Genomic DNA, 557,313 nt, shown 5'->3' with positions numbered 1-557,313 from the left:
AGTCCAAGCTTGCACAGATAGTAGCCTCAACTTAAACTTAAAATAAAAAAACTTTATTGTACAACTTTCCTTTAATTCATATGATGTAATGCCCAAAGGAACACACAGATCGACTCTTTACAGCCACGCTGTTTCCTGGGGCAAAAATGGATACAATGAATGGGAACACTCTTAAAGGCAAGCATAACTAAACACCAGGTAGAGATTATGTCGTCAAATATGTAACTAATGACCCAATCATACCCATCAAAGCAAAACTTCAGCTGTTGAGTATCCAATTAATGCTTGCCAGGACAGATTAAATTTCAGAGTATGGCATAAATTCGACTTTGTTTATTGCTGTATGCTTTTTCTTTAAGAACTAGTTTCTCCGTTCTTTAGTTACATTCTTTCTCCCTAAAATAGCACTCAAGTCTATTGTGTTGTTTTTTTAAATAAGCAACTTAACTGGATATCACTGTACTAAAGAGCTCTCTTTTTCTGTTAATTTGTTTGCTTGCAAGTTATATGCCATGCAGTACTGTAACATCATAAACAGGGCACTAAAGTCTATTTCTTGACCATTGTGGAGAGAAGAAGGGTTGCACTCGATGCCTGACATTGGGAAGAACAGCAAGACTCAACTGGCATTTCTGAAGTATAGTGTATAGAAAGTCACTGATTCCTAAACTATGCAGTAAATACAGATTATTTCATAGAGGCATGGGAGAGTAGTAATTATATATAATACACATAGCGTATATAAATTAAAATGACTGTTTTGAAAGGCATGTTAGAGGTAGGAAGAACCTCTTTGATTTGCATTATAAAGAAAATAGGTATAATAGGCATGTGTTAAGGTCTTTTGAATTAGACACGGATGGTAACAATTGCTCAAAGTACCCAAATATTAACTGTTTTATGTTCTGAGGTGATATTCAAACACTTTCTCAATACCACTCATAAAACTGCTTGTTTTATGCTCCAGAAAGAGTTAATCCAAGAGGGATTCCCTTGTGATATAGTCCTCCGTAATACACAACTACAGATGTAGGAAGAAAGTGTGCCACTAAGTAACAGTGACCTTAATATAATTAAGCTTGACCACTTCATAGGGAAGGGAATCTTATCAACAGCTAGTACACTCACACTATGCCTCAAGAAAGGGGACTTCCTGTCCATGAAAAACCCCAACTGTACTACATAGAAGTCATCTAGGTTTGGAAGTGAAATCCTGAGAACTGTTATACAGACTGCTTTGAACATACATGATGTGGGCACACACTCTGAATCCAATAAGCAAGAAACAAGTGTGGGTGTTTTAATAGCCGTAAGGAACAAGTGGGAATCAAGGTGTGTGTTGGGAGTGGAGATAATTGGTGCTACTCTCCCAAACCTTTCCCACATGCCTTCTTTGTTTTCTTTTCATAATAGGAGCAATCTTCTTCCCTGCATTGCTTTAATCTGTGTAGATCTAGCTAGTATTTGTACAATCTGCAGACCTGTGAATGCTAATGTTTCCCAATAGACTCCAGGGTTTCACCCCCTTTTGCAGTCTGTAGGGGAAAGCTCCCTAGCCTACAGGAAATGAAGATCTGATGGGTTGCTTTCTCCCACCCCCTGGGGGAAAAGGGCAGCCAATCAGAATTGCTATATGTGGCAGGCAGTGCTCGCCCCCTCAGTAGCCAAGAGAAGGCTGCACTTGAGAGCTCTGGGGGAAGAGGGATGACGCTGTAGCTGTGACTCCACTTTCACAAGAGGGCAATGGGCAAAGAGAGAGCAGAAAGATCCCAGCAGCTAAGGGCCCATGCATCCCCTTAACTGAAAAAGTGTGTGGGCCGCCTCCTCCTCAGAGCTCACCCATTGTTCAGTAGAGAGAAGGTGAAGGAGTGAGCTGAGCTACTGGATTCTTTCCTCTTCCCTTCTCCCTCCTGTGGTGGGAAAGTATCTGCCTAGCCTTCTGGCTTCCTCCTTTATCCCTGCTTCCCCCAGGCTTTAGGAGTGGGGGAAGGAGAGAGGCGGCCTCCACTGGAGCTGCCCCCTGTCAGTGGGTGTGAGAATAGGTAGGCCCTTCCCTAAAGGAGAGAGATGGGCACAGAATGAAACCTGAGAGGAGCAGGAAGTTAGAGATAGTGGAGGTCAGGGAGGGAGAGGTGGGGTAGTGTGACATACAGGATAGTTAGGGTTGGAAGGATTCAGTTTTTGTTGGTAAAAGTCTGTTTCACTGCGTACACACAAACCAATGAAAAACCTATTTCTATCAATAATAGAAACTTAGGTTGGGAAAGAAAGACATGTTGCTTGACAACTTTTTAGAGTTTGATTTAAGGATATTTACTTTGTAGATTTTTTTGATATGTGATGTGGACAATTTGTCTTAATGGTTATAGTTTTACATTTTTTAATCTCAAGTTTTACTGTCATTAATTGCCTGATCCCCCTCCCCACATAATTTCTTGCCACTGTGAAAATGTAAACCCATAAAAATGGAAAAATACTTAACACACAGAATTTTGTGCATCTGAAAACACAGCAACACACTGGGAGCTCATGTTGAGCTGATTATTCACCAAGACCCCCAAATATTTTTCAGAATCACTGGATCTGAGGATAGAGTCCTGTAAGTATGGCCTACATTCTTTGTTCCTAGAAGTATACAGTTACATTAAAATACACATTGTTTCCTTGTGCCCAATTTACCAAGAGATCCAGATGGCTCTGTATTAGTGACCTATCCTCCCATTCCCCCAATGTTTGTCATCTGCAAACATTATCAGTGATGATTTTGTTTTTTCATTTTTTTTATTGAATCTCCTTCCTTAGAAGTTTTTAAGCTCAGGCTTGACAAAGCCCTGGCTGGGATGATTTAATTGGGGATTGGCCCTGCTTTGAGCAGGGGGTTGGACTAGATGACCTCCTGAGGTCCCTTCCAACCTTGATATTCTATGATTCTATGATAAATAGCGTAGAGCCACTGTCATAAATATAAAGGGAAGGCTAACCACCTTCAAATCCCTCCTGGTCAGAGGAAAAACCCTTTCACCTGTAAAGGGTTAAGAAGCTAAGATAATCTTTCTGACCAAAATGACCAAGGAGGAGACAAGATACTTTCAAAGCTGGAGGCGGGGGGAAACAAAGGGTCCTCTCTGTCTGGGTGATGCTTTTGCCGGGACTAGAACAGGAATGCACGTCAAAACTCCTGTAAAGAGTTAGTAAGCAATCTAGTTAGATATGTGTTAGATTCTGTATTGTTTAAATGGCTGATAAAATAAGTTGTGCTGAATGGAATGTATATTCCTGTTTTTGTGTCTTTTTGTAACTTAAGGTTTTGCCTAGAGGGATTCTCTGTTTTGAATCTGATTACCCTGTAAGGTATTTACCATCCTGATTTTACAGAGGTGATTCTTTTACTTTTTCTTTAATTAAAATTCTTCTTTTAAGAACCTGATCACTTTTTTCATTGTTCTTAAGATCCAAGGGTTTGGGTCTGTGTTCATCTATGCAAATTGGTGAGGATTTTTATCAAGCCTTCCCCAGGAAAGGGGGTGTAGTGCTTGGGGGGATATTTTGGGGAGAGACATTTCCAAGTGGGCACTTCTCCTGTTCTTTGTGTAACGCTTTGGTGGTGGAAGCTTTTAACCTAAGCTGGTAAGAATAAGCTTAGGGGGTCTTTCATGCAGGTCCCCACATCTGTACCCTAGAGTTCAGAGTGGGGAAGGAACCTTGACAGCCACAAACAGAACCCTGGGGGACCCCACTGGAAATACACCTGCTTGATGATGATTCCCCATTTACAATTATATTTTGAGACCTATTAGTTAGCCAGATTTTAATCTATTTAATGTGTTAATTTTATGTAGTTTTTAATCAAAATGTTGTACAGTACCAAGTCAAACACCTTACAGGAAATTTAAGTATATTACATCAACACTATTACTTTATCAGCCAAACTTGTAATCTCATCAAAAAAAGATATCAAGTTAGTTTGATGGGATCTATTTTTCATAAACCATTAATTATATTACCCTCCTCTCTTTAATTCTCTATTAATCAAGTCCCATATCAGCCTCTTCATTATCTTATCCAGGAATGATGTCAAACCGGCAGGCCTATAGTAATGTGGGTTATCCCACTTACCCTTTTTAAAAATTTGAACAACATTAGCTTTCTTCCAGTCTCTGGAACTTCCCCAGAGCTCGAGGCCTTATTGAAGATCAACATTAACGGTCCAGTGAGCTCCTAAACCAGCTCTTTTAAAACTGTTGGTTGCACATTATTCTGATCTGCTGATTTAAGTGTCTAACGTTAGTAGCTTCCCAGAGGACAATAATGGAATGAAAAGAGTGTTATCACCATATAATGAGACTATATCATTTCTGTTTTTCCCAAATACAGAAAGAAATATTTATAGAACACTTCTTTTTCTGCATTGTTGTTGATAGCAATGGTAGAATTATCTAGTAATGGACTTTCTGCTACAAGCTGGTTGCCCATCGGTTGGAAGTGACATAAGAAGAGACTTGGGTCATGGGTCGATCACAAGTTGACTGAGTCACCAATGTGATGTGGTTGTGAAAAAGGCCAATGTGATCCTAGGATGTATCAGGTGAGTGATTCTCAATAGAGATAGAGATGTATTAATGCCATTGTACAAGGCACTGGTAAGACCTCAGTTGGAATAGTGTGTACAGTTATGGTCATTCATGTTCAAGACCAATTTGGCAAACAACATAATTAGTTTTTAGAAGCTGAACGAATCTGAGTGTGATTGTATGACATAGTTGCTTGTGATGGCACGGGTCATGTTCAGCAGCCCTGGGACTCACTTGCAGGTTTCCTTACATTCCTAAAAACTCATACTTCAGAGGTCAGGAGGGATTTCCTCCATGCCTCAAGGTATTCTGGGGGATGGGAGGGAAGATTGTCTCCTTTCTCTGAAGCATCAGAGATGGCCATGGCTTGACATGGGACATTGTGTGGGGTAGGCCAGAGCTTTGAGGTGGCACTGAGCATTCTCTCTCTCAAATGCTTGGCTGGCTGGCTGGTTCTTGCTCACATGCTCTGGGTCTAACCGATTGCCATATGTGGAGATGAATTTTCCCCAGGTCAGATGGGCAGTGACCTTAAGGTGTGTGGGTTGGTTTGTTTGTTTTTTTGCCTTCCTCTGCAATGTGTGGTTGCGGGTCACTTGTTAGGATTATCTGGGTATATCTCAGTCATTTCCCTGCCATTACTGTGGCCTCAAGCACTGGTGCACCTTGGTCCCCCCCCTATTCTCTCCCTGTGACACAAAACAGCCTAGTATCTTCTGGGCTGAAATACGTTGGTCTAATTTCCATTGTTGGGTTTAGTGTGTGGGTGCTGGGTGGTGGTGTGGCCTGTGATAAACAGGAGGTCGGACTAGATGATCTCATGGTTCCTTCTGGCCTTAAACTCTGTCACGCTATATTTGCCCAGTAAATCAAGTTCATAGTACCATAGACATATGTAGCTTGAAAGTGTGATTGTGAAGGGCATGGGGCTTGTTTTGAGGTCATAAAGTTGTAATCACAAATTGTTTCTGAAATATTTCATTAGGGTTTTGCTAATGGTTTTAGAGAGAGAGTGTGAGCCTTGTTACCTAAAGTCACAGAATGGGAAAATGTAGTTATATGCATATGCCATGAGTAAAACAGAGTTAAGCATTTAAATTCCAGTTGTGTCAACTCTCACAGTATTTGGTTTTTCCTAAAGCCCTAGCTTCTGGAATCAAGAGATTGCATGAGAATATCAGCTTTTTTTTTTTTTTTAAATTGTGTTTCTAGCCCTCATGGGGTGGATAAAGTTTGGAAAATGTGAGGCAAGTGTACCCTAAAGGGGCAGAAACCAGAAGGTTTAATAGAAAAAAAATCCAAAACTTATTTAAGAAAATCTGTTGATAAGGCAACTGTTGTTTTGGGGTCCTGAATTGTTAGTTTTTAATGTTTGAGCTTAGAATAATTTTGATTTGCTGTATGGAATATGCATTCCAACAAGTGTCTATTTAGAGCAGGCAAAATACTTATGGGTACTGTACTCTAAAACTGGGAGAAGAAAAACCCTCGTTAAATATGAGCGAAACCAGTTCAGAAAACATCAGCTGTAATTCAGGAACAATCTAAGACCATCTTTTAACATTTTAAAGATGTTTAATTGTCTTAGTAGTAACATAGGGATTAGCTCCAAAATATTGACCAAAAATAGCCATTGAATGAAATGAGTTAAAATGATGGAGAAGGTTACTATACAGATTGACTAGAAGAAGAGTATATCTAAACCTGGAAAAACTTGCACTCCTGCAAGTGGAAAATTCAAGACTTTTTATATCCAGCCTTACCAGCTCTTAATGGTAACTTCACTTAACTTCAATAAATCAATAAATTACATTATATGATCTCAAAAGGGGCTGGGAGAGCTGAGTAATTTTCACAAAACTAAAGCTACTATCATTAGATCAGTTTTCAGTGGGCTGTGAAATGACTTTGCAGTGGCTTGTACAAAGCTTGAAGATGTAATGCTATAACCAGCTGACAAATCTTTTCATGGACTGAAGAAATTTGCTCAGCTACTTTCATGCATTTGGGTCTCCAAAAACTAAAATTGAAAAGAGCCCTGTCCCTCAGGGTTGCCATTGTAAATTTTCTTGGAAATTCAGGCCAAAATTTTCAAAACTTCTTCCTTAAAGACAGGCTTGTAGATCCAGGCTAAACTTATGTAGGAGTAAAGCTCAGCAAATAATGGATTTTTGCATTTGTTTGCAGTATCAAAATGTTGGAGGAAAATAATTTCAGATCGAACCAAAAATTAAAATTTCAGCAAATACAAATGTGTGAAAATTTCATTTAGGGGCAAACAAAACATTTACTTTTGACAAAATCAAAATATTTTGTTTCAACTCTGACCATTTTTGAATGTTTGAGTTTTTTAATAGAACTAAAAATGTTGGAAACGAGAATTTATTTTTGAAAATGTCAATGAAACATTTTGGTTTTTTCAGCCTTTTTGTTTTGAAGTAATTTGGGGAAAACATAAATTCGTGAAACATCTTGGGGCAGCTGAATCTGCATTTTTCACTCTCAAAAAACGTGTCAGCCAAGAAATCTTACCTAGCTCTATTTAGTAGCCTACCGTCAGTCACCTTTTTATAATTTTGACCTTTGTGTCCTGCTCACAAATAGTTTTGAAACGCTGTCTTATAATTTTATTTGTATCAAAACACGTAGTTAAAAATTTAGTGCCTCTCATCTCAGGATTTCAAATGTAACGAGCCACAACGTGAGTCTTGTTCTTTTTCTCTGATATGAGTACTGGCCCTAACTTCACCATTGACACTTTAGAGACCAATTAGTAGAACAAACTGAAAATATGTTCCTCCGACAATGCCTCTTGAGACATCGCAATGCTTACTCAAGTAACAAAAATGCTGTGGACCCACCTGCTAACTGTACGGGTCTTCCCCACAGACTACTAGTTTTCCAGCCCTTCTAGGGTATGTCTACATTGCAAATAAAAACCCGTGGCTGGCCTGTTCCAGCTGACTTGGGCTCCCAGTGCTTGGACTTTGGGGCTGTTTCACTGCAGTGTAGACTTCCGGGCTGGGGCTGCAGCCCCAGCTCTTAGACCCTCTGACCTCACAGGGTCCTAGATCCTGGGCTTCAGCATGATCCCAAACATCTACACTGCAATGAAGCAGCTCCTTAGCCCCAGTCAGCTGGCACAGGTTAGCCACAGGTGTCTAATTGTAGTGCAGACATATCCCTGAGTAAGGGAGCCACTTGGCATTGCCTCATGTGGCAGACAGAGCTCTATCCCTCCTCTCAGGAGACAGCAAAAGTTGGTTGGGTAGTTGTTGGGTTTTTTTGTGTGGGGAAAGTCAATATCATTTTCATAAGCAAGGAGAAGGAGGGAGAACAGAGCCCAGCAGCCCCAAGTGGCTCTATTCACAAGCAGGGAAGAGGGAGCAAAGTCAGCTGCTCTCTATTCCTCCTACCTGTGTGAGGAATCTCCAGACCTGCAGGAGGAACAGAGGTGGGCTGAGGGGCAAGTAGGGTGAGGTTGGGTGTAAAATTAATTGATGTGTGGGATTAGGGGTACATAATTGTAGGGGTTGGGCAATGTACATAATTATCTGATGTAGGGGGTGGGCAAACGTGAGTCTGGGTGGAGAATTGATTAACTTGAACCATTGTGTTTGGGGAGGAGTTGGAAGCACCTACATCTTCAAGCAGCACGTGATTCATATTTGAGTAACCGCAGGCAAAATTCACATCTGCTGTTTGTTGGGTCACAAGATATGAGCAGGTATGTATACAAGCAGAGCTCATGATTCAGAAGAAGCAGCCATTTACAGTATATATGTAGAATAATTTCAAATTACAGAATATGCCATTAATATATTTAAGATTAGTGATTGCAATAGCTTGTTAAATCATTCCACATAGTGTTAATCCATCTGTCTTCATAGTACACCTCTACCCTGATATAACGCTATCCTCGGGAGCCAAAAAATCTTACCGTGTTATATTGAACTTGCTTTGATCCACCGGAGCACGCAGCCCTGCTCTTCCCCCCCACCCCCTCCCCGGAGCAGTGCTTTACCGCGTTATATCCGAATTCATGTTATATTGGGTCTCGTTATATCGGGGTAGAGGTATATAGAGTTATTTTTCATGTTTCCAGTATATATAAATCCACTGGGATAATCTAACTCTTTCTCCAAATTATCTAATGAGTAGTTACAACAAACCTAAACCACCTACATTTATTTTTGAAAGATCAGCAAGGAATGGAAAAAGAGTACCTCTTTTAACAGGTGGAAAGACTTACCCTAATAGACTAACAAGGTGGTAATTAACATCAGTTCCTGACTAAAAAGAAAACATCATATGAAGAAAAGTAAGGGGGAAATCAGTAACATTGACAGCATCCGGATCAAATCAACACAAGTTGATGAAAAAATAGCTTGCACCACGCAAATGTAAACTCTATACAAATGCTAAATGAGTAGACACAAATGTGCACAAATTTACAAAGAATTTGGTGAAGTGCCACATGATCTTATTTGAGGGATTATCTTCAATTAATCTGGAATAAATTAAAATGATTTGGTTTCTCAATTTGAGAAGTGGTTAGAGAGATAATAAAGGACAGGGAACTGTCTAGGAGGGTACAACAGGGAAGTATAAAGTGCTGTCTCACTTAATATTGGTATAAGTGACCCAGAAGAGGAAGCTGAGTTGCACTGAACTAAATTAGTAGAGAATACCAAACTGGGAAATACTGAAGAACTAAGAGAAGATTGTAAGAGACTGCGAAAGTAGGTAGAATTTATTGTGGTTTTTGACCCTGGGGAAAAATAAAAGTTAAGGATTGAGAGAACAGGTCTCTAATGGGAGGGAAATTGTAAGAAATAAAGTAATATTGATAGACTGAGGCTGTTTTGTAGAAGAAAACCGCAACAATGAAAACTACTCTGACAGTAACCAGAGGACACTGCGTATACTGACCTCTGTCATATGACTGTCTCATATGTGACCCAAGCCTGGTGATTAGGACCAGGAAATAAAGGCTAGTCTCTTATCAGCACCTTATAAAACACTTCAACAGAAGGAGAACAATAAGGCTTTGGATAGTCTCTCTGGATGTTCAGCATTTTGGTTGTTGCTCAGCTGAACAATAAACAGAAGACCAATGAGGCATATGAGACAGGAACAGCCTTTCTTTGCAAAGTCTCTTGTTTTCAATTTACAACATCTGTGATGGAAACAGTAACCTCTACTGTGATTTTGAGTCCTGACCAAGCACTTCACAGCACACACATGCTCACAGCACTACCCTGAAATGAATGCATAGTCCCAACAGGAATTTCTTAGCACATAGCAAGATTTTATTGAAAGCCTTGTGAGGTTTGGAAAGACAGTTGGAGTCTTGGTTCATTGTGGCTGCTGCTGCCCTCCTGCCTGAAAATTCTAACAGAACAAAATGTACAAGGATCCTATCAGAGCCAGAGATACCATGCTTTTCTTAGTGTCGACTGCCTTCAGTAATTGCAATAGATCCTCCTGCCATCTCAGGTTTTTTAAAAGAAATATTCTTCACATCACAAAGCCTTACATATCCTGTTGTTTGGAATGTCTGAGGTACAATGAAAGGACTAAGCATATTGAGTATATTTAAAAAACAACTACTGTACCATTGTAAAGCTCCCAATCTGCATAGGGATCCAGCACATCGGATGTTTCAAATCTGTCCGTCTTTTCTGAACCTCAGCAGAGTCTTCTTCCCTGTTTGTTCCCAAGGTTCCTGGCACTTTGAGGGTTCAGTATTTTCACTTTGATGCACCTGAGCCTAACATTATCTGCCTACTATCCTTCAATGAGACCTTGCCTTTGAATTCTAGGTAGGGCACATTTTTCTCTTTCTGTGTTGGAAAATGCCTGAGTTCTCCTTTTTTATCAACAAGGTGCTGGAGTCCTTAAGACACTCACGCATACCCCTCTTGTTGGGTAAAATCTGTTTCTGACCTGTTTCGTGTAATATCCATCTTGAATTTGTAAAAGGACAGCTAAGCCTCTATTTTGGACACCCTCCTCCTCAGATGAATTGGCGCCCTTCCAGCCTTTTTCAAACTAAGGTGGGAAAGGTCAGGGCAGTTAGTCATGTGGCAGCCAATATCGAGCAGAGTGCCCCAGGGGTTGGTCCTGGGGCTGGTTTTGTTCAACATCCTTATTAATGATCTGGATGATGGGATGAATTGCACCCTCAGCAAGTTCGCAGATGATGCTAAGCTGGGGGGAGGGGGGAGAAGAGGTAGATATGCTGGAGGGTAGGGATAGGGTCCAGAGTGACCAAGACAAATTGGAGGATTGGGCCAAAAGAAATCTGATGAGGTTCAACAAGGACAAATGCAGAGTCCTGCACTTAGGAAAGAAGAATCCCATGCACTGCTACAGGCTGGGGACCGACTGGCTAAGCAGCAGTTCTGCAGAAAAGGACCTGGGGATTATAGTGAACAAGAAGCTGGATATGAGTCAGCAGTGTGCCCTTGTTGCCAAGAAGGCCAACGGCATATTGGGCTGTATTAGTAGGCACATTGCCAGCAGATCAAGGGAAGTGATTATTCCCTCTATTTGGCACTGGTGAGGCCACACCTGGAGTATTGCGTCTAGTTTTGGTCCCCCCACTACAGACGGGATGTGGACAAATTTGGAGAGTCCAGTAGAGGGCAACAAAAATTATTAGGGGGCTGGGGCACATGACTTACAAGGAGCAGCTGAGGGAACTGGGGTTATTTAGTCTACAGAAGAGAAGAGTGAGGGGAGATTTGATACCAGCCTTCAACTATCTGCAGGGGGGTTCCAAAGAGGATGGAGGTCGGCTGTTCTCAGTAGTGGCAGATGACAGAACAAGCAGCAATGGTCTCAAGTTGCAGTGGGGGAGGTCTAGGTTGGATATTAGGAAACACTGTTTCACTGGGAGGGTGGTGAAGCACTGGAATGGGTTACCTAGGGAGATGGTGGAACCTCCATCCTTAGAGGTTTTTAAGGCCCGGATTGACAAAGCCCTGGCTTGGATGATTTAGTTGGTGTTGATCCTGCTTTGAGCAGGGGATTGGACTAGATGACCTCCTGGGGTTTCTTCCAACCCTAATAGTCTATGATTGTATGACAAGAGATTGGGATTCCTTAGACCTATAGAATGGGAAGTCATGGATAGGGTGTTGTATAGATATTTCTCAGAACAAGAACACACTCTTAGCCTTAAATGGGTTGGATCCATACACAATGTTAATAAGAACAGTCCAACTGTGTACAAGGGACCCAAGGGAAGGAAGTACAAGTGGTTCCACTTGAGTCAGCTGAAAGAGTGGAAGGGTGGTGGGAAGGGTGGGCCTTTGCATCATGTAATTGCACCCTTTGTTTGCGCCATAGGAGCAAAGATTCCTTCATCGTCTTCTGTGGGTGGTCATTACTGTAGCCAGATCAGGGCAGTTAGTCATGTGACAGCCATAATCTGCCTAGTAACTGCAGGTTATTTAAGTGTGGCATGCCTGTCACTCAAAGCTGTCCTTCTGAGTGGCAGCAAGTGTTCCACATGGTTCAGCTAGCTGCGAAGAGCCCCTGGGGAACCAGTACTCATAGGACTCTGGATTCTTGGTCTCTAACACACTTGCACTCAATTTTACACCCCATTAGTGAGTGCATACATGCACTGGACTGTGAGCTCAAGTAGAGACTGTGAGGGCAAGCACCGAAGACCTACCCGAGAGGGAGAAGACCTACCTAGAGTAGGGTTACCATATCTGAAATTCAAAAAAGAGGACATGCCATGGGGGGGGGGGGGTGGAATTTGCTCGTGCCCCCTGGCCCCGCCCCAACTCTGTCCCTTCCCCACCCCCATTCCAACCCCTTCCCCAAAGCCTCCGTCCCTCCCTGCCCCATTGGACCCCTTCCCCAAATCCCCACCCTGGCCCCGCCTCCTCCCCTGAGCGTGCCGTGTTCCCCCTCCCTCCCAGCCACGCAAAACAGCTGGGAGCTAGGGGGAAAAAGCAGGCACTCTCTCGAGTGATCAACATTCACTCTTTCTTGAATGATCAACTCTTCTTTGGGGGAAAATAATAATGGCAAAATCCCGGATGTTTTCAGATATTTAAAAATTCTTCCCAGACGGTGATTTAAGAACCAAAAGGCTGGACATGTCCGGGAAAATACGGACGTATGGTAACCCTAACCTAGAGGACCTGTCCAGAGAGCGAAGAATACCTAGTTCCTGTTTGGTGTCCAGCACCCTGGTTATCATCGTCCCTGTCAGTATCCTGAGTCTTTGTTATTGTGTCCCTGTCATGGGATATGGTATTGTAATACCCACTGTGGTTTTTCTCTGTTTTACACCCATAGCTTAAGGGGTTTAAGGGCTCAGAGCTTCAAGCTCTGGTACCTGTTAACAACCACGTGTGGTTTGTTTACACTTCATTATACTTGAAGGGGTCCTTGTCTAGTTGTTTACTAGTTGCTTAATAAATGTTTTGCATGTTACACCTTATTTTGTCTCTGTCTTAATAGTCACCCGATGATAGATGCAGGAGGGGGTAGGATCTGCAGACAGATCATCTTCTGATTAGTGTAGGCCATAGTTACATCTGTTTCAGGCTAACACTCTGTAGGTGATTGGACACCAGTATATATTTAAAGTCTGCTCATTTCTCAGCTGTAACACAGAAAGCTAACCTATGTAATTCTCAGCCATATGTGTTTTTCTGGGATGTGTGTTTCTCTGGAAGAGAAGGTCACTGGAGCCAGCAGGTGGCAGTTTGGAACTTGCTGTGAAGTTTTGTTCCTACAGCAGTAGCAGGATCATACTTTGGTTTTACATGTCTCCACGTGAGCCATCCCCAGTGGCTCTGGGCTGGGACCAAGGGGTTTGGATGGTGGGAGGGGGATCAGGGCTGGGGCTGGGGCAGGGGGTTGGGGTGCACGCTCTGGGGTGGAGCTGGGGATGAGGGGTTTGGGGTGCAGAAGGGTGCTCTGGGCTGGGATCGAGGGGTTCAGAGCAGGGCTTTGGAGCTGGGCTCTGGCCCCGCTCCAGCTCCAGGCAAAAACCTGCAGCTCCACTGCTCCGGAGCTGCTCCATGCTCCAGCTCCAGGCTCTGCTCCAAAGCCCTGGTTCAGAGGACAGGTGTTCTCAGCCAATGGGAGCTGTGGAGCTGGTGCTTGGGGCATGGGCAGCGCGCGGAGCCCCCTGGCTGCCCCTATGCTCAGGAGCCAGAGGTGGGACATGCCACTGCTTCCAGGAGCCATGACAGGCAGGGACCCTGCCTTAGCCCTGCCAACTGGACTTTTAACGGCCTGGTCAGCAGTGCTGATCAGAGCCGCCAGAGTCCCTTTTAAACTGGGCGTTCCGGTTGAAAACCGGATACCTGGCAACCCTAACCTGTAGGCTGTCTCAAAGGTTCTGCTCTATTGAGCATGTGCCAACCTCAGGCCTCTTTAGGGGTTTTAGGATATTTCATCTAGTAAGCACCTTCATGTACTTTTGTGAAACTCATCTAAATGTTAGGGTTGAAAAAAAAAGAAAAGAAACACTGCACAGTACCACCTCAGACAAATGTAGCTGATAATTCACCTCAGTTTGTATTTCTCTAAAATTCCACTTTTATGTTACAAAATCCAAAAATATGCTCTGAAATCTCACATTCTTTTATTGCTACAACACTAAATAGTGGCTGGCATTTTATATGCAGTGTTAAATAATCTCTCATCTGTGAACAAAGTGGTTGACTTTTTAAAAAAAAATAGCTATTCATCTTAAATGTACTATAAATATGAACCACCCTGCGACAGTTAAGTTTTTCACTAAACACTGCTATGATTCATGCTTGTAGTGCTGAATAGATTAAAGTAACAAGCTGCATATGTAACTGTAATGCTCAGCTCACTAGTTCGATGCATTACACTTTAGTAACCATATTACTGAAAAATGAGTGATTTCCTTTCTTGTTTTGCATTATTCAGGATTGAAAACCTTCCGTTGTATATAATATTTGGTTGGATCACAACTGAATAATTATCTTCTGAAGGGTTTAAACCATGTCCTCCTAGTTTTTCACTAAATTATGGCTGGAAAAAAAAGGAGGGGAGGGGGTTTAGAGTGAGTAATCAGACCAGTCTGTTTTGTATTTATTGCCTATCTAGTAATCAGGAGACGTAGCCAAAATGTATTCTGTTAAATTATTGCTCGACTATTTTGAACCTGTAACATAGAGTATCTTGAATTTAAGGTTTTCAGTGTTTTGAGATCATGGCAAGTATTCATATATAATTTAGCAATTTGTGTATATCTCAGAATATTCTGCATCTTTTGCTTCATGATTGAACATCAAGATTTACTTTTACCCTACCATGTAATTTAGACTGGTTTGCAGACTTTTCATACATTTAGGTTTTTGCCAACAATTGTTGAGGGCTGAATTAGGTTTGCTTGAGGTATTTTTAAAATCTGCTAAAGAGCATATGGAATTTGCTAACACATCAATTACAAGTTTATAATAAGTCTTTCTTTTTTCTTTTTGGATGAGGAGTATTTTCTGAAAAGTAGGCAAGTTAGACATAGTGTTTCTCTTGAATGCAAACTGTGTGTTCCATGGAGAGCAGGATATAGCCATGAAGAGCAAACCCAGGATATTGCAATGATTTTCCAGGCTGAACCCTAGTATTGCTTAGTGCATCCAAAAGTGAGATGTCCCCATCTCAAAGCTGAAATATTATATTTGATGCACATTTGCTCCATTTGGGCCAAACGCTCTAATAAACACTGGTTCAGTATTAAGCAAGGCACATATCTATTGCTTGCATCTAATTCCCAAATGCAATGGTTTAAATGATCTATGTGGAAATCTTGAAGTAAGTTACTCATTTATAGTAGCATTTTCAAGTACAATACAGTGAAACTTGCACCAAAGGTCTACAACAGAAAGCCTTCTATCTTAGGTGAACAATTTAAAGTATCTCAGGATTTCCAAAACAGCTTGTATTTTATCGGCAGCTGAATACCACTTGTATTAGCCAGCCAAGCTTTGGTGGGCTCTTGGCAGTCATTTAAGACAGGTCTCACTGTAGGTTTTAAGTTTCACTGGTAAGTCAGATAATTTTGACAAATGCTGGAGAAAGGATATGATCAAAAGAAGTCTCCCCCTCCCACCCCCCCAGTCCCAAACTTTGAGACAGCCTGCAGAACGTCATGAATTATTCATTGCAGGTTATTTTACTTTAGTAGTTGGTCCCCCACTATATATATGTAACCCTTCTGCCCGTCAGAGTTGGCAGCAACAAGGGCCGGGTTCAGTATCTAGGGGTTCCATTTCAATAACACAATGCAAAACTGGCTCAAGCCCCCACCCAGAGGATCTGGGACAAATATACACCACCCCCGCTGGGCGCCTCTAAGAGGCAATACTTCCCCTCTCTCAAGCACAGAGTCTGAGTGTAGCAAAAGCCTTTTAATAACAGAGAGAAACAATGTGGCATTATGTTGGGGAAACACCACCAACAGGATTCATAACACAACCCATGAGCAAAACCCATCCCAAGCAAATTGGGCCGTGTCCTTTCCCTTTGGTTCTTGAGTCCAGCAACCCAAAAGTCACCAAAAGTGACTCAGTCCCTGGGAAAATCATGGAGCAGGTCCTCAAAGAATCAATCCTGAAGCACTTACATGAGAGGAAAGTGATCAGGAACAGTCAGCATGGATTCACCAAGGGAAGGTGATGCCTGACTAATCTAATCGCCTTTTATGATGAGATTACTGGTTCTGTGGATGAAGGGAAAGCAGTGGATGTATTGTTTCTTGACTTTAGCAAAGCTTTTGACACGGTCTCCCACAGTATTCTTGTCAGCAAGTTAAGGAAGTATGGGCTGGATGAATGCACTATAAGGTGGGTAGAAAGCTGGCTAGATTGTCGGGCTCAACGGGTAGTGATCAATGGCTCCATGTCTAGTTGGCAGCCGGTGTCAAGTGGAGTGCCCCAGGGGTCGGTCCTGGGGCCGGTTTTGTTCAATATCTTCATAAATGATCTGGAGGATGGTGTGGATTGCACTCTCAGCAAATTTGCGGATGATACTAAACTGGGAGGAGTGGTAGATACGCTGGAGGGGAGGGATAGGATACAGAAGGACCTAGACAAATTGGAGGTTTGGGCCAAAAGAAATCTGATGAGGTTCAATAAGGATAAGTGCAGGGTCCTGCACTTAGGATGGAAGAATCCAATGCACCGCTACAGACTAGGGACCGAATGGCTAGGCAGCAGTTCTGCGGAAAAGGACCTAGGGGTGACAGTGGACGAGAAGCTGGATATGAGTCAGCAGTGTGCCCTTGTTGCCAAGAAGGCCAATGGCATTTTGGGATGTATAAGTAGGGGCATAGCGAGCAGATCGAGGGACGTGATCGTTCCCCTCTATTCGACACTGGTGAGGCCTCATCTGGAGTACTGTGTCCAGTTTTGGGCCCCACACTACAAGAAGGATGTGGATAAATTGGAGAGAGTCCAGCGAAGGGCAACAAAAATGATTAGGGGTCTAGAGCACATGACTTATGAGGAGAGGCTGAGGGAGCTGGGATTGTTTAGACTGCGGAAGAGAAGAATGAGGGGGGATTTGATAGCTGCTTTCAGCTACCTGAAAGGGGGTTCCAAAGAGGATGGCTCTAGACTGTTCTCAATGGTAGCAGATGACAGAACGAGGAGTAATGGTCTCAAGTTGCAATGGGGAACGTTTAGATTGGATATTAGGAAAAACTTTTTCACTAAGAGGGTGGTGAAACACTGGAATGCGTTACCTAGGGAGGTGGTAGAATCTCCTTCCTTAGAGGTTTTTAAGGTCAGGCTTGACAAAGCCCTGGCTGGGATGATTTAACTGGGACTTGGTCCTGCTTCGAGCAGGGGGTTGGACTAGATGACCTTCTGGGGTCCCTTCCAACCCTGATATTCTAAAAGTCCAACAACCCAAGTGTCTCTGTCCCTGGTCAGTGCAGCCCCAGAGTTTGAAAGTTTATCTGCAGAGTTTTACCTCCCAACCTGGGTGGAAATGGGAGGGTTAAGGGGCACCTTATGTGGTCCGAAGCTGATTGCCCCACCTCTCCATGGGGCTCCGCTCGCTGTCGCACAAATCGCTCTGCTCTGCCAGCCCCCACCTGTGAGCTGCTCCAGTAGTCCCACAAACTGCTCCACTCTGCCAGCAGTCCCATGAGCTGCTCTAGCCATCCCACAAACTGCTCCGTAATATACCTTCAGGCTCCCCCACTACTTAACACAACACTCAGGGATTTCAGCTCTTAGTGATTTTAGCTTGTAGTAGGGGAGCCTCAGTGCTAGTGCATCATTGGCCCAAAGTGAATTCAGCTCAGCAGCCTGTCACTAGACTCCTAATAGAATCAAAATTTGCTCTGACATTCCACAGCAGAGGAAGAAGGAGATGCAATTGACATGTAGGGCCCTTACCAGGGGCCCATACCACCAGCTATTAATATCTATCCTCAGCCTCTATCAATTCACTGAGTTTTGGAACCCATTTCCCTTGCCTAGTGAGTGCTACTTAGCTGATGGCGAGTCCCTCCATCATAACAAAAGGCGAAGTACAGTTCCACTGTCCTTGATTCACATAATCAGAATAATAATTTATTCTTCCTGCCCCAATAACAGAGACACTGGGGATCCCACAGCAGCCAAAGTGACCATTTGGGCAGCTATGGGCTCATGCTAGGTGGGGTGGTGTGCCTATGCAAATGAGATCAGCCCCTGAAGTTCTTTTCCACAACTTTCCACAACTCACCACCAGATGTCAGGGTGGCGCTCATCCTGACTCTGCTTACATATATAAACAAGTTACCTACAATTTGGTGCAATTCCACTGTAAATGCCATCAAATTCAGAAAAGTAAATGAGTTTTTGTTGTCGGGAGCCCTGAACAGGGCTATAATATTAAGAAGCAGAAAACAAAGAAAGGAATTTGGTAGCCTGTAATGGATCCTCCAGGTGTATGCAGAACTTGGAGAACTGGCCAAAATGCCATAGAATCTACAGTAAGGTTACTATGAAGTTTCCTTTATTTTCCTTACTCATTCCAAAGAAATCGGACCAACTTCTGCAGTCCTTCCTGAAGCAATTAAGTCAATGAAAGCTTTGACTGAGTTAAGGACTAGCAGTGAAGTGTTGTAGAATTCTGACTCACTCACTTTGTTGATAATTTTAAAGATCTTCTGCTTGATGCCCAATTTCAGTGGTGCCTCTGAATTGCTCTGTGACTTTAATTGACAATAATTTTAAATTAAATACTTGTTTCTTGAAATCACCGGTAAATAATATGCTGATTAAAATCACCATGTGAAGGAGGGGGTCAGAATATCTCTGTGTGAGCTCCATTAAAATGCAAGGTTAGCTTTATACCTGGATTTCCCCTAAATCTGATGACACTAGATGCACAAGGGCATTTGTTCAAGAGCATCAACTGGCTTTAGGTATTGGCACCAGTTGCTTTTCAGCAAGAGTGCAGCTGGAACACAGGAGATTTCTTTGGGTGGCTTAAGATAAGCCTGGTGTTGCCTCTGTATATAAAGGCGTATAGAATTGTGAAGGGAGGAGCTAGGTGCCTGTCAGCACTGGTGGGATCATTGGGGAACTGTCATTTGCTGGATAATGAATGCCTTTGTCCCTGGGAAAGGGTTGGGTTGAACATTTATTGTTCAAGTGGATTAAGGCAAGACATGGCCACAGACAGCAGATGCGGGAGGTTGCAGATACGTGGCTGTGATGGAGTGCTCTGAGAGCAAGTGCAAGTCCTTTGTAGCTGCACAATAATCACATGCCCTTAATTTAGAGTAGTAAGTGAAGAATATAGAATAGTTCGTCATATCAGTTGCAACTGCAGGGGGAATTTAGACAGGTAGAATGCATTTATCAAGGTGTAATTTGGTCAGGGCACAGGTGTGAACAGCTCTACTCTCATGAAGAGTTCTATGATCTTTAATAACCATAGTAGTCTGGTTTAATCTGATCTTTAATAACCATAGTAGTCTTGATTATGTCTCAGCCAACAGAATACATCTCCAGGAGTAGATGGATCATCATCACTAATATGAGGTGTTGGCTTAGTATTGCCTCAAGAGGCACAGCGCATCCTGTTGAATCACTGATAACATGTGATGTGGCAGCCTTTTGGCTAAAAAATCTCATTTTGTTGGGAGAAGAATGGCATTTGTAATGGAAAAAAAGCTAATTGCTTGAGCATGTTCCTTGCAAGTACATATTTAAATAAAGTTTTAAAGTAATCACTTGAATTCTTATCACAAGAGAAGAACCCAGTCTGTAACTCTCACAATTAGTCTAGCAGTAATCTGTTTTATAGAAGACATTTTCTTTGCACTGTCTTGTCTGTGAACGTTTTATTTAAAAATTCACATATGCTTGGCTTCAAAACGCTGTTGCCAGGCAAAACTACAAATATATCAAAAATTTACTTTAAAATTAAGCTTAAGGAATTGACCTCTAGTTCAGGGTATGTCACTCTTTTTTTATATTTGCCCTGGAGCTTAGCATCTGCCAAATAAGAAAACTTCATTGTGGTCTGTACAAGCAAAGTATATTGCTGCACCCAGCTATCTGAGAGCTGTGTAATTTCAATTCAAAACAGCGCTTTGTGACTGATGTGGTTAGGTGCAAATACAAAAAGGGCAGTGTTGACTTGACTTTAACTACTATCTGCACTTATAGTATTGCCTCCACCTTGCACTGGCACATTAAAATTAAAGGCTGGGGGTTTTTTTGGCCTTGGGCTCACCCAGTGAATAATGTGGTACACTGCCATCTGGGCAGCCTTTGCTGGGGAACCAGCTTTAATCTCATAGTCTCTGGGCAAGATGGGAGAGTCTCAGGTTCTGAGACTGCAGATGGAGCTTGTGGTCCTCTTGTAATTCTTGGTGTGTTGTGAACTGTTATCTCCCTACAAGTTTTCCATCCTTCCAGCTGTAAGAGAGGTTGCATTGTTTGTTGCTGCTATGAAGGAGAAAGGTGGACTAGGGTTGTATGGGAGACAAGGAAGAACTTGAATGAAAGAGGAGAGGTGAGAGCCTTTGCACCGATATTGGGGTACTTCAGGCTGATTTTTGTAATATTTAAAAAAACATTGATAAACATTTTACATGTTCTGTGGCAGAAGGACGGATGCCCTGCCCCTTCTTTGTTCCAGAACATCATCTCGATCAAAGATTTCACTCCCTTCATGATGTTGTGACTTTGTACCTAATGGGGTATAAAGCAGTAATAAGGGTGAGCTGCCCTAGAGTACTGGTAAGAGACTGAGTTTATTTCCTGGCCTAAATCACCTGATATGGATCAAGGTTACAAAAAATTACACCTGTTACATGGCAGGGGTTAGTATAGAGTAGGCCCAGTGACTACTGATGTTTAAAAGGTATCTCATTATAGTGTACACAGGCTTGTGTTTTGCTGCCTGGCAAACTGTCTGTCCCTGAAGTGAGCTGTAGCTCACGAAAGCTTATGCTCAAATAAATTGGTTAGTCTCTAAGGTGCCACAAGTACTCCTTTTCTTTTTGCGAATGCAGACTAACACGGCTGTTACTCTGAAACCTGTATGTACACAGTACCCCAGATGAACCAAGTGACAAAAGGATCTGAGTCCCTGCCCTGATTCATTTCACCCCAGTACCTGCTCACCTCAGCTTTCTCTCCTAGACCCACATGTGCAGGCCTCACACTATACATGTGTCAAGGCTGAATTCCCACTCTGGCACTCCGAGTGCAGAAGGTGGGGGCCCGCAAGGATTCTAAAAGTTAATACTTGCCACTCCAGGCTTGTATTAAACTCCTAAGGTTACAGCTTTCTCTGACCTTGGCTTAGTAAACACTGCCACCACCCAAATGCAAAAAACCCCCTTGGACCCAGGAAGGAGCACTTGGGAATTCCTCCCTGTGGGGTACCCTCAAGCCCTTTCACACACCCCCTCCGGGGAAGAGCTGAGAAAGAAAACAAAGGAAATTAGCGGTTGCCACCAGCTAATCAAACAGCATATGCACAAACCTCTTATGACACCAAAAATCCAATCCTGTTTTTAAAAAAGGTAAATTTTATTAAAAACAAAAGGGAAGAAAATATATCTGGAACTTAGCCTTTTGCTAGATTTTAAAACAACATTTCCAAAAATCAAGCACCCAAAATAGCTTTCTTGGGGGTTCAGCTTAAAGGTTACAAGCAAACAAACGCATCTGGGGTTAGCACAGAGGAGATCCACAAGCCAAAATAAAAAATAAACTTGATTGGGTCTAACTAAACATTCCCTACCCAAATAATTTCTTCTAGGTATGCAAGATGAATTTTCATACCTGGTTCAAGCCTTACACAGCATTGCTTCTCTGTCCCTGCAGCCCAGAGAACAACAGACAAAGGGAAAGTTTTTAAAATTGGGAAAGAAAGTTCTACTTTCCCACTGGCTCTTTTGATCAGGTGCCCACTCCTTTTCTTTTAGCTGTGGGCTTGTTAACCCTTTACAGGTAAAAGCAAGCAGAGAACAGACCAAGAGGGGTTTTACAGCTAACTGGCTAGCTGGGCGTCCATCAAAGGGAGCTATTCCCCCCTGCAAGGATCTGAGTCCCTGCCCTGATTCATTTCACCCCAGTACCTGCTCACGTCAACTTTCCCTCCTAGACCCACATGTGCAGGCATCACACTACACATGGATGACTGAGTCCAGGGATTCCTGGGTGTTTCCTACAGTCTCTCCATGGAAAACTCTGGGCAGGGACAAGGGTGCCTGTACTCCAGATTACTCCTAATTCACTTCTTATCCTTTTAACCCATAATCATTGCAATTCACTTAAACATATAAATCATTTATTTACATCAAAACTGTTTACTTGGGGATTAAAGAATCCGCCACAGCATAAGCACTGTGAGGAAATGGCTTGTTCAGTGCAGCCATCTCTAAAGTGCAATAAACTTTAGAATAACAAAAATTGCTCTAAGCTGCTGCTCTTGCTCCCTGGCTCACACAGAAGATGGCCCCTGAGCTCTTGATTATCTCGTTGGCCTTGCCTGTCCTTTCAATCTGGCCAACTTGTGGTGCTGGGGCCCTGGGGACCTGTTTGTCTCTTCGGCCTTTCTCCTGGCAATGGAAGAGGGCCAACGAACCTTCACCCCGCCACCCGCTAAGTTTCAGTAAGGGGCCAACGGCCTGGTTACACTGAGTAGAAATTGGTGAGAGCTGTGGCTGCTTAGCACCTTCTAGGATCAGGCCTTTATGCTGTACACAGTGTTTGTAATGGCATTTGTGAAGCTGTTGCACCACTGGAGCGGTTTCTATTTTTTTAAATGGTTCCCTCCCAGGGCCCACAGTGTATTGCTAAAAGTATAGCCCATTGCCTCACTGCACTTGCAGTTTGTTGTTAAGCATAACTGAGACCAGCTAATAAAGCTTAGCCAGATGTATTATCCAAAGACAAAGCAGTACAATACAGACAGAAAAGAGTTCATGTTACCAGTCCTTCTGGGGAGCAATTCTCACAGCATTCAATTCACCTTACATGCCCCATAACTACCAGTATTTATATCCTCGCTATTTACTCACTAAAAGCATTCTGTATGTCACCCACGACTAAATTTGACCGATTAGCTTTTACCTTGTTTTTCTGGTACCAGGGTGTACATTTCCTCATCTCTGCTTTAGATACTACATACCAAATCAGTTGTTTGCGAAGGTACCTCCCCCGGCTTGTACAGGACACAGAACAAATTAAACCTGTCAGAGACAAGATGTATATTTTCCAGTGCCAAAGCTGATTTCACCTTTGCAGGGTATCATGGCATATATAACTTGATGTGAGTGAACAGCAGTGTGGGAAAGACAGAATATAATTTGGTTAACCTAACTTCCCATGTGCTAGGTATAATGTGGTGTGCACTAGACCTAATATATATGCATTGGCTAACAAGTGCTAGGGTTAGGAAAAATCCAGCATTCTAAACAGCTGACTGGCTGCTCTGGTGTGGATAGTTTTAGGGGTAGGACAGGAGAAACAGTGAATCCTGAGCCCCTAATACTGAACAGCTGGCGGTGTGTACTGAGCACCCTTAGAGATTTCCTGGGCCAGCTACCTCAAAAAAGGGATCATCCCAGGAAAACCAGGACAGGTGGCAACCCGATGGGGGTGGAGGAAAAGTGCAGGAGGATTCATTTTCTCCTAAGATCCTGCAGAACTTATCAATGTACAACCCAGTTACATAGAGCCTGGCCAAAGGGCCCTGCACTGGAGTAACTTCTCACAACAAGCTTTGTGCTTTGGTCGTGGTTCAAAGAAAGAGCAATTTCTAATGGATTGTCAAGATGGACTGTAGCTAGAGGCGCTCTGCTAAACAGCTGCTGCCTTATGTTTTGTAGTAGATATCACCTGATTGATCTTCTGCCTAGTATCATGCTTACATTCACTCAGCCTATGAAATCATTCCCGGCTTAGTAAAAGTACATAATCGTTTTAGAAATACAAATATCATTTTATTGGGTGTTCTTTTCCCTTTGGCTCTTTCTTTTTAGTAATTACTCTAATGGTATTTAAAGTGTCTCTTCCAGAAGTGAAACCAAATTCCTCTGTCTAATGAAATTGTCCATGCATTATTAATTTAATTTTAGATGCTAGACCATATAAAATAGAACATGAAAGTAAAACCTATTTTCACATGAGCTATAATGTTGTGGAAGTAGTAATTATAGAACATTGATACTTGTGTACTTTATTTTCTAATTTTATTTTCTACAGCATCTTTTGTACTGTACTAACTATTCCAGTTACTTGACACAGTTTTTTTTTTAATTACAATTTAAAAGTGAAATTAGCAGAAGAAAGAAACCAAGAGATACAGGCAAGTGAGAGAACATACTTTCAAATAGCAAATTAAAAATAGATGAGATGGTGGAGAGAGAGATTAAATGTATTCCATCTGATAAAATCTTCAGTGGAAGAGGTACTTGAACCATCATTTGTGTTTCACTGTGCTATCTCACCAGAGACCATGTCTAAATGAGCTGTTAAAAGTGGGAACAGGTATAAGGAGAGACTAAGTCTGCAAGAGAAGCTACAGCACTCTTTATAGAGGGTTTTAAAAATGGAAAAGTCAGTTTTGAACTCAATCTTGGACTGAATAAGATATTAGTTGAATTGTTTGCTTCTGTGACTGATGTACATGATTGGCAATTATTATGGTGAGGTGAGAAGCCAGGCAATGACATTCTGTACATAGGCTACTGGAGAGTCATAAAAATAGTTGCAATAGTCAAAGTGATCAGAAATTAAGTTAACAGAAAAAGAATTCCAAAAAAGTGGAGTCAAGGCACTTAGGTACATAGGCAATATTGCAGAGTTGGTGATACCTTTGTCTGCAGACTTACAAAAAGAAATATGGAAGATGCTCAGATACTATGTTAATGGTGGCCATGGAGGTATATAGACAGGGGTTTAGCAGATGGTCAAATATGATGCCATTATTACAAATAATGGAGGGAAAGGGGAAGTGTGAGTTGTGAAGAAAAACAGAAGTGGTTCTTCAATATTTATATTGCAGTAGCACCTGGGGTGGACATGGTGCAATCCCCAAAGAGCTTTCTGTCTAAGCAGGAATTGTTTAAGGATCCTTCTCTTGCTTGTATGTGTATGGTAGATTGTCTGGCTATGCTGAAAGAAGGACAGGAGACATCTGACATGGGTTTATTCAGATCGTAACTTTATTATTAGATGTCTGGGACTACCTGGCCAATAACAGTGTACAGTGCAGGTAACTCCATGTTTATTCCATAATTACCTGGGGGGCTTTTAGCAGCTCCCCCTCTTTTTCTCTCCCCGTCCCTCCAGCAAATCCATGGCCGGGATCTTACCGTTCGCTGCCCTCCTCATAGGAGGGTTAAGGTGGGCTATAAGAATAGGGGATTGGCTCCTTGCTGTACCAATAATAGGAGTCCTCAACTACCCCCCATTTGTTTCTTTAATGAACACCTCTTTTTAAGTTATTTTCCAAGCCATTTATCCAGTTACTGTATACCTTTCCTGTGGAGTACCTGCACTAGACATATGCCACAAGGAGGAGCCAGCAATTAGCTTGGCTGCCTCCTTCCCACACCCAGTCTGGTTCCCAGACATCTCCCAATGCTGTCTTTTATATCAGTTAAAAACATAGCACCTAGGTCCTCCTGAACCCCATCCTCCCGAACCCCATCCTCCTGAAATAACTTTGCTGCCATAAAATTACTGCCCCTCCTGTGGTCCCAAGGCATTTGGCCACCTCCCTGTTCACATGACTTGTCCTTGATTTGTCCACCCTGGGGGGGGCTTACAGCTCCCCGCCAGACCCTGCACTGAAGCAAGTCTGATCAAGCCTTGGTCTGTGTAAAAAGGAAGGCTCGAGGCACCGTGCTTCCCGTTTTCAAACCCTACATTCGCAGGGGATGAGTCAGTGACCACACTGCCCCTTTTGTAGCAGTTTTCATCTCTTCCCTCTCTCCCTACCCAGCCATAAAGCACTGTTCCCTTCACTAGGCCAGGCTAGCCAAACACCCCCCTGCTTGAAGGTTCAGGGTGGTCATTCATAAATTTTTCAAGGTAACGACTAGTAGCTCAAGGACCAACGTGAAAGTTACCTCTGCTGCCCCAGGGCTACATCTCCTGCAATTTAAAGTAATAAAAGTCAATTAATGCCAGCTGTCATTGATTTTTGTCTTTGTAGAAACTGCCTACTATGAACTGACTGAAATCAAGCTAATTTTACATAGATTACTGCATAGCTGTCAAAGTAGTTTTGGTTATTACTAATTGGTCTGGAAATGAACCAATGATGTAGCAGTGAAAAACCCAATCACTTGAGTCATCCAACCATCTTTATTTCAGTGAATCTGGCAATAACGCTCATTAATAACATTACCACCACTGTAAGGGGTTAAACGTTGTAGCTTTATTACTATAGTTTTACAACAAATAAAGTACAATAAATATCTATAATTTAAACAAATCACAATAAAAAGCTGTTCATAATGACCTCACCAGTAGCAACCTATTCACCTGAACGGAGGAGAGGACAAATCGCTCCCTTGCTGTCAGTGTGAATGAGGATACCCGCCGTTAACCTCCACTGCTTTACTCCAAATGCTCATTACAGAAGTCTACTGTAATGGTTTCTACATATTGATGAAACTAGTCTACTTGTTCCTCACTCACCTTCTTTACACCTAAACGATCCTCCAGGTGTGGATTAGACTCCATTATATATCCTGGCAAGGGCTTTCCACAGAACTATGACAAAGATTAAAAGACTCCAGAAAAACAAATTGGCTTGGCTTGTTTGTAGTCCATCCCCTTCTGGCATTTTAAGGTCATTGGAGACTTCTTTAGCTGATATTCCTTACCTATGTAAAAGTGGCTCATCAGTGCTATTTGGCAACCCTTAAACCCCTATTTCCTAGTGCCAAAACTAAAACACTGGCAGAGAGCAGGAAGGAGGCGAGAACTACCCATTTTCACCACTTAAATTTTAATTGAGTTACTCACTGCCTGGGAAGTAAACCTCGGGCAGCATAACTAGTAGATGAATAAGGAGATCACAGCTTAGTCTAGGATCTCTCCAGAGTAATACTTCGAGCTATGCTTTAAGTAACAATATCAGCTATTTCTGGACCTCATCTTCTGAATTAAATTTCTAAGCTAGTAAGATTTCACAGTGTGATAGTTAAAATTTTTAAAATACACAATAGGATAGTTCTCCTGTCTATACTTGGATATTTTGTTTACTCCTTGTCAATTTTTGACACAGTTAATTAGTTTACTATGAAAAATTAAGAACTGCGCACTTGACTACAGCATCAATATCGTTTATGCAAAAAGCAAATTAATTAACTCAGGAAAAAAATATACTGGTATAGTGAAAACATACATCATCATAGTGAACTCAAAACATCATGGTGACTATGATACTACTGCATCCAAACATACATTTCAATATTTATAAACATAGGAGAGAACAATATACAGTCAAACTTAATTTCTTTAATTTCATCCAAAAGCATATTGATGTTTTTTAAATTAATGTTCTGGTACAAGTTCTTCATCATAATGAAGCAATATTGCTGTGTATAAATGTTATTCTACATTACTAAAATGAAATTTATAATACATTTACTTGCAGACCCAAGCTGTGTGGTCTGTTTTGGCAGAATAACTGAATGCATTTTCAAGGCCTAATATCACAAATGTTTACCAATCATTAGATGAAGGCTGTGTTTGAGCTATGTTTTCATTTATGTGGTTACTTCCAATAATAAAGTAACAAACACTGTAAATCAGTGTGCCCATATTTACTGTGAGTTTGTAGGAGAATGCTGTCCAATGGTATCTTAAAAGGTATATTATGCAGCTCACAAACATTTTAGAAATTATTATTTTTGAAGAATATTTGGGTTGCCAGCTACTTAGTTCTTGAGGTCATCTGGCATGGGGGCTTGGAAATGCATTCTTCCTCTAATAAACAACTGGTGGAGGAAAGATTTAAATAAAATAAACCCATTAGCTACAGACAATGGCATTTGACATAACATTTAGTCACCCAAAGAGTCTAAAATGTAGGGATACAAGTTACAAGAACAACAACTTGAGGTGTTTAGCTAGCAAAACTAAAACTGGAGTTTCTTAAAAGCTGCTAAAAAGAAGTTATGATGATTACACTACAAAGGCACATGCAGGTATATTATAGCACCAGTGGCTGCATAATTACAAAAAGTTATTAACATTTTTACTTTTACACATATATTTTTATTTTATTGGTACAAAGCAAGTAACTATATTTTTAAAATGTCTAGTAATACTGTTATTCTACAAAGCATTTTTTAAAAAGTCATCATTCTATGGTAAGAGGCTGTTAAGATAAATTTCTAAAATTAAATGGTAAGAAACTAAAAACTTTTGTATTATATAGCTTGTGAAAAATGTAAGGGTCTGTTGATCTTGTGAACTGATTATCCTCAACTTCTGTCAGATTCCCAAGGAGTTCAGGGTGTTCAGAACTTTACAAGATAGGGTCTTGCATTTGAATACTCTCATTTATATTGGGTGTTTGGTTTTAAGTTCACTTAGGGAATACATTCATTTAGTCACTGAGGGTTAAATTCGCCCATGGACAGAGCACCATCATAAGGCCTAAGCACCACATATGACTTTGTGGTGGCCCTTTAGATAGGCCTTGCAAAACTGGTCCCTTAATGTTGAATGTTTTTTAAACTGCCTCTTTTTCTATTGATGTTCTAAAGATTTTTTCCTTTTCCTTTTTATTTTTTAATAACCTATTTACAGGTATATGCCTCAAATGCCTGGTCCCTTGTAACATAAATGTGTGAATATATATGCAGTGGGTCAAATTCTTCTCAGTTTCACCCTTGTAAATAAGATGAGAATTTGACTCAGTATTTATAACATTTGTTCATAGTTCTAATAGAATTCCAATAATTTTTAAAAACAGTCTAAATTTCAGGCCACTGTATCGCAAATGACTTAATATAAGCTCCACCCATACCTATGACAACTTTGTTTTCATAGAAACTAATACACTACGGAGAGAGAAAATATAAGAAAACTTTAAAAAAAAAAAAAAAAAAAAAAAAAAAAAAGCTAAACAGGTGGCATAAACAAGGTGTGTTAAGTGGCATACTATGTTTTTGGTATCATCTACATATTGTCCACCATTCATAAATATTAGAGTTGTCCCAAACTTGTGGCAATAAAAGCTTGATAGCACCACACATCATCAACTCTCTGGGGAGAAGAGGGGAGAAAGAACAAACTGCACGTGACAGATGTTAGTCATGTAGTTTACTGCACTACTGGACGGTGCTCAGACATACTCCATGATAAGGGTGATACAAGAATCCATATAGAATAGAATAGAATCAAACACTGATATAAACTCTACACAGTCTATATAGATACATTTTTCAAAAGATCTTTCATAATTTAATCAAGTAAAAAGACCAAGTTTTTTTGGTCTTACCATATACATCTCTGTTGAAACAAACAATTTTGATGAGTAAGATACCACTTTCTCCTCATACTACATAGTAAATCCCATACCTGATGATAAATAAATGCTCCCAAATGATTTTTTTGGGTCACCATCTATATGAGAGATGGAGGAGGCTTATTAGATCATCTGTTGTATCTCCATAACAAAGTAACACATTGTCCAGTCAAAAAAGCTACTTGATGAGTTAGTTGTTTTAAGGAAAGGCTAAAGAATGTAAGGAAACAGGCAAAGAAAGGCAGAAATCATACCTTCTTCAGTTAAATTATATACTGTGTATTTTTGTTGTTTATCAACCTTTACCTTACCAAATGTCCTAACGGAGCAGAAGGTCCTTGTTAGGCATACTAAGAAGAGTGCTGGGCTTGCAGGAATCTCACCAGGAATCTGAGTACCGGCAAGTATGCAGCTGTGACACTGAGTACATTTCCCAGACCTGAAGAAGAGCTCTCTATAAACTCAAAAGTTTGTGTCTCTCACCAACAGAAGTTGGTCCAATAAAAGCTATTACCTCATCTACCCATTACCAAAATCCTGGGACCGACATAGCTGTTTGTTAATAGTAATATGTATGCACTACAGTTTGTCTAGGGATACTTGCTCCCATTCTTTAGAAAATTTAAATGAATCCTCAATCAAGTTTGCATTTTGCAGAAGACAAAAAGATGAAAAGCTACAGCACAAGGTTAGTGATTCTTTTTGTTTTTCATCTGAATATAATTTAGCTGTGGGAGAACACAGTTGTGGGAAATAAAAATAATTCAACAAAGGGTGCATAGATTTCCTTCCACATCTTTAGAGCTTATTGAACAATTTCAGGCCTTCACTTGAACAACAGCCTTTAAATTTAATTGTTTCAGACAGCCTTCAATCCTGGCATTTCCAAATAAAAATGTTTTTAATCGACATATTCAATCAGTGATATGCTGTATTTTTAAATTAAAGTACCCAATTACACTTCAGCAAATATGCCGAACAAAAATCAAAAGTATTTGAAAAATTTTATTGGCTATGATTGGGGCAATAAATGGCAGAGACATTTTAAAACTTACTTTCTTTTATGAGGATCAGGGCTTGCTGGGAACCTCAACATCATAATGTTGAGCTACTACCAAACTAGAGAAATGTATTGCGCTCTCCAGGATCCAACACTGACTGAAGGGTTCTTATTCCCCAAACTTTCAGATAGAGCTTGGACCTGTTGCTTACTATGGTGCCTGACCACACAATACTTAGTTACACAAGTAAGACTTACATGAGTAGTCCTGTTGACGTCAGTGAGACTGCTCATGAGTAAAGTCTGGACATTGGTGTCTAGAGTTTCTCTTAGTGTTCCCTTGCTTGATTCCAGAATTTGGGAACACCTGCACCTAATTGGTAGGAACAGACTAAATTATTTAATAGCAAAACTAAGGTTGTTTGTGATTATGCAGAATTTTATGCAATAAGAGATCATAATCTTTCACTTTCACCTGCTTTCTACTGGGCCTCTTGCTCTTATGCTTCTCTTCATACTCTCTCCTAACTATTTCATTTATTGCCTTTCATGCCAGCCTTTTTGCTTGGAAAAAATATCCAGTCCCTGTGCATCAGCTGTCTTCCAACTCCTCCCTCAAATCCTTCTTTAAAACCAAACTGTCTCTTTTGCTGTTATAATGTTGTGTATATGTGCCTCCATTAAATGTTCATTATCTATTTCTTGAAATCAAAAGCAGAGTAAGAAAAACACCCTGTTTATCTCCTCCCCAACAATGTGTCCGTTCTTTCTTGTACATGAATTGTTTTTTCTGTATAATACATTTGTCTGACTTAGGGCCGTATTGTGTGTTGATTTATACCCCATTCATGCGATATAAATCAGTGCAAAATTTAAATCTTAGTTTATAAATTCTTTTGGTCAAGGACTCTGTGTGTGTGTGTGTGTGTGTGTGTGTGTGTGTGTGTGTGTTTTAAAGCACCCTGTACTTTTACACTGCTATATACCTAATAATTTTGCTAACTTTGTTTTTCTTCTACTAAGCTAGTATAGACTTAGGCCCCTAGCCTAAAAACACATTGCATGTGCTGTACTTCACACACTGAGTTATCCCTGGGACTCCTCATGGAGCATAATGTTAAGCAAACGCATAAATCTTTGCAGAATTGAGGTATTAGTTTGTTGATGTTTTGCTGACGAGGCTTAACTTTTTTATGTCAAAAAGTTATTGGTTCATTTTTCTAAATTGCCAGTAGTCACTGCAAAAAAAAAAAAAAAAAAAAACCTGTTGAGAATCACTCTTTTTGTAAAGCCAGGTACAATATTAAGAAATGGGTCCAATATGGCAGATCAGAAAACCCCTGAAGGAAAAGTGTTTGTATTGGGTAAATACAAGTGGCGAGTATTCAAATTCTTCAGAGGGAGAAAAACCATTTGGAGAATTATGGCCAGAGCTCTGCCCCACTTTGAGTCTTGAGAACTATGGTCGAAGTCAAATTCAGATCTGTGGCACCCACTTAGAGCAGATCTGAATTTGGGACTATATATTACCAGGTATCAATTTTGACTTAAGAATTTTTAAATTATCACAAGGACTACTAATTTCATTTGCCATCATAGCGTGGCAATTGCTATGTCCACTTCATTGACTGTTTGGGATTGTGCACATCAGTGTGTGAAAATCAATTGACTTGTGAAATATTTAAGAAATGCCAGAAGTGAGCAGCAACACTGCTTAGGTAAAGCACTTCATTCTCTTTTGTGCAGTGACCATTTTGAATGTTTTATGATATTGGGATACATCATCTATCTTTTCTTTTACTTTTTGACTTGAGTGCCGTGGAATATCATGACTACATCAGGGATCGGCAACCTTTGGCACATGGCCCGCCAGGGTAAGCCCCCTGGCAGGTCGGGCCAGGCCAGTTTGTTTACCTGCCTCATCCGCAGGTTCGGCCAATCGCACGGTGGTTCGCTCCTCCAGGCCAATGGGGGTTGCGGGAAGCGGTGTGGGCCGACTGATGTGCTGACCATCACTTCCTGCAATCCCCATTGGCCTGGAGTGGCGAACTGTGGCCAATGGGAGCTGCGATCAGCCGAACCTGCAGATGCGGCAGGTAAACAAACTGGCCCGCCAGGGGGTTTACCCTGCAGGACCAGGGGGCTTACCCTGGCTGGGCCGGATGCCAAAGGTTGCTGATTCCTGGACTACATTCAACTCTACATTTAATTTAACTCTGACTTCAGTGAAATTATACCTGCTTATGCCAAGCCAAAAAGTGAACATATTAAGATAGTTTTGATGAATTTCCATATTTTCCTGTGAGCATCTACTTTTACATTTTACTCATATGCAATGGTACTGTACATAGAATCATAGAAACGTAGGACTGGAAGAGATCTCAGTAGGTCATCTAATCCAGTCCCCTGCACTTAAGGCAGGACTAAGTAATAACCAGACCATTCCTGACAAGCATCTAACCTGTTCTTAAAAACCTCCAGTGATAGAAATTCAATAACCTTCCTCGCAGTTTGTTCATGCTTAACTACCCTGACAGTTAAGAAGCTTTTCCTAATGTCCAGCCTACACCTTCCTTGCTGCAATTTAAGCCATTTGCTTCTTGTCCTATCCTCAGAAGTTAATGAGAGCAATTTTTATCCTTCTCTTTGTAACAATCTTTTATGTACTTGAAAAATGTTATGTCCTGCCTCAGTTTTCTCTTCTCCAGACTAAACAAACTAATTTTTTTTCAATCTTTCCTCATACGTCATGTTTTCTGGATATTTAATAACTTGTTGTTCTCCTCTGGACTTTGTCCATATCTTTCCTGAAACGTGGCACACAGAACTGGCCACAATACTCCAGGTGAGGCCGCCTCAGTGCGTAGCAGAGTGGAAGAATTACTTCTCGTGTCTTGCTTACAACACTCCTGCTGATATATTCCCAGAATGCTGTTTGCTTTTTTTGCAACAGTGTTACACTTTTGACTCATATTTAGCTTGTGATCCACTACAACCCCCAGATCCCATTCTACAGTACTCCTTCTTAGGCAGTAATTTCCCATTTTGTATGTGTGCAACTGATTGTTCCTTCGTAAGTGGAGTACTTTGCATTTGTCCTTATTGAATTTCATCCTATTTACTTCAGACCATTTCTCTGGTTTGTCCAGATCATTTTGAATTTTAATTCTATCCTCCAAAGCACTTCCAACCCCTCCCAGCTTGGTATCATCCACAAAGTTTTTAAATGTACTCTCTATGCCATAATCTAAATAATTTGAGGATATTGAACAGGACTGATCCCTGTGGGACCCCAGTCAATATGCCCTTCCAGCTTGACTGTGAACCACTGATGATTACTCTCTGGGAATGGTTTTCCAACCAGTCACCACCTTATAGTACCTCCATCTAGGCTATATTTCCCTTGTTTGTTTATGAGGTCATGTGAGATGGTTTCAAAAGCCTTACTAAAGTCAAGATATACCATATCTACCGCTTTCCCCCCATCCACAAGGCTTGTTACCCTGTCAAATAAAGCTATTAGGTTGGTTTGAGATTACTTGTTCTTGACAAATCCATGTTGACTTTTATTTATCCCCTTATTATCTTCTAGGTGTTTGCAAATTGATTGCTTGATTATTTGCTCCATTACCGTTCTGGGTACTGAAGTTATATTTGTTCATGTATTTGTTATAGACTAGGAAAGAGATCAGGTTGCCGTACTTGCAGCAGATACTTAATCAAATAAAGTCAGTTGACATCTGCTACTGTCATTGTTCATCATTCATGCTTTTTCCCCATATTCTCAAGCTAATATGAAAACAGACTGTCACTTCTGTCATACTGAACAGAGGCATACTAAGCCTTACCAGCATAAGGAATAAGTCACCAATTTAAATTATGATGGATTGAGGGCCAGATCAGAAGCTAGTGTAACTGTGTTAGTCAATGAAGCTATGCTGATTTACACCAGCTGAGGAACTGGCATTTAATTTTTTTAGAATAAGTTAAAATTTCTACACTTAAGTAAAGCATTATAGTTCACTCCAAATAATGCTTTAGATCAGTGCTACAGGGGTATGAGGTAGCAGGTACAAATACTGTACTGAGGTGATTTTATATACTTTTAATGGAGGAGCAATATTTAGAGGCATTGCAGAATAAATAAGGTAACATTAATCTTTAACTATACCTTAGACATTTTCCAAACTTTACAGATTATTGTACTGTTTCTGCAAACAGACAGTCATGTGAGTAAAGCAAAGCCTGCATTTAACTGTTTACAGAGACAGGGCCTAAATTACAAAAAGAAGTTTAATTTAGAGTGAGACTTCATTTAGAGTGAAATACTGCAAGAGTTCAAAATAGGTTTTGTTTATGGTAGACAAATAAACCTCAAATGTTCATGCTTTAGAAATACAACGGCAAAGTCACCTGCAAATCAAAAGTGCCAGATTTTGTGTTTTCAGTCATTAAAAAAATCTACTTCATCAAAACATATCAAGTATAAATGTGCAGCATTACATGTAATTTTAAAGATAGAGCAAGCCAAAAATATCTAAAAAAATCTTGTTTATTTTCTTCTAGACTGGTAAAGAAAATGAATTTTGATTGATGCAAGCTAATCATCACAGCAAATTAAATACTGAAATATTGAATAACTTTAACAGTAATAAACAAATGCATATAGCCTGAAATATGCATTTAAATTAGCATCCTGACAGTCTCGTTTGTTACACTAAGACTTTGAAACGCACAGGATTAGATTATATGCGAAGCAATCGAGAACAACTGATAACAAAAAAATTAGTGATACTTGTATACAAATGTTAAACAATCAGGCTCACTTCATAGAAATACCCTCTGTATTAATTGTGTGGTCCAGTAGCAGAAATGAGCCAAATTATGTGATTAGCAGTATTGCTACCTAATAAGATACCTATTGCATTTACAGGATAACTCACCTACCATTTCATTAGGTGGCATAACATGATTTAGCATGGGAGGATTATCTTCTCTCCCTGTAACTCATGTTGATGAGGTCTGAATATGATGGGATTAGAACTATCCAGCTTCTAGGATTGTATGAAAAAGAGCATTGCTTTCCAACTCCCAGGCTGATATACTGTAGCCTATCTATGACAGCTGAACTCTTATGAAAGTAGTTACAAAAGCTGTTAAAATGTTTAGCACCCAAAAATCTTTTTTTGAAGCTTTAAACTGTTGTCACATAGCCACTTCCTGATAAAGACAACTACAGAAAACTTCACCTGGTGGAAAGGTTGAATATTTTATTATTCATTAAACCTACTTGTCTCCAAATATTAAAATGCACATGTTTCATATTCTCCAGCTTTGCATACCTTCTCAAACTAGACTTAAAGGCATTAAATTAAACCCATATGGTTCTTCCTTATTCCAAACAGAACTGCTACATTCATTAAACTCTTTGCTATTTTAGAATGCAGTGAAATGAAATTCATTGTTTTTAGGACTCATTATCAGCTACAGCAATTTAGAATTTCCATGGAAGAGTTTGTAAGGCACCCAAAAAAGTTTTCCAAGCTAGCAAGTATGAACCAGATAATCACCTCTCAGAGCAGGTCTATACTACAGGGTTAAGTTGACCTAAGTTACGCAACTCCAGCTACAAGAATAACGTAGCTGGAGTCGACATAACTTAGGTCAACTTATTGCGGTGTGTACATCACGCTAGGTTCAAGGAAAAGTTTTCCCGTCGACTTCACTGGCATAAGAAGCATAAGGTAAGTTCTGTCATTGATGGGAGAGAACTCTGTGGTCAATTTAGCTAGACCCACTAAACTGACCCCCGGTGGATCAATCACCACATCATCGATCCACGGTAAGTGTAGACATTCCCTCAGAGTGCACATACGCTCTTTGGGGTAAGTCCAAACTAATTAAGGTTAGTTTACTCAAATGTTTCACAATTTGTATCATTCTGCACATGCTATTATATAAGATATGTGCTACTTGCATACTAGAAGATGCTTGTTGGAGCAGAACCCTGAGAAAATCAAGGGAAATGTATTTTTAAAAAAACCCACACATTGTTTAATAGTATCAGTTTGAGAAGTTTCAATACTTCCCTTTAAAAAATTAAACAAGTGAAGTCACAATTTTTCTAATGAGAACAATTTGAATTTATCAGAATTTTAAACATAAATAGAGTTTTGGATTATAAATGCATGTCGTGTTGATTATTATACAACTAAAAAATGTATTTGAAAATTCTAACCCTCTAAGAGTAGCAATACTCAATACACCAAAATATTTGCAGGCTTCAAGTTCAAATAATTCCTGATATGGGGTGATGCTTTTCCAATAATTATGGGCAAGTTTTTACTTTATTATATTATAGGTGCTAGATGATCTAGTTTCAGCTTTTATCAGCCTCGTGTACAATTCTCATCATTCCCATGTATCCAGAAACAAATCTGGGCATACTTGAGAGGAGTAATTCGTACCGCTACATTATAATCCTGCTGCATACCATTTACATCCATCCACTGATGACCTGAATAAACAGCAATGATTTTGCGTTTCCATTTCTTCTTGTTTGGCTCTTTAAGACGGAGATAGACTCCAGATCCAATAGACCCAGGCTCAGCATCACAGTACTGGTAGAAGAGATCACTGGATTCATCAGACACACTACAAAATCGATAGACTAACTGCCCAGATCGATCATCGTCAAAACCTGAGAAGTGGATCATGCTACCAGGCATCTTTCTGATTGTTGGGCTGATTCCCAGCTCCATATATTTCTTTTTGTGAGGGCGCTTGAGCTCAAGAACAGCATAATCATAATCCAGGGAAACATCCCCAGTTACACCTTCAAACCAGCCTTTTGGGATCTGGGTACTCTTTACTCTGGTCCACTGGAAGGAAGGTTTACTATCGGAGGTTTTCCGACTCCTCCCTGTTGCCTTTTGTTTTCTGCCACGACCTTTGGATCTCTGCTTCAATTCTGTGGTATGCTCACTGTGATCTCTTGCCACAGAAACATCTCTCTTACCCCTTTGAGCACCTCTGCGTTTCTTGCCCTCACCTTTAGATCTTATCTTCAGCAATCCCACCCTCAGCTTTTTGCTGCCCTTGATGTAATCCTTGCCATTATGAATACAGTGAGCGGCTGTTAGAACGTGCGTGGGGGAAATAAGAATGCCACTGCAGCCTGTGGAAATCTTCACCGCTGTGCTAAAAGGGAAGTTGGTCATGAACCGCTTGTCAGAGATACTGAATCTGCTGTCTGTGCCATATATCTGCCTCTTTCTTCTTGAGGACGTTCTTGTGGTGGTGGTGTTGGCTGCGTCAACTGCTAGCCCTAGAACATTCACATGAGTCAGGGTCCGTGTGCCATTCTCAAAAACGGTCTCATAGGACAGAAACTCCTTCAGGTCAGACAAGCTTGGCACTGGGAGTCTCCTTTGGCATTCAATTCCACACACATTACTCAGCTCTAATTTGGCTTTTGCCTCAAATTTAGGGCTGTCAAGAGAGAAAGTCTGTTCACTCACAATCTGGGGTACGTTCTTCAAGTGCCAGGTGAAATCTTGTTCTGTTGTGGCTCCATCAGCCAGACATAATATGGGAATGGAAAGCATCAACAACAGCAATATATGTCCCATTGTGTTAATGTGTGTTGCTCTGAAAAAGGGAGAATAGAGACTCAAATTGGTATTTAAAAATTAAATTTATGGGATTATATTGTATGATTACAGCACTGTACAATATTTCCATCAAAATCAATGGGAGTAGAATATTGGCATCTGAGTTACAAGAGAAACAGGAACTCATTGAATCTTCATTCATTTCCCCACATTTTGATCTCTATAATTCTACTTATGTTATTCATTAAATAAGAAATTACACCTAGATATAAATCATAACACTCGTATTTTAAGAAGCTAGCTCCATTTCCTTCATGTTCTACTTTAACAACATGGCATGGTACCGATCATAAATGCATTTGATACATTTCAAATCCATCAACATCAGGCTTTATAGTGTAGTGCCTTGTCTAATTTTGTTCTTGTGTTTGTGGCTGAAAACACTCATGACTGCAAAAATTCTGAAGATAATATGCAATAAATGCAGATCAATATGTGCAAAATGTTTTTTTAAAAGGCTACATAAAAGTAAAATAGCTTGATTCAAATTAGTACTTTATCCAAATGAAAATGTTCTTTATTGTATCATATCCAACAGTAGCAGCCTTAGGCCTAAGCAACCTATGCAGCCACATACCACGCATCCAACCAGAAAGACAGATGGTTCTGTCTGTTTCTGGTACCTGTGGACAGTGAGACACATTCACTCCTTAAATTGCCTGCTTGTGCTGTTGCTTGGAAGGATTTGCTTCTGCTCCATCCTCTGGCTTTCTAGTCTGTCTGAGGGACCCAAGAGCCACAGAGCTTCATACACAAAGGGTGAGTCACAAGATAGTAGAAGATGGCTAATCTGGGGGAGGGATTTCAGGGATTCATAGAATAGGGAGGACACCGTCATAGGTGGTGGACGAGCTAGATGGGCCTCCCAAGCTATTTACCTTTCAAATCTCTCAAAAAACTTTTAATACATATTACAGTGGTGCCTGGAAGCCCCGGCTAAGATGCAAGACTCATTGTACCAGGTGCTGTATATACACAAGAGCTTACATTTTAAATAGACAAGAAACACAAATGAAGCATTATTCTTGTTTTACAGATAGTCTTTCTGTGCCTTAGTTCCCTAAGTGACTTTCCCAAGGTCACACAGGAAGGCTATAGCATAGCCAGGAGTGGAACTAAGCTCCTCTGAATCCTAGCCCAGTACCTTAATTGCAAGTCCATTCTAACTCTGTAGATGGACTTGATGCCTAAAATATTAACCAGATATTGGCTGTTGTCATTTGGAGAATTGAGCTTATTCATGTACCCCTTTGTACAGTTGGGTAATATTGAAACCTAAAGCATTGCCTATAATTAAACCGTAAGTTAAGCAATTTAAGGACATGTATGGTTATGCTCTTTGGTTTACCGTAATTACAGTGGAAACCTGGATAAAATGTCTGTTTTCTATTACATATAATATAGTTTAACAAATTATATATAGTTTTTATCAAAATCTGAATCCTTTGTTTTGGTGAAAATTAAAGATAATAAAAAGAGAATAGGGCTAGATATTACATCATCTTCTAATATCCTAAACTTGTGTGGTACACTAACTTTGATTCCTAATTAACGTACTTAGGGCAGGACTACACTACCGCAAGTTACAGCGACCTAAGCGCTGTCTACACCAGTGCTATGTCAACAGGAAATGCTCTCCTACTGACATAGCTTCCGTCTCTCGTGAAGGTGAAGTAATTATGCCGATGGGGAAGAGCTCTTCCATGGGCATAGAGCATCTTCACAAGATGCTCTACAGTGGCTCAGCTGCATCGGTGCAGACCTGCCCTTCGATTCATGCCCCCTTACCAATTTATTCTCCTTAGAGATCTTCTAAATTTGGACCACCAAGTCTGAGGTAAAGGGAGTTAAAGTGGGCATGAAGGCAGGGGTGTGGCAATAAAGGCAACTAACATGAGGGTATAAGAAGATGAACTTTAAAGTAGGCCAGATTCTGTTTTAAAGTATACAAAAAACTTTAAAAGCCTGAAAGGATAAATATTACTGATATTAATGTGAAAAGAACTGTATTTTAATGTCCTAATACACCTGTTTAACAAGTAGAGATGTGCTAAGAAAGCCAGTTGTTCTGCAGAACTTGTGAAACCTGTCAATATGCAAGACACATGCTTCCTAGAATTCCCCTTCTCTTTGAGCCTAATGACTGGCTCACAATTCAGAGTCCACATACATGATGTTTTCCTACAGCTAAGTGTCATAAATGTTTAGGAATGTTCACTAATGCTAGTTTCATGCAGAGAGACTTGGGCATACCACTGCTGAAGTCTTTCCAGTAAGATGGTTGATGTCCCAGCTGGAGCTATAACTAACTTTTCTCTAAATAGAGGCTTCCTACAATAAAACGGGTGGGGTGATGTAACTCCCTGCAATCATCCCTAACACAACCGCAAAGACCACATCAGCTCTTCCTGTCTGAAAGATTGAATAGAATGGTTATTCTCTGTAAGGGCAGACTTTAGAAGTAAAGAATTTTTACATTTATAATGAACCATTTTTTGTTTGCTATGAGTTGGAAATGAAGTACTTTGAGAGTTGGAAGAAGCCTATACCCAGAAACAAACCTCTTACAAACATAGGAATTGCCATATCAGAGCAAACTAGTTGTCCTAGATAATGGTTTCTTTTATTGCTACACATGTTTAAAATTAATAAACAGAGACCTTAAACACTATGCTGCTTTAAGATAGGGAGAAAGTGCTTCAGAGAAGGAGAAGAAACTGGGAACAAAACAAAAGGGAGAGGGGCGATTCAGTCCCCTGTGAAAAACTTCAGCTTCTCCTTCCAGTTATCAAAACCCCCCAACACAATGATGAGGGCTCTTATCTTGATCTGCTGCATGTACAAGCCCCTCCCACTTTCCCCACTTCAAACTCCCAACATCCCAAACATTTCTCCATCCTCCATAGCAAACTCCCCCCAAACTCTACGCTCTGCTTCTACTCTGGTCCCTCTTCAACAACAAGCTCCAGTATAACATATCTCCCTCTTCATACAATTAAAACATCCACAAGCAGATTTGTGGGTTTGCCCCAAATTTCCCACGAATTCATTCATAGTTGTAATTCACTTGCTAATATAGGATTGATGAGAAGAAAAATGAAGCTCAAGTTCCTGGCAGGGTTTTTCCCTCCAATGGCTATCTGTTTAGTACAATCTGTGTCCTGGGGTTGTTGAAAAGGTACTTATCGTTGGAGGGGTTTGCACAAGGACTAGGGCTCTAGTATCTCAAAAACAGATTTAAGTAATGTTCAGACCTCAAAGTGAGGAGTTGTTACTTTAACCTGTTTAGAGGTACATCTTTTTCCACACAATTTTGCAAAGGGAAAAAAATTGGAATGAACAGTTCAGGAAGAAAACTCACTGTTTTGGGGCAACTATCTATCAACATCTAACCACAGATAGCATGTGGAAATCTCAAGATGAATCATGAAAATGTTTAGGGGTAACAGCACCCGCTCCTCCAGACTCCACAGAAGAAACCATTACTCTAGTAATGAGCTAAGACATAACAGTAAATCTCAGTCCTGAATTCTGTCTGCCACTTCATCCTAACTTGTGCTGATATGCTTGATGAGTGCGTTAGTTTACATATCTGACCTTCCATTCTGGTTTAAGAAAAACAGAGATCTATTCTGAGATATTGTAAATTTAGGTATATGTATAGTGCACAAGTATAGAAACTAATTTTACAAGATATGTATTAAAGCACAAGGCAGGGTTCTGAAATCAAACTAAACTTACTTCAGCTGCAAAATGAATTAATGGAATTAAGGATAATTTCAGCCTTTCCTTATTGCTTAAATTTTTATCTCTCTTTCTGTGTGTGTGTGTGTGTGTGTGTGTGTGTATATATATACACACACACACACAGAGAGAGAGAGATACAAATTTAAGCAATAAGGAAAGGCTGAAATTATCCTTAATTCCATTAATTCATTTTGGATGAAGTGGCAGATATATATATCAAGTTAGGAGGAAGTGCATATATATATATATATATCTATCCACTAGATGGCAGAATTAGATCAATTCTCTTTAAACGTATTCTTGCTAAATATTTTATCTTTCAATGCAGTGTAATATGATGCATTATAAAACTGCTTTTATTAAGGATACTTGCCCGTAATTTTCTAGACTGAATTTTAAATTAAATTTTAGTTTAGGCTGTAAACTCGTATGTAGGAATCTGTCGTTTTTCAGTCTTCTGTAAAGACCCGTGTACATTGTACAAATAGTCTCTCATACACCTCTTTCAGGTGGAAAAGATACATTTACCAGATGAACTGCCTTGAGAAAATGACAATTGATAAGATTGCCTGAAGACACTGCTCTGGCAAGTGTTTTCACAACACACGTCACTTTTGACCCATACCATCGCTAATTCATTCAGGGTTAGTTTTCCCAGTACACAAAGGCACGGCTGTTTTGTGATAAGAACACTTATTCCACTAGAGAATGAAATGCACTTAAATATCTTCCTCTCAACCCTCTCAAGTGTCCCTCTCACCGCCCCCGAATGTTTCTCTCCAGAGCCACACAAATGCATACAATTACTGGTGAACGGTGTGTGCTAAACTAAGCAATTTTCTACTTTAACAAACGTTATTTTTACTTTGTATAGCTCCCAAAGCTTGCCACGCACTTTATGGACAGATACCATTTCTTTCCAGACAGTACTACGCCCACTATTTTCTTCCCTTACTTTTCAAGGACGAGAGAAAGAAAGCATGGTTGTCAAGCAACTTTTGTTCGTTTTGGAGGATGGTTTGAACAGCTCCTAAAATTAACGCTCTGTCATTACAACTTTCGTTTCACTGGGAAGTGAAAGATGCTTGTTAGAGACCAAAAACCGTCCTTTTAAAGTTGCTGTTAGCAGTCGCTTTCACTTCCAATTAGTTTATTTTATCCACCCCCATCCCTAGGGATGAGCTGTTCTAGTTGCAGCAGTCTGTTAAATTCTTTGTGCTTGCAGTGCAACTAGCTTGCCTATTTATTGATACTGATCAGCTTTGCCTGTTTACAAGATTGATGTCTAGTAACTATACAATTCTCTACACTAATACCCTCTTGTGTACAATTACTACATGCCCTCTGTAATGCACTGAGCCCGCATATCAGTGTATTAGGCACAGACAGAAGAATTAGACGTAGATGGATGAATTACTCCAGCATTATCAGGAACAGAAGCAGTGTTACCTCAAACATTTTTTTCGAAATCACTTTTATGGACATATCTCTCTCAATAGATAGTTCCTTAAACGCGATTCTAGAGTTGCCTAAAAGAAAGAAAATAGCTTTTAGGCTTGTGTTTTAGAGAGAGAGAGAGAGAGAGAGAGATCGATCCCAGGTTTCTAAAACAAAATGATCAGTTTTCAAATTTAAATACCTGCTGCCTTTACTTTTTCCATTTCTCTTGCAGATGAACTCGTTTTATAAAAAGGACTCCAGAGGCTGAAAATTAAATAAAAAACTTAGCAGAGATTTTTGTAGCTCTTCACTGCCAGAAGCAATCTGGATAAAATTAGTGTCAATTTCAAAATATGGGAGGAATGGTAACAGAGAAACTGAGCAGATGAATCGAGAGGAGGTGGGGGAAGTTGCTGCAAAAACAGCCTCTCTCAATAGGCATTGCTGGGACTGTGCAGAGGCAAAAGTATGAAAACTTCCAAAATAAGCCTTTTCTTTCTTTCTGTTTTTAAGCTAAAGCCTCTTGAAAAGTACCAGGGAAAAAAGTGTCACCGTTCAATCTAGCCAAGAATATTTTCATCAAACTGGTCAGGCTATTCAGAAAAAGCTACTTTTAGTGTAAAATCCTGTAACTGGCCAAAAATTTATTTCTTGACATCTTTCATCAACTGTATCTATTTGTAAACGCTGCTGTAACAGAGAGGACCACATTTGTGTTCCAGTAAACACGGTCACCTTAACAGGGGAGGGTGGGCGAGTGTGAGAACAGTGTATCTACCTTTTCCCGCTGAGGCTCCAAACAGCTAGTCCGCAAACTCCAGCTCTCAGGTCTTTAGAAAAAAAAAAAAAAAAAGGCCGTTCAGCATTTTTGTGGTACGAGTAAGAGGTCTCAGGTGCAGCCCGCATGTCAACGTGCCTGTTTGCTTTTAAAGCAGGCAGCCCCCTGAGAGTTTATTCCTAGCTCAGAAGGCGCCACATAGGAACATCATTGGAAACACCGTTTCATACCTGTTAGCATTCGAGAGAAAAGTGAAAACCTTTCCAAATCCACAGCTCGTAAAACTTTCTACGTGGACAGGCAATAGGTGCTCTACTCTTATCTAGGTCATAATCCGTATTTGCCAGCTGGTTCCTAATCTGGTGGGAGAGAGAGATCGTCACCGCCCGCCGGCCAGCACCAGAGAGAGCAGCAGCCACTGAGCACAGCCGGAGCCCTGGCGGCTACTGAAGAAGGGAATGGGGGGAGCGGCCAGGTTTTTCCCAGGCGGGGGAGGGAGGTCGGCCCGAGGGTGAGCTGCGGGGACCAAGCGCGGGTGATTCTGTGGATGGGAGGGGAAGGAAAGGGGCTGGCGGGATGAGCTGGAACAGCTGGCTGGACTGGAAGGCGGGAGAGGGCGGCAGAAGTGCACGCTGTGGGGTAACTGCTCTGTGGGGAAGATAAAGAGCCGGCTGTGGGGGTGGCGGGGACAGCGGGGGTGCAGGGACAAGGGGAACAGACTGGGGGTGGAGGACAGCGCGGGGATGCAGGGGAACAGACTGGGGGATGCAGGGGAGAAGGGGAACGGACAGGGGGTGGGGGGGACAGCGGGGGTGCAGGGGAGAAGGGGAACGGACTGGGGGTGGGGGGGGACAGCGGGGGGTGCAGGGGAGAAGGGGAACGGTCTGGGGGTGGGGGGCAGCGGGGGGTGCAGGGGAGAAGGGGAACGGACTGGGGGTGGGGGGGCAGCGGGGGGTGCAGGGGAGAAGGGGAACGGACTGGGGGGGGCAGCGGGGGGATGCAGGGGAGAAGGGGAACGGACTGGGGGGGGCAGCGGGGGGATGCAGGGGAGAAGGGGAACGGACTGGGGGTGGGGGCGCAGCGGGGGATGCAGGGGAGAAGGGGAACGGGCTGGGGGTGGGGGGACAGCGGGAGGTGCAGGGGAGAAGGGGAACGGACTGGGGGTGGGGGGACAGCGGGGGGTGCAGGGGAGAAGGGGAACGGACTGGGGGTGGGGGGACAGCGGGGGGTGCAGGGGAGAAGGGGAACGGGCTGGGGGTGGGGGGACAGCGGGGGTGCAGGGAAGAAGGGGAATGGACTGGGGGTGGCGGGGACGGCGGGGACAGCGGGGGGTGCAGGGGAGAAGGGGAACGGACTGGGGGTGGGGAGACAGCGGGGGGTGCAGGGGAGAAGGGGAACGGACTGGGGGTGGCGGGGATAGAGGGGGAAGGAGGGGAGAAGGGGAACAGGCTGGGGGTTTTTTCTCCGGGAGCGGGCTGCGGCTGGGAGGCCGATCTCCCCCCTCCTGCACGCTGGGGGACTGCGAGAGGGCGCCGCCCCCCTGCCAGAGGTCGGAGCTGCCTCGGCGCCGGCTCCCCAGTCTCCTGCGCTGCAACTGGCGGAGGGACTGGCCCGTCCTCGCGCTGCCCCTGCCAGGGACTTTCCCGCGGCTCTTCGCGCCTCAGGGCCAGCGGGTCTCTCAGCTGCGAGCGGGGGCGTTTTCCGCCTTGGAAACGCAGGAGGCGCCGCTTGCTGATTCACCCAACGGCCTGCCCAGCACATGTCAGCGCCCCCCTCGCCATCACTCCCCACGAGTCCCCTTGATCACCTCCCTCCCCCAGCGCGCCCTCCTCACCATCACCTCCCCCCTGAGCCCCACCTCACCAGCTCCGCCGCACCACGCCCCCTCGCCATCACTCCCCCCGCCATGTCCTCCTCCCCATCACCTCTCCCCCTACCCACCCCAAGCCTTCGCTGCACCCTCCACACCATCATCTCTCCAGTCTCACCTGTACCCCTCCCGCACCACCTCCCCCCAACCTGAACCACATCTCTCTCTCCATGGTTTAACCAGGTCCTTGAGCAATCTTTGGTGTTTCATGAACTACCGACAAGATGACTGGGTTTCCCTCCGTCCCCATGTGGAATTTGCATATAATAAGGCCACCCTCAAGGCCCTTTTTCTCCAACTACAGATTTCACCCTTGGTTTCACCCAGGCTTCCTCACGGGATCTCTGGTTCCTGCTGTTGCAGACTTCACTGCCCACCTCTAAAGTACATCTAAAACTGAAGGAACTGCTAGAATCTGGCAAGGAGATGTACAAGCATCACACTGATCAGGGCTGCCAAGCCATCCCCGATCTTGTCATCAGGGACAAGGTTTGGCTGTCCATGCAGAATCTAAGGTCAGCTTGCCCATTGGCTAAGTTAGACCACCAATACCTGAGCTCAGTTACGATTCAGGAACCTATCAACCTGGTGGCATTCAAGTTGCAATTACCAAAATCCCTCAGTATCCACCCTGTGTTTCATGTCTCTGTCCTAAAGCCCTGCACATAGAACCTGCTGTTCCCATCCTGCTCAACTCTGCTGCCCTGGCTATCAACATCCAGGGACGCGAAGAGTACTTGGTTAGACAGATCCTGCACTCACAACTCTTTAGAAAGAAGCTCCAGTACTTGGTAGATTGGGAAGTTTATGGCCCTGATGAACGATCCTGGGAACCATTGGACTCTATCCATGCCACAGATCTGCTGCAAGATTTTCACAAAACTTACCCCCTGGAACCAGGCCCTGGGGCTCCTAGGAGGCTCAAAGTGGTGGTACAGTCTGGAACTAGGGCCTGCAACTGCACCTGCTCAGTTGTCAGGCAGTCAGTGAGCACAGCTGGGCCACAGCACAACCACCTGATTGGCTAAGGCAGTCAGGTGGCTTGCTCTTAAGCCCAGCAGCTGTTAAATGCATATGCCTGTGGATTCTCTGTCCTGCTAGGCTTGCTTTGCTCCGAGCCCTGCTCATGATTACTCCTGCACTGTTTCTGCCTAAATGCTACCCTGTATCCACCCTTGTTCTTGTCATGTCCTAGCCTTGCTCCTGCCTTCAGGTAAGCCCTGGTTCATGGCTCCAGCTGTGCCAACTCTGGGCTCTGGTGTTTGGACTCTGTGACATTGCACAGAGTACAATCTGAACTGATGGACAGCTATGTCTCCTCAATTCTCTAACATGGGTTGCTTTTTACACTGCTTTGCTGTGAGAGCAATCGCTTCTGGTCTGTTCCCACATGGCCTCCAACATGTAGATCACTCCTAGCTATACTGAAGGAGGGCTATAGCCAGTAACTCATGATTTACATTACAGGGCAACACTAGCAAACTCCCAGTCACAGACTTTTCCCCAGAAAAGCACCCTCCTGGATAATACAAGCTCATATAAAGTGTGCCATTTATTAACAGGATTTGTTCATATCATTTTCTATTATCTCAGATGGAGTTTCCCAAACACGCCGGTTTAGATAAAACAATCAAACCAATATATTAACTACAGAAAGATAGATTTTAAGTGACTACAAGGGATGAGGCGTATAAATCAGAATTGGTTACAAAGAAATAAAAGGTAAAATGCAACTAACACCTAACTTAACAAGCTAAGTGAACGGGGCAAAGCAAAGGTCTCTCTCACCACATGTTCCAGCTGTCTCACTGGCTGAACCTCTTTCAGTCAGGATCTTCCCTCCCTCTTCCCCCTGCCCTGCCCCATTCCCTTTGTTGATGATTCCATGAATAGAGAGCAAGGGAGAGGTGATTTGGGGAGATGATGCCTACTCCTCTTATATCCCATTCTCTTGTGCAAGTATCATCTCCAGCTGATGTTCAGGAGACTGAAAGTGAGCATGACCAGGAACCTTAAACTGCTGTTTTGTCAAAATGCAGATCTTTTGCCCACATCCTCTTTCCTGCCCAAGAGTGGCCACTTAATCAGCTGATGGTCCCTTTGGTCCCATTGACACCTGGCTGAGACCTCAGCTAGTCTTTTGTCTCTGGAGAACTTGTTTGTGACTGCCCTCCAGAACATGTCCACGGATATGGAGCAGGGCTTTGATAAACTGTTACCTGCAATGTGCTGGTAGGAGAAAGAGAACGCTAGTACAAATATGTAGAAATATCTGTTGGAAGGGCTCACTGAAGAATTTGTCCTATTACTTCCATACACTGCAAGGAAACTCACATTGACTTATCTGAATGAGGCTCTGCTATAAGTCCCGTGGCTTGTTTTGGTCCTGTCACAATTTTGTGTGGTTCTATCTAATTAGTTCTGTTGGTAAAGTGACTGTCAACTTATACACATTTCCCAGACCTGAAGAAGAGTTCTGAGTAAGCTTGAAAGCTTCTCTCTCTCCAGTAGATGTTGGTCCAATAAAATATATTCTCTTGTCTCTTTAATATCCTGGGACCAACACACCTACAACAACACTGCATATAACAGAAACCATGTCTGAACTTCAGTGAAGTCTTTCAGTAACTGCTTATTTGATTTAGACTTATTTTACATGAATGAGTAACCCAGCTTGGGCTTGACTAAAAGCATCATAAGGATATTGAAGTATTAACTATATGTACCCTGTGTGAGGGATATAAAAATGTTGATCCATTGTGATTAGTGTACACACATCCATACTGTTTTTAAACATTTAGAACTATCATTCTTCAAAAGCTTGGACTTGTGAAAAATATATATTAGTTAATAAATAACGATTTTTGAGCCAAAAGGCAGAGGTATGACTCAACTATCTGTATGTGTGGTTGGATTTTTATTTGTTTGTTTGTTTTGGTGGTGGTTTGTTTTTTAAAGGCTTTTGTAGAGAGCTCAAAAATATTGGTAACATTTTTCAATAAACGTTTATGATTCCAAACCGTGAACGTAAATGCATTCATGTTTCACAAACACTTGACTGATGAAGCTTTACTAGTATGAACAGTTACTGAAAGTGAATTTCAAAATCAGTATGCTCATATACAGAAACTGAATTTTAAATTTGTATGCACGCTCATCCAGTCAGACCAGAAACAATACCATGAAATGTATTTTGCTAAGCATAAGTAAATAGTACAGTTCAAATAGGGCTTGATCTAAAGTCTATTAAACTTAAGAAAAGACTTCAATTGACTTCAATGGCTTTTAGATCAGGCCCATAGTAATAGCAAATATTTACAGAAATTATTCACAATCAATCTAAGGTTTTAAAAAAAATATTTCTCAAGTACTGTCAGACGACTACATTAGAAATGAGTTGCTCATGGATATTCTGAGTAGAAATTAAACTTTCTGGATTAATTATTTGTTGCTTATTTTTCATACAGCTCTGCAGAAACTGATCTTCCCACAGCATTTCTATCCCTGGCGGAAATGCTGTGAGAGCGTCTCTTTATGTACATAAATGATTTCCCAGGGCAAAGTAAAAAGCATACGCCCAATATAAATACGGAGGTATTTGCCTTTATTTGGTCTTATTCCAATGCTGTTTCTATTACTATTTACATTCCAGTAGTGCCTAGAAGCCCCAGTTGACATCAGGGCCCCATTTTGCTCGGTGCAGTACATAAACATTCTGAGACAGTCCCTGTCTTCAAAAGCTTGCAGTCTAAATAGCCAAGACAGACAAAAGATGGGTCCAATAAAAATTTACATGTATTTCTTAACTTGAAGGATGTGAGTAGTCCAATTGAGCTCATGCTGAAAGTCAAGTATGTGGTAGATTGGGGCTAACTGAATTGTCAAGGTCACATGGAAGTCTGTGGCAGAGGTGCAGCTAGAACCCTGATTCCTACTTCGTTGTCTTAACCAGAAGATCTTCCTTCCCTCTGTAATACTTGGAATTCTGTGGAACCCAAATACACCTGGATGTACCTCGTGAGGCTTGGTGCGGCGTAAAAGCATTTAAAGAATTAATGACAGATCTATTCAACTTTCTTTTGAACTGAACCCGTTTTATTGTTTTTTACCACAGGGGAAAGAGTGCCCCCCTTCTTGTCCTTTTCTTTCTTTAATTTTTTTTTTGTAGCACACATTCTATTCTGACCAGTTTTAAAGCAGGCATGGCCAACTTTCTTTATGTGCTTTGCCTTATACTGTTGTAGCACTGAAGCACCTGTGGAAGAAGTTAGAGTGGAGGTTGTGATCAGCTATGGAACAGATGTAGAAATATGGATATCTATGAACAGATTGCATGGAGGACAAAGGGGTACAACCAGGATCAGCAGCAGTGCTTCCTGAAAGTGAAGCAATTCGCCAGGCATGTCCCAAGGCCAGGGAGACCGATAGATCTGCTGCTGAGCTGCACACCCCCCCACTTTTCCAATGAACTATATGCCATACTTGGCAGAGACCCATCCAGCACCATAGATACCTCAGAGGAGCCCAAGACAGAGATCCCTCCCATGAACAGGGAAGAAGAGCTGTGGGGAGGAGGCTCCAGCCATGCCACAAGCCAGGACCTGGTCAAGACTCTTCCACGATCTATCCAATCCCACGATGCAAGCATGGATGAGCCTGGTGAAAGGGAAAGGGACCTTGGGTAAGTGTCTGCATTCATTTTTTCCTCACAATACTTAAATTTAAAGATAGCCTGGCCATCGTAACAAGACCCTGGTATCAACTTCTCATTGTTTTACTCAGATGAGAAGACATAGAGAAGACATACAACAAGCAGGTAGAGGTGGCATCTTTTCATTCCATGGATGGGTTAGTGGGGGTGGGAGGGGCATGTGGAGCAGTTATGTTCGTAAGGATGACCCTTGTACCCTCCTGAGATATCTCAATAAAACTTTTATGGAGATACTCTGCAATCCTCTCCCTAAGGTTTCTAGGGATTGCTGACTTATTTCTTTCTCCATGGTAGGACGCTTTTTCACATCACTCCAAAATTAGTTTGGCTGGCACCATTGCAATAAATAGGCTTGTGGCATACAGGCCTAGGGGGGCCTGTGCTTTCTATGCCTTAGTTACCCTCAGGAGTGAGATATCTGCTAAAATCACCACCACCTGTGGAAGCAGTGCCAATATTCAGTGCCACAGCCTTTATATCATACCCTGGAATAGGGACTGAAAGTTTGCTTCATGCAATCGAAAATCCTTTCCCACTCTCTCCTCCCACCAATCCCTGGTGGGTCATGCTCATCATAGCTGGGGCTAGAAAGCAGCGCTGGGCGGAGGCACTCTGAAGTTGAAGTGGCAATGAACATGTCTTATTAAAATTTTATGGGAATAAGAAAAAAGGCATTTTGAAACTTATCTTTCCCTTTCCATTGTGATTCTAAATCTAATGATACATCTGTCTTAATTGGCAGCTTCTGCCATTGTGGCGTTTGAGAGATGCCCCTTCCACACTTGCAGAATACCTGACCTTGCTAAGGAGAAGAAAGAAGAGGACAAGGGAGGACATGATCAGTGACATCCTGCAAGCCAATATTGTATCAGACCATGAACTAAGGGCCTGGAGGGCCAATATGGCAGACCAAAAGACCCAGCAGCACAAGGAGGGGAAGATGCACCAGGACATAATGGGTCGTCTCAGGCAGCAACCTCAAGTGCTGCAGAACTTGGTTGATCTACTGGTCCAAAAATCCTGGCCTCCTCCCCACTCCTGGGAGAATTCCATGGTAGCAGCTCCTTACACCCCCAACCCCAACTTTCCACAAGACATCGTGGGCCACATCCCTACCCCTACCACTCCATGCTGTGAAATAGCAAGTAAAACCACAGTTTAACATACATTGACCTCTAACAACCACAGCTGGTATATGTGTAGTCATAATGGACTATGTTTATGCACTGAAATAGAACGTTTGGTGCCTTTCCAGTTTCAAAGTTACATTCTACTAATTTGTTAAATTTGCATTGTGGTGCTTGTTTTTGGCACACTGTTTTGGGAGAACAAAACAATCTTTATTAGCTCACAATTCATTGAAGAATGCATAGGAGCACTCAAAGCACACAGTACTTGTAAATGTACAGGAAGCAGTGCATGATGCATAGCTTCAGGAAAATAGTCATATTTATAAATGTGTACAGCAAGCACTACACAATTCCCAGCATTGCCTAAAGCTCCAGGTCCAGAACGCTACTGTGGCTAACCACTAAAGGGCTCTTTCAAAGCTTCCCTCAATCAACCAGCTCCACGTTGAACAGCCGGATGCAAGGGCCATTGGAAGAGCTCAAAATCAGAAAACAGCTGCTCCATTTCCACCATGGTGGCAACTTTTCTTCCCTTGCCCCACAGATGTTATGCAAGACCCAATAGGCACCAGTGCTCATTTCTCAGGCCCAGAAGTGTTGCTCCATTGTCCACAGCTGCTCCCATGAATGCCAGCAACAACCTTGAATTGTTTTTTGCTATGTCCCTCCATAAACTGTCCTCCAAGAAATCATCATGTCCCCTGTTGCAGTACTTTCTGTTAGCCTGCAAATACATGAGCATTGTGCATCCTACATTTGCAATGTTCATGAGAATAGTGCAGAGGTCTATGGGTTCCATGCTTCTTTCAGAAAGGGTAGACTCCAAAAAGTACCATGTGGGTTTGTGGGATTTTTTTTAAAAAAGTGAAAATTATGGGATACAGCTGGCATTGTAGGATGGAGAAAGTTGCATGCTGGGAACTTGACCCCTCCTTCCTAGAGATCCCTAGGTGAGTCATTTTTATTCCATAATAGATTACAAATAGTTCCCAAAAGGCATTGTACTGGGCAGCAGCTTATGGCACACTGGGATATCTACCTGTAGTGGACCACACTTTGCATCAGCACAAGCACTTCTGGTGAGTATGTACAGTGCAGATGCAAGCAGTCAAATATGAATGTGCCTGAGTGAGATAGAAACTTCTGCAGCTGTACACTGCCATATCTTGCATCAACCAAAGTTTTTAGTATAGCTGTGGCCTGAGAAAAGAATGGTCCTCAAGGCTTCTGCCAGAATGTTGACAGCCCTGGGGGAAGCAGTGAGAGTTAAACTATGGCAGCTGATGCTCGTATACACACTGGGCTGAAGAGTTTGAAGTATGGTTTTACTTTGAAAAGTGACTCCTTAAAAATGGCATTGTGAAACTCTGCTTATTGATGCTCAGTGATCAGATCATATTTGCTCAGTTTACAATTTTAAAAAGTTTCTAACTGGCAGCCTTGCAATCTCATCTCTGAGAGTAAAGCTGCAAACATTTATTCCCCGCCCCCAAATTCAGCAGCTATTAGTAAATATTCAGAGCTTAGCAGATCTGTTGAGTAAGAGGGTCCATTCTGACAGTCATTTTCCAGAATAGTATCACACCTTAAGGAAAATCTTCCTGCTTATTCCCCTACTGAGCTACAGGTGGGAGGTGAGTTTTGTGGAATAAGTCTACTAAAATTATGGGCAGTTTTTATGGCTGTATTGTTAGATTTCAAAGTTAACACCCTATTGAGCTGAAGTTTACACATCTTTAAAACTATTATTTTTGCTTGCAGATAGCTGAAGAGAGCATTGTATTCAGCTTCCAGAAAACATGGCTAATGCAGAGTTAAAGTTGTCAAGTACTGCTTGGTACCCTTCCAGAACGTGGATGTTGGGTGTGTAGTTTTTTGTTTGTTTGTTAAACCAATCTGAAATCCAGAGTTAAGGTCATGTCTCCCACACCACACATTATCTTTGGTCCTCTGGAGCTGGCAATAGGCACTGGAACCAAATCACACTTGATGTCTGCCTTTTTCTGTGTTGTGTTATGATCCACACATTCTGTACCACCTCTTCTATTCATACATTCACTGACTTTCACTGTATTGGGTGTAACTGATTGATCCAGGGAGTAGTTGCAGCAGGTTGCTAGAGCTCATCCTGTCATCTGAGGAGAGGTACAGCTGTAGCTCAAGGAATCCCTTTTATAGGAAGCTATGATAGGCAGGAGGTCCAAGTAGGTAGTTATAATAGCCCCTCTTGATGCCAAAATCTAAGAATGTATTGTTACACCTTTTGGCCCAAGTGGTTATCCAATGTGCAGGTCCTTGTGGCTTGTTTCTAGAAGAGGAGAAACTAATGACAGGTATTTCTTTGCAATCCTCTTTATTCCCAGAGAATGTACACAAAGTCCTGTTTCCCTGAACACAGAAGGAACAGACAACAGGATGCAGTTTCTTTGCTCACAATTCCAAGCCTGCCTTTCCAGCCAGCACTCTGCCCTAAAAGCTGCCTATCGTCGCTTTCTCTCAGGGCCTTACTTATAAGTGCATCTCTTTGTCTACTGCTTTCTGGCTGCTTCTGACCCAGACACAGCTCCATCAATTAATCTCCAGCCCTGGTGTTTGCATTCAGTCTAATCTTTGGGTGGTGGCTTCTGGTGCTTCAGCTATCACTGAACAATATGCATTTAATTGTTCCCTCATTTAGCCTACCCATCAGCTTCATCATAGTTTGTGAATGCCCACAGATTAAATATATGGTTGCTGGAGGTCATTCATCCTCCAGCATAATAGCGTGAAAGAGTTTTAGAGATGTCTGTAGAGTAGCAAGGCTGTTAGTATGGCTGTCATAGTCACTGCCACATGCTGACATTCCCCTATGTGTATTTAAAAGAAGGGACTATAAAGCGTGATTCTAACACTCGCTTGTGTATGCTCAGAGTTCACCATACCTGCACTGGTATTCACAGAGCACCATGTACCTTTCTGTCCTCTGTGCTACACTATTGCTCTGAGGGGGGTTCTAGCAGGCTCATGGCACATCTCACTGCACCACAAGGCTTAGTCAAGGCTAATTGAAGGTGATTATTTCATTAGCAAAGAGTAAAGGTGAATGTGGATTAAGTTGAACACGTGGAACTTTATTAAACCCTGTGTACTGCTGTGCTCCTGTGGCTGAACTGCTTCCAGCCTAACTCCCAAGTTCCCCATTTCCCCGGTGTCCCTTCATAACAGCCCCTCTTCCTCTATTTCCACTGATTTGTGATACATCTTCACTGTTTAAGAAGATTTTTTTAATGTAAACATTTTAAAACAAATAATTGCCCCCCAGACCTCCTACCTCTTCAGCCCAAGGTTGCTAGCACATATCCAAGTTGGACTCTCATCTTTACAATGGACTCAGCTGATTACATAGGTTAGTATCCTCAAGTGGTGACCACATCAGGAGTAACTTGTCTGTTTTCCTGTCCCCAAGTCTAGCAACCTCTCACTTTTATTGCAGTAGACTGTCTCTGGGCGTTGTGGCTGCTGGTTTGTGTCTCCTGTTCCTTTGGATTAGTTGTGCCTCTTGCATTGCCACCTTATCTGACCTAGGTGCCACTGCACTCCTTACAACTTAGTTAGTCCACTCCTTCTGGTGTCTCTCTTATGGCTGGATCCTGACAAGGGTGCCTGTATCCAGGGCTAGTAGATCCTCAGCTGACCTGTTGTACTCTAGTGCCTGCTTTCTTTGATTGTTGGTCATCTCCTCTTTCTGATGTCCTCAGTCTTCTGGCTGCAACAGCTCTCCCCTCCCTGGGAGCAGAATTCTGGTCCTTCATCCCGTCAATGCCTGCACCGATGTGTTTTGGCATGGCTGTACTGGAGTATTACTGCATGTCAAAAATGGTAACCAGGACACTGAACCAGAAGGAACTGCTTTGTGTAACAGTCACTTAGCTGTTTCCACCTTACCATTACTCTATGGGTATTCTGGAGAGGAGGGGTGATGGCCAAACTCCCACTTGTTTGCAAATTCCTTGAATTCTTCTGAAGCAAATTGGGATCCATTGTGGTTGAATACAGCATCCTCAATACCATCTCTCTCAAAGTGGGCTTCAGTTTGCCAGTCACTGGCTTGCTTCTTTTATCAGGCATGGCATCGACCTTCCAGAAACTGAAATAGTAGTCCACTGTAATAAAGTACTGCTTTTCCTTGAAGGAAAAAAAAAAGTCCACTCCCACCTTTTCTCTGGTTGGGTGGGTAGCTCATGTGGTAATAGTCACTTTCTGCTGGCAGTTATCAGAAGACCAGCAGCAGTCACATGCTTTTATCAAGGAATTGAGTTGTGTATTCATTCCTGGCCAGTAAGCCCACTCTCAAACCCATTAGAGACAGCTGTCAATCAAAAGTGTGAGGCATGTATTTTCTGTATGACATCCTTACATAATGATGTGGAGACAACAGCTCTGTCCTCCGAATATTATTCCATCCTGCACACTCAGCTCATCTTTAATTTGAAAATATGGTTCTGCTCCAACTGGTACTTGGCTTTTGTCTTCTGCCCACACTGTTGGTATCGCTCTCCTGACTGCTTGAAGTAAGATGTTTCTGTGACCTCTTTGATTTCCATCAGCTTTGCTGCTGAAACTGGGAGATAGTGCAGCATGCTAACAGATTCAGTGTCCTGATTCCCTTTTTCAATTCACCCTGAGCAGGGCATGTATACCCAGTATCAGTATCCGTGAACACCAGTAACTGTCCTGGACAATATTTCATCTGTAACGGGTATCCCTGGAGTTGCATCAACATGTGCTTCAATCTCCTTGGAGCACCAAGAGAGGGCTTTGCCATGACTGTCTCTAGGGATTTGTGGTCTGCTTGCACTATTACTAAGTGGTCATGGGTGTACTGATATAATCACTCCTCTCCAAATACCACTCCCAGAAACTCTATTTGGGCATACCACATGTAATGCGCCCATGGTGATGCAAGAAAAATGATTACCAACCTCAGAGCAGACTGCTAAAAACTAGGGCACAAACCCAAGCTGATTGTGAGTTCTAAACTTAGGTTTCACTAACTAAGTACAAACTCCTCAGGCACTCTAACAGCCTTACCAGAATCACCGTCTCCTTGGGTTCTCTGGTCTGTCATGCCACCCACGTGCATATCTCCATGCTGGATGGCCTCTTACACCCAGAATCTCAGCAATATTCAGGTTACTCCTGATCCCGAAGGACCAGTCACTTACCCCAGATCAATAGCACTTAAGGTCTCACACCAGAGACAATGCTTGTAGCCAATCCTGTAATAAATTATATGAAGATTTATTAACTAGGAAAAAGGAAAAAAATTTACTTACAAGGGTAAAGCAAGCAAGCAGACACATGAAGTACAGTCTTAGGTTTCAAAAGTCTTAGGTTTCTATAATCAGCAAGTTCTATTTGTCCTTTAGCTGAGCAGCTGGGGATCTTTTACTTATGCAAAGAAACACCTTGTCTCTCATGAGTTCAAGCAGCACAGAGATCCTTAGTGCCTTTTGTTTGGGACTTTTCCCCCCTTCTGCTTTGTGCTCGGAGCTGCAAACTCTGCTCATGAGAGAAGTCATCTTGCATGACTTCTCTTCACAGGGAGGAGAGCAGAACAATAAGAGTCTTTAGTCCTTTTGCTGATGTATGGATTTTCCAGTTGTAAGATCAAACTGTAGTCCATCTAGTATAAATGGATCTCCTCTTTTGAGGAGATGAGCAGCTCTTCACACTAATGTCCTTCTGTATGGCTATTCATACAATCACAGACTCACTATACAACTGCTCAAATATATTACAGTATGGAACACAAATATTACAAGAAAGATAAATGCATGCAGCATCTCACAAGCATTCAGTAGAGTCTAAACACTTTCTTATAAATCTGTATATTTTATCTGTATTAACTCACAAGTAAGTCAGACGGATTCCAGCTCTATATTTATCAATGGCCAGTTGAGAAATAGGGACCTTGGCATGAGCTGCCACCTGGCCTGCCAGTTTCACACCCCTATTTGGTCGTGTGACAAAGCTCTGCCAGCATAAACAACTGGCTGTTTCTGCAAACAAGCTACATCCAATCTTTTTTCCAATACACCACACTGGCATGTCAGTGGCTGGCCTGCTTGGTTAGTACTTCAGGATAGGAACATCCATTATAATTAGTTTGTGTGTCTAATATTTGCTGTTGGGGACCTGCCTAGTCCCACTCAACATCCTGCTTCACTTGCTGACATATCGGTTCTGATACTTCATTGAGGTATGGCCACAACTTGGACAGAAAGTGTCATTCCTATAAAGTGCTGTACCCCTTTCATATCCACTGGAACTGCCATGTCTCAGTGCTTTGATCTTGTTGGGATCTGCTTTCAGTCCCTCCACTGTGAGTAGTGCTGCAATGTATCAAAATGTGTGAGTCACATTTTTTCTGGGTTGATTTTTATGTTCTTGTCCTTGCACCACCGTAGAAAAGCTTGCAGTTTTCTGCCATGGTCTTATTCAGCCTGTGTAACATTGCTCCCTCCACCTACAATCAGAATATAATATGTATTTTCACCCCAGGCAGCCCTTCCAGTGCTTAGTAGTCTTCTCTGGAACAGCTCTCATGCTGGGCTTATGCCCATTGGCATGTGCAGCTATTTGTAGTAATCAAATGATGTTGTACAGGTTTTTAGGATGCTGGACTCTATCTAGGCTTTTGTGCTAAAATCCATTCCTCATATCAGTCTGTAAAGATTCTGGCTTTGGAAAGTTCTGGCAAGATGTCATCAGTTGGGGCCAGTGGATAGTGGCATCTTTTCAATGCCTACACATCTGCATAGACCCAAAGCTACTGAACCAGTTTTGCTTGATGGCTTCTTTACCACTATCTGACTGCTTACCCAGGCTGTACTGGCCTCTACAAATGCTATGATATTCTGCTTGGCAGTCTTTTTGAGTTTGCATAATGGAATACACAGTGCCATTGGAATTTTCCTTCATGGTAAGCTCACAGGTTCCACTTTGTGGCCTACTTCCAGTCACAGCTTTTCTTCAAGGTACCGGTTGCCTTTGCAAACATCCCTGTATGCTTTTGAAATTGTCTCCATTGTCCAGAGAACTTCCCCTTTTGATTCTTGCACAGCAGCTGTACAATTCTGAGGCTGCATCCTGATCAGATCCATGGCTTGTCTGGCTGTATTCTTCAAGAGGGATCTCTGGTGCTTACCATCCACCACCACAAACTTCAGTTTAGTTACCATCTGTTACTCTTCAGGTTAATTACTAAGAAGTTACATTTTCTTATGGATTGGCTTAATGCTCTGATTCTACATTATTGGAGTGTGCCTGCTCTTTGTAATGGATGTGTTTGAGTCCCATTTACTCTGAGGAATCACACTGCTCCACTATCTAACTGAAGCCATACAGAGCATTTTCCCATTAACATAGTTGCATGCAAAGAAGTTTTCCCTTGTTGCTTTCGTGTCCCGCCAGCTTTCATACTGAAAGAGAGTTATGAGGTCATCACCACTGTCTGATGTGCCATCCCCTCTTGTACAAGTCTGACAATCTTTTTGGGACCTTCCTCTGCTCTTGCACACACTTCTAAAATGAAAAGGAGTACTTGTGGCACCTTAGAGACTAACAAATTTATTTGAGCATAAGCTTTCGTGAGCTACAGCTCACTTCATCGGATGCATTCAGTGGAAAATACAGTGGAGAGATTTATATACACAGAGAACATGAAACAATGGGTGTTACCATACACACTGTAACCTGAGTGATCACTTGAGGTGAGCTATTACCAGCAGGAGAACGGGGCAGTGGGGCAGGAATCTTTGTAGTGATAATCAAGGTGGGCCATTTCCAGCAGTTGACAGGAATGTCTGAGGAACAGTGGGGAGTGGGATAAACATGGGGAAATAGTTTTACTTTGTGTAATGACCCATCCACTCCCAGTCTCTATTCAAGCCTAAGTTAATTGTATCCAGATTGCAAATTAATTCCAATTCAGCAGTCTCTCGTTGGAGTCTGTTTTTGAATTTTTTTTGTTGAAGTATTGCCAATTTTAGGTCTAATCGAGTGACCAGAGAGATTGAAATGTTCTCCAACTGGTTTTTGAATGTTATAATTCTTGATGCCTGATTTGTGTCCATTTATTCTTTTATGTAGAGACTGTCCAGTTTGACCAATGTACTTGGCAGAGGGGCATTGCTGGCACATGATGGCATATATCACATTGGTAGATATGCAGGTGAAGAGCCTCTGATAGTGTAGCTGATGTGATTAGGCCCTATGATGGTGTCCCCTGAATAGATATGTGGACACAGTTGGCAACGGGCATTGTTGCAAGGATAGGTTCCTGGGTTAGTGGTTCTGTTGTGTGGTGTGTGGTTGCTTGTCAGTATTTGCTTCAGGTTGCGGGGCTGTCTGTAAGCAAGGACTGGCCTGTCTCCCAAGATCTGTGAGAGTGATGGGTTGTCCTTAAGGATAGGTTGTAGATCCTTGATGATGCGTTGGAGAGGTTTTAGTTGGGGGCTGAAGGTGATGGCTAGTGGCGTTCTGTTATTTTCTTTGTTGGGCCTGTCCTGTAGTAGGTGACTTCTGGGTACTTTTCTGGCTCTGTCAATCTGTCACTTCTAAAATGGTTCAACTTGCCACATTCCAGCAAGAGGTCAAGTGCTCTGCACTTCTCCTTTACCTGCTTATGCTGTCTCCCACAGTAAATGCGTCTCACTATGGGTATGGAACCATGGCCACTCACTCTCCTTTGCTGTTGTCTCACTTCATGTAGTTGGCTTGATGCCTCCTAGGGCTTACATCCTCTCTCTCAGGTGTGCTGCAGAAGCCTCATGTCTAAGTATATGTCTAATGTGAGATAGCCTTCCCAGAGTAGCTGCTCCCAAAGGTGGTGGTCCCAAATGCCACAGACTATCTTGTTCTGAATCAAGGAGTCTGTCAAGTTCCCAAACTGTAGCAGCCAGTGTGCATAAAGCAGTAACATAGGGGTCTATCCCCTCCCCCTCACATTGGTCTCTGGAGTGACCAGTTTTTCCACTATAGCTTTTCTTTTGAGGAGCAATAGTTTCCCAGGACTTGAGGCAGTGGTAAGCTTCAGAGTGATGCAGACCTTGTTGCCTTGTTCCCCAATAAGGTGAAATAGCAGTTTTAGTTTCTTGCTGTGGTCATCCTCCAGCCACGTCTGTGTACATCTTGAACTCTTCCTTCCACTGGTCCATCCTGGGCTAGGTATGTGTCTGCAAAATCTAGGGGGGTTTCAGACCAAGTTCCATGTCTCATGCTGCCACCTGCTGCACTGCAGAGAACTCACAGCTCAGGTGCTGCCACCATGTTCCATTAGCGAAGAGTGAAGCTGAATGCAGGTTTAGTTGACCAAGTGGAACTTAAATAAACTCTGTGCACTGCTCTGTCCATGTGACTGAGTTGCTTCCAGCCCAACTCTACGCCTTCCTTTTCCCCTGGTTTCCCCATCAATAACTGCATCTCCAGCCTGGGAACATGGCCCTCTGAATCTTGTTCCATTGATCATGACACAGTGATATCTTAGAGGGAATCCCTAAGAGAGCAAATGTAGTGAGGCAGAATGTTATCTGCCCTGGCAAAAAGGACAAATTCTAAGAATACTCTTTTTTAAAATCTTATCCAGATGTTTGGAACAACTGTAAGAGTCTGGAGGAAAGACAGAAAAACAACAACTGAGTTTAATAAGACATGAACTATATGTGTGGGAGAATTCGCTTTTTACTAACTCCACCCCCAACACTCTCCAGCAAGATGTCAAGTAACATTACAAGCAATGACATATACAGTGCAAGCATTCTCTCATTGTTTCTGGTACTCCCCTGATAATATGTCTGCATCCATCTGTCTCTTGTCTTATACTTAGGTCAGGTCTACACTAAGAGTGCTTTATCTGTAGATATACTGGTATATTGGCAAAGCACTTCTAGTATGGATTCAACTCATACCTGAAAACTAGTTTTGCTGGCATAACTTATTCCAACACTCCAAGCAAATTCAACTATGGTGACAAAAGTGCAGTTTTTCCTGTATACCTGCATCTGCACCATTATGTTGGCTGTGAATCATCTCATCATGTACCCAACCAACAGCTATTCTGCCAAAAGTTTGTAGCCTAGACCTGGCCTTAGATTATATGCTCTTTGGGGCAGGATTTTTTTTTTAAACGGTTTGGACAGTGCCTAACACGATGGGGTCTTGGTCTATGATACAATAATACAAATTAATCAGCTTTACAGGGCAGGACCTTAATGACTTTGAAAGCTGCCTCTTCTAAATTAGCCCTTTCATTGATGTTACGTACACCACACCAAACAGAGTACAGGTATCTTGAACATCACAGCGCATGATTGCTTTTCGTTTTGAGTTAAGCATCAAGTCAAAGTCTGTCTCAGCTTGCATCCTTTGCAGTCCTATTTGACTTTATACCAATGTGAAATTTGGCCCCATGAGTTTATTTGATCAACTTGCTAGTGTAACTGTTAAAGTAATAAGGGACAAATACAAACCCCAGTGAAGTTAGTGGAAGCCTTTCCTTTCACTTCAGGAGGTTTCAGATTGGGCCTCGAGAGATAATTGTGCAGAGTTATTATGCAGGTAAAACCATTGCATCTTTTATCTCCTGAAAAACTCATCTAGCCCATGCTTTCCATTAGTCTCAGGGACCTGTACAAAAGATCATGCCCTACTTTTAACCATATTAAAATATTTAACTAAGAAATCAAATGCATACATTCCTACTTTAGTATGACTTTCATGCAAGTTGAAGTAGGTGACAAATAAACACAAACCAATGGAAATTTAATACTCATAAAAATTATCACCCATGCACATACATCTCCTCAACCAACACTTTTGAACTAATTTACACATGATTCATTTACCAAATCCTTGAAACAGTATGTTAAGTCTGTTATATTGTAAGCTCCAGGAGTCAGGATTTCTATTTTGTATTTTGTACAGGGATGAGCATGTTGTCAGCTGTAAGTCCCCGATACTACAAAGATTTAACTTTACTACTGTGAGTAGTGGGACTTATTCAAGGTAACAAATTTAAACATGTGTGTAAGTGTTTTGCGGGATTGGGGACTTAATAAATAAGTTTCAGTTGCTATAATAGCTCTTGCTGGAAAAAATATTGAACTAAGGCTGTTAGTTTGTTTGAAGCCAATAGCTCCTCTGCTTTTTACAGCCAAGGCTAATAACACACTGTTGCAGCAAAGAATTTGTCTGGATTGCCGCTTCAGACTCCTTATTTAACTGTTTACAAACTGGCTATAAAAAATTACCGTCACCTGAAAGTTGGCATCAATATTTCATGTACGATCATTTAACATTTTAAAGAATATTTGGTTTTAATTGTTTTGGGTGTTGTTTTAAATATCGAGAAAAAACAAACAAAAAAAACCCCACTTTATTCCAAATGTCTTTCTACATTGTTAGCTGATCAAACCTAGCTTTGATTACATTATTTTAAATTTCAAGATTTTTATGTTATTCTTTAAAGTTCACACACCCAGGTATCCACTTCATAGTTCCTTCCCTTTGTCAGTTCGGCACTAAAGGCTAATGGGTAGCCATTGATTGTGGTCAGATAGATTGGAGGAAGTGTTATGGAGTGCCAAAATGTGCATGGAAATTCTCCACCCCTTGACTAATTTTGGCAAATAAATACTGAAGACTAAGCCTAGCTTATGGGTCAGCTCCAGAACAAAATATTTGTGGCTTTCCAAGTTACACAAGCCTTTAGCCAGGCATAAGGTTCATCACCTGCTAAAAGCAAAACAAGACAAAAGGTAGTCCTTTACAGCATTACAAAACTATTCTAGCAGGTGGGGGACAGGTTCATTTAAAATGAGCTCCCTGTTTCCTGTACTTAAAAAATTACTGATTTCTAGAACTATTCCATTTCTTCCTTACCCCATCAGGACCACAAAGTTTGTGGAAGTTTCTTCCTAGAATAGGACTCTCCTGTGAATGCATTGGAGCAACTGTGAATGTAGCTGGAGCATCATACATTGAAATTAACATACCAAGGCCAAGATCCACAAATGTTTTTAGGTGCCTAAATTCCAGTTTCAGGCACCACTGCAATCCACAAAACCAAGCTTGGTTGTGGCCTACCCCTGAAGGCACCTTAACTCACTCAACACCTAAATTTTGAGTGTAAGTTCCCTAGGCAGAAACTTAGGTGCCTATCTCTTACCTAAGCCTCAGTTTAATCCATGTACTGAGGAAAATTAGGGAGAGGAATGCCGGTTTCAACCAAGGGGCCTGATCCAATAGATGTACTCAGAGGCTGCCTGTGGGATCAGGTGGTCATGGTAACACCAGTCTACCTGAAGACTTTTAGCCCAGTGGTTAGTGCACTCACCTGGGATGTGGAAGACAGGTTCAGTTTTCCCCATGCCTGAGGGGCAACAAGGATTTGAACACTGAGCGCTTACCTCTTGGGATTTGGCTCTACCTACTGAACTATTGGATATTCTGATCCAGGGCTCCTTCCTTTTCTCCTGTTCAAGTTGTTCCACTATGCATACATAAATAAAGACTCACTGGGCCATAGACAGAATGAAAGTGACTCTATAGTCTGGCAGTTAGGACATCCACATGGGATACAGAGCAGCCAGTCCCCTTGTTCCCATGACTCTCTATTTATCCAGAATGGAACAGCTTCTACAGGAGGGAGATTGAGGGACCCCCACCCCATCAGAATATCCCATAACTCAGGAGTTTGTGCACTGAGCAGTGTGGGAGACCCCTGTTCAAATCCTCCCTCCCCTTCAGGCAAAAGGGAGTAACTGAAACTGGGTCTCCCATTTCTCAGGCAACTGCTCCAACCACTGGGTTAAAGTTTATCAGGCAGACACCACCTCCTCTGGCCATTTTGTGCAGCACATAATGACTTAGATACCTAAACCACCTGACTCTAGGAGTGGGTTTGCTGGTTGTAGATTGCTAGCAGAGATAGACTCTTCCCTGCAGCCTGGATTTAGGCACTTATCTCCATAAGCTTGGGACACACCCCTCTCATCAGCATCTCCCATTGGCTTTTCTTAAGTGGTTCCTTGCCTAGCATGCCAGCTGTTGTGGAACTCATTCTTAAGCACCTGCTTCTCCCTGTGCATTGTACAGGAAGCCTAGATGCCCAACTCAGGCTTTTTAGAACATATTTTTGCTCAGGTGATCTGCTAAGTGCCTAAAGTCTCAACACCTAAGACTATTAGTGGATCTAGGCCTTAATGATTACACATTCAAAGAAATCTGCACGGTGCATATATTCTGTGTAGATGTGAGAAAATTAAATAAACCTATGCAATTAATTTAAATAATTGCCTACTCACATAAGCATACTATACATTTACTTAAATGACTGATTGTGAAATTAAGAACCAACCAAATTTAATGAGCCAAAATTTTCAGGCAAGAATCAAACAGATCTAAAAATTATGGGAAAAATCCACTTTAGATATGTAATTACCTTGATGATTTATATAAATTATTTGTCTGCAGGCCATTTCAACCTCTGCAAAGACAAATCTACATAAGGGACTAAGATACTCTTAGTTGTAGCCTGTAGAGTTTCCATAGGATTATTACATTGGGTTTGAGAGTGACCACATTTGAGTGGGGGTGGGGTTTATACTACTACCTGTCAAAACCCACATTAATCCAATATTATGGTTAAAACCTGAAACACGTAAAAGTAAATAAATTCAAAGGGAATGAGTTAAGATTTGCTTGAGGAACACAATGTTGAATTATGTCTAGTGCTGTCAAACTATTAAAAATGAATCTAGATTAATCTCAAGATTTAAAAAAAAAATCACAATTAGTCGCAGTTTTAATTGCGCTTTTAAATAGAATACTTTGTTTTCTACATTTTCAAATATATTCAGTTACAACACTGAATACAAAGTGTACAGTGCTCACTTTATAGTATTTGATTACAGCGCAAATACTTGTAAAAAAAATAAGAAATAGTATTTTTCATTTCACCTCATACAAGTACTGTAGTGCAATCTCTTAATCATGAAAGTGCAATTTACAAATGTAGAATTTTTTCATATAACTGGCCACCATTCCAGAGAACATGCTTCCATGCTGATGATGGGTTCTGCTGGATAACTATCCAAAGCAGTGCGAACTGACATGTTCATTTTCATCAACCTTCTGTTAGTGGCATCTAACTCAGATGATTTTCTATTTTGGTGCTTCGGGTTCTGTAGTTTCTGCATTGGAGTGTTGCTCTTTTAAGACTTCTGACAGCATGTTCCATAACTCGTTCCTCTTAAATTTTGGAAGACACTTCAGACTATAAAACCTTGGGTTGAGTGCTGTAGCTATCTTTAGAAATCTCACATTGGTACCCTCTTTGTGTTTTGTCAAATCTACAGCGAAAGTGTTCTTAAACATGTGCTGGGTCATCATCCAAGACTGCAATAACATTAAATATATTGCAGAATGCAGGTAAAACCACAGAGCAGAAGATGCAATTCTCCCCCAAGGAGTTCAGTCACAAATTTAATTAACACATTATTTTTTTAAACGAGTGTCATCAGCATGGAAGCATGTCCATTGGAATGTGGCTAAAGCATGAAGGTCCTACAAATATTTAGCATATCTAGCATGTAAATACCTTGCAACGCCAGCTACAGAAGTGCCATACGAATGCCTATTCTCACTTTCAGGTGACACTGTAAATAAGAAGTGGGCAGCATTATCTCCCACAAATGTAAACAAACTTGTTTGTCTTAGCGATTGGCTGACCAAGAAGTAGGACTGAGTGGACTTGTAGGCTCTAAAGTTTTATATTGTTTTGTTTTTGAGTGGTTATGTAAAAAAAAAATTCTACATTTGTAATTTGCACTTTCATGATTAAGAGATTGCATTACAGCACTTGTATGAAGTGAAATGAAAAATACTATTTCTTATCTTTTTTACAAATATTTGCACAGTAATCAAAAATAATATAAAGTAAGCACTGTACACTTTGTATTCTGTGTTGTAACAGTACTGGTATGAGGTGAATTGAATTTTTTTTACAGTGCAAATCTTTGTAATCAAATATAAAGTGAGTACTGTACACTTTCTATTCTGTGTTGTAATTGAAATCAATATATTTGAAAATGGAGAAAAACATCCAAAATGTTAATGTAAATTGGTATTCTATTATTTAATAGTGCACTTAAAACTCCAATTAACCATGATGATTATTTTTTAAATCAAGTTCATTTGTTTTAGTTAATTGCTTGAGTTAACTGTGATTAACAGTCCTAATTATGTCCTTTGGCCTGTGGTACACAGGATTTTCCCCTTGCCCAGGATATAAACAAGTCCAGACAGCCAGTTAAGTGCTAAAAAGCACCTCCTTGTGCAGGATTTCATTTATTAGGGGAAAAGTCAACTCAGAAAATAAACAAAACTCTCACCCCAACATCCCAGCAGGGTGACTATATCATTCTTAATCCATGTCCCCCACTTGGGTCCACTGTTCACCTCTACCCAGGCTCTTCCTCCAGGGTTCTCTTAGTTCCAGTTTCTCTCCCTGATGTTAGGCTTCTTACCGCTACTGAAGAAACGTTCTTCTCTAGCATCCAGGGAGGTCTGTCTACTGCGATTCTTCTCCAGGGACAGTGGGTGATCCTTGCCAAGCCAATGTCTTGGAGGATGTGTGGCTAGGAGGCTCCCATCTCTAGGAGCTCCTCTTACAAGCTCTCCACCCTGGTAGGTTTCCCAGAGAGCTTGCCTTCAAGGCTCCCTATTCAGCCTGCTGGCTCAGGCATCTCTTGAGAGCTCCCTTTCACAGGAGCCTCCTGTCCCCCTTTTAGAGTCTCTCTAACTGAGCTTCAGTAACCTTTATGAGGTCCTTTATTAGGTACTAATCAGCCACTTGGGGCAGTCCATTACCTTCCAGGTGAGGCCTTCCTAGGGTAGTCACATGCAGATGGGCCCTACCTCTTCATAAAGAGCTGCTGCCCTATGGCATAGCTATTTATTCTCAGTTTATTGACTCTGGTCAACTTATTCTGTTTTGAGATATCTTCAGAAAGTCTCTTCTCAAATGATGCTGTTCCTATTTCACTTTTATGAACTAATATCTTCATCTCCCAACATACAACTGTGTTCTTCAAATCCCTATCAGAACCATCTCTAGGAAAACAACAAAAAAAATAATTTGATTCCTTTTTTTTTTTTACATACATATAATGGAGCACGAAGTATAGTATGGGTGAAAATATTTAATCTTCCATACCCTATGGAGAATTCAAAAGGTATGGTAAATGGTTCTGATGTGGCAATTACATTCTAGCAGTCAAAACTTCCATTTATGTGCTATAACATTTCTCACATTGTCTTTTTTATTATGTATAACATGAACAAATTGACATACATTATTTACACATAAATCTTTCCCCCCACCACCATATAAGACATTGAGTATGGTCTCAATTCAGCAAAGCATTTAAGGATGTGTTTAATTTAAGCATATGAGTAATGCCATTGACTGAAATAAAGCACATACCTAAGTGTTTTACTGGATTGGTGCCTATGTGAATAAATTAAGAATAGCTAAACTCCTTTAAGAAAAGGAGTACTTGTGGCACCTTAGAGACTAACAAATTTAACTAAGGTGCCACAAGTACTCCTTTTCTTTTTGCGAATACAGACTAACACGGCTGCTACTCTAAACTCCTTTAGTTTTCTTGAGGTTATACCACATGTTCAGAATTAAGACAGTCACTAAAGAGCAAAAATGTCTGTTAGATTGGAGGGGGAAAAAAACAACCAAAAAATTGATAGTAATCACTAGTTTAGTCCTGGTATTTGCCCTTTTGCTATAGCTGTGTTTTTATGGACATGGAGTTGAGCTTTTATGTGGCTCCATAATGAAGGTTGCATTCCTTTGCTTATAGCCAGAGGAGTCAGTTCTGCAGTCCATGGGCCTCAGGAAATGTCTATACTACAAGTGCTACAGTGGCCCAGCTGCAACACTGCAACAACACTGCAGTAGCATAGATATTACAGTGATAGCAAGGGGTCTTTCCATTGTTGTAGTAAATCTATCCCCAGAGAGGCAATAGCTGGGTTGACAGAAGAATTCTTCTGTCAGTGTAACTGTGTCTACAGTGGGGGTTAGGTTGACCTAGCTACATTGCATAGGGCATGAAATTTTTCACAGCCCTGTGTGATGTAGCTAGGTCAACCTAAGTTTTAGCTGTGGACTTGGCCTTATTCTCACTTGTACTAAAGCTGCTTTACACCATTCTGGTAGTGCAAATGTAATTTATGCCCACTGTAAGGCTCCTTTTACACTACTAGAGAAGGGTAAAGGAGTCTTAGTGTAAATGGGAGTCAGGCCTTTTGATTTCAAAGGGAATTTTGTCTCCATAGGAGCACAGGATCAGGCCTTAACTGACTTGTTCAAAGAGTAGGACAGCGGTCTGAGATAATATCTATAGACCACCCCAAAAGCAATCGTTTTCCCTATGAGGATTATTTATTTTTCTGATTTCACTTGTCATTGTTTTACTGTTCTCTTTCTGAATCAAGAGGGACTGACAGAGATTAAATAAATTCCAGTACCTAAGAGATGGTTGTTTACTCAAATTCCTTTCTCTCCCACATGAATAATGAAGAGAGAGTGGATATCACAACCGTATGTGCTGATTACTGTTATGTTGTACACTCCATTTCAAAACCATGTATCCAAATTCAGTTGATGACTGAACACTGCACTTTGGCAGCTATAGTATCTTCTTCTTTAACAAAGAGTAAAAATGGCAGTTTAGTGAAATTTTCTCTCCTTTTTGTTTCACATAATTCTGAGATTACACTGTGTTAGTCCCCTTTGGAAGTTAAAAAAACCCAAAAGCTGCCTAATAGTATTGTAACTCCTGCAGATGTTATGTTGTGTAACTGTGAACGGTCTGTATACATTTCACAAAAATCAGCTACTAGACAAAGAGAAAAATAAACAGCAATCTTTAACTTATAGACAGACACATGTACTGTCATCATCTGATACTTGCGAATGCAGAAAAGTCCACATAAATGTCACAGATTTGACCTGGGATTCTGGGAGGGCTGAATTAAGAAGATTGTAAACTGAAGGATTGATATCCTGCTACTAGATGGAGATTAAGATTACAAGCACCGTTGTGACAACCAGAGAAACAGCTAAATGTGAGCACTGGGCAGCAGCACTCTTCCTTTGTTGTTTTGTCAGAACAGCTGAATCTTAACTGTTATACAAATAAAGAATCTTAAGAAAATGAGCAAATCAAAAGTCTCCATGATAAAATATATCTATTTTTGTGGTATATTTGAGCAGAAGACAATATAAGTACTCACAAGTTGGTTTATAAACAACTTGTTTTAAGTAAAAGTAGAATAGGCAACATTAGTTTATCTATATTATCTTGGTGGGTAAATATTTACAGTTTTAAAACTGTTATAAATCCATATACTAAAATTAAATCAATATATTAGCCTTATCTGCTTTAATAATCATTTGAGTTTTGAAACATATGTATTGTTGTATTGTGACGTCAATACCACTATCATATAGTATATTTTTGACATAATTTATTACAGTATTTTTGTAATTAATATTAATGTATTTCTACAGCTATTGCATTTTAAGAAATAAATACAGTAAAATTTAATCTTGCTAACTAAATCATTGTCATTATGTTAACACTTGTAAGGGTGCTGACAGATGTGCCAATAATAGTATAAAACTATGTTAATTCCATGGAAAAATTGTGTCAATAAATTAGGTTCCTCCCTTGAAGGATTGCCAGGGGAAAACTGTATAGTAAAATGAGATACTGGGTCCAGTCCTGCTCCCACTGAAATCAATAAAAGCAAGATTGAATTTACTGTCTTTGTAATTAAATTTTGACTAGTTTACCCTGAATACTGTCTTCTGCATCAATTACTGTCACCTTGGAGAATAAATAACATAATTCTGCTTGCACTGATTTTTCTGAAGCTGAGTTGCAAGTATGTATGACAATCTGGCTCAAGGAAAAGACACTGGGGGACTAATTAGTAAGTCTTCATATCATGAGAGTGGGATCAGTTAGCTAAGAAAGAAATGCAAAAAGGTCATGACTAGAAGCTGGGTGTCTCCGCCAGAGCGCTAAATGGGCTATCCACCTGTAAAAATAGTCATAGCCCAGCTTGAACATTATTTATTAGTTGGTCCCCTCTCTTCTAAAAGGACATTGTTGAAGGTTTCCTCTTCTCAATAAATCTGTATGTTTCTTTTGTCATCCTTTACTTGTTCTCTGTGAGTTCCTCCTAATTAAGAAGAATTATAAAGCAATGACAAGGAAATCAGAAAAATAAACCTCAAAGGGAAATTGATTGTGGATGTGGTGCTCTATATATCTGATCTCAAACCTTTGCCCTGCTGTTTGCATGGAGCTACAACTCCCGTTAAAATTAAGGAGTGCAGAAGTGAGACCCTTGGCTTTAAACAGAGAATTGCAACTAAATCTGGTGGGGGGAAACTGTTTTCCTATCCCATTAATATTTCTGAGCGTTCAGTAATTTGTCCTATTCCACACTGGGATGAAACTGATTTTTTTGGAAAATTTTTGTTCCCCTCTTTCCCCCTTCCTCCCCCCCCCCCACAAACAAACACGAAAGAGTGAGTGAGAAAGAGTGAGTAACCAATCAACTGATCATAAAGAAGTCAGTGGCCTAGTGGTAGGAGTACTTATCTGTGATGTGGGAGACCAGGGTTAAAGTCCTTTCTCTGCCTGATCTGGAGGAAGAATATGAACCCAGATCTCCCACGTGAGTGCCCTTACCACAGGGTACTGGATATTTTTTTGCAGGGTGGAAGGTGTCCCTCAGTCTTTCCTGTTGAATCTGTTCCACTTTGTATAAATAAAAAATTAAATATTAATTGGATCAGGGACTTGAAACTAACTCTCCCACATCCCAAATGAATGTCCTGACCAGTGGTGCTCTCTCTCAGGCCCAATGAAGAGTTATTTATGGAAACTGGAAGTGCTCCAATAGTTGGTTGAGAAAGAGACAAACTATATCCTATTGGGAGAGCTGTGTTCAAGTCCCTGTTCTGTGTGACTCAGATCAAAGAGTGGTTTCAGAATAGCAGCCATGTTAGTCTGTATCCGCAAAAAGAACAGGAGTACTTGTGGCACCTTAGAGACTAACATTTATTTGAGCATAAGATTTTGTGGGCTACAGCCCACTTCATCAGATGCATAGAATGGAACATATAGTAAGAAGATATATATACACATACATACAGAGAACATGAAAAGGTGGAGTAAGAGGCTAATTAATTAAGATGAGCTATTATCAGCAGGAGAAAAAACTTTTGTAGTGATAATCAAGATGGCCCATTTAGACAGTTGACAAGAAGGTGAGAGGACACTTAACATGGGGAAATAGATTCAATATGTGTAATGACCCAGCCACCCCCCATCTCTATTCAAACCCAAGTTAATGGTATCTAGTTTGCATATTAATTCAAGCTCAGCAGTTTCTCATTGGAGACTGTTTTTGAAGCTTTTCTGTTGCAAAATTGCCACCTTTAAATCTGTTACTGAGTGGCCAGAGAGGTTGAAGTGTTCTCCTACTGGTTTTTGAATGTTATGATTCCTGATGTCAGATTTGTGTCCATTTATTCTTTTGCGTAGAGACTGTCCAGTTTGGCCAATGTACATGGCAGAGGGGCATTGCTGGCACATGATGGCGTATATCATATTGGTAGATGTGCAGGTGAATGAGCCCCTGATGGAGTAGCTAATGTGATTAGGTCCTATGATGGTGTCACTTGAATAAATATGTGGACAGAGTTGGCATCGGGCTTTGCTGCAAGGATAGGTTCCTGGGTTAGTGTTTTTGTTGTGTGGTGTATGATTACTGGAGAGTATTTGCTTCAGGTTGGGGGGCTGTCTGTAAGCGAGGACTGGTCTGTCTCCCAAGATCTGTGAGAGTGAGGGATCATTTTCAGGATAGGTTGTAGATCTTTGATGATGCGCTGGAGAGGTTTTAGTTGGGGGCTGAAGGTGACAGCTAGTGGCGTTCTGTTATTTTCTTTGTTGGGACTGTCCTGTAGTAAAGAGTGGAAACTTGGTTCTCCTACATACCACAGGAGTTCCATAACTACATGGCTGGTAGAGCTTGTCTCTCTTGCTGGCCCAATAAACAGTTAAATTATTTATATACAGTGGAACATCTCCAAGTAGGGAAATTGAGAAAGCCCTCTAAATCCAATAGCCTGCAGTTAGGATTCTTACCTGAAATGTGGGAGAGATGGGTTCAAGTCCCTGCCCCAAATCAGAGAAAGGACTTGAACCCAGTTCTCCCACAGCTTTGGTTACACAGGGATGGACCTCTTTTTGTGAATCAAAGAAACCCTTCCTGACAAATCTCTATTTTCCCACAAAAAAAATTTATTATGGAGTCACAATAAAGACACTTTGGAGGCCCCAATGCTTTAAAGGAGAATGATGCAACAGACCATATGTTTGTATAGAGCCCCACTGAAATCAATGGGGCTTCATACTGGTGCAGAGGTCACTTGCATGGCTCTCCTTGCAGTATCAGAGCTTTGGTCTGTGTATTTGTCAAGTGAAGAATATACCTAGCGTCTTTCATGATAGCAAAACCTGTATGTTCCTCCCATCCATTTAAAAAATACTTAATTTTTAAAAAGTATATCATGGATACTATGGGCCCAATCTTGCTCCCATTGAAATCAAGAATAAAACTTACATTTTTTCCCAGGGGACTCAGGAAGAAATACAATATTGCTAGCTTAGTGGTGGTGGTTTTCATTTTCTCCTCTCTGTACTGTCTTTGGCAGTCAAGCAATACCCTTTCCTCATAATATCTAGAAATTTGTCTAAATTGCTTAAGTCTGCCAAAAAAAGCAGAGGAACTGGAACATTTTTTTTCTAAGTGAAAACTTGTGAAATGTTTAATGGGCTTGGCACAAACGAACACCTCAAAATATTTAAACTCAAGTATCGAGGGTAACTAGTTTCTACAAAGCTAAAATATCTAGACATAGCTCTGCAGAATTAGACTAAACTGTTATCAAGTGCTGGAGTAGTTTGCACTTTTCAGTTGCAATGCTGCACCTTATTACTTTGAACCCCATGGACAAGCTATATCATTAGCCAATTAAACCATTCTGTAGATTTTACCTGGAGAACTATAATATTATAAATATTGACAATATAAACAAATGAAGACCTATAGTGTTCTAAATGAGCTCTGTCTGAATTAATATAGTCTTGTTGACATTAAATTACAAAATACTCAAAGCCTGGCATTTGCAACTGTTAGTTTTAAAGCCTTGGTTACTATCTTAAATCAAACCTCTTCTATTTATTATTAATAAGAATCATATTTGTTATGGTCCTGCCGAAGGGCCAACCAAGACTGGGATCCTATTGTGCTAGGCACTGTACAAACATAGAATAGTAGATGAAGAGTTTACAGTCTAAATAGGCAAGACAGACCAAGGGTAGGGTAAGGGATAGAACGCACCAGCAGTGTGATGGCAGCAAACATCATGTTAGTACCACAGGTGTTTTTGGGAGGGGGTTACTTAGGAGGGGATAGGTTAAGTGAAAAGAAAAGGGAAGATGAAGACAGGTCAGGGGAAAAGAAGGTAATGGGTAGATGTTGAGATGAAGAGATAGTGAGAGGGTTGGAGCAAACAGGCAGTCAGCACAGGGCAGACAAAGTCAAGTAAAAGTTGCAGAAAGTTCTCTGAATGTTCGAGGTCTCTGTTTTGGCTGTTTTTGTTCCTATCAGCTGGGAGGAGCCTTTCTGGCAGACTCCTCTCTGCCGTTTTCCCCCAGATCATGAGGGAGAGGAGGAGACACTACCTGAGATATTAGTGCCTCCGGAGAGGGAGGGATCTTCCCATCACAGTTCTGGGTCCAGGAGAGTGCTGGGGGAAGGGATGGTCCTGGCTGACTTCCATTATACCTGTGTGAAATATAGCTTTGTAGCAGTGACTCTAGGATTAATGCTTGAGATCAGGATTTCCATAGGTGCTCAAGTGAGTTAGATGCCTAACGTCTTTATTGCATTCCAAGCATATATTTTAGAGTGTTTTTAACTTTCTAAAAAAAATTGTCTTTAGGAATGAAAATTACTTTTTTTGTTGCCATTCCAGAGCTGAATTTTGTTGTTGTTGTAAAGTTTAAATAATCTGATGAGTTAAGTTTGATTTATTAGAACATGGAGGAAAAGAGTTTTCATGCTTCAAAAACTTTTCATATCTGAGCAATCCAAGAGGAAATTATATATATATATATATATATATGTTAAAAATGTCTCTGATGTCAATGGGATTTAAGCACATGCATAAAGTTAAGCATGTTTAAGATCTTTGCTGAATGAAGGCCTCTTAGACTGTAACCTTTTCAAAGCAGGGACTGTCTCTTACTATGTGTTTGTACAGTACATAGTAGAATGGGACCTCAGTCTCGGTTAAAGATTCGCTGTTACACAAATTAATAATAATAAATACTTTGTCAGAAAGCCTCCCACCCTACAACTTGAGTGACAAGCAACCACTCCATCACTTCTAACTACACAATCCTTCCCTCCACCTTGAAAAATACACATGCTCAACCTCTTCCTAGTTTAAACACTAAAACCCTGCGAACACAAAGGTGCCCAACCTGAGCCACCTTCTCAATTGCCAAACTGCCATCCAACTGCAAGTACTTAACACAGTCTTTCTCCTATCAGTGGCCGCCAAGTCCTCCTGATCTTTCTCAGATGACAAGAGTCTAATCTGACCCTCTCTCCCTGCTGTTATATTCTCCCAGAGAAGAACACTCAAGCTGCCCTGCCCCTCACAGCTGCAGCAATCTTCCCAAAATAGTGCCTTGAATCTTTGTATCACATATTCAAATACAGTATAACTTTGTTCATCTGAAGATTTCAAGGAGTACCTGAGACCATCATAGGGAGCTGGAGAAATGGAGAATCTGTACATGATTGTGCTTTGTTTAACCACAAGTTTTGGTTAATCAAGGTTTGACTATACACACTGCTGTGGTTATTTGAATGGGCAAACTAAAATGCACACTGGTGTATATACTTAAATATTTCAAACCTAGGGACCTGTATTACCCCTTGTCTCTGGTACTCTTGGAACTCCTTTTAACATCTGTAAACCTAATGACTCTATATCAGGGGTGGCCAAACTTACTGACCCTCCGAGCTGCATACGATAATATTCAGAAGTTCAAGAGCTGGGCGCACTGGCTGGATATTGGTTTTTCTGCCCTGTGGCAAGGCAGTGGGGCTTGGGGCTTCTGCCCTGAGGGCAGGGAGCATCTGGGCTTCAGCCCCACTCTTGCTGAAGTCCTGAGCCCCAGCAGGCATGCCCCAAGTCCCAGCAGGTACCTCCCCTGAAGCCCCACCACTCTGCCGCAGGGCAGAAGCCCCAAGCTCCCCTTCCCCCGTCCCAGTCTGGTAGGTGGAGACTGGGGGGAGGTGCGTAAGGACTCCATGAACTGCACTTTAACTGTAAAAGAGCTGCATGTGGCTCAGGAGTCGCTGTTTGGCCACCCCGCTCTATATCGTGCCACATAATTAATGATTCATTCCTTTTCTGAAAGATACAAACTAATCATAGTAGTTAACAATAATATTTGACATGACAGTGCTTCTCATTGTTATAAATCACAGAAAACCATGCTAATTCAACAATACATTTTGTTGGCATACCACAGCCAAGCCGCCATGTTAATTCTGTCATGCAAAGGCAACATTTTGAAATCAGAGATACATGAATATTTGACTCTCCCATATTTGACTTGGGATTCATGATCCAGTCAATAGGTCACACACAAAAAACAATGAGCTCTCCCCATTTCTCAGCAAAGAGATCTCATAAGTAATATTGGGACTTCTATAACACCACCTTCCAATCATGGATTATATAGTAATACTTCACAAACATTAAGTAAATCGAGACTTCACTGTTTTTGCAATACGTTACATTATATATGTATACACATGATATATTGTAACACAGTTACTGCTACATTATAAAGTATTTTCATAACTAGTTTGAATTACACTTGTCAAATGACCAAAGCACATTATGGTGAATTCTTTTTATTAATTATTATTTTATTTTATTATATTTTGCTTAACTAATTGCAAATTCAGTAATTCACAAATGGGTCTCCCTGTCAATGAGAATTACCAAGATTCTATTGGCCTTTAATCAGTAATTATAACTGTACTTGTAGAAAGTGCCATGAGATTTCAAATGACCACAAGCAGTCAGGACATCTATTCCAATGTTAAAATGTTTACATGTCACCCTGGAGATTGCATTTGCAGCAGGCAGTGCCCCATTATTCCATACTTGGGAATTGGCTCATTATTGGATCAGGACCTGATCCTGAAATTGGAATCCCACAGGGGACCCTTATGACGTTGTGAAGGCCTATTTAAATCAACAGATCTCAATATGGATACAGGGATCTATTTGCACAGAGCTGATTGCAGGCTGGGGAGCCTCAGACAGGAAAATGACACCTATTAGGTTCCATCATCACTTTCTGCAGTTCCTGGGATTTCCTGAGAGCACACCCATCCACTATTGATCTGGCTCAACTTAAGTTAGACCAATGCAGCAAATATGAAATTGGTACAGTATGCTCCGTGGCTGAAATACATTTATTTTGGGATTCAAACAAATTAGGATTTCAGAAAATGTAACATATATTCACCATAACCTACTGTACTGAAAATGACAGGTTTCAGAGTAACAGCCATGTTAGTCTGTATTCGCAAAAAGAAAAGGAGTACTTGTGGCACCTTAGAGACTAACCAATTTATTTGAGCATAAGCTTTCGTGAGCTACAGCGATGAAGTGAGCTGTAGCTCATGAAAGCTTATGCTCAAATAAATTGGTTAGTCTCTAAGGTGCCACAAGTACTCCTTTTCTTTGTGCTGAAAATGTGGCTTACTCACAAGAAGACAGAAATTAAAAGCATTGAAATTAGTAAATCAGCACTTATTATCCCTTCTTCAGAGAAGAGCTAGTAAATAACTGCATTTGTAATGGTCAATGTGGTTGCAAATGACCTTTTTTGAAACCAACATATAACATTGTACTACACACTAAGTAACATGGGTGTTTTATGAGCTGTTCTGCTCCAGTTCAACTTTCTTATCTCTCTACATGCTCTCCCACACCCCCAATCACTGTAGTACTTGAGCATCTCACAAACATTAATTTATCCTCAGCACTTCTGAGTGATAGGACAATATCATTACCTAACTATTAGAATGATGTACTGTACAGAACTAGGATTGGAATAAGAGTTGGGGTCTCTAGGGAGAAGACTGGAGTTGAGAACAGAACTAAGGATTCCTCTTTCTCTCTGAAAAGTTGGCTGAGGTCAGACAGATTTTAAACTTTTGCTTCAAGATGTGGCTGACGTGGGTATACTATATATATTAGGTAAGGGAAACTCTCTTATATTGTAGTTGTCCCTTAAAATGACAGGCCATTGTTTGTTTAAACTCCAGCTAGACATACAAAATCCTTTCCCTCTCTGTAAAACTTGTTCCATTGAGCAAACAAACGAGTGCTCGGTAAAGTCCTTTTTATCTTAATTTAAAGAAAACAACATAACAGCATATGATTTATAAAAACACAGTAATATAGGGCCAAATTCTGATCAGGTAATGAAAGTGTGCGTGGTATTGTATTAATTTCAATTGAATATATGGGCCCAAAAATCCAAAGGTGTTAACACAAGGGTGGGCAAACTACGGCCCATGGGATTGCCACCCCTGTGCTACTGGAAGCGGCTGGTGCCACATCCCTGCGGCCCCTGGGGGAGGGGGGCAGAGGGCTCCACATGCTGCCCTCCCCTGCGAGTACCTCCCTTGAAGCTCCCATTGGCCGCGGTTCCCCGTTCCCGGCCAATGGGAGCTCCAGGGGAGGTACCCGCAGGCGAGGGCAGCACGCGGAGCCCTCTGCCCCCCCACTCCCCCAGGGGCCACAGGGACATGGTGCCGGCCTTTTCCGGGAGTGGTGTGGGGCCAGGGCAGGCAGGCAACCTGCTTAAGCCCTGCTGCGCGCCGCTGCTACCCTGGAGCCACTGCAGGTAAGTAGCACCGGGCTGGAGCCCACACCCCAAACCCCTGTCCTGACTCGCTGCCGGACCCCTCCTGCACTCCAACCCCCTGCCCTGAGCCCCCTCCAGCACCCGTCCCTGCACCCCTGCCCTGAGCCACTCCCACCTCTCCCTATTTGGAAGGCTTTTGGAAGATGATAACTGTCCTTTAGAGGGGAAAAGAAGAAAAAATTAGCTGAGTGGGACTGGAGTTGTTATTGTTTATGTACAGTCCAGTTTCCTAAAAGACAAAACAAGACAAACATATAAGAGTGGGGAGAAAATAACAGCAAAGATAGAAAACACAGCTTCTGTCTCTGGTGTTGACTCTCATTTGCAACCTCTCTCCTAGAGAAACACAACCATGGGACTCAGGCTTATCAGCCATTCTCAAGACCCAACACACTTGTATTAGCATCAGGCTGTTTAAGGCATTGCTTTTAGTCATCTCTGTAGTCATAGGCTTACAGCAATGTTGCAAAATATACAGTCTTGGATAACTAAGACAGACTTTTATTAGACAGAAGGGAAAAGGAGGATAGGAAAAAGAAATAAGGTGGGAAAGGAAAAGGATACATGTGTGTGTGTACGTGACAAAGTCTCCCATCTCAGGTGGCAGTTGGGATTTAGCCAGAGCCGACTGAGGTGGAGGTGGCGACATTATCAGAGTCCCTCTCTTTGGCCTGGTCTGGTCAGGACATCTCTGAGGATCAGGACAATGAATGCTCACCAGTGTTACAGGAGATCCTGCAGTCACTGGAGATGGTGGGAATGGTATACATGATGGTGAAGCTCACTGCAGCAATTGTTGGCAGACAACTTCTGCTGATTTCCCTCCAAAAGTCTTTTCTTTTAAAGAACCCTAGGCAGGAGTGATGGGCAGAATAGCCTATCTTCTCATTATTTTGTCCACCAAACAGGCCTAATTTCCAACACATCAATTTTGGTCTATTCATTTCTGTTCCCATACTTTTCTTGTTTACCGGGCATGATCTCAACACAGTCCTTGAGTTATATCAGCAGGCCTTTTTGTTTGGACTAATTCAGTTTTTGTCTCGTTTTTGCACCTTTTCCGGTCAACATTTATTTTATGTTATTGTGATATTTTATGAACTTTCACTCATTTGTTACAGTTGAGCTAACAATGAGGGTAATTTTCTAACCCAGTTAGTACAACAGTGGCTCCCAACCATTTCAGTGGGAGTCACATGTGAGCATCTGAAAGCGGATCTTGGCCATAAAACTTTTATAGGAAACCTTTGTGTAAAAGCCTATGCTACTAAGCTTTGGAATATATTGTAGCCGAAGACTGCAAGTTTGATATTGCTTGACTTTTTGTTCTTTTCATAGTTCACTGTTTAAGTCGTACATGCTGAAACTCTGAATAGTACTGTATTCCATATAAACTATGCCTACACAAGTACTTTCAAGGAAAGCTTTGCTTTTTGTGGTCACACTAGTACCCATGTAAGTGAATCAGATTTTTAAATTGTTTCTGTGTGTACTGCAAGCAGCTATTTTCTTAATTCATATATATTTTCAGACTATATGCTTTCAGTGCAGTAGGCCAAAATCACTGGTGGTGTAAGCAAATGAAATTCAGGAGCTATTATCACTTACAATATAAGTGAATTTGGCTAGTATTGATTGCTATACTATGGATGAAACTGAAATGTTTTAAGTGGGCTATATAATATTGAATTATCTTAATTATTATAACTTATATTATAGTCATCGAGACAGAAAATAGGGATATTGTAGAGTGGACTCACCTTAGAACTGGCTGCCCAGATCCTTCAGCCTCACGATGGGAGAGAAACAAAGTGGGATGAAGGATAGCTCCCTTATTTGGGACCCGTCTTCTGATAGAAGCAGAACAGACTGATCATTCCTGACACAGGGCTTGATCCTGCAAAATGCTGAGCACAGGCCCCAAATCCAACAAAACATGTAAGAACATATTTGGCCACGATCCAGCAAAGTGCTTAGAAGTTAGAGTGTTCAGCACCTTGCAAGATTGAGGCCACATTGAGATCTCTCCAGGAGACAGGATTACTGTGGTTAGACATAAGGCAGACTGTGCTGATAACTATTTCTATTGACTCAATTCCCTATGTCTGAATATATCCAAAGGACTCAAAGTTAATGGAAGCCTTTTAATTTACTTCATTGGGATTTGGATCAAGACCATTCAGTTATTTGCTATGAAGTTATCATGAGATAGCTAAGCAAGATATCTAGTCAGTGATGTGGAAGAGCTCATGGTCACAATACTTATCAGTCTTAATATTATAGACAGGTGTAGAAGAGAAGACCTGGAATCTAAATTTAGCAGAAAGGATATTGATCAAAATAGAACTCGTAGAGCTGACTGACATGGAGTCACAGGTCCGATGCTCTGGAACTGCTCTGTATGAAGCCACCCAGGACTCTGGAGTAGCGTAACTCCCCTTAGGGCATGCTATCCAGGGCAAGGAGCTTCCTCAGCTATGGTCTTCCTGTGTCTGATCTCAGTCCATTTAGCACCCCTGTTCTCACCGTGCACTTCCCACAGCGGGTCCACCTAGATGGGACTCGTGGGGAAGCCAGAGGGGCCCTGCACCCTAACTTTGCAATCAGCAATGACTCTCAGCCAGTGTTGCAAAACAGAAGGTTTATTAGTCTAGAGGACCACAGCGTAGAACAGAGCTTGCTAGCACAGAAATCAGGATCATTCAGTAAAGTCCATCTTGGGGTGACCCAGTGCCTTGTGCCCCCGGGTGCCCCCTGTGACCTCTCAACGGGAGACTGACCCCTTCCAGAGGCCAGACCTCTGACTCACCCATTGACCCTCCTCTGGTCTTTGTCTTACTTCCCAGGCAAAGTATCACCTGATCACATCTCCCTCCTGGCTCTCAGGTTATGAAGGGCATCGTCCACTGCATATGTGCAGGCTGCTGAAGCAGCCTCACCTGCCCCAGAGGGTCTCAGCAAAAGTCACACACCCTTATTCCCACCACATATACACTGGGGTAATACACAGGGAAAATGAAATACACACAGTATTCATGCAAAACAGTAAGACTCACATAGGCTCACGTACAACATAACAAGGGGAAAAACCCCACTTCAGCACACTGACATAGAAAAACAACAAGGATTTGGTGGATTACTTAAAAAGAGAAAGCTACTTAAGAGAAAGCTGGCAGGTGTTGTAGAGCATTGAGGTCTGGTTAAGACATGTGCTAAGGACGTCAATAATACAAAGTTAAAATAAAAAGATTAATATGAAGAAGAAAAATAGTGGAAAAGGAAAAAGATATGAGATTTACAGTTGCTGACTGGAATCCATCAGACAAGGCACAAGATCTGTTAGTTCATCTGTAGTGTTATGCATGTGTAACACATGCTTTATGTTATGGGTTATACAGGGTTCTTCAAAAATACATTATAGAAGGTCTCATGAAAAATAAAACTGGTCAAGATAATCTCTTTAGGAACCTCAGTTGTGGCTGAGATGGTACTTACATTCTACATGATTTACAACTTTCTTCAAAATTATCTTCTGGGATTAAATCTCTCACAATTGTTATCAGAGCAGGAAATCCTTTCTGTTAAATAAAAGCCATAAGTCAGCACAAAAAATGCTTTCCAGATATTTTAAAAAGCATTGTAGATGCTTTTCGACCTTCGATAACTCAAACCATTTGACATTTTAAAAACGTAAAATTTGGCTCACACTATATGTATTCCTAGTGAGGAATGTGCATTTTGCTGAATGTGAAAAATACTGGTTGAGATACAAAGAAGTTTTGAATGAAGAAAAGCACTATAAAATCACTATTAGTTATTTTTCCACACCAACTTGCTTGTGCGTTGCATGTGGCTAAGCAGATATGTACCCAGCTAATCTGCCATCTTTTCCCATTAATCCCCTTTACTGTATTTGCCAGAATTAGGAAGAAGCTCAGCAAGTGTGGTCTTTCTGCAAATTTTGGCTATTAAATTTTAAATGGGACTATTCACACATGTAACTTTACTCACATTCATAAATGTTTGCAGGACTGGGGCCTTAGAGTAAAAAAACCTCCATTTTTCAGGGACTGTCTTTTTACAGTGCCTAGTACAACGAGGCCTTGATTCTTATTTGGAGTCTTTGCATGGTACGACAAACAAAGAAAAAAGGATTTGTTGATTATTTAATTGTAGATTAGGCACTGACTTCCTACCGTGGCCTTGATAAAATCACTTAGGCAACAGTCCTGTAAAGGCCTGGAGATCTTCATTCGCAAGTTAATGGGAACTGAGACTGTGCAGCACTTTGCAGGACTGGGCCTATACTTCTTTGCTTCAGTTTCCCTATTTGTAAAATGAGGGTAATAGAACATAGCGACATGCCTCAGAATGGGTGTTGTAAAGATTAATTAGTTGAAGTTTGTGAAATGCTTTGAAGATGAAAAGTGTTGTGCAAAAGCTAAGAATTATTACATAAGCACTCATTAAATCTCTGCCTTATAATTTATGGTATTTTATTACAGTGGTGCTATTTGTGCCACTCTGATAAAGCTTGTGTCAGCATAGCTATTGTAAACACCTATCTTTAGAAGTTTATAATCTAACCATAAAAATGTGCTTAAGGTTAATATTTGGCATACAAGTAAGTCACCAGGACCAGATGGTATTCACTCAATCATTCTGAAGGAACTCAGATATGAAAATGCAGAACTACTAACTGTGCTATGTAACCTATTGCTTAAATCATCCTCTGTACCTGATAACTGGAAGCTAGCTATGTAATGCCAATTTAAAAAAAAGATTACAGAGGTGATCCTGGCAATTACAGGCCAGTAAGCCTAACTTCAGTACCAGGCAAATTGGTTGAAACTATAGTAAAGCGCAGAATTAATGGACACATACATGAACACAATATTTTGGGGGAAGAGTCAACATGGCTTTTGTAAAGGGAAATCATGCCTTACCAATCTATTAGAAGTCTCTGAGGGCGTCAACAAACGTGGACAAGGGTGATTCAGTGGATACAGTGTACTTGGACTTTCAAAAGCCTTTGATAAAGGTCCCCCACCAGAGGCTCTTAAGCAAAGTAAGCTTTGGGATAAGAGGAAAAGTCCTCTCAGATCAGTATATAGTTAAAAGACAGGAAACAAAGGCAAGGAATAAATGGTCAGTTTTCACAGTGGCGAAAGGTAAATAGCGGGGTCTTCCAAAGATCTGTTTTGGGACCTGTGCTGCTCACCATATTCAGAACTGATCTGGAAAAAAAGAGTCAGCAGGTGGCAAAGCTTCCAGATGATATAAAATTATTCAAGATAGTTAAGCCCAAAGCTGACTGAAGAGTTACAAAGGGATCTCAGAAAACTGGGTGAGCTGGCAACAAAATGGCAGATGAAATTCAAAGTTGATAAGGACAAAGTAATGCACATTGGAAAACATAATACCATCTATGCATACAAAATCATAGACTAAATTAGCTGTTATCACTTAAGAAAGAGATCTTGGCATCATCATGGATAGTTCTCTAAAAACATCTGCTCAGTATGCAGCAGCACTTTAAAAAGCTAACAGAATGTTAGCAATCATTAGGACAGGGATAGATAATAAGACAGTAAATATCATAATGCCACTATATAAATCGATGGTACACCCACATCTTCAACACTGCATTCAATTCTGGTTGCCCCATCTGAAAAAAAGATATTGGAATTGGAAAAGGTACAGCAAAGGGCAACAAAAATAATTACGGGTATGGACCAGTTTCCATACAAGGAGAGATTAAAAAGATTGGGACTGTTCATCTTAGAAAAGAGACGACTAAAGGGTGATATGATAGAGGTCCATAAAATCATGAATGGTAAGAAGAAAGCAAATAAGGAGGTGTTATTTACTTCTTCACATAACACAAGAACCAGGGGTCACTCAATGAAATTAGTAGGTAGCAGGTTTAAAACAAACAAAAGTAAGTACTTCTTCACACAACACACAGTTAACCTGTGGAACTTGTAGCCAGGGGATGCTGTGAACGCCAAAAGTATAAGTGGGTCCAAAAAAGAATTAGATGAGTTCATGGAGGATAGGTCCATCAATGGTTATTACCCAAGATGATCAGGGATGCAACTCCATGCTCTGAATGTCCCTAATCCTCTGACTGGCAGAAGCTGGGACTTGATGACAGGGGATGAATCACTCGATAATTGACCTTTTCAGTTCATTCCCTCTGAAGCATCTGGCAGCATCCGCTGTCAGAAGCCAGGATACTGGGCTAGATGGACCATTGGTCTGACCTCAGTATGGCCATTCTTATGTTCAGCCTGAGAGCAAATACTTTTTAACATTTGATTGTTTCAAGGAAACTGAAAAATAAACATTTTGTAGTCTGAACATTGTTGCCTTCCTACTATATATCTCAAAATTCTCTTTTAAAATAATATTGGAATTTTCATTACCATTACTTAGGTACCTAGAACAAAATTATTTTCTGGTCCATCCCCTGAATGCATTTTGCACCCAAAATGCTCTTTGGCTCATTTGGAGTTCTGGATGCTGTATCTGTAAGCATAAAACACAAACAAACAAACAACAAAAGATGCCAAAAAATACAGACAAATGATCTCAGTCTTCTGGTGCATTCTAAATATTATTCAAAAATGTTCCAGAAAACAGCAGCACATATATAATATAGCTATATTACAAGAAAAACACCTGTAATCAAATAGAAGAATAACAATGATGGAAAAAGAATATGACTACTCAGAGACACGCATTGCTTATGGGCACAGTGGGTGGAACTTGATCTCTCTTCTATCTAATTCCTTGCCAATCCACTCTAAACTTCATTAGCTGATCTTCATTCTGCATCAAACATTGGAACAGAAGGGATTTAGGAACTTTTGTATGGAAAATAATTAAATTCATTTTAACATCCATTAATGCCAGAAAGAAAACTGGACCTGAGATTCTATATTTGCCTGTTCTGTCTATAAACTAGAAGTGGAGTGTGGCTCTGTGTTCATACAAGACAAGACCATTCTATCATATTTTATAAACACAATTAGGATTACTTAACTTTCCTTTAAGTGGTTACTACTGGGGTCTTCCTAGCAGTCAGAGAAAGATAAAGCAAGGAAAAGTAGAGTTAAGGTTGGTGCTAAGCTTACAATACCTTAACTTAGTATTTCCTGACTTTCAGATTTTTTTTTAAATTGTGGTGACAATGTTCTAGAACTGTTCAATTAGTAGACATGTTTACAACCCTCCCTTAGCAATGCTTTTTTATTAGGGACTCTTTCTGTACTTCTCACATGCATGAATCCATAAAACTGGCAGCTTCAGATGTAAAAGACCAATGATTAACTACCAAGAGAGACACTTGGAGCTTAATGGTAGTGCTAGTTATCCGGCTAATCATTTATATATTACCAAATATCCATCAAGACTCTCCATTTCATATTGAGAGCATGGGGTGATAAGAGTGGGCACAGTACAAATGTTATTGATAGATTAGATAGGAATCTATTTATCATGATGTTCAGTCTCTTTAAGAGCTTCAAAATCTTGTTGCTATCACTTTGAAGATCAAAGGAAATCAAAACTGCATCCAAGGACTGCTAACCAACAGATTTCTTAGCATGATGCAACAGGCAGTGCTTGTTGGGTAATTTCATGCAGCAAATCTCTGGTATTGGGATAAATAAATTGCAAGTAGTGGACCTCATATACTTTCACTGAGAGCTAGAAAAAGCTTCAAACGAGTTAGTTGCTGGCTGTGGCCAGCATTCTCAAGATATGAATATCCAAAAGGTGTAAGGTGATTTTATTTATTTTTATGTGCATTAAATAGCCTCCCAAAATTGTTTTATCTACAGTTTTGTAGGAAATCTAGTTAACAAGAAAAATGGGGAGCTAGGCAAAATTTCACAGACACCAGTGGAGTGTCATCCACTAATACCTAGTCTGAATTTGGCCCCAGAGGTGTTAAATCTAATTACAGTTAAAAGGTATTAAGCCTCAAATTATTAGGGATTAAAGATAGTGCCACAGTTTTGGAATCTGTTGATGGACCCACAGAATTAATAAAATTATCACTGGAAAATAAATTTGATGCAACCATTCCAGGTAGAAATACTCTTCTGGGTCTTTTACTAGATCCTACTCTTAGGCTTTGTCCACACTGCCAATTGAACCACAAAACTTTTGTCATTCACAGGTGTTTAAAGAAGCCTTCTCCCCCCACCCCCCAAAAGACAAAAGTTTTGCCACGGCAAGTGGCAGTGTAAACGGCTTGTTGTTCGCAGGAGCACTCTGCTGTCGACAATGTGAACGCCGCTCATAGGGGGTGGAAGTATTTTGTCGGCAAAAGTGCTGACAAACAGCTTTTACAATGCCTGACTTTTAGTGACATGGACATGTCAACATGGCCATGTCGCTAAAAGCTGTGTAGTGTGGACAAAGCCTTACTGGTGAGACATTATCAGCTCCCAGTATTATACTTTATCATTATAGTGATTTTTAAACAGCAGTCCAAATGACTCCCTAGTGTAACTAAACTGAAAATAATGATGTTACAAAAGATAAATTTGATCCAAGGCATTGAACAAAATGAGGCCCTATACCTCCATACAGATGTTCCTACCTCTTGGGGGTATCCTGAGAGCCTTATGGATTGCAATAGATTTAGGGACTTTTTCCTTTAGAATTGTGTCTTATTGCCATTGTTTATGTTTTTGTACTCTGTGTGTCATTTTAAGGTAATGATAAACTGTTTAAAAAAATCATTTTTTTTAGAAAAATAAGTCTTGAACACTTTAGATTAATCAAAATAATTTTAAAAATTCACTATTTATTATGCTTAATTTTTGCTCATCTCTCAGCTTGGAAAATTAAAAATAGACCAGTTGTTTATACTTCTGTTTCAAATCAATTCACTTTAACGTTATCAAGCATTAGCCCAATGCTGCAGTGTTTGGCATACAAACATTAGGGTGAAATATTTATTTGTAAGAATATTTTTAAAAAAATGTTTCCATTGTACTTTAAAAAAATCATTAAATCATTTCTACTAATTTTAAATTTTTAAAATTAATTTATAACAAAACAAATTTCAGCCAAATTTGATCTGACAATGTCTTTTTAACATTTTAGACAGTTTTCTGTGTTTCTGTAAGAAGCTTATTGTAGAAACTGTGACATGGAAAAGGTATTACTAATAGAGAAAGTTCTGAATTAATTAATTAAATTCTGGAATGCAGGAAAGAACCATACTTTATTACACAAGAGTATAAGAAATCTTTGGTATAAATATCAGAAATTTTCCACATGAAAACTATTTGAGAATAGGTTTACATACCTGCCACAGCTAATCAGAAAAGCAAAACCATCCATTGTATCTCCTGTCAGCAATATTTGAAATTGTAAGGAGCCCACTATGCATTAACTTGAGTGTGTTTTTGGAAATATGCCAGTAGTTCACAAAAGTGGAGCCATATTCATGCAAAATAATTTGGACCAGGTAGGAAATACCTTATTTACATTATTGTAACTATCATGTTTTATTCTATTCAACCAATGTATTTTTCTTTTCAAATATTGGTCTCATATAGATACAATTGCTGAGGTTTACTATTTTGTGCTATTTATAGGAATTGCTAAAAACAGTTCAAAAGAAAATCAAATTAGAATTAATTCAACAAACCATTATGTTGACAGAGCTTGTCTCTTCAGAGGAACTAAACAACTATTTCATTCTATTTTAAATTTATTATTTAAACTATTTCAAATTTATTTTAAATTAGTGATATTATAGAATCATAGAAGTGTAGGACTGGAAACGACCTCAATAGGTGATCTAGTCCAGTCCCCTGCACACAAAGCAGGATTAAGCAATAACTAGACCATTCCTGACACGTGTTTGTCTAACCTGTCCTTAAAAACCTCCAATGACAAAAATTCCAAAACCTCCCTCTGCAGTTTGTTCCAGTGTTTAACTACCCTGACAGTTAGGAAGCTTTAAGCTTTAAGCCCATTGCTTCTTGTCTTATCCTCAGCGTTTAACAAGAACATTTTTTCACCCTCCTCCTTGTAACAACCTTTTATGTACTTGAAAACAATCCTGTCCCCTCCTCAGTCTTCTCTTCTCCAGACGAAACAAACTCAATTTTTTCAATCATTCCTCATAGGTCATGTTTGTTGCTTTTCCCTGGACTTTCTCTAATTTGTCCACATCTTTCATGAAACATGACACCCAAAACTGGACACAGTACGCCAGCTGATGCCTAATCAGTGCAGAGTAGAGAAGAAGAATTACTTCTTGTGTCTTGCTTACAACACTGCTTCTAATACATCCCAGAATGATATTTGCTTTTATTGCAACAGTGTTACAGTGTTGACTCATGTTTAGCTTGTGATTCACTGTAACCACCAGATCCCTTTCCGTGGTACTACTTCCTAGACAATCATTTCTCATTTTGTATGTGTGTGACTAATTTTCTTTTCTAAATGGAATACTTTGCATTTGTCCTTATTGATTTCATCCTATTTACTTCAGACCATTTCTCCAGTTTGTCCAGATCATTTTGAATTTTAATCCTATCCTCCAAAACACTTGCAGCTTGGTATCATCCACAAACTTTATAAGTTTCAGAGTGGTAGCTGTGTTAGTCTGTAACAGCAAAAACAACAAGGAGTTCTTGTGGCACCTTAGAGACTAACAAATTTATCTGGGCATAAACTTTTGTGGGCTAAAACCCACTTCATTAGATGCATGGAGTGGAAAATACAGTAGGGAGATATAAATACACAGCATATGAAAAGATGGGAGTTGCCTTACCAAGTGGGGGGGGGGGGGTCAGTGCTAATGAGCCAGTTCAATTAAGGTGGAAGTGGGCTATTCTTTACAGTTGACAAGAAGGGGTGGAAATCACTTTTTTAGTGCTAATTAGGCCAATGTAATCAAGGTGGCCCACATCAAACAGTTGACAAGAAGGTGTAACTATCAGCAGGGGGAAATTAGTTTTTGTAGTGAGCCACTCCCAGTCTTTATTCAGGCCTAATTTGATGGTGTCCAGTTTACAAATTAATTCCAATTCTGCAGTTTCTCATTGGAGTCTGTTTTTGAAGTTTTTTTGTTGAAGACTTGCTACTTTTAAGTCTGTTATTGAATGTCCCTGGAGACTGAGGTGTTCTCCCACTGGTTTTTAAATGTTATAATTCCTGATGTCAGATTTGTGTCATTTATTCTTTTGCGTAGATATTGTCCGGTTTGTCCAATGTACAGGGCAGAGGGGCATTCCTGGCACATGATGGCATATCACATTGGTAGATGTGCAGGTGAATGAGCCTCTGATGGTGTGGCTGATGTGGTCAGGCTGCTGAAGGAAAAGGATGCAGGCTACCTCCAGGGAGCTGCTACAGGCCCTGACTGCAGAGCCAAGGCATGCAGAGCCCCAGATGGATTGCAGGCTGCTGGATGAACCCATAGAGGAAGCTGCGCTGTCAGGACCTACACTGCTTGAGGACCCCAGAGTCCCAGGGGAACTATGGACCATTGCTGGCGAAGACAGGGTAGGAGGCAGCCCAGAGGAATTAGACTTTGCTCCACTGGGTGAAACGGGGAACCTCAGTGCGTTTTGGGAGGATCCCTGCTGACTCGGTAGCAAGTAATCCTGCAACTGCCAGGACCCTGGGCTGGAGCTCAGAAGAGCAGGGAGGGCCCGAGTCCCCTTATGCTGGGTGCCACCCACCCCTGAGTGGTGCCCCACTTCCCCAATGGGCCAATTGGCCACACCATCCCACAGAGGGGTGTGACTTTACTGACTCCAGCCATTGGGCCACGCTGCCCTGAGTGGAAGGGCCACTCTATTAACTCCAGTCACTAGTCTGTACTACCACGTTTTATAGTAAGGGTCGTCAGCATAAGACCTAACCAGGTGCGTACAGCCTCTTCCCTTTCTTTTGACCACAAGTGACCCGACACCCTGTGAGGGGGTGTACCTACCTCGCAACACTTGATTGATTGCTCCATTATCTTTCCGGGTACTGAAGTTAAGCTGACTGGTTTGTAATTCCCCGCGTTGTCCTTATTCCCCTTTTTAGAGATTGGCACTATATTTGTCCTCTTTCAGTCCTCTAGAATCTCTCTTGTCATCCAGGAGTTTTTGAAGATAATGGATAATGGCTCAGATAACGCGTCAGTCAGTTCCTTGAGTATTCCAAGAAGCTCCCTGAGTATTCTAGGAGTATTTTTAGTTAGTTTAGTGCATTGAGATAAGTATAATCATTTGTAGAAACAAGGCTGAGAAGTAAGAAATCCTTGGCAATACTCAAAGTTGCCTCACCACAACTTTTTCATAATCTTCATCAAAAATAGAAGATTAGATACTGATGGAGAACTGGAGAGATTATCATTGTTAAAAGATTGCTTTTTGAACAGAGATTGAACACACGCTTCCTCTAAAGAAATCAACATCATGTCCTCTCAAAGAAGTACTAACAATCTCCAACAACAAAAGATACTGTACTTCCATACTGGAAGATAGGTATTTGGCCACCTAACTCATGTGCAGGACCCAGTTTGGTAGGTGTGCTCAGAGGCTGCCTACTGGATTGGACCTCTCAGGTAAGTTCATACAGGACAGTTGGGGAAAGGGTTGTATTTCTGTTCTGAAGCAGGGTCTTGGTATATGAGTGATCTATTCCATCATGTGATCTACTTCTTGGGTGGTGTCTTTCTTTTGTGAAGGTGATTTTGAGCATGTCAAGAACACTCCACCACAGAAGCAGATTGCAACAACACTGCATACAACTAAATAGAGCATTTCCAACCGAATCACACCTTAATCTCTTCCTCTGTGAATATTTTACCTGCAGAGAGCAGTCTATCCCTGCTGTGTTCAGAATGTTGGACTTTACATGGATCTGACTCTTTGTCTTGACGAAGAAAAGTGGTCAAGTTTAGGCCAACTTTAGGTAGCACATATTTGCGAAGTTTGACCTAAACTCAACCACTGTTCCTAGTGAAGACAAAACCTAGGCATGCTGGAAGGGCTACCTATACTGAAATGCTCCTGGGGTTGTCATGATTATACTATTATTATGTAACACCTCAGGAGATTGTCCCTGAGGTACATATGTGGTCATCCAGCATGCTTTCAGTTTTAGTAGCTCAGCTGGCTTCTTCACTCTTTAATGTGTTAAAAAAAAAAAAAAAGTAGCCACCAGGGCTGTCCCTGAAAGCAGAGCCATTCCCAGGATTCAGGCACATATTTACCTTAAAATCCTTGAGATTTTCTTGTTCATTCATGTTAATTAAAAGAAAAGTGTGGGCATGAAGGACAAGAATCAGTTACAATTTTCTGGAGAGGTGCGATAGGAGTAACATATATATTTGTGCTGAAGGGACTGGTAGCTAACTTTTTTTCAAGCCTGGTAAAATATGCAGAAAAGAAAATAGGTTCCCAAATGTGATTCCAAATGAACAGGTGTTTCACAATGAGGTGAGCAAGATGAGTCACCATAGGTTTTTGGCAAGGTGAGGCTCCAGAATTCTGCGTGGGTAGTCTTAGGATTGCATAATGGTGCTGGTTTCGGTGACTTTTGGCATAAACTCAGTGAAATTTTATAGAAACCATGTGCAACACTTTAATGAAATCGTGTCAATACAAGTTTTTCTATCTTTGACAAAAAGTATAGAAATTAAATTGTAATTCCATTAAAAATACTTCAAAGGTGACCTGAAAAGGTATGAAAAAGGGCTTGTGCCTGTTTTTTGCTTTTTTATTAGGTTCAAGAGAGGCCTAATAAGTTGCCTTTTTTTTAAAATCTGCCTTTTTAATGCCCCCCCAAAAAATAATCAGATTTTGTCCATCTTGGAAAGCTTAAAAAATTCTAAAGAAACCTACAGAATTAGCAGATTTATGACATCAACAAGCAAAATGTGATTAACTGTCAGCAAAGCTTTTTAAGCAGTCTCTTAACTATGTAACTAATAAATTTTGGGGAGAAAGCTCTCTTTGTTAACAATTCAACATCTCCACCCCTTCAATTAAGAACTGAGAAAGTTCACAATACACATTTCCAAGCACTGCCACAAATGAGTCCTCAAAAAATTGAGAGAAGACCAGACTTGGCTTTTTGGTATTGGTACAGTTTAAAAATCCAACTGAAACCATACCAAATCCCAAAAAACTAAACAGACTTTTTTCTGGCCTTGTGTATAAATAATAATGAATAAAAAAGGACACAACCCTTCAGATTACCTTTAAAGATTTGACTTTTTTAGAAAAACTAAGAAATTCTGATGTAAGTGTGATCTGTGACATAATCAATTTGTCTGCGATACACAGAAGTAATGGCCAGTAAATTCCCAGTCCTTAAGGGCTTTTCTACACACAAAAACATACTAGTATATTTAGAAGCAGTACAACCTTTCTAGTGGGGGCACAGTGATAGCCTTATACCTGTAAACTGAGAAGAGATAGCTATATTAATAAGGCACATTTTATATTGGTATAACTCCAGCTACACTAGACACTGTACTGATTTAATTATTTGGATAAAAAACTACACCTCCTACTCAAACTAGTTGAATTGGTACATCAACCCTGTGTAGACCAGAAACTTGCACCTATTAAATATACAACACTATTCAGCCACGTGTTACAGTGGCCCTTTAGCAGGAAGTTTAGGTTTCGTAATCCTTACATAGCATGATGAGGGTGAGATTTCAATTTTAATAATAATATTGGCCCCATTCCTGCAACTGAATCTGTGAAGGTGGATGGCTATACCCACGAAAAGTTCCATTGACAGGCTACCTGGATTTGACTTCAGGATGTGTCCATATTGTCTCAGGACACTATCATTAAGAACACTGAACATTTGCTGGTTTTTATTGTACTCTGCTTCACAGAAAACGAATAGCACAACATAAGACACTTCATGAAATGTTAAACCGTAATTTTCAATTGGCATGTAATGGAGATGAATTTGGATGGGCTGTCAGAAAAACAGGGGAGTTGATACAATGGAATTATGTAATGACATGTAAATGCCGAATAATTATGTTAAAATGATTGACTCTTCTGTTTTAAAAATGAGCTCAGACTTTAGATGAAAAATAAAAGATTAAACCATTTGATTTACCTAAAAATGACACACTTTCATAGTGTGACATAATGACATTAATCTGATATGAAGCATATCACTGAAGAAAACAAAATTAGACTGGTAACTGGAAGTCTCCCAAGTAATATTTCAGGAGAAGCCCACAGAACATCAAGAAGCGAGGGATGGCACACTAAAGCTCTTGTAGGAGGGTGCAAGAGTATACTTCCCTGCCCATATTGTGCCTATTCCCTTGTCCCTCAAGTCTTCACTTCTTCCTGAACCCCTACCACACCTCCAAATCCCTCCCCCCACAGCATATACACCTCTCATCCCCCCTCTCCACCCATCACATGGCCAAGCCCTCCTCCCAAGCATACATTCCCCCACCCCAACCCTCAATCATATGGCCAGTCCCAGCCTCCCAAGCATACACCCCTCATTCCCCCCACTCCACATCCCCTCCATCCCATGGCCAGCCCCTCTCCCTCAGGACACACCCCTCATCCCCCCCCCCCCGACCATCACATGACCAGTCCCTCTCCCAAACACCCCCTCACCCCCTCCATCCAAGTTCCCTCAGGACACACCCCCCATCACTCCCCGACTCCCTCAGGACCTCCATCACCAGCCAAATCTTCCCCCGATCCCTGGCCTGCACCCACACCCCGTCTCTCAACCCCCCCGCCGCCGCTTCCCTGGCAGCTCCCGCTGCCACCCGGCCTCGGCTCCCCCCAGTCGGCGCCGTCGCGCGGGGACCCGCCCCCGCCGCTCCTGTCTCCGAGCGGCTCCTCCGCTGACTCAGCGGCGCTTGTGCCCCGGTGACCCCGGCTTGGAGGCGGCGTGTCACGGGCGCTTCCTCCTCCCCGCCCCCGCGGTACCCTCCCGGCGGACCCTCGCCTCGGCAGCGGCGACAGCAGCGCCCGGCCCAGCCCGCGGAGCTCACCATGAAGCGGGGCTACGAGGTGACCCGCAACCCGCATCTCAACAAGGTACCGGGGCAGGTGGGCGGGCGCGCCTGGGCCGGGCGGGCCGCCGCTGAGGAAAGGCCGCGGAGGGGGGTGGGGTTGGTTAGTCCCCGCCGCCCCCGGCTCTGGGCGCGTAACGGGGGGGCATTCCCGGGGGCCCAGCCGCCAGCCCGGGTCCTCGCTGCCGTGGGGGCGGGCACCGGCCTCCTTGGATGCTGGCAGGGTGGGGGCAGCGGCGCTTGTCTTGTAGACTCAGCACTTGGCAGCAAACTCTGATACTTCCAAGTTCCTGCGGATCAGCTGACGCTTCCTCTGCTGTAGATAATGCCACTGCAGCCCAGGAGACTCTTAATATAGGCTCAGCTCCCTGCCGTACCCCTTGTCCCTTTACGAACCTGGGCAAGCCATTTCGCCTCCCAATGCCTCAGCTTGCTCATTGGGCAAGTGAGGCTATTGCTACATAATAGTATTGCCATCAAGCAGAGCAGACATATTTTTTGGCAGACAGGGTAGGAAGCAACCATAAGGTAGATATTGGTAGAAAGTTCAAATACTGATACGTTTCCATACAAATTCTCTATTCCAACATATTTATTTTACTAGCACTGTGGCTCTGCTCCCATGGTTGGTTCAGGAGATGTCCATGAGGAAATATAAGTGCCCCTGCCACCTATCACAATTGCATACTGTTCCTCTTGCTTACCCCCATCAAATGCTGAAGTAGGTTTTGACCTTTGATAGATGACAAGGAAAAAGATATTTAACTTTCATTTGAGCACATTGTTTCTCATTTTTTGCTTTTTGTTTTGTGAATGTATTTGTTCTAATAAGCACGTACAATAGCACAATTCAAATAAAAAGTACTTTATTGGCATTACAAGCGGTACAGTTGTTGCTAAAGTGTAAAGGGGACAAAACTCAGAGTAGCTGTCAGAGGTAGATGTGATAAATTAAGTCTCTTGTATCAAGTCTAGATTAGGTCTTCAGAATACTGCATGGGGTTGTATCCTTTTGGCGAGTTGTGAGTATTATTTATTTTAGTTTTGCAATGACTTTTAATGAGGGTTTGTGTTAAAACGCATAAAGTTATATAGTCATATGGCAAAATGGGGATAGATTGATATAAACTAATGTTTCTCTAGTTTCATTGCATGAATTGACTTATCAGTAAAAATCCTTGTTAGTTAGATGAATAGTCCTTTTTTTTAGTGTTGGTCGATTTTGGATACAAAGATTCCACATATTTTCTGTTTTGAATCTACATCTACAGAGGCTTGAGTGAGGTATCTTGGGATCATCTGAAATGAAAGGTGCTTAAACAAACAAAACAATCCAAAGAGTGATGATAAAGGACTTCAGATGTTCCCCAAATGAAATAGAGTAACAGCATTCATGTAAAAAATCTGAATAACCAAGACAAACAAACCCCCTCACTTTAAGAATGCCATAATTAGTGTGAACGCTAAAATGCCTCTGGTAAAGGCCACTTTTAGGCAAAATAACCCCATCCCTTTTCTGCCCCCCAACTTCACCCAACCCTGAATGAAGAGCACCTCTTTGGCTTTTCAGTGCTAGGCAGGAAGATTTCTATTAGGTTTTCTGGCTGAGACTCTTTACTGTGAATGAAGATTTGTGTTATACAAGTGCAATAACATTTTCAGATGAGTAGTAAAATTTTACTAGACACCTGCTGCACCAACCCAGTTAATACAAACTTTACTTGAGCTGCTTCTGTCCAATTGCAATCTGCTGCCTCTATGTTAGTGAGATAGTGTCTCATAGAATCCTATTCCTGGGTCTGGACAAGAACCCCTCAACCTGCTTCCTGACTACTGGGACAGGCAAGACTGAGAAAAAGACTCTCCTATCGGAGGGGATTCTACAACCTATGTGGCTATATAGATGATTATTAGTGGAGGGGAGAAGAGCAAATGGAGGATTTGTAGGACACTGTCAAAAATGTTGCCAGTTGTGGTGATGGTTTATTATGTAATTGTGTCTGCATAAGACATAATGGACTGAGACTACCAGCTCTTATCGGGAGGACTATTTAACAGACAGCCAATAGTACAGAGTTGAACTTTAAATAATAATAATAAAAAAATAATGGTTCTAAAGTACAAAGGAACATATGCAGGAACTTTTCCTGCAAACCAAGGGGCCCTCCGTGAGGTCTGAAATTAACTAGTAGTCTTTACATTAAGTTTGATACTTTTTGCGAAACAGAAGTATGCAATATAGCTAGCTATATCCATTTATATAAATAGTTATGTAGTTTACCCTCTATTCATTCAGATTCTTAATTTTTATATTTTGTTAGAAAGTTATGAATGACTCTTATTTACTAGATCAATTTTTTACTTCTGATTCGTATCAAGCTGCATTTGGATGGAAATTGGACTTAAAAACACACAAAAAGCATTTTAAAATTGTTCTTTATTAGTTAGTTTTTTTCCACATTTAAGTTAAGTAAAACTAAGTTTTTCAAAACACACTTTGCATTTAAAACTGATTTATTAAACAAAGGAAATATTATTTGTAATTAGTGATTTGAATGGATTGTTTCTGGTCACCATGGCCCAGATCCACAAAAGAGACTTAAGTGCCTAAACTCCAGTTTTAAGTGCCTATGTCTGAGATTTAGGCACTACTCTGATCCACATATGCTCCGTTTGGCTGCCAGCTAACCCTGTAGGCTTTTAAACTCCCTCAGCGCCTAAATATCCTCAGTAAAAATTCCCGAGGTGCTTGTATTTCCACCTTTGGGCATGTGCAGTGCATTGCAGTCTTGCTCTAGGCATTTGGACGCCTATCTGATGCCCAGGCCCCAGCACAGTCCACAAACTGGGGGTAGATAGGCGGAACAGCGCCTGTCTTGCCTGGGGGGTCCAATCTGCTAAGTGTGCTGAGAGCATGCCTAATGTCACACAAAACAGGTCAGGGGAAGGGGAAGGGAAAAAGGAGGATTCCCTTATTGCTAGTAACCCAATGTTAGGGTACTCACCCAGGATGTGAGAGACCCAGTTCAATTCTCTCCTTTCCCTGATGAGGACAAAGGATTTGAACAGGAACTCCCTGCCTAGTGAGTTCCCTATGTGCTGGGCGATGGGGTATTCTGATGTGGGCCTCTCTCAACCAGTAAACCTGGCAGATGGATATCTTCTCAATAATGTGAAGACCTTGGATGTGCACCTCTTTTTTTCCCACTTATGATATAAATGGTCAAGAAAAGAAAAGAAAAATGAGAAAAAATTATTCAAAATCTTCATACTGACCACTAAACCTCAAATATTTCTGATTTTGGGAGCTAGTGATTAAGCACAGTTTTAGGATTCCAATTTACAAGAAAATACGCATAACAATTCTGTTCATAAGATCTAAACAGATCGAATTTAACTGCTGGGAGATTAAAAGATGAATCTCCAAATTTGTGGACATCCTGTGAGTTAATAATAAATTAAGAGATTTCTTGGGTCTCTAGCATTTACAAATGTATTTGAAAATTGTTTTGTTAATGGTCTAAAACACAAGACAAGTCTTTGATCAGTACAAAGATTTTTCCACTCAGAGATTAAAAATAGGGCTGTAGATATAATTCCCTAAGAATTCACCTCTTACATTTTTATTCAAGACTTCTTCATTTCAGTTGAACCCAAGTATTGTACTTTCTTTTCTTCCCTCTACACCTCAGGCAGTGGAGAGAGCATTTTCTTGCACAATCTAGTTATTATATTATTAATTGCGTAGTACAGTGTAGTGTGTCGTCATAATCCAGACCTGGAGAAAATACACTGCATTTTTTTTCATTGTGGAAAAAAAAATCTTAAAAAACTTCAAAGTATGCCCTTGGTTGAAGTCTACATTTTAACAATCCTAAAGCCAATAACTCAGCAAATGCGACCAAGAAGCTTTCCCAAGAGATCCTTGTTCACGTCTTGGGCAGAAAAGAATAGGGTTTCTTATGATGAAAAATGTACAGTTAGAGCAGTCATAGTACATAGCAATAATTCCATCTGTTTATGAAACATTATGCAGTGGATATATTTTGTCAGCTCTTGTCTTTCATTATTTTGATTTAAAAATCAATAGGTGCTTTTGTGTCCCAGCAGTATCCTATGTGATGGTGTATGTTCCCATATGTGATAGACTACATTTTGCCTTAAACTGTACATAGGTTTTCGTATAAGAGTAGGACATGTATGAATCCAGAAAAAATAATCTTCACTAAAACACAGTAAATTATATGTATAAAATATAATAATCTCTATACTCTATATTATTGGGCTTTGGAATATGTACTCTGTAGATTTCAGAGTAACAGCCGTGTTAGTCTGTATTTGCAAAAAGAAAAGGAGTACTTGTGGCACCTTAGAGACTAACCAGTTTATTTGAGCATAAGCTTTCGTGAGCTACAGCTCACTTCATCGGATGCATACTGTGGAAAGTGTAGAAGATCTTATTATATACACATAAAGCATGAAAAAATACCTCCTCCCACCCCACTCTCCTGCTGGTAATAGCTTATCTAAAGTGATCACTCTCCTTACAATGTGTATGATAATCAAGTTGGGGCATTTCCAGCACAAATCCAGGTTTTCTCACCCCCCCCTCCCCACACAAACTCACTCTCCTGCTGGTAATAGCTTATCCAAAGTGACCACTCTCCTTACATTGTGTATGATAATCAAGGTGGGCCATTTCCAGCACAAATCCAGGGTTTAACAAGAACGTCTGGGAGGTGGGGGTAGGAAAAAACAAGGGGAAATAGGCTACCTTGCATAATGACTAAGCCACTCCCAGTCTCTATTCAAGCCTAAGTTAATTGTATCCAATTTGTAAATGAATTCCAATTCAGCAGTTTCTCGCTGGAGTCTGGATTTGAAGTTTTTTTGTTGTAAAATAGCGACTTTCATGTCTGTAATCGCATGACCAGAGAGATTGAAGTGTTCTCCGACTGGTTTATGAATGTTATAATTCTTGATGTCTGATTTGTGTCCATTTACTCTTTTACGTAGAGACTGTCCAGTTTGACCAATGTACATGGTAGAGGGGCATTGCTGGCACATGATGGCCTATATCACATTGGTGGATGTGCAGGTGAACGAGCCTCTGATAGTGTGGCTGATGTTATTAGGCCCTATGATGGTGTCCCCTGAATAGATATGTGGGCACAGTTGGCAACGGGCTTTGTTGCAAGGATAGGTTCCTGGGTTAGTGGTTCTGTTGTGTGGTATGTGGTTGCTGGTGAGTATTTGCTTCAGGTTGCGAGGCTGTCTGTAAGCAAGGACTGGCCTGTCTCCCAAGATTTGTGAGAGTGTTGGGTCATCCTTCAGGATAGGTTGTAGATCCTTAATAATGCGTTGGAGGGGTTTTAGTTGGGGGCTGAAGGTGATGGCTAGTGGCGTTCTGTTATTTTCTTTGTTAGGCTTGTCCTGTAGTAGGTGACTTCTGGGAACTCTTCTGGCTCTGTAGAGTGCTTCCCAGTGTATTGAGTGAGGTATGCCAAGAGAAAACAGAATCTCCTATTACATAGAAGTCTACACAACAACGTTCTTTAGATTGGTGGATGCTTTCTTCATGCAAAAGCAAATGTACAGTCTGTTACCTCATTGTTTTGCTTAGCAGCTTTCTTTAGCACTGCCCTACTACTCTTAAAGGTGAACGTGATGTTTAAAAATGATCTTTGCTCTGTGTGTGGAACCCTAGTATTGAACACTGACTTGTTTTAAGCTCTGAAGCCTTCAGCATTTAAATCCTGAAGTTCTCCAAACTGTAATGTAATGTGATACACTTCAGACTCCATTGCATCTTTCGTCCAGGGCACCAAGCTGGTACAACCGCAGCTAATTCACAAGTTTCACTCAGGAAAGGTGTGGAAATCAATGTGGTCCAGCGAAGACCAAATGGAAATCATAAGGTTGACTGGAAAGTCTGGAAGGCCACTAAGTTGTTGAAGGAAGTGTGTGTTTGTGTGGGAGGAAATACATGTAATGAGTAGTTCCCAATAACAAAAAACCTTGACCTAACTCCTTTCAGTTTCAAAACACTCTAGTGAAAAGTACTCTGTTTCTCTGATAGTAAATTCTTCTGCATCCTTTGTTTTACTTGAGTAACAAAAACATTGTCAACTCTTGGCAATGTTAAGATTGGTGTCCCAGTTTCTTTTTTTTTTTTTTTTAAATCTTGCAATGCATGATTATTTCCATATGTTGCATTGAAAACTGGTTTAAAATATATCATGAATGCTATACAAAAGGGGTTTTAAATAAGAAACAAAAACATACCTAGAATTCAGATTTTAATAAGTTACTTTTGAAAGACTGATGGGTGTCTTGCGTGTGCAATCTTTGGTGTATGTAAAATATATAAGATAAGGGATTTTTTTGGAGTTGCTGTGGCTTTCTAAAAAATTTTATTTTCATCTTAAGTTGTATTGCACCATAATCATGAACAGGTACAGTATTATAGCTTCATTTATATATGTTTTCCAATTAGTAGTATTCTTGTACACTTTAATGTATAGATCCTCTTGGTATTAAATACTTAAATAGAATTATAACTTTGCCCAGTGCCTCCTGATAGATTAGCAAAAAGATATAATTCCTGCTTCAGGGAATTTCTGTGGCCTAAGTGTTGCTTTGGAATCTACCAGCTTGTATCCCTGAACAGTGTAGAATCCTATTGACTTCAGTGGGACTGTGAATAGACACGTTAACAGTTTCTGATATAGTATTGGGGTCTAACTTAGACAAAAGTGAGGATGGTGAAATGAATCATGAGGATGAAGAAATAAAAACAGGTTGAGTTATACTGTCAGTGAATGATACAAGTTCTGATTTTCTTAACTATAGACTGAGGTAGGTCAAGAGAAGAGCAGATATCATAGGAGTGGAGGTCAGCAGGGAAAAGCAAAGCAAAGAAGGGGTTTGAAGGGGAAGAGTGAGGATGCCTGGATCACAGAAATAGGAACAGACTTCCTGTCACTAAGAAAAACAATGTTTTTGAAAAAAGTACAATTATTTTTAATCTAATTTTTACTCTTATAGTTCTATTTTTTTATTTATAGTCTACAGTAATCCACTATAAATTTAGAGAAAACAAAATAAAGGAGAGAAACTATGGCAATTGTGAGGCAAACAATGTATCAGTGACCAGAAGAAATAAAGACTAGTAATTAAAAATTAATAGATATTGCGAATTCTCCCCAGAAACTGAACTTTAAAGCAATGCTGTTCTGCCATGAAATAAATTCTGTTAATAAAAAGCTTTCAGTTATGTGCTTTTCCCCTTTAAATAGTAGGAATAAAAATAATTATATGAGAAATACGTTTTTTGTTACATCAGAGAGGAAACGGATGTTGGCAATTAGAGGTATGCAATCAATGATAGGATATGTTCATTACCACGACTTGAAAGGCATTGGTAAACTTGTACAGAAATTGCCGCACACATTAAAATGTCATGGAGAAACATGGACTTGCTTTTACTTTTCTGTAATATCTGATTTATAAACACTTTGAGATGGTATCCTGGCATTTTGACTAGTTGTCTTTTGCCTCACCTTATTTTAAAGATGGCTATTACTAATGCTGACAACTCTGACAATCAATAAAGAAAAAGTTTGCTAAGGAAATTAGTTCTTCTTAGATTCTGCAGAAGGCACATATTAAGTCATTTAAACAAATTCTATTTCACTTCTTTTTTCACTCTGTATTGAGCCTGATTGTGTCACTCTTATTTGCACTGAGTAGCCCTGTTGGACTAGATTGTAGGTTTGGCACAAACCTTGTATGGGCTGGTGCTTGGTTACATTACACCAGGAGCATTACAAGGAAGAAATTTTGCATTTGAGATGCACAGTTTCCTCCCTTCCTGTTCTTTCTCTCTGGAAGAAGAAGGTGGGGTCAGGGAAGGAGTTGGAGTAGATGTGGTGGTAGTAGTAATTTGCCACAGCAAATTATAGCACCTTCTTTGCTGGCTTAGCAGTGCTCGATGTGCAGTGTTGGCTCCGACCAACGCTTTCTCTCCTGACTCACTTCCTGACCATCTGCTTTAAAGGAGCTGAGGAGTTGGTGCATAGCACCAGTCCGCTCCCATGCATCCCACCGCAAGGTTTGGGTAGTCCATGCAGTGGCCTTTGATGTGGTAGTGGGGGGTCTTACTTCCCCTTATGCTCCTGTATAGGCCCATAAGCCAAAAGATACTTGAGGGCACTGAAATCAGTTAAACTGTTTGTGGAGTATGCAGGTAAGTAAGAGTGGTAAATTCAGTCCCAGAGATATTAATCATTATTCAGATTAAGTATTTTCTGAACATGTGTCAAAGACTATTACATTTATGAATTTGTACAGAGACCACATTTGTATTAGTTATTTTAAATTTATTTTAACGTCACCTTAAGAGGCAATTCTTGGTTTAATCCTAAGTGAAGCACAGGATCTGGTCTAAGAGGTGAATATAGCTGAACTGCTTGGTGATAGCAAACATAATGTAATTAAATTTAACAACTTGTAGGTGGAAAATACCAAATAAACCCACCACAGTAGCATTTAACTTCAAAAAGGAGAAATATGCAAAAATGAGGAAGATGGTTAAATGGAATTTAAAAGGGACAGTCACAAGGGGGAAATGCCTGTAAACTGCCTGGAGACTATTTAAAAACACCGTAAGAAAGGCTCACACTATATGTATACAAAAAAAACCCAACAACAAACCCATAAGGTGACCAGAAAAATGCTACCATGGTTAAACAACAGAGTAAAAGAAGCAGTTAGAGACAAATAGATATCCTTTAAAAATTGGAACTGAGATTCTAGGGAGAAAAATAGAAAGGCACATAAAATCTGGCAAGTAAAGTGTAAAAATATAATAAGGCAGGCCAAGAAAGAATTTGAAGAGCAACTATCTAAGGATACAAGAACTAATAGCAAAATTTTTTACGTACATCAGGAGCAAGAAGGCGGTCAAATGGCCAGTGGGTCCACTGGATCATTGAAGTGCTAAAGGAGCACTCAAGGAAGACAAGACCATTGCAGAAAAGCTAAATGAATTCTTTGCATTGGTCTTCATTGCAGAGGATGTGAGGAATCCCCACACCCGAGCTATTCTTTTTAGGTGAAAAATCTGAGGAACTGTCCCAGATTGAGGTGTTAATAGTGGAGGTTTTGTAACAAATTGATCATTTAAATAGTAATAAGTCATCAGGATCTGATGGCGTTTTCCCAAGAGTTCTGAAGGAACTCAGATATGAAACTGTAGAACTACCAACTCTGGTATGTAACCTATCACTTAAATCCGCCCCTGCATGAGATGACTGGAAGATAGCTAACTTAACACCTATTTTTAAAAAGACTTCAAAGGTGAACCTGGCAATTGTAAATTGGTTGAACCTATAGTAAAGAACAAAATTAACAGACTTGGAGATAAAAACGATATGTTGGGGACCAGTCAAAATGGCTTTTGTAAAGTGAAATCATGCCTTACCAATCTATTAGAATTCTTTGAGGGGGTCAACAAGCATGTGGACAAAGGTAATCCAGTGTGCGTTGGTAAGGCATTGTCTTCACTGGGTATGAACCGATGGTCTTCTAACTCAGAAGTATGCAGCAAATGCAACACATGTATATACTTAAATACCTAATATATACTTGGCACTCCTAAATACTTGTCAGCCTTATACACCTAGTCTACTTATATCTATTCATCACACCTTGATTGTATATGAAATAGCCTATGAGTTCATCATAGCAATAACACATTTAAATGATAAAATGAGCTAATTGGCTACAGAGGGTTTCTGAAAATGCACCTGCAGAAATGCCTTCTCAGGGCATTGAACCATGCACTCCATACAATGCAAAATTAGGTGACAGTCTCAGATCACATCTGAATGACCGTTTGTGGGCAGGTATGTACAAACACACTGAAAGCCAATCCAGTTTTCACTCTATATATACTTATATACTTGCTGTGGAAGCAAGCGTCCTCGGAAGATAAATTACAAAAAACTCATATTACGCATCCTTTTAGTTCATTTTGACATCTCTGTCAGGGTGTGACTTAAACAAAGAAATCCCTCACAAATATGGCCATATGGGATCAGATCAGTGGTCCTTTGAATCCAATATCCTGTCTGATAAGTGTCAGTATCAGCTGCATTGGAAAGAAGGTTTAAAAAACCATGTAGCGAGCAATTATGGTACTTGGAGGAGACTTCCTCTACTACCTCCTGTTAGAGGTTGGCTTATGACTGAGGCACGAGAGTTTATATCCCTTCCAAACCAGGGAGTAACCAGAGGACAAAGTTTCTCTGTGGCAATAGAAATAATGTCCTGGGCCGAGGAAAAACTGCTGCCAAAAATAGTTAGGACAAAGAAAAGAGAAATTAGGAGAGTTGAGGTCCTTCTAGTCCTTCACTGTCTTAGAAGACATTTTTGGCTTTCTAGGCAGCCAGAGATCCTACTTTATTCCTACAGAAAATATCAGACCTCTTGAAGTAGGGACTGTTTTTCATTCAGATCAGGAACACCTACAGTTTAACAGCCTAGGCATTGGAAGAGACATGTAGTTCACCGTGGATTCTTCATTAACTTGTGGTACAGTGTGGTATCCACATGGAACTCAACCACAATGTTTCATTTGTTGATCTGGTTGAATTTATAATTCTAGTGTGAGAGGAAACAGAAAGCTCTTGGGGCAGGGACTGCCTCTTTGTGTAGTGCTTAGCCCAATGACTTCTAGATGCTATTGTGATACAACTATTATAATACTTGAAAAGTTCTGTTGATCTTAGCTATGCTAGAGTTTCTTCAGGGGGTTTGGCTGGAGTCCTGTAACCAAACGTCATGGAAGTGTGGCTACCAGCCATAGCAGCATTTTGTAGACAAGCACTTTGGACCCTCCATTTGAGTATCAGGTGCCAAGTGTAATCACAGTGACAAACTAGACAAGTCTGTTGCTGGCCTTTCTAGTTGCCATTACTTCTGAAGGCAAGTTCTGGAATTAATTCCCGTATCCATACAAGAACCACACTGCTTTGCCAAGAGGAAAAGGGTTGTCATATGGTCCCAGCAACTGTGGAAAGAGGAACTTACCTTAAACAAAAAGGTTTCTGGAACCATACGACAAACCTCTCACTCTCACCATAATTTTACATATAATCTATTATTCCTCTTTTTTTCTTTAAATTAATGCAAATGAATTTCTTGAAGAATCTGGAATCCATGTATATCTAGATCTTCAGTTCAATCGGCTGCAGGTTAGTAGTGCCTGAAAATCAAATCACGTTTATTTAGATGCTTAAATATGGGTTTAGGGACTAGGGTTTGAAAATTTTCATCATTGTAGAAATTTAATAGGCACAGTTAATCAAATAAAGGAAGCACTGTAATTGGAAACAATACTCATGAAGATCACCATATGGGCTTGTCTTAAATATGTAGCTAACTTTTAAAATTCCACGGAATTGTAATACTGTATGTGCTCCAAGTACAATATGTACTTTGTTTCATTGAGACTTGAAAAAAGTCCGGTGTATCTCTAAAACTTGTCTCTTTCACCAACAGAAGTTGGTCCAATAAAAGATATTACCTCACCCCCTTGTCTCTCTACATTGTTTGGTAATCCAAAATGCTGTCTAAAACATTTTGCTGTAGTGTCTCCTTTAATCCGACTTCTAATTTTACCCACTGTAGGATTGTTTTTACAGTAAAATTAGCAAGATATGTTACAACAATCTGTATGCTATATCTTATATCTGCAAATGCAGGAAGCTGCATCCTAGCAGCTTTTTCCTTTAATGTGAATAATTAATAAAGATGACATTCCTGGAAATGGCAACAGGCTTAAGCAGCATAATTTTCAAGCCTAGTAAACAGCAGTATCTTGTGTAGCTGACATATTTATTTCAGTTGACTCTTTTTTCCCTAGTAGCTGTAAATTGTATTTTCTCATAATGAGTTAAGTATATGATGGTACTCTACATAATTGTTTTTGCCAAGTATTAATATGTATATTGTCCAGGGTGGATAAAAATCAATGATTTTTTAAAAAAAAATTTAAAAAATTGGATTTTTTTATTTAAATCAGTTTTTCTGCTTTAAATTGGATTTTTTTGTTAGATAGATTTTTTCCTCAAAAAGAATTTTATCTAAAGATTGAGCTAGAATCTATCTTAATTAAAACTAAGATATCTCATCATGGAATAGGGATTATAAATTCTAATTCTATAGTATGAGACAATATATTCATGTAATGTTGCAGAAAAGTTTTGTAAATGAGTTCCAATACTTCATGGATTAGGGACCCAATTTTATGGGGTTCCAGGGGCTTCTATATAGATTATTTAGGTTAATCTTTCTATCTACCCAAAGGGGCTCAGTCTAGAAGATACCATCAGAGATGCTTAGTTTTGCAGTTCTCAAACTGTGGATTTGTCTCCAGAGATAACATGCTTGTTGTCATAAATATAAAGGGAAGGGTAACCACCTTTCTGTTTACAGTGCTATAAAATCCCTCCTGGCCAGAGGCAAAATCCTTTCACCTGTAAAGGGTTCAGAAGCTAAGGTAACCTCACTGGCACCTGACCCAAAATGACCAATGAGGGGACAAGATACTTTCAAATCGGGGGGTAGGGGAGAAGAGAAGGTTTCTGTCTGTCTGTGTGATACCTTTGCCGGGAACAGATCAAGGATGCAAGCTTTCCAACTCCTGTAAAGTTAGTAAGTAACCTAGCTAGAAAATGCGTTAGGTTTTCTTTGTTTTTTTGGCTTGTAAATTCACTGTGCTGGAGGGAATGCGTATTCCTGTTTTTGTGTCCTTTTGTAACTTAAGGTTTTGCCTAGAGGGATTCTCTATGTTTTGAATCTGATTACCCTGTAAAGTATTTACCATCCTGATTTTACAGAGGTGATTCTTTTACCTTTTCTTTAAATAAAATTCTTCTTTTAAGAACCTGATTGATTTTTTCATTGTTCTTAAGATCTAAGGGGTTGGGTCTGTCTTCACTTGTACCAATTGGTGAGGATATTACTATCAAGCCTTCCCCAGGAAATGGGGTGTAGAGCTTGGGGGGATATTCGGGGGGAAGACATCTCCAAGTGGTCTCTTTCCCTGTTCTTTGTTTAAATCGCTTGGTGGTGGCAGCGTATCAGGTTTTTAACCTAAGCTGGTTCCGAAGGAAAGAAAGAAATCTGTGCCTTGGGGAAGTTTTAACCTAAGCTGGTAAGAATAAGCTTAGGGGGTCTTTCATTCAGGTCCCCACATCTGTACCCTAGAGTTCAGAGTGGGGAAGGAACCTTGACACTTGTTAACAGCAAAAATGTTTTTAAATAAATAAATTATATATTGAGGTGAGAAATAACAGACCTCAGCCCTATTGTCCCTCTGCAAATTTGTGTACACAGAGTCAAACCCTTACCTCCCTAAAAGTGCAAAGTTTCAAAAAGTTCAATGAATAGAAGATTGTTGGAGGTGGAGTAGATCTGGACAAGGAGAAGAAGTCTGGAGATAAATGTCAGAAGGGAGGGACAGGCAGTAGAGACAAAAGTGAAACGGTTTGAGCAGCATATTCTAGAAGTCTTGAGGTCTTTCTGAGTGTAGCCTTCATTGATTTGAGATCTACCATACCATTCTTTCACTAGAAGGGAAAAACTATAATGGCAACAGGCCATAAAAGAGACCCAGTTTGAATATTTTAATGAAGTTCCTCTACCTGTGGGTAAGACAGGCATGCATGCAAAATGCAAAACAGTGCAACAAAGAAATGCAAGGCCTGGTTGTCTGAATGAAACAACATCATGAGAAGTGTTCCTTCTCAGGAGGAAGCTGTGTTGAAGATGATGAAAGGAACGTGTCTGAACATGGATGTTCAGGTTGGTAAACTTTTTTATTTCATACTTCTTTCTTAAGGACTGCCTGTCTTCCTTCTGGACTCTTCTTGAATTCTCATGTTTGAGCAAAAAATATAGTTGTTACTCTATGGTACTATCATTTTAGATGAAGTTTTGATACAAAATAAATAGCTGAAATAGGCAGATCTTCCTTTTACAATTTCGTCTTTAAAGTAGTACTGAGTGTCAGTGAATGCAATGAGTAATACTAAATGAGGAGTATGGTAATAATAATTAAATAACTGCATTGACTTATTATAGGAGAATCCATCCTCAACCTACAGGATTCTGAAGACTATCCACCTTCAAGATCACCATCATTTTCTATAGTTTCGGAGTTATCTGCCAAGGATAGTGTTTCAGTCACATCATGTATGTCACATAGCCACAGTATATCACCTGTAGCAAAAAGAAAAAAAATCTCCATCATCCAGAAACAACCATAGATAAGTTTGTGAGAAGAACCAACAGATTGCAAAAAGAGGTAATTGATGAAAAATTGCCCGGTTTGTTTATGCAACAAACTCTCCTTTCCATATCATTGAGAACCCACACTTCATTAAAAATGGTTCAGTCATTAAGCCAGGATACAGTCCACCCAACAGAGCAGATGTCGCAGGCAAATTGCTGGATAAAGTATATGAAAGAGAAATTGAGCAGTGTGCAAAAGGTCTAGAGGGTAAAATTGTTAACCTGAGTCTTGATGGGTGGAGCAATGTCCACAATGATCCTGTTGTATGTGCTTGTGTGACAGCAGAAGAAGGGAATATCTTCCTTACAAAACCAATTGATATATCAGGAAATGCACAGATAGCAGAATACTTACAAGAAGTAGCAGTAAAAGCTATAACAAACTGAAAAGAAATTCCAGTGTCTAGTAGGCAGCTTGGTCACAGACAATGCTGCAAATGTATCCATGATGAGAAGAAATTATTTAGAAGAGAGTGAAAAGAGTCCCAAGCTAATAGTGTACAGTTACAGTGCTCATTTGATGCACCTCCTAGCCAAAGACTTCAGTGTTCCAGAAATAAAGGCTAATGTTGTTGAAATTGCAAAATATTTCTGTAACAACCACTTTGCAGCAGCTGCTCTGAAAAAAGTGGGAGGAACCAAGCGAACTCTCCCACTAGACGTGCGATGGAACTCAGGAATGGACTGTTTTGAGCACTATATCAAGAACTCGCCTAATCTGATGACAGTTTGTGAATAAAATCGTGAAAAAATAGATGGCACTGTCACAGCCTAAGTTCTCAACATTGGGCTTAAGAGACATGTTGAACACATGCTGAGTACCCTGAAGCCTATTTCTGTAGCCTTGAACAAAATACAAGGAAATAGCTGTTTTATTGCTGACGCTGTTGAAATTTGGAAGGAACCGAGTGAGATCTTAAAAAGAGAAATATGCAATGACAGAGTTAAATTACAAGCATTAAAAAAATGAATGGGACGAGCACTATCTCCAGCTCATTTTCTTGCTAATATTCTCAATACTCAGTACCAGGTCAAATCTTAACTGCTGAAGAAGAGGAGTTGGCTATGACGTGGACATCCAGCAATCATCCCTCCATAATGCCAACTATAATGAACTTCAGAGCTAAGGGTGAACCATTAAAAAATATATGTTTGCTGCTGATGTTTTAAAGAAAGTTACACCAGTGACTTTAAGCACTTGGATTCAGAGACCGTTGAAGTGATAATCTCACTTTTAACAGCAGTAGCTTCTCTGATGTGTGCGGGGAGGTTAGTCTCCAGGCTGCATGTAATACCTGCTGCAGTGCTAGAAGTCCAAGGGAAGGAGACGTTAATACTACAGAATATCATATCAAAATCAAGGCTCTGAATAACTGCTATTTCCACTGCTTGTGCACTACCAATATCTACTAAAAGCAAGATTTATTATACTTTCCCGTTAAGAGAGCACTATTGTAATTCTCTTATTATTAAAAGGTAATCTATTTTAACTGTATTTTTCCCTTTTGTGGTCATAACTGTACAGATTTATTTGTGCATGACCTCAGCAGTATTTGAAGATATGCTCTCAAAATTTTAGATAGAAAAATTAAAATTAATTTATGTAAATGTTATCTTTTTTCAAATTTATTTGTCTTTCCAGCTAAGTGGATTTTTTCCAGAGAAAGGATCATATCCTGAATGTAGCCCTTAAGTCTGTTTCGTGCCATAGAAAACAGAGGGATTTAAAAAATAACAAATTCATTGAAAACAATACATGCAGAGTTGGACATTGATTATGGGACTCACTCCTGTAAGAGATAAGAATGACCACAGAACATTATGAAGCTCAGTTAATAAAAAGGCAGAGTCAGACTTTTGGACATATTCTGTAGAATGTCAGTGTTCATGAAATATATTTTACAGGTCAGTGTCTAGAGATTGTGATCAATAACCTATTTCTGGAGGAAAAGCCAAAGTCCGCTCATATTTTTTTTTGTGGAGTTGTAGACTGCTTTTTCAATGGGAGAAATTCTGAGTCAGATATAATTCTTTGACTGCACAATTCAGAACAACTTAATCGTTTTATACTTGCTCATGTTAACATGTCAGTGAAAATATAAAAAAATATATATTAGAGATGAATGTGACATTTTTCACCCACTCTAGTTTTGTCTTGTCAAATACTTCTTGTTCAGTGTGTATATTTAGTGGGTTCTAAAACCTTCAAAGGAGTAGATCTTCAAAACCACCATGTCTGTTGGTCTGTAAAATTCTCTAAAGCACACAATCCGATAGTATCTTCATAATTTATATTGTGGAGTGTGTTTACTGCCAGCCAGTATATTTTATTATTAGTTATCTTCTCTGCAAATAAATGTCTGTGAATAAATAGTAATGCTGACTTAACTTTATTTTTATTTTCACTGGTAGAATGCTTCTTAAGTGGCTTTTAAATTATAAAAATATACTGTGGTGTTTAGAACCCCGCAAGAGATTAAAGCTTAGCCTATTTCTGAAAACTTTCTGCTTCAGCTGGAATTGTAGTTGCTCATCAGGCACAATGTGGTAGCTTAAAGGAGATTCTGGTCTTTCCATATCTTGCTCTGCATTGAGCAGTTGTCTTGCATTGGACTGGATGACCTCCTGAGGTCCCTTCCAACCCTGTATTCTATGATTTTGTCCCTTTCAGAACCATGACAATACGGGGTAGTATTTCACTCATAACTAATAAAATCAAGACTTGAAATTGGGGGGGAAATGTCCTGCTCCCTTCCACCTCAACACACACATGAAAAAGAATAAAAGAAAAACTATGAGACACTGTCTAAAGAAATAATTCTTGCATTATAGTGTAAAATTAATTTCACTGACCTTAAAAATATTAAATAACTTGTTAAATAATTATTTATTTATGTATACCCTGAGCCAAATTATGGTTAATGTGGTGGTGGAAGAGCATAAAAGTAGACACACGGGCCATTCTCATACACAGCATCTTCCACGTATTCTGTAATTTTTAAGAATAGAAATAGATTTGGGGTATATTGTTTGGTCTGGCTCATCGTGTGTGTTGTGCTGGGAAGAAAGAGGAGGAACCATACCCAGTTACCTATATCCACCTCTCACTGATCTTGCAAAATGCTGAATTTTCTGGTCCTGTTTCAGCAAAGTAGTCCCACTGACTTCAGTGCCATATCCAGGGAGGAAGAATTGGTGCAACTATATTCTGTTTTATTTTCAGTTTTTCTTTGTATTTGTGTGTATATTGTCTGCCAAAAATTGGCCTTATGGGTCATTTTTTCTTTGCTACTATTTTCTTTTTAATTTCAGTTTCCTTTTTTCTTTTTGGTCTTTTTTTTCTTCATAGTGTTCTTCCTTTTTCCTTTCATTTAATCTCTTTCTGGGCAAATAATTCTCTTCTGGGTCAGTGCTGCATCCCTTTACTTTTACTCTATCCATGTTTGGAGGCAAAAAAGCCAGTGTACCAGAGGTGTGTCTTTTTGGTTAGGTACTTAAAATTTGGTGCTTATGCTCAAGTAATTCTTTTCTATAATGATGTTACTAATAGAAATTTATAGACTTAGGGCTTGTCTTCACTCTGGGGTAAGTCGACCTAAGTTATGCTACTCCAGATATGTGGATACTATAGCTAGAGTCGACGTAGCTTAGGTCAACTTACACAGTGTCTTCACTGTGCTGCGTCAATGGGAGACGTTCTCCAGTTGACTTACCTAACTCTTAGAATCACAGAAGATTAGGGTTGGAAGAGACCTCCGGAGTACAACCCCCTGCTCAAAGCAGGACCAACCTCAGCTAAATCATCCCAACCTCAACTAAATCATCCCAACTCTTATCAGAGAGGTGGAGTACTGGGGTTGACCAGAGAGCACTCTGCTGTCAATTTAGAGGGTCTTTACTAGACCTGTTAAATCGACACCTGCTGCATCGGTTGCAGCTGCGTCAATCTCCCCAGTAGTGAAGACAAGCCCTTATGTTCCCCATCTCATTTAAAATAAATTTTTATTAATCTAACATTTGCTGTATAATACACTCCTCCAGGTTTACTCCTTTTTGTGTAATTTGGCTAATTTAAATTAAACGATTAAATTCAAATAATAAATATCCTCACTGCATAGCATAATTAGTGATCGGAAAAGATTTCTCAATAAAGCCTTTTCTGTGCTGTATATATCTGTACTGAACAGCAGCCTGTCGCCTACTATAAATGAGTTATGAAACTGTGTAGGTTCTTTCATGGCCTGCATAAGTAGGGTGACCAGATGTCCTGATATTAGGGGCTTTGTCTTATACACGAAACTATTACTCCCATCGCCCCCCCGCCCCCCCCTGGAAAAAGTGTCCCAATTTTTCACACTTGATATCTGGTTACCCTATGCATAATAAACCCACTATTGACCTGCCACCTAAAATGCTATCCTAGGGTGACCAGATAGCACGTGTGAAATATCAGGATGGAGGTTGGTGTTAGTAAGTACCTATATAAGACAAAGTCCTGAATATTGAGACAGTCCTATAAAATCAGGATATCTGGTCATCCTATGCTATCGCCTATTCCCCATGCGTTGTTCTTCCTGACTTTGGTTCCACTAGGCTGCATGAAAATTCACAAATTCTTGTTTCCTCTTTCTTTGCTTTAAAATTGTACTTCAGCTCCTCCTCCTCCTGGCTACCTGGTTTGTGTGTGTGTATGCACTAGCAGAGGTGTAAGAACCTCACAAACAGGGATCATTAAAGCCCGAGGGAGGACACAGTGGGACTGGAGAGGTGGAATTTGCTATTTAGAGGGAAGGGAGCTGGATGAAGCACCTCATGTTGTTTTATATAAGGTTCACAACATTTAGAACAGACCCTCCTGAACAGCTTCTTTACCAGTGATTCATAAAGTATTTTGGGGAATATTTGTTAGTAATCATTTTTATCCATGTTAATGTTACGGCAGCTGGTGTAATTGCCCTGCATGTTATGGTTCACTGATGTACAAGCACCCAGGATGAAACTCTTCAGAAAATAGTTAAAGTGATCATTCAGTGATCACACCCAGACAGTCTTTGAGGGTATCGTGTAGGTTAAAACATTCTCTGGATGGTAATACTGATATTACTTTGTGTTGCAGAGTAGCTTCACAAAAGGAAGTTTAATGGCCAGGCCACCTTTCAAAGCCATGTGGTCCTAGGTGAGCAGCTGTGGATAAGGGGTTTCCTAGATAAACCCTGAAGTTGAGGCAGGAACATGGAACAAAGTATTTAAGCTGTGAGATTCCTGGAGTCCAAGAGAGACAGAGATCCAAGATGCTGTCATTTGTTGAAAAAGTAGTGGTGCTTTAGCTGAAGTTTCAGCAAGAAGGAGTTGTCTGTGTACAGTTTGTGATCACCTCTATACAAAGAATCAGGATTTGTGTCCATTTTGTAAATAAACAAATTACTTTTAGAAAAATACCCTGATTTTCCCTTTAACTGGAAACTGATCTGCAAGGCTCTGAAATCTACTACCTCTCATCAAAAAGGCAAGAATATTTGCTTTTGACTTAAAATGGTATCAAATTACTGACTGTACCTGATCATACCAAGGTACACTTAATTCCCATTTAAATCAGTTCGTTAGGTGTGTAAGATCAGATTGACATTTATGAAACAATGTAGAAATACTTTTTGCTTAGAATTGCTTGTAGAATCTACCATAAATATAATACTCTGACAAAAAATTATCTTTATCATAACCATACGTCTTATTCATTGAAACCTGAAGTGGTGATAGCTGTTTTGGGAAGAGGTGGAGTTTGGTTATGCTTATGAGAGCCTGCCTTCATGTACAATGCTACAGCTGCGCAGCAGTGCCACTGTAGCACTTTAGTGAAGATGCTACTATGTTGATGATAGAGCTTTTCCCATTGTCATAGTTAAACCAGCTTCCTGAGAGGTGGTAGCATTGACGTGGCGCTGTCTACACAAGGGGTTGGGTCGGTATAACTATGTTGCGCAGAGGTGTGGATTTTTCACATTCCTAAGGAATGTAGTTATGCCGATATAGATCTGTAGTGTAGACCTGCCCTAAGCAAAATTCTGTTCAGTGTTTAGCTTAAGATCAGTGAAGAATTTGGTTCATGCTCTGCTCTTTGCCTTAAAGTATAAAAGAGGGATCCAAATATCACTAGCTCAGATTTTAAATGAAATGTTATGTTTGTATGTATGCTCTGCAATCTCCAAGAATGAGAATTCAGCTACAGAACACATTTGGCAATATGTTCTTGGAAAAGAGCTCTGATTCTTTGATTTATAGTGTTTAAAGTACCTTGCCAAATAGCGTATATGAATAAAAGCACTGGAAATAAAAACCAGTCTGTCTCCAGTTATCTGTGCTATACTGTAACAAAAAATGTCAGTGGTATTAATACTACATTCATACTTCTGTGATCTAATTTAAAATCAATATTAAATATACTGATCTATACCCATCCCTCACTCAGTGCAGTTATACCAGTAATGAAACTGAAGTATTAAATCTAACTTCATTTTCTTTTAAAATGATTTTTTCCTGCTTCACAGTGATTTCAACTGAGAATTTCACACTGAGCACTTACAGATCATAGAAGAATAAGCTTAACATTTAAAATTTTACCCAAGTTCAAGTAAATACGGAAAAGGTGCCAAATATGTCAATGTTAATATTGTATAAATGTCTCTGCTAATGGCCTTTGTAAGTAATAAAACGTTGTCCCCTTGAGTGAAGAGGCAAAGGAACTGTTAAATGCTGTGCAAAGGAGGACACTTTGGAAGAGGAAATATTTGTTAATGAGCAAGAGGCCTTGATCAAGTTGCAAATGTGAACATAAACATTTTTCCTGGAGAGGGGTAGGGATGTGTTTGTATGCACTTACACGTATGTGTGTCCTTTTTAAAAATCAGATATTTATGCATGAGTGTCGCTCACCTGCATTTGGAAGGTTATGCCTGCAAATTGACTCTCTTTTCAGTTTCCAAAACACACTCAACACCATATTTAGAAAAATAACAGGGCCAAGCTTCTGGCTCCCATCCCCAAGAGACCAAGTGTATAGAGATGGAGGAGAGGGAGGACCAAGAATTGGGAAGAGAAATATAGGGTAAGAAGAGAACAAAAAATGGCTACAAAACCCAAACATTGTTATGAAGGAAGTGCGTTTTAAAAGAAAAAAATTAAGTGGATGAAAAATTATAGAAAGAAAACCAGTCTCAGGGAAAACATGGATATTGGAGGAAAATCCATCAAGATACAGAGGAAAAACTCAAGCAAAAAATTAAGGGATTGCATTCTGAATCTGTGATATAATAGTGGTTTGTCTGTTCCTAGTGGCAATAAAAATTAATCGGAAAATTATCCCACCTTTGGACAAAATAGAGTTGACAATCTATCATCTAGCCCTGTTGGAATATGCAAATACAAAAAAGTTAATGGGAATGTAAGCTAAAACAGTTCATGTTGCCACTCCCAATTTAAAAATAAGTTTGGCCAAGAGTAGAATCAGATCCAGTTTTATAGCTATTTAACTCCACTGATTTTATTGGGGATGCTACTGATTTAGCCAGTCTCCATTCACATGGGTTCATTGTTTTTTAAGAAGATAGAGGCAAAGTGGGTAAGGTAATATCTTTTATTGGACCAACTTCTGTTGGTGAAAGAGTCCAGCTGCCCAGACCTGAAGAAGAGCTCTGTGTAGCTCGAAAGCTTGTCTGTTTTATTGGACCAATGTCTGTTGATAAAAGATATTACCTCACCAACCTTGTCTCTTTCATATCCTGGGACCAATACAGCTTCAACAACACTTTTATGAAGAGAGATCTTTTTTCAATATCAGGAATGTCAAGTCAGGATTTCCCTGGAGTTCTCCTTTCTCAGTCCTTATTCAATAGGACTGGATGGTGAATCTTTACAAAATAACTTTTCAGACTGTTTGTACGACATTTGAGTTTTAAAAGGTTAAATAAAAGCTTGATTATCAGTAAGAAGCTGGAGGAAACTATTTTTGTATTAAAAAAAATCTTTGTAGCAATAAATTAAGACAAATATTCAGAACAATGTTCATCTGTTTTTTGTTACTGTAAGGTCAGATTGCGAACTGTTCTGCTTGAAACATGACTGATTTCATTTTTGTTTTTTCGAGACTGACAAATGTGTATATTAAGTTGATAATGTAACTTGAATTTAATGGTTAGTGCAACAAAGCAAAAACAATGTCTACATGAAATAAAAATAAGATTTTATAGACTTCTAAGAGACAGTTTGGTTCATATTAGTTTTGTTGTGTAGCTCTAAATTAGGTCAATATTTTACAATTTTTACGTAACAGAAAAGTTTGGAACCAGCTGCAAGGAACTAAAGATCTTTTAGAATTTTGGACTTGTATTAAAAGTACTGAATTACATAGCTGAATCGATTTTAAAGGTCAGCAGGAAACATTATTATAATCTAGTCTGATCTCTTGCATAAGACAGGCCATTGAGCCTCACCCAGTAATTTTTTCATCAGAACCATAACTTCTATTTGAGTTGGATCATAGCTTTTTAGAAAGACATCAAATCTAGATTTAAGGGTTTCAGGTAATGGAGAACTCACCATATCCCTAGGTAAGTTGTTCAAAGGTTAATTCCCCTGAGTGTTAAAAATTGTACATTATTTCTTGCCTGAATTTGTGTAGCTTCAGGTTCCAAACATTAGATCTCGTTATACCTTTTCTCCTAAATTAGGGAGACGTTTACTATCAGAAATCTCTCCCCAATGACCTCTTAACCTTCTCTTGGATAAATGAAATAGATTGAGCTTTTTAAATCTCTCACTATAAGGCCTTTAGAGAGACAAGGTGGGTGAGTTAGTATCTTTATTGGACCAACCTTGTCTCTCTAATATTCTGGGACTGACACGGCTACGAAAACAGTACATATAAGGCATTTGCCATTTATAGTTTTGATAAGTGTGGTACAATCTGTCAATACATACATAATGACTAATATCAGAATCAAATATTTCATGATTTCAGAATTAAATGTTAATTAAAGTTTGCAAAATAGTGGATGTAAATATTTTATTATGGATCTGTAGTTTGTTTTAAGCTCTTGGTAAAATTCTTGGTAACTGAGATCATACAAGTTGGTAATGGAGGAGGACCTGCATATTTCAAATTTTTTTCACCGATAAGGAAAAACAAAATGCATAGATATTTTCAACTAATACATAGAACCACAGAATATCAGGGTAGGAAGGGACCTCAGGAGGTCATCTAGTTCAACCCCCTGCTCAAAGCAGGACCAATCCCCAACTAAATCATCCCAGCCAGGGCTTTGTCAAGCCTGACCATAAAACCCTCTAAGGAAGGAGATTCCACCACCGCCCTAGGTAATCCATTTCAGTGCTTCACCACTCTCCTAGTGAAAAAGTTTTTCCTAATATCTAACCTAAACCTCCCCCACTGCAACTTGAGACCATTACTCCTCGTTCTGTCATCTGCTACCACTGAGAACAGTCTAGATCCATCCTCTTTGGAACCCCCTTTCAGGTAGTTGAAAGCAGCTATCAAATCCCCCCTCATTCTTCACTTCCGCAGACTAAACAATCCCAGTTCCCACAGCCTCGCCTCATAAGTCGTGTTCTCCAGCCCCCTAATCATTTTTGTTGCCCTCTGCTGCACTCTTTCCAGTTTTTCCACATCCTTGTAGTGTGGGACCCAAAACTGGACACAGTATTAGTCCAGATAAGGCCTCACCAATGCTGAATAGAGGGGAATGATCACGTCCCTTGATCTGCTGGCAATGCTCCTACTTATACAGCCCAAAATGCCGTTAGCCTTCTTGGCAACAAGGGCACACTCTTGACTCATATTCAGCTTCTTGTCCACGGTAACCCCTAGGTCCTTTTCTGCAGAACTGCTGCCTAGCCACTCAGTCCCTAGTCTGTAGCAGTGCATGGGATTCTTCCATCCTAAGTGCAGGACTCTGCACTTGTCCTTGTTGAACCTCATCAGATTTCTTTTGGCCCAATCCTCCAAGTTCTCTAGGTCCCTCTGTATCCTATCTCTACCCTCCAGCATATCTACCATTCCTGCCAGTTTAGTGTCATCTGCAAACTTGCCGAGGGTGCAGTCCACGCCATCCTCCCGATCGTTAATGAAGATATTGAACAAAACCGGCCCCAGGACCGACTCTTGGGGCACTCCGCTTGATACCAGCTGCCAAGTAGACATGGAGCCATTGATCACTACCTGTGGAGCCCGACGATCTAGCGGGCTTTCTATCCTCCTTATAGTCCATTCATCCAGCCCATACTTCTTTAACTTGCTTGCAAGAATACTGTGGGAGACAGTATGAAAGGCTTTGCTAAAGTGGGGGAATAACACATCCACTGCTTTCCCCTCATCCACAGAACCAGTTATCTCGTCATAGAAGGCAATTAGGTTAGTCAGGCATGACTTGCCCTTGCTGAATCCATGCTGACTGTTCCCGATCACTTTCCTCTCCTCTAAGTGCTTCAAAATTGATTCCTTGAAGACCTCCTCCATGATTTTTGCAGGGACTGACATGAGGCTGACTGGCCTGTAGTTTCCCGGATCCTCCTCCTTCCCTTTTTTGAAGATGGGCACTACATTAGCCTTTTTCCAGTCATCCGGGACCTTCCCTGATAGCCATGAGTTTTCAAAGATAATGGCCAATGGCTCTGCAATCACATCCGCCAGCTCCTTTAGCACCCTTGGATGCAGTGCATCCAGCCCCATGGACTTGTGTTCGTCCAGCTTTTCTAAATAGTCCTGAACCACTTCTTTCTCCACAGAGGGCTGGTCACCACCTCCTCCCCATACTGTGCTGCCCAGTAGTCTGGGAGCTGTGCTGGTTCGTGAAGACAGAGGCAAAAAAAGCATTGAGTGCATAAGCTTTTTCCGCATCCTCTGTCATTAGGTTGCCTCCCACATTCAGTAAGAGGCCCACACTTTCCTTGACCACCTTCTTGTTGCTAACATACCTGTAGAAACCCTTCTTGTTACTCTTAACATCTCTTGCTAGCTGCAACTCCAAGTGTGATTTGGCCTTCCTGATTTCACTCCTGCATGCCTGAGCTATATTTTTATACTCCTCCCTGGTCATTTGTCCAATCTTCCACTTCTTGGAAGCTTCTTTTTTGTGTTTAAGATCAGCAAGGATTTCACTGTTAAGTCAAGCTGGTCGCCTGCCATATTTACTATTCTTTCTACACATCGGGATGTTTTTTTCCTGCAACCTCAATAAGGATTCTTTAAAATACAGCCAACTCTCCTGGACTCCTTTCCCGCTCCTGTTATTCTTCCAGGGGATCCTACCCATCAGTTCCCTGAGGGAGTCAAACTGTGCTTTTCTGAAGTTCAGGGTCCGTATTCTGCTGCTTTCCTTTCTTCCTTGTATCAGGGTCCTGAACTCGACCATCTCATGGTCACTGCCTCCCAGGTTCCCATCCACTTTTGCTTCCCCTACTAATTCTTCCCTGTTTGTGAGCAGCAGGTCAAGAAGAACTCTGCCCCTAGTTGGTTCCTAGTTTCTGTCGGGGAACGGGGTCAGGGACTTGCTCCACGCGGCTTCCAGAAGCAGTGGCAGATCCCCGCTCCGGCTCCTATGTGTAGGGGCTGCCAGGGGCTCTGCACGCTACCCGCACCCTAAGAGCCTCCCCCACAGCTCCCATTGGCCAGCCAACAGGGCCAATGGGAGCTGCAGGGGTGTTGCCTGTGGATGGGGCAGCACGCAGAGCTGCCTGGCCATGCCGCTGCGTAGGAGCCAGATGGGAGTATTGCTGCTGCTTCCAGGAGCTGCTTGAGGTAAGCACTGTCCAGAACCTGCATCCTGACCACCTCCTGTGCCCCAACCACTTGCCCCAGCCCCGATCCCCCTCCTGCCCACCCTCCGAACCCCTCAGTCCCACCCTTCTGCACCCCAGAGCCCAGACCCTCCTGCCGGAGCCCTCACCCCCTCTCACACTCCAACCCCCAATTTCCTGAGCATTTATGGCCCACCATGCAATTTCCATACCCAGATGTGACCCTTGGGCCAAAAAGTTTGCCCACCCCAGCTCTATTGCATGAGCTAAAAGCCACATGCTGCTTAGCCAAGGCTGTAGCAGACTCATCAATCTTTAGTTGGCCTAGGTGCCACCAGCGGGGGACAAAGTGCCACATCACGCAGGCAGTGGTTATGGTATGATACATCTGACCTCTATCCTCTGAGAGCATGAGAGAAACAGGGTCTTATCCAAACCCAAGATTTTCTAAGTGCACTATTGCCATGCTGTCAAGGTTCCTCCCCCACTCTGAACTCTAGGGTACAGATGTGGGGACTTGCATGAAAACCTCCTAAGCTTACTTTTACCAGCTTAGGTTAAAACTTCCCCAAGGTACAAATTAATTTTGTCCTTTGTCCTTGGAATATCCTCTGCCACCACCAAACTCTAACTGGATTTACTGGGAAACGTAGTTTGGACACGTCTTTCCCCCCAAAATCCTCCCACTCTTGCACCCCACTTCCTGGGAAAGGTTTGGTAAAAATCCTCACCAATTTGCATAGGTGACCACAGACCCAAACCCTTGGATCTGAGAACAATGAAAAAGCATTCAGTTTTCTTACAAGAATACTTTTAATAGAAATAGAAGTAAAGGAATCACTGTAAAATCCTGTAAAATCAGGATGGTAGATACCTTACATGGTAATTAGATTCAAAACATAGAGAATCCCTCTAGGCAAAACCTTAAGTTACAAAAAGGACACACAGACAGAAATAGTCATTCTATTCAGCACAGTTCTTTTCTCAGCCATTTAAAGAAATCATAATCTAACGCATACCTAGCTAGATGACTTACTAAAAGTTCTAAGACTCCATTCCTGTTCTATCCCCGGCAAAAACAGCATACCGACAGACAGAGACCCTTTGTTTCTCTCCCTCCTCCCAGCTTTTGAAAGTATCTTGTCTCCTCATTAGTCATTTTGGTCAGGTGCCAGCGAGGTTACCTTTAGCTTCTTAACCCTTTACAGGTGGGGGGGGGGGGCTTCGTGAGTTTGAACATGAATCAAAGTGGTTTTTTGTTTTTTTTTTGCATTGGAATTTTGCTAAAACTTCAATTTTTCACCTGACACAAAATATCCCTGGGGTTTGCCCAAATCTTAGTTTGAGTTTTCATGAAAGATTGTGAACCTCTTGTAGTACGAAGTGCAAGCCAGAATTCAAATTACCTTGGAAGAGAATAGTAAGCTGATTTTCATTTTAAATACATTCTTTTTTTTTAAATAGTAAGTAGGAGCCAAGAACGTTGCCTACCTCATACTAAGGTTATAAAAAAATATTCAAACATTATCTTGTTGCAGATACCCTGAATTATTTGTGTTAGAAAGTAAGATGGGAACATTGTATAAAGCAAGAATTAAACCAGCATAGCAAAAAGGGTGCTGTGAGATGGTCTACCTATAGCCTACTTATCTAATTTAGTGCCTCTAGGATTTTTAACACACGTTCTTGTTACATCTAGGTACCCTAATCTTAAAAAGCCCTACAAAGGCTTGGTTGGGAATATTGCAGTAAAATTTAATGTACGCAGATGCTGAGGACATACCCTGAGATTTAATTGGAAAACAATTTTGGATTATAATTAGGGTGACCAGATGTCCCATTTTTAAAGGGACAGTCCTGTATGTAAGCCCTCCTGCAGGTGACCCAACTTCTTCTTAAAAACAGGCAAATTGTCCCTTATTTTCTGTCTCCCCCACATCAGTACTGGTGGATACTGCTGCTATCTGGATCCCTGCTCACCAGCAGCCTGCCCGCCCGCCCACGAGCAGTGTGTGGGGGGGAATCCAGTGGCCGAATATGGGGGTGGATGTGGAAAGCTGGTGGCGGGGCAAAGCTGCAGTGTGCGGGAGAGGCCACTCCCCCTTCTGGTTCCTCAGCACAGGCCCTGCTACGCGCTAGCTCTCGGCCAGCAGGGCCCCGTCCCCCACCCCATTTCTGGTCAGCACTGGCTGTGTGCTGGGAGCTGCAGTGACTGGTGAGTATGGGCAGGCGCCAGGCAGCATTTGGCTACGTGTTGCCTCTGCTGCCCACCCATCAACCCTTTACGTGCTCTCTCTCTTGCTGTCCTCTCCCTGCTTTGCCCCTTCACCCTCCCAACCCCGCTGCTCCTCTATATCCCCCTAGGCAGGGCATGTCCTGCTCCCAGCGCTGTGTGGCGAACCAGACCCTGGTTGGAGTGTTCAGCTCACCAGCAGCCTGGCTGGCAGGCTCCTTCCTTCCCCCACTGCCTCTGGCTGGGCTGGTGCCCTGGGAAAGCCCAAGACCCTCCAGCCCAGGGCTCTGGCCAGGAGGAGCCAAGCCCTGTCCAAAGCCCTGCGCAGCGCTGGCGTGGGGAAGCCTCTCTGCCCCTCAGCTAAGCTCTGGAAAGGAGTGGGGGAAGTGATTTCCAGCCTATTTGTGCCCTGACCCTGCAGGCTCCACAGCAGCCCCCCGGGCAAGGGCTTAGCACCCTCTTCACCTGCCCCCCCCCCTCGGGTCCTGCCCCCAGGGAGCATGGGCCTGCTCCATCTCCTAGGCACCTTTTCCTGCTGAGCCATCTCTCTGGCTGGGTTCGTTGAAGTCCCTGCAGTCAGGTTCCCTGGGCCCTGGTGCACAATTCATCCTAAAGGACTTAACCCCTTCCTGTCCGTGCTGTAGCCGGGGGACAGAAGGCAGCTGGGTTATGTCGGTGGCCAGCAGCAGCCTGGAGGTGCTAGCTGCTTTTCGACACTGCGGGCAGGAAGGGACAAGCTTCTTTCAGTCACAGGGAAGCAGGAAGAGGGGGAAGAGATGAGCTCTGCAAAGACACGGGCCAGGTCATCCCTTCCCCCCTGCTCCCCTGCAGCTGGAAGCAACTCCCACCCCTTCCCTCCCTCACAGTGACGAAAGGCTGCTGCTGGCCATATTTTGGTGTGAACCCTGGCAGAAATCTGGGGAGGGGATGCATGTGACCCTGCATCCCTCTCCCCACGTGTTGCCTTGGGAAGATGTGGCGCCAGGTACCAGGAGAGACGGGTCTGTCCTGGGGGCCCAGCCAGGCATGGAGTGTCGAAAGTGCTGGTCAGGGAGGGTCAGGTTGGTCGGTCTCTTCTCCTTGCCCCATATGTGAGAGAGGTGTACAGGAGTGTGTGTGTCACCTCTCCCCATGTGAACCCTAAAGCCTTAAAGATAAGAAGATAAAAGAATCCAACTACACAATATTTCTTTTTAACAGGGGCTCAGTCAACTTGATGTTAATTTGAACACTTGTATTGCATAGTTCTGATTGATTGCCGTTGAACTCGCTTGAATACAAGTACTTTTACGAGCTGTCCCGTATTCAGCATAGGGAAATATGGTCACCCTAATTGTAATGGGTTATATACATCTGTGGAAGAAGCTATCTATAACAGTTACATATAACAGTGTCAGACTGTGATTCAACCAAGAACTGAAATACGTGCTTAATTTTAGGCACCTCAGTAGACCCATTTAAGTTTAATGGAACTACCCTGGTACTTAAAGTCAACCATGTACTTCAGTCCTTTCTTAAATCTGGGCCTTAATGAACTTAAATTTAGGAAGGATACATTTTCTAGTAATGAACAATATTTCTGGATATATCATAGATTCTGAAAAAATGATGGGCTGAGTGGATCCATGGTTCTCTTATCTATGTTTTTCAGTTTCCTGCTGACATTTTGGCCTGAAGGAATTGGAAGGACAAGCAAAAATATATACTTTATTTGTAGGTTTGGCTGAAGCTAATTCTAGAAGTAGAATGCCCTATCTGCAGATAGCAATGCCAAAAAGAGTGTTTCATATTTTTCTTTTGTAGTTTCCAATGTGATGTGAACTGTTTATGTATTTATATTTGCATTTTGTTACAGCAAAAAAGGCTAACAAAGTACAGTGTATTTATTAAAAGCAAAAAGACTTGGAAAAGATTTAAAAGAACATTTAGAAAAAATATGATACTGTAATATTTTTATTAACTTACCTTCATTCTTTTTTTATGCCATCTACTGAAATGTTACGTATCAAAATATAAATTAAATTCTTGGCAATCTGTTTTTCAGAGGGTACTGAGAAATGTACTTTTGTTTAGAGGTTGAACATGATAATTACAGTATACAGTGCAGACTCATCCTACTCCTTTTAGTGGAATGTTTATTGTTACGGTGTCCTTTTAGTATGATCCACCATTATTCCATGTGCTTGGATTTTAATAATGCTCACTAAATTTAATTCATGAGAACATTCTTTCATGAAATCAGATACCTTTTGCACTAGCTTATGGTTCTTGTATTTTTTTCACATTAGTGCATATATTCTAGGGTATATAGCAAACTCACATTACAGCAAGGCATAAGAAATTTTGAACTTAAGGCATGTCTACATGTGAGAGACAGCTCTCCCATCTGCATAATAAAACCACCTCTGCGAACTCCAGAAGAACTTCTTCTACCGACATAGCGCTGTGCACACAAGTGCTTATGTTGGCGTAACATGTCACTCAAGGGGTGGTTTATTCACACCCCTGAGTGACATAAGTTATGCCAACATAGGCTGTAGTGTAGGCTGAATATGCAAAGAACACAGTTTGCAGACATTGAATAGTGGTAGTTTATTGTGTTGCAAATTCAAGCCATGGCAATGGATAGTTGGAGCTGAAACAATACTTAAAAATTAAAGTTTATATTATTATTATGGTGGGGGTTTTCCATTTTCATAAGGTACATAGTTAAAGAGGCCTATTCTATATTTACTTCCACAGTACAAACTTTGACCGAATCCTACAAACACTTTCCTACCATGAGAGTACTTGCAGGAGTAAATTTAAGCATGTGACTATGTGTTTGCAGGATTGAGGCCTAAGTGGATATCTAGAAACATATATTTGGATTCTCTGTATCCATGGAAAAATAATTTTAAATACATTAAAACTGTATTAAAATTAAAGTGTTTTTAGTAAAAAGTGAAATATTGTGTTAGCTGAAATATGGATTAAATTAAAACAATTGCTTGTACAGATTCATTTGCAATATTAAGATAAAAGTTTTCTGGTGTCATTTTTAATTTGTTGGATTTCTTGTGTAGACTGTGAGATTTTGAGTTGTACAAGGTGTACAAGATATAAAGCTGACAAGACCGGTTATGTGGACTATCAAAGTACAAACATTTGTGATTAGTTAGCCTCATAACCATATTCTCAAAAGAACTTTAATCAGCAAACCTTAACCTGAGTCAGTACTGCTTGCTGAAAACGAAACTGCTATTGTCATGAAATCCAAGCAGATTTTACTTTCTGCCTAAAGGCTAAAGCATGATACAAGTTTTATGGGACAGTGCTTTACTGCATGAACTTTTGAATGTTTCTGGAGGTTTTTTGTTTTTTGCTTTTTTTTTTTTTTTTTAGAATGGGACTTGGAGAAGTCTCCAAAAGAAAAAAAAATTAAAAGGTAAATTACAACCAGCATGGTTTAAAAATTCATCTAGAAAATGAGGTCAGTAAAAGTGATATAAAGAATAATAAGTAGTTTATATTATTCTATCTAGCCCGGAGGTGGGCAAACTTTTTGGCCTGAGGGCCACATTGGGGTTCTGAAACTGTATGGAGGGCTGGGTAGGGAAGGCTGTGCCTCCCCAAACAACCTGGCCCCCGCCCCCATCTGCCCCCTCCCACTTTCCCGCCCCTTGACTGCCCCCCTCAGAACCCCCAACCCATCCAACCCACCTTGCTTCTTGTCCCCTGACTGCCCCCTCCAGGGACCCCTTCCCCAACTGCCCCCTGGGACCCCACCCCCTGTCCAACCCCCACTGCTCCCTATCCGCTAACTGCCCTGACCCCTATCCTCACCCCCACTCCCTGACAGGCTCCCCGGGACTCCCACGCCTATCCAACCCCCCTGTTCCCTGTCCCCTGACTGCCCCCTGGTACCCCCTGCCCTTTATCCAACCTCCCCGCTCCCTTACCTCAGAGCAGCAGGACTGGCAGCCGCGCCACACGGCTGGAGCCAGCCACTCTGCAGCACTGCCCAGCAGGAGCTCGCAGCCCCATCACCCAGAGTGCTGGCGGCACTGCGAGCTGAGGCTGCGGGGGAGAGGGGACAGTGGGCTAGCCTTCCCGACCGGGAGCTTATGGGCCAGGCAGGACGGTCCTGCGGGCCGGATGTGGCCCGCGGCTTGTAGTTTGCCCACCTCTGATCTAGCTAAAAAAATTAATTTACCTAGGCTGAGTTCTTCAATATATAGTAACATTTTCTGTATGCACTTTACAGGGTGCAGTTTTTCATTCTGGGGACAGGTAGTTGCTCTTAAACAGTAACAATTCATAACTTGCACAGAAAATAAAGCTCTATTCACTCTGTTCAATCAGTACAGAGAATTACTTCTACCGGAAATATAGTTATCTTCAAGTTCTATACAAACACACTGAATAATGTCTTTGAATTGAAACTAGCAATGTCTTAGAAATTACCAACATTTTGTAAGCCTATTCTGTTTTTTTCTAGCCTGACTGAAAAATTGACTACTTTGGAAAAGAAATCTTCCATGGTTTTCCCCACAAGTGTCTGTCATTTTAAAAACTATTCTGTTCTTCTTTGACTGGTCCCTTTTGTATTCCACTGAGGGTTATGCATAGGGCCCTTCCAAATTCATGGCCATGAAAAACGCCTCACAGACCGTGAAATCTGGTCTCCCCCCATGAAATCTGGTCTCCCCCCATGAAATCTGGTCTTTTATGTGCTTTTATCCTATACTATGTAGATTTCACAGGGGAGAGCAGCATTGCTCAAATTGGGGGTCCTGAGCCAAAAGGGAATTGCAGAGGGGTTGCAAGGTTATTTTAGGGGGGTCATGGTATTGCCACCCTTACTTCTACGCTACCTTCAGAGGAGGCTGGCTGGAGAATGGTGGCTGTTGGCTGGGTGACCACCTCTGAAGGCAGTGCCTCGCCAACAGCAGAGCAGAAGTAAGTGTGGCAATACCATACTATGCCACCCTTACTTCTGTGCTGCTGCCTTCAGAGCTGCGTGGCAGGAGAGTGGCAGCTGCTGACTGAGGGCCTAGTTCTGCAGGCAGCAGTGCAGAAGTAAAGGTGGCAATACCATACCATGCCATACTTACTTCTGCGCTGGTGCTGGCAGTGGCTCTGTCTTCAGAGCTGGGCTCCGAAGGCAGTGCCACTGCAACCCCTCCCACAATTACCTTGCAACCCCCCCCCCCCGTCCCCACAACCCTTTTTTGTGTCAGGACCCCTAAAATTATAACGTAGTGAAATTTCAGATTTAAATAGCTGAAATCATGGCATTTACTATTTTTTAAGTCCTATGACTGTGAAATTGACCAAAATGGACTGTGAATTTGGTAGGGCCCTCGTTATGCGCATGCAACATGTGCCCGGAGCTGGAGCTTTCAAAAGTAGTGCTGTTTGGTGGTTCACGCATGCGCCCTGCACTATCTCATGGTTTCACCCGAGGCGATAAAGGGCGCGGTGGACCACTGGCATCTCCAGTTTCTTCTCACGATTGCAAGGTCCAAGTCGGAGCTTCTACTGTCCTCTCGTCCTTGTGATGCACTTTCCAAAACATTCAGAAGAAAAAACTGTTTGTTACTGTTCTTAGTTAAGATTTATTGTTTTTGTCATACATTTTCTAGTTTAAATTGTTCCTTAAAAAAAAAAAAAAGATTAGGACTTGGGCTCTTGCTTTAGTGGTTTTTCCCACCAAACATTTTCCCTCTTTCCCCCCCACATCTAGTACTCTGACCTGGGTCCTGGATTATGCCAAAGATGCCAGCGTTCAAAATCTGTGCTTCCTGTCCCTGTTTGTTTTCCATCAGCGATGAGCACCAGCTCTGTTTCTACTGCTTGGGGGAATCCCAAATTGTGGCCAGGTGCAGTATCTGCCTCTCCTTCCTTGCCTGTAGTCAAGAAAACCAGGCTCTCTTCCTCAAGCACCCAAGCTTCAGATTCTGGCCAGGGAACCCCCCGGCCCTGTATATCAGCCCGAGCAGGTGAAGAGCACTCCCACTACTGTGGAGCCTTCATTGGGTTCTGCCAGTACCAGTGCAAAGGACCCCATACCGGGGCCTAGCCACAGGCTAAAGAAGCATGCTCCAAAGCATGGCAGTAAGTCTTCCTCCAAGTCTAAGACTTGGCCCCATCCACGAGTTCTGGACTTGGAGGAATCACGTGTTCCAAGACTCACAAGAGCAACAAAAGGCTGCAACAATCGCCGGATCCATTGGTACTGATCGCAGATCCTGTTAGTACACCTCCTTCAACTCCGCTGGTGGCTTTTGAACCGTCTTGTCACCAGACAGATGCCATTACTGATACTGGTCCCTCCAGCGGAATGGATACCATTGACCCCTAGGAGACTCATATGCACTCTGGGTCCCCCCAAGCTGTTTGCATTAGAATGGCATGAGCCCTGATCCAGTCACCTGCTCACAGGGCTCCTTCCCTGCTATGTTCCTGCCATCTCCTGTTCTGTCGGCTCCATCTGCACTGCCATTTGTGGAGGTCTTTGACTTCTGATTTGAACTATACAGATGTCCAACATGGTCCACTGCTGCCTTTCCAGAAGCATGACTACCGCAAAGCTCCAACAGCACTGTGGCAGTTCTGCACATTGTCTTACTTGCAGAGCTGATATCTGGCACCATGGTCACAGGCTACACAACAGCAGGGTCAACTGAGTTGGCCATACTTGAACTCATGCCCCCAGTATTCACCCTCCAAACAGTTTGGGAGGACTCCCCTGTGTTGCCACCAAAATCCTTGTCAGGTAGACACTCCAAAATAGTATTGGACGATTCACCGATCAGCCCAGCTCCAGTGGTACCAGTGGATCCTCATCATCTCCAGATGCAGCTGTCTCATCAACCCCCTCGTCTCCACTGGACAGCTATCACCATTTCCAGGTACTGCTGCAGAGACTAGCCAATGCTCTCGCGTTCCCATAAGAAGTAGTACAGGACAGTTAACACCAGCTACTTGACATCTCGCACACATCAGTACTGGTGAGTGTGGCCCTACCAATCAACAACGCCATCCTACAGCTGGCACACACTTTATGGCACACCCAAGCCACATGAACATGTACTCCAAAAGGGGCTGAAATGAGGCCCTATGTCCCCCCCCTCCACAAGGAGTCATAGTTTCTGTTCTCTCACCTTCAATCCAACTCACTGGTCATCCAAGCAACACCACCTCCACTTCACCCGACACAGAGGATAAGAGACTAGGCAGAAAGGTCTTCTCCTTGGCGGGACTCCAGTTCCATATCTCCAGCTACTTAGTGGCCAAGTATGACTTTATCAGCTATGACTTTACTGGTGGCCAAGTATGACTTTATCAGCTATGAATGGATGGCTCAGTTCACCAACAAACTACTCTGCAATATCACAACCAATTCCAGGCGGTTTTCCAGGAAGGCAAGTTACTCACCAGATCTGTGCTACAGGCCACAGTGGACTCAGCAGACATCGCATCGTGCGTGATGGCAACAGGGATCATCATGTGGAGGGAATCCTGGTTAATACTCCTCAGGCTTCCCCAGGGAGGTTCAGAACACTAAAGAAGACTTCCCATTCGATGAACCATGCCTCTTCAACGGAAGATGGATGATTCCCTTTACTCACTGAAGGACTCTAGAGCCACATTAAGACCTTTGGGCATCTACACACCAGCACCTAAGAGAAATTTTTACTGCCCGTCCCAATCACAGTGCTACAGGGCCACAACTGTACCACCAACTTACTTATGAACCTCCTCAAAAATGCCATAAGGCCCACAGAACACATCACACCCAGTCGTCATGTAAACATTATTTCTGGGTGTCATTAGAGAACAGTCAACCACACCATACACCAATGCCCCTACTGGCCTACCCCCTTTGCGGGCCACCTCAAACTTTCCCTCCCTAGAAAAATGCGTGTGGTTTACGGTTCTTGATATGCAAGATGCCTACTTCCATACTGATATATATCCAATTCACAGAAGGTTCCTGAGGTTCAAAGTGGGACCTCTGCATTTTCAATACAGGGGTCTCCCATTCAGACTTATCACTGCCATGCGAGTATTCACAAAAGTTTTCTCTGTGGTGGCAGTTCATCTCTGATGTCAGAGAGCCCTTGTTTTCCTCTATCTAGATGACTGGCTGATAGCAGCATGGTCCAAAGAAGAGGCCCGGGAATCAATATCTCAACTGCTTCTACTCCTTTCCTCCATGGGAATCAATGTCAAAAAATTAACTTTATGCCCTACACAGTCTCTGGAGTTCATAGGAGCTCAAATAGATGCTACATCTGCTCAGGCTTATCTCTCTAAAATCTGTCTTGTGGCAATGTGAGAACCAATCACTTTAGTGAATTCCTTCGGTTTCAGCCAAGACCTGCTTTTCCCTATTGGGGGACATGGTAGCCTACACATATGTCACGTCCTTTGCTCAACTGAACCCGCATTGTCTACAACTAAGGCTACAAAGAGTCTACTCCCACTCGTACCAACCTATGCACACCCTGATCAGCATCCCATCAAAAGTCATCTCTTTACTATAGTGGTGAATAGACCCATTCCAACTCTGCTCTGGGATGACATTCCTCCCATCCTCATCCATCGTGTTGTTCATAATGGATGCATCTCTCACAGGCTGGGGCGCCCACATGAGAGAGCACATGACACAAAGCACTTGGACCCCACGGGAGACCAGGATGCACATAAACATATTGGAACTCTGGGCAGTCTGCAGAGCTTGCCATGCATTCCTGCCTACCATTCATGGCCAGCATGTCTTCATGTTAGACAACACCACTACGATCTCCTACATAAACAAACAAGGGGGCACGAGATCCTAAGCCCTCTGTGCAGAAGCAATATACCTGTGGAATGGTGCATTTCATATCATATCCTTTTGACAGCAGCTTACTTACCAGGCACCTAGAACGTGATTGCTGATGCTCTTAGCAGAAACTTTGCAGCGGATGATGAATGTGGATTGCACAACATAGTAATCACAGACATCTTTAGTCGATGGGGGACCCCAGGAATGGATCTTTTCGCATCCCACACCAACACCAAATGCACCCAGTATTGCTCAAAGGGAGGAATTAGGGCTCACTTGCAGGATGATGCCTGATAGATTGTTTGAACCAGATGAACTGCACTTCCCCCCCACCGCCTTATCTCTCCTACTACCAAGGGTTTATAAAATCAAGTGAGAGAAAGCAACAAGCATTCTGATTGCTCCCTTCTGGCATTGACAATTCTGGCTCCCACTTCTCTGAATGCTGAAGCACCCTCCACTCATGCTTTGGATGTTTCCAGAGCTGCTGACTCAACACAATGGCAGACTCAGACACCACATTCCATACACGCTTCAACTGATGGCTTGGTTTTTGGATGGACAGCTCCACTAGTGCAAGAGTGCTCCCAAGCAGTGTGAGGTATCCTTTCACAGGCTCATATCGAGCCACATGGACGCGATTCACTTCCTGGGCAGCACAGCTGGGCCTTGTCCCTGAAGCTGTGGGCATTCTGCTGATCTTGGAATATTTCTGCTAGCTAAAGAATTCTGGATTTGCCCTCAGTTCCTTTAAAGTGCATGCAGCTGCCATTAGCACCTTCCACCCTCCAGTGGATGGGAATTTGTTTTTTTACCACCCTTAAATGTACGGCTCTGGAAGGGCCTTCTATTGAAATACCTACCCATTCAACCTGTTGCTCCTCAATGGGTCTTCAACCTAGTCCTCACCTCATTAACAACCACCCCCTTTGAACTATGGCCTCCTGCTCTCTGTCACTACTCTCCATGAAAGTCTCTTTTCTTGTCTCCATTACACCAGCTAGGAGGATTGGGGAACTGGGAGCCATGATGGCTAACCTCCCTTTCACCAGTTTTCATAAGGACAAAGTCTCTTCACCCCAAGTTCCTACCCAAAGTGGTTTCCCAATTCCACCTCTATCAGCCCATACACTTGTCTACCTTGAATGGACAAAGTCATTCCAGAAATTTCCCAGACTATTCGTAGCCTTAGTGGAAAAATTAAAGATCAAGCCATTTCCATCCAGAGAATCTCTAAGTCTCAGAATGCATTATGTGCTGCCACCAATTATTGGGATGATCCCCACCAGACAGGATTCGAGCCCCTTCCACGAGAGCGCAAGCATCAAGCACAACCGTACTCCAAAATATGTCCCCTGCAGACATATGCAAGGCAGCAACGCGGAGCTTGGTACACACCTTTTCTGCATACTATGCTCTGGTGCATGATTCTGCGACGGATGCTTCATTTGTTCTACAGTCCCGTCACGTTCCTCACACCCTCCTGCTACACAGGTACTGCTTGTTAATCAACCTCAGTGGAATCCAATAGAGACCAACACTCGAAGAAAATGAGGCGGTTACTTACCTGTAACTGGAAATTTTTTTGAGATGTGTGGTCCCTATCTGTATTCCAAACCCGCCCTCCTCCCCCTCTGATGCAGATCTGATAGGTCTGTGGTAGAGAAGGAACTGGAGATATTGGCGACCCGCTGGTGCACCTTTTATTGCGTCATGTGAAACAACAAGGCAGTGCAGGGCACGTGCGCAGACCACTGAATGGTACTGCTTTCAAAAGCTCTGGCTCTGGTTGCATGGCACATGTGTATAACTCTCTGTGGAATACAGATAGGGGCCACACATCTCGGAGAACCTCAGTGGCCTTCAAAGGAAATGCTGGCATTAACAGATTTATTAGGAAACTGTTATTTCTGTCTATTAAAAATAAACCTAGTTGATATTAGCTAATGGAAAATACTACTGAGGGACACTTTTTTTTGTATTTTGATGAAAACTTGTGTCAGTAGTGTCGGAGGCATGGCACAAGTTTGCGCGAGTACTGTAGTAAATGACTTTACATATCAGTTTTGTTGTTAGGCCTCGACAGACTTTTGGAGCTATGTAAAAGATTCCACTTGAATCACACACACTTGAATTCTTCCTTAGAGTTTGATTTGTAATTATGAATAAGCATTTTTGTCTATAAATTGTTCGCTGAAGCTTTTGTATTAAAGTTTGTTCTATCTGAATATTTGTGAATATCACGAGTGAATTTAGAACTACAGTTGTGTTTACTGAGAAAAATCATGTGATATTTTCCAGCATAGCACTACTTCTAGTTTCAGTGAAAGGGTGGGTGAATCTCTGTAAATATGCATAAATCAATGTATACCAGACCTTGCCTGTTGATATGCACCATATACAACAAGAATCAACCACCAGGAAACCTGGTTTGTTCACATCTGAATGTTGTTAAATTTCAGGGACTGTTTACCGATATAAACCAGTTTTGAGAGAAAAAATTAACAGTTTCTGAACTGCATTTGGAAAGTTTCACACAGTTTTTCATAGTCTGTAGCTTACTTAGAGTAACCGTCCATCCGGAATGGGCAGGACAGTCTTGAAATACAGAGTTCAAATCCTGGTCCCACGCTGAATGACTCTGGGACAGCATTTGTTCCAGTTTCCCTGCGGCACCGCTCCACACCTCCGGAGGCTCAAGGGTGGTGCCAGCCTCGGCGGGGGGGAAAGCAGGGGGCTAATTAAGGTCTTAGCCCCCTTATCCACAAGGCCCTGCCTGTTACTCCTCCTCTCCCCACCAATGCCCTGGCAAGGCTAAAAGCCAGAGCTGGCCACTAGTAAGAGCTGCTCAGGGAGCCTGGTCTGCTGTGGGGAGCCCCAGACCTTCTACCTGCCCTGGGTGGCGCACTCCTTGGGAGGGACACAGGCCAGGGGTTGCTCTTGGGCATCATGGCCCCCCACCCAGGGCAGGTGGAACGGTCTAAGACTCCCCACAGTGGCTGGGGTTCCCTGGACGGCTCTTACCGTGGCCCAGCTCTGACTTCTGGCCTAACTAGGGGGTGGGGACTGGGGGGAAGAGGAAGTGCAGGGGCAGGGAACAGGACTCAAATCTACCATATAAGATTGGATCACTTGTGTTGGAATTCACTTGTCAAGGGAGGTGCTGTCTTATCCAAAACAGGATGGAGAACTTCATTTGTACTCACCAGCGATAATAAGAAAGTGATGTCCCATGTCATGCAGGTCAGTGAAAAAGGCATGAAAAATAGAAGCATCACAATTAGGGGATAATTAATCAAATTTGATGACTTCAGAAAGATATGCCCAGAAAAGGCAGGAGAGATGAATGGATATGGTTGACGGTGCTTTGTTTTATACACAGTGAATATATGGTATGGAAATTAAACTTTTATCTACAGTCTGTTCAGCTTCAGAAGTAATTTTTTTCAGTTGCAAAGATAGTAGAATATTCTTTGCTACTGGCATGTTGCAATTGACAGATGCTAACAAGAAGTGGATGAAGAAGCCACAATTAACAGAATATTTACTGGTAACTTTCCTGACCAATTTGCTTGTATGCTGTATCCTGCTTCCCTTAGTCAGCTTTTGATGTTATAGACTTTGAACTCTTTGGTGTGGGAGCTGTATCTTAAAATGTATTTGTACAGCACCTAGCACAATGGTGCTCCAGTCAGTGTTGGAGGCCTGAATTTTAAAAATATTGTTCAGGAAGATAATCTTTGTCACGCCAAGTTAAAACATTATCCCCAAAGTTTGTAGACACTTGACAATTGTGGCTAGGGCCTCACCTGTAACTGTGGACACTGTTGTTATGTCATGGATTTCAGCAGTGATTTTGGGGCTTTATATCATGAACTTAATATTACTTTAACAATTCTTGTAGTTTGACTTTGTTTTTTAATGTTTTCTTTTCATTTCATGGATGAGTAATGAGAAAATAAATTTATATTAAATCTCTGAACTGTATTCCAAATCTTGGGAGCTTTTATGATGTGGCCACCTTAACATGTGGATTATTAACCAAGTAGAAAATAATTGCTTCTTTGAAACTGTTCCACCTACAGTATCTTATGTCAAGTTTGATTTGAAGTTGATGATGTAATTCATGGGTTATTGACGTGATTGATGAGACCACTGTGGTCTGTAATGTCAATAAGCTGTCAGGTATGTGCAATATTTCTTTATAGTTAAAACCCTTATGAAATTTTTGGTGAAAACTAATCTCTCAGCTCTGCTATTCTAATTGGACAGTGCACTGTTAGGCAGAAAAATGTTTCAGCTAGATATTTTCAATCTATTTTAGAGGCCATAAGTAAGAGAGATAAGTCCTCACTCATTTCCTGAAAATTGTCACATTCTCCTATATACTATATGCACTTTTTAAAAGATAGTAAATGATGTGTTGCATAATCAGTATAATGTTAGCATAAAGAAAAGGAGTATTTGTGGCACCTTAGAGACTAACCAATTTATTTGCGCATAAGCTTTCGTGAGCTACAGCTCATTTCATCGGATGTAGCTTCATCGCTGTAGCTCACGAAAGCTTATGCTCAAATAAATTGGTTAGTCTCTAAGGTGCCTCAAGTACTCCTTTTCTTTTTGCGAATACAGACTAACACGGCTGTTACTCTGAAACCTGTCATAATGTTAGCATAGTAGTTCATCAACTGACAATCCTGCCGCAGTAAGAATTATTCCACTTTTTACACTAACGATTGCATTGCATTTCCTGATATCTGCTTCAAAAAAGAGCTAGATAAATTAATGGAGGATAGGTCCATCAATGGCTATTAGCCAGGATGGGCAGCGATGATGTCCCTAGCTTCTGTTTGCCAGAAGCTGGGAATGGGCAACAGGGAATGGATCACTTGATGATTACCTGTTCTGTTTATTCCCTCTGGGGCACCTGGCATTGGCCACTGTCGGAACAGAAGACATGATACTGGGCTAGATAGACCTTTGGTCTGACCCAGTGTGGCCGTTCTTATGCTTAACCTTTTTGACTTTTAAATTAATGAAATGTTAGGGTCATGTTAAATGCTTGCTCCTTTTTAGTCACAATGAACTAAATTAAGTGTCCAACTCAGGCCAGTGCTGAATTTGACACAGTTTAGCATACCACTGCATTCTTGTAACAAAATAATATGTTTTTATGCATGTTATGTAATTAATGAAATATAAAATTAAAAAGAATAAAGAAACAGAGTGAAGTGAAATCTAGTATGCCTGTGTTCATTTTCTTCCTCTGCTTCCTTCATTCTTATTTCATAAACTTGTGTTAGTGAAATAATGTTTCATGACTGGGTATATATTTTCAATATATATTTAGAATATAGTGTTTCTCAGCCATTCATTGTAAGTTCATCTTTTTTTTTCTTTGAATTTCTGCCACTGGCAGAAAGAGAGAGGTCCAAATTAATCACTGGTATCACTTTGAAATTAATAGTCACATGGGAGGTGAATAAGGTCAGTTGGGAGGAGATTCTTGACATTGCATCAGAGTTGCAAATTACCTTAATTTTCTTTCATTAGGAATTCTGTGCCTCTGTTACCCAATTCAGTATGTTTTTTTTAGCTGAAATTTTAAACTTCCCTCTGATTTTTAAATCCACAGAAATGTCCAATTTTTAAAATCTATTCTTTATTTTCACGAGCCCAGCTATCTTGGAGAGTAGTCAAAGAAAAGCTATTTACTAAACATTAGTGCATTTTTCCAATGGATTTTTTTTTCTTGAGTTGGGTCTCTAGTACATATCTAAATTAGACTAAACAGATGTGATCAATATAAGCAGTAGTTATTTTGGTAAAAGCAAATACAACTATTAAGCATGGATATTATAAGAATGTAGATAAATGGGTTCACCATATAGTCGACATCTGTAAATTTTCATATATTTCATATAGGTAGTCACAATTTTGCCACATTCCAGAAATTTGCTCCAAGATTTTGTTTCATTCCTGTAACAGTAATAAAATAATAGTTTAAGCAAGAGAACAAGAAATAGGGTTAAGATAAAAGTCTGACTGTATCCTACAAAATACTAAGATCATTCAATTCCCATTTAACTTTATCTTTTAGGAGGTGATTGGCATCTCATGGTCCCTAATTCTCTTTTTCTTGTCTAATCTATTGTCTGATGTCTGCTGCAGAGATGTAGCAAACTCCTGGAACAAAACTTATATAGCAAAATTTGAGACTGTCAGTATTTCATTATGTGAAGATGTACAGATGGGGATGTTAACTAATATGGTAAATCCATTTATGTGCACTGTTACAAAATTTAACTGCTGTACTCCGATGCCTAAGTCTTTTTTCTCCCCAGATTCCAGTAGTACAAATGATAGTTATTTAACATACTTTGATTCCTCCTTGACTGTAAAACATACCATTGTATGTACAAAAAACAGTTTTATTTTACCCCCCGCCCTCCAGAAATAAATTGAAAAATGATGAGGGTCTTCTATACGTCCACAAAATTTGATATTATAAAATCATTATTGAAGTTGAAGTATGAGAGTGTTTTTAATTGCTGCATGAATATATTTCTAGTTAAACTATTATGAAACAAATATTTTTTTCTTGTGGTAAACATGCTTCATTCTTTAAATGCTTTTCTACCACAAATGGAACACGGAAATGTGATTATTACAGTAGATATTCTAAATATGCAGTTTTTTGTAGTACTTTTTCTTATTTACATATGTAAATATGAGAACAAAGAGACAAAATACATTTGTGCTGAATATTAGAGTAAATTATTTAAATCCTTTATGATTTCTGCATATTAATAATCATTTTAAGAACTTTGCATAACACTCTTTGAGTACAGCTGAAGAGTAGTCACTTGTACCTACAGGAGAAATTTTTCCTTTTATTAGGGTGAGTTTCTGAGCTCTCCAAAGTACAATATAACTAGAGAATCAGATGGCTGATACTTCTAAGGGCATGTCTACACTTAAACTGCTACAGTGGCGCAGCTGCAGCGCTTCAGTGTAGACACTACCTACACTGATGGAAGAGCTTGTCTGTTTAGCGTAGGTGGTAGGTAGGTCGATTGAAGAATTCTTCTGACAACTTAGCGCTGTCCAGACTGGTGGGTATGTCAACATAGTACATCTCTCAGGGATTTGGATTTTGTACACCCCAAGTGACGTAGTTATGCCAAAGTAAATTCCCAGTGTAGGCCAGCCCTATATTTCACTTTCTAAATGAAAAAGGAAGTGTTGGGTTGGCCCCAAGAATTTCATAGAGTTGGACAGTTTTGATTATTTTTGTAAAGTTTTTATTACTGAGTGTTCAGTTTGCAGTGGTGTTGTAGCCATGTTGGTCCCAGGACGTTAGACAGACAAGGTGGGTGATATTGGACCAACTTCTGTTGAGCTTTTGAGTTACACAGAGCATTTCTGCAGGTCTGGGAAAGGTCAGTATAGCTATGTCTCTCAAGGGTGTGGATTTTTCACATCTTTGTGAGATATAGCTATACTGATGTAAGTCCCCGTGTAGACAGCGCTAGGTCAAGGATTCTTCTGTCAATCTAACTATGATGGCTCAGGGAGGTGGATTACCTATGCTGGTGGGAGAATCTTTGCACTGTTTGAAGTGTAGACAAGCCATCACAGTTAAATACAAGGTGGAAGAGATTATTTAGCAAAAGTAGTCATCACATTTTCTAAGAGGCCATTCAAGGTAAAGTGGCCTTTTGAAATCCAGACAGTCATAGCACAAAAAGGGGCTGTTAGTGGGGTACAGGTTGTTGTAATAGCTATAAATCCAGTATCTTTATTAAGACCATGATTGTTAGTGTCTAGCAAAGTTATGAATTTAAGTGCCCAGGCACATCTTCTGAAGGTATTATGCAGCTTTCCTTTGAGGACGAGGATTGAGAGGTCAGATATGGAGTGATCATTTTATGAGAAGAGTTTGCCCATAGGCAATAGGGTGTTTTTGTCTTTTATCATTTTTCTGTGTGAATTCATTTCAATGCATAGTGATTGTCTGGTTTCACCCACATAGTTGTTATTGGGGCATTAGTGCACTGGATGAGGTACACCATATGTTGTGATAGGACCCATGGATGTTGAAAGGTGTGTTGAAGGAGTATTGATCATTATAGCAGTGGAGATATCTGCAAGCTTTGCATCTGTTGTTATAGCAGGGTCTAGTGCTGCTTTGAGTTGGTGTGTCCTGGTCTGTGGCGAGTTTTCTTCTTCTGATGAGTTTGGAGAGGTGCGGGGGGTTGTTTGAAGGCCAGAAGGAGGGTTTAGGAAAGATTTCTTTCAGGATGTGGTCCCCATCGAGTATGGGTTGGAAAAGTTTAATGATATTCTGCTTGGGTTCTAGGATAGGGTGGTAAGGTGACAACTTATGGGGTGTCCGGTTGGAAGGGTTTTTTTCTGTATTGAGGCAGGTTTGCCCATTTTCCTTTTAGTATAAGACTTAACAAAAACTTTCACCTACAGAGTTACCTCTTCTCAGTTCTTGCCATAGCTATCTGAAGTTTATAGCTTTCCACACTTTGATTCAATCAAGTGGCAATGGAATTTCAAGCAAGAATTCATGTAAACCATGCCAGACAGCTGGACATTCTGGGAATTAAGGTATAGTGAGTTAGCCATGTAGTTTTACAAAGATTAAGCCTTTCACTATGCTTCCTAGTTAGTCATTGTTTCCTCTAAATCAACTAAGAATTTAAGTGTTTAACACAGCCATCCATTTCCTTAAATTGCCTTGCCTCTTATGTTTGCATCTAGTGGTAGTGTGCTATAACTAAGGCTTTGTGTAAATCACAATTTCTATGGAAATGGTGAAATTAGTCTAATATCATGACTTTTCAACAGTGGGGAGGTGGAAGCAGACATCCCTGCCTTTGCTTCCCCACTGTTGTAAAAAATCACAGTATTGGGCTAATTCGGCTATTTGTGTGGGTGGTTAATTATCCGGTCCCATCCCAGAGCAGCATGGGGAGGTGGTGGGCTGGTCCTGTCCGAGGGGAGGAGGGGGTCAGGCAGTAGGCCAGCAGGGGTGTTTCACCACATGGTACAACTGGCCAGCTGGCCCAACTTGGCCTGGTGATTGGAACAGGGCCAGGTTCACTTCATGTTCAGATTTGGCCTATTGCTGGCTTTTAGAAATTAAACCGAGACTAAACTGAATACATAAATTCATAAAGCCAGCTGTGTTGTTTTTCTACTTCCTACCAGGAAAAGGTCATCTACTCGGGTGGGGCCTTAAAGGGACAACAGCTCCCTTGTCACCAGGCTGCTATATAAGCCCCGTCTCTGTCAAGCTGGACAATGAGGACATTGGCCGTATATACTTAAGATACAACGATCTTCTTTCTAAAAACTGAATCTGTAAAATGTGAGCCATAGAGCTAATTTCACCTGAATGACTGTTTGGCTTTTGCCCACATAGAACCTGGTGGAGTCCCTTGATGGTGAAAAGTTGTGTAGGAGAGGCTGCATCCATAAAAAGAGGCTGCAAGCTTTCCTCCACTCGAGGGGCCATTACATGCCAATAAAGTCCAAAATACTGGAGAGGAAGGGGCATCCAGGGAAATGTTGATTCTGTGTATCCCTATAGCAACCTGTGCTGCTGGCATTTTTATTTTATCTCAGGATTGAATTTTCTTCTATACTAGAGAAAAATCTTAGTCTTCTGTAGTTCTAAAAGAACCACCTTGAAATGGAACTTCAAAACTGTGAAAATGAGACTGATAACTGTGTCTATAACTATGGGAGCAGTTGCTGTATAAGACAAGTAATTCAGACCTTTAGTTTAAACACACTCTCATTGACTTCAGTGGTGCAGAATTTTACCTCCTTTGTGTACATCATGGATGATGTTTTTAATGATTTTTCTTTTAAAAGTCAAGAGTTAACTTATTTCAAATTTATCATCATCATTAAACCTATTGTTGCAGACAGACATTTTTGGTGACTCTTTAGTGGAAGTTCTTCCAATTCACTGTGCACATTCAATTCAGTATCTTAAGAGGTATTTCTGAGCTCTGATTTCATCAGAAGGAAATTATGCAATCTTTCAATCACTTTCACTTTGCTATAAAGATAATGGCAGCTCATTATTCTACCTTTGCAGTCTAAACCAACAACCAGTAATACGTGAACAAAATATATCAACTTAATTCACCTTTGACAGGAGATTTTTGGTAGCAGGGCCTCTTCGGCCCCTATTTGCACTTCGGATATCCTCATGACCTGTACTGAGACTATACAGAGCTGTGTGAGTGAACTGCCCTCAGTTCCTTCTCAACCCCTTGACAGCCTGAGACACAGAATCTAGCATGTATGCTCCAGCTTTGCTCTATCTTAGTCCTGAGTTCTTACTCCTAGTTCTAATTTAAATTTAGTTTATTTAGTTCTCTTATTTATTTTATAATAATGCCTCTTTAGTTAACTTTCGGTTTTCCATTTAATATCCCCTCCTACTCCCTTTCTGCGTGGGTTTTCTCAGGGTTATCATCAGTCTGGAGTGCCAGAATACCTGGCATTCAAGGGCTGCTACAGCGACGGATATTCCCAGTGTCACGGCAACACCCACATTGCAGCAATATGCAAGGTCCTGCTAATTTTTTAAAAAACAATCTTGAAAAAAACAGGCGATTAAACTTAGGCTTTTCATGGTGGAGTGCACTCTCCAACCAGCCATGGTCCAGGCTCAGATACATCCCTCTAGACATTGGCCTCTGTGTGAGCACAGTGCCCCATCAACCATCATACTCCACTTGCCTAGGTTTTCATGGGATAAGAAAATGGAGGGTACCGGAAAAGTTCCTAAGAACAGAAGTTTCTGGGTCACCTCAGAGAGAGTTTACTCAATCACCATCAAGAATGACCACTTTTGAGACCCTGTGTCACAGGAAGGGTACTCCTGAGGTTCCAGGCTTCTCTGGTATTAGAGCTTGTTGGAGACCTTGAGCTCCTCAAAGACCCACAGCACCAAGCAGACCTCGGTACCGAAGTCATCTGCTATACCATGATCATTTCAGCGGAGACTCTAAACAGTCTGCCTCTAGAAAGTTTGTAGCATAGACAGACTTTTCAATACCACCTCTGGTACCTAAACAGGTGATCCAGATTGCAACATCAGAACTTCTGCGGTAAATATATTTTGGTAACTGGTACTACTATGTAGACAACTACTCCTGAAATAATCAACTTCCTTGGTATCAGTACAGATTTACCTGGTAACGTAGGAGTTTAGATTGTCCAAAGACTTGGTATCTGATGAGTCAGAGTCTCCTGTATTGATAGGTACTGAATGGCTGTTAGTACCAAGATCTGCAGGGTCTCTGAGACTTTACCTTTTTCTGGTAGGCTCATTCTCCAGAACCATCAGCACAAGGCAAATAACCGTCCTCACCTCCAATGTCTGCTCCTCCTCTGGACTGTGTTGAGGACTCCTATTCAGATTCTCAGATCTTTGTGCAGGGATCCCCTACATATTACTATGGCTCATCTCCCCTCACACCTTAACTGAGAAGGAAACCCCAAGGGAAAGAATGTCATGCCTCTCACTGGTACAAGCAGCATTGGATGCCTCCCTCTCTACCTCATGATCCACCCAATGACCATATTGGAACCCATGGGCAGCCTACTGTCAGCAATTTTCAAGAGCTCATAGCTGTTCCCATAGGGATCATAATGGAAGGTAGTCTACTTCTCCATTTCTCCCTCATCAGCCCCTACCACACGAGGAGTCTTTTGAAGAGCAAGAGCCTGGAGCAAACAAAAAGGTGACTCCACAAACTAATATATCCTCATCTTTTCCAGATGAGGCGATGATACCTCCTCTGCCTCCGTATACCAAGGATTTTAAACCGTTTCAGCAGCTGATAAAATGGATTGCTGACTCACTTCAGATTCCAGTGGAAGAGGTTCAAGAGTCACAATATCATTCTTAGCTATCGTCCACACAACAGTCTCTGCGTAGGAAAGATAGAAGTATGGCAAGAGACCACCATGGCTTAACCAGAAGATTTTCAATGATCTGAGACTCAAAAAAGAGTCCAACAAAAAGTGAAAACTAGGTCAAATTACCAAGGATGAATATAAACAAGTATGTAGGGAGAAAAATAGAAAGGCCAAGGCACAAAATGAGATTAAACTAGCTAGAGTCAGAAAGGGTAAGAAGATAATATTCTACAAATACATTAGAAGCAAGAGGAAGACGAAGGAGAGGGTAGGTCTGTTAGTCAGTGGGGAAAAACAATAACAGAAAATGTGGAAATGACAGAAGTGCTAAATGACTTTTTGTTTCAGTTTTCACCAAAAAGGTTAGTAGCGATTGGACGTCTAACATTGTGAATGCCTTTGCAAATGAGATAGGATCAGAGGCTAAAATAGGGAAAGAAAAAGTTAAAAATTACTTAGACAAATTAGATGTCTTCAATTCACCAAGCCCTGATGAAATACATCGTAGAATATTCAAGGAGCTGACTGAGGAGATCTCTGAGCCATTAGCAATTATCTTTGAAAAGTCATGGAAGATGAGAGAGATTCCAGCGGATTGGAAAAGAGCGAATATAGTACCAATCCATAAAAAGTGAAATAAGGACAACCTGGGGAATTACAGACCAGTCATCTTAACTTCAGTACCTGGAAAGATAATGGAGCAAATAATTAAGCAATCAGTTTGCAAACACCCAGAAGATAAGGTGATAAGTAACAATCAGCATGGATTTGTCAAGAATAAATAATGTGAAACCAACCTAATATCTTTCTTTGACAAAGGGTAACAAGCCTTGTGGATTAGGGGGGAAGCAGTAGATGTGGTATAATTTGCCTTTAGTAAGGCTTTTGAATTTGATACTGTCTTGCATGACCTTCTCATAAAAAAACTAGGGAAATGCAACCTAGATGGAACTACTATAAGGTGGGTGCATAACTGGTTGGAAAACCATTCCCAGAGAGTAATTACCAGTGGTTCAGAATTAAGCTGGAAGGGCATATTAAGTGGAGTCCCACAGGGATTAGTTCTGGGTCCAATTCCGTTCAATATCTTCATCAATGATTTAGATAATGGCATAGAGAGTACACTTACAAAGTTTGCAGATGATACCAAGCTGGGAGGGGTTGCAAGTGCTTTGGAGGATAGGATTAAAACACAAAATGATCTGGACAAACTGGATAAATGGTCTGAAGTAAATGAAATTCAATAAGGACAAATGCAAAGTATTCCACTTAGGAAGAAACAATCTGTTTACACATGCAAAATGGGAAATGACTGCCTAGGAAGAAGTATTGCAGAAAGGGATCCGGGGGTCATAGTGGATCACAAGCCACATTTGAGAGAACAGTGTAACACTGTTGCAAAAAAGCAAATGTCATTCTGGGATGGATTAACAATAGTGTTGTAAGCAAGACATGAAAAGTAATTCTTCTGCTCTACTCCACGCTGATTAGGCCTCAACTGGAGTATTGTGTCCATTTTGGTGCACCACATTTCAGGAAAAATGTGGACAAATTGGAGAAAGTTCAGAGGAGAGCAACAAAAATGATTTAAAGGTCTAGAAAACATGACCTCTGAGCGAAGATTGGAAAAAAATGGGTTTGTTTAGTCTGGAGAAGAGAAGACTGAGAAGGGACATAACAGTTTTCAAGTATATAAAAGGTTGTTACAAGGAGGAGGGTGAAAAAATATTCTCGTTAACTTCTAAGGATAGGGCAAGAGCACTGGCCTTAATTGCAGCAAGGGCAGTTTAGGCTGGATTTTAGGAAAAATTTCCTAATTGTCAGGATGGTTAAGCACTGAAATAAATTGCTTAGTGAGTTTGTGGGGTCTCCATCATTGCAGATTTTTAAGAGAAGTTTAGACAAATACCTGTCAGGGGTGGTCTAGATAATACTTAGTCCTGCCATGAGTGCAGAGGACTGGACTAGATGACCTCTTGAGGTCGCTTCCAGTCCCACGATTCTCTGATGGATTAGCGTTATCAGAAATTGAGATTTTACTTGATTCTGCCAAAATTGTGTAGCAAGCAAATGCACCACATACATGTAAATGAACCAACAAAAAGTGTGGTTCTCCAAGCAAAAATTTGAGTTTTTATTTTTTACACCATGAGCTGTAATCTAACCCCATTGTGCCTCTCTGGAACAGGAGAAAAAATGAGAAAGCACATAGACCTTCCTAGCTGAGGATTCCGTTACTGTCATTTACAACAGTGCTTCTCAAGCTATCTGATATGGGGGACCGGTAATTTTTTTTTTCCAGTGTGCGCGCAGACTGGCAGCCGATGGCTCGTGGACCGGCACCGGTCCGCGGACCACCACTTTGAGTAGCACTGATTTACAATAAGGCTCCTTTACACCAGTTTGCCAAGATTAAGGAGCCTTAATTGATTAAGAATGGGAACAATTAACTAACAATGGGAACATTAGCAGCCTGCCTGCTTAGTTGTTACATTTCTTCTCTGCCTCAGGGACAGAGCCTGCTTCACACAGCCCTATGCCTCCAAGCCCAGGATGCAGCAACAGGGAATGAGAGGGACAGAGTGAGTCTCTCACTCATTTGCAGGCACCCAGCCTCACCCCCTTAATATCTCTTCATGAATGCATGCACGCCCAGCCTCCTTCCTCCCCCCTGTGGTAATCTGCTCTCTGATGCTGGCTGCTCCTGGCAGATGCACCCAGGCTGCTGGGGAAGTGGCGTGTGTTCCCCACAGATTTCTTGGCTCCCCTATTTTTCTGTGGGGGCACCAAAAAATCTGCGGGGAATTCCCCCAGGAGTAATTATTGATAAGAGAAGAAGATGTAAGGTACTGTAGTTGCACCCTCTTGTTTATTGTCACACAAATGTTAGATTATGTTGTCTGAAATTCCCCTTACACTATAGTACTTGCAATACAGGATTGATATATAAAACTGTACGTGAGAAATGACATGTAATGATGCATGTATGTGTCAGGAACGATCTTGAGAGTCCTGCTTATTCTGTGGGAGGGGCAGGCAACTGTCATGAGAGATCAAGGAGATAATGTAGCATGAGAGCCAATCTGGATCGGGACCATTCTCTGCTGGATGATCCATGAAACAGCACTGATAACCGTGGAAAAAATTAGAGTTGGGAAAAGTTTAGAATGAAGAGTTGGTCAGAGTGCTAGGGAAGTGAAGCAGGGGTTCAACCACAAAAAATTAGCTCTAACCATACTATATGCATCATAAATATAGGAAATGGCACACATGTCTTACCTAGAAAAGTGATTTTTCTGATCCGTTAAGCCTTTTTATGTAATGTTTAAATGGATCTCTATCTCTTTATTTCTTATGCATCTATATGGTTACTTAACAATCTAAGAGAGAAATGGAATGAAAAGTTCCATGATGTGAAATTCCCATATTCATGAAAACCTGTGCCAAAGAAAAGGAGGGTGTGTAGATTAAGCATGTGTAAAACCAGCCATACTGTACTCAGTTGTCCACATACTGTGGGTGCGTTTTATGTCTCTCTGTACTTGTGTCCAAAAGAAATTAACACTTACCACAAGAACTGTAACAATATATGGAAAGTGTGCTACCTCTGAGATAAAGCATTTTTTAAGAAGGCACTTTGCAACATGTGGTGTGAACTTTTCTATTTTTTAATGTTTTAAATGAAAGTATGCTTTCCAGTAAGAAGGCAAATCTTTCCTGTATTAATAGCAATTACAGTAATACTTTTGAATCTGCACATCTTTTCTTTTTCTTTTTTTAAACTGTGGCTAGTTTAATTTGGGCAAGAGGAGAAGGGATGAATGCAAGGGATAAGTGGTCTTCAAATGCGTTGTGCCAACACAGATATTCCATCAACAGAAGCATTTTTGATGCCGTGAAGTTCCACAGATTCCCACCTTTGGACTCTTCTGTTGAAAATGTATCATTTTTGAACCAATAAAAACAAATGGAAGCTAAGGGCCAGAGAAGCTTTGGAACCTCAACTCCCATTGATTTCAGTAAGTCTGCTACAACATTTACAGATTTCTGTGGGTGTTGAGGGCACTCAGCACCTCTAGCTTCAAACCGTAAGAGGGGCTGTGTACTTCTGTGCATGCAGAGAAACCCTGGATGAAATCCTGGCTCCATTGATGTCAATGGCAAAATTCCCATTGACTTTATAGGGGCCTAGATTTCTGCTATGATTATATAAAGGAGGTACACAGATTGCGTCCCCACTTATTGAACAGATCTAGATCTCACAAGCGGTTAGCATTGCTATATTTTTTCTTGTTGTTCTTAGGTATAGTTTGAGTTAAGTATAACAAGGTGTATAATAGTATTATTTTTCATGTAGTTAATATAAAAAGAATCATCAATGATCACTTTATCTTTTATACAAATGACTTTAATGGACTTAAATTTGTTTGGCATAAACAGAAATGCACAGGAGCAAAAGATGCCATTTCATGTAGTCAAGATAGAAATACATTATATTTTGTTATTTGGGGGAACAACATCAGCACATGTATCTGTTAGGCAGCCTGTGATGGGGTATACAATTCCACAAGGGAGAAGAAGGGGTTAAGGAACAGCTCTGGGCACAGATGGCCCTGATCTGCTGCACCTGCAAAATCTGCACAAGCTGGAGGCGGAGCTTAAAAAGGGAAGTGGAACAGCTCAGAGGTAGGCAGTAAACCTGTGCTCTGAGTGCTTGGGAAGGAGTACCTCAGGAGCTCCTGCTTCTGAGGCTTGGAGATACTGACCTGACCTGCAAAGGTGGGACTGGTGACTTTTGAAGGTCAGAGACAGTCATTTTGTGTTCAGTTGTTTATTTTTCCCTGTGGAAACAGGAGACACAGGTAGGAAGTGATCCAGGGAGGCAGCTATGTAGTACCTCAAGGTGCAGGTCTTAGCTTTCTACCATTGGATCCTGGATCAGAGTCTTGTGGAGAGGGTGGGCCCTACAAACCCCTAAGGAGCGACAATGACAGAATTCCATCCCTTGGCACGTAAGCTAATTGGGTAAGATCCTGAAGGTGCAAGGGTCCAGACTCAGCCCTTCAGCAGGGTCACATATTCAAGGCCACCCCTTTTGCCCTTTTTGGGTATACATGAAGAGTCCAATGATGTGAAAAATCTTCACAAGTCAGCAATGGCTTCAGGGATTTCCCCCTTGCACTGAGATCTTAGAGTCTGGACCCTTGCACCTTCAGGATCTTACCCAATTAGCTTACGTGCCAAGGGATGGCACTTGAATATGTGACCCTGCTGAAGGGCTGAGTCCATCTAGACCAATATCCTGTCTCTGATAGTGGCCAATGCCAGATGCTTCAGGGGGAATGAACAGTACAGGGCAATTTTGAGTGATCCATCCCCTGTCGTCCTGTATGATCTTCTGGCAGTTGGAGGTTTTGGGACACATGAAGCATGGGGTTGCCTCCCTGACCATCTTGGCTAATAGCCGTTCATGGCTCTACCCTCCATGAACTTATCTAGTTCTTTTTTAAACCCATTTGTACTTTTGGCCTTCACAACATCCCATGACAACGAGTTTCACAGGCTGTCTGCATTGTGTGAAGAAGTGTTTCCTTTTGTTTGTTTTAAATGCTGTCTCTTAATTTCATTGTCAGCCCCCTAGTTCCTGTGTTTATATGAAGATGTAAATAACATTTCCCTATTCTCTTTCTCTACATGATTCATGATTTTATAGACATCTATTATATCCCCCCTTGGTCATCTCTTTTCTAAGATGGATAGTGCCAATCATTTTAATCGTTCCTCGTATGTAAGCTGTTCTGTACCCCAGTCATGTTTATTGCCCTTCTCTGCACTTTTTCCAATTCTAATATATCTTTTTTGAGAGGAGATGATCAGAACTGCATGCAGTATTCAAGGTTTGGGCATACCAGGATTTTACGTAATGGCATTATGATATTTTCTGTCTTATTATCTATCCCTTTCATAACGTTTGTTAACGTTCGATTAGCTTTTTTGGCTGCTACTGCACCTTGAATGGATATTTTTAGGGAACTGTCGATGATGACTCCAATATCTTTCTTGAGTAGTAACAGCAAATTTAGACCCCAGTATTTTGTATGTATTGATGGGATTATTTTTCCCAAAGTGCATTACTTTGCACGTATCAACATTGAATTTCATCTGCCATTTTGTCACCCATTCACCCAGTGAATACTGTATGTTAAATTTGTCTAGTGGAAACAAAGTGTTTTTAGAAATTACTCCTGGTGGTCACATCCTTATGTCGCCTGGAATCGTCTGCTGTTGCACAAAAAGGCAATTCAAACCTTTTTCTGTCTGACCATCAATTTGCCTGTGCAGACATAAATAAAATAATTATTGTAATCCAGAAGAGTGGATGCCTTGTGTGTCTGTCCTACAGGTGAAACAGCAGATCTATTGCCCCATATGAATCCAGTCACAATTGAGGGAAAAAGAAAACATGGGTTTTGCAAAAATGTATACTTGTTAGAAAGACTTACACAGGTGGTCATGAAGTACATTAGCAGTATTTTACATAGTTTTCAGGTTCTTGAGACAAATCATACAAACAAAAAGTAGGGAAAGAAGGCATACTGTAATGTATTATCACTTCTAGTATATAATTTCCATTGTGTACTGTTTGGGCAGAAATTCTTGGCAGACTAGAAAAGCACCTGTCTGCTCTTACTAAGTAAGATACTTAATGATATTCCGTGTTACTTAACAATTTGTTGCTATTGCAAAATTTTAACTTACTTACAATCAAAATAATAGAAATGCTTCAGTGCAAACTGTACTGAAAGCCTGCTATGTAAAGAACATTATGGTCAAACTAACAGGAATCTTCATTTAATAGTCCACATGCTCATCCAGTCTACACAGAATATATTAAATAATTTCATTTAATTTAAACTACTTTTCTGGATGCCCGTAAGAAATCCAGTGACCCTTTAAAATACTTTTTCATTTATTTTTAGTATAACTAAGTATTCAGTAGGATAAAAATAATGGATTTGATCCGAAGTCCATTGACGTCACTATGGGTATTTTTCCATTGACTTCAGTGGGCTTTGGGTCAGGTCCTATGTACATAAATTGATAGAGAAACAGGTGTGTTGTATTGCAGCCACTGCATTGTTTATGTGAATTTTCAGCAATTATTTTCATTAGAGATCTTGAAAGATTTCTAAATATTAGAAAACATAATTGTTTACACTAGTAGACAAAATGAAAATATTCTCAAATCTTCATGTTAAATAAGAGTGTGTGGAGGAATTTGGGTTGTTCACTGCTCTACCTTTTGAGGTAACTGACAGCTGCTCAGTTATTTGTTAGAGGAGTTACTAGGAATAATATTTCAGTATTGGAAGACCATGACTTACTGATGCTGAGGTGGAGATGTTGTAATATTGTCATGTCATGATCTCTTGAACTTTTAAAAGTTTGGCACAAAGTTTGCATTGAGTTGAGTTAAAGCCTGGATAATAGAGTGATGGTGCTTTCAAAATACCTATTATAGATAGATAGCATTGTGGTTTTTGTTGGTTTTTGGGGGAGGTTTCCCTTCAGTTAATGGGATATTTTGATAGTGAAAAATACATGCTCTTTTTCCATTGTAGAATTATCCTGATGGTAATGTCATACACTTCTTACACAGGGCATGGCTTTTACTTTGGAAGAGAGACAACAGTTGAATATTCATGGACTATTGCCTCCTTGCTTTCTCAGTCAAGATGTCCAGGTTTTAAGGATTCTTGTGAATTTTGAAAGACAAACATCTGACCTAGACAGGTAAAGTACTGCTAAAGAACCTTATCATTTTTCCCAAGTTGTTGTTCCGTTCTTTCACTTCTTTCACTTCTTTCACTTACATTTATTCTGTTTTGTAACTGAAGACTTTAAAAAGCTTCTGATGCTTAAAGATGGATGAAAAACATTACATTAACAAGCAGCATACATTGTTACTAGAGCAGTTTTTATAAAAACAACTGGTTACTAATATTCACTGCCTTTTTTCTCAACTGAAATAGTAATATTTAATTTTTTTACATCAAAATTATTTTCGCAATAACAAGCCAGGGAAGAAGTAGCAGGAACAAATGAACCTATCTGAATTAAAGTTCAGTTCTGAGGACAATGTTCCTAATGATAAAATATAACTAATGAGAAATATAGAAAATATTTAATAAAATTGAATTGTTTTTAAAATGATTGTGTTATCAGTGACTCTTTAATTTTCACCATATTACCCATTTATATTTTATATACATAAAATCTGAGCTCACTATCAGTAGTAGTTTGGTAAATTATTTTGAGATCTTTAGATAGGGGGTGTTATGGATGTGCAAAGTATTAATATTTTAATCATTTAAATCTTGTTTGATCACATTTTAACTTAGTCACAATCTGTTTTTATGTTAAAATAAAATTTATTTTCTAAGAGCCAGTCCTGCAATATATTGTGCATGGAGGGAACCCTCTGCACGCACACAATAACCTGCCCACGAGAAAGATGTTGCAAGGTTGGGGTCTAGTTTGTACTACTGTACTTTCAGATTTCTAATTAAAATGTAAAAAAGAAGACATTGGCTCATCACAGTGTTTCGAAAGTCACCATATTCTATATGTGGCATTTTTAGAGGAAGAAACCCCCCCCCCCCCAAGATGGACATTTATTGCACTGTCCCAAGCACCTGATGCATATCTATTCTCCTGACTAAATGGTCTAAGGAAGGACTGTTATCCAAAACGATGGTTAAGATTAAGATTCTGTCACAGGTATTTTTACTAGAAGTCAGGTACAGATCATGGGCAATAAAGAATAATTAATGGAAGCCCACAACCTGTTCCTGATTTTTAATAAAAATACTCTGTGGGAGGGCACTAACAATCAGAGCATTGCCGGAGGCTGACTTCTGGTAGCTGCCTCAGCGCTACTGCTGCTCTAGTCCCAGTGGGGCTGACCCAACCCTGGATGCTGTTCTGCAGGCCCACCTGCTGACCGCCAGCCAACTGCTCCGGTGGGTCCAGGGGCTGGCTGCTGCTCCAGCCCTACACCAGCCCCAGTGGGGCTGACCTAACCGTGACTGCTACTTCAGCTCTGGGGCTGCTGCTCTGGCGGCCCTGGGGCTGACAGCTGCTCCAGTCCTGCCCCAGAAGAAGTCATGGAGTCCTGGAAAGTCACGGAATCCATGACCTATGTGACAGAATCGTATCTTTAACTATGGTAAATGGAATCCAAAATGGATTTTCACCTTAAAAAAGCCTAAACAGTATCAAATATCATAAAGTCATGAGACAAATTAAAAAGAAAATGTTCCCTTTAGGGACAAATCCGTCCCTTGTTGGCTCCTATGGGTATGTCTACACTGCAAATTAAACAACGGTGGCTGGCCCATTTCAGCTGATTTAGGCTTGTGGGTCTTGGGCCTGCTGCCCTGCAGACTGAGCCCCACAAGCCTGAGTCAGCTGACATGGATTAGCTTCAGAATTTAATTGCAGTCTGTAGACATACCCTATGAGGCTAAATAGGTGTGGTTCTCCTGCGGAAGGATTGGGCAGGGCCAACCTTAGGAGATGGGTGATAAGGGCAGTTTCCCTGATCACGAATCTCTGAAGATGCCAACTCAACTCGCTCCTGCTCCCAGGTGATCTTTTGCTCAGCTGTTCAGGAGGGATGCTGAAAATGTTTTCTACTCTGGGTAACAAAACACCTTTGGCCAGCCCTGGGACAAGGGCTGGATGTGGGGGAGATTCTGAAGAGAGAAGAACTGAAATATGCATAATCTATCCCTGCAACAACTAGTTCCTTCAATTTTAATAAAAAAAATTAGGAGCTAACAGAGCCTCATTTAATTTTACTTCTCTCCTCTCCCTCTTAACCACAAATACATACTATTAATTCTTTGGAAGAAAATGATCCTTTTTCCTGCCGGGATCATAATTTTGAAGCATGGAACATTTTTATTGGTGTTGATTTCGAAGCATTGAAGGCACTGCTGAATTTAAAGAATGATAGAATTTTTGCACATGATACAGTAATTAAAGTATCTTTTAGTCACTCCTGAAGATATAGACCAGAAGCTCTGTCTGATATGGGATGTTACACATTTGAGGTTCCAGAATGTGCAAGAGAGAAAACAGCTTTGAAAACTTAAGGATTGCAGGACAGAGTTCTATGGCAATGATTAATCGGCAAGACTGTTAAACAGCTGAAGCACATTAGTCTCCCAGAAAGCTAATTTGGAGTACATAAGTGGAAGTGCAAGGTAATAGCAGGAACTGGGAGTGGATCCATGTCTGAAGAGAAGCTTCTCATAAAGATAACAGTGATAATTTCAGTATTGGTTGATTTTTGCTTCAAGTCTATGCTTATCTGGAAACTGTTTTGTTTGATTCTGTTTAACAGCTTTACTTTCTCTGTTTTCCAGAGAGCACAAAAGAGAGAAGCAAATACTTGTTTTACTTGGTTGGAATAGGGGGAAATAGTTTTGGGAAACCCAGAGAGCTTGGAGGGTAAACTACTGCCTCAAGTTTATGACTTTCATTGTTGATTGTGGTGGTGTTTTAGCAGTGTTGGTCCTAGGAAACCTGAAGAAGAGTCTGTGTTGCTTGAAAGCTTGTCTCTTTCAACAACAGAAGTTGGTCCAATAAAAGATATTACCTCATCCACCTTCTCTCTCAAGTTGAAGATGTGAGGCTGGAATAGCAAAGTGCAGGGTGGGTTGGAGTTTTCATCTCTCTGTTATGAGGGTAAATTGGGAAGCAATCCAGGGACACTATAATTTGAAAAAAAAGGTCCCATTTTATAAATTTGAATGTATAACTTCATTGCAGTGCAGGGTTTCTGGGTTTTTCTTAACTTGCAAAATTCCACTTCTTATCCTTATTCCTTACCAATAACTTTTCTGCCCCCATCTTTCCACTCAGTGGGTTTGTGTCCATTCGTATTACTGGTGAATATGGCTGTGTGTGTTATTTCCTACGTGGATAATCAAGTGGGAAAAATAATCTACTATTTTACTTGTGTTCTTGTCTTTTCTTTTTCTTGTGATTCATTTCTTAGCTATTGCCTCACCAATATGTCCCTATCTCTGTTCCATATTATACGGCTGTCTTTATTTCAGGTCTTTGGAGCTGTGCTCCGGCTCTGCTCCAGCTCCAGGCAAAAACCTGCAGCTCCACTGCTCTGGAGCTGCTCCGCGCTCCAGCTCTGGGCTCCGCTCCAAAGCCCTGCTTTATTTCATTTTAAGTGTTTTAAAGACATGAAGAAGATAAACACATCCTCTATATTCTTTTATAGATTTTCATACTTTCCCTTGTATTATTTTTATTCCTACACAATAAACTACTTTTCAGTTACCTAACCATAACTAACATGTACATGCCTAGTATAGGAGTCAAGTTGCATGGAAACGGCTACTCCAGAATGAACTGAACTGATTTTTTTTTTATGGTAATGCAAACCTGCAAAGGAAACAGTTTCTTTTTATCTTTAACATAGGAAAATTACTTTAAATGTATGCTAAGATAACATAAAGATGTCTATTGCGGCCATTTTGCCAGACATTTCTGCATTTACTAATTATGAACATGAAGATTGCAACTATAGTTGTATATAATTTCAACAGAGCTGACTTTAGTCAGTTCAGAATATACTTTATCTCCATGCCAATTAGGATTGGCTACAGTGAAGCCCAAACTTTTATCTTTTCTCAGTGTGGTTCATGACATTTGATCTCTGCTTTAGTTGGGCAGTTTCAGAGCAATAGATAAAAAGAAAATTGTGACAGCAACTTTATTTTTAGACTTTGAAATATTAGATTTTTTCCAAATTTGTTTACCAAATCACAAATAGAGACATAAATTTTTTTCCCTTGGAATAGAGAATTAAAGAAACCCCTGTTTCTCTGCCCCCTCCCCCCCCCCAGAGCCGAGCAGCGGGAGTGTCAGAGTTCCCTCCCCGCTCTGAACTCTAGGGTACAGATGTGGGGACCTGCATGAAAGACCCCCTAAGCTTATTTCTACCAGCTTAGGTTAAAACGTCCCCAAGGCACAAATTCTTTGCCCTTGGAGGGTACGCTGCCACCACCAAGTGATTTAACAAAGAATCAGGGAAAGGACCCCTTGGAGTTCCTATTCCCCCAAAATCTCCCCCCAAGCCCTTACACCCCCTTTCCTGTGGAGGCTTGAGAATGATATCCTAACCAATTGGTTACAAAGTGATCACAGACCCAAACCCCTGGGTCCTAGGACAATAGAGAAATCAGTCAGGTTCTTTAAAAGAAGGATTTTATTTAAAAAAAAAAAAAAGATAAAAATCACCTCTGTAAAATCAGGATGGAAAATAACTCTACAGGTAATAAAAGATTCAAAAACACAGCAGAACTTCCTCTAGGCTTAGTTTCAAAGTTACAAAATAGAGGAATAAACCTCCCTCTAGCAAAGGAAACATTCACAAGCAGAACAAAAGATAATCTAACACGCCTTGCCTGGCTTTTACTTACAATTTTTGTAATATGAGAGACTTTTAGGATGGTTTATAGGAAAAGGAGTTTTCTGACCTGATGCTTCTCTCCTTCCCAAGAGAACAGACACAACAAAGCCTTCCCCTCCTCCCCCAAGATTTGAAAGTATCTTCTTTCCCCATTGGTCCTTTTGGTCCGGTGCCAACCAGGTTATTTGAGCTTCTTAAACCCTTATAGCTAAGGAGGAATTCTATACTACCCTTAGCTGTATGGTTATGATGGGGGGCCAGACACCCGCTCCCACTACACCCCAGAGCCCAGCTATGGGGTGTCCCCGAGCCACACTCCCACCCCTTGCCCCCCAGGGCCCAGCTATGGGGCATCCCCCAGCCAGACACCTGCACCCCCCCAGAGCCCAGCTGCGGAGTTCCCCACAGCCGAGAAACTTGCACCCCTACCCCCATTGCCCAGCTGCAGAGCCCCCCCACCCAGACACTCACATGCACCCCTTATCCCCCAGAGCATAGCCACGGGGCCTCCCCCAGACCAGACACCTGCACCTCCTAATCCCCAGGGATCCAGAGGGAGAAACAGTCTGATGCTGGGTCCTGGGCTTGTGTGGGGTTTCCATCACACTGCCTCCTTCCTTCAGAACATGTGAGGAACTGCAGCTGCCAGGAACTCCAGCTCCTCATATCCATCCCACCTCCCCCGCAGTATCTTGTGTTTGCGAGCTGGGCTCTGCCCTGTTCAGCGGTGGCCCCTAGTGGCGACCAGCAACTCTGCAGCCCATTTTTGTGGGAGAAAAAGGAAATTTTATGTGCACAACATTAATTTTTGTGCGAAGTCTACATGTGCAGTGGCGTAGAATTCTCCCAGGAGTAGCCTTTCTATTACAAGCCACGTTCGAAACTTTATGGGACCTAGTACTGTGACTGAAAGCTACCAAGCTGGCAGCACTAAACTACCTCATTCTCCTGGGTCGCCTGGTAGCATGTAACTCTGTAGTTCAGCATCTCAGGCTGCAGCTCAGAAAGCTCAGTCATGGCTAGCATCAGTGTATGTCCAAATGGTGATGATTCGGAGCAAAGTGGTTTGAGTGCCAACTTTTAATTTTGCCATCTCTGAATTGGTGGATGGACCCTCTGAAAGTTTACATGGGGGTTCCCTTTGCACCCCTCCTGCCCCACTACCAACCCTCATTCTAGTCACAGATACATCGTCTCTGGGTTGGGCAACTTATTTGGGTCCCTGCAGATTCAGGATGTCTGGTCATCTTAAGATATAAAGTCTCATGTAAATGTCAGGGAGTTAACAGAGTCTAGCTTGCTCAGCCTTCCTCCCTTACCTAGTAGAAAAGAATTTCTTAATTGTGATGGACAATTTGATGACCACGTTTTATATAAACAGGCAGGGAGAGGAACTGTGGACTCAGTTGTGCCAGGAGGCAGTTCACCTCTGGGATTTTTGTGTAACCAACTCAGTTAATCTCAGAGCTGCTTACCTTTCAGGAAAACAGAACCCATTAGCAGATCAGCTGATCAGGTCTTTCTGTAATCACCACAGGTGGTCACTACGTCCATATCTTCCAGCTCTGGGACACTCCCCAAGTGGACCTGTTTGCAACAAGAACCAACAGAAAATGCCATCAGTTCTGTTCCTGGGCAGGGCTCAGCCCAGGCTAACTGACTGATGATTTTCTCCTATCTTGGAAGCAGGGATTTGGAGCAATCAAATTTTTGAATTGCTCCGCTCCAGCTCCACTCCGGCACCAATAGTGACTGTTCCAGCTCTGCTGCGACTCCACTCCGCGCTCCACTCAAATTAATTTTTAACTAAATAAAAAAGTGCATACTGTAATTTTGAAAAAACATTATTTTTATTCAGACTTTTAAAACAATTAAATGTCATCAACAATGATACAAACTAGAATCATTCATAATTCATTATGTAAAAAATTATTGCAGCAATCAAGTCATGTTTCATAGCCTCCGCAAATCATATAAAATTAACTTTAAAGCTGAAAACAGTCGCTCTACACTAGCTTGAGTTGTTGGCATGCTCTAAGCAATTCTACAGGCAGCCTGAATGCAGTGTGGGTAGCCGTGAATGGCCTCAAAAACAGACTTAACTTTTAGCCTACCAATAGACTCCATCGCCTCATGATCTTCCCGAAAGTTTCTCTCGAATAATGCTTCATTACAATTATGAATCGCAGAAACTCGCCGGCGTCTTTCTTGTTTTATCCAATTCCTTTTCAAAGGCGTCATCTTCTGAAGAATTGGTGCTTGAATTATCTTCATTTCCCTGTGATGGTTGAAGACATCTCAGGGATGGACGCATGAACAAGTTCAGCGTGGAGATGGAAGTTTGAGAACAGCCTGCTATTTCTGAAGGATGTGAACTTTCCAAAACCGCAAATTTGATTGCTGATCACTCCTTTTGTTGTGTTTCATTTTCTTCAACCTCTTTCGCCGAGTTCAAATGTAGCAATAGATTTTGTTTTTCGAGTTGTCGAGCAATATCAAGGAGCCCTTCCTTTGCCTTTGGTATTTCCCTTGAGGTAAGAAGAATCCGATACCGTGGGTCAACATAAACTCCAGCAACGAAATGAATATTGTCAAAAAGCTTCTCCGCGTTTCTGCATGGAGGATAGAATTCCTTCTGCCATTTGTCCACCATTTTCTTGCAAGAATTTTGACAGTTTTCTCCATTTCTTCATTAAAACTCTCGGGGTTACGTCGACAGCTTGAGGATTCACAGTTGTTTGGTTTGGCTTTGCCAAGAGGTCCTGCAGGTTCTTCACTCCGTCCCATTCAGCTTTTGTTAACTTGAGTTCTCTTGTTCCAGCAGCCGCCACTTGTTCACAGTAACATTGAAAAACGAGAAGCCGATCAATCATCGCAAATGTTGAACCCCAGCGAGTCACAGTATCCAATGATTGAGTTGCCCCATGTAGATCAAGCAGAACACTTTGAATACTTGGGGTTCGTAGTTTGACAATGACTTGTCAAATTTTTGCCAGAAATTTCTTCTCACGTTCTTTGTTCAGTCCATCCCAGATTGCCAACTGAAGAGTGTGAATACCACATCTCATCAGTTGGACTTTTGAGTCGTCCTCATGAAGCCATGTTGGAAGTATGAGGCTAGGGTCATTAACCCATTGCGCAGCAGTATCCATGTTGAGTTCGATTTCATCCATTCCTTTAGTTCCTTCATCAGGCAAAATAGCTTCAGTTCTGTCCACATCCCTGTTCTCAGAGGTAGAAATGGTTTCATTGTCCTCGCTGAAATTTTTGATGGCACACATCATGTTTGCTGCGTAGTCAACGCAGATGCTCAGCACTTGCATTTCACTGATCCCAATTTTTTCTAAAATAGCTTTTACTTGACTTTTCAGGTACGAAGAATTGTGATGCCCTTCAGTGTCGATTATGTCCAAGTTGGTACCACAGCTTTATCTTTTCCTTCTTCGTAGTGCTGAGCATTGATTGCAAGGAAATTTCGAGCATTGATTGCAAAGAAATTTGTTTCCACGGGTTGGTGCCTCCATTTTCAGGGAGCACAATTTTTGCTCGAAAGCTTTCTTGAGCTCTTTGCGACCAGACTCAGCTGTGCTGACAACTAAACGACGAACCGCATCGTGGCCCATCGAAATGCCAAGCTGCTGACCCATTTCGCCTGCAATTTTTTGGAATATTTTGTTCTTTAGCCTGAAGGTAGTGGGCGGTGTTGAACTCAAGCAAACCATTTCTATCAGTCCTTCATGGTAAGTATTGGCATCCATGGTTACTGTAACCTTTGAGGACTTCAAATATGAGTCAAGTTTTGTTTGCTCGATTTTGGGTTTCTTTTCAGACGAAGCTCCACAAAAAATCTTTTCTCCAGGAGTTTTCAAAGAGCCAGATTAACGTTGTTTAGCCACGTCAGCTTTCTGTTTTGCCTCACCTTCCTGGTCCCTTTTTGTAACCAGAGCTGCATAGTTTTCAGGATGGTTACGTTTTACCTGCCGCCAAAGGTTGAAACTTTTCACGGTACTTGCTTCACTTGTCTTGAAGCTACATGGTTTGAGCTCACCATTCACTTCCTTTTCCACCTTGCACGTTGCCAATTTCTTCTTTGCTTTTCCCAAAAGCCCAACTGTGGGCTTTTCAAATTCAAAAGTAAAGACATCGTTGAGATCCTTTTCCGTAAATTGGCTATCAATCATGGGGGGCAGATTTGATTTTTTTTTTGTTGAAGTCAAGGCAAAATCTTCTTGTGCTGCTACCGCATCCAAATGTTTCTTGTTATGATCTTTGAAAAGCAATGAACAAAAGCATTACATTTTTTTATAATGTACCTGCTTGTGATATCTTAATCACTTAAGGTACTTCGAATTTATTGTGGATTTTCTGGACAAAAATGATCGCATTTTCTTTTTACACAAAACTATTATTAAAGTATATTTTAACATTTTAACATGTTTCTTGCAGTTTTAATGAAGTAAGAAGCATTTTTAATATACATAATTAATATAAATTTTTATTTATAAATTGCAAGTTAGTTTTTCTTATGAAATTTTGGAGTAAAAATATTTGAAATATTTTCCAAGTGTTTAATTCATATCTCAAAAGCGCTTTAATATAGATATATCAATGAAATTTGGTATGTGCCATAACATTAGTACGTGCTATCGCTGTTCTGCAACATTAATTGTTGGGAAGTAATGAGGCTACACGTTACAAGGTTGAAAATAGACTTTAACGGGAAAGCATGGATTCAAATTGCATGCACAGTCCTTTTAGTAAAGAGAGCAAATTTTCGGAAATATGTTTTTGCTTCATCAGCCTGAATAGATTATACAAGATAGAGCAAATAACAGGTTTTATCTTGTATAATGTTTCCAGCCTGATGAAGGAAAAACATATTTCTGAAAATTTGCTCTCTTTACTAAAAGCCTTTTAGTGTGCTTGCAATTTGAATCCACTTTCCCATTAAAGTTTATTTCCAACATTCTATCATACAACATAATTCAAATAAAAGTATTTAAACTACAGGCATCGTGAACTGGGGAGACTGGGCCAATTTTATTTAATATTTTTAAATCTTCGACTACTTAACAGGTACGACCCTGGAATATGATTTAATACTCAAACATGCATTAAAATGGGACTCTTAATTTATTCTGTATAATTAACCGTTTCCGAGAAAACTGTTTAAAAAATTTAATCTGCTTAGATGTTTAGAATGATACAAACAATTTTACTTATTACTTATTTTTCAATTTTGGAACCATACATTTTAAATGTAATAATAAATAATAACCAAAAATTATTAACTTATTATGGAACATAATGTTACCACTCGTAGCCAGGGGCAGTCGACGACAAGCCTTTCTTGAAATATGAAACAAAAATGACCAACCGCCAGTTCGGGATGCCTGTGTTTTAAATAATTTTGGATAATGTAATATGGTAGCACATACTAATGCTAAGACACAGACATAATTTCATTACTTTATATTAAAGCATTTTTGAGATATTAATCAGAAATTAACTTTTCATCACCTCCTTGAAGGGACTGTAGCTCCCTTAGGAAGAATTTTAGGACACGTATTCACAGAAACATTTTTTTCTTAAAATGACCTGAGGATTCACCCCCAAAGTTGTGCTGGACATTTTACAATCACTCTGGATATATAACAAAAATCACTCCTAATTTATGCAAAAGTGTTCACTGTATATTTATATGCCTGCTGCACGGGAGTTTTTCAGTAAATTTAAAATTACAAACAACGCTACCAAAAGACCGTTGAACAAATGACATATAATAAGTCTGCCAGAGTGATACGGGAGCATGTACAAATGAACAAATGTACCGGTAACGGGAGCCAGTGTGAGAAATGAGCTTAGGTGATTAATATCTCTTGCAATATCTTAATATATCAATAAACAAAAGCATTATTTTTTTTTGCAATATACCTGTTTGTGATATCTTAAATGTTGCGTCTTGCGTCACTCTTTTCCATAATCGCAGCACTCAGCGCATCTTGTTGATCAACCCTTACAAAAGAAGTATCAACACGTACTAATCTAACTATCTAACTAATTTACGCGAGTATGTACTCGCCTAACCTTGGCACAAGGGTGGGAGCAGTCTGCAATGTTGCCAGATGTCTGATAATTATCTGATTCTTTAATAAAACATATCTCCAAAAAACTTTGTAATTTTGTATCTGTACATTAAATCTTGATTTCGGCCAAAGTGAGAATAACTGTGACATATTACGTAAAGTGGTAAAGTAGATGTTCATATCAATTGTTATACAATCTGAAACTTTTTGGTACCTTTAGGACTTTCTTGCTAAATATCATTAATTTTGGATTGAAAATGAAAAAAAAAAAAACTGGAGCAGTGGAGCAGTCAAGATTTTCTGTACTCCGCTCCAGCTCTGGGCAAAAACCTACTGCTCCGTGCTACAGCTCCGGGCTCCGCTCCAAAGCCCTGCTTGGAAGAATTCCTGTATGCCTTCCCTCCAATTTCTTTACTTCCCAGGGTCATGTTCAAAGTCAAATAAGACCATGCTCATTTCATCCTTGGAGCACTGGTGTGGCCTTGTCAGCTCTGGTACTTGGCCCTACTAACCTTGTCAATCAAGCCTCTGCTGTCTCTTTTGTTGGATCCAGACATAATTTCACTGGACCCCAGACAGCTGCTCCATCCCAACCTTTGAGCTGGACCCCATCCATCTGACAGCATGGATACTTCATGGCTGACAATCTTTGCAAGGTCCTGCTTGAAGGACATTCAGAAAGTGCTTCTGAATAGCAGAAAATCCTCAACTAGGGACACTTACTTGACTGACTGAAGCACTTATCCATTTGGAGAAGATGTATCTCCAGAGCATGGACTCCTGGATGTTGTACTGGACTATCTTCTAGATCTAAAACAGACTTTGGCTATTAGCTGTACAAGAGTACATCTGGCAACTATTTTGGCCTTCCACGTCTTTATAGATAGTAGATCCCTTTTCATCAACCCCATCCTCACCCGATTCCTAAGGGTCTTGGTAAGATTGTACCTCCACATACAAGATCCCATTCCTCCTTGAGATCTGAAATTAGTCCTAGCAAAGTCAATGGGACCACGGCTTGAGCTCTGGCAGCTTGCTCTGTCCTTCACCTCTCCATGACGGTAACATATCTAGTGGCAATTACTTCAGCCAGAAGGGTGGGTGAGTTGAGAGTCCTAGTGCCAGAGGTTCCCTATATAAGGATAAAGTTTATCTCCACTGTCACGCAAAATTTCTCACAAAAGCAGTCTCTACTTTTCATTTGCCGACATTACTCCCAAACCCTCATGTGCACAGGGATGAGAAAAAACTTGGTTCATTATATGTAAGAAGGGCTTTAACTTTCTATGAGGAGCATGTCAAGTCCTTCAGATCCTCCTTGCTTTTGTTCGTTGTGGTTGAAGACAGAGCTATGGGCCTACAAGTTTTCACTGAGAGAATCTCATACTGGATCTTTTTGTGCATTTGTTTTGTTACCAATTTGCAAATGTAACCCCACCAGCTAAAGTATTGGCACATTCTACTAGAGCACAGGCAACTTTGGCAGCTTGGCACAAATGTTGATAGTATACATTTGTAAAGCAGCGACTTGGTCATTGGTCCATACTTTCACTTCTGATTATGCCATTCCCATCAGTCCAGAGAAGATGCCAGGTTCAGACAGGTTGTCTTACAATCACTGTTCAGGTAGTCTCTGGGCCTGACTCCATGCGTGTTTGTTTGTGAGTCATAGAATGGACATGTGGAATCACTTGAAGAAGAAAAAAACCTGTTACCTGCCTATTTGTGGATGCTGTTCTTCAGGATGTGTTGCATATATCTGATCCACAACCCACGCATCTTCCCCTCTATTTCGGGAGAAGGAACTGAGGGGGTTTGGGGTTGCCCCACCCTCTTATACCAGCATGCATGGTAGATGGCAACAGTAGGCATTTGAGCCAATCTGATGGGTACCCCTTAACCATCATTCAAGGGGGTGGGGTGGTGATTTGGGAATGAGGACCAGGGGAAGGGGGAGGCTGCCAGCAGTCTCCTGGGTATATGTAAATGATTATGGAGTTACCTGCACTGTACAGTTTTATCTGCTGGCTACTCCAAGACATTTAGGAATAAAGTTGAGGCCTAATTAAACCACATCCAGAGTCTTCTGCCCTCTTTCTGGCATAGCTGGACAATGTTAAAATAAAATTTATCAATTAATCTCTAAAACTGACCTATGTGATCACTTCGGTTAGTGCAAGGGGAGGGGGAAGAAATTGAAGAGAAAACCATCTTGTTCAAAGTAAATGTCAGGTCTGGCACACCACAAATGCCCCACTAAAGAAATAATTGGGTCCACTCTATAGGCATGGACACACCAATGGCCCATGTACCTGGAAGGAGGTGCCCACATGAAGCCACCATAACATTTTACCAGAGTTACCCCTTTGAATCTGAAATCAGTCTTACGTGTAGGACAAAATATTGTTTCTCAGTACTCATGTAATTGGATGATAGAATTAAGAATGATTCCCATTGTTAACTGACTAAGCATGCTCGTGAAAAGTGGCGTAAATAACAAATAATTGAACTCTAAAGACTAATTTTCATCAAGCACATAGAAAAATATAAACTGTTACAGCTTTATTTTCATTTGTAAATAGGACTGTTGGATCATATTGAAGAAGTTCTGTATTAAAATCACAAATGAGTTTGATTCACCATAGTTTAAATTCCAAGGTGTTACTAATTAAGAGGTCTCTTGGTTTTGGGTACTGTTTCTCTCCCTCTCTGTGTGAAACTTGCAAGCTGCTAATTGTGTTAATACATTCTAAGACAGAGTCTGTTCTCAAAGCAATTCTTTGTAACAACAACTACTCACACAGAGAGAGACTCAAAGCAATACTCTGTAACAACAGAAACAGCACCCAGAGACTCCCCACCCTTTTGTTGTATTAATCTCGCTTTGTTAACTATTGTGATTAAAATAGAGATAGAGGATGTATGTGGATGGATGCTTGGTGTGGATAATAACTGAATGATCAGGGAGGTGCCAGCCTAAGAATCCAGTGTCCATCGGCTGAAGAAGGCGTCAAGTGGAAATAACCAGAGGACCCCCGGAGGGCAGACTGGAATCCACCCAACAGCCTCAAGGATGGGAGAACCAAAGAACAAGATAACATCTGGCAGGACGGCGCTGTCAGGAATGTGCCATCTGCTGACTGATTCAGCAACAGCATGATGAAGCAATTCCCATAGACTGGCATAGGAATAAATTCCTGTAAAAATGGACTCTAGAAAGTGAGAACTTTGGGGTCTGATTCTGCAAACCAACTTCCAGGAGCATCAGATGTGCATCTGACAAGGCCCTGCTCCTTCCTCATGTCCAGGCCACCTGGCCAGTGGCTTGGCATGAGCAACTCTAAGGCTGGTAACTATGATAACAACCTTGCAGAACCTGTGTGTGTGTGTGTGTGTGTATGAATGAATGTGTGAATAAATATGAAAATGAATGGTATGTTATAGCTATTATAATAATATAATAATATTGGCACCCTGACAGCAGGATTGTCTGGCTATGTAGACTCCCTCCTCAGGCCCTACACTACCAGCACTCCCAGCTATCTTCGAGACACCACTGACTTCCTGAGGAAACTACAGTCCATCGGTGATCTTCCTGAAAACACCATCCTGGCCACTATGGATGTAGAAGCCCTCTACACCAACATTCCACACAAAAATGGACTACAAGCCGTCAGGAACAGTATGCCCGATAATGTCACAGCAAACCTGGTGGCTGAACTTTGTGACTTTGTCCTCACCCATAACTGTTTCACATTTGGGGACAATGTATACCTTCAAATCAGCGGCACTGCTATGGGTACCCACATGGCCCCACAGTATGCCAACATTTTTATGGCTGACTTAGAATAACGCTTCCTCAGCTCTCGTCCCCTAATGCCCCTACTCTACTTGTGCTACACTGATGACATCTTCATCATCTGGACCCATGGAAAAGAAGCCCTTGAGGAATTCCACCATGATTTCAACAATTTCCATCCCACCATCAACCTCAGCCTGGATCAGTCCACACAAGAGATCCACTTCCTGGACACTACGGTGCTAATAAGCAATGGTCACATAAACACCGCCCTATACCGGAAACCTACTGACTGCTATTCCTACCTACATGCCTCCAGCTTTCACCCAGACCACACCACACGATCCATTGTCTACAGCCAAGCTCTACGATACAACCACATTTGCTCCAACTCCTCAGACAGAGGCAAACACCTACAAGATCTCTATCAAGCATTCTTACAACTACAATACCCACCTGCTGAAGTGAAGAAACGGATTGACAGAGCCAGAAGAGTACCCAGAAGTCACCTACTACAGGACAGGCCTAACAAAGAAAATAACAGAATGCCACTAACCATCACCTTCAGCCCCCAACTAAAACCTCTCCAACATATCATCAAGGATCTACAACCTATCCTGAAGGACGACCCATACTCTTACGGATCTTGGGAGACAGGCCAGTCCTTGCTTACAGACAGCTCCCCAACCTGAAGCAAATACTCACCAGCAACCACACAACAGAACCACTAACCCAAGAACCTATCCTTGCAACAAAGCCCGTTGCCAACTGTGTCCACATATTTATTCAGGGGACACCATCATAGGGTCTAATCACATCAGCCACACTATCAGAGGCTCATTCACCTGCACATCTACCAATGTGAAATATGCCATCATGTGCCAGCAATGCACCTCTGCCATGTACATTGGTCAAACTGGACAGTCTCTATGTAAAAGAATAAATGGACACAAATCAGACGTCAAGAATTATAACATTCAAAAACCAGTCGGAGAACACTTAATCTCTTTAGTCACTCGATTACAGACCGAAAAGTTGCAATTCTTCAACAAAAAAACTTCAAAAACAGACTCCAACGAGAGACTGCTGAATTGGAATTAATTTGCAAACTGGATACAATTAACTTAGGCTTGACTAAAGACTGGGAGTTGATGGGTCATTACACAAAGTAAAACTATTTCCCCATGATTTCAAAAAGTTAAAGTTTCATAACTGTTAAAGCACAAATTGTCAACATCATGTGTCAAAATATGTAGAGTAAATATCCTTAAATCACACTCTACTTTCTCAAGCAGCATTTTGCTTACTTTGCCTATCTGTACATTTTGATTGTTATTGATGGAAAGACTTTTAAGTTGGTTTGTGGCTGTGAAATTGACAGTTACGGACAAAAACCTAGTCCTTCCAACCCTCATATATATCATCACGAGCCATACTAAAAATGAAAAATTTGAATCAGATCTTGTCATGTGTCCCTAACCTGTTTGCCAGAAGCTGGAAATGGGCGACAGGGGATGGATCGCCCGATTACCTGTTCTGTTAATTTCCTCTGAAGCACCTGGCATTGGTCACTGTCAGAATAAGGATGCTGGGCTAGATGGGCTTTTGGTCTGATGCAGTATGGCTGTTCATATGTAATTTTGTTGCTCAACAAGACAGAATAAAATATTGTAGCTTTTTTCCAGCTGTATTGATTCTTCAGTGGGGTGAGGCAAGTTTGTTGTGTGGAGCTTAGAGCCCACTCAGGCATTGTGGGGTCTGTAGTCTGAAATTAACTTAAAAACTTTTTTGAATTTAAATTCTGTTTAGTGTTGGCAAAATGCCAGTTCTGGGCTGCTTCTGTGTTCTTATTGTAGTCTCCGTGGCTTCTTATATCACACCCATCACTGGTATCTGAATACCTTTTAGGTAGGCCGTTTTCCTCCCCAACCTTTCTTTCCTGCATAACAGTCAGAAGAGAAGACATCCATCCCTACACTGGTGGCCCTGCCTATCACATATATCCATGTCTCTCTAATAATAATAATAATAATAATAATAATAATAATAATTAATATAATATAATTAATGACTTCTTGTTACAGTATTCATCCATTTCCTCTGGAAATGTCTCTAAAGTGAAATGGAATGTTTGTGTCATTAAGATTAGCTATAGCTGAATAGCTACATGCTTTCTCACTATACAGCATATGTGTTGCTTAATGATAATTTTGCTTACATAGCCCTCATCACAGAGGGCTTTACAGACTACACACAGGCATTGCATTTCAGATGAAGTGCAACCATCTCTAGGTGAAACATAACTGTTCAGTAGTATACAATAACTCTACACAACGGGTTAGGATCGGACATAAAGAATTCCTTTTCCATCTGAAACTGTAGGGAATTTTGTGTTTGCAGTGAATAAGCACTGAAGTTGGAATTTGGCCATGACACCATGGTTAATGCCCATACCTATACAATGTGATCATATCTTTAATGAGCTCACATAGTCAGGAGGTCTTGATTTTATGTTTAAGAAAGAGGGTGGCTTCCATAGCAAATGAATGACAGGCTGAGTTGTTTGCTTACAGTTACCACATAGTAAAATCTTAAGTAAAGCAAAATGCTCTGGGATCTGAGATACCATAGTGTGGTGATTTTGGGTTATAGTTTTCTTTTTTTCCAATGGTGATCCTGGCATCAACTTCCTGGAGTCCTTTGCTTGTGTCTTAGTGACTGGAAGCTTCTTGGGTCAATGCACTGGGTTTTGGCTGTGGGGAACATGACTCTATGCTTTGTTGTCATCTCTGCACTGTTCACTCATACTCTAAACACTCATATGGTACTGACTACACTCTGAAGGGATGAGAAGAATGGTCCAGTGGTTAGAGCACTAGCCTGTGACTCTGGAGATCCAGGTGCAATTGCTCTGCCAGAGGCTTCCTTTGTGACTTTGGGCCAAGTCACTTAGACTCTCAGTGCCTCATCTATAAAAAGGGGTAATAAGTACTTTCCAGCTCATAAGGGTGCCGTGAAGATGAAAATGTAAAAGATTTTGAGATACTGAGATACTCTTAAGTGTGGGGTCATGTAAATACCTTAAATAGAAGCGTAATGTCTACTGAATTATCAGTCGTCTGCTAACTCATCAACACCAAATCTGGCAGAACCTAACACAGACATTCCTTGGAGGACTCCCATCTTGTTACCGGCCTGGCCTGACCTGCTTATGATATAAGATGTAATGAATTCACAGCGCAAGGTGGTATGGCCAAAATTTCATATGCTGAGTAAGTGATACAGCACAGAGTATGTTTGTATGTTTTATCTGGTACATTGAAATCAGGCAAGAAGTTAATGATGAAATATAATTCTTCTGTAATTTAATTTTGAAACCTATTTCTATGTCTTCTGATAGTAATTTGATCTTTTATTCTTTTTCTTATCACATTTCTAGTTGCCCTTCATCTATTCACAAGTGAAATGAGTGCCAGGTGTACATGTGTGTGTTCCTCTGTATCCCTGATTCCCTCGTGTTTCTTTTCTGGGTTTTCTTTTTCTGAAGACTCATGTTACCTTGGTTACATGTTTTAGTTATAGGAGTACATTAACAGTTTTGAGAAAAAGTGCAATCAGGTCATTTTGCATGAAGAGGTTTTGTTGAATGTCTTACCTGGAATAATATTTTGTAATTGATATTTATTAATATACTTCTGTGAAAATGTAACCCATATAATCAGTCTCAAAACTGTATAAAATAAATTGGTTCTTGTACTCTGCTCATTATGGTTGTAGCTAAATTCCCTTCGTAACAACAAAGTAGTATTTGTGTTCTTAGGTGTCTTATGGCCAGGGGGAAAAAGTGACAACCTTAGATTCTGAAAATGAAGTGAGTATTGTGGCTCAATTAGAGCAGAACACAATGATTTTCTCTGAAAAGGCAGTTCACAGTCCCTGCAGCCTCACTCGTTCCAATTCTTGATTCTCATTTCCTACCTCCTTTTCTTGTGATCTTTATTCAGGACTCCTTAACCTGGCCCCTAATAAGTATAGTTAAATACATACAGGCTAATTTAAATTCCAATTTTGATACATACCGGGCATTACCATGTGTCTTGAAAAATACACTTTGCATGTGTATGCATGTGTTTTTATAGGCTTTATACCACCCATTGCATGCTATTAGACTGCTTTGTTTTCTTGGGCCCTTGTTAGGAAATGGAGTGTATTTTGCTCTGTCTGACATTTTGATATTCTCTCTCTAATTCTGCAACACCTGCAGCAACAAGTCATGCACTGTAACATTTTTCAAGAGATTTAGTGATGCATTCCACAGGCAAGGTCTTGGCTCCAATGTTAATGTTTACCATAGACTTCAGTGGGACCAAGATTTCACTCTACAAATCTGATAATGTAATTTAGCTACAAGACCTACAGCACTGAACAAGCCATTTCTTCTTGAGTTTTCTGTCTGGGCCATGTAGTAAATACTTGGGTCCTCTTTTAGTTGATAGCAAAAAAACCTCCCCACAAACCCTTATGTGACAAGGGTGGTGGTGGTGGTGTGTTTTGTACAATCAAATGCACTCAGTTCAGGTTAGCATTTTAGAGTATCTGCTTTTCACCATGTTGTGTAGATTATAATTTTAGTGAAACATTCAGTCAATCTAATGCTATATTTCAAATCCTGTTGTATTAGATACAGGCATCATCCTGATCAAAATTGCATTTCTCAAAATATCAACATGTTATAAGATCTAAAGCTCGTTTGAGCTGTTGCTAAGCACATACTATCTGTAATGTTTGACTATAGGTATTGTGCTATTATTACCTTTGTAAGCACTTTAGGACACCTTGCTTATAAAAACTGCTACGTAAAACAGCATTTTTTTCCAATTGAATGTCAGAAATTGTAATTTAAATTGAGGTATAAACCAAAATGGAACAATTATATATTTATAAAATGTTGCAAGTAGTACACAGTTGCTTTGTTTAAAGTGCCCCAATTCAAAAGTCTTCCAGCAGTTTTAAATTCCTTCTCCTAAAGATCACTTTACAGAATTTGGAAAACAGGACTGCTCTGAATAATAAGATTGGAGAATGAAAAGATCATTTGGGGTTTTAAATAACAGCAACTGATTTCAAAGAAAGTGGTAATAAAAAGAAATATGGGGAAGTGTTCAGAATCAGAGACTGGTTCAGTAATCTAGCTTCCATGCACGCCTGAGCACTCTGGCATCAACCAACCCAGGTTATTCATAACAAGTTCTCCACCTGTCACTTTTCAAGATCCTGTGGAAATGAAATACATATCTCCAAAAATTCACCTCAGTAAACCTGATATATAAGTCAGAGTTGAGGATTATGAATGGATCAGTATTTTGGAGTAGATGGTAGGACAATCATATAAATTAAAAATATGCTGATTTACTTTGTAAAGAAAACTCGTTTGGAATTCAAAAGAGTATAATGATATATGCTAAATACAAACAGAGCAGTGGATGTTAAAAGATGGTAGGTATAGACACTTAATAATACACGTATGATAAGTATTTTTGAAAATACTTGTAGGAGAAAGGAATAAATGTATAAAATTAACTTTCTTAATATTTGATATAGAATTGTTTATTCGTATTTTAAAAAGTGATTTATGGCACTTCATTATGATGCTATTCATATTGCTCTCATGTTTTTTATTTAATTATTTCAATTTCAAAATAAAGAAATGCTCATCTGAGGCCCTGAGTGCCCTTGACATTACAAAATTTAAAAAAATTCAAAAGAAGCAGCATTGCTTTTCTTCCCCAGTCATATCATCACTTGAATTTATTACGTTGGAACTCCCAGCCCACTCTTTCCATTGGACAGGTTAAGGGTGAATACTTTAAAATAGCAACAACAATAACAAAAGTTAGGATATACAAAATTAAGATTTGTTTACCAACGTTAATGCAGTAATGTTGCACATGTGGACTATTTTCTATTCTTGTTAAATAGGAATCTTAATATATTTTGGTTTATTCTGGTAAATATATGAAATAAAATATACAGGATGTACAAAATGTTGATGTCAGAAAGCTTAAGTTTTCGAGTTTCCTGACTCTTAGTTTTAACTATGCAACTTTAATATTTCATTAAAATGGCTTCCCCCCTCCAATTGATCAATTAATTATTTTTTTTAAAATGAAATGGGACAGGAAGAAATTCTCAGTGCTTAAAGTTAGCATTTAAGTAGTCCCAAGTGGATTTTGACATTCACTTTATTGAAGTGAATTGGGAAGGATGGGGGATTGTGTTTCATTAAGGTGAATGGGATAGGTAGGAGGAAGGTCAAATCTTTGCTGCTGTTTTGTCGAAGACAAGTTTTATGCAAAGCATTACTAAGATATTAAAAAACAAAAAACCACCACTGTAAACAAAATATCCATAAATATATATTTACATGAGCCACAACAACTTTGAAGGGAAATATTTAAATGTACACACACACACTTTCTCCCCGCATTTCTCTTTTAGTTAAATGTGTGCTGTAGCTAATATCTAAAAATATTTGCACAATGTGCATTTTAAAGTTCTTGACTACAGATAATGTCTTATTCACTGTGAAATAGGTAAATATATCTTCTTACATTTGGGTTTTTAATTTAAACTAAGTTTGTTTTTAGTATTTTCTAAGAAAAAGTTAATAAAAAGTTCACTCTACATAAACTAAGTGAATATAGTGAGGTCAATGTTAAACCCACAAAGATTCAATGTTAAGGTTGAAAATTCTGGGTCATATCCTAAGCTGATGTAAACTTGTGTAGCTTACAGCTGTGGAGTTACACCAGTTTATACCAGCTGAGGATCTGATCCTCAATCTTTAAATCACCCTTTTATGCTTCACTTCAGATAAGGTTCTCTGTTGGGATCCTGGAGCAGTGATAATTTAATTTATTGTGTGTGTTTCTTACAATAGGTGAGCAAAGAAAGATGAGTTCAATATGGAATCTCATTCTTTCCTTTTGCTATCCTAATTTAAACTGATTCTTCAAAGCTCTCAAATTCAGAGCTACCATTGATTTCATAAGGAGATAAAGTACTTTTGTGGGATTCAGTAGGAGCCAAGGAGGACTGCAGGATCAGGTGTTTTGTATGTGTGACAGTATTGAAATCTATTAGTAGAGAGGTATGGAAAAACTAACATTCTCATTGGATTGGGAGAAATTTCTTAGCGGTCCAGAGTAGAAAAATGAAACTTTAATTACCCCCTCCAGCAAATTTATGATATCCCACTCAAAATGCAACATTTGGCATGTATGGATTAAGGTTTAAATTGGATCCATGTTGCTATTTTAATGCAAATGTAGCACTTTATGTCTGACAGGAATTAGCTCCCTTCCTGAGCATGTCAACTGTCACCTTTGCAACATTTTCAGCTTCTGTCTACTGTCTGGCTCAAGTTTGTTATCCTTTAGAACTGAAGCATTAGTGCTACTAAGATATGGTTAAATTTAAGTACCCTGGACCAGAGAGAAACTTTGTCTGGAACAGAGCTTTAATTAATTCTCTACATATCTATTTTATTTTTTAACTATTTTAAATGTTCACTTGGATACCTGTCTAATTATATTTAATTCTCCACAGATACATTCTGTTAATGGGTCTTCAGGATCGAAATGAAAAGCTTTTCTATAAAGTGCTGACGTCTAACATTGAAAGGTTCATGCCCATTGTTTATACTCCCACTGTGGGTCTGGCTTGCCAACAATATGGTTTAGCATTTCGGAGGCCAAGGTATGTAAGTTTATACTTCAAATAAACGTAATTGTATCTTTTTTTCCCTTCTTGGCAGCTTTCTGTAGGTTTTTTTTTTTAAACATAGTTGAGTGTAACCCAAAACTGGAATAACGGAGATAATTCAAACTATATTAACTACATTTTTAGTCTAAATTAAACTGTAATTTGTATTGCATTGCAAAGATAAACTGTTGTTTCAGTATGTTAAAACATAGATGAATTTTATAATCTTACTAAGTCTAAATGGGCTTTCCTACAGGCACAATTGCATTTGTTACATGTCAGCAAAAGGATGAATTGACCCTAATCCAAATTTAGTTTAGCAGTTTGAGGAGCATTGGCCTTAGAATATGCGCGTGCATCCACCACCCCCATATATACATACAGAGAGAGAGAGGAAAAAAATTCAGAAATGTGTTCTAAATGTTTATAGCATTTTCTCATTTTCTTTTATTTCTCATTTTCTGAATTTTTATTTTGAACAATAATGTGTGAAGATGCAGCATATATAAAACTTTTTAGATAGGAAAGACACTATCTGTCATATCAGGCAGCCCCTTAAATACACTTCAATTTTTCTGCCAACTGTGTTTTTTTTTGTTTTGTTTTGTTTTTTTAGTTTCCTTTTTAGGTTATCAAAGTACTATTACTCGATACATTGGTATTTATGAGGCCTGCCTGTCTCTTTCTGACATTATAAACCAGCATTTGAGGAGGGCTTCAGCCACATAATTAAAATGTTACTATTCAAAAAGATTAACTTTTTAACATTTCAACCTAAAGGGCCAAATTATCTGCTGGTGTAAATCAGTGTAACTCTACTGAAGTCAGTGGAGCTATGCTAATTTATAAGAGCTGAAGATCTGATCCCAGAACTTAAATTCTTTATAGGATAATTTCAGGCTCCTTTATTTTACCTGCACTGACACTTGGCAGAAGGTGGAGGGAAGGGGAGAAAGGGAGAAGTAGGATGTTACTTTTGTGCTCCTCTCTTCCCACCAAATCCATGGAGTTAGTTCTCCACAGGTCTGCTGAGGGTTAGCAGTTCCACAAGTGGTCCACACACATCCATCCTTCCTTGCTGTGATCACAAGCATAGGTGCTGGGGGTGCTCCTGCACCCGCTGGCTTGAAGTGGTTTCCACCATATATAGAGTTTACAGTTTGGTTCAAAGGGTTTCAGTACCCCCACTATACAAATTGTTCCAGCATCCCTGATCACAAGTGCTCCTGGCAGGAGTAATTTGAGTTGCTGTTCTGGGGCTTTGCCTAGAGTGAACAGAATGTAAAACTGTGCTTTAGAAAATTTGATTTTGTTTTGAGCTGTCTGTGAGTTCCCTATTAGCAGATCCAGCCTTTCTGATCAAAGCCTTGAAGACAACAGTGTAAGCCAAATGCGAGGGGTTAAAGAAGAAATCAGCTGGGCTCCATTTTTCTTTTTTTGCAGCAGGAGTCTTTGTGGTGAGGAGAGGTGTGTGTTGCAGTAATTGAGCCTGGAGGTCATGAATGAAAAGATAACTGTGGGCAGCCTGCCCCCTGTCTCTGACCATCATAAACTTGCCCATCCAGCTCCACCCCAGACTTTGAAGAGCCTGAAACCCTATTCCTCAATCTGACATCACTCCACTCTTCAAGATACCAATTTAGGATTGGTGGGGGGAGGTGGAGAGAAAATATCTTACATTGTGAACTTTTGAAGAGCTGCCTGGGTAAAACTTTGGCAGCACATCACTGGCAGATATGGCCTGAGTTTTTCCCATACTCCTAACATAAAAATACTGTTGAATTTTAAGATTAATCCAACACTAGTAAATGCATGGCCATATATAGAGTTATTCTTTAGTATCATTTGTTTCAGGTATATATGATCAGAAATGCTGAAATGCCATTGTCATGCTGCTAAATGGAAACTTTTCCAAGTGTCCACTATGCAACTATCTCTGGCATGTCTGGTAATGTTAATTCAATAGGATCATAAAGCGTTATGGATCTTTGCACTGTATCTCATATACTGTTTAATTCCTGTTTTCCCTATGTTTAATTTTAAAAAGGCACAACACATTAGCCAGTCGTAAAGGCCTTTTATCAAAGGAAGGACATAGTGACAGCAATTAATATATCATGTAGTATTTATTGTGTTGGGTGGTTAAGCATTAAAGAGGCAGCTGTTGGTGGGATCGAGCTGAACACCATTTTGCTTTGAGACTTTGAATAGGCCAGTGACATTGCCTTGTTGGCACAGTTGGGTGAAGTGCTGCAGCTGATGGCTCATCTGGCTGGGTAAGATGCAGCGCACATTGCTTTGGTTATCAATCAGGACAAAGCAAGTGCTGAACAATGTTTGAAAGATGTGGATGCTTATATAACAGCAGCCACCACCATGTTTGGAGGTCTTCAGTGGCCTCTGTGGAGATGTCATGATATCAAGCCTTCTGTGAAGCTGCATGTCTGCAGGTCCACAGTTATACCAGCTTTAACATATGTCAGTGAAACATTGGGGCTAGGGAAGGCTGAGGAGCTGTGGACTGACTTTTTCAGTCCTCATTGTCAGCTGCTCCATATTAAGTGCCAAGACAAGATCAGCAATGAGGACACTTGTAGCAAAACATAGCACCACCACCATCAGTCTGTTTTGGTTTAGGCAGCAGATATATGTTATTAAGATGGAAGATGAATTAATTATGAAGTGTGTTTCCCAAGAAATTTCACTACTCCCTCAGGGAGCATGAGGTCACCAAATGCCTTGGTGGTGCAATAAGATTGCCAGTGATGGACCTAGACTGAACATCCAGCCAGACTGTCTTAAGGACCTAGCTAGAGATCGATCTATGTAGCACTTGATCTGCAAGGAAGCTTCCCACTGGGATTTGCCTTGATGATGATGACGATGATTTATTGTGTTGGAGTAATTAACTGAATTTTATAGACCCAGCAAATGACAGCAATATAAACAACTGCAGGTATAAAACAAGGATAAATTTCCATCATTTTACTTTCTTGTGTTTCTTGTGTATTTTGTTCATCAGAGTTTTTGAAAACACAAAGGTTATTAAACTGGTATGTGGATAGTGAACGTATTTAATTTTGATTTGTTGTTTAGTACTACTAAAAATTGTCAGATCACACTATGGGGATAATAAGTACTTTCTCCTGAATCAATTGGCATTTCTTCTTCTGAACTACAAAAGTTACAAAGTAGGGACTGGCTATTATTAAACTAATAGTTAATTTCCAAGTGAAAAGGACACCTTGTTTGACAGGTACCTATGAATGCTTTTCTGGTTTAACACTCTAATCTCTACTCAAATCTAGCAGGACTTTAGTCTGTAGGGAGATAGTTGTTTTCTTTTGTGAGATGACCCTGTTGTTTCATGAAACAAGATTAGTTTCATGGGGGGAGGCGGAGAGAGTTCACATGATTTTTATGGAGAACTGGGGCAGGTTGTAACCAGAGAAGTTTTTTTTTAATCATTACTTTATTGACAATAAAGAAATTAAATGTCAGCGGCTGAAGGAACTCTGTATGGCAGGCCACACAGAGAGACAGAGAGAGTGCCTTGTAAATTGAGTATACAGTTTACACTGCTGAACTTCTGAGTTACAGGCCAATTGTGAGCCACTGGCTTATTACAGTATCACATAATAGATGCCCTGTCCACAGTATTATCAATGGATGTATTCATATCAAGATGTCCTTCAAAGTGAGGTGTGACAAGCTGAGACTTTTAAAAGTGCATATATCTATGACTGCACTATAAATCTACATTGTATATGCAGAATACTGCTGCGTACACACACATAAACATGCTGGGTCAACTGAAAAAAAAAACATTTACAGGTGCCACACTGTCATAACTGAAATACCACAACTATTGACTATTCTAAATGTAGCTGGACATGATGGTATTGCAGATACCTTAGTATGGTAAACAATATGGTTAAGCAAGCTGGAAAGTTATTTGTCTCTGACATCTCCTACCAGCATGTTTATCTTTCAATGTTCCAGAAGAATAGGTATGTCTTATAACCACGGAAATGTTCATCTGCCAGGATGGGGTATCAAAGAAAAGAACAGGTTTCCTTTGTTCTCCCAAAAGCTCTCCCACTTTAGAGCCAAAGAATCTAACCACTGTCCACTTGTTTTCCAAAATCAGTTTTGGCTGGCTTCAACATTCACCTCAGTCCCCAAAACATATGGCAATAAACAATATCCATTTTGAGAGACTAGTGACTATAGATGAAGTACTGCACTTCGTGATCCTTCGTCTTTTATTAACTTCTGAAGAGCTGCATGTGGCTCCGGAGTCACAGGTGGCCACCCCTGCATTAGATGTTTTCTGTTTTATTTTCTATCCCTTTCCTAATGCTTCCTAACATTCTGTTAGCCTTTTTGACCACTGCTGTGCATGGAGTGGAAGTTTTCAGAGAATTATCCATGGTAGCTCTAAGACCTTTCTTGAGTAGGAACCCCTAATTTAGGACCAATCATTATATGTGTGTAGTTGAGATTTTTCCCCCCCAATGTGCATTACTTTGTACTTATCCATATTGAATTTCATGTGTTATTTTGTTTCCCAATCACCCAGTTTTGTTAACTCTTTGCAGTCAGCTTTGGACTTAACTATCCTGAATAATTCTGAATCATCTGTGAACTTTGTCACTTGATTGTTCACTCCCTTTTCCAGATCATTCATGAATATGTGGAACAGCACAGGTCCCAGTACATATTGTTGTGGGGCTCTGCTGTTTACCTCTCTCTATTGTGAAAACTGACCACTTATTCCTACCATTTGTTTCCTATCTTTTAACCGGTTACTGATCCATTACTGAAAATATCTAAGTAAGTCTAGGTTCTATAATGCATTTTACATGTAACCATTTGTTTCCAAATCTTCTACTTGCTATCACTTGAGTCTCTCTACTTTGTTGAACTTTTACTTGTTTTCAGTATAAATATGGAGCGGTTATCTGAGGTTAAACTACTAAGCTGGGGTGTACTGCTTCTTTGGAAGCAGCAAATCTGTGCATACTGGGAGTTTCCAGTGGAACAGGGGCTAGACACTCCAAGGAGATGCTCTGAGGTCTCAGGGGTGGGAGCGTAGACCTAGAGGGTAGTGCTTGTGTTGCCCGTGGCTGACGGAGTCGGGGAGCTGACCCACAGCTGGCACAGACAAGGCTTCCTCACATTAAGAGCAGGTGGTAGTGAGGTGTCTCAAAGCGCTGGGTACTGGGAAGCATCACAGTCACGTAGCCGGAAGGATCTATACCCTGTTTGCTGGTTAAGCAAAGCTCATGCTCCAGGAACAGATATACCAGATCATATAATACTAAGAGATTCAAAAGTAAGAAGGTTGGGAACAAGTATAGAAAAAGGTTATGCTTTGTTATTTTCCATTCGTTTATTTTGGATAAGGGGAGAAGAACAAAGAATGGACAAAATGAGTAACCTGGAGACATATGCTATACATACCAAACTGCAGCTGGAAAAACTGTGTGCTGACCATGGCTTGGAAACAACAGTAAAAAATGCAGAGGGGTTAAGAGCTTTACTCATGGAATATGATGACCATCAGGGAGAACTGACTGATCCATCAAAGGTACCTGAAGTAAAGGGGAGGGGTGTGGTGGGCTTAGGAAACCAGCCTGGCACAGGTTCCAGAGAGAGACCCGTGCGGTTAGAACTGGCCAGAGTAGAGATCCAAAAGCTGGAAATAGAGATGAGAGCCTGAGAAAAGGAGCTGGAAGCAAAGAAACACCAGGAAACGGAGATGTTAGCAGACATGCAAAAGCTTGGAAACAGAGGAATGAAAGAAGGTAGCAGAAGCCCAAGAAAGGGAAATCGCAAGAGAATGGTGATCTGAGGTGATAAGCTGGGGGGTACTGCTTTGGAAGCAGTGAATCCTTGAATACTGGGAGTGGAACAGGTGCTGGACACTACAGGGAGACGCTTAGAGGTGGTGGGGCTCATAGAATATCAGGGTTGGAAGGGACCTCAGGAGGTCATCTAGTCCAAACCCCTGCTCAAAGCAGGACCAATCCCCAATTAAATCATCCCAGCCAGGGCTTTGTCAAGCCTGACCAGGGCTGGAGTACACCTGTCGCTAACCGGTGGAGAGAGAGCAGGGTCTGTGTAGACACAGAGGGGAGTTGCTTGTATTGCCCGTGGCTCATGAAATCAGAGAGCGGACCCATGGCAGGCACAGACAAGGCTTCCTCTCACTAAGGGCAGATGGCACTGAGGTGCCTCACAACCCTGGATACCCCCCAGGAAGTGTCACAGACCTTGTTCTCAGTTGAGCCCTTTAAGCATTACTGTAATACATATAATAGTAAACTCTAATGAATTTGGCATGCAGGAGGAAATCTGGATTAAATAGAAAATTTATTTAGAACCTGTATTTTTGCAAAGTATAATAAAGTGTAATTAAATATATGGTATAAATTTACTGAGGAAGGCTAATAGAATATAAAAGACCGCTTACACTTTATTCTGAAAAGGAATATAATAAAATAGTCACAATTATGGTAAATAATCAGATTGGATTATGTAAACCAAGAAAGGATAAGCATGACGGTCTGGTTGTGCTGTACATCATATTTCACATTCATTTGTATTGAAATGTCTGCAAGGTTCTTTTTTATTATGGCAAATTCAGCTTTAATAACATATGAAAAAATACATACATTTTGAGCTTGAGTCTGTGCAGAAATGCAGACAAGTAGTTTCCCTGCTCCAGTGAGGGCTTTATATACACACATTGCCTTTAGTGGGACTCTAGTGAGCTAGGGCCTGCTTGTCTAGAAGAGTTTTCAGAATCAGGGTCATATTTAATAGGGAGTTTAAGTGCACTGTCAAACCCTGAGTTAGGTAGTTAGATAGCCTTAGAGGGTAGAATTAATTAAGAAAGAGATTTGACCTATCTATACTTTTGATGTTTTTCAGTAATTAGGTTTTTAAGTGGCATCTAATTGACAACAAATAATAACTCATAAAGCAGTCTTTGTGAAATATTGCATGGAGACTATCGCCTGACCATGAAAAATATTTAATCTCAAGGAGACCATCTGGAAACTAACTGGACCATTGGTTTGAAAGCTGACATTTGTTTGTAAAATTTTGAGTTAAGGGTTCTAACTTTATTATTCATAGAATCATAGAATATTAGGGTTGGAAGAAACTTCAGGAGGTCATCTAGTCCAATCCAATCCTGTGATCAAAGCAGGATCAACACCAACTAAATCATCCCAGCCAAGGCTTTGTCAAGCCAGGCCTTAAAAACCTTAAATTATGATGGTTACTCTGAAGATTTAACATGCAAACAAAGAGTATGCGTTCATTCAGCTTTATGTCCCAGTAGTGGTTACTAGTTGATGCTGCTGGTTTCTGAAATATACTATTTTGCTATGAGGATAATCCAGAGTCTGTTATGGGTACTGGTGGCATCAACTAATAACCACTACTGGGACATAAAGCTGAATGAATGTGAACAAATGTCAGCTTTCAAACCCATGGTCCTCAGTTACTTTCCAGATGCTATGTCCAGGTACTTAAAATAAGATATGAATACAGTTAAGAAGTTAGGAATGTAATGGAGTTATGATTTTAGTTGCAATGATCAGCATATCCTCTTTCAGAAGCATTACCTCAGAATTTGAATTGTGAAAATATTTTTGGTGAATTTTTTTCACTATCTTAAAAGAAAGTCCTAACATCAAAAATAGCTTATTTGAACAAAAACATGCATATTACACTTACTACTACTTAACAACCAGCAGAAGTTATCTTTTGCTATAAATGAATTTAAAAAAACTCTAATAAAATAACAGTTCATTCTGCTGCTTTATTCATCCATCAAGTATAAAAGTGGAAAGGTTCAATGGAAATTCCCATTAAGAATCCAAAAATAACTTTACTGCACAGTGTGTGGAATACCCAGGTCTTTTGGGTTTATGTGTAAACTCAGCATGTGGAGAATGGAGAAAAACTGTCAAATATTGTTATAGTTAAGACTTTAGAAACTGTTTAAATGTTGGATAACTATGTGTTTCTATCTCTAAAAGGAAAAGCAATTTCAAACAGAATCACAAAATTAAATCCTGGTAGGTATTAAACAGCGTTACATTCCTGTTCATCAAATTGCTTCTGAAATTCCTCGCTGTTGGAGTCATGTGCCATCACATTGACTGGGAACCATTAAAAAAGAAAAAGCGCAGTTAGTTGCAGTCACATGTCTTGAAGCATGTCCCAAATCTCATTAAAAAGGAAGAAAGAAAAGGGGGACTTGTGGCACCTTAGAGACTAACCAATTTATTTGAGCATAAGCTTTAGCTCACGAAAGCTTATGCTCAAATAAATTGGTTAGTCTCTAAGGTGTCACAAGTGCTCCTTTTCTTTTTGCGAATACAGACTAACACGGCTGTTACTCTGAAACCCATTAAAAAGGAAGGTATGTCAGCCTTACCTTTCAATTCCTGTTTCTGCATGTTGTTTTATATAGAACCAAATCTTCCATAATTACAAGATCTTACTTGTCATCAGAAGATTTTACCTAAAAAGTTATCTTTTTCATGTGAACTAATGTGCCTTGGCACTGGCCTTGTCCTCATGTTTTGGTCCTTGCAGGGAAAATATTCCTTCCCAACTTGAATGTCAAGCATTCTCTCAACTCCTGTATTAACAAAGACCCACAGGTCTGAGGGAGAGTCCATTTCAAAATTGATAGTTTCATGTATTGTGAACTATTTAATGTATTGTGTCTATTTCAGATCTTAATGTTTATTTTCCTAGTGCTATGGCAGCATACCAAATGTGTTTTGTTAAAGTTTCTGGGCTTGATTTTTGAAAATATCCATTTTGGGGGCATATGTACTTATTTTGTTTATTTCAGCATCAAGGTCCCTTAGTATGGATAAAGGTGCCTAGAAGTTTGGAAATTGGTCCCTTAGTTCTAATATTTGCAAGGAAGCAATCTACATTTAGCTTCTGAGGATAGGTCAGATTTTTATGTTGTAAGATAGTGCTGCAAGTCTGCTTTCATTGACATATTCATTGTTCACTAGAAAGGGGAGACTGTTGAATTCAAGATGGTTTTACAGTTCCCAAGAAAACTATATCAGGCCAGAGAGCAGTGATTGTCTTGCATTAACAGAATTAATAGAATCTTGAAGTTGGAGGCAGACATTGCAGTTCATCTGCCTGCCAATACAAGATCGTTCCCTGCAGTGTGTGTGTATGCGTGTGTTTGTGCATGCGTTCGCGCAGGGTTGCAAATACATTTCTTGGGTGGGTGTAACCAGCTGTAATAGGGCTTTCACCACATTACTTTGGAGACTATTCAACACCCTAATAAGATTTGCATGATTTTTTTTCAGCATAAATTTTCCATTTGTTAATTTATTGGATGTCTTCCTGATACACATTCCTTCAGAGACTGATGTCTTGTCTACATGAACTCTTAGTTCACAGCAAACTGGGGTGTGAATTGACCCCACACTAGCCTTCTGCAAACTAACTTGTCTGGAAGGACCCTGCTGAGAGGCATTAACTCTTAAACTAAGTGTTTTTGTAGACAAGCTCTGAGGATAGTTTGTCTGATTATCAAAGGACCAGATATTTTTTAAGTTGGCTCAGTTCGATCATCAAGGCCAAGAAAGTCTTTTTTGGTCCCTTGTGGCCCTCCATGAACTCTTGTTTTAACACACAAATAAGCATTATTTTTCTCATTAAAGACCAGACTCTTGAAGTTCTGGGTCCATTTGACTCTTAACCAAGATAGCATACCTCCTTCCCACCTTGAATAGCCTCTTCCTCTCTTCAGAAAGGATGGAATCATGTAGTATTTTCAGTTATGAGTGACTGTCTGTTTTCAGGAATAACAGAGTCTTTTCTCTTATAGCAAAAATATGACAGTTTATTATTTGTATCTGCTTTTGGGCATGTGCACTGCTGTCTCAGTGAGGCATCTGGGCATTTATTTCATGCCTAAGCCCAGTGCAAGCCTCAAACCGGGTGAAGGTAGGTGTTCCCTTGCTTAGCTTTCTCGTGGGGCCAAATCCTGTAGGTATACTCCCAGCACACCTGGCTCCACACAAAATAGCTGGGGGAGAACATTTAGCCCAGTGTTAAGGGAACTTACCCATGATGTGGGAGACTCCGGTTCAATTCCCCCCTCAGTGTGATGAGAAGAGATTTGAACAGGTGTCCCCTGCTTTTTAGGTGAGTGACTTAACCATTGGACTATGGAATGTTCTGATGTAGGTTTCTCTGAATCTCCCTTGTTGAAGCCGTTCCACTTTGTATAAAATAATTATTAATTGGGCCAGAGAAAGAGTGAGAATGACTCTATACTGGATCAAACTCAAGGTTTGTCCAGTCCAGTTGTCCTGTCTCTGACAGTGATTAGTACCAAATCCTTTAGCGGAAGGTGTAAGAAATCTGCAGTAGGAAGATGTGGGATAATCTGCTCCATATAGGTTTTACCTCTGATCTCTAATAGTTAGAAATTGACATAAGCCCATCAGCACAAGGTTTAACATCCATTCCAAAATTTGTTGATATTTGTTTGTTAATAATGACGACTCTGGATATTCTTCATATTCATTTAAATATTCAGTCCCTCTCTGAATTTTGTTAAATTCCTGGTTTCAGCAACTTCCTGCGGTAACAAGCTCCTCAGTTTGTTCACATACTTGAAAAAATATTTCCTTTTATTGGTTTTGAATTTTACACCTTTAAATGTTATTGAAACTCCCCTTGTTCTTGTGTTATAGGAAAGGTAGAGTGGAAGTTCCCAATCTACCTCCTTTATGCCATTCATTATTTTTTTAATATAAGAGATTTTCCAGGCCTTTGATCATTTTCATTGCTCTTTTTTGACCTCCCCCTTTTAGTTCTGAAATATCCTTTTTGAGATGAGGGGATCAGAGCTATGTACAGTATTCCAAAGGAAGCCATACCATTGATTTATGTTAAATCATTATAATCTTATCCCATTCCTTCTGCATCCTAACATCTGGTTAGCTATTTTGACCAACATATCTAAAGTATTTTCTTATTTCTTTGGGAGTATGCTTGCTTTAGAGCTACACCAGCTTTTCTCTGCTGCACATTTGCTCTATTCGGCAACACCCAGATCTCTTGATTACATAGTCAATAACCTTTCCTCCCAGCTGGTAAAATTCCTTTGTCAATTTTTTAGCACTCTGTAGTAAGGTTTTGTTTCTGCATTTCTTAAAGGTATAATGATCTCTCTTTCTTACCCATAAAATGTCAATTCTTCTCTTTTTTAATATCAAATCAATCCCATTAGAAATATACCCAAAAGAGGTTTTATTTGAATCAGGTAACCCTTGTGCTGCTGCAGTCACTTAAGTATTCCACCATCTTCATGTACTACTACATTTGGAGAATGTATAAGCAAACTACATGGGGTAAGAAATAAAGTACTATCATGGCTTAAAAACAAACAGTACCTCAAAGCTTTATAGTAGGACTTGTATTCTTTAATGATAGGGGGAGCTGGTAGTGAACGATTTAGGTCTTAATACTCTCCATTATAAACGATTCTAGTAAACTTTTTTTAGAAGCAGGCTATTGAAATTTGTTAGAGACAAAACTCTGGGGCTTAAGTTGTGTCTTTCATTTGTCCCAGGAAATTGCATTCAGGCTTGGCTGAGTTATAATCTTTTTAAAACTACCTTTTCCCTTCTCTCACTTTCATTACTCAGGAAAATTTTGGCAGCATGCAAAAATAATTGAACATGAACAAGAGTCCAGCCTTCACCCTTCCAAAGCAGCAACAGTGTCACATACTGTACAGGGAACACACGGGAGCTGCTGGAGCATCTGTAATAGCAGAGGGAGAAAGCTGGGCTGGGTTCTCCCACCTGGACCACAATCCCCCTGACATATGGCCCTACTGTCCCATCATCTCTCTGTCCAGCCTTTGCCTGCTGACAGCTAATATCCTGTAGCTCCAGTGGTAGAAGTGTGTGCTGCTGTGCTGAAAATACACAGTTTGAATCCTGATGATGGTACATGATTGGGGGCTTAGGGGTTGTTACAGTTGTACTTAATTTTGTTTTTACCTCTTTCTTTTAAAACAAAGTATAAGAAGTTACATTAAAAGAACCCTATAATAAAGATATTCTTCACATTACAAAAACAAGAACTCAAAAATTAGGAAATGCTGGATTTAAGATTGTCTGTGTAACCTTAATTCCGTACTTTATGTATATGCGTCATGATAAAGTCTTTAATTACATGATCATACTATTTTTTCGCACAGAACCTCTGCTTCGTTCCGTGTTGTGGATGGACACACAAGTTTGCATGAGCAACCTTTAATCTGGCATTTCGTAATTTCTGAAGGCTTGACTTTGGCAACCTAAATAACCTTCAATTAACCTACTCTATTTGTGTGCAATATATTAATAATTGATCTGAGAAAGGTAAATAGAGAGGTGGCAAAATTTGCAGATGATATAAAGTTATTTAGTTTAATTGCAAATAAAAATACTGAGGAACTAAAGAGGGACTTAAGAAAGCTTAAGTGAATTGGAAGTATTATGGTAAATGAAAGTCATTGTTGACAAATACAAAGCACTACACATAGTCTGAACTACTGATCCTATTAATGGCTTCTAAAATCACTATAGCCACTGGAGGAAAAAACTTGTGAACAGCTTAGTGAAAAACTCTGCTTAATGTGAAGCAATGGTCAAAAAAGCATACCTGATATCAGGATCTACAAATAAGGCTGTGAGTCTGTTGTGGAGGTCACAGAAGTCACAGATTCCATGACTTTCCATGACCTCTGTGACTTCTGCAGCAGCTGGTGCTGGCTCAAGGGCTGCCTGAGCCGGGCAGCCCTTGGGCCAGCAGCAGCAGTTTGGGTATGTGGGAGGGGGTTAGGGGCAAGGGGTTGGGGGGTGTGGGCGGCTCTTACCTCAGGCCTGAGGGGCTCCCACTGGCATGACCTGCAGCTCCTAGGTGGTGGAGGGGGAGGGAGGCTCCGCACTGCCCGTGCCCGCAGGCCCCGCCCCTCAGCTCCCATTGGCTGTGGTTCCCAGCCAGCGGGAGCTGTGGCAGCTGGCGCTTGTGCCCCTCCACCGCCTAGGAGCTGCAGAGATGCGGAGCCGGGTAGGGAGCCCCTACCAGCCCTGCCAACCCCCCTCTCCCCCCGCAGCACCAGCAGGGGTCCTGGGCCACCTCCGCCAGCACCTGCGGCACCCCAAGACTGCTCCCTCCTCCCACAGCCCCCCTGCCCAGGTTTTAGTCACAGGTATTTTTAGTAAAAGTCTTGGACAGGTCACGGGCTGTGATTTTTTTTGTTTACTGCCTGTTACGTGTCCTTGACTTTTACTAAAAATACCCATGACTAAAACGTAGACTTATGTATAAATAACAGTATCAGAAGTAAGACTGAAAATATTGTTATATAACTTTGTCACACTCTCACCTGAAACTGTTCAGTTCTGGTCACCCTATCTCAAAAAGGTTTAAAGCAGAAATGGAAGGACTTCAGAGGTGGATTCCAGAAATATTGGAAGACATGGAACTTCTGAATGAAAAGAATATGAAAAGATTGGGACTATTTAGTTTAGAATAGTGGTTCTCAAACTTATTTGATCATGCTCCCTTTCTTTGTGTCTGTAGTAGTTTAGCTCCCCCCCCGCCACTTTGAACACTTGGCTAGGAGCCACCAGTCTCTGACTGCTCAGCTCTGAAGGCAGAGTGGAGAGCAGCGGCTGCTGGTCGGGCACCCAGCTCTGAAGGCAACTGTTACTTCTCTGCTGCTGGTGGTGGTGGCGCTGCCTTCCGAGCTGGGCACCCAGCCAGGAGCTGCTACTGTCCAGCCGCTGAGCTCTGAATGTGTGCAGTAAGTTTTTTTTCCTAAAGCTTTTCCGGCCCCTCCTGCAAGAATATATTCTGCACCCCCCGGGAGGGGCACACCCCAACTTTGAGAGCATCTGGTATAGAGGTATGGCATGATAGACACACAAAAATAATGAATGGTATAGAGAAGGTGAATGGGGCACTCCTGTGTACCTTTTCTAATAATGCAAGAAGGAGGGAACCTCCAATGAAATGGAATGGCATCAGATTTAAACTAGATAAAAATAAATACTTAAATTGCATAATTGTCCTGTTGGTACTCATTGCCTCAAGATTTTATAGAGACCAGGAATTTAGTAGGATTAATAAAGAGTGTCATTTTTATGGAATGCGAATAGTGAAAGTTATATTTAGAAGAGACTGAACAAGAAATTGGAGGTACAAGCCAACAGTGAATTGATGGATATTAGGATAGAAGTTTGCCTGTGAGCAGTTTATTCTGTGACTGTCCAATATGGGATTTCTTGCATCTTTCTCTAAAGGATCTGGTACTGACAGACGCACTAGTCTGATATGATTCTATGATTTCATCTTGGCAGAAAGGGAGGTCTTTTATTGTCATGACGATTCTGAGGGAAGTTCCTGTTCATTTTCACACTCTGAAAGCTCTAGTTTTGATGACTCTTTGTTCTCTGATATGTGTAGAATAAATTGAAAGCTCTGTCTTGTGGGACTCCTACTTTATTTTTATTTTTTTTAATCAAGGGGACAAAGGCTAATTCTCTCTCTTATCTTATCACTTGAAATAAGAATTCTGTTCCAATCCTAAGAATACAGAGGAAAAGAAACCATTGTATTGCCTTTGAGAGGCCCCTGAATGTTTACCTCAAGCATACCTTAGAGTTAGGGAAAAAAGAAAAGGAGTACTAGTGGCACCTTAGAGACTAACCAATTTATCTGAGCATAAGCTTTTGTGAGCTACAGCTCACTTCATCGGATGCATTCAGTGAAAAATACAGTGAGGAGATCTATATACACACAGAACATGAAAAAAACTGCTGGAAATGGCCCACCTTGATTATCACTTCAAAAGGTTTTCTCCCCCGCCCCCCCTCCCCCGCTCTCCTGCTGGTAATAGCTCATCTTAAGTTATCACTCTCCTTACTGTGTGTATGATAACACCCATTTTTTCATGTTCTGTGTGTATATAAATCTCCTCACTGTATTTTCCACTGAATGCATCCGATGAGGTGAGCTGTAGCTCACAAAAGCTTATGCTCAAATAAATTGGTTAGTCTCTAAGGTGCCACTAGTACTCCTTTTCTTTTTGCGAATACAGACTAACAAGGCTGCTACTCTGAAACCTTAGAGTTAAGGAAATCTCACTACTTATTTGTTCCATTTAGGGCTCTATCCAAGCAAATAGTTTCCGTTTGAGTGATATAAAGCATTAGTATAGCCTACAGAGCCAGAAGAAGACCATCTCCATTTAAAATTGAACGTTACCCCACTAAGCAGTATTTCATTCCAAAAGACAGATGTGTTTCCTCATACCTTTGTTCGGCTTTACAGATTGAATATATCCATATCTACACAGAATCTGGTAAAAAGGTGGGGTTTTTTCTGCTAGTCCTAGGCAATAGTATCTGCCTTTGGGGACTTTTTATCCCAAGCTATATACACATTGAGTCACACATATGCAGCCCAGGTGTATTTGCTTCTGAAAATCCAGACATTTGTTTACTTTGGACCATTCTGCTCATAAGAGGAATCATGATTCTTATCTGAGTCAAAAAAGTATTTCTAACACACAGGTTTCAGTATTTGTTGGGGTAGGAATTTAAAGTTGTCTTTTTATTATATAGTGGTAAGCTTGGAAGGAAAGTCTAAGATCTAGCTTATCACTGGTGTATGACTGAGTTCTCAGTGTGATGTGGCTGTGATTACAGCAAATGCAATCCTAGTATGTATCAGGTGAGTAGAAATAGGGAAGTATTAATGCCATTGTACAAGGCACTGGTAAGTAGAACTGGTTGGAAATTTTCAGATGAAACTTAGTTTAATCAGAAATTGCCGATTTGCTCAAGTGAAATGTATTGCCAAATCGATTGCAGATGTAACTTAACTTTTGCCAAAACAGAGGCAGATTTCCATTGGTAACCTGCTGGTATTCTAGGCCTGACAGCCCGGTAGCAGAGAGTCTGCCAGGCTCTGGAGCCCTGCATGGAGCTTTCCAGACCCAGAATGGCAGCTGAAACTGGGTCTCTTGGGGCTGTTAGTCTCCTTGCTCTGCTGCAAGGTGCCTACCAATTCATAGAACACCCACTGGTTCTGGGGTTCTCAGGGCAGCTGAGCTCCCTGCTCAAGGGGGCTTTTCTGGGCTTCTAAGGTTCTTACCTACTTCCAAGTAGGCAGCCCAGGGAGCCAGCTGTCCTGTGAGGGTGGAAGCCCTGAGGTCCTCAGCCTGGGACACACTACATGGCAGGGCTGCCCCATAAGTGTTTCCAGTACTTCCAGACTCCCAGTTCCATGAAAGAGCCCTGGAGCAAGCCCCAAGAGTCTCAGCTCAGAGGGGAGCCTAGCAACCTGAGAGCCCTGGCAGGAGCTGGGGCTCCTGTGGCTGGCAGGCTTCCTGCTGGTAGAGCAACTATGTGAAATTGATAGTCTCCTGGCATGAATTGCAGCTGTGAAACCAACAAGAATGTCAATTTCACATATTTCAGGAACAGTATATTTCAGATTTTGAGAAACAACATTTTCGAGGATCTCTGGTGCACTGAGAAATTTCTGTAAATTTGCTTTTGTTCCGAATTGGAACAACAGCAAATTCAGAAATACTTCATCTTCTGGCAAACCAAAACCCTGAGTTTTGGCCAGCTATACTGGTAAAACCTCTTCTGGAATACTGGGTGCTATTCTAATTCATTCGTATTCAAGGAAGGTGGGTTCAAACTGGAACAGGTGCCAAAAAGGGCTTCTAGGATGATGGAGGAATGGGCACCTTATCTTACAAGCAGAGACTGAAAGAGCTTGGCTTGTTTTGCCGAGCAAAACGAAGGCTGAGAAGGGATATAATTGCTCTTTATAAATACATTGGAGGGATAAACACCAGGGAGGTAGAAGAGCTATTTAACTTAAAAGGCAATGTTGGTGTTGTGCTGTCTGGAGTGGCTCACTACTTTGAGTGCCAGCCTCAAGGCAGACTGTCAAAAAGCAGGGCGGAAATCCCAAACTGGCTATATGTTCTATAATTAGATTTTAGCAATCCAGTAACAAGTGTGAACTCCTAAAGCTCTATAACAGTCTTACCATGGAGTCACAGACAGTCCCCTTGGGCATTCCAGTCTGTCTACCCAAGCAAGCTGGACTATGTGGTAAGTGGTTACCTTACACCAAAAATCACAATAATATTCAGGTTACTCCCAGTCTCAAAGAACAAGTCACTTACCCAGGTCAAATGTATTCACATCTCTAACCCAAGACAACACCTGTAGCCAATCCTATAATTAACTAACTAAAAATTGATTAACTAAGAAAAGAAATAAGTTATTTACAAGGTTAAAATAGGAAATATAGACACAAATGAGTTACAGTCTGAGATTTCAAAAGGTAATATAAGCTTCTATAATAAGCAGTTATATATGTCCTTTAGGGCTGACCCATGCAAAACAGCACTGGGATCTCTTGCTTATGTTTACGAAGCCTTGCCCCTCAGTGTCAAAACAGCATAAAGACCCTGGTTTCTCTTTGTCAAGAATTTTTATCCTCCCTCAACCCAGAATCTAAGATGATGGATGAGTTCATGAATAGGTTTCCCCTTCCTGGAGGTAGTTAGGAATGCAATCAACAAGGTCTCTGCCCTTTTATGCTACACAGTGCCTTGTTTACCTTCAGTAGGCCATCTTGTGTGCAGGACGAGCACTTTACGGTAATGCATTTCTTGTTTGGTGACTTACACAATTAGAGGTTTACAATCCAAACACTCAATATAACTTTATACCATGGGATACAGATATTATAAGTAGGATTAATATGTGCAGCATCCTACAAGCATTTTATAAAGTCTTAACATTAAACACATTATTATAATACTAATATCTGTTTTAACTATACTAACCCACCAGTAAGCCAGACTGGTTTCCAGCTATGCATTTGTCAGTGTTCAGTGAGGCCCTGGGTCTTGGCATTAGCTGGTACCTGGTATGCCAGGTGGGTTGGCACAAGAACAAGTGGGTATAAGCAGCCCATGAATAAATTTAGGCTGGAAATTAGAAGAGGGTTCTAACCATCGGAGGAGCATGGTTCTGGAACAGCGTCCCAATAGGAATAGTGAGGGCAAAGAGCCTAACTAGTTTTAAAATGGAGCTTGATAACTGTATGAACAGGATTATATGATGGGGTTGCCTGGAATAGCAGGGGATTGGTCTTGAAGACCCAGGAGGTCCTTTCTAGTACTATATTTCTATGTCTAATTTTACAATATTGGAGTGCATTTATATAGGTTATTACATATTTTTATAGCCAGTTTGCCTCTTGAAGTAGAAATGTAAATGTATATTAAATTGCATGAATAGTGCCTGGCACAAAATGGGGTCCTGGTCCATGAATGAGATTTTTAGGTGCAACTGCAATATAAATTATAAATAAATAATGATGATGTAAAATCAAATCTCCTATAACACCTGGGGTAAATTTTTCAAAAAACATATAAGACCCTTTGTCTCAGAAGTGACTTAAGAACTTAAGTCCTGTTGACTTTCAATAGGACTTAAATTCCTAAGCCCTGGTCTACACTAGGAGTTTAGGTTGAATTTAGCAGCGTTAAGTCAATGTAAACCTGCACCCTTCCACACGATGAAGCCCTTTTTTTCGACTTAAAGGGCTCTTAAAATCGATTTCCTTACTCCACCCCTGACAAGTGGATTAGCGCTTAAATTGGCCTTGCCGGGTCGAATTTGGGGGTACTGTGGACGCAATTAGATGGTATTGGCCTCCGGGAACTATCCCAGAGTGCTCTATTGTGACCGCTCTGGACAGCACTCTAAACTCAGATGCACTGGCCAGGTAGACAGGAAAAGGCCCACAAACTTTTGAATTTCAACTTCCTGTTTGCATGGTCACCTGCAGCTTGCCACGCTGGCCAGAGCTCATCAGCAGAAGTGACCATGCAGAGCTCATCAGCAGAGGTGACCATGATGGAGTCCCAGAATCGCAAAAGAGCTCCAGCATGGACCGAACGGGAGGTACTGGATCTGATCGCTGTATGGGGAGAGGAATCCATGCTATCAGAACTCGGTTCCAGTTTTTGAAATGCCAAAACATTTGTCAAAATCTCCCAGGGCATGAAGGACAGAGGCCATAACAGGGACCCGAAGCAATGCCGCGTGAAACTTAAGGAGCTGAGGCAAGCCTACCAGAAAACCAGAGAGGCAAATGGCCGCTCCAGGTCAGAGCCCCAAACATGCCGCTTCTATGATGAGCTGCATGCCATTTTAGGGGGTTCAGCCACCACTACCCCAGCTGTGTTGTTTGACTCCTCCAATGGAGATGGAGGCAACACAGAATCAGGTTTTGGGGACGAGGAAGATAGCTCACAGCAAGCAAGCAGAGAAACCAGTTTTCCCAGCAGCCAGGAACTGTTTCTCACCTTGGACCTGGAGCCAGTACCCCCTGAACCCACCCAAGGCTGCCTCCCGGACCCGCCAGGCAGAGAAGGGACCTCTGGTGAGTGTACCTTTTAAAATACTATACATGGTTTAAAAGCAAGCATGTTTATTGATTAATTTGCCCTGGCATTTGCGGCTCTCCTGGATGTACTCCCAAAGCCTTTGCAAAAGGTTTCTGGGGAGGGCAGCCTTATTCCGTCCACCATAGTAGGACACTTTACCACACAGGCCAGTAGCGTGTATTCGGGAATCATTGTAGAACAAAGCATTGCAGTGTATATTTGCTGGCATTCAAACAACATCCGTTCTTTATCTCTCTGTGTTATCCTCAGGAGAGTGATATCATTCATGGTCACCTGGTTGAAACAGGGTGCTTTTCTTAAGGGGATATTCAGAGGTGCCCGTTCCTGCTGGGCTGTTTGCCTATGGCTAAAAAGAAATGTTCCCCGCTGTTAGCCACAGGGAGGGGGGAGGGGCCAGCCATGTGGTGGGGGGAGGCAAAATGCGACCTTGGAACGAAAGCACATGTGCTGTGTATGTAATGTTAACAGCAAGGTTTACCGTGAAAGAGTGTAGCCATTGTTCTAGAAAATGTCTTTTTAAATACCACTGTCTCTTTTTTTTCTCCACCAGCTGCATGTGTTTCAAGGATCACAGGATCTTCTCCTTCCCAGAGGCTAGTGAAGATTAGAAGGCGAAAAAAACGTGCTCGTGATGAAATGTTCTCTGAGCTCATGCTGTCCTCCCACACTGACAGAGCACAGATGAATGCGTGGAGGCAGACAATGTCAGAGTGCAGGAAAGCACGAAATGACCGGGAGGAGAGGTGGCGGGCTGAAGAGAGTAAGTGGTGGACTGAAGCTGAAAGGTGGCGGCAGCGTGATGAGAGGAGGCAGGATTCAATGCTGAGGCTGCTGGAGGATCAAATCAATATGCTCCAGCATATGGTTGAGCTGCAGGAAAGGCAGCAGGAGCACAGACCGCCGCTACAGCCCCTGTGTAACCAACCGCCCTCTTCCCCAAGTTCCATAGCCTCCTCACCCAGAAGCCCAAGAACGCGATGGGGGGGGCTCCGGCCACTCCACCCCAGAGGATTGCCCAAGCAACAGAAGGCTGGCATTCAATAAGTTTTAAAGTTTTAAACTTTTAAATTGCTGTGTGGCCTTGTCCTTCCTTCCTCCACCACCCCTCCTGGTGCTTCTCTCCTCCACCACCCCTCCTGGGCTACCTTGGTAGTTATCCCCCTATTTGTGTGATGAATGAATAAAGAATGCATGAATGTGAAGCAACAATGACTTTATTGCCTCTGCAAGCAGTGATCAAAGGGAGGAGGGGAGGGTGGTTAGCTTACAGGGAAGTAGAGTGAACCAAGGGGCGGGGGGTTTCATCAAGGAGAAACAAACAGAACTTTCACACTGTAGCCTGGCCAGTCATGAAACTGGTTTTCAAAGCTTCTCTGATGCGCACCGTGCCCTCCTGTGCTCTTCTAACTGCCCTGGTGTCTGGCCGTGCGAAACCAGCAGCCAGGCGATTTGCCTCAACCTCCCACCCTGCCATAAATGTCTCCCCCTTACTCTCACAGATATTGTGGAGCGCACAGCAAGCAGTAATAACAGTGGGAATATTGGTTTCGCTGAGGTCTAAGCGAGTCAGTAAAGTGCGCCAGCGTGCTTTTAAACGTCCAAATGCACATTCTACCTCCATTCTGCAATTGCTCAGCCTGTAGTTGAACAGCTCCTGACTACTGTCCAGGCTGCCTGTGTATGGCTTCATGAGTCATGGCATTAAGGGGTAGGCTGGGTACCCAAGGATAACTATAGGCATTTCAACATCCCCAACGGTATTTTCTGGTCTGGGAATAAAGTCCCTTCTTACAGCTTTTGAAACAGAGCAGAGTTCCTGAAGATGTGAGCATCATGTACCTTTCCCGGCCATCCCACGTTGATGTTGGTGAAACGTCCCTTGTGATCCACCAGTGCTTGCAGCACTATTGAAAAGTACCCCTTCGGGTTATGTACTAGCCAGCTTGGTGCTCCGGTGCCAAGATAGGGATATGGGTTCCGTCTATGGCCCCACCACAGTTAGGGAATCCCATTGCAGCAAAGCCATCCACTCTGACTGCACATTTCCCAGGGTCACTACCCTTGATATCAGCAGATCTTTGATTGCGTTGGCTACTTGCATCACAGCAGCCCCCATGGTAGATTTGCCCACTCCAAATTGATTCCTGACTGACCGGTAGCTGTCTGGCGTTGCAAGCTTCCACAGGGCTATTGCCACTCGCTTCTCAACTGTGAGGGCTGCTCTCATCTTGGTATTCTTGCGCCTCAGGGCAGGGGAAAGCAAGTCACAAAGTTCCATGAAAGTGTCCTTATGCATGCGAAAGTTTCGCAGCCACTGGGAATCGTCCCAGACCTGCAACACTATGCGGTCCCACCAGTCTGTGCTTGTTTCCCGAGCCCAGAATTGGCGTTCCACGGCATGAAGCTGCCCCATTAGCACCATGATGCCCTCATTGCCAGGGCCCGTGCTTTGAGAGAAGTCTGTGTCCATGTACACATCACTCACGTCACCGCGCTGATGTTACCTACTCGCCTGGTTTCGCTTTGCCAGGTTCTGGTGCTGCATATGCTGCTGGATAATGCACGTGGTGTTTAATGTGCTCCTAATTGCCAAAGCGATCTGAGCGGGCTCCATGCTTGCCGTGGTATGGCTCTGCACAGAAAAAGGGCGCGGAACGATTGTCTGCCATTGCCCTGACGGAGGGAGGGGCAACTGACCACATGGCTTACAGGGTTGGCTTACAGGGAATTAAAATCAACAAAGGGGGTGGCTTTACAAGAAACTGAATGGCCCCCTCAAGGATAGAATTCAAAACCTCAAGGATAGAACTCAAAGCTGGGTTTAGCAGGCCGTTGATTTCACAGAGGGAGAGAGAGAGGGAGGGAGGAGAAAATGAATACAAAACAAATCTGGTCTATTTCTTGTTTTGAGCCACTTCATCTATCTTTATACATCTTGCTGGCAACAAACTGTGCAGTACGACCGCTAGGCATGATCATCTCCTGGGTGCTCGGCAGAAGACGGTGCAGTATGACGACGAGCCATCATCTTCTGCTAGCTGGAGGTTAAAAGACAGTGCACTACCGGTAGGACTCAATCGCCATGAGACGAAACAAGGGAAATGACCTGGCTGAGTCACTCCCATGTTTGCCCAGGCGCCCGGTTAAAAGAGTACCCAGGACTACGTCGATGATGGCTACCAGTCATACTGCACTGTGTGCTGCCAAAAGGCAATAAACTGCTGCTGTGTAGCAATGCAGTACCGCATCTGCCAGCACCCAGGAGACATACGGTGACGGTGAGCTGAGCGGGCTCCATGCTTGCCGTGGTATGGCGTCTGCACAGGTAACTCAAGAAAAAAGGCGCAAAACGATTGTCTGCCCTTGCTTTCACGGAGGGAGGGAGGGAGGGAAGGGGAGCCTGACGATATGTACCCAGAATCACCCACGACAATGTTTTAGCCCCATCAGGCACTGGGATTTCTACCCAGAATTCAAATGGGTGGTGGAGACTGCAGGAACTGTGGGATAGCCACCCACAGTGCAACACTCTGGAAGTCGACGGTTGCCTTGGTACTGTGGACACACTTCGCCGACTACATGCACTTAGAGCATTTGTGTGGGGACACACACAATCAACTGTATAAAAACGCTTTCTACAAAACCGACTTCTATAAATTCGACCTAATTTCATAGTGTAGACATACCCTTAGTGCTTAAATCTCTTTTGCAAATGGGGCTTAAGTTCCTAAGTCACTTAGATATTTTTGAAAAAAATATTTCTTTGTTTTCAAGATGCTAAGCACCTCGTAGAGGCAGTCCTCTCAAGGGCAATAGAAATTGCGAGTATTCAGTACCACCTTAAGTTAGCTACTACTAAAACTACTAAAAATGGTTTTCCTCATTTAACGTTGACTGCTTATCTTGTTTTGTTCCATCTAGATATAAATTTGTGTTCTATACAATTAACATTGTGACAATATTTTTTGTGTGTGATATAGCTGATATAATTAACAGCTGCATTTGTGCTAAAATGTTGATTCTCACTTTATGAAATGAAAATTTTGTATAAATCCATGAGGTAATTTATTTGAAAAGGAAGAAAAGTGTAAGAATGTTGTTTTTCCCAATGGATTATATTAATTGTTGACAGTGGGCCAGATAAATTCCACATATATTGTGTTTGCAAATGTTACCTTAGGATTCCATCCAATACTTTTTTCTGAAATTTCCATGGAAGGCTTTTGACAATTCTCCATTAAGTCAGCAAATCACTGATTTATTCTAATTCGTTTCAGCCCCTATTATAAAAACATACCATGTACTGTAGCTAACAAAAAAATTAACAATGATATAAATTTAAAATATGTCCCTGTTCTAGTTTTTTTCTCTCTTTTATCCTCAGAAGGGAAAGCTGATATGTTGGGACTTCAGTATCATAATGAATTTTAGTATATGCATATTTCTACTACATACCTATTTGTTTCTCTGCATGACAAGACCCTTGAAGTAAGGCTCCTTTCGCATGCTAAAAGTTGTAGTAGGACATTCTCCTAAGAATTGTGTCTAGGTAATACATACATATGTACATGCATACTGTAGTTTAATTGGAAATTATACTGAGGATCAAGTCAGTCAGGTCTCATGTACTACTTTTGGTAGGATTACATGTTGGTTACTGAAAAACATTGGAATAAAAAAAAATTACCATAGAACTGTACCCCTCAAAATCAAAACTCCCAAAGAAAACAATGGGCTTTTGGGTATGCAAGGAATGCAGGATTTAACCCTAATGTGGTACCTTTTTATATTAAAGGGGTTTATTAAAAGGATACCGTCACATTAATAATCATATTTTTCTTATTGTATTTAACTAAAAAGGGCTGCAACAAGTGTCACTAGTGTCCCTTCAAAGTTCCATTAACTTTCTTGGGATTCTGTGCTGGCATAAGGATCTGTGTTAAGGCCCCTCCTGGAAAGTAGGAGTCTAGAATAGCAAGGAGTCTGATTATGCAAAGACTTATGCATGTGTTGAACTTGAAGCTTGTGAGTACATTAAATGAAATGGAACTACTCATGTGCTTGAAGTTAAGAACATGTGTAAATCTTTTGCAGGATTGGAAGCTGATTTTTAAATTTTACTTTTCATTATTTCTGGTATTAGAACCTTTTGCGTGTTTGCACTTTTTGTACTTGTAAAGTAAAAACACACAGGTAAGTTTTACTTAGTTTACAGTGAGTTTCTTACTCTAACTTTCAGGTTATCATTCCTTAACACAGTGCTAAGTAGGGTTATAAACATTGCAAGAGAATCTTTATAAATTTAAAAAACCTGTTCCTTTTGGAGGATAAAAATAGTTTATGGAAACATTTTTATTGGTTTTAGCTGTTTTTTACAGTATCTAAATTTTGGGTCTCTATGTCATTCTAAAGTTTTATTTTTTAAAATAAAACTTTGACAAAGAAAATATTCAGATATGGTTTCTAAGTGCAATATATGTACAAACAAAGTTGCAAATTGTTCTGATTTTCATTATGTTTCTCCATACCACTGAATAGACGTAGTACATGGAAATAATTGAATACAGTGTTTGGTGTTTATCTACCATAGCCAAGTTTGATATTAATGTAGTTATGGGATAACTTGGTCCTTGCTTGGACCAACAGCTACCACATTTGTTTTAATCTTGGAACTCAAATGTTAATTTTAGCAGTAACACACTATTCTTAGTCTGGGAAATGTAAAGGAATGTTTTTTCATATGAAATTGGCAGTGGTAACTTAATGTAAATTAAACCCTCATTAAACTGGCTAAATAAGCAATACAAGAACAATATAAAAAATCAGTTTTCCCACCATGCTTTAAGCACTTCTGAGCACTTCCTGTGAGGTGCAGAACACTTTCAGCTCCTCCTGACTTTCATGGAAATTAAGGGCATTCAGCCCCTTGAAGAAATGAGCCATAAGTTTTTCTTTCCATCCTTCCTTCTGTTTTTAGTGTCAAACTGTTTTGGTGTTTTGTTTTTGTTTTTACCAGGCATTAGCACTTTACACCAAACTATCAAAAAGGTTCGAGGTCCGTTCTTCATGTACAGCATCAACACCTGCTTTATAAATAGGCAAATGAAAATGGCAGATCAGATGCTAATTTTGAGATATGAACTCAAATTAGACATCTTACAGACAAATTTATCTATGGATCATTGCAAAACTATTGAAGCTGTTTTAATTTCAAAGAGCTATTTATATATAATACCATTAGAATCTGTATGTTCTCTTTTTTCTCCTTTTATTTCATTGTCAACTTCTTCCTTTTATTTAGTAAAAAGGGCTATTTCATATTTACATCAGCAAAGAGATGGAAGAACAGGAAACAAGGAGTTCTTAGTAGTGATATATGCTCAGAGTGTCTTTAGAGAATCCAAACAAAATATTTTGCGAACACTTGGAGTGACAGTGAGCAATTTTTATGAATTATATTTATGGATTTTTTTATGCAGCTATGAGAAAGGCAAATGGAATCCTAGGATGTACAAGGCAAGGTATTTCCTTTAGAGACAGTGAAGTATTTATGTCATTGTGCAAGGCACTGGTAAGACATCATTTGGAATACTGTGTAGAATTCGGGCCACCAATGTTAAAAGAAGATTAATGCCAACTGAAACAGGTACAGAAAAGGGCTACTAGGATGATCAGAAAAATGGAGGGTCTATTTTATGAGGCGACAAAAACAGCTTGGCTTGCTTAGAATAGCAAAAAGAAGGCCGAGAGGGGATATGACTATTCTTTGAGTGATTGTCTACATAGAGTCCAGTGGTAGTAGGTATGCACACCATGTATATGAGGTAGGATTTTTTTGAACAGCAGTGTCTCTGCCGGCACCCCCTATATCTTTGCAACTACGGTAGCTGAGGGAATAAGACGTGGGGTAGCTACAACCACCACTCATGGGGTGTGAGACATGCCTTAGTGAGACATAGCCTTTCTTCACTTGTGTATTCTTCATTTCTTTTTTTCATATGTTTTGTTTTTCCTTGTTCTCATTGGTGAAAAGAAAGCGGGGGGAAGGATCAAGAAGAAGACACCTTCTATCCAGGCAGGTTTTCCTTCCTAATGGCAGACACCAAATCTCCTGTCTTCAAGATTTGTCTGTCATGTTATTCCATCATGTCCATTAACAAAAGACAGTCCAAATATCTCCTCTGTCTGGGAGAGGGGCATATTCCAGATTGTTACTCTGTATGCTGTTCCTTTTCCAAAAGGACCCTTAAGAACACAGAGGCAAGATTGAAATTGTTCTTGATGGAGAAATCTATGAAATCTCAGCCCATAATCTCTGAGTAGCATGGGAAAGACTAATCACACCCAGTCTTGGCACTGGCCACCTATGGTACCATCTCCACCTCCATCATGGTTTCCACTTATCGTTCTAATTTAGCAACCGGATCAGTTCCATCTGAGAGAAGGTTGTAGAGGAGCATCACTCCAGTCATGACTCCATGAGTAGATTCTCCTCTCCAGCCCCAATTAAGAGACTGAAATCTTCTCAGGCAAGGGAGGAGAAGTCCTCTTCTAGGGCACATAGCCTGGTAACTCTCCCTGCTGCCTCAGAGCCTAAGGGTAACTTGGGATCTATTGAGTTAAGTGATTCTGAACGGGCTATTCACCTTGGCCTCAGACCAGCTTGCACCATGAAGGCACCGTACTCCTGACAGGATTGGTCCTCATCTATAGAAAACCTATTCCTACTCCTCTTTCTCTCCTGAGCACACTGGGAAATCTCCCTCCTCCCAGACCCCAATCTGTCCCGGGTGTCCCAGTGGGATACTGATAGGGAGCCAAAAGAGGATTTTCCCAGTGAATGTATAAAGAAAGGTGCAAACCTGAAGAAGGACTCACTTCCACTGTTTTTCATCTGAGATCATCTTCTCTGAGAAAACTACTAAAGCATACTCCAGCTCCACCACTCCCCCAGTCTCCTCTGGTGTGGGAGGAGAAGTACTTTATTGAGGATGATCTACCTCCTCTAGCCCAGGAGCCACCAGTGCCTCAAGGAGCCTTTTCATCTTTCCCTGATCAAACAGTAAATCCACCTTCTACAGCCTCCCAGGATGAATTCAGATTTTTCAGGATCTCCTCAAAAGGATTGCTGAGATTCTAAATATTTCTCCTGAGGTTACTCAAGAGAAACAATATAAACTGCTGGACATTCTCCATGCTGCAACACAGGACAGAATAGTAATGCCCATAAATGAGGGCCTTCTGGAGCCTGTTATGGTTCTGGCATACTCCAGCCTCCATTCCACCCATCTCTAGGAGGGCAAGTAGAAAATAAGCTCCTGCGAAGGGATTTTAGTATTTTTTTCAACTCCCAACTGATGGTTCCCTGGTGGTCCAAGCAGTCCAGAAGAAGACTAAACAACATGGAGCTGCTAAGAATATGCTGTGGGAGAAAGATAAAAAAAGACTAGTCCTCTTCAGCCACAAGAGGGAAACTGAGTTATAAGCAAAAGAACCAACAAAAATGCAGTAATGGTAATTACAAGACTTGCAGTATTTTACCACTGTATTATGTAAATCAATCAGAAAAAGTATAAATGTCAGAATGGTTTAACATGCTCCAATTTAACACTTACTGGATGTGCACAATGAATGTGTCAATCTAGTAGTCTCTGGGGACAATGTTCTGTCTTAGCATAAGTGGACACAGCTCCTATTGATGTATTGTTGAAGGGGTGAATTTGGCCCTGGGTGTATTGGGGTCTGGTGCAGATATAATTCTAACAGGGATGTTCTGGTGTTATCTTGCACCCTCTTTAATTTATTTTCCTGCTAAAACACTCTACTCTGGTCTGCATATTTAGGCCTCAGTTTTCCAAACATTTAAACACACTGGTAATTTTATTCATATGAGTAGTCCCACTGAACTCCAGTACTAAGGTGTGAAGTTACTCATGTGAAAAACTGTTGGCAGAATTGAAGTCTTGGCAAGTAAATTAACTTCTTTTGATCTTGTATTAGCAATAGTAGAAAATCTTAGGGGGTGAAAATGTTATAGAATTAAAAAGATTCTCTTTGGTTGTTCCTCCTCCTCATTTTCATCTCCATTACCCACATTCTGTCTACCTAATAAGTATTTAATGCTGACATTTCAACGTTCTTATTGCTCTCTTTTCTTAACATTGGCATAATTGTCCTGATCCATATACTTTGTTTTAATAATTTTTAAAGACAGCTGATTACACTTTTCTCTTATATGAGTTTAGGTCAAGTACTGCCTTCTATAAGATATGCCAATAGGAAGTTTAGCTGAAATAAGTTTAGTTTTGCTTCTACTGAGCCAAGGAAAAGTTCTGTTTCAGCTCGCTTGGCAAAGCAAAACTGTTTCCTGTCTGTTCAGGAGGGCCATGATTCAAGGCTTGGCTATGATAAAGTAATGCACAGGATGCACAAACAGTAATATATGGAGGACTACTATTTTTACATTAACTTTGAAATAGAACAGATTAACAAGCAGGTTATAACAAATAACGTATATATGACAAATATATAACAAATATCAGGAAGTGGAACTAAGAAAGGCTATTTAAACATCATGAAATATTTCACTAGACAAACAGATGGCATTAAAGAATTTTAATGCTTTGACCTGCATTCTCCTTTAGGGGATATGTAAAACAGTTGCCACACTGCTGATGTGGACTGGTGAGCCTGGTTTCCTCAAGCAGATAATTTTGGTTTGAAATATCTACCTATCCACAATTACAAAAGAGATATTTGGTAGATCAGTGGTCATTTTCCCTATTTAACTCCAAAGATTCTTTTTTTCTAAAACATTAACATTTGAAGAAAGAAAGTTTAGAGGGAGCATTCCTTATAGAAACTATATCCTCATATTTTCCATACACATAGTGAGACATACAGAGAGGGTCCCAACCCCAAAGTCCCATTGCACAGTACTACTATTTACAATTTCAGTTTTAAAACTGGATTGCACAACCTGTGTATTGTACTTTTTCCCATCCTCTAAGAGCAGCTGGTGGTGAGGGCATTAAATAAAACAACAAATTAGCTTATACAATGTTAAATGGAACAGAATAAAAGAGAAAGCTAGGTAACCAAAAATGAGCAAATTCCAGTGCTGGTGACTTTCACATATCTAGAGTCCCTGGAATAGGGGAAGCCACAGAAATCTCATTGAATTGCATTGTACAAATCCTAACACTAAAAACTCCTCCACTGCTGTAGGCAAAATGAAAAAAAACTGTTTTGGGGATTTTTTCCTTTGCAGAATTCATATTACACTGTATTTACTGAAAACACACAGAAAACAGTGCCCCTCTGTTAACAAAATTAAAGACTTCTATAGAACCTGAACATCTAAATAAAACATTTCTTTAGCAGTGGGGTAGCACCTAAAATCCTCTGAATGGACCAGATTTCCTGCTCTGGTCATGTGATTTGTTTTGTATTTAAAATAGAACCAGTAAGAATAACTGATCCACTTGTATGATGGAAGATGAAATCAGAAGAAATGTAATCTACTCATGGTATTCATAGACATTGTATTTTTCCCAATAAATTGACTTGTATTCTGCACTCATAATTTTCTACCATGTGGGTGAAATTCTGACCCCTTTGAAATCATTGGCAAAACTCTCGTTTACTTCAGTGGAGCCAGGATTTCACATTCAGTTAAGCTTCATGCCTTTAATTGCATTATGGTATTCCTGTGTACTTATAATAATCAATGGTAACCTCCTTAAATCGTGGTTTTCTTTATCTTACTATGCTATTGAATTAGGCTTTTGAATTGGCTACTTCAGTGCTAAAAATTGACATGAAAACCTTTTCCCCTTAATATAAGCAAACACTGGAATTTTCCAGACAGTTGACCTATACTCTCCAGATGCTTCACAATTTAATTTTAATAATTTGTGTTTAATATTATGGATAATGAGAAGAAAAGACAGGATGTCCTTATTTTATTGTGAGACTAGATAATAACAAAAATCTGTCGTTTTGTCTAATTCCAATGAATTTGTGATGGATTAGAAAAAGAATTTATGTAAAATAAATAATTCATGTTGTGTTGTATGTAGTTATATATATGTGCCCCAAAATAGGTCATGGTTGACATGGAGGGCAAGAGAATGTTTATATTGCAGGAAAGGAAATGTAACCAGCAAGTAAATTTCACAGGAAAAATCCTGGCTCCCCCAGTGAAGTCAAAGGGACTTTTGCTGTTGATTTCAATGGGAGCAGAATTTAACCGCTGTTGTTTATTGTAGCCCCTCTTTTTTTATTTTCCTGAAATCCACAGCAAAATGCTATAGATTTTTCTAATAAAGGGGGAGAGGACATTTTCTTCAATTGTCAATTTCTATATATTGATATAGTTTATGTAGGTTTTTTGGACCAAATTCAACCCTGGTGCAAGTAATTCAACTCCCTTTGAACTCTTTCAACTTTCAATGTGTTGAATTTGGTCTTTCATCTTTAAATTACTCTAAATCATTATACCTGTATTACATTACAGCTATGATCCTCTCTTAATACCACTTAAGCATAAATTCTTTTGGTCCTAGAATATTAGCTATGTGCATAAATTTAGCCAAAATAGTGGGTGGATGGAACTTTGGAAACATCTGATTCAAGCAGCAGTTCTTCTCTGTGATTTGGAAGGTCTGTGCTATTGGCTTGTAGTCAAAGCATGTCCTCATTTTACTCTCATAAGATGAATATCTTTTGCTTTAGTGCTTTTCCATCATGTGTGACTTATAAAATAATGCTCATCATTTAGGTAGCACAAGAATCTCAATGCAGGTTACAAAAGTGGATATCTCCATTTCACAGATAGAGAATTTGAGACACTAAATGGTTTAGTGTCTTGCCTGACATCAGTATCATCTGGTAAATTACTGTCGTAGTAGAGTTGGGACTAGGATCCTGGCCTTTTCACTCCCAGTCCTCCCTTTTAACCGCTAGAAAACATGGATTTATGTAAATCACTCCTAATAGAACAACAACAAAAAAGTCAGAATTTTCACAGAACAGCAGTGTCCCCAACAGCCAGGGAGCTGGGTAGCCCATCTTTCCTATAGGAGGGCTCCTCAGGGTGCTGTTCAGGCTGGTAACTGATGAAAGAGCCAGGGACTCTGAGAGCCCCAACTCCTAGGAGAGCAGTCTGGTGGGCTGCCCCAGAGCCAAGGACCTTGTAATCACTGGCTGCGGAGGAGCTGTGAGCTCAGGAGCCAGGGCTTCCAGGCTTCTTGTCTCCCTACCAGGCAGGCTGCCAAGGAGCTGGGTGAGTGAGCTGGTAAGAAACCAGGCAGGTTTCTGACCAGAACCTGCCTGGTTTCCACCAGAATTTTGTTGAAAGTAGATTTCGACAAGTTGGCATTTTCTGATGGAAAAACTGTTCATTGGAAAATTTCCAACCAGGTATATCTGAAAGCTTATTCAGTCATGCCTTTATTTTGAGTCACTGCAAACTAGTGTATTGGGAACTGTGACAATTGATGCCTTAGGGTTTTCAAAAAAGGATTGTCTACCTCTGCCAATACAAACCACGGTGCTGAGCAGTTAGAAGGCAAGCCAGTGACTGCTGCTCCTTTTCCCTTCCTTATCCACATTTCCCAGCTCTTCCTGCTGTCTAACAAAGAGTGGCCCAGGAACATACAGGGGAAGTGAGCAGTTGCATTGCAGTGACATCAGCCCCAGTTCACTTCTTCAATGAGAGAATGATAATAGAATGGACAATCTTTCTCCCTTTCCATTTCTCTGCCAATCTAGAAAACAGGGACACCATTGACTTTCTTTGGGGATAGAAAGAGAAATAAAAATACCAGTGATCCTAGAGGTAGAAAGTCAAAATGAGACATCATTACCTTTTTTGAGTAGGAAGAGAAGCAGAGACATCAGTAATTTCTGTGGAAGAGATAAATGGTAGAGAGAAACAGGAAGATTTCAAGAGGAACAAGAGAGAGTTTGAAAGAGTCCTTGCAGAAGAAGATGCATGCTCCCTTGGGTGTGGAAGAGAAGAGTAATTTTCCATGTTACGTAGAGAACCCTGATAATACTTGAGTGGGGACTAGTCCTTTCAGTCCCACGTGAAAACATTGAAGGAAGGGAAAAGTAGCTCATATGGTCCCCGCACAAGATAATAGGTAAAGAGAGTGTTAGCACATAGAATCCCCCGTAGGTTCAGTGAAGAACTCATACTTCTGGGTGTTTATCTAAACCTCAAATATTTTGAGGATCTGAATAAAAATATCTAATATTTAAAAATACTTGAAACTCATCTGACTTTACAAAGAGATCTCTGGAGCTCTATCAAGACCTCACCTTATTTAACGATCTGTCCCTGGATTTTTTTGTCAAATGTTGACAACCACAACAATGGATAAGAGCACAAGGATGTGTACAGGAATAATTTTAGCAATGTGTTGCTTTTAAGAAGTGGCCAAACTTAATCCATTGGAAGTGGAGGGAAGAGAAAGCATAGTGACTACATGTTGTCATAAAGGAAATCATATGCAAAAGTAATGTATCCCTTTTATTATTTTATACTGTAGTTTGTATGATCTTTGGGGCAGAGGCTGGGCTTTTCTTAAATATCTGTAAAGCACCACGAATAGATCTGGTGTTGTATAAATATTTAGTAACAGGTAAATATCAATATTTCAGACAGTTTTTAAATTCTGAAAAGCAGCTCTGATTCTTAGGATTTGACAGCTCCTCCCTTTAGACTCTATTTCTGAGTTCACTCCCTTTCAGAATAATTGGATTAATTTATATCTTTTAAGTCATTGATGTGTATAACAAGCAAACAAGGATTCTGTAGCCTTATGTAAAATAGGAATATCTGATAATTTAAATGTTTTGATCTGTCCAATCTGACTGTATAGACAGCTGTGTACCTGCATCTCCATTTATGTACAATTTATAAATAATCATGGAAAGTCAGCCAGATATGTAGGTTTTGATAAGACACTTGCATAGTCCAGTTCACACACCTTCATACTTGTCCATCTTACATGCTAATTAATAAAAATGATCTAATTTATATCTTTTAAGTCATTGATGTGTATAACAAGCAATTTGTCCGGCGATTTTTTCTGAGCCACAGAAAATTCCTTCGATTTGTCATAACAGAGCATCTGTTTGGCCTCTCTTCTGTTCCTTATATTTTTATCAAATGCTTGGTCATGGTGACAGTGTACCTCAGGAAGAAAGGAATCTACATCTTCCTGTGCCTGGATGACTAGTTACTGAAGGGCAGGTCCAGAGAGGAAGTCCTTTCCCATGTCAACACTACACTTCACTTGTTCAACTGTCTGGGTCTCATCCTAAACACCAGAAAGTAAACTTTGGTTCCCACTCAGAATATCGAGTTCATTGGGGCCCTAATAGACGCTACAAGTTGGAGAACATTTTTGCCGACTGACCGTTTTCAAGTGATTTGCCACCTTTGACTCTGTCTACAATCTCAGCCTTCCAAGACCATTGGATGTGCCTGAGGCCTCTTGAGCCACATGTCCACTTGCACGCAGGTGGTACAGTTTGCAAGGTTTTGTCTTCGCCCCATTCAAATATGGCTCAGGACAGTTTACTCTGTGACTCTTCACTCCGTGGACCAATTTTTCTGTCTCCTTCCACTGATCCTGGAATCCTTTCAGTGGTGGATGCTTCCAGATAATGTTTGTCACGGTGTTTCCTTCACGTGGCCCTTTTTACCAACCATGTGTGTTGTCACTGACACCTCCCTGATTGGGTAGGGGACACATCTGGAGTCACTGAAGTTCAAGGTCTGCACTCGGAGCAGGTGTCCTCACTGCATATCAATGTGCTGGAGCTTTGGGCCATCTGCAATCCATGTCAGACTTTTCTGGATCATATCGGGGCTCAGTGGATCACATACTTATAAACAATACCACCACAATACGTTATGTGAACAGGCAAGGGGGAGCATGCTTCAGGATTCTCTGCCAAGAGGTAAACAGGTTGTAGCAGTTCTGCATTGAAGAGAGTATCACTCCAATAGCTGACCATTTCCCCGGGGTCCAGAATCATCTCATGGACCATGTCAGCAGGAATTTTTCCCTGAGTTGCAAGTGGTCTCTGAAGACCAGTGTCCTCTGGGTCATCTTCACAGCTTGGGGCATTCCAATGTTTTACCTGTTTGCTATGAGGAACAACAAGGAATGTCATCAGTTCTGCTCTCAAGGGGGCCTTTGGCCAGATTCACTGTCTGACATTTTCCATCTCAGCTAGCAGCTGGCTCTGCAATATATGTTTCTGCCAATCCCAATCATCCCACAGGTCATCCTCAAGCTGAAGGAGGATCAGGCCAAACGCATTCTCATTGCCCTGACATGACAAATGCTGGTTCTCCAACCTTCTTGTGCTGTCAGTTCAGCCTCCAGTACCCCTTCCTTTCTATCCCAGCCTACTCACACAGAATCACGAATGCACTTTACATCCCATGCTCAGCTCCCTGCATCTCACAGCGTGGCTGCTTCGTGGCTAAATGAGGAGGAAGTATGGTGTTTGGCGGCTCTTCAGCAGGTCCTACTCAACAGTTGAAAGCCTTCTGCCAGAATGGCCTAGTCATTAAAATGAGCCTTTAGCTCATTAAGAGTACATCTGGCAGCAATATCAGCATTTCATCTCCCTATTCAGGTAAGATCAGTCCTTTCCAGTGCTATGGTAGCAAGAGTCTTAAGAGGACTTCTACATCTCCATTCTCTGGTCTAAGAGTTGGTTCCTCTGTGGGACCATAACTAGTGGTTTTAATGGGACCTCCATTTGAGCCCCCGACATTTTGTTCCATTCCGCTTTTGTTCAGAAGACTGCTTTCCTCATAGTCAACGTGACTTTGTGACAACACCAATTTTTTTTGTCTAAAGTGGTTTTTCAGTTTTGTTTGAATCTGGTGATAGATTTACCCATGTTCTTTCCTAAACTGCGGTCATCTCCAGAGGAGCAGCATCTCCATACATTAGATGTCAGGTGATGTCTAGCCTTCTATCTGGACAGACTATGCTTCATGAATTAAGAGTTCACTATGGTGGATTGCAATTCTCAGTCACAGTTTCTATATCACACTTTTCTGTCCTTATATAGCCATTACTCTGAAACCGGTAATCAGTATCATTGTTGTATCCCTTGTAAAGTTGTAATTAGCAGCTGTGATGGGCAACAAGACTGGAATTAGGATTTTGTTTAATGTTTTCTTCTCAAAGAACAACACTTTAAAGCTTAGCTGTCTTTAACCAGGTTTAACATGACTGATACATAACAATACTTGCATCCCAGACGTAAAACGTTAAAAGGTTCACTAAATTCTGAAGGTAGCTATACTGTAAAGTATTTTCAATTTAGTGATTGTATAATCTCTTTTTATGCTTCAAATTCCAATCCTAGACCAAGTTAGTGTCCACCCGCATTGATATTCTTGCTATCCAACAAAGCTGACAATGTTAGTTTGATACCTGGCTTCAAAGTCTGAGTGTATCCTAAACCAATCAGACTGGAGTTGTTCACTTGAGCAGAGAAAGATGCATTGGGGTCAATCTGATATTTGGCTACTATTCTAAAGTGTGTGTTGCTATTTCCAGCTGTCCAAGCAAGATTGACAGAAGTTTCCAATTTATCATGCACCTTCTGATAAATGGAGCCTCCAGATTCTGTGCCATCATTCACATGAGTGTGAAGCTGGAATTCATCAGTCTTATAACCAGCAGCAAAGTTGCTCTGGGTTACTCTGGATTTAGTCATCTCAAAAGTCATTTGGTAACCTGCCAACACAAAGGCTCCACGTATTGAAGGTCCAGCAATATCAAAATCCATGTCACAGCCAAGGTTGATGTGTTCCCGTTTATATCTGGTCTTAATTTTAGCATTTTTTTTCCTGATCTTCAAGAGTAATCTCTATGCCTAGTGTGTGGTCGGTCCACTTCTCCGTGAACGTCAAGCCATATTTCCTCCATTTGTATTTTGTTTCCAAACTGCCAGTAAATTTGGTTGTCTCTGAGTTTGCTGAACCTGAGCTTGTAAATTCCAATCCATTTTCAGATTTTGTTTTCAACTCAAGTTTTATTAATCCAAATCCATAGCCCTTGGTGAAAACATCTCTGGCAGGTTTTCCTAGATCAGCGTAAGCAGGTGGAACAGCCATTTTCTTGCTCGCTGGGCTCTGGACTATAAGGTGGATAGAAAGCTGGCTAGATCATCAGACTCAATGGGTAGTGATCAATGGCTCCATGTCTAGTTGGCCGCTGGTATCAGGCAGCGTGCCCCAACGGTTGGTCCTGGGGCCGTTCTTTTTCAATATCTTCATTAATGATCTGGAGGATGGTGTGGACTGCACCCTCGGCAAGTTTGCAGATGACACTAAACTAGGAGGAGTGGTAGATATGCTGGAGGGTAGGAATAGGATACAGAGGGACCTAGACAAATTAGAGGTTTGGGTCAAAAGAAATTTGATGAGGTTCAACAAGGACCAGTGCAGAGTCCTGCACTTAGGAGGGAAGAATCCCATGCACCGCTACAGACTAGAGACCGAATGGCTCGGCAGCAGTTCTGCAGAAAAGGACCTAGGGGTTACAGTTGATGAGAAGCTGGATATGAGTCAGCAGTGTGCCCTTGTTGCCAAGAAGGCTAATGGCATTTTGGGCTGTATAAGTAGGGGCATTGGCAGCAGATCGAGGGACGTGATCATTCCCCTCTATTCGACATTGGTGAGGCCTCAACTTTGGTGGGCCCCACACTACAAGAAGGATTTGGAAAAATTGGAAAGTGTCCAGCGGAGGGCAACAAAAATGATTAGGGGACTGGAACACATGACTTATGAGGAGAGGCTGAGGGAACTGGGATTGTTTAGTCTGCAGAAGGGGAGAATGAGGGGGGATTTGATAGCTGCTTTCAACTACCTGAAAGGGGTTTCCAAAGAGGATGGATCTAGACTGTTCTCAGTGGTAGCAAATGACAGGACAAGGAGTAATGGTCTCAAGTTGCAGTGGGGGAGATTTAGGTTGGATATTAGGAAAAGCTTTTTCACTAGGAGGGTGGCGAAGCACTGGAATGCGTTACCTAGGGAGGTGGTGGAATCTCCTTCCTTTGTGGTTTTTAAGGTCAGGCTTGACAAAGCCCTGGCTGGGATGATTTAATTGGTGTTGGTCCTGCTTTGAGCAGGGGGTTGAACTAGATGACCTTCTGAGGTCCCTTCCAACCCTGATATTCTATGATTCTATGACTAAACTGTTTCATGCTCAGCCTCACCTGTTTGTCATATGCAAATTAGGGTTGTCGATTAATTGCAGTTAACTCATGTGATTAACTCAAAAAAATTAATTGCGATTAACAGCTACAACAGTGTCATGTGAATGCCTGTTCTCACTTTCAGGTGACATTGTAAACAAGAAGCAGGCAGCACTGTCACCTGCAAATATAAACTTGTTTGTCTGTGTGATTGGCTAAACAAGAAGTAGGACAGAGTGGACTTGTAGGCTCTAAAGTTTTACATTGTTTTATTTTTGAATGCAGTAATTTTTGTACATAATTCTACATTTGTAAATTGAACTTTCATGATAAAGAGTACTTGTAATAGGTAAATTGAAAAATACTATTTCTTTTGTTTTTTACTGTGCAAATATGTCATAAAATAAATATAAAGTGAGCAATGTTCATTTTGTATTCTCTGTTGTAATTGAAATCAATATACTGTGACAAAGCTCCTACCTTGTCTCAGTGGGTCGCATGCTTCCTGGTGGATTATGCTAGCCTCAGAGGCTCACTGCGACCCTCCACGTAGCCCTTCTCTCTGTAGAGGCAAGGTTCTTCTTTCAGTGTTTGCTCATGTGTATTCCACAATAGGTGTGTGTGCTCGCAACGTGCACCAGTGCCAGAAGGTTTTCACCTAGCAGTACCCATAGGGGGGAGTGCTCCCCCTCCCACGGCGCCTGCCTGGCATGGTGTAAGGGGGGCTGTGCTCCCCCCACCCTTGGTTCCTTCTTGCCGCCAGTGAAGGTGTGTTGGAACTGCTCAGCTCCAGCTTTGCTGCAGCTCGTCCCCAGAACCCTTAGTTTGTTCAGTAGTACCTGTAGTTTGTTAGCTAACTCAGTTAGTTTAGTTAGTCATTGAGCCCGGGCTGGGGCATGCCCCGCACCCCAGGCTTTAAGTCGTGCAGCTCTTGTAGGCGCTCTATGCCAAGGAGCGACCCACACGCGGATTGTCTGCGCTGCTTGGGAGAAACCCATATCAGCGAAAGGTGCAAGATTTGCAAGTCTTTCAAGCCCCAGACTAAAAAAGAAAGGGGCATTAGGCTCCGGGCCATCGTGATGGAGTCAGCACTGGCCCCGACCCCGGCACGCCACTCCGAACTGGCCCCAGCACCACAGCGTCGGTTCGCGGAGACCCTCCGGTACCATCGTGCAGTCGGCACTGCTCCCCATCCATGGGGCATGCCAAGAGGACCAGAAAGACTCCCTCTTCGCAACGGCACCGAGGGAAGTCTGGGACAGAGGCTAGGCCCATGTCGGGTAGTCCTCCATCCCCATCGGGCCCTAGGCCTCCCACTCACATTGAGCGGAGTAGCCCGGCCCCTTCGGAGCATGCCTCTCCGGATGTTCGGATGCCATCTACGCCCAAAGCCCTCCAGGCAGCCAGGGATGTCATGTCCATGCTGGTGCCCGGAGTTCTGCCGATGTTGGCCCTACGCTCCAGAGGCAAGCCGCTGCTGGGATCACCGCAGTCGCCACCAGCCCAGTACGGTCTCGGTCGAGTGAACGTTCCCGACACCGCTCACTGCCCAGAGACCACTGAGGGCTCAGTCGATGTGGATTGCCCTCGATGCTGGCCAGACTGTCCGGATGGGTGCCGTCCGACCGGGACTCCCGGCACCGCTTGTCTTCGCAAAGCAAATATCAACGGGACTGGGGTGGATGTCGCCAACGGTCCTCGTCTTTCAGGAGATACCGCAGTTGGTCGCGGCACGATCGTTGACGCCATTCCTGCTCAGACTCCCGTTCCACCTGTCAAGGCTGTTCGCGGAGCAGCTACTACCGTCGGTGCCGCTCCTCTGCGTCGAGATCGCAGTCCCGTGGCCGACATAGGTCCTGGCACTGCCAATAATCCTGGTCCAGAGGCAGTTGTGGATCATACGCCAGCTCGGCTTCCCCTCACAGCCGCCCATCTACAGGCCAAGCTAGCCAGCCCAAACAGCCGGTGCCACAGCAAGTGCAGTGGCACCAAGCGTCATGGCCGGCCCAGTGGTATCCGGTGGGGGCTCGCTCTGTGGCTGGGGCCTTGGAAGCACTGTCGGCTTCCATCTTTAGACCGCCAGAAAAAAGGTCGGTGGGACCTGTGTCCTCGGTACCGTGCCTGGAGTCCGACCAGATGGTGGATCCTCCGGTGCTGGATGACACCTAAAGCACTGTACCGGCTTCACCCCATCCAGAGGAGTTGATTGTGGCCCTGCCCTCCTCCGTCCTGATGGAGGACTACCGGGCTCACCAAGACCTCCTAAAAAGAGTGGTAGCGAGCCTGCACCTCCAGGCTGAGGAGATGGAAGGGCCCTCAGGCTCCCTGTTCAATGTGCTATCCCTTTCAGCACTGGGCAGGGTGGCCTTGCCGCTCCATGAAGGAGTGGCAAGAATTTAAAATGCCCTGTGGCAAACACCAGCCTCTTTGGCTCCCATCTCTAAAAAGGCAGAGTGCAAGTACTTTGTACCCACGAAGGGACACGAGAATCTGTATACCCACCCGGCGCCCAACTCCTTGGTGGTCGAGTCGGTCAACGACAGGAAGCAGCAAGGGAAACCAGCCCCGACCCCCGAAAACAAAGACTCTCGGAGGCTGGATACTTTCGGGAGAAAAGTTTATTCGTCATCAAGCTTTCAGCTACGAGTAGCAAACCATCAGGCTCTCCTGGGTCGCTACGAGTTTAACCTCTGGGAATCCCTCCCCAAGTTTGAGGACTCCCTCCAGGAGCACAATAAGAAGGAGTTTAAGGCGCTTGTAGAGGAAGGGACGGCGGCTGCAAGGGCATCCCTGCAGGCCGCTTCAGATGCAGCGGACACGGCCGCACGGTCCATGGCCTTGGTGGTGTCCATGAGACGGGCGTCATGGCTTCTACTCTCTGGGCTCTCCAGCGATGCGCAGTCGTCAATGTAGGATCTCCCTTTCGACGGGAAGGCTCTGTTTGCTGAGGAAACAGGCACAAGGCTGCATGGCATGAAAAGACTCCCACACGACCCTCCACACCTTGGGCCTCTATGTCCCCCCTCCAGCAAAATCCAAGTCCATGCCGCAGCAGGCTCCCGCCCAGGCCTCCCTCCCGAAGTACGAGGCCGCCCACAAAAAGCAGTGGGACTATAGAAAGCGCCCACAGTGGCAATCCCAGCCTGCCCCCCAGCCTAGGTCTTCTAAGGGCAAGCAGGCGGGCAAAAGGCGCTTTTGACGGGACGCTCGGGGGTACCCTGCCAGCTCTCAGCAGGGACCTACCCCCAGTAAAGCTCCTTTTCTCCAATCGGTTGTGTACTTTCCTCCTGGAATGGTTGCGACCGATGGGTCCTCAACACCATCTCCCGAGGTTAAACCCTTCAGTTTACTTCCTCCCCGCCCAACCACCCACCACCCCCGTCCCTTCTGGGGGATCCCTGTCATGAGGCCCTGCTCGAGCAGAAGGTAGGGCGGCTCCTGGACCTAGGAGCTATAGGGACAGTGCCCGAGGAGTTCCTGGGCAGGGGGTATTACTCCCAGTATTTCCTTATCCCGAAGGCAAAAGCGGGGCTCAGGCCCATCATGGACCTGTGAGGCCTGAACCACTACATGGTGAAACTCAAGTTCTGCATGGTTTCCCTGGTTTCCATCATCCTCTCCCTGGATCCCAGGAACTGGTACGCTGCCCTCAATCTACAGGACACATACTTCCACATCCACATATTTGAGAGGCACAGACGCTTCCTCCGTTTTGTGGTGGGTCAGAGTCACTACCAATTCATGGTCCTACCGTTTGGTCTGTCCACTGCCTCCAGGGTCTTTACAAAGTGTATGGTGGTGGTAGCGGCCTACCTCAGATGCCACGGGTTCCAAATATTCCCATATCTGGACGACTGGCTAGTCAAAGGCACAGCCCGGTTGCAGGTGAGGGATCATGTGGCATTCCTCCTGTCCACATGTACTGCCTTGGGCCTGTTGATAAACAATACCAAGTCTACGTTAGTCCCGGTCCAACGCATAGAATTTATCGGGGCGCTACTGGACGCAACATCAGCCAGGGCCTCTCTCCCACCAGGCAGGTTTGAGAACCTGAAAGGGCTCATTGACTCGGTCACAAGGTTCCCGGTGACGACAGCCAGGGTTTGCCTGCAACTGCTGTGTTACATGTCTGTGTGCACATATGTGGTCCATCACGCCAGACTCAGAATGAGGCCCTTCCAGCTCTGGCTGACCTCACAGTTCTCCCAGGCCACGGACAGAATGGACAAAGTCCTCACCATGCCGAACTCGGTGATCACCTCCCTGCGGTGGTGGTCCCTCCCAAACAACATGCTCCAACATGCTCAGGAACAGGGCCCCATTGTTGGAGCTGGTGTCCAATGTGTCGGACCTGCGTTGGGGGACCCATGTGGGGAACTTTCAGACCCAAAGCCTGTGGTCTCTACAAGACCTACCCCTTCATATAAACGTCAACGAACTGAGGGCGGTACAACTGGCGTGTATGGCCTTCTGCTCGCACCTGGAGGGCAAGATAGGGTCCTCACGGACAACACGGCCTCGATGTTCTATATCAACAGGCAAGGCGGGGCCCGATCCTCTGCCATGAAGCCCTCAGTCTGTGGGACTTTTGTATAGCCCACGACATCTACCTAAAAGCCTTCCACCTGCTGGGCGCCCGGAATGTGAGGGCAGATCGCTTAAGCAGGGATTTTTCCTCTCAGCACGTGTGGTCTCTACAGCCGGAAGTGGTTCACCAGCTCTTCCGAAGGTGGGGTATTCCCCAGGTGGACCTATTTGCGACCCAGCAGAACCGACGATGCCCCCAGTTCCGTTCCAGGGGGGCCTAGGGAGGGGCACTATCTCCGATGACTTTACCCTGTCCTGGTCATGCCAGCTCCTCTACGCCTTTCCCCCGTTCCCTCTGATCAGCAGGGCCCTGGAGAAAATAAAGATGGACAAAGACAGGGTCCTCCTCGTTGCCCCAGCGTGGCCCCGGCAGCATTGGTATGGAACCCTCTCGGGGCTGGCAGTAGCTCTGCCATGGCAGTTGCCACTCCGCCCGGACCTGCTCTCTCAGGACCAGGGCTGCCTCCTCCATCCCAGCCTAGCAACGCTTCACCTCACGGCGTGGCTGCTCAGTGGCTAGGTGGCGAGGAAAGGAAATGCTCAGAACAGGTTCAGCATGTCCTCCTTGAAAGTAGACGGCCCTCCACTCGCCGCTCCTATGTAGCGAAGTGATCTCTGTTTTTGAGGTGGGTGGCAGGCCAGGGCGTTTCCCCGATGGCCACCCTGATCCAGCTTATCCTTGATTACCTCCTCCACCTGAGGGTCCAGGGACTGGCGCCCTCGTCAGTCAGGGTGCACTTAGCTGCCATATTGGCCTTTCATCCCCCAGTGCAAGGGCACACGGTGTTTTCCCATGTTATGACTGGCCGGTTCCTTAAGGGTTTGGACCGTCTCTACCCATATTCCAAGCCTCTGGTTCCACAGTGGGACCTAAACCTGGTGCTGGCTCGTCTCACGGGGGCCCTGTTTGAACCACTGGCCACGTGTTCCTGGTCTCACCTCTTGTGGAAGGTGGCTTTCCTAGTAGCTATCACATCGGCCAGGTGGGTCTCAGAGCTCAGGGCCCTAACCTCCGAACCGCCATATACGGTTTTTCGTAAGGACAAGGTCCAGCTCCGCCCATGCTCCGTGTTCCTCCCGAAGGTGGTCTCTGCCTACCACATGGGTCAGGACATTTTTCTGTCAGTCCTCTGCCCCAAGCCACACACGACTAGTCTCCACACGCTTGACTGAGGCAAGCTCTGGCTTTCTACCTCGAGTGGACCAAGTCATTCAGAAAGTCTTCACAACTGTTTGTCGCCTCGCTGAGTGCTTGGTCGGCCGATTTCCACTCAGCAGCTTTCTAAGTGGATCACTTTGTGTATCCGTTCCTGTTATGAGCTGGCGGGGGTTCCCCTGCCACCCATTGTGAGGGCACAATCGACTCGGGCGCAGGTCTCTTTGGCTGTCTTCGTGACCCATGTCCCAATCCAGGACATTTGTAGGGCCACCATGTGGTCTTCGGTTCACACATTCACCTCGCACTATGCGATTGTCTCCCAGGCCAGGGATGATGCCGGGTTCTGCAGGGCGGTACTCAGTCCAGAGAACTTGTGAACTCCTACCCACCTCCAATAGATATAGCTTGGAATCACCTATTGTGGAATACACATGAGCAATCACTTGAAGAAGAAAAGACAGTTAACTTTTCCATAACTGGTGTTCTTCGAGATGTGTTGCTTATGTCTATTCCACATCCCACCCTCCTTCCCCTCTGTCGGAGTTGTCTGGCAAGAAGGAACTGAGGGTGGGGGGAGCGCAGCCCCCCTTATACCGCACCAGGCAGGCACCTTATGGGTACTGCTAGGGGAAAAACTTCCTGCACCGGTGCATGTGGCGAGCACACACACCTATTGTGGAATAGACATGAGCAACACATCTTAAAGAACACCAGTTACGGATAAGGTAATTGTCTTTTCACAGTCTACTGACCCATTTTCATCATAAGCCAGCAACGAAGGTGAGGACAAGCTACCCTCCCGTGCACAGTTTCTGTTGTCTCCCAGTCTCAGTGATTAATTGGAAAGGGGAGGGGGGAGCCTGGGCCCACCCTCTACTCTGGGCTCCAGCCCAGGGACCCTAATAATAGCAGCTATTGGTAGCTGACTTTTTGGAAACAAGATGAGTACAATTCCTTGGGCCACTTCTCCACAACAGCCCCCACTTCCTCAATATCTATTTCACCCTTACCTCAGGGCCTCCTTCCTTTTGCCTGATAGGGTTTGTACTGCTCGGTTTCTCCATCTGTGCAGCACAGCTTCCTTCTACAGCTGCTGATACACGCCTAACTGATTAACTGGGAGGCTTTTAACTAGTTCCAGCCAGCCCTTGATTGGCTTCAGGTGTCCCAGTCAACCTAGCTGTCTCCACTGCTTTCTAGAAGGATCTTAATTGGCCCCAGGTGTCTTGATTAACCTGGAGCAACTGCCATTTTGTTTACCACCATAACAGGGATTTGATTAGCCTGGGGCTAACATACCTGTTTCTCACTACTTTCCTAAAGCCATCTGGCCTTGCCCCATCAAAATATGTAGAAAACATCCAAAAATATTTAAATAAATGGCATTCTATTATTGTTTAACAGCACGAGTAATTGCAATTAATTTTTTTAATCACTTGACAGCCCTAATGCAAAGCGAATGAAGGGGCATGCGGTCTCTTCACAGACAGTCTCTAAATGGATAACATCCTGTATCAAGACTGCATGTGAAATAGCTTTGGCTATGCCTCCTGAGTGGGTGCAAGCTCATTCTACAAGAGCACAAGCAATGTCGAGAGTGTTCCTCGGTTATGTCTCAATATTGGATGTTTGTGAGGCTGCTACGTGGTCGCCCATACGTATATTTCATAGAATCATAGAATATCAGGGTTGGAAGGGACCTCAGGAGGTCATCTAGTCCAACCCCCTGCTCAAAGCAGGACCAATCCCCAATCAAATCATCCCAGCCAGGGCTTTGTCAAGCCTGACCTTAAAAACTTCCAAGGAAGGAGATTCTACCACCTCCCTAGGTAACGCATTCCAGTGTTTCACCACCCTCCTAGTGAAAAAGTTTTTCCTAATATCCAACCTAAACCTCCCCCACTGCAACTTGAGACCATTACTCCTTGTCCTGTCCTCTTCTACCACTGAGAATAGTCTAGAACCATCCTCTTTGGAACCACCTCTCAGGTAGTTGAAAGCAGCTATCAAATCCCCCCTCATTCTTCTCTTCTGCAGACTAAACAATCCCAGTTCCCTCAGCCTCTCCTCATAAGTCATGTGTTCCAGACCCCTAATCATTTTTGTTGCCCTTTGCTGGCCTCTCTCCAATTTATCCACATCCTTCTTTACGAACTATTATGTCATTACCGCATTTTCCAGCGTTGGTGCATGTTTTGGTAGGGTCCTGCAATCTTTGTTTAGTAGGCTTCTGGGATGGGTACTACTTGTAAGTCACCTAAGTGGAATACACAGCTGCATCTATTCAAAGAAGAAGAAATGGTTACTTACTGTAGCTGTGGTTCTTCAAGATGTGATGCAGACATGTATTCTATGGCCCACTCTCTGTTCCTTCTGCATCAGAGTCTAATCTCTGGGTGTTTGGTGCAAAAGAACTGAAATGGGTCAGGGCATTGCTGCCTCATATAGTGAGCGGGAGGGGCTATGGCCACAGGGCATGAGTGCTGCCCCTCTTCAGGTACTGCTAGGCAAAATTCTCCAGGCTCTGGTGCGCTGAGCACGCACACACTAAGTGAAATACAAGTCTACACCACATCTCAAAGAACCACAGTTACAGTAAGCAACCATTTCTTGTTATGTGAAGGAGTAAATAAAACCTCCGTATTCACTTTCTCTGCACCGTTCATGATTTTATAGACTTCTATCATATCCCACCTTAGTTGTTTCTTTTCTAAGCTGAACAGTGCCAGTCTTTTAATCTCTCCTCGTATGGAAGCTGTTCCATACCCATAATCATTTTTGTTGCCGTTTGTTGTACCTTTTCCAATTCTAATATATCTTTTTGACATGGGGTGATCAGAACTGCATGCAGTATGGCTGCTTGATTTTCCAAATATATTTGTTAAAGGTGCAATGTACCATCTTTGACCATAATCATTTTTGGAGCTTGTAGAATAACTGGAAAACTATCACCCTCTTTATTAGGTGAACCTTTAAAAACAGTGATGTTGGCAATGACATCTAATGTGTTTGACCATCCTTTAGCCCACCAACAGATTTCTTGGAAAAAAATATCCAGAGTAGCTGGAAATTCACAGTCTTTGGCTTTGGCCCTTTGAATGGAATGATTGAAGGTGGCTAGTTGGTATCTTCTAAAACAGTGGATTTATTTTAATTCAGACATAACCTGGAAAATGGTTCAAGCAGATGAATTTCCTGAATGATACCTATGAATAGAACAGGCTGTGAAATAGCTAAAGCAGAATCATCAGGGTGATTTTTAAATGTATAGGAGCTTATGATGCATCATTTTCTTCAGTATTGTTGCAATGGGAGGATGTTCTTTTATTATTATAATCGTATTCAACTTAAATGAAGCAAATACATAAAAATTCTTTAGATTTATACCTAAGGAGGACTGTTTTGACATTACTAGGGACAGATAAAGACATGCTCTGATTAATTCACGTTTTTGTATTAAAAACTATCACTTAACATGATTGATGTGCTTGTCCTTCATCTTGTAGCTGGAAGGAGAAACTATTTTTCCATATAGATTCTTGGGCTTGTGATGACTTTTGTCACTCTATTAAAGGATGCTTGTGATATGAAAGCTTACTTGTCTTGGTTTCTCTTAAGAATTGTGTCCAAATTGAATACTTTAATCTTCTGACTAGCACAGGTAAGTCTCCTATTTTCTCTTATCTAGCACAAGGAAAATATCCTGTTTTAGAAGATTTTTTTTCTTTATTTTAAAAAAAAGAAGTAAAAGCTGCCTGCTAGAATTCAAAGAAAAGACAGTGTAAGTGCCAATTTTCACTCTGACACAAAGCCAGAGCAAAAATAATTTTGCTCAGAGTGGTTCAGTATGTGTTAGGGGATGGATATGGATAGCAATGGAACTACTCCACAGCTGTTATTGCAACCCATATGCTTCAGTAACTTCTGTGATTGTTGAGTAACCCACTGGTTAGTGTGTGTTGTGTCCTCTTTGCCATTCCACAACAGATATGGGTCTGTAACAGTCCATGGCTTGTGAACTTGGGTTTTTAGCTCAAGCTGTAGAAATTAATGCATTTAGCTCTGGAAGTCCTCCATTTAACCCCCAGTTAGTTGGCCAAAATAACTCTCATCACATTTCCATTTCTCTTTCCCCCACTTCATGGGTGGGGTGGATGTGGGTGAAGGGTTATTGTGCATGGTGAATTAGTTGACACTTAGTTGCAGTTGCTTTTCGTCTGCTTTTGTGGGGGAACTTTTTTAAACATCTGAGGTCTTTGAAGAAATCTTTGATCCAGTGTTAAAGTCCTAAATAGGTTTGGATCCTAAAAGTTAACAAATTCAGTTTCTCTCTCTCCCGTGAACTCTTCATGTACCAGACAGGGAAGATCCCAGAACTGCAGAGTTGATTCAGAAATCTAGGCTGAAAACTTATTGAAAATTCCCAACTGAACACGTACAAGCTGTTGTTTGTACATCTTTTCTGTCAGTTAATTTACCTATTGGGACATCTTCTCTTATTCATAATTCATTCTGTAGGACTTCTTCAATCTTCTCAGACATCCAACAGAAGCAGACAAGATTGCTTAATTTGATTATATACCATGTGAAATATTTTGTTCAAAATAAGCAGAATATAAAGACCAAGTACTGTCACAAGACACAAGCAAATATTCCATTAAAGGTTGCTACTTACAGAAATATTGTAAATATTTTACATTTGAAACCAGTAGTATTATCTCTTGAATATACATTTTAAAGATCTAAATAAATAGATAAAATAAAACAAGTGATGACTTTTTTAATTATGTGTGGAGATCTGTGGCTGTGTGAAAGTGAAAATAGATGTGTTTTCAGTTCCTTTTATATTATGTAAAATGGTGTCGTTGCCACCAGAATTAATAATAATTTTATATCATTTGGTTTATTTTCTTTTTGGAAAGTGTTACGTGACTAGTTAGTTTGAAATTGGCTAGTTTTAAATAGTGTATTGCTGAGGAAAAATGGCACATAATAAAAGAAAAGCCTCTAGTATAATACTATACTATTTTTGTCAGAAGTATTGTAGATCAAGAGTTCCTTTCAATGAAGCATAGCAAAGAATGGAATAGACCTATTTGCTTTTCAATTTAGGCCAGGTCTACACTGTAAACTTACATCGGAATAAATATGTCACTCAGAGGTGTGCTGAACAACGCAGTTATACCAACCTAACTTGTGGTGTAGAGCAGTGGTTCTCAACCTTTCCCGACTACTGTACCCCTTTCAGGAGTCGGATTTTTCTTGCATACTCCCAAGTTTCACTTCATTTAAAAACTACTTGCTTACAAAATCAGACATAAAAATACAAAAGTGTCACAGCACACTGTTACTGAAAAATTGCTTACTTTCTCATTTTGTCTGAAATTTTAGTTTGTACTGACTTTGCTAGTGCTTTTTCTGTAACGTGTTATAAAACTAGGCAAATATCTAAATAAGTTGATGTACCCCCGAAAGACCTCTGTGTTACCCCTAAGGGTACACGTACCCCTGGTTGAGAACCACTAGTGTAGAGAGAGAAAATCATCCAAAGCACAGGACTTGGAGGTGATGCGGGACTTCAACTACGCAGATATCTGTTGGGAAAATAACACAGCAGGGCACAGATTATCCAACAAGTTATTGGAATGTATTGGAGACAACTTTTTATTTCAGAAGGTGGAGAAAGCTGCTTGGGGAGAAGCTGTTCTAGATTTGATTTTGACAAATAGGGAGGAACTGGTTGAGAATTTGAAGTGGAAGGCAGCTTGGGGTGAAAGTGATCATGAAATGATAGAGTTCATGATTCTAAGGAATTGTAGTAGGAGGGAGAACAGCAAAATAAAGAAAATGGATTTCAAGAAAACAGACTTTAGCAAACTCAGGGAGTTGGTAGGTAAGATCCCATGGGAAGCAAGTCTAAGGGGAAAAACAATTGAAGACAGTTGGCAGTTTTTCAAAGAGAGATTATTAAGGGCACAAGTGCAAACTATTCAACTGCATAGGAAAGATAGGAAGTATGGCAAGAGGCCACCCTGGCTTAACCAGGAGATCTTCAATAATCTAACAATCAAAAAAGAGTCCTACAAAAAGTGGAAACTAGGGCAAATTACAAAGGATGAATATAAACAAATAATACAAGTATGCAGGGACAAAACTAGAAAGGCCAAGGCACAAAACGAAATTAAACTAGCTAGAGACATAAAGGGTAACAAGAAAACATTCTACAAATACATTAGAATCAAGAGGAAGATCAAGTACAGGGTAGGCCCATTACTCAATGGGGGGGGGCGGGAAATAACAACAGAAAATGTAGAAACGGCAGAGGTGCTTAATGACATCTTTGTTTTGGTTTTCACCAAGAAGGGTGGTGATGATTGGACATCTAACAAAGTGAATACCAGTGAAAATGAGGTTGGATCAGAAGAGGCTAAAATAGGGAAAGAACAAGTTAAAAATTACTTAGACAAATTAGATGTCTTCAAGTCACCAGGGCCTGATGAAATGCATTCTAGAATACTCAAGGAGCTGACTGAGGAGATATCTGACTGAGGAGATATATGAGCCATTAGCGATTATCTTTGAAAAGTCAGGAAGATGGGAGAGATTCCAGAAGACTGGAAAAGGGGAAATATAGTGCCAATCTATAAAAAGGGAAATAGGGACAACCCAGGGAATAACAGACCAGTCAGCTTAACTTCTGTACCCATACCTGGAAAGATAATGGCGCAAATAATTAAGCAATCAATTTGCAAACATCTAGAAGATAATAAGCTGATAAGTAACAAAAAGAAAAGGAGTACTTGTGGCACCTTAGAGACTAACAAATTTATTTGAGCATAAGCTTTTGTGAGCTACAGCTCACTTCATCGGATGCATTCAGTGGAAAATACAGTGGGGAGATTTATATACATAGAGAACATGAAACAATGGGTGTTACCATACACACTGTAATGAGAGTGATCACTTAAGGTGAGCTATTACCAGCAGGAGAGCTGAGGGGGGGGGGAGAAGAAAATCTTTTGTAGTGATAATCAAGGTGGGCCATTTCCAGCAGTTTTTTTCATGTTCTGTGTGTATATAAATCTCCTCACTGTATTTTCCACTGAATGCATCCGATGAATGTTATAATTCAAAAACCAGTTGGAGAACACTTCAGTCTCTCTGGTCACTCAATTACAGACCTAAAAGTTGCAATTCTTCAACAAAAATACTTCAAAAACAGACTCCAACAAGACTGCTGAATTGGAATTAATTTGCAAACTGGATACAATTAACTTAGGCTTGAATAGAGACTGAGAGTGGATGGGTCATTACACAAAGTAGAACTATTTCCCCATGTTTATTCCCCCCCCCCACCCTCCACTGTTCCTCAGACGTTCTTGTCAACTGCTGGAAATGGCCCACCTTGATTATCACTACAAAAGGTCCCCCCCCCCCCCCGCTTTCCTACTGGTAATAGCTCACCTTAAGTGATCACTCTCGTTACAGTGTGTATGGTAACACCCATTGTTTCATGTTCTCTATGTATATAAATCTCCCTACTGTATTTTCCACTGAATGCATCCGATGAAGTGAGCTGTAGCTCACGAAAGCTTATGCTCAAATAAATTTGTTAGTCTCTAAGGGCCACAAGTACTCCTTTTCTTTTTGCGAATACAGACTAACACGGCTGCTACTCTGAAACCTGATAAGTAACCGTCACCACGGATTTGTCAAGAACAAATCGTGTCAAACCAACCAGATAGTTTTCTTTGACAGGGTAATAAGCCTTCTGGATATGGGGGGAAATGGTAGACGTGGTATATCTTGACTTTAGTAAGGCTTTTGATACTGTCTTGCATTATCAGCGGTTCACAGTCATGCTGGAAGAACGTAATGAGTGGGATCCCGCAGGGATCAGTTCTGCATCCGGTTCTGTTCAATATGTTCATCAATGAATTAGATAATGGCATAGAGAGTACACTTATAACGTTTGTGGACAATACCAAGCTGGAAGGGGTTGCAGGTGCTTTGGAGGATAGGATTAAAATTCAGAATGATCTGGACAAACTGGAGAAATGGTCTGAAGTAAATAGAATGAAATGCAATAAGGACAAATACAAAGTACTCCATTTGGGAAGGAACAATCAGTTGCACATACACAAAATGGGAAATGACTGCCTAGGAAGGAGTACTGTGGAAAGGGATATGGGGGGTCATAGTGGACCACAAGCTAAATATGAATCAACAGTGTAACACTGTTGCAAAAAAAAACCAAACAACATTCTGGGATGTATTCGCAGGAGTGTTGGAAGCAAGACACGAGAAGTAATTCTTCACCTTTACTCCGTGTTGATTAGGCCTCAACTGGAGTAATGTTCAGTTCTGGGCGCCACGTTTCAGGAAGGAAGTGGACAAATAGAGAGTTCAGAGAAGAGCGACAAAAATGATTAAAGTTTAGAAAACATGACCTATGAGGGAAGATTGAAAAAATTGGGTTTGTTTAATGTGGAAAAGAAAACCAAGGGGGGACATAATAACAGTTTTCAAGTACGTAAAAGGTTGTTACAAGGAGGAGGGGGAAAAATTGTTTTTCTTAACTTCTGAGGATAGGACAAGAAGCAATGGGCTTAAATTGCAGCAAGGGAGGTTTAGGTTGGACATTAGGAAAAGCTTCCTAACTGTAAGGATGGTTAAGCACTGGAATAAATTGCCTAGGGAGGTTGTGGAATCTCCATCATTGGAGATTTTTAAGAGCAGGTTAGACAAACACCTGTCAGGAATGGTCTAGATAATACTTTGTTCTGCCATGAGTGCAGGGGACTGGACTAGATGACCTCTCAAGGTCCCTTCCAGTCCTATGATTCTGATTCTATGTCAATAGGAGGGCTTCTTTTGTTGACATAGCTATCATCTCTCGCAGAGGTGGATTAACTACACCATCGGGAGAAACACTGCACGTTAATATTTTTTGTATTATTTCTTTTACTTAAAGGGAATTTAAACATAAAAGGAGAGTGCCATTTTCCAGTAGCACTTACCTTGTTCTAGCTTCCTTTCTGACTTCCTTGATTTTTATATTATAATTTGATACTGAGACTATTGTTGTCACTGAGGTATAAATTAAGTTTGTTCCCTGCATGGTTACATGTAAAACAAATCAAATATGGCCAGCCTCACACAGGGAAGATCATGTCAAACCTATTTACACCTTTTTGTGTGTTTTTGGAGGTAATTCCTTTTTTATTAAAGTGGAAATTGAATAGAAAATTCAGTCACAGTAAGTCTATTAAATATGTTTTCATCTACCTTTTTTAGAATGTAGGCTTTGCAGGACAGGGACTGTGCCTGGTTTTTGGGAACTACCATAAACAAATAATGGCAATAGAGTATTTTACTGTTAGAGCTAAACAGAATGTAGCAATAGATATTAGCATCCATATACTGGACATTTTGCTATTTTAATGAGACAGAAAAGCATAAAACATAAAAAATATCCAGTGATCTGAATTTTCATACATTTAACATTTTACATGGTTTGTATTAGTTTTTCCATGTCATTAGCATAGCAAGATTCCTACTAGATGGGTCTAAATATTTTTTTATTGGTAGTTCTTCTTACCTTAGACAGAGTAGAAAAATAAAACAAATGTGTGTTTTGGTGATAACCCACTGTTTTGCTTCAAAAGCTAATTTGCCACTCTCTTGGTAATGAATATGCTCCTCCCTGCTGAACTGTTTTGTCATTCACAATCTTTAAGTAGCTCTATTTGTGCCTATTTGTGTGTAAGTAATTAAGTTATTTATTGAGCAGCTGTCAAAATAATTTAGTGGCCATTGGGGCAGAACTCCTCAAAGACCCCTTAAAGCAGAATGTTTCCCAAGGTCTGCCTTTTCAAACAGGATGCCATCTAATTAAGATATCTGTTACTTATGGTTTGGTAGAATAATTTGGGACTATAATTAGATCAAGCAATAAACAGAAATGTACTTATCATCATCTTCCTTTCCATGTCTGCCCTGTATTATAGCAATTTTGGGAATGTATTTTAGTCATCTGAAATATTCAGGACTACAACTTGTGGTTTGTTTCTGTAAACAAAGGAGATCGTTATTTTCTGACAGTCAGTTTTATCTATGTTCCTATTAAGGGTAGGTTTCTGAAATATATTGAATGGCAAAAACTTAACATAAAACAGATATCAAAACACCTTTTTTCCATTAATGTAAAAAATATATATCTTAAATAACAGTTTGTACTGAATTACACAGTTTAATTGCTGAAGCCCTTAATATATTACAGTGAACTGCAGATTGTGCAACAGTGAATAAAAGACCAAAATAAACAGGAGCAGTTGTGCTTTGTGTACTGAATATACGTTTCCTTGGTATTAAAGTCTTCCACACCAAGGGCTTTGTAATATTTTACTCAGATTATTCTCAAAATAGCCATGTTTGTTCAGTGTCTTCTATTTTATTTTTTGAGTGTAACATATTAAATGGAATGAGTTCTATTATTACCTATTTTCTTTCGTCCAATTGTGTATATTTTGGTCACTCTCAGTATTGTTGATTTTTTGTGTGCAGTCATGTGACCATAATTCACCTAGCTAACATGCTGAAATAGTGTGAAAAGAACAGAATTTATACTTTTCAAACAAAAGTGGTGGTTTTTTCCAAAATGCTTAAAATAGTAGTAGTTTAGCCAGACCTAACTAGCACATCAAAAAATGCTCACCTCTCTAGCCAAGGTACATACTTTGATGGGGGCTGGGAGCAATAGAGATGGGTGCTGGGTGGGGAGATGAGATCTGAACTAGGAGCTGCTGGAGTACTGCTCTCTCCCACTTCCCCTCTCCTACTTCCCCTCTCATTTGTGGGAAGGGGAGCTGCTTCCTTCTTTTTACCCTTCCATCCCTCCCTTTTTCTTATGTTGCAGGGATGTGGGAGAAGGGGTATTGTATGCAGCATCTGGGCACTAGAGCCTGTCCTGCCCACTGCTGCTGACACTGGAGGTGGTAATGGGGCTGGATGATTGGCTCCTGCCTGGACGGGGAGGGAGGTTGCTATAGTTAACTGCATATAGGCCTGTTTCAGCCCTACACTTCACACCCTTAAACTACTATGCTTGAACTTCTTTGATATTGGGGGCTCAGCTGATCACCAATTTTGGGGTCTGGAAAGGACTGTTACCATATGGCAAAACTGGCAAACTGCTGTATGGGTTTTCCCTTACATCCAGCATCCTGAAGGTCTAGTGTTGAGGGTTTGAATGACAACTGTAGCAACTTTGGCATGACTCAGTGCACTTGGTGGGTTAGAAAGTGTTTAATCGAAGTCCCTGTAACCTAGTGGGGATTGCCTGGGCATTGGTCCAGGGCACAGCAATACATGATAAGAGGGTATGCCTCTATGCCCAACTTTGGTTCCCCTCATCTTATCTCTCTTACCTCCAGCTGTAGGAGGTCAATGGATGAGGACTCTGGCTTCAGGTCAGAGTCCTTTGGCAATCCTGAGAAAGTAGAGGGGGCCTTCACATTCACCTTAAGGTATATAGTCCACTGAAGTCATTGATGCCAGTTGAAATTCTGTCTGGAACAAATCTTGAGGGAGATACCAGTGTGGTTGGAGGGTTTAAAAGGGTCCAATTTGATGCTTCTGCTTGGGTACTGATCCTGAGCACGGTAGTGCATGGTGAGAGATATTCCTGTATATCATTCAGTATATGGCTTCCATCATCTCCTCTCTCCAGGTTGGACAGGTTTCTGGCTTCTCTCTGTACCCTTTCAGGTGACACCTTCACCTCTCTGATTGGAATCCCCTGATTCTCCCACTCTTAGACCAGATCTCCAGGCTACAAAACCCTTTTGTATCAACCATGATTGCTCAGCAGATTTGACTAGGTTTGTCTACCTACAAAAGTTCCTTTCAGGAATTGTGACCAGTGGTGAATAAAGTGACCCAAAACAGCCTTTTCAAAACAAAGTATTGTTTAATCTCAACACTACAAATAAAGCATAAGGGGAAAGGATTTTTAGCAAAATGAAAAGTCTACATGTATATCTGTCTTACCTGTAGGCTTAGGTAGGCCCAGTGGGGACTGGGGCTTCAGTCTGCTCCTCAGCAGTCTCTGTCTCCTCTCTGCCTTGTCCTTCAGAGACTGTCTTTTTTATACACCCAAATATTTTTGTTCCAGTTTTTTCCTGTTGAGCCAAACTATTAACATAAGAACATTAAGAATGGCCATACTGGCTCAGACCAAAGGTCCATCTAGCCCAGTATCCTGTCTTCCGACAGTGGCCAATGTCAGGTGCCACAGAGGGAGTGAACAGAACAGGTAATCATCAAGTGATCCATTCCCTGTCCCTCATTCCCAGCTTCTGGCAAACAGAGGCTAGGAGACACCCTGAGCATTTCACAGTCACTATCACAGGTTGGTAATATATCCCTACTGCTATATTCTTATTATTAGAGCTTGGAATTACTATCCATAGGGATCCTATGGTACAGTTTGGTTCATTTAAGATTTTTACTTCTTTTGATTATATGCTTTCTTTCACATATAATTTCAGAGTAACAGCCGTGTTAGTCTGTATTCGCAAAAAGAAAAGGAGTACTTGTGGCACCTTAGAGACTAACCAATTTATTTGAGCATAAGCTTTCGTGAGCTACAGCTCACTTCATCGGATGCATACTGTGGAAAGTGTAGATCTTTTTATATACACATTTTTTCATGCTTTGTGTGTATATAAAAAGATCTTCTACACTTTCCACAGTATGCATCCAATGAAGTGAGCTGTAGCTCACGAAAGCTTATGCTCAAATAAATTGGTTAGTCTCTAAGGTGCCACAAGTACTCCTTTTCTTTTCACATATAGTGCCACTCTCCCACCAGCATGACCTGTTCTGTCCTTCCGGTATATTTTGTACCCCGGTATTACTGTGTCCCATTGATTATCCTCATTCCACCAAGTTTCTGTGATGACTATTATATCAATAACCCTATTTAATACAAGGCACTCTAGTTCACCCATCTTATTATTTAGACGTCTAGCATTGGTCACTTTTTAGCTATCTGGCATTACATGATGTAATTGACTGTTTCTCACAGGGTGGTGTGACAAAGTTCCTCCTCTGCCTTGGTGGGTCCTGCACTTATTGGCGGATTTTCTCGCCTCAGAGGTTCACTGCAGCACTCAGTTTGGCCACTTTCGTGGCTCAAATCTGCTGTTCACTCAGTTAGCATCATCACTGGCTAGCATGGGGAAAGGAAGAAGAACAATCCCCGCGGTCTCTGCTGTTCCACCTAGTGGATCGGGGAACAGGCCACAGACCTTCCCCTCTGGGAGGAACCCACAGTCCAGTTCAACTCCTCTGGTATCAAGTAGGGAGTTGGAAGGATGGGGGGAACCTGGGCCCACCCTCTACTCCGGGTTCCAGCCCTGGGCCCTGTGGATTGTAGCTGTCTACAGTGGCTCCTGTAACAGCTGCGTGTCTACAGTGGCTCCTGTAACAGCTGCGTGACAGCTACAGCTCCCTGGGCTACTTCCCCATGGCCTCCTCCCAAAACCTTCTTTGTTCTCACCACAAGACCTTCCTCCTGATGTCTGGTAATGCTTGTACTTCTCAGTCTTCCAGTAGTATGCCTTCTCACTCTCAGTTTCTTGCGCCTCTTGCTCCCAGCTCGTTGCACGCTCCACAAACTGAAGTGAGCTCCTTTTTAAACCCAGGTGCCCTACTTAGCCTGCCTTAATTGATTCTAGCAGCTTCTTGATTGGCTGCAGGTGTTCTAATCAGCCTGTCTGCCTTAATTGTTTCCAGAAAGTTCCTGATTGTTCTGGAACCTTCCCTGTTACCTTACCCAGGGGAAAGGGACCTACTTAACCTGGGGCTAATATATCTGCCTTCTATCACTCTCCTGGGCTTTGCCCGCCCACTTCCCGGATCCCAATAGGATCACTCTCCTGTAGCCATCTGGCCCGACCCTGTCATAGTGGATTTGATTTAAATCACTAGTCAGGAAGACTCGATTTAATCATGGCTTTCTACATAAAAGTGCATTCTTGTTGGTTGTTATAACCTTAATACATATTCTTCACAACTCAGAGATAGATGTAGGTTTCATTTTTAGAAGGTACACACTGTACATTTTTAAGTGATTTATTTTGAAATTTTTTCAGATTAGTTTTACAGCTATATCAGAGAATGAATGATTGTTCGGTTATTTCATTTACCAAAGATAACTGAAGCAGATATTTATGAAGTCATTGGGAGATGAACTATCTCCAATTCAACAGGTTAATCATTAATATTTGGAGGATTTTCTTGCCATGCTGTATTAGGAGGAGAACATCACCAGACAGACATTTTAATTGTTTTATTTAACTAAAACAACAATGTTATGTATTTTTTTCTTCAACAGCAAACACATAATATTTTAACAAAACAAGCATATGAATTTTTGAATTCAGTTAAACATTCAAGTTTTTTAAAATCAGGTTTGTTTTTGTTAAAATTGCTTTTAACTAAAATAGTTAAATGAAATATTTAAAAAAAAACAACAAAAATTAAATAGACTGTCAGCCAGGTCAACATGAAAAACTTAAAATATTGGCTTCTGCAGCTAACTCAGTCATCTTCACCTTCATTTTCCTGTTTGTTCATAATTTGGAAAAGAAAAACAAGCTTTCCTGCTTTTTCAGGACCCAAGTGATTTCTCAATTTGGAATGAATTAGTCCAAAGGAAGAAAACATTCTTTCTACACTGGAAGAAGAAGCTACTGCTGTTAAAAGTGAGATTATCACTTCAACAGTCTCTGAATCCAAGTGCTAAAGTAACTTCCACCAGTGAACTGGTGTGACTTTCTTAAAAACATCATCAGCAAACATGTATTTCTTGAATGATTCACCCTTAGCTCTGAAGTTTATTATAGTTGGCATTATGGAGGGATGATTGCTGGATGTCCATGTCATAGCCAACTCCTCTTCGTCAGCAGTTAAGGTTTGAATATGGTACCAAGTATTGAGAATATTTGCAAGAAAATGAGCTGAGATAGTGCTCGTCCCATTCGTTTTTTTAATGCTTGTAATTTAACTCTGTCATTGCATATTTCTCTTTTTAAGATCTTACTCGGTTCCTTCCAAATTTCAACAGCATCAGCAATAAAACAGCTATTTCCCTGCATTTTGTTCAAGGCTACAGAAATAGGCTTCAGGGTACTCAGCATGTGTTCAGCATGTCTCTTAAGCCCAATATTGAGAGCTTTGACTGTGACAGTGCCATCTATTTTGTCACGATTTTGTTCACAAACATCAGATTAGGCCAGTTCTTGATATAGTGCTCAAAACAGTCCACTTCTGAGTTCCATCGCCTGTGTGGTGGGAGAGTTCGCTTGGTTCCTCCCACTTTTTTCAGAGCAGCTGCTGCAAAGTGGTTGTTACAGAGGTATTTTGCAATTTCAACAACATTAGCCTTTATTTCTGGAACACTGAAGTCTTTGGCTAGGAGGTGCATCAAATGAGCACTGCAACCATATGATGTTAGCTTGGGACTCTCTTCTAAATAATTTCTTCTCCTCTTGGATACATTTGCAGCATTGTCTGTGACCAAGCTGTGTATTAGACATTTGATTTTTTCCCCCACAGTTTGTTATAGCTGCTGCTTCTTGTAAGTATTCAAGTAAATGTGTGTGTGTGCATTTCCTGATGTATCAATTGTTTCTGTAAGGAAGACTTTTCCTTCTTCTCTTGTCACACAAGCACATACACCAGGATCATTGTGGACATTGCTCCACCCATCAAGACTCAGATTAACTATTTCACCCTCTAGACCTTTGGCACACTGCTTAATTTCTCTTTCATACACTTTTTCCAGCAATTTGTCTGCGACATCTGCTCTGTTGGGTGGACTGTATCCTGGTCTTCCTGACTGAACCATGGTAATGAAGTGTGGGTTCTCAGTCATACGGAAAGGAGAGTTTGTTGCATAAACAAACCGGGCAATTTTTTCATCAATTACCTCTTTTTGTAATCTGCTGGTTCTTCTCACAAATTTATCTATGGTTGTTTCTGAATGATGGAGATTTTTTTTTCTTTTTGCTACAGATGATATACTATGGCTATGTGACATACATGATGTGACTGAAACACTATCCTTGGCAGATAACTCTGAAACTATAGAAAATGATGGTGATCTTGAAGGTGGATAGTCTTCAGAATCCTGTATGTTGAGGATGGATTCTCCTAAACAAAATAAGTCAATGCAGTTATTTAATTATTATTACCATAGTGCTCATTTAGTATTACTCATTGCACTCACTGACACTCAGTACTACTTTAAAGATAAAATTGTAAAAGGAAGATCTGCCTGTTTCAGCTATTTATTTTGTATCACATCTGCATCTAAAATGATAGTACCATAGAGTAACAACTATATTTTTTGCTTGAACATGAGAATTCAAGAATAGTCCAGAAGGAAGACAGGCAGTCCTTAAGAAAGAAGTATGAAATAAAAAAAGTTTACCAACCTGAAGTTCCTTCATGTTCAGACATGTTCCTTTCATCATCTTCAATGCAGCTTCCTCCTGAGAAGGAACACTTCTCATGATGTTGTTTCATTCGGACAACCAGGCCTTGCATTTCTTTGTTGCACTGTTTGCATTTTGCATGCATGCTTGTCTTACCCACAGGTAGAGGAACTTCATTAAAATATTCCCAGACTGGGTCTCTTTTACGGCCTGCTGCCATTATAGGTTTTCCCTTCTAGTGAGGGAATGGTATGATAGATCTCAAATCAATGAAGGTTATGTGCAGAAAGACCTCAAGACTTCTGTAATATACTGGTCAAACAGTTTCCCTTTTGTTTCTACTGCCTGTCCCTCCCTTCTCACATTGATCTCCAGACTTCTCCTTGTCCAGAACTATTCCAGCCCCAACAATCTTCTATTCATTGAACTTTTTGAAACTTTGCACTTTTAGAGAGAGATAAGGGATTGACTCTGTGTACACAAATTTTCAGAGGAACAATAGGGTTGAGGTCTGTTATTTCTCAACTCTATATATTATTTATTTATTTTAAAACATTTTTTCTGTTAACAAGCATTTTATCTTTGGAGACACAAATCTACTGTTTAAGAACTGGAAAACTAAGCGTCTCTGGTGTCTTCTAGACTGAGCACTGAGTCCCATTGGGTAGATAGATTATTTAGGTTAATCTTTCTATACTGAAGCCCCTGGAACACCATAAGATTGGGTCCCTAATCCATGAACTATTGGAACTCATTTACAAAACTTTTCTTAAACATTACATGAATATATTGTCTCATGCTATAGAATTAGAATTTATAATCCCTATTCCATGATGAGATGTCTTTGAGCTATAATGTATCTTAATTAAAACTATCTTTAGATAGGTTTTTTCCTCAAAAGGCATTTTATAAAAAAAATCTGATTTAAAGCAAAAAAATCCGATTTTTTAAAAAAAATTGTTGATTTTTATCTACCCTGGTTTCATCAGGTCCTACCTGTATTTGTATCTTCCATCCTCTCCTCCTTACTAGGACTTAGAGAATCTCCATTAATAGATCATCTGCTAAGGGATATCTCTGTCTGAACCACGTGCTCCTCTGTACCTGTCGGCTTTCCCCCAGCCCTAAGTTTCAAAACTGCTCGACGACCTTTTTAATTTTAAGTGCCAGCAGTCTGGTTCCATTTTGGTTTAGATAGAGCTCATCCTTCCTGTATAGGCTCTCTCTTTCCCAAAAGTTGCCCTAGTTTCTAATAAATCTAAACCTCTCCTCCCTACGCCATCATCTCATCCACACATTGAGACCCTGCAGTTCTGCCTATCTAACTAGCCCTGCGTGTGGAACTGGAAGCATTTCAGAGAATGCTACCATGGAGGCCCTGGACTTCAATCTTTTAACTATCAGCCTAAATTTGGCCTTCAGGACCTCTCTCCTGTCCTTTCCTAAGTCATTGGTACCTACATGTACCATGACCACAGGCTCCTCCCCAGAACTACACATAAGTCTATCTAGATGTCTCGAGATCGGCAACCTTCGCACCAGGCAGGCAAGTCACCACTCCTGGTCATTGCAAATCCAGCTATCTATGTTTCTAATGATTGAATCGCCCATTACTAATACCTATCTCTTCCTAATAACTGGAATTCCCTTCCCCGGAGAGGTATTGTCAGTGTGAGAGGATACCACAACATCATCTGGAAGGAGGGTCCCAACTATGGGATTGTTTCCCTCTGCTCCAGTTGGATGTTTTCCTTCCCTGAGACTTTCATCCTTCTCAAAGGCTGTCAGACCGGGGGTGGGACCGTTCTTCTGTGTTTCGGAAAGTCTCATCTATGTACCTCTCTGTCTGCCTTAGATCCTCCAGTTCAGCCACTCTCATCTCCAAAGCCCATACACAGTTTCTGAGGGGCAGGAGCTCCTTGCACCGAATGTACACATATGTCACCTGCCCATAGGGCAGGTAATCATACATGCTGCATTGGGTACAATAAACTGGATAATTCCCACTCTGTTGCTGGACTTCTGCCTGCATTCTCTTTTTACTCCTGAAGCTCGTTCCTTTGTTGTTGTTGGATGTGTTTGGCTTTAAGTTTAAAGAATGTAAAGTTTATCTAGTCCTGTAAACTCCCTCTCAAAACTCCCTTTAGCTGCTCCTGTTCCCTAGCTGTTGAACTCAGTATGGTGTGAGGTAAAACTTCAAAACAATTGACATGTGCATTGTCCATTAAATATCAGTCATTGGAGCTATCTGAAGCTATTGTCCACTTTTCTGTGAACATGCAATCCACTCCTACTTGAATTAACCCCTTGTAATCATATTGCAAACAACGCAATAATAATCAAACAGTATAATGTTCATAAATTAGACAACATATCAGATCAAAAGAATTTTATATTTATAAATTGTTGCAGGCAGCTTTGATATCCTTCTCTTGCTTGCCTGTTGTTGTCCTTTATTATTATCATTATTACTTATCATCCATTAGTATGTAACTCCACAAAACAGTGAGGCATGTTCCCAGATCTCAAGAGTCTGCAATCTATTATCTATAACTTTTTTATTCTCATGACTGGTGTTTTCTGCCTTTGTCCTTCATTTTGTTTCTTACCAGCACTCTGGTTTTGGTGATATTTTTTTGACTATAGATTGGAAGCGATAGAGGCCAGCTTGGTACTTTAAAGTCCACGTTTCTCTAGCTGGGGTCTTCCACATTGCTGGATGCAGGGTAGAGGGCTGGGATAAGGCCTACGAACCATTTAATTCTTCAAAATAGGGGCTTAGTGGGATATAGCTGGCTCATAGGCCTTGTGCCAATTTTCTGCATGGGGATGAATTTCAGTAGAAAGGATTGAAAAAAGTAAGACACGTTTAAAATTTGGGGTTATTATGAAGAACAGAAAATAATGCTGAACTGAAACAAAACACACTTTTCGTTTAATGGGCATGGTCATTCATAACAGTTTTTAGTATAGTATTTACACTTACAGAGGTTTGATCCACTTCCTCTGTGTGCTTTTAAACACTAATATATAATGGATTGCATTACAGGAACTAAGGGACTAGCTTGTCTCTTCCTTGTAGGTGAAACATACAGGAAACTGGCCGGTGATGACTGAGAAACATTGGTGAATTGAACTGAAGCTGTTCTATGAACTAGTGTTTTTTAAGGTTGTTGTTTTAGGCAGCATGGGGAAGTTACCTCTGTTACTCTATATCCTCTTTATGAGTGTATTTGTTAAAATATTTCGGGTTATGAGAAAAGTTTGAACTTTGTTCCATTGGAAAATGTTTGAAATTTTTAAAGAAGTCTTAGTGAGTACCTCCCATTATGATAAGAGAATGAAAAAGGACGATTTCTATTGCTGTGATTCATATATCCTTTTATAAACTACATTTTAATGGAAAATAGACTAATGAGCTGTCACTGGAATAATCTCCACTCTAAAATATCATAAACAATATATTTAAACCTTTTTACTTTATTGTGACTAAACTAAGGGCCAGATTCTCTCATGTAGTATAGCCTTTTTGTACCACACTCCCAGTACAATTGGCCCTTGTACTGACATAACTGGCTCAAGGAGGATCACCTCCCGCGATGCTTAGCTGGTGAAAGGGCTCTTATGTCAGTCCCCTTCCTTTCTGCTGGTATGACTGAAGGATAGGGGGCATGTCTAGGGTGCTCCTGTGCCATGCTGGTCCTTGGCTGTAGTTTCAGTCTCTCTTGGCTATTTGCAGTTGGCATAAATTAGAATACTTCTCTGGCTGCTTTAACTTGGTGTAGTGGACCAGTCCTTGACAGAGGCTGTACCAGGATCAAGTAGGTGCAAAGGTAAGTTTTAAGCCAACGTTGCGCATACACACGCTAAACTACTCTGTGCAGATCAGCAACACCCCAGGGTCTGGTCCAAAAAGAAGTTTTTTATCTGAAAAGTAATTCCCACAACAAGCTTAGAGCCAGCAATTATTAGTTACTGCCAAGATGAGTCACCTTTGGAAGCCCCAGTGGTCCCAGTCTATACTGGCCCTCAAGGAAACATAAATATACATAACTCCCTTTAAGGAGTCTGTTTAGTTTGGTGGGAGTCTCAGTTCAGTTTGTGAAGAGTGCATTAAATTCCAAATTTCAGAACGTGTGTTTACAATAAAGACTTCTAAACTAGGCTGGGCTCAACATGGGTACAGGAGAATTCTAGGAGCTTGATTCTGCCCTTTCTTTGTTGTTGTAGTTGTTGCTGCTGTTATTTTTAAGTGTCTAATTAGAAAGCAGCTGTACATATGCATGCTAAAAGACCAGCAGAATTTATACTGTGTATTTTCCTCCACCCTTTTTTAAAAGCAGATGTGTTCATGATGAGGGTTTCCCTTCCATATCCTAGCAAAATATGGTCAATATTTAACTACTGCTTCTACCCATGAGTTAGTACTTCTTAATTTGAGTGTCCACCTTGTTGTGGCCTATCCACTCCAGAGTCTCATTCCTAGTCACTTTTCTGCCGGAGATGATACACTATAGACAAGTATAGAAAGTGTCTTATGCTGCTTATCAATTTGACACAAAATCTTTATCTGACATTCTAAATTAGCCAGTAAATATGCTGGCATGATTAATAAAACATTTAAACCAGATTCTTTCCCAGCCCTTTTGTACTGCTCTGGCAGCTCAAAGGGCCAAGAAAACAAAGCCATTTCCTATCCTGCATTGTGGGCAGTTCCCAGCTGTAGAGCCAGCATCGGGGGGTGGGGGGGTGTCATTGCAAGTGCACTACTGCTCTGTGGCAATTCCTGTCCTGGCTGATGGATGACCCTTTGAGTCTAGAGCTTGATGAACATTTTCTGACAAATGTTTCATGAAAAAGTGCCGGTTTGTTAAACCTGAAATGTCTCAGAAAGCAAGTTGGGATTTGGCAAACTTTTGTTGAATCACAGGCAAGATTCCACTGGAGCCCTGCCTGGTTCCCTGCCAAGTTGCCTGGTGGACTGCTGGAGACCTCAGGCCTTCCAGCTACAAGCATGTCAGTTTGAGTCTGCAGCTCTCAGTTCCAGCTAGCATATTTTGTTTCCAACACACGATGTGTCAGAGGATTTCAAGTTCATAATAATTTTGAAAAAATTGGTTTTGGTCAGATTTGGAATGAAATTAAATTTTGAAATCTTGAAATTTCTCACAAACCAAAAATCCTGAATTTTGGTCAGCTCTTCTTGGGAGCCGTAGGCAGTAGATTTACTTAATTGCAGCCCCCAGCCTGCTTAAAAATGTTCTGGAACTGTACTAGCATAAACTGGATTTAGGATCATGGATCAGCAACCTGTTTGTGCCCCCTCAAGCTGCACCCACTGATTTTTGGGTACAGCAGAGTATCAAGCCCGATATGAGAATTCTGCCATCTCTATTATCACTTCTTCATTTACCAAGGAGATGAGCAGGGTGTAAATGCTCTTTGTACACTTCAGCCTCATTTCACTTGCCCTTCATGTTCCCCCTTCCCCCCCTTTTGCATTCTCTGTTGCCCTTACTCACTCCCTTCTGTGTTCTCTCTCCCTTTCTTTGGCTTTTAGTTTAGTTAATCCCTTCCCACAGAACCCCACCTGAGAAATGAAAAAAACAAAACAAAACCATAACAAAAACAAAAACTGTGGCACTAAAATGACATTTGCAAACCATTACTCTATTCACTTTGGTTGTATGTTATAGCCTTACTGCTTGATGCTTTGTCTTGTCTATAGCGTAAGCTCTTCAGGGGAGAAACTGCTTAGTATTCTGTGTTTGTACAGTGTCTAGGTCTTGGTCGGGGTCCCTTGTCCCTGGAATACAAAAAGTTGCCTGTTTATTATTTTTATCTTATTTATTTCTGTTAAAGATATAGAAATAGCATGCCAATATGATATTTAGCCAGTAGGTATTCCACAGTTGTACTTGGAGTTGCAGCATTTTGTGGCATATCATATAACTGGTTAAAAGATAGGGAACAAAGGATAGGTATAAATGGTCAGTTTTCAGAATGGAGAGAGGTAAATAGTGGTGTCTCCCAGGGGTCTGTTCTGGGACCAGTCCTATTCAACGTATTCATAAATGATCTGGGAAAAGGGGTAAACAGTGAGGTGGCAAAATTTGCAGATGATACAAAATTACTAAAGATAGTTAAGATCCAGGCAGACTGCAAAGAGCTACAAAAAGATCTCTCAAAACTGGGTGACTGGGCAACAAAATGGCAGATTGCATTTAGCAACATTAAATTTCAAGTAATGCACATTGGAAAGTATAATCCCAACTATACATATAAAATGATGGGGTCTAAATTAACTGTTACCGCTTGAGAAAGAGATCTTGGAGTCATTATAGATAGTTCTCTGAAAACATCCACTCAATGTGCAGTGGCAGTCAAAAAAGCGAACAGAATGCTGGGAATAATTAAGAAATGGATAGATAATAGGACAGAAAATATCATGTTGCCTCTATAGAAATCCATGGTACACCCACATCTTGAATAGTGTGTGCAGATGTGGTCGTCCCATCTCAAAAAAGATATATTGGAATTGGAAAAGGTTCAGAAAGGGGCAACAAAAATGATTAGGGGTATAGAACGGCTTCCATATGAGGAGAGATTGATAAAACTGGGGCTTTTCAGCTTGGAAAAGAGACAGCTAAGGGGAGATATGATTGAAGTCTATAAAATCATGACTGGTGTAGAGAAAGTAGATAAGGAAGTGTTTACTACTTCTCATAACACAAGAACTAGGGGTCACCAAATGAAATTAATAGGCAGCAGGTTTAAAACAAACAAAAGGAAGTATTTCTTCACACAACGCCCAGTTAATCTGTGGAACTCCATGCCAGAGGATGTTGTGAAGGCCAAGACCATAACAGGGTTCAAAAAAGAACTAGATAAATTCATGGAGGGTTAGGGTTAGGGTTTTCCACTCTGCTGTGGGCATGAATCAGGGTTGTGTACTTGAAGGAGGCTGTCTGCTGTAGTACTCCATCTCATTTCTTGCAGATGTTGGGAGGTGTGCAGTGAATGAGGCAGAGGAAGGCAGTAAGGGAGAGTATGATCTGATGATTAAGGTATTTGAATGCCGCCTTGGAGAATTGGATCTTTTTCTGCCTTCTGCTATAAAATTCTTATGACATGCTAGGCAAGTCGTTTAAAATAAATTTTTCAGAGGTGGTCACTAATTGTATGTAATTTTGTGGGTACCCAACTTGAGATTTTAGGGCCTGATTTGCAGAAGTACAAATCTTATAACTACAACTGAAGTTAATGGGAGCTGTGCTTGAATATATAAAGTGGTATAAAATGCTAAGTACTCTGAAATATCAGCTGCTAGGTCTCTCAAATTGGGCACCCAAAGTTAGCAGTAACTTTTGACCTTAATCCCTCTGTGTATGTTTGCCATCTGTAAAATGGGGATAATAATACCCATTCATCTCACAGGAGTGTTGTGAAAATAAATTCTTTACAGTATATTATAGTGACGATACAGCATATTATAGATATTATAGTAATGAGTGCCATAGAAAAGCCCAGGAGGAAATTAAAATTCTGTCTTCTGAGCAGGGTTTGAGCAGTGTGCATCAGATAAGGCATGGGAGAAAATAATGAGGAAAAAATAAAATATCAAATAGTTGCTTATTAAATGAGCATTGTCCAATCTGTGGACTAAATGTGGTGGGGTCCTGTGGAAAAAATAGTATTTGATCTTATGATTAAAGACTGTATCATAATCCATAAGCACAAGGGGGGTGAATTAAGGTTTCACAGGTTGCCTTAATTCTGGTGTGTCCTAACTTTTCAGTGCTTGACTTTGAAACCTTAATAATGTTCTTTTAACATAGTTTTTTGTGTGCACTCAGTTATTGAGCATCAAATCCTGAACCCCTGTTACCTTTTGTTAAGGCAGTACAATAGAATAACATATGTGCTGACTCTTCACTATGGTGCTTGATTCTCAAGACAATCATACCCAATGAGCAAAGAGTTATGTAGATTTGAATTTGCTTCACAGGTGAGTAATGCAGAACTAATCAGGGAGAAGAGCTTATTGTACAAATGAACTTCCAACCCGCAATCAATGCTCCATTGATTCTGACCCACCCTACGGGGCTCACTGAGCTATTGCGAGGAAGGAGAAAATGGAATGGGAATGTGTGCACTGTTGGTCCACAGGGCAGTAAGGTCAACAAAGAACTGGCTAACCATATGGTGCTGCTGTTCCTCTTTGTTTCTAGCTGTGACATTTAATTAAGAAGGTTAAAATACATAGTTTCCTAATATTATTTTTCCCTTTAAACAATTGCTGTAGTAGGTACAGGCAGGTTATGCAGTTGTGAACAGTTTACTGTTACTTAATTTAAACTTTACTTAATTTAAACTGACTAGGTGCACATCTGAATGGGAGTAAAGCACATATGGAGCTGCCCAACCACCAACCCTGTGTCCTTCCGAAGTAACTAAAATGACCAAAGCAGTCATAATGAGGCCAAGGATCTTGCCATGGTATTTTGTTTAAATGTAACTGTATTATGATATGGGTTGTTAATGTGGGGATGCAAGTGCTGACTGAACACCTTGGCTGATGAGTCAACATCTACGTTCAAAGGATAGAAAAAAAGTGGTTAAATAGCCCAAAGGCGTCTGATTTTAAACAGTATTTTCAGAGATACTGGGCTCTGTCCAAAAAGGTACCTTATACAATGAATGGGTTTCATGCTGGCAGCATTTGAAGTGAACTCTCAGACCTTAATATTGCTGGGTTCCTTTTATCTGGTGTTACAGCTACATAGTGTTAAAATTTCTGATATTCCTTTCTCAGATGGTAGCATGAGGATAACTGGCTGCAGGATGAAAACTTCTCATTTTTTTTCAAACTAGCCCACATTTCTGGGAACTTCGAGCAGGGTTACAATGTATATGTTTTTCTGACTGAATGTGTCTCATTGAGGATGGCAAGGTCTCTGCTGAACTGCATAGTTAAGAGACAGTTGTCCCTTAACAGACACAAAGGGAACTGTCAAAACAGTTTCAACCCGAGCAGTATGCTCTGAATATCCCCTTATATAGCGTTATAGTTACATTAATGTAAAACTGGTTTGCGATCAGCATTAGACTTTAAAACTAGCTGCTTTTGGAAGAAGGTGTTAGAGAAGAGTGATTTGGGGAAGAGGATTCTGGAAAGTCTGAGAAAAAAGGGAGATGAGAAAATCACTGAGAAGAAAAGGAGAGAGAAGACTGAATATACAGCTAGAGAGACAAGAAATGAAAAAGGCAAGAGAAAATTCTCTCTCTAATACCATGGGTATCTGGACAGTCAGAGAAATGCTGCCTTCAGAAACAAGTGGAAAGAAGCAAGAAGGAAAAAAGGGGAGAAAAAATGTTGGGGTATGACTCTTATGTTTACATTTTGATCCCTATTTGTCATTGTTGTTTGGATGCTGTCCCACTGGAACAGATTTCTAAAATGAATACGGCATACTTCTGCAAAGTTCCTTACAAATGTTTTAACAATGTCATCGGTTAAGCACCCATACTGCTTTTATTTCCCCCGTCAAGGAATCCATTCCAATGAGACCTTGCTCCACAGATTTTGAAAGGTCACTTTACCACTCTGGGCTGGACTCAAGCTCTTTAGAAAATCCATACAGCTTTTTGGTTCATTTAACACAGACATGTTAGGTCAGTTTAAGTCTAAAAGAAGGATGGCTATACAGCTCTTTTCTTACACTTTTAATTGTTTTCTTTGGTGTTCTTATACTCAAAAGTAATTTTAAACTCCACGATGCTTACAATGCTTAAGCAATACTAATTGGCCTTAGGTGATTTATAAAACGGACACAGTAATTTACAAGTTTTACAAAATAACAATGTCTGTGCTGTGCATCACAAAACACAAACAAACCAAAACCTTATGGGTTAACACATGCAATACTAACTCACAAGCTGCAAATTTCTTCTCTATCCTGTATTTTATTGTCATGTCTTACATTATGTGTCCTTGGTTGATTTTTGAATTTGTTATTTGTTTTTTGTATTTATAAATGCATACAGTTTTGCCTGTTTTTCCTATAATAAGAAAACAGAATGTATTGTATCTTTCCTTTGGTTAGGAATTTTTGAACTTAAGCAATATTGTCAGGTCAATCAGATATATACAGTATGTTCAACACACTATGATAATGTGTGATATAAGAATATATAAACTTCTGTTTATAGAAAGATCCTTTTAGCTAACAAAGGAGATCTGTGGTAGAAGTAGTGTTTGCAGAAATTTTGAAGAAAAAGACAAATTAATTGTAACCAGAGTAGCATGTATTGTGTATGTCGTATATTGACAGATCTTCTAAAACTTTTTAAAAATTAAAGTAAAGCAGGACTATGAGAGACCTACATTGTGTATTTTTACTGGCAGGATTTTTCTGTTGACTCATCCAGTTAGTAAGTATTCAGTTGCATGGAACCATTGATAGATATTACTGAGGCTGTGGGGCTTGTTAACTTGACTCTGAATAAGTGAGTGTCTTTTAGAGCAGAGAAGGTCTAAGCTGGACAGTCATCTAGGAGGAACTCTATGAGCTGCAAAGGCAGGGGATGGAATTTGTTATACTGTTATGAGTTTCTTTGTAAACAAATCCAAACACTAGGAAGGGAGTGATTTTTCGTCTTATAATGCATTGACTATATTTTGGAACAGAGTGGAAAAAGTCACTTATTAGTCACCCAAAGCACAGTGAAACCTGCATGTATTGACCACCTGAAATACTTATTCCCCATTTCTTAGTCAATATAATGCATTCTAGGTGCTTACCATATGTAGGATTGGCTCTAGGCACCAGCAAAGCAAGCACGTGCTTGGGGCGGCACATTTCCAGGGGCAGCATTCCAGCCATCCTTTTTTTCCCCCCGGCTCCGTTCAGTCAACCAATGAGACCCTGCGTTGGGCAGGGCGGCGGGCTCAGCGCGGGGGTCCTGCCCTGGTCCGCCCCCCCCCACGGCTGGCCCACCCCCCCAGCCGTTCTGTTGGTTACTGTCCCCTCTGCAGAGGTGGGTCTGGGTCTGAGATCAGGCTGGGGGCCCGCGGGCGGGATGTACAGCCCCGAGCACCTCACTCCAAACACTACTATAGCATTACACATTCTTTTAACAGTACCAGTATCAGTGGCTTCTGGTGAGTGCAGTGTCTCAAAACTGAAAATAGTAAAAAATTATTTGAGGTCCACCATGTCTCAAAATCGTTTGTTACGACTCACGTTAATTTCAATTGAAAGTACCATTGCAAAAAATTTAGATTTCACTGAATTATTAAAAGACTACGCAAATATAAAAACCAGAAAAATTCAGTTCATATAAATTCTTTTAATTTATGAGAAACTGGGCACACCAGAAGACACTAACGTTTTTCATTACAGTGTGTAGTTGAACCCAAATTGTTTGTAATTGTGATTTTGTTAAAATTAAATGAATACACTAGTAGGAAATTGTTTTATTTCACTAACTACAAATTCGCTGTTTTCATTTTTAAAAAATTTTAAACAGTCAAAACAAAACAAAACATTGCAAAGTGCAAACGTGTAAAAGCCAAAAAAAAAGGGAGGGGGCCGCCAAGAATTTTTTTGCTTGGGGTGGCAAAAAACCTAGAGCCGGCCCTGATCATTTTGGTGGATCAGTGGAACACGTTTCATAGTATATTTTGGGCTATTATTGTGTGGGAGGAACTTGATCTAAAAGGTTTAAATATTTACCTGATAGTATATAATAGGTAATTGTCCCAAATATCTTAAAGGGACAAGGTGGGTAATATCTTTTATTGGACCAATTTCTGTTGGTGAGAGAGACAAGCTTTTGAATTTACACAGAGCTCTTCCTCAGACCACATCCATGATGGTGGATCCCTTTGCACCCATGAGAACTCCAGTGAAATCTGTGAGGTTCCATTGACTCCTTATGGCCCTGGGTCCACTTGCCTGGAGGTGGCAGTGGGACTGTGAGACCATGTGCAGTAAATGTTTATATAGTTTTTCTTGTCTCTGTAATAAAGACAAATTTTATAATAATTTTACCTTACTCCTGTGTAATTTGTATTGAAATCTGTGTAATCCTGTATAACTTGTGTTGAAATCTTCTTTTTTGTCATTTTCTCCATGGTTTTTAAAAGTGAAGTCAATGAGACTTTTGCTGTTGTCTTCATTAAAGCTAGGATTTCACCCACTCTCTCACATGGGTTATGAGATAATACTGCATTTCTTATGTGCATATAACTCCCATTGCAGCTGAGGTAATTTTGAAAAAGGGCTGTAGGATGATAAAAAAAATCAGTGAATAGTGAATTAAAATAACACTTGTAGCTCATTAGTATAAGTTCCATTGTATTAGCAGTGCTAAATAACAATTTTCAAGCATTCTGCTAAAGTAAAATTATGAGTACATTCAAAACTACAGGATATTTCCTCTTTTGGGGGGCCCAAGGCAAGTTCTGTATATGCAAAGCTTGTAGTATCAGACCCTTGTTGCACACAAGTCAAAGGGGATGTCTAACCCTATAGGCTGGTGGACTATTTTTTTAAATAATGTATGCAATTGCTCCTGCATTCTTATAATTTGTACTTAACCTAGAGCTTTTCATGGACACTTTATACTTTAGTTCATAGGAATCGGCCTATTCTTTTTCAGTCTGCCAAATATATTTTTTAGATCTGCATGAAAAGTGGCTATATCATATGCTACATGAATTAATCTTATTTTGTAGTTTCAGACAAACATCCTATGAAATGCATAAACAATTTAAAATATGTTTTAAGTTCAGTCTTATTCTTAATATTGGTTTATCTGTTTTAACCATGGGGCCAAATACTGTATTTTTAAGTAAATCAATCAGAGTTTACACCTGAGTGGCCAAATCTGGCAATCTTAACTTTTTGAGTGCTGAATCAATTTTAAAAGTAATATTGTATTCCATAATAAATTAAACACTTTTTTTGATTTAGCTCATAGAAGTGTTTCTCACAGGCTTACATCTCTAAACAGGTGGTTATTGAGAGTTCCATTTTGTCCTGTGATTGTTTTTATGATATACAGATATTTTAACACATAGCTGCTTGATACAGAGTAAATTAAATAGACATTTAAGTAAATGCTAAAAATTTTAAATAAATGTTCATATAATGTAGAAATGCAAAATATTTATTTATTTGCTTGCAGAGGTCTTTTTATCACCATCCATGACCAGGGGCACATTGCTACAATGCTTAAATCGTGGCCTGAAGATGCCATAAGGGTAAGTTCAATTTTATTTGCATGGCAAAGTTGCTTTTGATCTGTATCTTTGTAACTGTGGCTCAAATGTTTTGACTAGCTACTGCTTTTAATTCAAATTAAATTAGGTGGTATAGTGGTATTAATTAGTTGCTATTGGTTTCTTAAATCATTGTATCATTGTTGTATCAAAGGCACTTTCCAGTTTGCAGCTGCAGAATCTTGTGGCTTTTAAACTGTGCTATGTGTTAGGGCTTCCTTTGCTGTTTAGAATTGAACTTCTTGGTAACTTGCCAATTATATTCAGTCTCATGTAATTTAAAGGTTTCATTTGTTTTTGAATATGATATGGATTGATTTAATTATTTACATCTGAATGATCTCTACATGTGGATCAGTTAACTCCCAAATATGACATCTTCTCTTTATTTCTCTATAAAGAAAGTTCTGCTAAGCATTTTACAGTCAAAGCAATTTCAGTAATAATTGATTCTAAAGAGTTCTCCCACAAGCTGTTTCTATTCTCCACCTACAGCTGTTTGTCATGGAATAAGGTGTGAAAATTATTCATTCCTTTAAACTATCAAATAAATCATTTCTATTCTGATCCTAAAATCTGAACATACTTTAGTATAAATGAGTGACAAATGCATCAATAAGCAATGGTAGATGACTTTTGGAAAATACAGTTTGATCCAAATTGTCATTATAAACTGGGATTCTCTCCTTTTCTATTGTTCTTGCTCTCTCCATCTTATCCCAGCTGTGAATTAGGGATAATGGTGCTTGCCCGTCTTTGTAAAGCACTTTGAGATCTGCAGACCAAAGTACCTCTGTAAGCAATAGATGGTGGGAGGTGATGGTATTCATTTTATTATATTGTTTTGTATCCTGAGGTTGCTTTCAGGCTTAGTCTCATTTTTAAAATAATAATTATTGTTGATTAAACAGGAATGCCCAGGTTTTTGTGCAGAAATTTCTTTTTTACTTAATATTTTATTTTGGAGTATATCTCCTTTTTATCCCATTTTTTTGTTTTTGTTTGAGCCCTTAAAAAATGTGCTGCTGAGGTCAGTGAGTGTTCATATCCTGTGAACAAATACTTATAGATGCTTTTATACCATGTAAAGCCTCCTAGAAATACTTTAACAGCTGTTTTTTCAAAAACACACTGAAATAGCTTAATGAGGAAACATTTGAATGGTCCAAATATCCATGTAAACAGTGTGTTTGTGTGATACACAGTGATCATTAACCTATGTCCTTTATTTAAATTTACAAGACCAGATTTGGTTACAATGTAATAAACAAAAATTGAACTTAACAGATGTTCAAGTTATCCTTTTGAGTGTAATACGTTCATTTCTACTGGCTTGTGAATGAGAGTTTTACAGGAAACAATCTAAATGTACTGACTTGGAATACACTAGAACTACTTTGCAACATATTTTTCCATATGTGATCTTTAAGGTTTGTTTCAAATAGTTTTATAACAGCAACATTTGGTGGAGATTTTACCACAACATGCAGCTTTAATCTTGCACTGATTTGTGAAATACAGACAAATGTTTTGGTTTCTTTTTCCATTTCCAGCATGTGTGTTGACACCATTTTTAACTATTTGCTTGTTCTCTATATCTGTCATCTGCACGTGTATTATATGTAGAAACACACATACAGTATGTGAATGTGGAGAGGTTAAATGGATTTAGCAAGGACAGGTACATTATAATGTTGCTTGCAATTAAAATGTTACAATAGAAACCATTAAAAGTCAACATTTGCTAAGCATTTCCTGAGTTACCACAGACATCTTTTTTAAATTAGTGCACAAGAACACTGTTGCTTATAAAGTAAGGTTATGAAGTAAGGTTGAGGTATACATAACCTACCTATCACAAAAACACAAAAGTGAGAAAATGAAAAATAAAGGCATTTAATAGTACATATAATCTGTTTTGCACCCAGAGAGAGAGAATTAACCACTAAATCAGACAACACACCACAACTTTAACTGCCTCAGCAGGGATACCAGCCTCTCAACACCCCCTGCTCCCCTAATTGCCCTAACAGCACTGCAAACAGATCAGACTCCCCCATCCACCCTTAGTCTTTTCTGAACTCTACCCTCTCTGGAGTTGGTTGTTCCTGACATATTACTCTAAGCCTCTAGGGGGTTCACAGAAATGGCTACAGAGGCTTAGGACTCAGTTTCCCAGATTGTCAAGAGTCCAGGGCAGAAATAGAACAGTTTGGAAGGTACTACGAAAACCAACTACCAGAACTCAGAGACAAAGGGTTTGAGTTTTACTTTTGGGGTTGGCTGCTGTTGGAGTAGAGTGGAGAGAGAAGCATGACTGCCTGGGAGGTCCCCATTAAACTTCCCATTCCTACCCAAAGGAAAACTTTGAACTCTGGTGCTGTGGAGGTCACTGAAAAGAGTCAGCCCAACAGAGATCGGCAACCCAAGAGGCTGAGGAGTGATTTCAGTTTATACTTCATCTCTGACCCTTTTCTCTGTCACCTCATCCCCAACCCCAGCTCTGACACTGGGCTCTGATTCCTGGCTACCGACTTCTGCTCTAATCACTGGGCCTGACTCCTGCTGTAACTGGTAGGCATAACAGCCCACATCCCAGTCATTGACAGTTTGAACTGCTCCCTCCAAAAGACAACACCAGTTAGAGAATTAGAGCTGATGTGGTGAGCATGGATCCTACAAAGACCAATATCTCTCTGATGGAGATAGTGGAAGTCTTACAGATCTTGCAGGTCCAGGTTGCCATCCTGCAGGCACAGAATACAGTCCTGCAAGTTCAAGCCACACCACTTTCAGGTGGTGACCCCTGCTATCCTTGAGCCTAAGCTCCCCCTACCTGACAAGTTCAATGTGAGTCGTGACAAATTTTGGGTTCCTAAATCTGTGTCATCATCTCCTATTTCTGCTATGCCTGCAGTCGTACTCCTCCGGCCAAGCGTGAGTAGGAATGGTTATCAGCCTGCTTACTGGGGAGACTGTGGTTTAGGTGTCTCCTGTCCTGGAGAAATCAAGCCCACTTCTGGGACTATTTGAGGACTTAGTTTAGGCAATGGCAGTAAACTTCAATGACCCAAGTCGTAAGCATATGGCCGAAGCCATGCTTTAAGTGATGAGGCAGGGACGCTGTCCAGTTGCTAAATATGCAGCAGAGTTCTGATGTTTGATAGTAGATACCGAGAGGAACAAGGCTGCCCAGTTTTATAATTTCTGACTTGGGTTAAACAATGACATTAAAGATGAACTGGCATGGGTGGGATCCCTCTCTGGCCTGGATGCCTTAGTCAATCTATGCATCAAGATCGACCACCTCCTGGCTAAATGATCCAGGTAAACAGAAGTTCCTACTGGCTTCCATCAGCTCTGCTGATTCTGGCCCCTGCATCACCAGTTCCTTATCCATCATCTGAACCCCTGCAAGTTGACCAGGTCCAGCCCCACCTTTCTGACATGGAGAAGAATCGATGCTGAGTATCGGACCTATGCTTATATTGCAGGGAACCAGTGCACATTATATCAAGCTGCCCTGTCAAGGTTTGATCTGCATGCCATGCCCCAGCCCTGATAGGGGAATCTGGGCTGGGTTGGTGTCCTTCACTTTTCACCAGCAGTCCACACCAACAATTGTCCATCAGTACCTGGTGATGGCCAATCAGAATCCAACACATCCCTCCCTCTCTGGTTCCAGCTCCGGCACCCTGCGATGCCTGACACCAACCTAGAAGTGCTTGTGGACTCAGGTGCCTCAGACAATTTCATGGATCTGGAGTTTGTCCAAGCACACAATATCTCTCCCAGTCCTAGGAGTACCCTGAGCTAGTGCAGTCTAAGTATAAGCACTCCTCTGCTTTGGTACTGCAGAAGACAGCACTGTTGACTTCGGTGCCTTGGCAGGTTCAGTTGAGTCCAGAGCCAGAAGGACCACCTTCCACATCTGCAACACTGCACCACACTGTACCGACTATCTTGTTACCGACCACATCAGAGGTGTTTGCAGCTACCTGGAACCTCCTGACCCTGATGGTGCCAGTATTATCGGCAATACAAGAGTCAATGCTATTGGTGCTGGTGGGCATAGCAGGGTTCTTACAGCACTCTGTACCATGCCAGCCTCATGTACCCTTCGATACCATCAAAGGGAAAACCCATGATGCTTGCCTCTCTGCAGGCCTCTCCACCTTGGCACTGGTTGCTGGCACCATCTGGAACTATGCTCAGTGGAAGGAGAGTCATCTTCTTCTGAATCAAAGGGTCCTACATTTCCTAACCACAGAGTTGCTCTTGCTATCCCTCCTCCAGTTATTTCCATCCTTCCATGGATCCGGTCACAGGAGTACTATCGAGTCATTAGCCAGGAGGTCACTGGGGGCCTACACTTGTCCAATGGCTTTTTTGGAATGGTTGGGGTTTCCCCCCTCCATGTAAAGATCATATTCCAGGCATTCCTATTTGGTGGCCTCGGAAAGGTGTGCGGCACCTACCTACTGGGAAGCACCCATTCCTGATTCCAGTCCCAAACTCGATAACAGATATCAAAAGCCAGCTCAGATGGACCCTGTGGATCAAAAAATGGAAGAAGAGCATCTACAGCCACGGCTGGCCTCTTCTTCCTCCTCCTCTGACAAGGCAGTCTCAGGAGGGGGCAACTTGCCTTCCCCAGATGGTTATAAGGCACACCAAGAATTGTTAGAGGGATGCCTTAAGTTTGGGCATACAGATGGAGAAAGTAAAAGAATCCTTACATTGCTTGGTTGATATTTTAGCCATTGCAGGTCCTTCCAGAGTGGCCCTGCCTCTCAATGAGGCCATTATGGACCCAGTTAAGGTGTTATGGGAGACCCCTGCATCTCTTCCCCTCAGTTCAAAAAGGTCCAAATGCAAGTATTATGTTCCCGCCCAAATATGAGTTCCTTTACTCCCATTTCCCCCTTCCCTGGGGTCCCTGGTAGCATTTGTTGCCAATGAGAGGGAAAGGCAGGGACATCAGGGGATAACCCCAAAATCAAAAGACTCAAACAAGTTAGACTAGGCTAGGAAGGTTTGGCTAGGAAGGTTTGTTTTACTCGGGGCTTGCAGCTTTAGGTTGCAAACCAGCATGCAGTTTTGGGCAGGTATGACTTCAATGTGTGGGACTCCATGCTAAAATTTAAAGACATCCTTCTAGAAAATGCTAGGCAGGAGTTCTCCTTCTCATGGATGGGGGGAAATCAGCAGTGAGGGCCTCACGGCAAGCTGCTCTGGATGTGGCTGATCTGGCTGCCAGGTCAATGGCTTCAGCAGTGGCCATGTGTAGGAGCTCCTCATTGCAGTCCTCTGGGCTCTCACAGGAGGTCCAATAGACTATAATAACCTTCTCTTGGAGGGATCCTCACTCTCTGTTCAGAGAAGACTGACACTGAGCTCCCTGTGTGAAAGGACTCAAGGGTATTCTTCCAGGAAGCACTGCAGGCCACAGCATCTCCTCCGACATCATGCTCCAGCTGTCTGACAGGACCTGCAGAGAAAAAAAGAGTAAAGGTTATAAGCATAGACCACCTCCTTCTCCTACCTCTGAATCAATGCCTGCCGTACCTAGCCATCCAGAGAGTTCTGAACAGGCAGTTTTATGGGAGACTTGAGGACATCATACTAGTTTCCAGATGCCAGACCCTGTTTTTCCTTGTTTGCAAACGACCTTTCCCATTTCCTCAGTCCTTGGTCTTGTATCACCATGGACCACTGGGTGATGGGCACTGTAGAAATGGTATATGTGGTCCAGTTTATTTCTATCCCTCCTTCCCATCCTCCCTCCCTGTTGCTCTTCAGGGACCCCTTGCACAAAGGACTTCCGATTCAGTAGGTTCAATCTCTCCTTCAGGTGGGAGCCATAGAGGAGGTTCCACAGAATTTAAGAGGAAAGGGTTTCTGTTCCCGTTCTTTCCTAATCCCAAAAGCAAAGGGAAAACTCAGACCTATATTAGACCTGTACCAGCTCAACAAATATCTCAAAAAGATAAAATTTTGCATGGTCACCCTGCCATCCATTATTCACTCTCTGGAGACTGGTATACTGCACTCAATAGAAGAGATGCCTACTTTCATGTGTCGATATACCGAGGGCACAGAAAGTTCCTCAGGTTTGTAGTGAAGCACCCACATTACTAGTTCACGGTGCTTCATTTTGGCCTCTCTGCTGCTCCTCAGGTGTTCATGAAGTATTTGGCCGTGGTGGCAGAGTTCCTGAGGAGACATGGAGTGCAGGTCTACCCTTACCTGGATGACTGGCTAGTCAAGGGCCAGTCCAAAGCTCAGGTTATATCCAGCATATGACTCATTCAGTAAGCCTTCAAGGCTGTAGGCCTACTGATCAATGCAGACAAGTCTACCCTTTACCTGGTACAGAGGATAGAGTTTATAGGAGTTGTGTTGCACTCTACCCAGGCCAGAGAATTCCTCCCAGAGGCAAGATTCCAATCTATTTAGTCTCTCATGACAGACCTGAAGTTTCAATCACAACAGCCTGAAACTGTAGGAGGCTCGTATGACACATGGCCTTGTGCACATATGTAGTATGACCCGTGAAGCTACACCTCAAGCCCCTCCAGACATGGCTCGAGTCCTTGTACTTGCCAAGCTGTCTTCATCTGGACACTGTGCTCACGGTACCTTCGTAGATTCTAATTTTGCTGAATCGGTAGTTGGATCCTTTCAATGTTTGTGTGGGTGTTCCCTTTCTCCTCTGTGAACAGTCAGTGACACTGGTCTCAGATGTGTCAGCTCTAGGGTGGGATGCTCACTTGAGGGCCCTCCAAACTCAGGGTCTTTGTCCTCAAGGGAGCTCACTCTTCATACCAATATCAGAGAACTCAGGACAATTTGTCTTGCCTGTCAGTCTTTCCTACCTCATATCAGGGGGAGAATCCTATTTGTTCTTACAAACAACACCGCTGCAGTGTTTTACCTCAACAGGCAGGGAGGAGCTTGCTCATCCCTTCTTTTTCAGGAAGCAGTTCACCTGTGGGAATTTTGCATAGCCCATTCAATCAACCTTGAGGTCTCTTACCTTTCAGGGGTGTAGAACAAGCTAGAAAACCGCCTGAACAGGTTATTTTTGAGTCACCATGAGTGGTCTCTTTGCTCAGATGTAACCAGATGCATTTTCCAGCACTGGGGGCCTCCCCAAATAGACCTATTTACAATCAAGTCCAACAGAAAATGTCAACAGTTCTCCCTGCAAGGCCACAGTCCAAGCTCCATAATAGGCACCTTCCTGCTACCTTGGACATAAAAGCTTTACTACAATTTCTCCTCAATTCCACTCCTATACAGAGTGCTACTAAAGATCAAGTGGGATCATGCCCAGATTATATTAATATCCCCAGTGTCACCCAGCCAACACTAGTTCTCCGTGCTACTGGACTTCTCAGTGGGAAATCAAATCTCACTTGGATTTGATTTCTCAAGATCACAGTCAGCTGCTCCACCTGAACCTGCAATCCCTTAATTTAACATCCTGGAAGCTCCAAGGCTAAATCTCAGTGAGCAGGCTTGCTCAGAGCAAGTTTTCCAGATCTTACTAAGTGGCAGAAAGCACTCACAAGGGCCAGCAAACTGTCAAAATGGAAGCAGTTTCGTATCTGGACTTGTCAGACCGGGGTCTCATTGATACACTCATCCATCCAACGTGTAGTCAACTGTCTGCTGCACCTGAAACAGCAAGGCCTTAGCCATTTTCTCTATCAAGATTCACCTGGCAGCAATATCAGCTTTCTATCCTCACTGGTCTATGAACTAAAACAACAATCGACATTCCATTCAAGCCACTGGCAATGTGGGTACGATCCAGACCTAACATTCGTGTCTAAACACTCTCATCATAGCATTTCCAAACAGCCAATGCAGGTCTATAATGATCTATGTAGGCATAGAAATTTCTGTGTTCTTTCCGAAGCAAGTACCACAATGGAATTTTGCTAAAGCTGATTGGGATGCCTAAAAACAGACTGTAGATAAAACTGTTGCAAGAATTCCAACAAGACCAGAATGCTATCAACAGTTTGCAGGGCTCCTGAAAGTAGCAGGAAAGAAGAACATTCCCCAAGGATTCCGGAAAAAGCAAACTCCCTGCTGGACGAGAGAGATGCAGGAGTTGCTCTGGAAATACAATCAGACCAGGAGCTCTCATACTTCAAAAGCCCTGCTACACTTTATGGCTACATTACACATTCAAGTCATCAAGCCTGGACACTACTACGATGTCTTGGGACTGCTAATTCCACAGAGTACTGGCCACCAAATATCTGGCCAAATTCAATTGCCTCCAAACTGGTGGAGAACACAAAAGGACCACATGATAAGCACACAAGAAGAGAAGTGTATCAACAACTTTACCGAAAACTTGCCTCAATCCCCTGAGAAGAACCTTCCACTTTCAGCATCGGGGAAGTAAAAATGAAAAAAGGGAAGGCTGCAAGCCCTGATGGTATTCCATCAGAATTCCTCCACCATCTTGGCCCCAAAGGACTCCAGTGGCTAGCAACATTGTACTCCACTACCTTAAGGACAGTACAGATCCCTGAAATATGGCATGAGGCAATGGTAATTGCCATTCCGAAGCCTGGAAAGCCCCCTGATGAAGCAGGAAGCTACAGGCCAAATTCTCTATTAGGTACAACCTATAAACTTCTTGAACGTATCATCCTCAAAAGAATACACCATTGTACTGTCGGCAGGCTTCCGGCCAAAACATAGTTGTTGTGACCAAGTTCTGGCACTCACACTTCACATTCAGGCTGGCTATCAAAAAAACCTAAAGACTGGCGCAGTATTTGTTGACCTGTCATCTGCGTATGATACTGTATGGATTAAGGGCCTGATGCTGAAACTTCCTAAAATTATACCCTGCTACGAAACACTTTGCCTGCTGTGGACCGTGCTGAGTAACAGACGCCTGCGGGTGTACCTGGATAATAAGACCAGCTCACCCCATATCATAAACAGTGGGCTAGCACAAGGCTCTGTATTTGCGCCAACCCCCTTTAATATTTACATAAGTGACATGCCTCCAACTAAATCACGAACATTTGGATATGCAGATGATCTTGCCATGACAATCCAAGCATCAAACCTCCATGACATTGAGAAAGCATTAACTGAGGACCTCCAAAGTATGGAACAATACTTCTGGAACTGGAGGCTCAAACCAAACCCTGGAAAAACAATAGTAAGTACATTCCATCTTGATAATAAGAGTGCCAAAAACACTCTGAAAGTAGATTTCTGTGGTAAAAATGTGCAACACGATTACACTCCGACATATCTTGGAGTGAAACTCGACTGCACCCTCTCCTTCTATGATCACCTTGAGAAGGTAGCTGCAAAAATAAAAATGAGAGCCAACATAATCCAGAAACTAGCAGGTCCAACCTGGTGTGCATCAGCATCAGTGTTGCGAACATCTGCAATAGCACTTATATATTCAGTAGCTGAATATTGTGCACCGATATGGAGCAGATGCAGCCACACATGACTTGTAATATGACTTGCAGCCACACATGACTTGACACAGCTAAATACAGTGATGCGGTGCATCACGGGAACCCTTCAGTCGATTCCAAAACCATGGCTACCTGTCCTGTCTAACGTCGCTCCCCTGTCAATACGCCGAACTGCTGCAACATTCTGTGAAGCTCAGCGAATCCAGGAAAACAGATGTCTTCCTATTCACCAAGAATTTGACATTGCCCCCCCCCCACAACATCTTAAATCCCTTAATCCTTTCTGGGAATATTTGTTTAGCTTCATGCAATTAGGCTATGATCAGAAGGAGGCTTGGAAAGCAGATTGGGCTAAACAAGACTTAAAAAATAAGCACCTTGTGCCGGATCCCATGCAGAAGGTTTCTGGGTTTGACCTTCCACAGTCAGCTTGGTCAACTCTGAACCGAATTCAAACCAACCAGAGTAGATCTGGATATCTAATGCACAAATGGAAAATCAAGGACTCCCCGGTGTGGGAGTGTGGTTCCCCACAATAGATCGTTGAACATATCACTACCTACTGCCCAACTTATAAGTATAAAGGAGGCATTACTGCAATAAATTCTGCTATTCGTGATGTAGCCATTTGGCTCGATCAACTTCTGGTAAAATTATAGTTGCTGCTCTACACCAGCCATATGAAAGAAGAAGATGACGACCCTTAATGGGATAACCTCTGTTTTTTCTAACAACATGAGAATGACATTGCACCCTCAATTAAGAGAACCTGTTCCCCCATGGGACTTGAACTTGGTCCTGTCTAAATTTATGGGCCATTTGAGGCTTTGGAAATGTGCTCTGTACTACAGCTTTCATGGAATGTGGTTTTCCTAATTGCTATCACTTCTGCCAGAAGAGTCTCTGAACTGCATGCCCTCTCATCTGAACCACTATATACAGTCTTCTTTAAAGAGAAGGTATACTTATGCTCTCATCCAAGTGTTGTCTCTAAAGTAGTTTCAGTTTTTCTTATCAGTCAACCAATTTACTTATCTGTATTTTACCCCAAACCACACACAAATAGGGACGAGCAAAGGCTACACATAGAATCATAGAATATCAGGGTTGGAAGGGACCTCAGGAGGTCATCTAGTCCAACCCCCTGCTCAAAGCAGGACCGATCCCCAACTAAATCATCCCAGCTTTGTCAAGCCTGACCTTAAAAACTTCTAAGGAAGGAGATTCCACGACCTCCCTAGGTAACGCATTCCAGTGTTTCACCACCCTCCTAGTGAAAAAGTTTTTCCTAATATCCAACCTAAATCTCCCCCACTGCAACTTGAGACCATTATTCCTTGTTCTGTCATCTGCTACCACTGAGAACAGTCTAGAGCCATCCTCTTTGGAACCCCCCTTTCAGGTAGTTGAAAGCAGCTATCAAATCCCCCCTCATTCTTCTCTTCCGTAGACTAAACATCCCCAGTTCCCTCAGCCTCTCCTCATAAGTCATGTGTTCCAGTCCCCTAATAATTTTTGTTGCCCTCCGCTGCACTCTTTCCAATTTTTCCACATCCTTCTTGTAGTGTGGGGCCCAAAACTGGACACAGTACTCCAGATGAGGCCTCACCGGTGTTGAATAGAGGGGGATGATCACGTCCCTCGATCTGCTGGCAATGCCCCTACTTATACATCCCAAAATGCCGTTGGCCTTCTTGGCAACAAGGGCACACTGTTGACTCATATCCAGCTTCTCATCCACTGTAACCCCTAGGTCCTTTTCTGCAGAACTGCTGCCGAGCCATTCGGTCCCTAGTCTGTAGCAGTGCATTGGATTCTTCCGTCCTAAGTGCAGGACTCTGCACTTGTCCTTGTTGAACCTCATCAGATTTCTTTTGGCCCAATCCTCCAATTTGTCTAGGTCCCTCTGTATCCTATCCCTACCCTCCAGCGTATCTACCTCTCCTCCCAGTTTAGTGTCATCTGCAAACTTGCTGAAGGTGCAATCCACACCATCCTCCAGATCATTTATGAAGATATTGAACAAAACCGGCCCCAGGACCGACCCTTGGGGCACTCCACTTGATACCGGCTGCCAACTAGACATGAAGCCATTGATCCATATTGGATATTAGATGAGCATTGGTGTTCTACATAGACAGGACCAAATTGTTTCAGTGGTCCACTCTTCATGGTTATAGCAGACAGAATTAAAGGTCTTCCAATCTCCTCACAGATAATTTGATATTAGATAACTTCCTGTATCAGCTCTGGTTATGATCTGGCAGGTATTTTTCCACTAGACAAGTTGACAGCTCACTCCACAAGAGTGCAAGCATCCTCAATAGCATTCCTAGTGCAGATCCCTATCCAGAACATTTGTAAAGTAGCAACCTGGTCATTGGTGCACACTTTCTGCTCTCATTATGCCATCACCCAGTACTCTAGAGATGATGCTATATTTGGTCGTGCTGTACAACAGTTTGTGTGTACATGAACTGCGATCCCTCCACCTATATTAGTGCTTGGGAGTCACCAAGAGTGGAATGCACATGTGCAATCACTCAAAGAAAAAAACCTGTTACTAACTTTTCATAACTGTTGTTCTTCGAGATGCGTTGCACATGTCCATTCCATGGCCCTTCCGCCACCCTCTCTACATGGGAGTTTCCAGAAAGAAGGAACTGAGGGAGCTTGGGGTCAGCTGGGCTCTTTATACTGGCACCAGTGGCACACGGCAGCAGAGGGTGCTCAAGCCGTCCTGCTGGTTACCACTGAGGGAAAAATTTCCAGTGACTGTGCATGGGGCACGCACACGTCAAGGGTGGAATGGACATGTGTAACACATCTTGAAGAACAACAGTTACAACAGGTTAGTAACCATTTTTCAGTCAAAGTTGCATTGCCTTTTACCCACCTCTTAATTCTAAATTATTCTCTTTTACTCTGTCGTACGTGACTCTTCACTCATATGGTTCTGACCAGTGTTACAGAAACCTTTGTTTTGAGTCCAGACAGATGTTCTTTGTTTTAAATGTGTCTGAATTTTGTTTTATTATGGTGCTATTTCTACATACTTTGAGATCTACTGATGAAAAGCACTAAATAAGAGCTCGGTGGTGTTGTTATAGTTGGTGAAACAACATATTTGCATGTATACAGTGGGACCCCCTTATAGTAAAAGATTGTCTTTTATAGTCTCAAAAAAGCTGCACTGCAATTGCAGGAAGCTCTAGATGCTGTGTTTATGTGGGTCGGGAGGAGTATGATTGTTGAAGGGCGTGAGCCTCTGGGGGTATGTCTATATAGCATCTGGGAGTGAGCTGACTAGCCTTGGTCCACAGATGCAGGGCTCGTGCTAGCACACTGTTGTTAGCTGTGTAGATGGTGCTTTGTTATTGCGACTTGGGCTGGAGCTTGGGCTCTGAAGCCTAGGATAGGGTGTCGGTTAAAAATAGCATGCTAGCGCAAGCTCAGCTGCCACAGGTCTGTGGTCCCGGGCTGGGAGGCTTGCTCCCGGATGCTGTGTAAACATATCCTGGAAGACTATAGTTTCACTCCTGTCAGGGAGCTGCAGTAGCAATATCACCTTCTTTTCACTCCCACTGGGAACAGTTGCAGCAACAGCTAGAAGCAAAGGATCCTTCCTTACCCTTTCTCCACAACATAGGGGCAAATCTTCTTCTTCCTTGTTTATTCAGAGCAATGTAAGAGGGGAAGTGATTGTTCCTTTGGAATGCAGCACTGAGCACCTGTCTGGTAAGTGACAATTGCTACATTCTTAGAGGATTAGCACTGGGAAAACCTTTTACAGTGAAGTGAAGTTGCAATATAATTGAAGTGAATATGCAATAAAATGCAATGATGGAATTCAGGACTTTCACTCTACTATAATTTAATGTGTCTCTGTAACAATAGTTTTAAAATGGAAACAAAAACATGTGTTGAGGAGTATAGATATGTTGCTTGCAAGTACTCAGCATTTCAGAAAAGAAATTATTTCATAGTACTTTTTTTCCTCCATCAAGGCTATTGTGGTGACTGATGGAGAACGTATTCTTGGCCTTGGAGACCTTGGCTGTTATGGAATGGGCATCCCAGTTGGCAAATTGGCCCTTTACACAGCTTGTGGAGGAATGAAACCACAGGAATGTCTGCCTGTAATCCTGGATGTGGGAACTGATAATGAGGTAAATACTTTTCCTAGGTTCCATGAACATTTCACATATTTTAGGAGCAACAGGCTGAACTGTATAATTGTATTTAACTGTTCTATTAAAGGGTAAAGTTAGAATTTTGGGTGAGTATGTTATTCCATTTTTGTCTTATTTTTCCCTCATGAGAGTGTTTATTCTCCTTCTCACTTGTTGTATATAATTATTCTTTAATACAGTTTTATTAAATTTACCAATATATTTAATAGAGTCTGTATACTGATATCTTTCTACTGACAATTTAGTACATTGAAAAGGCCCAGATTACTTCCACGGGCAAAAAGTCTGGCACAGGACCATTGATTGTGGAGATTTCAAAATGCACCTGAAACCTTCCCTTCACCAGAGGTCCTACAGGTGGCCAGCACAGCCCCAAAAGTGGATTGCACTGGCTTAGGTGGGCATTTGGTGCATGCCAAGTGCAGCCTTCCCTGCATGGCAATTATATAGCCCACAGTGAGACTAGGCCCAAGAAAGGGACACTTCTCAGGAAGTGAATTCCCTTGGGGTGCAGCATCCCTCACACAGAAACTTTTTGTGCCAACTGGGGTTGAACTCTGTCCACTATGACTATCTTTTAAGGATGCCCAAAATTTACTGCTACTTCTTTATGAGCAAAGGTCCTATTTAATAACTTACTTCCAAATAATTCATTAATGCCTCTAGTCCCAGTCTCTTTTCTTCCAAACACATGAAGAGAAACTTGATGGTTTGTGAGATATTCACTGTTGTTTTCATAGGGTGAAATCCTGGTTTCACTGAAGTCTGTGGAAAAACACCCATTAACTTCTATGGTGTCTGGATTTGACCTTTAGTTTCTTTATCCTGTGTTTTTTTCATTTTAGTATAAGAGTTGGTGTGAAAACTGGACTTTCAACCAAAGTGAAAATTTTTGTGAAACATTTTAATTTTGGTCAAAAAATTGTGGTTCGTTGAGTGGTTTCACACATGTTCCACTAGGTATGTGCATGCCCAACACACTAGGGTCAGAGAGTTTTCTGCAGTGACTTCAAAACATTTTCTATACAGCTATTTTTAGAGCACTAGTGCAAACTCTGCTACCCAAGTCTGAGGAGCCGGGCTGTGAGGCTCATTCCCACTCATTCCAAAATGCTGTGTAGACATACCTACCTGTGTCATCTTGGCAATGTATCTTTTTAGCTGCACCTCTGAACATTGAAATTAGTCTACTTTTGAAATATATTTATGTCTAGTCCATAGGATAGCAGTGAAAAATAGTGTTTTTTCTTTCAAGAATAGAAAATAATAAAGAATTGATCGTGTACATTGTCCTGATGTCTTTGATATCTGGTATCTGACAGATAGTAAGTATGTAAGTATAGTAGAGGATAGACAGTTCAATATTTTTTTGTATACACAGGCATACAATTCTAAAAAATATATTCTTTATGAGATCAGTGATTTTAGGACACTCCAAGTGCACTCAGTGGGTCTCTTTTCCAAAGTGGTTAAAATTGTTAAAAGACTGACAGGAGAAGAAATAAGATGTCCTACAGCCACATTTTCAGATACAGATGTTGCAGATTGTAGATGGGGGAGGAAGAGTATATTATTGGAACCCCCAAAATGTAGTAAAGAGCATGAGGTGACACTATTCAGAACTCGTTCATTCAACAATAACTAACATTTGAAAACCCATTATGCCATTAATGATTTTTGCTCCACAAGTGATATGGAAACCATGAAAGGAACAAAATATAGTTCAGTGACATAAGGAATGTACTGGTTGCTTTAGTGCAGAGTAATTGCAATATCAGTATGTTCCATAAGATCTCCACATAAAAGGCCATGATGGCACCTTACTTCTGCATGCTTAATTTACACACCAGACTTTTTCTAGATTTCTTTTGTAGAATCATATTAACATAGGGCTGGAAGGGACCTTGAGAAGTCATCCATTCCCACCAGAGGCAGAATCAAGTAAACCTAGACCATCCCCGATATCTGTTTGTCTAACCTGTTCTTAAAAACCTCCAACTACCCTTATAGTTAGAAAGCTTTTCCTAATGTCTAACCTAAATCTCCCTTGCTACAGATTAAGCTCATTACTTCTTATCCTACCTTCGGTGGACAGGGAGAACAATTGATCACAGTCCTCTTTATAACAGCTCTTAACATATTTAAGACTATTTTCAGGCCCCCCTCAGTCTTCTTTTCTCAAGACTAAACACACCCAGTTTTTTTAACCTTTCCTCATGGGTCAGGTTTTCTAATCCTTTTAACATTTTTGTTGCTCTCTTCTGGACTTTCTCCAATTTGTCCACATCTTTCCTGAAGTGTGACCCCCAGAATGTTTATGTGAATATGAACATAAGAGTTTGCAAAATTTCAAGGGGAACTAGTGAGAGGATGTTACCTAAAACAGACAGTGTTTCCCTTCATGTAGGGGACCTTTTAAGTAACTCGCTTGGGTTGATATAACAATTTGGCAGCATTTCATTTTCAGTAAACTGATGGAGACCTTTAAATTCTTTCTTGAGGTTTGTTATTCTCTTGCTTAATGCAAAGTTACAGTATGTCTGGTAATACTCTCAGAAACCGTCTCAACTATAATGTAATAAAAGGTTATTTCTACTTCATTTCTAACTCATGGGTATCAGGAATTTAGAAGCTTACTGGTAAATCTAAATAAAACAACATGAGCATATATCCGTTCAATCTCAGGCCTACCATAACAGCTAATCTTTTATTAACACAAACATAGCACTGAAAACAATCTTTGACCAAGTTATGGTTTGCTTTTTTTTTTTTTTTTGGTTAAAAAAATTACTTGACATCAAAGTCTATTCTATGAATTCATAGCTTTCAACTTCTCACCTATAGTAACTTAGTCAGGGCTACACATGGAAAGTAATGAAGCAGAAGAGGAAGAGTAAATGAAATTACAGACCTTTTGAGATGACAGACAAGCAGTAATATCAAAAGACCTTCCTGCATAGTTTAATTTCAGCCAAATCAAAATCAAAGATTTATGGTTGTGATTTCAATGCATGGAACCAATTCAACAGCTTGAATGGGCTTTTGTACTTTATTAAAGGCAAGATATCAATAATAATATTAGGTAGACATAATAAATAGTTTCAGGGTTTTTTACACATCCTGTCTGCGGCAAAGTTATTTTAGAATATCAGTGTAAAAATTGTGATAACCTTCGGGCCTTGGTTAAAATAGGTATTTTACTGTTTTTCATGGAGCTTCTATGTGGCGCCTACTGTTTTCGTTGTTTAAGTGACAGAATATTTCTTAAATGGCCTCACAGATGATTTTTATAAAACCTCTGTTGTATAGGAATATTTACAAGTAAGAACACCAGTAAACACACACACACAAAATATACAGGTAGCCCTACATATTTTAGGTGTGGTGTTATATTCAGTGATGGACACAGGCACTTGTGCAGTATTGCAGTATACTGAGAGATCCACAAATAGTTGGTTTTTGGATACAGGTGGGTATTTTGTGAAGAATTGCAATATGGAGGTAAATACATCGGTGTTATATATTAAGTATTCAAAGGAGAGAGTGGCATTTTTTAGATAAAATACAGTGTAGTTTGAGCTTGATGTTGTTACTGTTTTGTCTTTGTTTCTTACACATTACACATTGTTCATTGGTTAAACGCCAATACCCTTCAAACCTGGTGTTTAATCATCTAATTAGAATACTGTTACACATTTCATTTTTCTTGTATTTTGTTCACCTGCATTATGATTGTAGAGTTTTCTCTTGTGAGCCATGGAATGGGAGTGCATTTCCTGGCTCATATTAATAATCTGAGATCCTAAATAATTTTTTTGTTGTTTTATAAATGTTAGGGGAGTGCTGCATAGGGCATAATAGGCTTGTTTTCTTGTTGTCTAAAACTGAAGATTTTGTCCAAAACCTGAAAATTTTTGATTGAGAAACACTGTCCAGTATCTAGTGGGAGTTGTAGACTGCTCTGATGCACCACATCTCCCTTCTTGCTGAGTTGCTGAGGTGCGCCATGGGAGATGTAGTTTGGCCAGGGATTCCAGGGATTTGATAAAAAGTCAATTTTTCCGTGGAAAGCTGGCAAAAAAATTGTCTAATTGAAAACTCAATTTTCAATCTAAAAATAGTTTCAATGGAAAATGTTCATCCAACTTTAATAATCTACTGTACCTGCCCACATCCTCTTCAGCAAAGGTTGAAACTGCTTGAATATATTTAATTTTTGATTATGGAAGTGTAGAAGAATTAGTTTCTATTGGAATTCTCCCAGTGTTTGAGAGTAGTAAGTTATGGAAAATATGTGTTCAGAAGTCTTCTTGTGTGGCACCCTGAAATTCTATTTTCTGTTTTTTGTGTATGTGTTGTCACTTATCTATCTTACCATTATTCAGAACTGCATAAGAATGGCAATTTTTCCTATAGATCTGCTCTTCAGAATCATTAGTTTGTTTTCAAACTGGATTACTATTCTGGTGTGGAGACAGCTATTATTGATTTTCTCATTCCATAATATTTGTATTACAATAATTCCAGAGTCCTCAGTCTGGATGATGGCCCTTATTATGTTTGGGGCCCCATTATATGCTTAACACAATGTCATGGTCCTATTCCTTGAATAACTGAATAACTTACATTTTAAAGAGATAGATGACATACCAAGAGTTGGGGAAAGGAATATAATCATATGTGATTCTTATATACCTATGCATTTTTCTTATTTTTCTAAATAGTTAAAGTAAATGCCAGTTATTCCCATCTGGCCATCAGTGTACCCATCATTATGTATTAATACTTTGCATTCATATATGTGGAATCTTATGTCCACTAAAATAGATATGGATTTAATGTATCCTGGATGTTAAAACAGGCCACAGGGAAGATTTGTTGTCAGCAACAAAAGTGTTAATAGAAACCTCTACTGGATACAAAGCTCTTTACTGTAGCACAGGTTTTGGAATACTACGTTGTATTTGGAAACCACACTTCCTGTTTAATCTTGTGTGATTAATCTTGTGTGATGGTTTGCTTGTCAGCCTGTACCTGTCTTTTGGCTGTTTTATTTCTCCACAAAGTTCTTTATCTTCTATTCAAATTTCTATCTGTGGGCTAAATCTAAGTTTTCTAAGTTGTCTTTTCTTCTTTGAGTTTGTACAGTATATATGTACATTCATACTATATATGAGTTCATACAGAGTAACAGATATTAAATGCAAAAAAAGTTAACATTAAGACTACTAAGCTTGCTTGTTTAGGAGTAGCTCTTTTTGGAATATGGTTCATTCTCCTCAAGCAGAGGTTGGGAATCATGCTGAAGTAGAACCCACAGCTCTGAGAAGGAGTGAGTAATGTGGAGTTAGCGTGGTATCAGACAACATTGATCTGTTTTGGTTTTAATGAGAAATCTTAGCAAGGTCCAAAGGTCTAAATTTTTCTTACAAGACTCACAAAACTGAATTTGTTTGCCAAAATAATATATAATTATTCTTAATGTCTTTGAAAGTGAATATCTAGTAAATTTTAGAAATCACTTCCTTAATTAAGAATGTAAGATCAAAAAGGTGTCAATATTTTAATTGAACAAAATATAAATTTCTTAAATACATTTCACATAATTTTGAGTATGTAACTTTAATATGGCATTATCTTATGCTTACTATGGGCTACATTGTCATTTTTCATCTAGCCTGGAGCCAGGGTGGCATGTCATCAGGGTCATAAACTGTGGGTGTCATCTTCAGCTCAGGCCCTCTCTAGGTCCTCACTTCTGGGCTATATCTTAAGTCTTGCAGATTCTTTCTACATAACATTAAGATATTACCTTTCCTATCCATTCATGCAGCTAAAACTCCCTTCCAAGCTCTCACCATCTCACGTCCTGATTACTGCAACATCCTTTTCTCTGGCCTTGAAAAATGCAGTCTTGTCTTGTTCATTTCCATTCAAAATACTCCTATAAAGATCGTTTTCCTAGCTGGTTGCTTTGACCATGACCTTCTCTTTGCATCCCTCCAGTGGCTTCCCGTTCTTCATCAGATCAAACATAAATATCACAGGATGGCTAGCCCTTTTAAGGGACATGGTTCCACTCCCACCTGTGACATGCTTAACTCACCTCCCCAGGTAGAGAGAATAAATGTCACATGACAGATGAGTCATGTGGCTAAATGAATTCTGTAGGGGTAGATAAGAGAGGCTGTGAAGGTGAAGGAAGAGGAGACCTTGAGTCCTGTCCAAAGAGAAGGGGGACTCCGGGTAGGAAGGCCTGGGAGTTGCTGTTCTCAAACGAGTGCAGAGAACTAGTAACAACTAGCAAGGCTGGAATGTAAGGAAAGACTTGGCTGAAGAGCGAGCCTCAGTAGGAAGTTTTGTTTCCCTTGTGAACTCTGTTAATAAATCAGACCAAAAGAAGAGGAGGTTGTTATTATATGCATAAAAGACTTTGAGAGTTACTGAGAAGCCCAAGAAGGGAGACTGAGGCAATGGCTAGCCTGAAGCCAGACCAGGTAGGTGGTGAGGCTACAGTAAGCTACTTATCTTCAGTGTCAAAAACTTGTTCATTTTCACTAGGGGGGTTGGGGTGCGGGAGGGGGTGCGGGCTCCGGTTGGGGGTACAAGCTCTGGGATGGGGCCAGAAATGAGGGGTTATGGGTGGGGAGGGGGCTCTGGGCTTGGGGAGGGGGTTGGGGTGTGGGAAGAGATGAGGGGTGCGGGATCTGGGCGGCGCTTATGTCGGGCGGCTCCCCAGAAGTGGTGACATGTCTCTTGGCTCCTAGGCGCAGGGGCAGCGAGGCACACACCCTCACAGCTCCCATTGTCCGTGGTTCACAGCCAATGGGAGCTGTGGAGCTAGTGCTCGGGGTGGGGGTGGTGCGCGGAGCCCCCCTGGTTGCACCTCCACCTAGGAGCCGAGGGACATTGCACGGCTCCCTGGAAGCAGCGACGAGCCAGGTAGGGAGCCCGTCTTAGCCCCGCTGTGCTGCCAACCGGACTTTTAACGGCCCGTTGACAGTTATGTTTCAGTAAAGGGCTCTCGTGTCTGGTCCCTTTCCCCATTAGTCTGATAAATCTCAGAATCTGTTGAATTTTAGAACATGGTTCAAAGCTCAGCTGCTTTCCCAGCTCTTTCCTTGAGGGTAGCACTGGGAACAAGTGGTACAGGTCAATATATTTATTTGACTCTAAGGTGAAGTTTATTGGGGGGGAAAAGTTAAAACTGATATTTGAAGTTTGTTAGAAATTTTATGTGTGTCTGGAGATGTTTGTAATGACTTATTGTTATACGTTTGTAGCTATATCTTCAGTTAGAGTAAATCATTGTAGTTCCATTGACTCATTAGAGCTATTTCAATTTAGATCAGTTGAAAATTTGGCTTCTTGTTTAGCACAGTAAGAACTACCAGAATGGGCAGGGTTCAGAAGATTGCACATGTGAATTAATCTGTGTGGATGGGGAAAGGATACAGAAGGATTAGATGCAGTAGTGTTAACCAAAGAGAGGGATAGAGAATGAAAGTAAAAAGTGTAGGGAAAAAAGTGAGTGAGTGGAAAGGAGGAGGACGGGGAGAGTTTGTCTAGTCAGAGCTATAACCTTTAGTTTGTCTTTAGATTAAGAAATTAGTGAGCTTCATGAGCGAAGGCAAACAAGAGGCTTAAAGGTCAAACCGATTAAAAGATAAGCTGCATTATAAAAGGAAAGAACAAGCATAGCTGGACAAGTCAAGTCTGGCTTTGAAAAGAGTCCCTCTGAGATCTGGTTGAGCTGTACAAAACCCTAGCTGGGGGTGACTATACAAATGTAGACAGGAAAAAATATGATGCCTATATTATGTAAGATAGTCTGATATTAAACATAGAAAGAAAATTATTTTTGATTTACATAATTATTTCCCTCCATCAGTCACACCCCATGTTTTAAAATGTCAAACTATTTACTGTAGATTTGTTTTGAAACACTATTTTAACCATGCAAAAATAAAAATATATTACATCATTCAGTGTTTTGTCTCTTTCTGTGCAAGTCATTTTCACTTCAAGCATAATTTTATTTTAATAAATGTTATATATTCATAGATTTTATGGCTAGAAAGGATTGTTATGATCATTTAGTCTGAGCTCCTGCATAACACAGGCCTAGAATTTTGCCCATGTTGACATAGGTTACAGTGGTGCTTTCAAAGTCACAGATGGAAAAATGGTTAGTATACTACAGCTCCTATTCCCCTGCCCCTCCCTCATATGCTAATAATATATCTCAGCAGCTACTTTGGGTTGGTAATTTTACTATTGGTATGTTGGGTAACCATCCACCCCTTTTGAGTCTCATCTTAAAACATATTCTCTCCTTTTCGTACGTCTAGAACGATTTTATTGTCAAAGAAGGCACAGATTAAATGACTTTCCATTTTTGGGAGTACAGTGTTACTCTTTTCCACTTGGAGGTCTCCTGCAGAAAGCTGGAAAGTCCTTCCACATTTGTTCCCTCTCTGGCAGGGAGAAGTGAAGAGAGACTAACCTTCCCACAGCAGGACCTGCCTGTTTAGAATGGGTTTGTCAAGGTTCCTTCCCCACTCTGAACTCTAGGGTACAGATGTGGGGACCTGCATGAAAAACCCCCTAAGCTTATTTTTACCAGCTTAGGTTAAAACTTCCCCAAGGTACAAACTGTTTTACCTTTTGTCCCTGGACCTTATGCTGCCACCACCAAAGTGTCTAACAAAAATAACAGGGGAAGTGCCCACTTGGAAACGTCTCCCCGCCCCAAAATATCCCCCCAAGCACTACACCCCCTTTCCTGGGGAAGGCTTGATAAAAATCCTCACCAATTTGCATAGGTGAACACAGACCCAAACTCTTGGATCTTAAGAACAATGAAAAAGCAATCAGGTTCTTAAAAGAAGAATTTTAATTAAAGAAAAAGTAAAAGAATCACGTCTGTAAAATCAGGATGGTAAATACCTTACAGGGTAATCAGATTCAAAACATAGAGAATCCCTCTAGGCACAACCTTAAGTTACAAAAAGACACAAAAAAAGGAATATACATTCCATTCAGCACAACTTATTTTATCAGCCATTTAAACAAAACAGAATCTAACGCACATCTAACTAGATTGCTTACTAACTTTTTACCGGAGTTTTGACCTGCATTCCTGCTCTGGTCCCGGGAAAAGCATCACCCAGACAGAGAGGGCCCTTTGTTTCCACCCCCTCCAGCTTTGAAAGTATCTTGTCTCCTCATTGGTCATTTTGGTCAGGTGCCAGCAAGGTTATCTTAGCTTCTTAACCCTTTACAGGTGAACAGGTTTTTCCTCTGGCCAGGAGGGATTTAAACGTGTTTACCCTTCCCTTTATATTTATGACAGGATGAAGAGTAATGGTCCTCCAAAACCAGTGTTTCCTGCGGGTGCTAGGATCCATATGTAGTGTGGAGATGTGGTGGTAAAGGCTTACCTTTCACTCCAGTCCATGGTCCCCTCCTAAGCTAGAAAATGTATGACACAGCTAGCTGACATGCTTCAAAGAAAAAGCTTCAGAAAAGACAAATTTAATAAAAATTAGCATAATTTTTGGTGATTTAACTTTAAGATTTTTCCCCCCAAAATGTTTTATGATAAAACAGCTTCTTAAATTCTCTTGCCCTCTGGTTATGTAGGGACTGATTTTCAGAAGTTCTGAGCACCCCAATTGAAACAGAAAGCAATTATATTGGCAGGTTCTCAGCACTTTTTGAAAATCAGGAAACTTATTTAGGTCCTAAATATGGATTAGGAAACCTACTTGTAGGTACCCTTAGAAGAAAAATACACTGGGTATACTGATATACACCACAAATTTTCTGAAATGTATAGCATCTGCTGCTTTGTTTAAGAAGATTAGGTCCCAAAATAAGTTTGTTAAAAAGAGGGGAGTTTTCAAACCCTAATATGAATTGAGTTTATTTTATACATTTTGACTCATTTAAATGAAAACATTTTACAAATGTTTACAGTTCATAAAGGGCAGAAAATTGATATACAACAGATTAATGGCTGTGAAGCAGAAAGTAAAATGAATGTAGGTAGAAAATTAACCTTACTGGTAGAACTTCACTGCCCAGTAAAGTATATAATGAACCAAACAGCATAACTGGAAAAATATAAATTACATTTGCAAACACTATTTCATTTTATAAGACTCTTACATTACTAGTAACAAGGGATGGTTATGAGCCAAGAAGCAGATGTGGATTCAAATTTATATTTCCTCCAAGCACTTCTCTTGTGTATGTACTTGGTGTTTAAGCTTTTCCAACAGAAGGAGAATCCATATTTTACTATGACACAATTCCACAGAAATGACATTTTCCCAAGAATGTGCAATGCAGAGTCTTGCTGCTAACATTAAAAAAGAAATTAACTGCATTTAAAATGCAGTTGAAATTTTTTTGATGGAACAGTTTTCCATCACAGCGTGCAGTTTCATTAAAACTAAAATGCTCTGCAGGAGCAGGTCTATTTCATCAAAATTTTGGGAAAAAAAATCAAAATAAATCATTTATATTTTCTTGTTTTGTTTTGATAAGGCAAAAATGTTTCATTTAGACTACCATTTTGATTCATTTAGACTTTTATATTGTATATAATCTATATTTAATATTTTATGACTTTATTATGTTTCAACATTATTGAAATGTTGGTGGGTAGGAATAGTCAGGATGGATAGGAATGGTGTCCCTCGCCTCTGTTTGCCAGAAGCTGGGAATGAGTGACAGAGGATGGATCACTTGATGATTACCTGTTATGTTCATTCCCTCTGGTGCACCTGGCACTGGCCACTGTCGGAAGACAGGATACTGGGCTAGATGGACCTTTGGTCTGACCCAGTAGGGCCATTCTTATGTTATGAAATGTTTTAATATCAAAACATGTAAATAATTCTGCATCAACATTTTTCAGAATTTTCATTCTACAGTGTATTTTGGAATTTCAGCATTTTGTTGCAATTCAGAAGAAAAACAAACTTCAAAATATTGGAATTTCCTGTTTTCTAACTGGCTCTAATTTCTACCCTATCTCTACTAATGGTGAAAATTTTTATTTTGACAGAGTCTCTCTAAATCTGTAAAATAGTGTGGTAGTTTGTTTGGGATGCACTGTACAAAATAAATTTGTATTGTATTATCACAAAAAATTTAAAGATTTGAAATACTGGAAAGCATGACTCCTCTTATTTCAGGATGATCAGGTGCCCTGTGAATTCCCAACACCATTTATTCTTGAAAACAATTTATTTCAGAAATAAAGAATCAAGGAACTGAGATTATAGAAAGAGGATTTTTTTCCAGTTAAAGTGCTATATTTCTTTGAGCTGCAGCATACCCATAATTTTTCGAACTTCTTCTCTAAGATCTGGTCTACACTTAAAAATTAGATTGCTCTAGCTACATTGTTCAGATCTATGACACATTTCGTGCCCTGAGTGCCATAGTTAGGTTGACCTAACGTCTGGTGTAGATGTGGCTAGGTTGATGGAAAAATTCTTCTTTTGACCTAGCTAATGCCTCTCAGAGAGATGAATTAATTACACTGACAGAAAATTGCTTCCATCAATGTAGGTAGCATCTACACTGCGGCGCTACAGTGGCGTAGCTGCAGTGTCTTAGCTATGCCGCTAAAGCGGTTGTACAGTAGATATGGCCTAAGGGTGCAATTCTGCAATACTGAATAACTCCTGAGGGGTTCTGACTAGAGCTGGTCAAAAAAAATTTTGGGGGGAATAATAAATTCACCAAAAAATGGAGACCAAAACTATTCACAAATTCAGGTCCAGTTTGGTGAATAGTTTTGGTTGCTTAAAAAATTAGGGGGGAAAATTAGAAAAAGTTAAAATGGTTTGATTTGACATTATCAAAATGAGCCATTTTGTTTTGAATATGTTGATTCAACCTGAACAATTTTGTTTTGTTTTTATTTTGGTGAGAAAAACTGAAAAATGTCAGTTTCGTTTTTGGGTTTGGCCACTGAATGAAAAAATCAGTTATTCACTCAGCACTAATTCAGCACTCTACTCTGAGTTCAGTATAAGTGGAGATGCTCAGTATGTTGTAGGAATGGGTCCTATGCCTCTGATTTTTCTGGGGAGGCTGTTTGCTGAAAATGAAAGTATCTGTTCCAAAGATATATTTCAGTACCAATTCTGAGTACAGATGGCCCTGGTTGAGCTTCCCGAGCTGGACACTCACCAGGCTACTGTGTTTGCGTCCCCATGTCGTACCTATGTTCTCTTCACTGCCTGTGACTGAGCAGAGTCCAGGCACTGCCTCTGGCTTTAGGTCTCTAGGCACATTCTTGAGGTGCAGATCTTTCGTCTCACATTCTCTTCTGAGTGGTGAGACCCCATGGTCCAACTTCTTAGGCTCTGTGACTAGTGCCAGCTTCCCCAGACTCCTGAACACCCTTTCCCAAAATGCCAACCTTATAGTTACTCTGGTGTACAGTTTACTTTTTCAGGGACATGTGATAGTTGAAGGACTTAACACAAAGGCTTTACAAAGCTTTCAAAACCAGTCACTCTTTACTTTAGGTATTGCAAGAAATATACAAATCCAGACAAAAACAATAAGAGGTCCATATGGCATTCCCTGCCTCACTTTCCTCACCATTCTGGAGTGTTCTTCAGAACTGGAACTGTATCTTTCTGGGCTCCAGCTCCCCATTCTGGGACTCCACTTCCCCAGGTCAGGCTTTTCTTCCCAGTCATGGAGTCAGTCCTCTCTCTTCTCTAGCCAGCTTCCTTGGACTTTGGCTGTTCTCGCCATCAGAAATGTATCCTCTCCTTCCAAAAGCTTGTGTCTTTGTTCCTCCTGTGAGTCCTTCCTCTGATTTCTCCCCACTCCACCCCCCTGAGTCTCAGGCTCAGGTTTTTAAGATGCAGTGCTAACACCTGATCTCTTTGTTGCTTTTGGAAAAATTCTACTCCTTCAAACGCCAGCCCTTTGCGCCAGAGTTGGAGAAAACTGGTTCTCCTAACTTCAGCCAGCCTATTGTTCTAAGATCCTCCCATTTGAATGGATGACCATCAAGATTTAACAACCGTCTGTTGTTCCTGGTCTGGGAGATACATGGCACAGAAATGGTGGATTACACATACACTGAGGCATTCAGTGACACAGCAATTTAATAAACTCAACCAGAACTCATAAATTGTTCATAGAGATGGTATTTCAGCATGTTCATTCCCTGATGATGAAATGCACCAATTGTGTAATCTACTGTGTCATTAGCTTGGCTCGGCTCGTGAAGCTCAATTAGAGCCAGGTGTACGGCTCAGGCCTTTCTTGAACTTTGATGACTTGCTGATCTCTTAGCTCTAAGTGTGTACAAGTAATATAAATGGGTTGCCCCCCACCCCTTTTAAAAAAAAAAAAAAACCCTCAGAGATCATTACAGTTTTAATATGTTCCGGTGGTGCTTCAAAGAACTCTTTTTTATTTTACATGGCTAATTCTAAGTAGATCTATGTGATCTTTCAAGTGAATGAACCTCAATTAAGCCCTTTTGGGGAAAAAAAGTTAAGGATAAACAAGGATAAAGTTTGAACTTGCTGCATTTCTAAGTATGAATGTGTTTTATATCTTTTGTGTAGGTTTTTTCATTAAAGCACTAGTGTGTAAAATAGGCATGTTCAAGTTTTCAATAAATTTAATTTAATATACACAACAAATCTGTTAACCAGAGAAAGATGAGTTATATTTTGAAGGAGATTAAATCTCCAAAAGAACATTAAAAAGGTTTACATTCTACAAGAAGTTTGTTATTCAAGTTTCATTTGTTCACTTGAGGAAAAGGATCCAGTAATCATGGCTTGACATATTTGTTTGTAGTATAGAATTTTCTTTTCAGTAATCGGCTTTGGAAACCATGAAATAGTCAGTAGTAAATATGTTAATCTCTCAAAATGTGTGAACAGTTAAAAAAAACAAAAACAAACCCTCTGATCTAGTTTGCACTGTAGTGACCTGAATAACAGGATAATGTGCTTAAGCAGCTTATTTATTCTTCAGTGCCTTTTTGAAAAAGAGAAATTGCACAATAGTTTGCCATTCACGGCTTAGAAATGACCACTGTTCTTTTCAGTTGTTGAATGCTTAATTATTTTCTCTCCTATCTGTATTTCACCATACATTACTCCAAACAGGAGTTTAAAGGAACTTTTTGGTTGTTCCTTGTTGAACTATAACACTTTTGTGAAGAAGTATGCACTGAGCTGTAAACAAATTTCAAGCTCTCAGAAAAGTTTTACAGGCTTTCAGCCAAGATGTCTTGCTGAATTAACTGCCTGTGCTTATAAGACTTTACCCAAACTGAAAACCCAAAAGAGCCCTGTGGACATTAAGTTAATTAGATTTTTAAGGGTGCCTCATTAACATTCTGCAAAGGAGAGAGAGTGTGTGTGTGTATTGTGATCATACAAGCATGATTAGGCTGACATTATTTGTTGATTCTCTTATATTAGTTATTGGTCTGTGGATACCAGCAAGTGTACCAGATACAGTGGTGGTGAGGGAGCAAAGGGAGCTCGAAAACAGTGTCTGAAGGCTGCACTAAAGCTTAACTACACAAAAGCTTAACTACACAGTTAAGGATTTGTCAGCATTTATGCTGTATATCTTGATTTTCATGGATTTATAGTTCAGCAAAAGTTGGCTTCAGTCTGAAAACCTGGCAAATTGTCTCAATCTGGCTATGAAATATTTTGAAACACTTCATTTAACTTGGCTTGACAATTTAAAAATTAGAGACATGAAAAAATAAACTTTTTTTGCAGAGCTCTGGATAGAACAAACATGACTGCTTTTGGAAAAAAGTATTTTCCTTCAGTAGGTATCTTAAAAATTGCTGGTCATAATACATGCTGGTGGTGGGAGACGATGAGGCATATGAGATACTGAAATTTGAAAGGGGATAAACTACACATGATGAATAACTATATAGGGCAACGTTGTGGCCTGGCAGACATGGTGGTGCAGGACTGTAAGGAGGCACATGGCTATTAACCTGGGAGAGGAAACGTGATCTGGAGAGTCACTATGACCCCCCTATCATGCAGGTTGATTGGAGGGTTGAGAACAGATGGAACCAAAGCTTCACCACCTACCGCATGTCAGTGTAGCTGCATCTGCATGCCAGGGAACTAGTGCTGTGCTGGCTATAGGCCTGGCACAGTTTTTCCCTCCTTGGAGCAGCAGAGGGACTGATAGGAAGACACTCTTCCAGACTGCTACAGGCGTAGTGCAAAAACATACTGTCCCTTGCGTTAAGCTCGTTGCAAAGCCATGGTGGAGTCCATAGCATGAAATCTATATATCTTGTCTTGTGCATATCATGATTATACAAATATCAGTCTTCAGTAAGTATTTCTGCTCTTTATTAAAAAAAGAAAATTAAGACCCAAATTGTCAACAGCACACGTCAAAAGATATAGAGGAAATACCCTTAAAACCAAACTTTAAGAAGTTCTCAAGCAGCATTTATTTTACCTAGCTGTAAATTTCAGTTATTGATGGGAATTTTTTGTCAGTTTGTGTGTGTATGGTGAAATCAATGTTTGCTAACATTTACCAATAAAAAATTAATCCTTCCAAACCTAATCATGCAGTTCCTTGCTTTTGGATCTGTGGTGTTGTGTTTCCTAGAGATTTCTCTTAAATGAGAAGTCACATCAATTCTATTAAATTAAGCCATCACTTAATATGTTGGCAGAGCGACCTGATTTTTCTGGTAATCTGTCATCTATCAAAATTGTTTTGAGATTGTAGATCTCAATTCATACTTAAAAGCTTTTATTCAGAATATGTTGCTGTTATTATTATTATTATTCAGTCAAGCTGAAGCTCTGTTGGGCTGTACAAACATTAATACGACAAAATTGTTTTCCTGGGAAGAGGGGGGTCTTTTACAGTCTTGAGAGACAAAACAGATACAAGTCAGGGAATGGGGATATAATACAAGCAAATGAGCGTGGTGAAGAATTAATGCAACCTTCTTAGTTACATGACTTATTGTTTGGGTTTTATTCCTTTGTGTTTTGTTTTTTAATTAGGCTAGAGGTAAGGCGAAGTATGGGAACATTAGTAAGATTGAGGGAGAAGGGAAAGAGGAACAGTCACAGCTCATCACCTGCCTAGCTTTGATCAGCAGGGTGTGTTCTTTAGGTAACACAACAGAGTGAATCTTCAGGACTTATTTGAAGGCGGATAAAGTAGTAGCTGTATTGGTTATGCATAAGGGGTGGAGTTGGAGAAAGCTTTTCGGGAGAAGATGACTCACGGGTAACGGTAAGAGTTCCATGAAAAGTGATTCCATGTAAAGAGCTGCACACTAGAAGCCATTTAAAATAACAGCAACAAGTTTTATCGGTCCTACAGAACCAAGGAACTATGCTGAATATTCTTGAGCACCATCTGTGGGCATTTTATAGAGAGAACAATCTTATAACAGGTGGTAAGGGCCGGGAAAGTTGGCAGAATTACGATTGAGGCTGGTATCATAAGTTACTAAATTTGCTAGCTAGGTTGGGGCTAAATAAGCTGTGACTGGCCTTAAAAGTTAAAAACAATAAACTTGTGTTTGATGCAAAGGCAAAGAGGGAGCTAGTGAATGGGTTGAAATAAGGGGATTGATGTGGTTAGAGTGATGAACTAGGAAGATGATCTTGGCCACAGCATTTTAAATGGACTTGAAGGGAGGAAGGTTGCAGTAGTTAAGGCCAGAAAGAAGAAGTCTTGCCACAGTCAAGCCACAAAGTGTTGAAGACTTGGATGAGAGTTGTAGCTGTGTAAACAGAGGAAAGTCCTTATCTTAGAATTGTTGTGTAAGAAGAAGCAACAAGATTTAGACATTGTGAAAGTACGGGTCTTGTCAAGGTTCCTTCCCCACTCTGAACTCTAGGGTACAGATGTGGGGACCTGCATGAAAACCTCCTAAGCTTACTTTTACCAGCTTAGGTTAAAACTTCCCCAAGGTACAAATTAATTTTACCCTTTGCCCTTGGAATTTCCACTGCCACCACCAAACTTTAACTGGGTTTACTGGGAAATGTAGTTTGGACACGTCTTTCCCCCCAAAATCCTCCCAACCCTTGCACCCCACTTCCTGGGGAAGGTTTGGTAAAAATCCTGACCAATTTGCATAGGTAACCACAGACCCAAACCCTTGGTTCTTAGAACAATGAAAAAGCATTCAGTTTTCTTACAAGAAGACTTTTAATAGAAGTAAAGAAATCACCTCTGTAAAATCAGGATGGTAGATACCTTACATGGTAATTAGATTCAAAACATAGAGAATCCCTCTAGGCAAAACCTTAAGTTACAAAAAAGGCACACAGACAGGAATAGTCATTCTATTCAGCACAGTTCTTTTCTCAGCCATTTAAAGAAATCATAATCTAACACATACCTAGCTAGATGACTTACTAAAAGTTCTAAGACTCCATTCCTGTTCTGTCTCCGGCAAAAGCATCATACAGACAGACCCAGACCCTTTGCTTTTCTCCCTCTTCCCAGCTTTTGAAACTATCTTGTCTCCTCATTGGTCATTTTGGTCAGGTGCCAGCGAGGTTACCTTTAGCTTCTTAACCCTTTACAGGTGAGAGGATTTTTCCTCTGACCAGGAGAGATTTTAAAGGGGTTTACCCTTCCCTTTATATTTATGACAGGTCTAGAGAAGGGTGAGTCAAAAATGGCACCCAAATTAGAGGCTTGGATCACTGGGAAGGGCGGTAGTGTAGTCCAGAGTGATAGAGAAAAGTGGGAGAAGGGAGGACTTTGACAGAAAAGATCAAAAACTCAGTTTTGGCCATATTGAATTTGAGATGTTGACTTGACATCCACAAACACAGGTATCAGAAAGACAGACTGAAATGCTGGATTGGATTGAGGAAGACAGCTTGTCAGTGCAGAGAGGGATTTGAGCGATCAGCATATAGATAGGAGTCACAGATATTTCTGAAATTAAGAGTACCTAGAGAGAGTGTGTAGAAAAAGAAGAGGGGGACCAAAGATGGAGCCTAAGGCAATATCCACTGAAAAGTGGAGAGGGGGCCAGCAACAACCCTCCAAACAACATACTGAAGGAGCAATAAGACAGTTAGGAAGAGAGTCATAAGACAGAGGTATGAATGCCAGCGGAGAACAGAGATTCAAGATGTAGGGTGTGGTTGACTGTCAAAAGCTGCTGGGAAGTCAAGGAGAATGAGGATGGAATGCAGGTGGTAAGATTAGGCTATTGACGAATCTGTTCCCTTCTGCACTGAGCAAAGTAGCTTAAATTCTGTGTAATTTGTATAATTTCCTTATCCTCTTGATCCTTGAGGCTGCCATTCAACTACTGAACTTTCATCAAACAATAAAAGAACTTCCTTTGAATGTAATGATAATTTTTTTAACTGGTACCCAACTGACCTTTACACAGCTTCAGTGCAATATAGCATCAGCTAGTCCCAAATAATTCAGTTTCCATCAACATTTCAGAAAGGCATTTGAAATTAGTCTCTCAAAGACCCACAAAAAGAGATGCTGTCATCAGGTAATCCCACAGTGCTCAGGATGAAAGCATTCTCAACAGAAGGCCCCAAGTTGTAATACTCACTACCACAACAGATCAGGATGAGCCCAAGCCCAATTGTGTTCAGATTGTTGTGTTAAAATATCCTATAGTACCAGAGTGGAAGAACATCCTGGCACTTCTCACAGATAGATTGGAGGCAAAAGAAGGTGTGATAAAGTCAGTCGTGACAGATATAAGAGAGTGGTGGAAGGCAAATATATCAGCCTTAGAATGGTGAAGGACCTGTTCCCTATGAGCTGAAAAAAAGTTTACCATAGGTTAACTAGAGACACCTGAGGCCAGTTAAGGAGTACCAGTGACCTTTAAAAACCCCTCTTCTGATGAGAAAGAGGAGGACAGAGATGAGAGACAAGCTGCAGCAGGGGTAATGGCAGCAGCAGGAAGGAAAGGCTGTCTCCCCTCCCTATAGGGAAAGAAACTAAGGTAACAGCTGCTTGGGGGGGAAGGACTGGTGACTAGGAGCCAATATAGTAGGTAATACCCTGAAGAAGGGGCAGGGAAAAGTATTTCTGTTTGCATTATGAGGTTGGGGGTGTGTGTTTTTGCTTAAGAGAACTTCTAGTGTCCATCCTGAGGCCCACCATGTAAAAAAGAAAAAAATAAAGCCAGAGTGAAGAAAAAAATATTCTGGAGTCAGATTGGTTTACGCCAGACGCCCCCCCCCCCCCCCACCGTATAAGGAAGAGAAGCTGAGGCTGATGAAGTGAAGGAGGTAACCTGTCAAAAAAGAAAGAACAGAGTAAGGTGACCAGGCGAGAACAAACATAGGTGTATTGATAGTGATGGGGAATGAGAAAGGGAGTCAGATACACCATGGTAGGGTGCAAGTGTCTGAAATGATACCGACATGAGAATAAGAGGAAAAGAATTTGCCAAGTTAGCTACGTTGCAGGTACTGTGTTCCTCAGACACCTCATCCTCATTAGTTAGCTGTGAATAGATATATGACCAAATATTTTGCTGCAGCAAAATGTATTAATTTTGGTCAAAAATTGGCTGAATAATTTATCCAAAGCCAAATCTTGATACACATCTAAAAAGTATGTACATTTCCTATAACCAAGTTTATTAAAGAAATAAATGCTTCTTGTCACTGAATAGTTCTCTTGCATATTAAACAGTTTTTCATATAGCAAGAGAAATGATTTAACATTGTTGTTTTTCTAAAGCTGAATAAGAACTCATGTTTTTTATTCTAGAAAGTTTTGATCGTGACATTTTGCTACTTTTCCCCTAACATAAGAATTCCTGAGCAGTGAACTTGTGAACATAAAAAGTTACTGTGTTAGCTCATCTAAAACCAAAGCAGAAGAGGCATCAAAAAGAAGCAATTATTGGCAGATGGCACAGCTGCAGACTGGCTAACAGTTTGAACTCGGTTTATACCAGGAATCCAAATGATGGGACTGAGCATCTTGAAACCATATTTATATGGACTGGTGCCATAGCAAGACAAATCATACCTCTTACAGAAACTAAAGAGCCAAGAGTCTGTGACAGATCTGTAATAATACGGAAATATAAGTCTGTATTACTGGTAGTTTGGTCTTTTTTTTAATGACAACATAGCTACCAGAACATAAAATGTGATATGCTGCCTCTGAAATACACTGTTCATTGAACAAGAATAATCCAAAACCACAGAGTTTTAGCTTAGTTTAGAGGTGGGCAAGGCTGCACTTGGTTATTCTCTGTGGAATGGATACCATGCATGCTGGTACTCCAACATTATAATCTAAAACACTGTATGAAACCTTGATATATGAAAAGCAAATTTTATGAGGAAAACCAGCCTTTTTATGTACCTCCTTTCTATTCGTTAAACTAAGAGAAGTATTAAAAAAGGAATATGATTTATAATAGGGTTCTAACTTATTTCCATCAGTACTAGAAGTTGTGAAACCTGACTTAAACCTTTACTTCTTCACTTGGGAATGACACAGATTCATTCTATTGCCCACATGATACAACTGAATATTTCTTTAATCTCTTTGTTGCATTCCTTCAGTCTTTATATGCTAATGGATATATACCCCATTTATTCCAGTTAATTCAAACACTGTGTTGTTCTCTCTGTCCTTGTTTTTATTAGACTGTAAATAAAAAGTAACTTGTTTTATTAATAGTTCATACTTTCTTTAACAGGAGTTGCTAAAAGATCCCTTATATATTGGACTGAGGCACAAAAGAGTTCGGGGTCAAGCCTATGACAACCTTCTTGATGAATTCATGCAAGCTGTGACTTTCAGGTATGCAGTATGTTTGTGTTCCCCCACACCAGTGCCTCCCGCCCTTCAGCAGCCCTGCTGATCAGCACCCCCCCCTCCCTTCCCACACCTCCCAATCAGCCGTTTCATGGCATGCAGGAGGCTCGGAGGTGGAGGAGCAAGGGCACGGCAGGCTCAGGGGATGGGGTAGGAAGGGGTGGAGTGGGGGAAGGGCCTATGGCAGAGCCAGGGCTTGAGCAGTGAGCACCCCCCGGCACATTGGAAAGTTGGTGCCTGTAGTGCCAGGCCTGGAGTCAGTGCCTATACAAGGAGCCGCATATTAACTTCTGAAGAGCCGCATGTGGCTCCAGAAATAACCTTTCCAGGTTTGGATTGAGGCATTAGATTGCAGCCTAACAATTCCCCCACCTCTTCTTTTCAATCTTTGAAACTATAAAGAGATCTGATCCGATCTAGCAGCCTGTAAGATGGGCTCCACTACTGCTGTACTCCGAGTCTTGTCTATTTCTTGTGCCTAGAATGCACCATGTGCATTTGAAATCCCAGAACTATTCAGATTTTGCAAGGTGTAGAAGAATCTGTCAAGTACTCAAGTGCAAAGAAAGGGTTGTCTCCAGGAGCTTCTGCAGTGAGGCCCAGCAGAAAGATTGTCAGACCTGCTGCCATGTGGTGTCATAATTTCAAAGAGATAAATTAAGGTGTGAGAAATACTGGGGTACAAATTTACTGATTCAGTCCAGTCTTGGAAAATGATGTGTCCCAAACTTGTTCATCTTGAACCCAGGAGACATGTTTTGGGGTTTCCTTACATTATTTTCTCTCTCCAGCCAGAAGAGAGGATATATTCATTTCTGTTATTGAAGAGTACCCGTCATTGACACTCAGAAAGTGTACTAAATTAATTCAAACAAAAAAAGCCACTAGAGATCAGACAATATAGCGAAAAAATGGAACTTTAGCTAATCACCTATAGACTTTTTGTAGGCTCCAACAAGGTAATTTGTTAGCTGTGATTTCACTGCATGGTACAAACAGGGGCATTGCACCAAAGCAGGTGTTGGCTAGTGTCTCTTCAGGGGCCCTACAAAGAGAAAAAAAGGTAAGTTTTTAGTTATGTTTGTGCTAAATGCCCCTTGGTTGGTCAGTGGAGTCATTCAGCACATAAGGTTTTTGTAGTTTACGATTAGCATGTGAAATATTATGTAAAACTGATTACGATTACCAAGTAAATCCTCATATATTACATTTAGTAATTTAAGCATTCCCCATTGGGGACTCAAACAGACTCCCCGAGATCCTTTCGATCGCTGTAGTTTTTGTGAACAATCTACCAATCACAGAGATTTGTAAAGCAGCAACCTGGGCATCAGCCCATACATTTACAAAGCACTATGCAGTTGCGCAAGTCCTATTATCCCTAACAAATCCAGCTCCGAAACCTAGCCATCCAACACGGGGCACTGCTCTACAGTCACCTAATGTGGCGCACCCAAAGGGGTAGTATTCAAAGAAGAAGTGAAGGTTACTCTGTACAGAAGTTGAGATGCGTGTTCCTATGGGTGCTTTGCTACCTGCCCACCTCCCCTCTGCTTTGGAGTTCAGACATAGACTCTGCAGTAGAGAAGGAACTGAGGGCAGTTGGACAGTACCTCACTATATAGCCACTATGCACAACGTGAGACTGGAGGAGAAGTAAATACGGCTCAGCCGGCCACTGCTACTGAAAATCTCCAATCGTAAGTGTAGGGACACAAGCACACGTAATATGGAGCACCGGTAGGGAGACATCTCAAAGAACCTCAGTTACTGCACAGGGTGAGTAACCTCTTTGCTACCAACCTGTACAACAAATGCAAGAGGTTTAGCTCCATGGTGGGCTGCAGTCCTGGTTCATTAAGAGATGCATTTCTCCTCCTGTGGACCAATCCTCTGCTAAATGAGTTTCCTCCAGTTCCTCTCATCCCAAGGGTACCTAGGAAGATGAAAACAGACAAAACCAATTTAATCTTAGTGGAACCAGCCTTGCTAATGCAGCACTAGTTCACGGACCTATACCAGCTTTCAATCAGACCACCTATAACTTTACCCCTAGTTGGGGATCTCCTGTCTCAGAATTAGGACAGGTTTCTGCATCCTAATCTTGCTACCTCACAGTGTGGATGAATTCTGGTTAAATGCTTGCAAAAAATTGTTCTGAACCTCAGGAAGGATTCCACTAGAGCCACATATGCAGCTAAGTGGGAGAGATTTTTCCATCTGGGCATGATCGTGGTATTTATCACCCTGTAGATCAGACATTAGCCATATACTGGATTACTTACTGCATTTTAATTCATCTGGCCTTTTAGTTAGCTCTGTGAGAGTTCACCTGGCTTCTATACCTGCAGTTCATCCACCAACAGAGGGATTTTCTGTTTTCTCTCATCTTGTGGCATCCAGATTTCTGAAAGGCCTAATTAACGTCTACCGTCCAGTATCTGACTAAGTGCCATGTGACTTTAAGCTAGCTCTGTCATATTAATACCCCCTCCCCTTTGACTGTAGCAACAATGTCACATGTTTCTTCTCACAACCACGTTTCTTGATGATTAACAATATACATGTATATATAATATTTGTCCAGAAAAATCCAAATGATTTACAATCTTGGTAAGTGTGTACACACACCCCTACCTCTAACTAGCAACTTCTTCAGCCTTCACTGAAATACAGCCACTTCCATGACAGAAGAGCAGCTTGTTGAACAATGTACAGCAACACCCCAAAACAGTTGTGCGCTATGGGTGAGGTAAAATAACAATGGAGCGGAATGCTCAAGAAATCCAATTACAGTTTTATTATAATGTAGCTGGCCTATGTAATTCCTGTTTTCTTTCTGAGTTATCCTGTCTAAGTTTAAAAAGTCAGTGTTAATATGAGAATAAATAAAGACAGTCTCATGGTTTGGGTAAGTATAAGAGGAAATGCTATTTTCTGTTTGTTACGTTGCTACTGTTAAGTTATGCCACAAAGGGGAATGGATGAGGCAAATCAAATTGATTTTTCTTTGGGAAGCACTGTTCTTCTAGATATATTTGTATTGATTTAAAGATTATTCTTTAATTTAACACATATAGTAGGTGATTGGCAGGGGAATTGGGGCAGAGGGAGAAAAGAAATTTGGGTGCCTAGACATCTTGATTTCAGTTCGCTGATAGCCAACAGATGCGATGGGGGTAATATAATATTCTAAATATGGGGACTTCTTTAGTCATTTGACTGCTTAACTAAAATTTGTACCTGGACCTGGTCTGGAAATGTGATGAGGGCCTTTTATGTTTATTGCTTGGTTATGGCAACTTAGACACCATTTTGTATTGTATGTCAGCGGTTCTCAAACTTTGGCAACATGAGGACCCCCATTTTGATTTAAAATTTTTCGTAGACCCCCTGAAAGCCCTCCCTGCTCAGCCTCAGGCCCAGCCCCTACTCCACCCCTTCCTCAAGACCCACCCCCCCACTTCTTCCTGCCCCCGCTCCACCCTTGCCCCTCCTCTTCCCTGCCTCTTTCCTCCCCCTCCCCCGAGCGCTGTTCCCCACTGTGCAGGAGGCGCTGGGAGGGATGGGGAGGAGTTGATCAGTGGGGCCCATGGACCCCCTGGAGTACCTTTGCGGACCCCAGTTTGAGAAACGCTGTTGTATGTTATACTTATTGCAAGCTTTACTAAAATTATTTTTAAAAATATATTTGAAAACTCTGTATAAATGACTCTTATAAGAAACTAAGTATTATGGCTGTAGCATACTGTTTTTCAAAAATTAACACTTTTATTGTAGTTTAACATTAGTACATAACACTTGCAAAACTTTAGTTCTTTAGTGCATTCACCAAAATAAATTGAAGTTCACATTGCTGATGGTGCTGTGGATCCTCAGATCTATCCAAGCCACACCTCCTTTCCAGTAGTCCAGCCAGGGACCTTTGTGACCCCCCCCAGCATAACTTAGTGTGCAGCTGTAATATGTTCCAGCCATGCCCTCTCCTGCCCTCTATTCTGGGGCTGGAGGCCAGAGAGGGTGGCATAGAGCCAATAAAATTGGCTTTACCCCTCCTAGCAATTTCCATTTCCAAGTGGAATCCCCATCTGATTGTTTAAGCCAGCTTTTTGTCCCCTTTACACTACCAAAGCAGTGCAGAAAGGGTGGAGCTGGTCTGAGGATTGGGCACAATAAGACTAGCTACATATGCAATAAGGCAACAGAGTGCTTTGATTTACAAATTTGGTATGGAATGCTTCTGCAAACTTTGTGTTCAGTGACAGATCTGATTTTGAGGGAATATATTGCTATGGCAGGGGTCACCAGGTGGTGGTATTACATGTTTTTCCAAGTTATTTTTCTTAGTGTGCAAGCAAGTTTTTAGTCTTGGAAGCAATGCTTCTGCTGCAGTTACATTTTTGTTACGCAAGGGCTTGATAGAGGGAGCAAGAAGCGGCAGAGTTTGCTCTCTGCCTTGGACTCTGATTAGTTGGTTCTTGAGCTGTTCCCTGGGAACCAGACATTGGTGTTGGACTGAGATTCCTGAAAGAAAGGTTTGCCTACACTTCTGTTTCAGGACTGGTATGTGTGTAAATAAAGCAAGTTACACTTACAATATACCCATTTTACTGAGTTCTCCTCCACTGGGAAACTAATCTGCAAGGCTCCAGCATCTGCTACAGCTTGGCAAAGGGGCATGTGAGTGTTAGAAGAAAGGGTGAAATAAAACTGTAGAAAGAGTCTAAATCTACTGAATTTTAAGGACCTAAACGCTTTATTATTTCTGCATGTGGGAAATCTTTGGTTATCAAAGGGAATTATACAAAATGTTTGATCATTGACAAATCATGGCTATCTGCTTTTTCAGTTATCCAGTTTTGCTTTTCTTTTCTCTCACATTGACATCTGAAAGACTGATCTGCTTCTCCTGGATCTAATGGCAAATATGAAAAAACAGAACTATTAGAGAGTAGAAAAGTATGGAAGTGCTATAAATTGAAGGCTTTTCCCAGGGCTTTGATGGTGACAATGTGTCATGAAAATCACATGACCTGATGAACATATGAGAATTGCAAGGCAATTATATTTATTTATTTGACTGAAACTATTGAAGTTCCTATTGGTACCAGCGAACTCTATTTAGCACCAGGCAGTTTATCATTTACTACTTGTACATATGAAAAGTGGTATATTTGAAATATTCCTTTAGCATACTTAATTATGTTATATGGTATGCTGCTTTTTCATAAATAAAGGAAGGCTTTGTTCCTTTCTTGCATGAAAAATTTGCTGGAAATGTTGGCATGTCTACTGAAAGGAAAAGCAGCAAATTATAATGAGTCAGTAAAACAGAGCTGAGAAAGAAGCAGAACATGCTCTTCCAACTATGCCTGTTGTGCATCATCCATCAAAGTTCTTTCTGTTTAGCATGAGTCCAAGTCCACTTTCTAGAGTTCGTCTTTGTTTGTTCTCTTTTTCTGTACTTCTGTTGCAGCATATCCATTTATATTATTATGCTGTGTATACTTTGGATATATACACATACTTATACTCCACATGCTATTTATATGACTCCTTTACAACTGTGGCTAGTTCTACAGACTAATTGCAGACAATCACATGATCAATAGAGTAATGTCATATAAGGTTCCTTCAAATCTGTCTACTGAAAGGGCATATCTCTACATGCTCCCACCTATAAATTTTAAAAAAATATATAAAACTTGTAAAGGAAGGAAATGAAAGGTCTTTTTAGCTACATTTTTCAAAGAAACAAATCTTTCTTTTCCAGATTGATACAGCATCACATTCAATTATGTCACTGCCTGTGTATTCAAAAAGACAGTGTCTTCTGGAAACCAAGTCAGATTAAGATATAGTCTCCTAAAGTATAGTACTCCAAACCAAAAAAATAAACCTCCTCTATAGTTTTCTATAAATGTTATTTATTTAAAAGTTCATAGATTAAAAATCTTACATGTCTACTCCCTACAAAAAGATTCTGGTAGGTTATCTCGTACAGTATCCTTATGAGCTGAAACTAATGCAACACAGATTTTCCAGATGTGTGTAGGCAGATGCATATATCTGGATTTTTGTTGGCACATATGCAGTGAACAGCTTTAGTTTCTTTTCTCATTGCCAGCAGCTGCCCTCTCTGTGGGCATGTGCTATAATTTCCCTGGACATCATCATCTGTTTCTTCCTCTGGTGCCAGTATGGTGAAAGTGAATCATTTTGGAAAAAATATTTTGAATGGAAGGAATGCCTTATACCATGAGAAAAATGGACACATTTCTTCACCATTGAAGAACATGACTCAAACTGGAAAACTGACTCAGAGCTGTTTTTCATATTCAGCCTCAAGGGGTTATTGATCATAAAACATTAAATAGAAAGAAGAAAATTTTTCCCAGTGGCAGTTGTTTCTCTTAAATAGTGATGTTTATAGAGGAAATTTAAAGAGGAAGGATAGTTAAGTGGTTGGGGACTGGCTTCATTTCTTGATCCACCAGAGACATCCTGCAAATCCTTGGAGAAGTCACTTTTAATCCCTTTGTGTATCAGTTCCCCATCAGTAAAAGTTACCTCCCTACCTCACAGAAGGTTGTGAGGCTTTCAGATATTCTGGTAATGGGGCCATATGAATACGTAAGATAAATATATATGCAGACCAGAAATTTAATATATACATGGAATCGGGCTGGAGACTGATAAAGATTAGGATAGAAGAAAGGCCTCTTTATAATCAGTAGGACTCAACTCTGATTATATGATGCAAGGTGAATTTAAAATGGCTGGAGCTCTGCACTGGAGAATTCCCCCTATGAATAGGGAATCTCCACCACTGTAAAGCTTGCAAAGGTAACTCTACCACCTCCAGGCTGGAATACCCTACTGGTGTAAGTGAGGGAGGGGGCATGGCAGATGTACCACCTTACTCCCCGTGCAGGCTACATACATTGCAGGCTCCTGCACGATGGGGAGAGAAACCTCTGCACACAGTTGGGTAGGGAATGGGCCGGGAATGACCTTTGCTCTGCACCTCCAACCCATCAATGGCTGGAAAGCCTGCCCAAAGTGGGAAATATGCTACTAGACCAGTAGTAGATTATTACTTCTCTCTCTAGCAGCAAGAGAATTATGGCTGTTATAATCTAGACCTAAGTATTATCCCTTAGAACAATTGGAGCACAAAATTAACACATTGTAGAAATAATTGTTTTCTCATTGTGTGTGACAGTAATAACTTTCAACTTCATTCCTTCAAGGCTGCAGATATTGGTTATAGATTCCAAGGCCAGAAATTGTGATCATCTAGTCTGACCACTTTCACAACACAGGCCATAGAACCTGCCCAAAATAATTTGTAGAGTAGAAAAACATCCAGTTTTGATTTAAAATTTGTCAGTGATGGAGAAATCAACCATGACCCTTGGTTAATTGTTTCAATGGTTAATTACCCTCACTGTTAAAAAGGTGTGCCTTATTTCTATTCTGAATTTGTCTAGCTTTATAGAGTCACTGTTGTGAGACCTTGAAAATAATATCAGTTGTGTAACAGTTGTAATCAGTTTGATTAACATTCTCCATTTCTTAAAAAAAAAAAAAAAGGATGAACTTTGTTGGTTTTACTTTTAAGAACTGTAAACCAAGCTGCTAACAAATGTAATACAACATGCTTTGCATTAGATTAACCAAAATGTAGTGATTAATTCCCATTAGCTTGATTATTTTGAATTATTCACAGATGTTAAGTGAGTTTGGTTTCACATTGTGCTTACACAAAAATTTCCTTTTATGTTAGGTTATCTAACCATAGAAACAGCTGTCTAGTTTATATATCAGAAAAATAAAATATACAGTTTTAAGAGGGATATTCATTTAATATTAGATTAGAATATATAGTGTGACTTGTAAGTAATTTCATAATTAAATTGGAAAAACCCTTGATTTTGGCAAGGAAATGTACTTGTAACAGATCAAATGAAAAGGTGACTGTGGCTGCACATCATTAAGGAGTGATTGGACCACTCAGTAATTCTGATAATATACACAACAACTAATTGTGAATACAGGTGTATTTTGGTACATTTTCCGTTATTTGCATTGTGTCCGCATAAGCTCGAAATATGAACAACAGGGCAACTAATGGAGCTGATGTTAGAGCACTATGTAGCGTTAATAGAGATGGTACAGCCATGACTGTTTCTGAAAAAGCTGTTAACTGTGGCAGAGAATTTGCAGTTGACAAACTGGAGGTGGAGCCATTGGAAAGATTACCATGGCTATAATGCATCCTAAATCTGAGGGAGTGTGAGTTAAAAGACAGAGAAGCTATTGTGGAGAAAAACAAAGAGGTTAGGGAATGCCAGATGGGGGGCCATACATGGCAAACACCCAGAATATAGAGGGAGCCATCAGCACATCCTATTGTGTTTTTTGTTGTGAAAAAAATGAAGAAATTTTGACCCTATTGTTCATCTGGGGAAATATGTGGCCTGGCTGAGGTCATGGAATACATGGGATGCTATAGGTAGCAAGCAGATTGAGTCTCCTGTCAGTGAGGAGAATGAATCTTCTGGCAACTTGAGACTTAAGTCCTGAGTGGTTTGCACAGAGGAAAAACAAACAAAAGTGAGCACACCCTGAGTTGAAGTGAAAGGGTGTGGTGGGTGCAGAGATATAAGGAAGGTAGGAATGAATCTTTGTAGAGAGGGAATTAAGGGGTTAGCACGGAAGAGGTCCTGTCCCTAGGGACAGACAAATTCAAGGAGAGTTTGTTGCATTATTGCCTTGAAGTTGCTTCCTTTTGAGGTTGGTAATATGGTTAAGTTTGGGCTTTAACACAGTCTATTTGCTGTGTTATGGATGGGGTTGGGACTCCTAAGCACCTGAGCTATGTTGCAGAGGCGGGGAAGTGCTGAAGCAGCAGTGCTTAGAGGCATCACATAAGACAGACTGCTTCCTAAACACTGTGCTGAGCATGGTGAGCAGTGAGACTTGCTGCATTTTAGAGAACTGTAACTAGTTCTTTCCCCAGTGCAAAAGGATGGGGACATGGCCTCACTTACACACACTCCTCTAGCTAGCGCTGGTATCAGACCCCACACTTTCCTGCATTTCCCAGAAAAGACTATTTGAAGTGTAGTCCTGATGTAGCTGCAGGTGAGGTAGAAAAAGGCTCCCTGGTGCTTTTCTATTTTAGTAAATTCACACACAAACCGTTATAATTTGCCTTTGACTTTTGTTGTTTCTGCTGTTGTTAACAAACATTTATATACAAAGAAACCACCAAAATCAGGGACCCATTGTGCTGGGTGCTGTACAAACCCATAGTATAAAAAGCCCAGTGGGCTTACAATCTGTAAGTCTGCTACTGTGCTTTACAGTGCATAGAAGGTGTGTTGATGTTAGATGATACTATCAAATGCTTTTGTCTTCTTGGCGAAATTTATTTCGGGTAAATTTAATATAAAACAATTTGACTAGTGATATATATGTATTATTCTATCCCCTCCCTTCTCCTTCTACATCCTATCTCTGGATTGTCTTTTCTGCAAACACATCTTTCTTTATGTGGATGACTCACAAGTTTACATTTTACTTGGAAACGGTCTCCCTCTATCAAAACCAAAATCTCAGATTGTCTTTCTGATGTCTCCTTCTGATGTCTGGTTATCAACTGAACTCTTGATCTTGCTATACAAACCCACCCCACCTCCTCCCTTTCCTTATCTTGGTGGACATCACCACTCTCCTCTCTGTCACTCAGACCCATACTCTCAATTTTCACCTGTAACTCAGTCCTCTCTTTTAATGAACAAATCCCAACTGTGTCTAAAACTTGCTGCTTCTTCCTGCACAACATCTCCAAGATCAGCTCACACTGCCCATCTCTGCCCACACTGCCAAAACTGCTGTTTAAACCCTGATTGCATCCTTTTCTTTCCTCAAAAATTTATTCAAAATACTCCTATTAAGATCATTTTCCTCGTTTGTTGCTCTGTCTCTCTCCACACACATACACCCTTAAAGCCCCTACACTGGGCTCCCCCTCTTCTACTGCATCAAACACAAATTTTTGGTTCTTATCTTAAAAGCACAATTTAGCCTTGCCCTACCTATCCTTCCTAAAATGACAAGGTTGGATCCCACTTTCACTCTGCCAATCATCTGATTCTCTGCCTCTTTGAGCACTTTTCCATATGAATCCTTACAAATCGGAAAAGCTTCCAGTCAAAATCCTTCAAGCTTCTCTTCAAAACTCACCTCTTCTGTAATGTGTTCAGTAAACTATAACCTCGTATCAGTCAGGCACGTGCTGAGTTGTGATTATATCTAATGACTAATTGAGAACTGTGAATATCCTATTATTCCATCCTCATGCCAACCCCCTAGTTTTCTCAGACATTATATCTTGTCTTTAAGACTGTAAGCTCTTTGCAGCAGTGAATGTCATCTTCTGTATGCTTATAGAACATGGTAACTTAGATATTACTGAAATATAAGCATTGAATAATAATAATTAATAAATCTTTGAACAAAACAGGGAGAGACCACTATCTTAACCATTATAGAGGGAGCTGGTAGCAACTCTTATATTTAAGCTTGCCTGGTACTTTTCATTAAAAAGTATGTGTGTGGATTTTTCTTGGAGATGCTTTCACACCACCAGTGTTTGCAGCAGGCTTTTGATGTTTTGTAGGGGCAATGTCCTAAAGCTAGAGGAGTGCCTTGTCTTTGTTCCATGAAACCCCATTTTTGCAGAGATATAAACAGTTCAAATTGTCATTTCCCTCCTCTCAAATTTCTCAGAAAAATTGTCAGCTTGCCAGAGTAATAGCTAAACATAAGTATTCAAAGGGTAAGTTCACGCCACTCCCAAAACCATAGAGCAGATGACAGCACTGAATTGGGAATGCTTTTGTGGGAGGGAGGAACATAGAGCCAGACTGGGCTGCCCCCTTCTCACCTGGCACATTGCCCCAGTACAAAATTCCCTGCCCCATCTGGGAGTCACCATATAGGAAAGGAGCTCACCCAATTCCAGAATGGGGATGAGACCTGGGCCACTCTTTTTTCATCTGTCTATAGATTCCACACCTAGGACTCAGCACTTGGACCAACCGTCTGGGAAAACAGTCTTTTCCTAGTGCCAGCTAATGCAGTTAGTCCTGTAATTCAAGTGGCAGCAGTTTGTACTGAATTGCTGAAAGTTCAGGGTTCCAATCCCAGTGATGAAGCAGAATGGGGAGTTGTTACAATTGCACATAACAGAATTGGGGGGGGGGTTTACCTTTCTTTCTTAAAAAAAACTAAAATGACATTAAAAACTATATTAAAAGAATGGTTTTAGGTTGCAAATCAAGCACTTGAAAGTTAGGAAATGCCAAATTAATGAATGCACACACAAACTTAGTTCACCCCCACCCCCTTGTGCATATATACTATGATACAGTCCTTAATAACATGGTCACATACTATTTTTCCACTGGACCGCAGCCTCATTCAGTGCACTGGATGGACACACAAGTGGCAGAATTAAAGTTACATGGTCACTATCTATGTTGGATTTCCTAACTCTTGAGTACTTGACTTTGCAACTGAAATGACACACTTTTAATATATCTTGTAATTATATTATGATAGCACATAGAGACCAGATCAGGTGTTGGTCCCATTGTGGTGGGCACCGTATGAGTATGAAAAATGTCCTTGTGATGAAGAGATTACATAAATGTGTAAGGTTATCAAAAAGAACCAAATAAGTACTGTAAAGAATAGGTTAACTTTTAAAGTTATTTAATTGTAGTTAGGAAGAGGGCATCATCAAGAAAGGAGTGTTGAAAGAAAATAGTAGTATTTTATTGCTGCAGGGCCAAATTTATGATGTCTGATTATTCTGGAAGGAGTAAAAATACATGCCTTACTGACTTTTCAGACATGGTAAATGACATAATAAAAACTGAATCTGACAGTAGAGCTAAATCATAACAGGATAGGCTGAGACTCTAATCAGCTGAAGTTTATTTGTATAGAAGGAGCTATAATATTATTACAGGAAAAATTCTTAATTAAGTTCAGTGGAGAAGTCTTGAAGAATCAATCTCCCATTTACCTCAAAGAAAATTAAAAACAATAAAACACACAAGTGCAAACTTATGGGGGAAGAGGAGGAGAGAAAGGAGAGATTGTTTTTTATTTTATGAGACTCAGAATATTTAATCTGAACTGTATTTGGTTTTGATTTATTATTGTGGTGCCAGAGTGCCACTGTACTTTAAACCAATGTCATGATGCAGTCTTAAGGTGGACCTTTCTAAGTCCTATAAAATCAGCATGTTTAGTTGGATTTCTTTGAAATTTGGTACATTTGAGGAGAGTGTAGAGGAGGGGTAGTTTCCCAAATTTGGAGTCCTTGAAACCACAGATTCCAGAGATGAGCCCTGAAAAAATAGCCATTTTAAAAAAAGTTTCTCGGTGGATTTTTTTGGGTCCAGAGCAAGATATATAACTATTGGTGTGATGTGGATCAGAATGATATTAATCTGTTGAATTTTAGCCAAGATAGTACATGGCACCCATTAAATCTTTGGGGGACCCAAACTGAAACCTGAATTTAAGGAAATGTACATTTTTTACACTGTGCATGCACCGATGCAGAAAAACAGCTAGAGTGTTTCCATGCCTGCCATTTTTATATGTTTTAAACTGGACTTTTTAAGTGGTCTAGAATCTGAGTGATTATTCAGATTTCTTTGAAATTTGGTGTGATTCATGGTGGCATGTGGTAGAGTTAGTGATCCAAATTTGGGATATTTTGACCCAAGGAGTTCCTGAGTTACACCTCCCTCTCCTTGAAAAAAAAACCCAGTTTCCTCCTGCTTTACTATTAAAATGAGAGGTACTATTGATGATCGGATGAATTACGGGTGTCTTGATGGCTGTGAACTCACCCTTCAATTAGTATATGAAGGGATAAATTAATCCCAAATCTCCAACCCCAATACAAAAGGAATTTTGAGTTGAGTGGCTGGAGGCTGCTACAATTTCTGAGTCATGAGTGGCAAATTCATTTTGGAGGGAATGTAAGCCAAGTTCTTTGGGAGAAAAACTAGAAATGTGTTTCCTGGGAGGGGAGGGATTATGGGGGAGCAGAGGAGTGGCAGAATAGTGGGAGAGGCAGTGACAGGAGGCGGATATATGGGGATGGATGGTAAGGGAGGCAAAAGAGGTTGGGAGCTCCACTGAACTTCCAACCTTCCTGCACCCCACAGCTCTGCCAGTACTCCCCAATCACCCGGCATCTCCCACAACTCTGCCAGTGCACCCAACATTGCTATTAATAAGTGTTGGAAGAAGATTAATTGGGAAATGAGACAGTGCCAAGGGCCAGTGAGTTTGTGTATATTGAAGCATTGCTTGAACTGGCAATGGGCAACCTTTTTTTCCCCTCCCTTTAATAGTGTTATGTGGAATCCTGTAGGTGAGAGTGAATGGATTGTAATGGGAAGTGAAGAATTTGTATATTTCAGCAACTGTGAGGCTGTCAGAGTAAAGGTATATGTATTAATGGGCATACTTGGGCATTCTGAAAGAGGGCAGAGTTGTGGTTGCATGTGCATTGCCAGGTTTTCAGAAGTTTGAGTTGCTCAACTCAAAATTCTGCACGGGAATGATATACAAGCAAGCAACTGTAACTCTGAGTTAACATTGGTTTTTGCCATTGAATATTTAATAAGAGTCTGTGCCTGTCTGTCTACAATAGCATGCAACCGTCTCTCAGACTTGCTTTTCATTCATTCTTAGTCTAATAGGATTGCACAGTATCCAATGGCAGTGATTTTTAAGTTAATTATAAAACATACGGAATTGAAATATTAAAATATGAAATATCTCCTCATAGTTCTGATCCCTAATCTACTGAAATCTGAATAAAGGAAGCTAAATCATCACCATCATATGTGGGTGAAACTCAATTGTGTTGAATTTGGAATACAGTCTACATTTCAAAGGTCCAGTAAATGATGAGCCAGATCCTCTGTTGGGGTTACCTGGGGAAACTCTATTGTAGAGAAATAAGCTATGCTGATTTACCCCAGTATCTTTAGTGTGTGCCTAATATTTGTCTTCTATTTATATTAAAAATAGAGTTAGAGTAATTGTCCAGGTTGCCAGCAGGCGCAAGTATTTTATTCAGTTATTTTCTTTGAAATTGATAATCAGCTCTGAGGATAACAAATTCTCTGGCTGAAACAGAACAGCTTTTAATGTTTCCAGAAAAAAATCAGGAAATATTTCCATCTAAATTTCACACACACACTCATACACACACACACCCCATGCCGGCAAAATCTCTGGTTAATTTTCAATAAGACAAATAAGGTTAGTGGTTTATAGCTCTTCTCTCCTTTGGTTCCCCCTTCTTTCCCTCCTTCCCCCTATACAATGATATTTGTGGCTAAAATCATCCCAGCTGCTGTACAATAACCACTTCCAATTGAGACTCAGTAGGTGGTATTTATCATGTGGCATCAATATTCATCATTTCCTGATGTAGTTTTTGATTTAAACAGTTTGGGTCAAAGTTTGCATGCCTTACTTACAGAACTGGTACCATGAACTCAGTTTTCAGAGTAACAGCCGTGTTAGTCTGTATTCGTAAAAAGAAAAGGAGTACTTGTGGCACCTTAGAGACTAACCAGTTTATTTGAGCATGAGCTTTCGTGAGCTACAGCTCACTTCATCGGATGCATAGCATATCGTGGAAACTGCAGAAGACATTATATACACACAGAGATCATGAACTCAGTGTGACTTCACTCCATGAGCAGGGTTTAGTCCAGGGGTGGGCAAACTACAGCTTGTGGGTCAGATCCGGCCCTCCAGCCATTTTAATCCGGACCTCAAGCTCCCACTGGGGAGCAGGGCCTGGAGCTTGCACTGTTCTGGTGCTCCAGCTGGGGAGCAGGCTGCGGGGCACCCCACATGGCTCCTAAAAGCAGCAGCATAGCCCTACTCCGGCTCCTATGTGTAGGGGTAGCCAGGGGGCTCCGCTCTGCACACTGCCCCCGCCCCAAGTGCCGCCCCCGCAGCTCCCATTGGCCGGGAACTGCAGCCAATGGGAGCTGCAGGGGTGGTGCCTGTGGACGGGACAGCATGCAGAGCCACCTGGCTGTGCCTCAGCATAGGAGCTGGAGCAGGGACGTGCTGCTGCTTCCGGGAGCTGCTTGAGGTAAGCGCCACCTGGAGCCTGCACCCCTGACCCTCTCCCCATGCCCCAACCCCTTGCCCCAGTCCCAATCCCCCTCCTGCCCTCCGAACCCCTTGATCCCAGCCTGAAGCACTCTCCCAAACCCCTCATCCCCATCCCAGAGTCCGCACCCCCAGCCAGAGCCTTCACCCCTTCACCCCAGCTCTTATCTCCCTCCTGCCCTCCGAACCCCTTGGTCACAGCCCAGAGCACCCTTCTACACCCCAAACTCCTCATCCCCATCCCCATCCCCCTCCCCCTCCCCCTGCACTCCACTCCCCAGCTCAGAGTCCCCTCCTGCACTCTGAACTCCTCATTTCTTGCCCAACCCCGGAACCCACACCCCCAACCAGAGCTCGCACCCCAACTCCAATTTTGTGCACATTCATGGCCCACCATACAATTTCTATTCCCAGATGTGGCCCTCTGGCCAAAAAGTTTCCTCACCCCTGGTCTAGTCCAATTTGAATTACTTGCCTGATTAAAAGTGTTAGTGTCTGATTCTCATCTAGCTTATACTTCTGTGCATTGTGAGTAAGTCTGAGAAAATGAGGAGCTGAGAATCAGGCCAAATGACTCAGATAAGTCTGTTTCTAGGAGGAAACAAGCTATGCCAACTGGCATCAGTTAGTATTTAGGGGGATGATTCATTAATGGAAAGAGCATTCGTCTAATAAAAACCCATCAAAAGTCAGAAAAATTACAAAACACTTAAGAAATAATGTTGTGTATAGTAATATGGAGGGCATAGTGGGATCACTGTTGGTGCTACTGTCCCCAGGGTTGTATGGGGCCACAGCCTGTTTGTCAAGCAGAGCAGGCCCGACTCATGGATGCATGAAGTAACCAGGTGATATGGTAATCTTGTTCCCCCTTTACTCCTGTTTGCATAGACAGTATCCCAGGAGTTCTCATTGGTGTGGTAAGGTTTCACAATGCCTCAGTGTCCATAGTTCTTGTAGGGAGTGATGTAATCACTTAAAGTTTCATAAAAATAATTTGTTCATTTTATATCTATAGACAATAAACAATGATCATTAATAACTGCATATAATCTGTAGCTAATCAGGCATGAAACATCGACATATCTACTTATGTCATTTGGAAATTATTAACTCCCGTCAACAGTTGCCAACTTTGAGTATAAAAAGATCCTGTTTTATTGAAATTTTAACAAATCACTCCATCTTTGTTGAACTGATTTGTCTGGACCAAGCCAAACATAAGTTAATTTTTAGACCTGACAGCTCTTATCAGGTTACATGGAATAATATGGTAGAGGGGAAAAAAGGGGAAGGTATATCCAGGAATTAGAGTAGTGGCTGGCAAATAAAATACTTCAGGTGAACACATCTTTTTCAATTTTATATCTCAGTCCCATTTGGAAGTAGGCAAGGAAAAGGAGATCTCATTTGATTTACAAGATTATTGAAATTAAAAGCCCATTTTGTAAATATTTAAATATGTTCAGTTTTATCAAGCATATAGTAGATGCAATAAAATTATTATTTGTCATGCCCTTTGTTGCTTTATTTTGTTTGTTGAATACTCCTTGTAGAATAGAAATCTGCATATTTTTATTCTTTATCATTTTAAAAATTGTGTGAAATTAAACTGAAAATATTTCAGTAATTACACAATTGTGTACATTGATTTGTTGTTTAAAGTGTGAGAGAGTGAGAGAAAACTGTGATTGGAATAACAGACTTGGTGGGATAACTCACACGACTGGAATACTGTCATGGATGGACATAAACTGTTCAGGAAGGACAGGCAGGGCAGAAAAGGTGGGGGAGTTGCATTGTATGTAAGAGAGCAGTATGACTGCTCAGAGCTCCGATATGAAACTGCAGAAAAACCTGAGAGTCTCTGGATTAAGTTTAGAAGTGTGAGCAACAAGGGTGATGTCGTGGTGGGAGTCTGCTTTTGACCAGCAGACCAGGGGGATGAGGTGGACGAGGCTTTCTTATGGCAACCAATGGAAGTTACTAGATCGCAGGCACTGGTGCTCATCGGAGAATTCAATCACCCTGATATCTGCTGGGAGAGCAATACAGCAGTGCACAGACAATCCAAGAAGTTTTTGGAAAGTGTAGGGGACAATTTCCTGGTGCAAGTGCTGGAGGAACCAACTAGGGGCAGAGCTCTTCTTGACCTGCTGCTCACAAACTGGGAAGAATTAGTAGGGGAAGCAAAAGTGGATGGGAACCTGGGAGGCAGTGACCATGAGATGGTAGAGTTCAGGATCCTGACACAAGGAAGAAAGGAGAGCAGCAGAATATGGACCTTGGACTTCAGAAAAGCAGACTTTGACTCCCTGAGGGAACTGATGGGCAGGATTCCCTGGGACAATAACATGAGGGAGAAAGGAGTCCAGGAGAGTTGGCTGTATTTTAAAGAATCCTTATTGAGGTTACAGGAACAAACCATCCCGATGTGTAGAAAAAATAGTAAATATGGCAGGTGACCAGCTTGGCTTATCAGCAAGGATTTTACTGTTTTTAAACACAAAAAAGAAGCTGACAAGAAGTGGAAGATTGGACAAATGACCAGAGAGGAGTATAAAAATATTGCTCAGGCATGCAGGAGTGAAATCAGGAAGGCCAAATCAAACTTGGAGTTGCAGCTAGCAAGAGATGTTAAGAGTAACAAGAAGGGTTTCTACAGGTATGTTAGCAACAAGAAAGTCAAGGAAAGTGTGGGCCCCTTACTGAATGAGGGAGGCAACCTAGAGACAGAGAATGTGGAAAAAGCTAATGTACTCAGTGCTTTTTTTGCCTCTGTCTTCACAAACAAGGTCAGCTCCCAGACTACTGCACTGGACAGCACAGCATGGGTAGGAGGTGACCAACCCTCTGTGGAGAAAGAAGTGGTTCGGGACTATTTAGGAAAGCTGGACAAGCATAAGTCCATGGGGCTGGATGCGCTGCATCCGAGGGTGCTAAAGGAGTTGGCGGATGTGATTGTAGAGCCATTGGCATTATCTTTGAAAACTCATGGCGATCGGGGGAGGTCCCGGATACTGGAAAAAGGCTAATGTAGTGCCCATCTTTAAAAAAGGGAAGGAGGATTGGGGAACTACAGGCCAGTTAGCCTCACCTCTGTCCCTGGAAAAATCATGGAGGAGGTCCTCAAGGAATCAATTCTGAAGCACTTGGAGGAGAGGGAAGTGATCAGGAACAGTCAGCAGGGATTCGCCAAGGGCAAGTCATGCCTGACTAATCTAATTGCCTTCTAGGACTAGATAACTGGCTCTGTGGATGAGGGGAAAGCAGTGGACATGTTATGCCTTGACTTTAGCAAAGCTTTTGATATGGTCTCCCACAGTATTCTTGCCAGCAAGTTAAAGAAGTATGGGCTGGATGAATGGACGATAAGGTGGATAGAAAGCTGGCTAGATCATCGGGCTCAATGGGTAGTGATTAATGGCTCCATGTCTAGTTGGCAGCCGGTATCAAGCGGAATGCCCCAAGGGTCTGTCCTGGGGCCGGTTTTGTTCAATATCTTCATTAATGATCGGGAGGATGGCGTGGACTGCACCCTCAGCAAGTTTGCAGATGACACTAAACTGGGAGGAGAGGTAGATACACTGGAGGGTAGGGATAGGATACAGAGGGACCTAGACAAATTAGAGGATTGGGCCAAAAGAAATCTGATGAGGTTCAACAAGGACAAGTGCAGAGTCCTGCACATAGGACAGAAGAATCCCATGCACCGCTACAGACTAGGGATCGAATGGCTAGGCAGCAGTCCTGCAGAAAAGGACCTAGGGGTTACAGTGGATGAGAAGCTGGATATGAGTCAACAGTGTGCCCTTGTTGTCAAGAAGGCTAATGGCATTTTGGTCTGTTTAAGTAGGGGCATTGCTAGCAGATCGAGAAACGTGATCATTCCCCTCTATTCGACATTGGTGTGGCCTCATCTGGAGTATTGTGTCCAGTTTTGGGCCCCACACTGCAAGAAAGATGTGGAAAAATTGGAAAGCGTGCAGCGGAGGGCAACAAAAATGATTAGGACACTGGAATACGTGACGTATGAGGAGAGGCTGAGGGAACTGGGATTGTTTAGTCTGTGGAAGAAAAGACTGAGGGGGTTTTGATAGCTGCTTTCAACTACCTGAAAGGGGGTTCCAAAGAGGATGGATCTAGACTGTTCTCAGTGGTAGCAGATGACAGAACAAGGAGTAATGGTCTCAAGCTGCAGTGGGGGAGATTTAGGTTGGATATTAGGAAAAACTTTTTCACTAGGAGGGTGGTGAAACACTGGAATGCATTACCTAGGGAGGTGGTAGAATCTCCTTCCTTAGAAGTTTTTAAGGTCAGGCTTGACAAAACCCTGGCTGGGATGATTTAGTTGGGGATCGGTCCTGCTTTGAGCAGGGGGTTGGACTAGATGACCTCCTGAGGTCCCTTCCAACCCTGATATTCTGTGATTCTGTGAATTTTCTTAATTTTTCCTGTGAGACGAAAAACATCCTTTGGTCCCACACTTATTTGGGTTCTAAAGCTCTGCTCTTGCAAATGCTTATGCACATGCATAAAGTTACAACCATTCAGTGTTTGTAGGATCAATCCTAAATGTGTGCAAACCTTGCATTTCTGTGAAGATGAAATTCACACCAGTGCAGGGTCTGCATTACGCCCTGCACACAATGCAAGGCCTAAATTGAGGACTTAAATGTGATTTAAGTGCTCAGGAAAGCCATGGGAGGCCCTCTGCACTAGGGTGAATTTGACTGTTTATGTACTGCAGTAAATATACTGATCTAATTTTTATAGGTATACTGTAAAAAATATTAACCAGGAATGCAATCTGATTCATGCCAATTACTTTTATCTGAAATTATGAGGAAGTTAATATAGTCCTAAACAAGTTAAAACTGACTGCTGTTAAAGCCTGTCTCAGTACATACTGAATCTATTCAATACATAAACAGCCAGTATAGTTAGCGAGGGTGGAAAAGATGTTTTGTCATATGTATATTGTGCTTGAAGCATTTTTCCCCCATTAGATCTCAGATGTTCCATTCAATTTATACAGTTTAGACAATCTAAAGAAATCCTGTTTTATGTGCTTTTGAAAAAGGAGATAAAAAGTATCTGGTGAAAAGTGAGTTGATGTTCTCTCATTTAACCTTGGCCTGTTTCATGGCAGATTCGGTTAAGTAAAAACCATGCTGTTCATGAGTCAGTAATAATATTTATGCTCAACAACAGCAACTGTAACACATCACGTAATTATTTCTGACTCACAGAGCTAGACGTTCTTATTCATCTCTACATCTGTAACGAAAAGACCTAAAGCATTTTTTATCGCCTTTATGCATCCCTTGACAATCAAAATCCAGAGAATTTATTTTATTAAAATGACATGCAGCATACGTGGCAATTTGCAAAATGACTAGCAGAGCTTGAGAGAGAATTCACAGAACTCTTTACTTTAGCCAACATTTATAATATCCCCAAGAAGTGCACCTTGGGATGAGTAAACCAAAATAAATACACGTGCCTTGCTTCATAATGCACATTATACCTAGTCATGAATAACAATGTAGAAATGTTAACAAAGTCACTTTTAAGCAGTAATTGGAAGTCCCCTGTTAAGTGACACCTCACTTCACTTTTCAATCTGTGAAACCTGTTGGATTTTTTTTTAACATAAAATACAGAGATGGGAACGACAACTGCTAGAGAATGCAACATTAGACCTGCCTGTTTTAATAAAACAAGACTATGAACATGTTATGGAAGAGAGAGTATAGAGCTGGCCATTGCTGGGTTTAAAACAGTAAGTGCCAACAGCTTGTGGTTGTTAGAGCACTAACAATATTGAATAACTATGCTGAATACAACAGAGGAAAAAATGATCCTGGTCACAGGGTTCTTACCATGTAAAACCCTGATCCTGCAAAGATTTCTACTGAGTCCCTCTGACCTAACCTGGAGTACAGAGAGTGCCTTCCCCCGGTTTGCCAGGTCATCTCCTCCCTTCTCAGGAGTGACAGCACACTTTTTTCCCCCAATAGCCATTTTTCTAACACCGGTATGTTCTCCACTTAATTTTGGTGGGGAGTTAGTTGTAGGTTAGGAAATCACAGGTGAGAAACAAACATTAATTTTTGTGAAACTAGTGAGAAGGTTTACAAAATTAAAACTTAAGTAACAGCAAAATTGTGTGGGTATGGTTGGGTGTCGGGAGAAGAATAAATGAAACCTTCACTTTAAAATCAGGAAATTCTAATTACTTTTGTTTCCCACTTAAATTTTAGCATTAATTTAGCAGCAAATATTCATATAAACTGTTGGAGTTAGATATTAATACTTTATATGATTTGAAGGTGGATGTTTACTTCCACGAAATATTTAGTTCTAGCTCTAATTGTAGTTGGCCATTAAAATCCCATTCAAACTGAAAATGAAGCAAAAGCATAATCACTGTCTGATATCTCTCACACCACCAGGACTAGAGACTGTTTGTTATGCAGTACTGGAAAGATGAGAGACTGCTTCTTCAAGTATTGTATAGAAACAGTTTTATCCTTGGTGCTTATGGGTGACTTGCCACAGGGAAAAGTTATAGACCAACACAAGCTGTTTGCCAGAAAGACAAGGTTGCTTAGCCCATTCCAAGCCAGTTAATCACTTGTAAATGTTGAGTATTCTACTGATGTTAATTGAGTTAATCTAGATTCATACTGGTATAATATGTCAGAATCCTGCCCTACATCTGCCAAAATCTGCTGCATAGAACAAGTATAGTAATAAAATCTGTTGCCTTAGATGGAACCAGTATCGGCCATATATGTTTAAATGACCTGACTTAGCTCACTAGTGCTACTCCTGAGGGAATTCTGGGCCAAAAAATTAAATTCTGCATACAATATTTTATAATTCTGCAAATGTATTTTTCAATAAATGTGGAGGTTCTAGCATGGCAGTGGGGAGTGCAGGCCACTGACTGCACAGAGGTGGGAGATCACCCTGCAGAACCCTCCCCACCAGGACTCGGCAGTGAGGCTGCACCTGACCCTGACACAGTGAAAGGGGTGGGACTGCCCAAACAAACAGCTTGGGTCCTTGCCCCTCCATGCCAGGCACACCAGATGTGAGCAGGCAGGCTCAGCTTGGCAGGATCCAAGTGTGGAGGGGCTTGGTATGGAGTGAGGATTCTGTGTGGGGAAATTTGGGTGCAAGTGGCTCAGCATGGTGTCCAGGTGCTGGGGGAGTGGGAGTCTGGGTGCAGCTGGTTGGAGCCCAGTGGGCTGGGGGTCTTGGTGCAGGGGGCTTGTCAGGGTGGTCCAGTTTGGGCAGGTGGGGCCCATTCAAGTGCAGGGGACTCAACAGGGGGTGGTTTGGTGCAGGGGTGGGTGTCCGGCCACAGGGGGTGTGGCTCGGTGGGGAGGGGGGGTCCAGGTTCAGTGGGGCTCCAGGTGTGAGGGGCTCAGTGGGGAGGTTCTGGGTGCAGGGAAGGGTGAGGCACAGTTAGGGGGCCTGGGTATCGGGGGGGGGTCCAGCTGAATGGGGATTGGGTGGCTGGAGGAGCAGCTCCCCATATAGGGACCCCCCCCACGGCTGTGGAGTGGGGGGGGCAGGAAGCAGGGGGGAGGGTGCAGAGCTTCTGGCAGCCAGGGGAGGTTTCTGGGGGTGGATCTGACGCAGTCTCTGCCACTCTTTGCAGGGGAAGAGGAGTCTTGCCCTCCCACAGCTCAGCCAGGGTTAGCAGCCGAGCCCAGCGGGTAGGCGCCACCTGCTGGGGAGTCCCCAGCCTTTCTTACCTCACCCCAGCAGTTATTTACGTCTCTGCTGGATGCTCAAGGCACCCAAAACGATGCACCCATGCTGCTGGGGAAGGGTGCGTGACCACTTCAGCAGTTTCCCTTTGCTTCCCAGTCAGAATGTCATTTTTCTGCAGGGAAGTAAATAAATCTGGGGGACAGGATTTCTGCATGCACGCAGTAGTGCAGAATTCCCCCAAGAGTATAGTGCTTTTTAGTATCAAACAGTAATTTGCAGCTTTCAGTATAGTATTGGTCATCATAATTTTACTCTTTTTACTAAAATTTCAGATAACTGTCCTGTCATATTTACACACATCCCTCTTCAATTTTTATTATAGAACTGGGGGAAAATGGATTGAGATAGCACCTTTCATGCTACTTTAAATATTGAAATAAATACTTGGTATAGCACAGTGCCTTTAGACAAATAGAGAAACCATTATTTTCACAACAGTAACATATGCACATCTGTAATTATTAAGCCTTGTTTTTTATATATACATACACATACATACACACACACACACACACACACAGAGAGAAAATATGAATGTAGAGTAGAACTAGAACCAGATGTCCCGATTTTATAGGGATAGTGCCAATATTTGGGGCTTTTTCTTATATAGACTCCTATTACCCCCACACCCTCTGTCCCGATTTTTCAAACTTGCTGTCTGGTCAGCCTAGGTAAAACCAAGGGCTTTCCTACTTTTTTTTCCTCCCAGAACACTGCCTTGGAAATTTCACTTTCTTCCTACTCTCAACCTAGAGTAATTAATAATACTTAAAACTTCAATAGAGGCATATAATCTATTTAAGTGTGAGTACTCATCACAAATGAAAATCAGACCAGTGTTATTTAGGTGCCTAACTGGATGCCCAAATTGAAAATACAATTTTATAGCTTTATCCTAGCATCTAGTGAATACTAGTTCATATTGCATAGTTTGCACAGTTGGCTGGGAGTCTGCTCAGTAGGGGGTCAGGATTGGATCAGCAGTATGTTCCAGGTCGTAATTGTAGTCTGTTGGTAGAGCAATGCACAGCACCTACAAAAATCCAGTAGTCTTAGCCATTCACATTGATAAGTGCCACATTTGAACAAAATATTTTAATATATATATACACACACGCACACATACAAACACAATATAAGTGTTCTGTATTTCAGTAACAACTAATTTCATTAGTATAACTCATTTTGCTCTGTGCTATAGTAAACATTGGATTAAGATACTTTATTGTGGGTTGGATGAAAGGTCATTGAAGCTGGTGGGTGGAACCAGTGCTGTAAGAAACAGTTAAGCTCCCCACCTAAAACAGCAGCCCCACCTAAAACAAAGACATGTGTGAGTATAGCAGCCCCCACCTAAAACAAAGACATGTGTGCTCAAATTCTTGGGTGGACTCAATGTGGGCGGAGATCTTTGCTGGCTATTGTCTTGTGCAAAAGGAGTATGTGCACGAGACAGACAAACAGAAGAGCACACACAGATTTAGGCCCAGTTCCTCAAAGGTGTTTAGACACCTAACTCTGAGGATCTGGACCTAGAAAGGACAAAAGACACCCACAACCTGGACAAGATGGAAAAAGGACCTCTGAAGCTGTAAACAAAGAAACTGTGTCCTGGTTTTTAATTCTTCCTGTGTTCAGGAAAATAGGATTTTGTGCATTCCTTGTAAACAAACAACGTTTTGTTGAAGGTACCTGACTCCATCATTTTTTCCTCCTAACTAGAACAACATGCAAGATGCAGAATTTTTGGCGAGCTGTTCAGGCTAAAAGGGGTAACTATTATTGGTTTTATCCATCAAGCTATCTTAGGTACTTGTGTGCCACTCAAAGTCATTACCATAGAATCTGAGCATCTTACAGTCTTTTATGTATTTAACCTCACAGTACCCCTATGTGGTTCTCCCCATTCTACAGATGGGAATTGAGCCAAAGGTATTTGATTTCAATTGGTGTTAGGCCCCTACATACCTTTGAGGATCTGGGCCCAAATGACAATAGGCCAGAATTTTAAGGATGTTTAAGCACTTCAAGATTCAGATAGGCATGCAGTAGGATTTTCAGAAGAGTCTAACTGCCTAATTCTTAATGGGAGTTGGGTGCCTAGGCATTTTTGAAAATTCCATTAGGTGCCTCTCTGCATCTTTAAGTTGCTAAATACCTTTAACAAATTTGGGTTAAGTTTAGAGGCGAGAGCAACAAGGGTGATGTCATGATGGGCTTCTGCTATAGACCACCAGACCAGGAGGATGAGGCTTTCTTCAGACAGTTAACAGAAGTTTCCAGATCACAGGCCCTGGTTCTCATGGGGGACTTCAATCACCCCTGCATCTGCTGGGAGAGTAATACAGCAGTGCACAGACAATCCAGGAAGTTTTTGGAGAGTGTTGGGGACAACTTCCTCGTGCAAGTGCTGGAGGAACCAACTAGGGGCCTTGCTCCTCTTGACCTGCTGCTCACAAACAGGGAAGAATTGATAGGGGAAGTTGAAGTGGGTGGCAGTCTGGGCAGCAGTGACCATGAGATGGTTGAGTTCAGGATCCTAACAAAAGGAAGAAAGGAGAGCAGCAGAATATGGACCTTGGACTTCAGAAAAGCAGACTTTGACTCCCTGAGGGAACTGATGGGCAGGATTCCCTGGGAGGCTAATGTGAGGGGGAAAGTAGTCCAGGAGAGCTGGCTGTATTTTAAAGAAGCCTTATTGAGGGTGCAGGAACAAACCATGCTGATGTGCAGAAAAAATAGCAAATATGACAGGCAACCAGCTTGGCTTAATGGTGAAATCTTCGGTGAGCTTAAACACAAAAAGGAAGCTTACAAGAAGTGGAAACTTGGACAGATGACTAGGGAGGAGTATAAAAATATTGCTTGAGCATGCAGGGGTGTAATCAGGGAGGCTGTCAAGGTTCCTCCCACACTCTGAACTCTAGGGTACAGATGTGGGGACCTGCATGAAAAACCTCCTAAGCTTATCTTTACCAGCTTAGGTCAAAACTTCCCCAAGGTACAAAATATTCCACCCTTTGTCCTTGGATTGGCCGCTACCACCACCAAACTAATACTGGTTACTGGGGAAGAGTTGTTTGGACATGTCTTTCCCCCCAGAATATTTCCCAAAACCTTGCACCCGACTTCCTGGACAAGGTTTGGTAAAAAGCCTCACCAATTTGCCTAGGTGACTACAGACCTAGACCCTTGGATCTTAAGAACAATGAACAATCCTCCCAACACTTGCACCCCCCCTTTCCTGGGAAATGTTAGATAAAAAGCCTCACCAATTTGCATAGGTGACCACAGACCCAAACCCTTGGATCTGAAAACAATGAAAAAAGCATTCAGTTTTCTTACAAGACTTTTAATAAAAATAGAAGTAAATAGAAATAAAGAAATCCCCCCTGTAAAATCAGGATGGTATATACCTTACAGGGTAATTAGATTCAAAACATAGAGAACCCCTCTAGGCAAAACCTTAAGTTACAAAAAAGATACAGACAGAAATAGTTATTCTATTCAGCACAGTTCTTTTCTCAGCCATTTAAAGAAATCATAATCTAACAGATACCTAGCTAGATTACTTACTAAAAGTTCTAAGACTCCATTCCTGGTCTATCCCCGGCAAAGACAGAATATAGACAGACACACAGACCCTTTGTTTCTCTCCCTCCTCCCAGCTTTTGAAAGTATCTTGTCTCCTCATTGGTCATTTTGGTCAGGTGCCAGCGAGGTTACCTTTAGCTTCTTAACCCTTTACAGGTGAGAGGAGATTTCCTCTGGCCAGGAGGGATTTTAAAGGGGTTTACCCTTCCCTTTATATTTATGGCAGAGGCAAAGCACAACTGGAGTTGCAGTTAGCAAGGGATGTAATAAGGGTTTCTACCGGTATGTTAGCAACAAGAAGGTGGTCAGGGAAAGTGTGGGACTCTTACTGAATAGGGGAGGCAATTTAGTGACAGGCGATGTGGAGAAAGCTGAAGTACTCAATGCTTTTTGCCTTGGTCTAAAAGACAAGGTCAGCTCCTGGACTTCTGCACTGGGCAGCACAGTATGGAGAGGAGGTGAGCAGCCCTCAGTGGAGAAAGAACAGGTTAAGGACTATTTAGAAAAGCTGGACATGCACAAGTCCATGGGGCTGGATGCAAAACATAAGAAGGTGCTGAGGGAGTTGGCTGATGAGATTGCAGAGCCATTGGCCATTATCTTTGAAAACTCGTGGCAATCAGGGGAGGTCCCGATGATTGGAAAAAGGCAAATAGAGTGCCCATCTTTAAAAAAGGGAAGAAGGAGAATGCGTGGAACTACACGAGGGGTCAGCCTCACCTCAATCCCTGGAAAAATCATGGAGCAGGTCCTCAAGGAATCCATTTTGAAGCACTTGGAGGAGAGGAAAGGTGATCAGGAACCATCAACATGGATTCACCAAGGGCAAGTCATGCCTGACCAACCTAATTGCCTTCTATGATGAGCTAACTGGCTGTGTGCGTATCGGGAAGAGATGGACGTGATATACCTTAACTCTAGCAAAGCTTTTGATATGGTCTCCAACAGTATTCTTGCCAGCAAGTTAAAGTAGTATGGATTGGGTGAATGGACTATAATGTGGGTAGAAAGCTGGCTAGATCATAGGGCTCACCAGGTAATGATCAATGGCTCCATGTCTAGTTGGCAGCCAGTATCAAGTAGAGTGCCCCAGGGGTTGGACCTGGGGCCAGTTTTGCTCAACATCTTCATTAATGATCTGGATGATGGGATGGATTGCACCCTCAGTAAGTTTGCGGAGGATACTAAGCTTGGTGGGGGGAGGTAGATACTCTGGACCTGATCCCTACCATCCAGGGTGACTTAGACAAATTGGAGGATTGGGCCAAAAGAAATCTGATGAGGTTCAAAAAGGAATCCTGCCCTTAGAACGGAAGAATCCCATGCACTGCTACAGGCTGAGGAATGACTGGCTAAGCAGCAGTTCTGCATAAAAGGACCTGGGGATTACAGTGGACGAGAAGCTGGATATGAGTCAACAAGAAGGCTAACAGCATATTGGACTGCATTAGCAGGAGCATTGCCAGCAGATCGAGAGAAATGATTATTCCCCTGTATTCGGCACTCCTGAGGACACATCTGGAGTATTGAGTCCAGTTTTGGGCCCCCCACACTACAGAAGGGATGTGGACAAATTGCAGAGAGGCCAGCAGAGGGCAACTAAAATGGTTAGGGGGCTGGGGCATGTGATTTATGAGGAGAGGCTGAGGGAACTAGGCTTATTTAGTCTTCAGAAGAGAAGAGTGAGGGGGATTTGATAGCAGCCTTCAACTACCTGAAAGGGGTTTCCAAAGAGGATGGAACTAGACTTTTCTCAGTGATGGCAGATGACAGAAGGAGCAATGGTCTCAAGTTGCAGTGCGGGAGGTCTAGGTTGGATATTAGGAAAAACTATTTCACTATTTCTAGTGGTGAAGCACTGGAATGGGTTACCTAAGGAAGTGGTGGAATCTCCCTCCTTAGAAGTTTTTAAGGCCTGGCTTGACAAATCCCTGGCTGGGATGATTTAGTTGGTGTTGGTCCTGCTTTGAGCAGGAGGTTGAACTAGATGACCTCCTGAGGTCTCTTCCAACCCTAGTCTTCTATGATTTTATGAAAAATCTGGCCCTAAGTGATCTTCCTAGTGTTACAAAAAGTTACTTTGTAGAGGAGAAATTGAAGCTGGGCTTTCTTAAGGCTAGCACCCTATCCACTCTGAGGTATAATTGCCCAGGTCTTGGTATAGATATAGATTAGGTGCGTTTCCTGTTCCCCTGCCCTACCATTCCACTTAAATGACACAGATTTTCTTTTGAATATGGAGAAACATCTTTTCATCTGATTTTCCTATCTTGTTATGTATCAGATACAGTGGGGCACACTGAAGAATTTGTTTGAGGAAAGCTAAAGAGTGCTTTTCTGAATTGCAAGACAGTAGAATGCACTTATTTTGCTGCTTTATTGCCTTTTCACAGCAGATGTTAAGGGGTGGTATTTCACATCTGTAATATATTTTGACACTTCATGGAAAATCCAGACATGCATCCCTCTTCTGCATTAGCAATCACTGCTGTTTATGCACAACTGCAAAGAATATTAGCCTGCAAATGGCTGAAAAAACGAAGTATGACACAGATCAGGACACACTATAATATGCAAGTACATTTAACTGACACTTCATTTGATGCCCACAATGCCAGTGCTGCCAGTGCTAATGCAGTCTGTGAAAACCTCATATTATGTATTTAGCTAATGTGTTTGTTAAATCAAGCCCTTTGAATTTTTAATACCAGTTTATTTGAATGGATGGATTAGTTGAATTCCAAAGTCACTGATTGAGTCACCTTGTTAGTGATGGTGAATCGAAGTGGCAAAGTGGGTAACAGCTAAATGATCATTCACCTTTGGCATAACTGAAGATAAGAATTGAAGGCAAAATGATCTATGTAGTATGTATTAAAAAACAGAACTAGGTTTCAGTGATGCAGATATTTTTTTTCAGTCCCTTACAAAATTAAAAAGGTAAGGGTTACAGTAATTAGAGGAATTTCTACTGCTATTCTTATATTGCCTCCTGCAGAGGAAAATTCCTTTATGGCTTTGTCTCCCACATAGTACTGGTTTGCCATTTGTCCACTCAGAAGTGGGATCCAGCTCAGTACAAAACCAGACAGTTATCTGTTTCAGATTTTATGCTTTGGAAATAATAATAATAATAATAATAATAATAAAAGTAGTGTCACTTAATCACTTAACTTTATTTCAAAGATGGTGGGTTATAACTTCAAAAGTTAATCACTTGTCTCTTTTGCCAGTTTTTCACCAGTCTGAATGGCTGCTGGAAAGAGACTGCTGCCTGGCTGTCCTGAAAATGAACTACATAGAGTTCAATAAGAACATAAGTTAATTGTAATTATACCAGCAGACACATGGCAGTACTTGAAGAAACAGAGTCATATACAAAACCAAGTTATTCTAAGAAAAGCACATTACAAAATTAAACTGCTTCTTTTTCATTATAATTATTGTATGAGGAATTATTACTGATAGAAGTAAATAATTCTTTACTAATTTGCACTGCTATACAGAGAAATACAGCTATGGCTATTTGGAATCCTTATCCTTCCATGATTTAAATACTTTCAGAATCTGTTTACAAACTAGAGTGCTGATCTAAAAAACATGTATGTAACTTTATTCACATGAATTAATGTATTCATATGCATATGTTTTTGTAGGATCAGGTATAATATCAGTCAGTGCTGTAGGATATTGTATGAACAGTTTAGAGTTTAATATTTTTATATAAGACAGAGCATCTGAAGGTCTAGATAGATTTCTGTAGATATACTAAGTTTAGAGGTTTCAGAGTAGCAGCCATGTTAGTCTGTATCTGCAAAAAAACCAGGAGTACTTGTGGCACCTTAGACTAACAAATTTATTAGAGCATAAACTTTCGTGGGCTACAGCCCATTTCATCAGATGCATTGAATGGAACATATAGTAAGAAGATTATATATTAGATACAGATATACACACATACAGAGAAGGTGGAATTTGCCATACAAACTGTAAGAGGCTAATTAAGATGAGCTATTATCAGCAGGAGAAAAGAACTTTTGTAGTGATATTCAAGATGGCCCATTTAGACAGTTGACAAGAAGGTGTGAGGATACTTAACATGTGGAAATAGATTCAGCATGTGTAGTGACCCAGCCACTCCCCGTCTCTATTCAAACCCAAGGTAATGGTATCAAGTTTGCATATTAATTCAAGCTCAGCAGTTTTTCCTTGGAGTTAATTAGCCTCTTACAGTTTGTATGGCAAATTCCACCTTCTCTGTATGTGTGTATATCTCTATCTAATATATAATCTTCTTACTATATGTTCCATTCAATGCATCCGATGAAGTGGGTTGTAGCCCACGAAAGCTTATGCTCTAATAAATTTGTTAGTCTAAGGTGCCACAAGTACTCCTGGTTTTTTTAAGTTTAGAAAGAAACATGTTGATTTAGCTCTTGTTTTATTAAAAATTCATAAGGTGGTATCTATAATTAAACACAGGCACTAGATCAATTTAAGCCTTATGCAGTTTTGTCTCCTCAAAGAAAATATTTTAGTAGATCAGTCTAGATTTATGTGACCACCATGTCTGGTTGCCTCATCTAGATTTGGATTTACATACTTAGGGATGGAAATCTTTGATATCTTAGAAATACTCTCTGAAATATTACAACAGGTTTTTCACATATCACATTTCTTTACTTGACTTTTTACACATTTTAATTTCTTAAACCCATTTATTTGTTCACTTAGGGCTGGATCCTGCACAAATGAAATCAGTGGGAGTTTTCAATTGAATTCAGTGGAAGCAGGATCTGGCCCCTTGAGTCCCAGTCCTGCAATGAGCTCTGCGTGGGTACACCCCTGCACCTATGCGAAGCCCTATCGATTTCACTGGATGGCACCAGGATCCACCCATTGCAGGATCAGGACTTAGATAGAAACACTGAAGCATCAGCTTCATTACAGATACAGGATTAGGATTTTCGGCAGAAAATATGATTTAAGGTTTAAGCATATAGGGCTTGTTTTACTACTGTCCTACTCCATCTTTTCTCCAGAGTAACTCCATTGACTTCACAAAAGGAAAAGGAGTACTTGTGGCACCTTAGAGACTAACCAATTTATTTGAGCATAAGCTTTCGTGAGCTACAGCTCACTTCATCGGATGCATACTGTGGAAACTGCAGAAGACATTATATACACAGAGACCATGAAACAATACCTTCTCCCACCCCACTCTCCTGCTGGTAATAGCTTATCTAAAGTGATCACTCTCCTTACAATGTGTATGATAATCAAGCTGGGCCATTTCCAGCGCGGATCCAGGTTCTCACCCCCCCACCTCCATACACACACGGACTCACTCTCCTGCTGGTGGTGGCTCATCCAGGCTGGCCACTCTCCTTGCAGTGTGCGTGGGGTCGGGGTGGGCCATTTCCAACGTGGATCCAGGTTTGGCCGGGGCGTCTGGGGCGGGGGAATGGGCTGCCTTGCGTGGTGACTTGGCCACTCCCAGTCTCTGTTTGGGCCTAGATTAATAGTATCCAATTTGCAAATTGGATGCTATTGATTTGGGCTTGAATGGAGACTGGGAGTGGCTAGGTCGTTGTGCGGGGTGGCCTATTTCCCCTTGTTTTTTCCTCCCCCCCCCCCCCCCCCGGACGTTCTGGTTGAACTTGGATTTGTGCTGGAAATGGCCCACCTTGGTTGTCGTGCACATTGTGAGGAGAGTGGTCTGTTTGGATGGGCTATTGCCAGCAGGAGAGTGGGTTTGTGTGTGTATGGAGGTGGGGGAGTGAGAAAACCTGGATTTGTGCTGGAAATGGCCCACCTTGATTATCATGCACATTCTAGGGAGAGTGGTCACTTTGGATAAGCTATTACCAGCAGGAGAGTGAGTTTGTGTGTGTGTGTGTTTGGGGGGGGGGGGTGTGAGAAAACCTGGATTTGTGCTGGAAATGGCACAGCTTGATTATCATACACATTGTAAGGAGAGTGATCACTTTAGATAAGCTATTACCAGCAGGAGAGTGGGGTGGGAGGAGGTATTGTTTCATGGTCTCTATGTATATAATGTCTTCTGCAGTTTCCACAGTATGCATCCGATGAAGTGAGCTGTAGCTCACGAAAGCTTATGCTCAAATAAATTGGTTAGTCTCTAAGGTGACACAAGTACTCCTTTTCTTTTTGCGAATACAGACTAACACGGCTGTTACTCTGAAACAGTCCATTGACTTCAGTCGAGTTATACTGGATAAAAGCTGGAGTCAGTGATCCTTCATACCCATAATATCAAATTTAGATATTATAACGTGTTAATATGTAAAAATAAAATGCTTCATTAATTTGCTGATGATGCTAGTTTTGTAAAGACTTAATATTTTATGGTTCTAAGCCAGACTACTTAGTTGTGGGGGGGGGGGTCTTTGCTTTCCTTTCCCCCCCTACTTTGCAGGAAGACCACAGAAGCTGTAAATTATACATGGAAAATATTTTTAAACAGTATTTTCAGGCTAAGAGTGCTGAGTGCAGCTGGTTTGGCATATTTTCCAAATCAGATTTCAAAATAGAAACCAGCTGCTTATGTGTTGCTTTTAGCTGAAATACCAACATATGTCAAATATCCTAAACTGGGCACTTCTAACATAATATACATTGGGGATAGTAGACATGAACCTGATGTCAGGTCCAGCTGTAAATTTTACTGATTTACTTTTTGTACCGAATCTGAAATATTGAAGTTCTTCACCATAAAGAGATTCATTTGAGTGATTTAGTATATAATCCCAGGGTAAAGCTAAAGAAAGAATACCCTAGCATAGAGTCCACCTCACATTTCCACTGGTTTCCTACCTGAGCTAATAAAGTTATTTCCAGGCCTGGCACTTCATTGTATTAGGAGATTACATCATCCCAGCAATAATTCCTGTTCATAGGTTTGGGATCACAAGGCTCTTTCTCACTTGATCCATATAGGCAGACACATTTTTGATCTGATAGGCAAAAAAATACATGTTTAAGTGTTTTATTGAATTCAGACCTAGTTTGATAGGACTGAGCATCTGCTTTCCGGGGTTAGCAAGTATGAGATCCTCTCAGGGTTGAACAAAAGTACTTAAAATATTTTCCAATACATTAGTCACAAAAGATTAATTAAATCAGAATAATGTAAAATCCAAATGCAACACAAAAAAGACCCAGTTCTACACTGGTTCTGTTTGTTTCCTTCTTGGATACTATTTTACCATACCTGTTTTATTTTCATAAGTATGTGTTCACTGTAATGCACTGATATTAATCTTGCAGAACAACCACAAAACCCTAGAGTATGAGAAATTGTTTTCCCTAAAATCATGCTGGGATTTCCAGGTTCAACAGTGAACCTTACTTTGGCTTCAGTGTAGATTTTTTTTTCACAAGCATTTACCCCAATCTAGTATAAAAGAGAAATATAAATAAGCCCATAATGTGTCCTGAACCAAATTTACTCTCAACAATATTTCTATTACAGTGATTTTTGTAAATAGCCTCATGGCATAACCCTTCCCTTCAGATAAAGGGCTACACTTTATGATCACTTTATTATTACAATATATTCTTATTTGGAGGGTTTCGGTGACATACAAAACCTTTGGGAAAATCAAATTTTGTAGTGTATAATGTGCACTGATGTTGGGCAATGCAACCAACCCTCAGTTAGCTTTACTGAATTTTTCAGTTAATCCAAAAATGCTTGAATGGGGTTATTTTGTATTTGACAGGCAGGAGTCAGTTTGTACATTCATGTAGCTAGGCAGGTACTCATGAGGCACTGGAAGTGTGACTGGAACTCTTAACTTTAAAGTTTTATAAATATGTTGTAGAGAATCAAACCAATTTAGAAAGAATTTAGTATATGTTTATAGTTGGAGTAAACTGGTTTCCATAGTACTGATGTTTTATAAATTTGTTAGTGTCAAGAATGACCTATACGGATGAGCGAGAAAGTGTTAGGAGTCAGAATTTTTCCATTCCAAGTTCGCTTGATGCTAGGAGAACTAATCCTTGGTACAGTAAGGAGAACTTAAATAGTGAAAAGATTACTGAAAAGGAACTGAAATGTTTGTTCATCTGAAGCTTGTTGGCAGAAAATTTAAAGGAACAGAGGCTGCATCAAGTAAGCACCATATTTCATAGAACACATGACTTGAAGGAGATTCTTGACCATGAATATAGTCTTTGTGCCAAAGAAAACTGTAAGACGAGTTTCAGCTTGACTACGAGTGTTGTGATATCGTACTGTGGAAAAAAAAACTGCCACAAAGTTTTTGAATGTTATGTTGAACATTATCTTGAATTTTAAAGTCAAGTTTTGTCATTTAATCTTCTAGTCAGGGAAATCTTTTGTGACAGCAAAGATAAAAACTGAATTGCTTTTCAGTTGTTAAATAGTATTACAATACTACGCATGGGGAATATATTAAATGTGCTGGCTGTAGTGTCCTTAGTGCTGAAAACGTTGTTTACATTTAGATGCTCAATCACATTTTTATAAAGATGCTAGAATATAATTTAACTTGGCTGTTGTAAATTGAGGATGGTGAGTAATATATGGTAAAAATTTGGAAAGACATTTTAAAACATGAATAGAATAAAACCTATATAGAAGAAAACATAAATCAACACCAGCTAAAGGCTGATTTATTAAATCTTTTAGGTTTAGAACTTTTTTTATTTCTTCCATCAGGATTCAGAAGTTTAAATATCAGTGAATCCTTCCATTTCATTTCTGCTACTGGTTTACAGGAATAACTTTGAAACTATTGGATCATTTTAACACCTAGAGAAATTGCCAAGTAACGCATCTGGTCTTCCAGCAAGACAACAATGTTTGTTAAAGAGGGGATCAAACCCTATTTGCTATGTCTAGTTTAGCCCTAACAATATTATTCATAGTTTAGGATGCAGACCTGAACAATTTTAGTAGTAACTGTATGAGCAAAATCTCAGTAAATATCTTCTTTGGATAAGGAAGGTGCTTGGAACAGAAAGAATTCAGTAAAAATAGGAATGCTTATCTAAAGAAATTATAACTAAATAATGAATATTCAGTGATACATAAGTGGACCTGACCTAGCCCAGTAATTCATTTATTAGTTGCTGTTTTCACTCTGGATTATGGTTCACTTTACATTTGACAAAGACTTAATCATCTTGAGCATATTAACTGTTGTGTTATTTACTTGTGCTATGTAAATAGGCTGATATGTGGATTTAGATTATACTTGCAATGGGCATCTGAATGTTTGAATATTTAGACATCTTAATATAAATATCCCAGATGAATATAAGGCTCTGCCCTCCCATTCTTAGCATATACTAGCCATTTTATTAACTCAGACATTCTCTGCTTCAGAATATCAGCTTCCATTTAGTTCAGAAATGTAACCTTAGCAGTATGCTATTCTAGGTTTAAATATCAAATTCAAAATTTAGGAGGAATTGTTTGACTATACTTTAATAAGTCTGTGTCTGGCTAGTAAGTCTTTATGTTCTGCATATACTGATTTTACATGTGCTGTGGGACAGATTTGCTTGTGGGTTCTACTGGCTTACAGTGCTGTAAACGCTGGCTGAGATCCCTGCTGCCAGAAACCTCTGCTTGGTGAATGAGTTGTGGCAGCGCCAAGCACATTTCTACACTGCAGTTAAAAGCTTGCAGCCTGCCTGTGACTGTTGTCTCAGGCTCCCAGTTCTCTGGCTAAGGGGGGTGTTTCATTGTAGTGTAGACTTTTGGATGTGGGCTGGAACCGGGGTTCTAGGATCATGCAAGGTGGGAGGGTCCCAGAGCTCGGGCTGCAGCCTGAACCTGAAAGTTTACTCCACAATTAAACAGTCCCTTAGCCTGAGCTCTATAAGCTCAGCTGGCACAGGTCAGCCATGGATTTTTAATTGCAGTGTAGATGTACCCCAAGTGGCTTCATCTTCATTTACGGTAGTAGGAGGATTGAGGATCACTGCAGCCCTAAAAATTTTGAATAGCCAGGATCTTCTGATTAAGCAGTTTTGGTTGAGCAGCTGATAGTAGAAATCAGATGACAGAATTTCCAGTAATGCATCAGTCTTTCACTAGTATGGTGTAAGCCTGATCCTTAGCTAAATACTTTAAATGTCACTGAAAAATGTTATATGTGGTGTCTGTCTGAAGTTTTTCCTTTCTTAGGGGGTGGAAGCTCTTAAGAACAATAACCTCGTCTGGTATGTTGTGGTATTGACATTTGCAGCTTACAACAACCATCTCCCACCACCTGACCATTAGATCAGGAACTGAAACATCATGTTTCAACAGTCTGTGTATGGTAGTTTTTTAAGGCAGCACAGAATTTTGCCTTACACCCTGAACAGCACCTTTAAAACAGATGGGAATGTGTGGGGTATAAATAATGCAGAATTTGGACTAGTATTTTAAGACACTGTAGCCCTTTAACTGTTCTCACCTAGCCGTGCTCTCAAATAGCTTCCCTTTGCCCCCCTCCTCTGCTATCTTCTGCATTGTCTCTTTTCTCCTCTCTCCTCCTTCCATCATCATCTCCACATCCATCCCTCCCTCCCTATGACCCAGCTTTACCTTATCCTGTTGCCTTCTCCTTCTCTCTCCACAACCCCCACTCAATGCTACAAATCCAAATGCCATCTCCATTTCCTCCTCTGCTGCCTCCTCCTCCAGGGACATCTACCCTACTCCTGGCCCTACCTTGATCCCCACACTTTCCTCTTACCACACCCATCTCCAAAATTCATAGACTTTAAGACCAGAAGGGACCATCATAATCATCTAGTCTGACCTCCTGCACAATGCAGGCCACAGAACATCACACACCCACTTCTGTAATACACCCATAACTTCTGGCTGAGTTACTGAAGTCCTCAAATCATGATTTAAAGACTTCAAGTTACAGAGGATCCACCATTTACACTAGTTTAAATCTGCAAGTGCACACTGCAGAAGAAGGCAAAAAACCACCAGAGTCTTTGCCAATCTGACCCGGGGAGAAAATTCCTTCCCAACGCCAAATATGGCGATCAGTTAGACCCCGAGCATGTGGGCAAGACCCATCAGCCTGACACTTGGGAAAGAATTATCTGTCATAACGCAGAGCCCTCCCCATCTAGTGTCCCATCACCGACTGTTGGAGATGTTTGTTGCTAGCAGTTGCATATTGCCTACATGCCATTGTAGGCAGTCTCATCATACCATCCACTCCGTAAACTTATCAAGCTTAGTCTTGAAGCCAGTTAAGTTTTGTGCCCTCACTGTTCCCCTTGGGGTACTACTTCTATTCCTTTGGTTCCTACCCCTCTCATCTCAGACCTTTTCCCGGGGCCACACAGAGGTTTTTGGAGGCCTGGGGTGAAACCAAGATTTAGGGTCCCCCACCCTTCCAAAAAGTTACTACTGTGGGGAGGCCCTTGGGTAAGGTGGGGTTGGAGAGTACGCTCACCCTGCAGTCTTCTCACAGTGGCAGCTACTGTCCCCACAGGGTTGGGCCTGGCTCCCCGCTTGGGGCATTGCAACCCAGCACACAGGGTCACAACGTCACTTGGTTTGGGGTTCCTCTCAAATGGGTGGGGGCCTGGGACAAACTGCCCCGTTTTCCTTCCAGTCTTCTAAGTGGCCTTGCCTGTTCCCTTGTTCTCTCATCCCCTTCTCCTGCTGCCCTGGAATGCTCATTCTATGTGTTTAAAACATAAAAACAAAACACTGTAATCCATGACCTCTTTATCTCCCACTCTCTCTGCCTTGTCCTCACTGAAATCTGGTTCACTCATTCTGATGCTGCTTCTCCCATACAGTGGTCTCTTCTTCTCCCACTCCTCCGCTTCCTGCTTTCCAAAGATTGTGGTGGGCTGGGCTTCTCCTTTCGTGATCCTCCTACTTCCAGCTCTTCCGCTTCCTGAATCATACTCTTCCTTTGACCAGCACTCCCTCCAAATCTTTTCACTTCTCCCACCCCTTGTTGCCGTTATCTGTTAACACCCTGCCCCCTAGACATACACACCTTTCACCTTCATTTCTGACTTTGTCTTTTGACTCTCCCTGCTCACATCACAATCTTTCACCCTCATCCTTGGTGATTTTAATTTACATACGGATGTCCATCTAATTCCCTAGCTTCCCACCTCCTTGCCCTCACATCTCCATTTGACTTGCAGTTATAAATCAACTCTCCTACTCATCAATATGGTCATCCACTTGATCTTGTCTATGCCATGCCTTCTACCTTTGCTCTCTCCATCAGTGGTCCCCCTCTGACCACTTCTTTTTCAACATTGCTGATTTGTCCCTTTCTGTTTGTCCTGCTACTAGTTCCTTTCATTACTTCAATCCATCAACATCCAAGAATTCTCATTTGCTCTCAGCCTTCTCTTTGTCATCTCTGCCCTCTCCTTCCTTGATTCAATCATTGATCATCTCCACTCCACTCTTTACACCAGTATTGACTACTTTTCACTGCTCTCCCTTTGGGAAGTCCACCCTGCCAATCCTCAGCCTGGCTCACCCTCAGTATCAGTTTTTTATTCTTTTTTTCTTGTGCTGAGGAGCATCTCTGACAAAAGTCCTATGAGCCACACTGACTTTCTCCAACATAAATTTACTCTTTCCTCCTTCAATTCTGACACCATCTTAGCCCAACAGCTTTACTATTCCTGCCATGTCAAATCACATGCCCATTACTCCCACCATTTCTTCATCACCTTTGATTCCCTTTATGCTCCTCACTCCCGTACCTTCCTCCCATTCCATGTACAATCTTGCTGATTTCTTCAAAGAAAAAAATCAGTAAGATCTAGTGTGACCTCCCCCTGCACTTTACTCCCTTCCTTGGCTCCTAATACACTTTTTCCCTCACCTGTCTCACGTGTCACTGGCACGGAGACATCCTGCCTGCTCTCCTCTTCCAGCCCCATCCCATCTCCTTTCATATTCTAATCTTCTTCATCAGTGCTCTCACCCCCCTCTCTTTCTCTCTCTTATATCAAATTCCTTATTCCATCCTATAAACATGTTTTGGTCTGCCCTATTTAAAAAAACCCCCAACAAATAAAATCTTATCCTTGATCCTTTCTCCCCTCAAACTATAACTTCATCTCTCTTTTCCACTTCCAAACTCATTGAACATGATGTCTGTAACTGCTGTTTGGAGAGCCTTTCTTCTAATTGTGTTCTTCACCCTCTTTAATATTTTACCTCTTTACACACTTTACATTCCACTGAGACTGCTCTCACTAAAATCTCTAGTGACCTCTTCCTGGCCACATCTTAGGGCTTCTACTCTTATCTTATTTTCCTTTACCTCTCAGCGGTTTTTGACACCACTGTCTACTTGAAATGTTGTCCTCCATTGGCTTTCATGGTTCTGCTCTCTCATAGTTCTTTCCTTAACCTCTCTGATTGCTTTTTCTAGGTCTCATTTGGTAGAATATGGTCATCCGCTCTCCCCCATTCTGTCAATGTCCCATAAGGCTCTGTCCTTGGCACCCTCCATGTTTTCTATCTAAGGCCCTTATGAGGGCCCCATCACCATAGTATTGGAATGTCTCACAATCTTTAATGTATTTTATCCTCAGAACACCCATGTGAGGTAGGGATGTGTTGTTGTCCCCATAACCTGCATGTCGCCTTTGAGTCGGCACTTTCACATGACCCAAATACTCAGGCTATTTCTGAATCTTGTTGCTTTATCTTACACAGCATCTCCAAAATCTGTTTTTTTTCCTGTTTGTCTACACAGGCAAAACGTTCATCCAAGACCTCTGCATTTCATGCCTTCACTACTGCAGTAGGGTTGCCAATTTCTAATCACACAAAACCAAACAACCTAGCCCTTCCCCTTCCCTCAGGCCCTGCCCCCCATTCACTACATTCCCCCTCCCTCGGTAGCTCACTGTCCCCCACCCTCACTCACTTTCACTGGGCTGGGGCAGGGGGTGAGGGGTTTGGGGTGCGGGGTGCAGGAGGGGATTCCAGGCTGCGGGGGTAGGGCCGAGGGATTTGGAGTGTGGGAGGGGACTGCGGATTGAGGCAGGGAGATGGGGTGTGGGAGGGGTGGGGACTCTGGGCTGGGGGTGCTGGCTAGGATGGGGATGAGGGTTTGGGGTGCAGGAGGGGTCTCCATGCTGGGAGGTGGGGCCAAGAGATTTGGAGAGTGGTAGGGGGCTGCGAGTTGAGGTAGGGGGTTGGGGTGTAGGAGGGGGTGAGCGCTCTGGGGTGGGACTGGGGATGAGGGATTTGGAGTGGAGGAAGGGGTTCCAAGTTTTGTGGGGGGGCTCAGTGCTGGGGCAGCAGGTTGGGGTGAAGTATAGGCTCTAGGCTTGGGTGGGGCTGGGGATGAGGGCTTTCGGGTGCAGGAAGGTGCTCCAGGTTTGGGGAGGGCTTAGGGCTAGGGCAGGGGGTTGGGGCGCAGGCTTACCTTGGGCAGCTCCCAATCAGTGGCGCAATGGGGCTAAGGCAGGCTGCCTGCCTGTCCTGACACTGGGTTGCGCATGCCCTGGAGGTGGCCAGCAGGGCCAGCACTAGTAGTCAGGGTGAGGGAGGAGGCTCTGTGCACTTCTCTCGCCTGCAGGCACTGGCCCCCCAGGTCCCAGCCAATGGGAATGCAGAGCCGGTGCTGGGGGCGGGGGCACACGGAACCCCCCCAGCCTAAGAGCCAGACCTGCTGGCTGCTTCTAGGGCGCAGTGCGGTGCCAGGACAGGTAAGGACTAGCCTGCCTCAGCACCGCCGACCGGACCTTTAATGGCTCGGTCGGTGGTGCTGACTGGAGCCACCAAGTGTTTTTGACCAAGTGTTCTGGTTGAAAACCAGACAGCTGGTCACCCTGTACTGCAACCTCCTCTTTTTCTGCTTTTAATTACTGCAGTGTTACTCTCCTCAAGTACATTTAAAATGCTGCTGCTAAAATTGTGTTCTTGAGTCGTTACTCTGACCATGCTATTTTTTTTTAGTCCATATATTAGCTCCCCTTCACCTCTGTATCAAGTACATGCTTCTTGTGTTTACCTGTAAGGCCCCTCATAATTTAGCCTCACTCTACCTAGATGACCTAGTAATCTGCTCTGATGCTGATACCTCCCTTCATAGTGTCATGGTTCCCAGCCTTTGCCATCATTGGTCAACTTTTCTTTTAAACACTTCCTCCATGTTTTCTACAACATTGTGCCTTATGCAGAGGAAATGCTTCCAGATAAAATCATTCAGATTCCTCCTTAAGACTCTCTTCTGCGAGGATGCCTACAAAACTCAGCCTGCTAATCATGGCTAAAAGAGGTGGCCAGCTGGCACTATTAGTCTTCCTCCTCTTTCCTTTTTCTACTCCCTTCCTTGCTACAGCAACACCTATTTAAAAACATACAATACAATAAATGTAACTAACAAAGCTGTGCCAGTGCTCCACAAGATTCATTTGATTGTATGTTAAAAAGAAAAGGAGTACTTGTGGCACCTTAGAGACTAATCCGATGAAGTGAGCTGTAGCTCACGAAAGCTTATGCTCAAATTAGAGACTAACAAATTTATTTGAGCATAAACTTTCGTGAGCTACAGCTCACTTCATTGGATTAGTCTCTAAGGCGCCACAAGTACTCCTTTTCTTCTTGCAAATACGGACTAACACGGCTGCTACTCTGAAACTTGATTGTATGTTGTAATCCCATCCACTTTCCTTCCTCTGTTCATGTCTTTCAATTCTAAGCCATTAAGGGCAGGGAGATGTTCTCCTCTCCATATTGGTACAGCATCCAACACAACAATGCCTCAACCCCAAGTGGCATCATTGGCAGCTACCAAATATAAATATTTAACAATAATAATAATAGGATCATTGAGTCTTCTCAAGTTTTATTTCTCAGGTTTTTGTCTTAAAAGATATGCAAAAAATGAAAAAAAGGTCCTCAGCAAGATGTTATCTTGTAATCTTTGTAATCTTATGTTAGAGTATAGTGATTAATACATCATATGTTAGAAAGAGGAGACAGGGCTTCTTTCTGCAAACATCTGTTTATGATTTAAACATTGCAAAATGTCCAAAAAAGATTGTGTGGTGAGTACTGACTCAGAACTGCAGCCACGTATCCTGGTGTCCCATGGATTACTCCTACGCTGCTATTAATTTTGTTGGTACAATCCCAAGTCTCTCATGCTCGGTTTACAAGTGATTGTATTCACATAAACTACCAATTAAAAAGTCCAATGATGATCTTGGGGGAGCTTGTATATTTGATTTACAATAACACTTTGCTGTGGCTGTGCTAATGTATCATTCAGACAACAGGATTTTTTCATCAGGGTATCCTGTAAATAGCTGTTAATATATTCATCAATCAGCATTGTTCCATATGGTGTATTTTCCTATTTTTCACTGCCCCTTTCCTGTGCCAGGTCTCCACAGCTCTGCATAACTATTATCTGGTCTTAACTCCTGTCATACAGCCCTTCTTTCCCTGATGGATGGGGCCCTCCCACACAGGTTTGCTGTGGTCAAGTCATGAAATTTAGAATCTAGACAATTAGAGGGATCTAGACTAAACTCAGTTTTACGAAGGCCTTATTTTTTCCTGCCATTGTATGTATCTTTTTCCTTCCCCATCCAGGTTCTGGCACAAAAAAATTACATTATTCCAATTTTGCCTCTATCAGGCAAAACAAATATTTTTCTGTTCATACAATAAAATATTGTGATGAGCTTACCAAAGTGCTCAAAATGAGTGTCAACTTTTTAGACTTCTTACAGTGCTGTAGTTTGAAAAGTTGAGCAACCTTGTAGGTTCTCAGGAAATCATAAAATTCCAGCAGACACAAATGTATTTTGAAATAAAGCTTCAAAGCTATAAAAGAGGCAATAGAGACTTTCCTGGATCCAAGATGGAAGCTGGGAGATATTGTGGTGGCATTTTGCAGATTTCATGAGACCACTATATTTTTAAAAGTGAGAGCAGTTAGTGTCACTGTCTTCCATTCGGGAGTTATGAATTGAGTTGTCTTTGGAGCTTTAATTAATCAAATTTAATTAAATTTAATTCCTATTCTATCATCAGGTAAGACTTTTGAACAGTATCATCTAAACTTTCTACCAAGAAATTCAGGCAAAATTTTAAACTTTAGGCAGCTAAATCCATATTTAAACTAAATCTAGGATTTGGTGATAGGTCTCCTGTGCTACCAATAAGCCTTTTTACTCTTGGTGTGGTATTTTTGTACGTTGTATATGCTATGTCTGAAGTTACCAGGGAGATGCCTGAGTCAAGACAGTGAGACTTGATAGTTATTATTGTTACATAGGCTATATAAGTTTTATTCATTATGCGTTCACTATACAAATATTCACACAGCACTGTCTGAACTCCCAAAGTCCTTTACCAGGATCCTTATAAAGGATTCTCTATGGGCTGTCTCTTTTTGTTTGTTCTAATGTCCAGTCCCAGCACATTAAATAATATTTATGAATTATAAAAATCAGAGCTTAGCTTATAGCATGGACAAATTAAAGTGAGAGGAGCTGAAAAATACATTTAGGATGCATCCCTACTTTAAATTTTTGGAGGTGATTTTGGGTCTGGACAAGTGGTTTAGCTCAGTTTATTCAGGATTTGAAGCACTAGCTGTCTGCAGTGAATGCCAGAAAAGGTGGGTATTTTTTTAATAAAAACAATAATTCCAGAAGTATAAGGTTGGCTGTATTCCTAGTTTTTGAGTTAAAAATAATAAAACTGAAGAAATTGAGTGGAATCTCATTGCAGTAAAACCGTTCTACCAGATCACTGTTAGATGCTTTTCTTATTTAGGAGTACTTTCCAGACCTCATTCATTCAATCCCTAGGGACAAGACTTTGCAGGCAGACAGCTGCAGTTATTATACAGCTTACCTGACCTCCTTTAGGCAGGGGCATCTTATATGTGTATCCTGATCAAAGCCTTTCTTAGTGCAACACCTTTTGAATATTTGGATGAGAAACAGAAACACTAACCAAAAATGAATGATGGTAGCTAAAAACGTGGTCCATTTGCTCTTACTCTCTAAATAATGTAGGAAAAAATAAATTCTGAAAGAGGACTTTTTTTGTACTAGTACACTCAAATGTAAAAAGTTCATGGTGCTAATCTGAGTCTACGATCTGGTCTTTAAGCTCATCTAAAGTTAAGTAAATTGTTGCACACTATAGTATTAAGAGTCGGGAAGCAAGTTGGCTGTATTTAGTAAGTACCTCACTGAACTGTACAGAAGGAAACTTCTGAATTTTCATCAGAATTCTTCAACAGGATATTAAATGACAAGATACTTCACCAGTGAAAGTGCTACATATTGAGGAAAAAAAAAAATTCATTGGCTGATCATACCCAGAAGGCAGGACACTATTTCCAGTAGCTGCTGAAAAGTGCATTTTCAAAGGTGTACTATTCATAAGTGTAACACAGTATAAACTAATAGACCATCCTCAGCAACTATAACAGTTTTTGAAGTATGGTTAAAATATTGTACGCTTTAACAGGAAAGAAAATTGCACCAAGCCTGAGATTCCCAACAGTGTACTGCTTCTGTGACTGTCCATTGTTAATCTATTCAGTAAAATGATGCAGACACACTCATATGTATTTTACTGCAAAGTAGAATTATGAGTTAATTAATTTTATTATTTATTAATATGGTGCTAACAGTGTGCTAGTCTCTTACATTCTGTATGCCATCTCTATTTATATTGTAACTTCTTGAGGTAGTGTTTTCCTTTGTGTTTTGTGCAGTGCTGAGCACATTTTTGATAATCAAAAGTAATATATGAGGTTCTGCAATAATTGTGCCTCCACAGATTTCTGGATCAACTGCCACTAGTAATACATTGCAAAGTACTCCTCATGGTGGATAGAAAACAACCAGAAAGGAAGAACATTCATGGGTTGAACATCAACACATGTCCCAGTTATCTTCTTTAGTTGCATATTCTGAAGGTGGAAATTGGACATAGAGGGGAAAAAAAGGCTGGTGATACTAGCAAGTAAAAATGCTGTTGATGATTTTTTCCCCCATTTAAAAAGACCTTTGTGGTAGAGACCAACAGCCAAAATTTCAGAGGAGCCTCAACTCAGACTTATTTTGCTGTCGGTATGTAACCAATCACTAAAATCAACCTCTGTACCAGATGACTGGAGGATAGGTAATGTAACACTGATTTTTAAAAAAGGCTCCAGAGGTGATCCTGCAAGTTACAGGCCAGTAAGCCTAACTTCAGAACCAGGCAAACTGGTCAAAACTATAGTAAAGAACAGACTTATCAGATACACAGACGAACACAGTATGTTGGGGAAGAGTCACCATGGCTTTTGTAAAGGGAAATCATGCCTCAATCTATTAGAATTCTTTGAGGGTATCATCAAACGTGGACAATGGTGATCCAGTGGCTGTAGTGTACTTGGACTTTCAGAGAGCCTTCGACAAGATCCCCTCACCAAAGGCTCTTAAGAAAAATAGACAGTCATGGGATAAGAGGGAAGGTCCTCTCATGGAATAGTAACTGATTAAAGGACAGGAAACAAATGGTAGGAATAAATGGTCAGTTTTCAAAGTGAAAAGAAATAAGTAGAGGGATTCCCTAAGGATCAGTGCTGTTCAACATATCATAAATGATCTGGAAAAAGGGGTGAACAGTAAGGAGACAAACTTTACAGACAATACAAAATTACTCAAAATATTTAAGTCCAAAGCTGACTGTGAAGAGTTATAAAGTGGGTGAGTGGGCAACAAAATTGCAAATGAAATTCAGAGTTGATAAATGCAAAGCAATGGACATTGGAAAACAATCTCAACTATACGTATAAAAAAGCTCTAAATTAGCTGTTACAACTCAAAGAGAGCTAGGAGTCATTGTGGATGGTTCTCTGAAAACATCTGCTCAATGTGCAGCAGCAGTCAAAACAAACAAAAAAAAAAAAACTAACAATGTTTGGAACCACTAGGAATGGAACAGATAATAAGACAGAACATATCATAATGTCACTATAGAAATCCCTAGTATGCCCACACCTTGAATATTGCATGCAATTCTGGTCACCCCATCTCAAAAGATAATAGAATTGGGAAAAGTACAGAGAAGAGCAACAAAAATTATTAGGGGTATAGAACAGCTTCCATATGAGGAGAGATTAATAAGAATGGGACTGTATAGTTCAGAAAAGACACTACTAAGGGGCAATATGATGGAGATCTATAAAATCATGAATGGTGTGGAGAAAGTGAATAATGAAGTGTTATTTACTCCTTCACATAACACACAAACCAGGTGTCACCCAATGAAATTAAGAGGTAGCAGGTTTAAAACAAGCATAAGGCGGTACTTCATACAATGCACAATCAATCTGTGGAACTCATTGCTGGGGGATGTTGTGAAGGCCAAAAATATAAGTGAGGCTAAAAAAGAATTAGATAAGTTCCTGGAGGATAGGTCCATCAGTGGCTAGTAGCCAAGATGGTCAGAGATGCAACCCCATGCTCTGGGTCTCTCTAAACCTCTGACTGCTAGAAGCTGAGAGTGGATGACAGGGGTGGTTCACTTGATAAAATTTCCCTTTTCTGTTTATTCCCTCTGAAGCATCTAGCACTGGCCACTGTTGGATCATTGCTCTGACCCAGTATGGTCATTCTTATATTTTATGTTCTTATATACTCATTCATTGAGGGGTGTTCTAGTTTCAAATCCTGCTAGGGCAGATTTTTAAATGTGGACTGTTTTTATTTGTGTTTTAGGGAGGTGTGCGTGCATGTAGTTCTCTTCGCACATGCCCTGAGTTTGAGGGAGTGAAGGGGTTGTGGGATCAGCCATCTTTCCCCCACATACACACACCTTGCAGCAGTAGAGAATTAGAAAGTGGTTCACTCTTGTGTCTGAAAAGGGTGTTGGATGTGCACCAGTTCCCAGTATTTAACTACTACACAGCCTTTCAAAATGGTGGTATATTTCAGCTGTGTTAGAGCGGGAAAAAACTTGAGGGCTGTCAACTGCAGGATAATATACTAACTACTTGTTATGGGACAAATGTAATTATGATCCACTGGCTACTTTTTTAAGGCTAAGTAGCTAAGGTCGTGAGACCTATTATCTTCGAAGAAGGCATGATACTCAGGGTAATACAAAGGAAATACTGTAGACAAACTGTGGTTAAACCAGATGCCACATAGCAATTATTCAAATAAGAAAGTTTACTAGGAAAGTAGGCTGAACTCTTGCTCATTTAGCCAAAAATTTAAGCAACCTCATGGCAAGTTTTTACTAGGGAAAGAGGAGCTACTGGGCTTGATTCCCCACACTGTCTGAGCTCTGCTAGGATGGAATAAAGAGGAGAGACTGCAGGCATCTCATTGCAGTTCCCTCATTTCAGGGTTGCCCAGCCCTAACACGAAGAAGAGCTGCCTCAGAGCAGCCATGACTTACGGTTCTGAAATAAATCCCCTCAAATGGAAAGTCAGGAGTAGGTCCATTCTACTCCGCTATGCCTTCCCTTCTCTCTGGCCCTGACAAGCGCACAACATACCCCCTTCTTTCCCCCTATGCCAGGAGTGAGGGTCATGGCTGGCATAAGAGGTGGCAGAGCTGCCTCTACCAGCTTTCTGGTAGCAGAGAGTTTCTCTATGCAGAGGGAATTTTCACTGGCTTTTTTCAGCCGGTTTAAAATTGTGGTTATGTGTACACTATAAGATAGGTGTGTGATTCCCATGCTTGCATACACATATTTGCACTAGCTTGTTGAGCTAAGCCGTGCCGCTATTGCCATTATCCTTGCTACTGGAGCTACACTGCTCTTTATTTTCATGCTAGCTCAATAAGAGCTAGTGCGAGTGTGTGTGTATGCAAGCAGGAGAATCACACCCCTAGCTCATAGTGTAGATATAGCCTAGTTGTGCTGCTGTCATTGTGCAAAGTGGCTTTTAGCTCACCAGACAATCCAGCCCAGGATATCTTGTTGATAGGTGACCTTAAGGAACAGCTAGTTACTTTAATGAACATTCTTAAATTGCCTTAAAGATTAACAGTCCTAAGTTGTGTTATTAACATATATATTGCCCAAGATGATGCAAAATTGACTCGAAGACATAATACATGCTGATGGATCAATTCTGGTTTTGCATATGGGCTTTATAATATTGACTGACACAATATAGAATCATAGAAATGTAAGGCAGGAAGGGACCGCTATATGTCATTTAGTCCAGCCCTCTGTGCTGAGGCAGGATTAATTATACCTAGAACATCCCTGACAGGTGTTGGTCTAACCTGTTCTTAAAAATCTCCAGTGATAGGGATTCCACAGCTTCCCACGGTAACCTGGTCCAGCACTTAACTATATCAGTGAGAGGCTTTGGCAATGGGGAAGCAGTGGGGAAAGACTCCGTAACAGAGAGCTGTCTGTCTGCAGAGGCTAGTCTTTTACTGCAGCACGGAAAGGCTTTTGCATCAGGGAGCTGCCAGCCAGCAGTAAGAATCTGCCTGAGCCTTTCCCTGTTGCAAGGAAAGACTGCAAAAGGGAGCAGGCCAAAACTGGCCACAGTACTCCAGCTGAGGCTTCTCCAGTGCCAAGTAAAGCCGGACAATTGCTTTCCATGTTTTACGTTCAACACTTCGGTTTTACATCCTAGAATGACATTTGCCTTTTTTGCAACAGCATTGCACTGTTGAATCTCATTCAATTTGTGGTCCACTATTACCTCCAGATCCTTTTCTGCAGTCCTGCTGCCTACCCAGTTTCCCCCATTTTGTACTTGTTCATTTGATATTTCCTTCCTAAATGTAGTACTTTTCACATGTCTGCTGAATTCTTCATCTTACCGATTTCAGACCAATTCTCTAATTTATCATGAAGTTCAAAAGCCTGAATATTGACTAGTGAAGGAGAGTTTTTAATGTGCTTACCTCTAGAAGACTCATACATGTTGTGACAGACTCAGACCAGAAGGATATAAGAGAGCAGTGGAAGGCAGGTATATCAGCCTCAGAATGAGCAGGTCCCTGTCCCCTAGATAGCCAAACAAAGGCTGCTCCAGGCCACTCAAGGCACCTGACGCCAATTTAACCAGTTAAGGTCGTTAGGCTAATGCCAGCCCCTGACCTCAATTAACTGGCGAAGGGTCAGTTAAGGCCGTTAGGCTAATGGAGACAGCTGGAACCAATTAAGGTCCTACTCATACTTTTTAAAAGCTTTCCTTTCTAGCTCTTCTTAAGAGAAGCCCAGGTGAAGGGAGTTGGAGGAGAGGAAGCACTGCTGAATCCTGAGGTAAGGGGGGGAAGCTTGGAAAAAGGGGACCATGGGGAAGTGGCCCAGGGAATCGAAGCAGCATCATTGGTGAAGGGAAAAACAGCCAACAGCTGCTACCATTAGGGTCCCTGGGCTGGAACCTGGAGTAGAGGGCGAGCCCGGTTTCTTCCCTTCCCCCATTCTCTACAGAGGTCCCTTGAGAGGGGAAGCAGACTTTGGTCCAGGCAGGAGGCCAAACCGAGCCTACTCAGCTCTAAGGAGCAACAGAGACTGCGGGTATCCCACCTTCCATACTGGCCTGTGATGAAAGTAGCTCTATAAGCTGTGACCTTTGCTGCTATACTGGGAAACGGAGGTCATACTGAGGGTCTGAGCGAGCTGCTGAGGCCACTGAATCTGCCTGGAAGTGCGGGACCCACCAATACGGGCTCGGAGCTTTGTCACAATGTGTATAAGCCAAGATCAAGTGATGTGGAAAATTTGACAAACAATTAATGAAAACTATTTAAACAGTACTTCCTTATCATGCTTGCTAAAAACAAATGTAATCCACCAAAGACGGGATGATAACCGTTCTGATTTACTAATCCAGATAGTGGGTTTTTTTTTAAAAAAAAGCAGCTTTCAAAATCTGAGTAAAACTAATGCAGATATTTTTGGACCCAATCCAAAATAGGGAATGCAGGAGACTGGGTGCACATTTTTTTCCAAATATGTAGTCTCTGGGTTTGATTTTTCAGACGTGCTGAGCACTATCAACTTCAGTTGAATTCAGTGGAAGCTCCAGGAAGTCAGCACTTCTGAAAATGAGACCCATTGAATTCTATTAAACTAATCCAAAAACGCCTATCCTTATTCTTCAAAAATTGAAGGAATAAATTTAGAGGATGCATAAGAAAAAGTAATCTTAAATGGCCTTTTTATCTCTATTTGGCACATATCAATTTCAATATGTCTTCCTGTTTCAGTGCTGCCTGCTTGAATCTTAGTCTGCAAATGGCTTGAAATTATAACTCTGGAAGACGTGTGTGCTGCTCCATTTGTTACTGGGAAGTTGACTCAGATAACTATTTCACTGCTGCTCATTGAATAATAATAAATAATAATAATAAAAGAAAGAAACATACAGTGAAGACATGCATTATTTGCTGTGAGAAGCATAGTAATTAGGTGAGCCAGAGCTTTAATTGAGGGCAGAGTTTGGGAATATGCCACCACTTTCTCCCCCCCCATCTCCCCTCCCCCCCCCCCCCCCCGAGTTTACCCCTAAGTAGCAAGAACTGTAGTTCTGTAGGCTGTGAGCATTAGATTACCAGTGTAACATTCAAGGCACTGAGGAAGATGTCAAGAGAAAATAAAGGGGAGCCTTCTTGAACTTTAACAACCTGCTTAAAAATGGTCAGAATGGAGACAGAAGGCTTATTGTACTACAGTTTTGGTCTGTTCAGGTTTTAATTTTTCTTTCTAATCCTTAATAAAAACAAAATTATATTCTCCGCAAAGCAATTTTTATCAATGCCACAGACTGGAGCAAAAATTTTGAGCCCAGTTCAAACTCATTGTTTGAGAAGAATAAACCCAAGATACCAATGTATAACTGAAATCATTAAAAAGATGTACACGATAGTTCAGCTGAAAGTTTTGCTCCTTGTCAATGTAAAATACATTGTTCATTCTTTTATTCTCTCCCTAGGGATTACAGAAGGCTCCTGTTTCTGTAATGAAAGCTAGAGAAGCTATTTTATTTCTTTATTGTGACTTCTGGTAAAAACATTACTGTTATAAATGTACCATTTTATTGAACTTGAGTATCTCATTTTATAGCAAAGTTTATAAGAATTCCTTCAACTTTTTCAAGCATAAACTTAATTAAGGAAAATATACAGCTTTTATTTTAATTTAAAACTTAATTTTAAAATGTGTAATTTCATTTTCATTTTAAAATTATCAACAATAATTACAGCTTTATACAATATTATATAAGGCTGTGCATTTTTAAAGGAATGGTTGATTTGCTGTCATTATAGAAGCTTTTACTATTCTATAAAATTCACAAACAATCATGCTGTAAAGTTAGTGCTAAAATACATTTGTAGGAACTTTAATTTACTTTCTTCTCAGGTGATGTAGCATGAGTTTCCTTAAAATTCTGGCTAAATTTTTCAGAAAGGCCTATCCCATTAAAAGCCAATGGGATTTAGGCTCCTAAGTCACTGAGGTACTTATAAAATGTTTATACTCAAATTAATTTTCAAAATGTAACACAAAATCCCCACCTCACTGTCTTGAAAGGAATTAGGTTGGTTGAAAACAGTTAGTATAGAACATTTTTTTTTCCCCAGAAGAAATACGTGAGCTCAGTGCAACTGAACTCCAATTTTCTTGAGTATCCTTATTGGTCTGGAGAATTTATTTTCTGGACTACTAATTTTCTTGGGCTGTAACAACTGGGAGAGAGACTTCCATCATCTGAAGACACAGAATACCCCCAAATAATTACGCATTGTTCTTACATTTTGTTATAATGCTTGTGATCATCACAATACATCTGTATGCAATATACATTAATGCAACAGCAAGAGAAAATATATTTTTTAGAACAGATATAAACCCTCAAGTTTCAGGCCACCTACTAACAGACTGAGGCTAACAAACCTGTAGGTTGCTGCTCTAGAATTTTTATTTAGTTATCATAGCTAACTCCAAAAAGATTTCAATACATTTTAGCAAATCTTTGGGTGGACAGAGATTTCAAAACATTTGTTCATAATTACATAATCTCCTGTCTGAACTAGTGTAATTTCTGATCTTCCTGCAACCCATCTGGTTTCCTTTCAGTCTGTCCAAACAGTGCCACCAAACTCATCTTTGTTGCCTGGACTCTGACTACGGTATCCCTCTTTATGAGTCTCTGTTCACTGGCTCTGCATCCCACATCACCATTTCAAAATAATTTTTCCTTCTTTAGGACTCTGCATAGCTTTGTTCCTGCAGACCCAGAGGCACAAAGGGGGGCAAGCCGGGGCACCGGGCCCACCCAAATATTTCTGTGTGTTCCTGCAGCCCAGGGAGGGAGGAAGGAAGCAAGCAACAGGGCGACTGGCTGTCCTGGCTGAGCTTCTCCTCCCTCCACACCCCAGCTGCAGTCTGCTGCTTCTCCTTTCCTGCTGTTGGAGTCCCATGTATTGCCTCTGCCTCCAGCCCCTGACTCACCTCAGGGGTCTGCAAATCAGGCAGCAGCGCTGGGACTCCAGCAGCAGGGAAGGAGAAGTAGCAGTTTAGCTACATGGGCAGTCAGTCACCCTGATGCTTCTTCCCTCCCCAGGCTGCAGGGAAACGGAGAGTGCTGCTGCAAGGAGAGCTGCTACCTCCTAACAGCTGGGCGTTGCCACCAGAGGTGTCCCAAGAAATGAGGGCAGGGTTCATGCAAACCTTTAATTTGTGTGTGTTTAACATGCCCTTCCAAAAGTATTCAAATTTAAATTCCTGTGCAAGCCCCAGTGCGGACCTCTAATCAGTGGCCACGAGTTCCTCTTCCCTCCACACCCTGGAAGAGTTTCTATGCCCTGCTTCACACCATCTTACATCTGGAATATCTTCCCTGATCCTTTGATGCACAGCCCCATTCTCTTCCTTCGAATCCCTGCTCAAATCTCCTTCTTTCCATTAAACCTCAAACAACAATCTTCTAAACAATAATTATATATATCAAACAAGAAATTCCTAAGAACTTATGTGAGATTAGTTTTGTGTCAGCTAACCATCTCTGTAACCTTATTCTATGTATTCCTCTCTCTCTCTCTTGCCTTTGTTGACCTTTGATCAGTTCTCCTACTGCTCTATCTTGTCATGATCATTTTAGAGTGTAAGCACTACAGAGCAAGGACGGTCTTTATTTGCTGTGTACTATATGCAACTGTTAAATAATAATCATTCCGCTCCCTGAGCAGGCTTGACACCAACCTCCCAAATTAACCCAGCCGCTTTCTCTCTTATTTGAGTCAAAGTGGAAAGAGTTGCCAGACCCATGTTTCCTTTCTCTCCTTCTCTTTGTCATCTTTTGCTTGGCAACAGAAAGAACCTCTAAGGTTCAGAGCTCACAAGGACATCTGGCTTCTTCCTTGAGTGCTTGCTCGTGTCCATTCCATTGTAGGCGTATGTGCTCGCCACATGCACTGGTGCCAGAAGTTTTTCCCTTAGCGGTATCTGTAGGGAACTGACTCTGGAGCCCTCTGGAGTGGCGCCCATATGGTGCGGTATAAGGGGCGCTGCCAGCTCCCCCCACCCTCAGTTCCTTCTTACCTTACAGTGATGGTGCTGGAACATCATCTTGCTTCAGCAAGCTTCCTCTTTCTCAATCCATTGATACGAGCTTTTCCCTGTTAAAAGTTGTGAATAGTTTCCCTTAGTGTAGTTAGTTAGTTAGGTTAGTCCTGGACAGGACTCAGCCTAGGAACGGGGCATGTCCCGATCCCCAGATTTCAAACCCTGCAATTGCTGTGTTTAAAAAAAAAAAGGGGGGGTGGGGGCGATCCTCATAGCAGAGGTGAAAGTGAGCAGGTACGGTATGGTACAGTGTACTGGTAAGAAAAGCTGACTGTACCAGCAGGGCCGCTGATGGGGTGGGGGAGAAGGGGCAACTGCCCCGGGGCCCGGCAATTTAAAAGGGCCCAGGGCTCCCAGCAGCGGCCAGAGGCCCTGGACCTATAAATTGCCGCCAGAGCCCCAGGGCAGCACCACCGCTGCCACGCTAGGGTTCCAGGGGCAATTTAAAGGTAGCTGCTGCTACCACACTGGTGGCCAGAGTCCTGGGCCCTTTAAATCGCTGCCGGAGCCCTGGGCGGCACACACCGGGCAGCACTGAAGGGTTGGCTGAAGGAGTCTGGCCCCGGCCCTTTCTTCCCGAGGCCCCGCCCCTTCTGGGGGCGCAGAACTGGCCCCCCACCTTGCCCAGCACCTCGGCCGCCCTGCGTATTGGTAAGTCCTTTAACTTACTTTCACGCCTGCCTCATAGTAGCTATCTGAGGTGCCTGGGCGAGACCGATATCAGTGACAAGTGTTGTATTGCTAAAGGGTTCAAACCTCGGACAAAAAAGAGCGAGACACACGTCTCCGGGCACTCCTAAGGGAATCGGCGCTGGCACCAGCACCGGAGCCATCCAGCACGGACTCTGCTCCCAGTACTGCTGCATCAGTACAGTGCGCTCTGCTGGTGCTGTCTTTGGATCGATGCCGATTTCTCCTCCGGCACCAGTCGGAAGGCAAAGAAACACTGAGAGGGGACAATCTCTGACATCCTGTAAAGGGAAGGAGAGGGCCGGAGGGGAACAAGGACCCAAGAAGGCAGCTCCTCACCTCCAAGTGGGAGTCGGGCCCCGGCTCAGGTCGAGTGAGTTAGCCCATCTCAGGACTCGCCTGCCACCCCGGGCATCAATGCAGGCCTCCAGCACCTAGACACGCTGGTGACACCCAAGGCCCTGCAGGCAGCGCAGGACATATTAGTGTTATAGGTGCTGCCCACACCAGCCACAGTGGTGTCGCATTCTAAGGGAAAACCCGCTCTGGGACCTTTCCAGCAGCCCCCATCTGTGCGGCTCTGCTCCTCTCCTCAACCAAGCTGCCAGGCCTTGGTAATGGGGAGGCAGGCCTATCGGAGCCCCCACCAGATTCAGGGCACTGCTCACCAGGCTCAAGACACAGATCGCCGGTGATTTGGCGCAGACCCATGGAGCTGCACCCATCCCTGTAGCCCCAGTATTGGGACCAACCTAGCCACTATCCTAGTGTATGGCGCCGCTCCAGGGGCACAAGCCAATGGTCCCAGGAGCCTTGCTACTGGTCGCAGGAGCACTAGTACAAGTCGCCATTGGGTCAATGTTCCCCACCCCTACCGTCGACTCTCTCCTGCTCCATGGACTGGCACCGCTCAAGAAGTGCGAGGTGTAGATCGCCAGGCCAATGTCACCGATCCACTGAACACCATCGGTCTCCAGGAGCTTGGCACAGAGACTCATCACCCCCGGACAGATCCCTGTTGCAGCGCCAGGATTGGCACCATTGTGACCGGGATGAGCAGTCGGCACCATCCCAGTCTTCCAGACGTGGTCCCTCCTGTTCGGACTCTGGTACCAAGCAGGAATCCATACCAGCAGGCCAGGGCCCTGCAATGGGTGTACCTACTCTACCAGTGGCATCGCCCATTGCATTGTGTCCCCAAGGCCAGTGGCCTTCCGCCTGGTACCTCTGGAACCCTTGGGGGTTCCCACAGCTCTTGCAAGGGCTCAGGTTGACCTCGGGGGCCCCGGATAACTCATCGGCCACAGTTTCCCACCTGCCCCCAGATGCCGAGGGCTCTGGGGAGAAAACCCCTCAGGTCCACCTGGCTCCCATGGAGGGACCAGCCGAGCAGCCTTTGGAGGCAGAAGTTCCTCCGGTGCCCTCCTCATCCTCGACAGATGAGACGATTACAGGGCTCCCTCATCCAGTCCCACAGGATGCTGCTAAGTCCTATCAGGAGCTGCTAAAGAAGGTCGCCTCAAAATTGGGGCTTCATGCTGAGGAGCTGGGGGAACCAGCAGACTCCCTATTCGATGTCCTCAGCTTGGCGGCCCCAGCCAGGGTGCATTGCCCTTATACGAGGGAGTGGCAAAGATCACCAAGTCCTTGTGGCAGACTCCCTCATCACTGCCCCCATCTCCAAAAGAGTGGAGCGAAAGTACTATGTGCCTGCTAAGGGATATGAATACCTTTATACGCACCCTGCCCCAAGCTCGTTGGTGGTCTTGGCCATTAAGGAACGGGAAAGGCAGGGCCAACCAGAAGCGACCCCCAAGAATAAAGACTAGAAGAGGCTCGATTTATTTGGAAGGAAAATGTATTATTCGAGCCTCCATCTGGCAGTGGCCAATCACCAGGCCCTGCTTGGCTGCTACAATTTCAACATGTGGCAGTCCATGGCCAAGTTCAAGGATTCGCTGCCTGAAGACCCCAAGAAGTTCCATGAGGTATCTCGAAGAGGGCAAAGCTGTAGCCAGAGCAGCCCTCCAGGCAGCATCAAATGTGGCGGACACTGCAGCCAGAACAATGGCCTTGGCCATCTCAATGAGGAGGGCATCCTGGCTGCACTTGGCAGGTCTGTCAACGGAGATCCAACAGTTGATACAGGGCCTCTATACCCCGGGCCCAGCCAGAAACTGGTTTAAACAGTAACAGCTCCAGGGCTCTGGGAGCCAACCCAGGTCAGAGCCTGCCCATAAAAAGGGCAGAGGCTACAGATGCTGGCCAGGTCACCAGCCAGTGCCCTCTGCCCAGTCAAACTCCACCTGCAACCAACAGGGTGGTAAGTAGGCATTTTGAGGGTGCACCAGAGGATGATCTACCAGCCTGTTTCCCGTATCCTGCTTCCCCATGGTTGTCCAACCGCCTGTCTCCTTTCCTACCTACATACACCTCTATAACTTTAGACCACTGGGTCCTCAACACCGTGGTGCAGGGTTATACTCTCCAGTTTCTTTCTGTCCCCGCCTCCCACCCCTGTTCCCTGTCCCTTTTCAGGGACCCTTCTCATGAGCAACTGCTCACCCAGGAGGTCCAGAGCCTTCTGCAAGTGGGGGCTGTGGAGGAAGTCCCTCAGGAGTACGGGGCAGGGGATTCTACTCCTAGTACTTTCTGATCCCCAAAGCCAAGGGGGGGTCTGAGACCCATTCTGGACTTGTGAGACCTCAACAAATATCTCAAGAAGTTGAAGTTCTGCATGGTCTGCCTGGCCTCCATCATTCCTGCCCTGGATCTGGGGGACTGGTACGTCGCCCTCGATTTGAAAGATGCGTACTTCCACATATTGATATTCCAAGAACACAGATGGTTCCTGCGTTTCACGGTGGGTCCCACTCACTACCAGTTTGCGGTGCTCCTGTTCAGCCTGGCTACAGCACCAAAGGTGTTTACCAAATGCATGGCTACAAGGTATCCAGGTTTATCCGTACCTTGATGACTGGCTTTTCAGGGGCCGCTCCAGGTCTCAAGTCCAGCAGGACATCTCGGTGCTGCAGATCACGTGCCATGCCCTGGGCCTGTTGATAACAAGGAAAAATCAACATTAGTCCTGGTGCAAAGGATAGAATTCATTGGAGTGGTCCCCGACTCCACCCATGCCATGCTTTTCTGCCACTGGACAGGTTCGAAACAATGGCGAGTCTCATTGCCAGCGTCTCTGCATATCCCCTAACCACAACCCAGGTCTGCCTCAGTCTGTTGGGCCACATGGCAGCATGCACTTATGTCATCTGCCATATGAGGCTCAAGCTGTGACCCCTCCAGCAGTGGCTGTCAACAGTCTATTCCCCATCCAGAGATCATCTGGACAAGGTCGTCATGATTCCACCAAAGGTACTTACCTCCCTGCCATGGTGGACCGATCCAAGGATGGTCCTGGAAGGAGTTCTGCTCGAGAGTCCCTGACCCTCGTTATCTATCGGATGCCTCCAACCTTGGCTGGGGAGCACATCTCGGCATGTTGCGGATGCAAGGGGCGTGGTCCCCGGAGGAGCTGACATTGCACATAAACATCAGGGAACTCAGGGCAGTCCGTCTAGCCTGCGGAGTCTTCTTGTTGCTGCACCTTTCTGGCTTAAATGTACAGATTCTCATGGACAACATGGCCTCAATGTTTTACATCAACAGGCAGGGGGGAGGGTTTGTAGGGGGGATCATCAGCTCTCTGTCAGGAAGTGCTCCATTTGTGGGACTTTTGCATCCAGTACGACATCCACCTCGAGGCGTCACACCTCTGGAATGCATTGGCGGATCGCCTCAGCAGGTCCTTCTCTCCCCACGAGTGGTCCCTCCACCTGGAGGTTGTCCAGGTACTCCCCCAAAGGTGGGGAGCTCCCCAAGTGGACCTGTTCACCACCAGACAGACCAGGAAGTCCCAGTAATTCTGCCCTCTCCAGGGCTTAGGCAGGAGCCCCATCTCTGATGCCTTCTTTCTGTCATGGGAAGGGGATCTGATGTACGCATTCCTGCCAATTCCGCTGGTCAGCAGGGTCCTAACAAAAGTCAAAAGAGACAAGGTGAGAGTAGCCATGATTGACCCTGCATGGCCTCACCAGCACTGGTTCAGCATGCTCATGGACCTATCTAACTTCCTGATGGCCACTGCCCAACCGTCCGGATCTCCTCATGCAAGACCACGGTTGGCTCCTGCACCTGAACCTTCCCTCCTTACACCTCACTGCTTGGTTGCCAAGTGGCTGAACCCGGAGGCAAGGGCCTGCTTCAGCCAGGTATAGCAGGTTTTCTTGGAAAGCAGGAAGCCCTCCACCAGGGCGACTTACCTGGCAAGGTGGAGATGGTTCTCCTGCTGGGAAGAGGTGTGTGGTATCTCCCTGACACGGTCGTCTGTGCAGTCCAATCTTGATTGAACCTCAAATGGATCTCCACCTTAAGCACCAAGGCTTCGCACATTCCTCCATCAAGGTGCACTTGGCAGCCATATTGGCTTTCCACCCGCAGGTCCAGCGCAAATCAGTGTTCTCACATGACATGTCCTTCTGGTTCCTGAAAGGACTAGAATGGCTCTTCCCACCGGTCCGGGATCCAGGACCTCAACCTCGTCCTCTTGAGGCTCACAGGACCTCCCTTTGAGCCACTGTCTTCTTACTCCTTGTCACATCTGTCATGCAAGGTAGCTTTTCTTGTAGCCATTACCTCGGCGAGGCAAGGCTCTGAGATTAAAGCCCTCACTTTGGAGCCCCTGTACACGGTTTTCTACAAGGACAAGGTCCAGCTGCAACCCCACCCGGCATTCCAGCCTAAGGTGGTGTCTCACTTCCATGTTAACCAGGATATCTTTCTCCTGGTTCTCTGTCCAAAGCCGCACTCTACTGCGGAGGAGAGGCAGCTGCACACCTTGGATATCCGATGCTCCCTGGCCTTCTACCTGGAGCACAACAAGGCCTTCCACAAGTCGACCCAACTCTTTATTGCGACAGCTGACAGGATGAAAGCCTACCGGTGTCCTCGCAGAGAATCTCTAACTGGATTACATTGTGCATCCGGACCTGTTATGAGTTGGCGCAGACTGAGCTACCACCTATACTAAAGGCCCACTCGATCAGAGCACAAGTGTCCTTGGCAGCCTTCCTAGCGCACGTCCCCATCCAGGACATCTGCAGGGCCGCTATGTGGTCATCAGTACACACGTTCACAGAGGTGAAAGTAAGCTTGTCCAGTATGGCGTACTGGCAAGAGCCGGTGCGCCATACCGGCCTGGCTTCCCCAAGAGGTGATTTAAAGGGCCTGGGGCTTCTGGCAGCGGCTGGAGCCGCGGGCCCTTTAAATTGCCACAGCAACCCCGCTGCCGGAGCTCCCAGGTAGCGGAGGCAGCCGGGAGCCCTGAGGCCCCGTCAGCAATTTAAAGGGACCAGGACTCCGCTGCAGTAAAGACAGCTGGGAGCCCCTGGTCCCTTAAATCACTGCTGGAGCACCGCTGCCGGGTCTCCAGCAGCAGGGCTCCAGTGGTGATTTAAAGGGCCAGGGGCTCCCAGCTGCCGCTACCACAGCGGAGGCCCAGGCCCTTTAAATCTCTGCCAGAGCCCAGAGCTCCAGGGTAGCCGTGGGAGACCCCAAGGCTCCGTCGGCAATTTAAAGGGCCTGGGGCTCCCCTGTGGTAGTGAGCTCTGGGCTCTTTAAATCACCACCGGAGACCCCGGCCACCGCCACTACCCCAGGGGCTCTGGCAGCGGGGCTGGGACGGCGATTTAAAGGGCCTGGAGCTCCAGCCACTGCTACTGCCCCAGGCCCTTTAAATCGCCATCCGAACCCTGCTGCCGGATTCCCAGGGTAGCAGCGGTGGCCGGGAGCCCCAAGGGCTCCTTCGGCAATTTAAAGGGCCCGATGCTCTGATGTGGGTAACAGTGGCCAGGAGCCCCTGGCCCTTTAAATCACCACCGGAGCCCTCAGCCGCCGCTGCTACCCCGGGGCTCCGGCAGCGGGGCTCAGGTGGCAAATTAAAGGGCCTGGGGCTCCGCTGTGGTAGCGGCGGCCAGAGCCCTGGGCCCTTTTAAATGACCCCCGAGCCCTGGGACTTCCAGCTGCCTGCATAGCTGGTAGCTCCGGCGGTGATTTAAAGGGCCTGGGGCTCCCAGCCTCCTCTACTGCAGCCGGAGCCCCGGGCCCTTTAAATCTCAACTTTTTTTAAAGGGCCCGGGGCTCTAAAAGCCCTGCCTCTTCTGGTTGAGGTCCCCTCACCCTCTGCTCAGGACTCTGGCATGCCGGTAAGTCCTTTAAGTTACTTTCACCCCTGCACATTCATGACACATTACGCCATTACCCAGCAGGCCAGAGATGGATTCGTCAGAGCTGTGTTGAAATAGACATATCCATGAACTCCTACCTGCCTCCAGTGCTTGGGAGCCACCTACAATGGAATGGACATGAGCAACACGTCTCAAAGAACGAAACCGGTAACTGTCTTTTCCTGAGCTTCCTAAAAGGGCCTTGTATCCAATTGTTTCTCAGTTCCAATCTTTGACTTTGCATTGAGGAATCATGAGGCAAACAATGCAAGACTCTCAGACTTGGTCCTTCAACATTCAACCAAGAGGAATGCTTGAACCTAAATCTTGGCAGCCTCTGGGAGTGAAGACTGTTCAAACCATGCACCTATTTGGTAGATGTTCCTCAGCCAGGCCTTCAGGCACCACACATATTGATCAGAGGCTATCATTCTAGCTTCACAAAGAAGTGCAACACTGGAAGACAGACTGCCTGTCATGCCAACAAATCACTTTGACATTAGGAACCAGTTGGCAATAATATATGTTAAAGTTTAAATCAGCCTTGATGGACAATAGGCCTAATCCCCTAAACCACAAAATAGTATGGAAACTAGCTTTAAAACTCCTGTTACTGGTTATCCTGACATCTGACTATAAAAGTTACAGACGCAAAGCATAGGGTAAAAATAGCTGACAAGATCATGAGAAGGACAACCCAGGTTCCTATGTTACTGCTTCAGTGATCTTAAGATTTGAAGGGATGTGAGGGCTGTTTTTCTTCACATATCCTCCGTCTGTACATTCAGATGTACAATGGAGCACATGTTTGTGTACTGAGATGCTTACATCCCAGAAATGAGTATGTCTGTAGGCAATACTTGGGGAATATAATTGCTGGCATTTCTTTCAGGAAGACATACAGCACAGTACATCATCAGTCACGGGGTGAGAAGCTTCTATTTATGGATAGGCAAAGGTTATGGATATACTTTTCTGTATATATATTGCCTAAGTACTCTTAAGTTACAAAAATATGTGCTTGAAGTATTTTTTTCCTGTGTTGTTGCTAAAGAGCAATTAAACTTTGCTCTTGAGATGTTTTCTCATTTTTAAGTGCTGAATAAAGTAAAAACTGCTGAGTATTTTTACAATTTAAAATTAAAACTCTTCTGTTGGACTTTTTGCAAATCTGTCAAAATATTGGCCCCTTTCCTTAACATGTATATGTATCTTATAGCAGTCAATAGTTTTTGTGATTCCAGTCATCCCAGTTTTTTTATGTTTGCAGTGAAGCAATGTAATATTGAATGCTTTTTTTTTTCCTACCAAAGATCCCTGATGAAGGTATAAAGGGCAGAGCCAGCCATACCCTCCTCAGATCCTTTTCACGACCCATGGTTGCTAGTTGGAATGTGTGCTTGTCGCACTCCTTTCCCCTTCTTTTAAAGGAGAATTCTTTCCTAAAAATTGTGTTCTTGTTTTTGACAAATTATATATTGTTCTTTTGTTTGGAGCCTTTTCAGCTCAGAACCAGGACATATCTAAGTCCTTGAGGTTTAGCTGCTGTTCTGACTGCAAGAAGTCTATGCCAGTCAGTGACCCTCACTTGCATTGTTTTAAATGTTTGGGAGAAGGACACGTTAGGCATAGGTGCTCTATCTGTAGGGGTTAAAGTTAAACTTGGACTGAAGTCTAGGTGGGGTGAGGTTCAACACATCTTTATGGAAGCTGTTCTGTGACCCCCATCTTGGAATCCAGTGGCTCGGTATATGGTGGTTCAGAATCTAGTCTGTCCAGTAATGTGCTGCTAGACTTGGTGGTATCCCTTCATTAAAAGGAGCCAGAGAGATGACACCATTCTCCTTCTCTAGTACCACGCAAATAACAAGAGAAGCCCTCTTCATCCACAAGGGCTAGGTCTCCAATGGAGTCTCATGGAAGAAAGGTGGATACCAAGGTTAGAGCACCAGCTCCCAGTGCTGCATACTTCTACTAGCAATGTAGAGCCATTGACACCAGCACCGCCTTTGGGATTACCAAGACGCTCCATTACAAGACCTTCTGAAGTACTAACTTCGTCTTTGGTGCACACCTTGGTGCATCCCATCCTCCTGGTACTGATGATGCCTGAGGCATACGTGGTGGCCAGGGACCTCCTTTGCCTCTCGATTTTGGCTTCACCTTTGCTGCAAAATGGCCACGCACTCAGTGTTGTTGCGGTTCCGCAGTTTTCAGTGCCAACTGTAGCCAGAATTACTGTTTGGTGGGACAGACAGATGGTACAATCAGGAAGACTACCAGTGCTTCCCCTGGTTCTATCTACCTATAGCCCTTCCACATTCTGGTCTCTTGTGACACCATCCGGTACTGCACTGCCTTGGTCTTGGGACTATGCTTACTTTTCATTTTGAAATTTAATCTAATTATATTTTTTTAAATAAATTAAAGAACAAAAATGGTCAAAATCAAAATGAAACGCTCACAAATTATTGACACACAAAGTTTCAACTGACCTGAATTGAAAATGTTTTCAGTTTGGTAGTTCACAAACATTTTTGAGGTTTTGATTTTTATGCCAATTTGGGATGGGGAAACTTTTTTAAAATCATGGATATTTTCCCCGATGGAAAAACAGTTTCCTGCCTAGCTCTAGTGTTTTTAAAAAACAAACAAACAACCAACCACATTAAAAATATGGCATAAACCGGATATGCACCAGGCATAAGGCTAACCACATAATTTTCTGCTGCTCTTTTTTGTGTATTATGTCCAATTTGTGACCTTGGGTGAAGTCCTGGCCCCACTGAAGTCAGTGGGAGTTTTGCCCCATTTTGCCAGAATGTTACCCCATGTCTCCTTTTGTCTGAAGAATCCCTTGCACAGCTCACTGTAAAAATTGTACTAATAATAATAATAGGCAGTTCTGTTTTTGTCCAAAATACAAAAGATCATGTGAGTGATGTTGCCAGGTTGTTTTATGTATTGCTATTTTTTCCTATAACTGTTATTTGTATGGTGCCTAAAAATGTGCTAGGCACTTTACAGACAAGACAAGCCTTTGCTCCAAAGGGCTTAAAATCTAAATGGGTCCCAGACAAAGGATGTGACACAATTGTTTTAAACTCTTGTCCAATTGCCCCTATTATATTTCCACCTAGATCTCAACCCAAGTCTAATTCCTATCCAATACAATTAAAAAATGTTTTGATGTGTTTATAATTCTTTCATTGGTCCAGATCCTTGGCTGTGACTGAGGAGGTTGCAAAAGTAACTTTGAAAAATAACTTTGTCTCCTGTGTGCTCCCTCAGTTTCGTGATGGCCATGTGCTATGCTGTTCCTCTGGCATACATTAGCATTCCTCTGATATATGCTGGCTGCCAATGGCCCCAGTGTGATATTAGCCAGCGGGCAAAGGGAAGCCCTGGCCATGTGCCCTTTGCTGGCAGGTGGTGGGAGTACAAACCTGTAGGGTGGCTGAGATGCCACTCTGCTGGGATGGTCATCCCATGGCCAGCTATACCAGCTCTAAGGGTGGCTTGCACCAGAGGTAGTGATCTTTGAAAAGTGTTGATAGGGCTCCAGTCTCTAGCACCAAAGAAAGATTCAGCTGCAGGCTCAGCAGGTGCTTTTGGTAGACTGAAAGGGCACTGGTGTTTGCTCACCAGATTGGATCTCAGTGTGAAAAATATGCCAGTGGTTATAGATGCCTGTTATGTCCTGCATAATTTTTGTGAAGCAAAGAAGAACTTGCAGGAGGGATTGCATGGCAGAGGTGGAGGGATAGTCTCCTGAGATTGACCAGCCAGATACAGACAAGCTCAATGATGAATTGAACATCTTAGGGAGACTTTGAAAGAGCACTTTAACCATGAGCCACAGTAATGTCCTGTGATGTACTCTGCTCAACCTGGTGCTGTCGTTTGGGGGGCCTGTTAGGAATTGTGTGGTGCTTGCTGCACATCTTATTGATTCTGATTGTCGGGGGCTTTGCTGTGCATTTATGATCAGTACACTGTTTGCCACTGATCCTCTGGGTGTGAGTGTACAAGAAGACTATTACTTTCACTACTAGCAGCATTATACATCTTGTGTTGCAAACTAATAAAGATGAATCACTTTCAAAATAAGAGGTTTATTCAGTTATGAAAACAGTACCTAACAAACAATCTGAAGAACATAATAGGAAATACATTATAACTTCAAAAAAATTGAGAACCTTAGCAGATAAACAAGGGAAAGGAAAATTGATGTCCATTGTAGCTACACATACATCAACCATGCCTCTCACAGGTCAGTGTATATGAAGCTGTGGTTTTCCATGCTTTCCCCCAGTGTGGAGTGGTAGAGGTAGGCGTACAGGCCCTGAGGCCATGGGGAATGCTGGGGGAGAGGACGGGGAGTGTAGAGAGGCACTATACTACAGTTCTCCACCAACTACAGTGGCAGTCAAGCCCAGTATTATTGAACCTGAAAGTCCACAAGAATTAGCAGCATCTGCATTTTCTGACAGAGAAGCTCTATTATGTCCTGGTGCATCTCCCTCTCCTTTTCCTGATGGGACTCCTAGGCCTTTTTCCTCTCTGCTCTTTCCTTCTCCATACAGTCTCAGTATTCACCCTCCAGGCCCTCTGTTCAAGGTCTGAAGTAGCTCTGGTTTGCAGGATTTTGCAGAACATGTCTTCCTGCCTCCTCTTTTTCTCCTTATCTGGATCAGTCTTTTCACTGGTGTGGAGGATAGACCTCAAGACCAAAATGGCTGTCGCTACAGATAAAACACAGAGAGGTGCTGTTGTCAGTATAGTATGTACAGCAAGAAAAGCTTAAGATTCAGAAATTCCCCTTTCCCTTGCTCCCCTACAGTGTTAAAATCAAGCTTATTGGCCCTTCTGCTTCAGAATGCTTGTGCACGGCACCACTCAGAGGACCAGCCATGGTGAGTAAGACCCTCCCAGAGTGAGGGGAAACAAGGAGGCAATTGCTTGGTTGCATGAAACTACGAGTATAGGGCACTAGCACTGAATAGTGGCACCATTTTCCACCTGTTGGTGATTTTAGCTGATACCTCACTCTTGGGGATACCACAGGCAGAGAGAGCACAACTTCTGCTGGCATCCCAAAGTCGCTCAGGCCCATATACCACCAGCCTGTTTAAGGTAATAGAACCTGCCGAAGTTATCGCCAAATGGCATGGGAAAGTGTCCTACAGCAGAAGAAGAAATAAGGCTGCCATCCCTAGAAACCTTTGGGAAAGGGTGGCAGTGTATCTCCATGGGATTTTCATTGTGATCTTTCAGGGGGATTCAAGAGACATCCTTGCGTACATAAAAAAAAAAAACTACTCCACACACCTCTTCCCCCCCCCCCCAACTCTGTAGGGGAACGATGAGTTGTTCCTTTACTTCTTCTAGTATGAGTAAATTCATGAAAATTAGCCATGTCCTGATGAGTTGGGGGAGTCATAACAGTAATGGGAAATTTATTTACATACTTCCTGGCAGTTCCTTCTCCTGCTTCAGGTTCGCCCATGCTTGACTGCAGGGACTGGCTGCACTGCAGTGGAGCCAAAAACAGGTTGTGGCTCGCAGCACAGCAGGACCTGTTGACTGACAGTCTCCCATACTCTTCTTCCTTGTCCACCTCCTCCTCCTTGCTGTTCAAGGCAGGGGCCTATGACTGAGGCTTCTGAGACATACCCACAGTGGCATGCACGGTTGTGGTCAGATCTCCACCAAGGAGAGCATGCAGTTCTTTGTAAAAGCAGCAGGTCTTCGGTTACGATTGATTGTTGACCTTCTGGTGTGTCTGCCACAGTTCCTTGACTTTCAAGCAACACTGCTGCTGGTCCTGGTCATACCTGTTCTCCTGCATTCCCTGAACAATCTGCTCATAGGTGTCAATGTTTCTATAACTGATCCAGAGCTGTGCCTGCATAGCCTCTTCCCCCCTAGAGGCCCAGAAGATTGTCTCCCGTCTACTCCAAGCAGGAGCATGTCTGGAGTACGTAGCCACCATGGTCAGCTGGGCAGTTTCACACAACAATGGAGAGGGGCTGTGTGTGCTCACTCAGCTGTACAATCAGGAAAAGGCATTTCAAAAATTTGTGAGGTTTTAAAAGCGGGGGCTTCTAGTCTATGTGACTCCTGGGCAGTGGAGTTAATAATTGTGACCAAAGTAGTCAGTGTCGGTCATTGTGGGATAGGAGCTGGAGTACTGTTAGGGTCAACATAGGTAAAGCAATGTCTACAGTCGCGTTGCGTAGACCTACGTGCCTCAACCATGGTTCAGCTCCACTTGGGGAGGTGGTTTTACTATGTCATCAAAATGGGGCATTTACGTCAGTGGGAGAAAACTTTAAGTGTAGGCCCATGTACAACTAAGTTGATGCAAGGCAGCTTACGTAGACCTAAATTTGTAGTGTAGACCAGACTTAATAGTGCTTTTGTATGCATTTGCTTAATGTACTCTGAAAGTTTGCTAAGCGAAATTGAGGGCACTCTTAGTGTGCAGTTAGTGTGCCCACACAAGGAGTTAGTGGGGAGAAGCTAGTGAGCTTTAAATTCACACCTTAGCTTACTGTGTGGACAAGCCCTCTTGCTCCTGGAGGAAGTGGTTTAGATGTTTCAGTAGATGGCACTTTCATGAGTCAAGGCTGATCAACAATGTAATGGTAGGAGTTACAATGGTGTTGGAGATGGTGGGTCTGATTCTCCAGTGCTTTACCCATTGCAAAGGTATAAATGACTATCCAAAGTGTAAAGCGGGTGCAAAATGCTACCACTGATGCTAATGAGTGGTGAAATCTGATATGATAGTGTTTTACGCAGCTGTAAATAATTATGCAAGGTGTAAGGCAGGAGAATCAGTCACGTTTGTCTTTTGAATGAGACATAAAATTTAAATCTATATACATGCTAACGACGTCACGACACTTGTCACAAGAATAAGGGTTCACAGAGTTAGCCCAGATGTCCAAACGAAATTTCAGTTTGCTTAAATGCATACTGTCTACCTAAAATTCTTCCTGAAAATGCATTTGGATAAGGTATTCATTATTCCCTGTCCTAAACTTGTCTTATTAAACAGCTGCTGTGTTTCATCCCAGGAGGTGGGTGGATTGATTCCTTTATGCACCATATCTAATGTATAAAGCACTTTGGAATCATCCTGAATGAAGGGCTAAATAATACGTTGGATACTATTATTATTCTAATAACAAACAAAGTCTGTTCTGCGGGTATGGGGGGATTTTACAAAAAACTAGAAGCTATCATGTGACCATTGGAATTTTCTTCCTTATGAAAAGGATAGTCTTAAATACAGCATTCTCCTACCCCCCCCTTCTTCCTGCAACCTCATGATTTTGTCTGATTTAACAGTTCTCCTTTGAAGTAAATCCTTCTTGAAGGAAATGTGTTAAGTATTTCTACAGCAATGCAGTAGCTTTAAATTCTTCAGGCTGAAGTTTCATACTCAATTGAAGTGACCATTAACATTTAGCAAAGGTCACTGTGGAACTGCTGTGGAAATACTTACCAGTGCAACAATCTACTCTTAGGGCCTAATCCTGCAAAGTGCTGGGCACCTTCAATTTAATTTGACTTTGACTCAGTGGGTATGTCTACAGTGCAGCTGGGAGCATGCTTCCTAGCTAGGATAGACAGACATGTGCTAGCTCTTCTCAATAGGGTTGCCAGGTATCTGGTTTTCGACGGAACACCTAGGCGAAAAGGAACCCTGTCAGCGGTGCTGACCAGGCCATTAAAAGTCCAGTTGGTGGCACAGCGGAGCTAAGACAGGCTCCCTGCCCAGGTCTGCATGGCTCCTGGGAAGCATCCAGTATGTCCCTCTGGCTTGGGGGTGGCCACAGGGGCTCCACGTGCTACCCCCCGCCCGGGAACCGAGGCCAATGGGAGTTGTGGGGGTGGTGTCTGCACGCGGGGGCAGCGTGCGGAGGCCCTTGCCCCCTCTTTCTAGGAAACTGAGGTAAGCTCCACCTGCACCTCCCATGCCCAACCCCCTTGTCCCCAGCCTGGAGCCCCCTCCTACACCACAAATCTGTCATCCATGGCCCCACCAGACAGAGCCTACACCCCAACCCCCTGCACCAGCCCAGAGCCCCGGCCCACACACCCCCAGCCCAGAACCCCCTCCTGTACCCCAAACTCCTCATCCCCAGCCAGAGCCCTCACCGGCTGGCTCCCTCACCCCACCCTGGTGAAAATAAGCAAGTGAGCGAGGGTGGGGGAGAGCGAGCAACGGAGAGAAAGAGTGGGGCCTCAGAGGAAAGGTGGGGCAGGAGCAGAGCCTTGAAGGAGGGGCGGGGCAAGGGTGTTCGTGTTTTCTGTGATTAGGAAGTTGGCAACCCTACTAGATCACAATAGCAGTGTAGCCGGGAGTAGCACAGGCAGCAGCTCAGACGGGGAAGCATATGTTAGGTACAGTATTAGACATACTCAGTGTGAGTTGAAAGCGCTCAGCACCGCCTAGGATCAGGGCCTACGTGAGGCCCATTGTAGAAATGATGTAATCACAGAATTCCAAGGTAACAGAGACAGATGACCTTGCAAAACAAATTGTCCTTTTCTTTTTGTAGGGAGAGAAAAGACTCTAGTAAAATACATATATAATAGGTAGCCAAACTACGTCTAGTAATTTTTTTTCTAAGTAGTCTTGGTTGTTTATCCCTCCATTTTGTGCTTGTCTAATGTGATTATTTTGTCCAATATAGCTCTTTCATCATAACTATGGTATGGATGGTCTAAATTAGTTCAAAAAGATATTAAGTTAATGCAAATACTTCTGACACTGAAATTCTGAAAAACAAACCTGCTTTACTTAAAACTTCATTTTTAACAAATCCCATTATTGAGACAGACCATTTGGTTCTTATTCAAATGTCTAGTTTAAGTTAAACTGGAACTGTGAATGGAATGTTGTATCAAATAAGTACTATACTTCACATTTATATCCGTGGATTTCATCACATACTACAAAAGTGATTAGTTTTTATCATTCCTATTTTACACATGGGAAAACTGAATACAGAGAGGTTGCTGTGAATTTTTTGTCAGACAGCATTACAGAAATAGAGGCTAAGACAGTGGTGGAAGTAGAGCTAAGGTTTACTTCTTCCATTTATCTGGTCTAACCATTAGACAACACTCTTTTTATTTCAAAATGTAATTTGTGTTGCAAATAAATAGGATGTTTTGACATTTTGATTCAGTAAAAAAAAATCCACCACAAAGTTCTGTTATTTAAGTTGAAGTGTTTCCTAAGAGCATCAAATATTAAATATACTCCATAATTTGTGTAATACCTGAAGAATTTCCGTCATAAAACTTCTGTTTGATGCTTCCAACAAATCATTATGTGCTGGGTTTTAACAGTCAGAGTGAAAGCTATCAGCTGTGGGAGTTCAGATGTTTCTGTCTGTTCATTATACCATAAGTAGCTGCTCGAAAGAGCAGATGTGCTGCCCCAGGCTTCAGACTAATTGCGCTATCCAAATGCATCATTTATATTTAAAGAGAAGAGTTTAAAACCAACACAAGTATAACCAAATTAATTAGGATTTCTTGTTCTGAACTGCTAAACCCATCTGACATTTTTAGGATCTGGGAAAATGTATTATAAAAATCCTTTTCAGAAAGGAATATCAGTTGCTATAAATCACTTGGGCCTTTATTCAACAAGGAACGTAGGCACTTTAAGTTCATGAACAGTGCTATTGCTTTCAGTGGGAATTCTCACATACTTAAGTACCTCATTCAATTGAGGCCTTATTGTAGAAGAATTAAGAAACATTCTGTTAAACCCAAAAATGTAAGTAAAATTGAAACATTAATACAAAGTATTTCATCTAAAATTATCACTAAAAAGCCCCTTATTCCCCCTCCTCCCCCCCAGCTAATGGACTGTAGTGTTTCCATTACCCATCCTTGTTTGGGAGTAGAGGAGTTATATCTTTGCAGTGAACATTTGCACTGTGCTTATTCTTGTCATATAGTAAACTTATTTAAACGAAAACTCTATTATGGACCAAATTTCAAAATGCTGTCTTGATATTGCTATAGTAAGTGCAGAGAGTGATTTGTGAAAGTAAATGGAAACCTCTAAGTACCTGCTTCCCACATGCAGTTTCCATTTGTAGGCATAAATCTGAACGTTAGCCCACAAAAATATTTCATGCACAAATTTAGAAATTCAGTTCAAGCTTTTTGGGAGATGTGATCCCATTAATAGTAATTATTAAGAATCATGTTTATAATATAGCACCTTTCATTCTGACATTTAATTTTAACCCACACACTACTGAAGTGCAGCCAAATATTTATATTTTCTTTAAACAACTCTTACAGAACTCTTACAAAAAAATTTGACTTTTTTGAATCAGTGTTATATCATGTATTCATGGATTGAAAACCTCAAAGCTGAGCTTTTCTAGCATTTTTCAAGCATTCAAAGTAAAATTATTGACTAGCAAAGAAAAGGAAGAATTGCTATTATTCTATTGATAATTTTTAATTGTTCAAAGAGTGTGCTTTTCAAGAAACAACACAACATACATATAACAAGCACAGATCCTAATTGCTTAAGCTTGATAGAAAGATTTACTATATAATGTATTTTATAAATATCTTTTCATAACAGGACTCCTGTCCATGTTTAAGATAGAAATCATTTAATTAAGTACCCGTGGTGTTTTACTTTAACAGCTAATAAGAATATAAGCTTATAAGAATATGGGATCACTTACTTGGGATCTCTCAGTATATTGAGGCCAATGTACAATACAAACCTTTAGAAGCTGAGAAAGTGTCATGAAGAATAAAGCCATTTACCATTTCCAGAGGGAAGACAGGATTTCTTTTGATTCACTGTTTTTATTTCTAATATAGGCTATGCAGACACTTGACCAATCAGTCTGTTCAGTATTCAAAAAAGAAGTGTCACAGTGCCAAGTCTCTAAACAAGACCTGAAGATTTTGAAAAGAAAAAGAATCTCAGTTAGATCATCTGTCTCAAATCTAGGTTCATCTTTTTAAAATGAGTATAAAATGAAAAGTAACTTGAGATTGCTCTTTGATAGACCATAGAACAGTCACAATGGGAGCGCTGAATTGTAACACTGAAAAAATAGTTGAATAACTAAAACAGCTAAGATTACATTTTCAGTCTCCCAGAGTTTTATTTTTGACTTCAGAAGGGGCAGGATCAGGTAGCTAGTGAGCCAATACAGCACCATAAAAAGAGAACCTCTGAGCAATTCATTAGTTTATTTCTTTTATTCCAGATTCTCATGGAATTTCAAACACTGAAGAAATCGCTAAAGGCTTGCCAAAGGACTTGCCAAAATTTACAATATATTTGATTTTTTTAGAATTTTTAATTCAAACCTAAACCCTGACGCTGAGCATCTTCACCTTTGGGGAAGTTTGCATGTATATCTAAGTTTCATGGCTATCACACAACTTTATAAGGACCTGAGCCAGAAGCCTGGGTCTGAGTAACACTGACATTTGGGTTTTGGATCTGGATCCGAGTCATGCAGCTTTGGCCCATCTCTAGTTTTTAATAAAATATGTAGTTATCATTTGATTGTAGGATATTCAATGGTCTAAATCACCATATTGTTCAAGCACCTCATAAACATTAATGGATTTAATCTCTGTTTTACAAATGAGGATCAGTAGCTTGCAAAGGTTACACAAGGCGTTAGTGGCAGAGCAAAGTTTAGGACCCAGCAAATCCCAGTGCCTTAACTACAGAACTATTGTTGCATAGCTATTTTAAAACAAGCATATGAGTAGAGAAAAATATTGACATGAATGTTTGTTAGCATATAACAAAATATTTTGATGTCAGTGGTAATGGTAAATTATTCTAACTGAAGTCTTAGTCTGATCTTCTTGGTATAAAGTGTATTACATCTAAAGTCTCCATTGATTATATCACTTGTTAGAATAAATGGAATCTGTACCAGCCAGATTCCTGGGTGACCATAATTCATTGACAACACTAAAAAAAAAAATTGAAAAAATGAACATGCAATCAATCAGAAACCATTCTACAATGAAAACTTTATTTTTGAGGTACTATAGATATACTCAAAAAGAAAAGGAGTACTTGTGGCACCTTAGCGACTAACAAATTTATTTGAGCATAAGCTTTCGTGAGCTACAGCTCACTTGCTGTAGCTCACGAAAGTTTATGCTCATATAAATTTGTTAGTCTCTACGATGCCACAAGTACTCCTTTTTTTTTTTTTTTTTTTTTTTTTTGCGAATACGGACTAACACAGCTGCTACTCTGAAACCTATAGATATACTGAATGCTTTGCCAGGGTTCTTCCATTGAAGAGGACTCTATTTATATATGTGTGTATATATATATAATTTTTTATACTGTGCTCATCATGGAGTATCTGAGTACCTTCCAGTAGTACATTAATCAATGTGACTACACATCTATCACATGTTTGGGTTCCTAGACAAAGAACCATGTACAGTGTGGAATATCTTGTTCTGATAGGTTTTGGTTTTAAAAAATATATAAATATACCTGTTGCTGTGTGTTTATGTAAGAAAAGGCAAGGTTAAATAAATACATCTTGCATTTGGAGCAGAAGATGGTGAGGTTTGTGATGGTCCTTCGTTTCTGGGAAATTCATCATACAGTTTGACCACCCCCTAAAAAAATTCTGTCTCCTGTACAGACAAGCTTTACTCTTATTGAGTTTTTAATTTTGCCAAAAGAACGCAGTTGTCAACCATGGTCTTCTTCCCAAAGCTTTAGATAGTCTTTAGATATCCTGGGCCCAGACCAGGCAGCGCATTGAAGATAAGGACTGAGACTTTGAATTTGAGTCTATGGGAAGCCATTGTAGAGAGCAGAGGACAGGTTTAATATGTTTGCAGTAGCCTTTGTTGCTGAGGATGGTAGTTCTGAACTGGTTGGAGTTTCCTAAGTTCTGAAGCCTTCATGCCGAGGTATATTGCATTGCTGTAATCCAGCTGAGAGATGATGAAGGCATGAATAACTGAAGCCAGGTCTTCATCTGCCAGGATGGAATGGCATTTCCTAGTCAAGCAGAGATGGTAAAAAGTGTTTGCAGATGATGATGTGTGAGAGCTCAGCATCAGCAAGAAATCCAAGAGTCCTACTGGACTACTGACTGAATTGACTAGTCATGATTGTGTATCTTCAACTAATGGACACTGCACCATGGCTGCAAGTTCTTCAAAGTACTTTCCTCTGTTCGCCAGCATTACCTCTGTCCTTCTGGTTCAGCATCAACCAACTGTTCTTCATCCAACAGCTGATCTCATCCAACCACTAGGCCCTCTTGGTGATAGTGAAGTGGTTGTTTGGAATCAGTCATGATTTACTGTACCGAATTACTGACCAACAGATTTCCTTTTTAACCATTGGCCTCTAATTAATGTTTCAAATAGCGCCAGCATTTCCCATAAAATCAGAAGATATATGTTCAGCAGGGATTATTGTCAATGGAGTCCTTTCTGCTCTGGCTAACTGTAATATGGCTGTAAATGTGTATTTTCCATAGAGATAAATATGGTCACAACAATTCTTTGCTTTTGTTTTTATCTTATGGTTTTGCTCAATGTAGTTTGCCTAGTACACCTGATTTTTAAAGGAAAATTGCACTAACATACACTTTAGACTTGAGTTAAATATTGTAATGAACAGGCTACTGTGTATGTGTACACTTCCCTTTTCTGGATGGAATCAGAACTGCTCAACTGTATATCTTGGGTCTATACTGCTCACAGCTAAAGAAGATTCTTATTTAGCTCAGGCAGTTGGGTTATGTGCTTTTGAACAGGGGATCTGAGATTTTGCCTTGCTGTTGTTCATTGTAGATAGTGGCATAGTACTCAGTGCCAGAGGCAAAACAACAGCAGGGGTTCATTAACCGGTGTGCTTCACTCAATCACAACGGGGTGGAGAAGCAGAAAAGTTTATTTGCAGGTGCAAACAAGGTACAGGGAGAATAGAATCTCAAATCCTGCACATCAGAGCAGGTCATTACACACACTTTTATATTCCTTAATGCTACTGCACTACACATTAGCCAGTCAAAACTTTACACAAATACTCTGCCTTCCTTATATGGTTACAACAATGTTTATTTCCTGCAACCTCTAACAAGCATTCCTAGCAACTTAAACAACCAGCACATCCTGTCTGGCCTTGTAGCTGTCTCTCCTATTATCTTTAACTTGGATCAGCAAACCTTACACTGAGGCATTATCTGCGGCTGCAACATTGTTTTAAGAGCAAAAGAGTTTACTCAAACCAGCCAGGCCTGAATTCTATTAAGGGGGGGTTGAGAAGAAGCCCTTAGGCCTTCAGCAGGGAGACCTCCTCGACCCTTATGGCCTTCCATCCCCTCAACTTAACTAGTGGCCATGCCCTGGGGTCTCCAACAATACCATTCAATAATCATATCTTTGATTAGGGCTTTATAGTGTGTATGATCGCAAATTAGATTAAACTGATTTTAAAGACAGATTTTTTAACATACCTTTCCCCTCTTGTTATTACAGGTAGAGTTAAGGTTGTTTAAGTGTCTTAGCTGTGCATTTCCGTACCTTTTAAAATGGGGGGGGGGAAGTTAGTGTTAGCCTTAAGTCTGAAATTCCTATGCTTGTAGCTCTTGGTGTTTCCCTATACCTACGGTGTTTTTGTTTACACTTAAGTTACTAATTGTACTCTCAGCCTTAATTCCATCTTCGTGTGTGTGGGGCGGGTTGTTTTGTTTTGTTTTGATTATGTTTTGTCTCAGAATTTCCTTGGTTTTAAAAAAGTATTAAAAATATCACACATGATCGCTAAACAAGAAATGCAAAGAGATTGCTACTATGCAGTATTTCTGATGATTTGAAGATACATTGTATCAATGTTAAAATCACTTTAAAAAAAAAACTTTGAAGGACAAATTCATCAGTGTACCAGACAAGCACAAAACAGCTAACATAAACTGGTGAATCTGGCCCTTAATATGCAATTGATTTATTGGATTAGAGGGAAATGTATAGAGACTGATGCTATGCAAAAAGACGGATTAGCATTTTTAAAAGGCTCCCACTGTGCTCCCTGGCAGTGCTGCTTTGGTGCACAATGGAGTCAAGGCATCAATCTATTAAGAGTCTTGCAAACACTACTGCTCAAACTGGCATGCAAGCACGGAACCTTTAGAGAACAGTGAGAGATGAGCCAAGTAATCTACCATCTTGGTACCTGTCCAGTCTCCCTTATATTGATTCACTACAGCTATAGAATTGGCATCGTAATTGGCTGAGTTACTTCTGATGTTACACTGGCCCTATTTTAGAATTACCTGAGCTGTTGAACTGCCCTATATAATCATATCAAGTGGATACAGCAATCATTAATAATTTAGTTTAATTACATCCTAATTTCTCCAAATGTAACCTATGCAGAAGATTTTAATTAATTTTAACTATATGGTATGCTTGAAGAGTCTGTGTTATTCCATTCTTAAGATCAATCACGAGAAAGAAAAGACTGAAACAGATGTTAACTTCCTGAAAAGATGCATTTTTAATTAATTTTAACATGAACTAATTAACTATTTACTTGTTAATTTACTGTAAATTCATTGTATACTCAAACAATAGATAGTGCAACTTTGGATAAGATATGCTGCTTTTTCATACATACCAAAGAGGTTAAATCCCTGCTTTAAGTACAAAATTAAACTCAACTATAACTACTGAGTCATGGCCAATGCCTCTGTAGGTATTTTTTGTTTCTAATCGTTTTGTCCCCTGTGTCTGAATTCCCTCAATATCTGCTCATTTCTCTTTGACACAGGATGACCAAAACTGAGCACAGTATTCTGGGGGCATCCTGTTGATTTGCATAATGGTATTAAAATATATTCAGTGTTGTTTTCCATCCCATTCCCTCTGAGTCCTATTTTTTCCTTTACTTGACTACTGGTACACATTCCATAAAGGTTCCTGTTGAGATGTCTGCAACCTAGGCCTTTTTTCCTGAACAGTTAGTTAATTTAGAACCTGGCAAGGTGTGTGAATAGTCCAAAATCTTCCTTCCAAGTAACGTGTATGAGTACAATAACACAAAATATAGGACAGAAGCTCATGACTTTATGTATAGTTTTTATTATACTCTTATCCAAAATCTGACTCCAAGGGCTTCCAATTTTATATGTGCAACATTGCATTGTTTCCTATTTTAAATTTACATTTCCTTTGTATTTGTAGGTATGGCATGAATTGCCTTATTCAGTTCGAGGATTTTGCTAATGCCAATGCATTCCGCCTCCTGAATAAGTATCGTAACAAGTACTGCACTTTCAATGACGACATTCAAGGTAAAATATTCTCATCCTGCTCTATTTGAGTGCTTAGAAGATAGGAAGTGCTTGAAGTGCAATGGGCTGCAAACCCAGGAAATTAAATTTCTAAAAAGTTCATTGGGTCGCTGTGGAGTGCAGTTTTACCATTGCCTGGGGCAAAATCCCCTCTGATTGGCTTCTTTTCCCATGAGCCTGCCTCCTGGAGAACTGCAGTTGATCATGGCTGCTGCAGGAAGCAGTCAGAACTCTGTGCTCTCCCCTCAGCCGCTGACACCATTCTGACTAGAAGGTAGGGAGGCGGAAAGAACCCAGCAGCTCAAGGTGGCTCTGCTCCGTCGTTCCTGCTCTCCTTCTATGAGCAGTGGGACAACTCTGCCCTCTCCCTGCAACACACAGCCTGGGAAGGGGGAGGTGGACCCCAAACGGCAGCTACTCCCCTAGGCCTGGGAGAGATGAAGAACCCCAAGAGCTGCTGGGGGCAGAGCTGATGTGGGGAACAGATTGGGGGCAAAACTGAGGGGGGTCTGGTGGGGACAAGATCAGTTTGGGGATTGAGGGACAAAATTAATTGCTGAGCAGATGTAAGGGCACGTGTAGTGGTGATGGTGATAGACCCCCACAGGCACCTTTTTCAGACCACTTCAAGCACTGTGGGGGATAGGTACACCAGGCGTCCAGTGACCTATTTTTATTCCTCTCTTTTTCCCTATTAATTTACATCCTACACTCCACCTAATTCTAGACATTCATTTAATTAACTTTTTAAAAGTTAAGGCTGTGTGATATAACTTCCCTTGCAATTTAACTTCAATTCTTCTTCATGCTAGTGTCTAGAGATCCCTTACTGTGGGTATTTCAGCCTGCTTGCAGCTTAGGGGCAAATACAGACCTCAGTCACATGCAGCACGGGAATGCCCCACCTCCTGAAGGTTCCCTCCATTTTTTTTCTCCCTCTGCAACAGCTGACAACTCAGCCAGGCCTTCCTTCTGCACCACTATCTGCTCATCTCCCAACCAGCCCTTTTTGGAGTGAGACCTGCTGGTTGGTACCACCAGGCTCTCTCAGTTTGGGATCAAAAGGGCTAACTATAGTTTTGATAAAATGAGGTCACTGGACAGTGACCAGAAGAGGTACCCTATGGAGCTGTGAAAGAATTTCAGGAACAGCTTTGTCACATTCCCAGTGTCAGTAATCATGGAAAGTCCACAACCAGAATGGGATCATCCATCATCTACTTCAGAATGGACCACTGCAACCCACTCCCCATCCTATTTCTAGCCTTACAGAATTGGGGGATAAACAGAGCTGTCTGAAATATCTAAATAAATTCCTAATGGAGGTTTGTCTGCAAAGCATTCCCATTTTACCATCCTCAGAGAATTCTTATGTTTTGCAGATGGATGGCAGCTTTTTTCTTTTCCCAGCTCTGATTATTTGATTTTACATATGCTCCTAGGGTCCCTCTCCAGGATCATGGTAACAATAACATTCGCTTCAAGAAAGAAGGAAATTCATTTATCTCTTCCAGGCCAATTTTTTTGATCAGAGATTTGTACAGAGAGTATTCATTCTTCTGTCAGGCACAAGAGCTCATCTCAGAAGAATGCTAACAGAAGATCAAGATGGTCATAATGAAAAACAACTGGTGTCACAGAAACACAAATCCAATTCTTATGGGAGCCTACTAGGAATTCTGATCTTATACACAGACATGCTGCTATGATCTAGTACCTATGATACCTATCCAGGAATTCCAAGTATCTCTTCCGCTTCTTACCCAATCTCCTCTATTGGCTGAGATCTAGCTCCAATTGTATATTCTCCACTCCCAAACCTGGTGAATGCAGAGAATCAGGGTTTTTTTTTAAGGTATCTACCCCATTCATTTTAGGAAATGGGTACCAGAGAGAACACAGTATCTACCACAATGATTCATTGAGGTCTCAGAGTATTGCTGCTCCTTCCATGGATAATAGACCAGTTCTGGTCATGACAGTCAGTGTCTGATAGTTTCTTTATAATTGTCAAGAACACAATCTGCAGTACACCAGAGAAAAATTCTACTGTCCTCAGTGGAGCAAAGTTTCTTGTCTCTATTTGCGCTGCCCACCAATAGCGAGATGAACACCAAGACTTATGAGAAGGAGGTCTGATTATCAGAGTGGTTGCTGCATCTAGAAATATTTTACTTACCATTGTCAGTTTGGTGGGCTGGTGATTGACCTCCTTATATCTGTACGCAGTAAATAAAGTGCCCCTCGGCCTCTGTAGATGTCAGGATCTGGGATGTGAGGTGGTGAATGACATCTTGTAAAGCTGGCAAAGTCCTTACTATATGTTTTCCCACCTTTTCCATTGCTAAAACCCCTCTCCTAATAGGCAGGCTTCTCTACATCTGTACTTGGGGTTGATAAATAGATGTTTTTAGTTGGACTAAGCCTATAAAAGGTTATTAGCCATCCCATCTACTCAGCATGAACTAGGCATATGCAGCTGAAGGATGGAGGAACAAAGGGCATCTTTCTTTAAAATTCTTCTTTCCTTTGGATTGGAGTCAGGGGCTACCTTCCCCACTCCAGAATGAAGTTGGGGGAATGGACCAGTTCTTGAAGATGTTGGTAGGGAAGGAGGAGATAAAAGCCACCAAGTTGCCCCTAGAATATTCATAAATGTGTTTAGCCAGAGTCTCTAGGGGGGGGTCTTATTGAGAGGGCCTCTGAAGGAGCCAGGGGTGGATTTCTCATGTGAGGCTCCCTTCTAAGCCACCCTTAGGCACTGGACTTCCCTCACTTCCCTCCTTCGTCCCTTCCACTAAGGGACTGAATTCTTTTCCCCATCCCCAAGATCATGGTCTTCCTTTTTTCCTCACTGGGGGCTGAGAGAGGAGAGGGGGCTCTTTTCTGTCTCTTTTGCCTTCTCTAACCTGTAGTGGGAAAGAATGGGGAGTTAGATGTGCCTAACAATCATTGTAATAAACTGTGCTTGCTGTACTTTTACCTCATCCAAAATTCCCAAATCCAGATTAGCCCAGATTTATTGACTTTGAGGGCATACTGCAGAGCTCATTTGTTTCACCTGGCCTTTGAGAAGAAATAGAGAGAATGAGGTACAGACTACATACAGGGATGCTAGTATTTATGTGTTTCTGCTTGGCAGAAGTGTGAGCTGCTTGTAATGCATTATGTTTTTGTAATTGTAAATAGTTGGGAGATCACTCAGAGCCATGGGCACCTTTTAATTTCTTCTAAGTCAAAATGAAATAAAATCCATAAATATAAACCTATCATCCTCCACTTTGTTTGTTTCTCTCCTATTGTATTTGGTTGTAACCTAGATTGTAAACTCTTTGGGGCAGGGACTGTCTTTTTAGTAAGCTTTTCTACAGTGCCTAAAACAATGAGGTCTCAATCTGTGATTGCAAACCTTAGGCTATGCCCTAAAACACATAAGAATAATAAGAAGTAATAATATGCCAACATGCTTCTGGCTCAGGGCTGTGCCAATAGCAGTAACAGGAACTGCAACAGAAACTTGGGAAGAATACAAACAACTCAGTAAGGTAGGGTTTGCTTCCAAATTTCACACCCATGATGTTCGAGTGGGTTAGAATTTAGTTGTAATAGGGGATTTGTCATCTCTGCTAGAAAAAACTGTTTCAGCATGTTAACTTTCACAACTGCTTACTACCCCCCTGAAAAATGCCATGTTCTGTTGTCAAAACTTTCAGAGTTTATTTTTCCATAGTCTTTGTGATGGTATAGAATAACGGTAGAGTTCGTCTCATATTCTGGAATATTCACAAGATCATCTTATGTTTTGGCACTTGCCTGGTGCAGATTGTGTTTTGATTGTCTTTCCAGAAACTGCAGCTGATCTGCATGGTGAAATGTAAGGTCAAACCATTCGTCACAGCAGTTCCGGTTAAACAAATCTGCTGCTGACACTGACATTTTTTCCCCCTTTTCATGAAGAACAAATAAGGCAAACTGCTGAAGAGGAGTGATGACAGTTACTGCCAAGAACAAAGAATGATAGTGAGCTGGCTACTCTAATAGAACTAGATCTTTATCATTTTACAGAAAAATGGCTGAAGAAAACAAAAGTGGAGTTCTTTTACAATAGTTTGTTTAAAACTGTTGCTCTTTTATAAAATTAATGAATTAATAATAAATGTTAATCCTCAGATCTTAGTACATTACTACAGTGACACCTACTTGTGCCACTTTAATTAGAAATCGATAATCATACTGCACAATACATGCAAAAATGCCCAGAGCAAAAACCTAAAATATTACTATAATAGTATAGTTTTGAAAACTCTTAACTTTTTCATTTAAAATAGAGGATTATAGGGAAAACCAGAATTCACTAGAGGTTACCAGCTGTAATTGGTACACCAGCAATGCATAATTATAGTTTGAAACGCAATAGATTTGCCTGCCTAGTGACTTAGGAGCAGAGTGTCAGGCACTCTGATAAGTAGAATCCCAGCATTCTGGTATGTTCACATCATACACACAGAGAAACTAGAAAAAAAATATACTCTGAATACTCTTGTTATGTTGCTAGAAGGCTGCAATGTAACACTACTTTATTTCTTAGAATTCAGAACAAGACCCCCAAAACAGGCTGCTCCCTAAGGCAGCAAGGCACAACTCGCCTTACCTTGCTTACAACTGTTCTTTTTCCAGACTGACACTTCTCTTGTGTTCCCAACCTCAAAACTCGAGTTTTCGCTGATCACATGTGAAAAGTAGCCCAAAAATTACCAAATGACAGCGTACTTCAAAAAGCACAAATTTTTGACATTTCAAAAGAAATCACTGAGATTGGCAACACTGTGCAGCAGCTTCTGTTCACTCACATGTGGGCCTTCTTGGTTTATACAGTGCCCCTGCATCCCCCTTGGCTGCTTCCCCACCCCATTTGATACATCCTATGGTCAACAAGAAGCCCCACTTTGCCATGGCCTGCTCTGTTCCAAATAGCACATATGCCACGTGGCTTTTGCTAGCCAGGGGAGGTGGATTTGGTCCAGTTGCCTGTGGCTCAGTGGCTGCTCTCTGTCAGGTAAGTGCAAAGAGACATGGACTGGGGAGCAGCGGGGAGCTAAGACCTTGTCTACTCTTGCCTATGCTTAAGATGGCATGTAGGGTACATATAGCTACATACCGCATTGAAAGGCAGGCTGTGTCCACACCAACTGCAGTGTATAGCTGCACGCAGCAGGGAAAGTCTCCACCAGGAACCTTTTCCTATTGACAGGATCTTTCACTGTGGTGGGGAAAGGCTCTGGCACCAAGACACTACACTGCTACAAATAGCAGTGTAGATGTGGGAGGCACTGCTTGGACATGCAGTGAGCCATGTAGCATATATACCCAAGGGTTCAGTCATGTAGGGCACCCTCACCTGTACTCAATCACTAGAATCTGACATTGCCCCTATAAACTCTATCAGCCAGACCATTCCTTCCTCAGAGGTTTTGTATAATTAATCATAGAACCTCTTTAGAACAAACCTCCATTCCCAGCCAAAACCTCAGTGAGAGTTTGCCTTAGCTAGCTGGCTCACATGATAGCTTGTACTTTACATGTCTCCACATGCAAGACTGCGTCTCCACTCTTTTCAGGGGTGGTTAAGATCCGTTTATCAGTCAGTCAGACACAGCATAGACTTACTGGTAAAAGTTCCTCCAGGAGCACTGATATCTCTGTGTTGGTAGACAGACCCCATTTAATCTGTCAAGGTATTTTATTTCACCAACCATCCCCCCCTCAAAGATGCTTGTAATAGATGCATCCACACAGCTAGGGTTCTCATTTAGGCAGTCTCCAATTCAGAGCCTATGATCTCACTAGCACATACATTTATTAGGGCTTAGATGTTTGTCTAGCCTGCAAGGGTTTCCTACCCCTCCTTCAGCGTATAATTGCCAGGCTCTAACAGACAATACAATGGTGATACAGTATATAAACAAAGAAGGTGGGGCAAGGTCTTCCCCTCTGTCAGGAAGAGAAATTTTTTTGTGGAAATCAACCTGGTACCCCTTCGTTTACCAGGGACTCTCAAAAAGTTGGCAGATCGTTTCAGTGGGAAGGGCTCGGTCACTCCTGAGAGGGAATTGAAAGACTCGATTCTGGATCAAATATTAATGAGCTGGGGGATTCCCTCAATAGACTTATTTGCTACCACTGTAAACAAGAAGTGCCCCCGCTTTTCTCCCAAAAAGGACTGAGTCCAGGTTCACTGACGGATGCTTTTCTGATTTGGTGGGGAAAGGTTCTGCTGTGTCTCTCCTCCCCTCCCCACACTGTAATTAATTCCCCAGAAAATACATCAGGATAAGGCTGATATAATAATGCTTGGACAAATCTGTTTTCGTTTTCTGACCTGTCAATAGATCTACTCTTTCCACTTCCAATTCTGCCATACATTTTTCAAAATCCTGGTCTGGTACTCAATATCTGACAGCATGGAAGCTACCTGGTTGAATTCTGTTGATAGCAGTTGTTCCAAGGCAGTTCAAAAGGTTTTAATTCAGAGCAGAAAGGCTAACGTATAAAAACAATTCCATTTAGTTTTACTTGTGGACTATTGAAAGACATTCAACTTTGAGAGTCTTCTGATTCTTTTATCTTGGACTACCAGTTGTTGCTAAAGCACTCACGATTTTCAATTACATCTATCAGTCACAATCTACACATGTTGGGAGTCATTCTATTTTTTCCCTTCCTACTGTATCAAGATTTTTTAAAGGGCTGACTCATATATTTCCACCAGTAAAGGAAATGTTTCCTACATGGGAGATGAATGTGGCATTTCTAGCATTAATGGACTCTCCCTTTGAACCTATGTCATTGTGTTTTTGTTGTTCCATCTTTCCATGAAAACTGCATTTTTCAGCTATCACTTCAGCTTGCAGGATGAGTGAAATATAGGCCTTGATAGCAGGCCCCTCGATTTGTAGGGCACCTACTTGGGGTTCTGTTCATACCTTTACTAATTACTACTCCATTGCGGCAGCTTCTAGATCAGATGCCCAATTTAGCAGGGCTGTCCTACAGATGTTCTTTAAATAGGAGTCCTATCACCCCCCTCTTTGATAGATAACTGCTAGTCAGCCCTCTACAGTGGGATCCATGTAGACAACTGTTGGAAGAAGAAAGAGGTGTTATCTACCTTACAGTAACTGGAGTGCTTCAAGATGCCTTTGTCCACAGGGATCCTGTGACTCTCCCTCCTTCCCCACTGACACAGTCCTGTACTGGGATATTCTGTGTTGCTGAAGGAACTGAGTGGTGGTTGGAGCTGCTTTGCCCTTTCTTTCCTCAGAAGGGGTGCAAGAGCATGCATTATGTGCATGTGCAGCCCCAGGGGATGCTGCAACTAAGACTCTGGGCTCACTTGCATGGGGCACACACAGCTACAGTGGGATCCATGTACATAAAGACACCTTGAAGACCTCCAGTTACTGTAAGAGATAAATAACCTCTCATTTCATGTTACACACTCATTGAAGCAAAGGTCACTATACAACTCTTGCCTTAGTTAGTGTGCATCCTGCCAATGGGAGTTGGCATTTCCCATTACTGACCATGTCTGATCTTGCTCAGTTCCTGAGATCTGGTCAAATGAATTCTGAGCACTAGGTGGTGTGGTTGGCAAGATAGAGTACATGCTAACATAGCTGAGATTAGAATCAAGATCATAATCTTTATTTAACTTTATTCTAAAGTTATTAGTCTCGTTTATCTCTGATTTAATAAAAACAAAGTAAAGCAAAACAAACAAACGACTCCCTATCTAAATTGTAATTGCTAACTCTCAAGTATTTGCATCTTTTAGCTATATGAGTACTTCGAAATCATTGATAATTTTTACTTAAGGCTTTGCAATTACTATTTCAAGAGTAGTCAAAATAATTCATTTTCTTTTTTAGGAACAGCGGCTGTGGCTGTTGCAGGTCTTCTAGCAGCTCTGCGTATCACTGAGAACAAGCTGTCAGATCACAATATCCTGTTCCAGGGAGCTGGAGAGGTATCTTTATTATACAGCAAGGAAGCTTCTCATGTGAAAACCTTGCTTTTATTTCAGAACAAGTTACATGTATCTGATCCATAATAAGATACTTATTAGGTTAAATAACAATCACCTGCAAAAAAATTTTCTTACTTCAAATATACATTTTGTCGAAACTCCTTTAGTTCATCTGATCAAGATGGGTATTTTCATAGGATGCTCTGGGAAAATTATAGTCCGCTATTAAAACATCAAGTTCTTCTTTGAATGATAGCCCCTATGTGTATTTCACATGTGGGTACCCATGAGCACCATGCACCTGAGTCTGGAATTTTTTTACAATCAGTATCCATTGGCCCAGACATGCTCCGTAGCTCTCGTTGTGCGCTGAACTGAGGGCATAAAGGTTGTTGCGTGCCAATGCCTCTTCAGTTCATTCTTACTGCCGCATGGTCCAAGTCAGAATCTTTGGTGTCCTGAGATTCATTTCTACTGTGCCATTGCGGTAAATATATGGTATTTTTGTATATAATTGTTTTAGTAGTTATTTCCCCCTTTTTCTCCTCCCCCTGAGAAAATCCCCCCCCCCCCACCCAAGAATGCTGGGATGATGTCCAGGGTTCTGGGGTTCAAAAACTTTTCTTGCCCTTGATCCTTTTCTGTGCCCAATGAACGTCAACACTGCTTCTGTTGCCTGGGGGAGGCTCGCATTTCAGCCAAGTGCAGCATCTGCCACTCCTTTCCCCCCAGAAGTTGTGAGGGTCAGGAACTGAAGCTAAGGAAACATCTGAAGAAGGCAATGAGACCCCAATCAGGTCCAGGCTGGGGACTGACCCTGTACATCAATCTAAGCAAGCAGGCAGTGCATCTTCGAGCACAAGCTCAGAAATAGAGGCTGAGAGTTCTAAGAAAAGCTTCCAGTGGAAGTAAGGGGCACTGTGTTAGGGTGTCTACCTCATACGAGGCCTGAATGGTTCTATTAGGCCAATTAACTCATACCTGGAGGAAAGGCAAGGAGTGCTAAAGCCTAATTGCTGATGGAATCCAGCTGGGGAAGGAGCTGGGTGGGGTTTATAAAGAGGAATTTCGCAATAGATGGGGACTGCAAAGAGGTGAGCCTCCAGTCACGCTCCCTCATACAAGGTGGAGAACAGAAGACTGAGAAAGAGCAGGGTAGGGAGCAGTCCAGGGAAGGAACAGTACAGTCTGAGAGGGATAGACCTGAACTGCTGGTTTGAAGGTCTCTGGATCATAATCCGGAATAGAGGGAGAGCACATGTTCCCCTACCAGTTGCTGCAGAAGTGGTGCAGGCAGCTCAGTGGATATGGAGAGGGCCTGAGTCTTTGAGGAAGGAGATTCTGATAATACACAGGAAGGGGAGGATGATGGTGACTTGGCCAGAGGGCTAAGCCACAAAAGAGAGGCTCTGCAGCTCCTGACCAGAACAATGGGTTGAGTGACCCTCTCACGGGGTGCGGACAGTGGTGAGCCAATTCCCCGGATGAGCCATGAAGAGGTGCCACCGAGCAGTAAGTAGCCAAGCCAGACTCCGTTACCAGCACTCTCATAGACATAGGGACAAACCATGGTGGTCTAAGATTGCCCTGAAGAGAAAGGAAGCCTCTCTGATCCCATCAAACTCAGGAGAATCTGCGTGCATGGGCGCTAAAGACTTAAGCCCGAGTAAATCTTCTTGGCAGGAGAAAGTGGAATGCAAGGATATGGATCTGCTGGTCTAGCATCAATTTCAATGGTAAAGGCTCAAAATAAACAGCTTCTGGTGTTGCCATCCAAATCTAGAGCTGTTGGTGCACCTATAGCAACAAGTCTCTAGATGGATACAACTTCCCCGTGACCAGGGAAACTCTGGTTCCAACTGCTCCACCAGGGTGAACTGAGACCTTTATCTCACCAGAGGACATATTTCCTGTCCCTTACCCACATTGACTCCTCTTATCAGGACCATTTCTATTCGGGGACATTGTTACACCAGAGGAAGAGACTATTCCAAGGATTCAGAGTCATTTTCCTGTCTCATCCACCAGTGTCCATACACAGCTATCAGTACCATCAGTTATACTCGTAGACCAGGATCTGGCCTCTTCTTCTAGTGAGTCAGAAGCTCCACAGGAGGGCCTGCAACTCCGGATAAAGGTGGCCCTGGACAGAAGCTCTAGAAGATCAGGATTCTGGCCTGCAGCCAGACATGATTAGACAAGAGACAAGTGGTACTTTATGCCATGGCGTCCTCCTCCGCCAGTTGATCCATCCTACTGGAGGCTGTGGAAGCCCTACTCTGGACACCCGGGATTGATACATAAGCCTTATTTATCATTGACCATCTATCCCCAACCATACCTGTCGAGTATTTTGAGGAAGGTGGTGAGCTGGTTCTGACAGTTCCGGGAGCAATTTCGTCGTTTTCACCAGATGAGGCGGTTACTCCATCTTCTCTGTCTCTGCCAGATCACCAGTATCAGGAGCTCATGCATAAAATGGCATCAGTGCTGGAGATTGAGCATGAGGAAGTCCAGGTGCCCCAGCACAGACTTCTGGACATTTTTCAGCCTTCCGGTCCAGGTTGAGTGGTCCTCCCCATCAATGAGGCCATCATGGACCCAGCAAAAGACAGTTCAGCGCACTCCTGCTTTTTGTGCTCCTATCCCTAAGAGGGCCAAGAAGTGTTACTTTGTTCCAGCTAGAGAGGGGGAGTTTTTATTTTTACCCCCATGGCCTAACTCCTTGGTGCTGCAGGTGGCAACAGAGAGATCCAAGCAGCAACACCTCAAGGCTACTCCTTCTGATAAGGGACACAAGCAGCTCGACTTCCTGGGGAGAAAAGTCTTCTTTTTCACCTCCCTCCAACTCAAGATCTCAAATTATCAGGCCCTCTTTGCCAAATAGGATTTTACCAGTTATGCTAAGTTTCTAAATTTTAAGGACAAGCTCCATGAGAAGGATAAAGCCCACTTCCAGGTCTTAACTGACAAACGCAAATTGGTGGCCAAGACTTCCCCCCAGGCAGTGCTGGACGTGACAGATACTGTGTCTAGGGGGATGTTATGGCCATTGTTATGAGAAGAGACCTGTGATTAATTCTCAAGTTTCCCTAGAGAGGTGCAGAGTGCCATCCAAGATCTGCCCTTTGATGCAATCAATCTCTCCACTCCCTCAAGGACTTGAGGACAGCTCTTTGCTCACTTGGCATTTATACCTTTATTGAATCCTCTTCATTCTCTGCCTCAGCTTTTTTGGAAGCTGCCTTATCTAATTTGCTGACAACTGGAGGGCCTTAACTACCGATAAATGGGTACTAGAAGTTATTCATGGTGGCTATCTGATCAAGTTTCAAACAAATCCTACCCAGAAACACCCTTCCCACTTCCCTTTCAGGGATGGCTCTCACAAGGAGATTCTCCAACGGGAATTGGACTCACTTCTTCTTTAGGGAGCCATAGAAAGGATTCCACCTCAACATCGAAGGAAAGGAATTCTACTCCTCTGACTTCCTGATCCCCAAGAAAAATATGAGGTGGAGGCTGATGCCCATCCTACGAATGCTGAACGTTTTCATCTGAAAACTAAAATTCCACATGTTCTCTTTGGCATCAGTAATTCCTCTTCAGAGGAGGGTCTGAAAGACACATACTTTCAAATAGACATTAATCCATCCCACATCCTCTTCAATCAAGACTGTTACCAATGCAGAGTCCTCCCCTTTGGACTGGCCACAGCAGTCTGTTTACCCTGTTTTTTCAGTAGTGGCAGCTTTGGTGAGAAGAGAAGGATTTACTGTGTTCCCATACCTTGACAATTGGATTCTAATGGGCAGCTCCTATGAAGAAGTCCAGCAGGCAGTCCAATTTCTGGTCAGTCTGCTGCCTTGCCTAAGTGTCTACCTCAACCACAAAAAATTCATTTACCTCCATGAGGTCCATAAACTTCATAGGTTGATGTTGGACTCAACCACAGCAAGAGTTTAACTAATCTCTTGAGAGGTTTCAGGCCATGAGTGCTCTCTCACACCAAGTCACCATCAGACTCTGCACTTCAATCAGAACTTTCCTTTCCCTCCTTGATGGGCCTCATGCACACAGATGATGCCATTCACCAGGTTTTATCTTCGTTGTCTACAAGACTGGCTCCCTCCATGAACTCACCAGAGTGGGGCAACATCAACAACAAGGTGACAATTCCGTCCAGGGTTTTGGACTCTCTCGTAAGGTGGACAAAGGTGGAGAAAGTTTGGTGGGGATCCCTTTCCTCACACTGACTCCCAAGGCAACCATCATTACTGATGCCTCCCTCTTAGGTATGAGTGCTCATAAGGGTGATCATATGGTACAGGACATCTGGACCCACTCATGTCATAAATATAAAGGGAAGGGTAACAACCTTCCTGTATACAGTACTATAAAATCCCTCCTGGCCAGAGGCACAATATCCTTTTACCTGTAAAGGGTTAAGGAGCTCAGGTAACCTGGCTGGCACCTGACCAAAAGGACCAATGAGGGGACAAGATACTTTCAGATCTAGGGTGGGGGGAGAAAGGCTTTTGTCTGTCTGTTCTGTGTGCTTGCCGGAGAGAGATCAAGAAAGCAACAATCCAACTCCATTAGAATTAGTAAGTACTAGCAAGGAAATGCGTTCGTTTACTTTTGTTTTGGCTTGTGATTTTTTTCTGTGCTGAGAGGAAGGTGTATTCCTGGTTTTCTTTTTGTAACTTTAAAGTTTTTGCCAGAGGGAAATCCTCTGTATTTTAAATCTGATTGCCCTGTGAGATTAGCTTCCATTCTAATTTTACAGAGATGCTTCTTTTACCTTTTTTCTTTCTAATAAAGTTCTGTTTCTTTTAAGAGCCTGACTGATTTCTCTATTGTCCTAAGACCCAGGGGTTTGGGTCTGTGATCACTTTGTAACCAATTGGTTAGGATATTATTCTCAAGCCTCCCCAGGAAAGGGGGTGTAAGGGTTTGGGGGGATATTTTGGGGGAATAGGAACTCCAAGGGGTCCTTTCCCTGATTCTTTGTTAAATCACTTAATGGTGGCAGCGTACCCTCCAAGGGCAAAGAGTTTGCCTTGGGGAAGTTTCACCCTAAGCTGGTAGAAATAAGCTTAGGGGGTCTTCCATGTGGGTCCCCACATCTGTACCCTAGAGTTCAGAATGGGGAGGGAACCCTGACACCTCAGCAGTCCAGAATGCACATAGATATACTAGAACTCAGGACGGTCCATCGAGCCAGCAATGCCTTCTTCCTTCTCATCCAATCCAAGCACATCCAAATAATATCCAACATGGTTAGCAGTAATCAGATGACTAACATAATGAACAGCTGTGTAAATGGTGTAGGATCTGAGGATAAAATAGGGAACAAACAAGTTAAGAATTATTTTGACAAGTTAGATGTCTTCAAGTTGGCAGGGCCTGAAGAAATACATCCTAGAATACTCAAGGAACTGGCTGAAGAGATTTCTGACACACTAGTGGTTATCTTTGAGTACTTGTGGAGGATGGGAGAGATCCAAGAGGAATGGAAAAGGGCAAACATACTACCTATTTATAAAAAGGGAAATAAGGACAATCCAGGGAATTATAGACCAGTCAATACCTGGAAAGACAATGGCGCAAATAAGCAAGCAAGCAAGCACCTAGATAATAATAAGGTGATAAGTAACAGTCAGCATGTATTTGTCAAGAACAAATTGTGTCAAACCAACCTAATATCCTCATTTGAGAAGGTAATAAGCCTTGTGGATCGGGGGGAAGCAGTAGATGTGATATCTCTCTATTTTAACAACAAGGAGTCCGGTGGCACTTTAAAGACTAACAGATTTATTTGGGCATGTTAGTCTTTAAGGTGCCACCGGACTCCTTATTGTGTTTGTGGATACAGACTAACACGGCTACCCCCTGATACTCTCTACTTTAGTAAGGCTTTTGATACTGTCTTACCTGACCTTCTCATAAACAAACTAGGGAAATATAGCCTAGAAGAATCTATGTAAGGGGGGAGCACAATGGGTTGGAAAACTATATTCAGAGAGTAGTTATCAATGATTCACAGTGAAGCGGTATGGCATATCAAGTGGGGTCCTGCAGTGATCTGTCCTGGGTCCAGTTCTATTCAATATCTTTATAAATGATTTAGATAATGACATATAGAAAACCCTTCTACAGTTTGAGGATGATACTGAGCTGAGAGGGGTTGCAAGTGCTGTGGAGGATAGGATTAGAATACAGAATGATATTGACAAAATGGTCTGAAATAAACAGGATGAAACTTAATAAGGACAAATGCAAAGTACACCACTTAGGAAGGAACAATCAGTTGTACATATACAAAATGGGAAATCACTGGCTGGGAAGGAGTACTGTGGAAAAGGATCTGGGGATTATAGTGGATCACGAACTAAATATGAATCAACAGTGTCCTACTGTTGCAAAAAAAGGAAACATTCTGGAATGTATTTGCAGGAGTGTTAGGAGTGGGTAGCTCCTATGAAGAAATCCAGCCCGCAACCCAATTTCTGGTCAGTCTGTGCCTTGCCTATGTGTCTACCTCAACCACATTCTTTCACTCTACTCAGCACTGATAAGACCTTAACTGGAGTACTGTGTCCAGTTCTGGGCACCACGCTTCGCTAAAGATGGGGACAAATTGGAGAAAATCCAGAGGAACTGTAACTAAAATGATTAAAGATCTAGAAAACGTGACCTACAAGGAAAGACTGAAAAAATTGGATTTGTTTGGTTTGTAGAAGAGAAGACTGAGGGGGCACATGATAACAGTCTTTAAGTATGTAAAAAGTTGTTATAAAGAGGAAGGTGATAATGTGGAATAGTTCTCCTTATACACTGAGGACAGGATAAGAAGTAATGGGCTTAAATTGAAGCAAGGGACATTTAGGTTAGATATCAGGAAAAACTTCCTAACTGTCAGGGTAGTTAAGCACTGGAACAAATTATCCAGGGACGTTGTGGAATTTCTGTCATTGAAAGTTTTTGAGAACAGGTTAGACAAACACCTGTGAGGAATGGTCTAGTCTAGATAATACTTAGTCCTGTCTCAGTGCAGGGGACTGAACTAGATGACCTACTGAGATCCCTTCCAGTCCTACATTTGTGATTATTCTGTCACTCAGCATCTACCAGATCAGATCAGGCCCACATAGAGCATCAATATCTGCATCAGTGATCTGAATGTATTGGAGACTTTAGAGATGCTTTCAACCTTGGTGCACACAGATCATTCCCCAGCTTTTGCTCCATATTGAGCAAATGGAAGAATCTCTGGTTAAATATTTTTCTGTTTAACACTGTTGTGCTTGGTGCTGTATAAAGTCAATGGAAGACACAATCTCTGTCCCTATGAGTTTATTCAGAATAAAACTGTATATTTCTAAAGCAAAACCAAAAACAATAAGCTGCTGTTGGGCAGGAAAGGGGGGCGCCATTTGATTCTCAATGAAATTGCATAGTGAAGAACAAGAAGCAAACTGATTAGTGTTTGTACTGGGTTGATCTTCAAAATTATTCAGTATTCTGTTGGTTTTTTTGTGATATCATTCAGAAGAAATAAAACTAGAATCCAGTAATAATACATGCATCTAGACAAAGAACTGAAAAATGGAACTTTTTTCTGGGAGAACAGCCAACTGTCTACAATTACAGAATACTCGAGTAGTAGATAAGAGAAGATATGCCTTCTTGATGGGCTCTTTTAAGGATGATTTGAGATTGAGATTGTATATTACTTAATAAAATATAGTGTGTGTTGTGTAGGGTTCTTGAAATTTAAAACAAAAATAAAGGTTTTTTATAGGAAAATAAAAATCGTATTACATTCTCAAAGATTATTATCTGGAATAAGTGTTAAAACTCATCTTAAAAGATCAGTGTTAGTATTTATTTCCAGTAGTGCCAACAATGTGCAAAGAGCTGTACAAACACAAAAGAAAGCATGGTCACATCAGTCAAAATTTAACCAGTGTACTTTGGATTCTGTAAAATACTATTTAAATTGTTATCCTTTAAAAGGAATCGTGAGTATCATGTGGTGGGTTGGTTTGTTTGTTTATATTAGCTTTGGGTTTATTTTATTTATTTATTTATTTGTATTTATTTTTGCTGTTTAAACTCTGTTGTGAAAACTGGATAATCATGTAAGGTTAGTGAATTCTCCTTCAATAATTAATGTGTTTGTGGCTAAATGCTACCTAAGCAGAACTGAAACATCTAGTCCAGTGGTTCTCAAACTTTTGTATTGGTGACCCCTTTCACACAGCAACCCTCTGTGAGTACGACCCCCCTAATAAATTAAAAACACTTTTTTATATTTAGCACTTTTATAAATGCTGGAGGCAAAGTGGAGTTTGGTGTGGAGGCTGACAGCTCACGACCCACCCATGTAATAACCTCATGACCCCTTAAGGGTCAAGACCCTCCAATTTGAGAACTCCTGATCTAGTCTGAGCTGAACACCTAATGAAGTCTGAACGTCTCAAACCCTGCTTGAGTTAGTCTGTGCTCTGAATTATTAAAACCAGAAGTGGCTAAAAGAAATAGACTTACTTATTGCTAAAATTTTCAGAACAGATTATTTTTAGAAAAACATTGCAAACTTGACAGTTTTCACTTTGACTCAGAAAAACCCCCTATATTTTGTTTCAGAGTAGCAGCTGTGTTAGTCTGTATCCACAAAAAGAAAAGGAGTACTTGTGGCACCTTAGAGACTAACAAATTTATTTGAGCATAAGCTTGAATGCATCCAATGAAGTGAGCTGTAGCTCACGAAAGCTTATGCTCAAATAAATTTGTTAGTCTCTAAGGTGCCACAAGTACTCCTTTCCTATATTTTGTAAAATTCGTAGATTTTTGTGAAAAAGCAAAAAAACCTAAAACAACAACATGTTTTGCTCATCTTGCTCCTTTTAATAGGCAGATGAATGTAAGAAAATAAACTTTTAGCGTACAAATTGTACCACATAAGTAATCATCTGCTTCTCCCTGGCTTTCTCCATTGTCTAGATAATACATGTGTAGGGTGGCAGTGCTCAGAGACCATATTCACTTCAATACCACTCCTGCACTCCACTCTATATAAATATATTGGGCTGGTTTTAAAAAATGCAATAAAATTAATTTTATTCAAACCAAACTTTATTGGTGGTAGTAGAGTAGTCACATGGGGTTCTGATCTTTATCATATTTTATTGTCCAATGTAAAATAGCAGATTCCATTAATTATGTGAGGAGAAGAGGAAGCATAAACATAGTAAAACTGAGCCATGAATCTGACTATCTTTGTTTTTTATATGATATCTATCACCACCATATCTAACATTGTAAAAGATCCGTTTTCCGGTGTTTTTAATTTATGAAGATCTAATTGTACAGCTTTAATTGTTACTGAAATTAACAGTTTTAAAAAATAGTATCATATGTTGTTGCATTCTCTTTCTTTTCCAGTTTCATATATGAATTTTCTTTTCCCCTCTCTCCTTTTAAGGCTGCCCTTGGAATAGCAAATCTGATTATTATGGCTATGCAAAAAGAAGGGATACCAGAACGTGAGGCCATCAAAAAGATATGGATGGTAGACTCAAAAGGATTAATAGTTAAGGTAATACAACATTTTTCATGGCTATAAGTGCAATGTTAAAATTATTCTCATCATTCTGCATCAGCCTGATGCAGAAACAGCTTTATGGATATGATGAAGCTATTTACTATCTTTTCTAATACCTACATGCTTAACATTTCTAGATATAGATCTGTCACATTCTGATTCGTTCGGAGGTGCAATCCAGACCAGTAAGGGATGTGTTACTGTCTGCCCTGTAAACCCTGGCTGTTTCACAGCGCTTTTCTGCTGTAGCTCCCAACCTGGCCCGCTCACATGCAGCCTACCAGCATGCAGCTCACACCCTAAGTGTTTGTGTGCTAGACAGCCCAGGTTCAGCAGCTCTGACACTAGCAGCCTTTCTACAGCTCTGCAGCTTTATGCTGGCTTCCAGCAGCCTCGGTTACTACTAGGAGCGTGACTCCCAGTCCTGAATTTTCCCAAAACTGTGCCTTCTGCAATCTGCAGCCCGCTCCTGGACAGTTCAGAGAAATAACATGGTTAATTTGTTCCACTAAAGACACAAATACAGATCACAGCTTATTAACTTAATTGGGGTGAATATACCCTTCCCTTTAAACACTGTGTTGAGTTGGTTAATAGTAAAATAAAACAAACATGTTAACAATAGGGCATAGGTTAAGTGATGCTAAGTAAAAGAAATAAAGGGTTACAAGGAAATAAAAATGAAAACATGCATCTAAAAGTCTAAAACATAATTTAGCTAGTTACAGGCCTTGTTCTAGATGTGTTACCAGTCATTCTCTTTCCCAGCCACGGCTGACTTTCTCTCAGTCAGGACCTTCGACAAAGGTAGAAGGTGCTGGTTTCCCTTTTCTTCTTAGATGAAAGCTCTTTGCTTAAGCTGGTTTCTCACCTATGTTCAGTTCCACAGACTTCAACACACACCCCCGCACCTCTCCCTTGCTTGAAGGACCCATCTTTCTCAGCTTGCAGGGACTCTGGCCTCTTGTGTCTGCCTGGTGATGAATGCCAAAGATGGCTTCTGTCTTTTCTTACATCTTCCAAAGGTCAATTAACTTGTTTCAGGAGGCAGGATGACCTCATGCTGGTTTTCCATTCTTGTGGGCATCCCATCCCCCTGTACGATTTCTATGTAAATGAGGCTTCCATTGTTTCTGATCCCACCATACTTGCTTTACATTGGAGACCGTTAGATAGCAGTGACAGTCCCTCCTGTCTGGGTAGACTGTACAATCTAATATCCAGCAGTATCTATAATTCCTGATGTAGTGTTAATACATACATTTCACACTTACATTAATTACCAGTGTCATTAGTTTTCAAAAAAGACCTCATTCTGTACACTCTTATAATGCAGTGCTATTGTATACAATCAGTTGATTCAGTTGCTTAACACTTGAGGTTCAGCTCCCTGTCTTGATAGACCAGTAAACATTTGATATGGATTCTTCTGAGGGCTACCCCTCAAAGTAAAGTTTATTCAAGCTGTGAGGAAGGTGACATGGAGTCTGGTGGTAAAGGAAGCTTTATGCTCTTTCTTCTCCCACTTATTAAATAATAGGTTTATTTACCTAATATGTAAAAATAGATTTTCATTGTCTTTGCCTGACGATCAGGCTGGTCAGAGAGTCTAATGTTCATTCCTTTGTCTAAGCAGGCCTGTTTACCAACTCCCCCTGACATGCCTGGCTTGAATAGATTTTAGTAATCATTCCAGCATATATCCATTATTCTTAATACCCACCACTTACTTACATCACTGAAGGCTATTAATGATCAGTGAGTTATCAAATGATACCTCCCAAGGAATATTTTGTACAAAGATTATTACAATAGTATGTAGGTTATGAATACAGGGGTGCTTAGTGTCACAAAGTCCCATCCTGTTCACATTGAGGTCAACAGCAAAATTCCTATGCCACTTCAGTGGGAACAAGATCAGGTGCATAGTCCCTCTGTTATTCCTACGGGAGACAATCATTTCTAGTGCTTTTTGTATTAAGTAGATTTTATAACAAGCCATAAAAATAGAAGAGAAATGTTCAACTTGTGGTTTTTCATATTTCCCATGTAAATATGATTGTGTTACATTTTTAAATAATGTTAGTTAATATTTGTGTGTGCGTGTATATTTGTGTGCATATATATATATATATATATATATATATATATATATATTTGTATGCTTGATGTTAGCATAATATTCAGGGAGAAATTTTTTAAAAGGGAACAAAAAGGCTGACATGAAGAATAATATTTTCCTGAGGTTTTTGCAACTATACAAGACTTTTGCATGAACTTAGCTACATTGCCTCAAATAGTTTTTATGCATAGTGATAAAGCTCATGTCACAGATGCTGTGGTCTGTAATGCTATCAACAATGGTCAGAAATTTGAAGTTGCTGAGAGATTTCATGAGTCATTCTTACCTTATTTCTTCCACATGCCAAATTGAAGAAACCTATGTGCTTTAAATGGTGGTTATGTATTTAATAGTTTGTGAACTACTTAAAATAAAGGAAACATGTGAGAGCTCAATTAACCTCACTTTTTCACCTCATTCATGTTGTTGGCATTTCGTGCTGGTTTTTCTTGGAGGAAAAAAAGTTCAATTTACTAATATAACAACTTTTTTCCCGTTTGAATTCTTATACTTCTTTTATAATTGGTTACCCCCACATCAACTGCATCCGTCCTGTCATTAGCTTGTAAAATCTTCAGAGAGACAACAGTGCTGAGTTTTATTAAACTGCACTATGGCAGCACTGTTCACAGCATTGTAGTAAAAATAGTAGAATCATAAGAATTAGAGAGGTAAAAGATGTCACCGAGGCCAACGCTCTACCAATAAGCCGAGAGGAGGGGTGAATGAGTACAGGAAAATTCTAATACCTGACCTTACCTGTCTACCTACCTCTGATGCAGATTTTTGTCCCATTCCCAGAAAAAATGTCGTGAAGCAGTAGAGTAATAATTCCTACTTCCTTTGCGTTTCATCCAAGAATTTCAAAGTGTACAAATATTAGTAGATGAAGCCTTATCTGTTTTAAGTGGATTACAAAAAATAGAGATTGCCTAATAAGGGTAGTATCTTGTACAGTTTTCTTTTATTATCTCCATTTTAGAGATTGGGAAACTGATGTATAGAAAGGTTATGTTCTTCAAGTGATGATCCTATCCCTATGTCAGTTCCACACATGGCTATGCATATGCACCATGCATCTTAGTCTAGAGAGTTTTAGTAAGCAGTGTACGTGGGTCCGCATATGCACAATTGTTCTCCTCAGGCTCCAAACCAGAATATAAAGGGCAGTGCAGACCAATGCCTATCCAGTTCTTTCATACTACCAAGTGGCGTGAGTTGTTGTACTCTGGGTCTGCTTCAGTCTTTCTCTACTTTGATACCTGTAAATATAAATTATAATTTTTAGTAGTTTAGTGTTTTTAGTGTTTTCATAGTTAGCTTAGTTCTCCCTACCTCAGTGGTCATAGAGGTGGAGGAAGTCACATACCTGGATCTTTGAACCCTTTGTCGTTTACACTGGGGTTCATAAGGGCACTCCTGATAAAATACCTGAGGGTGGGTGGGCCTGAGGGTTTGCTTATGATGTTTCTTCTTCAGAGCTGGGGTGTAAATGCAGGGAGTGAGGGGTTGTCCTAGAGTCTTTAAGAGAATGTAGATATTAATTGGTCTTTTCATTAAAGAAGTTAGACTCATCAAAGGGAAGGTCCTCAATGTTATTCTGGACCTCCCTGGGGAACCCTGAACATTGGATCCACAATTCATACCTCATGACTGCAGCTGCGTCAATGTGCATTCACTGGCACATGGAGTGATGTCTTAGCCACCAGCCTGTCTTCATCAATGAGAGCTTAGACTGGGCCCTGTCTTTCTGAGGAAATTTCTCTTTAAAGTCTAGAAATTTTGAATAATTCAGGAAATTGTATTTTGCTAAAGACATCTGGTAGTTAGCAACTTTGAATTGGAGACTAGCTTAAAAACTCCTTTAAATTTTATCCTAGCAGCAGAATTAGCTTTGACCCTCAATCATGATTACAGGGCAAACTGCACTTTGGACCCCTTTAGTCCCTCTTAAATGCACCTCTCAGGTTTCTAGGTCTCTTGGCATTGACCTCCCTGTTCTCTTACCATATTAATGTGATAGAGCCAACTGTGTTTGGCACCTTTGTGAGTCTTTCATTCTGAGGACCAGTGAGATGATTGAAATGACTCAAAAACAGCATCTTCAAAACAAAGTATTATGTGGTAATTCTCCCCAGATGTTCAAAGCACATAGAGCAAAGGACAAAACAAAGACCTGTGCACCCGGGGTCTTACTGTATCTTAATCTTTTCTTGTCAGCTTTTTTAAGTTCCCCTAAAATCAGCTAACCCCCATGTCTGAGAGAAGCACACTGTCCTGTTAATATCATGTTCTGTCTCTGTGCATCTCCGTGCCAGCCTGTCAGCTCTTACTGACGCTTCCTGGGCAGTCTCTGGCCACCTGTTCAGCACCCTCCCTTTTCTAGGACCGGGGTCCTATAATGTTTGATCTCCTCCTTTTGACCCTAGACTTAACTTTTCTTGTGTAGACACAGCCTTTGTTGGCATAATTATACAGGTATAGCTATTCTGGCAAACCCTCCAGCTATATTTACACCAGTGGTGGGCAACCTGGGTGGCGGGCAATACGCGGCCCATTAGGGTAATCCACTGGTGGGCCGCAAGACAGTGTTTACGTTAACTGTCCGCAGGCATGGCCTCCTGCAGCTCCCAGTTGCCGCAGTTTGCCGTTCCCAGCCAATGGGAGCTGCGGGAAGTGGCACAGGCTGGCATCTACTCTAGAGCATCTACACTGACAGTGCATCTACACTAGAGCTTATACCTGCATAGCTGTGTGGTTTAAAAAAAACCCACAACCCTACCAACATAGCAGTGCTGGTACAACTTTTAAGTATAGGGCTTTAGCCTTAGGAAGAGGAAACAGTTCTCACCCTGCCTGGAGCCAGTAGGAAGTATTCCCAAATAAAAAGCTTTTCCATTGTTTCCTCCAGGACTCTTCTCTGTGTCACTGTTTGGCTGCTTGGTTTCTTTAATAACCCCTTTCAATCTAGATTCATAGATTCTAAGGCCAGAAGGGACCACTAGTCTGACCTTCTGTATAGCATAGAACTGTATAGGCCATAGAACTTTCCCAAAACAATTCTTGTATCATAACTTTTAGAAAAACACCCCATCTTAACTTAAAAATTGTCAGTAATGGAGAATTCACCATGATCCTTAGTAAATTGTTCAATGATTAGTTACCCTCACTGTTAAAAAGTATGCCTTATTTCCAGTCTGCAACTTCGCTTGAACTTCCAGCCATTGGATCATGTTATACCTTTCTCTGATAGACTGAAGAGCCCATCATTAAATATTTGTTCCCCATGTAGGTACTTATAGATTATAATCAAGTCACTCCTTAATCTTCTCTTTCTTACAGTGAATAGATTGAGCTCTTTTAGTCTCTTGTGATAAGCCATGTTTTCTAATCCTTTAATTGTTCTCCTGGCTCTTCTCTGAACCCTCTCCAATTTATCAACATCCTTCTTCAGTTGTAGACACCAGACCTGGAAACAGTATTCCAGCAGCAGTTGCACTAGAGACAAATACAGAAGTAAAATAATCTCTCTACTCCTACTCAAGATTCCCTTTTTACACATCCCAAGATCATATTAGCTCTTTTGGCCACAGCGTCACACTGGAAGCTCATGTTCAGCTGATTATATACCACCACCACTCCCAAATCTTTTTCAGAGTCACTGCTTCCCAGGATTATGTCCCCCAACATGTAAGTATGGCCAAAGTCTTTGTTTCCAGATGTATACATTTACATTTAGCTATATTAAAATGCATACTGTTTGCTTACGCCCAAGCAATGTAGATCGCTCTAAATCAGTGACCTGTTCTCTTCATTATTTACCATGCCCCTAATTTTTGTGTCATCTGCGAACTTTATCAGTGATGATTTTATGTTTTCTTCCAGATTATTGATAAAGATGTTAAATAGCATAGGGCGAAGAACCAATCTGCCTTACAGAAATATATTATGTCAACACTATTGCCTTTATCATCCAAACATGTAATCTTATTAAAAAAAAATATATCAAGATATGTAACCCCTTAGCAAGTAACCCATCAAAAACAAACACACAGCATTCACCATATTCATAAAAAATACTGATATTTCCTAGTTTGTCTCACTCTCCTTCTTAATAATCATTACACATATCTGTTTATCACGTATTTATTTTTGTGGTGCTTTATGTATATAGTGTATAAGCATCTTATATAAATTAAGGCTCACGCCACTAGATTCTCTGGTCTAGATAAGCTGGGCTTGGCACAGGACCAGAGAGGACATGGAGGCAAGTGGTTTTATATTAGCTTTGTGGCTTCTTGATTCTGGGACCAGATGAGTGCCAGTTCTGTCCCTAGTGTAAGCTAGAGCATTCTGAGGGCTACTCTAATTTATTCCTAGCTTCCTGTGGCCACAAGGAGCCATTCTAGCAATGATTATTAAGAAGAATTTGCAGCTTGGAAATGCTCTGACCATGGTCCCTTTTCCCTGGTTACATAAAGCTACTATGCTATTCAGGGATACTACAAAGTGGGAACTCCCATGTGACCAGATCCACCATAACAGGCCCAAATATCAGGCCCCAATTTGGGAGCATTTGTATGAGTTACCTCCTATTTTTAACATCATTCTCAATATGTCAGTTTTACAGTCTGGAGTCCTGTTTTTACAGCTGTTGTCTATGGGGTCTCTAAGGGTTCTCTTCATAAGACAATTTTGTTTTGTTTATCTGAGCTTCTGCTTGGTTCTGTAATCTGGCGACATGGGGTAAGTTTCCATTTCTGTGCCGATGATGTACATTTATTTTAAGCTTGATACCAAAAACTCTTACAATATATTTTCCTTGTCATGCTGTTTGTCAGTATTTGCATGGCTAAAATTTGGTTTTCTGCTAAGATTGGGAATACAGAACTGTTTTTGACGGACTCTCAACATTAGCTACTGAATTCTCCTATTTCATTTTTCTTACATTATTTTGTTTTTCAATCCAAGATAGTAAAGTGCCTTGGTGTTGTACTATATCTATGACTTACTATTAATAACCACATGTAATAATGGTAACATATATTTGTAATTTAAATACTATCAGCATTTGCTCAGGTTGGTCTTCTGGCATTGTCAAGACCCTCATATGTGCATGTCTTCTTCAGAGAACCTTGCTGTTTTTCATCTGACTGCCTCATCTGCCGATTGACACAGTCCACATTGTAATTCACATGTTTGTCTTATACTTAATAAAGCATTTAGCTCATATTACCTTGTCACTAAGATACTGCATTGGCTTCTAATCAAGCAGCATATTGATTTTCAGGTTGCATTGTTTGCTTTTTTATGATCTGGAGTCAAACTGTTCAATTGGACAGTTACTCGAAAGATGAGTTAAGTAAAGTTAAAACTGTGACAAAAAAATAATAAAAGCAACAAAATTCTAAAGTTGTGGTGGGGCATCTTCCATCAGACCTCACTGTTTTTAGATATTAGTGTGTCAATTCTCAAAATATCAGAATTCTGGTTGACAGGGTATGTTATATGCTCCATTCTTTAACCACAGCGAGTCTAACTTATGGATACTGTGATAGCCTTAACTAAGAATTTCTTTGTTTTTATTGTCTCAGCCTTCACATAACTTAATATTTTTGTAATTAAGCCATTAATGTACTTATTCTTTAATTGCTAAGGAAAATGTCTGCCCAGATTTATTCCTTTTGTGAAGTATTAGTGGCTCTGAAAAATCACCCTTTTCTGACAGAGCAGTTCTCTCTGAGAGAAGCTCAAAGAAACTAATATCTGGCCCAGAAGAGCAAAGTTTATTTAGGAAAGCTGGCAATGGCTCTATTCCACCTGAACTCTCCAGCTAGAAGCTGCTTTTTTCCTCCTATTGGTTGGTTCTGTCTTTGGCCAGCTGATTTTTTACTTCCTCCCCACTTACCAGCAGCAGAGGTGCCAAGTTGGGAGCCCACTCTGGTCTATTGGCTTTGGTGTGCAGACATGTCTTTTTTAGATTATAAATCCTTCAGACAAGACTGTCATTTACTATATGTTTGTACAGCGCCCAGCACAATGGACCCTAATCCAGTTGAGGCAGGTAGGTTTTACCACTATATAAATGTTAAATAACAACATAGTAGCACATCCTCCAATATGAGTGCCTGAAAAGTGTCCTCCCTAAGTTTCAACTGTGAAAGTCCTCTCTATTTTGTTAATGGGATGCAGCACTGAGTCACAGGTTCAAAACTTGGAATATTCCATGTATATCTTAATTTAATGAATGTTTAACAATAGTGAAGGATAAAGGCAGAAGATTAGCAACTAGACTAAAGTCTATAAAGGTCATTGTTCAGTGTTCTCCAGGGAAACAGCATCTTCATTACTGAGGAACTATCCCAGATTGAGGGGTCAATAGAGGAGGGTTTGGAACAAATTGATAAATTAAATAGTGATAAGTCATCAGGACCAGATGATATTCACCCAGGAGTTCTGAAGGAACTCAAATGTAAAATTTCAGAACTACTAAGTGTGGTATGTAACCTATCGCTTAAATCAGCTTCTGTACCAGATGACAGGAGGATAGCTAATGTGACACCAATTTTTTAAAAAGGTTCCAGAGGTGATTCTGGCAATTACAGGTTGGTAAGCCTAACTTCAGTGCCAGGCAAATTGGTTGAAAATATAGTAAAGAGCAGAATTATCGGATACATCGATGAATACGATTTGTTGGAGAAGAGTCAACGCAGCTTTTGTAAAGGGAAATCATGCCTCATCAATCTCTTAGAATACTTTGAGGGGGTCAATAAACATGTGGACAAGAATGTTCCAGTGGACATAGTGTACTTGGACTTTCAGAAAGCCTTTGACAAGAGGAAGAAAGGAGAGCAGCAGAATACAGATCCTGGACTTCAGAAAAGCAGACTTTGACTCCCTCAGGGAACTGATGGGCAGGATCCCCTTGGAGGCCAATATGAGGGGGAAAGGAGTCCAGGAGAGATGGTTGTATTTTAAAGAAGCCTTATTGAGGGCGCAGGAACAAACCATCCCAATGTGCAGAAAGAATAGCAAATATGGCAGGCGACCAGCTTGGCTTAACAGAGAAATCTTTGGTGAGCTTAAACACAAAAAGGAAGCTTACAAGAAGTGGAAACTTGGACAGATGGCTAGGGAGGAGTATAAAAATATTGCTTGAGCATGCAGGGGTGTAATCAGGAAGGCCAAAGCACAGTTGGAGTTGCAGCTAGAAAGGGATGTGAAGGGTAACAAGAAGGGTTTCTACAGGTATATTAGCAACAAGAAGAAGATCAGGGAAAGTGTGGGACTCTTACTGAATAGGGGAGGCAATTTAGTGACAGGCAATGTGGAGAAAGCTGAAGTACTCATTTTTTTTTTTGCCTTGGTCTTCACAAACAAGGTCAGCCCCTAGACTTCTATACTGGGCAATACAGTATGAGGAGGAGGTGAGCAGCCCTCAGTGGAGAAAGAACAGGTTAAGGACTATTTAGAAAAACTCGACATGCACAAGTCTATGGGGCTCGATGCGAAGCATATGAAGGTGCTGAGGGAGTTGGCTGATGAGATTGCAGAGCCATTGGCCATTATCTTTGAAAACTCATGGCGATCAGGGGAGGTCCCGATGATTGGAAAAAGGCAAATATAGTGCCCATCTTTAAAAAAAGGAAGAAGGAGAATGCGTGGAACTACATGAGGGGTCAGCCTCACCTCAGTCCCTGGAAAAATCATGGAGCAGGTCCTCAAGGAATCTATTTTGAAGCACTTTGAGGAAAGAAAGGTGATCAGGAACTGTCAACGTGGATTCACCAAGGGCAAGTCATGCCTGACAAACCTGATTGCCCTCTATGATGAGATAACTGGCTCTGTGCATATGGGGAAAGCGTCGAATGTGATATATCTTGACTTTAGCAAAGCTTTTGATATGGCCTCCCACAGTATTCTTGCCAGCAAGTTAAAGAAGTATTGATTGGATGAATGGACTGTAAGGTGGATAGAAAGCTGGCTAGATCACCGGGCTCAACAGGTAGTGATCAATGGCTCGATGTCTAGTTGGCAGCCAGTATCAAGCAGACTGCCCCAGGAGTCAGTCCTGGGGCTGGTTTTGTTCAACATCCTCATTAATGATCTGGATGATTGGATGGATTGCACCCTCAGCAAGTTCGCGGATCACAGTAAACTGGGGAGAAGGTAGATATGCTGGAGAGTAGGGTCCAGAGTGATCTAGACAAATTGGAGGATTGGGCCAAAAGAAATCTGATGAGGTTCAACAAGGACAAGTGCGGAGTCCTGCACTTAGGATGGAAGAATCCCATGCACTGCTACAGGCTGAGGACCGATTGGCTAAGCAGCAGTTCTACAGAAAAGGACCTGGGAATTACAGTGAACGAGAAGCTGGATCTGAGTCAACAATGTGCCCTTGTTGCCAAGAGTACCAACGGCATATTGGCCTGCATTAGTAGGAGCATTGCCAGCAGAATGAGGGAAGTGATTATTTCCCTCTATTCGGCACTGGTGAGGCCACATCTGGAGTATTGCATCCAGTTTTGGGCCCCCAACTACAGAAAGGATGTGGACAAATTGGAGATAGTCCAGCGGAGGGCAGTGAAAATTATTAGGGACTGGGACACATGATTTATGGGGAGAGGCTCAGGGAACTGGGCTTATTTAGTCTGCAGAAGAAAAGAGTGACGAGGAGGTGTTACCAGAAGATTTGAACCTAACTATCTTTTTAATTTGCTTATTCTGGTATTAAAGGTTGTGGCCTGTCCTACGGATTTTCCAAAGAAAAGCCGCTAACCATGGCCAGCTAACTTCCCCCCCTAAAGGGCACGGATACAGCCCTCTGATCAAGAATAGGCAGCAAGCAGTAAATTCTTCAAAAACAAAAATAGAATTTATTTAGAAGTGAAGGATTACAATAAGAGGAGAGATAGCGGTAAAAATAAAATAAACAGTAAAGGTTACAGATACAATGTAAAGGAAGCAACACGATAAATAAAAACACAACACAAATAACTATTCCACTTAACTCTATAACATACTCTAACAATATAATCACTTAATACTCTATAACAATATAGCAATCAATCATATAACATAAATGTGTAACAATTCATTGATTAACTCTAATATTAATTACTTAACTCTAACATCCAGTAAGTACTGGCCTTATGGTTACTGAATGGGTAGGGGGAATCTCACTCAGACCACCGGTATCCAGGCAACCGTTGGTTGTTGCTGCTGGGCTGCTGCAGAGACCTGCTGGCCGGGTGCCAGAAATGGTCATTGCCAAAGCAACTCTGGAACCCTGGGTAGGCTGCTGCTTTTGCTGTAACAGCCACTGGTTTTCAAGTGGCTCTTCCTTTGCTAGGTTTCAGTGTAGCTTCTCAGGTGGCTTCTCTTGCGCAGGTGGCTTCTGGTAGGTGTCCGGCAGCGTTCCACTCTCGTGCTGGTCCCTGTCCCTACAAAGTTTTAGCCTGCTGGCTGTTGCCTTTATATGCAATTCTGGCTCATTAGCTATTAATTTATTCAGCCAGTCATCTTTCAGGGATTTGAGTATGTTAATTAACCCAATCATAATTCAGGGATTTGCATATTTTAATTAATGTCGCCAGTACCAACAAGTGACACTCAAACTCAGCCAATCAGTTTACAGAGATTAGTACATGCTAATTACTAATTAGTCCTCAAAAAAACATTTATAGACTGCAGTGACATCTGCTGGAGAATTTAAAAACAGCAATCTTCAAAGTCTCAGTTGACTGTGCACTAGCTTCATCATGGACATGCCAAAAGTGGCTAATTTTACTGCACCCGTGAGAGGCAGTGGATTTTATATTTTACCCAAAAAGGAAATCAGGTGCATGTTACTCAATATTTCTGTGGTAGTAGTTCTAAGAACATACTTAAACCCCATATAAGCACATGAGGACATAACCCTCTCCACTTAAAACACTATATTTCAGTCATTTAAGAAATCTGTAGAAGTGGATAAATCTGTGAAAATTCCCTATAATCAAGGGTGAGAGAAGAGAAACTGGTATCCTGTAAACCAAAGCAGCTCAGTCAGTTCTAACCACATGACAGACCTGCACAACTTCTGTGGTCTCCCGGGAACCATTTCCTCTTGCTGCAGATGAAAAATGGCCTTCTGTTATGTATGCCAAGTCTTGTGGTTACTGTCCAAAGAGAAGAAGGAGGAGCAGAGTAAGTGCTGTGATGTAATTTGCGCCAAACCACAGCCTTTTTGTGTAAGACATTAAAACAATTTTTTCTTAAAAATAAACCCCCCCCCAAAATATAGTTTTTGAAAAGTAGAATGAATCCGCTGTTAGATCCAGTTTTAAAATACATGAGCCAAATTTGTCCTTGGTGAAACTCCTTAAGCTTCAAAGGAGTTACACCAAGGATGATTTTATCTCAATAATTGTTGCTAACTTGGAAAGATGAAGGAAATTTTCCTCTGTTGAGACTGGCAGTGCATGGTTGGAAAAGACATCAGTAATACAGTATCCAATCGAGCATGTAGTCAAGGTTCTCTCAAACATTTCCATTTTAAACTGCTCAGGTGAAATTTTTAGAAATAAGTGCTTAAGGATAGTGCTTTCTCCATATTTAGACACTTCAACAAGTGGTCTAATTCTTAGAAGTCCTGAGACCCCAGCAGCTCCCATTGATTTCACACTCTAGTTATAGGCCAGGTAAGCTGTGCCAGTGTAAATCACAGCCTGCAGCGCTTTTGCCTGTCTACATTAGGGCTTTCACTTGGTGCAGCTACACTGGTGGCTGGCCAGAGATAGCTGAAATCCCTAATGTACATAGGGCCTCAGATGAAAACTTAATTGATTTGCAACTAACATAAGTCATTTATGTTACTGAAAAAATGTTTTCATTGGTGCCTGGTTAGAGATGTTTATCCCAAGTTATTAAAAAAACTAAAATTTTGCAGCCAGAGAGTCCATAATTTAGATGGCTCCTGATCTTTTACACAAGAAAAGACTTGAAGCTGCTGAGAGAGAGTGTTTTTGTTTGAATAATACTTGTGGAAAATGCATAGTCCGCAGTAGCATTAACTACTCCTGTACCAGTAAAATACATTCTGAGCCAATAGAATGTCACTAAAGACAACTAAACTCTGTTAACATTAGGTCAGGTTTTTGATTATTAAACCAATTTTCAAAGTATCAAAATTCAGATGCTTAAAATTGTACAAGGTTGCAATATTACATGAATGATTTGTTTCTTTTATGTGTGTACAATTGTTCAGCTTTCTGCAAAATTATAAAGCACACATAGTGCATGGTTTTTGAAAATTTGTGAGTAATTAATGCTACTGTGGACTAAAATGGTCAGTTTTTAAAATGTTCCCATTCCAGGTATTTACATTTGGACAAATGGATATGTTGTCCTTTATAAGAGCATGATGCAATGTACAATTTAAGAAATTTTCTAACATTTTGTTATTTGCTAATACAAGTGCCATACACTGAACATAACAGCGATAATTAATTACCAGAATATCTCTTTTTGAGGTGTGTATCAGTTTGCATAGGGAATATCATGGTCCCTGCACATTTTTAATAAATGCATTTTTTGCTTTTGTTCACTTAGGAGCGTTCCTCATTAACAACTGAAAAAGAAAGGTTTGCCCATAAACATGATGAAATGAAAAATCTAGAAGATATTGTTAGAGCTATAAAACCAACTGTACTTATAGGTAATTATTTATTCAAATGATATATTTTTAAGGAGTGAGACTTTGTTTTATTGTTTGTATAAACTATGAATATCATATAAAGGGAAGATTATGGAGCTCCTCTGAACAGGTAATTCTTAAGTATTTGGAAAGTACCTAGCACATAGTGGATGCTACTGCAAATAAACATTAAATAATAAGAAGAATGTGGCAAACATATAACAGTGCTTTCATTCTAAAGCCTACATATTAGTGGTGGAATTATCCATGTTTTCTTGAACTTCTGTTGAGGAAGCACATCATCTTCCTAATATTACTTCTGAAGTTATGCACTGTAGTATAAATAACCTCAGACGTTAGAATGAGGAAAGTGGAGCATACATACATGTATGACTGTACAGTCACCTGCATTCTCCATCTGATTACATAGATTTCTGGTCTCACATTTGGGTTCCGATCCTGCAGTTTTTGTTTAGGCAAGACTGTCATTGACTTTAAAAGAACTGCAGGTTCTTGATCTCATTGAAGTAACCAGCTGAAAGGATGTTTCAATTCTCTATACAGCAGAGTTAAAACAGTTTTCTACTACCTGTTTCATGAATGAAAAGGCAAATGTTCTTGAATTTTTGCAGTTTAAGTAACCTTTTAAAAATCTATCTATTCACTAAAACTGATCATCACATATCTTACTCTGTGCCAACTACCATAACATTAAAAAAATATTTTGAATTTAGAATACCAATTGAATTACTCCCCCAATCTATATCTTGAAAGCCTTCAACAAAGGGGACTGAATTTTTTAAAGCATTTTCACTGTTTCACTTAGCAGTGATTAATCAAATAAGTGGGACTTGACTTGGTTTTCTGAAATATTTCATTTTTTTCACCGATATAGTCAAATGCTGCATAACCATTTCAAAATACTATTCCAATTAGAGCTGTGCAAATAACTGATTTTTTTGTTTTTGTTTGTTTGTTTGCTGGCAATTATGAAAATTTGAAAAAAAAATTGTTTGGGGTTGAACCAAAACAGAAAGTTTTCAAAAAATTTGGCAAATTAAAAAAAACGGATCAAGTGAAACATTTAGTTTCAACAGAATCAAAAAGTCTCATTTCAATATTGCCTACTTTAAATGTTTCAATTGTTTTTTAATAAAATCAAAGGAGATTTTGAAATGAAGTCATTCCAAACCAAAAAATCAAATTTTTCATTTTGAAAATGTTGAAATGTTTTGATTTTTTTTAAAGCGGTATTTTTTTACCATAACAATTGGTGAAACTGATATGATTTGACAACATGTTTCAGTGTTGCTAGATCTCCATTTTTCACCAAAAAAGTTCTATCTGAAAAATTTTACCCAGATCTAGTCCCAATCTGGAAAATAAGATTTGTAATTTCACCCTTATTTTTCTTCAGTCCAACCAAGCAATTGACATGCAAAAGAGATACACTATATCAACATCCAAGACTGAAACCCAAAATCACATAGTAGACAAAAAGTGTTTAGAGAAAATGAGGCTAAAAAACCAGTTAAATTGAAGATTAGAGTAAAAGATCCATGATATGCATCCAGCTAAAAGTATCTGTATGTATTAAATACTAACACGACATGCAGTACGTATCAGTATATCATTACAATATAAATCCTATTTACCATCTATTCTCTTCTTGACACACCCCCAGTCTCTCTGGTTGTCGAAGCAGTGACTGAAAGAGCCAGACAATAGCACCCTTGTTCTACACCATCTGACAAGAAGGGAAAGCATTTGGACCTTTTGGGGCATAAAGTCTTTTCCTCATCTAGTCTCCAATTCAGGATTTAATACTATCAGGGATTACTAGCTAAACATGACTTCTGAATTACAGAAAATATGAGGAATTTACTGATAGCCTTCCACAACGGGACTGGACTCATTTTCAGGTGCTCATTGAGGAAGGGAAACTGGTAGCCAGAACAACATCTAATTGGCAGTGGACACAGCAGATACCTCCTCAAGGGCCATGGCTGTGGCTATAGTTATGCATAGGGAATCTTGGCTCCACTCCTCCAGTTTCCCTAGGGAGGCACAAAACACTACTGAAGACGCCCCTTCAATGAATCCTTTAGTCAAAAGACAGATGATACACTTTCTACCCTCAAGGACTCCAGAGCCACCCTTCACTCACTGGATATCTACACTCATGCCCTGCAGCGTAAATTCAACTGCCCCCCAAACTTGGAGTGCAATAACAATGGCCAAATGGGTGCTGAACATCATCCATCATGGCTATAGAATTTAATTAATCACACTACTTCCGCCAAAAAACCCTTCCTTATCCCATATCAGGAACCACTCTCATGACAGCATTTTCACCCAAGAGGTGAATGCCTTAATTGTAACAGGGCACGGTAGAATGTGTTTCCCAGAATACCAAGGACCATGGTTCTATTTGACTTACTTCCTGATACCAAGAAGAAAGGTGGGTGGAGACCAATTCTCACTCTCTCTCATCTCAATCACTTCATCCACAAACTCAAGTTTCATATGATCACGCTGGCAGCTATTATCCCATCTCTAGAAAAAGGCATGTGGTTTACAGCTCTTGATATGCAGGACACTTATTTTTACATTGATATCCATCCAGCGCACAGACACTTCCTAAGATTCACAATTGGCACCCACCATTTCCAGTATAGGGTTCCCCTTTCAGAACAGCCACCACTCCCACAGTCTTCACCAAAGTTTTCTCTGTCGTAGCAGCCTATATCAGACATTAGGGGCTCTCATGTTTCTTTAGACCAACAACTGGATTCTAGCTGCATGGTCCAGGCAAAAAGCCCAAGCATCAAGCTCCATGTTACTCAGCCTTCTTTTGTCCCTTGGAGTAAGCATCAATGTCGAGAAATCGATCTTAGACTCCACACAATACCTGGACTTTATAGGGGTCACCATCAATTTGGTCACAGCATGGACCTACCTGCTGATGGACAGATTCTAAGCAATGAGAGAGATCATCATGCGCATCATCAATAATCCTTATGTTCCAACCAGGACTTGTCTCTCCCTCCTTGGCCACGTAGCTTCATGTACATACGTGATCACCTTCGCTCAACTCTACCTTCGCTGCCTCCAGACTTGGGCCCAGTCATTTTACTCACCAAAACATCACACTATGGACAGTCCCCACCAGGGTGCTGTCCTTCCTTCAATGGTGCACAGATCCAACCCATGTATGCATAGGAGTTCCCTTCCTCCCCTCCTCACCAGACAAGATGATCATTACCAATGTATCCCTCCTAGGCTGGGGAGTACACATGGACAGTCACATGACACAGGGAACACGGTCTCCCTGAGAATCCAGGATGCACATCAATATCCTGGAACTGTAAGAAAGGCATACCAATCCTTTCTCCCATTCATCTGTTCCCATCATGTTAGACAACACTACTACTGTTTTCTACATCAACGAACAGGGAGGAATGAAATTGACTGCTTTATGTGCAGAAGCTGTCAATCTCTGGAATTGGTGCATCGATCACCAGATCTTCTTGTCCGCAGCCTATCTTCCAGGGACACAGAATGTGCTCGCAGACTCGCTCAGCTGACATTTTGAGGTCAACCACAAATGGAATTTCATGATGCAGTAGCACGTGACATGTTTACACAATGGAGGATTCCAACCAGAGAACTATTCGCCTCGCATATAAACAGTAAATGCACCACATACTGCTCCAGGGGAGGTCTCAGCCACCATTCTCAGGGTGACGCTCTCCAACTTTCCTGGTCAGACCAAATCAACATCATTTTCCCTCTTCTACCGCTCCTACCTTGGGTACTCCACAAAATCTGATGAGACTGAGTGACAGTCATTCTGATCGCCCCCTGTTGGTCCAGACAATTCTGGCTTCCCAGTCTCCTATGCATGTCAGCCCATCCACCAATTCCCATTCCCAGCTTTCCCAATCTGCTGTCACAATGCAATGGATCTATCTGATTCACGGTGGAGAAGGAACTGGAAATGTGGTCTGTCTGCCCTTCCTTTTACCTCCGATGGAAGCACATGGCGAGCCAAGGCATATGCATAGACCAACAAATGCTACTTTCAAATTCTCCAATTCCAGGCACATGGGGCGCCTACGTAAGCCCTCAAAGAAGTACAGATAGAGACCACGCGTCTCGAAGAATCTCCAGTAAATTCACAAAGTTGGATTGTGGCTTGTAGCTGGATTCTGCCTTGCATTGAAGACGATGATACATGAGTCTCACTGCTGCAGATGGAGCTGCAGGAGCCAAAGGGCCTCAGGGCCAGTTAGACTGGCAGTACTGCCAGGGTCTCAATGTGTGGATGAGACAATGGTGTTAGGAGGAGGGATTTAGGTTTATTAGAAACTGGGGAACCTTTTTGGAAAGAAGGTGCCTGCGCAGGAAGGATGGGCCCCACCTAAACAATAATGGAACCAGATTGCGGACATGTAAAATTAAAAAGGTCATAGAGGAATTTTTAAACTAATGGCTGGGGGAAAGCTGACAGGTGTGGAGGAACACACGGTTCAAACAAAGACATCCTTTACAGAAGAATTTATTAAAGGGGATACTCTATAGCCTAGTAAGGGGAGAGGATAGAAGTTGATAAAGTACAGGTAGGAACTGAAGAGAAACGGACAAAAAAGAGTCCCATTCTGTTACATCACATGAAGGCAGACAGCTAAATATTGACAAATTTTATAAGTGCTTGTATATCCTAAAAGTCTATATACTAAGATGGGTGAACTTTATTGCCTGGTATTAAATGATATTGATCTAATAGCTACCAAGAAACTTGGTGGAATGATGATAATAAATGGGACATGGCAATACTGGGGTACAAAATACATACAAATGATAGAGTAGGTCATGCTGCTAGGGTAGTGGCACTATGTTTGAAAGACAGCATGGAGTCAAATACCGTAAAAGTCTTAAATGAATCAAATTGTATTACAGAATCTCTGTGAATAGAAATTCCATGCATGTATAATAAGAGTATAGCAGTAGGAATATAGTACCATCCACCTGACCAGGATGGTGACGGTGATTGTATAATGCTCAGGGAGATTAGAGCAGCTATGAAATCATAATGGGAGATTTCGACTATCCCCATGTAGACTGGGTACATATCCCCTCTGGACCGATGCAGAGAGAAACTTTCTAGACACCGTTAATAACTGCTTCTTGGAAAAGCTAGTCCTCTAACCCACAATGGGAGAGGCAATTCTTGATTTAGTCCTAAGTACAGAATCTAGACCAAGAGTTAAATATAGCTGAACCATTCAATAATAGCAGCCATAATATAATTAAATTTAACATCCTTCTAAAGGGGAAAATACCAAAGAAGCCCACCACAGTAGCATTTAATTTCAAAAAGGGGAACTACATAAAAATTAAGAAGCTAGTTAAACGGAAATTAAAAGAAATAGTTAAAGTAGTGAATGAGTGATATGCCTGCAATCTGCATGGAAACTATTTAAAAACACCATAATAGAAGCTCATACTACATGTATACCCCAAATAAAAGAAAAACCAGCAAGAGGGCCAAAAAAATGTCACCATGGCTAAACAACAGAGTAAAAGAGGGAGTTAGAGACAAGAAATCATCTTTTAAAAGTTTTTAAGTCAAAAGAAAATAGGAAAATAGAAAGAAACATAAATTCTGGCAACTCAAGTGTAATAGTACAATTAGGCAGGCCAAAAAAGAATTTGAAGAGCAACCAGCAAAAGACACAAAACGGGAAAAAAAAAAAAATTGTTTGAAACGGGAAGCCTGCCAGTCAGTGAGGCCACAGGACACTCAGATTGCTAAAGGAGCACTCAAGGAATACAAGGCCATCACAGAGAAGCTAAATGAATTCTCTGACCATTGGTCAGACCCAGTATGGCCTGTTCCTATGTTGTTGAGCTCCCTGGCATGCAAGGGAAATTTAGCCTTTGCATTTTCCCCAAAGATTGTCTGAAGTACTCTTACTACTCTGGAGGGCCAGGGCATGGCCTTTCCCAAACCCCAGCTGTCCAACTGGCTGGTTAGTGCCACACTGCCCTTGCACTAAATTGTGTAGAAAGAGTGTGTGATTGTGCTTGATTTCTGCTCAAGGTTGCAATGAGGGGGAAGGGTGAGAAGCACCCTATCAAAAAGATACATGGCACTTCATTGGTTTACCTCATCAAAGCATTAGACAAACATTAGCTAACTAGTATTCTTCGAGTGCTTCTGTACATGAGTTCTGCTTCTGGTGTGCAGGCGCCCCATGACCTGGAAATCGGAACATGTTAGCCAGCAGCATCTGTTGGTCCTACTTGCACCACTGATGCCCTTGAGCTCTCCCCCTTGAATATATAAAGGAGGAAGAGCAACCAACCTACTCTTAGTTCCTTTGAATCATTCCTGAGTGTGAGACAGACCCAGCTGGCAACATCCATCTTTTTTTTTCTAGTTGCATATTTCATTAGGTTTTCAAAAATTCTTTTAGTTATTTATATTTAATAATTAGATTTAGCTTTATTTAGTTTATTTTCTGCCCTGTATAGGAGGGGTCTAGCATTATTTTGTGACTAAAAGCCCTGGGCTCTCAATTTTGTGAGTAACTCCAGCTACTGAACTGATAAGTAACAGGTAAGTAACTTCCCTATTGTTAGCAACTGCAGGCACAGAGTCCTGAGGTTATGCACATGTAAAAGTTACTCCTTTGTTTTTATCACGGAAGTAGGGAAAAAATCAACTAAATGTTAATAGAGAAGCTGTAGTAAAAGAAAATGTTATTGTACTGTTACTCCTTTTCAAAATGACATTCATGAATATCTTGAACCAATGGCCTTCCCTACATTTTCTGTCATGTATTTCTCTTCTTTTATTTAGGAGTTGCAGCCATTGGTGGTGCATTTACAAATCAGATTCTCAAGGATATGGCTTCCTTTAACAAGCAGCCTATCATTTTTGCCCTAAGTAACCCAACCAGCAAAGCAGAGTGCTCTGCAGAGCAGTGCTACCAGATGACTGAGGTAATGGATTATTTGATAATTGCCCTTTTCTGTTAGATGTCGTGTTAGATAAAGAAAAACAAACAGCTATCAATAATTGCTTTGTTATTTATGTTTTAAAAATTATTTGTTTTTGGTGAATTTAGAAGCTAAAGATTAGAAATACCAACTAGTTAATTCTATATGTGGAGATCAGTTAAATATGTAACACCACAAATCTGATAATTCCATTGAAGCAGAACAAAACACCAAACAAACAAAATGATCTCTGAATAGCTTGATTTTAATTTGAATTTCAGAAATACTAGGTGGAAAAATATTTCACCAATTTTTATTATTAATAAATTTCATGGGGCTATGAAACAGCCATATTTTTATTATAAATTAAATGGCAAAGAAATGAGAGGAGCCTTATTGAAGTGTTTTAGTGCTTTTAGCTAACTGTTCCTGTGTACTGTAGTTAGCGACAGAGAACATCCACTCTGTATTCCATCTGCAAGAATCCCCCCACCAAGTTAGGATGGAGCAGCATTTCGTAGGTTGGCAGTGCATTATAGCCAGCCTGTAGATGCTTGTCTACTACTCTGTCCTTTATTATTATACTTAACATATGAGTAATTGTCAATTATGAGACTGTTAGAAGGCGGAACTAAATCAAACATCATATTACTATGTGTCATTTAAATGCACAGTGACCTGTTTTTCCTTAAAGATGTATTTTGTATTGATAAATATTCAGTAAGATAGACATGTCTTATTGCAGGAAGCAAAATATTAGAAATCATTCTGTATTGAGAATGGAGCCCCAGAATCATTGACCTCTGTTACTCAGATTTCCGGTAACTAAAGACACAGGTGAAAAGTACAGAAAGCTGGCTATGTGTGAATAAAACTAAGAACAAAGAACTACAGTTTGTTTTTTGTTCATTTTTTTAAAAGTCCTGTGGTTCTGGAGCGATTGTCAATAACCACAGCAGTTTCATAGAACTGCGATATTAAAAATAGCCTCTGTGAGCAACTGATGCATCTGCCTTCTGCATTGGATCATGGGTTCTGTACTGGATTTCTCCTCTAGTATAGGGAAGCTTTTTAAATACTGTAAAACTGTCATACATATAAAAATGTAGCATGTCCCATTCCTTTACTGAAAAGTACATATGACAGTGCAATGCAAGAGTCAAACAGGAATGCATACAGTATGAACAGCTGGTTATAATGGGCAGCTATATCTGGTAACCAGAGCTAAAGATATATTGGAATATCTCTCACTAAAACATATAATAAACAGTCCATGATAATACTGCATGACACCAAGTTAAACAAAATATCCCTTTGAAGAACTGAATTGGAACATTGGTGTGTTTTTTTAAAATACACATTTTCAGTTTCCTAAAATAAACTTTAACATTTTGTGCTACAAGGAGTCTCTCAAAACTATTGAACAGTAAAATTAATCATTTTAGCAATTTTAAATGGAGCTGGACAAAGGCCCCCTTGTAAGGCTGAGCATAAGCATCCTACCCCTACTTGACCGTACTATTTAAAGCCTAAAGTACTCTCATCTCAGCAAGGCTTAGAATCATAGGTAGTTCAAGTAGAGCCTCTGGAATTTCACTTCTCATTATTCTGAATTTAGATTTTTATTTCTTACTATAGATCAGCAGCTATATGGGGAAAGCACTAATAAGATAGGGCTCACAATTGCCTCTAAGACAATTCCTCAGACATCCACAAAAGGCACTGGAGATTGAGTGTGTCACCAGTGCTCTCAGCCTTTGCTAAGAGTGAATTTCATTCCTTTGCAAAGGGTCAGCACAGGACTACACACCACTTAAATCCTCCTTAAGCCGTATTTTGAGGATTTAATTGGTTCATATGGTTTGTGCTGGACCTCTGCACAGGGCGAACTCTAGTTTAACAGAAAAGTGAGACGCCTAAAGTCACCTCAAATCTAAAGCTTACATTTGGCAGCATGACACAAATTGAATTTTACAAATATAGACGTTTCCTCCTACACTTCCCGATATTTACACATCTGTATTTCCCACAATGATGAAGGAATTGATCATTAACACTGGCTTACACTTTCCCTTATCTTTTCTCTAAATCACATTCATGGCTTCTGAATAAATGTATATAATCTGTTGCTTCCTAATAAAACAGTATCTACTCCATAGCATAAATCAGCCACACAGGATACTCTAAAAAGAAAATGAGTACTTGTGGCACCTTAGAGACTAACAAATTTATTTGAGCATAAGCTTTCGTGAGCTCGAAAGCTTATGCTCAAATAAATTTGTTAGTCTCTAAGGTGCCACAAGTACTCCTTTTCTTTTTGTGGATACAGACTAACACGGCCACTACTCTGAAACAGGATACTCTGTAGATACCATGATCAGCATTCTGTCATCCAGGACATCTGTCGGTCAAATAAATCTAATATCCAGTGAAGAGTGCCAAGAAGATTAGTGAAGATATAAATGAAATTTTGTAATACCTTTAAATATTTAAATGGTTTTGTAAAACCTTCATGAGAGCAAGTTTCCTCTCAAACAAGCTAGTAACACTTTCAAAATATATTTTGTTTTAGGGGCGTGGCATTTTTGCAAGTGGAAGCCCCTTTGACCCTGTGACTCTTCCAAGTGGGCGCACTTTCTATCCTGGACAGGGTAACAATGCATATGTGTTTCCTGGCGTTGCCCTTGGTGTTGTTTCATGTGGACTGAGGTATATAAGTGAAGAAATTTTTCTCACTACTGCTGAGGTGGGTACACTATTCATAATTTTAAAATCTTTTAAAATCAGTGATTATATAATAAACACTCAAATAAATATGCCATCTTTCAAATCAGAAAACAATATTTCCTTTTAACATTTTAGCTCTTTATTTGTAAGGTAATATACGTTTTCTACTCCTATAAGTACATTTATATATTTTAAGCAGTTATTTTGATAAAGAAGTTTGTATTAGTTGGTTCAGATGTCCAGTGTGAAATTCACTTCATCATTTAATATTTCCCACTCTAAAATCTGGATACAAGATGGCTCTATCTAGACCTTTAATCACATTTGAGGAGTTGATCCAAGAGCAAGCTGGAACAAAAGGTTTAATTAAGATGCATACAGTTTTGATTGAAAAAGATGTTAAGTAAATAACCCCGAAGAAAAGATGTGAGAGGGACCTGGACAAAGAATTTGATCTGAATGAGTGAGTCTCATGTTGGAAAGGGGACGTATATTTTCAGTTTGTGTCTGTCATAAAGCAAATTATTATAAATTAATGTTTAGATGGCATTTGACTCCAGCTAAAAACCATCATATTTTTGCTGCTAGGGAGGCGCTCTGTTGGAGTGGTTGTGAGGAAAGGGGAACATACTTGCACATGTGATTGTGTGCAGGAATTAGACAGTTTGGGGAAGAAATTATTAGCAATACATCTTATGGTCAAATTGCACCTTCCTAGAGATCCACTGACCTGCTTACTTAATGGTCCAGTAAAGGATCTACATTTTAAACAGAATGACAAATTAATTTTGTATTGTTAGTAGCAAGGCTTTGTATTTCACATTATTGGAAAAATGTGACTTCTCCTCCTATGGAATTGAGGTATCAATTGTTCTTGCAATAGAAAAGCTTTCAAGCCAAGTACGGACTGTGATGTTTTGGAGTCCACCCAGACCAGTAAGGGGTTCTGGCATCCCAGCCCTGTAGGTTTAGGGGACTTTAGGTGCCTTTTTGCTGTACAGCTATGGTTCAATTCTCTGACACCAGTAGCCTGCCCACAAACATAAGGTCTCACCAGCCAAGTTACTCTTTTCAGGGAGACACCAAAAGCACCCCCGGTCATGGGTCTCCCAAAATACGTCCTCCCCATGTTCTTAATTACCAGACACTCTGACCATTCCCCTCCAGTTTGTCACCCATGAAGGCATGAAACCAACCTGCTAGTTACCAGCTCACTTTGGCATATATACTCCACGCAGTTTGCACACCAGAGATCTGCTCAGGATAAAAATAAACAAAAAGTTTATATATAAACTTATTTAAAAGCTTTTTTATAAAAAATAACCCACAAGTTCAAAAATGAAATAGTAAGGGAAAAACAAACATACATGTTATACAGAAAATAAATGTAAAGACACCACCTCCGGTTTTACACTTTTATATTAGCTCAAATCCCTTTTCTAATATGAGTTACCTGTTGCCTTAAAGCAGTTCTCTAGCATGCCCCCCAGCTGTCAGAGGAATCGAGTATTCACAGACGGCCTCCTGTCTCAAGGCTGTCCCCCAAATTCTGATTTGGCCTTCAGTTCAAACCCTTTCCATTTTAAAAGGGTATGCACTTTTTTTCAGTCACTCTAGATATTCAAAGTGGGGGAAACTCCCTCCTTTCTTGGTTTCCAAAGATGGGAATTTTCTTTTCAGTTTCAACTGTTCCCATTTGCTTGGATGATTCCATATTGGATTTTTTCTGGGCTGGACAATGGCTAGGTGCTCAAAGCCAGACTTGACTGGTTGGTGAGGTAGCTTCTCCCTGCTAATTCCTTTACCACACTGTTGTGAGGTGATGCTGACGTTGCACCAGTTACAATTACATTTATATATATTATGGTTATAAAGATGTGTGTGTATACACACACATCTTTATAACCATAATGTGTATACATATCTCATAATGATTATTAAGTTCAGTGCATTATAAGCTTTCATAAAAGATCTTGATATCCTCTTACAGGAAAACATAGTATTTGATCAGTTGGTTTAATTGCTTTTATTTTTGGTTTTAAACCTTCTGTTCTCTCCCTGGGGTGTCTGGACCCTGATTGTCATATGTACACAAGAGAAGTGCCAAAAAGAGATACATATTTATAAATTTGGTCACCCCTTTTAGCATACTTATGGGAGGAGGACTCCCCAGCCAGCAAGCCAGATTCTTTGAATATTAACCTGATCCTGAATAAGTAATATATGATATAGTATGTTAACATTTCATTGTAAATTTGCCTTAATAAAAAGTTTTTAAAAAGGAACAAAAAGTTCTCTTAATACTATATCTACATATGCTTTTTGTGCATGTATGCAGTATACTCTGTTTTGTGTGTTACTCCAGGGGGAATTCTGCGCCACTGCACATGCACGGAATTTATGTCCCCCGCAGATTTATTTGCTTCCCCGTGGAAAAATGACTTTCTGATGGGGAAGCCAAGGGAAGCCACAAGAACGGTCATGCAACCCTTCCCAGCAATATGTTTTGGGGGCCCAGGGCAACCAACAGAGATGTAAATCACTGTGGGGTAGGAGGTGGAACTGGGGAAGACCCAGCTAGTGGCTCCTATGCTGCACTGGGCTCAGCTGCTAGTCCCGACTGAGCTGGGGAGGACGGGACTTCCTCGTCCCCTGCACGGTATCCAGGGCCAGGTGAGACCCATCCCCAGATCTCTGCAGAGCTTCTTGTAGCTAGGGAAAGTCCCCTCCCGCTTCCTGCACCCATCGCTTTACAGCTGCAGGGGGAGGGATCCCTATACAGGGAGCTGCTCCCCCATCCGCCCAACCCCCATGCATCCAGACCCCCTTATACCTAGACCCCATTGCCAAGCTTCACCCCCCCACACTCAGAACCCCCCCTGCACCATCCCAACAAGCCATCCGCACCTAGATCCCCACCCCACCGAGCCCCAAACAGCTGCACCTGGATCACCACCCCACCCCACTGAGACCCTACACCTAGACCCCCCTGCTGAGCTTTATCTCCCCCATACCCAGACCCCCCCACACACACTGAGCCCCAACCCTCTACAGAGTCCCATTACTGTTGCACCCAGAATGCCCCAACAAGCCCCAATGCATCCAGATCCACACCACACCTGGAACTCCCACTGAGACGCCTGCATCCAGATTACCCCACACAGAACACACTCAACCTACACCTGGATCTCCCCACACTAAACCCCTCCACACTTGGATCCTGCCTTGCTGAGCCTGCCTGCCCACACCTGGCGAACCTGGCACAGATGGGCAAGGACCTGAGGTGTTTCTGGGGCAGGACCAGTCCTTGCGCTGTATCTGGGTTGGGTGTAGCCTCACCGTTGAGTCTGTGTCCCGAGGGGATCTCCCATCTCTGTGCAGCCAGTGGCCTATGCTCCCCACATGCTGGAGCCACCACATTTATTTGACCAACAAAATTTGCAGAATTTTATTTTTTTTGGACTAGAATTTTTAATTTTTTTGGCACAGAATGCCTTCAGGTGTGTGTGCATCTATATATGTATGTCTGTGTGTGTATTATGCTATACAGAGAGACAACCACAGGGAAATACTGATATAACTCTGGACTAAAGGAAACTCTACCATATATCTTATCCATATTTGGATGTGTTTATTATTGCCTTCATTATTATTTGTAATTCTTTCAAGAGTATCTTTATCTTGTGGAGTCTTTAGGCCAACGGTTTTCAGCATTTTTTGTAGTGGAGTTCTCTTGTGAGAAATTGGTGGAAGGGTTCCCTCATCATGTTTTTCCTTGTGCCACGCTCTGCTACAGTTGTCACCATCTTTTTTTCTTTCCATTTTCTCTCCTGACCTTTTCTGCCTCTGTTCATTTCTCTTATGATTATCTTTTATTCTCTGTTGTATTTTACTTTCTAATTTTTGTTCTTTTTTGCTGTCTTGGTGGGAAACTTTCCTTCCCTGCTCTCCACTCAACAGAAGACTATATAGTGGTTGGGAGGTTTGGAAAGGTCCACCATTGATGGTTCTAAGAGGTCAGTCATACATAACTTAGTCATGGGAGGAAAGGATAAAAATTTGTGCCTATAAGCTGCTGTTGGAGCCTCCTTTCCCGCACATATGAGCTTCCCCTGTGGCCATTTGCATTAGGTGCCATTGTGGGAACAGGGACAAAGAGCCTCTTGTTGCATTACCCATAGTCATATTAGCAAATTTAGAGTAGGAGGGAGCAGGTTGAGCATTATGGAACTTTCTCCACCCTTACTGTTGTCCTCTGTTCCACGCAAATCCCACCCTATTGACTTTTCTGGAGCTTAGGTGGCTCCTCTCTCAGCATTCTGGCTTCTTATGTTCCCTTCCTTAAGCACCCAAGTCTCCCAAAGCAATTTATGGGGAGCCTGGGCACCTAACTCAGGTTAGGCATTGCAACAACGAAAGTACCTTTGTGTATTTAGCCCTCACTGCTATGACCCCCCTCACTCCAGTCCCTGAATCTCTCCACTGGTTTCTTTTCTCTTTTCATATTAATTTCAGCCTCCTCATCCTTCATAATCCTATCCACAACTTAGCTGTCATCTATACTGTCTCTGACTTATTACATTCCTATGTAACCTCTGCGACTATGTTTGGAATAGTCTGTCCAGTCTTCCATGTACAAAGCAACACTTCCTCTTCACCTTCAAATCCCTTCTTTCTTAGTCTTCCTATATTGCTGTCCAACTACTAATATCTCTATTTTTTCTTGCACATGAATACTTGTCTCATATATTGTATTTTTGTTAATTAGATTATGAACTCCTCAGGGTATGGACCCAATATTTCTACATGTTTGTAAAGTCTGATACGCATTTACGGCACACGATTATAAATAGTCAAACCTTTTGCACCAGAAATCAATTTTCCCAAATAACTAATTATCTATGGAAGCACCAAATTAGAAACACACAGACAAAATATGAAAAGATTAAAAAACTACAACTTAAAACTCCATAAACCTGTTAGTATCACAGACGTAGGTAACACCCAAGGAATGAACCATGCACTACAAGTGCATACCGAAGCATTCAGTGAAAAAGACTCCGACTGTTCACAGCTCCATGAGGAATGAAATATTTATAGATATAAGGCTAAAACACAGCTGATGAAGAACCAGTGGAAGAGACCAAATATTCTCGAAGAAATGGCAAATAACAGAGAAAATAATTATTCTTTCCAAATTCATAGATTCTAAGGCTAGAAGGGACCATTATGATCGTCTAGTCTGACCTCCACTATAACACAAGCCACAGAACTTCCACAGAACAATTCCTACAGTGTATATTTTAGAACAACATCCAATCTTGATGTAAAAATTGTCAGTGATGGGAGAATTCACGACAATCCTTGGTAAATTGTTTCAATGTTTAATGTGTGCACTTATGACTTATTTTTTGCTTTCCATAGAAATAAAAAGTGTAACCTCTGCAGTTTTCTTTGAAACTTAGTTTAGGGTTTTGATGGGTTGGATCACAGAAACCCCCTTGGGGCTGCCAACTGATGTGCCAAGACTACTACTGCCTTTGCTTTCCCTGCCAGCTTGGGGCTCCAGCACCCTGTCTTGCTGAGCCAGACATGCCGGTCTGCTCCAGCACAGACCCAGGGTCTGAACCATGTGCCCCAGAGCTGCAGACTTAACTGAAAGCAATTTCAGAAATGTTCATGTCTTTAACACTCAGATGCCCAACTCCCAGAGAGGTCCAAATCCCAATTAAATCCATTTTACCTTGTATAAAGCTTATACAGGGTAAACTTACTCAAATTGTTCACCCTCTATAACACTGATAGAGAGCTATGCACAGCTGTTTGCCTCCCCAGGTATTAATACATATTCTGGGTTAATTAATAAGTAAAAAGTGATGTTATTAAATACAGAAAGTAGGATTTAAGTGGTTCCAAGTAGTAACAGACAGAACAAAGTGAATTACCAAGCAAAATAAAATAGAACATGCAATCTATGTCTAAGAAAACTGAATACAGATAAAAACCTCATCTTTAGAGGAATTCCAGTAAGCTTTCTTTTACAGACTAGTCTTCTTCTAGTCTGGGTCCAGCAATTACTCTCACCCCCTGTAGTTACTGCCCTTTGTTCCAGTTTCTTTCAGATATCCTACGGGGTGGAGAGGCTCTCTCTTTAGCCAGATGAAGACAAAATGGAGGGGTCTCCCTGGGGTTTAAATAGACTTTAAATGGTGGGTGGACACCACCCACTCCCCCGTGTAGAATCCCAGCTCCAAGATGGAGTTTTGGAGTCACATGGGCCAGTCACATGTCCATGCATGACTAAGAACATAGGTAGCAGCCACGGGTCACATGCTACCTTGAACGTCCTCAAGTAGACTTCTTATGTGGATTGGAGCATTCCAAGATCCATTGTTCCTTACATGCTTCTTGATTGGACACTTAATTTGCACATTCCTTTCTCAAGAAGCTGACCAAATACTTTACAAAGGCTACTTAAAAATCAAGCCAGTACACAGCCAATATTCATAACTTCAAATACAAAAATGATACATGCATGCAAATAGGAATAATAGATTCAGTAGATCATAACCTGTAGAGAGATATGCTACATGGCATATGTAGCATAAAACATATTCCAGTTATGTCATATATACATTCATAAGCATATTTCCATAAAGCCTTATGAGGAGCACCGTCACAAGGGTTTCTGCCCTCCTAAGATTTCCTTCTCCATCATCTCCTCCTGCTTAATTTCAGTGATTGTTCAGAATTTGTGACTTCACAATATGACAGACCATGTATGTTACACATACAGGCTTTGCTTCATGATCCGTTAGAAAATAATATGATTTGTGATTGAGAAACTCTTCTTCAAACCAAATATGTTTAATTATTGGCAACAGCTAAAATCAGACATTTAAAAAGAAAAGATTAATTTAAATTATTTTCTTTTTTAATGTGCAGCTATTTTTCTCAGATTGTGGACTCCTAAATTAAAATCATATTGAACCTGATCAATACTTGGAAGGGAGACCTTCAAGAAAAAATTAGGTTCTGAAGGAAATGAGACTAATGATTTAGTAGGTGGCATTCTTTCTTTTGAGTCAGTATTCAGCCAATGCCCCAGAATGCAATTAGGGTTAGAAGGCCCTGATCTGCTATAATCTGGTTTTTCAGATTAGATTTCACATTACACCCCGATCATTGAAAGTTATTAAAGATCACGTGGAACTTTTAAAAAAAAAATCAGATGTTATCCCTTATGCACTGGGTAAACTCCAATGTATTATTATTGCTACGAGTATTTACAGGGTTTTACTGTGCTTTCTAAGTACACCTTACACCAAGCAGAATCTAACAGCTTCACAAGAATGTGGAGCACAGTTCAAATATCCCCAGCAGCTGACTGAGTTTCTTTGAGGACACCTAAGACTGTGGGTAGCATCCAGAAGATTTAAAAACAAGTGAATCCAGCAAATATTATGGAAAACCTAGATGAAAAGAAGCTACATTTCATCCTGATTGTGAGGCTCAGACACATTCTCAACAGCTCCAGAGATTAGAATACCCAGCTCCCAACTCCTCCAAGCTTTTCTTCTTCCTCCTGCTGAAGTTGTCTTGATGGAGCAAAGGCAGGAAAGTGGGCTCAGACAACTGGGACCTAGGCTGTTCAGGCTTAAGATCAGCACTTTGAATTTCATCTGCAAGATAACTGGCAGCAAATGTAATATGTTGCTCCTTTGGTCTACAATATTTACGGGTGGGCAGCTGCGTGCTGTACCAGCTGGAGTTTCCAACACTGGTTTTGTTAAGCAAGGTATACTCTGGCATCTTTAAAAAGTGCCCTCAGCTTGCCCTCTCTCAGAGGGACATTCACAATTTCCATCCGTAAAATTAGTAAAAGGCCAGACTGTTTCCATTGGCTTTAACCATCCAAGAAGGGCAATGATCCATTTCATAGGACTTTGGATAATTACATCCTGCCTGCTCAAAGCCTCCCCTGTAATTTCAATTGGATATGGTATTCTTCGCTTACTGTCCTAAACTGCTGCCTGATGTTAAACAGTTGCCTCATTTCTTTCTAGAAGTAGCTTCATTTTGGTTTGGGTTAAGTCATTCCCATATGTAGTTTGTAAAGTGCTTTGGAATACTGCTGGATGAAAGGTTCTATATACATGAATTGAAATGTGTCTTAAGTGGCAGTCCAAAAGACCAGCAAAAACTGGTTGCTGGCAGAAGCAGTTTTAACTAGCAGTCAAACAACATTCTGGAATCTGGGCGGATACAGTACTGTTAAATCTCTTAAAACGGTCTGCCTCCTGAAAGTTGTTTTTAGTGCAGATTTTGCTGTATACTTTATTATGCAGTATGAAAGTCCCTCATGAAATTTTACATGAGCAAATATCTTTACCCTATATAGTCAGTCTTAGTGGTTTAGAAGTTAATGCACAGCCATTCAAGATACTTATGGGGACAGAATACTCACAACTGGTCTCATACTGCAGGCACTAATTGTGCTGGAAACCGCAGCATTTTTGGATCTTGAGTGAGTGTGGGAGCAAGCTCACCACTCTGTATTGAACTGTGTGAACAAGCAAGAGTTCGGAGTAGCACTGATGGGCTACTAAGGGAACCCTCACCAAAAAAAGCTCAAAAATCATTGAGGGTAAGAGATCTTAAAGGTTTCCATTGAAGTCCTGGGGGAAGGGGATAAAAGGGATATAAATCTTACATAAAGGACTAAAATCATAGTATACCTTGCTTTTCATGTAGGTTTCAAAATAATTATGATATTAAAAGCTGAAAAACAATTGTGAATGGAAGTGCCAAGCAAGCCCCAGATTTTAAGACTCCCAAAACATAACTGTTAAATGAAAAAATCTTCTTAGCATGTAATGCAGGCTTATCTGTAAAAGAGAGCTATTGAAAATATGAAGCCAGGCTGCATGCCTGCAACTATTGACCTCGAGCTTTGCCACCTCTTCAATTAATTCTGATAGAAGGAACAGTTCACTTATTGTAAGTACCTCAGATTCTGTTTTCAGTTGTTCTGTCCTTCATGTCAAGTAAACTAGAATGCAACTGATTTTAGATGATAAAGCTAAGGTACTGTGAGCTATAATGCTTCCTAATTGCAGGCAATTTCTCTGTAATGACAAGGAACATTAACTGTTCCTCTAAACTTTACCAAGCACAGCAAAAATGTCAGAATTATGAACTAATGAAATACTCTTGGCGCTATAAAGCCTACAGTTAATTCACTTCAGAGATAATCCTGTTAAACCTTTTCATTATAGAAAATATGTTCCCAAATAGCCAAGATGTCTGCACCTGGTTGATACCATGTGCTCAGTCTTGGATGACATCCATTTAAATGCTGGACCATTTCACTTTCTATTAAAAACATAAATTAATTGAAAATGCTTTTACTTAATCATAGTCCACTTGAAGAATGTGAAATTTCCTTTGAAAATATTAGTTTGTGGTTATACACTGTTTCAAATGCCTTGTTATAGAAGCACAGCACAGAAACTTTTAGATTCCATGTGAGATAAGGTTGTCACTGGTCTCATCCAGAATAGTGTCCAGTTTTTATTCTCTAACTTGCTCCCTGTAGTCTCCTGCCACAAAACAAAACATTTCGCTTCTGAATTTTCTCTGTGATGCTTTAAACTAACAGCAGCTAACTTCTTCAAGCCTTGTATTCCCAGCAAAATCCTAACCAGTTAGATCTAAGAACAAATCAAATTACAAACAGATCTCAAGTATTCTTCTGACAAATATAAATATACATCCTGTTTTATCAAAGAGCTTGTTTACCCTTGGGGAAAAAAGCAAACCACTAGTTGTTAAGGGGGAAAACCAAATTAAAATAAAATACACAGGATTATATTTTCTATTCCTAATTATTGTGGCTCCCTCTAGTGGATGTTTAGTGGCCAATACGCTTTTCAAGTTCAATTTAAAATACTGATAGTTTGATAGCAATAGTTTGCATGCATGTGGATGTACTGGGTATATAACCTGCCCTTGTCTTGGCCAGCATTCCCTCTTTCAACAGACTTTAAAATAAGTGTATGTAAATGACAGTTAAGCACATGATTCCTCTATTTACTTAGAGTTACTATAATGTTACCCCTTTTTAGCCTGAGTGGTTAGCCAATATTTAGGGTCTTGGAGGTTGTTTCCACTGAGGCTAAGTCTACCTACGCTATACAACTCCAGCTACGTGAATAACAAAACTGGAGTCAATGTACCTTAGGTCGAGTTACCACGGGGTCTACACCGCGGGGGGTCAACTCCTGTTGACTTGCCTTACTCTTCTCGTCGGGGACAGAGTACAGGGGTCGACTGGAGAGTGATCTGCTGTCGATTTGGTGGGTTTTCACTAGACCCACTAAATCAGCTGCTGCTGGATTGATCTCAGAGCATTGATCCCATCTGTAGTGTAGACATAGCCTAAGAGAAGAAACTGAAGTTAGGTATTTCTTTGATGCAATCTTGTTCATTTACAAAGAATGTACGCAAAGTCCTGTTTCCCTGGACACAGTAGGAATTGAACAAATGGGAGAAAGCTTCTTTGCTCACTGTTCCTCCAGGTCTCTTTCCAGCCAGCACTCAGCTTAAAGAGCACTCACTCTGAGCTTGCTTTCTGCTTCTCTTGTTGTCTCCTTGGAAAGCTGCCTTCTGTATCTTCTTCTGACTCACTGACGCACACAGCTCCACCAAACAATACTCCACCACTCCACCCACAGTGTTTGCACTCAGACCCCATGGTTCAGCTCCTACTCTCAGCCAAGCGTCTGTAATATGGATAGTGTCTTCTGTTGTGTCAGCTATCTCTAAACAAAGGGACATTTAACTACTCCCTCATTAACCTGAATGGAAGGTAGCTATCCTGCTCACACCCTCACGCCTTCTTTTCAACTGTCTAAATGGGCCATCTTGATCATCACTACAAAAGTTTTTTTTCTCCTGCTGATAATAGCTCGTCTTAACTAATTAGCCTCTCACAGTTTGTATGGTAACTTCCAACTTACCTGTGTGTGTGTGTGTGTGTGTATATATATATATATCTTACTGTATGTTCCATTCTATGCATCCGATGAAGTGGGCTGTAGCCCATGAAAGCTTATGCTCTAATAAATGTATTAGTCTCTAAGGTGCCACAAGTACTCCTGTTCTTTTTGCGGGTACAGACTAACACGGCTGCTACTCTGAAACCTATCATGCTCAATCGCTGCAGTGAAATTTGTAACTGTCCATAGATCAAAGAGACACTACCTGTGGGCTACCCAATCTACAGCATAACAACAACATTTGAAAGCCTAATGTTATCTAAAATCAAATTCAATTCAATGCTATGACTCAAGACAGACAATAAAGCTCTAGAAAGGCAAGGTGAATGAGGTAATATCTTTTATTGGACCAACTTCTGTTGGGGAAAGAGATAAGCTTTTGAGCTACTCAGAGCTCTTCTTCAGGTCTGGGAAAGGTACGCAGAGCATCACAGCTAAATACAAGGTGGAACCGATTATTTAGCATAACTAGTTAACACAGACATATTCCAACAGACCATTCAAGGTGAAGTAGCCTGTTGACACCCCTGCAGCCATAGGTCAAAAGAGGGGGATTAATGGGTTACAGATTGTTGTAATAAGCCCTAAATCCAGTGTCTTTATTCAGACCATGATTTTTAGTGCCTGGTTCGTGTTGCCAGTTTTGGTTGGATGTATTCTTGGAGATTTCATCACATGACAATCTTTAATTAAAGATTAATCTTTAATTCCTGAAGACTCCAAGGACAATCCTGGAGGGTTGGGAACCCTATAACCTAGCAAATTTATGAATTTAAGCAACCAGGCTTATCTTTTGAAGGTGTTGTGCCAGTTTCCTTTGAGGACAAAGATTGAGAAGTCAGTGTAGGAATGATTGTTCTGTGAAAAGTGTTCACCCATGAGTGATATGGTATTTATCTCTTCTATCATTTTTCTGTGTGAGTTCATTTGAGAGCATAGTGATTGTCTTATTTCACCCACATAGTTGTTACTGGGGAATTTAGTGCACTGGGGTAGGTACACCACATGTAATAGGCATATGTAGGACCCATGGATTTTGAAAGGTGTTGTGGGGGCTATTGATCATTGTAGCAGTGAAGATATGTCTGCATATTTTAAATCTATTGTTATGCCAGGTTCAGGTGCTACTTGAGTTGCTGCGTCTTGGTCTGTGGAGAGCTCACCTCTGTTGATGAGGTTGTGGGGTTGTTTGAAGGCCAGAAGAAGGTGTTTAAGAAAGATTTCTTTCAAGGTGTGGTCTCCATACAGTATAGGTTACAGCTGTTTAATGATACCCATATGGGGATTCCAGTGTGCGGTGGTAGGTGACAACTAGGGGTGTGCAGTCGGAGGGGTTTTTTTCCCCTGTATTGAAGCAGGTTCTCTTGGGTGGCCTGTTCCATGATGAGTTATACTTGTCTGGTGGAGTGCCCTTGTTTGGTGAAGGCAGTTTTAAGTACATTAAGGTCTGTTTCCCAGGTTTTCTCCTCAGAGCATATTCTGTGATTTCTGAGGGCCTGGTGTATAGATAACAGATTTATTGGGTGTAGTTACTGGATCTGTGGAGGTAGTGTGATGATCCATGAGATTCTTGTACATAATTGTCTGCAGGGTTTCATTGTTGAAGCTGATTGTAGTGTCCAGGAAGTTATGCTAGTCTGTCTCCAATCCACATAAGAGGTCTATATGAGGACGTTCAAGGTAGCATGTGGACAATGGCTGCTGCCTGTAAAAACTGAGTCATGCATGGACATGTGACTGGCCCATGTGACTCCAAAACTCCATCTTGGAGCTGGACTTTGCATAGGAGAGAGGAGGGGGTCTCCACCCTCAAGAGAGTCTATTTAAACCCCGGGGAGACCCCTCCATTTGGTCTTCAGCTGGCTAAAAAGATAGCCTCTCCACCCCCAAGGATACCTGAAAGAAACTGGAACAAAGGACAGTAACTACAGGGGGTGTGAGTAATTGCTGGACCCAGACTAGAAGGAGACTAGTCTGTAAAAGGAAACTGACTGGAATTCCTCTGAAGGTGAGGTTTTTATCAGTATTCAGTTTTCTTACTGTATTAGACATAGACTTGCGTGTTCTATTTTATTTTGCTTGGTAATTCACTTTGTTCTGTCTGCTATTACTTGGAACCACTTAAATCCTACTTTCTGTATTTAATATCACTTTTTACTTGTTAATTAACCCAGAGTATATATTAATACTGGGGGGAGGAGGGGGAAACAGCTGCGCATATCTCTCTATCAGTGTTATAGAAGGCGAACAATTTATGAGTTTATTCTGAATAAGCTTTATACAGGGTAAAATGGATTTATTTGGGGTTTGAACCCCATTGGGAGTTGGGCATTTGAGTGTTAAAGACAGGAACACTTCTTAAGCTGCTTTCAGTTTACGCCTACAGCTGTTAGGGGATGTGGTTCAGACCTGGGTCTGGGTTTGCAGCAGACTAGCGGGTCTGGCTCAAACCAGGCAGGGCACTGAAATCCCAAGCTGGGAGGGCACGGCAAGCAGGGGCAGAAGTAGTCTTGGCAAATCAATTGGCAGCCCCAAGGGGGTTTCTGTGATCCAACCCATCACACCTGCATCAAAGCCTGTGCTAATGCCATATCTGGTGCTGAGAAGAGCAAGGAGGGGGGGCTTGTCAAAGGAATATCTCACTCACACTCAAAGGATTCTGTCTCTGGGTCCAGTGCCAAGGAGAGCAGTGAAGGGGGCTCATCTAAGAGTTCTCAGTATCAGGAAATTGGGATTTCTTGCTCTGGGTCCAGGGCCATCACTGGTCTTGGTGTCAGTGCTGGCAAAGGTGAGTCTGTCTCCCTTAACCTAGGTGTTGCTACTGGAATCTTGGTGCTATCGTTCATTGGTGTTGAGGATTTTGAGACCTGCTTTCTTGGTCCAGAGTTCTCTCTGGGGGATGGATGTGTTGCCCGTTCTCAGCTGTGTTTGCATTGAATGCAGGCAAGCCTTTTTGCTCCAAAAGACAGTGATGGGTCTCTCTTCCCTGGAGCTGGTGCCGTAGTCGGCACTGAGGCCTTCAATGCTCAGGTAATGTGCACCCTCTTCATCTTCCTTTCCCTGCTGGTACTGGGGGTGTGGTTCACAGTCAGTGGGACACTCCCCAAAGACAAACTCCTCTGTTCATATACAGGGGATGTCTCCATTCCCGGATCTGTGGCTATCCTCATGGATTGCTCCTCTGGTGTAGTTTGAGCCTTGTCTCTTGGGATTTCCTGAATGCTGAAAAGGAGCAGCAGATAGCACGCTTGTCTGGGAGATGTGCTTCTATGAGACAGAACAGGCATTGCTCTGTTAATCTATGATAGGTATTAGTCCATTGCAGGAAGAACGGAGTTGAACCTGGTAGGTTTTGAAACTGCCATAGCTAGCAGTCAGTGCAAAGTGCATTGCCCTGCTGTACACACAGGGTCTCCCCATGTCTGTCCTGACTGCTGCTTTTTTGAGGGGTAGAGTGGGGGAAGCATGCAACAAAAATCAAACAAATTAATATAAGGAGGAAATGAAGAAAAATAGTTTTCACTGGAGAAGAATTCTGACAGTCTGAAGCAGGTTAGAGACAGTCTTGGTTCTGTCTTGCTGGCATGGGTGGTAAGAGGGAACTTAGGGAGAGTCAGGGCTGCTTCACCCTTTGTCCTCACACTGAAGCATGAGGAGGCTCAGGGTGTATGCCCTGCCCTGCTGCACATTGCTATGCAAAGATTCCAAATTCACATGCTTGGGGCACATGCACACCTACAGTGGAATCCACATTGACACATACCCTAAAAAGAAAGTAACCTAGAGCTTTATTTAACACTAGGATATCTAGAAGGCATGCGGTACTGAATCCCAGTGGAGGACAGGCCACCCATGATTGGGCTGGTACCAACACAACCTGCCAACTTGGCTTTACTGGCCCTATCAAAGCCTGCCGTCTAATAGACTGTGGCGTGGAACACTTTCACATGTCTGGATTAAAAGAAGGTGGTCTCGGTCGCCACCAGCATTGCTGGTTAGAGCATCCTCACCAGAACAGGAGGGATCCTTTGGGGATATGGCAGAAGCAGCAAGGGAGACACTCCAGCTTCCCTCTGCTCTAAAGGAACCCTCTACAGTCAAAGCAATCATCTTGGCTCCAACACTATCCAATGATGCCTTTAGGGCTTTCCAGGAGTTGTTATTGAGGATAGCTGGGACATTGGGCATCAAAATGATGGTGATCCAAGAAAACACATACAAGCTATTCAAAATCCCAACCAGTGTCTCCAAGAATCAGCCTTCTGATCGACGAAGGCATCTTTGACCTGGCAAAGGGTCTGTGACATACCCCTTCCTTGCTTTGCCCACCATCAAAACAGATAGAAAAAACTATACCAGGTTCTACCCAAAGGCTTTGAGCACTTCTATCCCCACCTTACATTGTGTTTATCTCCACCATCCAGGAGAAAACCAGATCGGAAGGGTCTCCTAAAAGGGGGACTCTTAAAGACAAGGATCCTAAAAAGCTGAACCTTTTCTGCCAAAAGGTATCTCCTTGGTATATCTCCAGTTTCTCATCACACACTGTCAGATGGCATTTTAGAAATACAACTTCCTGATGTGGAAGATGGTGACCCCTTTCCTAACTTGGCTGCCACAGGATTGCAGGGCAGATCATCAATGAGGGCCATCAAGGTGCTACAAGTGGCAAATTTGACACAGCCACCAGATGGGTGGCCACAGCATTCACTATGATCTGGGCCTCCTGGCTTCAGGAATCCAGGATACCAAGGGGTCCAAGCCACAACTCAGGACCCACCCTTTGAGGCCATGGACCTATTTAGTACAAGAACAGATGGTGTTATATTTCCTCAAAGATTCAAGAGCAACACTCAGATCCCTATGAATATACACCTTGGCACTGTATCGCAAGCCCTTCTGGGACCAGCCACCCCAGAGGCAGAGAATGCCATTGTTCTCCAACAGTCACCATCCCGAATATCTCCCTAGAAAGTGATTCATCAGGAAGTTCTGACAGGTTTCAGTTGTGCCCTCTTGCTTGTGCCTCCTGGTGAATTACACCATCCCAGGTGATAAAGTTCCTAGTCATCAGGAAAGATTCCACCATACTCCAAAGACAGATTCCTCACACTCCAGTCATTACTCATTGCAATGATTTTACACCCAATAATAACAGTACAGACCTGCCTTACAATGTTAGGCCATATGTTCACATGTACATAAGTGATGCCACTTGCCAAAATTTGCCTGAGACCACTATGGTTCTGGCTCAGATCAGCATATTCCCTGCAAAGAATCACATAGCTCCATCCCATGTACTCACAACACTGATCTGGCGACTACGTCCCAACAATGTTCAGAAAGGGATGCAGTTTGTGACCCCATTGGCATCCAGAGCTCTTGTCATGGACACATCCAGCATGGATTGAGAATCCCACTTGGAGCAACTGCAGATTCAAAGGGCTTGGTTTTCAGAAGAAACTAAACTACACATAAACATCTAAGATCTCAAGGCCATTAGACTGGCGTGCATGGCATTCCTCCCAGACCTGTAACCCTCAACAGTGCAGATACTGACAGAAAATATATTCTCAGAATATCAATTAGTATGGATCCCTCTTTAGGTGCACATGTCACCCAGGCCTGCAAGTTTGGTCCAATGAGGCCACGGTACCTTTTGCTCCCATGTGGCTGGTACTTCATGCTCCCATGCGAAGACAAAGGTTGGAGCAGTCCCAACCCTCCCTCAGTTTCCTCACAACTTGAAGCCCATGTTAACTGAGGACTCCAAAAGCAGGGATGGAGGGCAGGTTTGTGGGATCCACACTGACTGCAACATCTCAAAGAGCCACAGTTACTGTAGGATAAATAATACTCTTTCTTCTTTGAATATGTCAGTGTGGATTCCACTGTAGGTGAGGGCAAGCAGTAACTTTTTCAGAACAGTGCGTATGAAGAGTATCGGCTGCATCAGTCCAACAGAGATTGGACTACAGCTCTCCAAAATTTTGCATCTGATCTGGCAGCCAAATCCAGTGGGTAATGCTTGAAGACACATGAGTAGCTTGCTCCATGAAGCAACTTTGCAGATCTCAGATATTGGTATGTTGTGGAAGCCTGCTGAGGATGCCACTTGATCACTGGTGGAGTGAGCTCTAATAGTGAGAGAGGTGCATATATTGTGTTATCCATTTTAAGAGTCTCTGGGATGAAAGGGCTTGACCTTTGGACCAGTCAGCTATAACCACAAATAGACGTGGGGCCATTCTGAAAGATTTGGTCCTGTCAGAATAACACTGAAGAGCCCTGGACATATCCAAGCTCTGGAGCTTCTTCTCCTCTTGTGTGGCATGTGGTTTTGGAAAGAACACAGGTAGGTTGATGGATTGATTCAAATGAAATTCTGAAACCACCTTGGTAAGGAATTTGGCTTGAGGTCTCAGTACCACATAGTCTCTGTGAAACACGGTGTATACAGAAGAAAAACAATAAATAAAGTAGTAAGAAAACAAAAGCACAGGAATAACTAAAAATCAATACACATTTAAAGAAAATATGAAAATACATGCATGTATTTAATGGCAATTTTATTTTCTACAAAATATTACATTTAAGAACTGTGACCAGCAGTGCTGTGTAGAGAACTTTGTATCTGGCAAAATCAGAAAGTGTACTTACTACGAAAGTTACTTTTGAACTGATTTACTGTAAAGTAGGCTTGTGGGTTTAAAATTAAATCTACCTTCTGCTTTATTTCTAGGTGATAGCTCAACAGGTTTCAAAGAAACATTTAGAGGAGGGTCGTCTCTACCCTCCATTAGTTACTATTCGAGATGTGTCACTGAAAATTGCTGTGAAGGTAAGTGATTTTAGTTCATTCTGCAGCCTCTCTCTATTACCCACACACTTTGTATATGTTACAATTAGATTAGGTAAGTAAAATATTTTCAGAATTCATTACTCATTTTAAATCAATCTTGATACGAAGCAAGCAGAGTGTATTTTAAAATTTCAAATTCATACAGTTCAGGCATAGGAGTGAAGGAACTGAAAATATTTTATACTCAGTGTTCAATTACAGGTGACTACAGTAGAATGATGTTTCTACTGCTTTCTCTGTTCTCTGGTTAGTTGCATGTTCTGTTCACAGCACCTGATCCATGAAGATTGGAGCCATGAAATCCTATACTGTCAATAGTTTTCTATCCTTTAGTTGCCTTTCAGAAGAATAAATGCCTTCTCACATGCCAGCCTCCTCCTCCTTTTGGCCTACTGCTGCTTGATTTTGTTCCAATCCTCCTTATCTTGACCCATCAGAACAAATAGTGGTTTTTTTGTGAAGTCAGATATGTTTTTCATGCATGGATTTTGCCAAATTGACTCCACTATGTCGGTAGCTTATAAAGTGCCCAAAGTAATTTGATAACCCATAGATTTGGAAGCACTGAAAAATAACAGACTTAGCCCCAGTTCTACCTTCCCTGTGGCTTTTTGTCTCCCATGAGTTCTCAGTTTTATTTCTGAGTGGGTTATCATGCTATAGATAATCCCATTTACTGAACAACCTTTTGGAAGAGCAATGTTGTCAGTAGCTCCCTATCTGTGGAATGGTTCCCTTTGATTCATTTGGTAACAGGATCCCAGGTACATATGAAAAGCCTTGTTGTAGTTCAGTTCTTTTCAGGCTGATAATAGCTGTTTTCCATAGATGTCAAAACATCTCTAAGCAGACTTCTCAGGCTAAAATCAGACTGCCTTTGTGCTTGGCAAATCCTTTCAAAAAGTGATGGAAACTCTCCTCCTCTATTCGCTGTGACAGAATTAATCTTTTTAACTTAGGTGCAAAATTTAATGGAAAAAAATTGAAAATGTGTAACTTGATAAATTCATTTCTGGTCTGATCTCTCTCCTAGTTGGAGCTATGCTCTAGGAATTATTTTTTGGGGAAGTTCTATGGCTTGTGTTATACAGGAAACCAGACCAGGTGATCACTGTGGTCCCTTCTGGCCTTCAAATCTATGAACGCTTGGGCTGTGCCTATTTTCCAGCAAATACTGGAAGCAGTTCAGGCTTGTAGGCAGGGCTCGGCCATATCTTTCTGCGTTTAAGCTAGATGAACATTTCCAAAGATATATTGAAATACTGAATTTCTATTAGGAGAGACATTTAAACTTTAACAGTAATGACTTATTCAGTGGTGATAATTGTATGCCTGGACCCAAAGAGGATCTCTTGTGGAAATGCCCAAAGAACTTCAGAGGGGGCAGGTTGGGGTCAAGGTCAATCCCTGAAAGCAAATCACAAGGTAACAGCTGTCCCATTTGGGATCATAGCCTCTCCCCAAGCCTAAGACATCTGTGATATAGAGAGGCAGCAATAAGGAGGAGAAAGATGGTTCGCCCTTCCCTAGAAATAGAAGGTTTAATCTGTTTGGGGAGTAAAGAATGCTGCATGTTGGGGGTGGGAGGAAGAGAGAGAGCACATGTGCACAGACACAGATTTTCTCAGCCAGCTGATTCCCTTTCTGTTCAAGAGGCCACTGTGGAAAATGAGTGGGGTTCAGATTTCTTCTGAATTCAGTTTTTCTGTAGCCATGTATGCTTTGGTTATGCCATGTTTTGTTTTCATTTAAGATTTCCCAGGAATGTAATGAGGTTTATAACAAAAATTGAAGAATCGGTGAAAATTGGTGGGGGGAAAAACTTCAGTTTTCTGGGTTAATATTGGGGGATGGGAGGACAGAAAAGCAGCAAATAGAAAAAGGTAAGATTATTCTGACCCAGCTCCCTCCTCTGGAAGGAAAGATGGCAGCTTGGTAATCTGGGTAGCCTGGGTTACTAAGACAGAGTGGGCTGGAAGTGGAGAACATAAGGGTGCCATCTTCTAAGGCTCCCTCCTCTAGCTCTTCTGCTTCCAGGCCTGCTCCAGAAGGAGAGATGGTGGCTCTGGTACCTAGGCCATCCAGGTTACTGAGCCACCATCTCTCCTCCTGGGAGCAGAGAACTGGGTCTGGGAATTTCAGCAAGTTTTACTGGGTTTTTTTAGGACTCAAGTACTGACATACCCATGGATGTGTAGGTGTATCTTCCACTATGTTGTCTGTCTTTAAGTGGCTCACATTTACGCTTTGACTAATTGATTAATAATAAACATTTCTACTCAATGTAGTATATTAGATTTTCTTAACATAATCAGTATTTTCATGTATGTGAGTGGTCCAAAATTCAGGTGAAAATTGGTAAAAAATACAAATAACTTTTGTCCAACCTGGGAATCTTTTGGCAAAAACAGCAGAAACCAAAAACAAAAGGCCTTAGTAATGCAGCACTTGATTCAACTATCTATGGAGAAGTTAGAAGCTTTTAATCAGCATTTAATCAGGTGCTTTTCCCAATCATCACTAAAACAAAGCCCACACACTGGTGTAGGATCAAAACTCACCATTTCTTGGAGATTTAGCTTTACTAAGAAAGATATTGTCAATTATGGCAAACCTTAACAGCTCTGGTCACATCTAGTGGCTGTTGAGCCTTTAAGCAAAATGAAGCAAGAAATATTTCATCTGAAAAGGAAGAGTTAACCTTTGCAAAAGATGATCGAAGTACAAAGAAAGAATTACCTTCTTCGTGTAGAAAAGGCTTGTATCTTCTTAAAAGCAGAGATTTCACTTCTTTCTTCCTTGTGTGAAGGGGGGGACTATTTTGCCCACTGCCGCCATAAAAGCTAGGATGTTACTGGATAAAAGGGAGCAATCCATTTGTACCACCAGAGATAAACTTACAAGAGATACTGGGGGAATTCTGCACCAAAAAATCCAAAATTCTGCATATTTTGTCAAAATAATGCAATATAATCACACAAGTTTCACTTATTTTGGTAATTTATTTAAACTACCGTACAGGAAAAAAAAAAATCACAATAACTGTTCAGAATTTCCTAAACACATGAAAGTTACAAATAGTTGGTAACCTATACCTTGCATTCCAGTTATAATCCAGGATTTCCATTTAAAATTACCTTACTTTTATTTTGGTGTTTAAAGTGACATTCTACTTTACAGAACACCAAATTGCTCAGACTTTCACATATGAAAGTCATACAGTTTTGCCAATCATTGTGCTGCAATTTTTTAAATGGTTAAGTACAATCGATCCCGAGCTGTAATCTAACCCCATTGTGCCTCTCTGGCACAGGAAAAAAAGTGAGAAAGCACATAGATCTTCCTAGAAAAAAGAAAAGGAGTACTTGTGGCACCTTAGAGACTAACAAATTTAGTCTCTAAGGTGCCACAAGTACTCCTTTTCTTTTTGCGGATACAGACTAACACGGCTACTACTCTGAAACCAGACCTTCCTAGCTGAGGATTCAGTTACTGTCATTTACAGTAAGGCTCCTTTACACCACTCTAAAACAACGAGGAGTCCGGTAGCACCTTAAAGACTAACGGATTTATTTGGGTATAAGCTTTTGTGGGTAAAAAAAACCACTTCTTCAGATGCATAGAAGATGCATCTGAAGAATTCCATGCATCTGAAGAAGTGGGTTTTTTTACCCTCGAAAGCTTATACCCAGATAAATCTGTTAGTCTTTAAGGTGCCACCGGACTCCTCCTTGTTTTTGTGGATACAGACTAACATGGCTACCCCTCTGATAATTTACACCACTCTGGCAAGGCAAAGGAGCCTTAATTGACTAAGAATGGAAACAATTAACTAACAATGGGAACAGAAGCAGCCTGCCTGCTTAGTTACATTTCTGCTCTGCCTCAGGGACAGAGCCTGCTTCACACAGCCCTATGCCTTCAAGCCCGGAATGCAGCAAGAGGGACAGAGTGAATCTCTCTCACTCCTTCACACACAGGCATGCGCTCAGCCCTACCCCCTTAACATGTCTCCATGGATGCACGCATGCCCAGCCTCCCGCCTCCCTCCCATGGTGATCTGCTCTCTGCTGCCAGCTGCTCCCAGCAGATGCACCCAGGCTGCTGGGAAAGGGGTGTGTGTTCCCCACAGATTTCTTTGCTCCCCCATTTTTCTGCAGGGGAGCCAAGAAATCTGCAGAAGGTATCCATTCTGTGCCCCTGCGGAGGCACAGAATTCCCCCAGGAGTAAAGAGAGTGAGAAGGCCACAGATGCACCAACATAGCTTTTCAGAAAATTTTGCACAACCTTTGTTAATCCCTTCCTCATAATATATTGGGCCTGATCCACAACTGATGTAAATTCATCTAAATCTGTTGTTTTACACCAGCAGAAGATCTGGTATCTTATGTTAAATGTTGAGCTATCATCATTTCTACTTTTACTTTTGGAACAGCACTGCAATAAACTTAACAGGTTGTAATTGTCAACTTGGTTGTGTTTTTCCAGATTGCAGAACAAGCCTACAGCAATAAGACAGCATCTTTCTATCCTGAGCCTGAAGACAAGGAAGCATTCATCCGCTCACATGTTTATAGCACTGATTATGACAACTTTATGGTGGACTCTTATGTCTGGCCCAAGGAAGCCATGAAAATACAGACCGGAAATCTTTAATAGAAAATGAACAAGGTAGCAGAAGTTGAAAGAGTTCAAATACTTATTACTTTTTTGTCTGTTAAATCTAAAAAATTTTTTTTAAAAAATCTTTAATAGAAAATGAACAAGGTAGCAATAGTTGAGTTCAAATATTTAGTAGTTTTCTGTTAAATCTAAAAATTGTTTTTTTAATATGCTGAAAACTTTTACAATAAGACTAATTTTTTCTTTAAAACTTTGTACTTTTATTTCAAATTAGTTGATTAAGCTGCTAAAATAACTACACAAGAATAAAAATCAATTTGGGCAATGGACTTTTGGCAACTGTTTCCCTTTTTTCCTTTGATTTTCAGCTGGAATATTACAGAACATATTTATTATGGAGAATCACATCTCTATACATTTCTGACGTATTACAATACATTGTAATAGAGAACTAAATCCTGCTCTCACTGATGCCACTAACTTCAGTGAAATCAGGATTATGTCCAAACTGACAAACAGTATGGCAGAGACTAAATAACCTAAGAATGCACAATCTGTTTAATTAAGGAAAGGCACCGTACAATTTGCATGTAAAATAGTTATATTATTATCTTTAAATAAAAATAATGAAAACATTTTTGTTTTAAAACATGGTAAATGTAGAATATTTTTCCCTAGGAAAAACTGTATGCACATTTGCAATCAAGCAGGTGTAATGGCAGCTGTCGAGAGAAAGTTTTCTAATGAGAGAAGCTAATGAATATCCCTTCAAAGCCTACATATATCTCCCTCTAGTGATTGAGTGGTTTTTTTACTAATATATATTAGCTATGTTAATCTTCAGTATTCATTTCACTAAAATGGAAGTGTCCATAGCACATGTTAAATATATAACCATGTCTTCCAAAACGTTACATAGTTATGTGATTTATTTACCCGTTCATTTCTGTTAAATTATGTATTTGGTTTAGTTTTACATTTTTTATATCTTTTAAACTTGTAAGACTTCATCCCCCCCATGTGAAATAACAGCTACTCTGATATTTGGTACACTTCAGTAGTGTGGTTCTCTGACTTGAGGCTCATGAAAATCCTGTGTACTGTATATTCTGGGCATAAAGAGCCTATTAAAGGGTTGTGAATAGGACTCTTTTTATAACTAAATATTTTGTAGACAGCCATACTGACATTAGCCATCTGCTGAGCAGGCCAGCTGTGCATCTCTGTATTAAACCCTTATGTGTGCACGCTCTTTATATACAATTTATAAATCTTTGAATATTTCAGGTAGGGTATGTTAAAACACAGACTACCAAAGCAAAAGTTCAGTCTTTATAACCAGTTTCCAGACTATCCAAATAGTTTATCTAAGGAAAAGAAAGCTCTCCAACCCTTTAGAGAGCAAGCACATTTTATTGTTTGACATTCATTGAACACATATTACCCTTTAGCACCTGGCTGTGATGTTCAGTAAATTGTTCGTTTTGATTTCTTTGGCATTGTTCCTAATAAATGCTCAAATAAATTGGTTAGTCTCTAAGGTGCCTTTTCTTTTTATTGTTCCTACAGTAATCCTTAAAATCTCAATGCTGAATTTCAGTAATTTTCCCGACATATCGTTTCATATGAAACTGCTGTGTTCATATCTCATTCTGTACTCTTTATTTATAAGCTCTCAAACAATTAAGAAAATTCTTACCTGGCAATGGCATTTATCCTTGTGTAGACGGGGTTATCGTTGTACACTTGCACTTAATCATGTTGAGACATCAGTCATCACCTGCATTGTTCTGGATTCATTATTGGTCTAGAAATGGCATTTATCAATCAACAATTTCCCTTATACTGGATTAATATGTCCGTCTAGACCATACATGTTATCTTTTCTTAAATAAAATAAAACTACTTGAAAATAATTTTTTAAAACTATCTTGAATACTAAAATGGCTCTATCCCTCTCCCATTTAGATTTTTTGACCATCCCCATCAATTTTCCTACTTTCACTTCCCCTATTATGAACCTTTTTGTTGATTTCCAGTGGTTGAAACTTATTTTAGAGCCTTTCTATACTGTTCCTTTAAAAAAGTACACCACCCACAATATCCTAGGATTAGTAATTACCAACGGTCTTATCAGTGATTTAGGTTTTGTATATAATGTGCATCAGCATGTACTTTGACATTTCACTAGATGGCCGGAAGTAAACTGTTATCGAATTATCCCCCCAACAGAAATGTAAGAGACTTCTAGGGTAATTTGGATAAAATAGAGAGTCTCTCTGCACAGAACCAGAAAAAGGAATTATATTGGTTCAGATGCTCAGGTATGGCCAAGGTGCACTTGACGTAACTATGGAAGGATTGCAAAACTCGCTGTAAATCACTTGTGTCCCCAGATCCTGAGCTGTTTAGTGCCAGGCTGGACCCCTTGATGCTGAGGGCAGTTTAGCAGCCCAAGGAGCCCGTCCAGCAGAAAGCGTCACCAGGATACAGATACCTCAGCCATTCTTTCATGGCTAAACCCTGACTATGCTGACAGGCAAGAAGTGGGATGAATCATGACAGCATTGCTACCCGCCTGAAGCTCTCCCGGCATCGAAGAGAAACGCTGAAGGCTGGATTTGCTGGCTTTATGTTTAGGCTGTTTTGTGCCACTAGAACAGCCCCAATATATCAGATTACGACAGTTTTTTCCATTCATTATACACTCTGAGATCCTGTCCGTATTTTTTTTTTATTTTATCATGTCTTTCACGGTATTGGCTGCAACCATACAAAAAATACTAACATTTCTAATTAAGCAAAGACATTTCTTAATCACCCTTACTGAAAGACTGAAATATTGCTATACATTGTTTCAATTTAGTTGCTATTTTGAAAAATAGCAAAATATTCATTTCAAACATGGTCAGGTGTATTTTACTTCAGATAGGTCAGACCCAGTTAAAGTAGACATTGGTTAATAATTCTCTGGTGTGCTACATGCTCCCAAAAGACAGTGTTTCATGTATATGCAATTCACCTAGAACTGATACCATCACTGAGTGTCTGATTCAATTCAACTAAGTTAATTTTTACAGCTCAATGGCACATCTGATTCCTATGCTGTTGCTTGGAAAAACGAAGCAGCAAAGACAGTGCCTCAGTGGTTCCTGACACACAGACACTTGTATTGTTCAGAAGCATTCTTCTGGTTCGATACACAGTAGGTCAATGGCATGATATTTACTGTGATACTCCACCATCAATGGGAACGCACAAAGAAATCAAATTTCTGAGATTTATCTTATTTAAATGTATTGCATTACACACATACTGCTTCAGGTGAAAGACTGCCATCTAGTGGCACCTTAGAGACTAACAAATTTATTAGAGCATAAGCTTTCGTGGGCTACAGCCCACTTCAGCGGATACATAGAAGTGAACGTATATATATATGTTCACACATACAGATAAGTTGGAAGTTACCATACAAACTGTGAGAGGCTAATTCGTTAAGATGCGCTATTATCAGCAGGAGGAAAAAAAACTTTTGTAGTGATAATCAAGATGGCCAATTTAGACAGTTGACATGAAGGTGTGAGGATACTTAAGGAAATAGATTCAATATGTGTAATGACCTCACAGTCTGTATGGTAACTTCCAACTTATCTGTGTGTATATATATATATTGTGACAAAGCTCTGTCCTTGCCTCCGTGAGTCCCGCATTTCCTGGCGGATTTCGCTAGCCTCAGGGGCTCACTCTGACCCTCCACGTAACCCTTCTCTCTCTAGAGACAAGGGTCACAGTCTACTGAGCCATTTTCATCATAAGCCAGCAAGGGAGGTGAGGAGAAGTTATCCTTCTTTGCACAGTCTCTGTTGTCTCCCAGTCTCAGTGATTAATCAGGGTCCAAAGGTGGGGCAGGGGGCAGCCCAGGCCCACCCTCTACTCCGGGCTCCAGCCCAGGGACCCTAATAGTATCAGCTATGGTAGCTGACCTTTTAGAAACATGACATGTACAATTCCCTGGGCTACTTCCCCCCACAGCAGCCCTGACTTCCTCAAGCTCTACTTCACCCTTACCTCAGGGCCTCCTTCCTTGTGCCTGATATGGTGTGTACTACTCAGCCTCTCCAACAGCGCAACTTCCTCCCACAGCTCCTGACATGCACACCCACCTGACTAACTGGGAGGCTTTTAACTAGTTTCAGCCAGCCCCTGACTGGCTTCAGGTGTCCCAATCAACCTAGCATTCTCCCTGCCTTCTGGAAAGTTCTTAATTGACCTGGAGCAGCTGCCATTTCACTTATCCTGGTACCAGGGATTTGTTTAGCCTGGAGCTAATATATCTAGCTCCCACTACTTTTCTATAACTGGCCTTGCCCCGTCACATTATATATATATATATATATATATAATATTACTATATGTTCCATTCTATGCATCCGATGAAGTGGGCTGTAGCCCACGAAAGCTCATGCTCTAATAAATTTGTTAGTCTCTAAGGTGCCACAAGTACTCCTGTTCTTTTTGCGGATACAGACTAACACGGCTGCTACTCTGAAACCTGCCATCTAGTGAATCACTAACACCACTTCCTGCAACAGTGTGTGTCATCTGACAAATCTACTATAGCCAGGTACTGCCTTGGTTTGTGAGACAGACAGAATGACAGATCCAAGGGGTATGGCTACAGAATGCAGAGAAGAACTGATAAAGTATACACTAGCCATGTATGTATTAAATAGATAAAGAAAAAAGGCAAATCCAAGCCCCATGCATTTATTATTTTTTACAGTACCCAAAAGAATGCAAGGCATCTCACAGTACAGCTACAAATCTCAGGTTTTAGAGTAGCAGCCGTGTTAGTCTGTATCCGTAAAAACAAAAGGAGTACTTGTGGCACCTTAGAGACTAACAAATTTATTAGAACAGAAGCTTTCGTGAGCCACAGCTCACTTCATCGGATGCATTCAGTGGAAAATATAGTGGGGAGATTTTATATACACAGAGAACATGAAACAATGGGTGTTACCATACACACTGTAACACGAGTGATCAGGAAAGGTGAGCTATTACCAGCACTGCATGCATCCCATGAAGTGAGCTATAGCTCACAAAAGCTTATGCTCAAATAAATTTGTTAGTCTCTACGATGCTACAAGTCCTCCTTTTCTTTTTACCAGCAGGCGAGCGGGGTGGGGAGGAGAAACCTTTTGTAGTGATAATCAAGGTGGGCCATTTCCAGCACTTTACAAGAACAGGAGGAGAAATAAACAAGGGGAAATAGTTTTACTTTGTGTAATGACCCATCCACTCCCAGTCTTTATTCAAGCCTAAGTTAATTGTATCCAGTTTGCAGATTAATTCCCATTCAGCAGTCTCTCATTGAAGTCTGTTTTTGAAGTTTTTTGGTTGAAGAATTGCCACTTTTAGGTCTGTAATCGAGTGACCAAAGAGACTGAAGTGTTCTCCGAGTGGTTTTTGAATCTCACAAGCCTTGGCCAGAACAGCTAAAAGCTAATATAACTGGGGAGTAACAAGACAGGAGATGGAAAGGAAAGGATAGACAAATTGATAACACAATAAAATTAAATGGTTTTTGAGCAAAGGCTAGGCCATAAAGGAATAAATGGGTGGTATTTTTTTCAAAATTTTGTTTTAGTAAGAAATAAAATGTTAGTTGGCTCATTTCTTATGCACTTTAAAAATGGTTTTAATACAGGCTTTACAGAGCAGGCCAGGGTGCTGCACAGACTAAAGCATGGAGCAGAGTAGTCTATTTTTGTTGTTAATGCAAAATAATTGGAGTGTGCAGCCCCTTCAACCCTCCTCTTCCCCACCCAAGCCCATACAAAAAAGTTACTACAGGCCTAGACCTGAAGAAACTACCAAGTGTCATGCGGGTGAGGCGCCAGACAGACTACATAATTCTGAATACTATAGTGTGAGATTGTGCAATTCGCAACCACTGCCTTGCAGGCTGCCTCATGGACCAAGAGGTGATAAATGTTGATTGTATGGTATCAGATGTAGATTTAACAGTCATTTACACAAGTAAATATTTAAACCTCAAAAGCTTATGATTAAGGCCCTTCGTTTTGGGGTTTTATTTTATTTAATTTTTCCCAGGAATTTCTGTGTTTGTTACTACAACTACCAAAAGCAGATGAAAATGATTGCAAAAAAACTATTAATTTTTTTAGGGTAATAGCAGGATTTATTTCAGAGGATGGAAGGACAGGGGGAAAAGTATACAGTAAATTAATGCTTTGATGAACGGAATTCAGTGTGGTTTGCTGCAGAACTAAAACAGCACTCAAAACACAATGCCACTTCTGAGTTTAACAATATATCTCTAAACTCCAAATAAAATATTTCATTTGAATAAACAGTTTACTGTTGTAGACTTAGAACTATTAGCCTATAACTATTTACATTTAATAATTGGGCCACACCATTTGCAGCGCATACACTCAGCTTCACCCTTTTCTGCTGTTTTGGGGTTTTTTAAACTTTTGAATACTTCCTTGTGTTCTGAAACATATTTTAGTTTTCTTCCAATTTTAGTGAGTAAAATCTTCCAATCGTTATCTGCTAACAGCTTGAAATGTGCACGTGGTGAGCATAAGATTCATCAGGACGTTCAGATGCGCAGGCGCTTCAGAGCTTGCATGCATGCCTGTTTGTTTATTGTGTGTATATCTTCTACACTAATACATTGCCTTACTTCAACAGGCAGCTTTGCATATACACACAGACTAATGTATTATTGTAATACAATACATTGCATGAGATATATGTATTTTCCTAATACAACAAGTTATTTTTTATATATTTGAATGATACAAAAGTAGGTCAAAAATCAGAAAAAAAAAACTAATACTTTTGAAAACCCATGATTTTTTTCAGTAAAAATTGGTTTAAACTGAAAACAAAGGGTCTTATTTATGATGTATTTAAAACAAAAGCAAAAGGGTTTATCCTTGCACCATGATTTTACTTTACATAGTTTCCATTCTTATAATAGCTATAAGCACAGTATACCAATTTCACTCAGTTTTTAATTATAGTATATCCATGAATGAACTTAAAAAAATCATTTGTAATGTGCAAAATTAAAACTATCTATACAATTGATTGTTAATTGTCTGACTGTTTGCCTTCAACACCAAATAATAATTGAAAAATATGTTCACTTTGATGCTGTTTAAGGAATTCTAAGAATTGGCCAAGATCCATGTGATAGTCATTCCTCAGTCCATAATCACCATGTGCCTGGAATTGTAAATCTTCAAAAGTATGAAAGAGATGAAGCTTCTCCCCATTTCCTTCCGTTTCCATACTCTCAACATGTTTGCAGGAAATGTGTTTCCAGTTAGGATATCTAATAACATGCCAAAACTCCTCAGCGTTTTCTTTGAGCCCCTCCACACAGATGATACCAGGTTTCCCTGTTAGGCAGAAACCAGTCAAATTTAATTGCTTTGCGCAATCAAAGATTTTCTTTTTCAGTTCCTGTCTATATATATGATGGCTATAGATCCACATTCGATGAAAAATTATTTTTACTGCCTTTTCTTTTGGAGAAGTTTCAGAAGAGACATCACTGTTTTGGAAATAAGATGCACTGTTGTCTCGTACCCACTGCACAGCTGCACATACACACAGTTCACCTGAATCCAAAGAACTGATGTGAGAAGTGAGATGTTTATTGAGCTGCAGTTGATTCTGTCTGTTTAGTGCATCTGATCTTGCAAATAGTTCCAGTGCTGAATGAGGGTAGCTGTGAGGCAAGGATACATGCAAGTCTACTTTTACCTTAAAATTAAGGGGGGAGGAAAGAGAGAAACATGAAATCAGATCTACAAGTACTGAAATGCATATTACAGTAACAGGAATTTCAGGAACCATATCCTGCACTCCACACAGGAATGCCTCAGCTAACACCCATTGTTTCATGTTCTCTGTGTATATAAATCTCCTCACTGTATTTTCCACTGAATGCATCTGACGAAGTGAGCTGTAGCTCACGAAAGCTTATGCTCAAATAAATTGGTTAGTCTCTAAGGTGCCACAAGTCCTCCTTTTCTTTTTGCGAATACAGACTAACACGGCTGCTACTCTGAAACCTATCAGCTAATGACAGTTTAGAAAGTTACTTACAGCAGTAATCCTCGGGGATAGGGAGACTGCTGGTATGTTTCCATACGCAGCCCATAGGTCTCCTCCTCTCCCCCACAAAGGGTTTAAAGTAGACTCACCCTCCTTTAGATATGCCTTTCTCTGCCAAGGAAATAAGATATGATCAAATAAAATTGCCACAACCTAAAAAAAATAGCATATTTTCTTCTTGGTCATGGATCCCTTCATCTCTTTTTGGCTGTTCTCTTTACTTTGTCCCAGCTCACTGTGTCCATGCCTGCAACATCCCCATCATGTGGTTGATCTTTCTTGCTTCATAGACTAATGTTGCAAGTCTGTAGTAGGCAAGTGGTTATCCCTGAAGAGAAGCTGGAGTACGACTGCACATGTTCTTAGGTGGCTGTGCTGAGCATAGCTAGGCAGAGCAGGCAGCTGCATCAATGTAAACTGCAATTCCAGAAAGAGCCATAGGGGCAAGTGACTTTCAAGAATCCTGCTATTACTCTGTTTTTGTAATAGCGCAGGGGTCGGCAACCTTTCAGAAGTGGTGTGCCGAGTCTTCATTTATTCCCTCTAATTTAAGGTTTCGCGTGCCAGTAATACATTTTAACGATTTTAGAAGAGCTCTCTCTATAAGTCTATATTATGTAATGAAACTATTGTTGTATGTAAAGGAAACAAGGTTATTAAAATGTTTAAAAAGCTTCATTTAAAATTAAATTAAAATGCAGATCTTATCAGTTTAGTGCAGTGGTTCTTAACCTGGGGTGCAAGACGCCCTTTCTGGGGTGCGAGACATGCGAGATTTTTTTAGAAGGTAAATCATCGAAAACACAAATTAAGCACAGGCACATAAGTACAACTACTTTGTTTCATCAAACCTATGTATTTATTAACATTAGACATATTTTAACAATTACTGTAATATGCAAACAAAGTTAAGTTTTTAAGTTTTCAACTTTTTAAGCTAATTGTAGTGTAATTTTTGATAAGGGGTGAGAGAACATATTTTGAGAACTCCAGACCGTCAGCGGGCTGAGCGGGGCCGGGTGTAGTGTATTAAATTGCTCCCCATAGGAATGTGCTACTTACAGCTGCCAGTCCTGATGATCTGAGCAGCATGGTAAGGGGATGGGGAACTGGGGTGGTTGGATAGGCGTGGGAGTCCCAGGGGGCCTGTCAGGGGTCGGGGGTGTGGATACGGGTCGGGGCAGTCAGGGGACGGGGGATTGGATGGGGGGTGGGGTTCCGGGAGGGAGCAGGCAGGGGGGCTTGGATGGGTGGAGGGTTCTGATGGGGGCAGTCAGGGGGCAGGGGATCCTCAGAGGGGGTCGTCAGGGGACAAGAAGCGGGGGAGGGGGGGTTGGATGGGTCAGGGATTATGAGGGGGGCAGTCAGGGGCAGGAAGTGGGCCAGCTGTTTGGGGAGGCACAGCCTTCCCTACCCCAGTGTAGTGTATTAAAATTTCTCCGCGTAGGAACGTGCTACTTACAGCGTACTACTTAGGGCTGCCAGTCTTGGTGCTCCGCAAATAGCACGTTCCTATGGGGAGAAATTTAATACACTACACCAGCGGACAGAACCCCAGACCGGCGGTGGCTGAGCGGCTCAGCCCGCTGCCGGCCTGGGGTTCCGTCCGCTGGCTCCTGCCAGCCGGGGTCCCGGCCACCGGCCCTGCTCAGCCCGCTGCCGGCCTGGGGTTCCGTCCGCCGGCTCCTGCCAGCCGGGGTCCCGGCCACCGGCCCTGCTCAGCCTGCTGCCGGCCTGGGGTTCCATCCGCCGGCTCCTGCCAGCCGGGGTCCCGGCCACCGGCCCTGCTCAGCCCGCTGCCGGCCTGGGGTTCCGTCCGCCGGCTCCTGCCAGCCGGGGTCCCGGCCACCGGCCCTGCTCAGCCCGCTGCCGGCCTGGGGTTCCGTCCGCCGGCTCCTGCCAGCCAGGGTCCCGGCCACCGGCCCTGCTCAGCCCGCTGCCGGCCTGGGGTTCCGTTGACCCAGGCTGGCAGCAAGCTGAGCAGGGGCGGTGGTTGGAACCCCGGCTGGCAGCAGCGTGCCAGTAAAAATCGGCTCGCGTGCTGCCGGTTACGAACACCTGTAATAGAGGAATGGCAAGCTCCCGGTGTCTGACAACTTTCCGCACCATCAGATGCTATCTCTCTCTCTCTCTCTCTCTGCACCCACTCACATTCTCATCCACTCACATTCTACTTGTGAGAATGAGAAAGAACTTTCTCAGTTTTACAACTTGCATATGGAGACAAAACACCTGAGGGAAGAGTGGTTATGTAACATAGTGCAACAAGCATCCCGTAGTGGATGCTACTGTCACTCAATTTGACCTCACAAAAAGAAAATGAAAGGTGACTGAAACCTCTCAGTTCTTCATAAACAAAAAAAGCCATCTGTGGTGAAGGAGTGGTGACTGCTATTCAGCGTAATATAGATGAGGCAATTGTAGGCCAACCAATTACTGGAATACTTCGTTCAAGAGATATTTCCATTGTGCAGAATACTACACAAGTAAACAAATGTAAATAATTCTATCTTAAGAACTTGACAGAGCAAGGGTGGACAATATTCTGAAACAAGAATATTCAAACATTGGAATATTTTTAATATATGGATGTCCTATTATAAAAATTAGCTATTATTCCCATTTGTTATCAAAGTATTTCTACCTTAATACCAAAACAGAAGAGCTCTCCTGAGGGTATGGGCTAAATGACCCAAACATTCACAACTTAAATCTGTGGGTGATTCCTGCTATCCTGCAGTTAATCACCTGCTTCTTACATAATTCATAAACTTTCTTCTAATCAGAGCGTGATATGGCATTAACTTTGCAAACACTACATAATCTGGATCTCCACTGTATATATGATTAGACATCTATGACTCACAAACTAGATATTCTTGTTATTTTTCTTTTATCATTTGAAACGACAATGAAATGTTTTGGACCTTATACTAAAAAATGATAAGCACTTCTATTTCCCATTTATATTTGTGGGAGTTGCGAGTACCTTTCAAAGCCCAAATATACCATCAGTTTTTAAGCAGAACTCCCAATGATTATGCTTAAGAACTGTGGCATGATATAGTCTCATCTTGGGCCCACAGTGTTTTAAAAAATCCAAGTCTGGTGATAACAAAATATATTTAATAGAACGCCCTTAACTTAGCCTATCCCTACAATTATTAGGTTCATCAGTAAAAGGGATGAGCTAAAACCTGCATGCCAAAGGTCATATCATCTCCTTACGTACAAAAACGTATAAAGGGAGAAATTTTTTTAAAAACTTTACAAAGATCTCCTTGCCCTGTTTCCCTCACCACTGATGATGCAGCGGGCTTAAGTGGCCATCAGGCCACTGGCCCCCCATGTATCCACCACCTTCCGCCTGCCCAAAGGGGGTGCAAGTTGCAGATTGAAAATTAGAGCTGGGAGGACTTACAGTAGAACTTCAGAGTTAGAAACACCAGAGTTATGAACTGGTGTTTGTAAAGGGGGGGGAGGGCAAATAGAGTACTGTGTTAAACGTAAACTACTAAAAAAATAAAGGAAAAGCAGCATTTTTCTTCTGCATAGTAAAGTTTCAAGCTGTATTAAGTCAAGGTTCAGGTGTAAACTTTTGAAAGAACAACCATAATGTTTTGTTCAGTTATGAACATTTCAGAGTTACAAATAACCTTCATTTCCCAAGGTGTTCGAAATGCTGAGGTTCTACTGTAGGTACGTGTTTGCTGCACTCCATGCCAACCAGCAGAGTGCAGCAGAGGGCCCAAAGGATAATTGAATCCTTTTCTCCTTCAAACAAAACTTATTATTCACTACAAAACATGAACTCTGTGCATTTTTTATGGAGACTATAAATATTTGGTAAAAACACGGCATGGAACATCTTTTTTTGATGACTGCAGTGCAAAACTAAGAAAACTGCATAGTTAAAAACAAAATGTAAATGGAAGTTCTCACCTTTGGTTCATCAATATCAACAGAAATTGAATATGCAATCCGCGGTGGCAGTCCTTCTTTTATATTTTTCAAATACATCTGCACATAAGTAAGAGCATTTTTGTCCTGAAGGCTTATTTCTCCTTTATTAGGAAACATTGAAAAGAGCATTTCCATTTCCAACAGCTGAAGTTCAAGACATTCTTTCATCGTGATAGCCATGTTACAGCTGTAAACCCAGACACCTGAAAATGGAAGAGATCTTATTAGCAATAATGTTTCTGAAACTGTAGCAATAATCTTCTATCAGTCAATATAATCTTTTCGGGTTTTGTCTTATAACAAAAAAAAGAATAATTATGAAAAAAAAAATGAAGTCAGCCATAAAGCTGTTTAATTTCCAAGAGGAAAAAAACCTACATTAAAATGGAGTTAACGTTGAAAGTGCAGAGTAGTTAAAGGATAAAACATTACAGGAATGTTGTTGTGATAGCTGCTTTGGAATCATAGCATATTCAAAGCCTATTACACTGACAGTGACAAGTGCTATAGAATACAGATATAACAATTATAAAGTCAGTATAATAGTATATGTGTATTTATGGGCTTGTTAGCAATTGTATTCCTGGCTAAATGGGTATGATAAAGAATGCTTCCTGCAGGAACTAAAGATAATGGGCATTAATTAATGCAAATATGTAATACTGAAACAATGGGGGTAACTAGTCTTTTGCAGTTTCATCCCCTGGGGAAAAGCAAACATACTGGTCTGACCTGGTACATAGGCTTAGCAGACACAGAATTTGAAAATGTACAAAAATAACTCAGACTCAAGGTACAGCTACACTGCAATAAAAAAAAAAATCCGCGGCACTAAGTCTTAGAGCCCAGGTCAATTGACTTGGGTTCCCAGGGATCCAGCTGCAGGGCTAAAAACTGCAGTATACATGGTCGGGCTGGAGACCAGGCTCTGAGACCCACCCCCTTTTCAGGATTTCAGAGCCTTGGCTCCAGCACAAGCCCGAACATTTACACTGCATTTTATAGCCCAGCAGCCTGAGCCTTGTGAACTGGAATCAGCTGACCCAGGCCAGCCACAGCTGTGTCCGAGGCTCTTTAATTGCAATGTACACATATCCTCAGATACCTTCCGAAAACTAACAGGCATGAGGAAGGAGCTGAACTATTTTAGACCCACCAGGGTCTCCATTGGGAAGGTGGGGAATCACCTGATAAGCCAGGCATGCATATAAGCTGTTTATTGTTCTTTGATATGCTTTTGTTCTGAATAAATAGTACTTTGCTCTATGAAGGTTGCTCTGTTTAACCCTGTCATTCCCGCTCAGAGAACAGAACTGACGCTGCTGAACTGAATTCACACCCACTGAGGTGATCAGAGTGAAATATAGGGGTTTGCAACCAAAGGCCTCAGTCGGGAGAATCACAGGATTCTGCCTCCAGAAAGCTGACAGCTGGAAGCCTGAGACCTAAGTGAGTGGCCTCAAGGACATTAACTTAGGCACTGGGACAATAGTAATTATCCCAAAAACAAGCATTACAAACCCAAGAAGTTCAGCATTAAGATTACAGTTAAACTCAAATATGTTATAATATGGAAAGGAACTGTAATTTTGTCCCCTAGGTACACAATGCAATAACCGTTTTATTATGATTAAGGCATATTAAAGGTTTTGGTCTCTGATTAAACTGATCTTTAAAGAAGGGCTTTTAAAGAGGGTCTTCCCTCTCATATGTTTCCTCTATGATGCCACTAGCTTACTGTACCATTTTTAAACCATTCCCCACCGGGGGCCGGGCTCAGCAAGAAATGGTCGTGCCGCCAAACCCCTCACCCCACGCGGGGGCGGGGGCGCTGGGGGAGACTCTCCCCAGACCGCGATGGAGGCGGGGCTGTGGGTTACGTGAGCACGGCGCACACCCATCCTCTGGCCGCGCGCAGCCCCGTGCAAGAGACGGCCGGGGCTGGGCAGCCTGTGGGCCAGGGAACAGCTTAGCTAGGGGGCAGCTGGGAGCGGAGGCACGGAGCGCCATGGGGGTGGCCCTAGCCCGACTTCTTCCTGTGGCTGCAGACCCTACAGCACGAAACCTGCAGTCCCCCCTCTGAAGGGCTCCTGTTCGCTGGTCGAGTGTGTGGAGCAAGGAAAGACAATGTGTCCATTAATACATGTAACCTTGTGAACACTACAAGCAAAACAACGGTTACAACAGGGACAGGGCCGGCACGAGGTTTTTTTGCACCCCCAAGCTCCTAGAGTGCAACTGCCCAAACCAAAAAAAAAACGGATGGCCAGAATGCCTCCCTTGGAATTGGGCCGCCCCAAGCGCATGCTTGCCTTGCTGGTGCCTAGAGTTGGTCCTGAACGGGGAGCACAGCAAAGGAAAACTTGGCATGGAAATAGCCCTTTATTTGCCCCCAGAGTTTTGCATTATGATGAGTTTAACCCTTTGAAAAAACATAACCAGGGCATGCACCATAGTTGTTGAACTTAATGGGGCAAACTACATAATTGTAATCAGTGCTCCAAAGCTCTGCAAATGTATAACCCATTTTGCGGATGTGGAAGCAGCCGCATAGAGAGTGATTTTTGCACAAGTTTCCACAAAGTCAGCTTCAAAGGGAGGCAGAGCACTGACCCACACTGCCACCCAGTCCACTGCTCTGGACCCACAACCTCTTCTAGCTGAACACCCACGGAAGGATTCACTGAGTATGGTTACATTTGGAAACGTTTTGGCTACTTTAAGAGCTCAGACTACATCAGTGATTCTCAACGAGGGGTACACCTACCCCTGGGGTACACAGAGGTCTTCCAAGGGTACATCAACTCATCTAGATATTTGCCTAGTTTTACAAAGTCTGAAACGTGATGAAGAGGATCATCCACCTTCCTCTCAATGCTGTATATGTGCAGCAATGGGGAACAGAGGGCTTGGACCGGGGTGGGCAAACTTTTGGGCCTGAGGGCCACATTGGGGTAAGGAAATTGTATGGGGGTCCATGAATGCTCATGAAATTGGGGGTAGGAGTGCGGGAGGGGGTGTGGGCTCTCCGGTGGGGCCAGAAATGAGGAGTTCAGGATGCGGGAGTTGGGCTGGGGATGAGAGGCTTGGGGTACAAGAGGGGGCTCTGAGCTGGGATCGAGGGGTTTGGAGGGTGGGAGGGGGATCAGGGCTGTGGCAGGGGATTGGGGCACGGGCGGGGGGAGGCTCGGGGTGCAGGCTCTGGGGGCTTACCGCAAGCAGCTCCTGGAATCATGTCCCCCCCTCCGGCTCCGAGGCGCAGCCAGGTGGCTCTTCACGCTGCCTCATCTGCAGGCATCACCCCTGCAGCTCCCCCCGGCCACGCCTCCGAGAACTAGGAGCCGGAGGCGGATCATGACGGTTGCTTCCTGGGAGCTGTGCGGAGCGGGGCAAACCCCCGACCCCACTCCCCGAGGGGAGCTGAGGGCCGGATTAAATGGTCTGATGGGCCAGATGTGGCCAACAGGCCGTAGTTTGCCCACCCCTGGCTTGGATCATCTCCATCTTGTCAGCTAAGTCAGTTTCAACACTGGTCAGTTACTGCCTACCTTGGAGGACAGAAATGCAGCAGGAGACACTTGGTAGAAGGAGCTGCCAACAATATTGCCAACCCAAAATGTCCAAAACTCATGAGTAGAACCCTGTGTTTTTCATAAATGCAAAATGACACACCATAACATGAAAAACATCTGTTAAAATGACATAAAATAAAAAAACTCATCCAGCAGCAGTGGCTTCTATCCAAGGGGATGGGTCCAGCTTCTCGGTCTGGGTGTTATGACCAGCCACACAGAGACACAGCGCCATTTAGGTTTGGTCCAGCTTCCCCGATGATGGGGGTGGCTGGGCCAAACTTGAGTGAGAGGCACTGTGATCCCATATACCAGATTGCAATGCCCGGAGCGGGGAAGTGGGACCAGCCCTGCAGGACAGGAGACACCACTGCAGGTTGAGGTACTCTGCAACCGCCTGCCCAGGGCCGACACCACCCACCTTCGATCCCCCCACCCAAAGGACAGAATCTGACCCACCCATTCCCAGGGCCTCCTGACTATCTGGGGACAGAACACACACTCTCCCCCCCACCCCGCAACCCTACAGGACCTCTCACCCATCCGGGGGCAGGACCTGATCTCCCCCCAGGACCTCCCACTCCTCCAGATGGAGGACCCAACGCATCCAGAAGGAGGAAAGGGAATAGAATATAAGAATGGCCGTACTGGGTCAGACCAAAGGTCCATCCAGCCCAGTATCCTGTCTCCCAACAGTGGCCAATGCCAGGTGCCCCAGAGGGAGTGAACCTAACAGGTAATGATCTAGTGATCTCTCTCCTGCCAGCCATCTCCACCCTCTGACAAACACAGGCTAGGGACACCATTCCTTACCCATCCCGGCTAATAGCCATTAATGGACTTAACCACCATTAATTTATCCAGTTCTCTTTTAAACCCTGTTATAGCCCTAACCTTCACGACCTCCTCAGGCAAGGAGTTCCACAGGTTGACTGTGCACTGTGTGGAAAAAGAACTTCCTTTTATTTGTTTTAAACCTGCTACCCATTACTTTCATTTGGTGGCCCCTAGTTCTTATATTATGGGAACAAGTAAATAACTTTTCCTTATTCACTTTCTCCACACCACTCATGATTTTCTATACCTCCATCATATCCCCCCCTTAGTTTCCTCTTTTCCAAGCCGAAAAGTCCTAGCCTCTTTAACCTCCCCTCATATGGGACCCGTTCCAAATCCCTAATCATTTTAGTTGCCCTTTTCTGAACCTTTTCTAATGCCAGTATATCTTTTTTGAGATGAGGGGACCACATCTGTATGCAGTATGGATTTATATAAGGGCAATAAGATATTCTCCATCTTATTCTCTATCCCCTTTTTAATGATTCCTAACACCCTGTTTGCTTTTTTGACTGCCTCTTCACACTGTGTGGACGTCTTCAGAGAACTATCCATGATGACTCCAAAAACTTTCTCTTGATTAGTTGTAGCTAAATTAGCCCCCATCATATTGTATGTATAGTTGGGGTTATTTTTTCCAATGTGCATTACTTTACATTTATCCACATTAAATTTCATTTGCCATTTTGTTGCCCAATCACTTAGTTTTGAGAGATCTTTTTGAAGTTCTTCACAGTCTGCTTTGGTTTTAACTATCTTGAGCAGTTTAGTATCATCTGCAAACTTTGCCACCTCACTGTTTACCCCTTTCTCCAGATAATTTATGACTAAGTTGTATAGGATTGGTCCTAGGACTGACTCTTGGGGAACACCACTAGTTACCTCTCTCCATGCTGAAAATTTATCAGAACAGAGAAAATGAAATAAGAAATTTCCCAGAATATAATATATTTTTTTTAAATTTAAGAATGTCACAGAGCTCTCTGCTCATGAGAACCTAAAAGTCCAGAAAACTAGTATAAAAATCATGAGATTTTGAAAACAATGGATTTTGAGGTCTTTACATTTGCCTATTGCATTAAGGCAGGGGTGGGCAAACTATGGCCCGCGGGAACGTCCTGCCCAGCCTCTGAGCTCCTGGCCGGGGAGGCTAGCCCCCGGCCTCTCCCCAGTATCCCCCCTCCCCTGCAGCTACGCTGCCGCGCAAACAGCACTCTGGCCTGCCGCTCCTGTCGGGCAGTGCGGCAACATGGCTGGCTCCGGTTTGGTACGGGGGCAGGGAGTAAGGGTGGATAAAGGGGCAGGGGGTCCCCAGGGGCAGTCAGGGGACAGGGAGCAGGGGGCGGTTGGATGGGGCAGAAGTTCTGGTGGGGCGGTTAGGGGCGGAGGTTCGGGTGATGGTGGTCAGGGGACGAGGAACAGGGGGGCAGTTAGGGGCAGGGGTCCTGGGAGGGGGCGTGGGAGTCCCAGGGGGGCCTGTCAGGGGGCGGGGGTGTGGATAGGGGTCACGGCAGTCAGGGGACAGGGAGTGTGGGGGGGTTGGATACGAGGTGGGGTTCCAGGGGGCGGTTAGGGGCAGGGGTCCTGGGAGGGGGCCATCAGGGGTCAAGGAGCAGGGGAGTTGGATGGGTCAGAGTTCTGAGGGGGGCAGGAAGTGGGAGGGGGTAGATAGGGAGCAGGAGCCAGGCTGTTCGGGGAGCCACAACCTTCCCTACCCGGCCCTCCATACAGCTGCACAACCCTGATGTGGCCCTCGGGCCAAAAAGTTTGCCCACCCTAAGGCTTTCTTCACAGGGTCATGTTTTCTACATTTTACCCAAAACCATGAGGAGCAGAAAGTTTATTTTTCTTTTGAAAAGACTAAAGTCAAAATTCTTCCCCACCCCCTAACTCCCGGAGCTGGAGCTTTAGGAAAAAGGGCCAAATGTTGCACGGCTCACAATAAAATGGGGGAACTGCCACTCAGCCCAAGACCTCGGCCCCAACCCATGCTCCATCCCACCCTGCTGCCCTTCTCCAGAGAGCAAGGCCATCCACCGCCCGCTTCAGTCTGGGACTCGCCCACACTCTGAAACCCCGCCCCTCACTGGGCCCCTACGACCATCAGGTGCCGCCAAACCCCGCCCTTGGAGTGGCCCGAACTCCGTCCACAGCCCCGCCCCCGCCGCACGAGCACCTTCCCGCTTAGCCCCGCCCCATCCTGGCTCACCTCCTGGCGGAGCTCCGCCCCCCGCGACGGGAGAAGGTCCCCAGGCGGGGATACCGCTGGGCGGACGGAACGCTTCGGCAAGCAACGCTCAGGCGCCCGCAGGCTGCCGCGTTCTGATTGGCTACGCGCGGCGTCAGGGGGTGTGGCTGCGCATGAATCCGGGAACGGAGGGGTTGAACCGTCCGGCCGCGGAGAGCCACGTCGGCAGCGGCTGGGCCTTGCGGCAGGTAGGCGGGTCTGTGCTGCTGCCGCCGCCGCCGCCGCCCTCGCTGCAGCCTAGGGGCCCGGGGACGCCGTTTGCTGGGCTGGGCGGCGGGGTCCGCGTCCGAGGCGCGCCTGGGTGAGGGCAGAGGGGGCTGGGCAGGATCCCGTGGGCACCTGGCCCTGTGCGCCGGGCTGGTCCGTGCAGGGCGCGTCTTCCGGGGGGAGCGCGGCGGCTCGCTGGCCCCTCTGTGCGCCCCTCGCTCACTGGGAACTGTCCCGAAACCTTTTACCTCCCCGCTTGGTGTCAGCCCACAGGGGTGAGTCGGCAGGAACAAGGCCTCTCCTTGTTTAAAGTTCCCAAACAGGGGACCGTGCCGGCCACGGAGGGGCGGACTTTCTTCTGTCCAGGGAGCGCTCCGCCCCCACCCCTCCCCCATTCTGCCCCTTTTCCCCAAGGATCCCGCCCCTCCCTCTCTCCAGCCTGCCCTGCCCTCACTCTGTCTCTTCCCGCCCCCCGCACCTCCCCACCTGCTGAGCGCCCGTGGACTCGGTGCTGGGGGGGGCAGGAAGGTGGCAATACGCTGTCATGCCACCCTTACCTCTGTGCCGCTGCTGGCTGCAGCGCTGCCTTCAGAGCTGGGCACCTGGCCAGCAACCGCCATTCCCTGGCCGGCCCACTCCGAAGGCAAGGGCAAAGCCTGAGCAAGGGAAAATGAAGGATGTTTGTTCCTATTTCAAAAATTTGCTTGAATGGAGAACCAAAAAAGAGGTCATATCCAGGAAAACCTGGACATATGGTAATCCTATATTGAGCAGTGCTCTCCTGTCTCCCATGTGCCAGCTATGGTAGCCTGCATCACCCAGTAGTTTACATTTTCCAATGAACACCTTCTTGCTGTCTCCCATAAATGTGTGCAAGGCCACCTCCCTGATTTCCAATCCCTTCTTAAAATTCTCATCTGACAAAAAGTCAACAATGGAGGCAACTTCTGCGCAGTTATCCCTATCATGCTGACCAGTACTGTTCCATTGTTACTTTGTATTCTGTTTGTCTGTTAGTTGAACCCACATGTTGTTTCTTGCGTTATTCTCAGGCCATGTCTACACTACGCTTTCGTCTTTCAAACGTTTGTCACTCGGGTGTGAAAAAAACACACCTGAATGACAAAAGTTTAAATGATGAAAAGCGCCGGTGTGGACAGCATTTAAGTTGCCGGGAGACGCTTTCCTGGCAATGAATCTGCTGCCCCTCTTTGGGGGTGGTTTTATTTTGTCACCGGGAATACACTGCGCACCTTATAACGGCGCTGCTGCAGTGGCATATCCGTGCCGTTGTATGGTGTGCAGTGTAGACATAGCCTTAGTTGGTAAGGTCTTTGGAGCAGGGATGCTTTTGGTTTTGTCTTTGTGCAACACCTAATGCAGTGGAGCCCTGATCTATGGTTGGAGCCCTTAAGAGTTGCCACAATACAAATAATAATTTTGCTTGGATATTAAAAGAAGAAAAAGAAGTAATAGACTTTACATGGTTGGAGTATGTTGGGGAAGGAAATCTGGCTCACCACTGAACTGAGAGTTTGACCTGGTGTTGCAGCCAAAATACCCTCTGCCAGCTGTTGTCCGGAATAAGAAACACTGTCTTTCTCTGCCACTTGCACTAGGGCCACTGGATCGGTGTAACTGAGGATCCCCCCTTGGCCCAGACTCTTTCTCTCTCTCTTTCTCTCTACTGGCTTGTGGGACTGGCACAGACTCCATTTAAGGTATGCAGGTGATGTGGAGGCTCCTTCCCAGGCTATAATGCTGGTGTTTCCTCTGCAAACCTATCATTAGCTTTGGGGTGTGAATGTCTTTGTGTGTACCCTCTACATGGGGTTAATTTAAATTCAAATATCTAATAACCCTGACTCTAACAATAGTTAAACATAAAAAAACCCCTATCTTGCATGAATATATGTAGACTTAATTTAAACCCTCGAGTGATTTTCTTCAAGATTAAGTTGCTGTTTAAAATGTTTTTACTACATAAATAAACATCCTTAAAAACTAAAAGCATTTTTCATGTAAATGCTACTTGTTTCTATCTGTCTTCTGAGACTTATATTGAATTAAACAGATAATATCTGTTTCAGAGTGGTAGCTGTGTTAGTCTGTATCAGCAAAAACAACAAGGAGTCCTTGTGGCACTTTACAGACTAACAGATTTATTTGGGCATAAGCTTCCATGGGCCCATGGAAGCTTATGCCCAAATAAATCTGTTAGTCTGTAAAGTCCCATAAGGACTCCTTGTTGTTTTTTCAATATGTCTGTGGATTTACAAGGTAAGTGTAATATGAGAAGTTTATTATGGTGATTTTAGTTGTTACTGATAACATCTGTACAGTTTCCTTTTATAGAAATGGATTTTGAGGCAGTTGCAAAGTACTCAGCATTACACCTGAAACCAGCTGGACTTAGCCTTCAGTATGGAACTGCTGGATTTCGTACCAAGGCAGGACATCTTGATCATGTCATGTATCGCATGGGTTTGCTGGCAGTCCTAAGGTCCAGGCAGACCAAATCTACTATTGGAGTCATGGTTACAGCATCTCACAATCCTGAAGTAAGAATATTTCTGATTGTATCCTTTGTTAAAAAAGGAAAATAGATATCATCAGCCAAAGGAGAGTCAAAATCTCTGAGCTGGCAGAGACTGAAAGCATTTACAGGCCAGATTGTGTGAACATTTGTGCTTAATTTACCCATGTGAATAGTCCCATTGACCACAAATAAGACTAATTGCATGCTGGAAGCTGTTTTGCCACACAAACTCATACCCCCACTCTTGCTTGTAGTTTTTCCTTCCCTTCACTCTGGAAGAAAAACCGTTACAATATGGGACCTTATGAGCATGAGAAGCTGGCAGTACATCTGAGGGATATCAAACCCTTTCAGCAAACTCTGAATCTGTTTTTCTTAAGTTGACATTTTCTTTCATGAAGCAACAGTTATAAGTGAAGTATTTGCTTTACTTATCTGCTGCTCTTAGGATATTTGAGGCTATGGAATTGCTAAGCCTGTCATAACTGATCCTTTTTTACAGAACTGCCAAAAAAATAGTGACTTAATATTTTGATTATATTACTGATTTCAGCTGTGTGTGGATTTGTTTGGTCGCTTTTATTAGGAACACTTCAGTCCTAAATGAAGCCATCGTGATGTATCTATATTTATCTTCTGTCTTTAAAGAGACTCTACTGGGTTTCTCACTTTTAGACTTAGTACATTTATTTTCTTCTAAGGAAGACAATGGTGTAAAATTGGTCGATCCTCTGGGTGAAATGTTGACCTCTGCCTGGGAAGAATATGCTACACGCCTGGCTAATGCAGAAGAGCAAGAAATACAGAGCATACTGACTGAGATCTGCCAGAAAGAAGCAGTGAAACTGCACGAACATGCCTCAGTTTTTATTGGTAGAGACACCAGGTAATTGAAAAATGATATAGATATATTTATATATTGACTGTATTGAATTACCCAAGTTGCATTCACAGGCAGCTATATCTGCTGGAATTTCTATGCATAGAATGGAAGACTCTATATAAGGGCAGCACAGCACACTTCACGTTTCATTTTAAATCTACCTATTACAGTACCATGTTTAACTCTCCACACACAATATGCTTCTTGGGCCTAATCCAGTGCCCACTGAAGAGGACAGAAGGGCCTCCTTTGATTTCAGAGAGCATTAGATTGGGTCTTTTAGTGTACCATTACTACATCAGCTGCCTAATCTTAAGAGAATTGCATAAATGTCACATGGGAATCTGATTCTGCATTGAGATCCATGTTGGCAGACTTCTCCACCTGCGCAGATCCCACCAAAGGAGTGAGGCCTAGGTTTGTATTTCTGTATAGTGTTTGTTTAAAAAGTGACAGGTTTCAGAGTAGCAGCCATGTTAGTCTGTATTCACAAAAAGAAAAGGAGTACTTGTGGCACCTTAGAGACTAACCAATTTATTTGAGCATAAGCTTTCGTGAGCTACAGCTCACTTCATCGGATGCATTCAGTGGTGATTGTATTTATTCTTTTTCAGACATAGCAGTGAGAAACTTTCACAGTCAGTAATAGATGGTGTATCTGCTCTAGGTGGTCAATATCATGGTATGTTGACATTTAAACTTATGCTTTATATTTGAAGTTTTTATGTAAGTGTGAAATATAACATAGACCCAAAGTTGTAGCTCAGATGCCATTTCCATTGCTGCTTATAGTGAATTTGTGTGTTGGGATGATTTTAACGTAAGAGGCGACTTCTCTATATAATTTTACTAGAACTTTTTTTCAGATGAGTTTCTTACAATATTTACTACCATATATTATAGGAAATATTTTGCATGTCTCTAAATAGGAGTCAAGGTGGGTGATGTAATACATTTTATTGGGCCAGCTTCTTATGGCAAAAGATAAGCTTTCAAGCTACACCGAGCTCATCTTTTGAAGGTGCTCCAAAGGCTCATCTTTTGAATGTGTTGTGACACCTTGAAAAGACGAACCTGGGAATTCCTAACTTTCTAGACTCTAAAAATCATGGTCTTTATTAAAGATGCTATAATTATGGTTGTATCACAACAATCTGTAACCCACTAACAGGTCTCTCTCCCCCCCTCCCCCATTTCTTTTGTCCCATGACTGCAGGGATGCTAACAGTCCACTTGACCTTGTATGGTCTCTTAGAATATTTTAACTACTTATACTAAATAATCTGCTCCACCTTGTATTTAGCTGTGACCATCTGCGGGCTTGTCTACGCTTAAAACACGACAGCAGAACTCCTGTAGCTGTGCTGTGGTAGCGATTCAGTGTGGACACTACCTAGGCCAAGGGGGAAAGATTCGTTATCTAGCACTGTTTACGCAGGGACTTAGGTCCACTTAACTATGCTGCTCAGGAATGTGGATTTTTCACACCTTTTGACGGACGTAGTTAAACCGACCTCATTTTTTTTGTAGGCCGGGCCTGAATACCTTTCCCAGACTTAAAGAAGAGTTCAAAAGCTTGTCTCTTTCATCAACAGAAGTTAGTCCAAAAAAAAGATATTACCTCACCCACCTTGTCTCTTCAGTATTTTGGGACCAACATTGTGAACAACAATCTAAACAGGAATGACTCTTCTATTCTTTTAATATTGTGACTTGTTTTATATTAGATTATGGTCTGGTGACAACACCACAGCTGCATTACATGGTCTGCTGTCAAAATACTCAAGAACACTATGGGAAGGCAACAGTGGAAGGTTACTACCAGAAACTATCCAAAGCTTTTGGGGAGCTGACAAAACAAGTGAGGGCTGTTACATTCACACTAAATAATTCATTGCTTATATTCATGTACATGTGCAAACTGGATATTTTCTGTGTACAAGTTTAAAAAATGGCTCGAACACTTCAGACCTGCTTGTCTCCTGGTGTGGAGAGTTGAGAGCTATTGATTTTTATCCAGAATATTATAGTTCAGTTTAACACCTCTCCTTCCCCTCTCCTGTGTGAAGGCTTCCAGCTCTGAAGATGACCAGATGTGTCTGAAGATAGATTGTGCAAATGGTATAGGAGCCCTAAAACTAAAGGAAATGGAACGTTACCTTCCAAAGAAACTGCTAATTCACCTATATAATGATGGAACCAAAGAGAAACTCAATCATTTATGCGGTGCAGACTTTGTGAAAGTTCATCAGAAACCTCCTGTAGGTATGTAATCAGCAATCTACATTTCTAACCCTTTTAGAATACAAATTGTGTTAAGCAGCCTACTCAGTAATAGCTTTCAATGCACAGGACTTAGCACAGAAAAACAGAAATGCATGACTTCCCCAGAAAGAGGTGACTGATCTTTGTGGAACTCCTTAATGCTGTAAATCATCAAGTAATAAGAGATTACTCTAAGCTTAAGGACCAGCGTGAACTTATTTATGTCCTGACAACCCAAAGTGAATGAACGTAACTAAGAGAGCACCAGCACTGTGGCAGAGAATTTCTGAGGGATTTTAAGGAACGGTTGGGATAAAGGTTATCCTGTCACTATCTGACTCAGATAGGCTTGTAAAGAGATGACTTAGCCCAAATCATGCAAGGTGCATAAAATAAAACCATGGGTTACAACTTCTAAAAATGGAGAGATTAACCAGACTTTAGGAATGGGTTCCTAAGACTATACTGTTTTCTGCTGTAGAACCATCCTCCTTCTCTGGAGTTGCTAGCTCATGGTGAACTCCAGGCTGCTGCTTCAGTCCTCTTGTAAAATTGGTCTTGCTTACTCAGTTTCTGTTTGTTTTTGAACTATCAACTGGGGAAACAGCAGGAGGCCACCTCTGTAGGTCTGACTTCATGGACTGTGGGTATAATAGTCCAGTGGCTCTTTGGGGCTCTTTCAGGCGGGTGGGGTGGGGGGCTTGGGGCTTCAACCATCCTGGGGCCCCGAGTGGGAGGCACTCGGGCCTCTGGCCAAGGGGGGGGGGAGGAGGCATGGGCAGAATGGGTGGAGCCCGGGGACTAGCCTCCCCTAAAGGGGGCTCCACCAGTTGCCCATGTATGACTTTTATATTAGCCACTGCTGGGATCGCCATAGCAGCCACTGTCAGGGAGTGGGTGGCTATTTTAGAGTCAGACTCTAGCACAGGGGTGGGCAAACTTTTTGGCTTGAGGGCCACATCAGGGTTCAAAACTGTATGGAGGGCTAGGTAGGGAAGGCTGTGCCTCCCCAAACAGCCTGGCCCCCACCCCCTCCTTCACTTCCCCTCCTGAGAACTCTCAAGCCATCCAACTCCCCCTGCTCCTTGTCCCCTGACTGTCCTCTGTCCTCCCCCCCCCCCCCCCCCCCCCCCCCCCCCCCCCCCCCCCCCGCCCTGCGACCTCACGCCCTATCCAGCCCTCCCTGTCCCGACTTCCCTGACCCCTATCCACACCCCCACCTCTTGACAGGTCACTCAGGACTCCCACGCCTATCCAACCAATCCCACTGCCACACAGGATCCCCTGCCCCTTAGCCAACTGCCCTGCTCCCCACCCCCTTACCATGCCACTCAGAGCAGCAGGACTGGCAGCTGCACCACCCGGCTGGAGTCTGCCACGCTGCCCAGCAGAAGCTTGCTGCCCCGCTGCCCAGGGCACTGGCGGCACGGTGAGCTGAGGCTGCGAGGGAGGTGGGACAACAAGGGGGGGACCAGGGGCTAGCCTCCCCAGCCGGGAGCTCAAGGGCAGGACAGGCCCGCGGGCCATAGTTTTGCCCACCTCTGCTCTAGCACAAGCTAGGGAGAGAAAGCTATTGCCACTTCATAGGGTAAGGTGCCTCTTCATCCATAGACTGAAATTAAGGCCATGGTTCTCAAACCTGAGTGTCTTAAGTTAGGAGTGTAAATCCAGAATTAGGCACCTGATTTCACTGAAGTGCTGAGTGTTTACAGCTCCCCACTGAAATCTTTAGGAACACAGGAGGCACGGCACCTCTGAAACTCGGCCACTTTTGTTTAGGTGGCTAACTGGATGTACGTTCCTATGTCTTTAGTTGTTCACATTCAAACTTTGGTCTAAGGTTTTTCCATGCTCCTGGGACATGCTAAATTATCTGCCAGCTGCAGTTGCACTGCCTCACTCAGTGTCAACTTACTTGAGAGAAGGGATGGCAAAGGGGGGGGAGGAGTTGGATGGAATGTCTTGGTAACTGAGAGGATAAAAGCTCAGTATTGCTCTTCTCTCATGCAGGAACCAGAATGATCCTGCAAGAGATTCTGGGATTGGGTGAGGAGGCTTGGCGCTCCCATCCTCCCTCTTTCGAAGCTCTGCTCTTGACATCACTAAAATCAAGCAATAGGATGTCAAGAAGCCTTATTCTTTAGCATGAAAGTCCCCAGAGAATCTTTCTCTTACTTCCTACTCCCCTCTTAGTTCTCCTAACTCCTCTTTATGATCCTTCCCTTGTTAGGCCATTAAGTCTGGGAGAAAAATAACTAGTTTCCCTTGTAAATCTTTGTTTGAGCACTATATTGCTAGGCAGTAGCTGTTGGCTGTCTGTCACATGGCTATTTCTTTTAGTGAGTATTAAACAGTTTTGGCCCTCTAAAAACATAGAGCAAAACAAACTCTCTGCTCCGATGCATTGTATGACCAGCATATCCACTTATCTCAAAGTGGTGCAAAACATTAATATATGATCTTAATAATGTATGCTATAGAAGCCTGTAGTATCAAAGAGTCTTCCACCAAAAAACATTGCCATATAACACCAGTTTAGTAGATTAAATGGTCAAAAGGTTTCATGGAAGTGTGGGCTCACTTGATACGCTTTGAACTCCCACTCGTTAATACTAGCATTAACAAGGGGACACACAAGGGAAGAAATGAGAACATACCTAAAGCAGGTGATGAAAAATGTCTTGAAGAAAATAACCTTTTGATGCAGAAGGGTTAATGTCCATTCAGCCTATAGAGAGTGAGATATAAAGTGGAAAAACCATGGCAAGAGGCAAAAAAGCATAGTGGATTCATGATGTATAATCACTTTGTGGAAATGCTGATGAATAGTACTCTACTCAAGTAGAAGAGGGTTGAATTTGAATCATAGAATATCAGGGTTGGAAGGGACCTCAGGAGGTCATCTAGTCCAACCCCCTGCTCAAAGCAGGACCAATCCCCAATTAAATCATCCCAGCCAGAGCTTTATCAAGCCTGACCTTAAAAACTTCAAAGGAAGGAGATTCTACCACCTCCCTAATGCATTCCAGTGTTTCACCACCCTCCTAGTGAAAAAGTTTTTCCTAATTTGAAGCAAGACACATGGAGGTTTATGGATCTAGACCAACTAGATGCCATGTCTTCATTCCAGTCAGTCTGTAAAGGAGGTCTTATGAGGGAAGGGTTGGTTATGGTGCAGCGTGCACCAAGCTGACATCATCTAGCTGCTTCCCAGTTTTTCTACTTCCACCCTGACGTGAAGTCCATCTGTCTCATTTTGCAGGCGTTGGCTCACATCTGTGGATTACAAAGGGAGTACTAGATGTTTCTGGTTTCTGACTTGGATGACTAGATGATGCAGCTCCCTATATACTCTTTGGTGGCTAGGCATGTGTTCGAGGGATGTGGACATTTGGGAGGGCTGGATTCTATTTTTGGTGCCATAATTGCTGTTCGTTACTTATTTAACAGAATATACTAGGAATGGCTCTGAGACCATATTTCATATAGACTTTGTAACCTGACCTTTTTAAGGTGGTATAACAATAATAGCTATAGAGATTGAATTTTCAGTTTTTCATTTCAAACCGAAGATGCACTTTTTCCTTGCAACTTCCATTCTGTGCAGCTTCCCTGATTAGAAGAGTTCAAGGTGGGATTTACTTAATAAAATCAATTCTTGCTTTCATACTACTAAGTTTTTCACATTTAGAGTGTGCATGTGTATAACTAATCTCTTTCTTGAGACTTCACATATATATATTTAGACTAACTAAAGCTCTGCTTCCCATTCCATATCTAATTTGTTTGTACTTCCATGTGTATAGGACTAGAAATCAAACCTAACGAAAGATGCTGCTCGTTTGATGGAGATGCAGACAGAATTGTTTATTACTATAATGATACTGCTGGCCATTTTCATCTTGTGGATGGAGATAAAATAGCAACTTTAATTAGCACTTTCATTAAAGAACTTCTTATCAAGGTAATTTCACTTATACAGTAAAGGGTTTTGCTTTGCCCCAAACTGTGTAAAACATACATCTCACCCAGTGAAGGTGGGGGTTGCCTTGGGCATATGTAAGCACACAGGTGCTCTTTCTAAAGAGGCATACCGATGCAAAATTACATTTTAAAAAAAAAAAAAACCTCTTAACCATGACGCCTTGACTAGAAAAAAGTTACCCTACTTTTAAATTTCACTTTACTGCTGAGAAGCTGAGGTGTCTTCCTACCTCTTCTCCTCTTCACCCTTTTAACTCCACGTTGACCTGAGGTAAGGCAATCCTACCCTCCCCTTCCTTTGGAAAATTCCTGTGAACGCAGTTTGCATTTGATTTACCTTGGAATGCATTTATGAAGCGTTCTCGTGTTCTTACTGATGGTGAAAGGTGCTGCATAGACAGACCTGGAGCATACAATCCCACTGTCCACTGGGAGTAAAAAAAGCAGTTCCAGTCTCCATGCCTACTTGGTCCTTGGTGCCTCTGAGATCGCCCTGCCAAGGCACATTCCAGTTAGTGCTGGTTTCTCTGATGGACGTAAACTCATTTCTCCTGGGGCCACAGACACAATATCCAATGATAACCACTTTTGACTGGAACTGGCCTTTGCCAGGTTCACAGTAGTGCTTTAATGTCAGAAAGTTCTGTGTCCTGTGAGCTGAGCCACTACCTCCTTCAGATTCCCAAATGTGTCCGAGTTCTGGAAGTCCAGCAGGAGAACAGATACTGTGTGTTGAAAGTCTTTCACCTCATTAAATATTCTGTTCTCATCTTGAACTAAAATCCTAGTTTAGCTTTTCCTTTATACTGTGTCTTTCTGAAGATTTGTGTGTGCCATTAAGCCTTTTACTTTTCCATCTGCTCAGGTAGGACAAAATCTAAAGATGGCAGTGGTACAAACAGCATATGCTAATGGGAGCTCTACATGTTATCTTGAGGAAACCATGAAGGTATCAAGTAATCTTTTTCTCTCCATCTCCTTCACAATTGCTTCCTACCTTTAAAAAAGCATCAGTAAAGTACTACAGTGATAGACACTAGGCAGACCTAAGATGGAATAAACCTATTTAAATTCTTGGTGATAAATGAGACTTTAAAGGTGGGGAAGGAACTTCAGTACCAGTTCTAGCCAACTTAAAAGTTGGGTTGAAAATACTAAACAAAATCATCTAAGTTTTCTGACCCTTAGAGCACTTCAGAGCCCATTATACACTGAGACAGCTGAGGGAAACGGATTAGGCCTGATCGCCTTAAAACATTATTTATGGTCCTGATATTAGAGCAGCATCTTCTTAGTGAGGCTTTCTAGGCACCTGCCTTTCAGTTGCCTTCGTAGATAGAGCGCCCCCCTCTCCTGAAAAAGGCCTGGGTTTTGGCCTCTTGGGCATGGACTACCTAAGTAGCTGATGTGGCTTAGGCAGCTAACTCCAGGACAGGGCTCATGGCTGAGAATTCTGAGTGGGTTGAGGCACTTGAGCACCATCTCTCTAATCTTCAGTTCAATCCTGTCTTGCACAGGCAGCTCCCTAACTTCTGAGGAGCCCTTCCTTAGGCTGCTAACTCTCCCCAAGCATAGTTGGGGAGCCTTGGGCACCTGAGAATTCCACTAGGTGGTGGGGGAGGGGGGTTTGGCAGTGCAACACCATGTATCTTTGGGTACCTACCCTTAATCTTTTATCCTGCCATTACTGATGGATAGATGAGGAAGCTACTTACCCAACAGGTCTGCAGTGAGAGTTAGATAACTTCTGTTAATCACTTTGACTACAAAAAGTAGTATATGTACTAAACGCTCATCGTCCATCAAGGCTTGTAGCTAGTTTCCTGATGCTTAATCTTGCGGATAAGTGGAAACAGTTTAACCCTATGTTCCTACCATCTACTCAGGATTTTGACTTCATGCCACTTTGTCTATGCTTTTCTTATATCTCTGGGTTGTAGGTGCCTGTTCATTGTACCAAAACAGGAGTAAAGCATTTACATCACAAGGCCCAGGAATTTGACATTGGAGTTTACTTTGAGGCAAATGGACATGGAACAGTAAGTACTTTCACATGGGGCATTATAGGGTTAGTTGAGTTTTAAAGCCAGTATGTATAAAACTTAACAACCAAGTTAGCTTGAAAATAAGTAGCATCTTTCCAAATCCAAATAGAACTTCTTCCCCTTACCCCTATCTGCTAATTGCCTCTCCTTCTCTCTTGTCTTCCCCCTGCCACTAACTGTTCAGTATTCTAAACATGGGAGTTCATGGGAGTGAAAACCAGAGACGACTAATTGGGTTTAGTTGGCATAACAGATCAAATTTGTTGTATGTACTGTTTAGAGATGTCTGTTGATGGCATACATCCTATTATCTCATCTTTTTTTCTAGGTATTATTTAGTAAAGCTGCTGAAGAGAAAATAAGACACATGGCAAAAGAAGAAAAGGAGAATCAAAAAAGAGAAGCTGCGAAGATGCTTGAAAATACCATTGACCTGATTAATCAAGTAAGAGCTGAAATGTAAAAAGCAGATGCTTTGTTTCCGATGCAGGGGGGCTAACCCTGTTAGGGTGTTGAGTGACAGGATGGGAGGAGTGTGTAGAAAATCTTGTGGAGGAAGGCAGCACACTATGACAAATTAAGCAAATGCAAGGAGATGGCCTAATTTAACATCCTACCAGGCTAGGCAGACAGCTATGGGAACCCGCTATTTTCTTTTTAAAACCCCCCGTCCCCACGCTTGCACTACTAAAGGAAGACCTGTTTGAATAGTAACCGTTTCACTTTGAAAGATGTCAAGATTTCCACATATACAAAGGCAAAAAACTTCCATCTAGTCCGGTCTTCTGCGCTTGTAGCTAGAGAAGAGGAAGGGGATTGGATGGTTTGGGAGACTGGAGAATGACACCTCAGACCCACATCCCATTACTGGTTTGTTACCTTTCTGGTGTGATTCAACCAAAAGTAACTTTCATCTGAAGGTTGTTGATCTGAAGTGAGATGATGGCGTGCATAGGCCCTTGTATCCATGTGGACACTGATATTTTTTTGGTTGTCTTATCCCGGAGGCTAAGGAGTGAACAGGCATATGGTGAGAGTATCCCACTTTATTGAGGTGGTTCCTTTTAAGGCACAAGTCCAAATTATCCTTTGCAGGTCACCTTTAAGTGGAGTTCTGATGCCAGAGCAAGTGTAGGGAGGGAACGAGTCGCCTGTCCTCACTGAATCTGACCTCCCATTTATTGGAGTTAATTTACTACTAGAATTCATCTTTAGTAAAACTAGCATTCTGGTGAAGTATGCTGTATGGTCTCTAGTTCTTAACTTCCTGCCATGGCTCCTAGTAATGAAAATCAAGCTTGACAGTCGCCCAGTAATCTTCCTGCATTTTCAGTGACTCCTTAGATTTATTTTTTTTGTTAGATTTGTTCGAACAAATTCAACAAAATACCCTGGATTTTCTAATTGTCATTGAAGATGCCTTTATTTTCTTCATATTCATAGACTGTGGGTGATGCCATCTCAGACATGCTAGTGATTGAAGCAATCTTGGCTCTAAAGGGTCTGACAGTGCAACAATGGGATGCCATTTACACAGATCTTCCCAACCGACAGCTGAAAGTTAAGGTTAGTGATACTGTAACGTTGGCTAGAGTTTAGTGGTCAGTGCCTGTCCTCTGTCTCTCTGAGGAGACCCTCCCTGCATTCATCTACTCACTGGCCTTCCCCTCTGCATGCTGAAGATATGAAACTGTCTAAGCTGTATTGATATTCTTACTGTAATTCAAATCCAGCTAGGAGAAATGACAAAGACGGCCAGGGAGAACTTCACTTACTGAAGCAACAAATCAGATTAAATGACAAATCGGAGGCCCAACAGGAAACTAATTTTAGAAAGGTAGCTTTTTATATGTTGTTTGGTCCTACCACTGTAGGTTGCAGACAGACGAGTCATTGACACAACAGATGCTGAGAGACGTGCAGTTGCACCCCCAGGACTACAAGAAAAAATTGATGAACTTGTAAAGAAGTACAGACTGTCACGAGCTTTTGTCCGCCCATCAGGAACAGAAGATGTAGTGCGCGTATACTCTGAAGCAGACACGCAGGTCAGAGCTGAAACAATTTGCCCATTACAGCAGTTGTATTGTTTAAGCAATGAAGTCCTCTGAGACAGCACCACTAGAACTGGGGTGATGGGAGCGGGTGAGAGAGCCTGTTTATTGATGACACTTTTTTTATTTTTATTCACATTCTGAAATTTAAGTGAGGAGCTCTAACCTGATAGGTAGATAAAGCAATTTTAGGGTTGTGTGTTTTCTTTCAAATATTTCCAAGCCCCTTGTTGAGTCTACAGGGATGAGCCTAGGCTTTACCATGACCAGCTAACATGACTTCTAAAGACATTAAAGCCTGTCTACGTTGTGTGTTTAAATACACTTTCAGTGACGTTTAAAGAAAATCTCCTCCCTGTGCCCAATCTTGACAAGCGCATAGTGGCTCAGATCCAGCCCAGGCTGTCAACGACTCTCTACTTCCTATCTCATGGCTCTTCTGTGGAATAAAATTAGTAATTGTGATCTTGTCCCCCATGGCAACAAGGACACCACCACAGAAAACCCTATTATAACTGGCAGTCTTTGGCTATTTTATAAGAAACCAAGGAATAAGTGGCTGTAGAAACTGAACTTGCCCTAAAGTGGCTTTTTCAGAGGAGAGGCGGCATCTTTGGAAAGCTTGTATTGCTATAATTATATTGCTGCTCGATAACATTAACTGATGTATGATCCTCAAATCTACAACTTTCTATGAGCACTACATACACATGTCCAAAAAAACCCACCCCACCCTGCCCCTAAGTCATCAATGTTAAGGTTCAGATAAAATGAACAGTGCTTACAACATAGTATAACTATTCCTTTTTTTTTTAACCATCTATAGGAGAATGCAGATTCCCTCGCACATGAAGTAAGCCTTGCTGTTTACCATCTAGCTGGTGGAATAGGAGAACCACCTCAGCCTGTATGTTGAAAGACACAGCCTTGGTCATGCTACCTAAACCTGCTTTCTTTATTAATTCCCCCCTTCCCCCCTTCATGTTAAGCATGAACTTAACAAGTCAGCAATAACAAATCAAACCTCCTGGTTTTTTTTTTAAAAAAAAAATTCTTATACCTTATCCGTAATGCTCAGAGAATTGGGATTTTTTTAAGCCTTGTTGGACCTTTTTGCTTCTGTTGAAGTACAATATCAGAACTGGAGTTAAGTGACATGCTCCATCTAATCAACCAGGGAATAGGAACCAGCTCTCATAATACCCAGTGTGGGTACCCTACCCATTGGCTGCACTGCTAACCCGAACTGATTATCATCAGATGGTGTGAGAAACCTCTAGCTGACTGCTGCTAAGGAGACAGAACTATTACATTGCCTACCACAATTATCAGTGCTGGATAGCAGAATCACAGTAAATGGTTGGTTAAGGGACACAGAACTCTTCTCTAAGCCACATACTCTGTTCATGAAAAAGGTTTGCACATCACTACAAGAGATTTAGACCTTTTGTATTCCCAAAGAAGCACAGAACTTCACCTATTACAACTGCTGAAACTGGATTTCGTGTCTAGAGACAATTTAGAAATTCTCTTTTTAAATCTACTTTTCTACTCTAGCTTCTCTTCATGTAGAATACAGACAGTATCCACAAGCTGGCACTGTGCCATGAGACTTTACAACCCTTGTTTTACTTTAGTTTGCAGCGGTACATTGTCCCTTTGCTTGGTGTCCTTCAATTTTGAGAGCAGGTAGAACGCTGCCTTGTACAAGAATCCTGCTTTCTGCAAGGATTTATTCATTTGAGTTCTGGCTATGTATGGGCCAAATAGTACACAGGCATACCATCATACAGCTCTATGGTTCCACATTTGCTAAGCTAGTGTGTAGTCACTTCCTTTTTAACTGATGCTGAGCAGACCTTATGTTGCTGTTTTCAGCTGTTAACCAGGCCAGTGCTCACCTCTAAAACTTTAAAGACTGTTTCCCAGATGTACCTGTCCTCAAGTGCTCTTTCAAGCACCTCAGCTGTATTACACAATGTTGTGTAAATGACTGTAACCACATAGCAGAGAACACTAACATTTAGGTCCCAGTTTGCCTGTCCCTTCCCAGCCTGATATTTCACTCTTTAATACTAGAAATTGAATTCCATGCTCCATTTGTTGTCTCTCATTTTGAGATTTCTGTGCTCACATTTATACCTCAGTAGGAAGAAAGTTACTGTATCCTCTGCTAGGGACAGATTAGTCTTTCCAACCCACAGAGACACAACAGAAGCTGCTGTTCAACATTCTCCGATGTCAATTTCATTTCCCCTTACTCCCTGAAGAAATCTGTCCTAGCTGAGACTTTCTAGAATGTATATAAAGTGAAGCTTAGGGCTAAACCTCAGGGGAATCCATTTCATAACAAATTTCTCATGTGATTCAAGGAAATATTGAGTGGCATGTACTAGTGGCAGATAGCAATAGTATGTAACTTAATCCTTTAAATGTCTGGTCTTAATGGACAGAACTGAAGTATTTTAGTAATGTGTTTGATAATTCTTGCTTCAGCACAGGCAAAGCACCTTTCATTTTAATGCTATATAAACTCTTTGGGTAGGTGCATAGTACATATGCATGACCCACAGAGAAATAGACTAGGGACCATCACTCGAGAACTAGCAGATTGCCAGTTTAACGATTGCTGAGAAAAAGTGTGTCAGCAACTTCTGATGAGTTAGAGAAACTGTGAACACAAAGAAACTGGAAACAAAGTGAAAAATGTGCAACTTGTATTTTGTAGTTTGTTTAGACAGAACTCAAGACGACAAAACACAGCTACTGTAAATATTAGGCACCATAATCAATATGAGCCAACAATATTTAAACTTGATTCAGGCCACATCCAGAATTGGTCTCATATTTACAAATATTTAAATTAAATATAACCTGAAGTGTTCATTACATACAGAGTAAGAAAAGAAAACTATACAACTCTGAAAGATATAGCATTTCATTTAAACAATTACATTAGTTTTAAGCTGAACAGTACCACTTATAGCTCACGTTTTTATGACACCTTCCAGAAAATCCTTCTCAACCATCTCTTCAATTTTTTGCCTTGCTTTGCTGGAGAATGTTTTTTGGTTCTCCATTTTTATGTCCTTATTGGGGAAAGAATTTGGGTAAAGGACAGGGCTCCCTGAGTGTCCAACACATCTGCTTGTGACCTTGCTATTAAAAACCTGACTGAGTACATTGAAGAAAGGGAGAAGCTGCTCAATGCTGCGGACGGTATAGATAGTTAACAGCAAATGACCTGGTTCCCAACTTAACGTTTTCCCTGAGCTGTCCTCCTCTGGGTTTTTCTGTAAATACAGATAAATATGAAATAGTAGAGAACAACACCCAAAAGCAAAATACATAGGACAATAAGAGATTAAAACATTTCAGTACGTTGTTACCAGCAGAACAGCTGCTAAATGCTGCCCTCTCCGTTTGGAACAGTCATATCCTGGAGATACACTAAGTCATCTATTAAAGCAGACTTGTTCTTTGGCATCAGTGTTCTTATCTCAGCCTGTTGCCAATATTACTGATGATACAAATCCCAGAACAGAGACATTAAAATAGAAATTAAACATTTTTATTGGAGAGCAACAGTCCTGCTATTTCAGGAGATCAGCTGTGCAAAGACATTTATTTCTATAATAATGTTTGCTAACATATGTCTGACATTTAGAGTCCAAACAGACATCATTTCTCACAGAGCATGAAAGTTAAATTACTTACCTGAAATGTATGTCTCTCAGAAGACATTGTCCACACACTTAGGTTACGTATGTGTGCTCTGGGCATTGTTTGACAGAAGAAATTTCTGGAACCCCACCACTAAAGGCAGCAGTCATAAGCCAAAAGTTTGAAGGGTGTGTGCATATATGTATATATATCCCTCCTTTAGGGTTTTCTGTAGCATTAATCTCTGTAATACCTACTGTGTATTACATTGTAGTCTTTAACCATCAGTTCCCCTTTTGATCCAAATTACCATTATCACTATACCCTAAGCTACAAAACGACCATGACTATGCCAACACTTGAGAGGATGTGGCTGCAGTACAGTATATTGGCAGTGTTCCTTCTGCCACAAAGCAGATGTACCCAGCTGTGTTGTATCAGTAGTTGGTGCTTATTCCTGAGGGAGGGAGGAAGAGGAAAAGCACTACATCAATGAGTCATGTCTTGAAATGCCTCTGATCTGTGCTTCCCCTCCCACTGTGGCTGTAGCACATTCAGAATAAGGAGTGGAGAATGGAGAATTATCAAAGGAAACACCATGGGACCTGAGCAGACGGCATGAGAACAATTTGAGAAGCCCCTAACATCAGGGGATGTGAAAATCAGAAGAGGTGGTGTGAGAAGAGAATTACTTACTGTTTACTCATGTTTTAGCCTCTGGGTAACCACAGATTTACTCAAAATATTATATTCTATGAACAACATATTTTTTACCCTTTAAATAACATTAAGCATCTTTTGGAAATTAAGACCTATGGGGACATCTCCATTATATTAAAACAGACTTCAAAATGCAAGACAATATATTAAATTTAGTATTTTTCTTCAGCAGTGAAACGGTTTAGTCCTCTCTTGTCTGATGTGACTTAAAACTGTGTCACTTATTTGGTAAAATTTCTTGAGTAAAAACAGGCTGTGTAACAAGTTAGAGCAAGGAGGATCCAGAATTCTAAGACAGAATGAGTTGCTGACCTCCTGCCTTTTTAAAAAATTACTACTTTGGCCAAGTCATAACTTAACTTTGTCTCGGTCAGTGCAGCTGGAGAAATAGGTTTAAAACTTAAATTATTGATTTAAAAAAACCCAAAACACCTTTTAATTAGCATTGTATTCAGAGAGGAAGGGAATTTACAAAGTTGATTTTGAGAGTATTGCCTCAAGGTGAACACTTACGGATGGAGTTGTTCCAAAAATAATTACCACCATTTAATCATTACAAACATTAGTGGAGTAGTGCTGGAAGTGGTCAATCAAAGTGCATCTATGCAAATTACACTAAGCTGTCTGGATGTGATCAATGAAGTACAAATCCATCTATGCCATTTCTGTGGCATTTCTTCACCTTGGTATTTAAGCAAATTCCACTGATTTGTCTGATAGGTAAATGACAGGTAATTTGACACAGAGATTAGAACACAGGTATGTACTTGGCTTCTGATGTGTGGTAGAAGCAGTTTTGTTGTTTAAATTCTATGATGGTTGTATTCCTTTTGCAAATAAATCTATTTCTTGAAATCCCTTTTACTTAGAGAAGCTGGCTGAACAAAAATACTCTTCTCTGTAGTCATCTACATAAATAGAGGTATTTAGGACTCTATTCTTTTGTCTTCATCCAAATATCCTTAACTCTGTCCTCTGAAGAGAGTTATCCCATTTTGCATTTCTTATTGAAATCCAGATACCACACATGGCTGTGAGCATCAGGTGGTGACAAATAAGTTTTTGTTTCACAACTCAAGCATCAAAGGCCACCCTCACCTGATGCTTGGCCATCTCCACTCCCTCCAAAATCATCATTTTAAAGTCCTCCTGCTTGTCCTGTGGAAGGAAAGAGGAGAACTTTCAGACTGTGTTCCATAAATTAAAATAATACTTAGCCATGAAGGCTTTGTAGTTGGCAATTTGGGTGTTGAGTTTTACCAGAAGTTCTTGTCCCAAAAGGGCCCATTGTCTTCAGTCATAACCTGGGGGTATCAGACTGTGGAGTTAGTGTGTGGAGAAGGAGGCTAATGACAGAAAGAAATTCCAGTATGTTTTTCTGTTTCTTGTCATAATGCTGACTGAACACACCTCCTTCAGCCACAAGTGCTTGAGGAACATCAAACTGCATAAATCTCGCTATCAGTCAAGGTGTCCTGAAGCTAAAGTAAGCTCAAGTGACACATCCTGCCAATAAATTGTACACTGCAAGAGAAACACACTGCTATCTTCATCAGTATTCTTCCACTGCAATTAGAAAGAAACAATAGACTGGAAGCTGGTATTAATTATCTCACTCCCATTCCTCTCACCCTTGTACTCCCAGTTTGTGGTTCACAATTTGTAACTGCTGCCTTGACTAGAGGATTCTAGAAGTTTCTGGAAACTTTGTAAGTTCTTAAAACACACTGTGAAAGCTAATGAGTTTAAAAAATGTGGATCTCAACATCAGTACGTACCAGCAGAGAATTAATATTATAAATCAGTCGGAGAGACTATTTTGGAATGCATCATATGCCTAAGCGATGAAGAATACGATACCTTCAAACATCAAGCAAGGAATATACTGTATTTAACAATTCATATAATGATACAGACTAAATATGATTAGCATTGCACTGTGGGAAGAGGAGCTTATGGGGGTCGTTTTCCTAGCTCATCAAATAATGAAGAGACTTGACTTGCACCACATATTTTGCTTGAAATTCCTGTAGGTTTTGAGTCTTTGGTTTAATGCTACATATATACCTACAACCCTAAATTGCCCCACACATTTTCACACAGCAATATTTTTTCCCCCCGAAAGAGACAGTTCAGTGAGAAGTAAATTTTCCTGGAGTGGCTAAATACAGTATGCCAACACATGCCGTCACCAGGGGTGTAACAATATTCAGATGGGCTTCCAAGAATAAACTCAAAGTTAGCATCTCTGCAAAACTTTGAAATGTCCTCTCCTGTCTCTTTTATCGTTTGTCTAAGCTTGCGAAGCCATTCTTCCCCCTTGCAGTCTTTGCCCTTGTTCTCAGTTCCATCTCCACCCTAGTAGCGACAAATGTTTTCAAAGCTACCATCTAGTGTTTTCCCCACGTCAGCTGGCCCTCTGTTCAATCCCTCACTTTCCAGCCAGCAAGAGATTCAACAACATAGGTAGTTCTCTATCTCTTTCTGCTGTTTGTGTTTTATAAGCGTTAGTGGAAATAATCCCAGTTGAAAGGCAATGGCGCAATCGCTTGGGGATGGAGGACAAGTCTCCAAAATGTTTCTGTTCCACTGGTGATGGCTGCCCACCCTCACCCACTGGAATAATGGAAGACTGGCAAAACTGAAAGAACTCCTCTCCTTTTCAGCTCTTCTCCCTCTTCACAAAGCACCCCAACCCATTTTCCTCCATTCCTCTGAGTTCTCCCACTCAGAGCTGCTGCCATTGTTCCCTGCCTCCCTCTCTCAGGCCACCAGGAGAACAACAAGCACCAGCTGTTTACATGTTTATCCTGTTCATATCTCCAGTTCAGTAAATCTTCCACTTCTGCTAACACATATTTTACTTTGCCTGAAGACTTAAAACTGGTTTTTATTGGTTTCAGGTGTTAAAACTGCCTTACAAAGCTAGAAACCCAGCCCTTCATGGCTCTGCCTAGTTTTAAGACAAATTACTTTATTTTTTAATAAAGTTTGGTTTCTAGATATTTGTGAGCATTTTCCAGGAGCTGAAACACTTTTCTATTTTAGTAGATAAATTATCATAAAATTGTCTATAAACAGCTATAGCTACTAGAAAGTGGTTGGATTTTATATTAAAATATATTTAGGGTTTAGAGGGTACAGTAGTATAATTTTTATTCATTATCTTTTATTAATGACAAAAGATGTAATTGGCTATGTCATAACTAATGAACAAAGTATATTTCAAATACCCAATTATATTTTTTCGTTATTTGAGACTTACTTTGATTTGAGACTTTCATTCAAACATAGGCATGCTAGCACACTTGGCAGTGCCCCTTTAATTTTGTATAGAAAAGTGAACAGTGCTGCTAGTTACTCTACATGCAGCTTTACAAAGTAAAACAAAACAGGGAAAAAATAAATACCTTTGCTCTTTTCCGCAGCAGTTTTGCTAATCGTACCACATATGGTTTAAATTCCCTTTGATGTGTGCCCTGTCTTCGTACCTCCAAACCTGAATCATCTGACACTTCTGGAATAAAAGCCCACCGATACCTGTCAAGAGGCAACATAGTCACAGGTTGTTCATATCAAACGGGACTTTTAAGCTAGCTAGAGCCCCATGTATTATCATAAAAATGAGGGATCTATAAAACCTTGTCAGATTTCCTTATAAAGAAAGAAAAATTAGGCTCCTTCAGGAGAGGAAGAAAAGGTGGCTTGTATCATAGATGTCATTTTCAGAAAAGAGAAAGAGACTACAGCAACACTGAAAATAAAACAGTGTTTCCTTTTCCCTCTTGTGTTTCTTCACTGACAATTGGAGGACCGATTCAGGATAGCAAAAGGAAGAGGAGGAGGAGGAGAAGCAAAATGGTACTCAGGTCACTATTCTGTCCAAAGAAAACCTACAGTGATTTTGAAATGTGCAACAAACACCTGAGGTAGTTTTGTATATTTGCAAATTAGTGCTGTACTTTTCTTGGTTCAGCCACAAGTCTGGAAGCTCTTTTGGAAGGTAAAACCAAGTTGTGAGCCAACAGCCTCTGCCACTGATCACACAACACTGTAGAACTGGTTAGGTGCATCATGCCCTGTAGTAGGAGTTGAAGAAATTGCCTTCCCTCAATAATCAAATATTGGCTACAACAAGAGGCAGGACAAGACAGACTAATGTCTGATCCAATAAGACTAATATGTTTCTATGAATGCACAGTAATGAACAAAGAAAATTACCTATTAAAAATCCTTTACTGAAAGCCATCGTCATATGGTTTGGTTACTAACGGAAAGTAGGACAGTGTGAACAGTTCAGTTCACTGTTTCTGGGCCTACCCAGAAAATCAGGGTGGATTCAAAATTCTAGTGACACAATCATCGTAGGCTTACGAATTTTGGTGGACCTTGACAGATTTGCAATGTGCACAGCCCACTTTCTCCTTCAACCCACATATTCTTCCTACAAACAAGGCAGTTAGAGCTGACTGAATTCTGCAGAGATTGTTTAAATGCAGTGGCAAGGAGTCAGTCCCTCTGAATCACCCAAAGGCAAGAGTTGGGATATGCACTCAATCATACATCCTGCTTGTTCTGGGGTTGGATGCTCCATCACTGGGATCTTCAGTGGGTGACAAGTAACAACTCCTCCATCTTTTAGCTTCCACAGGCAGATCTCAGGTAGGGCCAATATTCACCAGCCCATCTGAATCTTGGAGAGGGCAATTTACACCCATGGACACCATAATAAAGGGCTAGGCCATTAATCCCAAAAAGCAACCTCCTGCAAGCAGATCATGCAGGATTCGTGTCAAGTTTAGATTGTACGGTCTTCTGAACAGATACTGTCTAAATTAGTCTCTGAGAGGCATGTAAGCATACTTTTGGATGCTTGAAAATTAACAAAAGCAAGATACCCAAGTACCCTTAAAATTACAAATAAAGAAATAATTTTTAAAATGCACTACTTGATCACTACTTATTTTGCTTATCCATAAAGATATGAGTTCAGAGCTCTGTCTCTCTCCTATTAGCACTGTGCGTATTTCAGACACTTAAAGCTAAAGGGGGTATGCACCTCCAAGCTCTGATCTAGACATATGAAATGTCAGCAAGTCAGGGGAAAGAGGACAGCCTGCTTGTTTGTTTTTTGTTTAGAGCTGATAAAACAAACCCTTTTAGTTCACTTTTAAAACATATCTGTAATTTTAAAGATACATGTGCATTCTGTTAAAGATTTTGGAACTTAGTTTACATTTATTTTAGAAAAACATTTCAGTTCCCCTTTAAAAAGGTTAGCACATTGCATGTGGCTTCTTTTTGGCAAGGACCGAGACGTTCAGATGTTCTGCTAACAATCCATCTTCCCCTTACTCCAAACACAGATACACTGAACTTTCTGCTAAGAATTCTAGTCCAATAAATAGATTATGTCCTGTAATAAGTTCTACAATTAGTACTATCACCAGAAGCCATTTTAAATGCTACAAATAAAATTATGAATAATGTAATTCCATTCAGATAAATGTAAGTAGACCAGGGATAAATGAGGTCCTCTATACACGCGTTACAATGCATGTGGAAAACAGAACCAGATTGTTCGCCCCAGTTCCATTCCTTGTGTGTTGCCTGAGCAATACAAAGGCAACATAATCATGCCATAGCTGGCCAGGTGAGAATTACCCCAGCGGAGGGGATTTCTCAACTGGCATACAATTGGCCGAGCTGACTCCTACACCTTCCAGTACAGGGTATGTTGAGAGAATAAAGCGGCCAGAGCAGAGCTCCCGTCCTCTAGCAATTCTCAGCTGATGCACGGGCTGTCAATGTCTTACATGCACAGTTAAAAACAACAGGACAGTCAGTCTTCAAATTTCCCTAAAAAAAAAAAATCACCTTTGGGCCACAATCAAGCATGGCAAATTTCAGCCCAAATGAAATTTCTAAGACACTGAAAGACAAGGAGTTAGGATAGAATAGCCATCTATACCTTAATTACAGCATAGCTTTGCTACTGTAATATAGGGAAAATATTACACCACAGTATTCTAAGTCTTTATGTAAGGAAAATGTAATCTGTTGCTCTGGGTTAATACATGAAGGGGGATTAGAAAAGAGAAAGGAAACAAAGGTTTTAAAAATTAGAATTTTACAAGACAGTAGCAAGACTTTCAAAAATGAAAACTATTTTATCTCCGTTTACTTACATCTGAAACTGAGGAAGATTTTCAGATGGTAATGCCAGGGACAAGTCCAGAAATTTACAAGCAGACAAGTAAAGGTTTAACCACCTCTGGCTGTTGTATGATGTGGAGAAGCCATTGCCTCCTGTGTATGTTGTCTCTAGGCCAGCAACAGATGGGCCCGAAGTTCTAAAATTAAAGTATAATGAGTAGCTGTACAGGATAGTCATAATGACTTTCCACCATTATGGGATGGTTCTCTCTTAGCATTTTGTTTTACAAAGATGCAGATCTTTAATTTACCATGTGGAATCTAGTTCCTGGCAGGCAACCAACCATCCAGCTTAAGTGGGAGACTGTTAATATGCCATTTATGTGGACTTAACTATATTTGGATAGAGATTTCCAAAGGCATAAAAGGAATGTTGCCTAATATATGCTGGCTAGTATATAAATATATATCATATTAATAATATCTAGTATCTGCACCACATATATTAGTATGCATTAAGCACCAATAACGTTAAGCACAAATATTGTGATAGTGATGTAGCCTAAACTGGTCTACACCATCGTCCTGTTCATTTATGCTAAGTATCCCATAACTCTTTGCATTTTCTGAAGTAAGCATTTGGCATAAAACAAATAAGAAACTTGTCAAAATCAGGATACATTCATTCTCTGTCTTAGTACAAGTTAGGGGAGGACCTTCATGGACTAGTACCCGGAATGCTAGTATCCAAAAAAAGATGAGGAAGGAACAGTACAAGTTAGGGAACTGGGACAAACTGATGGGTTAGATTTTAGTGCTGTGTAAAGAGATGTGTCACTTGTAAAATCATATGAATAATATCAGCTAAAATGTGTAACTTGGGGAGCACAACTTCTGCCTAAGGTGAATATAACATCACTGGATGGGACTGTTCTTCGGAGACTGGTATCGTACAGAACCTATTTCCTGTGCCATATTAATAAAACGGATTGACATTGGTTATTTGGTCTCTTGAGTATATTTCATAATTACCAAAGTGTTGTCAAGCAACTGAGTATACAATTTATTAGCAGGGAGCTAAGAAAACACAAACAGGAGTTGAGCTCGTATCTCCCCTTTATGCTTTTGAAAAATCTGCCTCTAAAGCGGGGGTGTGGCCACGGCCCACCCAGTTAGCATCCAGGCCCACCGACCCCCAGCCCCGGCTCTGCTCTGGCCCCAGCGCTTGCCCTGCTCCACCCGTCCACCTGGCGCTCCAGCCAGGGAGCGGGGTCAGGAGATCGCTCCGCTCCGTCCACCCGCCTGAAGCTCCAGCCGGGGAGCAGGGTTGGGACATGGCGGACGTTGCCCGCCCGCAAGCCCCCGCACCTCGACCCCACTCCCCAGCTGGAGCGCTGGGTGGGCAGCGCGGGACAAGCTCCCATGTCCCACTCCCTGGGTGCGTGCCTGGGTCCCAAAGGGTCCCTGGTTAGCGTGTCCATCGCCCCCGACAAGGCCAGCTGGAGAGGGTGGTGGGGAAGCGGCCCTGATCCCTCCTGCCCGCCCCTCCCCTGCTCCCTGTCATTGCCCACCCACCCCAAGTTGGGGCCCACCCAAGTATCCTGTCCTGGCTTCGCCACTGCTCTAAAGCTATGACTATACAAACTGTGGGGGAGGAGAGGCTGGGAATGGACAACAAAACTAGAAACATACGGTTTTCATGTTTTTTAAATATTTCAAAACAAATGTTCATTATATTTCATAATACCCTTATAGACCCCATGTAAAATAATCCAAAGTATGCATTATTGAAACATGTAAAGCTTAATCATGCAACTAGAGCCACTGACTGCAATGGGACTATTTGCCGAAGTAAAAAATATTCTTGAAAAAATGGTCACATGATTTAATATAGTTATTTATTAGTAGTTAGTGGTGAGGTTTTTGTTTTATTTTTTTTTAAACAGAAAGTCCAAATATAAAGTTCCTGGTACTGCAGTAAGAGTCAAATATTCTTCATTTGAACTTGAACAATTTTTCTAGGACAAACTATTAATACATATTAATACAGCTATCCTATTGCACTTCAGAAGACTACAGGGTATCACAAAATTGAACAAACGAGCAGAAATTAATTCAATTTTACCTTGAAATATCTTCATCAGCAGTAAGTTCCTGTTCCATCAGTAAAAACACTTGTACCTGAAGGTAAAATTCTATATTTTAAAAAGATTTTATTTTTAATGGACTGTCTCAGGGTAAAGGTCTGCAGCCTGAAAAGAGTTAACAGGTCCTGGCTGGTCACATGGCCGCTGAGGGAAAAGTATAAAAAAAAGCAGCAGCTGGATCAAAGGAAAGCTAAGGGGAAGACTGTGCTTTCTCCCTTCCAGGCTGGCTAAAGCAGGAAAAGCTTCCGGGGAATTACTGCCCAGTTTTTTAGTTGATTTTTGTGAGTGTTTGAAGAATAATACACAAGCCCTGAGAAAAGAGTGTTAACAGGACTGAGACTTGGAGCTTTGTTTCCATTCCCTGGCTAATGAAATCACCCATCGGCCTACTTGGCCATATAGGACCAGATTCTCAATGATTGTTCCATCCCTTTTTGCTGCCTGAATAGTGCAGAGAGAAAGTAATCTGGCTGCCACTGTCCAGCTGGCAATTCCCATAGTGGAGGGGATTCTCAACTAGTGTAAAGTCAGAACAAGCTCCTATGCCATCCTCCTGCATTTCCAGAATAGGAGATGTGCCAGGGAAGCAAAGGATATCATGGGAGTGTAGGGAAACAAGAGTGGAGCCCCAGTACTCTGTGCTAATTCTAAAATGAAATGTGATCTTTCAGGGACCATAGTCAGCTGTATCAAATTAGAGCAACCCCAAGACTAGTCTAATTTATGTCAAGACTATGGCAGCTTGGGAATCAAGGAGCTGTAACCAGCCCCCTGACAGCCAATCATCGCTTCCAAGCATATCTTGCACAGGGGAGAATTTGTGCTACTTAATATTTAGATCATTGCTATTCTCCAAAGTTATTTTAAACAGATTTATTGCAAAATTATATTCTCATAATCTTTAGAACACCTTTTTCTAGCTGATTTACCAGCATTTATTGCACGGAACAAGAAGATACATAACTTCATTATGCTATCTTTCCTGTCCCTGAGTGCAACCAGGGTTCAGATTAGCCTCCAGCAAAGTTCAGAATTTAATTTAACACCTCAGTGCTGCTCTAATTTAAGCCAACTGGTAATGGCACTTCGAGGGGCCACTCTGCTGACCAAGAATCAATGGATCACAGGGTGCTCTGGCCATCAACCACTTCTATTCCTCAAACATCCCACACAAGAGGAATCCCCAGTTGGCCATTTAAAGGCAGTGCTCTGTCCCATTTGTGCTAGTGGAGTAACAAAAAGGTGACAGAGCAGAGCCAAAGGTCTGGCTGTACACGTGTCTGCTTACAAAAATATAGCCATAAAGTGCCATCAATCACCACTGATTACCAATATAACAAGTCTTTCAGATCCCTCTACTTGATGTCATCAGCATCAGAAGGGGCTAAATGACTGGTAAGACATCCACAAGGAAGAAGCAAGTGAAAGTAGTGAGGAAGCAGGAATGTTGGGGGGAAGCAAGCTTACTTTGGCAGGAAGTGAACTGGTATTTAGGAGCAAAGAAGGAATGAACATTGAGGGAAGTGCAAAGTTACTTCAGAATGCAAGTGGGAGCAGGGAAGGAACAGAGACTGGAAATTTTCAAAAAAAAAGTATTTTCTGTATGGCTTAACTGATCGCATAAGCCATACAGACATTTTATTTGATTCGAGGAAACAGATGTTATCAAGACTGTGCAAACAAGTCAGCATTCAGTTTAAATGATGACCATTGTACATTTAAATGTACATATCGTAACTATAACTTATTTCCCTGGGGCAACTAAAACAGATGTTCAGGTATAAAGTTACCTATGCACCATCAGTTTTCCAAATCGTGAATGCTAACTACAACTCACCAGTTCAGTGATCATGGTAGGCCAAAGTGAGGTAAGGTGCTGTGGAGACATTCTTAAAAGCAATACTCTGAAAAACAGGAACACTTGAGAGTGAAGGGTGGGCACTTGAGGCAAACGGAGACTTTCTACCAGCCTTTCTGAAACAGAAAGCCAACAAGGATTCCTCAGTTTATAATAATTTTGGTTAGCTTTTTAGTTTTCAAGTCAGTTTATTCTTGTTAGAGTTAAATATATTTTAATATTAATATAAGTAACTGTATTTTATTCCTTTTGTCAATCTCCAAAATAAACTGTGTGAACCAAATATTTATATGACTGCAAAACAAACAAAACACCCCTATTTGTTCCCTATGTTAACTTTCTGCTACATTACATTGTTTATACAAGAGTTTGATTCATTCCAAAGATAAGAACAACAGATTATAAAGGTGTGACCTCTATTTCTAGCAAAAGATATGCGGTAAGAGCTAAAGTAACTCATGTTTACCATGTTAAAATATTGTACTATTACTATACTGTATATTACATTGAGAATATTCTGTCCGCAGGCACTTTTTATTTAAACCTGATTACTGTGAGTTCTAGCTCATCGCCTACATTGCAGTATCCAACAAGTAAAGAGGTTGCCTCTCAAGTAGCAAAGGTCCACACTGTCCTCACACAATTCAGACAAGAAAAACAACCAAATGTCATGAACAGGCCAGACCTACAGCTAGTTACTAGCTGATTGGAAAGGAGCTTCAAAATACAAATCAAGGAACAAGTGGACAAGGAAGATTATGGAGCTACCCAACTGGAGGAAGAACCACAGTGTATCATGATAATTTACAAAGACATCATATCAAGAAGGAAGCTGTCCTAACAATCTGCAACACATCAGAGGAGAAAAAAAGAGCCCTCTCCCAAACGCCCTACAAAAGAGTCAACAGGAAGCAATAACAACCTCCTATGTTAATTACTGGACAAACTAACAGAAGAGCAGAATAAACAGCTACAGGAATTTGTAGAACCTGCAATATTTTCATCTAAGCCTACACACACCTACCTAGGTTTCAGAGTAACAGCCGTAAAACCTGGATTTGTGCTGGAAATGGCCCAACTTGATTATCATACACATTGTAAGGAGAGTGATCACTTTAGATAAGCTATTACCAGCAGGAGAGTGGGATGGGGGGAGGTATTTTTTCACGCTTTGCGTGTATAAAAAGATCTTCTACACTTTCCACAGTATGCATCCGATGAAGTGAGCTGTAGCTCACGAAAGCTTATGCTCAAATAAATTGGTTAGTCTCTAAGGTGCCACAAGTCCTCCTTTTCTTTTTACACCTACCTAGCTGAATGTACAGTAGGGTGGGCATGTGAGCCTATGAACCATGTAAGTGAACAGCTTATAGGATGTCCAGGGATATCAACCAATTGATAAGATGACAGATGAATGACATGATGCAGTGGGAAGTTAACTGGCAGTCAACAAGCCTATGTACTCGACTGTCATTTGAAATCCAACCCTGCTCCCACTGAAAGCAGCTGGAATTTTGTCAACAATTTCAATAGAAACAGGATCAGGCCCATAGATTCCATTATGATTTCTATTATGAGTACTGTTAAAAATGAAATTCAGTGATAGTGGCTAATGCATACCAGAGCCCACAACAGATCTACTATATGACAAAGTTTTCTTCTGCAACAATCCCTTTTATTTAAAAAAGAAATTCTGGTAAATAATAATTTCTACTGACCTTGTATATCTGGAAGATATTTCTGGTACTGGTCCACTTCACTGCTAAAAATGGCAAAGGCAAGCCTCTTCAGGAGCATAGCTCGCTGTTCCAACTCTACATCCCGATTAGCAAACAGATTGAGTGAACTGCTCTGAGCCACGGCCACTCGTGCTAAGAGAGAAAAGGTACTATCTTGAGGCATACTTTTAATAGTAAAAGAAAGGCAACATTTATTTTATCACATGAATACAACCAGAAGTATAAAGACAGTTTTCAAGTCAACTGTGTAATTTGTACATATAAGTAAGATGCTATTTAACCAAAATGAGCATATTTAAGAAACATATATTGAAAGAAAACTGGCAAATATACACATTGCCTTCATGTTAAATATAATTTGGGCCAAATTCTGCTTTGTTATATTGGGGCAAACCTACTTGTAGCAATATAACTGAAAGGAGAATCTGGCTCTGTATCTTTAAATAAATTGTTAATCAGAAATTGTCATTCTGCAGGACTCTATAATCATCTTTTTCCTCAAGTTAGAACATGGTTAATGACATTTTGAGACTGGACATAGTACTAGCTTGATAAACCCAGGGTAAAATTCACTGCTGGCACAAGGAGGCACGCCTCCATTTATTTCAAAGAAGTTGTGCACTGCTATGGTAGAGGGGAATTCAGTGTCCTTTTCTCCAAAATGCCAGTAGTTTAAGAAGAAATGTAAATTAAAACATTGCTTTATTCAAACATTTCTTACAAATATCGTTTTACTGGAATTTTCAAGTGGAATTTAAAATCCTGAACAAAAATTTTCCAAGAAATACTTATTTTAGATTTTTTAAATGTCTTTCCTGGAGAAATTGATGTAATGAATTGTACATAAGTTGACATGTATGGAGTAATTTGAAACATAAAATAACACCTAAGCAGTAAGTAGTGTTATTATACAGGAGTTAGTACTCACTCATCAAATCTCTAAACGTAGTTTTGTCATGTGTCATCAAATTATCCATAATTGCTCTCCAACTAAAAGGAAAGAGGATGATTATATATAATTAATAAAGCAAGATATTTGTATTTTTATTTAAAAAATTTTCTGTTCTTTTAACCAAATTTAAAAATACATACAGAACCAACTTTTCTCTACAGCAAATTTCAAATTTTCCTTAGAAACTGGCTGCGCCTGCAATTTTAGTACTCTCTTTTTCATGTATATGATAGGTTTACAAATACAAAGTCATTTGCACTCAATTTGTGCAAACAAATAAGGTTTGAATATGTGAATTTCATAATCTATGCACAAACGATAAAATCATAATCTGTATGCACCCACACACAGAGAAGTTTTTTTGGCAATATCTGGCTCACATTGCACTGCGTTTTTAATGTAACTCAATACATTATATGCTAAACATTTACAATAACAGATAGAAACAAGAAAAATTCTTACTGATTAACGCAAGAAGCATCCATTTGGAAGAAGCTGGAATCCATGAAAAGATCAAAAGCTTCCTTTTTCCATGCTCTCCTTGTATACTGATACCCACTAAGACTGCTCAATAACTGAACACAGGCTCGATAACTGGGTGCATTGTGAGCACTGGAAAGAAAAACCAACTCAACATGAAATCTTTTAAATCACTGCTTTAAAAAAGTTATGAATATATACCCAGACTCCTGTGAAAACAATGGTTTTAAAACATCGTATTAATATCACTTTTCATATGTGCCGCAAGAGAGGTTGTTATCCTCTTTGTGGATCAGCCACTAAAAGGGATCTGACTAACACTTTAGCAATAGCTGTACAACTAATTCAGAAGGCAGCAGAATATTGGAGATCAAGAATCCAGCATTCTTATCCCTAGCTCTGACATGAGAGTGTGATTAGAGATAGGAAATCCAAAGCATATATATCTGGCACATTAGATCTGAAACAAAATGTGGCTGAGCAGGTAAGACGTGGCTCTGCCATGTTAGAAACTTGGATTCTATTCCAGACTCTATCTGAAGTGACCCTTTGCCACCTCTCCGTTAACTTATTTATAAAGTATGGGGGCTAATACTTGATTGCCTTTGAGAGTTAGTGCATGAGGCCTTGGTCAGTAAGACATCTGAATTCTTGCTTCCAGCTCAATATATTTCATCCAGGTCCCAGGGAATTTGGTGGGAAGTCAGACAGTCTGTCACATTCACGCTCTTATCTGCCTGTCTTTGAAGTGCCATGGAATAGGCAGCCTGATTCAGTTGAAATGCAGAACATCCAACAAACTCCAGTAGACCTGAGGTCTGAGCTACATAAATTGTAATGATACCTGTGATTGCGGAGGTAGGGCACAACATAGTGCATAATATTTACAAGCAAAGGAATAACTCTCTCTTTTTCATCGCTGTAGAAAACCATATCCAACAGATGAGCCAAAACCTATGAGACATAAGAAGCAAGAAATTGAAGAATTTAAGGTGGCTGTTGGGGAGGAGTGTTTGGCTTGGCTTTTTTAAACTTGCTTCTTATAACCCCCAAAAGAGCATTATATTTATACTGACAGGTTTCAGAGTAGCAGCCGCGTTAGTCTGTATTCTCAAAAAGAAAAGGAGTGCTTGGGGCACTTATGCATCTGCATCCGATGGAGTGAGCTGTAGTGTGATAGTGTGGCTGATGTTATTAGGCCCTGTGATGGTGTCTATTCAGGGGATGATATCTATTCAGGGGACAGGGCCTAATAACATCAGCCACACTATCAGAGGCTCGTTCACCTGCACATCCACCAATGTGATATATGCCATCATGTGCTAGCAATGCCTCTCTGCCATGTACATTGGTCAAACTGGGCAGTCTCTACGTAAAAGAATAAATGGACACAAATCAGACGTCAAGAATTATAACATTCATAAACCAGTCGGAGAACACTTCAATCTCTCTGGTCACGCGATTACAGACATGAAAGTTGCAATATTACAACAAAAAAACTTCAAAACCAGACTCCAGCGAGAGACTGTTGAATTGGAATTCATTTGCAAATTGGATACAATTAACTTAGGCTTGAATAGAGACTGGGAGTGGCTAAGCCATTATGCAAGGTAACCTATTTCCCCTTGTTTTTTCCTACCCCCACCCCCCCCAGACGTTCTTGTTAAACCCTGGATTTGTGCTGGAAATGGCCCACCTTGATTATCATACTCATTGTAAGGAGAGTGATCACTTTAGATAAGCTATTACCAACAGGAGAGTGGGTTTGTGTGGGGGGGGGGGGGGGGGGGGGCGGGTAGAGAAAACCTGGATTTGTGCTGGAAATGGCCCAACTTGATTATGGCCCAACTTGATTATCCATACACATTGTAAGGAGAGTGATCACTTTAGATAAGCTATTACCAGCAGGAGAGTGGGGTGGGGGGAGAGAAAACCTTTTGTAGTGGTAAACATCCATTTTTTCATGCTTTGTGTGTATAAAAAGATCTTCTATACTTTCCACAGTATGCATCCAATGAAGTGAGCTGTAGCTCACGAAAGCTTATGCTCAAATAAATTGGTTAGTCTCTAAGGTGCCACAAGTACTCCTTTTCTTTTTATAAATTATAAAATCTTTCCCTTTTAAAAAATGTGTAGGTTCTCTTTTATAAAGTGAATTTAGCGCTTAAGATACAATTAAATCCATCCACAGGTGATTGTGCTGTAAACTTTTCTACGCTCTCCTCCCAATGAAGAGCCACTTCTTGGGTAAATCTCCATGCCCATTTAACCCGTGACACTTCTGCTATGACTGATAAGGGGAGTGGCAACTATGTAAGTATTATTAATTTATTCAAATTTAATACAAAAGTTATCAAATCTGAGGTACTGTACAAAATTTAAAACACGAAGTATAAAGATCCACTATATATTTAAAAATAAAAATACATCAACTCTCAGCTAAGACACACTACAGCAGGGGTAGGTAACCTATGGCACGCGTGGCAAAAGCGGCACGCAAGCTGATTTTCAGTGGCACTCGCACTGCCCGGGTCCTGGCCACCGGTCCGGGGGGCTCTGCATTTTAATTTAATTTTAAATGAAGCTTCTTAAACATTTTAAAAACCTTATTTACTTTACGTACAACAATAGTTTAGTTATATATTACAGACTTATAGAAAGAGACCTTCTAAAAATGTTAAAATGTATTACTGGCACGCAAAACCTTCAATTGGAGGGAATAAATGAAGACTCGGCACACCACTTCTGAAAGGCTGCCAACCCCTGCGCTATAGCATAGCCCACAAAATATAAGCATTAGTTCACAATTACCAGCACATAAATTCATCCATACTATGCCTATATAACATAAACCCTGTCACAAAAATCCTTACCAAACACCCCAAATTCCTCACTCAATTTCTTCCAGCAAACCCTGGTACAAGTCACTGCACATGTATAACATGTCAGGATTACAAAGATTAATACCCTGGCACATGGCAGGAACCTGTGTCCATTGACTTCAATGGCTACTGTCAAATTTTCCTTTTTTCCCCACAAAATGCAAATAAAATATAATATCCATCACCACAAACTAATACAGCAAATTAACAAAATCATACAAATAAATATGTCTAGGACAGAAGTCAGGGCAGACGACAGGAACCCCTTGACAGATATGAGGATTATTTTGCCTATTAGACATCTGTCAGCAGTCACTGTTCTGAACCTCAATGACTCTCTGATCACATGGTCACTTTTTGTTCTCAGCCCAATGAGAGTGATTGGGGCCTATGGACAGCACCACCACACAAATGATAATGGTACAACATTGAGAACATTGCCAGTTCTTAGCAAATAACCAACAAAATGACAAATTCATGTATACATTTGCTGTCCATTATCACTCTTAGGCCTCTTTATGCATTTCTTTTCCCCACTGTGCATATACATTTCAATTATTTTTCCCATAGATATTTAACTAGTATTCTTCTGAATTGAATCTCATGTGCATTTTTCTGTGCGTATTTCTAATCTCTCTATGTCCCTCTGTATTATAAGAAACCAGCATGTAGTATAACTGAAGAAACATTTACCTCAGAAAGTAATGTTAATGCATGGACGCTATAAACTGAAGGAGTTATATTTGAGGTTTCCAGAGCTGGATACAACATATCTAAAAGAAAAAGTGACAGCAAGAGACAATTGATTTTGGAAACTATGTACCTTATATCAATATCTACAAAAATAAATATTTAAAAGTAAATATATTCCAAAACATGGAAAATTGACTGTTTTTTGCTTCACCATGTACATTAGGTTTAATATAGCTCAGTACTCCGCACAACAGCACTCAATCTGATTTAGCAAATGTCTAATATTATAAAATCTGTCATTCTGCAGTAACGTGAAGGGAATCAATAAATTAATTCAATATTTTATTTTGAATAACGGGAAAATAAGCTACCTTCAACATCCGATTCCAAGTTGTTTCCATCAACCATTATCTTGGGGGAAGGTTTGACCTCTAGATTTCGTCTTAGCCAAGTAGTCTGTTCCAAGGAAGAACCAGCAATGGCACCAATGGCATCCACTATTTTGTGAGTTACATCCTGATGGAAAGCAAGAAACAAATGTGTAAAGAACCTTGTGTAAAAGAGTAAATTGGCTATCTTGAGATATGTTGTCTACACAGATACTCATTAGCTCAGTGTCAGGAGAAGAGGAATTATAGAATGGGATATCATAGGGTTCTGTTCTGGATTCACTTCTGTTCAACATCAGCAATGATGAATACTCCTTGGAGGATGAGGTGAACAGATCTTAGCCAACTGATTAATCAAATTGGTAGATGGTATGAAGTTGAAAGGTAGCACAAACACTTCAGAGGATAGAAGTGAAATGCAAAATAATTCTGATAAATTAGAGAATTGGTCTGAAATCAGGAAAATGAAACAATTACATGCTTAGTGGCTTTATCTATAAGTAAGAAGTGGAAGGCTGTATGGATCTGATTGCAGCAATAGTTTTCACATCTTCATTTAAAAAAAAACACAGAAATAAGGTTTATTCAATAGCCATCCCTATGACTGGGAAAATTTAAGTGTGTTGTGTCCATTCACAGAATCTCGTTCTGGATGTTAAACTTTTTTTTTTTATCCCTTTTAATCTGAAACACTTTTGTGTTTCAGTTGAAATATCAAGGTCTCAATGGATAATTTGAAAGATTATTTCATAATCCTGGATTGCTTTTTCCAAAAATATCACCTATCACAAATAGAGCATGTGACCTCCGCTGGACTAGCTACTGTTTACCATCACACAGAGTTTACATTCAAAATTAAAGCAATGGGAGGTGCAACATTTTTGCAATGATCGCAGGTGAAGTAAAGGTATGTCATATATGGTAATATATGATATATACAAGTGTGCTTAAAAAGCTTGTGTAACAGACCTTTCCCCCCAACAGCATGCCTTTTCATCTAACATCAAAGAATAACTTACTCTATCAGAGACATGAATTAACTCATGATCCTGAAAGTTGTTCAGGAAAGTGATTTCAGATGGTAAACAGCATGACTGTTGCAGTACAATACGTCTTTGCAGCTAACGTTTTAGGCACTCTGATCAGGAGTTAAGCAGGTTTGGAATTATAGGAGAAACACAAAAAAAGTAGGTTTCAGAGTAGCAGCCGTGTTAGTCTGTATCCGCAAAAAGAAAAGGAGGACTTGTGGCACCTTAGAGACTAACAAATTTATTTGAGCATAAGCTTTGGTGAGCTACAGCTCACTTCACTGGATGCATTCAGTGGAAAATACAGTGGGGAGGTTTATATACACAGAGAACATGAAACAATGGGTGTTACTATACACACTGTAAGGAGAGTGATCAGGTAAGGTGAGCTATTACCAGCAGGAGAGCGGGAGGGCGGGGGACCTTTTGTAGTGATAATCAAGGTGGGCCATTTCCAGCAGACAAGAACATCTGAGGAACAGTGGGGGCGGTGGGTGGGGGGGTGAAATAAACATGGGGAAATAGTTTTACTTTGTGTAATGACCCATGATCACTCTCGTTACAGTGTGTATGGTAACACCCATTCTTTCATGTTCTCTGTGTATATAAATCTTCCCACTGTATTTTCCACTGAATGCATCCGATGAAGTGAGCTGTAGCTCACGAAAGCTTATGCTCAAATAAAATTTGTTAGTCTCTAAGGTGCCTAAGGCTCCTTTTCTTTTTATAAAAAAAGTAGTCAAGTGTTCAAGCTCACAAGAGAATTCACTTAAGGTATATTTTAGATTCAGTAAGTACATGTGTCATAAATATAAAGGGAAGGCTAACTACCTTTAAATCCCTCCTGGCCAGAGGAAGGAATCCTTTCACCTGTAAAGGGTTAAGAAGCTAAAGATAACCTCACTGGCACCTGACCAAAATGACCAATGAGGAGACAAGATACTTTCAAAGCTGGGGGGCGGGAAAACAAAGCGTTCTCTCGGTCTGTGTGTTGCTTTTGCCGGGACCAGAGCAGGAATGCAGGTCAGAACTCCTGTAAAGGGCTAATAAGCAATCTAGTTAGATATGCGTTAGATTCTGTTTTGTTTAAATGACTGATAAAATAAGTTGTACTGAATGAAATGTATATTCCTGTTTTTGTGTCTTTTTGTAACTTAAGGTTTTGCCTAGAGGGATTCTCTATGTTTTGAATCTGATTACCCTGTAAGGTATTTACCATCTTGATTTTACACAGGTGATTCTTTTACTTTTTCTTCAATTAAACTTATTCTTTTAAGAACCTGATTGCTTTTTCATTGTTCTTAAGATCCAAGAGTTTGGGTCTGTGTTCACCTATGCAAATTGGTGAGGATTTTTATCAAGCTTTCCCCAGGAAAGGGGGTGTAGGGTTTGGGAGGATTTTGGGGGGAAAGACGTTTCTAGGTGGGCTGTTTCCCTGTTACATATTTGTTAGACGTTTGGTGGTGGCAGCAATAAAGTCCAGGGGCAACAGGTAAAATAGTTTGTACCTTGGGGAAGTTTTAACCTAAGCTGGTAAAAATAAGTTTAGGGGGTTTTTCATGCAGGTTCCCACATCTGTACCCTAGAGTTCAGAGTGGGGAAGGAACCTTGACAACATGCATATCTGATGGCATGTTTTGCCCATAGACTAGGTGAATGATGATTTGTGGCAGTACATAGACAAGTGTCTGGGTGTTGTAGGAGAGCATCATGAACTGAACATGAGTCCAAACTGCAATGCCTCTACATAAAATACTAATCCAAGTTGTATTAACAGGAGTACCTCAAGTACAAGCAGCAAGGTAATTAATCTTCTCTGCTTAGTGCTATTTAGCTTCAGTTGGAGTACTGCATTCAGTGTTGGGTTCCAACATTTTTTAAAAAAAGAAATGAAGCTTAGAAAGCTCAGAGGGCAGCAACAGAAGTGATAAATGTTGAGAAAATAAGAACTGTGATATAAAATTAAGAAAACTAGGCAAGGCTCAGTCCACAGAAAGATGACTGATGGGAGAAATGTTAATAATGAGGACAGAACAAATAGCAACGGGTTTAAGTTACAGCAAGAAAATTTTAAGTTAAATACAGTATTAAGAAAAATATAACAACTATAAGCAATAGAAAAAACTACAAAAGGAAATAAAAAAGCCATTATAACAAGATCAGTTGCTTAAAAATATTTTTTTAAATGTACAGGAAAGATCAGATATGCTGTACTCTCAGCAGTTAGGCATTTACTGAAGAATATTTTAACAGTAAATTTATACAAAAACATATTTTTTACCTGAAGATCTCTTTGATCTTTCTTATTCTCCAGACTTGGGTTTTTCATAATAAACTCATTTAGAACACTAAAAAGAAAATATATTAAATGAAAACTGATGATAATCTTAAAATAAACTATTGCATTATTTTAGAATAACAGGCAAAAATTCCATGACAAATTCACATGCACAGTACACATTAGTTGAAACTTCAGCTACTTCCCTTTAGTTTGCTAAAATTCCAAAAGACTCATTTCCAAATGACTGAAATTTATTTTGATTGTTACAGACAATTTGTATAATTAATAAAAAGAAAAGGAGTACTTGTGGCACCTTAGAGACTCTAAGGTGCCACAAGTACTCCTTTTCTTTTTACGAATACAGACTAACACGGCTGTTACTCTGAAACCTGTATAATTAATAGTTTTCAAGTAGATGTAACATTGGAATCCATCCAAAAATATCTTCATGGAGAGGTTTTTGGACAAATTAATTTGTGACTATTTGGTTTAACACTTTACTACAATATTACTACAATTTACAGAGAATGTTGTTCAGTGCTTAACACAAACGACCGTATTCAGCATTTTATTTCTGAAGTTCAGCAAACTGTTTCTGGGCTGGTAATTAATCCTATTTCACATGAGAGGAAAATATACAAAATAAATAGTCATAAGAGTGACTTATTGAGTAAATTTAGACATTTAAAACTACTGTTTAGAGGGTCCTGGTAGCTGAGGGGATTAATAATGAGATATGGAGTTTGATATATGTAGGTCTCTTATTTAAATTTGACCACGGGTGAAAGTGACAAAAAGTCATTTTCATCTAATGGCTCTCTGATGACCTATGGAAAAAATGTGTTGGGAGACCTCACAAACTAGCATCACAAGTATTCATAATTACCACACCGTTGGCAATGTGACTGAGGGAAGCTGAGAACTGGATGAAGATGGAGATAGTACTACACTCATACCAGAAGTGCTTCTTCCAGAAAAATTGTTGGAGCAATACAAGAATCAACATTTGTATGTGATCAACCTTCTTTCAAGTAAGATACTGCATTCAAGATAAATCTTTGTCAAGAAGGTCTCTAGGAAATAGGAATTTTTCTCCAGTCAAAACTCCAAGTAATTAAATCAAGATTTTAAACACTTGCCCTTTATATAATTTTACATTTATGGGATCACAATTTTGTTAGAACTTGTAAGTGTAACTGCTCACCCAAGTATGAGAAACTGCCCTGGTGCTGGAAGACTGAGTTGTACAGAATCCTTCAGAAGAAGCAATAGTGTTGCCCAGCTGTCTACTAAGCTGGACACTGGAATCCTGTAAGATGATGAGAGAGTTAAAGTGATAAAATCATGTCAAGTGTCAAATTTTCTGTTCTCCCATCTCTCCTGTCTGACAACACCAACTTTAGTGCCAACCAAAAGCACTGTTCACATGCAGGAGATCAAAATTTAGGTCCTGTCTCACCCACTTGGTTAACAGATCAATAGAAATGGGGAGGTAATGTGCCAGACTCTGAAGGAATGGGAAAGAAGATACCCTCTCTGGCCAATGACTGAAGTGGTGCTGATGAGTCTGGAGGGGTCTGAGTCCAGTCTTCCTCAGCTGCAGAGAGGTTTGCTGTGGGCCTTTCCATTTAGGGGAGAGAATGAAAGATAAAGGGGGAATTGAGGAACCCAGAAGATTCCCTTTTTATCTATAATATAAAATAACACAAACCAGCTATACCCACAAATGAATTTAGGTGCATAACTGCCACTTTAGGCACCTAACTCCAAAATTTGGATTCTCAAAACCTCCAATCAGCTTCCCCCTTACCTTGTACGTAGCTAAATTCCACCTATGTTTCTGCTGATGGACATGCACAAAGCCACATCACTCCTGATACCCAGATCATGTCTAAACCCCAGTGAGATCCACAAACTAGGCACTCTTCTGCCTATCTCACCTGAGGGGCCCAATCTGGTAGGTGTTATCAGAGCACAGCTACCATATCAGGACCCATTCAGTAGTAGTAGTGTATTTATGCCCAATAACCCAGTGGTTAGAGCACTCACCCAGGATCAAATCCCCATTCTGCCTGAACTCGGGTCTCCTACCTACATGGGGAGTGCCCTAACCATATAGGTATTCTTGGGCAGGTGTCTCAGTCTCTCTGTTGAAACTGTTCCACTTTGTATAAATAATTAGATATTCATTACAACAGGGGCTGGAACATGGATCTTTCAGGTAAGTGCCTGACCACTGTGCTATAGAATAATCTCATGCTCTCTCTAGTCCAATGAATATTTATTTATTTACACAAAGTGGAACAGCTCCAATGGGACAGATTGAGAGAATACCCTATAGCCCAGTGATTAGAGCACTCACTGGAAAGGTGGGAGACCTAGGTTCACGTTCTTACTCCACAACAGGCAGAGAGGGAATTTGAGCCCCGATCCCCCAGGTCCTGGGTGAGTGCTCAAACACTAAGCTATTGAATATTAGGGGGACATCTCCACCTCTTCCTCCCCCTCCATTTTCTGCAAGAAAGGACTGACCTGGCTGACGTGCCTAACTCTTGAAGAGGGTTCATGGCTATAAATCCCTAGCGAGGTGCCTCCCATTATGTGCCTAATTCCCTTTGAGGAGCAGGGCTTAGGCTCCACCTCTGTCTTCAGTATTTTCTAATGGCTCTAAGGCAGCTCTCCACTTAGCTTGCTGGCTTTTGTGCATCCCATTCTTAGGTGCCTAATTCTCCCCAAGCATTGTCTAGGGAGCCTGGGCACCTAACTCAGGACTGTGGATTCTACTAGGTGTCAGTGTGCCTAGAAGTTAGGCACTGCAATGCTGAGTCTAAGTGGATATAGCTCATAGATTACAAATGGAGAAAACTGTTTTCTTCTCATGTAACCTTTCGGTCTGCTGTAGTAAATCAGAGGGAGGCAACTTTCTGTTAAGGATATAAAATGTCCAGATTCTCTTTCATAGTTATCTACTGACTGATGATACAGAAAGAAAACAATAAAGGATCTACAGCCTCATTGTCTTACCTTTGAATATAAGCATAGAAAAATTGCAGCATGCAGACTTCCAATGACAGATGCTTCTAGAAAGACAAGAAATCAGTGTCACCAGGAAGAAAGGTTTCAGAGTAACAGCCGTGTTAGTCTGTATTCGCAAAAAGAAAAGGAGTACTTGTGGCACCTTAGAGACTAACCAATTTGAGCATAAGCTTTCGTGAGCTACAGCTCACTTCATCGGATGCATACTGTGGAAAGTGTAGAAGATCTTTTTATATACACACAAAGCATGAAAAAATACCTCCTCCCACCCCACTCTCCTGCTGGTAATAGCTTATCTAAAGTGATCACTCTCCTTACAATGTGTATGATAAGCAAGTTGGGCCATTTCCAGCACAAATCCAGGTCTTCTCACCACCCCCCCCAAACACACAAACCCACTCTCCTGCTGGTAATAGCTTATCTAAAGTGACCACTCTCCTTACAATGTGTATGATAATCAAGGTGGGCCATTTCCAGCACAAATCCAGGGTTTAACAAGAACGTGGGGGGGGGGGGGTAGGAAAAAACAAGGGGAAATAGGTTACCTTGCATAATGACTTAGCCACTCCCAGTCTCTATTCAAGCCTAAGTTAATTGTATCCATAGAATCATAGAATATCAGGGTTGGAAGGGACCTCAGGAGGTCATCTAGTCCAACCCCCTGCTCAAAGCAGGACCAATCCCCAATCAAATCATCCCAGCCAAGGCTTTGTCAAGCCTGACCTTAAAAACTTCCAAGGAAGGAGATTCTACCACCTCCCTAGTTAATTTGCAAATGAATCCAATTTGCAAATGAATTCCAATTCAACAGTTTCTCGCTGGAGTCTGGATTTGAAGTTTTTTTTGTTGTAATATAGCAACTTTCATGTCTGTAATCGCGTGACCAGAGAGATTGAAGTGTTCTCCAACTGGTTTATGAATGTTATAATTTGACATCGGAAGAAATTGACTTTTGTCTTTTTGTTTACCTCAGCAAAAACAGTGGGTGTTGAACCAACTACCAGGTTTCAAAAGGTAACAAAATAGTGGATAGCTTGAGGTCAAATTAAATTGCAATGCACTCAGAGGGGTGTCTGAGTGTCACACTTGGGCAGCAAAAATCTTAGCCATGTAAAACCTAATGTTACTCTGAAGCACTCTCCCCTATCCCCTCCACCCTAGCTGAATCACAGAACGCCACTAACAGGCTCCAGAGTGAGGGGCCAGAGATCACATCTAGACCTCCCTCAACTGGACAGATGATACGAGGCCTTTCAAAAGCAATAACAAAGGAGAAAAGAATGGGAATCCCGGGGCATCCCAGCCTTAAAAATATCTTAGCCCCCATGAAAAAAAAAAAGAGTCACATCCGATTAATCCTCCTTTCTAGTAGGTATCCAAAAGAGTGAATTTTAAATCAGTATATGATACTCTACAGGTGGCACAACTACTTTGTTAACCTGAACTTGCTTATTTTTGAAATATGAAACACAATTGATTATATAATTCAAATGCTGTCAATCTAGCATCTTTCACTAAATATATTTTTAAAATGAGAGAAAAATGATTTTCTATACACAATAGGATTAAGAAGAAATTACCAGAAACAGATTTTGGTAGAGGACAGCTGTTACCAACCTACAGCACATTAGTAGCATGTTCCTGCAGCACAATTTGAGTACTTGTACAGTTTATCACTTCTAAAATAGCATCATATGAACTAGCAACAACTCTGTGATTTTCCTACCTTGTCCTTGGCTATGGCTGGAGGCTGCTTTAAAACTTCTTTTACTGTTTGTATAACAGTCTCTGTTCTCATAACACTGATAGAGCGAACTAGCTCTACCAGTAGAAGCTGTTCTTCACTGGCTGTAGGAATTACCTGGAAAAGACCAACATATGCTATACAATACTATTACAGTTAATAGTATTGTCCAGTGTAGAAGAAGTTGATGAGAACAGTTTTCCAAAGTAAAGGACAATGCATGAGAAGCTAAGAATATTTAAAAAAAAAAAAAAGTGTAGGAACGAGACGTAGGTGAAATTTTTTGGACAAATAGTTTACCAGATATTCATTGACTGTCACTTTCCCTTGAAGTCTCTATTTTAAATATTAGTCACTTACAATAATGGGTTTTTAAAAAATTCTATTATAAAAAAATTAACAATTTTATTCAATTCTAAAATAAATGTGTGGTTATTTGACCATGCGGACACATGCATAAACATAAATGCACTTATGAAAAGGATTTGAATAATGCTTCATTTGACCCCAAAAATCTTATCCTGAATTTTTTTAAAGTAGGTTCTAAAGACAAATAGTGGAAATCCAGTAAATCAGATTACCACTTATTCAAGTAGCCATGCCAACTAGCGACATGCACATACCTTTGTTCTAGAAGTGTTTTTGTTTTGTCTCCTCTCATTCCATACAAATGCAACAGCAGCCATAAAGTGAACACCGTGATTCATTGATATTGGGCCCAACAATTCAAGAATCTGCTGCCTCAAATTCTGAAACACAGAAAGAGAATGTGCACACATTGAAACAAGCATCCAAACTTTATACTCTAACTGACTGACATACCACACTGAAAAATTTCTGAGAACGATCCCTCTCCTATTCTGTAATATTTGGGCAGCACTTCTCTTCTTGCAAATACCAGAGGCAAGCGTAGACTTCTATATGGACTTCCAGAGCTTAGCCATGCCCCTTCTGCACTCATTCAGATAATTGCTTCCAAAGATGTACTGAAGCATTAAACAGATCATACAAAAGTTCTTTACAGTAACTCCTTATCCAACCACATTAACTCTATGCTTGGCTTTGAAGTGGCCATTGTCATGGCACCCAAAGGATTTATCTTGAATGGGGTGAAGTACAGGAAAAGGTCATCCTAGATATTGTCCTGAATTAGTTTGGTTCTAATCAAGATAAATCTTAACAGCTCTTCTCACATCCAGCATATGACAGGTGCTCTTGACTGTTGAAGCTTCAGGCAAAACAAAAAGAGAACAATCTGTGATGTATGGAAGTATTAAACTTAGATAACCAATTATTGTGGAGTACAAAGGATGATCTTGTCTTCGTGAAATATGAAGTATGGGTCACCCGTTCTGTAAGGAGACTGATTTCAGAGAGTCTTTTTGCCAACATGAATATGACCAGGAAGCAGGTGTTTATAGAAAGACAATACAGAGATTAAATGCCATTAGTTTCAATGGATATGTTGTAAAAACCTGTACCATGGTGTCCCTTTTTTTATACATACATCAAAAAATAATATTGTGTATATTAAGGTGAACAGGTATGTAGTACATAAAGTAACATGACGACTATGTGGAAATCACACTAAAATCCATGTATCATATCAGATAACCTGAATTTGTTTACAAAAACACAAAATTCCTTCAATAGCAGAAGAGTTTGAACTGATTCCAATAAATGGGCAAAGCAGGACATCAAGCATGTTACTGGAATACTTTGAAAAACTCCTCAAATACCATATTGTTCAATTCCTCCTGTCCGCAACCTACTCTTTCCAGCCGCCATCCTGTGATCTGATATGATCTTTCTCCATACAATGATGCCGCTAACTGGATGGAGCATGGAACCTCATGAGGGTGTCATATCAAGTGTTTATTGAAATATATTGTGAGATTTTTGTAAAGATTTTAAACAAATATTCTATAACCTTAGAGATATAAAATGGTATTTTAAATGGTTTACATTGTGAACACTTCCCCTTCTCTCTGCTTCAGCTATTTTTCATGGGTGATGTTATGTCATCAGTACAGTACTAACTGGAGAATCATATTTTTGTCAGAACTTATACATTTTACCAAAGTAAATTGTAAACTAATTATAAACTGGCTGCCCATCCCTTCTTAGCCTGGGGACAACTCAGGTATTGCAAAAGTTGAAAGACTCTTCTAAGAAATACTAATGGAATACAGTTAGATTTGGTTTGACAAAAGTAACCATGCACAATTCAAACCATGTTAGTCCTGATGTTCTGACCTTTGTTGATCCAAGATTAATAGTGGTAACAGATGCAGCTGCTGCAGCAGTTGTTTTCTCTGAAGAATCTGCCTGGTGCAGTATGCTCCACAGCAAAGTCACGGATGACATGATCATATGAAGGATAGACAGGATTCCACTGCGTGCTTCAAACAAGTGTTTCTGGTCTACGTTAACCAAAAGCTAGAGGTATTATAAAAAACAACAACCCAGCATTAAATATCTACATACTAGCATTAGCAAAATTATATAAATTAAGAAATAACAACGTACAGCTAAACATTTTACACTGTGATTTTAGGATGAACATCTACATAGGCTTTTGTAAGATGTTTACCCTGTTTGTTCTGAATAACAGCAAGAAAATGAAAAATCAGTATTTTTAATGTCTTTTCAATTCCTCTGGCATGATGTGTCTATTAATATAAATTTGTATTTTAAGGAGCAATAGGAAGCATATTCCTTTAGCAGTGTATGCTTCTCAAATAATAAAGTAGCACCTTTAATATCTATTGTACGATGCATTGATTTATTGAAATATATAAATAAAAAAGTGTGAGTTTTCAGAATGTATAAAGATTTACCCTACGGTTTTATATTCTGATTACTATGCATGTAGAGATTTTAGTTTGGCCAAAACTAACCAGTGTATCTTCCATACTCAATGGCCTCTGTTTACTGCTTTATTCCCAAACATCACATAAGAAATTCAGTGTTACAACAGGCAAATATGACACTGGCATATTGAGTGGAGCTGTATGGCTGGAAGATGTTAAAGCATAGTTTCCTTGCCCATCCCCATAGACATCTGTTGATGTAGCCAGTGCTAACACAAAATCTTAACACCCAGTGGTATTTCTGACTGTATGGATTTATCAGAAGTGTTGCGGAATGTGCTTAAGCCAGGACCACAGGGCTTCTAGTGACACCTTCCAGCTGATCCTGCAAGCAGATCCAGCCCAGCATTATCCTTCACAAGGCATACAAAGCAAAGTTTGTACTTATCCATGGGGTACATAGATAAGTTGGTAGGGGATATGTTAAAAATGCTATCGATCAGACTGGGGCATATTCTGAAGGTCTGAGGGTTTTTCATTATCATCTCTATTTCTACAGTGATCACATTTAAATCTTTGTAAATGCCTCTGCAAGTGATTAACATTACTTCAGAATTAGTGCTATAATGAATACCATAACAACATTATCTACTTGCAAAGACAGGTAATAAGTATTTTGATGGTGACTACTGAAAAGAGTTGGGGAAAGGGATAGAAAATATATATTTAAATAAAGCTAAACAGTCAACAAGAAAAAGTGGTCCATTAGGTTCAGGGCCAAATGCCCAGTATATAGACTATGCACCCAGCTGCAGCTACAAAATATTGTCAGAGCCAAAAGTCAAGCTGCTAATATACAAAGCTTCAAGCTAGCAGGAAGAGGCACTAGAATGGACATTCCGACAGAAAGTTTTGTTTCTGAAGAGGGTAAATCCAGGTAGCAGAGTTAACTAGGTAGGTGAACACAGAACCCAACCATATTCAGGAATAACAAAGTGTGGCACCAATGGTAAGTTCCACAGTTGAGTTTGGCTGCTGGAGCTAACCCTTTAGAATTCTGAGATGGAGGAATTCCCACCCTTGTTCTTGTGTAGGAGCATGGACTCCAAGAATAAGGCTTTGTGACAACTGAATCTTTGGAGAATACATGCAACGATTGGAAAAATGTATGGTTTGTATACAATATGTTATCAATGAATAATGCTTTCTCTTATAAGAATTCTCTAAATCCTAATTATTACCCAAAAATAATTCATTATGATTTAAATATATTAAATATATATTGGGGGGAGGGATAGCTCTGTGGTTTGATTACTGGCCTGCTAAACCCAGGGTTGTGAGTTCAATCGTTGAGGGGGCCATTTAGGGATCTGGGGCAAATAAATTTGAGGATTGGTCCTGCTTTTTGAGCAGGGGGTTGGACTAGATGATCTCCTGAGGTCCCTTCCAACTCTGATATTTTATGATTCTATGAATATGTTCCCCACAAGCACCTCAAACTTAAATTCAGAGCAAATGCAACATTACAAGCATTCCAAATGCAGACCATACACTCTAATTTAACAAATGTGACATAAGAAGCCTCTCAGATGCTTGACTAAGTTTACCTGATGATACTGTGTAGACGGATCAAGCAGACAGTAATGAATTATTGTTGTGATGCCTTCTAACAGGGTAAGAATCATATCTGGTGGAGTAATTGATGCCATCCAAAGCGGCCTAAAATGCAACATTGAGTTTGTTGTGAATTTGCTCCACACAGCTAAGTAAACATTTAAATATATGATCAAATTTGCAAAAAGAAAAAAAGTATATACATGCCTGCTATCGGATAATCCTGTTTCATATTTATACTGCTGAATTAAATTATCCAAATTCCTGCAAAGCTGGAGGGTCACAGAAACTACCACTCTTTGTAGAACTTTTCCCATGTAAGGCAGAGTAGAAGTGATTAGGCCAATCCACTGGGGGTGCATTTTACAGGCACAGTGTTGGTGTAAAGCTCTTATTACTGCACAGAGAAACATGCCTTGAGAGGTTATTGGTTGGGAGTGTAAGTACTGAAGTGAAGTCATTGGCTGCTGTGGGTTAATCTGCTCCAAGTCAGTAAAGACAAATTCAAAGCCTGTTTCATTCTCCTCAGGCACGGTCATTACTCTATGCTCTAAGACAATTAGTCGCTGAAGCACTTTTAAGAGCTGTGACTGTAGAGTACTGCCACTGTCAAATTCATCTTCAGAAAAGTTGATAAGGCTGTCTTCAGAGAAACCTTCTTCAATAACAACTATGTTTTTACCAGCTACCTTTTCACTGTGCCACTTTTGTGCACTAAAGATAGAAGATAGCAAACAGTGCAGGATCACTTTCTGAACCTTGCATTTGGATAACATGTCTGAAATAAAGCTAGGAAAGCCCTTTGCAGAACTTTCTATTACTTTTGCCAATTCAGAAAAGAGAAGTGTCAAAATTTCAATGCTCATCATCTGCATATTGCGGTTTCCTATTAGATCTTGTGGGGTTACCTTTACATGAGTTGGATAGTGGCTCCTCATATAGTATAAACATAGAGAGATAAGAATTTCTATGTACATAGAACTCCTAAAGTTATGGTTAGAGTCCACTGGAATGTGACTATAGAAGTCTTTGCCCATAACAGATATTCGATGCCTGGCTAAAAGATTCTGAAGCAAGGACAGCTGAGGAGTGTATACATTGTTGACACTGGTAGTAGAGATGGCATTTACAAAAGCAGAGGGGTTTGTTTTCAAGATTGCTTTGATTGCAGAAAAAGCATATAATGTTCTTGAGGAGTCATATAACTGGAGATAAAGCAATACATGTTGATATAATGGATGAATGTTAAAACTAGGAGATTTTCGTATTCCTGGAGACCCCACATCACTCTCTATTTCTGAAATTTCTCCCTCTCCACAGCTGTACCAATTCTCTAAATCAAGACCATCACTAAAGAAAATACTGGTTTGTTTAAGCTTTTCTGTTTGTGCTTTTTTCTTGTCTTCATCTTTCCTTCTGGCTATTTTCACTTTGGGCTTTGCTCCTGGTTGCTTACCAGCCTCTTTAACAATAGTTTCTTTTTCTGACATTTTTTCTGGTAGTTTTCCTTTGAAGCTGAACTGAATACTACTGTGACTTCTTTGTCCAGATTTTGCATCTGATGACCTGAAAGTAAGGTCAGAGGGGGCCTGAGTGCTTACTCCAGTACAAGGTGATGAATCCATTAGTCTTTCAAGTCCAGTCTCAATCGAAGCAGATAATAACTGAGAACTGTCATCACCAAACAAACTGTTCTGGCTGCTTTGAATATTTTCATCTTCACTTTTAGAAACCTCCTCAGAGTGATCTAAAGTACTGAATTTAGATGAAACATCATCGGGATGCAGATCATGTTTAACGGATTCGGTCTCCTCTCCCAGACCACTTACTACCTTGCATATCAAGTCAATAACCACCTGGTGCACAATTTCATCAGGTGAGTCTTCTCGCAATGTCTGAGAACTATTCTGAGCACCGAGGCTTTCTGCCTCCACCTCATAGCTCAGGTTGTCTCCAGCAGATGACTGTGAACAGCCAGAGTCAGAACTCTGGAGTATTTCTATTTGATGGTCGGGAAGGTCAAAATCAGACACCACCATTGGAATAGTCTCACTGCTAGTACTTAACAAGGACAGTCTGTCACTCAAAGGGTTGACTGTGAGACTGAAGTTCCCCATTTCATCCATGATAAGTTGTTTTTCATTGTTTTCTTTAGGTGTAATGAGTTGTCCTTGGCTTACAGGCATGTGAGAAAATGCTTAAAAAAGAAATCACAAAAAATAGTTATGGCCTATGAATAGTTTTTCTTTAGGTTTACTTTGAACTTGAGATATAAGCAGAAATAATAAAAACTTACATTTAAATAAAATTATTATACTTTGCACCTTTCATCCTGAAAGATCATAAAGCAACTTAAATGTCCATTTACTAACTGTATAAAGCAGAGCTTCACCCATCAATTAAATGATTAATAGGATAGCTTCAACCACTTCTAAAGTGGATAGGGGTGACTGTTTAACAGCACAAAGCAAGTCTAAACCCCTGGAGAGGGAGAGAGGGAGAGGTCTCCGACTGAGAGAGGTTACTCCTAAGAAGCCTGAAACCTCAAGTGGATGCCCTCAAGGAGCTGTAGAGGTGTAGGTGAAAGGTGCAGTTATCCCTGAAACTGTGACATATACAAGGGAAAAGTTGTTTTAACTGTACTCCAAATATTTGGCCTGCTGCAGAGTTGAACCCACAGAGAAGTTTTCACTGAGACTAAAAAATTTTTTGGAAAGAGAATATAATCTTTACCAGCATCCTAAATGCTGGCAGTTCTGAAAACTATTTAATATGCAAATCACGCCTGGTGTTTCTTCTGCCATCTGTTTCATGTTATATGGACAAAAATACATAAAATATTATATATACTTAAATTAATAAAATGTTAGTTATTAAGGAATTTTTGAGGGGGTTAAATTGTACTTACCATCACCACAGCTAAATTTTTGCATGAAGTGCTTTTCAGTTTCTTCTTCAGGGTAGTGAGGAGACTTATTCCAGTAGCACTCAGCCTGAACTCGTTGCACAGAAACTCGCTGTGTTTTTGGATGGAGTAGCAGTAGAAGCAAAGGTTCAAGTACTCTTGCAATGTCATGTCTTTGGAGTACTTGGTTTAACCATGCTTGCCCCACTGACCAGGTAGAACCATCTAAGCTATTAAGGCTGTCCAGCATGATGAACAAAGACCTGGGGGAAAAAAACAGGAATAAATCTAACATGTTGCTACTACAGAATATAATCTATTTTAATCTAATCTACATTAAACTTCAATATTTGTCCACTTTCAATGAGCTTTCTTTGCTTTTTCTATCTCAATATGCAAGTGTACTTCCTCTCTTTCACTCAAAATAATTAGCAAGCAACAACTATGTTTAATATACTAATCTTTCATATATGCATGAGGAATGTTGAGATGTGTAATTAAAACTCTACTCAGATTTTCAAAAAATATATTGCTCTCTAAGTTTGCACTGATGTGATTGCAATGATTCTTTATGACCTATGTACTGAGCAATAGTAATATATTAGGTTTGTTCAGATGAGTATCCCAAGACATACTGATTACAGCTTGTTTCACATAAGTGGCATTTTGTTTGAAATCAATGAGAAGCTCTCTTCCAAATTTTGCATCCAAAAGTGAAATTTACATATTCTAGAACAACAGAAAAGGAGACAGAAAGCACTAACAGTAAAGACAGATCAAAATAATAGAGGAATTCTCATTTACTGTGTTTGTACAGCATCTAGCACAATGAAGCCCTAACTTGGTTGCCCTTTAGGTGACACTGCAATATAAATAACAGCAACAGTTTTAAAAATCTGTAAACGAGGTTGCAGAGAAAATAAAATAATTATTATCTACAAGTGTTATCCTCAAGGACTGAGAACAGAAATATAGCTTACTTGACAATAACACTGTTCCTATTTTCATCATTTTCTCCCTTTCATATCTTAGGTCTTGAGAGCCCTTTCCAGGGGAGAAAATTAACAGTTGCCTTACCTCTTAGTTAATACACCGAGTAGCCCCTAATCATCTTTAACATTTTTGTGCCATTCTGTGGTACATATTCATCAGCTTTTCTACTGTGTGCACAGAATTTACCACGTTCTCTTCAGCAATAAATAACAGAGGTAGCTCCAAAAGAAATGCAAGATGAAATGCAACACTTCACTGTGCTGTCCCACAGTTGTACGTAAAGGGTACAACATTCAAATTAATTTTCTTTCATCACATTCACACAAAGAAACTGTGTGTATGAGCACAATCCTAGCTGAGAAAGGTGAGGCTAGTGATGGGGGTTTGGTGAGAAAATTTTTGAACACAGATTTAAACATCTGAAACTGTGAAATTTACCAAAATGGATCATGAATTTGGTAGGGCCCTAATGATAACCAACCTGTCAAAGGAACGGCCAAAGGAAGAAGACTTGTTAATATGAAGGTCCCTTGTGAGATGCCAAAGCACTGCAAACTTTGCATGAGCTTCCATCCTTATTTTCTGTAAAACAAAACATAGGTTAGATCAAATTGACTATCATTCCCCCGAGAAAGCAGTGAAAGGAAAGCTAGACAAGAATGGAAACATGGTTTTCGGTCAGATTCTCCATTTTCTCATTTTTACCTAAAGATGGTTCTTTATTACCAATCCTGAGAGGCAAGAATAGATCGTCATTGCAAAAAAAAAAAAAAACAACACCTATGTACAATTTTAAAAAATAAGAACATTTACTATCCAGGACAAATGCATTTCTTAGAGGTGATAGAGAAGGTGACAGAAAGAGAGAGAGATTAGGAGGAAATATGTGATGCTCAGCTTGTGAAAAAGACAGTAATCATCACCATGGAAGAGGTACTTAAAAATCATGGCATTAAAGACATCTAAGCACAGCTAAGAGGGAAAAGAGAAGGGGTTGAAAACAGAAACATGAGGGACAAACAGAGGTCAGATTGAGGGGAAGATAAAGGGTGTTATAAGAGGTCTTCATCTGAATATAAGCAAATTGTTAATTGATTAGATGCCAGCAGACCGTGCTCAAGAATATGTCGCGTAGTTCCTGGGTTTTGTAGGACCAATAAAACTTGTGCACAGTACAGTAGATGATTTCCACTGGCTGCTCTTTATATCAGTTCTTAACATGGTGTCAGAATAAAAGTTTTTACTGCTTTAACTTTTTGTTGTGGCTGACCAGAGGCACTCAGTGACATCAGTAATGACTCAAATATCCCACTCCCTGCTATGGAACAAATACATGGGGACGTCTATGAAAAACAGAGCTGCTTCAGGGCCTCATGGACAAACTGTGAAATGGCTGCAGGACTGAACAAAGAAAGCATGGCAGGCGGAATGGCTACTCTGAATAAAGCAATGGGTAAGGACTGCTTTCCTATATGTCAGCACTTAGAGCTGGCAGATGAAGAAAGGCAAGATGTAAATAAAGTCTTAGATGCTTTAGAAAAATACTTGTCCCTAAAAAAATGATAATATATCAGAAGTATATTTTCCATACATCTGATCAAAATGAAACTCAAAACTACAAACCAATACGCAACCAAGCCACACCAGTTACCCTTGTCATGTAACTCTGGCACACTTACAGACAAATTCATTAGAGATCATATAGTTGCAGGCATGAAAAATAATGGAATCAGAACACACATTGCAACAACAAAGACTGCAACTTAATGCTGCTGCTATCTACTGCAGCAGTGAATAAAATAAACGGTTACAAATTTGAAAACATTAGAAACAGTGTAAGATATACAGCATCACACAAAATAATGGCAAACTCAGACTAAAAGAATAAAAAAAAAAAGAGTGGTCTGCAAAGAAAGGCAAGAAATACATGTATTTTTCAGTGACCTGGGAGGTGGGAGATGTGGATTCAAGTCTGTCCTTTGAATCGGACAGAGACAAGGTCTGAATTAATATCTTCTTTCTCCCAAGAGAGTGCCTTAATCACCAGGCAACAGAGTCATTTTCATTCTCACTCTCTCTTTGACCCAGTGAATGGTGGGGATTCATACCTGGGTATTCCACATCCCAGGAAAGACCCCTAACCAGTGGGCTGACAGTTATAGCAGCGCACACACACACACAAACACATACGGCTTTCTGAAGCTAGCTCTGAAAAATGAAATTGTGGGGTCAAATTTGGGGATGGTTTGGTTTGGCCAAAGCTGCATTTTTCAGCAAATAAACTATTCATCCGAATAAAATTGTCCACCTCTTCTTACAATACTCTGAAACATGACTGAGCAAGATAGGAACAGACCAACGTATTCTGAGAAATATAGTATACCTGATGATTGATTGACTCTCTGGATTATTTGGAAACAGATCCCTTAAATTCAACAACAATTTCTGTCTTTGAATGCTGGGAAGCCCACTTTGCCTGAACGGAATTCCAGAGACTTATTAAAGGTAATGGACCTCAGTTTGCTTGTCAGGAATTTGCACAATTTGCAGCATCAGCAGAATTTGAAAATATCACATCCTTTCTGCAACACAGCCAGTCTAAGGGCAAAGCAAAAGTAGCTGCCGAGATTACAGAGAAATTGCTAAGCAAGGCGTAGTGGGATAATAAAGACCCATGGACAGCAGTAATGCATTGAACAAATATACCAACAGAAAGTCAGGGCAGCAGTCCAGTACACAATCTCATGTCACACCACACGCTGATTACTGCCTGCAGCAAATAAACTTCTGAAGCCAGCAGTAGCAGAAAAGGTAACAGAAAAATTAAGAAGTGCCATCAGCAAGCCAAATACTACTATGACAGAGGTAGAAAAGAGCTCTCTGAACTTCTAATAGGACAGCCAGTATAAAGTTCAACCAGCACCTAAAGACAATGACAAAGGATGGAAGGTAGGGACAAAGAGTAGCACCAAGGTTTGAAAGGATTAGATTTTTTATCACTAAGTGTCAATTTCTCCGTACACACACAAACAGAAAAAACATATTTCCACTGATAAAGGAAGCAAAATGCTGCCTGAGAATTTAAGAGTTTGATTTAAGGATATTTACTTTGTACATTTTGATGTGATGTTGACATATTGTGTTTTAACAGTTATAAAGTTTTGAATCTCAAGGTTTACTTTATTAAACAATTATTGTCTGACCCTTCCTCCATAATTTCCCGCAACTCTGAAAGTTTAAATAAAGAAAAATTGAAAAGAGTATTTATTTTTAAACATCTATATTAACCATCGAATTTTTTTTTAAAATCTAATTCTGCCAAGTCTAATCATACTTTGTAGAATGCAGACAACTCTATAGCCCCACCTGTTATTTCCTACAAGCAACCAGGGACCAGTTGCTCTCAAGAGTTGACCAGGTGAGTTCCAAACAACTATTCAGATGCAGGGGAAACTGGCAATGACTGTGAGGTTAGTTCACCTACTAGCAATGCACAGGAATTGGTAAAGGTAATGCCACAAAATCTAACATCACAGAAATCTCCTGAGGGTAAGTGGCAGGAGAAGAAAGGGACTCAAGGTGGAACCACACAAAGTGGAAGGGATGTAAAGTTGCTCAAACATGTGAAAGACTATGTAGTTAACAGAAACTGCTCACTTTCTGTTCTAGGATGAGAGATGTTACAAGAATGCTCTCTCTATATATAAACAGTTAAATGAAAAAAGTGCCAATACACAGTGATCAAGAACATGCAGAGAAGTTCTTGGGTTTTGTAGGAGTAATAAAACTTCTTGTTATATGCTGCAAATGGCACTGATTGATCTTTACATTAGTTCTTAAAGATCATCAGAGGAGATGCTGAATGAGTTAGAAAGGCAGAATGAGAACCAGGAAGTCAGAGTCACAGGAGCCTAGAGAGAAAAGGAACCCAAAGTAGACAGTGAGCCAATAATTTTAAAAGAAGCAGATATATCAGACGGCTTATTAGAAGCCACCCAAGGCAAGACGGTTGAGGACAGAAGAGACAGAGACCTCTAAACCACCAAAAAAAGAAGGTGGATAGCAAGGATAGAAGAGACCAAAATCAAGTGGGCCCAAAAGGAAAATAAGTGAGGGGGGTCTGTAAATAACTAAATGAAGAGAGGAGGGACCACCACCACCACTTTCAGGAGAAGTGACAAAAGATCTTCATGGAAGGCATGGCAATAAGAAAAGCTAATTTGGAGAAAGAGTAACAAGTTTTGAGGAGAGAAATGAAGTGGAGACAGCAGAACATGCCAACAAATAGATCGCTTATCAAGGCAAATTTACTGGAGGAGCAGAAGTTATAGGGTTTGCTATAATGTTGGTCAGAATACAGCAAGAGAAGAGAGAAGGAGGAAGAGTGTGCCTAGACTGAGAGAGAGAGAGAGAGAGAGCTTCAAAGGGAAGGAGGAGGGGGCAGAGACTGAGGTGGGAAGGAGGAGGATTTACGCCTAGGACTCAGGCACTCGGATCTCAGTTCAATTCCAAGCTTTACCAAGCCTTCTGTATGACTTTGGTTAAGTCATTAAAACTCTCTGCGCCTTAGCTCTCCATCTGAAAAATGGGGACAATAACACTTCCTCTGCCTTAGAGGCACTGTGAGGATAAATGAATTAGTGGTTATAAAGCACTCAGACACTATCCATGATGGGATCATAAATTAATTAGATGAAGGGACAGAAAGGAAAGGTGAGACGAAGATTTGGTGAGAGTTCACAATTTTATAAACATGTCATAATTCTTTACATATCAGTGTGTATATACGTGCACATATACATGAAATAGCTCAATGACATATATGAGCTACCGAGTTCCTAACTCATATATGTCACTCTATTACTACATTTCCTGATGGTTCCTTTAACTCACCTTTTAATAATCACGCAAACAGGAGGGAAGATTTACCTTGTCTCTGTGAGTCAGCTGCTGACTTATAACATCCTCACAAATGCTAGAAGATGGAACCAGGTTATGTAACTGGTAAAAGAGCTCCACACTCTTCTGATGATGTTGAGGAGTTCCATCACCCAACTGGTCCCACAGAGTTAAAGCTACATGCTTTGTAAATGAAAATATATTTTAAGTCAATGAATATCTTGTATTTTTCTGAAAAATTACTAGCTTTACACAATGAAAGGGACATATGCAGTATCAGTGAAAAATATGAACAATTGGGGGAAATTATGTGATTATGCATTGCTTATATCTCTACAAAAAAGCCAAAAAACACTGCAATACCCTACTGTATAAAGTTCCATAAAATTTCACTCTGAGGATGCAGTACTTGATAGTTTACATTTGTAAAAGTAGAATATTTCAATACTGTGATAATTAACTACCTACTACAGAATATTCTTCTGCTGAGGATTTCTGATGACCTCCTAAATCACAAGAGTGGAGCTAGTGTAATTTGTCTCCAGAATTCTATATCTAATATTGCAATTATAATATAAAATTAAAATGTTTCTTTTGTAAATAATTTTAAAAACAGTTCACATTTCATAAGTCATAAGTAAGACTGTCAAGCAATTAAAAAATTAATCATGATTAACTGCCCGATTAAAAACATTAATCGTGATTAATTGCACTGTTAAACAATAATAGAATACCATTTATTTAAATATTTTTGGATGTTTTCTACATTGTCAAATACAACATAGAATACAAAGTGTACAGTGCTCACTTTATATTTATTTTTTATTACAAACATTTACACTGTAAAAAAGAAACTTCAATTCACCTCACTGAAGTACTGTAGTGCAATCTTTTTATCATGAAAGTTGAACTTACAAATGTATATTTATGTAAAAAAGAATAACTGCACTTAACAATAAAACAATGTAAAACTTTACAGCCTACAAGTCCACTCAGTCCTACTTCTTGTTCAGCCAAACACTCAGACAAACAAGCATTCAGTGTTGCGGGAGGACACGGGAGAGGGGAAGTAAGCAATGACTTGTGCAGGACAAGGGCCTGGGAGGACAGCGGGTGTCAATGGGGAGCAGCAAGCAATAACTTGTGCAGTAGGAGGGTGAGGAAGGTGTCTTGCTGATGAATCTGGAAAAGTGGTTTCTGGTACTGGGCTCGCCTCCTTTTACTGAGCTAGGTGGGCTCCCTTCGGCTGAGTGAGGCCTTGTTTGCAAGGGAGGGTGGATTTTACCTCAGGGACTCATCATACTGCAGGGGAGGAGAGGCTGGTTGCAGGGAGGCTGAGCACATCAGGCCCATATTCTCTGTGGGGTACCCCCAGAGTGGGCAGCCAGCTAGCAGCATAGGGTACAACGCAGGGGAGCTGGTCCCGGGAGGGAAGGGTCGGCCGTGAACAATAGGGCCAGGGCTGGCTAAGGTGACGATACATCCCATTTTGGCCAAAACAGTCCCCTTTTTCAGCTCTGTCCCACCCATCCCTACTTTTTCACCAAAACAGGGTACTTATCTCAGCTGCAAGGCAGAGCAGACAGTGGCAGATGCTGCCTGGGGATCAGCTGAAGGCAGCACTGCCCGCCAGAACGAAAGTGGAGAAATTTGCTGCTCACAGGCAGTGCTGGCTTCAGAGTTGACCCTGGGTGGCACAGAGCTGGGGGGAGGGGCATCAGCCTCAGCCGGGGGAGGCACAGAGCGCGGGGGTGGGGGGGAAGATCTGCCTCAGCTGGGGGAGGCGCAGAGCTCGGGGGCCCAGCCCCAGCTGTGAGCAGCACAGGACTCAGCCCCAGATGCAGGCAGCACAGAGTTGGGGGGGGGGGGGGGGAGTCAGCGCCAGCCCCAGCCCTGGGAGGCATGGGGAGGGTGGCTTGGGCGAGCCCTGCAGGGGGCGGGCAACTCCAGTGAGGCCCTGGCCATCCTGTTTTTACTTTAAAAAAATATGGTAACCCGAGGGGGGTGGGGAGTATCAAGATCTCTACTCCTCCACTGGAACCAGGATGAGAACCATGTCTTTTCTCTAGCCTCTTCTCTTCCCACCCTCTGCTGGCGGCCTGCATTACTGCACCTGACCAGACAGGTTCTCCAGAGCAGTTCATGCTGCCCTTCCACCCAGAGGATCTGAGATTAAAGCGAGTTAAAAAAAATTAACACTTTAATTGTGCTGTGCCTTAATCGGACACATTAACACCAGTTAAGTGACAGCCCTAGTCATTAGTATTCTTGTTTTTGTTAAACCCCATCTACCCAGAACATTTTCTCTCAGTTTCATGTCTTGGCTACCTCTCACAACATCTTCTCACGTCTAGTAACTCACTTCTTTCATTTATATTTGCAAAAGACCAATTCAAATCAGCTGTTTATACCTACACTGTGTGGAACTACCTTTAGTAGTAGTAGCTAAATATTTTAATTTGAATGGTAAAACAGAAAATAGCAATTGTCATATAACCCAGTAAGGAAGTTTTATTCCATAACCTAAGAAAGTATAAGAAGGGCAAGGCTGTTGATACAGACTTGGAAAGAAAGTGTGTCTTCTTGTTGCTGGAAATACAATCTAAAGAAACTAATGCACAAGAAATAAATGCATGGGCAGTAAGATGATTACTGTACCTTGAAAAAATCTGTCTTTTCAACCATATATCTCAGGTTGCCTTGAGTAAGAGGAGGCCTGATAACTACAGCAACTCTTCCTTGGTTTGGACTAAGGGGCTGTGCAGTTTCCACACTGTTTAGGTTTTCTCCAGTGACAACAGCAACAGATTGAGTCAATCCAACCAAGTCCATTACCAGAGAAATAGCAACACCTTGAATGCTAAAATCACTTGCTTGTCTACAAGCATTCATAAGAGTCTGAAGCCACAATGGAGGCTGTACTTGTTCACAGTCTGAAATGAAAATAAAAGGAAATATTTTCCATTACAAGTGAAATTGTTGTACTGCAATTAATTTTTCTTCCATTCTGCATACTACTATGCCTCACAACCTATAGTAAATCAACTCTGCAGTATTCTTTTAACGTCTATATTTGTAACCCTCTCTCGTAATACTTATCTGAGAAAATGATTTGTAGTGTCAATAATTCTCTTTATTTTTAATAAAGTTGGTAGCTAAAAAGAACTGAAGCACCATAATGTCATACCTCCTTTTTAAATTATGTAAAATTTAACAAATGAAAAGGCATTCTAACAAATTATAAATGTGATATTACTATACTAATTTATATAGCACCAGAAGATGTACATGGCATTTTACATTTAGCCAATGTGCCAAACAAACATAATCCCAAAAACAGACAACAGAAGATATGACTCATAGAACAGCAAGGTCATTTTCTTATGATAAGAATAAAGAAACACAATAAGCTCTTATGTACTATATTTTTTCCTCTAGTCTAGGTGAGGTGAACACAAATTGTCCTGCTTTCAACACGACACTGCATTAGATCACTATATTTTACAAATGTGTAAAAGTTCACAAGTCAATCCTAGCACCGCTAAATCAGTTTCAGTATCTCTGTTCTTAAGAGAAAAGTGTATTCTGACCTTTGACATAAAAACTGAATATGATGGGAAGAAGAACAAACATATTCTTTGCAATTTTAGCTCAAAAATAGTTGGGTTGAATGTATTTCACACCTTTTAGAGAGTATATTTCTATACTATACTAGAGTGCACATTGCTTTTATTTGTTCTCCTGACATAATTACTACCGTCAGGAAATTATCATGAAAGAAATAATGAAATATAAAATCTTGCAACCTAATATTTTGTTCCAGAAATAACTCCATGGTTTCTTTTGTCAATTTCCACTAAATTTACACAAAAAACTTACTGCAATTCAATCCAAAGTTCATAATGTGAATTGTGAAGTAAAAACCTCTTCAGAAACTGAGCATTAAGCCAGATTTTACACAAATATATATATTTACCTACTCACATTCTTCCTTCATTATCATAAAGTGATCATGAGCTAATTCAGTTTAAGCTAAGAGGAAGGATAAACAAAAATAGGTCTGCAAATAAGTTTGTAACTAGGATCCTTGATTTCAAAAGGGCAAACTTTAAAAAATTAAGAGAATTAGTTAGGGAAGTGGACTGACCTGAAGACCTCAAAAATCTGAATGTGGAGAAGGATTGGAATTACTTTAAGTTAAAGTTGCAGAAGCTATTTGAAGCCTGTATCCCAAGGAAGGAGACAAATTTGTTGGGAAGGATTGCGACCAAACCAAGCATCTCAAGAACAAATGGATATAAGCTGGCTATCAACAAGGTTAGGCAGAGTGAAGTTCTGGAACAGCCTTCAAAAGGGAGTGATGGGGAGCAAAACACTTAACTGGCTTCAAGGCTGAGCCTGATAAATTTATAGAGGGGATGGGATGATGAGATTGCCTACAATGGCGTATGGGCCATCTGTGACCGCTAGTAGCAAGTATCTCCAATGGCCAGAGACAAAACATTAATGAGGAGGGCTCTGAGTTATTACAATGAATTCTTTCACAGGTGTCTGGCTGGTGGGTCTTGCCGGCATGCTCAGGGTTCAACTGATTGCTATATTTGGTGTCGGGAAGGAATTTTCCCCCAGGTCAGATTGACAGAGACCCTTGGAGTTTTTTGCCTTCCTCCACAGCATGGATCCCGGGTCACTTGAAGGTTTAAACTAGAGTAAATGGTGGATTCTCTGTAACTTAAAGTCTTTAAAGTATGATTTGAGGATTTCTGTAACTCAGCCAGTAACTCAGTATGTTACAGGAGTGGGTGGGTGAGGTTCTGTGGCCTGCAATGTGCAGGAGCTCAGACTAGATGATGACGATGGTCCTTTCTGGCCTCAAAGTCTATGAGTCTAACACAGAAATGTAGGGCTGGAAGAGAACTCGAGAACTCATCAAGTCCAGCCCCCTGTGATAAGGCAGGACTCAGTAAACCTAGACTACCCCAGACAGGTGTTTGTATAACCTGCTCTTAAAAACCTCCAGTGATGGGGATGCCACAACCTCCTTTAGAAGCCTGTTCTAGAGCTTAACTACCCTTAGAAAGTTTTTCCTAATATCTAATTACAGGGCACTGTTTCTTTCCCATAAAATGCCCTCTAAACACCATGCAATGCTCTCTACCACAAGTCAAAAACAAAAAGCTACATTTAAACAATCTTAAGTTTCAAAGATGAATAAACAAAATCCCAGATGTCAGAGAGAGGGCATTTAATTATAATGCAAATTTACTCCTAATTTTTCAGTTCAGTAACTCTACCTGTGAAATTTGTGAATGTTGTCAGCTGGCACTTATAACCTTAATGTTAAACACTACATTACAACAGCAAAATAAATTTAGAAATAAATTTAGAAATAAACTCTTGGGTAGTGCAAATTTTACTGAACTGAAATTTATAACTTACGGTTATACATTTGTTTCAAAGGGCATAAATATGGATAACAATCTAAACTATTAAAAAAGAGTTAAAGGCATGTTTGATGTAATCTTGTCACTATTCCATATATCTATTCAATGTGCAAATACATTCCAAGGCACAAGAAGAACACTAGTAACAAAGAACCCTGATGGATCCATGTATTCTGTATTTCACACTTCGACAGCAGAATCTAGAAACTGGGTTCCACTCTAAGGTTCTTCCATGTAATACATATTCATTACTCAAAACATACATGTATTAAAAATCACATCAAAACATCAATTTTCTTGTAACTGTATTAAAAAATATTTTAGTTTCTAAAACGTAATCCAAGCCATAAAAGAAAAAAAAATCTATGTCCCTACAAGGAACAACAAGCAACAATGTAAATATAGAAAGACTCCAACTATTTTTCAGATTTTCTAAAGAACAGTTTAAACTAAGAACTGAATATACGAGAAAAAAAGGAGAAAGTAAGAAAATGTTACTTACCAAAATCAGATTTCTCAGGATGTAATTCTGATGTGTGGTTCCCCTCTGCAATGTAAACCGGAAAACTTGAACATTCAAGATATAACTGACATGCAGCAATAAAGGCAGAAAGGTATTCTTTTGGCATTTTATTTCTTTTTTTCCCCTTAGCATCTCCTTGTGATTCTCTGTCCCATTTTGTAGATTGTCCTTGCTCTCTAGTGAGGTCCACTTGAAGCTCTGTTGCCAAGGGCTGAGACAAGGAATTACTCTGAATTATATACAGGTTGATAAATCTAGTTAAAAATTGTTGGACATACTCCAAGCAGCACTGCATTGCAGTCTTTTGGATCATCTTCCCACTTCGAGTTGCTGACCCCTGTGCAATTATGGAAGGAGGCTGTACAATGGTTTCCTCAGATCCCACAGTTGATGCTGTCTCAGTCTCTGAGGATGTGCTACCTATAATAGGGATACCAGGTGCTCCGTGGCCTTCACTCAATGCTCTGTCAATGTCATCAGCTGTATCTGCCTGGTACTGTACAAACTCAGTAAATCCACTTTCTGATGATCGACTGCTTGGAGGATTTTCACCATCTTCGAATACATCATAAGGATTTTCAAGTGAAACTGATGGCACCTAGTTGAGATAAAAGTATAGATAACTATAGATTAAACAGTAAAAATGAATGTCACTAATTAGTGATAAGAAATCATTAACTTATTTCCTAGTTTGAAAAGAATGGCAGTTTTGAGTTCTCCTTAGGGTTGCCAATTTTCACTGGACACATTCCTGGAGGTTTCATCACTTGACATAATCTTTAATTAAAGGTTAATCTTTAATTCCTGGAAACTCCAGGACAATCCTGAAGGGTTGGCAACCCCAGTTCTGTTCTATTACGAAGTTTTAAATTATGTGTTATATACTTTTATTGTTGATCCCTTCCATACATTTTCCTGTCAAAATCAAGTTTTTAAAACTCCCAAAGAAGTATATTTACATGGCATGTCAACTATAACAGGAGATATCACTGTCTACCAACTGAAATATATGCATTTTAAGAAGATTTTAAACAAACGATTTATATTTTAATACGGATTGAGGGAGAAGGGATCAACATGGTAAAATTATAAGTCATTTGAAAAAAATCCTCAAATGTTAAAGAGAGTGGAAGACAAGGCACTAAAATTTACAGTCATTTTAGCTAGACAAGATGGTTGAGATAATATCTTTTATTGGACCAACTTTGGTGAAAAAGACAAGCTTTTGAGCTACACACAGCTATCCTTCAGGTCTGGGAAAGGTACTAGGAGCGTCACAACTAAATACAAAATCAAGCAGATAGTTTAGCATAAGTAGTTAGCACATATTGTAAGGGACCATTCAAGGGTTGAAAGATATTCCCTCACCCACGTTGTCTCTCTAGTATCCTGGGACCGACGCGGCTACAATAACACTGCATAGTCATTTTAGCCGACAGACTTCCTGGAATGTTTAGGTTTTAGGATTTTCTTACATAAAGGAGCTGGCAGCTTGTCATCTGTTAACTGGAAAACTGTTCCAGTCATAGGAAGCATTATGAAAGGGTGGTGGAATGATGAAAGTGGGTGAAGGAAATGAAGGGAGTTGTCAAGAGAGAGGCTTGAGAGGACTTGAAAGAGTGGGAAGAGGTAAAATTTCTCTACAATCAAGAGATAGTTTTATAGGATGCCAATGCTCAAATAATTACATTAAAAATAGTAATGAATTTTGACCTACAATTGTGTAGGTGTATAGTTGGTACAAAGCTTCATGATTATTATTATTGTTGTTGTTAATTTGTACTATTTAACCAGGATGAACTTGTTTCACATAATATAAAATACTACAGATTGTCAAGGCATCTTTCAAAAAAGAGAAAACAGCTGAATTTTGGAGCCAAAAATAAGGAATTAAAAGAATTATTAAAAAAAACAGAAATTTTCCCAACTGCATACTTTTAAAAAACACCATTAATTATTAATGAGTCGTTCGAAGTTCTCTACGAAATTAAGAGTTTTAATTCCAATATTATAAATAGTAATCAAAATCTAATGTGTTAAAAAGTTGGGATGGTCTCTCAACACAGAGCATAAATTCTTAGATTCTCAGCATAAAACTTGGTACCTAGCATCTTTCCCTCCTGTACCCAAAATATGTAATATATATAAAATCAAAGTGTGGGATTTCCTTCATATAAGTTTGTAGTTGTGTAAGACTTAGTATATTTTGGTTCAAAAGAATTGATCACTTACAAGATTTTTTAGAAATGTAAACTGTTAGCAGGTGAAAGTAAGCCAGTACGGCATACCGGCAAGAGCCAGTACACAGCCGGCCGTACTGGCAGGGGGCAGCTTCCCCAGGCCACCAATTTAAAAGGGCCCAGGGCTCTCGGCAGTGGCCAGAGCCCCGGCCCTTTATATCGCCGCCAGAGCCCCAGGGCTCCCGGCCACTACCACCGCTCCAGCTACCATGGGGCTCTGGTGGTGATTTAAAGGCCACCGGGCTCCCGGCCACTGCTACTGCAGCCGGAGCCCCAGGGTAGTGGTGGCGGCCAGGAGCCCCAGGGCTCCAGTGCCAATTTAAAGGGCCCAGGGATTTAAAGGCCCTGCCCCTTCCGCCCCTCCCCACCCCTTCTAGTTGAGGGCCCCCCACACACACACACCTTTCTCAGGACCCCGGCCCTGCGTACCGGTAAGTCCCTTCAGTTACTTTCACCCGCGACTGTTAGAAACTGAAATTTGTTTGAAATAGAAACAGTTGCTGGTTTTTTTGTTCCTTCTCTTTGTTTATTAAATGATTTTGAGATATACATATTTGATAAAACATTAAATTAATTCCAAAAAAACTAATTTATCTGATCTATGCAAATTTATAAAAAGGCATTGGTTAAGAGCTTTAGAACTATCTCCAAATGGTAAAAGGAAATTATGACTGTGATGCCTGATCCAATGCCTATTGATATCAATGGAAGTTTTGCCACTGAATTCAATGGACACTGGATCCAGCCTTTAGAGTTTTTTATATATTGGCTTAGAGATTTATCCAAATATTTCTCAAGAGGTCTCTAATTCTTACTTAGGTCCTGAATTTGAAGTGACTTATGCATATACTTAACGTTAAAAAGTATGTATAAGTCCTTGAATGATCGGGGCCTTCATCTGCAATTAATTGAGCAGTTCCAATGTTTTTATTAATCAAGGCTCAATTATGTTTCCATTTATTGTTATACATTTTTATTGTAAAAGACAGTTTATATTTTTCCCATCTATAGTTTGTTGCTTTTGCATGTTTTAAGAAACTTAAAAATTACTGTAAAACTAAAAATAGCACAAGTTGAACTTAAAAAAAGGTGGAAACAGGATTGAGAAAAATGGTGAGGAACTTGGAGACATACAATATTATACTAACAAATTCATCAGAAGAAGATGGGTCAGGTTTTTGAAAGTACTCAGCATTGACCTAACTTGAAATCACTAGCGAAATTTCCCACTGACTTCAATACTAGCAGAGTTGGGCTAACACTGAGTATTTTGAAAAACCCACATTTTACACAAAATTAACACAAAAGGATGCAAAGGCTATTAATAAATTACCTTTTTATCTTCCCATTCTTTGATGGAGCTGCTGTGTCCACTTGGAAGCTGCAGAGTACCATCTCTACCTGCAGACAATAGCGGAGGTTGAACCTTACTAAGGATCTTTGAGCAGAGCCTGAGGGAATCAGTTAGTTCAGACAAGTGCAAAGTGTGAAGATGGCTTGTCAATGCAGAAATCATTCTGAGCAACAACTGAGGCAGATGTTCTGTTTGTATTTCAATGTAGGTCTCCTAACAAAAAGATGATAAAATTGAAAAAGTGTCTTATAACCCCCACCCTAAAATGTATTTGCTATAGCTATACAGTAGAACCTTAGAGTTACAAACACCTTGGGAATTGAGGCTGTTCATAACTCTGAACGAAACGTGGTTCTTTCAAAAGTTTACAACTGATCATTGACTTAAGACAAGTTTGAAACTCTGCTCTGCAAAAGAAAAATGCTGCTTTTAACCATCTTACTTTAAAAGAAACAAGCACAGAAAGTTTCCTTACCTTATCAAATCTTTTTTTTTAAATTTCCCTTTATTTTTTAGTACTTTACATTTAACACAATACTGTACTGTATTTGCTTTTTTGTTGTTGTTGTTGTCTCTGCTGCTGTCTGATTGCATACTTCTGGTTCCAAAAGAGGTATGTAGTTGACCCGTCAGTTTGTAATTCTGATGTTTGTAACTCTGAGGTTCTACTGTACAACTATCACATACAGTTAATTTTATTCTAAGCTTCTTAACAATGCAAGTGGCAAATAAAATCTAGAAGTCCTCCAAGTCTGATATTCTATGCATTAACTTTATGAGGGATAAAAGGGAATTGTTTTTCAGTACATGTTTAATCATTGGATATGCTCAGAGTTTTCAGAATTTTAAATCTCTTTCATTTATACTACAAATAGATTACAAAGAATTTTGTAACACTGATGGGATTAAAAAATTACCCCCAATCCCCTTTGTATTTTAATTTTCTCAAAATACAGATTTAAGAGTGAAAAGTAGCAAATCATTAATAACTAAAGGAAAAACAGGCTGAATGCCATACCTGACACAGCACTCTCATACTTCTAGTAGGCTTTGAAATGAGAAAGCAAAAGAATTGAGGAGGGAAGACAGATACAGGAAAAACAGTTCTAGCAGTCTTCATCAAATAAAGCAATGTCAATAGATAAAAGAAGATAAATATCTTACTGTGACATTCAGAACAATTAGCACCCAATGAATTGCATCATCTAACTATTTATCATATAAAACCCCAACGCAACAGGTTACATTTGTAACTAATACAATGTAAATTTTAGAGAAGGAAAAGATGGGATAACATTCAAAATAGAATCAGATGACAAACAAGCTAACAGAATTTGCAGGCTCATGCATCAGAAGAACATAAAGGCTGATTTGTTTATGTGACAAAATCCAAAATTCAAATTTCAAAAGTGCTTTATAAATCAGAATACAGAAGTAGTGTCCTCATATACCTACAACCAATGAAGAAAGGAATTCTTACCAAAGAAACTATATCCAACAAAAAATCCACTAGTAGGCAGAAACTGGTCAGGGGCAGCTCAGCTGACTCATTACCACCTACAGGCCCAGTCTGAAGTCTTGCATGCAATGTCCTCCTATGAAATTAAAATATGTTATTGTTGTTTTTGTTTACATATGACGTGATTAAGTAACAACTTAATTCACAGGTGCGTACGTCAAGGATGCTGCATAAGAACAAACTAGCAGCCCAGTTGTTCCTTCTTCAACAAACAGTTGAATCAGTTTATAGCTGACCATACAATCCTTATCTATCTGAAATACAAAGGAAGTTCAATATTTTATGAAGGGCAGCCACACCATTGTGCGCCGTGACACACATAAGCAAGGCTGGGCTACAGGAAATTGTTTTGGTAAATCCATACATTTTCCCCTCACTTGGTGGTTGCCTGTTTTCTTTCATTCAGAAATTCAGAATCTGCTTAAAACACAACAAAATGGAAGAAATCCCCCTCCCTGCCAAAGGTAAATATTACCAAATAGTAACCAATTTCATCTCAGTTTTCAGGAAAGTCATACTTTCGAGGAAGTTGCTATTATTCTGTGCTTCATACTGGCACCTTTATCTATAGCGCTCTCAAAGTCCTCATCTGAAATCCATAGATTTCTTCTAATTAAAATTCCCACTGTGGGAAAAATAGCTTTCCGTGCAGAGTATCATCATATAGATGAAATTTAATACCCACGTATAAATAGTAATTTACATTCATATATTTATCCTTGAGAGTCTCTCAAGGCTCCTTTTGCCATAATTCTGAGGAGGTAGCATTGCCTTGAAAGGCTATGAAGGACCAGTGAAAATACCTTCTAATTTTCTAAATGTTTTTTAAATTTGAACAAGGACCACAACTCAGAGCCTAAAAAGAGGAACACCTGTGAGAAACGATCTCTCCAGATATGACGACAGTATTTTCTCAAGCCCAGATCTGTACAGTATTTAATAGAAGGGTAAAGAGTCAAAGCACTGTAAGCACCGATGCACATCTTTTGCTCACCATGCAGATTGTTGATCAGAGGGAAACATTTTCAAAACCCTTTTGGGACACAGGCTAAGAGACCCAACAACATACACCAAAAACAACAAAAAACGAACATTTCTACCTAATCCAATCAAATATATCATATGCTACAGATAATGAATTTATAGGAGGATAACTTGATTACATGGACAGTAAGTGTGAAACAATCTACCCAAAACCTTTTCTTGTCACTTTTTCCAAAGGAATTTACCTATCCATGCTGAAGAGGCAGTGGCAGGAAGACAAGAGAGCTCTGCAAAGATTTCTCTTACTAAAATCAAGATATCAATACCTTGATTATTCCCAGATCAAGAAAGGGAACTAAAAATAATCTGAATCTCAGAAATTAGGCCTGGTCTATACTTTGAAGTTTTACTGGTTTATCTACTTTGGTTACAGGGTGGGAATTTTTTTTACTGAAATAGCTATGCCAGTGAAAGTCCTAGTGTAGACATAGTTATATCAGTATAAAGTGACTTATATTGGTATACTTATTCCCCTCCCCATGCAGGAGTAGCTATACCAGAACAAACTACCTTTATACTGATATAACTGCATCCATACTAGGGGGATTGCATTCCTTTAATTATACGGATATAGTTAAAACAATACAAGTTTCTAGTATAGACAAGCCTTTGCAGGTGGAGTACAATTATTAGTACATCTTGTCCACCTCCCTGTCAATACACAAACCAAAAAATGTAAAGCCAATTCCAATTTTACATTTACAGCTATTAAATACAACTTACCTACAACATTCTTCAAACCAACGAGCAATGTAATCCCACATATAATAAGGCTCAAAGGAATTAAAGAGAAGATTGGCAGTTTTAATCAGCTCTGCAGTTTTCTTATTTTCCCTCAATTTGCTAAAAGAAAATAAAAAATAGGAGTACAATTTAATATATATTACTATGCTGTGATTTAAGTGTTATGCAAAGGTGTATAATTCTGAATTTACTCACTACAATGCTGATATTAACACACTGGTTCCCTCCCTCTCCTTTAATGGCAGCTCTTCAGCTGGGCATGCACTATTGTTTTTTACATCACGTCCTTGCATGGTTGCCATACTTCTTGCTCATCCCACTCTGTCTCAGATCTGTTTTCCCTTTTCTATATATTTTTACTGGATCTGGTTTCCAATTTTCATTCTTATTTTTCTTTATTTTATTTTTCTCCCCCTTCCCTGTCCTCCTCCAACATTCTGTTTCCCTCTTTGTCTCAGCTGCCTCTCTCTCTGACTCCACTCTCCTGGTCTCTCTACTCCCTTCGTTTTGCTCTCCCTTTTTCTCCTCCCTAATGGCTTCTCTTTCTTTGCCACCCCCAAAATCCAGAGAGATCTGTACTAGACCTCTTTTGTTGCCTCTCTTTGTGTGCAAGAGCAGATCAGAGGCTCTCTGCCTGTGCAGCCTCCCAATTTTTGTTGCTTCATTGATGCAGCTTCTCTTCATGTTTCTGAAGACAAGTGACATAAGGGAAGCCCACCTGCTGCTCCCTAGTTTCAGCCATATCTGTAGTGGTGGCAGGAGTGGGTCACTTTCCCCACTCATACCATCTTCTTCTCTCTGCTGACACCTCACATAACTTCACCCGCCAGCCTCTCACCCCTCACTGCTTTTTCTCATGAGTGCCAAACATGGGAAAGGGAGAGCTCTTAGAACTCTCTTCCTGCCCGTCCATGACACACAGCATTCACATGGAGTTTTGCCTTCACACCAGTAAATGTACATTTACAGTAAACAATTGCAAAATAAAGTGACTGATATTGGTACCTTTTTAGCACAGTAAATGTCATTAAATAAAATAAAACTATAGATGTCCATTCCATCATGTCCCAAGGAAAAGCTTCAATTGAGATCAATGAGAGCTTTGCCTTTCCCTTTCAGAGGAGCAGGCTCCAAGATATTGCTGCGTATTTAGCATGCATTCAGCAATAAACAATATTTAAGTTCTACTATTTATTAATGTTTATATTTAAAATGTATACTATTTTCTGTTAAAGAGGAAGCATATGTTATATTCTTTTCCTTGTACTCTACCTGCTTAGTTGTGTGTGATCTTTGCTGAAGGAAAGTTCCATCTGAAGATCCAGCTCAGCTTTGCATTGTGTATATAATGTTCTAAATACTTCAATCAATACATCCTCTAAGATTACAGGTCCTAAAATGACCATGAGAAATAGCTGCAATGACAACCTTGTAAAATTAAGGACATTCCAATGATCAGTATCTGAACCCTAACCAAATCATTGGAATCTACAGTTTCATTTACTAAAGCCACAAAATCACTTTTACTCAGATAACTTACAAAGCTGAACAGAATCCCACTTATATTTTGTGCATTCTTATGCATAGTAGAATTTAAAACTATACATATTTTATACAATAATATACTACTCAATAGGATGTGCAGGAAATTATCTGTGTGAATCCTAGTGAGTTAAATTTATCTCATAAAGCTAAACCTTGACTTCTCATGATGAAAATTTACCTGACAGTGTAAGGTAAAAAATTAGAAGTAAAATATTTTGAGCATCTTTACTCTGATTCAGTTGAAGTGGGTTCTTCTCCATTTTTGGCTACAAATGTGCAAGACAGTCTTTGCATCAGACTCACATTAGATTCCAACAAACTCCTGAGGTTTAAGAAAAGCATCTGACTTTGAAATGAGTTGCAATAGTTCACAAAGTGGTCTGTCTTCAGAGGAGAAGAACAGCTTTCTGTGCTTTCTCTTGGCCCCATCTTGCTCCCATTAGTGGGAACACCACTACTGACTTCTGCAGGAGCAAAGTCTTTGTTTAATCTGCCAAACCAATTTGCCAACATGATCCTCACAGCTGTGCTTACTTCATTAAATCTTAATGTGCACAGTGTCGGTAAGATTTAAACTGTCTGGTTCAGAAATTACGGGTGACTGAAAAGCCAAACTATATGATAAATAATACAGTTAGACTTTGACGACTTCTCAGTCATTCATGATTTCTGAGCCAGGCATTTTAAATGTTACTGACACTGCATATGTTAAGATTGAGTGAAGTGAGAACAGATATGTGGATCATGTTGGCAAAATTCCATACATATGTATCATCTCTCCACATCCCCACACTTTTAATTTCCACTTACTGTGGATAATGTTTGTAAATATTAAGGAATTTAATTACTTGTTTGTTTATTTAAAATGACTACATCCTTTATAAGCCAATCAATTCTTACTGATAAGCTCTTTATGTACTAGACAAAATGTGATATTATATTTTTAATATTTCAAAACATGTGTGTGTTGGGATAATGAGCAAGGGGCCTTGGGATCACATGAGCAGTAGTTATTGGGATATTTTTCCCATTTCTCTGTAACAGTGTGGTGGCTATGGTTTGTTTTTCTTAGAGAATTAAAAATCTAAATAGCATTCCCCTCAAGATTCAAATAACTTTGGGAAGATCAATTTTGGGGCCTAAACTACTTCTCAGTATTACTTTAACTTCAGATTTACTGCATGGAGTAGAACAATTAGGTTTTTGGGGGGAGGTGAGAAAGTAGTATGTGATTACATTGGAAGACATTATATAGTCCAACTCTACCATCTATTTACTGCACATTTCTTGAACATACCTACTACTTTGTTAATATCCTCCACTTAAGAAGTTATCCAGAACATTGCTTTATATGCTAGTCAACCAAAAGAATTAATAATTTTTAGCAAAATGTAACGAAAAATATATTTAAGGTTAGAAATATATGAGAGTACCTAGTTCAGGTTTGTCCAGTAAACTGATAAAAATCCGAAAAGGCTTTAGGTCCTGCATCAGTGTGCTCTCTTCTCCATGTCCATTAACTTGTAAGATTCCCACCATTGCCTATAAAAAGCATACACAGATCAGAAAATCAAGAAGAAAAGAACAGCTTCAGAAAGCAGGCAATTATGAAAACATGCAAAAAGGGGAATTACTCACAGTGGAGGAGACCCTGATTTCTTACCTCCCTGCAGCTCATTCTCCATACCTAGGCATTCCCCTTATTGTCGATCACATTCTATTCCACAGAAGTGGAACATATTCTAATATTTGTAGAAAGGTGGGGAACACACAGTATAGTAGCATAAATAGATGCTTACTCAAAATTTCTTAAGAGTAATGAACAAGGGGTATAAAGTGATGATGTAGCTACTTGAGAAGGTAAAAAAAAAAAATTAAATAAAGGGTTAAATAAAACAATAATCTACCTATTCAGGATGCAGCTTGGCTGTCAGACTATTTTCTTTAGCTCAACTGTATGGAACAAGTAGCAACGAAACTTCAAAAGGAAGGGAAAACAATGAACTCCTATAGTGAAGTACTTTATTCCATGCCACCAGATGCAGAATAAAACTAACTAGACTCTCAGAAGCTATTTAGTTTCTCTCTGCTGCTGGCACAGCAATCTATGAGTAGGCGCTAGTGCATTTCTTCTAGAGCTTCTAAAAAAGAGAAGAGGAGAAAGAAGGAAGAGAGAAGAGAAGACAGAAGGAATGAGACAGAAAGAAGGTTTGATCTTCCATCTACTAAGAGGTGAGTATCATCACACAGTATCTTGGAAAATCTTCTACACCTGAACGTGCTTTTAGAGAGGCAGACTTTTCAAGACATGGCATCAAAGGACAAGCAAGTCCAAAAATCAGAAGAAAATACAAAAGAAGAGAAAAAAGACTGGCAAAGAAAGAAGAGGAGAGGGGCAATCAACATTTTGAAAGGCTCTTCAATGGTAGTAAGTTGCTGTTGATGACAATTTTAACATGATATGCTAGTGTTTGTCATGCCCTTTAAGAAAGATCTTGAAAGAATATACAAGTGGGCTCTGCCCTTTATTGGGAAAAACAGGTATCCTCTACCTTGAGCATGACTGCTAAGAAAAAATGGAAATGGATTGTATAAATATTGGCACCCTTTCTAGCATCATGAGATAGGGAAAAGATTAAATGGATAAAGGCATCAGTTAAACATCCAGGTGAATGAAAGACACAGGAAAGGATTTAATCTGCAGGCCATAACTTTATTACCTTAACAATGGGCAAGGGGTGGTATGCACCCACTCCCTCTCACAAACAGGTATTTCACTGGGCCCCGTGCAGGGCTCCAGGGCTTCCTCCATATAACCATAATTCAAGGTCAACTCTCTTTAGCCTCCCACTAGGATTCAGCTCACTTATGAATCATCTTGCCCTCCCCTCCACAAGGACAGCAGAGGGTTCCTAGGGGGACCTCAGCCTGTGAAGACTTACAGTCTCCCCTTTTCACAGGCAAACAGACCAGCCAAATCCAAAGTCTCATTACATCTGGGAGTTGGCCCTTTTAGCCTTTATTCAAAATGGACACCAGCCAAGACAAGATGAGATGACCTAACCCTTTCTATATTAACTCCTAATGTTAGAGTTCCCATTCTTTCTTACTCCTTTTAACCTAACTGTGCCTCCAAAATGCTGTGAGGAAGGCAAAAAAACCCACTGGACTCTTGCCAATGTAGCCCAATTGAAAAATTCCTTCCTGATCCCCAAAACTGGTGGTCGGTCTGATCCACAGCAGCCCTGAAACACATCTCCATATACCTTAACTACCGGAAGAGAGGGAGAGGCATTTATCGAGGCAAGACTGCCTCCAGATGCCCAGGAAGGCTTTAAATGGAGGGGGGAAGGTTCTGAGGCCAACTGTCTCCATCATTACCCTCAAGTCAGCAAGCCAATAGGTAGCAGAAAAGCCTCCCCCTCCCTGGCATATTCCTGCATGTACCAGACACCAGAGGAAGCGCTCTCCCTTCTCCCATTGTGGGGACTGGTCATCCCCCTGCTAGTCTAACCAAACTCCCTCTCCCCCACAGCTGAGACAGGGAGGGACATTTTTGTCATCTGTACAAGTGAGAAGGGAGCCTCTCCAAATCTGTTCTGTGGATAAGTAGACTTCAGTCTGCTTCGCTGTCAATCAGTACCTAGCATAAGTGCTACTCTGGCTAACAGAGAGGAAGCAGTAGAGGAGAGATGGGATTAAAATACTTCCATATAATATTATTGTTTTAAAGAGGAGAGTGCTAGCCAATGTTTCACACTAAGCTTTTCATTCAAATCTAAGAGTTCTAGAAGAATTATTTCTTTTACAGACAAGGATATATTACAAAAAGGCAGCGCTTCTAAAATTTCCTTATAAAAAGATACAAATTACATGAATATATTGACATGGCCAATTAGTGAATGAGGAAACACCAATTTTTATCAAGACAATTCTTAACCGAAAGAATATTTTTATAATAGGTTTGTTTATAAGGATTTATATTGATGAAAAGAATAGTTTCATAATGAGTAAGTGCCATGTAAAAAAAAAACATATTATTGATACCTGGACCAACATTTCCTTAGAAAAGGTATTGAAATAGTAAGTGGCATGTTCCTCAGGATTGCTATGTCTTGTGCTTCTAGGTCCTATGATAGCACCATTATTATCAAAACCTTCAAGCAAACAAAAGACATGACAAATTAATATTTACCTTTTTATGTTTTCTTCTTCAATTTTTTAAACAGTGGATCAACACACTGGCACTGATAACTTACCAATTTGTAGTCCAAGTAATGTCGGCAAGAGAAAGACCATTTTAAATAGTTTAATAAAAGAATCTAATTAAATGGAACAAAGTATTAAGCTGACTGCAGAGCGAACTACACTCTGGAGTTTTAGTTTTCATTGAACACACTGCTAGATAGTTACGTTACTTTTGACAAGAAAAATTTAGACGTCAAAAAATACAGTATGTTCTACAGTATGCGTCTTCAAAGTCAATGTACTGTAGCAACAGAAACAACAATTACAAAGAACCGTAGTTAACGCTATTGAACGCTGTAGCAGATTTTAAACATTAGGGGACCACAGAGACCAAAGCCAATGAAGCTATTGTCCTAATGTTGTTATTCTAAATTATTTATACATGTAAAAGGAATATCCAAGTTAACTATTAAATCATTTATAAAAAGATTCATATGCTAAGGAAACCAACTTGATCATTGAAAAATTATGTGAAAGAAATATCTAGTTTCCTCTCTGAAAATTTAATCTTTTCTTACAGAAATTCAACATTTTCCTGATAAGCTTTTAAAAAAAAAAAGCAAGCTGCTGAAAACATCAAAATTTCTTCAGAAGTGGTTTTCACATTTTCTGCTCAAGAATGATGAAAACAGAAGAAAAAGTAGAAAGGATGCATGTCATTTAGTTTCAACTGAAAATAAACTTTAGTATTAAGGACATCTATGGAGAGCTGACTTGGATTTAAAAAGGTTTAGTAAGATTTTTGTTTCTATTTAATTTTCATAAAACTGTGCATTAAGATAGAATAATAATGAGGAATAGCTAAAAATAGATACGCAAGTACTATACTATGAAAACGTAGATCTAAAAGAGCCTCACCATTTAGTTAAAAGAAGTGGTTTTATATTTACAGTAGAATCTTCATTAATAAAATACAGCAACACAACACTGATTAACTCAAAGAAAAAATTATTATATTATTATATTAATTATTATATTAATTATAATATATATTATATTATATATATTATAATATTATATTATAATATATATAATATAATATAATTATTATATTAATAAAAGCTATACAGATCAATTACATGGAAAACAGAGATTATATAATTGTACAGAATATAGGACATGCCTACTTGTGTGCTAATGCTGCAACACTTGTACATGATGAACTATGCAGCCACTCCATTTACTGAAATCACACTGACATCAGTTGAAATTGCACACATGGAATAGCTGTGGAATCTGCTGTCCATAATTTTAAGAAAACAGTGTGAAGTTACACCATGAGTTACAGAAAGATGCATCAAATGTTGTTCTCAACATTCTTTGTAGAAGTTTCAAGTTCTGTTTTATAGAAAAAAAGTTAGTTACTTAGATTCAACCTTAATTTGTTTTTGTTTTTAATTTATTAAATGCAATTTCCTTTTATTTGGAAAAATTAGAGAAATGATCTACCTATATAAATGTGTCTCCCTGTCTTCCTGAAAAAGACAAGTAGCAGCTCATAAAAAGAGGCTTTGAACTGTGAAATAGGTAGGAAATAAAGTGTTTAATTGAAGTTGGAATTTTTGATCCTCCTTCTGAATGAACCCATTTGGCAGAACATGACATGAGTTTCATCAGCAGTATTTAAAAAAAAAGAAGATAAACCAATTTCTATCATGAGTAAATATTTGTTTGATATTCAAAGATTTTTTTAAACTGATTAGAACAGACATTTTCCATAGCTCTTCATTAATTCTTTTTCTGACCAACTGGCATTATATCAAGATGAAAACTATTATACATCCACTATTTTCACAAATGGAGACATTTTTAGCGACATGACAGCCGCCCAAAATAGGTTAAGAAATACTAATTTAGGCCACAATACTGTATACATTTACATACCTAAAGTTAAGCACATATATCAGTGTTTGTGGAATCAGGGAGTTAATATAAAATTTTACTTTCAAATATATTTCAATGTATCATTGTTCCCTTCATTCTCCTTACCTCTTCCTACTTCTAATGTAAGTTACACTGACTTATGTCTTGTCTTAATTTAGACTGTTAGCTCTCTGCGGCAGGGACTGTGTTTTAACATGTACAGCTCCCGGCACAATGGGCCCCATTGCTGATTAGGGCCTATGGGTCCTACACTATAAGAAAATATATAAATAATTTATATATAGCAAGGAATGTTGTTATCATGGACTTTTTCACATGGCTGTGCTGACGAAAAGGTAACAGTTTTCTTATAAGTCACTTTTGATAAAATCAAAATCTGGTACACACAACTTTCTTTGCATGGTCTAATATATTGGTGGCAATTGTGTTGTACTCATAACTATAGCATGAACATAATAAACACTGATTTCTATTTATCAAGTCACATACATAAGATTTCACCATTACCAGGTACATTCCTTTCTCTGCCATTAAACAGATAATTATCAAATTCAGTACAAACTTACCTAGAAGCCATGCATAAAGCCTTCGGTTGAGTGACATATCTCTGCGTAGTACTACATGAAGGGCTGCTGACAAAATTCTGATCATGTCTGGACGCGTTGCCTGAAAAAATTAGGAACATTACTGTAGTTTAACCACAGAAAGGGACATCTGTAGCTGGCTAATGGATAAGTATTCACTGAATAAAAATTATTTAATTTCCTGAAACCTCTGAATTCATAGCAATGAAGTAGCACAAAGTTCTGAGTCTTAGGACATCAAAAAGTGAGATTACTATTTGGAACAGCCACCTGTTAGAATGCTGCATGACACTGCAACCATAGTAGCACATTGCTGCCTCTATTAACAGTCCATCACCGTGCTACAATGTATTTCACTTTGATTATCAAGCGGAAGTCCTGGAAGCAAACTGATTAAAATGCAACAAAAAATCCCCAGCAGACACTGTCTTAAATAATTTTCTCCTCATTGATTAGTATTTAAAAAGCCCTAGCTTATGTGAATTTTAGTTCTCAAGAAAGGTACTACATGGATACCTCTGACACATAAAATTTGGGTTCCAATCAACCAAAATGTTTCAGGTCAATTCAAAATCAAGTGTTTTGCTTTTTCAATTTGTTCCAAGTTAATCAACTTGTTTCAGTCAACTAAAAATTAAATGTTTTTTATTTTTTTCATTTCGATTTGGCTGTTTTCAAGTGGGGTTTTTTTACCCTTTTTGGGAATATTTTATCTTAAAAATTGGCCATATTAGAATTTCAAAAACCATTTTGAAAAGAAAAGTCAAAACACATAGTTCTCACATTTTTACATTTTTCCCAAATTTAGACCCAAAATTGCACATAATTTTAGAGCACGAAAAAAATGCATATTTCCAAAAACAAATCTATGAATCAAAAAACTTTTACCCAGCTGCAGTGCTATCTAAACCCTGAAGTGGAAGGACCACCACTAGGAGTGTGGGAGTAGTTCTGTCTCCATGCATGCTCAATCACTTACTTCCCTTAAAGTGGTCATCAGGAGCCAACAGGAAGGTATTTTTATTTAAAAACAAAACAAAGCAACTATCCTCTAGGAATGGAATTGCTCCCATAAAATCATTTTACAACTGCCAGCAAGCACTAAATTTTAGTCACTACTGAACTGGGCTGCAGTTTCCAAGTGATCTAGAAGATGAAAAGTTCCTTCCCATTAAACTCCTTAGGATGCCTAAGCCCTGGTCTACACTAGGACTTTAGGTCAAATTTAGCAGCGTTAAATCGATGTAAACCTGCACCCGTCCACACGATGAAGCCCTTTATTTCGACTTAAAGGGCTCTTAAAATCGATTTCCGTACTCCACCCCTGACAAGTGGATTAGCGCTTAAATCGGCCTTGCTGGATCGAATTTGGGGTACTGTGGACACAATTCGACGGTATTGGCCTCCGGGAGCTATCCCAGAGTGCTCCATTGTGACCGCTCTGGACAGCACTCTCAACTCAGATGCACTGGCCAGGTAGACAGGAAAAGAACTGCGAACTTTTGAATCTCATTTCCTGTTTGGCCAGCGTGGCAAGCTGCAGGTGACCATGCAGAGCTCATCAGCAGAGGTGACCATGATGGAGTCCCAGAATCGCAAAAGAGCTCCAGCATGGACTGAACGGGAGGTACGGGATCTGATCGCTGTATGGGGAGAGGAATCCGTGTTATCAGAACTCCGTTCCAGTTTTCAAAATGCCAAAACCTTTGTCAAAATCTCCCAGGGCACGAAGGACAGAGGCCATAACAGGGATCCGAAGCAGTGAAACTTAAGGAGCTGAGGCAAGCCTACCAGAAAACCAGAGGGGCGAACGGCCGCTCCGGGTCAGAGCCCAAAACATGCCGCTTCTATGATGAGCTGCATGCCATTTTAGGGGGTTCAGCCACCACTACCCCAGCCATGTTGTTTGACTCCTTCAATGGAGATGGAGGCAACACAGAAGCAGGTTTTGGGGACGAAGAAGATGATGATGAGGAGGAGGAGGTTGTAGATAGCTCACAGCAAGCAAGCGGAGAAACCGGTTTTCCCGACAGCCAGGAACTGTTTCTCACCCTGGACCTGGAGCCAGTACCCCCCGAACACACCCAAGGCTGCCTCCTGGACCCGGCAGACAGAGAAGGGACCTCCGGAGAGTGTACCTTTTAAAATACTATACATGGTTTAAAAGCAAGCATGTGAAAGGATTAATTTGCCCTGGCATTCGCGGCTCTCCTGGATGTACTCCCAAAGCCTTTGCAAAAGGTTTCTGGGGAGGGCAGCCTTATTGCATCCTTCATGGTAGGACACTTTACCACTCCAGGCCAGTAACACATACTCGGGAATCATTGTACAACAAAGCATTGCAGTGTATGTTTGCTGGCGTTCAAACAACATCCGTTCTTTATCTTTCTGTGTTATCCTCAGGAGAGTGAGATATCATTCATGGTCACCTGGTTGAAATAGGGTGCTTTTCTTAAGGGGACACTCAGAGGAGCCCGTTCCTGCTGGGCTGTTTGCCTGCGGCTGAACAGAAATGTTCCCCGCTGTTAGCCACGGGGAGGGGAGGGGGTAGCCACGCGGTGGGGGGAGGCAAAATGCGACCTGGTAACGAAAGCACATGTGCTATGTATGTAATGTTAACAGCAAGGTTTACCCTGAAAGACTGTAGCCACTGTTTTATAAAATGTGTCTCTTTAAATACCGCTATCCCTTTTTTTTTCTCCACCAGCTGCATGTGTTTCAATGATCACAGGATCGTCTCCTTCCCAGAGGCTAGTGAAGATTAGAAAGAAAGAAAAACGCACTCATGATGAAATGTTCTCTGAGTTCATGCTGTCCTCCCACACTGACAGAGCACAGACAAATGCATGGAGGCAAATAATGTCAGAGTGCAGGAAAGCACAAAATGACTGGGAGGAGAGGTGGCGGGCTGAAGAGAGTAAGTGGCGGGCTGAAGACAGGGCTGAAGCTCAAATGTGGCGGCAGCATGATGAGAGGAGGCAGGATTCAATGCTGAGGCTGCTGGAGGATCAAACCAGTATGCTCCAGTGTATGGTTGAGCTGCAGCAAAGGCAGCTGGAGCACAGACTGCCACTACAGATCCTGTGTAACCAACCGCCCTCCTCCCCAAGTTCCATAGCCTCCACACCCAGACGCCCAAGAACGCGGTGGGGGGGCCACCGGCCAACCAGCCACTCCACCACAGAGGATTGCCCAAGCAACAGAAGGCTGGCATTCAATAAGTTTTAAAGTTTTAAACTTTTAAAGTGCTGTGCTTAAAGTGCTGTGTGGCATTTTCCTTCCCTCCTCCACCACCCCTCCTGGGCTACCTTGGTAGTCATCCCCCTATTTGTGTGATGAATGAATAAAGAATGCATGAATGTGAAGCAACAATGACTTTATTGCCTCTGCAAGCGGTGATCGAAGGGAGGAGGGTAGGGTGGTTAGCTTACAGGGAAGTAGAGTGAACCAAGGGGCGGGGGGTTTCATCAAGGAGAAACAAACAGAACTTTCACACCGTAGCCTGGCCAGTCATGAAACTGGTTTTCAAAGCTTCTCTGATGCGTACCGCGCCCTCCTGTGCTCTTCTAACCGCCCTGGTGTCTAGCTGCGCGTAAACGTCTCCCTCTTACTCTCACAGATATTGTGGCGCACACAGCAAGCAGTAATAACAGTGGGAATATTGGTTTCGCTGAGGTCTAAGCGAGTCAGTAAACTGCGCCAACGAGCCTTTAAACGTCCATATGCACATTCTACCACCATTCTGCACTTGCTCAGCCTGTAGTTGAACAGCTCCTGACTACTGTCCAGGCTGCCTGTGTACGGTTCATGAGCCATGGCATTAAGGGGTAGGCTGGGTCCCCAAGGATAACTATAGGCATTTCAACATCCCCAACAGTTATTTTCTGGTCTGGGAATAAAGTCCCTTCCTGCAGCTTTTGAAACAGACCAGAGCTCCTGAAGATGCAAGCGTCATGTACCTTTCCCGGCCATCCCACGTTGATATTGGTGAAACGTCCCTTGTGATCCACCAGAGCTTGCAGCACTATTGAAAAGTACCCCTTGCGGTTTATGTACTCGCCGGCTTGGCGCTCCAGTGCCAAGATAGGGATATGGGTTCCATCTATGGCCCCACCACAGTTAGGGAATCCCATTGTAGCAAAGCCATCCACTATTTCCCAGGGTCACTACCCTTGATATCAGCAGATCTTTGATTGCGTGGGCTACTTGCATCACAGCAGCCCTCACAGTTGATTTGCCCACTCCAAATTGATTCCCAACTGACCGGTAGCTGTCTGGCATTGCAAGCTTCCACAGGGGTATCGCCACTCGCTTCTCAACTGTGAGGGCTGCTCTCATCTTGGTATTCATGCGCTTCAGGGCAGGGGAAAGCAAGTCACAAAGTTCCATGAAAGTGCCCTTACGCATGCGAAAGTTTCGCAGCCACTGGGAATCGTCCCAGACCTGCAACACTATGCGGTCCCACCAGTCTGTGCTTGTTTCCCGAGCCCAGAATCGGCATTCCACCGCATGAACCTGCCCCATTAGCACCATGATGCATGCATTGCCAGGGCCCGTGCTTTCAGAGAAATCTGTGTGCATGTCCTGATCACTCACGCGACCGCGCTGACATCGCCTACTCGCCCGGTATTGCTCTGCCAGGTTCTGGCGCTGCATATACTGCTGGATAATGCGTGTGGTGTTTAATGTGCTCCTAATTGCCAAAGTGAGCTGAGCGGACTCCATGCTTGCCTTGGTATGGCGTCCGCTCAGAAAAAAGGCGCGGAACGATTGTCTGCCGTTGCTCTGATGGAGGGAGGGGCGACTGACGACACGGCTTACAGGGTTGGCTTCAGGGAGCTAAAATCAACAAAGGGGGTGGCTTTACATCAAGGAGTATTTCAGGCAGGACTTCACGGAAGGTTCCAATAAGAAATGGTGCACCTAAGTTATTGTTCTTATTGGAACAAGGAGGTTAGTCTGGCCTCTGATTGATACGTGGCTAGATTTACCTCGCTGCACCTTCCCTGTGAGTGACTGCAGTGTGACCTAGAGGAATGAGTCCCCTAGACGGGGCGGGGAGGAAGCAAATGAGTACAAAACAAATCTGGTCTATTTCTTGTTTTGATACACTCCATCTATCTTTTACATCTTTGGCTGGCAGCAGACGGTGCAGAAGGACTCCATGCCATCCACATCTCAGGGCTGCTCAGCAGAAGATGGTACAATACGACTGCTAGCCATCCTCATCTCTTGCCTGCCTGGCAGAAGATGGTACAGTAGGACTGCTAGCAATCCGTATCGCCTGCCTGCTCACCATAAGATGGTTCAATAGGACTGACTGCAGGACTAAAGAGAATGACTTGATCAAGTCACTCCAAATTTAGTCCCTGCGCACATGTCTGCCCAGGCGCTCCCGGCCGACGCGGCCAGGAGCACCTCAGACATGACGATGACGGCTACCAGTCCTATTGCACCGTCTGTTGCCACAAGGCAATGGGTTGCTGCTACTGTGTAGCAATGCAGTACCGCGTCTGCCAGCACCCAGGAGACATACGGTCACGGTTACCTGAGCGGGCTCCATGCTTGCCGTGGTATGGCGTCTGCACAGGTAACTCAGGAAAAAAGGCGCGAAACAATTGTCTGCCCTTGCTTTCACGGAGGGAGGAAGGGAACGGGGGCCTGACGATATGTACCCAGAACCACCCGCGACAATGTTTTAGCCCCATCAGGCATTGGGATCTCAACCCAGAATTCCAATGGGCAGCGGAGACTGTGGGAACTGTGGGATAGCTACCCACAGTGCAACACTCCGGAAGTCGACTCTAGCCTCGGTACTGTGGAACCGTTCCGCCGAGTTAATTCACTTAATGCACTTAGAGCATTTTCTATGGGGACACACACTCGAATATATAAAACCAATTTCTAAAAAACCGACTTCTATAAATTCGACCTAATTTCGTAGTATAGACATACCCTAACTATTCATTTTTAGTTCTCCAATACTGAGGACTTGAAAACTCACAAATGAGTACCTAACTTGTTTTCTACTCAATTAGGAATTGTGCGGGGAAATGTCTAATACAGCAGATCCCATCTCTAACCATAAAAAAAAAGTTTCTATAAATAATGTTTTCTCTTATATTCCGTCTGTATCCAGTAAAATGTCAACATATTAAACACAATGAGACTAAGACAGGGATCATTGTATGCCAACACACAAGCTACTTGAGAGAGATTCTCTTATAGAGGATTTTATTTATTCTGATTTTGAGGAAAGCCATTAATAAAGATTGACTTAATATCATCACTTGATTGCAAAACAATCTATACATGCAAGAGTATGTGGATATATATTTCTTTATTTTATATTAAAATTTTACCTGACTCATATGGAATGGAAAGCAGAAGAGTATAAGGTCTAATGTGCTCCTTTGTACTAATACACTGGAATCCTGCACTGATGTGCTTACTGCTTCCACCTGAAACAACATTGCCATTAAAAACAAACTTGTAATTAAAATAACATAATTTATTATATTTCAAAGAATATGTACATACACCCCTCAAAACAGATATCTGTACAGTCCTCTTATTAAATATACTGAATATTTTAGAAATCAAAATAACCTGGTTCAAAATTAGATATAATGTAAACAATGTACACACATAAAAATGAAATTATGAAAACATGGAAGAAAGATATAATTTGCACAATTTCTACTAACCACAGAAAGCATTTAAGCTTTGCTTAATATATGCATGGCTTGATTTAGTTTAATCAGCAAAGTAATTCACTACACATTTTTCAAGAAGCAACATGAAATTTGCTACTTTTATTGAAAAGTGTAATGAATGGCTAATTTAAAAACACTAAGCAATTTTTAAAATCTAAATTATGAAATTTCATCTAACATGCATACTATATCAGTCTAACTAGGGTGACCAGATGTCCCGTTTTTAAAGGGACAGTCCTGGTTTTTGGGACTTTTTCCTATATAGGCGCCTATTACCCCCACGCCCGTCCCTTTTTTTCCACAGCTGTTATCTGGTCGCCCTAAGTCTAACTAGTGCTAAAAATAGACACAATGTATTTATTTATTTCTATAAAGATTATTTTCAAAGACTGAGAAGACATCAGAAAACCCCTGGAAGCTGTACAGTTATGTAAATGAGCGTTACACTAACGAATGAACATATTACCATTAACTCAATGTCACTGCCAATTATATAGAGCTGATCTTCCATGGAAAGCTTTCTGTTTAGATGGGAGAGGACATATGTGATTCCAGGTAACCGAACCGCAGGACTGGTAAGAAGACTACCCCAAAGGGCACTGTAGAATGCTGATTGGTCGACTGCACCAGCAACCTTCTCCAACAGTGTGTTGGTTCTACAGCACAAGTGACAAAAGAGGTCAATGGAACAGAGAGGTTGCATTAGCTCAGACCTTTGGAAACTAAACATTTTCTGCTTTACAAAACATGAAATCAGGCTGTATGTACACAAGCAGCGATCAATGTAAAGTTCAATATTTAGCAAAATACAGCAGACAGAGATTTTTTGCTGAAGAAAGCAATGCACTGTAATATATATTATCCTACGAGACCTCCAAGAATATCACAATCTACAGGGAATATCAGCATTACCCACTGGCAATAGGAAAATGAATTAACACTGAAAGAGAGATGTGTCTGGCACCGATTTTAATACAAAATTTAAAAAAGAAAATACAAAGCAAGATACATCCTTCACAATTTCTATGTGGACAAAAGTACTTATGAAGTACATTCCATGAACGACTGCTTTTTCACACAGGCGAAGATCAGGTTGACCCTATTTAAAAGCTGAACCTAAATTTTTATCATAGAGAAGCTTGTTTCTATAGTATGGACTTGAATCGCAGCACAAAATACTTGAATCAGTGCGGACATTGAAGTATTACACCATCGGTATGTCTACACTGCACTTAAAAATGCAGCTGGCCTGTGCTAGCTGACTTGGTCTTAAGGGGCTCAGGCTAAGGGGCTGTTTAACTGCAGTACAGGCTCTAGGACCTTGGGAGTGGGAGGTTCCTGGGGCTCAGGCTGCAGCCCAAGCCCAAACATCTATAGTACAATTAAACAGCCCCTTAGCCCGAGACCCACGAGCTAGGGTTGCCAATTTTGGTTGGATGTATACCTGGAAGTTTCATCACGACATAATCTTTAATTAAAGATTAATCTTTAATTTCTGGAGACTCCAGGACAACCCTGGACACACAGGTGCTGGAACTAGGGCTGCTGGGGGTGCTATCGCACCCCTGTCTTGAAGTGGTTTCCATTATATGCAGGGTTTACAGTTTGGTTCAATGGCTCTCAGCATCCCTACTATAAAAATTGTTCCAGCATCCTTCTGCAAAGAGCCGGAGTCAGCTTGCACGGGGCAGCCGCGGGTGTCTCACTACATTGTAGATACACCCTAGCATGCCTTGTCATTTGCAAAAATCATGACCACAATACAAAATTGTTTTGGAAGAAAAAAATAAACCATTCTCTATTCTTCTTATGACATAATCTACATTTTTGTGCTATTTTTTCCCCACCAACTTTTGTATTCAACATATATACATGTCAAAGAAACAGATAGGAGCCATTGCTCTTACTGGACTCAAACTGTGAAAGTTAAGAGTTTTACAGTTTTGGGACTTGAAATACCAAGAATATGTAAACTGCATATTAATAGCTCCCTACTTCGAGAGTCTATAATACTTGCTTTGGAGATTAGCCTGAAAAAACTAGAGAACTTTTTCCAAAGACTAAGTGTGCTCTCATCCTCCATAGGGACAAGATCCCACCATTAGCTGCACATGGTCTACAGTGCTTGTCAACAATATCACAACACTCCTCGCCTCCTGTTTGTGGCTGGAACTCCCCAGATAGAAAGAGCTGCCGCTCCCTGGCCTGACTGCTGCAAACTTGTATTCACACATATACACTGCACTCAGAAAGATCAATACTATTATAGGAATTTTAGTGTGTAAACTGAAGAGAAGGTCCTATTGCTCTTGACTACTATACCTTGCACTTAATTTAGATTTATATTCTGGACCAAGATTAAGTGTTACACCTATTTGTTTTCAAAGTTTGTAAATGGTAAAACAATCATGGGGGGGGACCCACTAAAATGGAAGAAATACATTTTCTAGTGTATTACTGTCAAGGTTCCTTCCCCACTCTGAACTCTAGGGTACAGATGTGGGGACCTGCATGAAAGACCCCCTAAACTTATTCTGACCATCTTAGGTTAAAAACTTCCTCAAGGTACAAACTTTGCCTTGTCCTTGAACCCTATGCTGCCACCACCAAGTGTGTTAAACAAAGAACAGGGAAAGAGCCCACTTGGAGACGTCTTCCCCCCAAAATATCCCCCCAAGCCCTATACCCCCTTTCCTGGGGAAGGCTTGATAAAAATCCTCACCAATTTGCATAGGTGAACACAGACCCAAACCCTTGGATCTTAAGAACAATGAAAAAGCAATCAGGTTCTTAAAAGAAGAATTTTAATTAAAGAAAAAGTAAAAGAATCACCTCTGTAAAATCAGGATGGTAAATACCTTACAGGGTAATCAGATTCAAAACACAGAGAATCTCTCTAGGCACAACCTTAAGTTACAAAAAGACACAAAAACAGGAATATACATTCCATTCAGCACAGCTATTTTACCAGCCATTAAACAAAAGGAAATCTAACGCATTTCTAGCTAGATTACTTACCAACTTAAGGAGTTATGAAGAGCATTCCTGATGTGTTCCCGGCAAAAGCATCACACAGACAGACAGACCCTTTGTTTCCTCCCCGCCGCCCCAGCTTTGAAAGTATCTGGTCTCCTCATTGGTCATTTTGGTTAGGTGCCAGTGAGGTTATCTTAGCTTCTTGAAAGGGTTTTGCCTCTGGCCATGAGGGATTTTATAGTTCCGTATACAGAAAGGTGGTTACCCTTCCCTTTATATTTATGACAATTACATACCTCTAAAACTGTAAAATGAGTTCAATTTGGGACCGACTTGATTTGATTTACTTTTAATATATGTCATTAATTAGTAGTTTCTCTTTCTTCTTACATAATATTCGGAACTTTTAAAAAAATATCATCTTAATGTTTATCTCTGATTACATCATTTTCTGGATAAAACCTTTTACTTAAATATCTAATTTTTTTAACATATCAGCAAAACTCAACACTTCATAAAATTAAAAACCAATATTTTAGTAGTACAAATATATTAGTATATCATATCCTCACCTCTCATAGTACTCTGATCCCTCCTCTAAACCAGGCAGAATCCCAGTTAGCAATCCTTGCAGACCAGGTTTTAATGTTTTTCCCAAAGGAAGGTAATAAATCTCATACAGGCTGAGTAATGCTGGTTTGACAGACATAGCAGCATTGGCAAGAAGAGGAAATAGCCCAGAACTGTAAATAATAAAATACAATAATACTGTTTCAGGAAGCTATTTATGTGACACCCCTAAACTAGGTCACACAAAACAGTTATAGCAGTGCTCAGCATTGTCACAAGAATATATTTTTATCTTAGTGTTTTGTATTGGCACAGAGCCACTATGGTGATGAGCACGTCCCAGTTTAATAGACTGGTACAGTGAGGCCCCTAGTTGACTTAATGCAGTCTTATCAAGAAAGGGAGATACAGAATAGCATGTGACTTGTAACAAGTATATAACAAGATGAAACTGAACTACTTTAGTAAGACTGGGGGGGAAAAGTCTATCATTTTAACTGATCCACCTCTGGAAAATTAAATCTTAAATGCAGGATATTAGAAAAAGAATTATCAAATGAAAAAAACACAAGTAAAGCATCTTCAAGTTTATAAGGAAAACACAGAAGTGTAGACATGGCATAATGGGAACTAATGTTTTTAATTTGAAGAAGTTAAAAAGTACAGAAAATTATTTCCCTATAATAAAAACTATGATCTTGTACTTTACAAAAATAAGATACAGGACAAACAAAATAAATATACAAATATCACACAAAATAATTTTTAAAACAAACACAGTATCCATTGATTGCAGATATTCAGCCCACAAATGAGTCCTCAAACTAGCAAGAGCCCCATTAATCATGTATGAATGTTAAAAAGGGTTAAAGGAAAGTTTAATTTTATAAGCATAAGAACAAAAACCATTGAATAAATGTAAATGAACAATAGGTTACTCTCATTATGAGGATTTTTTCCCTATTTTGAGGGTGATAAACTAATACCCGTTCTCCATACCCCCATTCCAAAACAATAAAATCTAACTAAACAGAGCCAAACACAAGGCAGACTACTAATGCTATGGTTCATTCCCGGATTATGATTGCTGTCCAAATGATCAAAAACTGGGATTGCGTATAAAAAAATAATCTTTTCACTGGGTTGATCCCTTTAACAGCACAGGATGTTCTTTTATCTGATCTTTCTATAACTCAGTGTCTTTATGTGATTTTCTACATTTGCTATGTGCAATTGCTGCTTCTATAGCTATTTCAGGAAAACAGAAGTCAGTTTTAAATCTGATGAACAAAAGAGAGGTTTTCTAACTAACAAAAATACATCTTCACTGTCTCTGCCAAATCTCATAAATTACTACCAAACTGTAAAAAACAGAAGAATTCTGAACACAATTTTACTTTTCAGAATCATTGTGGGCCTAATTCAAAAACCCACTGATGTCATAGATCAGACCCTGAATGAATAAATAATCAGTATATGTTAGGAAAAATTATGCTTGGAGTCACACTGATGTAAGAGGCTCAGAGAACACCTAACAATCCCTAATGAAAAGAAAACTTTGTGGAAACTGTTATTCGTACATGATGGAAATGAAAATATTTTAAAAATATGAAGTTGCCTGAAGAAATTTATTTTTTTTTCCTCAAATATATACAAAGTGCCATGTCACTCTCAACAACCAAAGAGTATCTTGTTGTTTCTCAAATACCCTCTTGTCTTGGTCTCCAGATAATACTTCTGTCTAAAAGCCACTGCTTGTCCTTCAAGGACTTGATCCTTAGATGGCTGAGGCCACCTTTAATGGAGATGCTTGGCACCTTGGAGCCTGTCTTCCTACACCGAGCATCAGCAGTGGTGTTTTTGGTTAGATTACAGGATACTGGGTTGATCATCAGCCTGTAACTTGTCATATTGCAAGATGCTGCAGCTAAAGGGCTTATTTTGCTCCAGCATATATTGTCCATCAGAATAGAATCTTTAAGAACATGTTTAAAAAATGAAACTGAAAAAGTCTTCTAAACTACATTAAATGAACTAAAAATCTGAAAGTTAATGACATTTTAACTATTTTTACCTGTACAGGAAAAGATCTTTAGCCAGACGCTTGGGTCCAATGATTTTGAAGATAATCTCATATGTTTCAAGTGCCTTCCGATGAACCCCACCTGGCAAGGCTGGATGAAGGCATTGCGCTAGACGCTTGCCTATGGTCAGCTTTTTAGGTACTACTTGGTACTTTGCATTGTTCTGTAAAACCTGTCAAGAAAAATTTAAATCAATTAAAAATATCCCACTTGGGCGTCATAATATATTTCCATGACCCAAACAAACAAAACTGTCCCACATTTCAATTTTAATAAACTGTTCTACTGTCTTCTACCCTGAGGCCTACTCTATACCTGTCATAAGTGAAATTGAGTAAATCTGTGCAATTTCACTTACATCAGGGCCCACAGTTAAAGTCTGTCTATTCTATTTTATTCATGTTTTTGTGGCACATTTATCACTGTGGTATTTCAAGACAGAAATTAAAACTCTCCAGCTGCCTATACAGATTGCCAGTGGAAACTCACCAGAAAAAGGACTGTTTGTGACCCCTTTAAAAATTATTCCAGGCAAAAATCAACAGCTGCTGTTTAAGAAGCATAGATTGATGCAGTGTGCAAAACAAAAAACTGTAGAACTGAAATAAATGAATTCACGGTTACCTTTGATATTAGAATTTAGAATTGCATTTGAATTTTTGGGTGTTTCTGTTAATAATGCATCATTATTTAGTGTAAGAATGTACTGAGAATACCATAACCAACATTAAAAAATAAAGTTAAACCTTTTTTTATACAAATTGACTACTCTGTAGTCCTCATCAACTATACCAGTACTCCCAAATTTTCAATATTCCACAGGACATAATGAGCAAAATAAAAGTGCTTCAGACCAGTTAGTTTGAGGCTCCAGTCCTTTATGGAGTTCCACCGGGGCTGACTTGTGGGCACACATGGAACCCAACAGTGTACAATGAGGCTCCATGGGAGCACACAAGGGGCTGCCCACATGCAGCTTCTTGCAGGATCCAGGCCTATGTTTGTGCAGTGCCACAGAAGTACACTGAGTTATTACATATTTTTATCTTGCTGACGAATTGACAAAGCAATAACAATGTTCAGAGTCCAGTCCTGTACCCTGGCCTCATCCAAAACTCTCACTGGTAGTTTTGGGGGCATGAGAAATATAGGGTTGGTCCAATAATGTAAATTAGAGTAAATTATTAATTCTGCTAAAAAGTTTAGAAGTGTTGGGATTAAATATAAACAAAGCTACACCAAGTTTAACAAAAGAGAAAGGGAATGAAGGATTTTCAGTGAACTCCTGTGAAAAATGTGGTGCTTTCTCTTTCTCATCGATCATAGTAATAGTTTCTACTGAAAACCATTAGAAATATGGATAAAAATTTCTTATCCAGTTTTCTGGTCCCAGATTACCCACAGAGTAAGCAGCAAAAATTACATCTTTTGCCTGTAAGCTTTATATATATAAATCAGTTGAAAATTACAAAATATTTCATACTCCATACTAAATTATTTCAAGGGATTTAAATTATATGTATAGCCTACTGAAAATGAACTACTAATTGGACTGAACCTATCTTCCCATTATAAACCCAATTTCTAGCTGCACTATCCTACCCCTTGCCATGGAATTTCATATACCTGATCTTAGCCCATGGTAAAATTTGTGATTTTGTAGTTAAAATTTGGAGCAAATTGGAAAAGACATTTGGAAACATTATGATTCAGAAACTGAACTGGGTTTTTCCTAACATTTTTTGGTTCATGAGTGCACCAAAAATGCTTGTACTAGAGACTTCAAATTTGTTTCAATCTGTTGGTTTTGGCAAGGATTATGTCTTTAGCTGTTTTATTTGGGGATGAATTGTTACACAACTGGTTTAACAAACACATACTTTGTAAATTCCTTCCAGACTTGATCAGTCCAGCCAAGATGGAAGGGGACAAGTATGTGTGGAAGAATAACAGGCAGAGAACCAAATGGGACTACTGTGTGGAGCGAGGGACCATCTTGTCTGGTTGGAAACATGAGAGAGGTCAGCATAAAGGCAAGCATATCTGGGGTATGGACAGAAAGATCCCGCCCTAGTGTACTATAGCTTCCTCTTTATAATTAGAGGAATTGTGGAGGTGGTGGGGGAACTACAGGGGTGATCTCAGGAAGGAAGAAAGAAGAAACAAACAGGAGTCTGGAAAAAAACAAGAAAAAGCGGTGTCCATCATCAAAGAGCTTGTTAGCGCCTCCGAAATTTCTGTTCATTGAGCATTTTAACTTATGTGGAGGTTAACCTGCTAAGCTATTTTTCTAACAGTTTAATAATATTTTAGGTTTTAGACTGTTAAACCCTTATCTTTTTATGTTATGTTATTCTCCCATACATCTGCTGCCTCTTCTGAAGTGTGCTACTGTCATACCTTGTTTAACTTTCCAAGTGCTGATATCAAATCTGCCCATTCACTGGAGTATTCAAAGTTCTTCAGTGCTTTGTCAACCGCTGCTACATAGTTTCTATACTTGGAGTCACTCAGTAGCTCCACCTCCTCCGTGTTCATCCTCCCACAGAGTCCCCACTAGATACCAGCGTGCAATTCATGTAAAATCATTAGCTGTAAAAAAGTGAACATTTTTTTCAAGTTTCATAATATTAAAATAATTATAGATACAAAATTTCATGCAAAGAGCTTGTGATCATCATAAAGGCTAGATCCTGTCCCTGTAGAAAACTTTACAGATATGTGAGAATAAAGTTAGGCTTACTAATTAGGACAATCTGTGTATTGTGTACAAAAATATTATTTTGCACAGATATTAAATGTGTTTCCTGAAAGGAGTTTGTGTTCACCCTGTCATCTTGAATAATCCAGTCATGTTAATTATTCAAAGATTTTCATACAAAAAAAATTCCTCAGGTTTATAATTCTAAATGAAGCACCAGGTTTGAAAGCTTCATACTCATGACAGCCAGCAGTTCAGAATATGCTATACACCGTAATTGCAAACCAATGAATGCACAGCCATACATTATGTAATAAAATTATATTTCTGCATTTTGTTTTTTCTTTCTGAGCCATCATTGGAACAATTTGCCATCACGCTTTCCATGAAGTAATCAATCTTTCTGAACCATCTCCTGTGCAAAGAAAAAAAATGAAGGACATATGTATGCAACACAGTTGCATAGTTCTCAGAACTGCCCTTGGGCATTAACATTTATTTATGTTACATCTGATGTTCCAATTTAGTGACATATTTTGTCACGATCTGCATCCATATATTATACTTTTAAAAGGAATTACTGTATACTGCTTTGTATAAAGTAAGTCTATGCACACAGGTACAAGTTTAATAGCATTTTGTAATCAGAGATTTTAGCAGCATGTTGCAGTGGTCTACACTGAACTCAGTGGGAATCCCTGGTTACAACAATGTTCTGACACACCACCACAGGACTTATATTGTGTATCCATATTTTAGTTTTACTTAATCTTCTTTTCCCTCCACCGCTCCTTTGGTATTGTCCACAAAACCCTCTGGGAATTAAAACTTATACTTGTGTAATTTTACTCTAACATACCTGGCAATTGCAGCTTTTGTCGCAGTCTTTTCTGTTTGATAGCACACAAAACACACACAAAGACTTAAAGTTTCTAAATTCCTGCAAATGACATAAATGTCACTACATAATAGATTTCACATCCAACAAATGTAGTTTTCTGTCTTGGGTAAGAGCAAAGATTGGGAAGGACAATGAGTTGGTTGACATAACTCCATGTTCAATTTCAGGACAAAGTCCAGCAGATAGCAAAAAAACACCTTCCTCACGTGTAAAACTGAAGATGGGAGTAATAATAAGAGAACTCCATTCATTATCTGGCCTAGCAGATGTGATTACAACTAAAAAAGCTACTTTGAAAGACAGCTCCTACTAAGCTTCCATTGTGAAGTAACAGAGAGAGTTACTGGGGAGTGTATTACAGCAAAGTAAAGGCTTCTGAAATAACTGAAAGCAGAAAAGTCAATGTAGAGGTGGAAAGCAATATCCCAAGACCTAAGACGTAGAATACAGCAAAGGTGCAAATCCTTGGAAACTGTTATGAGGAAGTCAAAAACATTCTGAAGGAATCAGAAAATGAATTATACTATCTAATAAATGTCTTCTTATTGTCCAAGATGTGTAACACAAAATGTGGAGAATTTTATGCCATTCACCAGGCACTTAGCAATCTCAGCAAGAAACCCCATTCTATGGAACCCTATTCCATAAACTTCAATACAGTTACCTGAGGTGACTGGGTAACTGAAGAGAACAAAGCCGTAGGAAAGATAATCTCGTATTTTGGGATACATATAGGGAGATTAATCATCATGCTCACCAAGCCAGAAAAACATGAGTGGTGAGTCCACCCAAGAGCAAGCAATATCACCACCTCTGTCTCGGCCAATTTTTCTCAGCTCTTTCAGTAACTGGGGGAAAGGGAGAAAGTTGTACCTTCAAGCTTCCATTATAAGACTCAGTGAAGACACAGCTAATCAGGGTGTTGGGTTTCAACAGCTGAACCAAGTGAAATTAGCAGATACAGTCAAGGTGAGCCAGACAATTTTGCAAAGGCGTTTGATGTCACCAGATTCCAGCTGAGCTAGCCTTCCCAGGATTCCTTCTTTCACTGCAGTTAGGAGATAGCATACCACTCAAATACCCAGGAGAAAGACAAGATTGGTGACAATGAGAAATCATTCAGGCGTTGCCCCATTCCCTCAAGAACCCTGGTGAAAGGTGGAGGACTCCAGTATTGACCTCTGATATCAGGGCAATGGGACCATAAAAATAAACAAATAAATACCTAGTTGGATAACTCTCTGCTCTGTCTTCAACACACTCTCTCCACTTGTCTTTTCTTCCCCAGGATCATGGGAATACTTGGTTATCTATTTCCCTGTCCTCCTTTTGTGAGCCTCTTCCCCCCCCCCCCGCCCCATTTGTTTGTTTTTTCTTTCTTATCCCTAGAAAATAAAACAGGAATGAGAACTAAAGGAAGAAAGAAAGAAAGAAAACAGAAATGTGCTTCTAGATACAAGGAGGCTAACGAACTGGAAGGAAAAGACATGGGACAGATGGGGCCTATATATAAAGGCTGGATTCACAAATCTTTTGCATCTTTTGCTGCCTGGTGGATGGAACAATAATGATGATTGTCCTTTATTTTCTCTGTGGCAGGACAGAAGAGGAAAGCATGATACAAATGTTTAATGAAGCAAATATGCTCAATGAGAGTGCCAATTTATGCGTTCTGGGATTCCCCACTGAAGTTAAGGGCTTGAATTCTATTACTTTTATGAAATTTTGTTTAACAATCTTTGCTTTGAATTAAATGCAAAAAAAAGATCCATTTTACACAGAGAATAAAGTTCTAGGGATATAATGACTGTCAATGTTTGATCTCCAAGAATGAAATAAAATATTAACAACAGTAAAAGAGAAGAAAGACTAAACATACAAAAGCAGCAGGCTTCCTATTTTTTCAGACTTTAGCACTAACACAGAGGAATGGAGGAAAGAACTGACAAAGTGAATAAATGTTTCTTAGGTTAAAAATATTTCAGCATCTCTTCTTTATCCAGCTACATGTTATGTACAACATAGCCACTTATATTTTGGTGGGGAGAGAGGCGTGGCTTCCCTTCCAGGCTCCCGCCCCCCAACCCACAAATGTTTGTGTTAAAGAGTGAGAGCAAAGAATATGGACTCTTATTTAGAAACAGAAGATCAGGACTATTATATGTTACTTAAAGAACAATGTGTCTGTCTTCCTGGAGACCTTAATTCTGATTTAAATATCAGCAGTTCAGTATGTCTTCCTGGCTCTTTTCCCTGTACAGATATGACAATTAGTAGCCTGTAATTAAATAATCTACATATTTAGAAATTGGTCAAGTGCCCACTACTTGACACTAATGAAATTATAGTATTATTTAATTGCTAATATGTGCATTATGTTTCTTCATAATTATGCAAATAATTACGACACATAGATTGTATTTTACTTTATCCTATTCAGTAATAGTGCCACTTTCCCTTACCCTCTCTCATTTAGCCTGAGACTCACTTCCCTGCTCTACCTTGTCAATGTGGAGAAAGCTTTCACTAACCACTGTATGTGCTATACATGTTCTGTGGATAAAGAAACTACAATGCTGTAAATCCAGTCCCTTTTACTAGCACTACATTCAATCACAATTATTTTAAAATAAAAAATGCGGGGAAAAATCAATTTAAGTTTCCTTAAGGTTCCATATTTATCCTCTATTAGGATATTTTATGCCAAATTACTACTCTACTAGATAAAGATTATTTCTTCAACCCATTATACATTTGAATTAATTAATTGAATTAATGTTGAGTTTTATTTATTTCTTCTGAAAAATTAACAGAATAAAAAATATCTTCAGCTACTAATGACCTACTAAGTGTTGTTGTTATTAAAACATTTACCCAATGTGATTTCTGTACAACTGATTTTGTACAGCATTATCATTATTATTTGAAGTGTCAATACAGCAAAATGTAGTGTAACAATGTCTTCTGCATCTAGAATGGATTAGATTGTATACCTTTACCAGTATACCTTTACCAGTATTCCTCCATGCATCTACCCTGAGCATAAATACAAATTCAAGAGAAGGCCTGGTTTAACTATAATGTGATCTGAAAGAACTGTCCCAGCTCTGGGACATTTGATCTGGCAGGTTACATAATAACTGCAAGTTATTACAGTCACAGAAACCAACCATCCCCAAGGAAAGTTTTGCCTTTTTTCATTTCATAGTCTTTTCAAAAACAGACCCCAGCTTCCCCGTACCATTTATTTTTAAAATACCCTAATTTATAGTAAAAGTAACCACACTCTTGCCATTAACTTGCATACAGTAGTCATGATTAAAGTTTATTATCTTTTTTGAAAGAAACTTCTATAATTTCAAATAAATCTTTCGACATGTGCAATAGGAGAAAAAATAACATTAAAAATAATGTTACAGTCTCACTTTAATTTGTGAGAAATAAGGAATTTGTTCTTCCATTTCTATTTTTGTCAGCATTAAGGTCTTGTAACACAAGGACTTTTTTACCTTTTTATTTTTCATTTCTATCATGTACTCTAACAACTATTTTTTCTTTGCACTGATTTACAGCTAAAGTAAAGATGCAACAAAATTTTTGTCAAGCTGTATAGTTCTAATAATTCAGTACAACATTATTAAAGCTCAGTAATAGTATCATCTACTAAAATGAAACAATGGAGCAAATATGTCTCCCGCAGAACTTCCTACCTTTTTTCATATTCCCTACTTTAAAAAATTAGCCTCCTGTAAGTGGTTAATGAAGCCAAAATGTGTGGAGACAGTTAATCTCTTTGAATGTGATACACTACGTCTTTTAGTTCTTGCCATTGCAGGTAATAAAAGAATAAAACTATGTTTGTGTTTAATTCACATTATTAATACAGAAATATGTTCCTTCCCTCCCCCCGCCCCATACCATGTTTGGTTTATGGCTTCTAACTTAGAAAGTTGAACCAAATATATAATTAAATTTGATGGCCCAAACAAAAATAACTTAGGGAAAACATATGGTTTCCTCTGTTGCACCTTCATAAACATACAATACCGAATAAATCATTTATTTGCTTGTCTCTTACACTCTTCACTCAGTAGCAGAGCTAGCTATCTCTGTGAAGATTTTTCTAATTACTTTACTGTTACGATCATTCAGACTGAGAGCAATCTGTCTCTTGCTGTAGGTGTAGCGTCCAGACAGGAGGGGGAACATATGCAGTCTTTTCAGAATGAAGTTTCACCCAGTCTCCCACACATTCTAGATAAATCTATTCAATTACTTGTTAAACGAACCCACTTCCATTTCATGGCTGGTAAACTGTCAACAGAAAGAACCCCAGGCCTATTATCACTGGGGATTATTAATGCCTCTTAAGGAACGAAAGATGCCAAATAGACCTACAAACCACAGTTTGAGGGTATGTTCAAGTCATCACTGCTTGACGCTAACAGTCTTGATCCTGTCACCAACATCCCATTCTCGAGGAAAGTTATGAACAAAAGAGTGACTGGCCAATTCTGGATACCTATAGATTTTTGTCAGTCTGACAAGGAAACCACAGTTATTTTTGGTTGTAGATCTCCTTTTAATATGTTATTTGTCCATGTTATTTATTTAGTGATCATCCCTTAACACCACTGACTGTTGAGGTGGTGTTCACTTTCCTGTGATACCTGGTAAGGGCAGATATGGTTGTTTTAGAAAAACCATGCTGTTTTTCAGAACCACTATTTATCCTCAGACACAGGGCCTCATAGTGTCCCATTGTGATCCAAGAACCCCTTAATGCCACCTGGCAAGGGGGTTACAGGAATATCTTGATTCTGGTACGTACATCATCAAAGCCAGGATTACACTACTCATTAATATCATTGTGAAATGTATGCATAAACACTATGTAAGGAATTATGTTTATATACTGAATAAATGATATTGAAGTCTATATCAAGGCAGGGTACAAAACAGGTTTTTCTCCAAACAGGATGTCAGAAATGTACATCTCTCTGTCAAAATGTAAATTAAGCATTGTAAGATCAAACAATGATATCCATTTACATACAAAGTCAGAAGTTAGTAAGAGATGTGAAGTCAACAAGGAAGCAGCACACAGGAAAAACAAACCACCAGTGGTTATCCTGCCTGCGTACAAACACAGTAAGATTTGGGGGTATATCTGTGAGGCAAACAAGACATCCCTGCAACCTATACCTAGGAAGTAAACAGGCAGTGTGTTTATATTTATGAAAATGGGATCTAAGCCAGGTTTGTCTGAAAAGCTGAAGACGACATTGGGTTAGATAAAACTACTTTAGTCAGGAGGTTAAGTTTAGTCTCTAGAAAGCATTTTGCAATTTTGTTTTATATCTAACCATTTGTTTCTAATACCCTTACTCACTATCACTTTAATCTTGAATTTTTGGTAATAAACGTATCCTTGTTTTCACTATGAATATACCTAAGAGCTTTGATATGAAGCAAGGTGCTGATCCTGGATTGAATAGTACAAACTGGTGTGCATATTGTTATTTTGGGGACAGAGGACTGGGTATTACTGTCAGTGTTCAGTGGATAAAAGTGGACATGACAGGGGAATGTTTCACCAGGGATGCCCCTATTATTAACCTGCAAGGCAAAGTAAGTGGTGACAGAGTCCAAAGGAGAGTGCTTGGATGGCTAACAAGCTCGTGGTATCAGGGAGCTGACACCCAGGTAAGCATAAGCAAGATTCCCTCACACTGGAGAGAAGGGGTAACAAGGTGACTCACAGTCCTGGGTGCCCTGAGAATCATCACATCTTATCACCTCTTCTGTTCAATAAGCTTCCCTAGGAGTGTACTATCTCTTTAAGGGACAAGCAGGATTCTATAGCCAGGACAGTCTAGTATGTAATCAATGAGGCCTGCCCAACATCAGGATGAGCTATTTAAACAGGAATCTGAACAACGGAGAGGGTTCTTCTCCCAGCATCCAGGAGACTAGTCTAACCAGATTCAGACACTTTGATGACTAAGTTTGAAAGCTTTGAACCAGGGTCCTGAGGTGAGAACATTACATGCTGTTTGTTGTAATTGCTCCTGTCCTGAAACCTTATTAAAGAAGACATGCTATTGTATTGTTATGTACTGGGTTCTCCCTTCCCAGCTCTGCTAAAATGATTCTCATGATGCCTAATTGAGGAAAATAAGGTGGGGCTCCCCTGCAGTGCCACACCTGGCCACAAGAGGGCATGCAGAAATTTCCCACGCCTTTATAGGGAAATACTGAGGTGATTCTGGCCACAGCCAAAAATATTAATAAACTGATAGTCAGCTCTATGACTCTTCAAGAAAGCCTAGAGTTAATAGTCTCCTCTTTCTCAGTGTGTTATCCAATATAGATAGCTTTCATCTAGGCATGTATCTTAAATTTAATCCTTATGTGATGCTAACTGGTAGAAGGAACTGGAGGAGCTAGCCAGAGTTGTGCATTCTCCTTTTACTGAGGGTTTATGACAAATGTTTGTGAAAGTGTTTTGCAATACCAGTGTTATTAAACTTCTGAATGTGTCTAGATTCTTAGGTATCAGTGGCAACTAAAGTATTTCTTTGTCTTTGGCTGACCAAGAGATTGGGTTGCTCCCTTTCCTTTCTGATACAGTCCTCACAATAGGCTACTTCACATCCATGTTGTATTACTGCAATGTGTTTTACTTAGAACTACCCCTGAAGACCATTCTGAAGTTTAGCAAGGGCAGAATCCCACATTTTAAGTAAGAGAGATATGGTGGACAAGGTAATACCTTTTTTTGGACTAACTTGAGAGACAAACTTTCAAGAGCTATCACTCTAGATCTGATCTACCAGTCCCCATCCTCAAAAGAAACCTGCACAATACTTTTAAATTCATAACCTTGCTAGACACTAAAAATCACGGTTTTAATAAATATACTCTATTTATGGCCTATTACAACAATCTGTAACTTATTAACCCCATAGGCGATGCGTGGGGGGCATGTAGAGTCAAGTGTCACCCCAGATATCTGCTTGGCCTGCTGAGGGAGATCATAAGAATGGCCATACTGGGTCAAACCAAAGGTCCATCTATCCCAGTATCCTGTCTTCCAACAGTGGCCAATGCCAGGTGCTTCAGAGGGAATGAATAGAGCAGGAAATCATCAACAGCCATTTTATAAGGTCCAGAGTCCAGGTATTAACAGATAAGAGTTCACTGAGGCTAATGAATACCTAATTAAACAATACCTAATTGAGCAGTCTAAGGCAGCTCACATGATGATAAATATTTCAAACACTTTCAGCACTAACTTCCCTACTTCTAGCTTCACAACACATTTTTATGATTAAAATAAAGCAAATACTCATCAGAGATGTACTAATGCTTTTTACATTTAAAAAAAAAACAAAGCACATTTCCCACTGCCTTGAGCAAAATAAGTGCCCACAGACTTCTCACTACAAGTGGGAAATCCAGAAGTCTCCAGGAGTCATCTTCTTAAACAGAAGAAAAAGATTTGTGACACTTGGGTGATATTTAGCCTCCCCATCCCCTTTTCAAAAAACAGTTTTGCATAGCATTAAAACTGTATTAAACAGTATTATACACTTTATTAAATAAAATAATAAAATGAAAACATTAGTCTTCCAATTGAAAACTTGATTCCAGTTCCCCATCTCTAAAATGAGGATAACAATACTTCCTTTCTCCCACCCTCTGTCTTTTCTACTTAGGCCTGGTCTACACTACGAGTTTATGTCAGATTTAGCAGCATTAAATCCGAATTAACCCTGCACCCGTACACACAACGAAGCCATTTTTTCAACATAAAGGGCTCTTAAAACCAATTTCTGTACTCCTCCCCAACGAGGCGATTAGTGCTGAAATCGACATCGCTGTTTCGAATTAGGGTTAGTGTGGACGCAATTCGAAGGTATTAGACAGCACTCTGTCTGGACAGCACTCTGAACTCGGATGCACTGGCCAACTGTACAGGAAAAGCACCAAGAACTTTTGAATCTCATTTCCTGTTTGCCCAGGCGAGCGCATCAGCACAGGTGACCATGCAGTCCCAGAATCAAAAAAGAGCTCCAGCATGGACCGAACGGGAGGTACTGGATCTGATCGCTGTATGGGGAGAGGAATCCGTGTTATCAGAACTACGTTCGAAATGACGAAATGCCAAAACATTTCAAAAAATCTCAGAGGCCATGAGGGACAGAGGCTACATCAGGGACCAGAGTAACAGCCGTGTTAGTCTGTATTCGCAAAAAGAAAAGGAGTACTTGTGGCACCTTAGAGACTAACCAATTTATCTGAGCATGAGCTTTCGTGAGCTACAGCTCACTTCAAGGGACGTAACACAGTGCCGCGTGAAACTTAAGGAGCTCAGTCAAGCGTACCAGAAAAACAAAGAATCAAACGGACGCTCCAGGACAGAGCCCCAGACATGCCGCTTCTACGCTGAGCTGCATGCAATTCTAGGTGGGGCCGCCACCACTACCCCACCCCTGTCCATGCACTCCGAGGATGGGATACTCTCCGCCATGGCTGAGGATTTTGCAGACGGGGAAGATGAGGAGGAGGACGAGCTTGGGGAGAGTACACAGCACACCGTTTTCCCCAACAGCCAGGATCTTTTTATCACCCTGACTGAAATACCCTCCCAACCCAATGAAGCCAGAGAAGGGACCTCTGGTGAGTGTACCTTTTAAAATATAATACATGTTATAAAAGCAAGCGTTTTTTAATGATTAAGTAGCCCTGAGGACTTGGGATGCATTCGTGGCCAGTACTGCTACTTGAAAAGTCTGTTTACGTGTCTGGGGATGGAGCAGAAATCTTCCAGGGACATCTCCATGAAGCTCTCCTGGAGGTACTCTGAAAGCCTTTGCAGAAGGTGTCTGGGGACAGCAGCCTTATTCCGTCCTCCATGGTAGGACACTTTACCACGCCATGCTAGTAGCAAGTAATCTGGTATCATTAAATGACAAAGCCTGGCAGCGTATGGTCCCGGTGTTTGCTGGCATTCAAGCAACATCCGTTCTTTCTCTCTCTGTGTTATCCTCAGGAGAGTGATATCGTTCATGGTAACCTGGTTGAAATAGGGGAATTTGATTAAGGGGACATTCAGAGGTGGCCGTTCCTACTGGGCTGTTTGCCTGTGGCTGAAAAGAAATCCTCCCCGCAGTTAGCCACACGGTGGGAGGGGGAGGAGGGCACTGGCACTGAGTTCGCATTTGGCTAGCAAGGATCTTCCCTGATACCAGCCACGCGGTGGGGGAAGGGGTAAAGCAATCATCCCAGAGAATTGGGTGGGTGGGGAGTTAGTTTGGTTTCTGCTGCTGCACGTTAACAGGAAAACTGCAGCAGTAAATGGCCGACTCAACGGGGTTTCCTTGATATGGGAAAGGAGGGGGCTGCTGTTATGAAGGTTGCAGAAGCCGAAAGACTATGGCTTACCATGGCCGCCTGCAAGCCGAATTCTGTTGCCCGGCACTGTGTGTGTGATCTCGAACACCAAAGCCGCAGGCACTCAATATAAGATGCAAAATGTGACCTTGTACCAAAATCTCACGTGCTATGTAATGTGAATAGTGTTGTTCACCATAAAAGAGTATAGCCATTGTTCTGTAAAATGTATCTTTTTAAATACTTCACTCCCTTTTTTTCCTCCAGCAGCTGCAAATGTTTCAAGCCTCCCTCCTCCTTCCCAGAGGCTATCTCAGATAAGGCGGCGGAAAAAATGCACGCACGATGACATGTTCTCTGAGCTCATGCAGTCGTCCGGCACTGACAGAGCTGTGTGGAGGGACACAATAGCAGAGTACAGGACAGTGGCCGATGAACGTGAGGAGAGGTGGCGGCAGAAAGATCAGAGGAAGCATGATGAAACACTGGGGCTACTGCGGGATCAAACGGACATACTTCGGCGTCTAGTGGAGGTTCATGAACGGCAGCAGGATCACAGACTGCCGCTGCAGCCCCTGCTTAACCGCCCTCCCTTCTCCCCAAGTTCCATAGCCTCCCCACCCAGACGCCCAAGAACGAGGGGTGGGAGGCTACGGGCACCCAACCACTCCACCCCAGTGGACAGCCCAAGCAACATAAGGCTGGCATTCAAGAAGTTTTAAAGTGGCCTTTTCCTTCCCTCCTACCCTCCTCCCACAACTCACAAGGTAGGCCGGGTGGGGTATCTCCCTATTTTCATAATCAATTAATAAAGAATACATGTTTTTTAAATGGTCATGACTTTATTTCCTTTGCAAGCAAGCTGTGATCGAAGGCGGGTGGGCAGGTGGCTTACAGGGAATTAGAGTCAACCAAAGGGGCGGGTTTTCATCAAGGAGAAACAAACAGAAGTGTCACACAGTACCCTGGCCAGTCATGAAACTGGTTTTCAAAGCTTCTCTGATGCGCAGCGCTTCCTGCTGTGCTCTTCTAACCGCCCTGGTGTCTGGCTGCACGTATTCAGCGGCCAGGCAATTTGCATCAACCTCCCACCCCACCATAAATGTCTCCCCCTTACTCTCACAGAGATTGTGGAGCACACAGCAAGCAGCAATAACAATGGGAATATTGGTTTCGCTGAGGTCTGAGTGAGTCAGTAAACTGCGCCAGCGACCCTTTAAACATCCAAATGCACACTCTACCACCATTCTGCACTTGCTTAGCCTGTAGTTGAACAGCTCCTTACAACTGTCCAGGGTGCCTGTGTACGGCTTCATGAGCCAGGGCATTAAGGGGTAGGCTGGGTCCCCAAGGATAACTATAGGCATTTCAACATCCCCAACGGTTATTTTCTGGTCTGGGAATAAAGTCCCTTCCTGCAGCTTTGAAACAGACCAGAGTTCCTGAAGATGCAAGCGTCATGTACCTTTCCCAGCCATCCCACATTGATGTTGGTGAAATGTCCCTTGTGATCCACCAGTGCTTGCAGCACCATTGAAAAGTACCCCTTGCAGTTTATGTACTCGCCAGCTTGGTGCTCCGGTGCCAAGATAGGGATATGGGTTCCGTCTATGGCTCCACCACAGTTAGGGAATCCCATTGTAGCAAAGCCATCCACTATGACCTGCACATTTCCCAGGGTCACTACCCTTGATATCAGCAGATCTTTGATTGCGTTGGCTACTTGCATCACAGCAGCCCCCCCAGTAGATTTGCCCACTCCAAATTGATTCCTGACTGACCGGTAGCTGTCTGGCATTGCAAGCTTCCACAGGGCTATTGCCACTCGCTTGTGAACTGTGAGGGCTGCTCTCATCTTGGTATTCTTGTGCTTCAGGGCAGGGGAAAGCAAGTCACAAAGTTCCATGAAAGTGCCCTTACGCATGCAAAAGTTTCGGAGCCACTGGGAATCGTCCCAGACCTGCAACACTATGCGTCCCACCAGTCTGTGCTTGTTTCCCGGGCCCAGAATCAGCGTTCCACGGCATGCCTGCCCCATTAACACCATGATCTCCAAATTGCGGGGGAACGCGCTTTTAGAGAAAAGTGTGTTCATGTCCTCATCACCACGCTGCCGTCACCTCCCCGCCTGGTTTTTCAGGTGCTGGTTCTGCATACACTGCACGATAATGCGCGAGGTGTTTACAATGGTCATAACTGCTGGGGTGAGCTGAACGGGCTCCATGCTTGCTGTGCTATGGCATCCGCTCCTGCTCGGGCAATCCAGGGAAAAGGGCACGAAATGATTGTTTGCCGTTGCTCCGGCAGAGGGAGGGGTGACTGACAACATGGCTTACAGGGTTGGCTTACAGGGAATTAAAATCAACAAAAGGGGTGGCTTTGCGAGAAACAGAATGGCCCCCTCTAGGACAGAACTCAAAACTGTGTTTAGCAGGCCATTGATTTCATGGAGGGAGGGAGGAGAAAATGAATACAAAACAAATCTGGTCTATTTCTTGTTTTGATCCACTTCATCTATCTTTATACATCTTGCTCGCAGCAGACTGTGCAGTACGACCGCTAGCCATCATCATCACCCGGGTGCTCGGCAGAAGACGGTGCAGTATGACTGCTGGCCATTGTCTTCTGCTGGCTGCAAATTAAAAGACAGTGCACTGCCGGTAGGACTGAATCACCATGAGACGAAACTTAAAAGGGAAATGACCTGGCTGAGTCACTCCCATGTTTGCCCAGGCGCCCCGACCTCATTGAGGTCGGTAAAAGAGCACCCAGGACTACATCGATGACGGCTACCAGTCATACTGCACTGTCTGCTGCCAAAAGGCAATAAACTGTTGCTGTGTAGCAATGCAGTACCGCGTCTGCCAGCACCCAGGAGACGTATGGTGACAGTGAGCTAAGCGGGCTCCATGCTTGCCGTGGTATGGGGTCTGCACAGGTAACTCAAGAAAAAAGGTGCAAAACGATTGTCTGCCCTTGCTTTCACGGAGGGAGGGAGGGAAGGCGGGCCTGACAATATGTACCCAGAACCACCCGCGACAATGTTTTAGCCCCATCAGGCACTGGGATTTCTACCCAGAATTCAAATGGGCGGCGGAGACTGCGGGAACTGTGGGATAGCTACCCACAGTGCAACGCTCCGGAAGTCGACGGTTGCCTCGGTACTGTGGACACACTCCGCCGACTACATGCACTTAGAGCATTTGTGTGGGGACACACACAATCAACTGTATAAAAACGCCTTCTACAAAACTGACTTCTATACATTCGACCTAATTTCATAGTGTAGACAAGGCCTTAAGAGGGTAAGCTCCTCAGGGTCAGTACTGTCTCTTATTGTATGTAACAGTGCTTAGGAAAAGAGGAGCCCTGATCTCAGCTGAGGTCTCTAAGCACTACTGTAACAGAAATAATAATTTTAGTATTAAAAATAATCTGACACAGAATCCAAATCATACAATTTTTATCACATATACCACTTCTAAAAAAATAAAATAGGAAATGAAAAAATGAATAAAACAAGCTAACTTTGTAGCTGTGTTCATGATAACCCAATATTGTCACTTGAACTTTTATCACACTATCACTAAGACTTGGAGACATGCACACTCAAAGACAGTCCAATAAATGAATAGCATGACCTCTTCTAGGGTTACTGCTTCTTTCACTACACCAATGTTGGAATATTATCTACACTAAAGAGTTTGCTTTAAGGATAGTCATTTTTCCTTGAGTCCGATAGGTTTCCTTTCAACAGCCACCATGTCATATAGAGAAAGGTTATCTGTTGATTAGTTTGTCTGGTCTGCTCAGAAATTTTAATAGCTTGCTTTGAGTCATCTTCTTCACTGGATCTGACAACCAGCACTTAATGATCTTTCATACTTTTTTCCCTGAGTATACTCCTTTCCTTCTTTTCTCTAGTGACAAATTATTCCTTTGCAAGTTTACTGTATCTTTTGCTACTGCAGAAATGGCAACATCTATTTTAGATACAAAAAGCCAAATCAACAAATGCTCAAATTTGTCATCTCAGATTTTACTCTATGCAAATATCATAAGACACCTGTTTATTCTTCTGACCTTATTTGTAAATTCCCATTTGCTTTTAACAAGGACAATCTACAGCAAAATGGGAAATATTTGCTTGAATCTGTCTTCCTTTTCTACGCCAGGCTTTTTTCTTTTTCTTTTTTTTTTCTTTTTTCCCCTTCTCTTGACCACTGTGTATTAGGGTTGGCTAAAATCAACATATGACCCATCTATTTTGACAGGTTAGCAGGTCTCTCTTTTTTTTTCCAAAGTTTCTCTACATCCCAACTCACAGAACTATTATCATCCTTCTTGCTACAATTTAAATTACTAATATTGTTTAAATTTCTTCTTTGACCTATATTTCATTTGTAAAGGCATTTTCCACTGTTTCCTTAAATATAATCCTCCACGTCCTTCTAATTAAATCTCCAGACTGCTGTCCTAACAATTCCACTGACAAATTCTAATATTAAATATCCCTGTCTCCCTTCTCAAAGTTATCAGTGGTCATCACTTCAACATTCTGGAAGAACAAACATTACTTACATACCTAGAAATTCCTCAAGATATATTAATGCAAATAACACATCACTTGCATTGGTCCTTGGTTGACAGAACAGCAGCTAACAACTGATCTATACCTTATTCTGTGAAGCTGAAACATTTTAACTTTGGTATATGGATGGGGATCTTTTTCAACCACCCACTAACATTCTATACTGAACCACTGTTTAACAATCTGACCTTGGAATAAAGTAAGAGCAGATGCTACTCAGAAATGGATCATATTCATACATATATTACTCATTTATTACAGAACAGCTGTTCTGTTCCTTAACTCTATTTCCTGGTTTTCAGAGGGTTAAGTTTTGCAAATGATGTTCTGAAGAGCACGACATGCCGCCAGGCAACCGTAACTCTGTATTAACATAGCTTTGTCAGTGAATTTTCATAATATGCAACTTTGGGTACATGTGAGATTAACCTTTCATCAAATGGGCCTGATATCTCTTTCCAGGTTGAAAAAACATTTTTATCAACTACTGAACTGGAACAAATCCACTTCACCTTTACCTCTTGAATGTCTAAATACTGTATCTCAAAGAAGGTGGCAAGGAAACAAAGCTGAAATATTCTCTCCTCCAATTTTACTTTCAATAGGATATTACACCAATATTTCTGGGAAAATTCCAAAAGTTGTGGGTGTTTATCTGATTTTGTTTAAGGAAATACAAACATCATCATATCTTAAACCTAGATTATAAAGTCATACTGGGAACCAATACAATTTAAAGATTTTAATCCTCATCACTTTTAGGTTTGCATTCGAAGTAGCCATAAGAGAGTTTGCATTTGAAGTGCATTGTTTCACTTCTTCCCCATCTAAGCAGCTGGCATTCAGTCATTTTCTCTATATATGCAATTTATGCAAACCATTGGATTCATCACAGAAAAAAAAAAATCTATGAAGCTTAGTGAGGCAGAAGTCTTTTTTTCCACTTGTTTAGGGCAAGTGTGTATGTTCCCCACATTGATTGACACATTTTGCCAGAAGTCATACTTCTTAGCCTTATTTTATCTTAGTAGTTAAAACACAAACAAAAGAAAAAACCTGCGTATGTTCTTGGAACCTCCAAACGTGTTCATGGACAAACACCTTGCCCAACGTTCTATTTTATGTATCTTGTTGCGCCAAAATATTACCAAACCATTTATTTTTATTAAGAAATTATATCACATATGACATGTTCCTAAACATTTTCTAGATTGTGACTGTTTTGCAGAGCACTTCATTTCATATATCCTACTCATGGATTATTAGAGTGTAAATCTTTATCTGACCTCTTCTACGACTAGAACTTGGGCAAACAAATATTCCACATTTTTTTAATCCCCCTTCAAAACTGAATCCAAAAAGAAAGGACACTAAAATTAACTCGGGTCAAATTCACTACGTTTACATGTGACACTGTGACCTCAATCCACCAAAGCACTTAAGCACATGCGTAGTCCTATTGACATAATAGGATTACTCATATGCTTAGTCAAGCACCTGCTTAAATGCTTTGATGCATCAGGGTCTATACAATTAGTTAGTAAAGACTGCTAAACACAGCATGTATATTTTCAACATTTGTTCCCTTTCTACAGGAGCAGAACTTTCTGGCAGGAAATCTATTGAGATCCTTCACAAGTCAATAGACAGTTCTGCCACTTGTTCTAAAATCTCAGAGAGTTAAACTGTTAAAAATAGCACTGTTTTAAAATAGCACTGTAGTGGTAGTCAAACTTTTTTTTTTTTTTTTGAATGATTCAGTGCTTTATTTTCATTTTTGGTTTTAGGAGATCGGTAATACATTTGATCTAACATCATTTCCTTTACCTTCCAAAAACTATGAAATGGAGAAAATAAAAAAAACCAGGAGAGATTTTTTAGTTGTGTTCATCTCCTAATCTGATAGACAAAAGAAATTCAAACAGTCTCCACTTGAATATTAAGCAATTCCATTTTATTGTCCCCCTCCATGCTCTACTCCTCACAGCTGGTTATTTCTGGGGCTGTCTCTTCTTTACCACCACCCACTTCCTTAAACCTTTTCTGGACCTGGTCTGCATTCTTCCTCTTCCTATGCCCTTTTTGGGTCTTTTCTGGTCACTGCATATCTAAAAGCTATGCTGCTCCATTATAGTGAAATTGGCAGAAGACTACTCAGTGAACAAACTTTCAGTGGCTAGGCAGAAGCAGATCCAAACAAAGTAAGCTTGAGTTAATTTCCATAAGGTGAAAAGAAAAGGAGGACTTGTGGCACCTTAGAGACTAACAAATTTATTGTAGCATAAGCTTTCGTGAGCTACAGCTCACTTCATTGGATGCATCCGATGAATACTTCCTCCCACCCCACTCTCCTGCTGGTAAAAGCTATTACCAGCAGGAGAGTGGGGTGGGAGGAGGTATTTTTTCAGGCTTTGTGTGTATATAAAAAGATCTTCTACACTTTCCACAGTATGCATCCGATGAAGTGAGCTGTAGCTCATGAAAGCTTATGCTCAAATAAATTGGTTAGTCTCTAAGGTGCCACAAGTCCTCCTTTTCTTTTTGCGAATACAGACTAACACGGCTGTTACTCTGAAACCTTCCACAGATTATTGCATTATTTTGGATTACTTTCCTTTCCCTTTTTACGGGGGGGGAGGCAGGGGACGACACCCAGGGCAGTGGAGGAGGCACAGCAGGACCTCCTCAGTGGGGACACACAGGACAGGGGAAGAGAAGTGGAGGGGACTGGCACGAGAATCAGTAGTGTGCAGGGAGGAGGACACACGGGGGGGGGGGGTCTCAGGGTCTGGCACACGGGGAAAGGGGGAGACACCCGGGGGGGGAAGGGGGAGGAAACTCAAGTGGGGCACCCAGGGTGGGGGGGGGAAGGGGGAGGAAACTCAAGTGGGGCACCCAGGGTGGGTCAGGATGTGGTACGGGAAGAGGGAGACAACCGAGGCACTGGGCAGAAGGGCACCCAGGGTGGAAGGGGGGGCACCCAGGGCGGGGGGGGGTCACGGGGCATCCAGAGGGGGCGGAGAGGGAGGGTGAAACACCCAGGCGGGGAGGATTAGGGATGAGGAGCGGGGAGAGGGGGACACCCAAAACGCGAGGGGGGCCGACGGGGGGCCGGCTGTGGCGCGAGGGGGAATAGCAAAGGCCCCAGCCCCAGGACGGTGTCCGGAGAGCCCCCCTCGTCTGGCGGGCCAGGCCGGGCCGGGCCGCGCACGTCCCCAGCACCCTCTCCGCTCGCCGAGGCAGGGCCGGGAGGGGTAAAGGGCCGCTGCGGCCTCCAGCTGATCCGCGCCCCCGGCCCGGGACGCGCCGAGCGGCACAAACCGGGGAGAAGGAAGGGAAGCAGCGCGCGGTGCCCAAGCCCGGTAACGCGACCGGGACAGGGGGCTGGTTACCTGGGCGACAAGAGCCGGAAGAGCCCGACAGCGGAAAACACCGGAGCAGCCGCTGACAGCTCCCAGCATGCAGCGCGGCTTCCCGTTTCCACCCCTCCTCCCCTCAGGTCGCCTGCGCTACAGCGCCCCCTGCAGCGTCTCCGGCAGCGCAGCGTTCTGCCCCCTGGGGCGGGAAGCGTGGGTGCATGTGTGAGAGAGCGTGTCTTTGTGTAAAAAGAAAAGGAGTACTTGTGGCACCTTATAAACTGGTTAGTCTCTAAGGTGCCACAAGTACTCCTTTTCTTTTTACGAATACAGACTAACACGGCTGTTACTCTGAAACCTGTCTCTGTGTAGCCAGGGGAGGGATGTGGGCATTCCCGGAATGCATGACTGTAGGGAAGTGTGTGTATGCACGCTGTGTGCCTGTGTAGGGGAAGTATGTGTACGTGCTCTATTGTGTAACGTGCATCGGTTTGTGTGTCCGTGTCGGGGAGGTCTGTTGTCTATGCCTTGTGTGTAAGAAAGTGTATGAAAAAATGTCTTTGTGTAGACAAGTGTGTGTGCATGCATTCATTGTATGTATTTGTGTGTGGGTGTGTAAGAGACTGTGTGTCTTTGTGCAGGAAGGTGTATTGCCACATATGTGTATACCTGTTTAAATAAAATTTGCAGCCTAACTCTGACTTAATCCTTTTGTTAGCTTGTACACAAAAAAATTAATAACATAAAATGTGTGTGTTCATTTCATAACATGTTTTTAAAAGAGAAGGGAACTCTAAAAAAAGTACTATTTCTTAAAAAGTAAATGTCCTTGACTAGTAATTGCAGAAGAGCCAATGTATCATGCATTTCTCCCCACCTTTGTCTAGTTAAATTAAATTACTCCTGGGAGAATTCTGCGCCACTGCAAAATGCAGAGTTTTGCAGAATTCCTTGTTTCCCCCACAGAATTTCTGGCTGCTACTAGAGGCCGCTGGACTCTGCAGAGCCCAGCTCGCAGTGAGCGGAGTGCCCAGCCTGGCGGGGCTGGAGGAGGCACGCTCATTGATCCTCACTCTCCCAGGATGGGAGAGGGCCTGGGAGACCCAGGCAGCTCTGGCAAAGGGAGAGGAAGGGCAGGGCAGGGCAGGGCCTCAGCACACCATGTCCCCGGGTGTGACAGTGAAGAAGCTGAGGGAGTAAAGGCTCTGGAAGTGCTGGTGACTGGGCTGGGGACTGTGCATAAAATTACCACATAGGCATTTCTGAAATAAAAAATATATTTCTTCGTCTATCATTTCCACAAATTACCACCACTGACAAATGTGAACTGTACTCCATTCACTCATAGATGGAACAGAATCGTTGCACTAATGTTGTATTATACAAAACATTTACACGGGTGATGTTTGTGACATGAATAAATCAGGTTTTGTACTTGTCAGACATTGCTCTTGGCAAATCATTAAGAAAACAGAACTTAGGGTGGTGAAGACTCTGAGTTTCTCTTTTGGATTACCCATTATCCCCCAAGAAAGTAAAACAGAGCCCCAAATTCTGTTTTACAAATTATATTCTTACTAGCTGTCAACTCACCTGCATTTGAAGTTAAATTCACTTTGACCTACTCACCCTTTTTATCATTCATCCATTTTGGAGAGCAACACAGACATCTAGGAGTATATGTATATGGCATGGCTGAAACAAATACTGGAATATTGTGTCCATTTCTGGCATCTACATTTTAAATAGGATGTTGAAAAATTGGAGAGGGTGTAGAAGAAAGCCACAAAGATAATTTGAGGACTAGAGAAAATGCCTTACCATGAGAGGCTTAAAGAGCTCAGTATGTTTAGTTTATCAAAAAGAAGAGTGAGACATAACTCGATTACAGTGTCTTCATCAGGAAACAGATGTCAGATACTGAAGGGCTCCTTAACTTAGCAGAGAAAGGCTAACAAGAACCAATGTCGGGAAGCTGAAGCCAGAAAAAAATCAAATTAGAAAGAAGGCACACATTTTTATCAGTGAGAGTGATTAACAATTGGAACAAATTACCATGGGAAAAGGTGGATTCTCCATCTCGTGAGGTCTAATCAAGACGATGCATTTCTGGAAGATATGCTTTAGCCAAACATAAGCTATTTAACAAGTTATTGGGCTCAATACAGGCATACTGGGGCGAAATTTGAAGGAACAGTAATCCACACCATGCAGAGTCAAGCACAGGAGTTTATTTCGTACAGCGCTGGTGGAGTGTCACTTTGCTTATTAGGCTCAGAGACACTGCAGAACAATTAATTACAATAGATTATACGGGGTGCTCACTGGGCAGAAAGAAGCGATGGGAATGGATTTCCCAAGCCCCTGGATAGGTTCTAGCAGCAAGACAAGATAAGCACAATAAGCTAGTGGTCTAAAAGTTTACATAATGGCTCCACCCAAGGCTCAAATTAACATATTGCTGACACACAGGTAATTACCCCCAAACTATGTCTATTAAAGTGTATAGGTTAAATCCTAATTTTGGGGTCCAGGGGAATGAGGTAGCCGCTCTCCCGGTTGACCAAAGGTACATTCCTAGAAATTTAAAGCAAAAAAGCACTAATTAGTACTTAACAATAACAATTGTTTACAAGTTTACCCGGGGTGAAAGTAAGTCGAGTGACTTACAGGTATGCTGGGACCAGCTCTGGCCCCTGGAAAGGGCGGGACCTAGGGTGGAAGGGGCGGGGCTGAGGGGGTCAGAGCCAGCCCCAGCCCACCCTGTAAGGTAAGTGCCCTCCTCCTTCTCCTCCTCCTCCTCCCCCACCAGGGTAGCAACAGCAGCCCGGGGCTCCGGGGGCTATTTAAAGGGCCCGGGGCTCCCCTTCTTCTACTGCCCCGGTCCTCTAATTAGCCGCCGGAGCCCTGGGGAAGCTACCCCAGGTTTCTGGGGGCTATTTAAACGGCCTGCGGCTCCCCTGCTTCTACCGCCCCAGTCCTTTAAATAGCCCCCGGAGCCCTGGAGTAGCGGCGGCGGGGCTCCAGCAGCTATTTAAAGGGCTGGGGCGGTAGAAGCAGGGGAGCCCTGGTCCCTTTAAATAGCAACCGCAGCCCCGCAGCCACTACCCTAGAGCTCCAGCAGCGGGGCTCTGGAGGCAATTTAAAGGGCCTGGGGTTCCAGCCACTGCCCTTTAAATTGCCCGCTGGGGAAGCCGGGCTGCCCCAGTACGGTGCACCAGCTCTTGCCGGTACGCCATACCAGGGTGTACTGACTTACTTTCACCTCTGAGTTTACCCTTTCATTTCTGTGGGCTAGGATTGGCATACATCTGTGAGGGGAGGGTGTCATAACTCATGTCAATCCTCTCTCCAAACTCTGTCGGGGATTTGAGGGGTATTGTATCACTATCTCCACCCTGCATTAGGGAGTAACCAGGAGGCCTTTCTCAGTGCTTCATGTGTCTATAACTTGCGATAAGGACACCCGATTACATTTGGAGTT

At 41.2% G+C, this 557,313-nt stretch overlaps 5 protein-coding genes and 1 pseudogene across 19 annotated transcripts; 2 read left to right on the top strand and 4 right to left on the bottom strand.

Moving 5' to 3' along the window:
- Positions 1-33,358: 33,358 nt before the first annotated feature.
- Positions 33,359-44,910, bottom strand: PRSS35 (serine protease 35). Of its 4 annotated transcripts, XM_037894398.2 has the most exons (5): positions 44,469-44,910; positions 44,239-44,290; positions 43,660-43,724; positions 43,470-43,549; positions 34,180-38,250 (listed from the first exon to the last, which is right to left on the bottom strand). In XM_037894398.2, the coding sequence occupies exon 5, from the start codon at positions 38,229-38,231 to the stop codon at positions 36,990-36,992; it is 1,242 nt and encodes a 413-aa protein (XP_037750326.1). In that variant the 5' UTR covers positions 38,232-38,250; positions 43,470-43,549; positions 43,660-43,724; positions 44,239-44,290; positions 44,469-44,910; the 3' UTR covers positions 34,180-36,989. The 4 variants fall into 4 exon arrangements, with proteins under 4 accessions (XP_027677142.2, XP_037750326.1, XP_027677143.2 ...); XM_027821342.3 differs by lacking the exon at positions 43,470-43,549; XM_027821341.3 differs by lacking the exons at positions 43,470-43,549; positions 43,660-43,724 and having other exon boundaries at positions 33,359-38,250.
- A 49,861-nt stretch (positions 44,911-94,771) lies between these two features.
- Positions 94,772-425,197, top strand: ME1 (malic enzyme 1). The gene is made up of 14 exons (XM_037894397.2): positions 94,772-95,198; positions 152,009-152,142; positions 174,341-174,490; positions 247,767-247,842; positions 261,341-261,502; positions 282,270-282,373; positions 359,829-359,938; positions 367,867-367,964; positions 377,458-377,571; positions 391,292-391,397; positions 398,245-398,387; positions 400,957-401,130; positions 418,914-419,012; positions 423,523-425,197. Exons 1-14 carry the CDS (start codon positions 95,154-95,156, stop codon positions 423,688-423,690), a joined length of 1,683 nt encoding a protein of 560 aa, XP_037750325.1. The 5' UTR covers positions 94,772-95,153; the 3' UTR covers positions 423,691-425,197.
- Positions 210,214-211,256, bottom strand: LOC102934392 (annotated as a pseudogene).
- Positions 425,198-428,123: 2,926 nt separating the features above from the next.
- Positions 428,124-442,530, bottom strand: RWDD2A (RWD domain containing 2A). Of its 3 annotated transcripts, XM_043542572.1 has the most exons (4): positions 442,399-442,513; positions 439,329-439,421; positions 435,760-435,983; positions 430,495-431,463 (listed from the first exon to the last, which is right to left on the bottom strand). In XM_043542572.1, the coding sequence occupies exons 3-4, from the start codon at positions 435,958-435,960 to the stop codon at positions 430,786-430,788; spliced, it is 879 nt and encodes a 292-aa protein (XP_043398507.1). In that variant the 5' UTR covers positions 435,961-435,983; positions 439,329-439,421; positions 442,399-442,513; the 3' UTR covers positions 430,495-430,785. The 3 variants fall into 3 exon arrangements, with proteins under 3 accessions (XP_037750324.1, XP_043398507.1, XP_043398508.1); XM_037894396.2 differs by lacking the exon at positions 439,329-439,421 and having other exon boundaries at positions 428,124-431,463; positions 442,399-442,530; XM_043542573.1 differs by lacking the exons at positions 439,329-439,421; positions 442,399-442,513 and adding an exon at positions 436,720-436,745.
- On the top strand, positions 442,493-457,453 carry PGM3 (phosphoglucomutase 3). 6 transcript variants are annotated; one of them, XM_043542570.1, is made up of 14 exons: positions 442,505-442,625; positions 444,264-444,365; positions 444,987-445,205; positions 445,885-446,069; positions 446,681-446,748; positions 447,794-447,927; positions 448,136-448,331; positions 452,138-452,295; positions 453,181-453,264; positions 454,256-454,354; positions 454,689-454,805; positions 455,804-455,926; positions 456,235-456,408; positions 457,241-457,453. In XM_043542570.1, the coding sequence occupies exons 1-14, from the start codon at positions 442,551-442,553 to the stop codon at positions 457,328-457,330; spliced, it is 1,824 nt and encodes a 607-aa protein (XP_043398505.1). In that variant the 5' UTR covers positions 442,505-442,550; the 3' UTR covers positions 457,331-457,453. The 6 variants fall into 6 exon arrangements, with proteins under 6 accessions (XP_037750318.1, XP_043398505.1, XP_037750316.1 ...); XM_043542571.1 differs by having other exon boundaries at positions 442,607-442,625; positions 445,000-445,205; XM_037894394.2 differs by lacking the exon at positions 442,505-442,625 and adding an exon at positions 442,723-442,738 and having other exon boundaries at positions 445,000-445,205.
- Positions 457,454-459,114: 1,661 nt separating this feature from the next.
- On the bottom strand, positions 459,115-554,081 carry DOP1A (DOP1 leucine zipper like protein A). Of its 5 annotated transcripts, none has more exons than XM_027821334.3 (38): positions 553,866-554,081; positions 535,282-535,473; positions 532,872-533,053; positions 530,800-530,970; positions 527,718-527,907; positions 526,898-526,996; positions 520,518-520,617; positions 517,867-517,976; positions 515,253-515,361; positions 513,547-513,667; positions 512,254-512,373; positions 510,448-510,562; positions 508,947-509,180; positions 505,353-505,971; positions 502,065-502,339; positions 499,437-499,589; positions 494,989-495,089; positions 493,518-493,777; positions 490,817-492,806; positions 490,603-490,714; positions 488,439-488,621; positions 486,806-486,931; positions 486,165-486,299; positions 484,427-484,482; positions 482,607-482,711; positions 481,403-481,469; positions 478,076-478,220; positions 477,705-477,784; positions 474,974-475,083; positions 474,112-474,261; positions 473,626-473,687; positions 472,677-472,829; positions 470,938-471,074; positions 469,079-469,134; positions 466,986-467,150; positions 464,208-464,337; positions 461,896-461,955; positions 459,115-459,707 (listed from the first exon to the last, which is right to left on the bottom strand). In XM_027821334.3, exons 2-38 carry the CDS (start codon positions 535,417-535,419, stop codon positions 459,402-459,404), a joined length of 7,425 nt encoding a protein of 2,474 aa, XP_027677135.2. In that variant the 5' UTR covers positions 535,420-535,473; positions 553,866-554,081; the 3' UTR covers positions 459,115-459,401. The 5 variants fall into 5 exon arrangements, with proteins under 5 accessions (XP_027677135.2, XP_043398503.1, XP_043398504.1 ...); XM_043542568.1 differs by lacking the exon at positions 553,866-554,081 and adding an exon at positions 538,652-538,737; XM_043542569.1 differs by lacking the exon at positions 553,866-554,081 and adding an exon at positions 536,442-536,462.
- Positions 554,082-557,313: the final 3,232 nt, after the last annotated feature.

The sequence above is a fragment of the Chelonia mydas genome, chromosome 3, assembly GCF_015237465.2.
Source record: "Chelonia mydas isolate rCheMyd1 chromosome 3, rCheMyd1.pri.v2, whole genome shotgun sequence".
Taxonomy (NCBI): Eukaryota; Metazoa; Chordata; order Testudines; family Cheloniidae; genus Chelonia; species Chelonia mydas.
Note: the sequence above shows the minus strand (reverse complement) of the source record. Positions and strands in the feature narration are given on the sequence as shown.

What these genes read in the sequence shown, in the direction of transcription:
- RWDD2A (XM_037894396.2), bottom strand. Translation starts at nt 435,960, where the DNA reads ATGGCTATCACGATGAAAGAATGTCTTGAACTTCAGCTGTTGGAAATG. An exon ending in TTGATATTGATGAACCAAAG is followed by an intron (nt 431,464 to 435,759) that starts GTGAGAACTTCC and finishes CTTAATTTTAAG; the next exon opens with GTAAAAGTAGACTTGCATGT.
- PGM3 (XM_043542570.1), top strand. Translation starts at nt 442,551, where the DNA reads ATGAATCCGGGAACGGAGGGGTTGAACCGTCCGGCCGCGGAGAGCCAC. An exon ending in TTGGGGAGCTGACAAAACAA is followed by an intron (nt 447,928 to 448,135) that starts GTGAGGGCTGTT and finishes TCCTGTGTGAAG; the next exon opens with GCTTCCAGCTCTGAAGATGA. An exon ending in ACCGACAGCTGAAAGTTAAG is followed by an intron (nt 455,927 to 456,234) that starts GTTAGTGATACT and finishes CTACCACTGTAG; the next exon opens with GTTGCAGACAGACGAGTCAT.
- PRSS35 (XM_027821341.3), bottom strand. An exon ending in TGGAGCCTCAGCGGGAAAAG is followed by an intron (nt 38,251 to 44,238) that starts GTAGATACACTG and finishes TCCCTTTTTCAG; the next exon opens with AGCAACACACATTAACACAA.
- ME1 (XM_037894397.2), top strand. Translation starts at nt 95,154, where the DNA reads ATGAAGCGGGGCTACGAGGTGACCCGCAACCCGCATCTCAACAAG. An exon ending in TTAGCATTTCGGAGGCCAAG is followed by an intron (nt 174,491 to 247,766) that starts GTATGTAAGTTT and finishes ATTTGCTTGCAG; the next exon opens with AGGTCTTTTTATCACCATCC. An exon ending in ATGCAAGCTGTGACTTTCAG is followed by an intron (nt 282,374 to 359,828) that starts GTATGCAGTATG and finishes TTGTATTTGTAG; the next exon opens with GTATGGCATGAATTGCCTTA.
- DOP1A (XM_027821334.3), bottom strand. Translation starts at nt 535,419, where the DNA reads ATGAACACGGAGGAGGTGGAGCTACTGAGTGACTCCAAGTATAGAAAC. An exon ending in TGGTTTGAAGAATGTTGTAG is followed by an intron (nt 510,563 to 512,253) that starts GTAAGTTGTATT and finishes TTAATTTCATAG; the next exon opens with GAGGACATTGCATGCAAGAC. An exon ending in CTACCATGATCACTGAACTG is followed by an intron (nt 469,135 to 470,937) that starts GTGAGTTGTAGT and finishes TTTTACCTTCAG; the next exon opens with GTACAAGTGTTTTTACTGAT.